Raw genomic sequence first — 487,587 nt, 5'->3', positions numbered from 1 at the left:
TCTTTATATAAGTTTTTTGAAGGGTAACCTTAGTAAGTAAGCTAGATCTGTGTTCTTCTACCTAACAGGTGAATTTGTCATCACTAATGTAATTTGAAAGACTGTATCAATAGCCCATTATGGGACTGATCCTGTAAAAGAATGTTCGGAAGTGTAATAATGTAGACCTGGTATATTTCTCAAATTTTAAGGCTAGCCTCTACTTTATTTTGCCCGAAGGCAGGTCCAAACCTCCGCAGGGGTGTTCCTGAGCCGGAGTTTACGTGCGGTAGGGTGGCCAGTTCCTTTCCGCTCCTCCATTCCCTTACCCCGCACCAACAGCGCATGGCAACCCATCCAACTCCTGACCACGCCCAATGTTGCTTAACTTCGGCGATCTCACGGGATCCGGTGTTTCAACACGGCTACAGCCGTTGCGAGCCTCTACTTGAATTCAGTATGAATCAACTCGAATTTATCATGGTCATGCTCATGTAAATGCGAGCTCAATCCCTTGATAATTATACTTGTCAGGAGTTAATAGGCTCATACTGTTTAGCTTTTTAGCTCTTATTTTGTTTTCTCGAGCTGTCGAGCTACGTATTGTTAACTTGTTGTGATGAAACCAAAGTCTATTAGAGAATAGAGAAAGAAAATTTCTTGAATTTTGTTAGTTTAACTTATATTTTGGATATTGCTTGTCTGCCCATTCAACCCAGGTGCTTTCTATTCCCCTGTGAGCCACGGAACCAGGGCAATACTACTACTACTACTACTACTACTACTACTACTAATCTTCCTTGTGATTGTGTCATAATTTTGTTCCGCAGGAGTCCTTATAATACGCCAGACTGTATGATTTAAACATCCAGAAATACCACTGACCTCAGGCGGTATCGAACCCGGTATCTTGTGAAGGGAAGGGCAACGACTAATCTACTTTGTCACTGTTTGGCAACAATTTAATATTTCGGTATCGGTGGTGGTGGTGATTATTGTTGTAAGAGGAAGTACAACTAGGCAACCATCCTCTATATAATACTAATCGGATAGAAAAAAATGGAAGGGATCCGACACTTCGAAAAATGAAGATATCGGCCAAAGGAAGACAGGAGTCACGAAGGGCGTGGAAATTAAAGACTTCCTAGGTCTCCATACATAATACCGTGAGGGTCCGAAAAGAACAATAGTTGACCAAGGGAGGTCGAATAGATAGATACAAGTGAGGAGCCTGGCACAAGTAAGGGGAAACAATTCCAGGACTCAGCTAAGGGCCGCGTGGTCACCAACCCACGTTCCAAAGTTCAGTGCCCCATGGGGCCCCGTTTAGTTGCCTCTTACGACAGGCAGGGGAACCATGTTCTACCATCCCCACCCACAGGGGGCGCCGCACTAGGTTTTGGATAGACTTCACGCAATATAGGGTCATGAGCAGCGAAGTACAAAGCTCTTTATATGAAGCAACACTAGCCTTGTAGGGTATATATTCACACTGTTGCGTGTGGAAGATAACGAGCGTTAACCAAGTCACAAGGAGATGATAGGAGAAAAAAAAATACAGTAAAATGTGGAGGAAAATGAAAATGACTGGTCAGAAATGGAATGAATGAAGCTCCCATCTAGCGGCGAGGATAGGAATTATGCCGAATGCCGAAGCCTGTCACACTCCTCTTGGGCAATGATTAATGACTGGCATGTGAAATAAAATGATAATGGGCAATGTTGCTGGAATGAAAGATGACAGGGTAAACCGGGGTACCCGGAGAAAAACCTATCCCACCTCCTCTTTGTCCAGAACAAATATTGCATGGAGTGCCTGGAATTTGAACCATGGAATCCAGCGATGAGAGACCGGCGCGCTGCCGCCTGAGCCACGGAGGTTCCGTGGAGGACAATGTTAAATATTATTTTATATTATATTCATTTTATTAAATTTTATTGAAAATAAGTTTTGAACAGGGACTTCAGGGTTCATTGCTCTGTTCACTTAGAATTCTTTCTGTTGACTGTAAAGTTCGCATTTATTGTTCAGCTAAAAGGCTGTTTCACTTTTGCCGTATGGACAGTAAGCTGGTTCTGACCGTTAAATATAGTCCTATCCCTTCCCTTGAATGAAGCGTTCCTAACGTCATGTGTTTGTGTATCAGGAGGCTGGTGTTTCCAAGTCCTCCTGTAGCGCGCGGCCTCCGCACGCTTGGCCCTCAGCCGAGTGAGGTGAATGTGGCTAGCGTAGAGCCAGTTGAGATTTCGGAGTCGTAGTGAACTCTTCTTGCGGAGGAATATCTTGTTTATATCAAGTGAGTAAAACTGTATGAACTACAACGAAACATTTTTATCATTTCGTTTTGCTACTTGTGCCTTGGTTCAGACTGTGCTGTTGTGATTGTGTGATACAGAATGAAACTTGCGCGGTCGAAGGAAGACGATTTATTCCTATTTATTTTTAACGACATATTGTAGCTATCAATAAATGCGGATCATCGACATATAATTGCCAGTATTGAAAGGTGATGTGGCGAAATGTTGCTGAGGCTTGCAATTCTATCTGTTCTTTCAGACAATTTTGGTAACGAACCAAAAATTAGTAGTTGAATTTTTTTGGCAATCATCCTTTCGTGACCGCTGATAGTTTTTTTTTTACAATTGGCTTTACGTCACACCGACACATATAGATCTTATGACGATGATGGAATAGGCCAGGACTAGGAGTGTGAAGGAAGCAGCCGTGACCTTAATTAATTAACAACCGTAAAAATACTCAGCCGCAGATAACAGAATACATAATTGGAGTATAAATCTAAGTCACGTGTGACATTTTCATTGGCTTCTCATTAAAGCGGCTGTGCTTCGAATCCAGTAAAACACAACTGAAATTTTAAAATAAAAATGTACGTAAAATAGAAAGAAAGTCATATTCAAAATTTTGATTAATTAAATAAAAATTAATATTTGCTTGGTGTAAAAATGGGAAATCACGGAAACCATCTTCAGGGCTGCCAACAATGGGATTCTAACCCACTATCTCCCGAATGCAAGCTCACAGCTGCGCGTCTCTAACCGCTCGGCCAACTCGCTCGGTGATTGGGTTATTATAATTTCTTTTTTCTTTAAATATGTCTTCTTCCTTAGTCTAGGACTTAACATAGTAGCCTTCCTCCTAGCTAGTCTGAGTTCAATCCTAGCTTAGTCAAAAACTCAGAATAGTTTGTGGGATCGAAACAACACTCAGCCACAGATAACAGAATACATAATTGGAGTAAAAATCTAATTCGCGTGTGACATTTTAACTGACTTCTCATTAAAGCGGCCGTGCTTCGAATCCAGTAAAATATACCTGAGATTTTTAAATTAAATGTACGCAAAAGAGAAGGAAAGTCATAGTCAAACGTTTGATTAATTAAATAAAAATTAATATTCGAGCAAGCAGTCAATACTACTTATCACATTTTTCGTCAATTTGATTTACGTCGCACCGACACAGATAGGTCTTATGGCAACGATGGTATAGGAACGGATTAGGAATAGGAAGAAAGCGATGGTGGCCTTAATTAAGGTACAACTCCAGAATTTTACTGGTGTGAAAATGGGAAAGCACGGAAGACTATGTTGAGGGTTGCCGACAGTGGGGTTCGAATCCACTATCTGCTGAATTAAAGCTGACACCTACATCGCACATACCGCGCAGCCAATCGCTCGGTTGCAGCCAGTGTGACGAATGGTGTGGAAATGCTGCGCATGTGATCGGTTGGTGATTGCATTTCAGTGGACTTGGCAGACTGATGTGTAACAACTTCTTACTCAGTGATGAAAGCAACGGGAAACGACCTCCCTGCCCATTTCCCTAGTACGCTTCTTCTGTGACTCCTAGGCTACATACGTCAGCCGATGGTAAATCTGTTGAGGATCTAACCGGCCTTCGGGCTGAGAACTCAGCGTACATACAATGGTGGAGCCCGAATGCTGCTTACTTCACTTTGTTGCAGAGAAGCAGAAGGGGAGTATGGATTCACTCTGTAATTCGGGATCGTCTGACAGGAACCTTTAAGAATGTCTTTTCGAAATTCCTCAAACACATGGAAACGTTTTATAATTAATTTCAGAGTATTTAGAACAACTCAAGACAGTCTCGAACAGCCTCAGTTAGCACCCCATTGTCCAAATTAGACGTGACTTTCGACATTGTACGGAGGGTCCGAGTGATTAGTGTTAACACCGGACGAATCACGGAAAGAAGAGAGCCGGTGAGTGACACATGTTGCCTATAAGCCACATGCCCTGATTCACAGGAAGCCTAGTCTGAAGGGGTCGAGGTGGTTATCATTTGAATACCTAGACTCCTTCGTCGACACCTACCGCGTCATACAGAGATTCGGCTCCCGAAGCCTAGTATGAAAGAAGTCAAAATCTACAAAGTAACTCGCTTTCGGTTGTCTTGAGTCTTAGAGGTATATATTGGGGGTGGTTGGTCAGGTTCGGAACTGCATAATCCCTTTACTTCTAATTGGAGTTATTGCATCTTTTCGAAATATAAAATTATACATCTTGATTGGTGTGTGTTTTCTTGAAAAAACTTTTTAAATTAGGCAGAACTGGAGAATGATGCTATTACATAATTTATTAATTATTTTAAGGGGAGATGATGGCAGAAATGTTTGGAAAAATGCATTTTATTTAAAATGTTATTATGAAGGAACACATTTCCAAAATCCCATGCCTGAAATAAAATTATTAATAGGTGAATTAATCTAAACTTCGAGATTTAGCAAGAGCCACACCCCCTAATTTCATATGTTCAGTATTCAGAAGAATTTTGACAGGCGAACTGATGTTTAGCAGTTATAAGTGGTTATAATTCGCTAGGTGCGTTTCGATCCATGTACTAAACGTTCATGTGCTGTTGGCTGGCGCTTAGCGTTCACTTAGTTTTTGAATGTTTGGTAGTCATTTCTTATGAAAATGGTGACATAATGATTATTTCACTATAATGTTTTTGTAAGTTAGATTACACAATTTGGCAGTACTTGTAAGAGAGAATATATCAAAGTACGGTACAATAAACATATATGTTTCGGTTGGGTGCGAGGTCATTCCGCCATAAAAGGGAACGAAAGAGCTGACCAATTGGCCAAAGAAGCTTGTAATTCTAACTTGTCGGAGAGTTATAGTAAATGCCCAATTTCTTTTGTCAAAAGAACCGTAAAGGATGAAATGCTCTCTCGCTGGGATGAACTGTGGTTAGCAAGTAAAAATGGCTCAGTAAGCAAAGACTTATTTTTTCCAAATATATATAGTAGGCTGGGATGTAAATATATAGTGTGCAACTTCAATTTAACTCAAGTGCTACCAGGGCATGGTAAATTCAGTGCTTACTTCGAGCGATTCAAAATTCCAACACAAAATGACTCACTGTGCTTCTGCACTGAAGACATTCAAACTGTAGAACACATTCTGTTCAACTGTCCTGCTTTTGAGAGAACACGTTTTGAACTCAAGATGCATTTGTTAACTTGCAGTTGCTATTTTGAAAAACCACTAAATTTTATATTTTATAAAAAATGCTGCACATGTCAATTTTCAAAATTTATTGACTATGTATTTAAACATATGTAATTTGATACTGTCTGCTTATTAGCTGTTTAAGACATGTATTGTATATATTATGATCTGGTATTTTTAAATATTAGTACGGTACTCTTAGTATTAATGATTGTATATACATCATACTTTTATTTTTCCATTTCTGTTCATGTCTATTTTGCTGTTTATGTATTTTGAATTTTATCAGAGATATTGTATATTTTGTATAAACTATAACCCTAACATACCTTATGGTAAAATAGGGTTCACAGCACTTTGGAGATTAAATAATAATAATATTGTAAGTTAGATAGTTCAGAATGGCAAGGCTTGGTAGAATGTTCGAAAAAGTAAAAGAAATTTGAAGTTCACATTAAGTGCTTTTTCATTGCTAAGTGAATTTGTGTGCAGAATTGCGTTGGTGTGTATCAACTGTTACATAAGCTGTGACGGTTTCAAAATTCCATTGTTTGAGCCACCGTTTTCCCTTTAACTACACCAAAAAGAGGATTGTACTGTACAGTAGTGATTTGAATCATACTCCTTGGAGTCAGTTCTACTACTTTGTGTACAAATCTTTTTTTATTTATTTGCTAGTTGTTCAACGTCGCACGAAGATTTTCGGCGGTGGAGGGATGGGAAAGGGCTAGGGCTGGGATTGGGAAGGTAGGGTCCGTGGCCTTAATTAAGGTACAGCTCCATCATTTGTCTGGTGTGAAAATAGGAAACCACGGATAACCGTCTCCGGGACTGCCGACCGTGGAATTCGAACCCACTATCTCCCGAATGCAAGCTCACAGCTGCACGACCCTAACCGCATGGCCAACTAGCTCGCTTTTAAAAATCTCTTTGGAGACACAAATAAGATGTGATGACGCGTTGATTTAAAACTCTGGAATCTTGCCAAATATTTCACATTTTGCTGACAAGAGAGGAATTTGGGAAATATTTAATGAGTTGATGATATCAAGAATTGAGAGGAGAAGGCCAACGTTCTACTGAGTATATAACTAAATTTAACCTACCAAAAGTGTATTATTAAAATAGTTATCTCAGAGATATCTATTCTCATCTCAGTGCATTCTGAATCAGTGGGCTTAATTAAGTTTTAACTTCATTTTCTTTCAGAAATTAATCGCTTGATAACGACTGGTACACTTGAAATGGTGCCAAAGAATACGATTATGTATTTAAATCCTGAGTTAATTAATTAAGAGGAAGTACAATGAGGCAACCATCCTCTATTAACATTAACCAGAGGGAAAAAATGGAAGGGGCCAGACTGTTCGAAAAATGAAAGTATCGGTCAAAGAAAGCCAAGAGACAAAAGGGTGTGAAAATGAGGCCTCGCAAATCTAATACCGTCGGGGTCGGAAAAGAACAAGAGTTGACCAAGGAAGGTCTGATAGAATATATGAAGGCACAAGTACATGGAAGCACTGCCAGGACTCAGCTAAAGGACCGTGGTCACCAACCCACGCTCCCAAGTTAATAACCCCTGGTGCCCCTTTTAGTTACCTCTTACGACAGCCAGGGGATACCATGGGTGTTATTCTACCACACCCACCCACAATGGGTGTCAGTTCGGCAGTGCATGTCGTAAGTTGTCGTCATGTAAAGGATGTCTGGTGACACATTTGGTGTTTATCTGACAAAATTAACTAAAGCTCATCCTTGGATCGCCCAGTAGAGATTAAATTTACTCTGCCTTCAGGTAGAGTGGAATAGAACGTCGAAATACGCTCACGCAGCCTAGATGACGTCAAATTTAAATGCTTGCACGCAGTAGATGAGGCTATACAATTATTATTATTATTATTATTATTATTATTATTATTATTATTATTATTATTATTATTATCCAGCTCCGTCGCTAAATGGTTAGCGTGCTGGCCTTTGGTCACTGGGGTCCCGGGTTCGATTCCCGGCAAAGTCGGGAATTTTAAGCAACATTGGTTAATTTCGCTGGCCCAGGGGCTGGGTGTATGTGTCGTCTTCATCATCATTTCATCCTCATCACGACGCGCAGGTCGCCTACGGCAATAAAATCAAAAGACCTACACCTATCGAGCTGAACATATCCTCGGACACTCCCGGCACTTCAAACCATTTCACTTTTCATTCTTCTTCTTATTATTATTATTAATAATAATTGTGAAGCCTGCGTGGCTCAAGCGGCAGCGCGTCAGCCTCTCACGACTGGATACCGTGGTTCAAATCCCGGTCACTCCATGTGAGATTTGTGCTGGACAAAGCGGAGGTGGTACAGGTTTTTCTCCGGGTACTCTGGTTTTCCCCGTCATCTTTCATTTCAGCAACACTCTCCAATATCATTTCATTTCATCTGTCAGTCATTATCATTGCCCCAGAGGAGTGCGACAGCCTTCGGCAGCCGGCACATTTCCTATCGTCGCCGCTAGATGGGGCTTCATTCCATTCCATTCGTGGCTCGGTCGAATTACTGGAAACAGGCTGTGGATTTTCATTTTAAATATTATTAATAGTAATAACTGAAGTCCTTTAGTGCAGTTAAATATTTTTGCCCACTGACGTTTCTTGGTGATGAAAATCCATGTCTAAATTCTGAGAACGACTTCATTTTTAACTCTTTCGTCGTATATAAACAAACTATTGCTTAGCGTGTTCTCCACTTGCAGAAAAAGTTCCCTTCTTTCTTCAGCTATACTCACGTATTTATGGTGTCGCTGAAACTAATCAGGCTCATTTTAGTTTTGGTTTGGGGTTTAAGGCCGGATGCCCTTCTTGACCCCACATGAATTTTGAGAAGAAAATTTCAACGCATCATCGACTGGGATTCAAACCTAAGGCTTTCGGGTGGGAAACATTATTTATCCTTCCTTGAAATGATAGAATATCTCACATAAGAGTAGTACAGTAGTTGTTTCCAAAACCGTGATTCAATTTGAAGGTTTAAATTAAATTCAGTAATAGAATGTCAGCTATAGGGTTCAAACCTGGTGGAGATTTTCGGAATTTTGTAGGGTGGATAAAAGTCCATCTGACAGCCCATGCCGTAAGACGTCATGTAAATTATGTCTGGTGACACATTTGGTGTTTACCTGACAAAACTAGCTCAAGCTCCTCCATAGGTCACCAAGCAGAGATCCAGTTTACTCTTCCCTCAGGTAGAGTGGAATGGAACGTCGAAATTGACGCGCACGCAGCCTAGTTGAGAAATTTTAACCTGCCAAAGGTATGTTATTAAAATAGTTCTCTCAGAGATAGTTATTCTCCCCTCCGTGCATTCTGGAGCGAACTTTTTAAGGTTATTTGGGTGTAAAAAGTCATTAACAATTCAAATTTCGTCCTTCTTCACTTCTTCAAACAAAGTAAGTTGTCGTGAATGTAAAAGTATATAACGTGTGCATGATTCTGTGTATTTTAAGTGGCTATTGTAATGTGATGATACCACTGCCACTCCCCGTCGGTTGTCAGCTGACATTTAAAATGTGTGATGCGATGTTACCTAGTAACCGTGCAGGCTGTGATATGATGTACTGATGGATGGCCATGACTGAGGCACATATAGAAGGCTCTTTTATCAAAGAAGCCTCACTTCATCATATTCTAGAGAACTGATAATTTCATTCGTGGCATTTTCATAGGCCCTGAGTCAGTTTTCCCCTTTCGACGCACTAAATCCCATACTTGTCTACTTCAAACTCCATATAGATGTCTCTAGGAAACGATTCATTAGATGAAAATAAATTAATCGTAACACTTTTGAGTTATATTTATTGAAAGATATATTTTTAATCATTTGATTTTTCCACAGGGAAATGTAGCACTATTAAAAAAATTAGGTACGTTATGTTTTTTTCAGGAATCACAAGAGATAAATCAATCAAACCCAGCACATTTATCGAACTTACTAAAAGCTAGACATAAGGCTTGAAGAAAGTATTTTGCATTTTAAAAGTGATTGTTGCACCGAGGTATTGATTTTATGCTAGGGTTGCCATAATGGAAAAATCTAAAACTGGGAAATTGTCGCAATTGAAGAGTCCAAAACCAGGAAATAATTTACGTAATTAGTACGGCCGATAGAAGGAAACATTTATAATAAGGAAATGACATTAATTAGTAAATATGACCATGTTTTTATATAGTCGCTGTGAATTAGTTTTTAGGAAATTATAAAAACTATTACCATTCACAACTTTTGTTCAATTATTTATTTCACTATGCCTTTGCTGGCAGGACGTAGTGTTTATAGTGCACTATGTCTTCTGGTATGGTCTAGAGCAATATTGTTACTTTCATTGATCTGTCTCAGCTTTATCCTTGGCTTTGACAAGATGAAAGTGACTGAGGTATGAGCGATGCTAGTAATGCCATTCCTTATGCAGTCAGTCCCTGCTATGAATGGTGTGAAAATGTTGCTCATAGGGTCAGTTGGTGCATGCATTTCAGTGGGCTTGGCAGACTGATATGTAATAGCAACTTCTGGCTCGGTGAGGAAAGCAACGGGAAACTACATCACTCCTCATTTCCCTAGTACGCCTCTTCAGTGATGCCTAGGCCATTTATGACAGCTGATGGCGGAGCTGTTGAGGATCCAACCAGCCTTCGGGCTGAGGACTAAACATATATACATTTATTTCATTGCGCGTTTCAGAGATGTTATTCGATCGTCGGGTGGATAAATGGTGACAAATATTATAGACCTACAGTACTATTGAATTTAAGAGCAGGAGCTATGTACATTGTTGTTGTTTGAACCGGGCGAGTTGGCCGTGCGCGTAGAGGCGCGCGGCTGTGAGCTTGCATCCGGGAGATAGTAGGTTCGAATCCCACTATCGGCAGCCCTGAAGATGGTTTTCCGTGGTTTCCCATTTTCACACCAGGCAAATGCTGGGGCTGTACCTTAATTAAGACCACGGCCGCTTCCTTCCAACTCCTAGGCCTTTCCTATCCCATCGTCGCCATAAGACCTATCTGTGTCGGTGCGACGTAAAGCCCCTCGCAAAAAAAAAAGGTTGTTGTTTGAGTCATCAGTCCTGAGCTCACCTTTTTATTTCTACGTAACTACTATATTCTACATCTGTTCGAATCCGACTACCTACCCCTACCGTTCTTACCGTCTACCCTTCCCTCAAAACCCAAGTGAACAAGTCTTGGGTGTCATAAGATGTGTCCTATCATTCTATCTCTTCTTCTTGCCAAATGTAGCCAAATCGATCTCCTCTGACCAATTCGATTCAGTATCTCGTCATTCGATCTATCCATCTCACCTTCACCATTCTTCTGTAACACTACATTTCAAAAGCTTCTATTTTCTTCCTCTCTGATCTAGTTATCGTTCATGTTGCACTTCCATAAAATACCACTCCCCCTACCAAATTCTTCAAAAACATCTTTCTAATCCCTATATCAATGTTCGAAGTGCACAGATTTCTTTTCTTAACAAAGGCCTTCGTTGCTTGTGCTAGTCTGAATTTTTCCTTCTTACTTCTGCCATTGTTAGTTATTTTACTACCCAAGTAACATTATTTTTCTACTTCCTTTAACACTTCATTTACTAATCTAATATTTCCTGCATCACCAGAGTTCGTTCGACTGCACCCCACTACTTTTGTTTTGGACTCATTTATTTTCATCTTGTACTCCTTACCCAAGATTCTCTCCATGCCATTCAGCAATTTCTCCAAATCCTCTGCAGTCTCAGATAAAATAACAATAACATCGCCATATCTCAGAATTTTCATTTCTTTTCCTTGAATTGTGATTCCCGCTCCAAATGCGACTTTTATTTCCTTTACTGCCTACCGGGTAAGATGGTCGTGCTGTTAGGGCCGCGCAGCTGTGAGCTTGCATCCGGAAGATAGTGGGTTCGAGTTCCACTGTCGGCAGCCCTGAAGATGGTTTTCCGTGGTTTCCCATTTTCACACCAGGCAAATGCTGGGGCTGTACCTTAATCCAGGCCACGGCCGCTTCCTTCCCATTCCCAGACCATTCCTGTCCCATCGTCGCCATAAGACCTACCTGTGTCGGTGCGACGTAAAACAAAATATAACCTTTACTGCCTGTTATATATAAACATTGAAGAGGAGGGGGGAGGGGGATGAACGGCAGCCATGCCTCACTCCTTTCTGGATTGCTGCTTCTTTTTCAAAGCCTTCAATTCTTATCCCTGCATATTGCTTTTGTGCAGATCATAGATAATTCTTCGTTTGCGGTAACTGATCACGATCACATTCAGAATCTCAAATAGCTTGGTCCAATCAACATTACTAAATGTCTTTTCTAGATCTACGAACGCCATGTACGTAGGCTTGTCCTTCATTCGGTTCTCCAAGTTCAGACGTAAATTCAGGATAGCTTCTCCTGTTCCTATGAACATTATGATTTTATTACTTCTATGTTGCGTCAACTGTATGTGTGTGTCGTCTCCTCTTAATAGTGTTTTTAAATATTATTTTTCAACGTTATAATTGAGCGTGTGTTGTCGATCTCTTAACTTCTTCTTAAGGCGTCGTCTCCAAACGGAGGTAGACGATCCACACGGCCAGCTCCGATCTTGACGTTGCAGCCATGCTATGTGGATTTATTGGAATATCTCTCAGGATCTTTAATGCAGTGATTTCCCGTTGCCTTCTGCATCCTAATGCCGTTGACCAAACTGGTTCATTCGCCTTTGGGAACAATTTCTTGTCCCCAGGACAATAGAGTGCCCTTTCCCATACCCGCTCATCCACTCTCAAGGAGATTTTTTTTGCTATTTGTTTTACGTCGCACCGACAGAGATTGGTCTTATGGCGACGATGGGACGGTAGAGGGCTGGAAGTGGGAAGGAAGCGGCCTTGGCCTTAATTAAGGTACAGCCCCAGCATTTGCCTGGTGTGAAAATGGGAAACCACGGAAAACCATCTTTAGGGCTGCCGACAGTGGGGTTCGAACCTCTCTCAAGGAGACTGTTGGCACTTGGTATAGGAGATCTCCTTATACCGGGAGATAATCGGTCCCTGCATTCGTTGCCCCCTCTCTACCGCGGGGAGGTGAATGTCAGGATTTTACCGTCACTGAAACAAGGACCAAATGGCATTTCCTTGTTTCTCTGGTTCTTTAGAGAGGAGCTTAACTGATGTCTGTAAATGTCTAGAGTTTCTAAAATGTTCAGTTGTATCCCTTTTGAATGTGTGTACGTAAAATGATGAAGACCTACATGACTCAGGTGATGGAGTACCAAATATACAAAATTCTCTGACCATAAATACCTTTCATAACTTTTGAATGTGGCTGTACATCACATGGCGAAGATCAACTACTTCTCCTGGCAGGAAGTAACACATGAGTCAATGTTAGTTCAAGAGCAGAAGCGAGAGATTAATGGTGGCGATTGTTGTTTTGAGGAGTAAAAACGTGAGCATTAGTAGTTAGTGGTTGTTTCTGTTTCTCTTTCATGATAAAATATGAGTTTACGAACATCTGATGCCAATTATACCACTGCATCAGATAGGAACGTTATGGAGTGCTAGTTTGAAGACTTTCTGTCGAGTTTCACCATCAGTAATCACGAGGAAACTAGCTGTCACTGCAGAGGTGAGCTAAGAAAGTTGCTGTAATCACTGACATAGATGATGCTGTCAGTCCGACTCCTTGGCTGAATGGTCAGAGTTGAGGCCTTCCATTCAGAGGGTCCCGGGTTCGATTCCCGACTGAGTCGGGATTTTAATCACATCTGATTAATTCTTCTGGCTCGGAGACTGGGTGTTTTTGTTTGTCCCAACACTTTCCTCTTCATATTCAGACAACATACTATTGTAGTTATTGATGATGATTATGTACTTGAATAATAGAACATGGATTGTGTATTAATGTGTTTAATTAACACTCAAAGCATCGCGGGGACGAACGTAAAGACATGAATGATAATCAGAGAGAATATAGATATTAGAAGCACAGAACATCAATATATAGAAGTCTTCGAAACATAAACAAAGTTCATGGAGTTTATAAACATATGTGAGTTTATACACATATATTAATACTCGAGGCCGCCACACACTCCCTCCGCAGTGACAGCGTCCATGTATTTTCGAGGGAAGGTGACCCTTCGACCTGATCTGGCGATCCGTGGTGCGGGTGTATTGGGTTGAGTGCTGCCTGTCTTCTTCTGAAGGTTGACAGTCTTTGGAATGGAACTCGACGGAATGTCCAGAGTAGTTTCTCCAGATATCTCTTCCTTGTTGTCCGATGATTGGTCTGCCAGAAGGAAGGCAGGTTTCAATCTGTCAATGCTAATAGTTTGTTTCCCTGTTGGCAACGCAACCTCGAAGTGTTTGTCACTACGAGACAGGACTGGATATGGCCCGTCATATGGTGATTGAAGAGGTGTTCTGACCGCATCATGTCGAACGAAAACGAACTTGCTCGTCATCAGCCGTGGGTGAATAAAGATCTTTTTGCGGTCGTGATGTTCTGTTGGGACTGGTCTTAGGTTCCTCAACTGTTCCTTCAATTTGAAAACGAAGGTTGGGATCTCAGTTACTAGTTTCTGTTCGTTGAGAAATGCTCCTGGTAACCTAATTGTTGAGCCGTAAGTCATTTGCACTGGCGAGGTACTGACTTGCGGAATTATGTAGGAACGAAGTCCTAACAAGACCAGGGGAAGCTTCAAAACCCAATCATCAGACATCTGTGCCTTCAAAGCAGACTTTAATTGACGGTGCCAGCGTTCAATTTTTCCATTTGCTGCCGGATGATATGCTGTCGTTTTAATGTGGACGATGCCCAGTGTGCTTGTGAGGCATTTGAAAAGTTGACATTCAAACTGCCTTCCGCGGTCAGTAGTTATGATATGAGGCACGCCAAAACGAGATATCCATGTTGAGACTATGGCAAATGAAACTGCTTCTGCTGTGATGTCAGCTAATGGAACTGCTTCTGGCCATCGGGAGAAACGATCAATAATTGTTAGTAAATACCGATATCCTTGTGATGGAGGTAGGGGTCCAACTACGTCCACGTTAATGTGACTGAATCTTGCTGCCGTTGGAGGATACTGTCCCACTGCACTGTTGGTGTGTCTCCAGACTGTACTTCGTTGGCAAGGAATACATGCTGATGTCCAGGTCTTTACGTCCTTTTTTAGTGATGGCCAAGTGAAGTGCTTTTTTATTAAATTAATGGTTGCTTGAACACCAGGATGAGCTAGATTGTGTAGCGAGTTGAAAATTGCTTGTCGTAGTTGTTGAGGTACATATGGGCGAATCATATCTTCAGTCATGTCGCAAACGAGTTCTTTACCATTGGCCAACATTATTGTTAGAAGTGCAAGTGACGTATTCTTAATGTGTGGAAGTTCTTCGTCACATTGTTGGCTTTCTGCTATTTCTTCCATGGTAACAGTTGGAGGTATAGTGATTGAAGCAATTTGTGAACAAACATCAGCTGCGATGTTCTCTTTCCCAGCAGTGTAACGTACGTCTGTGGTGAACTCTTCGATGAAACTAATGTGTCGGATCTGACGTGGAGAAGCTTTGTCTGAACGTTGCTTGAATATGAAAGTGAGTGGCTTGTGGTCGGTGTAAATAGTAAAATCACGTCCTTCAAGCATGTACTGAAAGTGCTTCACCGCTGAGTAGGCAGCGAGGAGTTCTCTGTCGTAGGTTGAGTAATTCCTCTCTGCATTTGTCAGTTTCTTGGAGAAGAATGCTAATGGTTGCAGATTATTGTCTTTGATTTGTTGCGATGATGCACCAATAGCATAATCTGAGGCATCTACCATTAAAATTAGAGGTAAACTTGAAGATGGATGAGCTAGAAGTGCTGAATCAGCCAAGCTATCTTTTAGGTCATTAAAGGCTTGTCGAAGGTTTTATGTCCAATTAATTTTTCTGTTGTCATTTTTCTTAGTCCCGTGGAGAAGGTTTAAAAGCTCTACTTGTTTATTGGCTGAATTTGGCAGTGCTCTTCGGTAAAAGTTAATGAGACCAAGAAACCGGCGCAGTTCATTTATTGTGTTAGGTAGCGGATAGTCAGCAATGGTTTGTACTCGCTCTGGTAGTGGTCTGATTCCTTCTTCAGTTATCACATATCCCAGAAAAGGTACTTCTGTTGAACTGAAAATGCATTTGTTCAGATTGATTCTGATGTTGAACTTACTGAGGCGTTCGAAAAGCGTTTGAAGGTGCTTCTTGTGCCCCTTTTTCATCTTGTGATGCCACTAGGATGTCATCTATATAACAGTACACGAAATCGAGGTCTCTGAGTATACTGTAAATATATCTTTGAAAAATTTGAGCCGCATTACGGAGTCCAAATGGGAGTCGCAAAAATTCAAACAAACCAAATGGAGTTATCACTGCTGTCTTAGGTACATCGTCCGGATGTACAGGGATGTGATGATAAGCTCTGATCAGATCTATTATTGAAAACATTCGTTTTCCATGTAGTTGGCTCTTAAAATATTGAAGGTTAGGAATCGGATATCTGTCAGGCTTGGTGATGTTGTTGAGAGCACGGTAGTCTCCGCAAGGTCTCCAGGATCCATCTTTCTTGGGAACTAAGTGGAGAGGACTTGCCCAGGCGCTCTTTGACGGCTGGCAGATTTTCATATCGATCATTTGTTGAAATTCTGCTTTAGCTGCTTTGAACTTATCAGGTGGTAATCGTCGTGCCGTTGCTGCTAGAGTATATCCTTCTGTGACAATGGTGTGATAAACAGAGGTATCTGATATGTCGAAATGGACGTTTTCATGGAGCAAGTTGGGAAATTTCTTTAGAATGTCAGCATGTTTTTGATCTGGTGGCATTTCATAAACTGTTTCTATGCCCGAGACTTTAATCAATGTGCCAGGTGTCTCTGCTGACGTTAATGGGTCAATGATACGCCTGTTCTTTAGATCTACGATAAGGTTGTAATGGTGAATGAAGTCGGCTCTAATAATTGGTGATTGCACATCTGCAACTACGAAATTCCATGTGAAATTGCGCCGTACGCCCAAACTGAGTACTAGTAGACGCTCTCCGTAAATGTTAATACCAGTGCCGTTTGCTGCATAAAGTTTACGATCTGTCTTTTTTGGGCGATCACTATCCGAAGGCGGAATCACAGAAATATCAGCTCCGGTATCTACCAGGAAACGACTTCCGCTACTTCTGTCTGTGAGAAATAGGCGGCGTGAAAAATGACACCGATCACCTGCCGCCGCTAGTGTGGAGCGTTTTAGTTTGACTGCATGTTGGAATTCTGAGCGGAAGGTGGTTGATATGAGCATGGGCTCTGACATTTCTTTGCCCTGCTGCGATATTTAAAGTGATACCAACATAGTGCTCCATTAGGATTAAAATAATGGGCTGATCGGGACCTGTCTCGTGATCTTCTTGGTGAAGAACGAGATGATCGTGAGCTACTTCTTGAAGAACGTGACGTTTTCAATTCATTGATTTTCAGTGTTAATTCAGCGATCTGCATTTCTAGTCTTGAGATACGATCGTTACTGATATCATTTATTTTATCGACTGCAATGGTAGATGGTGCCTGCGCGGTTTGAGCAGAAACATTTAACCCCGCTTGTGAAATTTCAACAATTTTGTCAGCCGTAGTGGCTATGGTGTCCAGATTATCTTTACTCGTAGCTAATATAGAACGTGCGGTAACAGGAAGCCGATGTAAAAATATGGTGTTCAAGAAATCGTCCTTGACTTGCGTACCGGCTAAAGTTCGCATCTCACGCAAGAGCTGAGTTGGCTTCTTATCACCTAATTCTAATTCTGTTAATAACTTCGTCACTTTCCTATTCTCTGACTCTTCAAATTCCTGAATTAGTCTTGCTTTAAGCTCTGTGAACGGAGTGGTAGATAATGGTCGAGATAAAAAGTCGGAAATTAATTCCACAATATCTGCTTCTAATGACGCAATAACATGATTAAATTTCGTGGTTTCGTTAGTGATACCCAACGTAGTAAACTGTGTTTCAACTTGAAGAAACCATACCTTTATGTTTTTCTTCCAGATGGGCGGAATCTTCACTGAAATGCGAGCAATACCCGCTTCGTTCCATACTGTTGTTGACGGTGAATTTGCTTCGTTGCTGGCATCGGTCATTTTCACACTTGATTAACCACAAAATGTGTTCCGCGCCGTGTTTTAATATCACGTCGGTAGTCACCAATGTAGTTATTGATGATGATTATGTACTTGAATAATAGAACAGGGATGGTGTATTAATGTGTTTAATTAACACTCAAAGCATCGTGGGGACGAACGTAAAGACATGAATAATAATCAGAGAGAATATAGATATTAGAAGCACAGAACATCAATATATAGAAGTCTTCGAAACATAAACAAAGTTCAAGGAGTTTATAAACATATGTGAGTTTATACACATATATTAATACTCGAGGCCGCCACACTATGCTACCAACTCCCACAGAAACACGTGATAGTGATTCCATCCCTCCATACAGGGATGGCGTCAGGAAGGGCATCCGGCCGTAGAACAAGGCTAAATCCACACGTGTGACGCAGTTCGCACCAGCGACCCGACAAGTGTAAGAAACGCGGTAGAATAAGAATAAGAAAAAGCAAAAGATATACAACATACATACATCAAAATAATATAATCAACAATATTCTCAAATGATTCATTTTAATTTATACAGGGCGGTCGGAAACAACGTGAACAGGGTACATGAATGTTAGAGGGTTGGTCATACTGATAAATTTTCTGAAAAATATAATTCGATTTCCTGCGCCATTGTCATTTTATCAGGTGCTGAAATTAGTCAATCAGTACCATTCTCGGGAGATTTCGTTGCTAAATCTGCACCTGGATTAAGGGGTTGTGTCCCATTTGGATCACACCAAAAGTTGTCCCATTTGCGATCACTCCCAATTACAGCGGAAAACAAGAATGTGAAAAAGACCAGTTCGTGTCCCATTTGCGACCACTGTAAAATTATCAGCAGCTTATCAGGGTTTTCCAACGTCCATGCAGCACGGGGACTGCTAATTAGGGGGTACTCCGCACAACCTCTCTCTTGAAGGTTTTTCTTTACGTCGCACCGACGCAGATAGGTCTTATGGCGACAATAGGATAGAAAAGGACTAGGAGTGGGAAGGAAGCGGCCGTCACCTTAAGGTACATTCGAAAGTGAAAAAATTATAGTTATTTCAGTGATACAACTAACTAAAAAACTAACTAACCACGGAAAACCATCTTCAGGGATACCGATAATGGTATTCGAACCCACTATTTCCCGAATGTAATCTCAACTTTTCGCGCCATCATTATAGAATAATAATTTTTTCAACTTATTTTAATCTAAACATCTTCTTAAGTTCCGGAATCTTGTACATCTAATCCGAGCGTATAGACAAAAATTATAATTTTATTTATGTAGGTGAAAGTAGACTGAGTGGCCGTGCGTTTTAACGCGCTACGGCTATGGAGCCAAGTTCTGCGTTCGGGAAACACGTGGGTTCGAACCCCACCGTCGGCTGTTCTCCGAATGGTTTTCTGTGGTTTAATATTTTCACTTCCAGGTAAATGCCAGTACAGTTCCTATCCGTAGGCCAGAGCTGTGTCCTCCCACCCCTTACCCAATTTCATTCACCATAACACATTTCATCTTCATTAGCTCCTCAACTGAGGTTGGTGCCAGGAAGGGCATCAGGCCGTAGAAACATCCCGTAGAAATTAATCTCATCTCATCCCGACCCAGTATCAAGAAACGAGACTAAGTGGTAGACATACATACATACATACAGATGAAAGTAGGCTAATTACATTTTGAGCAGCTGTTTACTTAACGTGTCAGTATGAATAATCGAACAGTTTGATCATTATTTAAGCAGTAATTTAATAGTTTCCTCTATTGTATAAAAAAATGTAAGTTAACTGTCAAGTTTGAGACGAGCTACAATTGCTTCAAAAAGGATAGCACGATCGAAGAAGCAAAGTGTTACAAAAAAATTACTTTGTTTTGAAATGGGAAATTGTTAAATTGAATGGTTTTAACACGCCCATTTTTTTTCCTACTTCTTAACACTCATTTAACCGGCTTTACATCCGCAGCCATCTGGTAACTCTAAATGAAAGGTTCACTTGAGTCCTGTTTATTATCTGCTAGTCCCGATATTAACGCATCAGTCCCAAACGGTACATATAAGTAATTTAATGAGTTTCAGCATACGATTAGTAAGAATCCTAGTATGTAGTTTCGCCAGTTACTTGAGGGATGTCTTCCTGTACCAGTTCTTCAGTAAGGAATTCCTCCACAGCAACCTGTACCTGACTATTTGTATGTCACTGATAAGAGTGATCGCAAATGGAGCAATGCTTAACTCGTCAAAAATAAACTGGTGTTGTATTCTACCTGAGTGATCGCAAATGGGACTGATCGCAAATGGGACGACACCGATTAAGGCAAGCTTGAAATATTATCTCCATAATCAGTCGGAATAAACCGGAGTTACGGATTAACAGGCTTCCCAAAGCACAGATCTTCATCACGAACTAGGGATGTTTGTGTCGTTCGACACGTCATAAATCTTTAAATAATCATTACAGGCAGTGAAAGCAATCATTGAAGTTACATTTCATGTGTTTGGCATTAACGAGTCCCAGATATTTTATGATGATCACTGGCATATGCTCACGGATGTTCATAGTGCATTACGTACACAGTTTACAAGACTGAATGGTGTAAATATTTGGGGAACAAGACTCAACACCAGCATTATTAAACCGTTCAGCCTTCACGAAAGAGCTTCAACACTATAATTATAATGGCGAATACTTGTAGGTGAGGCTGATGATAGTGAATGTATTTTCAAGGGGAAATTCAATGTGATTATTAGCCGAGGACGGAAGTTAAAAAATAATTACAAATACTGGTGGGCACAGGTACGCCTAATCCAAAACATACAAAGGCAAATATTGAAATTTTTCGGCCAAGTTATTTGACGAGACGACATTGAGAAGCATGCCATTCAGGGCAAAGTTGGTGGAAACAGCTGAGGAGACGTGCCCCGAACTGGTACAATGACCAGGTAAAGAGTTTTAAGAATCTGTCACTTGGAACAATAATGCTGCAGACCGCGTGGTATATGGCGGCGTATTGTTCACGGAATTGCTATGGGTTTTTGTAACAATCTGGTGCGGCGCAAGTCTGACTTAGGTTGAAAAGAAGGACAAATTAGATAGTCAGTTCATTACAACTGTATTTACAAATGGCCTATGATGAGTACAATAAGAGATTGATGGCATCATACTGGGAAAATGTATTATTTATTAATTTATTTAATTTATTTATTTATTTACTTATTTATTTATTTATTTATTTATTTATTTATTTATTTATTTATTTATTTATTTATTTATTTATTTGGGGGCCTGATTAGCTCAGTGGAAGGCCTATATATGCTGGCTTCACATACGTATGCCTGAGGTTCGAATTCCTGCCGATCATGGGTTGAGATTTTCCCCTCAAAAATAACGTGGCATGAGGAAGGGCATCCGGACTTAAATCCCCTGCTAAAATCCAAATGAGCCTGTGTGGTCCAACGACCCCAGAAATACCTGAGATAAGTTTAAGGAAGTTGTTATTTATTTATTTATTTATTTATTTATATTTATTTAATTATTTATTTTATTTATTTATTTATTTATTTATTTATTTATTTATTTATTTATTTATTTATTTATTTATTTATTTATTTATTTATTTATTTATTTATTTATTTATTTATTTTGAACTTACTTATCTGGCTGGCCACCTAGTGAAACAGATGGCTAACTAAATAGCCCGAGCATATTTCCGTTGAGCCTGCAAAAACCGCTATGTGACCGCTGTGTATTGGAGAAATACTAACCAGCAGCGCCTATCTCACTAAGAACGAGACTTCTTTGAGTAATGTCGCACAGTATTGAACCTTAGATGACAGATTATTATCTCCTCCGCCCCCCTCCATCGTACTTAACTGAGACCTACCAAGTGTCATATTTTCTCATGTCCCACATCTCACATTTTGAATCAAACAGTATCTCAACCATCTGAATCGGTTCTTTAGATCTGGAGATGGAAGCCGGAGTGTGAGTACATGATTCCGTTACACTGAGGTTCGGATATGCATAGACTGGTTTTATAGACGTTCATCATCATCATCATCATCATCATCATCATCATCATCATCATCATCATCATCATCATCATCATCATCATCATGATCATCATCATCATCATGATCATCATCATCATCATCATCATCATCATCAACATCAACAATTAGTCACTAGTAATTTGCATTTAGAGCTGTGTCCCAGGTGGCAGATTTCCTATCAGTTTTTTACCTACCCTTTCCTTCAATTATTTAAAAGAAGTTGGAAATTTTTCGAATATCACTCTTGGTAAATTATTGCAATCTCTAATTCTTCTTCCCATAAACGAATAGTTGCTTTCTTGAATTCGAAACTTGTCACGTCAACGAAACAAAAACAAAATAAAAAGTATGGGCCAGGTAGATACCAGCTTGCATTGGAAGGATAGTGTGTTCGAGCCCCACTGTCGGCAGATCTGAAGATGTTTTTTCGTGGTTTCCAATTTTCTCACCAGGAAAATGCTGGGACTGTAATTTAATTAAGGTTACGTTTGCTTCCTTTCCACTCCTAAACCTTTCCTATCCCATCGTCGCCGTAAGTCCCAGCTGTGTCGGTGCGACGTAAAGCAAATTGGTCATATTTCTTGACCGCCTAAATCATGTCTGAAATTCCTAAAAACTGGTGCAAGATATCTCGGCACCTTTCCTTGTGAGACGCAGACAGCCCTATAAACAGTCCGTGATGGTGGTTAGAATGCACGTCAATAGAACACCAACGTCAACAAGATTGTTCTCTGTCGATTATTAAATGATGCATTATTGGTTTATAAATGATAGGCAAGGTTAATTCTCGCTGCCAGCTGCAAGGCCTGTTTACTATCTTTTCAGTCCCAACGATACGGGGTCAAGATCACGAATTTTATACCACATTGGGCCACTTACGTTAACAAGACGAAATGAACGTCAACAACGTTGCGAAAAGTACGATCGGAATCTGTAATCTCATAAACAAAAAATGAGGAATGTACGCACAATTACTCACTCGTTAGTAGAAACCTCAATTGTAGATTTGTGCTGCCGAGGTCAGTGATGAATGAGCTAAGGGTTTGAATGTCACAGACGGTTACCCCCTGTGAGAGGGGGCGGTAGAATAACACCCACGGTATCCCCTGCCTGTCGTAAGAGGCGACTAAAAGGGGCTCCAGGGGCTCTGAACTTTGGAGCGTGGGTTGGCGACCACGGAGCCCTTAGCCGAGTCCTGGCATTGCTTCCTCTTACTTGTGCCAGGATCCTCACTTTCATCTATCCTTATCGACCTCCCTTGGTCAACGCTTGTTCTTTTCCGACCCCGACGGTATTGCCCTTGTTGATTAGATTATGGGGTTGCAGTGTTGGCCCTTACATGTGGACTGGTCATCTGCCCATGTAAGAGACCGCTCAGTAGATTTGGTTGGTGTGTTTATAGATCTGTTTATAATTGTTTAGTTTCGTTTGTTTTAATGGTTCTTTCTGTTTCTTGTAATTTGGCACTGTGAACATGTATCTGGGCGAAGAGCCTGTAATGTTCAATAAATTACTACTATTACTACTATTGCCCTTGTCTTCCTTTGGCCGATACCTTCATTTTTCGAAGTGTCGGACCCATTCCATTTTTTCTCTCTGATTACAGTGATTAGTGTTATATAGAGGATGGTTGCCCAGTTGTAATTCCTCTTAAAACAATAATCACCATCACCACCACTCACAGACGGTTAGAGCGTTGGCTCTCTGAACCCAAGTTGGCAGGTTCGATCCCGGCTCATCCGGTGGTATTTGAAGGTGCACAAGTGCTTCATCCTCGTGTCTGTATATTTAGTGATACTTAAAAGAAATAATGTAGGACAAAATTCCGGCACCTCGGCGTCCCTTTGAAACGCAAAAGAAGTTAGTGGGACAAAACTCTCCGGAGCAACAGGAAACTTCAAGTCAAAGTGAGTACGAAACATCTCCACCCAAAATGCCGAAGTTGAATGTATTAGATGTTATTGATGACACCATTCTTTCTTAATCCTTTTACACTTCAGGGTCGTTTTTTCTCTCGGACTCAGCGAGGGATCCCACGTCTACCACCTCAATGGCAGTGTCGTGGAGCGTGAGACTTTGAGACGGGATATACAACTGGGGAGGAGGACCAGTACTTCGCCCAGATGGCCTCGCCTGTTTTGCTGAGCAGGGGCCTTGTGGTGGTGGTCGTGGGGGGGGGGATTTAGAAGGGTTAGACGAGGAAGTGGGTAAGGAAGCGGCCGTGGCTTAAAGTTAGGTACCATTCCGGCATTTGCCTGCAGGAGAAGTGGGAAACCATGAAAAACACTTCGAGGACGGCTGAGGTGGGAATAGAAACCCCTTCTACTCAATTGACCTCCTGAGACTGAGTTGACCCCGCTCCAGTCCTCGTACCACTTTTAAAATTTCATGGCAGAGCCGGGGATCGAATCTGGGCCTCCAGGGGTGGCACCTAATCACACTAAACACACAGGCGTGATGGCATCATACTAGAGAATTTTCTGGTAAAAAGATCAAATTAAAATTCATTAATCTTAAAAATATTCAAGCTCCTCAGGTCTTATCAATCGTGAAATTAGCAGCGTTTTTCCCGGTGTAGCAGCGGGCTCATCAGTTAGACTGCCACACCTTTCCAAGAAGCTGGCTACTTTTGGGAATTTAATTCTTTTCATTAATTTTATCAACTCACTTGGTCTCAGTGTCCCATTTAGCAGAGAACGCCTTAACCCTCTTTTTAAAATACAGTAATACCAAGGTCTCAATTAGTACATTACAGAGCGAGTTGGGTGGGCGGTTTAATTCATGAAACTGTGATCTTAGGAGATGGTAGGTTCGGCAGCTCTGAAGATAGTTTTCCATGGTTTCTACTTTTCACACCAGAAAAATGCCGGGGCTGTTGCTTAACAATGGCCACGTTCACTTCCTTTCCAGTCCTAGCACTGTCCTATCCCATCGTTGCCAAAGGACCTAACTGTGTCGCTGCATAATAATAACTTTCTAGTGTAATATCATCAGTATCATATAATAAATTAAACTTGGACATTTTTGGTGGGGATGTTTAGTACTGAGCGGAGCCTCCGTGACTCAGGTGGCACTGCACTGACCTCTCACCACTGCGTTTCGCGATTCAAATCCCGGTCACTCCATGTGAGATTTGTGCTGGACAGAGCGGAGGTGGGACAGGTTTTTCTCCGGGTTTCCCTGTTATCTTTCATTGCAGCAACGCTCATTTCATTTATCGGTCTTTAATCATTGCCTCAGAGGAGTGCGACAGGAGCCGGCACAATTCCTAACCTCACCGCTAGATGGGGGCTTCATTCATTTCATTCCTGATGCGTTCGAATGACTGGAAACAGGCTGTGGATTTTTATTTCCATAAACGATACAGAAGTATTAAAACCCTAGTATTTTGATTATTTTGGTATATTCTTAAGATGTTAGTAAAATAGTTGTTTTACAACGTAAAACTCTGCTCATGCTGTCAAAATTTCATTTTCGGTGTAAAGTTTAACTTTAATAATTTGCACTCGTATGTCAGGTATGTTCCGACATACCTTTATTTGAAGAACAGCACGCTAACGGCATCAGTTCAGCTTTCAGCAACTCTTGGAGAGTATCACGTCTATAAAGTACCAGTGAAATGTATTTTTTTTTTATCAAGATAAGAGGCCACTGAACGGAGAGACGCACTTGATCTGGGCACACACTCAGAATATTACAAAGGACTGTATTAAGTGCGTTAATAGACTGTAATAGACAGGCGGAGTGAACCCACTTCTTCTTAAAAAGCTTTTCAGTAAAGCTAGGCTTTCGTCGAGATGGTAAAATAAACAACAAAATCTTCATTTCCTGATTTATGATGTGAAGAACTTCATTTCAGTTTTTGTTCAGTTTTAGATGTAAGGATGTCCAGAAAAGTAAATACGAGTAGAGTTTTGTAAACAGACAAACTTATTCGAGTGCTAAGTATTGGTGCATTGTGTACGCCAGGTCGTTCTACGTCATCATCAGCTGACTGCTCGTAGCTGCCCAGTGATTTCACTCATCCCGAAAAAAAAACAACAGATAATACAATTTTTACGGTTTTCTTATTTTTTGCTATAACCTGCTATGGTCAATGCTATCTATCCTTTGACTCTAACAAGATAAGTCATTTCGTCATAACATTGAAGAAATAGCCTAATTTTACTTGCATATTATTCAAGAACACAAAACTGTCCCCGGTAAGAACCAGATAAGTTGAGTTATCTTGTTAATATTCAGAATAATGTTAATAAAAGTGGTTACAACCAGATAAGTCAGTTTGTCTTATATGTAATATATTTTCTGTGGTTATTGTAGACGTGGTCATTATTGTCCTGTAAATGAGCTATTGGCAGTGAATTTTCCCAGCTGCTTCTGTTAAGAAGTAGTAAATCTTACTAGCTTCAATCAATCAATCAATCAATCAATCAATCAATCAATCAATCAATCAATCAATCAATCAATCAATCAATCAATCAATCAATCAATCAATCAATCAATCAATCAATCAATCAATCAATCAATCAATCAATCGATCAATCAATCAATCAATCAATCAATCGATCAATCAATCAATCAATCAATCAATCAAGCAATCAATCAATCAATCAATCAATCAATCAATCAATCAATCAATCAATCAATCAATCAATCAATCAATCAATCAATCAATCAATCAATCAATCAATCAATCAATCAATCAATCAATCAATCAATCAATCAATCAATCAATCAATCAATCAATCAATCAATCAATCAATCAATCAATCGATCAATCGATCAATCAATCGATCAATCAATCGATCAATCAATCAATCAATCAATCAATCAATACTGATCTGCATTTAGGGCAGTCGCCCAGGTGGCAGATTCCTTATCTGTTGTTTTCCTAGCCTTTTCTTAAATGATTTCAAAGAAATTGGATATTTTTTGAACATCTCCCTTGGTAAGTTATTCCAGTCCCTAACTCCCCTTAAAAAAGCAGTTGCTGAAACAAAAAATAACCTTCCTGAAGTTAAGTGAAAACCACAAGAGAAAATAAGCTGTAAAAAATAGAAACTTACTGACTTTTACTGGACCACATAAGAAAATAATGCCTCGTCAACATAGGACAAGTCAGTTTTATTCACGAGCCAAATCGGATACTTGTTCATTTTTAAATTAAACAATATACAACCAAAACCATTATTAGAAAACTGTTTCATAAAACTCAGGAAGGTTTGGCAACATTTTGTGAATCGGCGATTTCGTATTGTTTCATAACAATAAAAACCTGTTTCCCCTGAGAATAACTTTTTACTAATCTTGTTATTCCCTGGGATGAGTGGTTTTTCAGCAATTATAATACTCCGTTGGTTTTACGATAGAATTATTTTACCATAAAATTGAGTATATTTACGTTAATTGATCATTCGCCCTCCTTTCATTGAAATCTGTCTAGTCCAGCTCAAGCAATTCCCTTGTAAGCCATAAAGGTCCCACCTAAAGAATTTGAACAATCAGAGTATCGTATTTTCAGTTGGTCAGCTTTATAAGAAAATCTATTACCATATCTAAAGTTTAGGCCACAACAGTTCAGGGAAGATTCTACCTGTAATCAAGTGTAAGACTAAATCTCTGTGGAACTGCGAGATGGACGCAGCGAGTCCTCAAGGAAGGAAAACGAAAATCGCAATGCGCATGGTCGTATATTTTAGTCCCAGTGCAGTGGCAGAGTGAGGCCATTACGTAAGTACCGTCTCGCGGACTGCGTAGGACTGGAGCACGTTTAGTTTGTTCATCCAGGAATGCGAGCAAAGACTGCCATCGGATGGAAGTGATGTATTTAGAGACGCAATGGAGGATTAGATCTCAGAAATTTAGTCACGCAGAAATAAACTTTTAGGGTCGTTAAATTGGTTCCAAAATAAATGAATCAGGGATGTATTTATTTATTTATTTATTTATTTATTTATTTATTTATTTATTTATTTATTTATTTATTTATTTATTTATTTATTTATTTAGTTAGTTAGTTAGTTAGTTTCTTCTTCTTATTTTTCTTCTATCGCTTTTACCACACCTATGGAATCGCGGGTGCAAACTACGTCGCGCATGTCCCAAATTGAACAGGCAAGGACTGAATTCAAGAGACTGAGCAAAGGTCTCTTTAACAGAGACTTTAGATCAATCTCCGTCTCCGTATACTTCGGTGTTATGTATTTTTTGTCTTATTTTATTGTGGCGAGACTTGGACCCTAACAGAGAACATCACGAAAAATCTTCGATCCTTTGAGATGTGGTGCTACCGACGCCTACTCAGAATGTCATGGGTTGGCAGAATACGTAACAATGAAGTACTCCAATGCCTAAACAAAGAGCTAGAGGTCATGTACAACATCAAAAAGAGGAACTTGGGTACTTTGGCCACATCAGTTTATCTTATAAGGTAAAATTGAAGGAAGGAGAAGTAGAGGAAGAAGGAGAATATCTTCACTACGGAATCTACGGGAATGGTTTGGGCTTAGTACCCCCACTGTTTTCCGAGTTGCTGAAAACAAGAACCAGATCGCCCCGATGACAGCCGATATCAAATGAGAATATGGTAGAAGAATAAGAATAAGAATATGAATAAGATGATGAAGAAGAAGAAGAAGAAGAAGAAGAAGAAGAAGAAGAAGAAGGAGGATATTTGGCCTGGTTTTACGGCCGGACGCCCTTCTTGACGCCAACGCTGTATGGAGGGATGTAATCACTATTGCGTATTTCTGTGGTGGTTGGTAGTGTAATGTGTTGTCTGAATATGAAGAGGAAAGTGTCGGGACACACACAAACCCCCAGTACCCAAGCCAGAAAATACAACCAGAAGCGATTAAAATCCCCGACCACCGGGCGAGTTGGCCGTGCGCATAGAGGCGCGCGGCTGTGAGCTTGCATCCGGGAGATAGTAGGTTCGAATCCCACTATCGGCAGCCCTGAAGATGGTTTTCCGTGGTTTCCCATTTTCACACCAGGCAAATGCTGGGGCTGTACCTTAATTAAGGCCACGGCCGCTTCCTTCCAACTCCTAGGCCTTTCCTATCCCATCGTCGCCATAAGACCTATCTGTGTCGGTGCGACGTAAAGCCCCTAGCAAAAAAAATCCCCGACCCGGCCGGAAATTGAACTCGGGTTCCTCTGAACCGAAGGCCTCAACGCTGACGATTCAGCCAAAGAGTCGGACGGATTTATTTATGTATTTATTTATTTATTTATTTATTGATTTATTTATTTATTTATTTATTGTATGGCTTTTGGTGCCGGGAGTGTTCGAGGATGTGCTCGGTTCGCCTGGTCAGACCTTTCTATTTGACGTGACTGTATGTGTGGGATGATGATGAGTATGAGATAGGGAGAAGGGCGAAACCTGGTGTCGGCACGTAGCCTACTCCTTTTACGTTCTTGAGCTTCTCCCCACGTGGAAATTCTCTATACATACTTAACATTTGCGTGTCCTCTCTCCACGATATGCTCGATGATGACATACGATTGCTAATGCGCACGAACGTCTTAACGCTTACTTGACACCCGACTTGCTACATCCCTGAGTAATTAGATGACCATCAAGATTTTCATTAGGCACTGCAAATTAAGACTAAGCTTTAAAACTGAATAATGTTGCGGCAAGGCTCATAGTTGCGATCAACGATATTCTATAAGAAGATATTCAGCTCCGGGACGAAACAACAGTATCTTTACATCCTTGCTGTACTGCAGTGAAAGCTGAGTGGTCTCAGGATATCTTACTCATAAGATGGAAGTAACAGACGTGAACGTAGCGAGAATGATTACTGGTTCAAATAGGGCCGTACTTTAGCTATTGTGATACCATCATCTCGAACTGAGAGAGAGCTATCCAGTGGTACCCCGCTTGAGGGGTCCAAATTAATAATACACGGACCGATTTTTCAAATAATGTTTTGAAAATTTTCAATGTTCAAAGTCACATACTCACAAACTACACTTGACTATTTGTGAACAATATAAGACCTGAATATTTTAACCTGATCTACGCGTTCACTCGCTACGGCGCGGGTGCTCTAAAGTGTGCTAAATGAGCGTAATCGAGCGCTCCTTGCGGGGAGAGGTCGCAGCATTGTGCCATTTAGTTTAGGTCTTCAATTACGAACCATACTATAACATCTAATTTATCAATTAGAGTGTGCCAGAAACAGCCTGTGATAAACAGTCTTGATTTTCGTAACGCCAACATTTTGTGCGTGCAGACCGATGGAGTGGGACGTTGTCAGGTCTAAGAAAACATTGGCACTACAGGCCTGATGGACCTTGGCTACCAAGTCAACGCTGCTCAGCTTGAAGGCCTACAGGTTACGAGGGGATACAACGAATAATCTCGGTCGTTATTCTTGGCTTTCTAAAGGGTGGTCGTATACAACGTGCGTTAGAGGGTTGGTCACTACTGCGTTTTAAGTGAAGGCCATCTGAGCCCAGATCCCTACTTCCTACCCACCCATTAGGGTCTAGAAATCTCATTCCCAGTTTCTCACATACCCACTACGTAGTTTCATTTAAATCCCCAATCACCTTCCAGTCAGTATCCCTCCTACATTCCACTGATAACAATCTCCGCTTCTTTAAATTTTACCCGTGCTGCATTTACCAGGTCCCACACATTCCCAGCTTTATTGGTATATATGCCTGCTTGCCTTACATTGTCGGTACCAACGTGAAACACTACCACCTTCTCGTTTCTCCCCTCCTTCTCTTGTAGTTTCCTCAACATCTGCCTTAACCTAAATCCTGGATAACACTCTACCCTGGTTCCCCTTCCTCCACACACTTTCCCGAAATGTCCACCACTGGAATCCCCCATGGCCGGAGTCTCAACCCTACCCACTTCATTTGAACCCCTCCCGTCCTGGTCAGTCCTGTCTTTCCTTGCCGCTGCAGAAGCTACTTCCTCCTCCCTTTTCTTCCTCCCATGACCCTATTCCACCCGTATTTTCCTATCCTCTGTTCTACATTTCCCTTTCCTACCTTTTCCTTTCCTCCTACTTCTGCACTTCTCAGCAACAGTTCCCTGTTCCTCATTTTCCATCAGTTGTTCTACCTGCAGTGACTTGTACTGATTTCTCACAGATACCTGTCCTGTATTCTGATCCTGAATAGAGCCCTTAAAGTTAGCCATACACGTACTGGAAATCCTCAAGAAAAACAAGGAAATCCTCAAGGAAAAGGCCTTGGGGATTTTCTCAAGGTTCAACTCCTAGTTGACTGGTGGTGGTTAGTTGTTCACGTGGTATTGCAAATAATTTTCATCAGGGTAAGTTTTTGAACTCACTTGCCACAAGAAAGGTTCATTCTGCTATATTTGTATAAATTCTGTTAAAAGTTCTCGAGACATGACGATATAGTACATTCCCGACAATCACTTCACTTCACAAATCCTCAAGGCCTACTGCCATCAACACATACACGCAGCAAGAGACTGGGAAAATCCGGCGTGCTTGGCCTCAAGGCGGAAAATAATTGAATTTTGTTCGGGATTTTTGGATCTCTCGCACCCAGCGCGGCCTCAAGACGCCACCACACACGTTGAGGAATTCCTCAAGCATTGCACTGTTCAGGCCGAACCTTGAGGGACCTAGCTCGATAGCTGCAGTCGCAAGTGCGGCCAGTATCCAGTAATCGGGAGATAGTGGGTTCGAGCCCCACTGTCGGCAGTCCTGAAGATGGTTTTCCGTGGTTTCCCATTTTCACACCAGGCAAATGCCGGGGCTGTACATTAATTAAGGCCACGGCCGCTTCCTTCCACTTCCTAGGCCTTTCCTCTCCCATCGTCGCCACAAGACATATCTGTGTCGGAGCGACGTAAAACGAAATAGCAAAAAAATAATAGAACCTTGAGGAAATCCCGCTCGTGTATGGCCGCCTTAACCTGCAATCTCTTTCCCCTTAAAACATTAGGCCATCTGTCTTCTACAATTCCGCCCTTTTCTTCCCAGCCCTCCTTTACACCCACCGTATCCTGTACATTTCGAAACATAAATTCAATATCTCGCGCCATCGTCATTTTATCAGCCAATCATATCGCTTCGCGGCCGAATTCGAATGGGTTTGCGAGGCGGTGCTGCTAAATCTGTGCGTGGCTTGGTCAGGCTTCAGAGCGATCTGTCAGTTCGGAGATATGTAAACAAATTTCTCCCCTGGCGAGGTTCTTTCTTCGATTGGTGCTCTGAAGTTCGTCTTAAAGTCACGTGCAGATTTAGCCACATCGCCCTGCAAAAGCCCATTTGAATTCGCTCGCGAAGCGATTTGATTGGCTAATTCCAGCAGCCGATAAAATTATTACTTTTTTCAAATTATTTTTTTAGTATTTATTTATTTATTGCACACTGCAAGACTTAGTGTTCCAATTAACATAGGCCCCCCATGGCACTTCAGCCCTTGAAGGGCCTTGGCCTACCAAGCGACCGCTGCTCAGCTCGATGGCCTGCAGATTACCAGGTGTCGTGTGGTCAGCACGACGAATACTCTCGGCTGTTATTCTTGGCTTTCTAGACCGGGGACGCTATCTTACCGTCAGATAGATCCTTAATTCCAATCACGTAAGCTGAGTGGACCTCGAACCAGCCCTCAGGTCCAGGTAAAAATCCCTGAGCTGGCCGGGAATCGAACCCGGAGCCCCCGGGTAAGAGGCAAGCACGCTACCCCTACACCACGGAGCCGGCACAATTAACATGGTGGTACTTATATCTAAACTATATTCTATAATTTTATCTAATATCCTAATATGTTAATATAAATATCAAAGTTTTTTCTAAAAACTAAAGAACCTTATATTAATACGGTGGAATAACACACGACAAAGTAAAATGACAAAATAAATGAAGCAATACACGTCAAAGCATAATACAGGGTGTTTACAAATGAATATCGGAGTTTTAACGCCTTATAATATTGAATACATTCAACTTACAGTTATAAATTAAATGTCAAATGAAAGAGAAACTCAAACAGTTTTATTACGAACTTTACAAATGTTCAATGTGACTACCATTTGTTACACGGCATACATCAAATCTATAGTCGAGTTCTTCCCAAAAGTTATTAAGTGTGTCTTCAGTAATCTCAGCAACAGCTGCTTCAATCCGGTTTCTTAATTCAGGAAGGTCAGCTGGTAGTGGAGGCACGTACACACAATCCTTGATAATCCCCACAGGAAAAAATCGCATGGCGTTAGGTCGGGAGAACGCGGAGGCCATGCCAAGCAAGTCCTGTCATTGGGGCCCTTGCGGCCTATCCAGCGCTCGGGTACAGTGACGTTCAACCAATTGCGTACGTCGTAATGCCAGTGAGGTGGCGCACCATCTTGATGGAAAATGTTCTCTGGCTCATTTTCTTCCAACTGAGGGAAGAGCCATTGCTCTAGTGTATCGAGGTAAGAAGTACCAGTTACAGTACGTTCACCATAAAAGAAAGGCCCATAAACCTTTCGCCGGGATACGGCACAAAAAACATTCAGTTTAGGGGAATCTCGTTGCATTTGTAGTACCAACTCGTGAGGATTTTCTGAGCCCCAGATGCGCACATTATGAGTGTTTACATGTCCACTAAGGTGAAAGACCGATTCATCAACTCATAATCATGTAACAACATGTCGTTTGCGAAGTTGGCACGTAATCTGTAGTCTGCCGGCTTTAGAGCCTGTAATAACTGTAAACGGTAAGGACGTAGCTGTAAGCGTTTTCTTACAACTTTCCAAACGGTCGACGCAGGAAGTTGTAATTCACGACTAGCCTTCCGGACTGATTTCTTTGGGCTACGAGTGAATGACTCTCTCACTCGCTCAACAGTCTCTTCACTTAATCTTGGTCGTCCCTTGCTCTTCCCTTTACAAAGGCAACCGGTGTCTTCAAACGTATGATACCATCTGCGAATGTTATTATCACTTGGAGGATCACAACCGAACTTAATGCGGAACGCGCGTTGCACAGTAACTACAGATTCTGTCTTTGCAAACTGCAAAACACAAAAAGCTTTCTGTTTACTAGTCGCCATCTTTGCTACTACCGCTGTCTAGCGGATTGCGACGAAACCATTGCACATACATGCGCACTGGCGCCAACAAACAAAACTGTTTGAGTTGCTCTTTCATTTGACATATAATGCATAACTGTAAGTTTAACGTATTCAATATTATAAGGCGTTAAAACTCCGATATTCATTTGTAAACACCCTGTATTATAGAACTTCGCCTTACAATTTCCCCTATTTTTAGGACTTCATACAATTGCGCGATGAAGTTCAGTTACAAACTCGCGCATTGGCAGACTTGAAGTCAACGCCATTATTTTTCTGAATGGCACTGTTGAAGATACTATAGAGCCTGTTCACCGACCAGTTATCATGGGCACACGTCCTGGTTTTTTCATTTAAATATGTTACGTTATTTTTGGAATTGAAGCGAGGTGCACGGAAATTTAAGAGAGACAGTAATTCTGGATTATCAATAGCATAGTTTACAATTTTAAAAATAAATTTTACTGCATCCTTACGTCTGCGAATTTCTGAACTCTCCACTCCGAAATTTAAAAGGATATCACTACAGGGTACCATACGGGGGTAGCAGCCAGTTTTTCATATTGTAGGCACTTTAAAAATATGCTTTACAATATTTAAATCTGATAGACATATGGTTGACACCTAGGGTTTCAAACAACGCTGGTATATTTTAATTTTGGTCCTACTATGGTATTGAAGACATGAATGCAAGTTCGTGTGTTTTTGAAGGGTTTTATATTCCTGATAATGAATCCTAGGGTCTTATCTGATTCTCCTACCACTTTCAGTATATGCGAATTGAAAGTAAGCTCGTGGTCGAGTAAAATCCCGAGGTCTATCGTCCCGCAAACCGATCGTAAATCACTGTCACCTAGCTTATGGTCAACCCTCTAACGCTCATATACTCGTTTCACGTTGTTTTCGACCACCCTGTTGACCGGGGCCGCTATCTCACCGTCACATAGTTTCGCAGTTGTTCTCACGCTGGCTGAATGGATCCAGGTACAAATGCTTGACCTGGCCGTGAACAGAATCAGAGGCCTCTAAGTAAAAAGCAGGCTTCCTATTCCTAGACCGGTACCCTATGATATAACAGACGACAAGTAGCTTAGTGGTTCAAATAGACTCATACGAATACACTATACCAGGTGCCACCCTCCCCTACAGTTTGCGGACAAAGATCCTGCCAACATTTTCACCTAAACAGAAGCGCAATTCGTCCGAAAATACAGTTTTGCATCATTTGTTACGTCACTCACGTCATCTGTTACACTACCGCGGAGTATCATTGGTAGCCTGGAGCCCACGCAAGTACAGACGTGCACATTAATGGTGTCCCGACATAAACAGTCAACACTGCCCCACTCCAGTACTGAAAAGAAGAGGAGACAGTGAAGGGGTAGTGTTGAAGGCCAATCCAGTACAAAACATAGGGGAAGGGAGTGAAGGGGTAGTGTCGAAGGCACAATGACTCACCTTCTCGCTTAACGCATTGCTGCATGGACTGCAAGCAGACAGCCCGCTACAAGACTTCGTTGTGATCGAAATGGGCACAATGGCGGATGTATTGAAGTACAGCATTAGGTTACCTACTCGTCCGGCCCCGCTGTGTACGGGGCAACGCGTCCGGCCGCCCCGGGTTCGATTCCCGGCCGGGTCAGAGCATTTTAAAATGTAAATGATTATATCCCTGGCCTGGGGACCGCGTATTTGTGTTGTCCTTAACGTTTCTCACATTCAACACTCAACACTTCCGCAATTCCAATTACATGCAGGTTTATATATTGTGCAAGCAGGAGCAAAATAACTCTATAGTTCGACGCCCCGAACAAATAGAATTTTAACATAAAAAATTAAAAAGTAACCTACTCTGTTAATTACAGTATTAAGAGGTAAAGGATGTTTTTAACCAAAAAGTATTTTATACTAGTTAGGAATATTTTGTAGCTGCGTTATGTCGGGTCTACCAATCCTTCTTCACCTCGTTCTTGCCATGTTTATATCCATCTCCAGACTGTCTTAAGACTGCATGGTATTGCTTGTGCTGTTGCTTGGAACCATGTGAGCCTCCCATATGCCAATAATACGGCCTCAATTCACCTGTGATAGGATAGAAGCCATCTTATTACAATGTTACAGTATAACGCCGGAATACACACGCTGTGTATTCAGCACTACCTGTTCACTCCCTTCCCCTCCTTTTCAGTACTGGAGTGGCCTTCAACACTCCCTTTACTCTCTCCCCTCCTTTTCAGTACTGGAGTGGGGCAGTGCTGATTGTTTATGTCGGGACACCATTAATGTGCGTGCGTGTACCGTAGTCCAAAAAACAACACACGGCAGTAAATTAATATGGAGTAGTTTGCCACCATCTTGATCTACGACAAACAAGATTGTTAAGAAAGGTTTCAGAACTCTTCATATGGTTATGACGGTATCCAGGCTTTGTAGTAAGGATGTAAAGTAGAGGACGTATAAGTCTCTGGTAAGACCCTAATCAGAGTACGGTTCCAGTGCATCGCACCCTCACCAGGACTACTTAATACTAGAAGTGGAAAAGATCAAAAGGAAAGCAGTACGATTTGTTCTGAATGATTTTCGACAAAGAAGTAGCGTTACGAAAATGTTGCAAAGTTTGGAATGAGAAGACTTGGGAGTAAAGAGACGAGATGCACGAGTAAGTGGTATGTTCCGAGATGCCAGTTGAAAGATGGCGTGGAATGAAATTACTGTAGTCGTAATATTAAAAGGAGCGTTCTGACAGCTAGCCCAGAGAGGGTCGGTTTACTGCCTGCCTGTCTGAATAGAAGTGAGTAGGGGTATGATTGCTATGGAAACGTGGACGGATCCAGTGCGGTCACTATGGAGACGAGCCTACATTCAACTGGGAGCTGCTTGGAGTTACCGGACCTTTCACTTCTCAGCAACGACACTACAATATCACTCCCTCCCGCGCTAGCTGTCAGAACGCTTCTGTTAATGTTAGGACTAAGCTTGAGCGGAACTTTTAAAAGTAGGAAGTATCATATTATGAAGATAGAGTGCGAATTCAAGAGGATACATTGGGGCAAATATTAATTTATAGAAATGTTCGATACATCTTCAAGTTCTTTGAAAACATTTAAGAAATGACTAGAAAGCATTTTTTTTTTTTTTTTTTTTTTACATTTTGCTATACGTCGCAGCGACACAGATGGTCTTATTGCGACGATGGGATAGGAGAGGCCTAGAAGTGGAAAGGAAGCAGGTGGGGCCCTAGCATGTGCCTGGTGTGAACATGGGAAACCACGGAAAAGCATCACCAGAGCTGCCGACAGTGGGGTTCGAACCCACTATCTCCCGGATGCAAGCTCACAGCTGCGCACCCTTAACCGCACGGCCAACTCGCTCGGTAGCGGAACATTTGATAGGGATTCTCCCATCTGGGTGACAGCCCTGAATGCAGATCATTGATTGATTGATTGATCGATTGATTTATTGACTGATACGTCTACTTGGATATTGACATAGACTTTGTCACGGTTTTGAGTTCGGACCTCATCTTGTTACCTACTCAAGTTAACTGTCTTCATATTTCTGGAGGTAGTGTAATCCTTTTCAGATGCAGCTCCAGTGAAGGTCACCTGCAGGTAACTTTTTAACCACATACCAGCCCTCCAGTCAGTCTTAAATTCCTGACAGCACCTCAGACACTACGTTGCACCGACAAAGATAGGTCTTATTGCGATGTTGGGTTAGGAAAGGCCCAGGAGTGGGAATGAAGCAGGCGTGGCCTTAATTCTAACACAGCCCCAGCATTTGCCTGGTGTGAACATGGGAAATCACGGAAAAACATCCTCAGAGCTGCCAACAGTGGGGTGTGGACAGCTGTCAGAACGCTTGTGTTAATATTAGGAATATAGACAAATTAGCTTTTAAAAGTGGGAATGATCAAGATATGAAGATGTAGTTCAATTCAAGAGGATACATCTGTTTAATCATTGGTTATGTTCATTACATTTTATTTTTAAAGTTTACGTCGTTGAATTTCCTGTTTACAGTGCAAGTGAGAAATACTCAATATAGCTGAATCATCTAGTAAATAAATAAATAAATAAATAAATAAATAAATAAATAAATAAATACGTAAATAAATGTGTCCGCCTCTGTGGTGTAGTGGTTAGTGTGATTAGCTACCACCCCCGTAGGCTCGGGTTGGATTCCCGGCTCTGCCACGAAATTTGAAAAGTGGCAAGAGGGCTGGAACTGGGTCCACTCAGCCTCGGGTGGTGAAAAGAGTAGAGGAGGGTTCAATTCTCACCTCAGCCATCCTGGAAATGGTTTTCCGTGGTTTCCCACTTCTCCTCCAGGCAAATACCGGGATGGTACCTAACTTAAGGCCACGGCCGCTTCCTTCCCTCTTCCTTGTCTATCCCCTCCAATCTTCCCATCCCCTCACAAGACCCCTGTTCAGCTTAGCAGGTGAGGCCGCCTGGGCTAGGTACTGGTCATTCTCCCCAGTTGTATCCCCCGACCCAACGTCTGAAGCTCCAGGACACTGCCCTTGAGGCGGTAGAAGTGGGATCCCTTGCTGAGTCCGAGGGGAAAAACCGACCCTGAAGGGTAAACGTATTAAGAAAGAAAGAAAGAAAGAAAGAAAGAAAGAAAGAAAGAAAGAAAGAAGAAAGAAAGAAACGAATGAATGTACACCAACTGCTGACATGGTGAAATATACCACTATGTGCCACTGCTGTACTGATACCGATCGTTGATGGTGCTATCGGATCATCCCTCTTCAGATGACGACCAGATTCTTCTCTTCGTGTGTCCCGTCCTTCTTCGTTCTGTACCATTCCCTACAGTGCCGTTGTCCAAAAGGTCACTGGTGGCTTTTGCTCTCATTTGCCCACGAGGCTGTGCCCATAGCTCTTCGTGTCTCGAGTTCAGAGGTCAGCGCTCTAGCCACGTCACTGAGTGGAGGTTGACACTGCTTGAATAATGGCATAAACATACGTTTTATTGTTGCTGTAATAAAAATCTTTTCTTCTGCCACTTTTACACACCTATGGTGTCGCGGGTACGAAACGTGTCGTGCATGTGAATTTGCCTCTGTTTTACAAACGGATGCCCCTCCTGACGAATATCCTATATGGAGGGTAATAATTACTACTGCATGTTTCCATAGTGGTTGGTAGTGTAATGTGTTGTTTGAACATAAAGAGAAGAATGTGGTACAAACACAAATACCTATTCCCCGAGCCAGAATAATAATAATAATAATAATAATAATAATAATAATAATAATAATAATAATAATAATAATAATAATAATAATAATAATAATAATAATAATAATAATGTAATGATACCTTCCCTCCCTATATCCCTTCATTCGCTCACTGATTTCCATTTTGATTTTTCTATGTCCATCCCGTCCACCTTCTTTTGGTTTCTGCGTTAATTTACGTTTGTTTTGTTCTCTCTGGAATGGTTTCTTTGGTAATAATAACGCCAATTTCTTGAAGACCACCGTTTATTTTTACTAACGAACTGTTGTAGTTTTTTTTTTTTTTTTTTTTGCCGGGATGAATGGCTCAGATGGTTGAGGCGCTGGTCTCCTGACCCCAATGTGGCAGGTTCCTTCCTGACCCAGTCCGGTGGTATTTGAAGATGCTCAAATACGTCAGCCTCGTAGATTTACTGGCACGTAAAAGAACTCCTGCGGGACTAAATTCCAGCAACTCGGTGTCTCCGAAAACCGTATAGCCGTTCGTATTATTATTATTGTTATTATTATCATTATCATTATTATAATTATTATTATAATATTGACGGGCTCAGTATCTCAGGCAGTTGAGCGTTAGCCTTCTGACCCCAACTTGGCAAGTTCGATCCTGGTTCAGTCCGGTGGCATTTGAAGGTGATAAAGTACATCAGCCTCGTGTCGCTAGATTTACTGGCTCGTAAATAAAACTCTTGTCGGACAAAGTCCCGGCAACTCGGTGTCTTCGAAAACAGTAAAATTACTTAACGGAACTTAAAATTATTATTATTATTATTATTATTATTATTATTATTATTATTATTATTATTATTATTATTATTTCTATGAAGCCTCCATAAACACGTATACATTTACCATCGCGCTAACACATCGAAGGATAACGGTGGCTACGATATGGGAAAGGACTTGCATGGGGAAGGTAGGAGCCTTGGTTTTAAGGTACAGTCAATCAGTCAATTAGTCACTACTGATCTGCATTTAGGGCAGTCGCCCAAGTGGCAGATACCCTATCTGTTGTTTTCCTATCCTTTTCTTAAATGATTTCATAGAATTTGGAAATTAATTGAACATCTCCCTTGGTAAGTTATTCCAATCCCTAACTCCCCTTCCTATAAACGAATATTGTCATAATTTGTCCTCTTGAATTCCAACTTTATCTCCATATTGCGATCTTTCCTACTTTTAAAGACACCACTCAAACTTGCTCGTCTACTAATGTCGTTCCACGCCATCTCTCCACTGACAGCTTGAAACATACCGCTTAGTTGAGCAGCTCGTCTCCCTTCTCCCAAGTCTTCCCAGCGCAAACTTTGCAACATTTTTGTAACACTACTCTTTTGTCGGAAATCACCCAGAATAAATCGAGTTGCTTTTCTTTGGATTGTTTCCAGTTGTTGAATCGAGTAATCTTGGTGAGGGTCCCATACACTGGAACCATAATAATAATAATGCTATTTGCTTTACGTCCCACTAAGTACTTTTTCGGTCTTAGGAGACACCGAGGTGCCGGAATTTAGTGCCGCAGGAGTTCTTTTACGTGCCAGTAAATCTACCGACACGAGACTGACGTATTCGAGCACCTTCAAATTCCACCGGACTGAGCCAGGATCGAACCTGCCAAGTTGGGGTCAGAAGGCCAGCACCTCAACCGTCTGAGCCACTCAGCCCGGCTCACTGGAACCATACTCTAGTTGGGGTCTTACCATAATCTTATATGCCCTCTCCTTTACATCCTTACCACAACCGCTAAACACCCTCACAACCATGTGCAGAGGTCTGTACCCTTTATTTACAATCCCATTTATGTGATTACCCCAATGAAGAATTTTCCTTATATTAACACCCAGGTGCATACAATGATTCCCATATGGAACTTTCACCCGATCAATGAAGTAATTAAAATTGAGTGTACTTTTTTGAAACTCTCAACCTGACTTTTAACCCCATTTATCATCATACCATTCGTACTTTCCACCTCGCAACATTATCGACGTCATTTTGCAGTTGCTCACAATCTTGCAACTTATTTATTACTCTATATAGAATAACATCATCCGCAAAAAAGCCTTATCTCTGATTCCACTCCTTTATTCATATCATTAATAATTTCGTGTGGCTATTTCTAGCCGAATGCAGCCCTTGTAAGGCAGACCCTCCGATGAGGGTGGGCGGCATCTGCCATTTGTAGGTAACTGCGTGTTACTATAAAACTCGTGTCCTCATACCGAGGTGGTGCAGCTCTTTTCAGGCACACCCCCGTTGGAGGTGAGTTGCATGTAGCATTTCAACCACTTACCAGCCCTCCTGCCATTCTTAAATCTCCGGCAGTACCGGGAATCGAACCCGGGCCCCCGAGGACGGCAGCTAATAACACTAACCGTTACGCTACGGAGGCGGACTTATCATTTATATATAAGAAAACATGAAGTTCCAATAATACTGCTTTGAGGAATTCCCCCTCTTAATTATTACAGGATCAGATAAAGCTTCACCTACTCTAATTCTCTGAGATCTATTTTCTAGAAATATAGCTTTCCCACTACCATTTGACTATTAAGTGACCTTCCTACTGACTCGTGCGGCCTGTTGTGTAGAATGATGAACAGTAATACGTCCGAGAAGTTGCATCGTCTAATTGGTCTAGACTTATACTAGACTGCAATGTTAATTATTTATTCATTATTACCCAATGAACATCCCCTGTAAAGTAAGCGTCATAGCATAACTTACGTAAGCTCTCTTGATTGTAGTGAGCAGTAGGAGAGTAAAAGCAAGGTGAGCAAAGTTACTGAAGGAATGGAAGGTAAAAGCCTCCACTACACGCAATCTCAGCACTAACAAGGGAACGTTCCAAAAAGAAATGCAGCTTGCAGTGCAAATTGTAACCTATTGCATTCGGAAGAAGTTAAAGATATGCACATTTTGAAAATGTCCATGCTGACATGTTTAAGAAATACTGAGTAGAGACGCTAAGTTCGTCGACTGGCCATCTAGTGTCGCTGTGGTGCACTGTAGCGGAGATTTTGCACCACAAGATGTTGCCGTGACAGTTCTTCGCTAGTCCCAGCAAGAGGCAGTTTCATGAATACAGTATAGGCAGAACTACGGTCTCTGTTATGAAGGATAGTTGAATGTCAGCGGCGAAACTTGATAATGTCATAGTTTGAGTAACGGGTCAATTTCAATTTCTGAAAACAATTAGGCAAATCCGTTAGCGAATCGTTTGGGATGATCAAGTTGAAATCGCCCGGATCACCACGATGGGAAAAAGATACTAAAAGGCATTTTGAAAGACTATATGTACCTTGAACTGCCAGCGCCAGTCCACGAACATATTGACTGTAGTACGTACATAGGTGTACACCACGTTGCCTGCAATGTAGGCGCCAGTCCACGAAGGTATGAGTGTACACGGTATTGTCTACACTGCAGGCACAATCCACTTACTTATTGACTGTAGTAGCATTAGATTGTAAGCAATTTTACAAGAAATAATAGCTTATTTCCAACACGCAGTGCATTGTCCGTAATGACCACGTCTACGTATCGTTCTATCCACACAGCTTATGGGATTGTTTCATGAATGGGTTGTGTTGTGCTGCCAACAATGGTGTTTGAGCCCACTATCTCCCGAATGCAAGCTGACAGGTACGTGATAACTGCATCGTTGCTTTCATCACTTTATGGCTGCGTGAGACAATGCCTTCTTCCAGTATGGAACTGGAGTCAAACAAAGAAAAGAGTTCATTAAGTAATTATCAAAATAATATTCTTTCTTTCTGTAAAAAAACAACAACTCCTCTCCGTCTTCCATGGATGAAGATGATAAAAAGTTGCTTTCACTTTCCATAATGTAAAATTAGAAACCTAACTTATATAACAAAATGCATCGCAAGGAAGAAACTAGCTGACGTCGGGAGGGAGATTTTGTTTTTCTGGCACGTGCCACTGAAACGTACGAGTAAACACATGCTTTAAGCCGTGGACTTTGGTAATTGCGTCGGATGCCAAGAGTTATTTGGAAAGCTTGACTGTAGTACACGGACGAATACATGAATAGAATTTTGACTGTTGAAAAGGATTTAATATCACATTAATATAGTCTGATAAAGTCAACAGTATTTGGACCCAAATGAGGAATATTTTAAGACACTCGGCGTTTTTTATTACTTCCCACATTTCACATGGAATACAGTGATAAAACCTGGTCCAAACAGAAGGTACACGTACAGTGAACACGAACGAATACCCCTAATCCAACACGTATTGAACAGTTGTCACCGGTGATGATTTCTCCCTTCACCCGCAGTTTTTTGGATGTAAGACTTGAAGTGGTCCAGACATCTCTCGAGTACTCTTTGGAGGCAATAAATTGTTCAAAGTATTAGAGGTATTGAAATGTGCTCACTTGACAAATATATAGTATCTTTCAAAAAGGAATGAGCACATGTTGCACTTTGCTCATACTTAAGACTTCATTTTTTAATTATCAAAATGCAATGTGGGGTAGTGTTTAGTGTGATTACCTGCCACCCCCGGAGGCCCGATGACTTCATGAGTAAATGGAAGTGACTAAGAGCTGTTAATAAAGTTGAGAGCTTTAACGACCACTCCGTATTTTGAAGGCTGTGCTTCATAACAATATGAGTGATAATTTTAATTTATCAGATGGCTTCAACGCAAGATAATTTCATATTTTAATCCCGTAATTGATCCTCATTTCATACCTCCGTGAAAAGAGACGAGAAAGCATTGATGTAATTATGATTTCCTAACTACAATGTGCCCATGCCAGCTTAACATTAACTTTGTCATACCTACATTTTGTTAGTACAGGACAGTGGCGTGATTATAGAGTGGTACCGCGGCGCAGTGGCGTATGCTGGTATCAAGACATGGGCTACCACTAGACTTAGGTTACCCTTTTTTCGATAGTTGGTATAGGGAACGTCAAGCCTTAAATGTTTTGTTTGAGCTGTAGCTATTAGCCAACTGAGAAGCCTACTGTGTTGTCAAGGCTGCTTCACAAGCTACTGCCCTGGCCTCTGCCACTGCCAATACTCAACACCTGATATATCGTGCTGGTAGCCTAAGGTTTAGCAAATTGCTTTGAGGCTGAATGGATAGAATGCTTGCCTTTGGTCCGACGGCCCCGGATCAATTTTCAGAATCAACTCCTCATACTCTTAATTTCCCTGGCTTGGGGACTGGATGTTTATGACGTCCTCGCCATTCATTTATCCCTATTAGATCACCACCAAGCCTATAAAGATGCCATGCACTATTATTATTATTATTATTATCATAATCGTTAAATAAAATGTTGAATTTTACAGCGGTCGTACCCATCGTTCACTGGTTAATTATCTTCCTCGGAAGATCAGTGGTGGTGTCCGACCCATGATCACAGGTTCGATTCCAACCAACAAAACAGAACACTAAACCTGAAAGACTGCAATTCATGTTAGCAGATCTACCTATAAAAATAAAACAATATTACTCCTATAACAGCAGGCCTGCAGTGTCTTTCTACAAGACCGGGTGAGTTGGCCGTGCAGTTAGGAGCGCGCAGCTGTGAGCTCGCATCCGGGAGATAGTGGGTTCGAACCCTACTGTCGGCAGCCCTGAAGATGGTTTTCCGTGGTTTCCAATTTTGACACCAGGAAAATGCTGGGGCTGTACCTTAACTAAGGCCACGGCCGCTTCCTTCCCATTCCTAGGCCTTTCCTATCCCATCGTCGCCATAAGACCTATCTGTGTCGGTGCGACGTAAAGCAAATAGCTAGCACTTCCTACAAGGATGTAGAAGTAAACGGGAGTGAAATACCAGCACTCCGTTATCTATATAATTAAGTCAGAAGGATGAGGTGAGGAAGTATATACGATGAGTAACGCATGGTTGATAGTTAGCTGTGGCGATCTGATGGACCGAAGCCTAGCACACCTATCCTCCGCCGGTCCCCGCGCCTGTAGGCATACAGCAGCAACCCTCGTGAGGCGTGTCGCAGGAGTGGCTGCAATATCAGTCTCCGAAGCCTTGTTCTCAGAAATACGTGCGACGTCTTTTCTGCTTTCAAGTTTGCAAATGAAACAATGTGTCAGATGCTTACAATATAATGTGCTTTAGATTTCCATTGCTCGCATTTGAGATTTGGGCTTCACTGATAGCCTTGGTAGCCCTCAGTATACGCCACTGGTGGTTCGAATTCCGGTTAATGGAAGTAGAATTTATGAAATTAAAAACTGATTTTGCGGTGGTTTTGGTTCGGTGCAAAACTAGAAGTCCTGTGGCTGTGGTGGCGTCATTCACAGGCGCATAAAGCTACATGTTTTTTTAGCTTTCTCAATGCGGTATTGTGATCGTATAAAAATATAATATTAATGTTGGGCTCCAGGAAGTTAGACGTTTAGTTAATTATAATTACACCAGGCGAGTTGTCCGTGCGGCTAGGGACGAAAAGCTGTGAGCTTGTACCCGGGAGATAGTGGGTTCGAACTCCACTGTCGGCAGTCCTGAAGATGGTTTTCCGTGGTTTCCCCATTTTCACACCAGGCAAATGCTGGGGCTGTACCTTAATTAAGACCACGGACGCTTCCTTCCCATTCCTAAGCCTTTCCTCTCCCATCGTCGCCATAAGACCTATCTGTGTCGGTACGACGTAAAGCAAATAGCAATAAATAAAGTATACATATATACAGTATATCTTCATTATGTATTCTTATGCCTTTCGGCGTTCAGTCTGCAAGCCTTTGTGAATATTCCAAACGCCTCCATAGTCCTGTATTTGTAGCTAGTCCTGTGGCTTCGTTTAGTTCCCCACGGTCTATTTTTTAAATCACTAGAAGCCGTCGTCATTTCGATCTCCCTCTACTTCTCTTACCCTCCATGACCGAACCCATCATTCTCCTAGACAAGCTATCCTCCTCCATTCACCACCGAAGCCGATTTATGCGTACAGCTTTATCCATCGATTTCATCCCTAACTTAGCCTTTATCTTCTTATTCCGAGTTCCCTCCTGGAATTGTTCCTACCTGTTTGTACCAGCGATCATTATTGCTAATTTCATGCCTGCTACTTCTAACTTAGGAATAATATATCCTTAGTCCACCCAGCGTCTACGTCTTTACAGCAAAAATCGTCTGAAATTAGACCTGTGTAAAGAAAGTTCCATCCAAGAGCTGCTTTTTCTCTTACAGAGTATTGTAATTTTAAACATTTTCAGTCCATCGAAAACACTAAATATAACTCTTTAATACTATAACATATATGTAAAACATACAAACTTTAAACAAAGAATGGCATGTTTCGTTCTGCAAGAACATCGTCAGAGTATATCAAATCACTTTAAATCATCACTTCAGCACAGCCCTTCAATACATATAGTGTTGTACTATCGGGACCAAGGGTCTTCGGTTTCTTTACTATCTGTAAATACTCATTTTCGTAAATATCTGAAATTGACAAAATATGAAGTGTTTCTAATATATCCAATCCTGTACGTAGAAGGAAGGTACGTGTTGAAAATAAACTTCTTAAAATAAACGAAGCAGGGCACCCACCATCTCTTTACTATTATTCACCATAGCTCCATTGAACAACATAAGATTTGAAGATGTATTGGTGTTCTTTGTACATGTAATGAAGTTCCAAAAGGCTTTAAGGTTACTGCAGATACATTGATTCGCATTCTAGGTCATGTAATATACTGTGTAGGCCCTATATGCCTTACGGATTAAAGCTTTAATGACTCTTCTAATATCAATCAATCAATCAATCAATCAATCAATCAATCAATCAATCAATCAATCAATCAATCAATCAATCAATCAATCAATCAATCAATCAATCAATCAATCAATCAATCAATCAATCAATCAATCAATCAATCAATCAATCAATCAATCAATCAATCAATCAATCAATCAATCAATCAATCAATCAATCAATCAATCAATCAATCAATCAATCAATCAATCAATCAATCAATCAATCAATCAATCAATCAATCAATCAATCAATCAATCAATCAATCAATCAATCAATCAATCAATCAATCAATCAATCAATCAATCAATCAATCAATCAATCAATCAATCAATCAATCAATCAATCAATCAATCAATCAATCAATCAATCAATACTGATCTGCATTTAGGGCAGTCGCCCAGGTTGCAGATACCCTATCTGTTGTTTTCCTAGCCATTCCTTAAATGATTGCAAAGAAATTGGAAATTTATTGAACATGTCCCTTGGTAAGTTATTCAAATCTCTAACTTCCTTTCCTATAAGCGAATATTTCCTCCAACTTTTCCTCTCGAATTCCAGCTTTATCTTCATATCTTTCAACTAAGTTTTGTTGACTAGAACTCCCGATATTCTGTGAAATTTTGCCTTTAAGAATATAAGGCCATAACCAAGTTGTTTGTCGAAATGGGAGTGAATTAATTCGAAACTTCGGTTTAAACCCCTGATCTAAACGCAAATGAGCATGTCTGGGAAAGAGTGCCTATTGACAACCAGACCAGACCGCCCCAAAATTGCTGTAGGACTCTTCTCCACGTTTCAAGAGAAATGGAAGAAAATACCTGCGGATATCTACATAGTCGAAAGTCTTCCTAGATTATGATAGCAGCGAAGGGCGCACCTACGCATAGTGAGACCATAGCACAGGGCCTCTCAGGGTGCATGCACTGGTGAACTACGCGGTGCAAGGTGCAAAAGACGACTTTGCTGGGTTGGCCAGAGTGCAGATTCCCACTCCTCGACTTTGAGCAATAGCACTGTCTCTGTGTTTCCCTAAGCCTGTCTCGCTCGCTCCGCCTGTCTCACTTGCTGTGCAGTGTTCCAATATCCGAGCAGAGTTAAAGCAGAGATTAGCCGAATCACCCCGAGACAAAAGGATGGTTCGAACCGAGCCGAGTCGGACCGACGCACTGTGTACAGAACCTCTGCGCCTCGTTTTGGCACGCGAGAGATTTTGGGCGTTCGAGAGGCTCTGCCGTAGCAGCTCCAGCTAAGACAGCACCTATGAATGTCTGGTCATTAACGGCAATGTAGTGTATGTTCCAGCCAGGAATTTCTGGAATTAAGTCAAACGTAGTCATGCATATTTCAAGGACGTTTCTCAAAGTGTTTGTGTGGAGGCAGTGGTGGCTTGTGGTCTTTTCAAATGGAGGTGCAACATTTCCCTCTTTCATACTTACCGTATCTCTTTCATCTTACACAAATGTGAACAGAAACAGAATAGCAGACTTATCCTTCTATCACCTGTTGACACTCCCCACGTCTCCATCTAACCAGTTAGATCACATGGTGGTGAATGAAGGTCATCCTGCAGCCCTTTTTGCTGGCAAATTTACCTATTTATTGAGAAGAAGGAGTCGGGGACGTGGGCAAATAGGGAGCACAAACGTTCCGCAACCTAACACATCTTTCACTCAATTGTCCTGGTCTAGATAGTGCGAGAAATGTACCTGACTAACAGTCCGTGAGTAATTAGGGTCTCCAGGGAGTGTGTTTACACACAGGTGAAAGTACTTCGGTCTGTGTGGAGGTTTTTACAACAGCCACTGAAATGCGCAGAACCTGGTGCAATTCATAATCTCGTCTCCAAATGTCTTTTACGAGACTGCCTTACTCCCAGCTCCCCGCAAGCAGTTTTGATTACATAAACCAGAGCCTCTCAAACGCCCAAAATCTCACGCGTACAGATAGAGGCGCAAGAGCTCCGTGCACTGTGCATCGCTGCCGCTCGGCATGGCTCGGATCAACGCTTCGTCTCTGGGCTACTCGGCTAAGCTCGGCTCAACTCGCCTATACTCGGCTCAAGTCAGCCCGGATTTGGAGCGCTACGGCGCAAGTGGGGCAGAGGGAGACAGGCGGAGCGAGCGAGACAGGCTTTAGGAAAGAGAGAGAAAGCGCTATTGCTCCAAATCGAGGAGTGGGGGTCTGCACTCTGGTCAACCAAGCCAAGTCGTCTTTTGCTCCGTGCACAGTGCATGCACCACGCGCATGCACCCTGAGAGGCCCTGACATAAACTAACAGGATCGCTCGCATGATCCCAATAGTGCGATTCTCCCAGGAAATAACATGCTCATGAGAAGTGATAATAACAGTGGGGAGAGTACACGTAAATTGAAAACATAGTTTACTCGACTGGAAAGTTGTAGTTTCTTGAATGTTCTTGACTTTAGAATAAATATCATGCATTTTAGCCAGTTTTGATGTGCACGAATAGTGAGGAACCGCCACTGTATAGAGTGTCAAGTTGTTAGGAGATGCAAAATGCGCAATAATTGGTACTGAAAGACAGAGAATAGAAGTCTTTGAAATATAGTGTTACAGAAGAACTTTAAGGGTTAAACAGGTATTTTTGGTCTCAAATGAAGGAAGAGAATTATTGCCTACTTTCACTTCCTCTTAAACCAAGAATCGCTACCACTCTCAAACGAAGGAATAGCCAGGCCAGTGGCAGCGATAAGAACCCCGCGGGGCGCGGGGACCCATGGCTTGTTAGGGGCTCATGACTGCTTCTTACTTCAGTAGCTGAAGAGTGATTTTACATATTGATAAAGCTACAGCACACAAAACAGTATTATTTGTATTACAGAGGGTTATTCCAAGCTTAGGCCGTTGTAGTGCAGAGCTTCTTTCGTCAGTAGGAGTACGGTAGTTATTTCTGAAAGAATGTGTGTTTCCCAGTCTGTTTCAATAATAACCATCCCTTGCTGCCACTCACAACAATCAACAAGGCTTTTGAAGTAATTATACAGTTCTGGGATCCCAGTAGTCAACGAAGATGCGATAACAGAGACAGCCTCCTTATCTAAACTCTAAATACTGTAGTTTCGAGCCTGTTTATAACTCTCGGAAATCAGTAGACCTAAGATTGACGATTAAGTTTCAAATAGTAGTAAATTATTTGGTCCTAGGCACGAGATTATTTCTTAATATTGTGGCGGTCAGCGTGTTTTGGTTAGGATATATTTTGAGATACCGGAACTTATTCAGTTGGTTTTGAAGGGAGGTGTCGAAGGGTGGGTACGATCGCTGGAGGGGAGTCATTTTATGGTCATGACAAACTGATTACAGAAGGCTGCAACAGTTGCGTACAATTGATAGGGTTATCACAAAATAAGGCATCAATAACAAACAATGTATTAGGTTTTTGTTGTTTGTTTCATCATCAGTCCATAGACTGGTTTGATGCAGTTAACGGTGGAACTCTAGCGTGCGCTAACCTCGTCTATTTTCTCTTTGTTTTACGTCGCACCGCCACAGACAAATCGTAGGGCGATGACGGGATACGAAAGGACCAGGATGGGGAAGGAATCGACCATGGCCTTAATTGGAGCACAGCCCCATCATTTGTCCGTTGTGAAGATGGGAACACCAGAAAGCCATCTTCAGGGCCGCTGATAGTGGAGCTGGAACCCACCATCTCCTGAATACAAGCTCATAGCTACGTGACTCAAAATGCGCTTCCAAATTGTTCGGTATTACCTCTTTTCTGCCTGACTGTCACGTCATAGGCTTTCACTCACTGGAGAGTATACCGATCGTCTTCCTAGTGCACCCCTGTTTCTGTTTATGGGATCTTGTGTGGCTGCAGAGACCTGTTCTAGAACCACAAGTTCTTCCGCAAAGTTGGCAATTCCAAACTATCTAGCCCTGTGCTTGTATAGTTCGAGATGGATCGGCGTCAAAGAGGAAATTATGGTCAGGAATTACATTTTTATTCTCCGTGAAGAAATCTACGGAGCTCAAAACTTTACTCCGTTCCAGAATTGTGACAAACAGATAGCTTTTGACAGTCTTCATAATTTTAAAGTATTTCTCCATCCAATCAATAGTTGTGGTATAAACGGTCCTACCCACACCTGTTACAATTAGATTCGTCTCACAACAAGATTGAAGCAATAAACATTTATAAACATTGATTGTTATTGCAATTGCTGATTTGTTTTATCTCATTTATATTTTTATGTATCATATTTATGCATGTTTTTTCGTCCTTGTATTATTTTTAAGTGAAGACGACCTCTAGACAAGGTCGAAACCTGTCCTATTATGTAGCATTATAGACAGACCATTTATTGAATGGCAATAATTTGTACTAAATAGATGGACTTAATACATGTAAATTATTTAGATTTTTATCCTAGATAATTAAAGTCAATACGGAACTGAAACTAAGTTCATTACTTGTAACTTCCAAACTAGCCTGCCAAAAGATCTTTGATGTTGTAGAGGTCGGTGGTTATTGCTTCCCAGATTTTCTCATATCCGCACCACATCCTATATATCAGATTGGACACGGTAATGGTTTAATGAATGCCTAACGTTTCCCTGTTCTCTATTACAGAATGTCGCGAGAAGGTTCACCCGGGTTCGTGGAGGATGACCATCCTCTGAAACAGCAAGACTCTCAGACCATGGCTCTGCTGCAGCTTCCTGGTCGAACAAGGAATGTCTCCATCTCCAGTAGTGTCACTGACATGGATGCACCGATATACGCCCGGGACACTGTACATCGTCGTCGAGAGCACGTGAGTACCATCCCTTTATGTCAGTGGTGGTTGTGATGTGATGTGTACTGACAAAAATCATGTAGGAAAAAGGAGTACTTGACCTTAAAGTACCCACAATACGAAGAACAGGAAGTCTTACAAACATGGAACCATAGTGGTTCGTGGTCTCTTCAAATGAGTGCAACATTTCTCTTTTTCACATACACAAATACGAACATAAAAAGAATAGCAGACTTACCATTCCGCCAGCCTTTGACACTCTCCATCTCTCTATGTAATGTTTTTGACCACATGGCGAGGAATTAAGTCCACCCTACTGTCCTTTTGCTGGAGAAAAAGGATATGTGTACGTGGGCAAGTAGCGGAGTGCAAAGACTCCGCGCCCTGGCACGCTTTTCACTCAATTGTCCTGGTCTAACAAGTGTGAGAATTGCACCTGACTGGGAGGGTGAGTGAGTAATTAGGGTCTCTAGAAAATGCTAAATTCTAACGTTAGCTAGTGATGGTGAAATTTCTTCGGACTGTGTGAAGGTTTCGCACACCACCCACTGCAACTCACTAAAGCGCAGGCGCAGAACCTATCGTAATCACAAAGACGCACACACGAGATGTTGTCAATTGTGTACAATGTTTTATTTACAAATTATATACACATTATACACACATTATACACACACATTAATGGACCATCATCTCGAACTGAATCGAAGAACAAGACTGCCACATCAGTATGTCAACCAACTACAGAACGCTACAACATGAGTTCACACACTTACTAACAACTCTCACTACCAACTCAACTGAACTCCCAAGACGGTCCTTTAAATACCTTGCCTGGCCAGGCTTCTAGAAAAGTATGACACAACATGCTTTCTTGTATCTTCTCAAATCTCCAATAACCTATATGCAAATGGATAGAATATTCTTTAAAATTCTAGTGACAAAGGTGCGTTGTTCTGGGCTATTACCATGTGTTACACAACATTTCATTGGATTTATACATGATATTTACAGGTAATAAGTTATATACTATTAATTACATGTTCTTATATTAAATAAAGTCTTATTAATATGCATACAGCAGAAGTATCGTGACATAACCTCACATGTTTTGTTACACAAGAGAGATCATACATCACAAAAATAATAAATGGTGCGACCACGATTTATACCAAATAAAGTCCGTACATAACTACGTAAATAATACTAATCGAGCTCAATATTTTCACTAACTACCCATGGGTTTAGAGAATTTTTTCCAAGTTATACTAGTCCATTGGCAATTTCTCGTCTTTCGGTATCAGTAGTAGTAGGAGGAGGAGGAGGAGGAGGAGTTTCATCTGCTGGGCCCAGCTTAGTGGCGGTTCCTGGATATTGCCCCTCGCTAGCAGTTTAGGTTTCACAAACTCACAGAAGTGCTCGTATGTTCCCGATATTGCGATTCTGCCAGGAAACAACATGCTCGTGAGAGGTGATAAAAGTAGTCGGAAGAGAGTGCGCAAATTTGAAATATACTTTTCATGGCCGGAAATTTATATTTTATTGAATGTTCTTTATAAAATAAATGCCATGCATGTTAACCAACTTGGGTGCGAGTATGCGAATATCCAGGAACCGCCACTAAGCTGGGCCCAGCAGATGAAACTCCTCCTCCTCCTCCTCCTCCTCCTCCTCCTCCTCCTCCTACTACTACTACTACTACTGATACCGAAGGACGAGAAATTGCCAATAACAGAATGCTGCTAAGTTCTGCTTACCCTGGAGGACCTGCAACAGCAGCTCCACATCCAGGACACCAGCGATTAAGAGTTCGTCGATCACAAAGCAAAGAAGAAGTGTTCTAATAAATTTTTCCATGTGTTAATTTAAGTTTACAGTTCCGACTTTAAATATGGCTGCTACACAATAATATTATACAAGGAACTATTAACATTCTTATCTAACATCACTTTAGATTTCGTTCTAAGGAAGACTGCAGTGTAGTTATAAGCACGCATCAATTACACCAAAACCGATTGATAGATTTGGCCTATGAGTCTCGAGGTCACGGTAACTCAACTCAGCATTAACGTCTGAACTATTCGGCTGGAGGCAGTTATTAAATTCACATTCTTTAGGAGCTTCTTCACTGTCGAAGGTGACGCTGAAAAAGAGAAAAGCTGCAGCTACAGTATCTTCCACCGACTCCGACCGCAAAATATGGAGATGAGCTTGTACTCTGTGTTTGCTTTCTTTGATGCTATCTGCGCAAGCGAAGTGTGCGAGATAACTGCTGATTGATTTTTATCACCACTGTTTACGACTAACCCTGAAAATACGGTGCACAGAATGACTTTCAGTTTCCACTCTGGAGGAAGATATTCTCTTTGAAGCATCTACAGTTCCTCAGTACATACTGAGCAATACTGTATACGTCGTTCGTCGCACTACCGTCGTGTGGTAAATTCCCAGCCACAGATCGCTATGCCCAACTAGCCTGGGCTCATCCTGATTGCTCTGATCGCCAAATGCCTCGAATGATCACCGCATCCCTGCGAAACGATCCGAAGACGAATGTTTGACCGTGATAAGTGATGATTGGTTTTCAGTTCTCTTTTACGGTGTGGAAACATGGACCCTTACAAAATCCACCACTACTGAACTCTGGCTATAGAGAAGAATTTTGAGAATATCGTGGACTCAGAAAGTTACAAACGTTGAGGTTCTATGCCGAGCTAAGAAGAGACCAGAGCTGATCAACACCAGCAAGTGTCGTAATCTACAATATTTTGGACACATCATGAGGAATCAGAAAAGATATTAGCTGCTTAAACTTATCCTGCAAGGGAAAATAGAAGGAAAAAAGATCTCCTGGGCGAAGAAGAATTTCCTGGCTCGTCAACCTTAAAACCTGGTTCAACAAAAAATCTGAAGAACTGTTCCGATTTTAAATGGATAACGCCAGAATAGCCATGTTGATCGCCAACGTCCGAGGCGGACAGGCATGCTAAGAAGAAGAAGATTTTAGCATACTTTAACATTTATAAAATATTATACCCAAGGTTGAAGCTGTGATAATCTATACCTTTAACGAGGCCTCTACTAAATTTTTCTGCTTTTAACGTAGGCTTACGTTCCTCGAAAACGGGTACAAGGAAAGGTAACATCTTAGGACGCTTTTAGCCGGGAGCATTTAACTTACGATTATATTTAATGTTTCAATTGACAGATAAAAGAGGGGGATACCTGTTGCAAAAAATAATAAATAAGAACATGAAAATCTGGAACTAAGTTTTCATGAAATAGCGCTTGAAAGTAAGGCAAAATGTGAGCTAAACATGTGACGTCACGCGCATACTCTGTTATAAGATGGCGCTGTGTTGACTCGCGCGCTCAGTTGGAGGTGAGCTGTCGATGTGAATATTATTTATTTATTTATTTATTTATTTATTTATTTATTTATTTATTTATTTATTTATTTATTTATTTATTTATTTATTTATTTATTATGGTTTCTTTCATGTGGCGAAGTTAGGGCACCCGGCCCTCTCTTACACTCAACCGCAATACAACAAATAATATTGAGGCTGCCTATTACTAATTATACTACTTATACTATTTCCTAATTAAGCTTAAGTAACACACCCACACAATATGCAGCTTATTAGCTTATTAGCTCGTTAATTCAGTACTCTTTTCTCTCTCACACAGACACTTGTACACACACATACAATTTACACACTTATCAACTACCCTTACGTTTATACTATATAAAATTAACAGAACCATTTTTAATTTTTCAATTACCAATCACACGCACATATACATAATTCAATCGGTAACTCTCAACAGGAAGTCTCGGCAAGTTATTTTAAATTTGAGGAAGGAGTCAATGCCCCTGACACTTACCGGCAGGAAATTCCAAAGCCTGGAACCGGTTACAATAAAAGAATTATTATACACCGAAGAGTGGTGAAGAGGAATAGCTAGAGTGGAACCTAAGCGAATGTTACGGTTATGGAAGGACGAGAGGAAGTGAAGTTTAGGTGAAATATACTGGAGGGGTGTTACAATGCAGAAGTTTGTGTATTAAGAAAAGTATATGATATTCACGTCTCTTATCAGTGCCTGATAGTAAGGAGTAATATGCACATCATACCTTAGGTTAAAAATGAATCTAAGGAAACAATTAATAATACGCTGTAGTTTCCTTGTTTGTTATTTAGTAGCATCTACCAAGATGACATCACAGTAGTCAAGGATAGGAAGAATTAGGGCCTGTGTTAGTCTCTGCCGCATATTTAGTGGTATGATGTCTTTATTTCATTTCAGTGAGTGTAGAGTAACAAACACCTTCTGACCTACGTTTTTGATATGTTTGTGACATCGTGGTCAGTTGTATAGAATAACACATTTAATAATGGAAAAGAAAGATTTGATTAGGATTCGGAATAAACGTGCAAAATCTAGAGTTGAAACGAGAGAAGTGAATGATAAAGGAATAAAAGAAATGAAACGAAAATAGCGTAATTGGCGTTACAATGGGAAGTTGAAACAGTGAAAACAATTTATCAAGTCTACGAAATTCTGAAAACCCTGTGGTCGTTTGCAACTGTGACAGCCTACCACCAAATTTTTAATGGTAGCCTGATCTACACCTAATTCAGTGAGGAGTAATTGGATGTCCTAACGTTAGACTGACATGACTAGTTTAACACACCATCGATTTCTCCGCAATGGCAAGTTACCAGAGGTGTTATTACACTCTTAAGGATATAGGCCCGTGAACAAGTGATGCTCCTTGTCTCTAATCGAAACGAGAGGTTGATTTGTTCAAAGCTCTTGAGACTCTCAACAATTTTATAACACACCATCTTTTGCATCCGTCGTTGCAACGTTAGTTCTTGTATTATCGCAGTTGTTACGTAATATAGCGCATATCGGACACAGCAGAAGAGAGAAGACCACGTCGGTTAACAAAAATACTTATCATAATGTTATTGTTGATATGTTGTAGGTGTTTTAGAGCGTTGCATGTCATCAGCCATGTGGTGTGTGAGGTGTGGGTGTATTGTTGCTGTAATTATTAAGGCTCTGGTTTGGATTGAAATCGTGATAGCTAGTTTTTGGTCTTAGCAATGTGTTGTTTCCTGTCGGTAGGCAACATTTTAGTGGACTGTGTTATGCGGGATTATGTAACTCGCCTTATCACGTGTGTTACTATTATACCTGTTGTGTGTATGTGTGTTTATGTGTAGTGTAACCGTAATTGTTGAGGCCAGATTTGCATAGGTGCTCTTGGATTTGAAATCAGCTACTATCACAGCATTTTCATGGATAATTTGTAACACATAGGGAGAAAGGTAAACTCAGTAAAGTCATATTATTAAGGATTAATATAACTTTCACTTTTTAATGTAAAATAGGTCGGAATTGGTTTTCTGTTGATTTAGCGGCAATGTATTATATCGTTCCACTACAAAATTAATTTAACAAAAAATATTTTTGAAATGCTGAAATTGTGGTAACATGTACTTTTCAGAAAAGTCAGCCTCAATGGAAATACGAACAAAATACTTATAGAAACATCTGCTGAACACCGCTATACTTAGAATATATAACCTTGTTTTCTATCCAGTTGAGCTTTCACTCAAGCATCAAATTTTACCCCAATCACTCCAAGAGGTTTGACGTGATACTTCACCACAAACGGATAACTATGAAACCAAAGGTAGAGTTGAGTATTAAGCTCATACAAAATAGAAACGAAGTATTAACCAAAAATTAAACATGCACAGAAAGAAAAACTATTTTTAACTTCTGTATTTTAAGAATGAATGCTAAATAACCGTATCGGCCCTTTTTATAATTGGATATATTCAACTCACTGATATTAACGTTTCTTTGAAGAGCAGAGTTTTTAGATAAACTGCCTAAATCCACTTTTAAACTGAAAAGTTTACGGCCAGATTTAAAGACGTACATCTAAGGAAAAAAATATTTCCGTTATACATTATCCTGTCCAAACAAAAAAAATATATGTGGGAATGGAGTATTGAAACGGCGGTGAAGAGGTGAATAATATACGTACGGTGCTCTTTCCTGTATATAGGCAACACGTTAGTAGACTACGTCATGCGGGAATGTATAACTCGCCGGATCATCCAGCTATAGTACCGAATGATGCAAGACAGATGCTTACTGTGAAGTCCAGAAATATTACGAATGACAAAACATGAGACCCATATTAGGAGATCAAATAATCAATGTCGTTTTGATTAGTTTATTTAGACAAGTACTTCAGTTGTGGTTAGTACCAATACATAAAGAATTAACGTGAAACTAAGTAGTGTAAGAAATAGGTTTGTAATTTCTGTCCAGTAACAGTTTAACAATGGGATCACATTTATGATCTTAAAACACAAATCAATCTTTAAAAATAATTCTCGGTCAGCTCGATGTAATTTTCATATACTTTTTACTAAGTAGGATGATTCTAAGACATAGTTTCTCTTGTAAATATTATAATACTAGTGGCCTGTCACACAATAGCTGCAAACAAAGACTAAACACAAAACTGATGAAACAGGAAGCGTGAGAAAAGTAACGAAAAATATACTGAACTCTGGAAGCCCATCTATTTGTCTTTAAACTGAAACTTCCGTTGTGACTATACATATGAAATTTTTGAACTTTGGCAATTTATAGAATTTTCACAATGAATTCTGTTCGCCAGACTTGAATATATCACATAAGGCTGGCCGTATAATTCTCGGCAATTTTAGAACCCATTATATCTGAAATGTACCAATGAATCATCCTCTGAATCTTAAAACAGTAAGGACCTAATTCTGGAATGTGAATACGGTTAGCAGAGAAGGATGCAAAGGACATTCAACTATTATTCTGCCTCATATGGTTCATGCAATCATTATCACGTAGCATCATACCTTTAAGTATGCCGCTTACGTGAGGTCGTGGAAAATAAACCAAAGTGTCGTGGCAACACGAATTAAAATGTCCGTCTACCAGTTCTTTCTTTCTTTCTTTCTTTCTTTCTTTCTTTCTTTCTTTCTTTCTTTCTTTCTTTCCTTCCTAATCTGCTTAACCACCAGGGTTGGTTTCTCCCTCGGACTCAGCGAGGGATCCCACCTCTACCGCCTCAAGGGCAGTGTCCTGGAGCATGAGACTTTGGGTCGGGGATACTACTGGGAAGGAGAACCAGTACCTAGCCTAGGCTGCCTCACCTGCTATGCTGAACAGAGTCCTTGTGGAAGGGACAGGCAAGGAAGAGAGAAGGAAGCGGTCGTGGCTTTAAGTTAGGTACCATCTCAGCATTTGTCTGGAGGAGAAGTGGGAAACCACGGAAAATCACTTCCCGGATGGCTAAGGTGGGAATCGAACCCACATTTACTCAGTTGACCTCCCGAGGCTGAGTGGACCCCGTTCCAGCCCTTATACCACTTTTCAAATTTCGTGGCAGAGCCGGCAATCGATCCCGGGCCTCCGGGAGTGGCGGCTAATCACGCTAACCACCACACCACAGAGGGGGACCCATTTACCAACTCCGCAACGAAACGTCGTGCTTGGCAGTGCACACAGGTTTCATTAAATAACCCTACACTGAATAATTCAATGTAAGATTTATAATAAAGGATTTTTTGGAATAGAATATCCTGAGATGAACTTCTTTCCGTTTCTCGCTTATTAGAACCCACATGGAGCAGCTACTAACATTCTGGTGATATAACTTGATTTCACAGAGCCATCTATCGAGCTAATACAGAAAGATCTGCATAGATAACTTTCACAGAGCTCTCTATCAGGCTGACATGGAAAAGTCAGCGCGAGACAACTTTCATAGAGCTATCTACCGGCGAATATAGTGAACTGTAATGACCTAAATCGTATTATTTGAATAAATGACTCATTTACGCAAATAAAGGAGTTAATGAAATAAGTAACATTTTTCTATTAATTCTGAGATGGAGACCTTTCTTTTGAGGTATAATAAATAGGCGTTAGTATTGCGGCTTTCTCACAGTATTGCGTTAAGCGTTCAAATTATGAATGATAATTTTTTCATCTGATGATTTTTCGTTTTTAATGTATCCACCGTTGCAGTTAATATGGTAGCTTCTTGTCTTCTTGGTTCAGGTTCAATTCCAGGCTCTATTACGATTTTAAGACTGGAGTGGTGTGTATGGAACCTTAAATCAAAGAGAATCTGAGGAGAGAAGCAAGAGTCGTATGTTAGATCGCTTGGAAGGGTTACCCACGAACCCTCAATCTGTGTTTAAAAGGAGACATCCTGACTGAACGATCAACACCCGGTCCAAACAATTAAACCTAGAAACACGATATTTAGATGTTATGTTCCCAATATCATGTATGCACACTCATCATATCGTTACTGAACTGAAACACATGAACAGGCGGTAAAGCGAAGGCATTCTGAGCTCAAGTTGGCAGGTCCAATCCGGGCTCAGATCGGTGGCATTTGAAGGTGCTCAAATACGCCAGCCTCGTTTCTGTATATTCACAGACACGTTAAATAACTCCCGCAGGAAAAAAAAATTCTGGCACTCGGCGTCTTTCCGAAACCGTAAGAATATTTAGTGGGGCGTAAAACTATTATTATTATTTCTGGAAACTCATCGTCTAAGTGGTGAAAAGCGGGTTGCAGCAATTAAGAAGCAGAGTGTCTAGAAATTATTTTGGTTTCAAAACGGTCACGTTTTTATTTTAAATTTGGTTTACATCACACCGACACAGATACGTATACCTTATTTTTATATGAATGTTGGAAACATTTCTTAGCAGACAAGGTAGGGAGGTTGTGGTGGTGATTATTGTTTTAAGAGGAAGTACAACTGGGCAACCATCCTCTATATAACACTAATCAGAGGGAAAAATGGATGGGATCCGACACTTGGAAAAATGAAGATATCGGTCAAAGAAAGACAAGGGCCACGAAGGGCGTGAAAACGAAAGACTCCCTAGCCCTCGCAAACCTAATAGCGTCGGCGTTGGAAAAGAGCAAGAGTTGACCAAGGGAGGTCAGATAGAATAGATGAAAGTGAGGAGCCTGGCACAAGTAAGTGGAAGCAGGACTCAGCTAGGGTCCCGTGGTCGCCAACCCACGCTCCAAAGTTCAGAGCCCCTGAGGCCCCTATTGGTCGCCTCTTACGACAGGCAGGGGATACCGTGGGTGTTATTCTACCGCCCCCACCCACAGGGGGAAGGGTAGGGAGGGGTCCCCGTACTACAAAAAACGTAAAATTAAGCAGTTTCTTCAATTGTGCCGAATGTAGAAGGGACAGAGGGCCCGAAAATGTTTGAATTTGTGAGTCTGGGATAGCTCTATCAAACTAGAGAAAAAGGATTTCGAAAATCACTTCCGGCCTAATTGCAGTTAGGGAAAACAGCCTAAAATAGCTTGTTTCATTACTAGTTTTGTTTTTTATTCCAATTCTAGCCAAATTAACTTATTTGCATAATTCTTTCTGTAATATGTTCCTTGGTTCAATATCCTCAGTCTTTTCTAAATTTTTAAAATGTCCACACCGAATGTAAAGTGAAACTCTGCAGTGACTCACATTAGCGCTCGTAGTGGTAGAAAAAGGCAAACTGCTAATCTAATATACCGGATTACGTTGATTAAGAAAAGGAATGTAATTTTTAGGAATAAATAAAGAATATATTCTCACACTTTATTATATTTTATTCACCTAAAACTTGTGGCTAATATCTCTAGCATGTTTTCAGCATTGATTTGAAGGGCTAGAACTGTGGATTCTTATAAAGTAAACAAAAGTCGAAATGGGTTCCGTTGAATTGTCTGTCTGTCTGTCTGTCTGTCTGTCTGTCTGTCTGTCTGTCTGTCTGTCTGTCTGTCTGTCTGTCTGTCTGTCTGTCTGTCTGTTCATGTGAACACCACGGGGAAAACGGCTCGGCAGAATTTCTTGAAACTCTATATTTAATTTCAAGTGTATCCCGAGAGAGCACTGAGCTATATATTATTTGATTAGTATGCAGTGGCGATGAAATATTAAGGGGACCAATACATGAAATATCAAATTTCTCCGTTAATATTAGCTCTACCGAAAAAGTTGATCATTATAACAGTTTTGTAAAATATGATTTTTGATCGTTTATTTTGTATTCATTTCTTCTTTGCGAGAAAAGATAACGGAGATATTTGCGAATGTTATATTTTCACAAACTTCCAGATATCTCGCGAAATATTAGATCCATTTAAAAGAATTGCATAACATAAGTTACAGAATATATAATTGTAGTAAGAACTGATTGTGTCAGAACGACGTAGAGAAAAACGTAAAATTAAGATGATATTATTATTATTATTATTATTATTATTATTATTATTATTATTATTATTATTATTTCTAGTGGATTAATGTCGTACTAACACATCGAAGGATTTTGGTGACGCAAAGATGAGAAAGGGCTAGGATTGGGAAGATAGTGGCGGTGGTATTTATTACGATACCGCCCAGCGTTTTCCTGGTGTGGAAATTGGAAAACCACGGAATTACATCTTCAGAGCTTCCGACGGTGGTATTCGAACCCACCATCTCCCGAATGCATTATTATTATTATTATTATTATTATTATTATTATTATTATTATTATTATTATTATTATTATTATTATTATTATTATTATTATTATCCGAGTCCTTGGCTGAATTGTCAGCGTTGAGGTCTTCGGTTCAGAGAGTCCCGGGTTCGATTCGTGGCCGGGTCGGAGTTTTTAATCGCGTCTAATTAATTCTTCTGACTCGGGATTGGGTGTCAGTGCACACACAATAGTGATTACATCCCTCCATACAGGGTTGGGACCAGGTAGGGCATCCGGCCATAAGACAGAGCCAAATCCACATGCGACTTATAATATTGTTCCGGGTTTACCCGTGGAGCAGAAAGAGGTGAAAGAAGGTGTGGGCTTGAATGAGTCTAACTACGACATCAAAACTGAATTAAAACGTTAAAAGGTTATGTATATTTCTTTTCCGAAAACAAACTTAACAGTCTTTTCCACTGAGTGAGCATAACAACATGACAGTTACAAACAGCAATCTTGAAACAAGACTAGGAAAATCCAAGATTAGTGAATTGTACAGATTCTAGGCGTCAAGCCTCTAGTTTACAAATTTACAATTTCAAAGAGGTATAACTTAGGCAAGGGCAGAAATCCCCCAGTTCAAGAGCACTTTGCTCCAACGAATTTACAGCCTTCCAGAGGCACTCCTCAAAATTACAGCAAACTTAGGAAAGAGCTTACAGGCTCTCCAGCATTCATACAATTTTAACCGCCCGCTTAAGGCAACATTACACAAAACTCTTACACTCTCTAGCCTCTCTAGGCACAATTTACCATTGAAATTACCTTTACAGGGGTATTTATTACCCAAACTACTGGGCCTTCATGGAAAAAGAACAGGTTAGATAACTGGCCCAAACACAAAACGAATGGAGGCGTACACTTGCACTCTTAGATAATGAAGAATAAAATCTTAAAGGTGCTCTTGGCTCAGAGAAACAGGGGCTAATCCCAAACTACTGAGGTGACTCGAATAAAGGTTAAATTAATGCATTACGGAAAATCCCCCAAGATGAAGGGGAGCTCGAGAGGGTAACTCACTCTCTACCCCGGATTTACAGTTAAAGCTTTATGAAATGTTTACATTAGCCGAAAGAAGATTTACATTTTAGAAAACTTTGTTACATAACTAAAGATTTGGACCTTCCCCTCGGAATAATTTGCGGATACAGAAAGAAAGATGGAATTATGTGGCCATTACATTGTAGATCTTCTAGCTGCCGACTAAAGAGGCCGCCCGCCTCCTGCTTAAACACACACTCAGAAAGACGACGATCAATTGACCAGGAAACGTGAAAAGCCGCAGTTTATAAACCCACAGGGAAGTTTCTAGAGCATTCAAGATTGATCAGGACACATCCTCTTAAATTTTATTGGCTAACACAAAGTGAACAAGAAATGCAGGATTGGTTGAAAATTAATAACAAAAATTCCTGATTGGCTAGATTCAAAACTGGCTGAAAGAAAAGGAAGTAGTGGCAACCCAAAAATAAATGAACATAGATCAGTTATGGAAAACTTAGGAATACAAAACTTCTTTAAATTATAAGTTCTTACACCAGGCTGCATGATCATAGTTTTTTGGTAGTGTCATCTGTGGAAGAATGTCCAAACTTATTGATGAATGGCAAACAAAACAAGGAGAAACTCAGTCAGTTTAGGAAACTTCACAACAAAACAATTACTTAATTTTTCACTGGTGTCATCTTCTGATTAAAGTTCTAAGTTGCTGTTGTAGTAGTATCCACTTTTGTTCGATAGAGGAGTTCATTAAGACGCTTATTTTGAATGCGCGGCGTTGAGGTGTACCTCCAGGTACAATAGTAATAAATAATAATAATAATAATAATAATAATAATAATAATAATAATAATAATAATAATGAGTCGCATACATGGATAAATTATTATGATTGGACTGATACGAGATGTGGACGTCTGGTCAATTACTTTGAACTGTATATTTGAATTCTTTTGAATTCGTTGCAAGAAATGTAAGTATAATTTTATCAAGTAATTATTTTGTACTGTATTTTTCATTCAATTCTGAGGTGGTAGCACGATATTCTACGCCTGGTGCGGTATGCAGTTACTTAGACAAGCTAGCTTTGCGGTTAGTCTGCCCACATTGATGCAGGCGCTCCCTACTCCTTGAGTGAGTTACGATGTCTCATGCAGGACTAGAGTATATGGTGATACCTGACTCATATCGGACAAATTCCTTAGAAGCGCTTAGAAGTAGCAAGTAAGAAACTAGTCAATGGGTGTTTTCTACTGCCTACCGACCGATTCAGCGTTAGTTAGGATGGTGAATTTTCATTGAAACAAGTGAGTAGACCACCAATACTTACCTCAATTACAAAAGTACACAGGAATTCAGCATTTTCTGTAAACCACCCAACTCGATGAACAAAGGTTTTCTGTTAGGAAAATTCAGTACCAAGAAAGGATCACCGACAATAATTTAAATAGGAGAGTTAGAGCTTGTATTTTCTTCAATATAAAACCAAAGACACAACAAATTGTAGAATAAGTACAATCGAAGCAAATATACACTTCAAAGTAATTGACCAGACGTCCACATCTCGTATCAGTCCAATCATAATCATTTATCCATGTATGCGACTCCTCATTATTATTATTATTATTATTATTATTATTATTATTATTATTATTATTGTACCGGGAGGTACACCTCAGCGCCGCGCATTCAAAATAAGCGCCTTAATGAACTCCTCTATCGAACAAAAATGGATACTACTACAACAGGAACTTAAAACTTTAATCAGAAGATGTCACCAGTGAAAAATTAGTTAGTTAGGTTAGTTTAGGTACGCCTCTGTGGTGTAGTGGTTAGTGTAATTAGCTGCCACCCCCGGAGAGCCGGGCTCGATTCCCGGCTCTACCACGAAATTTGAAAAGTGGTACGAGGGCTGGAACGGGGTCTACTCAGCCTCGAGAGGTCAACTGAGTAGAGGTGGGTTCGATTCCCACCTCAGCCATCCTGGAAGTGGTTTTCCGCGATTTCTCACTTCTCCTCCAGGCAAATGCCGGGATGGTACCTAACTTAAGGCCACGGCCGCTTCCTTCCCTCTTCCTTGTCTATCCCTTCCAATCTTCCCATCCCCTCCGCAAGGCGCCTATTCAGCATAGCAGGTGAGGCCGCTTGGGCGAGGTATTGGTCATCCTCCCCAGTTGTATCCCCCGACCCAGAGTCTGAAGCTCCAAGACACTGCGCTTGAGGCGGGATCCCTCCCTGAGTCCGAGGAAAAAACCAACCCTGGAGAAAGAAAGAAAGAAAGAAAGAAAGAAAACGTCACAAATTTCAAAACCGGGCTTGATGTAACAGAAATTCAAAATACTGTGATAGGCTATCCATTTTATCACGGTTAAGTCGTAACAGTAGCGGCGATTAGGGGGGGGGGGGTGACGAGGGAGAAATCCCCCCCCCCCCCGTACTTTTTGGAGAGGGGCGATGACCTTAGATGTTAGGCCCCTTTAAGCAACAAGCATCATCATCATCATCATCATCATCATCATCATAAGTTTTTTAAGAAAATGTTACATTTTTATTCCATTTTAGCTGGCTGAAACCAGGAATTATTGGAATAACATAAAAAGGCCATTTGTATAAACCCTGTTATCTTATCAGATATTTTTCTTTATTTTCTTTAATCTTTACCAAAATTATTAGTGGACATACGCACAAAATGTCCTTCGTCCCGACTAACCGACTTGCATAGCGCCACAGCAAATAGTGGAGACTTTTCCTGTGCTATGAGAAAGGGTACTAGGGCTATATTTTTTCCTAAGGTCATAGACAATGAGGTATAATTCACCACCTTGCCGCGTGCATTCGTCAGTCTGGCGGTCTCTTTAGTGTCTGTTAGTTTTTTAGTGTGGAGTCAAATATTAAATAGTTTTAATTGTATAATCTCGCCGTATTTCTTTTTAATTGTAATAAGTGTGTAAAAATTGTTCCTTTGGCGAAAGTTTTACTGTATAATATTGAATCAAAATATTTTTTTTTTTAAACATGATAACCGCATTTAAGTTGGTAAACTGTCAATCTTTTTCTCTCTGTTCAAATTCACTGAGAGAGCATGAAAAACATACCATTTTATGGCCTTTTTTTAAGTTTTGACCTTTAGGAAAGGAGGAACACATGCACCTAAAAATACAATAAACATGAACAACAAACCTCTAGAAGTAGTGCTGAAATTCGAGTACCTTGGAGTCACCCTCCAAACTACTATAACATCCTACAATATCCACGTCAAAGAAAGAGCAGCCGCAGCAATAAAAACCATCTACAACATTCAACAACCTCAATAAATATCATTGGGTACAGCAATGCTACTGTTCAGGACAGCCATATCACCAATAGCAACCTATGGGATTAGCATCACCTGGGAAAAACTCACACTCAGCGACCTGATGACAATAGAAAATCTCGAGAGAATTCTAGGCATTGGGAAGTCAGCCCCTTTAAGGTTAACATATGTTCTAACCAAAGAGGACTACTTCATTGACCATATCAAAACACAGCTTTGTCTACTAAACACCAAGCCCTACGAGAATGCACGCCAAACTTTAAACGAGAAAAGAAATGCTATTTGGTCCGACTTCTATTCCACGGACGCCATAATGACGGAAGAGTGGAGGCAAGCAAATTACGAGCTACGACACGTAATCACACGTTACGCCACTCATAGATTTCACCACAGATTCTGCCAAACCAAAAACTTCCACCAGCCGAACGAAGACTGTATATTATGTAACCTGTGCAACGATCATTGTGAAATATACCATGCACAAAACTGCAAAATGAGGACAACCCCAATAATAATAATGGCATTAGCATAGTTGACCATCTGTACAAAAATTGTTTTTGTACATTGTGCGCTTTTCATTTAATAATATATATTACCCCCTCCGCTATATTCCACAAACCCGGGTACTGTTTGTTGTATGTATACGAGTGTATTTTTGCACCCACACTTTTAATTCCCAATCGCCGCTACTGAGTCGTAACCGAGGTTGACGCACCCGGGCATCAGTCTGACTTTGAACCATGGACGCTTGAACTGCCTGTGGCGAAGAGTGGAAGGTACTTGAGGCCGGTTGACAGCAGCCTGGAGAGTGGAGGGAGGTGGAGCCACACGAGGAGTCTCGCCTGAACTCTCCGGTCCCCTTTCTACACCTGTGGTGGTGTGGAGTGGCGTAGAGTGGCGTGGAAGGCAGTGGACCGTGTGAAAGCGGCCTTAGTGCTGCTGATAGTGCCGAAGTGAAGCTGGCAGCTACGTGACCCAAGCCACGCACTCACTCGCTCGGTATGTACACAATTTCTAATCACTAGTATTCGTGCCAAAAGCCGAGGCTCAATTCCAAACCTCTACGCAGTGATCATTCGCGATCTTTAATAATTATAATGTAGTCGTTAGTGTGACTAGCTGCCACCCCCGGAGCCCCGGGTTCGATTACCGGCTCTGCCACGAAATTTAAAAAGTGGTACGAGGTCTGGAACGGGCTCCACTCAGCTTTGGGAGGTCAAATCAGTAGAGGTGGGTTCGATTCCCACCTCAGCCATCCTGGACATGGTTTTTTCCGTGGTTTCCCACTTCTCCTCCAGGCTAATGCCGGGATGGTACCTAACTTAAGGATACGGCAACTTCCTTTCCTCTTCCTTGTCTATTCCTTCCAATCTTTCCATCCCCCCCACAAGGCCCATGTATGTTCAGCATAGCAGGTGAGGTTGCCTGGGCGAAGTACTGGTCATTCTCCCCAGTTATATCCCCCACCCAATGTCTCACGCTCCAGGACACTGACCTCGAGGCGGTAGAGGTGGGATCCCTCGCTGAGTCCGAAGGAAAAACCAACCCTGAAGGGTAAACAGATTAAGGTAATAATAATAATAATAATAATAATAATAATAATAATAATAATAATAATAATAATGTTTGTTTGTCCATCCCTTGTCCCGTTTCTCTACGGGGTCGGATATGAAGTAAGATGAATCTGTCTTGGCGGGTTTTTATGACCGGATGCCCTCCTGACGTCAACCTCATCAGAGGAGTTAATAAGATGAATGACGTGATGTATGATAGGAGGAAGGGAGAGGATGGCACTCGGTGCCGGCACATAGCCTACTCCTATCGAATACCACCAAGGGGTCAGTTCAAGGCTTAACGTCCCCATCCGACGGACGAATCACCATCAGCAGCGTCATATGCCCTCACTCCATATGAGCACTGCGGAGAAGTTTGGAATTTAATCCAGGCCTTTGACACGCAGTTTAGTGATTAGAAACTGTATACCACCATCTCCCCCACCCTGGCGGCCATCATTCTGATGGTGAATTTTTTTTCGACCGACAGACTCGTACCGGCTAACCTCGGTGTCAGACCGTTTAGACTTCAACGCCTTAACGATTATGACCATCAGGCGGGCTGATAATAATAATAATAATAATAATAATAATAATAATAATAATAATAATAATAATAATAATAATAATAATAATAATAATTTTTACATCCCACTAAATACTCTTACAGTTTGCGGAAACGCTGAGGTGCCAAAATTTTTCCCCGATGATTTCTTTTATGTGTCTCCAAATCTACCCACAAGAGGCTGTGTATTTAAGTCCCTTCAATTACCGGATTGAGCCAGGATCGAACCTGGCAAACTGTCTGAGCCACTCAGCGCAGCCGTTGTTATAATAAAACAATTCTCTATGATGTTTATATCAAAACTGTTTAATTTTTCTCTAGATCAACAAAACATAAACACAGGGCGTAAACGTCACGACTGTTCTTTCCTAACGACTGGTTACACTAACTTTCTATTATGTCTGGCCAGCTGAACTACGGAATGTCCACAGTTAACTTGAGAGATTTCATAAAGAAGAGCCCTCTGGGTAATCAGACTACGTGTTAGAATCAGATGAGGGTTGTGACGTCAACACTCCTTATCGATCTCCACAGTGACGTCACCGACACACCCCTTCCAGCAGGCGCCTCGGCGTCTAGGAGGGGACCGCATCTCTCGAACACGTGTTGTGATTGCGTCAGCAAGTTACGGTACACGCTTGTCGGCACGTTCGCACGAAGAGTGCAGCATCATTTTCAAGATCGCACATACACCCCAAAACTTAAGAGCTGATAGCGCGTTTGAGGTTCCGTATCATTGTACAGAGGCCTGGTTTCATCAAGGAGGGTGAAATATACACTGTGTATTACACATGGTTGAAAGGTATTGTTGTCAATGTTTTACAGTTTAATGCAGTTCAGTATGTTCCCCATTTGTGTCATGGGTATGCCACCCTACCTGTCGACTTCCGTTTGAAAACACTTCTCGTTTCTTTAAAAGCACGAAGCCATTGACGAATGGTTTTGTCCGTAGGCACATCACCACTATACTGGTGTAGAAATTTCGCTGAACGGTAAAATGATCCAGTTTCTATGAGCCATATAACACAATGAGAGCAGAAACGGTATTTAGACGATGTTTAGGTCAAACAATATCTAACTATGACTGCTGTACTACAAAGATGTTAAAATCACTTAGACACTGTCTAAAACCGATGTTCAACCGGCCATGTATAAACACTGCCGAGAATACTGTTTAACCTCAAATTTTAGGAGTGAATTACAATCAGAGGTTATGTACCATGAAACATATGGCACAAGAGATAATCCGGTAACTGTAAACTTGACTACAATTCTTGGGAACCGATATATTTTATTATATTTTGGGTAATTCCCCAGGAATTATAGGTCACTTCGACTACATCCATATAAGAATAACTTGTCCCGATGGTCAGAGGGCTGTCACATACATCAACAGGGAGGGATTCAGTTATTGCATTTACTGCCAAGTAAGCACACAAAATAGTGACACTAAAAAGTAGGTTGGGTGTGTATGTGTTTTTTTGTGGATAATCGTCGAGTTAATTCAGAAAACTATGAGATAGGAAAAGGCAAGGACTGGGAAGGAAGAGCTATGGTCATAATAAGAACCCCAGTATTTGCTGGATATAAAAATGGGGAAACTACGGAAAACAATCTTCAGGGCTGCCGATGGTGCGTTTCCAACCTATGATCTCCAGAATGTCCGACTCGTTGGCTGAATGGTCAGCGTACTGGCCTTCAGTTCAGAGGGTCCCGGGTTCGATTCCCGGCCGGGTCGGGGATTTAAACCTTAATTGGTTAATTCCAGTGGCCCGGGGGCTGGGTGTTTGTGCTGTCCCAAACGTCCCTGCAACTCACACACCACACATAACACTATCCTCCACTACAATAACACGCAGTTACCTACAAATGGCAGATGCCGCCCACCCTCACCTGAGGGTCTGCCTTACAAGGGCTGCACTCGGCTAGTAATAGTCACACGAAATTATATTATATATATATCTCCAGAATGCAACCTACATCTATATGGTCCGTACAACTCATTCGGTTATCACAGTACGGTAATATAGTTTCATATTCCCTTCGCAGAAGCTATTCAGATTACACTCACCGTATAAACACTATAATCAAAGCTACATTTCCTCGTACGATGGCGTGTCGGTTTAATTGTGAGATTTTATATTCACCGAAACCGATATTCTTATCTGTGGACAAGTCATGGTTTATGCTTATCCATATTTGAGTTATGTGTAGGAAGACGGCAGCTGACTAGCGTTTAGTGCACGCACCGACGAATTTCATTGGTTGCGACAAGCAAAGAGTTGCATGGAGAATACTTCTATATTGAAAGTTTAAACGGCATCTAGCTAAACACCGGCTGAATATTATTTATGCAATGGAAGATCGTACTCGATTTAGACGTTGTCTAAGGCTTAAAACTGGTCATCGTTTCTCCAAACGGCTCTGAGCCTCCTGCTGGGGCGTCGTCATTGCACTGCGCTGCACTGAGAGGGTCAGGCCGCTGCTCGGCCACTTCAAGGTCAACGCTCACGTCGTGTATAAAACATTTTGTGATACAGATTTATTTTTATGATTGTTAACTGTTATTCTTATTCGTATGATCTAATCTGAGTTAACTAATGCCATTTGCTCGCTATGATCGGTTTACTCATTGCTGAGCGTCGTGTACTCACTTCATTAGTAACTGCATCCTTAACGAAATTTTTCCATCCTGGGCGATCTTTAGCTCTTCTTAAGATATTGTGGGGAGGTAGACCGGTGATCTTCTTTCCTTGATTTAACGATATACACTGACTGAGCAAATGTCATGGGATAGCGGAGCACTGATGCGCAGGTGTGTTGTCTGCGCACCACACGCCCCCTGTGCCAGCGGCAGTTGTGTAGGAGACCTTGTGAGCAGTGGTTGTGCATGTGACAGGTGTAACATGGAACGTCGTCGTGAGCTGACACCGTTCGAACTGGGTATGTTGGTCGGTGCCCGACGGATGGGAAGTGCGATTTCGGAAGTGGTGCGGGAATTCGGCTCCAGGGTGTATCGTGAATGGTTCAATGGGGGTGTCACCGTCTACAACAGACGAACGACCGGCCGTCCAGACACCCTCGATGACCGTGACCGGCGACATCTGAGACGGATTGTCAATATTGACAGATGGGCAACCGTGCAACAAATCACGGCTCTTTTCAACACAGGCCGGGCTAGACACGTCTCCTAGTGGACAATCCGTAGTAACATGGGTTCTATGGGGTATGGGAGCCGGCGCCGCACACGGGTGTCACTGTTAACCCGACGTCATCGGGCACAACGACGCACATTTGTCGCCAGTCACTAAGGATGGACACTGGAACAATGGCGTAACGTGATATGGTCGGACGAATCTTGATTTCGACTGCACCATGCCGATGGGAGGCACCGTATGGCGCAGACCACATGAAGCGATATATCCCGCCTGCCTCGAAGGTGTGGTCCAGGGCTCTGGTGTCTCTGTTATGGTCTGGGATGCATTTTCCTGGTATGGAATGGGCTCCCTTGTTGTTCTGGAAGAGACTTTGAATGGTACGCGGTATGTTGAGCTGCTCGGAGACCATCTCCACCCATTTTTGGCCTTCCAGCGCCAAGACGGTTCTGCGGTGTTTCAAGGATAACGCGCTGCCACATCGCTCCCACGTCGCCCGGGAATGGTTCCAGGAACATTCAGCGGAGGTCCAACGACTGCCATGGCCACCCAGGAGCCCCGATATGAACCCTATCGAGTATATCTGGGATGTCCTGGAACGCAGGCTCCATGCCATGGATCCTGCACCCACGAACAGACCAGCATTGGCGGCCGCTCTGCAAACGATTTGGTGTCAGTTGCGTCCAGAGGACTACCAGGGACTTGTCGACTCACTTCCACGGCGTCTCACTGCAATTCGCAGGGCCAGAGGAGGCCCCACACGCTATTAGGTGACTATCCCATGACATTTACTGTCAGTGTACTTGTTGTTCTGCCTCTTGGTCTGGTGCCTTCAATTTGGCCTTGCAGAATGGTCTTTTCTAAATTGTTTCCTTCTCTCCTCAAAATGTGTCCCAGGAACTGGAGGTAACTATCACTAACGCGGGAAGATAAACGTTTTGTGATGCTCAGTTCTTCTATAATGGAGGCATTTGTTATTATTTCTGTCCATGGTATACGGAGCATTCTCCGACAACACCAAATCTTAAAGGCATCTGTTCGGTTCTTGTCACTAGCCTTCACAGTCCAGGTCTCAAACTGTACAGGAAAACAGAGAACACCAGTGATTCCACCAATCGTATTTACAGTGTTTTGGATAATGCCCGGGTCTGCGAGATCTTTGTAAGTTTAACCATTGTGGCACGACCTAGGACAATCCATCGATTTATATCCTTATCACAATTTCCCGTGTTACTGATTATGGAGCCCAGATGTACACAATCATTCACCAACTCCAGATCTTTCAGGCATCCTGTCATTTGGATTGGGATTTGACTTTGTCGGTTGATAACCATTAGTTTGGTCCTTTTCATGTTAATTTCTAGACCCAAATTCGAACTAATGATTGTCACTTTAGAGAACAATTCATCAAGTTCTTGTCCACTTCCTGCAATGAGTGTAGTAATATCAGCGAAGCGTAAATTGTTGATTTTCCTAACACCGATTGAAATTCCACTATCCCAGCCATCCAGTGCTCTTCTCATTACATACTCTGCGTAGGGGGTGACAATATGCAACCTTGCCTGACTCCATTTGTCACATTGAAAAATTCTGGAGCAATCACCATCCACCCTTACGGTTGCATTATGACTATTATAAAGACCTTTCAATAATGACGTTAAGTTTTTTGGGACTCCACATTCATTGAGCACATCCCACACCTTGTCCCACTTGACACAGTCGAAGGCCTTTTTATAATCGAGGAAACAAATATAGGCAGGGGCAAGAACACGCGGCATATTTCAATTATCTGCCTCATGTTTGTTATTGACTCTCGTGTACTTTATCCTTAATTATTCTTTTCATTAAAATAGTTAAGTTCAAAATCCAGGAGTCCTTTTATTCATACCCTGTATTTTATCTCGCTCTTGTGAGTCACGCGTTTAACCGAGCTATCTCGGCAGAGGGTTAACTAACAGCACAGTCACACACACCGGGAACAACTGGCGTACCAATCAGGAGGTTGTGACTGAAAATTAGGGATTACAAACACACCTTTTCCGTAGTTTTTTGTTTCTCTTTTGTGCGGTATTTTGCTTTCTTCTATATTTCCGTGGTAGCCTGTTTTATTATTTCGTAATAGGCCTGAAAGCAGCGATGGATAAAATGGAAGAGATTCAGAAGGGAAACAGAGGCACATTTGTCTTTCTTTCTTTCTTTCTTCCTTATTTCTTAGTCCGTTTACCGTCCTGGTTTAGTTTTTCCCTCGGAATCAGCGAGAGATCCCATCTCTACCGCCTCAAGACCAGTGTCCTGGAGCGTGAGACGTTTGGTAGGATATACAACTCGGAAAGAGGGCCAGTATCTTGCCCAGGCGGCCTCACCTGCTATGGTGACCAGGGGCCTTGTGGGGTGTGGAAAGATTGAAAGGGGTGGACAAGGAAGAGAGAAGGAAGTGGTCGTAGCCTTAAGTTAGGTACCATCCCGGCATTTGCCTGGAGAAGAAGTGGGAAACAACGGAAAACCACTTCGATGATGACTGAGGTGGGAATCGAACAGCCGTCTATTCATTTGACCTCCTGAGGTTGAGTGGACCGCATTCCAGTCCTCGTACCGCTTTTCAGCTTTCGTGGTAGGACCGTGAATTGAACCCGGGTCTCCGGGGATGGTGGCTAATCACACTAAGCACTAGACCATAGAGACGGACGACACATTTTATTTTTACTAGAGGATAATCATAACTCTCTGAGTTGGTCTTTAAGTATTAAAGCGTTACATAATGCAAGAAGACTGATGAAAATGCCAAACCTAATCCCATGTCGCTACCGCCCCGGAGGGGTGACCGCTGCTCAGCCCGACGGCCTGGAGATTAACGAGGCGTCGTTTGATGGGAACGACGAATTCTCTCTGCCATTCTTAGCTTCCTACACCGAGGCCGTCGTCCTACCGTCCGATAGCCCCGAAGTTGTAATGACGTAGGCTGAGTGGACCTCGAACCAGCCCTCAGATTCAGGTAAAACAAAAATCCGTAACCTGTTCGGGAATCGAACATGGGGCCTCCGGGTAAGATACAGGTACGCTACAGGTACGCTACCTCTACACTGTGGAAACGGCTGGGGGTCAAGATAAAGAAAGCGAAGCATCTGTCCGAGGAGAACAAACCAGAGTTATGAGGAATGAGGAAGGAAAGGTAAATGCAAAGAAAGTGATGGGGTCCGCCTCTGTGGTAGAGTGGTTAGCGTGATTAGCTGCCACCCCCGAAGGCCCCGGATCGATTCCCGGCTCTGCCACGAAAGTTGAAAAACGGTACGAGGGCTGGAACCGGGTCCGCTCAACCTCGGGAGGGCAACTGAGTAGAAGGGTATTCGATTCCCTCCTCAGCCATTCTCGAAGTGGTTTCCCATCGTTTCCCTCTTCTCCTCCAGGCAAAAGCCGGGATGGTACCTAACTTACGGTTCTTCCATCTTCCTTGTTTATCCCTTCCAATCCCCCCCCCCTTCCTCCACAAGGCCCCTGTTCAGCATAGCAGGTGAGGACGCCTGGGCGAGGTACTGTTCATCCTCCCCAGTTGTATCCCAGACCCAATGTCTGACGCTTCAGGACACTGCCGTTGAGGCGGTAGAGGTGGGATCCCTCGCTGAATCCGAGGGAAAAAAACAATCTCTGCAGTGTAAACGGTTTAAGAAAGAAAGAAAGAAAGAAAGAAAGAAAGAAAGAAAGAAAGTGATGGGACGTATGTAATCTAGCCTATAACTGGCTGAAACACGTGCCAATACCATTTTTTAAAGAAATGAATGCATTTGTACACATTTCGATCTCCTCCTCATGGTAACAATGTAGCAGATCCTTTGATGACGAACCTTCTTTGTGACTCGTGATGTAACCAGTACAACTCATAAAGTGCGTTTTCTGACGTCAAGAACCGTCCCTATTATTCGTAACTGATTCTCAAAGCCATTCATAAGCATGATTAAGAGTTCAAGAAGGCCAACGGACGTCAATAACGGAAGAATACTGAGGAGGGGCCATGGACGGCGAGATATTGATTGTGAGGAGGACAGTGAGTGATAAACACAGTAGAGAGAACCGGATGATTCATAAAGAAAGAACCGAGCTGTTCGCCTCTGTGGTGTAGTGGTTAGTGTGATTAGCTGCCACCCCCGGATGCTCGGGTTCGATTCCCAGCTCTGCCACTAAATTTGAAAAGTGGTACGAGGGCTGAAACTGGGTCCACTCAGCCTCGGGAGATCAACTGAGTAGAGGTGGGTTCGATTCCCACCTCAGCCACCCTGGAAGTGGTTTTCCGTGGTTTCCCACTTCTCCTCCAGGCAAATGCCGGGATGGTACCTAACTTAAAGCCACGGCCGCTTCCTTCTATCTTCCTTGTCTATCCCTTCCAATCTGCCCATCCCCCACCAAGGCCCCTGTTCAGATAGCAGGTGAGGACGCCTGGGCGAGGTATTGGCCATCGTCCCCAGTTGTAACCCCCGACCCAGAGTCTGAAACTCCAGGACACTGCCCTGGAGGTGGTATAGGTGGGATCCCTCACTGATTACGAGGGAAAAACCGACCCTGGAGGTAAACTGATAAAGAAGAATAATATAAATCATCGACGCTGTGCCAAAACTGCGCATGTGACCATGCTTTTCCTATCCATTACTTTCCTTAGACTGGACACGATTCCCAGCCACATATTGAGATGCAGTCCATCATTTTCGTTGAGTTAATTTTCCTATGCGCGTGTCTAAAAGAAAATTATGTCATGCAAATATACATCTCTACAGTATGGTACAGTAAGGTTCGTGGAGGAGATGGAGGAGGATAGGTTACATAGGAAAATAATGGACTCCATTATGGACGTTAAGAGTAGAGGGACATTAATACGACGATGGTTGGACTTAGTTTAACGATTTAAAGATAAGAGATATACAACTAAACTAGGTCACAAGACTGGTCACAAATAGAGGATTATGGCAGCGTTTAGTAAATTCACAGAGGCTTGCAGACTGAACGCTAAAAGGCATAACGGTCTACAATGAAGTTGTATATGTGGTCAAGTCCACATATGGGACAGCAGAGTGGGGGAAAGGTGAAAGAATAAGAGAACTCGTGTATAGTGGTCATTGTGAGCCATCGTGAACTGGTGTCGCAATTCATGGTAACCAAAGATTGGTCGAACAGTAGACATATTTTTGCTACTATAAATACTCCTGTGTAATGTCAGAGATTCTTCGCTCCATGACCCTATTCTCAGCGCCGTAAATAAAACAGGCTGGCACAGGCGATCGATCACTGGCGTGTGTCTGTTCCGTGATTGGTCGGCGCGGCGGGTGTGTCTGGTGATTGCCTTGCGCAGTCGCATTAGAGTCTCCAGGCATGGTAATATGCACTTTGTTGGTTTCGCGGCTTAAACACACGTGAATATCGAAGGGTATTAACCTCTTCCTGGTTGCTATTTCCTGTGTGAGAAATGGGAGGGAATGTGGCGTAGTAGTGTACATCTGTTATTTCATTTTTTAACTATTATTTTTCACGTCGCTGTCAAGGTCAGCACCTGCTTGGGTGCCCAGCTAGAGGAGAAATGTACCGAGCCAGTTGGCCGTGTGGTTACGGTCGCACAGCTGTGAGCTTGCTTTTGGGAGATAGTGGGTTCGAACCCCACTGTCGGCAGTATTGAAGATGGTTTTTCGTGGTATACCATTTCCACAACAAGCAAATGCTGGGGCTAATTTCACGGCCGCTTCCTTCCCACTCCTAGCCCTTTCCAATCTTTACGCGCCATAAGACTTACCTGTGTCAGTGCAGTGAGGATAGGAATTTTGCCGGCTGCCGAAGCCTGTCGCACTCCTCCGGAGCAATGATTAATGAGTGACCGATGAAATGAAATGATATTGAAGAATGTTGCGGGAATGAAAGATGACAGGGAAAACCGGAGTACCCGGAAAAACCTGTTCTGCCTCCGCTTTGTCCAGCTGAAATCTCACGTGGAGAGACCGGGATTTGAACCATGGAGCCCAGCTGGCGTGCTGTTACCTAAGCCACGGAGAGCAAATTGTCAAACAAAATAAAAACAAATAAAAGCCTAGCCCCTCCACTTTTCATAATAATAATAATAATAATAATAATAATAATAATAATAACTATTACCGTGTTTTGGTGGTATGCAGAGTTGTAAGAAGGTGCCGGGGTGAGTGTGTGGACAGAGAAAGATCAAAAGCATAGATAATTAAAAACACTAAATTCTGAAATTTTATTTCCTTCCTTTTTTCTGACTTTCAACTTTGATAAATAATCTGAATGAACAACAACAAATGACAGTTAAATGGAATAACGATAAGATCATCAGCTCTTACGACAATAATGATTTAAAATCATAAAACAATCAGGTACTATAGAGAGAATTGTTGGCACAATAAGTTCAAAGAGTTGAGCTTTGTAGCTCTAAAGTTACACCATTTGAAAGAGCACTTTTGCTCCACTCAATCACCCTTTAGGGGACTGAGCTCCAAAATTTACTACAGTCCAGCCTCTCAAAGGCATAACTTTCTTACCCAAATTCTAGAATTTAAACAGAGGCAATAAGTGCCCATACTAAAGGGCCTAAATGTACAGAGAGCAAAGATTTAGGAAAGAAAGAAGGAACTGCTAGGAGGCGAAGCACATGTACTCTTTTTGACATACACTTTGAAAAACACTTAAGATCCTACATAGGCTTATTATTATTATTATTATTATTATTATTATTATTATTATTATTATTATTATTATTATTATTATTATTATTATTATTATTATTATTTATTTTCCTTAAATTGTACTTGTTCAATTTAGGGGTGGTAGATGGAGAAAGGGCAAGCCCCACATACACGGAAGTGTCTCCATCTCCACATGTGTACATAAACTCTACTGAATATTTACATACAAACTTATGTAGACAATTTTAAATTTACATATTTACACTACAAACACTGTACCCTAAGTTTCTGGTTCGATAGAAGGCAGTTCGGTTTTAGGAAAGGTTATTCCACTGAAGCTCAACTTGTAGGATTCCAGCAAGATATAGCAGATATTCTAGATTCAGGAGGTCAAATGGATTGTATTGCGATTGACCTACCTAAGGCATTTGATAGGGTAGATTATGGGAGACTACTGGCAAAAATGAGCGCAATTCAGAGAATTAGAGTAGGCGAAGCTTTATCTGTCCCTGTAATAATTAAGAGGGGAATTCCTCAAGGCAGTATTATAGGACCTTTATGTTTTCTTACATATATATCAATTATAGGTGTAAAGAAGTGGAGTCAGAGATAAGGCTTTTTGCAGATGATGTTATTCTGTACAATATAATAAATACCGGTAAGTTACAAGATAGTGAGAAACTGCATCATGACCTCGATAATGTTGTGAGATGGATAGCAGCCAATGGTATGATGATAAACGTGGTTAAAAGTCAAGTTGTGAATTTCACAAATATGAAAAGTCCTCTCAGTTTTAATTACTGCGTTGATGGGGTGGAAGTTCCTTTTGGTGATCATTGTAAGTACCTAGGTGTTAATATAAAGAAAGATCTTCATTGGGGTAATCACGTAAATATGATTGTAAATAAAGGTTACATTTCTCTGCACATGGTTATGAGTGTATATAGGCGTTATGGTAAGGATGTAAAGGAGAGGGCATATAAGTCTGTGGTAAGATTCCAACCAGAGTATGGCTCCAGCGTATGGGACCCTCACCAGGATTACTTGATTCAAGAACTGGAAAAAATCCAAAGAAAAGCAGCTCAATTTGTTCTGGGTTATTTCCGACAACATAATACCGTTACAAAAATTTTGCAAAGTCTGGGCTGTGAAGACTTGGGATAAAGGAGAAGAGCTGCTCGACTAAGTGGTATATTCCGAGCTCTCAGTGGAGAGATGGCGTCGAATGACATCAGTAGACAAATAAGTTTGAGTGGTGTTTTTAAAAGTAGGAAAGATCACAATATGAAGATAAAGCTAGAATTCAAGAGGACAAATTGGGGGCAAATATTCGTTTATAGGAAGGGGAGTTAGGGATTGGAATAACTTACCAAGGGAGATGTTCAAAAATTTCCAATTTCTTTGCAATCATTTAAGAAAAAGCTAGGAAAACAAAAGATAGGGAATCCGCCACCTGGGCGACTGCCCTAAATGCAGATCAGTAGTGATTGATTGATTGATTGATTGATTGATTGATTGATTGATTGATTGATTGATTGATTGATTGATTGATTGATTGATTGATTGATTGATTGATTGATTGATACAGAAGCTAAGCCTATACTGCCGAGGGTGACTAGATGGAGAAATATTAAGTTACAAAATAGAGTTAAAAATTTAGAGTTTTAAAAAACATAGTCACCCGTACCAAACTGAATGGGAATTAATAGAGGGTGATTATTCCTTATTTACATATTCTCCAGCAGGGATTTGAATAGAGTCCTTAGACTTGCCTGAAAATTTACATTAAATGGCGATATTTAACTTTAGAAATGTACATTAGGAAGGAATTTTGAAACCTTCCCCTCAGGTCAACTTTCTGGACCTATCACATATTTAAAAGATGTCTGCTATTACCTTGAGCTGGCAGGCCTTCCGACGACGGGCAAAACTTCACCTGCATCCACTAACACCGTATGTACTCTAGACTGGAGCGATGAAGAAGACAACATGGCCCAAAAGCTCCCAGCTTTTATAGCAGAGGGGAAAGTTCCAGAACTCCCTAGGCAGAATGCCTGTACACAACTCCAATTCTAATTGGCTGCAAAAATATATACAAAAATTCCTGATTGGCTAATAATTTAAGTAAGAAGGATGTGATAGAAGTGCTAGTAACTTTAGCACACACACACAAAAAAATCCACAAACACTTCAGTTTCACAAACTTATACAATATTAAATTCCCTAAAATAAATTAATTGTCCGTCCTCCCGCCAGAGGGGGCACATAAGTCGATAGTGGAGACATCTGAAGATTAAAGGTCCAAAATTCTTCTGATATATAGTTTCAGATTGATAACACAGATGTCCTTCTAAAAGGCGCTTAGTTCAAATGCCCGGAATAGATGTACCTCCGGTACAATAATAATAATAATAATAATAATAATAATCACCTATGTACTAAAAGTGTTTACTGAAATAGTTTTGGCAAATCCGTCTGTCTTTTCTACTGGACCGAATTAATTCATTTCCATTTTATGCTCTTCGGAATTACCAGCTGATGAATCATGAGACATTGATAGGTCTCTAACTTTGAGTGATCATAAAATCATATCGTTAAATGATCACTTCACTAATTGCAATATATTCTGTACTTAGCAGGTTGCTACGCGACTAACAATTTCATTCATATTCTGATATAAATGATTTTCATCCTTAGTACCTGTGAAGCCAGAGAGTATACACTTCCTCTGATGATAGAAGAATACTATTTTCTGCTTCATTCTCTGATCTTCCCCAGCTTCGGGATATACTCAACAGATGGCAGAACGTTTCTAATACCGTACGTGCTGCTGAGAGGAAACAGTCTACGTACGTTCAGACGGGGAGGTATCAAGTCGACTAGCCTTCTATATGATCAATCATACAGCGCAGGGACAAACTCTTGAAAAAGTGGGTGTCCACTTACCCGAACCAGTATTCAGCCACTTGTACTATCTCGGGGACGATCGTTTGATAATGTTAAGATCCAGATACGGTCGAATGGTCGAAGCACAGAGAATGTTATATGGAAAGAAGTGTTATGAACTTCATTACCGGTATTAAATATTGACAAAACTAATGAAAATACAGGCAAAAGAATGACTGCGACAGACATATCGAGACGAGTTACTGTGTCTGACCTATTTATAAGGAATGCTGCAGGGCAGCACGGCTCCACTAGTAATAATAATAATAATAATAATAATAATAATAATAATATACTAATTTTTAAATCCCAAGGAATTCCATGAAGACGATTGACTTTTAAGGCCCGGTCACACTTACTGGAAGGGAGACGCGGAGAGAGGAAGAATTTCTCTAGTGTGCGCTCATACCTATCGAAAGCGCGCCTCGACATTTGGACAGCTGATCGTCGAAACTTGTCTTAGTTGTGTTTGAAGCGTTGGACCAGCCGAACGTAACTAATGGATCACGTGTTACCTCTTGCTCTCTTGGTAATGAAATGGCGTATGTGTCCGAGGACTTCGGCTCGACAAGAGCAGGTCTTTTGATTTGATGGCCGTAGGCGACTTGCGTGTCGTGATGAGGATGAAATGATAATGAAGACGACCCATACAACCAGCCTCTGTGCCAGAGAAATTAACCAATGATGGTTAAAATTTCCTACCCTGCCGGGAATCGAACCCGGGACCCCTGTGACCAAAGGCCAGCACGCTAACCATTTAGCCATGGAGCCGAGCACTCTCTTTGTTGAAGATGATGAAAGGGAAGAACAAAGGACGGCATTAATTTATATAGAAATTTAAATGGTGAAGTTTCTAATTTGTTTCAACCATTGTTACGCCCTCAAGATAAATTCAAAGTGTATTTCCGAATGAGCATTGTGAAATTTCAACTGCTAATTCAATGGTATTGCTATATAACTTATGGCATTTATCATATAGAAAAGTGTACTTTTCAAATAAATGAATAACTTTTTCGGAGTCCATTTTCAAGACAGTCCAGATGAAGCAAACGCTATGTGCATGTACGATATGGACTCAACGCTATTGCGAAACACCCGAATACTATACGAACGTTACCGAAATAAAATTTCGGCGGGAGAACCGGAAGAAATATTCTCGCCAAGCAACTTCCTTTTCTTCGGCGCGGCGCGTTTCCTATCCAGTACGCGCAAGTGTGAGCCATCACATCTATTACGCAGCGAAATAATATTTTTCCGCCTTCGCGGCGGGTCTCCCTTCCGCGGGCCTTTACATGGAAGCCCTGGGTTCGATTCCCAGCCAATCCAAGAATTTTTAACTGTGAACTGAGAACTGAGAAAGCCTCGTAAGAACAACTGAGGAGCTGTATGATCCGAAAAGATGCGGACCCCGTCATGCAAAAGTCCTGAGAATGGGTCACGCTGACCATGTGGCTCTACAAAACGTAGGTTGGGCAGCGGTCGTTTTGGCTGTCCAAGAATCTACACGAACCATGACTTTGTCTGTTTATATAAATTTTCACTTCTGCAAAGGCACATTACCTTGCAGTTTATTCAGCATGCAACCGAAATGAGTAGCCTACCATGCTATGATTCGGCATTCATCTTTGCCAGATTAAACCATACTGCGACGATAAAATCGAAGGTAGACGTCATTGGCGTCGCCGGAAATCGTAACAGGAGTTGATGATGATGATTAGGTGCCATCAAGTTGACTCCGACTCCTGGTGATTGCATGGACGGACTGCCTCCATATACTTCAGATCCTTCAGCGACATGTTCATATTGGATATGATGGAGTCTATCCATCTCATTGCTGGCCACCCTCGTCTCCGAGACCCCCTCCACCTTCCCGAGCAAAATGAAAATGAAATGGCGTATGGCTTTTAGTGCCGGGAGTGTCCGAGGACATGTTCGGCTCGCCACGTGCAGGTCTTTTGTTTGACGTCCGTAGGCAACCTGCGCGTCGTGATGAGGATGAAATGATGGTGAAGGCGACAAATATACCCACCCCCCATGCCAGCGAAATAAACCAATGATGGTTAAAATTCCCTACCCTGCCAGAAATCGTACCTGGGACCCCTGTGACCAAAGGCCAGCACGCTAACCATTTAGCCATGGAGCCGGACCCCAAGCACAATAGTCTTTTCCAATGAATCAAAGCTTCTCAAAATATGTCCAAAATATGGCAGCTGTAATCTTTAATGAATGTCTCAATTGACAGATCTGGTTCGATCTTTTGATTGGCCCGTGTATTTGTCTTCTTGGCTTTCCAAGGGATACTCAATATTCTTTTCCAACACCAGAGCTCCTATGCTTCCTATATCGCTTCGTTATGGTCCAGCTTTCACAGCCGTATGTAGCTATGGGAAAGACTAGTGGCTTAACCATTCTGACTTTAGTACACTACTGAACACTTGAAGATCTTATCAAGGCCTCTGAATGCTGTTCTTCCAAGAGCAAGTCTTCGGATAATTTCTGGACTGCTTGATCCACTTCTACTAATGGTTGATCGCAACAAACAGAAACTATTGACCTCTTTCATTAAATTATTAATCGTACTGTTTCATGGTAAGCCTGTTGTCATGATTTTGGTCTTGTTCATGTTCAGGTACAGGCCCATGTTCACTATCTGTTCTCCCACTTTCATTATGAGTTCTCGTGCTCAGCTCAAGTTAGTTGGACGAAAAAAACGCAAAAACGCAAACAAATATTTTAGGACAGCCCTTGATCGTTTGAGTCGCTCAGCTCTTCAAATGTACAAAGGTGTTTCAAAACAAGATCTCGTACGGAGAAATTTTATTATAAGGGCAGATATAAGAATGTAAAAATGAGGGATACTGGGTGGATGGGGTGAAGAAACTACTGGAAGACATAGAAATTGGGTACTATTGAGAAAGAAATTTATCAAGAGATGATATGTGGGATCGTGTAAATTGGTGGTCTAAAGAGTGAAAGACATTGAAAGACAAGCAGTAAGGATGGAATGTAATAGCAAGAGAACACTGGCTGAATTTTGTAAAAGAAATAAAAATATGTCAGTACGGACTGAAATGTTAACAAAAAGGGAGACGAGACGGATCATTTGGTGGCTGATGGGAGTATATAAGAAAAAATCTATAAGTCAAGAAATGAAGACAATCGATGCATTTTATGCAATAAAGATATGAAAGTGGCTCAGCTACTAAAAGACTGAGGAAATAAGAAAGATCAGACATAAATATATTGATGGGAAGGAGATAGCTAAAATCGACGCTGAATCTGAACTTTACACACTTCTTCTACAGTTTTTTCCACACTTGTGGGGTCACGGGTGCGAACTTCCGCACGTGTGTATTTGACCCTGATGTAGGCCGAATGACCTTACTGACTCCAATGTAATGTAATCACTATTGTGTATTTCTGTGTTGGTTGGTAGTATGGTATGTTGTCTGAATATGAAGAGGAAAGTGTTGGGACAAACACAAACACCCAGTACCCGAGCCAAAAGAATTAACCAGACGCTATTAAAGTCCCCGTCCAGGCCGGGAATCGAACCCGGAACCCTCTGAACAGAAGGCCTCAATGCTGACCATTCAGCCAAGGAGTTGGACGAACCTGAACTTTACGCTATTGTTAAGGTATTAAACAGAAAGGAAGACACCAAAGAGAACAGCAAAATTATGTAATATTGTAAGAGAATTGAGGAAGTAAATTAAAAGGGAATGAAAACAGAAAATTCATGTAGTTAGGAGTAGAACTTCATTCATTCTTTCTTAATTTGTTTACCCTCCAGGGTTGGATTTTCCGTCGGTCTCAGGGAGGGATCCCACTTCTACAGGCTCAAGGGCAGTGTCCTGGAGCCTGAGACTTTGGGTCGGTGGAATAGAAGTGGGGAGTAGGAACAGCATATCACCCAGGCGGCCTCACCTGCTATGCTGAACAGGAGCCTTGTAAGGGGATGAGAAGATTGGGAGGGATAGGCAAGGAAGAGGGAAGGAAGCGGCCGTGGCCTTAAGTTAGTACTATCCCGGCATTTAGCAGGGCAAGAAGTGGGAAACCACGGTAAACCCTTCGAGGATGGTTGAGGTGGGAATTGAATCCTCTCTACTCAGTCGACCTCCCGAGGATGAGTGGACCCCCGGCCTCCAGGTTGGCAGCTAATCATACTAACCACTACACCACAGAGGTGAAGTAGTAGTAAGAACCTGTTTATGAACGAACCCTAGACTCTGTGACATTATTATGGTCTAGATAGTACCTCAAATGCTAAGTTTAATAATGCACTGTAGCAGTAAATTATAGTGTGTTGTGACAATTTTTTAATTGGAATAAGTTTGATATTTTTTATTACTAACAAAACTAGTTGCAAATGATTGTGATGGGCGGATGTTATCTCCTCCAGTTGGAGATCATCCGTCACTGCGGGAGGGGTGAGGGGGGTTCTGTTCGTTGTCTACGTCCATTCATATATAGTAAGAATAGGCCCTACGGCTAAGGTTGTAACAATGTTGTAAATTTTTTTAAATATTGTATATTGTAAAAAAGAAACTAACTGCACGTGGGTGGTCATCCGTGCCTGAAAGAAAAGAGTATTTAATTAATTAATTAATTCATTCATTCATATAAGGATGCACAGTAGCAGAGCACTGACACGCTTCACTATTTATCATAGTCACAATTCATATACAGACACTTATTCCAACGGCGACGATGGGACAGGAAAGGGCTAGAAGAGGGAAGGAAGCGGCCGTGGCCTTAACCTTTTCACTCCCAAGTCCTTTCCAGCCTTAAGCACGTCCCATGCCAGATTTTTCTGGATGTTTCAACAATGGCTGAAAACGGCCTGTATTTGCACTGCTACTGTACAGTAGTAGAAAGACAACATTGGCAATAGTTTTCTCCAGGCTCTTATTACTAGAACTTGACAATGGCGTGGTAAATATGTACAGCTACACATTGCAATTTATCTTCAGAATACTCATCGTAATTCCCTAACAAGTATAAAATATAATATCCCTTCATGCTTTCTTTACACTTCTGTCCACCCATTTGGAATTACCCCTTAAATAATACATTGTCTTTAACATCCCTCTCGATGCTGCCGGTTTTAATAGCTATCATAGTGTCAGAATTTTGTTGAAGGCCAGTTCTTTAATGCAGTAACAAACCTACTTACAAACAAAAATAAATAAATAAATAAATAAATAAATAAATAAATAAATAAATAAATAAATAAATAAATAAATAAATAAATAAATAAATAAATAAATAAATAAATAAATAAATAAATAAATAAATAACAACTTCTCTAATGAAACTTATTGTTGCAAGGCTTATCCTGTGTGGTGGTAATATTACCAGATATTCAACCCAAAGAGTTGGCGCAATTCAGTCGCGGTTTGCACCCCCTCTCGCCTTGGCCTGGGGTCGTCAGTGCGCCTGTACCGCGTGGGGGCGGCGTTTGGGGATGGCGTGACGTCAACCAGGCCAGGTAGCGGTGAGGAACGACTGGTCGACGTCTCAGTTTGGAGGTTATTGAAGTGGAGAGACGACGCTCACTCAGTGACTTGGTATTGTTGTTAATGCTTGATATTATTAATCGTAGTCCATTAGCAACCTGCTGAAGATTTTAAAGTAATAATTTATTTGTAATTGTGTTTTATTACTAATGTAATGTACCCTTTTTTTTTTTACACAAGAGACTCCGGGAGTTAAATATGGGCCGAAAATAGCTAAACATATGTTTCAGTGAGTGTCTTTGAATGCTTGATTACGAACGTTTATGTATTTCCTGTGTATGTATGAGAGTCGGTAATTAGTTCGGGCTGAAGTTGACACAAATATTTTGCCAGTTAACATTTCTATGGCTTAATGAAAAATAACACGCAGTTGTTAAAGAAGGAATGTGAGTGGTAAACTGAACCCAAGAAGGAATAGGACAATACCATTCGGGAGACTATCTCTGTCGGATTAGAAGTTCGGAATTCTGAATGCTGATTTTTCCTAGTCTTACACTGACCTCTGTTGCGCAATGTATTAAATGTAATTGTAATCAAAAGACCAGTACATAAGATTTTCCATTTTTAAATCCATCTTTTCTGACAATGTCCGGACTTGAATAGTGTAGTTTTCATAAGATGTTCTCATCTTTCATAAGGCGGTAGGTTTTTTAATGCAGCAATAAACCTACTTAAAAATAAATAAATAAATAAATAAATAAATAAATAAATAAATAAATAAATAAATAAATAAATAAATAAATAAATAAATAAATAAATAACAACTTCTGTAGTGATACTTGTTGTTGCAAGGCTTATCGAGTGTAGTGGTGATATTACCAGATATTCAACCCAAAGGGTTGATGCAGTTCAGTCACGGTTTGCACCCCCCCTCTCGCCTTGGCCTGTTGTTGCTGTTGTTTGAGTCATCAGTCCATGGACTGGTTTTATGCAGCCTCCATGTCACCCTATCCCGTTCTACCCTTTTCATTTCTACGGAGCTACTATACCCCACATCCACTCTAATGTTTCACATATTCATACCTTTTTTTAACCGCCTACACGTCTCTCATGAACCAACTGAACAAAACCTGGCTGTCATAAGATGCGCTATCATTTTGTCTCCTCTTATGTTCAAATTTCGTCAAATCTTCCTCTCACCAGTTCCGTTCAGTGTCTCTTCATTTGTGATTCGATCTACACATCTCACCTTGAGTATTAATCTGTAACATTACATTTCAAAAGCTTCTATTATCTTTCTTTCTTTCTGAACTAGTTATCGTCCATGTTTCACTACCATACAATGCCACGCTCCAGACGAAAGTGTTAAGACACTATGAACATAAATAATTTTGTTCTAATAATTTTCTCAGCCAGAAAGCAAGAAGAAGTGGAGTAATGTGCATCGTATTGTATGAGGGCGCCTCTTTATTGTGGAAAAACTACAGGAAGAAAAACTAACTAAAATCCATTCAACACGGAAGTATAGGATCTGTGAGTTCAGTCTATCAGAATGAAGCCAACTATCCTGAGAGAGTGGTTTATTCATAATACTGTTTCTGGAATAAAAAAACTGCTATGATAAGGTTTGTGTTGGAAGTCCATATTGTCTTCTTAGAAAATATGTATTTCTGTTCTGTTACTGTCCTTACTTCTTTTAAAGTCATCTAGTACACTTACTTGTAAAATATGAAGACACGAAAGCTTTCGCTCGCGCTCTGTTGAATTTAAACTACAAACTCCTAAATAGTTCAACTGACTTATGTAAGAATCATAGTACTACTTTGCTTTAACACTTGTTGAATGTCACGTGATGTAGCTTCATACACGTGAGCTTAAAGTTCAACTCCCAAAATAAACACTTTAATCCAAGATGGAATTGGCACTAAGTTAGTACATTAGAGAAGTTGTTTGATAATTTTACAAAGCTTCACTCCGATAATTTTTCAAACCACTACGAACAAATTCGTTGAATATACGAATATGATTCAGAGAATAAGGAATATTTAATTGGTCTAATAATAATAATAATAATAATAATAATAATAATAATAATAATAATAATAATAATAATCAAAAAGATCTTCAAGCATCTTTGGAAAGAAAACCAGTATTCATGAAGTCAAGAAAGATTTGGAAATAAACAATATAAGAGAAGAAGCAGTAACACAGAGAGAGATATTTAGAAAGAAAGTGTTAAAAATGGAAGAATTCCAAGTCGGGAGGGAAAGAAAACAGATTCAAAATGGTTCGAGGGGAGGAAAAGAGACATAGTGAACAGATGAAGAAGTATTAGAGGAAGAAAAAGGAGAAAAAAGGATGAAGCATTGAAATTGTCACGTGGCATCTAGAAGACCCTAACGGAGAAATAATAATAATAATAATAATAATAATAATAATAATAATAATAATAATAATAATAATAATAATAATAATAATAATAATAATATAATAATAATAATAATAATAATAATAATAATAATAATAATAATAATAATAATAATAATGGTTTTGCACCCTGTTAATTTAGGCTAACTATATTTTGATTTTCCCCAAATCGGACGCCGAAAGTATATAAATATTTATTTCCTGGGCAATTTTCACTAGTCCAGGTTGCTAAGCTTAACAGTTCTGTACAATAGCATAACTTATATGAAAAATATATTAATTTTTTGCTTTTAAGTTCAAACTGATTTCTTGGAATAAAAATAATTCTACATTAAACTATATATTTTTAGCAAGAAAAGCAATCAAAAGTAGTTTATTGTTAAATTTAAAATTTAAAATGTATGAATTACATACTTCTTAAATATTTCTTTTGTTTTAAAAATGAAATTATTCAACTTTAAAAATAATTTTTAGTCTTAATCAATGTTGATGAAATTAAGTATTATTTTACGATTTGCTCGTAATATGTTACAGTAGGGCACTGTTTTTATTCCTTCTCGGATGTAAAATACCACTCATATTCCTTCTTTAACAATTTTGTGTTATATTTCATTTTGTCCTCGAACTGTTTGCAGGCGATATTACAATTAATTTTACCATACAGTAAATTAATACAACAAATTCAGTGGACTTGACGCAGATTGATTACGAATGCTCTAGAGTTTCGCGCAGCGTTGTTATTATAAACTTTAATTTTATAGATTTGATTCCCTACAACTCGTGATGATTTATAATAATAATAATAATAATAATAATAATAATAATAATAATAATAATAATAATAATAATAATAATAATAATAATAATAATAATAATAATAATAATAATAAATGTTACTTTCTAAAACGTAAAAGTATTTAGTGGGACGTAAAATGAATAAAATTATTATAATAAAATCGTATTCTTATCCTTTCTGATACCCACGAATAAGAATTAATTCATTCCTTAATTCATTCATTCATTCATTCATTCATTTATGTTTTCCTAGGAAAATTCGTGATGACACTGGGGGAGGACCTTCAGACTGGAACCCTCCTGCTTTGGACAGCCCATATGTATTCATTCCATTCGGAGCCCAACTCGTTGGCTGAACGGTCAGCGTACTGGCCTTCGGTTCAGAGGGTCCCGGATTCAATTCTCGGCCGGGTGGGGGATTTTAACCTTAATTGGTTAATTCCTTTTGCACGGGGGCTGGGGATATGTGCTGTCTTCATCATCATTTCATCCTTATCACGACGCGCAGGTCGCCTATGGGTGTCAAATAGAAAGACCTGCACCTGGCGAGCCGAACCCGTCCTGGGATATCCCGGCACTAAAAGCCATACGACATCATTCCTTTCGGAAATGCCAAGTTACCGGAATTTCCTCCCAAGAGAATTGTTTTATGTTTTGCCAAATTTGACGACTGGAGGTGTTTGTATTTGAGCAACTTCACAAATACAAGAATGAGACAGGTTCGAATCCACAACTTGAATACATTAAACCATCACTCTACCGTCTGGGCTCAGCCCCCTGAAATTAATCTATTACTAAAGTTAACATTAATATCAATGTTTATCACCTTCAAATTAATACATATGTAATTATTTAATTAACTGTTTGTATCTTACTGGAATATCCTGTCACGGTAATATTTTGAATTCTTCCTACATCAAATGCAGGCTGAACTGTTACAAGATATTATTTTTATATATTATTTTTATATTAAAGTCAAAAGTCGCAGGGATTTTTTGCTTGGTTCTTAACGTCACACTAATACAGTGACGTATTTCGGTGATGGAGGGATGGGAAAGGTCTCGGAATGGGAAGGAAGCGACCGTGCAACACCATCGTTTGTGAAGTGTGAAAATGGGAAGTTACGGAAAAATCATCTCCGAACCCACCATTTCCCGAATACAAACTCAGAGTTACGTGACCCTAAACACATAGCCAACTCGCTCAGTAGTCGCAGGATAACAATGAAACGTGGGCAAATTGTGATAATCGGAACTGTGTGTGACAATACTAATATGAAAAAGAATAGTACCTCGATATTTTAAGAGTCCCTTGGTATAGGTGTCGAAATGTCTATGATGAAAGCCTTGGACGAGCGAAAATGTTTGCAGAATTTTTCAAAGAAACGTGAAGTAGTCCATCTGGTACCTCTCATCTATATATATAAAATGACATGTCCTGACTGACTGACTGACTGACTGATTCATCATCGCCGAGCCAAAATTACTGGACATAAAGAAAAGAAAGTTTGAGTATACATTTATATTAAAATGTAGGTGCTTACTAAGGGAGGATTTTTGGATATTCCGTCGCTAAGGGGAGTGTGGGGGGTGAAAAGTTAGGTGAATTTTTAAAATGAGTTTATCTATCTCTCTTAAACTTAACTGTTTAAAGACGTGAACATTGGTGTTTAAAATCTGCTTTAAAAATAAGGAAACACTTTTGTTTTGTTTCCGGAAGATCCTCTTAAAGGGGGTGAAAAACGGGTTGAATACCTATTATGAGGATACTTATATCTCAAAAACTGAGGAGGTTACAGGCGTCGAAAATTGGTATTCGGATTCTCCTTTAAAAATAAAGAAACACGTAGTTTTTTCTGAAAATTTACTTAAGGGGGAGTTGTAAAAAGGACTGAAAAGGGGTTGAATTCCTTTTATTAGATACTTATATATCAAATACTGAGGACATGAACATTTGTATTCGGAACCTCCTTTAAACATAAAGAAACACGTTTATTGTCGGGGGAGGGGGCGGGAGGATTTACTCAAGGTGAGTGTAAAAGGAGTTGAATTCTTTTTATGAGATACAAATTAGAAGTGGACTTAAAACAATACACCCCTAATGGGTTTAGACTGGGAGTGAGGAATGATGACAAAAATATGCATGTATATGAAACCATTTGCATTACCAAGTTAAAATTTCAAATGATGTCCTAGGTTTTAAACAACAGAAGGTTTGGTACAAATTTAACCCCTCAGAGTTAAATGGGGGTTAAGATCTGAAATCAAATATATTCATTCCTTCCTCCGAAACAGTTTAACGTACAAAGACAAAATTCCGAATAGCGGTATATATTTTAAATCCACGGTGTGAAATAGGGTATATTTTTAAACGATTTTTAAATGAAATTATTCATCCCTCAAAATCAGTTTGACGTACTTTTTTTTTGCTAGTTGTTTTACGTCGCACCGACACAGATAGGTCTTACGGCGACGATGGGACAGGAAAGGGCTAGGAGTGGGAAGGATTCGGCCGTGGCCTAAATTAAGGTACAGCCCCAGCATTTGCCTGGTGTGAAAATGGGAAACTACGGAAAACCATTTTCAGAGCTGCCGACAGTGGGGTTCGAACCTACTATCTCCCGAATACTGGATACTGGCCGCACTTAAGCGACTGCAGCTATCGAGCTCGGTAGTTTGACGTACAAAGTTGTAATTTTACGAGAAGGGTCTCCTTTATGTCCTAGGTGTAAAACATCGTATACTTCAAAATATTTCTCCCGCAAGGGATTTAGATGGTGGTTGAAATGAAATGAAATGAAATGTATGGCTTTTAGTGCCGAGAGAGTCCGAGGACAAGTTCGACTCGCCAGGTGCAATCTTTTGATTTGACTCCCGTAGGCGACCTGCGTGTCATGATGAGGACGAAATTATGATGAAGACAACACATACACCCAGCCCCCGTGCCAGCGAAATTAACCAATGATGGTTAAAACTCCCGACCCTACCGGGAATCGAACCCGGGACCCCTGTGACCAAGGCCAGCACGCCAACAATTTAGCCATGGAGCCGGACAGATGGTGGTTGACTTTCAGAAACACAATATCCATTCTTCCGAAACCGCTTCAGGCACGAACTGGTTTTTTTACGAAGGGTGGTCTTTTACGTCCAAGACGTTAATAAATATTTAAAAATATTTACCCCTTAAAAAGTATTCATTCCTCCATTACTGTTCGACGTACAAAATCAAAATTTTACAGGTTGTTTACATCCTAGATATTAAATAAGATAGTGTTTAAAATATTCACAATCTTCCGTATGGGGTTCAATTGAGTGTTGGATCAGAAAATAAATAATCATTCCCACAGAACCGTTCGACGTACGAATTGAGAGCAAATTTACAGGCTTGCTGACAGTGGATTATTCAAAATGTAAAACTTTGAACAATAACTTTCAGTTTTAAACCGTTGCGAAGCACAGGTATCTTGCTAGTAAATAAATAAATAAATAAATAAATAAATAAATAAATAAATAAATAAATAAATAAATAAATAAATAAATAAATAAATAAATAATCATTGTTGGGGATGTGATAGCTGAGTGGCATAGTCCCGGACATGTCAGCAAAGTGTCTGCGGTTTGAATCCCGGCTAACGTACATGGGATTTATGAAATGAAAAGTCATTTCTGTATGTTTTGGATTCTCGACATCCAGCTGATGGCATCAATGACCACGTAAAACTACAAACATGGTTTTATTACTTGTAGAAATATGTTTAAGGGCTCTTTCAACTGTTACTTTTTTTTAATAATCACCGATCTGTCGGAATTTTGTTCCACTGGAGTTCTTTTACTGTGCGTGCTGGAAGAGACACAGAGGTGTCGCATTTAAACACCCAGAAATCCCACTGAATTAGCCTGGAATCGAACGACCTGCCTTGGAATCAAAAGAATAGTAATTTAACCCTCAAGCACACGCGCCAGATCTTAGGACGCAGACACACGCGTAGGGGTGCTTTCCACCCCGCATATCATTGTATTGTAAAATATGAACTACTGCATTAATTGGAGATTTTAAGATAGATTATGTAAGAATAACTCTTTCTGCAGGGATTCAGCCAGAAAGGTACAAGAGCGGGGAGAGCACAGAAAAGTTATTTGTACATTTCATTAGGAAATAAAATGACCTGAGGAGGATTCCACCCCATACGCGTGTGTTTGAGGGTTAATAATTTCGTGTGGATATTTCTAGCCGGGTGCAGTCCTTGTAAGGTAGACTTTCCGATGAGGGTGGGCGGCATCTGCTATGTGTAGCGCGTTATTGTGGTGGAGGATAGTGTTATGCGTGGTGTGTGAGTTGCAGGGATGTTGGGGACAGCAAAAACACCCAGCACCCGAGCCAATGGAATTAACCAGTGAAGGCTAATATCCCCGACATGGCCTGGAATCGAACCCGGGACCCTCTGGATCAAAGATCAGTACGCTAACCATTTAGTCATGGAGCCGGATAATCAAAAGAAGAACGGCTAACTGACTGCATCTATGAATTCGACATAGGCTTAGTGAACTCCAAGACAATTTGCTCCTCCAGAAATGAAGGTATATTTTTTCGGCTGCCGAACAGGGAATCTTCGTCTTTCCAGATGAATCAAACGTGATTTTAGAGCTTCAGTCATCAATCAGTTATCAGTGATCCGCATTTGCGGTCGTCCACGTGGCAGATTCCCTATCAGTTGTTCACCTATCTTTTTCTTAAACATTTTCCAAAACATTGTAAATTTTTCGAACATTTCCCTTGATAAGTTATTCCAGTCCCTTGCTGCTCCTCCTATAAGTGAATATTTGCACCACCCCAATTTGTATTCTTGAATTCTAACTTTATCTTCAAATTACAATCTTTCCTACTTTTAAAAGTTCCACTCAAGATTATTCGGCTACTTACAGTATGTCATTGCGCGCCATCTCTCCACTGACAGCTCGTAACATACCACGTAGTCGAAGAGCTCGTCTCCTTACTCCTAAGTCTTCCCAGCCCGAAGTTTGCAACATTTTCGTAACACTACTCCTATGTCGGAAATCACGCCTTTGCAACTAGACTCCAAACCCGCTTCACAATATCAACATACATGTAAAACTAGGAGTTGAATATTCTTACGTTTTGAACCAATGGAGTACGTGAACATTAAGGCTATTTTGAACCATCAAATTGAATCAAATTCGAACGGTTACTTTTAGTATCTAAGATTATTTACCGGGTATCTATGTAGGCGTTGTTACTATTGCGCTTGAAATGTTGCTCTGTGAATGATTCAGTTTCTAGAGAAGAGGTGTATTGATCGTCTGATGTATTCTACCACGTGTCGAACCTCTGCTGCTATTGGCTGCTGAGTGCAGTGTAGGCGTGTGAAACGGCCATCACCATGGCAACGGTGCGTGTTGTGTGGTGGACCAATACTCCGAAATGAGATGTAATACAAGAAAAATGTAGGTCAAGTCTAGGCATTCAGAATGGTAGGTCCTTAGCCAAAAATTTTTATTCGATCTAGCCTCATTTTAGAGATCACAAAACGTGTCACATTCAGGGGCTCACAGCTTCTGAGCCATGTGTGGGAGTAACAGGTTACATTCTCACTATTCTAACATGTGTCTGTTAGGTCATCAGCCCAGAGGCTGGTTGGATCCTCAAATAGCACCACCAAAGGTTATGCGGTTATAAGGAAACCCCCCCCCCAAAAAAATGGCAGCACCAAAATGAGGCGTACTAGGCAAGATGAGGAGTGAGGTAGTTTGCCATTGCTTTCCTCACTGGGTCAGAAAGTACTATTGCAGCACGACTGACCCTATGAACAGCACCTTTCATAACATTCAGATGCACTAGTCATGCTCTGAATGTCATTACTCAGCACTACCCATACCCTAGCAACATCCATATTGTCACAGCCATGGATGTTGACTGGGACTTCGGTGGAAGCTACACTTTACTCTGGCCTGTGCCAAGAGATGGATGCAAAAGTACTGTATCCATCAAGAAATGACAGCAGGCAGCTATTCTAACATAGAGTATAATAATAATAATAATAATAATAATAATAATAATAATAATAATAATAATAATAATAATAATAATAATAATAATAATAATAATAATAATAATAATAATAATAATAATAATAATAGCTTATTTCAAGTTGCTTTACGTCGCACCGACACAGATAGGTCTTATGGCGACGATAGGATAGGAAAGCGCTAGGAGTGGGAAGAAAGCGGCCGTGGCCTTAATTAAAATACAGTCCGAGCATTTTCCTGGTGTGAAAATAGAAAACCACTGAAAACCATCCTCGGGGCTGCCAACAGTGGGGTTCAAAGCCACTATCTCTCGAATGCAAGCTCACAGCTGCGCGCCCCTAATCGCAAGGGATGTAGGTACCTTCGTGTATGTGGGGCTGTGCCCTTTCTCCATTCACAATCCCTGAATTGTATCTACAATCTGTAGAAAATAAATAAATAAATACATAATAACAACTTGCTCGGTAATAATAATAATAATAATAATAATAATAATAATAATAATAATAATATCGAGCGAGTGCCCGCGTGGTTTGGGGCACGTAGCTGTTAGCTTGCATTCGGGAGATAGTGGGTTCGAATCCCACTGTCGGTAGCCCTAAATGGTTTTCCGTGTTTTCCCATTTTCACGCCTTAATTAAGGCCATGACGGCTTCTTCCCACTCCTAGCCCTTTCCTATTCCATTGTCGCCATAAGACCTATCTGTGTCTATCTGTTCTAGACCGGGGCCGCTATCTCATCTCAATTGCAATCTCGTAGGCTGAGTGGACCTCAAACTAACCCTTAGAGCGACGTAAAGATCGCTGACTTTGCCGGGAATCGAACTCGGAGCCTCCGGGTAAGAGTCAGGCACGCTGCTCCTAACCAACCAGCCGGATAAACCACTAACATTATTATTAAATGCATGTCCCGTTCCTTGGTGGATTGGTCAGCCTACTGGCCTTCGATTCAGGAGGTCTCTGTTCATGCCCCAGCCGGGTCGAGTATTTTAATTGCATATGGTTAATATCGCTGGTTTAGGAACTGGATGTTTGTGTTATTATTAGTACAATTATCTTGACATACACACAACACAATGTTATCGTTTTTAAGTCCCACTAACTACTTTTTTATGGGTTCGAACTCCAATGTCGGTAGTCCTGAAGATTGTTTTCTGTGGTTTCACATTTTCACACCCACTCCTATGCCTTTCATATCGCCATAAGACCTGTCCGTGTCGGTGCGACGTAAAGCAAATAATTAAAAGACTACATTTTTGCTTTTGGAGACGCCGAGTTGCCGGAATTTTGTCCTTCAGGCGTTCTTTTATGTGCTAGTAAAATACCGACCCGGGGCTGACATATTTGAGCACCTTCAAATACCACCGGACTGAGCCAGGAACGAACCTGCGAAGTTGGCCTCAGAGGGCCAGTGCTGTACTGTCCGAGCTACTCAGCCCGGTGGTCGGACAGTTACGAGCAGGCTCTCGAGAACAAAATGCTTCCCATTTGACACAGACTATAACAGACGTTTTTATTCTTCTTCTTCTTCTTCTTCTTTATCTGTTTACCCTCCAGGGTCGGTTTTTCCCTCGGAGTCAGCGAGGGATCCCACCTCTGCCACCTAAAGGGCAGTGTCCTGGAGGGTGAGATATCGGTCGGGGATACAACTGGGGAGGATGACCAGTACCTCGCCCAGGCGGCCTCACCTGTTATGCAGAACAGGGGCCTTGCAGGGGGATGGGAGGATTGAAAAGAATAGACAAGGAAGGGGGACGGAAGCGGCCGTGGCCTGAAGTTAGGAATCATCCCGGCATTTGCCTGGAGGAGAAGTGGGAAACCACTGAAAACTACTTCCAGGATGGTTGAGGTGGGAATCGAACCCACCTCTACTCAGTTGACATCCCGAGGCTGAGTGGACCCCGTTCCAGCCCTCGTACCTCTATCAAATTTTGTGGCAGAGCCGGGAATCGAACCCGGGCCTCCGGGGGTGGCAGCTACTCAGACTAACGACTACACCACAGAGGCGGACAATTTTATCAATGTTGGACATTAATTACAGGCTGCGCGGCATTGTCATTACACGGGATGCATCGAGGTCAGCTGGAGGTCACGCATTGTAGGAGCAATCCATACCGGGTCACTGATCCTCACAATCGAGGTAACGACAAGGTCGTGTGAGGATGCGGCACGATCTGCATGTTAAAAAGGCTGTACATGACCTACTAATGATTGAATGGATACGTATGTCTGAATTCTGATTAAGGTAGACTTAGGCTGTGAGTAGCACGAGCGAATATCTGGTATTTTTAGCCTGCAGGAAGACATTCATACGAGCAGCACGCATTCCAGGCCATCAGAGAGAACCTCAATTTTAAAACTACTAACCCTCACTATAGGCGGTCTGCTCGTCTGTGAGGATTGGGGCCCTGGTTAAGATACATTCTAATGTTAAAGACAGCACAAACACCCGGTCTCCGAGCCAGAAGATTTAACCTATAAGAATTAAAATCCTTGACCTGACCGGAAATCCAACACGAGACCCCCTGGACCTGTGCCGTGTGTGTACAGTCCAGGAATATTTGAACAGAGGAAGTTGAACGTTACTACTACTACTACTACTACTACTACTACTACTACTACTACTACTACTACTACTACTACTACTATTACTACTCCCGCCATAACGTATGGAAAGAGGCAGTGAGTGCTCTCTCGTAGTTAATAGGCGGTGGCGGCAGACTGCGGTAGTGTAGCTATGGATGAACCGCGCTGCTCGTGTTAATACAATAAGCGGGCGCGGCAATATACGTACAAAACGTACACGAAATAAATTCTCTGACTTCCAGTTGTCAGAATGACCTTTGAATTATTCTCTTTCATGTGCCTTGTGTGTTCAGTCCAGGAATATTTGAACAGAGGAAGCTGGTAAACACACTCATTTAATGGCTTAATGTTATCCTCTGAAAAGAAGTGAACATAAGTAATTCTGAAATGACTTACAAACTATTGAGATATAGTTGAAAGTAATATGCATTTCACATTAACTAAGACATATACAAAAAGTTTTAACTCATCCTCGAAAGCGTTAGTTGTCCGAAACCTTCGAGAACTTCCGGGACGATTTCGCTGATTTTGACGATAGCAGCTCTTTCATTATTTTCTTCTTAAGGAAGAAGAATTGGCACTTAATGTAATGAAAGACTAATTTTCCTACAAGGTCATATCTGTGATCACTGTTGCATCCAAAGTCAGTGAGTCGGACAACTATAGAGTCTATGCTCTCCAATCCTGCAAGAAATATATTACTCCATAAATTTTGTTCTGATCGCAATTTTTCTGAGACTACTTCTTCTACTTGCAATAGCAACCTATACACACACGGTGAAGGATATGTCAAGTATCGAAAGCTTTTCATCGTGCCATAATCTTTAATGAGGGTAAATGTTGCCAGTGGAAGCTCAGGTGGCTCTTCACTGCGAAAGTGCGAGCACAATCTAAGCATTCAACATATTTGTCACTTTTTCTTATTATGTAGCCGGCCAAGTGAAATGCTAAATTCTGTTTTGTGAGGTTTCCTTTGGAAGGAAGAGTTATTTAATTTTTCCAGTCCTTGAGTGCTATTTTTTCTTTAATTTTGACCTCTGCGGAATCTTTAATTTCTTTATTCTTACGATCACTTTTTATCGCCATTGCACGGATATGGCTAACAAATGAAGTGAGGGGCGTAATCTATCACTGACTCGCAGTTTGTGGTCGAATTTAATGTGAGTTTGGTAGGTATATGCACAGACATCCACTGTCCACATTTTTTCGGTTGGGTGGTGCTCTTCTCATCGCCTCTTTCGCTCGCTCAACCGGCCTAAGGAACACGAACTGGGCTGACGCCTCGTTGGTTGTCGCCTTCCCTACCCATGTCGGCCTTCTCCTGCCTCATCAAGAATGTGGACAATGCCCGTTCTCCTGACACTATTCGCGCCCATTTATGTGATTCTGGAATCAACACCCGACTTGTTCTTCGCCTTCAGGATGCTCTCTCGGGTCAACCGTCTCCAGACATTGTGGCCTTCTTTCATTATCAGGAAACTGCTGAAGCTTTCATCGATTGCGGCCACATCGTCCTCTTTAGTGAAGCCCATGTAGCCCTCCCTACTCCTGACCATATTTTACGCACGTTGGCCTCTGACCCTGACTTCCCTATCCGCATTCGTGTTTCCTCCCCAGCACCCTTCCTTCTCCCGTCACTATGACCACAATCACCACTGCCACTACCACCACGTTCACAACTGTTGCTCTTAGTTCTTCCTCCTATTCTACGTCCACTTTGACGTCTAGTCATTCCTCTCCGATTATGTCTACCCCTAATCTTTCCGTGTCTACTGCCCTTCCACCTTCCTCGCTGCCTTCTACCGCCGCCAGTGCTCCGCCGGTCACGATTAGCGAGTCTGGCGCAACCGCGACTTCTGGTCCACCGTCATCTTATAGTTGTGTTCTTCGGGGTGTCGATCCTACCATTGCTGTACAAGATCTCCTGGACGACCTTCACCAGGCCGGCGTTCCGGCTCGGCGAGCATTTCGAATATTCAACGCCTATGGCCCGACGTACATGATTCGACTACAATTCTCCAACTCCGACGATGTTCAACGTTTGATTCTCGCTGGCGTTCAACTCCATCGGCGGACTTATCGAGTGGAACCTTCCCGCTCCCCACCCCGCGATGTCCGTTCTCCCCCCCGTTCTCCCCTTCCTCGCACTCGTCCGGAGACACCACCCACCCCACCGCCACCTACCATTCATCCCCCTGTTCCCCAATCTCAATTTAGCCTACCGCCACTCTCCATCCTAGAACTTCTCCGTCTCCTAGCTACTTCCATTACTAATATTACCACTAATCTGTACTATCTCCTTCTTCAATACTACCCATGTCCTTCCACTTATACCTACTTTCCGAACCCACTCACTTTTTCTCAACAACAACTGTAAATCTTGTTGTATTTTCGCTGTACTACTTTCCAATTCTGTAATGCGCGCCCGAGCACCCTAGCAGACTCCATACAGTTTCTCGTCTCTGGTGTTTCTGGGGTCTGCCTGGGCGGGGGCCGTGCGGGTCCTCCCTGGGTTCAGCCTTGTTGGTCGTGGTGCCCCGCGCCTCTCTCATACTTCTACTCTTTGTCAGGTATGTACGATACATACCACCCTGTGGACAGTTTTCTCACACTTTCTTCCCTACCGAAGGCCGAAGAGCTCCTAGTTGAGCTGATGGCCCGCCCACCCCATGAGGGTGGGAATGAAATAACTTAATGATGATGATGATGATGCACAGACTTCAGCATTTATAAATGCTTTAATTTAGCTCTGCATTAAATTAATTTCTTTTTGTTTCTAATTAAATCCCTACCACGGTTTTGAACTTGTGTCCTCAAATTTAGAATAGTTCTGGAAGCATCAACGTCACTCCCAGCTACTTTACAGGGCAAAATGAGACCAGGTTCTTTTATGTTTACATTGTCGTCACTATTAAGTATTTTAGATGTAAAGGGAAAATTTAGTTTCTAATTGCATTCTAAGCTACTACTGTTAATATTGTCATTGCGAACATGTTCTTTGAGTAACTCTCATTTGAATGTGGGTTTTTGAATTTTCGTGGACTTGCTTAAATATGATGGTGAGTTTGGTCAAATGTGCGCGACAGCTCCTGACTTTAAGCCCCACCTTATTCTCGGAATGTCAACTTTTGCCCCATTAATAATATTTTTTTTTTTTTTTGCTAGGGGCTTTACGTCGCACCGACACAGGTAGGTCTTATGGCGACGATGGGATAGGAAAGGCCTAGGAGTTGGAAGGAAGCGGCCGTGGCCTTAATTAAGGTACAGCCCCAGCATTTGCCTGGTGTGAAAATGGGAAACCACGGAAAACCATCTTCAGGGCTGCCGATAGTGGGATTCGAACCTACTATCTCCCGGATGCAAGCTCACAGCCGCGCGCCTCTACGCGCACGGCCAACTCGCCCGGTCCATTAATAATAAACGAGTCTACCTTTATAATAAGATCTTCCGAAAAATGACACTCCCACGTCCTAGACACGAGTAAGCTGCATGTCTTTTCTTGGGATCGCTCTAGCCCACTGAGAGAAATGCTCATTTCCAGGTGGTGAGAATAAATGTTTACCTTCACCTGAACAGTAACCAGATCGACATCCCGACACAAAGCACGACGGCATTTTCACAGTCGCTATATTCCAAAATATAGTTATTATACTCAAGAAGTCACTCCCGCTACAAGTAAAAACGCGCGCATCCAGTATAAACAATGCCATCTGTTCATCCAAAGCGATCATTGCGCTGCAGTGGCAAATCTCCGCTCTGAAGCAACTAGTTTCTTCATTGCTGTAATGGGCTCTCACTTCCTCTTTCTATTCACTATGCTTTTTTTAGAAACTGTTTTACGTCGGTCTTATGGCGACGACAGGATAGGAAAGGGCTAGGAGTGGCAAGGAATCGCCCGTGGCCTTAATTAAGGTACAGCTCCCAGCATTTGCCTGGTGTGAAAATGGGAGATCATGGAAAACCATCTTCAGAACTGCTGACATTGGGGTTCGAAAATGCGATGGGTTTCTTCTTCGTCATCTTCATCATCGACTAAGACTTATATTGGGATTTACCTTGCTTTCCTCCATTCCGAAAGAAAAGAAATGCTCCTTCATTTTTCTCAAGTTCGTTCTTCTTTAGAGGAGAAACATTGTTACTCATTCTGATATCGTATCCAATTTACCGGCAAATCATCCAAAATGAAGCTGACGAATTTTAGCACCTTCAAATACCACCGAACTTAGGCGCGATCGAACCAACCAACTTCGGCTGAGAAGCCATTTATCGTGAGTGGTTAAAATAATTTCATGTCATACTCCATGTCCCGGTTCTTATCTTGTCAGGATCTGATCATCATCCCCTGTGGGTGGGAGATGCAGATGAAGAATACACCCACGGTATACCCTGCCTGTCGTAGGAGGCGAATAAAAGAGGCGACCAAGAGATGATACCTTTGGAACATGAGACCATCTGTGATTAGTACCATTACGTGATGAACACCATGGGTCGACTTTACTTGCGATTAGTACTACTACATGTGCCTGGTTGTGCTTCTCTTAGAGCAATAATCGCTACGAACTGAGGGATACGTACCGCTACTGCCTCCACCTGATGCTTGTGAGTTGTGCCATGATGTGTGATACACCGTAGGTTTACATTGCCTATGATTAGTACCACTATGTGAGGAACACCATGGGTCTACGTTCCTTGTGAGGGGTACCCGCATCTGAGGAACCTCATGGGTATGCGTTGCTTGTGAGTCGTATCCTTATGTGAGGATCACCATGGGTCTGTGTTGCCTGTGAGTAGCGCCGTTATGTGTGACATAGCCCTGGGTATACAGTATCTGTGATAAGTACCACCATGCGAGGAACACCATGATTCTTCGTTACCTGTGATTAGTCTACGAGTACTATAGGACAGAGCCTCTCAAACGCCCAAAATCTCACGCGTACAAATCGAGGCGCAAGAGCTCCGTGCACTGTGCATCGGACCCGCTCGGTTCAGCTCGGAACAACGCTTCATCTCTGGGCTACTCGGCTAAGCTCGGCTAAGCTCGGCTCTACTCGGCTCAAGTCAGCTCGGATTTAGAGCGCTACGGAGGCACGGAGCAAGTATGGCAGAGGGAGACGGGGAGCGAGCGAGACAGACGTGAGGAAAGAGAGAGTAAGCGCTATCGCTCCAAATCGAGGATTGGGGGGTCTGCACTCTGGTCAACCAAGGGAAGTCGTCTTTTGCACCGTGCACAGTGCATGCACCAAGCGCATGCACCCTGAGAGACCCTGCTATAAGAGAAACGTCATGGTTCTGCTTTACCAGTGATTAGTTTTATTATTAGGGGCCGGAGACCTGGATTTTGGACGCCTTTGGACAACAAGCATCATCCCAGAAAATAAGGCATTGTGAATTGGATCCACTGATTGTTCTGGATTCATGATCATTTTTTCCTCATCATTCGTTTTTGATTCTAGTCAGTGGATCCATTTTGAAGTTTTAATAATCGTTTCTCTCGTTGCATTTCTGATCATCTTATCCAATGCACTGATGATTGCTCCTGCTTAATAAGGGCTCTATTAGGTTATATGGATTTGAAATTGTGTCCATCGTTTGTCTGTTCGTGTCTCGGGCTCCCTTCTAGAATCAAATTCACGGCCTATTGATAGATTTGGAAACTTAGGCTCACATTACCAATTCACCTTATGCAACAACTTACGTGCGCTCTCTTAGATGTCAAGTTCGTGACAGTGTTCTGAAGAAAGATGACTGTTAAAGAGACAGGTGTTATCAATAACGAGCAGGAGTTTCGTCATGAAGTCACGCTTCGGTTGAGAAGAAAAACAAATGCTCTGAGGAGCGCCTTCAAAGGTGTTTTAACGAACAGCTCGTTAGAGAAATGGAGTGTCTCTACGTTCCCAGTCCAGGTGAAAATCGAATTTGACTTCTTCCTTCATGTACAAGGTTGTTGTATAGCAAATCAGTTCTCCTAATGAGATACAAATTCATTTCTGCTTGTTCCATGTATGTCCGTTTGTCTGTACGTAAGAAACTAACGAGCATCTCATCATAAAATAAAGTATTTGTTCGAAATGTCTTTGTTCGTTCTTAATCCGTTTACCTTCACTAGTAGGTTTTCCCTCAGAATCAGCGAAGGATCCCACCTCTACCGCCTCGTGGGCAGTATCCTGGAGCGTGAGACTTAAGCGTCGGTGGTATACAACTGGGAAGGAGGACCAGTACATCACCCAGGCGGCCTCACCTGCTATGCTGAACAGGGGCCTTGGTGGGGAATGGGAAGATTGGAAAGGATTGGCAAGGAAGTGGGAAGGAAGCGGCCGTGGCATTATGTTAGGTACTATCCCGGCTTTTTCCTGGGGGAGAAGTGGGAAACCACGGAAAATCACTTCCAGGAAGGCTGAGGTGGGAATTGAACCCACTTCTACTCATTTGACCTCTCGAGGTTGAGTGGACCCCGTTCCAGCCCTCGTACCACTTTTTAAATTTCGTGACAGAGCCGGGAATCGAACCCGTGCCTCCGGGGATGGCAGTTAATCACACTAACCACTACACCACAGAGGCGGACAGTTCGAAATATACAGACAGAAATACAATTGAATGAGTCAAGTTGACGCTGTATATGCGATCTGCCTGTCTATGAGAATGGGGCCCTACCTATGATGAATTATGAATTATAATGCTGAATACGGCACACACACTCCGAGTCGTTAAAGAGGATGGTTGTCTCGCTGTACTTACTCTTAAAACAATAATCACCACCACCACCACCACCACCCAGAGCCGTTAGAATTAACCGATGAAGATTAAAATCCCCGACTTTACCGAGAATCGAACTCAATACCCCCTGGGCCGAAGGCCACCATGGTAAAAATTTAGCTAATGAGCCGGACATTGAATGAGTCATTTAAGAAAGGACACTAGTCCAAATATGTTACTTGTCAATTACTGTAACGGGGTAGCTTCTTAAAATAAAGACGAACTGTCGTATTTCTTAACGTAATCAACAGAAAATATAATTGGAGAAATATTTTTCCACAAATAAATATTTTTAAGTGGATAAGGGGAAAGCCGCTTTTGCTACAGAAGTACAATTGTACACCCAAATAAATTCAATACACCATGACATTTTGAACAAATTACAATACTAATACAAATCACCATTAGACCAAGGATATTCATTTAAAGTCATCAACACGATTGTACACCTCCAGACGCTTTTGATCCAAAATTTTATTCCAGTTTACAGGATTCACTTCTTTATAGGTTGTTTCTATATAAAGCTAGATATGTATTTGTTTCTAGCAGCAAGCAGAAAGTGTTTTGTGCGTGCCGTCCTTATATTGTAAGCAAATTATATGTATAATCTTCATGAAAGATGCTGGATGGAGAAGAACTTTCATACTTTCACTGTTTTTCTCGGATTCCCCTGTGAATTTCTTCCTCTCGTAAACCTTCGTCAGCATATAGGAAAGTACAGAATAACACTGGCCGAACCTGCGTAGCGTTTTGCTGTTCGTTAGAAAAGTTCACAATACTGCCTAGCATCATAAATTCGATTTTTTTTGCACATATCGTAGGATAAGTGCCCATTCTAAAATGAACTTCAATTCATGCGCTATTTACTTACCATTTTGGAAATTCTACAACACCGTCATCAATCGCGGCCATTGGTGGCTCTCGCTCTCATTTTGCCACCAGCTTCTGTCCGAAGCTATTCGTGCCCCGAGCTGGGAGTTCAGTCCTCTTAGCACGGTCTGTGCGACGTTTCAGTAACTACGAGTGTAAGAAGTTATTGCGTGAAATAACGTTCGCATATGGAAACGTGTGCGTCGATAAATTTTGTCAAAAGCCTAGCAAAGTACTTCATATTAAACTATGAGGCCCTTAATACCATTAACGCAAATGAAAGCATAATATCATTATCTTAAACGGTTCACGAGTTATTTGCGGTGGACATCATAGCTGAACAACCCTGCATAATTTGTCAGTAGCTGTAGATAGGATGTACACCTACCTGGACACCTCGCAATTTTTTTTGTCAACAGGCCGAGCTGGAGGTGTTCTCTGTGAGGAATAATTTCCTTCGTCACCAAAATATTGGTAAACACAAGCAGTGTCATATGATATTGAATGTGGGATCCGATAACGCTGTACACCTACCTGCGAAAGAATTGGAGCAAACTCAGGTATTTTAGATTACACGTTCCACTCATGAATAATAGTGGTTGCATATGCAGCAAGGCTCATCTTGCCTCTTCTCGAGGTAGAAAAATGCACACCTCTAGTATCCAGGTAGGTGAACCTACAGTAGCCGTCAGTTCCTATGCTTCGCCTACTTATTCGTGTACTTATCCCTGAATGCAATGCCACAAAGCGTATCCTTCATAATTATGTTATACTTGTCAAAATAGACTTCGGTAGAAATGAAAAAATGAACACCCTAGTCGGTTGTTGACACGTATTTACGGAATGGAGAAGGCCCGTGGTTGGCTATTCGCATTCTCGACAAACACAACATTCAACTCGGCATACCTGTAGGTCTACGACACGCTGCTCACCACACAATGCGGGGACAAAACTCTTGATATCCCTCGAAATTTTTCGCGAGAAACAGTGCCTGCGCTAGTCTCGAGAAATCTCGAGACACCGCCTCAGACAGCCCATCACTAGTTCATACTATGTGAATAATAGCTGTGTGTTTCGGTTTCATGCAGTAAGTAGAGTATGGTTTGCCTTTTCATAATAATAATAATAATAATAATAATAATAATAATAATAATAATAATAATAATAATAATAATAATAATAATAATATTAATAATAATAATAATAATATTATTCACATTCATCTCATGCTTAGATATATTAAAAACTCGATTTCATCCTCTGTCTTGTTGTGTGATACATTTCTTAAAAATTCATTCGAAAATAACCAGGTCCCCAACATAAATTGTGCCTCACGTCATCTGCCCTGAACCTTCAGGCTTACACTGTGTGCGTTCTGTTGGCATTTTACCTTGCCATAATTGTACACTTAAGAAAATGGAAATTGCAACACCATGAAGGCATTGGTCGTTTGTGTTTATTTTTGATAGGGTACTCAATCCAGTGGTTGTCCCTATGATGGCGAACATTGCTAATGGGATGTTTCAGCAGAACAATGCCCAGGTTCACACTGCACGCATCTCCAGAGAAGCTCTCCACGACATCACAACCTTAGAATGGCCCGCCAGATCCCCGGACCTCAGTCCTATTGAGCATGTGTGAGACATGATGGGTCGACAACTGGCCAACCGTCCTCAGCCACCCACAACTCTGGAACAACTGACCCGGCAGAAAGCATGGGTCACAATTCCTCAGGAAGCGATCCAGGGCCTTATTGACTCCATGCCTCGACGAATTCATCAATGTACTGCAGCTCGTGGTGGACACATCCTGTATTGATTGTTGTCCAAACTTGCGTTCAGAGGGCCCTGAAAGTGTAATCACGAATCACAACCGAACACTCGCCCTGCATGTTCAATTGCAGCAATGTAGCACCACTCCTTCTGGGCGTTGTAATTTCCATTTTCTTCAGTGTACTACAGTAAGGGTAAATGTCCTTTCCTTTGAGAGAAACTGTACTGGGACAGTTACAAAATTCATAATAAAAAACAGAAAATCGACATTTGCAACCTGTGTCCATTCTTCAATGGCCGATACAGTTAATTATATAATTATATAATTATATATAACATTCCGTACAGTATGCGGTAGCGCCTGTAATGTTCTGTTACACCGCATTGCTGTGAAGTTGATAAGTTGCATAATCTGCAGGTTGACACTTTACTAAGAAATCTTGAAATTTATGGCTAGCTAGTAGGTTATGCGACTTAAGCTTATCGCGCAAATAACCTTCGGTGACCATCGCAGTAAGAACAAATGAACTTTGTCTTGAACAAGAGCCAGATCATCATTGTGGACGCTGCATTGTAAGAATGATGGTATTTCGGTCAAGGCTCACAATGTTCCACAATTTAATTCTGATACTTCTGTGATTCAGAGGCTGATAAATGAGTAAAGGGGTGATTAGTTCACCTGTAAGATTATGGGTTCGATTCCCGGTCAAGAGGCCGTCCTTTTCACATCCTTCGTGATCTTCTCTTCCTTTTGCTGGTGTCTTAAGCATTTTTCTCTTCTGACTAGAGTGAAGAAGGGATGGTTGTCTAACTGTACTGTACTTGCCCATACAGCAATCATCACGACCACTCCTAGACGCAGAAAACCTGTCTTAAAATTCACGTCAGAACCGAGAATCGAAGTCAGGTCAACTGAGTTGGAAGCTACTATCTAATGGTGGTCATTTCGTTTGTAAAAATCAACCAATGCAGTCAAACAATGATTAGGTAAAGAAGGTTGTTACTGCTACATAGAGGTTAGGAACAACGTATTTACCAGTCTCACCTCCTAGCATTAATAATAATAATAATAATAATAATAATAATAATAATAATAATAATAATAATAATAATAATAATTTTGCATGGCTATTCCTAGCCGGGTGCAGTCCTTCTAAGGTAGACCCCCCCGACTAGGCTGGGTGACATCTGCAGTGTATCGGAACTGCGTGCTTTTGTAGTGGAGGGGAGCGTTGTGTGTGGTGTGTGAGTTGCAGGAATGTTGGGGACGATAAAAAAACACCCAGTTCCCAAATCAAGGGAAATAAACATTTAAGGTTAAAATCTACGAACCGGCCGGAAATCGAACCCGGGGCCCTCTGAACCGAAGGCGGATAAGCTGACCATTCAGCCAAGGAGCCGAACTTAGCGTAAGCGAACACTGCCTGACGATCTCCGTTGTTGTATTAATTGTGCTTGGGTTGACAGACGTAATTTAGACACAGAGTTAAGAAGGAGAAGAACAAGAAGAAGAAGAAGTACGCCTCTGTGGTGTAGTGGTTGGGGTGATTAGCTGTCACCCCCGGGGCATGGGTTCGACTCCCGGATCTGCTAGGAAATTTGGAAAAGTGTTACGAGTGCTTGAACGGGGTCCACTTAGTCTCGGGCGGTCAACTGAGTAGAGGCGGTTCGATTCCCTCCTCAGCCATCCTCGAAGTGGTTTTCTATGGTTTCCCCTCTTCTTCTCCAGGAAAATGCCGTAACGAAGGCTAACTTAAGGCCACGATCGCTTCCTTCCCTCTTCCTTGTCTATCCCTTCCAATCTTCCCATTTCCCCACAAGGCGCCTGGACAGCACAGCAGGTGAGGCCGCCTGGGCGAGGTACTGGTTCTCCTTCCCAGTTGTAGCCTCGACCAAATGTCTCACGCTCCAGGACACTGCCCTTGATGCGTTAGAGGTGGGAAGACCAACCCTGGGCGGTAAACGGATTAAATAATAATAATAATAGTAATAATAATAATAATAATAATAATAATAATAATAATAATAATAATAATAATAATAATAATAATAATAATAATAATAATGAAGTACATGCTCAAGTACTGTAGAAGAATAATGAAACAAATAAAAACCTTTATGGTGAAGCAGCACGTTAGGCGAAAGTTTGGATTTCATTTCATCTCTACTCAACTCCATTTCATACCCTCACCCCGCATTTTCTGAGCGAAATAGAACCGAAATTCTTCGGTACCAGAATCTCAATGCATACTCATAGATCACGATAGTATTATTATTATTATTATTATTATTATTATTATTATTATTATTATTATTATTATTATTATTATTATTATTTAGTTACTTACTTACTTACTATATTGGTTAAATATGACGTGGTTTTAACAGGAGGTGATTTCTCTTGTGCTCAGTGATATCTTAGGAGACGAGGCGACTAGCATCCTATCGAATCCTCATCACTATTCGGTCTTCTACGATGTAGTATTCCATGACGTGACACGAGTACAGCAGACACAGCAGCGTCAAGGTCGACCATGACGTCATGCACACCTTTATTTGACTAATTGAGGAGCTTGCTAGGATAGCATAGCAATTCATGAGGACCGCTACGCTATCTGCCGTATTACGACATTGACTGAAAAAGCGATCCAGGAAAGCAGTATCTTCCAATACCATTCTGAAGATAAAATTGGGAATCCAAGATATAGATAGTTATACTGGTGTGATCATTAGCGTATGTTAACAATGAAGTCTGACTGTTGGGGTCAAACTACGGTTTCGAAATACTATTGGTCATTCCATGTTAAGAAAACAGTATTGCTCCTATGACAACAGGGTTCCCATATCGGACGACTCTGCTCAACAGCAACACGGGAAAATGCGGGAGGCACATATACTGGTGAAACTCGGTAATTCATTTCAAGATAAACGGGGGGAGAAATTAAGCTGAAAATTATCTTTATCAAATCAAGGATACATGAGTTTTAGAGAGGGGTTATTTAGGTTTTTACAGCAACAACGGTAAACCACTGCACATACAAAAGCTTCGGTATTAGAATTCAAGGTAAATTGGGTGGGAAAATAAACAGGTAATTTTTGTAGGGTTGGGGGGGGGGGCGGAAGGAAGATACGGTTACTTGCATTTAATAAATTTACCCAGACTACGTCGAGTAATTCTGTGCCGTATTACCGCCGCACGTAAAGAATGGTAAAAGTAAAATGTGCTCCAGAAACAACAGCTAAATAACGAAACCAAGCATAGATTAAGAAAAAATGCGAATAGAAAAAATAAACTTCTCCAGGGGAGGGACTTAAACAAGAACTTCGCTACTGATAGGCTCGCCCTATAGCAAGCACACTACGGTGGCATTGGCTGAAACTCACGGTGTGTTAGTGTTTATGTTCATTTCTCGACATGGATCCCAAGCCGGACTAAGCCACCTGTAGATTTAGCAACACCGCCTCTTAAAGGCCATTTGAATTCGCCCGCAAAGCGATCTGATTGGTTAACTTCAGCAGCTGATAAAGTGACAACAGCGCAAGATATCGACGTAATTATTTAAAATTACGAAAGATGTATTGCTCATACTCGTCGTTTCCAACCACCCCGTATATGTAGGCCTTCTCTTACCAATATGTGCCATTACAAAATCTCAGCCACTGTACATTATGTAGCTACAGGACTACTCAACTCTCTGACAGGCACGTTTGCAGTCTGACGGCGAACATCCGCTACTGGTGTAAATTAAGACGTTTGTATTAAGACAAACATCAACACTCACTCCTAGAACCAGAGACGGTAATCGAAGCCAGGGACCCTCTGAATTGAACGCTGCAAAATTGACCACTCAGCCAAGTAGCCATTCCCAATCTTTGGTTTTCTGAGCCAGTCTACAGAATATACAGCCAGATACAAAACATTTAATTTATATTTCTTAGAATACATATTTTAAACTCTGCATGGCGTTACAATGTTCTAGAGGTAAGCCAATTCTTTGATTGTACATCATTAACTTTATCAATCTGTTCTTCTCTTTATGCTGCTTTACTGAAGGACGACAATGGAGAATGAGGTAAGCTACATTTTATCTGTGTCTATTTAAATGTGTTTTCCTTTATGTTAAATAAGAAATAGGAGGCTAAAATAAGAGTACACTATCTTGTCAATTGTATCTGGATAGATATTCGAAACTGTCCTCCAAGTGTTCCTCGGATGTACTTCCATGTAGTGGACATTAATACAGGATCGAACTCTGTCTACCCCGATGTAGGAACATGTCCAGAGAATTGGTAGACAATTCTTCCTGCAGTCCTGTATCACGGGTAGTTGTGGCTCGAGGGAGTCTGGAGCGAAGTCCTGGTTTTTTATGTCCGGGAAAATGACAGACAATTCCTCCTGCGGCGCTTTAGCATGGGTAGTTGCAGATCGTTGGAGTCTGAAGCTAAGTCCCCTCTTTAGTTCATTCCAGAGGTGTTCGACTGGATCGAGGTCGGAGATCTGGGCTGACCAGTCTATTTACGAAACCTTATTGTCCATAAACGATTCACAAACAGGCTCTGGCTTATGGCAGGGAGCATCACCATGCTGAAACGCAGAGTGGTCATTTTCAAACTGGACTTCTACCAAAGACAGCATGCAACAGATTAAAATGTCCTTATATCCTTCCGTCTTTAACGTGCTGCGTGGTATTATAAGAGGAGCAAGTCCTTTCTATGTAAAGTACCCATAAAAAAGACCCAACCAAACCTCATGGCGTAACAGCCCCGAAGGGCCATGGCCTACAAAGCGACTGCTGCTCAGCCCGAAGGCCTGCTGATTATGAGGTGTCGTGTGGTCAGCATGACAAATCCTCTCGGCCGTTCTTCTTGGCTCTATAGACCGGGACCGCCATCTCACCGTCAGATAGCTCCTCAATTGTAATCACGTAGGCTGAGTGGACCTTGTATCAGCCCTCAGATCCAGGTAAAAATCACTGGCCTGGTCGGGAATCGAACCCGAGGCCTTCCGGTAAGGAAAAGTACCCTCACGCTGTGAAATTTCATTGTGTTCACTGTACAACCTAACATATATAATTTGTCTGGCATTTGGCACATCCAAACACTCCAACATGACTGCCACATGCAGCTCTTAGCGTTCAACGGCGAAATGCACGGAATATTATTCTGAAAATGTCAAAAGAAAGAGCTAATTACTGAACGTTTTAAAAAAAAATGAATGTTATTTTGAGGAATGAGTAGATCTCTCGTTGTTAGTTTGACAGTGCGACTATAAATCAAGAATCATTTTGCCTTTCCTGAACAATCCGTGAGTGAGCATCATTGTTCCATTTCGATTTCATAGTAATTGGAAATGAAAAGCCTGGGGGTTTTCGACGTTTGTATGCACGTAAGTGGGATAATGTTCACTTCGACTTCGTCTTTTTCTCGTGCTGCAGAGAAGGTGCCAAATGGAGCCATTGAGGCAGCGGAGATAAATATTGACCAAAGCTCTCTGTGCTGCTTACTCAGCTAGTTTGTATGGAGCGTATCTAGTTAGTAAACCAGTTTCGCGTTACTGAATTACCGCATATACTCACGCCATTTCCTCCTTTCCTCTCGATAAAAACACTGCCAAAATTAATGAGGGAAAAAATATGCGAGTAGAGGGAAATAGATTTTTCTACAAACTGTTCGAGTCCGCCTGTGTGGTTAGTGTGGTTAGCTGCCACCCCTGGAGCCCCGGGTTCGATTCCCAGCTCCGCCACGAAATTTGAAAAGTGGTTCGAGGGCTGGAACGGGATCCACTCAGCCTCGGGAGGTCAACTGAGTAGAGGGGGTTCGATTCCCACCTCAGCTATCCTGGAAATGGTTTTCCGTGGTTTCCCACTTCTCCAGGCAAATGCTGCGATGGTATCTAACTTAAGGCCACGACCGCTTCCTTCCCTCTCCCTTGTCTATCCCTTCCACTTCTAAACTTAACCATCCCCCATGAGGCCCTTCTTCAGTATAGCAGGTGAGGTCGCCCGGGCTAGGTACTGGTCCTCCTCTCCAGTTGTATCCCCCGACCAAAAGTCTGCTCCAAGACACTGCCCTTGAGGCGGGAGAGGTGGGATCCCTCGCTTCGTCCGAGGGAAAAACCAACCCTGGAGGCTAAACAGATTAAGAAAGAAAGAAAGATGTTCGTGTAAATATGTATAAGATGTTAAACTTGATATTTTACGTGGGATATTTTCTTCTTCTTCTATTTTATCCGTTTACCCTTTACGCGAAGATGGGACAGGAAAAGCCTAGGAATGGGGAGGAAGTGACCGTGGCCTTAATGAAGGTACAGCCCCAGCATTTGCCTGGTGTGACAATGGGGAACCACAGAAAACCATCTTCAGAGCTGCCGACAGTGGGATTCGAACCCATTATCTTCCGGATGTGAGCTCAGAACTGCACGCCCCTAACCTCACGGCCAACTCGCCCGGTAGCAAATATTTGTTTAGAGGAATTAGGCATTGGAATAATTTACTAAGATTGTTGTTTGATAGATTTAATCTTCTTCAAACTTTTAAGAAAAGACTGGGTATATCATTGATAGGTAATCTGCCATCTGAGCTGCAGCCATAAATGCTGAACAGTGTTGATTAATTGATCTTAATGGCCAACATTTTGCTGATCCCATGCAGGTAATTTTAGAACTGTGAAATACATCGCAAAGTCAGTATGTTAAGTGCCACTTGAAGAATTGATATGTGGTTTGTCCAAAGTCGAGAATTTTGGACTTACACCGCTTGGAAAACAAACGGCTCATTTGAGGCAAATGTTCTTATTAAGTCACCCTGTGGAAAGACGTTTTTAAATTACACTTATAATAACACTGTGTCCTTTTTTTCTCCTTTTGCTGCTCGGAAGAATACCAATGGAACAGCTGAGAAGAAAGAGGTAAGCCTTTAAAAATGAGTGTTGTTGTCTTGTAAATGACGTGTACACATGACCGACTGCCATTACCATATTCATGAGCGTGCAGTGTCCAGAAGAGTTGGTGATGACAGCGCACTTTTTTCATTCTTATGCTACATACGTCATTGTTAGCTAGCTTTCCTTCAGCTGTCAAGACCTTCTCCACGGGTTAGATTCACATTGTCATTTCTTGTGATTTGTCTGTGATGTCTTTTCAGTCACTAGAATAGAGCTATTGAGCTTGTTTTTCCAACCTATAAACCTGAAAATAACATCATAATAATGTATGTCTGTACACTTCAAATTTGTACCTCATAATTCGTTTTAAAAATTCTGGATGAGATATAAGCTACGAAAGTCAAAAGTGGAGTCAGTTCAATTTTTTACCTATCTATCTATCTATCTATCTATCTATCTATCTATCTATCTATCTATCTATCTATCTATCTATCTATCTATCTATCTATCTATCGATCGATAAATCTCGACGGGCTGAATGGTTCAGACGGTTAAAGCGCTGTTTTATCTGAGGCGAAGTTGGCAGGTTCGGTCCTGGCTCAGTCCGGTCGTATATGAAGGTCAGCTTCGTGTCGGCAGATTTATCGGTACGTAAAAGAACACGTCTCCAAAAACGGTTAAAAAATATTCAGTGGGACGTAAAACGATATTATTGTTGTTATTATTATTATTATTATTATTATTATTATTATTATTATTATTATTATTATTATTCTACGATCTCTCTCTCTCTCTATTTATCTATCTATCTATATATCTATCTATATGTCTGTTACGATATCACTGGAGAAAGTCTCAACATATTTTCTCTAAACTTGCACCGGGCGAGTTGGCCCTGCGGTTAGAACGCGCAGCTGCAAGCTTGCATCCGGGAGGTAGTGGGTTCGAACTCCACTGTCGGCAACTCTGAAGATTTTCACACCATGCAAATTCACCTCAATTCAGGCCACGGCCACTTCCTTCCCACTCCTAGGCCTTTCAACTTAAAAAAGAAATCGTAACTCAGCATTTATATTCAGAGATAGCTGACGTCTGCAGAGGCTATATATATAGCGGTGTAGCAATATTTAGAAGACCGAAACAGGAAACATCAAATCTCGCCGTTAATATTAGCTGTCTTGGAAACCTGTACGCAAAAATACAATTTCCGATCTTTTAATTCTCGTATGATTTTATCGTACGATAGTAGTAATAATAATGTTTTTGGTTTTACGTCCCACAAAGTACTTTTTTGACTGTTTTTCGAGACGCCGGGGTGCCGGAATTTCGTCTCTCAGGAGCTCCTTTATATGCCAGTAAAGCTACCAACACGAGGCTGACGTATTTGAGTACCTTCAAATACGACCGGACTGAGCCAGGATCGAACCTACCAATTTAGGTACAGAAGGCCAGTGCCTCAACTGTCTGAGCCACTCACCCCGGCTTTTATCATACGAGGAATAATAATTGAGATTTGTGCTTCTTCACCAGTTTCCCTTGGGGTGGGGATCTCTCCCATGTGTCTGATTACACTGATTACTGGACTTAAAAAGGTTAGACCAGTAATTTAGATTTTGATGAATGGCCTCACCATCATCACCAGTCACTTCTTTCATAATTTACAATCTCTAACACTTGTTCCCTCTAAGTGTCTTGACCTCCTTGCCCAGCTTGCGTCAAGTCTGCCTTTTGGTCTTTTACAATCGATAGGAATCCACTGAGTGCACGTACTGTCTGTTTATCTTGCGACGTAACCTGCGCAGCTTCACTTCCTCTTGTCCACAGTAGCAGTGATACTGTTCACACAAGTTTGAGATCTAATCCATACATTGGTCTTCTGTTCTTCCTATTGATCCCTCGGATTCTCTAATATTCTGGGGAGTATCAGCATCTAGATTCCAGGTATCACATCCATGTGTCATTGCACTCAGAACACACTAATTGAGTACTCTATTCTTTAAGCCCAGTGGCATTGCTTATGAAGATACTGTTCAATTTTTCAAATAATCTCATTCCACTTTAGCTTGTAGTTTTACGTGACTGTAGAAATTGTAAAAAAAAAATCACAGGACCTCCAGTTTTGACTAGAATCTGAATCATAGGAACGTGAATTTTCATGTCAAGAATCCTACATAAAGGAAGTCCGGTAACATTTGACGAGGTAATACTTCACGGGATATTGTACGTAAAGAGGTAATAATTGATGCATGTGATTGGCAAGACATGGGGTTTTATTGACACCAATATAAAGTGCACAAAATGACCAAAAGACATAAGATACACAAGTAATAATTAGCGTTAAAACGTTAAAAAAGATGTTCTTTATAACACATGCACAACATGTCGCCCGTCATTCATCAACAATGCCAGTAGTCAAGGGACAATGTTGTGAACAGCACTGTACAGCATACCCGTAGGTATGGTGAGAAATTGCCGTCGGATTTTGTCTTTTAACATCCGTAATGAGGTCGGACAATCGCGGTAGACAGGCGACTTCAGAAAACCCCACAACCAATAATCACACGGATTGAGATCGGGAGACCGGAGAGGCCAAACGTGACGTGCCGCCATTGCAGGCGTATCTGACGCCCTTTCTCACGACACCTCATTTTATACCGTACACGGGTGTCATGTGACATCACTGACTTGTTGCTATCCAGCGTCATCTTTTGGCCTGTTTGCTCACTCGTTGTTGGTGTCAACGAAACCCCATGTCATCCCAAGCATGTGTGGCCATTTGTACCTGACATAATACGGTCCAGCACCATCTGTTAGTCATTATTTTGTCGTCAATAAAACCTCATGTCATGCCAATCATGTGCGTCAGTTATTACCTCTCTACCTCCAATATTCCGTGAAGTATTGCTTCGTCAAATGTTAACGGACTTTTGGGTTACCCAGTATATTGCCTGGGATTCGAACCGCGGCCACCGTGAAGGAAATCCGGGGGCATTTTCATTCGATTATAACACCTATATGTTACTTTGCATCTTCTAGTAGTTTCTAGAGTAAATGCATCCGCCCGCCGCATCAGCTGAGATGAGATTCAATGCGAAGGCTGACTGAAGCATGTATCCATGCTAACGGAGGGCATTCTGAACATTTCATGTAATATAGAGTTCCATGTGGTATGCTGGTATGTTCTGTTTCTGTCTGTTTCCCACGACTGATGTAGCCTAAAGGGAGGTATTTTCGTGATACAGGTAAGTTCGTGACAAGTCTTTGAATAAGTGTCATGTGTCCGCTAGAGCGGGATGAAGACCAATACAAATAGCTGGAGACATCTGTTGAGAACTCAGGGAACTATTAGTAAAAAATGATTATTCTGCAGTAGGGAAGTTCATGATACTTTTTCAAAAAATCATCACGAACATACCTGTATCATGAATATACCTCCTTTTATCCTACTGTATAGAGTTGTAGAAAATGAACTCTAACATGGAAATAAAGAGTTTCCGGACCTCTGTCCATATAACATATTGTTATAAATAAAACCCTATCTCCTTTATTACTCTAATTTATTTCAGGATGGCCCGATAAATGCAAACGCACACATAATTCTAATTAACCATGAATGGCCACACTCACTAATTGCTGTCTATTTATAAGACTCTTTCTTCTTTATGGCACAGTAGGCGGTCCAGCTCGTTGCTATACTTTAATCCTTACTTTCACTTCCCCAAGTCCAGCCACCTCATACGGCAGCTGTGTGTAGACCGCATGATCTGAAAACAGGGCTACGGGGCACTCGACACACGATGACTGTTCGTTGGTTCGACTCCACAGATAATCCAGTAATTCACACAGTCATATGCAGTGAACAACTAAACAGCTCAGCAGTATTCAACAGCAGGACGATACTCACAACAGCGGACATTAACAGAGGTCCATTTACCTTTACACTTGCGATAGCGGCTTCCCTCGCTCACTCATGCCAAGCCTCACTGCACAGAAATACACGAACATACAGTACAGTCTTCCGCTCCTTCGTCTCCAGCACACCACAACAACAGCTCCTCGTTCAGACCTCGGAGTTACACTAGCGACAGCCAACACCTCTGTCGCTCTCAGCCCAGCCATGAACTCCAACACACTGACTCCACCACGGAGCCCAAGTCTCACTCTAGCTCCACCACGGAGCCTCACTCCGACTGACTGTCCGCGGCTAGCCTCCCTTTTTATAGCTCGGGTGATTTGAGCCAGAATTTTCGCGAGCTGGCTAGAAGTAGAACATTCTCGTTGAATCTCCAAGAAACTCATTGGTAAGCCGGCCGACGAGAACAATACACGAAAAAGCCGGCGCCACCCCACAAGCCGGCTGGGAGATCTCAGGTCGTCAGAGTACCGAAAGGAGCTACTACGGGGTTGGCACGTAACTATATTTTCTTCTTCTACGTGTGAGGAATGTGCCCTAAAAGGTTGGTGGTGTCTTATTGTTACATTCTATATAGTACATTCCAAACAGATGTTAAGTACAAAAGAAAAATGGATACAAGTGGAGAACAGTGGTAACCGAACCCACAATCTCCCAATTTCTCATCGAATGTTCTACCGATAGATTTATTTTGTCCGAGGTCGTACTTGTTATGTTGGAAAGGATCTAAGCTACATAAGTGACTTTAGTTTCGATATTATTAATGGTTTGTTTCAACGAACTCTTCTGTGATAGTTTGTGAGGGATCAGTGTACACTCCAATAATTTTTCTTTCCTGTCTTGAAAGTGCATGCATTAACACAAAGTTTTGTAGGATATTTAGTGAACTAACCTGAATGTGTATTTGATTGCAATGCAAGCAGCTGGATGGAGGTAAACCGCCATTTCCCGAGCCTGGACCAGGACCAGCAATAACAAAGGTGAGTGGCTCTATTTTTCTCTTTAATGTATCAGGAATGTATACATAAATCTCTTTGTATGTTAGCTGTTTTAAAAAGAGATGACAGTCTTCTTTGCGTGATTTCGCTCATTTTATAATAACTGGGTTCATTTTATACATTTTTGTCTCACTATATAACTGTACGTACCTTGCTTCAGAAAATAGGTCATCCGATTTACATTAATGTTCTTATTTGAGCTCCGGTTAGTTCAATTTTGTTGCATTAGTCAAGAGGGTAAATTAAAGGTGGGGACAGAGGAAGATAAAAACATAAATTCGCTATTGGGTTGTAAAAAAAAAGAAAAAGAAAAAGAAAAAAGCGGACAAAACTCGTGTTAAGCATTCAAAACCTTTCCCATTACCCTGTGACAACGTTGAAGTGTCTGCACATAACACCGGCAAATGAGCAATTTCTCTCCACGCTCCTCAGATTTTTCTTGCGGAGGTTAATGCGACCAAACTCATGGCAGCCATAATATGAAACTTATAAGGCGAACAATACACCAGAATTTTTTTTTTCATCTACAAATACTAACAGAGGAATCAAAGAACAAAAATGGTGTCAAATTTTCTTTTTGAGAAAAACAAATAATAATACATACGTCTTTCAAAAAATTCAAAAAATTCAGGCAGGCAACTCAGTGCTGATAACATCCTGGGGATATGAGCTGCGAAGTTTAAGAAAATACAATAAAGTACGACAATATGTTCTTTATTTATTCCTAAAAATTACAATCCTTTCTTAATCATCGTTATCCTGTCGATTAGATTAGCAGTTTGTCGTTTTCTACCATTACGAGCGCTAATGTGAGTCAATGCATTGTTTCACTTAAGCACCACTATGAGCGCTAATGTGAATCAGTGCATTGTTTCACTTAAGCAACACTATGAGCGCTAATGTGAGTCAATGCATTGTTTCACTCAAGCAACGCTACGAGCGCTAATGTGAGTCAGTGCATTGTTTCACTTAAGCACCACTACGAGCGCTAATGTGAGTCAGTGCATTGTTTCACTTAAGCACCACTATGAGCGCTAATGTGAGTCAATGCATTGTTTCACTTAAGAACCACTATGCGCGCTAATGTGAGTCAATGCATTGTTTCACTTAAGCACCACTATGAGCGCTAATGTGAGTCAATGCATTGTTTCACTTAAGCACCACTATGAGCGCTAATGTGAGTCAATGCATTGTTTCACTTAAGCACCACTATGAGCGCTAATGTGAGTCAATGCATTGTTTCACTCAAGCACCGCTACGAGCACTAATGTGAGTCAATGCATTGTTTCACTTAAGCACCACTATGAGCGCTAATATGAGTCAATGCATTGTTTCACTTAAGTACCACTATGAGCGCTAATATGAGTCAATGCATTGTTTCACTTAAGCACCACTATGAGCGCTAATGTGAGTCAGTGCATTGTTTCACTTAAGCACCACTATGAGCGCTAATGTGAGTCAATGTAAAGTTTCACGTAAGCCCTTATAACTACGTTCAGTGTGGACACTAAAAAAGTAGAACGCCTGAAGGTACTGAATCAAGGAACAGATTACATAAATAATTTGTAAATAAGTTAATTTGGGTAGGATTTGAATGAAAAAGAAAATAAGTAAAGAAACAAGCGATTTTAGGCTGTTTTTCTGGAGCTGATTTTAGGCCGAAAGTTATTTTTGAATTTTTTATTAATTTTTTTTTTTTTTTTTTTTTTTTTTTTGTAAGTTTGACAGAGCTATTCAAGACTCACAATTTGAAACCTTCTCGGGCTCTCAAGCCCTTCAACTTTCTGCTAAAAAATGTGTTCAGCATTAAAAGCAAAACAAAAAAGAAAAGTCATTTCCGCGCAGGCCATGAAGGCCCTCGAAGGCTTCTGCTATCTGTAACCTCGGCACGAAGTGGGATAGCTCTAAGCACGGCCGCCTTCTTTGTCCCCAGAATTTTATCTGATATTCATTTTTACTGTAGGCTGAGAGTACTCAAAATGATTACGATTAATTTATTTTCATTTAAGGAATCGTTTCCTGCAGACATCTGTATCAAATCTGGAGTCGACAAGTGTAGAATTCACTGCATCAAAGGGGGAACTGACTTAGAGCCTATCAAACTACTAAGAATGAAATACTAGTTTCTCTAGAGTATGATGAGGTGAGGTCTCTCAGTCATGGCCATCCATCAATACTTCACATCACAGCTCGACTTACCAAACGACCGCTGCTCAGCCCGAAGGCCTGCACATTACGAGGCAATGCATTGTCAACATGACGAAACCTCTCGGCCGTTATTCTTGGCTTTCTAGACCGGCCCGCTATCTCACCGTCAGATAGCTCCTCAGTTGTAATCACGTAGGCTGAGTGGACCTCGAACCAGCCCTCAGATCCAGATAAAAGTCTCTGACCTGGCCTTCGACTTTCCCTTCTATAAATCAACTGTATGTTTAAATGGTTAGCGTGCTGGCCTTTGGTCACAGGGTCCCGGGTTCGATTCCCGGAAGGGTCCGGAATTTGAACCATAATTGGTTAATTTTGCTGGCACGGGGCTGGGTGTATGTATCGTCTTCATCATCATTATTTCATCCTCATCACGAGGCGCAGGTCGCCTACGGGAGTCAAATCAAAATACCTGCATCTGGCAAGCCGAATTTGTCCTCAGACACTCCTGGCACTAAAAGCCATACGCCATTTCATCTTCAATCAACTGTAGAAAGTAATATGCAGAATTCCGCGTGAGATGTCCCATGTATGCATTTTTCTCTTTTTAACTCTAACTAGAAGTTCTCTATTGAATTATTGAAAGTATTTTAACTCTTCTTTATTTGTAGCTTAGGTACAACAAAGGAAAAGCAAAGCTCTACCAAAATACATCAGTCAGTCTTGACGTCAATAAAACAATAATAGATATCAAAGGAAAAGCAACTGAAACATATTTCAGTGAATAATTAAACAACATTAAAATGAACCCTTTTCTTTAACACACTCTCTCACTGAATACGTGGTTTAGTCCTTCAGGTAATTTTCCCCGTATCATCACAAATTGTGGTTTACATAGAGCTTTGGTAAAAATATCAGGCATTCTGCTGAAATGTGGTGGATTTCGAAGATTCCCTCACTGACCACCTCTTGTACATAAAAGTGTCTCAGGCGAATGTGTTTAGTTCTGCGATGATACTCCTGGGTTCTTCGCAAGCTTTATCGCAGCATCATTGTACACATACAGAGTTGGTTTTCCTTGAAGACTAACAAGTTGATCAAGAAGTCTCCTTAGTCAAGCAAGGCCATGGGCACCTTAACTAGGAGAAACCACATCGGCTTCCGATGTAGATATGGCTACACTTTGCTGTAACTTAGTTGATTCAGACAAGATGTCAGTCCACCGGTATACTTTGTAACTAAGCAATTCGTTGATCTTCCATTGCCGATGTCGCCACCCAGGTCAGCATCACTAAATTCCTCTAATCTGCTCGAAGTCTCATCATGACAATAAACAATGCCTAGGTTCTCTGTCCCTCTTCACTCGTAAAACTTCTTCGGAGGGTGGGTTCTCTATCGACCTTGAAACCACTCCTACTGCGTATGAAATGTCAGATCTCGTTAACACCATCAGATACATTAAGGCTCCCAATTCCTGTTTATAGGGGAAGTTAGTTTCCTTTCTCCCTGTTTGTTTCTCCGATGACGCGACAGGTAGCATCGGAGTAGTCACGGTTTTGGAACCCTCCATATTAAATCTCTTCAGAACTCGGTGAACATAATTATTCTGGTCAATGTGAATTGAGACGTCTTCCTTTCTAGACCTAATATTTATGACACTGGCTTTATATTTATTTTAAAAGTCTATTTTAAATCTTCTAATTCTTCTTTGGTAGACGGCAAAATTATCCCGTCATCAGCATGAAGTAATTATTTTACATTCTCCCTGTTTCCTTACGAATATAGGAGTAAAGCCAAGATTCTTAAGAAAATTAACAAAGCATTCATACCATCAGCGAGCGGCCTGTTTTAAACCATACAAACTATTTTCAGTCTGCATACTCACCACTTCCATCATCGGTAGCCCTTGGGTTGTCGCATATAAATCTCATCTGTCTCACGGAGATCTCCATTCAAGAATGCAGTCGATATGTCAAATTGTGCCAATAAAATTTTCTCACTCACTGCAACGCTGAGAAAACTAAGAATGTTTCCCTTCTTAGCAAAAGGGCTAAAGATTTCGTCGTGATGAACATCTTTTTCTTGAGGAAAACCTTTCACTGCAAGACGTACTTTGTAACGTTCAAGCGAACCATCGGGATTTGGCTTTATCTTGTATACCCTCTTACATGGCTACGTCTTCGTTCCTTTAGGTAAACGCTCAAGGTTCCAAGTCTTGTTTTCTCTCGATGCTTTCATCTCTGCATCCATAGCGTCTTTCTATTCCCTGGAGAACTTTGAGGTTGTACCTTCATCATAGCTTTCGGGAGTATCCTGCATCTCTGGTACCACAAACGATACGTACTCCTCATAGCGTTCTGGCGGTCGGATGCTCCCTCTATCTCTAAGGGTCAGATACTAAGGGACCTCAGACTCTTCATCTTCTGGGAAATTGTGAAATTCTTCTTCATGGGTTTCTTCTTTCTGATTTATCTTCTAAAATAGCTCGTTGCTTGGCCTGATCATCTTCTGGGAAATAGAGTATACACTACCCAAAATCAGTGGAGTCTTCTTAGAAATGAAATATGTAGATCATATTATTCTTCTGCTTCTATCCCAAATTCTAAATCCAAGACGTTCATAGCCAACCAATATTCCCTTGATAGACTTTTTATCCATCTTTTTCTTTCCTTGTTTAGGATTGTGAGCATTGCATTCGCTGCCTATAATACGTAAGTATTTAATACTAGCTTTTCTATTAAACCACATCTCACCGTGCTCATAGCTGCATTCACTTAAGTGCGGCCAGTATCTAGTATTCGGGAGATAGTAGGTTCGAACCCCACTGTCAGCAGCCCTGAAAATGGCTTTCCGTGGTTTCCCATTTTCACACTAGGCAAATGCTGGGGCTGATGGTTAATTAAGGCCACGGACGCTTCCTTCCCACTACTAGCCCTTTCCTGTCCCATCGTCGCCATAAGACCTATCTGTGTCGGTACGACGTAAAGGAAATAGCAAAAATAAAAATAAAAAAAATAACCACACATCTCGAATGGCGTCTTATCACGAGCACCAAATTTTCTAACCTATTTAAAATATCTTCTTCTTATTCTTTTTTTTGCTAGGGGCTTTACGTCGCACCGACACAGATAGGTCTTATGGCGACGATCTTCTTATTCTTGGCATTTATCTCGCTTAGTTGCAGGGTCTGATGTCCTGCACTTCTTTTCCCACTTGATGCGGTCTTGTGCCTCTCCAGGAGAGATTTTCGTCATATGCATGTTCTCCCGCAGAGCGTCGAGCCAGCGCTTCTTTGGTCACCCTCATGATCTGCGGCCCTCAGGACTCAAGTTTAATGTCCTTCTCGCAACTGAAGAACCGTTTCTGCGTAGCACGTGGCCATACCATCACAAAAGATTCTCTCGCATTTTCTCAGGGACTGCGACCACACCAAATGCCATCCGAACATCCTCATTTCTGATGTGGTCCAGTCTAGTGAGTCCTATTGGCCAGCGAAGCATCTTCATCGCCGTGACATGCAGCTGTTGTTCGTGACTCCTTGTGACTGGTCAACACAGGTACCTAACAGTGCCACGGTCTAATGATGGTTCTATAGATTTTGGATTTCAGATACATTGCCATCCTCCGATCAGAAAGTACTCCTGTGACTCGGCGCCACTTCATCCAGGCAGCGTTGATTCTGCTTCGAACGTCTGGGAGCGTGTCACTATCCGATTGGATAAGTGATCCCAGGTATTTAAATTGAGATATCTTAAGAATCTCATCGCCGTCGATGTTAATGGACCCATCATTTTGTACCCCACAATATATCCGACTCGTTGGCTGAATGGCCAGCGTACTGCCCTTCTGTTCAGAGGGCCCCGGGTTCGATTTTCGGCCGGGTCGGGGATTTTAAACTTCATTGGTTAATTCCAGTGTCCCGGGGGCTGATTGTTTTTTCTGTCCTCAACATCCCTGCAACTTACGCACACAGTTACCTACAAATGGAAGACTATTATTATTATTATTATTATTATTATTATTATTATTATTATTATTATTATTATCATCATTATTATCCCACACTGTAGGTACTCACTCTTCCTGATGTTAAGTCGCAGGCCGTGCCTGTCCAAGGAGTTTCTCCAACGTTGGACTAGTTTTTGCAAATCATGACGGGATTCACAGGCGACCATAACATCATCAGCATAGAGTAGAGCCCACGAGTGTGGTGATGGTGTAGAGACAGAGGATGAACAGAAGCGGAGATAGAGTCGATCCCTGATGAACGCCAACTTGAATGCGAAATGGTGCAGACATTCTAGTAGCACATCTGACAGAGCTGGTGGCATTCTGATACAGAAGCTAGATCCATCTGGTACACCATACAGCCTGAGTGCATGCCAGGTAAGATCACGAGACACTCTGTCAAAGGCCCTTTCGAGATCCAAGGGGGCGATATGGAGTGGTTTCTTCTTTTCATTTTGGCAGTATTAGTAAGCTCTGCCCATAAATACTGTGGAAGTCTATGGTGCGCGTGTAACATCACTCTAGCTGCTTCAACAACTGTTCTATCGTCTTTCTTTACGGAGCCATTTAATTCGCTTCAGTAAGATATACCGTAGATAAAAGTTGCTCAATGACATACTTATCTGATGTAATTTTCATTTGCGTGTTATCGAATTCACCCCCGTTGTCGAACAGAATTGCTTTAACTGTATGACCTGCTCGTCTACAATTCTTCATGATTTGCACTTCACACTTTTCTTTAATGAAGTAAATGAATCTAAAGCGAGTAAAGTCATCGTTAAAAAGAACATAATAGCAGAATACCTACACTGAATGCTCAAATGGGCCAACAACATCCGCGTGAATAACTTTTCCAGGAGCGGTTTTTTTTTCTCTCAAGTTTTAATCTATGCGCTTTGCCGTAAACACAAACTTCGCGAAATTCCGAACCAGTCGGAAATTTAATACCCAATTCGCGTTCGATACTTGTTCAGGTGACCAAGTCTCTCATGATAAAGTTGTAAACTGCTACTGCTGCCATGCACTGCATTTACAGTCGTCTTCATCGGTAAATTACACATACCATTTAACTTCTATAAACGTCCAAGATGGAAACGCTTGTCGGTAACATTTTTGACCGTCAATTAAAAATCTGCATCTTCCCGTATTAAAACGTGATATTTTGTTTCTTGTCCTGAGCACATAATATGGAAAATAGATGCGTATGCATACCAGGTTCATACCACACACTAGACAGCTATTATTATCATCGTGTACCTTAAGCTTTACGTTACCGTATCCCACAGCAGTAACAGTCTCCATTCGCTGTCGTAAATTTAATAATAATGTTATTTGCTTTACGTCCAACTAAACCGGGCGAGTTGGCCGTGCGCGTAGAGGAGTGCGGCTGTGAGCTTGCATCCGGGAGATAGTAGGTTCGAATCCCACTATCGGCAGCCCTGAAGATGGTTTTCCGTGGTTTCCCATTTTCACACCAGGCAAATGCTGGGGCTGTACCTTAATTAAGGCCACGGCCGCTTCCTTCCAACTCCTAGGCCTTTCCTATCCCATCGTCGCCATAAGACCTATCTGTGTCGGTGCGACGTAAAGCCCCTAGCAAACAAAAAGTCCAATTAACTATTTTTTAAGGTCTTCGGAGACGCCGAGGCTCCGAAATTTAGTCCCGCAGGAGTTCTTTTACGTGCCAGTAAATCTACCGACACGGGACTGTCGTATTTGAGCACCTTCAAATACCACCGGACTGAGCCAGGATCGAACCTGCCAAGTTGGGTGAGGAAGGCCAGCGCCTTAACCGTCTGAGCCACTCAGCCCGGCTAGGTCGTAACTTTATGCGGTCCTGAAAACTCATTAACTTGTGTAAAGAGACTTCTGTTGTTAGACATGTGATTTGTTGCGCCGTAGTCCACGTACGAATTGTAGCTATCGCACTCTCCTTAAAACACGCCATTAGTAGTAGCAAATAGATTTATTAGTAGAATTATTAGGTTCAGACTTTGCCTTAGGCGGCCGACTATCTTTCTTCCTCTTCAAACAATTTGTAACTACGTGGCTTTGCTTTTGACAGTAATTACAGGTGAATGTAGGCCTATTTTTACCTTTAGATATTAGCGCCTCTTACGAGTCTAATGACTTGCTGATAGAAGAAGCTTTACCTTTCAAATCTCTCTCATGTACACACAGCTGGCTTGTCAAATTAACTATAGTTCACTCACTTTTTGACATTAACAGCTAACTTGACTTAAATGAAAAGTATTCTTGTAGTAAAGTATCGAAAATTTTGCGAATAAGAAGGAGATCTGGCAATGGTTTCCGATTATCACCGTCTGTCATCTCTAAGTTAAGTTTGTTCTAAATGTTCCTTAGATTGGACAAATGATATGCCATATCATCATTAACATCGAACTTATACATAAAGAATTGCATGCTTAGAATAAAGGTCTTATTTTCTGTTACGTCTTTGTGTATTCTGTGTAGTTCAAGCCATACATCTCTAACTGACGTTAACCTCGTTACTTTCGTCAAATATCCGTAGTTAGTATTAATAACGCCATTTGTGAATAATTCTAACTGTTTACTGTATTCAGTTACTTGCTCTGCGGTTTTCCTTTCCTTCCTGTGGCGCCGCTGTCCACGAACCAATGGTAGCTATCGCACTCTCCTGAAAACATGTCATTAATAGTAGCAAATAAAACCATATTATCAGTAGATTTACTAGGTTCAGACTGCCTTAGCTGGCTGACCATCTTTCTTCCACTTCAAACAATTTGCAACTACGTGGCTTTGCTTTTGACAGTAATCACAGGGCCATTTGCTAATAATTGTAACTGTTTGTTGTATTCAATTACTTGCTATGCAGTTTTCCTACCTGGTAGATCGTCAGGTTTTGTCAACTCGCCTTTGACAACACTTTCACCATTGGGGATACTCCTCAAAAGTATAAGAACTTGAAATCTCCACGAAGCCCAGTTTGTCTTGCCTTTTAAGTTTCCAATGTTAAACTGTAAATCCATTTCTTCTTCGAAAATTTCCGATGATAAAGAAACCGGTTTTTTTTTTTTTTTTTGCAATTGGCTTTTACGTCGCATCGACACAGATAGGTCTTATGGCGACGATGGGATAGCAAAGTTCTAGAAGTGGGAAGGAAGCGGCCGTAGTCTTAGTTTGGGTACAGCCCCGGCATTTGCCTGATGTGAAAATGGAAAAGCACGGAAAACCATCTTCAGAGCTGCCGACAGTGGGGCTTGAACCCACTATCTCCCGGATGCAAGCTCACATCTGCGGGCCTCTAACCGCATGGCCAACTCGCCCGGTAAAATATAAAGAAAGAAAATTGACCGTGTTTAGAGGTTAGATTGTTATTTACGAACATGTTAGCAGTCTAGCATTAACTGACCCATAACCTATTGAATTATTGAAAGTATTTAACTGTTCTTTATTTGAAGCTTAGGTACAGAAAGGAAAAACAAAACTTGTCTATATCTATATACATCAGTCAGCCGTGACGTCAATAAAACAATAATAGACGTAAAAGAAAAAAACACTTAAAACGTATTTCAGTGAATAATTAAACAACATTAAAATGAACCCTTTATTTTAACATTCTCCATTTCCATTTATAAGTTTCAGGACTTCTCAATAATTACTCTTGTTGTCCACGGCATTTTAAGCAAAGGTTTCGTTCTTTAGCCATTATAAGCGATCATCCCTCAACTCCTTACGGTAACACTTTAAGAAATCTCAATCTAATACTGAGGCAAGACTGAGGTAAGATTGAATTACATGAAATCACTAGGGTCATTCTCTAAACGGCCTCTTATCTTCTACAATTTAGCCTTACGTCTCACTGATACAGATTGGTCTTATGGCGACGATGGGCTAGGAAAGGGCTAGGAGCGGGAAGGAAACAATCATGGCATTAATTAAGGTACATCTCTAGCATTTGTCTGGTGCGAAAATGGGAAACCACGGAAAACCATCTTCAGGGCTGCCAAGAAAGGGGTTTGAACCCAGAATCTCATGAATGCAAGCTCAAAGCCACGTGACCCTTACAGCACGGACAACTCGCTCGCTCTTTTACATTCACCGGCATCACGTCTCTGAACTGGCAGTATTGGATTCAGAAGTAAGCTGTAACAAGTGTTACACGCACATGACATCTGGAAGTAATTGCTAGATTCACTGTGACCTACTTTGCAACATGTGGGAATAAAATGGCTCGTTGTATGAGGGCGGAGTACTGTAGATACATACGGGCACAATTCAGTGTGGTTCTTAACATGCAGGTTTGATTGCACGAGTGTATGTAATGTAAACACCCATATCAGACATATGAGTTTTTTATTAATAGTGAACGAAATGAAATAAAACACAACAGAGTACAAAATGAAACTAAATTATAGCTGCAGTCGCTTAAGTGGGGCAGTATCCAGCAATCGGGAGATCGTGGGTTCGAGCCCCACTGTCGGCAGCCCTGAAGAAGGTTTTCCGTGGTTTCCCAGTTTCACACCAGGAAAATGCTGGGACTGTACCTTAATTAAGGCCACGACCGCTTCCTTCACATTCCTAGGCCTTTCCTATCCCATCGTCGCCATAAGAAGTATCTGTGTCGGTGCGACGTAAAGCAAATAGCAAAAAAAAAAAAAAACTAAATTAAACTAAACAAGTGAGATAAGCTAAATTAGGATAAACTAAGCTAAACTAAAATAAACTTAACTAGTCTGTGCTGAACTATTCTAAGATAAGCTTAACTAAATTAAATTAATCATGTTAGAAATCAAGAGAGCATTCTTAAACACCAGCCGACCGTCTCGGAATTTGAAGACGCAACCTCGAATGAAGAAGATGATTAACGAGTAGTAGTTATAGTACTCATTATTCATATATTTTAATATTTTAAAGCAATGGTCGTTTCCTTCCCGCTCCTAGCCCTTTCCTAGCCCATCGTCGCCATAAGACCAATCTGTATCAGTGAGACGTAAGGCTAAATTGTAGAAGATAAGAGGCCGTTTAGAGAATGACCCTAGTGATTTCATGTAATTCAATCTTATCTCAGTCTTGCCTCAGTATTAGATTGAGATTTCTTAAAGTGTTACCGTAAGGAGTTGAGGGATGATCGCTTATAATGGCTAAAGAACGAAAGCTTTGCTTAAAATGCCGTGGACAACAAGAGTAATTATCTTAATATTCATATATTTTAAATATATAGATGATATGATTTGTTCTTTACGTGTGATTACTTTTATAAACACTATTACTGTTATTATTGTTAATACTGTTATCATATTATTGTCATCAGTAGTTATTATTAATAGAGTTCTAGGTTAACACTGGTTAAGTGTAAGAAAGGGAGTTCATCCCTAACTTTGTCAGAATAAGTAAAACAATACAAAATACAAAATTTCCCCAAGAAAGTTCATTCCTTCGCACCAGAGTGCATTATCATAGTTTTTTTAGTAGAGACATCTGTTAGAGAATGTCCACACTTCTTGATCAACAAAAGCAAATCAAAAACGCCCAGTGACATCTTCTGATAAACAGTGGAGTTGATTCAGTTGTTACAGTTCAGGGTTTCTCCTGTAGAGACGTACTTTAAGGCGGAAAATTCAAATTTGCAGCGCAGAGGTGTACCAACCGGTACAATGATTATTATTATTATTATTATTATTATTATTATTATTATTATTATTATTATTATTATTATTATATTTTCAATTCCGCCGTCTATAGACCTCGTTTGACAATCTTTGCAGGACTTTTAACTTTCTGTGTCTTCACTCCCTGCCAGTATCTTTTTATCATTTCTCCTACTTCCTTCTTCTGCTCTTCTGTATAAGACCTTCCTTTTCTCACTAGCATTTCCCCAGTCTCCTGAAAAACTGCGGAATTTTTGGTGAGTTGTCCATGATGCAATCTTCAGTAACCTCCATCTTCGTCAAGTCCAACCTCACTTCTCGAAATCATTTCAGCTCTGTCTTCCACTTCCTGAAGAATTCATAGATGACGGAGCTAAAAGGTAACCCTAATGTTGAAATTCCAGTAAGGATTAATACAAGAGGAAAAAAGTGCGATTAAAAGAACCAACTAAGATTAGTTTTAGCTCAGTATAGGAGAATAGGAATGCAAGAAATGTTAATCGAAGATAATAAAATAGCGTCACGAGGGTTATGATTACCATAATGATTACGATAAATTGATCATTTAAGTCAGTTAAGGTTTGAATAATCAATCATTTAGGTAAGAACCCTAGAAAGGGTGGTAACCCACCGAGAGAAAGTAGGAGGAGGAATAAGCAAGATTTTGTAATCTTGTTATTGGTTATTGTTAGGAGGTTTAGATTGATATGATAAATGTGATGTACATTGAATATTAAAATGATAGACAAGGCGAGGAATGAATAAATAGTGAAATATAATTCTCACGGGGTTTCTCGCTCTTCGTTAATCTGTTATTGCCTATCCTCAACAAGTGTTCATAGAAATTTAACCTTCTATTTATCATCAGTTCCACCACTCCTTCTGTTCTTTGATACAACTCTCTGTTAGATTTGAGTCTCCTCTCACCATTTTTACATTAGGACCCGGAATTTTTCATAGAAATTTTTCTTTCTCTCTTCCAGATATCTTTCATGTCCACCTTTTCCAATCATGTCCAATGTTTGCTCTGCATACAGATATTCAAGTTTAACAACGGTATCTAGATGCCACAGTTTAGCCCGATGAGATAAAACTTGTTGTAGGTATTATTATTATTATTATCATTATTATTATTATTATTATTATTATTATTATTATTATTATTATTATTATTACTCAGTTTCGGAAAAAATACGGATCACATAAAATAACTTCCGAATGTATGATGGAAACTTACCAGAAAATATTATAATTAGTGGTAGTAGTACGGAATCATAAAAGAAGTTGTATATACCAGATAATTCGTAAACAAAACCTTCTTCAGTTTATCTGTGCCATTTCTGGGGACGCAAGTGCCACCGAGTGTAAGATTGATGCCCTTCCGGACGCCATGAGTTTTTCAAGTGAAAATTCCAACCCGGAGCCCATCGGATTCTCGGTACGAAATTGTAAGTTCCTACGGTGCCTGGAAGTGTCTCATTAATTAACGTCTATTATTATTTCCTAAACTACCTTTATTATTTATTTATTTATTTATTTTATATGGCGTGGCTCAGGCTATGAAGTCTGCTGTTATGCCAAACCACGTATATGTGCTACGTTGTACAAACTATAGAGTCTTAAGGTTCCTAATTTGTTCATACTTTGTATAATTATGAAATTAAATTTAAATAATAGTTATGAACGAAATGTAAATTTCTGAGAGTTACTATAAAGAAACGTTACATTATATACTAATCTCTTGTGTCCTCATACTTCTCAGGCAGCTCGACTCCAAGAATTTTGGAAATTTTCGATGTTTCTATGAATCTTGGAGTATCATGTTCTCTGATACTTGGTTATAAATTTGTACCGTGGCTGAACGTGCCTCATAAATTCATGTCTATTATCATTTTCAAACCTGCTGCACATTTAGACATCTTTACCCTTCAAATTATATTTGTTTAATATATAACGATTTGAAAATCGAATTTACGAATGCTGAACGATTGAGTTCATTCGCTCGTCTCTTACGTTGTTGGATTAATACGTCTACTTGTTTGTTCGCAGCTGCCTGAAGATTTATCATCGGTAAGTGTAGCTACTCTTTTAACGCATGGCTTCCCAAGGTCACTTGCACTGTAATCATTTCTGGCGAAGAAGGAAGCCAGGACGCTTTCGTCTGTATGGTCCCTTCCAACTCGCATGTTGCAAAGAATCACCCAGCACAAAAATGCTCATTTCACACTGTCCTGATGTAGAAGTGCAACATCTTGTATCATGCAAAATCAATTTATTTTATTTATTTATTTATTTATTTATTTATTTATTTATTTATGTATTTATTTATTTATTTATTCTTGTTTGTTGTTTCGTTGAGGCCCCTTGAACCACGTGGCCTCGAACTCTGGTGAGCTTTCTTCTTAGCCCATTATTCCTTCATATTTGCACTGAGGGTTGATTTCCACTTCACGCACACTCCAGAACACAATGCTTTGGTTTTCAATTTTCGCTCTTTCCCGTTTTCCGCCTTGAAGACCCCCATTAGGATTGTTGTGTGGTGTTTCGGTATCCTCTCCATTGTCTCTTTTAGTTCTCCCAGATCTTTTCAATCAATTTTCTATCTTTTCTGTTGGTATCATTGGTTGGTGCATGGAAGTTGATAACCGTGTATGCCAGTAGCGGCTGGTGGTATCTGAAGCTGGGTGTCGCACCAACATTATTAATGTCACATTTTTATATGAGAACCTTACTGGGATAACAAGAAACTCTGTTATGTTATCGTTAAGTAATGAACTAACGGGCGCCAGGAAATATTCTCCGCAGTGCCTACGTGCTGCTGCGTAAGGGAGCATCAGCAGTTTAGTTGGCAGCACGGTGTCATATCTGTCACGCTCACTCGCCGACAGGCCAAGGTCAACAGGTAGCAGTACAAGGGAAGGCCACATGTGTGAGCTGTTGAAATCGTCAGTGTGTATTGCATTAAGTGAGCGTTTGGATGGATTATTGGAATGGTGCAACAGGATACAAGCGGTAATGTTTACTGCTGAAGAGAGCGTTTTTTCGTCGAATACGTTTTTCGTGAAGGCGATCGGTTAACAGAAAATGTAAAACGAAAATTTCAGGCGCGGTTTCCTAATTCAAAGTGTTCAAACCGGGATACCGTTCGGAATTTGATAAGTAAATTTAGTGTGACCGGCTCAGTTCACGATGTACCGGAAACAGGCAGGCCTACGCTTTTAACTGACGAAAAACGATTGATGAACTTAAGGTGAGAATAATTAATTATGTGGTCCATTACGCAAGAAACTTTAGTGAAAGTCTTCGACAATATGTGTACACGTGTTGAAGTCTGTCTTCGAACACAAGGACAACACTTCCAGCATCTGTTATGAATTGCAGTGGTGAGTACAAAGTTTACTGTATGTTGTTTGTTTTGTTTTGATACAAGCGGCAGCAGCCGTGCTGCCAACTTAACTGCTGATGCCACCTCGCGCAGCAGTATGTAGGTGCTGCGGAGAACAGTTCATGGCGCCCTGTACATTCCTATTAAAACTGAAATATATTCGGCAATTAAAACACAGGAAATAAAAGGATAATTATACAGTGTAACTACAATTATTCTTACCTCACTTGAATTGAAAATTTGCCCTCCTGATTTTCATTGATGCAAAATGTTGGTAATTTTGTGAGTGGACCGGTAAGGCATACCCTAATAGACTGGAAAATATATTACGGTTTCCTGAGGAGAGAAAGCAGTCATGAAGTAATTTCCGCAGAGTGATGCAATCTAACGGGAACATTTGGAGTTCTTTCTCGATAGGGGGTTTGATGTTCTTGTGCAACACCCAAGGATCGATACTAGCGAGCGTGCTACGTGATGCTATGTACATGCACAGGATTACCGCTTGGGAGTTGCCGTAGGAAAGCAAACCCCCTGAGTTTGATTCGAATCCGACAGTGTTTATTGGTCCTTTAGTACATCGAACGACCAAAGATGGTTGATTTTAACATACTTTAGAATAAATCCTAGATTTATTCAACCAAAAATTTAGAAGAAACGACGCCAGGTGAAGTGTAAAATTATTGGTAGTTGTGCAAAACTGCAACAATACCACGCACTGCCGCTGTTGTATTCTTTGTTTAGATTTATGAAGGCCAAGGTGGATGATCTTTAATTTAGAGGTAAGGAGATAATGAAACGGAAATGACAGAAAACAAGGCAAAAGAAGAAAATGTATTTAAGAATAAATGATGGAATACACCGTCAAAATAATATCTAATGCCAAATGCAATGAAGATATTGCAACGAAATTTGAACAGGAATGTCCGCCTCTGGGTGGGGGTGGTAGAATAACACCCACGGTAGCCCCTGCCTGTAGTAAGAGGGGCTCTCAACTTGGGACCACGGGTTGGTGACCATGGGGCCCTTTGCTGAGTCCTGGCATTGTTTCCACTTACTTATGCCAGGCTCCTCACTTTCATCTATCCTATCTAGCCTCACTTGGTCAACTCTAATTATTTTCCGACCCCGATGGTATTAGAGCACTCGAGCCCTATGGAGTCTTTGATTTTCACGCCCTTTGTGGTCCTTGTCTTTCTTCGGCCGATACCTTAATTTTTCGAAATCTCGGATCCCTTCCATTTTTTTTTCTCTCTGATTAGTGTTATATAGAGGATGGTTGCCTAATTGTACACTCGAAATATTTAGTATCTCGTGGCCAGAAATATTAATTTCGGGCAAGAAATCAGTACAGCCCTTAGAACCACCCAGTACCCGCTTACACTATCTCTCTCATTCGTCACATCCATTAGATGCGTTAACACATGCACACGTCTGAAGAGTGAGGGGAGGTGGAGAAAACGAAGTACGAGGATATTTAGCATGAACGAACCACATGCGGAGGGGAAGGTACTTGCGTCCTCGCCTGCCCACACGTCCCACTGGCTCGACAATGAACGGAGAGGGGAATGAAGGGAGGAACCACACGCCTCCTTCAAGGCAACAGACGTTATGTGTATGCCAACTCATTGATGGTCAAATTCTCCAGTTTCTTTGTAATTCTTGTGTGCGAAGACCGGCTGAAATGTTATCCGTCTCGACTATGACTTCATTATCAAATGGCATCGCGCTCAACCGCTGTAAGAAGAATGACCTTCATTTTCGTCAGTATAGAGCCTATTAAATACTACTACTACTACTACTACTACTACCACCAACCTAACCTAACCCATGGCACTAGAGCCCTGAAGGGCCTTGGCCTACCAAGCGACCACTGCTCAGTCCGAAGGTCTTCAGATTACGAGGTGTCGTGTGGTCAGCACGACGAATCCTCTTGGCCGTTATTCTTGGTTTCCTTGACCGGACTACTACTACTAATAATAATAATAATCATAATAATAAATTATCCTCAACAACCAAAGTAAAAATAACCTGGCATTCTATAATTATGATGATCTGAGACGCAAGGGCGTGTGGAAAACCGTTCGTATGAAGTTACTTTCCGCGCTGATCAAACAATTAAATGCCATGCATTGGGGTGGGATTACATCATACACACTTCATCGCAATTAAATTACAGTTAATTAATTGTTTTCCTTGATTAGGAAAAGCTAGTGTAGCCAGAATGTTTAACCATAGAAACATCTTAATCAGTTTCCGAAAAAATAGAGTTGGGAGTGACCTCTGAGTGCGCAATGTCGCAATGGGGTGCATACGTAGCAATGGAAAACGAAAACATTTGACGTTGCCTTGGTTACTTCTCCTTCATCCTCGGGGTTGGCCAAAATCTTCGCCCAAACGTTACCTGTTTACTTTTCCACACGGAATTCTTGTGATGGCGATTGTACTTCCTCTTAAAACAATAATCACCACCACCTGAACAGGAATACTTTCGGTGAGAGAAATACTTATATCTGTAGCACCTAATTTGAACAACGATACGTTCTAGAGCCTACTTGATGCAACACGTATTTGTAATTATTTAAAAATTTTACTAATTATTTGGGGGGACAATCCATCCAACCTGCACACACTGTTCCCTGCGTAAGGCTCATAGACTGACCGAGGAAGTAATTTAGTCCACAGAAATTGCCTACACAGCACTCACTAGAACTTGTTATCTGGGACTCAATTTACCTACACCTTTGTTCGAGTCGGGACCCAACCTAACGCATTCTTCTTGTTCGGGATCCAATTTACTTTACCCGGCTCGGTTAAGTCTCAAAACCCCCAGGCTAAAATTAGTGGAAAATAATATCAAAACTCACGACTACAAGCTAGTAGCTAAATTAACGTTCTAGTGAGTAAGGGGCAGATTTTAATGGCATGCCATATTTTTGCTTGAAAATTCATATTTTGGATAAATTTAAAATATTGGTCTTATTTCTGCTTGACACAATAAAGTCATATTTCCTGTCATATTCTATGGATTTTAATACTGAGTGAATTTTTGTGGCAAGTTATTCAGCCAGGGAATTTTGCTGTAATAGTTAAGGAGTCTATTTGTGGACTGAATATTACTCTGTATGCGGGAATGGGCAGGTAGCAGCTAACTGGAATTATGAACAAGGTATCCTTTTGGAATTAACTAATGAGGAGCACAAAGTGATTGGCAATACTCAGAAGAAAGACATCCTGGGGTGCATACGTAGCTAATGAACTGGTATTTTTCTTTCCTAGAAAATGGAGGACTCTCTAGCTTGTTGTTTTGAGACCACTTCTTCAGTGTAGTTTCAACATGCCAAAACCAAAGTACTCAGTGAGTGTGAAACTAAGTCAGTTTATTAAGGAATTTGGAGAGCAGCATTTTAGTAATGATGGTGTTATTTTATATTGTAAACTGTGTGAAGTGATGGTATGTGCTCATAAACGTTTTAATGTACAACAACACTGCGCTACAACTATCAGAAGTGCTTAATAAAATCTTCCGCGGCAGAGAATAGGCAGCGTTTGCTCTTCGAAAGGGCCTCATGTGCAGCTACTGTTCCGCCAGACGACAGATTGGATTTCTGTAAAGATCTCTGCAAGATGATGGTTACTTCAACTATTTCCTTTAAAAAACTGAACAGGTATATAAAGAAGTATATCAGTCAACCTATTCCCAATGAATCAACTTTGAGAAAATTTTATATCGCGAGTCTCAATGAAGATGTTTTAAAGAAGATAAGATCTGAAGTTCTCAACCACAAGTTATGAGTTTCATTGGACGAAACAACTGGAGTAAAAGGGAGGTACGTAGCTACCGTAATTATGGGCATTCAGAAAGAAAACAAGCCCGGTAATGTCTTTCTCCCGACGTGTGCGGTTTTAGAGAAAGTAAATCATTCCTCCATTGCAGTGCTATTTGATGATGCTATGAAGTTACTGTAGCTACATGGGGTAAAAAGAAGCAACATACTACTTCTTGTGACTGATGCCGCCCCGTACATGAAGAAGGTAGCCAAAGGACTAAATCTACTCTGTCCAAAAATGGTCCACGTAACGTGCCTTCCCTTGCTTTGCATAGGGTGGCCGAAGAGGTTCAGATCAACTACCCTGAAGTAGATAAGTTGATTGCAAATGGCAAGAAAATATTTCTGAAGGCTCCCCTTCGAGTTCAAAATTTGAAAGAAACTGCTCCTAACTCTGCCTCTTCCACCTCAGCGTGTCCTTACTCGTAGGAGAACTCCGCTCGATACTGTTCAATACTACTGCAGCAATTATGATTCCTTCAAGACGGTTGTTCAGGAATTTGATCCTTGCAATTCATCATCTGTCAGGATTGTGCAACATTTGTTTACCTCTCCCAGCTTGGTCGGAAACTTGGCGTTCATATTATCGAATTTCGGTGTGATAGCAAGAGCAATCACTCGCCTTGAAACTGTGGGGCTTCCACAAGTGACACGTTGGATATTGTGAAAAACATTGAGTGTGATTTAAAGAAAGAGAAGGGTGAAATGGTTGAAAAAATTCTGAATAACTGCAAAGAGTGTTGTTCTCAAATGAAGGATATTTTTGCTTAGGGAGATAATTTCTTGTGGACACCATACAACATTTGGGGATTTTCAGCAGCAGTTTTCTCCGGAGGACATAACGTTCTTCAAATTTGTCCCCATAACGTCGTGTGACGTCGAACGGAGTTTCTCCAGGTACAGAAACATTCTGACTACCGAAGCGGGTTCGAGTTCGACAATTTGAAAATGCGCATGGTCATCCAGTGCACTTTCACTGCCGAAAAGGAATACTAAGGCCAGGTATGGATATTTTCATCATCATTTTTTATAGAAATTTGCCGATTCAGAACTAATTAAATATTTTATCAGATCATCATCCGTTGCTCATTATTTCTTGATTTTCAGGATAAGATAAAAAATAACTTTGTGATGAACAAAAATTGAATATAACAAACAAATGTTAATTTATAGGCCCATATTAATCAATTATATTCTTTCCTTTTCCGGTCATGTATTAAAGATTTTTGTGTCATATTTACTTGCACATTGGTCATTAAAATCCGCCCAATACTAATGAGTCTCAAAATTCACGAATTCGGACGGCAGGCGCCTGGGAGGGATGAGATGCGCTTTGACTCACGCTGCCATTCAACCTTTTTTCGTCCACTCACTTTTAGAATGGGATATCCCGTGTAATGTTAACAAGAATTATCCCTCTACCGCAGACCAAATTCTCTAAGTATATCACTGATCTCTACTTAGTTAATCTACTTGGTGTCATCGAGCAGCGTACAGCATGGAATTCATCACTTGCAAAAGGTTAAACTAAATTCAGTGTACAACGGTTAAGGTTTGTATAAGCAGAGAGAGAACAAGTCGGGCGAAACAGTATGGTTTTGTCATAAAAGACTGTCATCCGCGTGTGCCGGGGCAGTTATAATTGCAAGTGACAATAGCTTTTTAGGTGAAACAACCCACCAGTGTTTACCTGATGTCCGTGGGTTTCTCAACCTCCTGTCGCGTATACTTTGTACGAGACTACACGACAGGCCCACCTCTTGATGAGAGAGGTGCTAATTACAAGAGGGCACGCAGTTCCGGTTGGCACTAACAATGCCCCTTTTCGCACAATTCGATTACATGTTCAGTCATTATGTGGGTAGGGTAGGCATTTGTCGATACAAAGAAGAACAGACCCGGCTCGTGAGTTTTGAGACTAGCCCAGGTAAATAAACCTAATCTTACTAATCTTGTTATTGGAATTCGTGAATTTAAAACTCGTGATTTCTGAGACGACACGCCCGGTTTCTGGGTGACCCAGACTACACATTCTACTTATATTTTTATAAAAGATTAATTTGAACAGATGATATTTACTGCTTATCATATGACCAAAGTATTCTCTTAGCGGTATTATTGGTTCATACGACGTGGAACTTCGACGTTAGTAACCTTTGCTGTCCAAGGTATCCTCATTATCGTATGGAATATCCACATATCAAATGCTTCCAACTTCTTGCGTAAGTCATCAGTTAGTGTCCATGCTTCAGCGCCATTTTAAACGCGTGACACCGGAGTATTATATAAAAACTAGTCCTTGAAATTAAGCACCTTTTTAGATTAGCCAATAAACTGATTGTGTGCATAAAATTAACATCTCAATTGTAAGATAACGAAATCGAAGGTTGAATTTTATAACAGCAATAGACTTGATAAAGGATTAATATACGAGAGTTCATTTGAGGTTGTTGTCGTGTGAAAGAGGCAGATTGTAGGGAATCTCCACATTTCGCGAAATCGTTGCAGAGGATTCTCAGAAGGTGGACTTGAAGGTGACTACGACTGATAGCCTGTTTTATGCAACCAAATTGTTTACACCCGGGTATTCCCGAATACGTTAGTACTAATTTGCGGGCGGGGTGGAGGGTGGGAGGGAGAAGTATGGTGAATAGCAAACCCCAAAAGCAAAAGCCCTACGGTAGATTGCTAACAAACTATGCCTGTTTTAGGTATTAACTGAAATGTTGGCGGGAGGGGAGAGGGTGTGCAGTACTTGGGTTTACGTTTGGAGCGAGGCATGTCGTGAAGGAGAGCCTCTATGGCTCAGGACGCAACGCGTCGGCCTCTCACCGCTGAGTACCGTGGTTCAAAACACGGTCAGTCCATGTGAGATTTGTGCTGGACAAAGCGGAGGCGGGACAGGTTTTTGTCCGGGTACTCCGATTTTCCCTGTCATCTTTCAATCCAGCAACACTCTCCATTAACATTTCATTTCATCTGTCAGTCATTAATCATTACCCCAGAGGAGTGCGACAGGCTTCGGCAACCGGCACAATTCCTTATCCCTGATCTGGTCAATGACTGGAAAACAGGTTGTAGGTTTTCACTTTCATGTCGTGAAGGAGATTGCAGTACTTCGTCACTGTGTGCAACAAGGTTGCATACCTCTGTCTGGAGTGTTGGGGCGTGTCTGACAATCAATGAGGTTGCGTTTCAGGCGTGCATTCAGGCGCATGGTGGACATTTTGAGAACTTCTTTTACAGGGTAGGCAAAATAAAACTTCCCCTGAAAATATTTATAACACTGACGCGGAATTGACCCTTGTTAATGAACTACCCATCACAGAAAATGCTGCAAACCGTGATTTCTATGCACCAATCGGTTGCTGTCACATGTTTGCGCATGCGTATCTTCAGCATGCTCTGTCCCGAGTTTTTCACTGTGTCATTACGTGTGAGTGAGTGAGTGAGAGGAACAGACATGTTTAGTGACCAGTTGAATGCAACACAAAATGGTGCTCACGATAAAACAGCGCATGTTCATTGTTGAGTGTTATGGGAAGCACTGTTCGAGGAAAACCTGAGCGGAACTGTTCGCACAAGAGTGGAAGAGTTTTGGCAAAACCCCCAGCAAAGTCTGCAATGCAAAACTTAGTGGCAAAAAGACGTGGATCGGGCTATGTAGCGAATTAAAAAAACTTAACTATCCGGGAAAAGTTCGAACACCAGAAATGATTTCTCGAGTGAAGGAAAGTCTGGAAAGAAGTCCGACGAGATCTCAACGCCGTTTATCTGAGCAAGGGGGAATTGAGTTCGTCGTGTCGAAACATAAAAAAAAAAAAAGATCTGCATCTGTATCCTTACAAATTTACTACCGGGCAAGTTGGCCGTGCGGTTAGGGGCGCGTAGCTGTGAGGTTACATCCAGAAGATAGTGAGTTTGAATTCCACTGTCGGCAGCCTTGAAGATGGCTTTCCGTGGTTTCCCATTTTCACACCAGGCAAATGCTGTACCTTAATTAAAGTTACGGCCGCTTCCTTCCCACTCCTAGCCCTTTCCCATACCATCGTCGCCATAATACCTACCCATAATACCATAATACCATTACTGAGATGGCGGTTGAGTGAGGACGTGTGTGAATAGTGCTCCGGTGTAAATGTGTTATTTTTGCTGATTATGCTGGTTTCCTGACTTGGAGTTGTGTCTACCGATGTAGTAAGTTTCAACGGACAGTAATAACACTAAGTTTCACTGGTAGATAGCCGTAATACTGGTTTAATTTGTATTCTTTTTAAAGGATATTGTATGTAAACATTAGGCGGTCAGTGTTGCAAACCCAACGAATTCAAAACACCGGAGTACGTTCTTCACTCTTTGTTCGAGATATCGACTTTGCCTACGCTTGCGATGAGCACCTGTTTGGAGTGTGGAAAATCCGTATCCAGGCAGGATACCACTGCCAAAATACAGTGTTCTAATTGCAGTAAATGGTTTCATTCTAAATGTGTGAATCTCCAAGACAGAGACTTGAAGTTACTCTCATCCAGTGATCATAAATGGAGGTGCAAAGCTTGTCATAGTAAAAAAAGATCGAGCACTGTGAGTGATGAAATGTTAGTAGCTGAGATGCCATCTGTTGGTGACATCTATGAACTTCTGGTTACTCTGAAGGAGGATATGGCAGCTCTAAGGAAATCAACTACTGATATTGAAAGACAGCTAGGTAATTCAATTAATGTCTGCCACGAGAGATTAGATGAGCATCAGAAACTTCTTGATAATCAGCAAGCAATAATAGCAAGACAGCAAACGATAATTGACAATCTGTTATCCGAAAATCAGCGGCTCCAGAAAACAGTACATGACCTTTCGATCCGATGTGATGACAGTGAACAATATTCTAGGGTAAATACTCTTGAAATATATGGTGTTCCCGAGGTTCCCAATGAAAACGTTGTTCAGACCGTCATAAATGTCGCTAGGGCCTTAGATGTTGAGCTTAAAGAGGACATGATTGATGCTTGCCATAGATTAAAAAAGGTCAACAATCGTCCAACTGCAGGCATTATTGTGAAGTTCGTTCGCAGATGTCATAAGGAACAGCTCCTCGAGAGGCGAAAAATCAAAAGAAACTTATCGACTTCTCACCTGGGCTTTACAGTTACTAATCCTGTGTACATTAATCAGTCCTTATCCCTAGGGAGGAGAATTCTGTTTGCTAAGGCAAAACAGCTGCAGCACGACAAAGATTATAAATACCTATGGGTTAATAACAGTGGAAAAATAATGATCAGGAAAGAAGACGGAAGTCCTGTTCATGTCCTTCGTAGTGTCGAAGATTTAGGTAAACTGTAATGCGTTTTGGTTTCCTTTACTACCCTTAATGTTTGTATATTTTCCAATGACCAGTCATTTGTTAACTTCTACATTTTATTTAACATTTTTTATTGCCTTTTAAATGTCAGTGAACAATTTGTCAATTTATTACCAAAACGTTAGAGGACTTCGTACCAAGTGTGAGTTATTTCTTCAAAATCTCCTTTGTTGTTCATTTGATGTACTAGTGTTAACTGAAACGTTCTTGGCGAATGATGTATTTGATGGTGAATTATTCGATGATCGATATGTAGTATTTAGAAATGATAGGGACGCATCACTAACAGGAAAGTCACGTGGAGGTGGAGTATTAATAGCTATTAAAAAGGGATACTGTGTAAAGCTATCCTCTGTTTACAATAGTCAACAATGTGAATCTCTAACTCTTCAAATTCTCGGTAACAATCGAAAGTTATTTATAAATGTTGTTTATATAACTCCCTCTTCCGGCTATTCTGTATATCAGGATTACATTAACTATGTCGAAAACATTGATCACCTTATAATGTCCGATTGCATCATTATGGGTGATTTTAATTTAGCTGAAATTAATGATGTAAATTATAATTTTACTGAAGGATCAACGGCCAGTCGTAGTCTAGCAAATTTCATGTCGTATTTAGGATTGAAATCATATAACAATGTTCTCAATTTTAACTCTAGAACACTAGACTTGGTTTTGGCCAACATACCAATTAATATAAAACATGAAGAATTCGTACTGGTTCCAGAAGATTTGCATCATCCCGCACTCTCTTTATTATCGTTACCAACCAGGAAACTTCCCATTTTTAAGAACATATGCCGTGAATATTATGACTTCAAAAATGCAGATTTTATGAAACTTTACTGTGAAGTGCGTGACTTTGACTGGAACCCGTTGTATTCCTTTGAGAACGTTGACCTTGCAGTAGATTTCTTTTACACCTCACTCTACAAATGTTTTGATGTATGCATTCCCAAGAGGAATCTCATTCAAAAATCCAAATATCCCGTATGGTTTACACATGATATTATCCAAACTCTAAAGAGAAAAAAGAAATGTGCCAGGAAGAGAAAGTTTTCAAAATATTATGACGATCGATTTAGGCAGCTTAGAAGTGAACTAAAATCTAAAATAAACATTGCATATAAAATATATATTCACAACTTAGAAAATGGAATAAAACACAATATTAATAATTTCTGGACGTTTACTAGTAGTAAAAGAGAAACGCGAATAGGTGATAATGCCTATTTCTATAATGACAACACGTATGAAACTGGAAATATTGCGCAAGGTTTTGCGCAATATTTCTCATCGGTGTATACCATCCCGGACTTTAATTATAATATCGATAACATGGACTTGGATGAGATTCCTGTATTACCAACTATGGATGTGCTCAATATTACTTCTATATCAGAAGAGGAGGTAAAACGAGTCATTAATGGAAAACTAAAACCTAAAAAGTCAAGCGGTCCAGATAACATCCCACCTTATATAATTAAAGGATGTGCTGAAATACTGGTTCCACAGCTAACCTTCATTTTCAACCTTTCATTAAAAAAGTCTTGCTTCCCTGAAAGGTGGAAAATATCAAAAATTACACCAGTTCCGAAGGCAGGCGTTCATGAAAATATATCTAACTACCGCCCTGTTTCCATTATTGACGCCTTTGCAAAAGTATACGAACATATACTATATTTTAAGATCTATAATCACATTAAGGCAGGTATTTCCGAATTTCAGCATGGATTTTTGCCTAATAGATCTGTTATTACAAATCTTGTAGGATTTACTCAGACACTGTATGATGTATTGGATAACAACGGAAGGACGGATGTTGTCTATACAGACTTCGAAAAAGCATTCGACAAGGTAGATCATGAAATTCTTGTCCAAAAAATGCACCAGTTTGGGTTCTCGAAACCACTACTTCGAATGTTTTGTTCTTACCTGAAAGATAGACGTCAGTTTGTGTCTTTTAAAGGCGAAATCTCAGACAACTTCATTAGCTACTCCGGTGTTCCCCAAGGATCTAATTTGGGTCCCCTTCTATTTTTAATTTTGATTAACGACTTGCCGAATAATCTTCGTCATACCAGTTGTTTGCTGTTTGCTGACGATGTAAAACTATTTAAAGTCATACATCACAAGAAGGATGAGGATGAGCTACAGCAGGACATTGATCGTGTTGTAGAATGGTGCGATATGAATCATATGTCTCTTAATGTAAAGAAATGTAAATCAGTAACTTTTACCAGGAAAAAGAAAGGTACGATTGCGTCGTACTATATAAAAGATACCAAACTAGAAACAGTTTCGGCAATAAGAGACTTAGGAGTAATATTTGATGAAAAATTAACATTCAAAGCCCATATTACAAAAATAACGAACGATGCCAACCGTATGCTCGGTTTTATAATAAGGAGTTCTAAATTATTTGCTCAATCATCGATTGTTATTCAGTTATTTACTAGCCTTGTTAGGAGTAAATTAGAATATGCATCTGTAATTTGGGACCCGTGTTCTAACGAACAAATACATACTATTGAAGTTGTTCAAAACAAGTTTTTGCGGTATCTGTATTATAAAACAAATAAGACATTTTGCCCTTTTGATACATCAACACGGTATTTAAGAAGTAACTTTAACCTCACGTCGTTGCGCAACAGAAGAATCATTATTTCTCTAAAAACGTTAAACAAAATCGTTAGAAATAAATTTAATTCCATAGGACTGCTCAATTTTATCTCCTTTCATGTTCCACGAGCTGGAGCTCGCATGAACACAGTATTTCAAGTTCCAAGATCTAGAACATCTCATCACTTGAACTCGCCATTTATTAAAATGCTACGATTTTATAACACATTTGCTGCAGGAATAGATTTATTTTCAGAATCACACACTGTCATTAATATACATTTAAAGGCCTGTGTTTCTAATTTATAAATTCAGACTCCTTTTCTATATAATAGGTGCTCTTTAACTTATTTATTAATATAGTCACTTACTACTTTATTTATATCTTTGTTGCAATTCTTGTATTTTTATAGTGTAGAAATAATCATTGTTGTACTCTGGATTGTCATTGTCTCTGTGTATGTGTTTTCCATTCATTCTTCTTCCTTGTCTTTATTATCTTCAGCATTATTATTGTGTATTTATCTTTACTTACATGTATGCATTATAAGTACTGTTGACTGTTGTGTTAAGAAGGTACTGTATTGGGCTTACTGCCTGTGTACTTTCAAAAAGTCAAATAAATAAATAAATAAATAAATGGTTAGCGTGCAGGCCTTTGGCCACAGGAGTCCCGGGTTCGATTCCCGGCAGGGTCGGGAATTTTAAACATAATTGGTTAATTTCGCTGCCACGGGGGCTGGGTGTACGTGTCGTCTTCATCATCCTTTCATCCTTATCACGACGCGCAGGTCGCCTACGGGCGTCAAATCAAAAAGATCTGCATTTGGCGAGCCGAATATGTCCTCGGACACTTCCGGCACTAAAAGCCATACGCCATTTCATTTTTACCAGCATGATGACAGCTGCTCGACATGAGATGTGCCCCTACAAAGTTGGAAAAGTCTGTAACGATCGATCGTAGACCATATGTTCATACAGACGTAAGGCGTTGTTTTGGGGTGTATTATCTACCCCTATACCGACGATTATTTCCCGCACGTATGGGAACACCCTGTCTTTTCGTATTTATACAGTAATATTGCAGTAAATATCCAATCTTCTTCTACCGCTTTTCCCACACCTGTGGGGCCGCGAGTGTGCACTGCGTTACGTATGCGGATTTGACCCTGTTTTACGACCGGATGCCCTTCCCGGTGCCAACCCGTTGTGGAGGAATGTAATCACAATTGTGCGTTTCTGTGGTGGTTGGTAGTGTGATATGTCTGAATATGAAGGAAGAGTAGAGTGTTGGGACAAACACAGACACCTAGTCCCCGTGCCAGAAGAATTAGTCAGAAGCGATTAAAATCCCCAACCCGGCCGGTAATTGAACCCGGGACCTTGTGAACTGAAGATCTCAAAGCTGACCATTCAGCCAAGAGGTCAGACGCGGTAAATATTCCGTACAGTATATAAATAAAATAAGACAGCTGTACATTGGTTGGATTAAAAAAACTGGTATTAATATGTCGATCATGTTTAGAATAACAAGGTAATACATTTAAAAAAATTAAGTCCTGTCTGTCTGTGTACTTGTGTGAGTATCGACGTACATCACCAGAATACAGCTGAATAGAATGCATTGAGAATTGGTATTTAGAGTCAAGTGAAAAGGCACTATAATCTTGCCTGTAAATAATTTTATTCAGGCTGAGTGAAATCGTAGTTATGAGGAAAGTCTAAAAATGAATTCTCAAATATCTCCGCTCAAACGTGTTCTATCGATAACTTTCTTTTTCATTTTGTTACGGAGTTATCCGTGGTAGTTAGAGGTGAAATAAGGTGCGGGCGGGAATAGGTCTCTACTTACGAAATTAAAGTTAATTTAAAACTTTAACAAAGGTTATATTTTCTTTTCAAAATCAACAAATGACAACAAATAACAAAGATGTGACAGGTACCAAGTAGCAGGTTAACAATTTAAGAATTTACAGAGCCCCAAGATTAATTTCTGAGCTCTCAGCTCACCACCACAATAGTTACAGGGCAGAAAACCCCTAAGTGCAAGGAGCACTAGCTCCTAATTACAATGTTAAGATGAAAAGAGCAGACCTGCTCTCAATTTTACCAGCCTGTCAAAGGCTACAACAACCTTCATTCCTAACTGCCCTTAAGGCACACATACAGTGAAACGGGGGTATCTTGTACCCAACCTACAGGGCCTTCACATGAAGAAAACAAACACTGGGTTAATTAAATGGCCCAACAAACCAACTTGGCTGGAGGCGTAGCTTGCACTCCTACATGAAACTTCTTAAAACCTAGGTGGCACTCGGCCAGTTATACAGGGGCTAATCCCATACTATGGAGGTGACACGATAAGAAAATTTTATTACATTACGAAGAGAAGAAAACGGTTATGAAAACGTAGTCACCTCAAAACAATATGAGTGGGAGCTCGAGAGGGTTAGGCACTCTCTATCCCAATTTGTAGTTAAAGAGACGAAATTTTACCAAATGTCTATTGCATTTTAAAGATAGGTTACAAGAAAAGTTTCGAACCTGCCCCGAGGGTTAAACTGCTGAGCTAGCAAGAAATAAAGTTATTGAACGGCCATTACCTAGTGGATGAACTGCTGCCCGAAGAAGGAGGCGCTTCCCGGCCCCTGCTATATATGTTCACACACTGCGAAAGATGTTACTGAAGTGGCCCCGAGACAGGAAAAGCAGCAGTTTATATACCCTCGTGGAACATTCGAGACCTTTCATGAATGATAACAACCCGCCCATAAATTTTTATTGGTCGGCTAAAGATTACAAGTCAAAACTGAAGAAGACATCTAGGATTGGTGGAAAATTAATTACAGAAATTACTTATTGGTCAAATTCAAAACTGGCGGAAAGAGAAGGGTTATACTGCCAACCCAAAAAATGAATGAAAGAAATTTAAAAAAGAACAAACTTATGAATACCTAATTTCTTCAAAGAACAGTTCCTTCACTTCGCACTAGGGTGCACAATTATCGTTCTTAAGTAGTGCCATCTAGAAGAGAATGTCCACACTTCTTGCTACAGAGCAAACAAATACAAATCGAAGTAGACATAGTTCAAAACACTTCAAAATTTACAGTAGAGACATCTTCCGTGAAACCTTTGATTTAATACAGATTTTAAAGTTCAGAGTTTCTCCTGTAGAGAGGTTTCAACTGGCACAATATTTGAATTAGCGGCGTGGAGGTGTACCGCCCGGTACACATTTATAAAATGGAATGTTTTATCTTATGCACAGTACAAATTGTCCCTAATAAGAGATATATTTACCATGTTATATTTTTATATATTTCTTGTGTCCTACCGTTATTAACGTAAAACTACCGACGAATCCTTTGTAACAAAGAGCGAAGGAATAACACATTCTAATGTTTCATGTCTCCTACATTTTTCTTCGCCGGGTGGAACGACCTCTCTCTAAATACGAGTATAAACAAGGAAAAACACTCATAACGAGTAGACACGGGATAGAGGCCGCCGTGGTCCTGGCTAGACACAGATTAGAGAACTACCCATCTAAGAAGCAGGATAACAGCTGTCAACCGAAGTATGGTAGATATTTTAAGTGGGATCAACCAGGCCAAGTTAGCCTCCGATAAGAAGAAATATTTCTTCACTTCAGCATCTACCTGGACCTAAGGGAGCAGCTCCGTAAGATATTTGTTTGGAGCGTGCTGTTCTAGGGGCAGAGAGACGTGGACTCTTGGTTCAGCGGGAAGGAAGAAAAGCGATGCGTTTGACATGTGGTGCTACCGGAGGACCCTCAAGATATCGTTGTTCCGAAAGATTACCAATGAGGAGGTCCTACGTGGGACAAAAGTGGTGTTCTGTCTGTGATACATCATCCTCTTACGGAGGGATTCCTGGTGGGGCCACTCTACTGCAGGTTGCCACTGACAGCTCCAATGCGAGGGGCAGATCCAGACTGGAGTACGTCGACCAGATCGTCAGGAACCTTGGCTGCTCCTTGTACCTGGAGCTGAAGAGGCTGGCCAAGGGCAAACCAATCTTAGAATTAACTTTTATTTTACAATTTGCTTTACGTTGCACCGACACTGACAGATCTTTTGGTGACAATAGGGTAGGAGAGGGCTAGGAGTGGGAAGGAAGTGACCGTGGTCATAATTGATCTACATCCCCAGTATTTGTCTCGTGTGAAAATGAGAAACCACGGAAAACATCTTCAGGGCTGCCGACAGTGGAGTTCGAACCCACTATCTCCCGAATGCAACATTTGACCCAGACTGTACAGCCATTTGCTCGGTAGAATTAATTATTAGGAAAGAAGAAGACGTTTGAAGGAGACACACAACTGGGAAACTTTATGCCTCATGAATAGGCATACAAAGATACGAAAGCCTCCCCTTTTTTTGGATCTCTTTTTATGTTTGAACTTTTATTTTTGAGTTTTGTTTTTACAATTTGCTCTACGTTGCGACGTCACAGATAGGTCTTACGGTGACGATGGGATAGGAAAGTGCTAGGAGTTGGTAGGACGTGACCGTGGCCTTGATTAAGGTACAGCCTCAGCATTTGTCTGGTGTGAAAGTGGGAAACCACGGACAACCATCTTGAGGGCTGCCATCATTGGGAGTCGAGCCCACTACCTCTCGAACGCAAGCTGATAGCTACGTGACCTAAACCGCATTACTTACTTGCAGTTGTTACTAGTTATAGTATATTAGATTATGACCTGTTAAGAATAGGAAAGCCCCCTGTGGGTGGAGGGCAGACCAAGAATACACCCACGGTATCCCTGCGACTAAAAGGGGCGACCAAGGGATGATTGAATTAGAACCATGAAGCTACTTGTAATTAGTATGCAAGTAGTACCGCTATGTTAGGTACACAATAAGTTTGTGATTAGTAGCAGCAGAGAGCGGTTCACTATGTGTTTACAGTACCTGTGATTAATACCGCTATATGCGGTACACCACGGACTTACTTTTCCTGTGAATAGTACCTCTGTACGAGCAACATCGTGGGCGTTGCCCGTCATTAGTACCCACTATGTGAGCGACACCATGGGATAGTACGAGTCCCTGCGGTTAGTACACCTATGTGAGGAACACCATAGGTTTGTGTTGCCTATAAGTGGCACCATTATGTGAGAAACACCGTAGGTCTGCGTTACCTGTGCGACGTACAATGCTTGTGACTACTAGTACCATAATGTGTGTGGAAAGCGGTGAGTCTACACTACTTGTGATTAGTTCCGCAACATGAGAAATACCATAGTTCTACTTTACTAGCGATAAGTGCCATTATGAAATGAAATGGCGTATGACTTTTAGTGCCGGGAGTGTCCGAGGACAAGTTCGACTCGCCAGATGCAGGTCTTTTCTTATTTGATACCCGTAGGCGACCTGCGCGTCGTGATGAGGATGAAATGATGATAATATATGTTTCGTGTGGCTATTTCTAGCCGAGTGCAGCTTTTGTAAGGCAGACCCTCCGATGAGGGTGGGCGGCATCTGCCATATGTAGGGAACTGCGTGTTATTGTGGTGGAGGATAGTGTAATGTGTGGTGTGTGAGTTGCAGGGATGTTGGGGACTGCACAAAAACCCAGCCCCCGGGCCACTGGAATTAACCAATGAAGGTTAAAATCCCCGACCCGGCCGGGAATCGAACCCGGGACCCTCTGAACCGAAGGCCAGTACGCTGACCATTCAGCCAACGAGTCGGACGAAATGATGATGAAGATGACACACACACCTAGATCCGTGCCAGCGAAATTAACCAATTATGGTTAAAATTCCCGACTCTGCCGGGAATCGAACCCGGTACCCCTGTGGCCGAAGGCAGCACGCTAACCATTTAGCCATGGAGCCGGACGGTACCATTATGAGGGGCCGTTGACCTGGATTTTGAACCTCTTTAGACATCAAGCATCATCGATTCAGGATTGTGCTTTCGAAGCAGTCCCTTGGTCAGTAATACAGTACTGTTAGTTTAAGTTAGTTTCTGGGAAGGTGGGGCATTGCGGGTTGGATCCACTGATTGTTTTAAGTTCATATTCATCCATTCATTCTTCATCATCACGTCGGGGGGGGGGGGGGGGGGGGCAGATAACACTTTTTTCGTGACAGGATGAAGAGAATATTCGCAGCCAGTTTAAGAGAACAAATTGGGGACAATGCCAAGTAAAGGTCTGTGGGTGTCAGGCATGGCTCATAGCCAGAGAAGTCACACTGGAGTTCACCTTCATGCTGGATTGCATGTCGCTGTAAGTCTAGCACTGTCTTTCCACATACTAAAATAAAGCATTCTGCTGAAAATGGAAGGGAGAGATTTAGCTGGATTAAAATGTAGTAAACACCTCGACATATGCAGACTACGAGTACTTGGTCCTGATGGTAACTCCAAGTGAAATCCGGTAAGGCTGGTATTACACTATCAAAGAAATTTGTCAAAGTTCTTCTGTAAAATATCTTTTATATAAAATATATGATAGTGTAATGGGGCAATATATTATTTCTTTGATAAAAGGTATGAGCTTCGTGTTACCTTTTGCGAAAGACTTTGACTTGTTAAATCCAAAATAGCTGATCGTAAGTTCTCTGTCTGCTAGTTGCTTTACGTCAAACCGACACAGATAGGTCTTATGGCGACGACGGGACAGGAAATGACTAGGAGTGTGAAGGAAGCGGCCGTGGCCTTTTATTAAGGTACAGCCCCAGCATTTGCCTGGTGTGAAAATGGGAAACCACGGAAAACCATTTTCAGGGCTGCCGACAGTGGGGTTCGAACCTACTATCTCCCGAATACTGGATCCTGGCCGCACTTAAGCGACTGCAGCTGTCGAGCTCGGTAGATCGTAAGTTCAGTTAGAATGTTGCTACAACAAAGCTGATTATTTCCAAGTATGAAATGAATGTAATGTTGCACATCACAAGACGCCAGAAATATAAAAATACAAATTTAAGACAGAAGATGTATTTAAACACAGTGGAGACGATAAATACGATGGTGCAAATGAATGCAGCAGTGGCAGCGTAGTCCAGACACTCGCACGAGATCGGGCATGCGCATATGGGAGCAGTCAGGTGGCGCTGTTGTCGATGTGTATACCCGAAGTATACCTCCGGGAGTGGCAGCTAATCACACTACCCACTACACCACAGAGGCAGACAATCTTTACATTACACATTATATTTCCCTCTTTTCATGTAATTTTGATTATTGTAAGCATTTTTTTTTTCCTGATGAGCCACCTGAGATAACCTAAAACCATGTGGGTTTTAAGCTTTTAGTATGAACAAGCATACCGATGTAGAACTTGTGGTGTACTCTCCTGTAATGGTTTAATTTAACACATACCGGTATATTCCATGAGAATGTTTGTCATTAACAACACAAGTGTCCGCCTCGGGAGGTCAGCTGAGTAGAGGTGGGTTCAATTCCCACCTCAGCCATCCTCGAAGTGGTTTTCCGTGGTTTCTCACTTCTCCTCCAGGCAAATGCCGGTATGGTTCCTAACTTAAGGCCTCGGCCGCTTCCTTCCCTCTTCCTTGCCTATCCCTTCCAATCTTCCCATCTCCCCACAAGGCCCCTGTTCAACATAGCAGGTGAGGTACTTACTGGACCTCCTCCCCAGTTTTGCCCCCCGACCCGATGTCTGTCGCTCCAGGACACTGCCCTCGAGGCGGTAGAGGTGGGATCCCTCGCTTAGTCTGAGGGAACAACCCTGGAGGGTTAACAGATTAAGAATAAGAACAACAACACAAGTAAAAAAATAATAATAACCAAACATGTACACAACTGTCCTTCATCCATTTTTGCTGATATGATAAAATATTTGATGCAGTGTAATGGTGCAATGTTGTAGTATTTTATAAATGTAAAAACAAAGAAACATGTAGCAACAGCCCCGATGGGCCTGGCCTACCAAGCGAACACTGCTCAGCCCGAAGGCCTGCAGATTATGAGGTGTCATGTCGTCAGCACGACGAATACTCTCGGTCGTTATTCTTGGCTTCCTAGACCGGGACCGCTATCTCACCGTCAGATAGTTCCTCAATTGTAATAACGTAGGCTAAATAGACCTCGAACTAGCCCTCAGATACAGGTAAAAATCCGTGACCAGGCCGGTAATTGAACCTGGGGCCTCTGGGTAAGAAGCAGGCTCGCTACCCCTACACAGCGGGGCCGGCTTGTAAAAGTTAACTTGCACAAAATATTTTACAGAAGATCTTAGACAAATTTCTTTGATAGTGTAATACCAGCCTCACTCCCTCCTGCCCTTCTGTCCTGAACATGCATTTTTTGCTTTTTTTTAATTTTTTTTATTTTTTGCTATTTGCTTTACGTCGCGCCGACACAGATAGGTCTTATGGCGACGATGGGACAGGAAAGGCCTAGGAGTGGTAAAGAAGCGGCCGTGGACTTAATTAAGGTACAGCCCCAGCATTTGCCTGGTGTGAAAATGGGAAACCACGGAAAACCATCTTCACGGCTGCCGACAGTGGTGTTCGAACCCACTATCTCTCGGATGCAAGCTCACAGCTGCGCGATCCTAACCGCACGACTAACTCGCCCGGTTTTTTTTTTTTTTTTTTTTTGTTGAGGGCAAGTAAGTGAAAGTCCCAGGGTAAAAACTATGCCCTTTTACTCACCTTTTTTTTTTTTTTTGAGAAATGCCGATGAGTCGGAAAAATCACTGATTCTGCACTGGCGGGGGAAAGTCGATCTGGCCGAGAGGCGGTATTTACCTCTCGTTAGAGAAAAAAACTCCTCTTCACTGAACATTGAATTAAAATTTTGAGTCGGTGGGTTATTGAGGAGTGTGTAGGGAAAGGCCTCCCTTCATAAGGGACGGTCCCTTTCAGAGGGTTAATTTTGAGATTATTTTAGGGAGAAAGTTGTTTGAATTTCTAAAACGCCGAGAGAATTTCGATTTCCTATTGAAAGTGAGCCAAGGGCCGCGGTGTTTGAAACGTGTGTTCGGCTTCATGGTCCTTACGATCCGTTTTAAGAGTAGGGTGAGTGGCAAAGCGGACCTTAAACCTATCATCTTCAGTCTTACTTGGTTTAGGATACATGAGCTATCTTTGACTTAAATGGTCACGCAAGACCGATACCTTTCCAGCGTGAACAGGGGAGTGTCACATCACATGCCAATCGAAGTGAACATTGTCCAATGTTGCCGAATAGTGACCGCAAGTCTGTTCTCGCCTAGCTCTCACAGGAGACGTTTTCTTGTAAGCCAGTGCTCTAGCTCTGTGGTTTGTCTGACACTGCGCACGGCATGGCAACACCGAGGCCTGAATAGCCAGTGCTGCCGGCTCTCGTACACCGCATTATTATTATTATTATTATTATTATTATTATTATTATTATTATTATTGTTATTATTTTGAACTGAAAAGTCTCGCACCGAGCGAGTTGGCCGTGTGGTTATGGGCACGCGACGTCTCCATTGGAATGTGGCATTTTTGTCCTACCACGAGTATATTATCTCCGTGTGTTAACTAATTAATGGCAAGTGTTAAAAACAAAGTTGTTCATAGTGAAGGAAGAGAGTAACAGTGCGTTCACTACCTACTCTCTCATACTCGCCCTGTTCTCACCTTCACACCAACTGACGGTTTCCACTGGCTTCCAGGATCTAACTTCAACTCGTCGTGCTGTATTATGTATTTATATATTTACTACCTTTACCTCCAGAGTTAGTTTTATCCCCCAAAATCAGCAAGGGATCCCACCTCTACCGCCGCAAGGACAGTGTCCTTGAGCTTGAGATATTTGGTCAGGGACACAATTGGGTGCGGGGGTGGGGGACCAGTACCTCGTTCAGTCGACCTCACCTGCTATGCTAAACATGGGCCTTGTGGGGGATAGGAAGATTGGAAGGGATAGACAAGGAAGAGGGAAGCAAGTGGCCGTGGCATTAAGTTACAGTAGGTACCATCCCCGCATTTGCCTGCAGAATAAGTGGAGACTCCATGGGAAACCACTTCGAGGATGACTGAGGTGGGAATCGAACCCGCCTCTACTCAGTTGACTTCCCGAGGCCGAGTGGACCACACTCCAGCCCAGGTACTACTTTTCAAATTTCGTGGCAGAGCCGGGAATCGAACCAGGGTCGCTGTTTTTGGCAGCTAATCACACTAACCACTACACCACAGAGGTCGACCTTATTATTATTATTATTATTATTATTATTATTATTATTATTATTATTATTATTATTATTATTATGAACTGAAAAGTCTCGCACCGAGCGAGTTGGCCGTGTGGTTATGGGCACGCGGCTGTGATCTTGCATTTGGGGGATAGTGGTTTCGAACCACACTGTCGGCAGCCCTGAAGATGGTTTTCCGTGGTTTCCCATGTTCACATCAGGAAAATGCTGTAGTTGTGCCTTAATTAAGGTCATGGCCGCTTCCTTCTCATTCCTAGCCTTTTCCTATCCCATCGACGCTGCAAGACCCATCTGTGTCTGCGTGACGTAAAGCAAACAGCAAAAAATAGCAAAAAAACAAAACAAAAAATGCAAAAAAGTAAAACAACTTGTAAAAAACAAAAGTCTCGCCCCTGTGTTTGGGATTCCACGCAAGTATGGAGATCCCGTGGAAACGTATACATCTGAAATAATGTAGCATAAAATCGCACAATTCCCAGCTCCTTCCCCAATTTCTTGCGGTCTAAATTGTTAGTGTGTATTTGGCTGAATTGTATGGCCGAATGTCTTTCCCGACGTCAACCGTATGGGGGATTCTGTGTTTCTGTGGTGGTTGGTAGTGTAGTATGTTGTGTGTGTACGAAGAAATATGTATTGGGTTCAAAACAAATACCCAGTCCCCGAGCCAGATGAGTTAATCATAGGCAGTTCAAATCCTCGACCTGGGCGGGTATCGAAGTGGGGCCCCTTTGAACCGAACACCAGTCCTCTGGCCACTGAGCCCAAGAACCGGACGACCATTAAGCTCGATTTGAAACTGAAACAGAATGCATCATAAATATCACAACTCATTGTACATTGTTCAGAATTTAAAAATAATGGTATTTCTGTATCGGTCGTGTCCACAGTAACAAGGAAATGTACTTTTTCTTATGTTCCGTCATCTCTGTCTGCCTATCTGTCTGTCTGTCACCGAGCTCGATAGCTGCAGTCGCTTAAGTGCGGCCAGTATCCAGTAATCGGGAGATAGTGGGTTCGAGCCCCACTGTCGTCACCCCTGAAGATGGTTTTCCGTGGTTTCCCATTTTCACACCAGGCAAATGCCGGGGCTGTACCTTAATTAGGGCCACGGCCGCTTCCTTCCACTTTCTAGGCCTTTCCTATCCCATCGTGTCTCTACGCGCATCAGAGAAAATAGCTGAAGAAAATTTCATGAAAATCTGTATATAAAGTCGGGGAAGGAGCCACTGGAGTCTAGGCTACAAATAATTTTATTCACGCTGAGTGAAATGGTAGTTTAGGGAAAGGCCTAAAATTTAATTCTCAAATATGTATGTTATTAGTGGTCCTATCGATAAATACTACAGAACATAACTAAGGTTATACATAATTCTATTTCCAATCATGCATGTCTTATAAATTTTTACCGTATCGGCTATGATAACAGAGATATTCATGAATCTGGATTTTTGTTGCCAAGTCCATATCAACGCCAAGCCACCAGAGAATGGGTGAATAGAATTTAATGAAAATCGGTATGTGAAGTCGGGGAATAAGGTACTACAGTCTAAGCTATAAATAATTTTATTCACCCTGGATGAAATAGTAGTTTAGGGGAAGGTGCCTAAAATTTAATTTTTAGATACCTATGTTATTGGTCCTATCGAAAAGTACTACATAACAAAAGTTATAGAGAGTACAATTTCTGATCATTTACGTCTTATACAGTTTTACCGTTCCGAGTGGTGGTGGTGGCGATTATTGTTTTAAGAGGAAGTACAACTAGGCAGTCATCCTCTATATAACACTAATCAGAGAGAAAAAAATGGAAGGGGTCCGACACTTCGAAAAATGAAGGTATCGGCCCAAGAAAGACAAGGGTCATGAAAGGCGTGAAAATGAAAGGCTCCCTAGGTCTCCGTGAGTAATACTGTAAAATTTCCTAACCTTGTCTTCACATGGGAAAAGACGTACAATATGGTGACTTCCCTGTCGCGTTTCTGGGGTAACGTTAAGAGCTATGCAATTTAATAATATAATCTTAATCGCAACTTGTACACTACTTAACCTAGAATTCTGTACACAATGTAGAATTCCGTGGCGAAGCACGGACGGGTACATCAGCTAGTTCATTAAAAAAAAATATCGTGTGGCTATTTCTAGCCGAGTGCAGCCCTTGTAAGGCAGACCCTCCGATGAGGGTGGGCGGCATCTGCCATTTGTAGGTAACTGCGTGTTATTGTGGTGGAAGATAGTGTTATGTGTGGTGTGTGAGTTGCAGGGATGTTGGGGACAGCACAAACACCCAGCCCCCGGGCCACTGGAATTAACCAATGGAGGTTAAAATCCCCGACCCGGCCGGGAATCGAACCCGGGACCCTCTGAACCGAAGGCCAGTACGCTGACCATTCAGCCAACGAGTCGGACAAGCTAGTTCATAATAATTATACATTAGATGTTAGTAGAGACGGAGTCAGTACAGTGCACTTTGGCGCGCCGCCTCGGAACCGCTATGTCTACAGCACAGTACAGTACGCATCTTGTGTCCGTGCTCAGCTGCACGTGGAACAGGTCAAAGACACGTGAATCCTACGTCACAGAAGGACGAGCCCCCTTCAGCCACGCCACGCCCTCCATTCATCCCTTGCCACTTCGTGTGTCACGTCACGTAGTCCATGCTGCAGGGAGAGGATGCAGCCGTTGTAGCTAGAACATCTGTTTAGCTGAGTGGAGGGTGCACCAGATGCCAGATGCCGCGATCGCAAAACGTCACAAATAATCCATTAGCGCTCAGATTTATTTATTTATTTTTTTATTTATTTATTTATTTATTTATTTATTTATTTATTTATTTATTTATTTATTTATTTATAATGTACAGTATAACAAGGGGTGGTGATATTAGCGTTTTTAATCGGAATTTTTATTTGATTGTGTTTTGATTTGTAAATTCACCATTATTAGCGTTTTGAAGAAAAAACACAGAATTTGAGTTGATTCTGTTAAATAGGCAATATCACTTGATAATATGAGAGCGGAATTAAGATCGCATAGGCATGGAGTTAAAGTAAAATCACAATTCGTTAAGCATAATTACATTGAACCTTTATATTTATATTGATATAGGCTAAAGCATAACAAAAACAATGATGCAACATCAGAATAATAAAAATAAAATCTTTAAAATTAACTAAAGTAGTAAATCAGTGGTGTACTGTAGTGGTTGGTGTGATTAGCTGCCACCTCTGGAGGTCCGGGTTCGATTCATGGCTCTGCAACGAAATTTGAAAAGTGATACGAGGGCTGGAACGGGGTCCACTCATCCGCAGGAGGTCAAATGAGTAGAGGGGGATTCGATTCTCTCCTCAGCCATCCTCGAAATGGTTGTCCGTTTTTTTATTACTACTAAAAATACATCGTAATTGGGAAATATCTCGGTGGCAATCAAGACTTAAAGTAGTGAGATAATAAAACATAATTAACAACAACAACTACTACTACTACTACTACTACTACTACTACTACTACTACTACAAGAGTACAACAAGCAATTCCACGCGGAAGAAAGGAAACATGACTGAGGAGGTAGATGTGGGATACCTCGCTGAGTCCGAGGGAAAAACCGACCCTGGAGGGTAAGCAGATTAAGAAAGAAAAAACATGACAAGAAATACTACTAGTTTAACATTCTAAATCCAGCATAATAGACAAATTCACACACAACTTAAATACACTGACTGACAGAGCAAATGCAACACCAAGAAGGAGTGGTTCGAAAGGGATGAAAGTTGGGGGAAAAAACAGAGACGGCACGGACGAATAATTGATGTTTATTTCAAACCGATATGCAGGTTACACAATGCGCACGGCATCGACTCAGTAGGATGTAGGACCACCGCGAGCGGCGATGCACGCAGAAACACGTCGAGGTACAGAGTCGATAAGAGTGCGGATGGTGTCCTGAGGGATGGTTCTCCATTCTCTGTCAACCATTTGCCACAGTTGGTCGTCCGTACGAGGCTGGGGCAGAGTTTGCAAACGGCGTCCAATGAGATCCCACACGTGTTCGATTGGTGAGAGATCCGGAGAGTACGCTGGCCACGGAAGCATCTGTACACCTCGTAGAGCCTGTTGGGAGATGCGAGCAGTGTGTGGGCGGGCATTATCCTGCTGAAACAGAGCATTGGGCAGCCCCTGAAGGTACGGGAGTGCCACCGGCCGCAGCACATGCTGCACGTAGTGGTGGGCATTTAACGTGCCTTGAATACGCACTAGAGGTGACGTGGAATCATACGCAATAGCGCCCCAAACCATGATGCCGCGTTGTCTAGCGGTAGGGCGCCCCACAGTTACTGCCGGATTTGACCTTTCTCCACGCCGACGCCACACTCGTCTGCGGTGACTATCACTGACAGAACAGAAGCGTGACTCATCGGAGAACACGACGTTCCGCCATTCCCTCATCCAAGTCGCTCTAGCCCGGCACCATGCTAGGCGTGCACGTCTATGCTGTGGAGTCAATGGTAGACTTCTGAGCGGACGCCGGGAGTGCAGGCCTCCTTCAACCAATCGACGGGAAATTGTTCTGGTAGATATTGGAACAGCCAGGGTGTCTTGCACATGCTGAAGAATGGCGGTTGACGTGGCGTGCGGGGCTGCCACCGCTTGGCGGCGGATGCGCCGATCCTCGCGTGCTGATGTCACTCGGGCTGCGCCTGGACCCCTCGCACGTGCTACTTGTCCCTGCGCCAACCATCTTCGCCACAGGCGCTGCACCGTGGACACATCCCTATGGGTATCGGCTGCGATTTGACGAAGCGACCAACCTGCCCTTCTCAGGCTGATCACCATACCCCTCGTAAAGTCGTCTGTCTGCTGGAAATGCCTCCGTTGACGGCGGCCTGGCATTCTTAGCTATACACGTGTCCTGTGGCACACGACAACACGTTCTACAATGACTGTCGGCTGAGAAATCACGGTACGAAGTGGGCCATTCGCCAACGTCGTGTCCCATTTATCGTTCGCTACGTGCGTAGCACAGCGGCGCATTTCACATCATGAGCATACCTCAGTGACGTCAGTCTACCCTGCAATTGGCATAAAGTTCTGACCACTCCTTCTTGGTGTTGCATTTGCTCTGTCAGTCAGTGTATTTCCAGTGCTTAACACTACGGTTTACAATATCGTAGGTTGAGCTTGCTACTAGCTTCTCCAAGCAAATGCCAGGATGGTACCTAACTTAAGGCCACAGGCGCTCCCTTCCCTCTTCCTTGTCTATCCCTTCCAATCCTCCCATCCCGCTACAAGGCTCCTGTTCAGCATAGCAGGTGAGGGCGCCTGAGCGAGGTACTGGTCCTCCACCTCAGTTTTATACTCCCACCCAAAGTCCCACGCTCAAGGACACTGCCCTTGAGATGGTAGATGTGGGATTCCTCGCTGAGTCCGAGGGAAAAAACCAACCCTGGAGGGTAAACAGATTAATAAAAAAAGAAAGAAAGAAAGAAAGAAAGAAAGAAAGAAAGAAAGAAAGAAAGAATATTGTGTTCTATTATTCGTGTTCTCCTGTCACAATTTTTTTTTCTAGTTGCCTTACGTCTCACCGACATAGATAGGTCTTATGGCGACGATGGGAGAAGGAAGGGCTAGGAGTGGGAAGGAAGCGGCCGTGGCCTTAATTAAGGTACAGCCCCAGCATTTGCCTGGTGTGAAAATGGGAAACCACGGAAAACCATTTTCAGGGCTGCCGACAGTGGGGTTGGAACCTACTATCTCCCGAATACTGGTTACTGGCAGCACTTAAGCGACTGCAGCTATCGAGCTCGGTACTTACAATTAAGTTGTACGTACTGAAATGTGTTTCACCGTCTATAATCTTGCACAGCTGTTTGGGCAAACTGGGTATTTGAGCTTAACCTCTAGCAATCCCATGAATCATATATGATACCTAAGGTGTTTTACTTTATTTCTGGCTCAGACAATTAGTGTAACTTGTGGTGATATGTTGTATGATATTTGATATATGTATTTTGCGCTTTGCGTTTGCAACTTTCTACTGTTTTCCATTCAAACGTATAGGTGGCAGCACCATTTACATTTCAAAACTCGGTTGTATCAAATAGGCTATGATAGCCCGTCCCCCCAAAATAAATCTAGAACCTCCCAAAATCTTCTTCTTCTTCTTCTTCTAACACTTTCCCCACACCAGTGGGATCGCAGGTGCGAACTGCGTCATACATGGGATTTTGGCTCTGTTCTACGACCGGATGCTCTTCCTGACGTCAACCCTTTATGGAGGAATGTAACCACTATTGCGTGTTTCTGTGGTGGTTGATAGTGTGATGTATTACCTGAAAACACAAACACCCAGTCCGCGAGCCAAAATAATTAATCACCGAGCTCGATAGCTGCAGTCGCTTAAGTGCGGCCAGTATCCAGTATTTGGGAGATGGTAGGTTCGAACCCCACTGTCGGCAGCCCTGAAAATGGTTTTCCGTGGTTTCCAATTTTCACACCAGGCAAATGCTGAGGCTGTACCTTAATTAAAGTCATGGCCGCTTCCTTCCCACTCCTAAGCCTTTCCCGTTCCATCGTCGCCATAAGACCTATCTGTGTTGGCGCGACGTAAAGCAACTAGCAAAAAAAAAAAAAAAAAAAAAAAGAATATTTATTCAGACGCGATTAAAATCCCCGATCCAGATGGGAATCTAACCCGGGACCCTCTGAACCGAAGACCTCAACGCTGACCATTCATCTAAAGAGTCGGATTAGAACCTCCCAAAATATTTCCCAAAAATTATGTTTTTTAGAGCTTTGTCTTACTTTTCCCCTTAACGTCACACTAAACACAAAACAAAAGAAAACAATGTTAATGTCTAAATGTCCTCCAACATTTTCCCCTAATAAAAATTTTTTTCGCGAATTTTTCACATTTTGTTCCTCAAAAGCCATTAGACACACATACACAAAATTCAGATGTCTAAATCTGTCTTTTGGTCTCTTGAGGTTAACAGCCAAAAACATTTGCAGCAGTCCAATGGCACAGCCCTTGGACCATGTTTCCAGAAGAAGAATACAAAGATATTAAAGTGATAAGTCATGAGTTTCGCATTTATATCACATTTTAGTATAAGTTTATCATTTTATTGCGTTTTCAAAACACACTAAAAGGTGGTTTACAGGTGGTCAGAAATTAAAATACATAAAAACAAGCATTGTCCGCCTCTGTGGTGTAGTGGTTAGCGTGATTAGCTGCCACCCCCGGAGGCCCGGGTTCGATTCCCGGCTCTGCCACGAAATTTGAAAAGCGGTACGAGGGCTGGAACGGGGTCCACTCAGCCCCGGGAGGTCAACTGAGTAGAGGTGGGTTCGATTCCCACCTCAGCCATCCTCGAAGTGGTTTTCCGTGGTTTCCTACTTCTCCTCCAGGCGAATGCCGGGATGGTACCTAACTTAAGGCCACGGCCGCTTCCTTCCCTCTTCCTTGTCTATCCCTTCCAGTCTTCCCATCCCTCCACAAGGCCCCTGTTCAGCATAGCAGGTGAGGCCGCCTGGGCGAGGTACTGGTCATACTCCCCAGTTGTATCCCCCGACCAAGAGTCTGAAGCTCCAGGACACTGCCCTTGAGGCAGTAGAGGTGGGATCCCTCGCTCAGTCCGAGGGAAAAACCGAACCTGGAGGGTAAACAGATGATGATGATGATGATGAAAAACAAGCATTTATAAGCAATTCGCGTAAAATCACTCTTGCGAAAATTCACCACCCCTAAGTATAACTAATCAGTGTGTCACTAATGTACTGTACATGGGTCAGTATTTAAAGAATTATCTCGTTCTCTGACCAAACGAAATGAGCAGGAGTATAACCTGATGAAATAATGTCAGTACTCGCTCATTGCACGGGTCTATCTCACTCCACTGCACACCGGGCGAGTTGGCCGTGCGCGTAGAGGCGCGTGGCTGTGAGCTTGCATCCGGGAGATAGTAGGTTCGAATCCCACTATCGGCAGCCCTGAAAATGGTTTTCCGTGGTTTCCCATTTTCACACCAGGCAAATGCTGGGGCTGTACCTTAATTAAGGGCATGGCCGCTTCCTTTCAACTCCTTGTCCTTCCCTATCCCATCGTCGCCATAAGACCTATCTGTGTCGTCGGTGCGACGTAAAGCCCCTAGCAAAACACCACTGCACACACGGAAAGTTGGCAGACTATATGTGATATATTAGATAGTCTTATATCACTAGGAAATTCAAGGCCTTAACTAAATTCTGCAATGTTAAATTTAAATCGATGGTGCATCCTCTCCCCGCGGGGGCGTCGTGCTGCGTGCTCAGTGCTATTCGGTGCACTGTAGCGAGTGAAAGCGTCAACCGATTTATAATATTCTGATCTCCTTTTGCTCAATTTGTGACTACTTTATTATCACTGGCGGTTTGTGACACTTTACTCTACCGAGCTCGATAGCTGCAGTCGCTTAAGTGCGGCCAGTATCCAGTAATCGGGAGATAGTGGGTTCGAGCACCTCTGTCGGCAGCCCTGAAGATGGTTTTCCGCGGTTTTCCATTTTCACACTAGGCAAATGCCAGGGCTGAACCTGAATTAAGGCCACGACCGCTTCCTTCCACTTCCTAGGTCTTTCCTATCCCATCGTCGCCATAAGACATATCTGTGTCGGTGCAACGTAAAGCAAATAGAAAAGAATCCCCTCCGCATTCGGTCCAGTTTTCACTGACCATGATATTTAAGCTGAATAATAATAATAATAATAATAATAATAATAATAATAATAATAATAATAATATTAATAATAATATTAATAATAATAATAATAATAATAATAATAATAATAATATTTGTACCGAGACACACCTTCCCCGTGCATTTGAATTGAGCTTCTTTTAGAAGGCCATCTGTTATGTAAACCCTGAACTGTGTACTGGAAGAAGTTTTGAACTTTAACCTTCAGATGTCTCTACTGTCAGCTTATGTGCCCCCTCTGGTGGGAGGACGGACAATTAATTTGCAAAGGTATTTTCGAATTTCTATGTTTTTAAAACTGAAATGTTTACAGATTTTTTGTGTTCTAAGGTTATTAGCACTTCTATCTCTTCCTTCTTCATGAAATTATTAGCCAATCAGACATTTCGGTACTTATTTTGTTTGATAATCAAAAATGTGTGTGTATACAGCCTAGAGAGTTCTGAAAATTTCTCCTCTGCTATAAAACCTGGAAGCTTTTGGGCCATGTTATCTTCTTCATCGCTTCAGTCTAGAGTGCATGTGTTTGTAGAAGCAGGGGCAAACCTTGACCGCCGTCGGAAGGCCAACCAGCTCAAGGTAATGGCGGACACCTATAAATATGTGATAGTTTCAGAAAGCTGACTTGAGAGGAAGGTTTCAAAATTCATTCTTAATGTAAAGTTTAATATCATATTTTAAATGTAACTTTTCAGGCAAGTCTAAGGATTTTATTCAAATTGCTGGTTGAAAGATGCAGCTTAAGGAATAAAGAGTGTTCACCCTCTTTTAATTCCCATTCAACTTGGTATGGAGGTGATTATGATCTTCTAAAACTTCAATTCTTCAACTTATTTCAGAACTTAATATTTTCGCCAGTTAGTCACAGGCTTAGCCTCTGTAACTTCGGGCCATAAACCCACACAGTGTTTTAAAGTGTATTTCAAAAAGATTGCATGTGTTTCGCCTCCTAGCATTTCTATTTAAGGCCGATGCCTTAAACCTTCTCTTTTGACCACTAAAACCATTTAGAATGGGCACTCATTGCCTCCGTTTAGAGCATAATTAATTATGAATAAGTGTGTAATAGACCGTCGAGCAGAAATGAGAGTGAACTCTGTTTTTCAAGGTTTATCTAGTGTTTGGAGCCCAGTCTCGTAGAGTGTAAACTAAGTGAAGCAAAGGTGCTCTTGGAAAATGGTGTAACTTTGAGCTACAAGCTCATTTGGTAAATTATTTTGACTTTGAGTAAATGTTGTGATCAGAGCTGCGGAGCTTGCCATTAGTCTATTCAACTGTTGTTCGTTGTTGTTGTTCAAAGTTGAAAGTAAGAGGTAAGGTAAGGGTTATTCTGCCCGAAGGCAGGCCCGAACTTCCGCAGAGGTGTTCCTGAGCCGGAGTTTACGTGCGGTAGGGTGGCCAGTTCCTTTCCGCTCCTCCATTCCCCTACCCCAACCAACAGCGCGTGGCAACCCATCCAACTCCTGACCACGCCCAATGTTGCTTAACTTCGGAGATCTCACGGGATCCGGTGTTTCAACACGGCTACGGCTGTTGGCTTGAAAGTAAGAAAAAAAAGGAAATAAATAACATTTCAAATTTTAGTGTTTTAAATTAGGCTGTAATCTTTTCTCTTCCCACCCATTCACCCCGCCGCCTTCTTACACCTCTGCAATCCACGATATCCCCGTAACAACTACAATAATAATAATAATAATAATAATAATAATAATAATAATAATAATAATAATAATAATCCGATGACCCTTACTGAATAAAAATTTGCTTCCGCGACAGAACGATCACGTAGTGAAAATCAGGTAACATCTCGAAAACCTCGAAAAATAACTTGGTTGCCAGATGTATCTGTCTCATAGTGGCCCGTGAGCGCTAGTTCAGACTGCCCACACAATTTCACAGCATAGATTACCTTACTAACAATAAGAAAGTATCGATTAATCGAAACTTGTTCGTTTGATTGTTTAATTTTACGTCTGTATGCACTGTCTAACTGGCATCAGATGTCTACTCTACCATGCAGAGCAAATTCAGTAGCAGTGTTTATGTGTTTCTCGCTCATGTTATGCTTTTTCACCTTTTCACCAAGGTGCCTTATGTCTGAAAGCCCGACTGATGTCCATGCAGGATCAACGACATTCATTGCCGAAAAGTAACAAAAAGAACGCATACCTTATTTCACAGGCGCACAGCCAGTCACCGAGCTTATAATTAATGAATTTTCGTTCTTATAATCCTTCTGTTCTTGTGCAATATTTAAATTCGGCCGAGGCGGCCCTAAATTCCTTAATTCTAGCCAATGTTCGAAACTGAAATTCCCGCCACTACTTAAAATGCAGCTTACGGAATCCATCTTTTTCTTCTTAAATTAAGACCATAGTATTTAGTTTTCAGCTAGACATAAACAGTAAACACACGAAACTTACATACTGAAGATAGAATTTACAGTATATTTGAAACCAGGATAGTACCGTAATTTAATCTATTGAATATTTGCACTACACCAGTAATTAATTAACTACACTACAATGGCACTTATACACACATACAGCTACTGCAATTATGACTCTATGGTATGCACTTTTTCATTTATTAAAACGACAATAGCGACATTCGCGAAAACATAAACAGTGCACGCCCGATCTTTTCTTGCCTTGTTCAAATCTCAAAGCATGAAAACGTATTTAACAACATTACCAATCTACAAATGGAGCCGTCACCTTATGGTTAGATTTTAAATCTTTATTTTAGATTCTTTGTTCAACTGAATTGTTTCAGCAGTCAATATAATGGAAATTATTGTTTTGTAAAATATTTTGGAATTAATCTCTAACAACAGTTAATGTAAGAGGTGGGGGGAAAAGCCTGGGTACATTGTAATGCGGTTGGCGATGTTACTGAGGGATATGCCGGACAGACCATACATCCGCCTGCACTCTTCCTTGTCCTGACAATCCCTTTCCCCACTTCCAGGCTCCTACTGCACCCCGCGCACTACCAGACACTATAGGAACGTACTGCGGGCTCTTCTGCCACAGTCCGAGCGTCTCGAGACTAGAGAGAGTTCAACGCCGAGCAGAACGACTAATTACTCAACACGGTCATTTAAATACAGTCAGATCACTGCCCTCCATAACATCCCTCTGTAAACAAATAGATATTGCTTTCCTGAGAAAATCCCTCGCAGGTAACATTCATATAAACCCTTTCAACCGCTTACAGCTGAACTATCGTTCCGCTCAAAGAGGTCGAGGTGTGTCCCTTTTCCCTCCATTTGGAAGAACAGTATCATATCAAAGTGGCTTCTTTAATCGTTCTGCTCGGCTGTGGAATGAACTCCCACCACAGATGAAAGAACTACCTCCAGAGAAATTTTGTAAAGAGGTAAAAAGGATATATATAATGAAACCTTCCGTACATAATATAAATTTTCTACTGTGTGAATATTCAGTATGAGTGAGAGGACGGATGAAAGTTTATGTGATCCCGAGTGAGTGAGACTGTATTGTATGTGGGTATGAGTGAGCTGGCCTAGCTAAAGTATATGTGGGGATTCGAGAGAGAGAGAGAGAGAGAGAGAGACAGGGAGAGAGAGAGAGAGAGAGAGGGTGTGTGTGTGTGTGTGTGTGTGTGTGTGTGTGTGTGTGTGTGTGTGTGTGTGTGTGTGTGTGTGTGTGTCAAATTACTTGAATGTTGACCATGTCTTATGAGTAGTATGTAAATATGCCTGTAAATGCGGTAACTGTATATAAGCACACTATGTAGAATGTAATTGTATATTTGAATATTGTAATTTTAAGTGGTGATGGGGGCACTTTCGTGTTTGTGGGGCTATGCCCTTTCTCCATTCACCATCCATAAATTGTACCTACAATTGGTGGAAAATAATAATAATAATAATAATAATAATAATCTATATATATATAAAATAAGAGTTTTGTCTGTACATTGCTCAGAATTTGAAAATAATGGTATTTCTGTATCGGTCATGTCCATAGTAACGAGAAAATGCACTTTTTACTTTTCCGTAATTTCTGTCTGTCTGTCTGTCTGTCTGTCTGTCTGTCTGTCTGTCTGTCTGTCTGTCTGTCTGTCTGTCTGTCTGTATGTATGTACACGCATCACGAGAAAACGGTTGAAGAGAATTTAATAAAAATCGGTATGTGAAGTCGGGGGATGAGCCTCTACAATCTAGGCTATAAATTATTTTACTCACGCTGAGTGAAATGGTAGTTTAGGGGATGGGCTAAAATTGAATTCTCAACTATTTATGTTATTAGTGGTCTAATGAAAATCGGTATGTGAAGCCAGGGGATGAGCCTCTACAATCTAGGCTATAAATTATTTTACTCACGCTGAGTGAAATGGTAGTTTAGGGGAAGGCCTAAAATTGAATTCTCAACTATTTATGTTATTAGTGGTCATATTTTAAAGAAAATGGGTATGCAAAGTTGAGGAATAAATTGCTACAATCTAGGCTGTCAATAATTGTATTAACGCTGAGAAAAATGGTAGTTTAGGGGAAGGCCTAAAATTTAATTCTCAAATATTGTTGTTATTAGTAGTCCTATCTTGATGAAAATCGGTATGCAAAGTCAGGAAATAAGTCGCTATAGTCTAGGCTGTAAATTATTTTATTCACGCTGAGTGAAATGGTAGTTTAAGGGAAGGCCTAAAATGTAATTCTCAAATATTTCTTATTAGAGGTGTAATCGATGAATGCTACATAGCTAAGGTTATATAGTATTAAATTTCCTATTATTCATGTCTTATACATTGTTACCGTACTGGCTATGATCACAAATATATTCTTGAATTTGGATTTTTGTTACTAAGTCCATATCAGCGTCGAGTAACGAGAAAATGGGTAAACAGTATTTAATGAAAATCGGTATGTAAAGTCGGAGAATAAGAAACTACAGTTTACGGTATAAAATATTTTACAAATCACAGAGTCGAAAGAAAACTAAATGTGTAAGCCTACAATATAGAAAGCTCACAACACTGATTAACAATAACATTACATTGACCATTGTTTGTCGTGATGTGCTTTGTGTCTTCTGTTGCCCCTCATCTCCGGTAGATAGGATTACTGCTGCGTTCAGAGTACTTTTTATTTGATTTATGTCGCACCGACATAGATAGGTTTTATGGCGACGATGGGATAGGAAAGGGCTAGGAGTGCCTTAGGCCTTAATTAAGGTACAGGCCCAGCATTTGAGTGGTGTGAAAGTGGGAAACCACGGAATACCGTCTTCAGCGCTGCCGACAATGGGGTTTGAATCCACTATCTCTCGGATGCAAGCTCACAGCTGCGCACCGCTAACCACACGGTCAACTCACCCAGTCGTACAGACTGTAACAGCCTGCCTGAATATTGATGGGAAGTAGCTGGGGAGTTAGATAACTTTCTCCTTTGGCATGCCATTCTCCTGGTTTATACATTTTCTGATACTACTGGTACGTAACACACTGGATCATCTTAGCATTTGGGCTATTCAATCCCTACTCTGAGGACTATTAGATTGGCACCGCAATCTAACCGCAGTACTGTTCATTATAAAACGTGCAGCTTTCCATTTGATTGAGTATTTTATATGATAGAATTGCTTTTAATCGATACATTCATACTTACGTTTTTGTAATGACCTATGTTGATTTCAGTTAGGAAAACCACACAGTCAGTCTTTCTGAGAATCCCGTAGCGAAGCACGGGTACATCAGCTAGTAATAATAATAAAGATAAAACTTCGTGCTTGTTGGAGACAGCAGCCACGGTCTGAAAACCTTTGTCATATCTTTGAAAATAGAAAGCGAAACTTTTACAGCCAAAACAATAAAGATACCATGGTATAGCTGAATAGTACACCGTTCGCAGCGTTTGTCCATATTTTTAGACAATCAGTTGCAGAGTGAAATTATGTGAAGTGTTTTTGAAAAGGCGTTGGGGCGACGCTCAAAAGCACTCCATGCACCAACCGCCACTGGTGACTATGAAGTTTAAAAAAAATTACAGAACATTTTCCTTCGAGGCTTCATTATCAGAAATATTCAACGTTCATCGAGCAGATCTAACCCATTAAATTTCGAACCCCACTGTCGGCAGCCCTGAAGATAGTTTTGCGTGTTTTCCCAATTTCACACCAGGCAAATGCTGGAGCTGTACATGAATCAAGGCCATGGATGCTTCCTACTCCTAGCCCTTTCCTATCCTATCGTCCCCATAAGACCTATACGTGTCGGTGCGAGTTAAAGAAAATTGTAAACAAATTTAAAGAATATTTTAGATATAGTCACTTTTTGTACTTCATGAAAAGCGTTGCATCGATTTTTCGCCGGAGGCTCCCGACCATTATTTAAAAGACGTTTCACGCCAAACACCCGCGACCGTGTAGTCGAACATGATTGCGTCTATTCGACGAGTGCTGCCAATAGTGGAAATGCCGTGAACTCCATCATGGATAACCATGCCGGAATCTTTTAAGTACTTGGCCAAGATGGAGAGAATTCTGTGTTGTAATGGTTAGTGTGATTAGCTGCCACCCCCGGAGGCCCGGGTTCGATTCCCGGCTTTGCCACGAAATTTGAAAAGTGGTACGAGGGCTGGATCGGGGGCCACTCAGCCTCGGGAGGTCAAATGATTCGATTCCCACCTCAGCCATCCTGGAAGTGGTTTTCCGTGGTTTCCCACTTCTCCACCAGGCTAATGCCGGGATGGTACCTAACTTAAGGCCACGGCCGCTTCCTTCCCTCTTCCTTGTTTATCCCTTCCAATCTTCCCATCCCCCCGCAAGGCCTCTGTTCAGCATAGCAGGTGAGGCCGCCTGGGCGAGGTACTGCTCATCCTCCCTAGTTGTATCCCCGACCCAGAGCCTGAAGCTCCAGGAAACTGTCCCTGAGGCGGCAGAGGTAGGATCCCTCGCTGAGTCCCAGGAAAAAACCGACCCTGGAGGGTAAACAGATAAAGAAGAAGAAGATGAAGGAGGAATGGGATTAATGAAGCCCCCATCTAGCGGCTACCGAAGCCTGCCGCACTCCTCTGGGATAATGATTAATGACTGACAGATGAAATGCACAATCAAGTCTCGCATGGAGTTACCGGATTTGAACCACGGAACCCAGCGGTGAAAGACTGGCGCGCTTTCGCCTGATGCACGGATGCTTTGCAATATAAATGAAATGCATGTTAATGATTGATGCGAAGGATTATGTCGTTAAAATAAAAATCAAACTCTATAACACAGCAGGTAATACAACAATGAAGAAAGTTACTAGTTAAAGGGTTAGGATGCCATAAATTATAAAATCCACTCCTTGTACATGGGTGACAGCCAGAGAGGACGCGGCTGGGAGTCTCAAGGTCCCGTCTGCTATTAAACAACCAGTTAGGACAAGCTGTGCTCTTGTAGTCGAACTTGTACGTATAAATAATCAGGTCCCGTTAACCTGAAGTGATATACTGCCTCCTCGCTTGGTTTGGACGAGTCAAGAAACCTTATGAAGGCCCTCAAGAATTCCTTTACACTGCTACACTAAATAAATGCAACACGAATGTTATCACATGGCCATTTTTCACAGGTTATGAGTTAGATGTAAATTCAGGAATAAATTCTGATGTAACCTGAATATTGGTCATTGTCCCGAATTCATCTTGCTGATAGAATGCACCATCTGAGGAGTGTATTCCTACATTATGAAATTTTTAAATAATATTGTGCTTTGCCTTTTAGAAAAGGATACGTTTTCTTTCAGAATGGGAGTGTAGAGGCATAGCTGCAGTGTGTGATTTTCAGCTGAAAATTCACGTGGTGTTCGAAAAAAAAAAAAAAAAAAAGAAAAAAGAAAAAGAGGCATCCGATTTTTAACTCAGGTCGAAACCTCGCTGCGGCGCGTCCATGTGTAAAGCAGGCCACTGAAGAAATCTCGCCATATTATGCAACCAGTCACCCCTGTGGGTGGGGGCGGTAGAATAACACCCACGGCATCCCCTGTCTGTCGTAAGAGGCGGCTAAAAGGGGCCCCAGAAGCTCTCAACTTAGGACCTGAGTTCGCGACCATGGGGCCCTGAGCTATTCCTAGCATTACTTCCACTTACTTGTGCCAGGCTCCTCACTTTCATCTATCCTATCAGACCTCCCTTGGTCAACTCTTGTTCTTTTCCGACTCCGACACTCTTAGAGCGCTCGAGGCCTCGGGAATCTTTCACTTTTACGTTCTTCGTAACCCTCGCCTTTCTTTGGCCGATACCCTCATTTTTCGAAGTGTTGGATCCCTTCCATTTTTTCTCTCTGATTAGGGTTATATAGAAGATGGTAATAATAATAATAATAATAATAATAATAATAATAATAATAATAATAATGTTATTTGCTTTACGTCCCACTAACTACTTTTACGGTCTTCGGAGACGCCGAGGTGCCGGAATTTAGTCCCTCAGGAGTTCTTTTACGTGCCAGTAAATCTACCGACACGAGGCTGTCGTATTTGACCACCTTCAAATACCACCGGACTGAGCCAGGATCGAACCTGCTAAGTTGGGGTTAGAAGGCCAGCGCCTTAAACGTCTGAGCCACTCGGCCAGGATATAGAAGATGGATGCCTAGTTGTACTTCCTCTTAAAACAATAACCACCACCACCACCATTCAGCCAGTCCCTGCTATAAATAGTATGAAAATATAGCTCATAGGGTCGGTTGGTGCTTGTATTTCAGTAGGCTTGACATACTGTACTGATATGTAACAACAACTTCTATCTCGGTGAGGAAAGCAACGGAAAAGTATCTCACCCTTCATTTCCCTAGTATGCTTCTTCAGTGATGCCTAGGCTACCTATGACCACTGTTGGCGGAGCTATGGAGGATCAAACAAACCCTCTGGCCCTATATCCAACATACAATCTTGACATTGTTACGAACTTCCATACGGACGAATAATAATATTTTGGAAAAACTGTGTTTATTGTAGTCAAAGTATCGGTTGATATCACATTTTTTCTCCTTACGGCATTCGTTTCTAAGTTCTGTACTACACTGAAATAATTGTTTGTTATGGCTTTCCTTTCCAAGTACAATACAGCACTATCTTGAAAGTAACGGAACTCTCCTTTGGGGAAAGATGACCAGTTGCAGTGGGTGGTATTACCTCGCTTTCTCTCTTACTGAAATGAAATGGCGTACGGCTTTTAGTGCCGGGCGTGTCCTAGGACATGTTCGGCTCGCCAGATGCAGGTCTTTCGATTTGACTCTCGTAGGCGACCTGCGCGTCGTGATGAGGATGAAATGACGGTGAAGACAACACATACACCCAGCCCCCGTGCCATTGGAATTAACCAATTAAGGGATATCCCGGCACTAAAAGCCATACGACATTTCATTACATCTCTGACGCGGTCAATGACTGGAAAGCAGGTTGTATGTTTTCATTTTCATAAATTAAATACATGAATAAATCATCATCATCATCATCATCATCTGTTTACCCTCCAGGTTCGGCTTTTCCCTCGGACTCAGCGGGGGATCCCACCTCTACCGCCTCAAGGGCAGTGTCCTGGAGCTTCAGACTCTTGGTCGGGGATACAACTGGGGAGAATGACCAGTACCTCGCCCAGGCGGCCTCACCTGCTATGCTGAACAGGGGCCTTGTGGAGGGATGGGAAGATTGGAAGGGATAGACAAGGAAGAGGGAAGGAAGCGGCCGTGGCCTTAAGTTAGGTACCATCCCGGCATTCGCCTGGAGGAGAAGTGGGAAACCACGGAAAACCACTTCGAGGATGGCTGAGGTGGGAATAGAACCCACCTCTACTCAGTTGACCTCCCGAGGCTGAGTGGACCCCGTTCCAGCCCTCGTACCACTTTTCAAATTTTCGTGGCAGAGCCGGGAATCGAACCCGGACCTCCGGGGGTGGCAGCTAATCACGCTAACCACTACACCACAGAGGCGGACACATGAATAAATAAATAGTTAAATAAGTACATTTATTTAAGTAAACAAATGCAAGCGAAATCGTAGTGGAAAAAACAAACAGTTTTAAAATATTGGTTCACGAATGTTCATGAACAAGATGCTGATGTGCATTCGGTCATTGTGATCAATCGGTTAATGATATCAGATTTTCTGCATCACAATGCGATCTTATAAAGCGGCGTGCACCGTACTTGTAACGACTTTCAATATGTCTCTAAATAATAATGTTAATGGGTTTACACCCAATTATCTACTTTAACGATTTTCGGAGACGTCAAGATGCCGGAGTTATGTCCTGCAAGATGTCTCTTACGTGCCATACATCTTCCGATATGAGGCTGGAATACTGTTTTTGAGTACCTTTAAATACCAGCAGAATGAACCACGATCGAACCCGCCAACGTAGCCTCATGCCCGAGGCTTTTGTTGTTTGTATATTCTGTACATAAATCTGGCCCCTTGGCTGACGGTTCAGAAGGCCCCGAGTTTGGTTCCCGATTGGGACGAGAATTTTAACTGCGCCTGGTTAGTTTCTCTGACTCGGGGCTGGGTGTTTGTATTCGTTTCAGAAAAGTCATCTTCACATTCACACAAGAACCCACAGTATCAACCGGCACAGAAACACACAGTGGTGTATATCGTCATTGCGCCTAGAAAAACCGCTATGTGATAATATTTCAGCTCAGAACTCTGACCAGAAAGGTTCTGTCATCTACGGTCGTAATAAGAAAGACACGTTCTGGGCCATGTTTCATAAAACATCTTTCACTAATATTATTAGTAAGAAACCAATAATATTCATCATCATCATCATCTGTTTACCCTCCAGGTTCGGTTTTTCCCTCGGACTTAGCGAGGGATCCCACCTCTACCGCCTCAAGGGCAGTGTCCTGGAGCTTCAGACTCTAGGTCGGGGATACAACTGGGGAGTATGACCAGTACCTCGCCCAGGCGGCCTCACCTGCTATGCTGAACAGGGGTCTTGTGGAGGGATGGGAAGATTGGAAGGGATTGGCAAGGAAGAGGGAAGGAAGCGGCCGTGGCCTTAAGTTAGGTACCATCCCGGCATTCGCCTGGAGGAGAAGTGGGAAACCACGGAAAACCACTTCCAGGATGGCTGAGGTGGGAATCGAACTCACCTCTACTCAGTTGACCTGCCGAGGCTGAGTGGACCCCGTTCCAGCCCTCGTACCACTTTTCAAATTTCGTGGCAGAGTCGGGAATCGAACCCGGGCCTCCGGGGGTGGCAGCCAATCACGCTAACCTCTACATCACAGAGGCGGACAACCAATAATATTAACTAATAATATTAGTATTGTGTTTCATAAAATTATTAGTTAATAATATTAGTTATTAGTTTATGAGTCAAAATTATTAGTAGATGTTCCTAATAATATTAGTAAATTGTTTCATAGACAACATGACTAATACTCATATTTTTAGGATTATTCCACGAGTGTATTTTGACTCATAATTCATATTATTAGTGAAACCAAAGTGAGCGGTATTTTAATATTTTGGCATAAAATCATGAAGATCACTGAAATGGTATACTCTGATTCAAAAAGTGATAAGAAACGAGTGTAGGTATTCACTGTTCAATAAATGTTACGTCAAAAACAGCCTGTACTGACATGTAACAAACATATGAATACCGGTACAATGGGAGATTTAGGTTAGATTGCATAACTTTTGAGTATTTGCTTGATAGGATTAGTAGGTATTAGAACGTTCCACTGCAAGGAATGAAGCATAACCTTAAAATAGCAGTTTCGCATTGCACTCCACCGGTTGGTAGTGATATACAGTATCATTGTGTTTCTCTAGTGCAGTTCTGCTCGGACACTCCAAGTATCTTTTAAAATCTTGGCTTATATCTCCAGTAAACCAAGATGATGCTCGTGATAATTATTGTTTTAAGAGGAAGTAGGCAACAACTAGGCAACCATTCTGTATAATAACACTAATCAGATAGAAAAATGGAAAGGACCCAACATTTTGAAAAATGAAGGATCGGCTAAAGAAAGAGAAGGGCCACGAAGGGCGTGAAAATGAAAGACTCTCTCGGCCTCGCAACCTAATACTGTTAGGGTCGGAAAAGAACAAGAGTTGAACAAGGGAGGTCAGAAGGGTAGACGAAAATGAGCCTGACAGAAGTGAGTTGAAGCAATGGCAGGACTCATCTCAGTGCCCCATGTTCGCCAACACACGCTCCCAAGTTGAGAGCCCTGGGACCCCTTTTAGTCGCCTCTTACGACAGGCAGGGGTTACCGTGACTGTTATTCTACAGCCCCCACCAACAGGGGTAGTAAACAAAGATTTTGCTAGTCCATCTCAACATAGATTTTTAAGAGCACATGAAATAAAGAAGTAAAAGGAACAAGGAGAGAGATAGTGTGCGAAAGGCTGCTAATAGTTGACGCTTTAACTCAATCACTTTCCGCAAAGAAATTTTCTTCTCTCACATTATTTTCACTTCTTTTATCCATTTTCATATGTATTGAAGTCACAACAACGAAAATATCAAGTGAGCCTTTTGAACATGTGGATTAATAGTCGGTTGTAGTCAAGCATTAGCCTACTGCTAGGAACAAACCCAAACCAAGAACATATGCAACAGACCGATTCTAACCTCCATTTGTATCATCTGACTAATGAACTAATACTATTAGTGAAGATATTTTATTAGTCATGTGTAAATCTTTATGAAACAGAATTTGGTTAACTAATAATTATATTTATGAGTTCTAATATTATTAGCTAATATTATTAGTTAGTTTTATGAAACAGGGCCCTGATATTTCTTAGAGGGAGGTCCGTTTACTGCCTGCCTGGGTGGGGAAGAGGGAGTAAGGGGTATGGTTGGCATGGAAACGTGGGTGGACCCACTGCGGTTGCTGGCCGGCTCGTGTTGCTTGGAGTTGCCAAACCTCTCACTTTTGAGTTATGTACAACAGACCACTGCTGTCTTAACGAACGAACAAGTGAGCAGGAAGCGAAGGCAAGGAGAAAGGAATACAGCAATGTGGCAATACCGTGCAATGCTCCTTCCCCCAACCCTATCTGTATTCCAAGAAATGAAATGTCGTATGGCTTTTAGTGCCGGGATATCCCAGGACGGGTTCGGCGCGCCAGGTGCAGATCTTTCTATTTGACTCCCGTAGGCGACCTGCGCGTCGTGATGAGGATGAAATGATGATGAAGACAACACACACACCCGGCCCCCGTGCCATTGGAATTAACCAATTAAGGTTAAAATCCCCGGCCCGGCCGGGAATCGAATCCGGGACCCTATGAACCAGAGGCCAGTTCGCTGACCGTTCAGCCAACGAGTCGGACTCTGTATTCCATGAATTATATCAATGGCCGGGCTGAGTGGCTCAGACGGTTGAGGCGCTGGCCTTCTGACCCCAACTTGGCAGGTTCGATCCTGGCTCAGTCCGGTGGTATTTGAAGGTGCTCAAATACGTCAGCCTCGTGTCAGTAGCTTTACTGGCACGTAAAAGAACTCATGCGGGACAAAATTCCGGCACCTCGGCGTCTGCGAAAACCGTAAAAGAGTAGTTAGTGGGACGTAAAGCAAATAACATTATTATTATTATTATTATTATTATTATTATTATTATTAATAATTATTATTATTATATCAACGAATTTTCGTTCTGTGATATATGTGCTGCGGGTCAGTATTTCTCCCCTAAACATTGCCACGTTGTGGTATTTCGAGGCGCAACGACGATATATCCCTTCACATGGGCCTGGCGTCAGGGAGGACATCCGATCGTTAAACGGGGCCAGATTCACATGTGCGGCACAGTTCGCACCGCGACTCAACCAGGGTGTGAGGAAAAGCGCACTACGCAGACGGGGCGATAAAGGCGTGCTCGTTTCACCCGGAAGGACGTCGATTCGATTCCCCGTTAAGTCGAAACATTTAGAAATGAGACTCCCTGTTCAGAAGAGGCACATGATCCTGAGGCTCACTCAGCATACACCAGAAATGAATACCAGGTTAATTTCTGGGAGTGGGCTAACGACCTAGATGTTAGGCCCCTTCAAGCAAGCATCATTATCAATTCCTAGGAACAAACATGAGGAACACTCTATCCCACTTACAGCCGAGGTTATGTATAGTAGAAGCATTTAGCTTTCGCACCTTGAAGGGATTGCGTGAACTTTACAGACATGACTCTATCTTTCCATCCCCGGAAGCCTGGGTTCTATTCCCAGCTATGCCATGAAATTTGAAAAGTGGTATGAGGGCTGGAACGGGGTCCACTCAGCGTCGGGAGACCAACTGAGTAGAGGTGGGTTTGATTCCCACTTCAGCCATCCTAGAAGTTGTTTTCCGTGGTTTCCCACTTCTCCTGTAGGCAAATGCCGTGATGGTATCGAAAGGCCACGGCCACTTCCTTCCCTGTCCCTTGTCTATCCCTTCCAACTTACCCAACCCCCGCAAGGCCCCTGTTCGGTATAGCAGATGAGACCGCCTGGGAGAGGTACTGGTCATCCTCCCCAGTTGTATCCCCCGACTCAGAGTTTGAAGTTCTAGGACACTGCCCTTGAGGCGGTAGAAGTGGGATCCCCGCTGAGTCCGAGGGAAAAACTGACCTTGGAGGGTAAACAGATAAAGAAGAGGAAGAAGAAGAAGATATTCTGTCTTTCACTGTTTGTATGAAAATAATTCATATTAAAATGTTTACCCCTTGCTTAGCAAGTTCTTGCATAAGATCCTGGGGAGTTTATTTGAAATGTTAAATCATTTTAGTCCGCCTCTGTGGTGAGTGGTTAGCGTGATTAGCTGGTACCCACCGGAGGTCCGGGTTCGATTCCCGGCTCTGCCACGAAATTTGAAAAATGGTACGAGGGCTGGAACGGGGTCCACTCAGCCTCGGGAGGTCAACTGAGTAGAGGTGGGTTCGATTCCCACCTCAGCCATCCTCGAAGTGGTTTTCCGTGGTTTCCCACTTCACCTCCAGGCGAATGCCGGGATGGTACCTAACTTAAGTCCACGGCCGCTTCCTTCCCTCTTCCTTGTCTATCCCTTCCAATCTTCCCATCCCCCTACAAGGCCCCTGTTCACATAGCAGGTGAGGCTGCCTGGGCGAGGTACTGGTCATACTCGCCAGTTGTATCCCCCGACCAAGAGTCTGAAACTCCAGGACACTGCCCTTGAGGCGGTAGAGGTGGGATCCCTCGCTAAGTCCGAGGGAAAAGCCGAACCTGGAGGGTAAACAGATAATGATGATGATGATGATGATGATGATATCATTTTATATGTATCGAACATATAGCCTTGTGGTGGCCTATTGACCGGCCGAGTTAGCCGTGCGGTTAGGGTGCAGCTGTGAGCTCGCATCTGGGAGATAGGGGGTTCGAACCGCACTGTCGGCAGCCCTGAAGATGGTGTTCAATGGTTTCCCATTTTCATACCAAGTAAATGCTGGGGCTGTACCTTAATTATAGCCATGGCCGCTTCCTTCCTACGCCTAGCACTTTCATATCCTATCGTCGCCATAGGAACTATCTGTGCCGGTGCGACGTAAAGCAAACTGTAAAAAAAAATGTTGGTGGTCTATTGAATGATATCATCATAAATAGATCTGCCTACCATTACATAAAACGCCCACTGCTATCAAATGGTTCTTCTCCTAATTATCTCCTCCGTCTGGTACAGGAGCGGGTTTCACTATACTGGCTACTCGCTAGTTTTACGTCACTCAGAATACTTATGCTGAGTTTCACTGCGACAGCTCTCACAGCAATGGGGAGACGTGAGCTGAATATTCAGTCCTCGATCATTTGAGTTGTAAGCCAGTTGTTAAGCTACTGAGGTAATTATAATCCTCACAAGACAAGATTAATCTTACAAATATCTTATTTCTTTGCTTATTTGCCGGACTGAGTGGCCAAACTTGGCAGGTTCGATCCTGGCTCAGTCCGCAGGTATTTGAAGGTGCTCAAATACGTCAGCCTCGAGTCGGTATATTATTACTGGCACGTAAAAGTACTCCTGCGGGAATAAATTCCGGCACCTCGGCGTTCCGAAAACCGTAAAAATAGTTAGTGGGACGTAAACCCTATAACATTATTTATTTATTTATTTATTTATTTATTTATTTATTTCATTTTATTTTATTTATAAAGTGGCGACGTTAGGGCTCTTAGGCCTCCCTTACACTTCGTTAGCCACATACACTTTTTAGATTTTCACAGCATTAATTTAAAATATCATGATAATCACTTACAGTTAATGAGATAAGGCGAGTAAATCAGATAAGGAGTCACAATAGTACAATTAATTAAGATTACTATTGATGAAAGAATGTATAGGATAAGTAGGGGGTAGAAAATAAAAGAAAATTTCAAGTTAGTAACTAGAGAATATATGTCTATCCACTAACTAGCGGAAAGTAATATTTATTCTAATATGAGGCAAAATGAACTGAATATGACTGTTAAATCTTCTTCTTTTTTATCGTTTTACCCTCCAGGGTCGGTTTTTCCCTCGGACTCAGCGAGGGATTTCAGCTCTAGCACCTCAAGGGCAGTGTCCTGGAACTTCCGATTCTGAGTCGTGGGATACAACTGGGAGGATGACCAGTACCTCGCCCAGGCGGCATCACCCGCTATGCTGAACAGGGGCTTTGCGGGGGGGGGGGGGATAGGAAGATTGGAAGGGATAGACAAGGAAGAGGAAAGTAAGCAGCCGTGGCCTTAAGTTAGGTACCACCCCAGCATTTGCCTGGAGGAGAAATGGGAAACCACGGAAAACCACTTCCAGGATGGCTGAGGAGCAAATCGAACCCACCTCTACTCAGTTGACCTCCCAAGGCTGAGTAGACCCCGTTCCAGCCCTCGTACCACATTTCAAATTTCTTGGCAGAGCCGGGAATCGAACCCGAGCCTCCGGGGGTGGCAGCTAATCACACTAACCACTACACCACAGAGGCGGACTCCCGCAACTTACTAATGATAAAAATAGCGCCCAATGAACACACTCCTTATACAATACACAGTTTACCAATGCACTTGCGTAGTTAGTAAAGTGACAAGCGGCATTTTGCTCAATATGTAGTGAACATTATTTAAACTTGTTTTAAAACAATAGAAGTAAACTTCTTTATTGTTAAAGTGAAGACAGCCGGGCTGAGTGGCTCAGACGGTTAAGGCGCTGGCCTTCTAACCCCAACTTGGCAGGTTCGATCTTGACCCAGTCCGGTGGTATTTTAAGGTGCTCAAATACGACAGCCTCGTGTCGGTAGATTTACTGGCACGTAAAAGAACTCCGGCGGGACTAAATTCCGGCACCTCGGCGTCTCCGAAAACCGTAAAAGTAGTTAGTGGGACGTAAAGCAAATAACATTATTATTATTATTATTAAAGTGAAGACAAACCTCCGTATATTAACTTGCCAAGCAATCTGTATGACGGTGTCCGGCTCCATGGCTGAATGGTTAGCGTGCTTGCCTTTGGTCACAGAGGTATCGGGTTCGATTCCCGGCAGGGTCGGGAATTTTAACCATCATAGGTTAATTTCGCTGGCACGAGGTCTGGCTGTATGTGTCATCTTGAACATCATTTCATCCTCATCCTGACGCGCAGGTCGCCTGCGAGCGTCGAAAGACCTACACCTAGCGAGTCGAATATGTCCTCGGACACTCCCGGCACTAAACGCAATACGCCATTTCATTTTTTTTTCTAAGGCGGTGCTTCTTCCTTTCGATGAGTGTTTATCCACTACGTCATTACCTTCCTCTTATAGTCAATAAATAAGATCACCGCCAAGGTTGAAAATAACTAGAATGTTGGGATTTAAGAAGGAAATTCTCTGCGGCGACGATTCCTAACCTGCTGTATTTCGGGAAAGTCTAGAAATATTTAATTAAAACTTGGCGAAATCTGGCTGCCGGCCACACATGTACACTGACTGAGCAAATGTCATGGGATAGCGGAGCACTGATGCGCAGGTGTGTTGTCTGCGCACAACACGCCCCCTGTGCCAGCGGCAGATGTATAGGAGACCTTGTGAGCAGTGGCTGTGCATGTGACAGGTATAACATGAAACGTCGTCGTGAGCTGACACCGCTCGAACGGGGTATGGTGGTCGGTGCCCGACGGATGGGAAGTGCGATTTAGGAAGTGGTGCGGGAATTCGGCTTTACACGATCAACCGTGTCCAGGGTGTATCGTGAATGGTTGAATGCGGGTGTCACCGTCCACAACAGACGAACGACCGGCCGTCTAGCCACCCTCGATGACCGTGACCGGCGACATCTGAGACGGATAGTCAATATTGACAGACGGGCAACCGTGCAACAAATCACGGCTCAGTTCAACATAGGCCGTGCTAGACACGTCTCCCATTGGACAATCCGTAGGAACATGGGTTCTATGGGGTATGGGAGCCGGCGCCGCACACGGATGCCACTGTTAACCCAACGTCATCGGGCACAACGACGCGCATTTGTCACCAGTCACCAGGGATGGACACCGAAACAATGGCGTAACGTGATATGGTCGGACGAATCACAATTTCAACTGCACCATGCCGATGGGAGGCACCGTGTATGGCGCAGACCACTTGAAGCGATGGATCCCTCCTGCCTCGAAGGTGTGGTCGAGGGCGCTGGTGTCTCTGTTATGGTCTGAGGTGCATTTTTCTGGTATGGAATGGGCCCCCTAGTTGTTCTGGAAGAGACTTTGAATGGTACGCGATATATTGAGCTGCTCGGAGACCATCTCCACCCATTTTTGGCCTTCCAGCGCCCAGACGGTTCTGCGGTGTTTCAAGATGATAACGCGCCGCCACATCGCTCCCACGTCGCCCGGGAATGATTCCAGGAACATGCAGCGGAGGTCCAACGACTGCCATGGCCACCCAGGAGCTCCGATATGAACCCTATCGAGCATATCTGGGATGTCCTGGAACGCAGGATCCGTGCCATGGATCCTGCACCCACGAACAGAGCAGCATTGGCGGCCGCTCTGCAAACGATTTTGTGTCAGCTGCGTCCAGAGGACTACCAGGGACTTGTCGACTCACTCCCACGGCGCCTCACTGCAGTTCACGGGGCCAGAAAAGGCCCCACACTCTATTAGGTGACTATCCCATGACATTTGCTAAGTCAGTGTACTTTAACACAGGACAAAATATTAAACAGGAGAACCAAATTTCAAATGTAGTGGTATATTTTCAATTACATTTTAGAACAAAATTTATTTAATTTTCTCCATACGAGGGCTGTTTCTTCATTACTGGCAACTATTGATTACATTCGATACAAAGTCCGGCTCCATGGCTAAATGGTTAGCTTGCTGGCCTTTGGTCACAGGGGTCCTGGGTTCGATTCCCGGCAGGGTCGGGAATTTGAACCATAATTGGTTAATTTCGCTGGCACTGGGGCTGGGTGTATGTGTCGTCTTCATAATTATTTCATCCTCATTACGACGCGCAGGTCACCTACGGGTGTCAAATCGAAAGACCTGCACCTGGCGAGCCGAACATGTCCTCGGACACTCCCGGCACTAAAAGCCATACGCCATTTCATTTCATTCGATACAAAAAAAAAGAAGGAAAGGAGAGAAAGATACCTTATGTCTATGAAACGTGTACGGTCCTTTAGTATATTCTCCAGCATTGCGTTGGCCGAGTGGTTAGGGTCGGGTTGTTTCCTATTAGTGCGACGTTAAACCACTAGCACATTGAAAGTAGAACCCGTTGCCAGCGGAGTGGAAGCCTTAGTATTCCCGTAGCAACGCCTGTTCTCTGGTTGGTACTAATCGAGCGAATTATCGCCTGCAGAACTTCGGGAATACATCGGGAGCCGATGCTGCCAAACGGTTCCTTCATCTTCGGTATCAAATCACAGGGTCTTATGTCCAGGTAGTATGGAGGATGATAGAGCACTTCCCGGCAACCCGCCAACAAGCTACCCATCCTCACCATTGACAACAAGTCGACCCGGCCAAGGCATATCGGCCACACGCTGTCGTCGGTCATGAAGTCCTTAACCCGCAGTGCCACGGTTCTGTAAGGCAACGGTGAATCACCGCACGCCTCACGCACACTTCCTTGACACTTGACACTGTCGTGTTCCACATTCAGTTTTCATCCAGCTGCGCTGTTCCGGTTTCAAGAACGTTTTAGATACTAACCGTTCAATAGGTCTCTCACAGGTAACGCTCTTATTCGCAACATAGCACATGCGTGGAGCGTTGGATGGACGAATCCATGTACTGTGAGGTAGGTTAGCTACCATCCAACGTACACAAACGCGAGAAACACTGGTTCCGTTTCCGAATGTGCAAACAACATAGTTGCCACTAATAGAGAAATAGTCCGCGTAGAGATTCATTCACTTTAGTTTTAGAACTTACAAGAATTGTAATTAACAAAATCAGAGTCTTCTTACAAAAAAGCACTCCCAGATACATGACTCCATATTGTTACGTGCCATGCCTGAATTTCTAGGGAGGGACTAGTTAATCAGTTGGCCTGGAGGTTGTGACTGGCATATCCGTGTATTGTTCTCGTCGGCTGGCTGACCTGTGAGTTTCTTGGAGATTCAATGGGAATGTCACACCTCTAGCCACCTCGCGAATGTTCTGGTCTAATTCATCCGAGCTATAAAAAGGGAGGCGAGCCGCGGACAGTCAGTCAGTGTTGGGCTCCGTGGTGGAGTCAGTGTAAGACTCAGTGTGTTGTGGTTCTGTGGCTGGGCGGAGGGCGACAGAGGTGTTAGCTGTCGCTAGTGTCCCACTGAGGTCTCAACGAGGAGCTATTGTCGTGGTGTCGGAGTGTCCGGCGAGTGGCTGGACTGACAAGGTGCTAGACAGAAGCCTATGTACTACCTGAGAGTACTGTGTGTTTGGGTATGACTAAGGATCGCCGTGAGACAGCGAGGGAAGCCTCTGTTGTGAGTTTGAGGATGATTCGACCTGTGTTAATATTGGCTGCCGTGACTATCGTGTTGCCGTTGAATACTGTTGAGCTGTTGCTGTTTAGTTCCTCACTGTATGAGACTGTCTCTGGAGCCGAACCAAGGAATAGTCATCGTGTATTGTGTAGCCCGTAGCCCTGTGTTCAAATCCAGTTGCTGTACGAAGTGACTGGACTTGGGAAGTGAAAGTAAGGATCAGCCATCCTCAGGTAATAGCAAAGAACCGAACCACCTGCTGCGCCATAACGAAGAGAGATTTTTAAATAGACAGCAATTAGTGAGTGTGGCCATTCATGGTTAATTAGAATTGTGTCTGTGTGTGTGTGTGTGTGTGCATTTCATTGCTAGTGGCTTTACGTCGCACCGACACACAGATAGGTCTTATGGTGACGATGGGGTAGGGAAGGCCTAGGAGTTGGAAGGAAGCGGCCGTGGCCTTAATTAAGGTACAGCCCCAGTATTTGCCTGGTGTGAAAATGGGAAACCACGGAAAACCATCTTCAGGGCTGCCGACAGTGGGATTCGAACCTACTATCTCCCGAATGCAAGCTCACGGCCGCGCGCCTCTAACCGCACGGCCAACTCGCCCGGTGTGTGCATTTATTGGGTCACCCTGAAATAAATTAGAATGACAAAACAGACCGAGTTTCATTCGTAACAATATTAAGGCTATCTCTACAAAGCATTTATTTAAACATTCACTCTGAGTTTGAATGGCAGACAATTCTTCAAGTGCGTATTTTTGTATGCTATTTGGAGAACAATAAGTTTATCACCCACCGCAACTTTGAAAGACAAACACGAAGTTATTATTGGACGGACAAAAGCCTATTTTCTTCATCTAACATGTAAAGGATTACTTACACAAATAAGATATGGAGAATGTTAGTAATATATTTCAAATCTTAACACAAGATTGGAGGACACTATTTTCTCTCTGATAGCCAAAGTACATCACGAAACTGTTCACAGAATATATATGCAGGGTGATTCAGATAAGTTCGAGCGACAAGTCAGTGTTGTGCTTATTTGGAAAATTAGACAAGTATTTCTGAAGATATTAAAGGTTTTCGCATGTGTGGGTATTAGACAGATAGCAGCGATGTGCCAGAATTTGAAACCAGAACGCTTATTTTTAACGGATCCGAAAATATTTGAGGTGGACAACTTGGCTGAATCTCTCTGTATATCTTAAAGAACATTGGTTCACAATTTTTGAGCGACCACAAGGACCTGAATTCTATATAGAAGCCGAATAATTATAACGGTACATACCAGCATATAGAATAACACGGTGCTTATTTGCACAGTTCAGAAGCTGTAAAATACTGTGACCTATGCGTGACGGAGGGTTGTCATTTATTTTATTTTTCTACTGGTTTAATGTCGCCTTCGGCCCCGCAGTGTAGGGTTATGGATACCAACCCCCTTGATGAGATTCAACGCATAATTTTAATGTCCGATTAGATTTCACTTCAGCCAATATCTCTGCTTCTGGCAGGCTGAAAAAAAAAATTAAACTGCTTGGGTACTCTGTGAATGGGTTCCTAATTCCGTTGTGAATATCTCATAATTACTTGTCAAGTTTTCCTGATAGGGATTTCAGTTGTTTGGAAATGAGTGTATATTAACTTCGTTCTTTTTTGTTTGAATCTTCAACTGAGATTGGAAGTGGTAGAGTGTGGAGAGACATGTCAGTACTGCCTTTGAAAAGATGTTTTGTGTATTTTCGCAGAACCCAAGAGGTTTTTTGTTGTTTTACTCCAATTTGCTTTACGTCGCGCCGACACGGATGGGTCTTATGGTGGCGACAGGATAAGAAAGGGCTGAGAGTGAAAAGAAAGCAACCGTGGCCTTAATTAAGGTACAGCCCCAGCATTTGTCTGGTGTGAAAATGGGAAACCACGGAAAATCATCTTCAGGGCTGCGGACAGAGGGGCATAGAACCCATTATTTCCCAAATGCAAGCTGATAGTTACGTGGCCCAATACGCGGCCACTTGCTGGTGATCCCAAGAGTTCTACAGAATCCTGGTTGGGAACCGCTGTTTTATGAAGATGATGTAAAAGTGTTCGATAATGACAGCACTCCTGGAGTAAGGCTTTGCTAACCTCAAAATAACTGACTTAATCATATTCCAGTGCTGTAATCGATGTTGCAAATATGTCACGGCAGCTCAAATATCTTGTGTGCTACATAGACCACGGAGTAGAACCTGTTCACTTTGACATATAAAACCTCTTATTTGATAGCAGCTGAAAATGGCAAGGTATCTAAATCATGTTAAACAAGAAAGAAACATAGTTTAAACTTAAAGATAGCCAAGTTAATGTCTGCTAAGATGCATTTTTTCCACATAAGTCATACTTTGTTTACAGATACCGATAAGTTTCCAATATGTTTCACCTGTCACAAAATGAAATAATAGGGATCTGTAAAATTGCATCTAGGAGATTACAGTTTCAAGATCTGCAACCCTGAAAATGAGTTAGGTGAGGGTTTCCATTTCTCCGAAGGAGTTGGCCGTACGGTTAGGGTCACGCAGTTGCGAGCTAGAATTCGGGAGATAGTAGGTTCGAACTCGACTGTCAGCATCCATCAAGATGCCTTTCCGTGGTTTCCCATTTTCACATTATGAAAACACTGTGACTGTACCTTAATCAAGGCCACCGGCGCTTCCTTCCCACTTCTAGCCTTGTACTATTCCATCGTCACCTTAAGACCTATCTGTGTCGGTACAACGTAAAGCCAACTTTAAAAAAAGTGGTAGGACAATATCTAAGTTATTTCGTGTAATAACGTGGCAAGTGGTTTCCTCCTTGCGAAATTGTGCATAATTAATGCGAAACCATCACGACCCCACTAAAATCCATCACGTACTCCGAGCAAAAAATGCCGAATCCCTCCCAGAATCTAGGTTCTGATTGTCTCCACAGAAGGCACACAGGGCTTTTCCGTGCCAATTTGACATTTACAATGTTTAGCGTCCATGGCAAATGTAACTTAACCAGGAACATAATTTTCGAGAAGACCTCGGACCATTAGTGTGCTTAAAAGTACGTACTTGTTGGCTTGGGTTATCTTTTTCCTGCCAGTCATGTCAATTAATTAAAAATGAAATCTAACAACAATATTTTTTTAAGTTTTTACTAATATTCTTAAAATAATGTTTCGTTTCTTCTGCATAAACCGTTGTGAAGAGCTTTGTAAGACATGGCATTGCACTGCTGTGCTCTCTCTTATCTACATTTTTCAGTTTTATCAATTAAATTACTGATTTTTTGTTTGAAAATCCTTCTATCATTGTAACAAATGAATATGCCGCACTCACTGTAACTTATTCAGTACAACTAACGCGAAACGAAGACCGAATACTGTGGAACCAAATCGATTTGTACATTATCGATTTTTATTTTAATTCAACGGTATATTATAAAAATGAATCGGAAGAAAGACGTTTGAGGGAGGGAATCAGCGTGTTTAAATCTTGTTACTCTTCTCTGGTAGGAAGTAATTGGAGTATTCAGAGTTCTGTTCTGGAAGGAATCAGGAATAAAAATCGATCGCGGGAGGGAATCGATAGCCACCACTCTACGAACAACCTTGTGATTCACAAAAATTCTCCACTCGCTTACGGAGCATTTAGTTGTGAACCTGTACGGGTTGAATGGATGCAATGAAAATTGCAATGAAGACAAAACACTCCACCATGGAGCTGCAATAATTCTGTGTTGCATGATCTTGGGAAGTCCAGAAGGTCACCCAACACAGATACCTACGACTAAACCGGCTGAAGTCAAGGTAAACTCATACAAACAGGATATTAAATTTCACATTTTGCTGTCAAACAAGAATATCGTGCGAAACCCTACATCTCGTAAGCAGTTTAGTCTTCTCGGAAGAAGACATAAGAAACATTCTGGTTGCAACAGAATCAAGATGTACTTTAAAAAATGTAATCATTCTTCTTCTTCTTCTTCTTCTTAATCTGTTTACCCTCCAGGGTTGGCTTTTCCCTCGGACTCACCGAGGTGGTGGTGGTGGTGGTGGTGGTGATTGTTGTTTTAAGAGGAAGTACAACTAGGCAACCATCCTCTATATAACACAAATCAGAGGCAAAAATTGAAGGGACTCGATACTTCGGACAATGAAGATAACGGTCAAAGAAAGACAAGGGCCACGATGGGCGTGAAAATGAAAGACTCCCTAGCCCTCGCAAACCTAATAGCGTCGAGGTCGGAAAAGAACAAGAGTTGACCAAGAGAGGTCGGATGGGATAGATGAATGTGAGGAGCCTGGCACAAGTAAGTGGAAGCAATGTCAGGACTCGGCTAAGAGACCCGTGGTCGCCAATCCACGCTCCAAAGTTCAGAGCCCCTGGGCCCCTTTTAGTTTCCTTTTACGAAAGGCAGGGGATACCATAGGTGTTATTCTACCACCCCCACCCACCTCTATCGCCTCAAGTGCAGTGTCCTGGAGCGTGAGACATTGGGTCGGGGATACAACTGGGGAGAATGACCAGTACCTCGCCCAGGTCGCCTCACCTGCTGTGCTGAACAGGGGCCTTGTGAGGGGATGGGAAGATTGGAAGGGATAGACAAGGACGAGGGACGGAAGCGGCCGTGGCCTTAAGTTAGGTACCATCCCGGCATTTGCCTGGAGAAGAAGTGGGAAACCACGGAAAACCACTTCCAGGAAGACTGAGGTTAGAATCGAACCCACCTCTACTCATTTCACCTCCCGAGGCTGAGTGGACCCCATTCCAGCCCTCGTACCACTTTTTCAAATTTCGTGCCAGAGCCGGGACTCGAACCCGGGCCTCTGTGGGTGGCAGCTAATCATACTAACCACTACACCACAGAGGCGGACAAAAATGTAATCCTAAGCTTTTAAAATTATTTCATTTCATTAGTGAATTCTTATACTCAGTACCAAAGTGTATTTGTAATGACGATTGAATAGAAACTTAAGTTTAGATTTAGATTTTAACGCATTTATTTGAATGCAAATGTACAATTTCGGGAAAGTAAATGCAAATTTTTCAGACCACTAATATATCATTGTTTTAATATGAGCCGAGCTTTCAGTGTATAGCCTATCTATATAACTGATACAACAATATAAGTGCAAACTTTTACTTTACAAGATAACTCTTTAATATCATACGTGAAATTATTTCATGTATTCATATTCATGTAATTAAGTTTAAGTATTTCCTACAATATGGGAAAGTTTACTTGTGATGTTTATTCGCTGAGTAAGGGAATGGCAGTTCTCGAAACATATACAAAAATGAAATATTAATGAAGGATATTAAATATTGAGTAGCCTCCGTGGCTCAGACGGCAGCGCGTCGGCCTCTCACCGCTGGATACCGTGGTTCAAATCCCGGTCACTCCATGTGAGATTTGTGCTGGACAAAGCGGAGGCGGGACAGGTTTTTCTCCGGGTACTCCGGTTTTCCCTGTCATCTTTCATTCCAGCAACACTCTCCATTCTCATTTCATAGCATCTATCAGTCATTAATAAAATCACTTTGGGAGTGGCGACCCCATCGTACTAATAGCCTATATATGATTCATTCATTTCATTCCTGACCCGGACAATGACTGGAAAACAGGTTGTAGGTTTTTTTTTCATTAAGTATTGACAGGGTGGACCAACAACAACCCCTTGTGTTATTTATTCTACCAACTTTCATATGTACAGTTTTTCGATGCAGCTACCATTATGTATGTATGTTCAGTCCTCAGCCTGAAGGCTGGTTGGATCCTCAACAGCTCCAACATCAGCTGTCATAGATGGTTTAGGTTTCACTGAAGAGGCGTACTAGGGAAATGAGGAGTGAGGTAGTTTCCCGTTGTTTTCCTTTTAACGGAGAAAATTAACATGTCCTCTTTTGGTCCCTTAAATATTGTTACGCCACTGTATATCAATTAAATAATGTATAGCTTAGTACATAACCAGGCTATCTTTGAACTTAAATGCGGAGCTTCGGGAATTTTCAAAGCTGTTTCCTCGTAATATCTAAACAAATAAACAAGCAAACATAATAAATAAATAAATAAATAAATAAATTAAATAAATAAAATAAATAAATAAATAAATAAAGTATGACCATGGCATTTACCAGATGCAGAAAATGGGAAATCACGAAGAACCATCTTGAGGAATGCTGACGACAGGGATCGAACCCACGATTGTCCGAATGCATGCTTAACGCTATTCCCCTCGTACAGATGGTATGGTGCTGGCCTTTTGAGCCCAGTTTGGTAGATTCCATCCCGTCTAAGTTCGGAGGCACGGTATTTGGAATAGCAATTCACCATCATCGTGTTGGTAGATTTACCGGCATGGGAAGGAACTTCTGCGGGACAAAATTCCCAGCATTAAAAAAAAAAAAAACTATTAGCATCTGATATTGCGCATGAGAACTAGTCGGAACAGAAAATATGTGAATCCGAGTTTGAAACCGAATATCTGGAAAACCACCCGGTCTGTATTCACAACATAAACTTCAAAATTAAACGACATTTATTTGATGTTATTCAAGAGGAATAACAATTCTAGAGTGAATTCATCTCATTATTTTGATCGAGATGGTAAAAAAAAAGTGTTTTGTTAAAATCTTCTCCTAGAAAACCTGAACAAAGTTATAAATAAACAACTGGAGCTACTGTTACCTAATTTTAAACCGCTATGCCTGTAACATTCATAAATGTTGTATTCAAATTTCTTACTGTTACATTATATTCTAAAGGAGCTGTTGTTAATTTTGTGCGAACATAATGGTCCGAGAATCAAGCTGTCCGTGACATGTTCGGTACCACGATTACAGAATACGCTTAAACGTGAAGTCAAAGGTGCATTTTATAGCAAATTTTAATTGCTGTAAAATTTGTGTATCAGACGTTGGGAGACGTTATAAACAACATAAAGAACGTACGGATTTTCCAACCTGTAAGTGGGATCGGATTCACTTAATTCCTACGTAAAGTGTTTTATTTTCAGTGGACATGCCTGTACAGTATACATACTCTGAACTTCGAACTGTTTAAACTGGGTATCGGAGGACAATCGAGGCTGGTTATATACACTTGATAATGATTCAGGCTTGTAAATAGCGTTATCTGTCTCTCCACTCAGAGCCTGTAGCCGCTGCATTGTCCTTTGGGTCATTAGTCCATAGTTTAGATTGACGGCGCTCGGCAGACCACCTGTACTTTACAATAATCTAAGATAATCGAGGACCGAAAGTGAAATAAAAAAACTGTAGAAATAAGACAGGGCATCTGAAGATGGTTTCCTGTAGTTTCCTGGTAAAGCCACGGCCGCTTCCTCTTCAGTCCTAGCCAATTCCTATATCATCGTCGCTGTAAGACCTAATTAATAAACAATGGCGAGTGGCCTCCCAAGAGGCCTAGTGCAGGTCCTTCGAGGTGACGCCGTATAGGCGACCTACGTATTTGTGAGGATGGGAAGTTCGATTAGTCTCAGCCAAACAAGACGAAAACCATGCCAATATAGGGTGAAAAGTCAGAAACATAAATCACACACAATGTTGAAAATTCATAAATCTCATAAGATAATAGCTATCAATCAATAAATAAATCTTAACAAAATCAATGCCAATCTTACTTTATAAGAAATAATCTGAGCTGCAGCACGATGACGTCCTAATAAGGCACACTTATAATTTGAGGATCAACCCGCAATCATTACAGTCTAGCCCCCAAAACTCGTACACACTAAACAAACTTTAAAAACCTAAATTAAAAGTAAACAACGTTGTCATGAATGCATACAACATTCATGTCAGTACAGCCAAGAAGAAGTAAGCTGTGGTAACACTTTCAGATCAGCGTTATCACTTAGTTAACTCGTCCTAGTCCTATGATGAATTCTAATGATAAAAACGGCTCATCCAGCCCCTGAGCCATTGGAATTAACATATGAAGATTAAAATCTCTGACCTGGTCAGGAATCGAACCCTGACCCCCTGCACCAAAGGCCAGCCTGTTAACCATTTGCCCATTGAGCAGGACTAAAGTAAATTCTTGTCCTCTTCCCAGCTTTTGAGCTGCGTGCAGCCTACCTATTAAACTACATACCAGTCCTCCTGCCTATCTTCAATTTCTAGCAGTACCGGGAATCGAACTCGGGCCCTTGAGTTCGGCAGCTAACAGTGCTAACCATTACGCTACGGAGGCGGACATTAAAAGACTAGGAAATAAATAAGATAGGGCAAATATTAACTTAAATGAACCACGCGTTAACCAATATTTTTCTTTCCTTCTTTCTTAATCCGTTAACACTCCAGGGTTGGTTTTTCCCTCGGTCTCAGCGAGAGATTCCACCTCTACCGCCTCAAGGGCAGTGTCCTGGAGCGTGAGATTTTGGGTCGGGATATGAAACTGGAAAGGAGGACCAGTACCTCGCCCAGGCGACTTCACCTACTATGCTGAACAGGGGCCTTGTGGGGAATAGGAAGATCGGAAGGTGTGGACAAGGAAGAGACCGTGGCCTTAAGTTAGAAACCACCCTGGTATTTGCCTGGAGGAGAAGTGGGAAAGCACGGAAAATCACTTCGAGAATAGCGGAGATGGGAATCGAACCCCCCTCTACTCGGTTGACCTCCCGAGGCTGAGTGGACATCGTTCCAGCCGTCGTATGACTTTTCAGATTTTGTGGCAAAGCCGGGAATCGAGCCCAGGCCCCTGGGGGTGGCAGCTAATAACACCAACCACTACACCACAGAGGAGGAGGTCAACATTTTAATAAACACAAATAACTTATTGTTCGAGATTCAAATGATGATATGCCCCAACATGAGAAGGGCTTAGTGTGAAAAGTGGCCGGTTCTGTTCTTCATAATCTCCGAATACCCAGACTCATAACTTGGTGCGAGAAATATGTCGAAAGTTTTCAAGGTTGTCATCCCTGAAACTACTTCTCTTCTTGCATTTATGGTAATCATTGCACTGAATGTGCACTCAGAGATCCATGTTTTTTTCTTTCTATTGGCTGTACGTCGCACCTACACAGATATGTCTTACGGCGACGATGGGACAGGAAAGGGCTAGGACTGGGAAGGAAACGTCCGTGGCCTTAATTAAGGTACATCCCCAGCATTTGCTTGGGTGAAAATAGGAAACCACGGAAAACCATCCTCAGGGCTGGTGACAGTGGGGTTCGAACCTACTATCTCCCGAATACTGAATACTGGCCGCACTTAAGCGATTGCAGCTATCGAGCTCGGTGAGATCCATGTTGAACCACATATTGCCAGTATTATACTTAGTTCATTCCACAACTTTTTATAGTCAATGAATGTCTAAAAGGACTCATTCACACTTAACAGAGAAATCGTACATTGCCAGTTTCAGCCTCTCTTCAGCAGTGGGAGATCAATCTTTAAGTTCATGTATGAACTGAGGCGTAATGCCTGTAGCCGAAGGCCTCTGAAGGAATTGAGAAAGGACGAAACATAACAGTAACATTTATGTAATTTCCTTTGAATTATTCAAACTGATTTTTCTCTAACTTCCATGACATGCCAGCAGAAATCTCTCAGCAGTCCACAATCTGGTCGGCAGAACGCCAACCCTTGAAACACTGGCAGCTTACGTCGTATCTGAACTGTTTTCTTCACGCCTTGGCTTATTGCTACGGTTCTATTTTTTAAGCATAGCCCATCTGAAATAATTGAGGAAAGCAATGGAAAAGTTCCTCACTCCTCATCTTGATTTACTATGGTGCCATCTGTTTTTCAGGCTTCCTTACACGGTATAATCTTCTGCGGTGCTATTTGAGGATCCAGCTCGCTTGAAGCTTGACAGACAGACTAATACGGTTTCACGGCAGGCTAAATAATCTCAATACCATGCTTCCAGCTTGTTAGGCCGTTGATGTCCTCTGATGTTTCTCTTGCAACTGCTGGTGGTATACTTTTTTAGAGTGCGTGACCCGTGAGACCTGAAGGTTGACGGCGGAAATAATACAGACATTAGCATAGAAATTCAGCGGATACCTAACCGAGGCTGTAAAAACGTGCTCCTCGGTACATCCAGCAGAACTTGGGTTCAATTCTCTTCAAGAAGTCGACTTTTGTATACTTCACTCGATGTCTAGACAAAACCGATTACTCACACGATCAACTAACAATATGTGGCCATTCCTCACTTTCCACTCACAACTTGTAACTGACTACTCAACACTCACCATCACCGTCACCACCACCACCACCACCACCACCACCACCACCACCACCACAACAACAACACTCTGTACGAGGCGAGCCTGCTTTTATGTACCTGGTGATTAAGTACAAGTGTTCAAGTTTCATTACAACGTAACAACAGTAACAATAGTGTTGGTTGAAACATGGTGTTATGCCCATTCTCGACGAGCGGTTTAAAAGTCGCTGTGTTGCCTCTTCGGAAACAGCGTCTTCAAAAACTTCCTTTCCGTCTAGACCGGCGTTTTTATGGCCAGCTTCGTTGACATTTACTCAGCTATGGATCGTGGCAATTCCTTCGAAGGCGTTGCAACTGCTGTCGTTAGGAACGCCAATCAATGTACACGAGGATGAAACAGGAGGTTGAACAGCGTCCACACTGTATCTGTCGTCTTCTGGAGGAATACTCTTCCTCATGATGGTATCACATTTTACAATATTATCGCCCACTAAATCAAGTAGCTCATTCAATAAAGGAATTGACATCCTATAGAACTGCAAGAACTTGTCCGGATACATTCTATGTTTACAGAACATGATGTGAAACTGTCCTGTTGAAAGGCGATTGGTTAATATGGGGTAGGTCAACTAACGCTTCTTTTCACGAAAGTTTTCTGTACGAAATTCTTCAACCAAAATACGTCCCGCAGTTTGCACAGAGTCCATTTTGAAAGTGACCTGCTCAATATTGACGTTTTAACTATTCGTATAAAATAGCCGAGCATTTTGATCGCTGTTTAACAGCCGCGTTTTGACGGTCGCGTCATCATCATCATCATCATCAATGTCTCACTCCAGTTGCCCGGGTGTGGTTAACAAGCCTCCCCAACTCCTTTCTGTCCTCCCACTTTTCCTGCTCCATTACGTACCCCACATCCAATTCAGCTTCTCTAATGTCCTTCTAAATCTGATCCATCGACCTTCTTCTTGGTCTTCCAACTGGTCTCTTTCACTTCACTTCTTTTTCCAATTTCCTTCTTGCTACCCGTTCCTTTCCCATTCTTTTTACATGTCGGAACCATCTCAGTCTTGCTCTCTGTATGCTCTGTACTAATGGTTCTATATTTAGCTCTTCTCTGATTTCAATATTTTGAATTCTATCTCTTCTTGACTTTTTAACCGATGTTCTTAAAAATTTCATTTCTGCGGCTTGGATCTTACTATCTTGTCTCTTATTAGTTACCAGCGTTTCTAGTCCGTATGTCACAATTGGTATGAAATACGGTTTATATAATGTTAATTTTGTTCTCTTTTGTACCTTGTCATCCCATAAAAGCTCTCTGGCTTGATGATAAAATGTTGTGCCTTTACTTTGTTGTTAATTTCAGGGTTGATTTCATTACTTCCATTAATAATGATACCCATATATGTAAACTGTTCTACATCCTCTAACCGTTTTCCGGTTGCGCGTGGTTTGCAAGTTTTACGGGCGGTTGCAAATCGGCCACCCAGCGGCGTTTGAACAGCTCGTGTAGAATGGATCTCACATTATCTCATCTTTGTCTATTCCTCGACGTCCCTATTTCCAATTATTGTCCTACTAAGCCGAGCGTACACTTGATTTGCACGGTCGTTCGCTTGTACACGCATGTACAGAAATGGTGTCTCTACATAAACAATTAATACTGCCCCACTCCAGTACTGAAAAAGATGGGAGGGAGTGAAGGAATAGTGTTGAAGGCCACTTCTGTACCGAAAATGAGGGGAAGGAAATGAACAGGTAGTGCTAAAGACACAGTGTGTGTGTGTATCGCTATGCAGCCACCACTGTGCCCATTTCAATCACAACAAAGTCTTGTAGCATCTACGTAAAGCAATGCATTAAGCGAGGAGGTGGGGGGACGACATTCTTCGTTTATATCGGGACACCATTTCTGTGCAAGCCTGTACATCTGTATCCTGTTTATGGGGGAGGCCTTGCGTGGGTTACAGGCGAAGACCTCAACGGCAGTGAAGGCAGGGATGAAAGACATCGGTACGATGGATCTGGTGCAAGACACACTCATTCTGTTCGGGGTAATTAGAATGGAACCTGCTGCCTTGTGGGATGAAGAGGAATCTCCAAAGGTAGGGGAAAGAAACCCCAACAGAAAACTGAGAGGAAGGTAGGCCCAGGGGACAGACCCTTCAACTTGCGTGCTCGGTGGGGCTAACAATCCACTTGGGCGGAATTTCCTATTCAGAGAAATAACAATAAATTGCCACTATATACTTTTTGGTGAAAATTCCAATAAATTACCAATATGTAATTTTTGGTGAAAATTCGGCTCATTGGCTTCATGTTCAATGCAGTAGCCTTCGGTTCAGAGGATCATGAGTTCGGTTCTCGACCGAATTGGGGATTTTAACCGTGTCTGTTTAAATCCTTTAACTCGGGGGCTGAGTAGTTGTGTTTGTCATATCACACATCTTCACTTACATACGACACACCACACTATCAACGAACACAGAAACGTAAAATAGTAAAGGCATTCCACCAAATAAGGTAGGTAACAGGAAAGGCATCCGACCGCAAAACTGGACCCAATCCTCACGTAGTGCCGACCATAAGTATTTGGCAAGACGAAGAAGAAGAAGAAGAAGAAGAAGAAGGAGAAGAATTTTTGCTGAAAGCATTCATAACCGTACGAAATATAGCTTTTCCTGATAGAGTGCTAACGGCTGTAGCCGTGTTGAAACACCGGATCCCTGAGATCTCCAAAGTTAAGCAACATTGGGCGTGGTCAAGATTTGGATGGGTTGCCACGCGCTGTTGGTGGGGGTGAGGGAATGGAGGAGCGGAGAGGAACTGGCCACCCTACCGTACGTAAACTCCGGCTCAGGCACACCTCTGCGGAGGTTCGGACCTGCCTTCGGGCAGAATACACCCTTTCCTTACCCTGGTAGAGATAGTCTAATTAGCAGATGGATGAGTTAAGAGGCTACCACGCGTCCGAACATTGCCGTCTCCAGTAAAATTCCCAATGTAATGTTACGCGGCCACCGACCTCTCTTCAACCTCGGATGGTTGTTATGCTCTGTCCACTTTATTACCGAACACTCCCAATTACTCGCTATTAAGAGCGGCAGTTGGTAAACAACCACAGCAGCTGTCAGATTCGAGATCATTTACTGGAGACAGCTTTTGAATAGTTTCATGGATTATGTGGTAAAATCTTCCTGTTGCAGTGAACCTCTCTGGTGTGCATGCTCGAGGTGTCCCGCTGGTCAGTGATAAGTGATAATCGTGGGAGAGAATCAATTGAACTCAATTATAGTGTTCACCCGTGCAACCACTCGAGTAGTTGAGCTGCACTTGGCTTCGATGTATGTGCTTCTGTAGTACAGACCAATGCAGATCACCGTGCTAGCTGACAACTACGTTACCCAATTCGCTCAGTCACCCGGCACGGGGGCTGGGTGTACGTGTCGTCTTCATCATCATTTCATCCTTATCACGACGCGCAGGTCGCCAACGGGTGTCAAGTCAAAAGACCTGCACCTGGCGAGCCGAACTTTTCCTCGCACACTCCCGGCTCTAAAAGCCATACGCCATTTCATTTCAATGTGTCTATCTAAGTTAGTTGTATCTAGTGTGTGCTAGTTTGTGTGTAGTCAAACACCAAATGACTTTTTAATTGTATAATCAGGCCATTCTCATATTTATTTGTAATACATGCGTAATTATTAGTCTATTCCTTTGGTGTAAGTGTTATTGTATAGTACTATCAAACAAACCAAACCAAAAACAAAACCCCATTGCACTACAGCCCTTGAAGGGTCTTGACCCACCAAGCAACCGCTGCTCAGCCTGAAGGCCTGCAGATTACGAGGTGTCGTGTGGTCAGCACGACGAACCCTATTGGCCGTTATTCTTCGCTTTCTAGACCGGGGCCGCCACCTCACCGTCAGATAGATCCTCAGTTCTAATCACGTAGGCTGAGTGGACCTGGAACCAGCCCTTAGGTCCAGGTAAAAAAACCTTGTCCTGCCTGGGAATCGAACACGGGGCCAAGGGTATGATGAAGGCACGCTACCCCTACACCACGGGGTGGCCATAGTACTATAATTACCGTACTTTATCTGGTAGACTGTCAACCTTTATACCTCAATCGAAATTCCCTCAGAGGCATCAAAAACTTACCATTTTAGCCTATAGCATTTTTTTTTCAATTTTGATATCTACCCCTCTCCCACTACTTTATATCCCTTGGACCCGGGTATTTTTTTTTTTGTGTATACATTTTGTGCCCCCTCTCCCCCACACTTCTAATTCCCAATCGCCGCTATTGGGGGGATAATTACTGTGGTAGTGGTGAAGATATTTATTTCTCCGAAAAGTAACTCACTCCTGGACAAAATTCCAGCACACCGGCGTCTACGAAATCCGGTAGAAAATCCACAGTTCTACCTCTTCAGGCAAGCAACTCAATCTTGAAAACATCCTAATGATATGAGCTAAGAATTTTATGTAAATAAAATATAATAAAATATGAGAACAAATATTTTAATTATTTCTATAAACTACAATCTTTTTCTTAATCATTGTTATCCGGTCGATTAGATTGGCAGTTTACCTTTTTCTACCACTACGAGCGCTAATATGAGTCAATGCATTGTTTCACTTAAGCAGCACTACGAGCGCGAATATGAGTCAATGCATTGTTTCACTTAAGCAGCACTACGAGCGCGAATATGAGTCAATGCATTGTTTCACTTAAGCAGCACTACGAGCGCGAATATGAGTCAATGCATTGTTTCACTTAAGCAGCACTACGAGCGCGAATATGAGTCAATGCATTGTTTCACTTAAGCCCTTATAACTACATTCAGTGTGGACATTTCTCAAAAATAAAAAAAGATCCTGAGGGTAATGAACCAAGGAACACATTACAGAAAAAATGTGTAAATAAGTTGATTTGGCTCGGATTTCAACCAAAAAGAAACGAGTAAAGGAAAAAGGGATTTTAGGCTGTTTTTCTGGAACTGCATTTAGGCCGGAAGTGATTTTCGACTTTTTTTTAGTTCGGTAGAGATGTCTAAGACTCACAATTTGAAACCTTTCTGGCCCTTTATCCCTTCAACTTTCGGCACAAATGAGAAAATTGCTTAATTGTACGTTTTTCATAGCACGAGGACCCCTATTTTTTCTTCTTCTTCTTCTTCTTCTTCTACCTGTTTTCCCACATCTGTGGGGTCGCGGATGTTAACTGGGTCGCACATTCGGATTTGGCTCTGTTTTATGACCAGATGCCCTTCCTGACGCCAACACTATTGTGTGTTTCTGTGGTGGTTGGTAGTGTAGTGTGTTGTCTGAATATGGAGAGGAAACTGTTGGAACAAACACAAACACCCAGTTCCCGGGTCAGAAAAATGAATCAGACGCGAAAATCCCCCCCGTCCCGACAAGGAATCGAACCCGGGACCTTCTGAACCGAAGGCCTCAAAGCTAAACATTGATCCAATGAGTTGGACTATGTGGAGACGTATTTTTTCTGCTAAGAAATGTTTTCAATATTAGAAAGTAGTTAGTGACTAACATGACATTCATTGTCCGACTTGTTGGCTGAACGGTCAGCGTACTGGCCTTCGGTTCAGAGGGTCCCTGGTTCGATTCCCGGCCGGGTCGGGGATTTTAACCTTAATTGGTTAATTCCAATGGCCCGGGGGCTGGGTGTATGTGTTGTCTTCATTCCATTTTCATGACATTCATTCAATCGTGGGTTGTCCGAGGGTTAAATTTCCAATTCGCACCGTTCTGTCGATATTGGTGCGTCCTTGACAATAACCTCTTGATTCACTTCCTTTTGCAATCTTCCTACTCCGGTACCAGTTCCATTACCTCTACTCCATCCCATTATCCTCTCCGGTCACGAGCAAGCCAGGGTATGGGAAGAGAGAGCGAAGAGCCCTGCCCACATACTGGAGCGACTACTTCTGGCTGTTCAGTAACACATCTAGTAGCGCACGCGATGCATGGGCAAAGACAACACGCCACAAATAACAGGTTGCGAAGAACAGACGTACCTAACTGGATGTCGCGCAAATAATATAGGATACTAATGTACGCCTCTAGAGGAAGTGCTAAAGTCCGCAGAAGTTAGTGAATAGTATTAATATTTGTCCTTAGATAGCTTTCTCGATTATAAAGTTTATAGTGACAGAACTAAGTGAAAGTGTCGCAGTGGATCGTGGGCGAAATTCTTGCAGTCAGTCCAAAGGTTCAATTAGAGCAAGTAGTGTGACGTGCCTACGTGCCCGCTAGTTAGTCGGAAGGTGTTAAACGAGGCAGGTGTTAATTTACTATTGTCAGCAAACCCTCCCACCTTTTTGTGGCGCAGTGTGCTACAAACGTCTTTGAAGATGCCGTCAAAGCAAAAATTACAGGTGAGTTTGCCTTACTACTTCATGCATTATCGCTGTAAAAAGAAAAATATCTTAACATATGATAGATCAATTAATAATTAATGTTATTGGCTTTACGTACCGTTTACTACATTTACGATTTTCGGAGACACCGAGGTGCCTGAATTTAGTCCCGCAGGTGTTCTTTTACGTGGCAGTAAATCTACGGACATGAGGCTGATGTATTTGAGCACCTTCAACAAGTTGCTTTACGTCGCACCGACTCAGATAGGTCTTATGGCGAGATTGGTCAGAAAGGGGCTAGGAGTGGGAAGGAAGCGGCCGTGGCCTTACAGCCCCAGCATTTGCCTGGTTTGAAAATGGGAAACCACGGAAAACCATCTTCAGGGCTGCCAACAGTGGGGGTTCGAACCCACTATCTCCCGAATACTGGATACTGGTCGCACGTAAGCGACTACAGCTAAAGAGTTCGGTGAGCATCTTCAAATACCATCGGACTGAGCCAGGATCGATCCTGTGAAGTTGGGAAAAGAAGACCAGCGTCTCAACAGTCTTAGCCACTCAGCCCGGAGGGAGGCATTACCTTTTCGCTTCGAACAATCGACTATAATTTAGGATATCACACACTTCCTGGAATATCTTTGCAAATAGAGTTACATCTGAAAGGAATTTTGACAGCAATGTATGTATGCATCCATTTATTTTAGTTTATTATTCATGAAATAATTATTTACTTGGCCATGGAGGGTAAGAGCAGTAGAGAAAGACCCATACGACGATGGTTTTACTCAGTTTTTAATAGTTTATAGGCAACAGGCGTGGTACGAAGCGAGATCCCTGTGCTAGTTGAAAGCACAGGATTGTAAAAGTGTAAAAGTGCTTAGTTAATACACAGAGGATTGCAGACTAGACGCTCTAAGGCAGAACAGTGTATATTTTATTTATTTATTTATTTATTTATTTATTTATTTATTTATTTATTTATTTATTTATTTATTTATTTATTTATTTATTACGAAACTTCTTTACACACCACAGAAGTACAATTCACCATTTGCATTTGCTGGAAAAGTCAGGCAGTAACTTGAAATTGGTGCGCAAAATATGCTGTATTAGCTATTTGATTTACGTTGCACCGACACAGATAGGTCTTATGGCGACGATGCGATAAGAGAAGGCTAAGAGTGAAAAGCAAGCGGCCGTATCCCTGATTAAGGAACAGCCTCAAAATGTACTTGCTCTGAATATGAGAAACTACGGAAAACCATTTTAGGACTGCCAACAGTGGGGTTCGAGCCATCTTTCTCGTGCACGAAATTAGAATTCTCGGCTAGTTTAACAACCAGATGCCTACCCTGGAGCGATACATCCAGCTATTTCTTATTTTCTATGGTGATGGTTAGTGTAGTGTATTTAAATAATATACGTCATTTAATGTGAATATTGCAGTCCGAATGGTGCGGACAAAGTCTTGGGGAAGGAATACAAGATGAAAATAAATAAGTCAAAAACAAAAGTAATAGAGGGCAGCCGTATGAAGTCAGGTGATGCAGGAACTACTATATTAGGAAATAAAGTCTTAAAGGAAGTAGATGAATATTGTTACTTGGGTTGTAAAATAGTCCGCCTCGTGGTGCAGTAGTTAGTGTGATTAGAAGCCACCCTCGGAGGCCAGGGTTCGATTCCCGGCACTGCCATGAAATTTGAAAAGTGGTACGAGGGCTGGAACGGTGTCCACTCAGCCTCGGGAGGTCAACTGAGTTGATCTGGGGGGGTGGGGGAGGGGTTCTGTTCCCACCTCAGCCATCCTCGAAGTGGTCTTCCATGGTTTACCACTTCTCTTCCGGGCAAATGCCGGGATGGTTCCTAACTTAAGGCGAATCTTCCCATCCCCCGACACGACCTGCTACGCTGAACAGGGACCTTGCGGGGGGATGGGAAGATTGGAATGGATAGACAAGGAAGAGGGAAGGAAGCGGCCTTCATCGCGGCATTTGCCTGGAGGAGAAGTTGGAAACCACGGAAAACTTCGAGGATGGCTGAGGAGGGAATCGAACCCCTCTCTACTCAGTTGACCTCCCGAGGCTGAGTGGACCCCGTTCCAGTCCTCGTACCACTTTTCAAATTTCGTGGAAGAGCCGCGAATCGAACCTGGGCCTCCAGGGTGGCAGCTAAGCATACTACACCACAGAGGCGGACAACACATGACATTATTATTATTATTATTATTATTATTATTATTATTATTATTATTATTATTATTATTATTCATGAGTAGTATACTTCAAGGCGTTTTCCTTTCTTTACCCCTGCGACATTCGGCATAAAACTCACTCTCTCTCAGACACCGTCTGTTGAAATATTCATCCTTTAAAATTCCGGTGTACTTCTTGAAGCCATAAAAGTTGTGACTTCCACTTCTCTTGGATGATGATGTTCACCTACCCGTCGGTCCCATTCTTTTCATAATGTTATTGGCATTACGTCCCACTAACTACTTTTACGGTTGTCAGAGACGCCGAGGTGCCAAACTTTGGTCCCTAATGAGTTATTTTACGTGCCAGTAACTCTACCAACACGAGTCTGACGTATTTGAGCACCTTCATATACCATCGGACTGAGCCAGGATAGAATCTGCCAAGTTGAGGTCAGAAGGCAAGCGCTTTACCGTCTGAGCTACTCAGCCCGCTCCATTCTTCTTCTTATTATTATTATCATCACCAATTTCATCATTCCTACTGTCTTGCTGTCTAGTAATGAAAATAGAATTCTGCTGGACGGATACTATTGCGGTGTCAATTTAATTTTTTCAGGTGTCATTGAGGATGCCACCAGAGATCCTTAGCGCCCTTATCCGCATGTGCCACCTATCTCTACCGACACCGGTGCGCTTAATTGCGCTCCTCACTCGGTGTGTAATAATTGTATTAGGTAACTTGTCAACAACAACGACACAGTGTTCCAAGATTTTTGACAACCTTTTGAAAATTGACTGCCTTGGCCAGGGTCAAACCCGTGAACTCCCAACTATGAGGCGGACACTCTGCCACTTATCCACGGAGGCTATAATAAGAATAATAATAATAATAATAATAATAATAATAATAATAATAATAATAATAATAATAATTACACTATTTGCGGCACACAGCCAGTTCCCTGAGCACTGGGTGTGACTGGCAACTCAGTACTGTATTTCCAACTGCGTTAGGTGGAGTAGGGGGCGTTTCCTGCGTTATCGTGCTGCTGTAGTGGATGATATTCTAAGTCACGTACCAATCTCTAAAACTCTCTGTATTAAGAGTATGAAATTTCCCTTTCATTTCCTTTGCCGCCATTCTATGATCAAATTTAAGAGAAGGGAATCATCATACAACTCTACCTGACTCTTTTCTACTTCTTTTTCCATGTTATTATTATTATTATTATTATTATTATTATTATTATTATTATTATTATTGTTAATTAATAATAATTAATTTTCTGGGGCCAACGAGGACTACGTTAATTCTTGTTACATTTGGCAGTGAACTTCGCTTTCTTTCGAGCCCAGAATCGGAGAAGTCCTTCGTTCTTTCTTTCTGAGTGGACCTGCTTGCGTTCCTCTATCCAAGGAACGCCGTGTCTTCTTTTCGGTTGTTCATCTCGGTTTATCCCGTTTGTCACTATCTTTTTTTTTGGATGAGACCTGTGTCAAACACGTCTCCGGGTTTTAGTGGGGCCTTCCTTGGTGTTTCTAAACCAAGGCATTGTGGTTTTTCCTTTCGAATTAAAAAAAATGTGAAAGATCTTTTTGGTCAGACTGTTTTCGTCCATTCGTTTGGGATAATCGTAAAATCGTGCCCGTCTTTTGTGGATTACGTCTATAATTTTCTCTGTTTTTTCTAAAAACTTCCTTGTTGGATATTTATTGTTGGACACCATTATTGTAATTGAATCCCATGATTCCTCTAATATTATTCTGCGGTCTTTTCTCTCCAGTTCTTTGGGGAGTTCTTTATTGGCATTTAGGGGTAGGGTTTCGGTTGCGTAGATAACTACTGGCTTCAGAACCGTTTTATAGTGATATATTAGTCTTTTGGAAAGACAATTTTTGTTTAGATTGTGCATGACGTTTGGTAGGCTATTTCAAATTTGCGTATTCTTTCCGTATGTGTTTCCTTGTCCAGTCCATTATTATTATTATTATTATTATTATTATTATTATTATTATTATTATTATTATTATTATTATTATCTTTCTCCATTACATTGGGTGGGCACTTTGCATGCGTTTAGCCGAGTTTTACGACCGGTTGCCTTTCGTGACTCCATTCCTATGTGGAGGGAAGTATTCACTGTTGTGTCCTTCTCTGGTGGTTTATATGTAGTTGAAGATGTATGTTAAGACGAACAGAAACATCCAACCCCCGAGCTAGAGGAATATTAACCAGACAAAGTTACAATCCCCGACTCGGCCAGGAAAAGAACCCGTCTTCTGAACTACTGAAGGCCAGTACACTGACCATTCAGCCAAGAGCTAGAATTATTATTATTATTATTATTATTATTATTATTATTATTATTATTATTATTATTATTTGGCCGGCCCCGCGGTGTAGGGGTAGCGTGCTTGCCTCTTACCTGGAGGCTTCGGGTGCGATTCCCAGCCAGGTCAGGGATTTTTACCTGGATCTGAGGGCTGGTTCGAGGTCCAGTCAGGCTACGTGAATGGAATTGATGAGCTATCTGACGGTGAGATAGCGACCCCGGTCTAGAAAGCCAAGAATAACGGCCGAGAGGATTCGTCGTGCCGACCACACGACACCTCGTAATCTGCGGGCTTTCGGGCTAAGCAGCGGTCGCTTGGTAGGCGGGTTTGGATTGGTTTCTTCTTCTTTTCATTTCTGCCGGGCTGAGTGGCTCAGACGGTTAAGGAGCTGGCCTTCTGACCCCAACTTGGCAGATTCGATCCTGGCTCAGTCCGGTGGTATTTGAAGGTGCTCAAATACGTCAGCCTCGTGTCGGTAGATTTACTGGCACGTAAAAGAACTCCTGCGGGACTAAATTCCGGCACCTCGGCGTCTCCGAAAACCGTAAAAGAGTAGTTAGTGGGACGTAAAACAAATAGCATTATTATTATTACTTTTCATTTCAGCCATCTATGGGCTGCGATTACGCAACTACCATTGCTTTCTCAAGTTCTTTCTCCTTCCTCTTTCGCCAGTATTCCTTCATCCGTTGGCTTGCTCGTGCTCGTTCTTCTGCCGAAAATACTCTATTCTTCCTTGTTTTCTCATCAGCTAGGTCTTTCACCTCCGCAACTCTCTGCCTGAAGATTTTTCTGTTTGTTATATCTTCTGCCGTGATCCCACATTTTTCTAAATCTCGGTGAACTTCTTTTACCCACAGGACTTGTGTCTTCCTGTTCTCCTGGAAGGTGAGGATCCTGTTGGCGAGTCTCTCTGATCCCATCCTTTTAATATATCCGTATAACGTCAATCTCCTCTTTTTCATTGTGGTGATGTTTTCAAATTGTTGGTATAGTTCTTGGTTTGGTCTCAAGCGAAACGTAAACTTTTCTGATGATTTTCTGGGTCCAAGAATCTTTTTAAGGAACCTCCTTGGTTTATTATTATTATTATTATTATTACTATTATTACTATTATTATTATTATTATTATTATTATTGAACTATACCCTTGATGTGTATCGAAGATTGTGCTTTATGTTAGCGTGTTTTTTTCACGTCTGTATAAATAATATTGTATGGAGTCTGTTGTCTGTTCGTTCGTTCCTCTTGCAGTTTCAGGTCAACATAAGACCATATGTGTGATTTTTAACTTTCGTGTCTGTCGGTTTGTTTGTTCCAACAAACATCACATTTAGAGGAGGTGGTTTAAAGATACAGAACATATATTTTGAATATTTTAATAATTAATAATAATAATAATAATAATAATAATAATAATAATAATAATAACTCATGGAATGCCAAAATAAGGCATTACAAAACTGTAGAAAAAAGATAATGCCTGTTTGCCAGCGAATGCCTCTCGTTGAATTACAAATTGGAGAAGCTGAAGATCCGAGGAAGAAGAAGAAGATTACGGAAAATCTTGGACCCAGTTCAGACTGAAACCACCTGGAAACTTCGGAACAACAATGAAATCTACAAGAATGTGGAGACAATTTCAGAAACCATGAAAAATAGAAGGTTATTTTTTCTCGGACATTTGTACAGAATGGACAAAATCAGATTAACTAAAAAGTTATTCGACTACCTGTGGAACAAGAAGGAAACGACGGCCTGGATTAAGTAATTTCGTAAAGATCTAGAGAAGTCCAACATCCAGAAAGTTCAGATACTAGACAGGGAAACATTTCGGACCATGATTCAAAATATGGAAGGGTTTCAAGTCGAAAGAACTGCAAATACGGGAAGAGCCTGGATGGATGAACAGAAGAAAAACCATAGCGCCCATATGAAGGAGTTCTGGAGGAGGAAGAAACTTCGGACAAAGAAAAAATGAAATTGCAGCGTGATCCTCTACGGTCAATTCGCAAATAAAAATAAAATAATAATAATAACAAAGATGATAAAAATCCATCATCTTGGACCTACATGAGATAGTGCGATGTTAAACACGTAAAAACGTCTTTATAAGCCACCTACAGCAACATAGGGATTACATATGTGATAATTACATAAGAGTATTTCGAAATTCTGGAGGAGCCCAGATATCTGTCACGAGCAAGTTACATCGTATACAGACTGGTTTGTATTTTATCTCAATGCTTGAATTCCCCAGCCGCGTGATTGGAATGTGAATAAAAAGAAAGTAAACAAGCTTCATCAGAATGTAGGTTATTACGTTATGTTATAACAGGTCTTCGAGCCTGCTACCTCGGTCATCGACTCCTTTGCGGTACTAAACAAGATGTTGTAGCTATTTCTGGCTCTAAAAGTGAAATCTGGTGGTTCAGACGACTGATACTTTCTAAATCAGGGCTGCTTGGGGTTAGCCGGTATTTCATGGGGTCCAGTCGGAAATTACAAAAATGACGTTTATTTATTCGAGACAGAAACCTACTAACAGTATTGAAAAAATATGTAAAGGGACTAAGCATAGCTATATACAGGGTATATAGATAAATATAATGATCTGAGGGAATTCACTATCAGGTGATTTTTGTCAGGAACTGTGCCACACGTAGCGTATTGTTTCTGGCGAACATCTCAAGCCGTACTCAGAAAAGGAAGATGGACAGAAAAGGCACGGATCAATGTGTTTCGCTGTCTACTCTTCGCTATTGATGCCCTTGGCTACTGTTTAAGAGGAGATTTGTGTTTGCGAACACCAGTCCTATACGGTTAAGTTACCTCCACACAACTCACCCCTTGTTGTAGCCAGCTGGAAGATGTTCATGTGTTTCGATCCCATCTGGATTATTTGACTCCGACAAGAGAAGTCTTGCCTTATTCGGAACTCCTCCCAAGTGTTTGAAAGTATGCAGGAAAATGTTTCTGAATTAGCCAAGAGTGAGGCGGCTGACAAACATTCAGTTCCTTGTTTTTAGACTTAAAACGGTCATAGTCAGTAGCTCTTTCTCGACGAATATTTGAAGATGTAATGTCAGAAAAAAACACAGGAGTTGGTTTTAAACCGTCTGTGATCATTCTGCATCTCATTCAGAGCGGGATCCACATTTTGTTAATAAAGACGATGACCGCAAGGAAGTCGTATTAGCCCTTTTAACGATCAGAGTTTTTCAATGAATTTCTAGAATACAAACATATAATGATGGCTAAAATGATGATGACATATACATGGAAGAAACAAAAATTTCATATAAATAATATGAAAATAATTTACAAAGAAAATACATGGGCATATTGTTCGTAGGGAGATCGCTGTTTCAGATTCGCAAGTCGAAGTCTTCCAGCCTGTGTACTATACAAAGAGTGACGAGATTTCAACAAGATCCTCCCGAGTACCATAACATGCGCGAAATGATGATGATGATGGCTATAGCTTAATTTAACCCCAAATGGTGAGGTCATACATAGGAGCTATATTTTACTATTGCTATATGTCACATCGACACAAGATAAGTCTCATGGCGGCGATGGGATAGGAAAGGGCTAGGAGTGGGAAGGGAGCGGCGTGGCCTTAATCAAGGTACAGCTCCAGCAATTGCCTGGTGTGAAAATAGGAAACCACGGAAAACCATCTTCAGGACTGTCGACAATGGAGTTCGAACGCACTATCTCCCGGATGCAAGCTCACAGCTGCACGACCCTAACCGAACGGCCAACTCGCCCCTTTGAGGTCATATTTTTGGGACGTGTATTGTCTTGGCAATCAAGATAATACAAGTTGTTTCTTGCGGACGGGATCCTTATGTTTACATTGACGCCTGCTAGTACGTTCAACAAACATTTTTTTTTTTTTGCTAGTTGCTTTACGTCGCACCGATACAGATTGGTCTTATGGCGACGATGGGACAGGGAAGGGCTAGGAGTGGGAAGGAAGCGGCCGTGGCCTTAATTAAGGTACAGCCCCAGCATTTGCCTGGTGTGAAAATGGGAAACCACGGAAAACCATTTTTAGGTCTGCCGACAGTGGGGTTCGAACCTACTATCTCCCGAATACTGGATACTGGCCGCACTTAAGCGACTGCAGCTATCGAGCTCGGTAACAAACATATTATCTAGAATGACTGCAAGAGTGGAACCTGGAAATGAATAAACAAAAAAAGCTATAGTGGATAAAAGTGGTGGCAAAATTTGAAATAGTGAATAGTGGTGGAAAGATAAGACAAAACTAAAAGTTATTGCAAAAATAAATGAATACTTACGGGCGATAATAACCAGACATTGCAGCTAGTCAGGGCTTGTAAAGGTTGCAAAATTGAATATAGTTGTCACACTCCATCAGCTCATCCAGTAACTTTTACTTTTGTTTCATTTCGTGCTGATAAGCTGTGTTGAAAAGTTCACCTCCTGCTCCAATTTTAGTCTCAACCAGTACTTACCTAGTTATTCAATGATCGTGTACTTCCTCTTCACACACAGGCGTCTCCGAAAACCGTGTGAAGTGGGGCATAAAACCAATAACAATAATATTATAATCTTAACCCATCGTCCTCCACGATTCTGAGTACAATTTGGCAATCCCGTTATTATTATTATTATTATTATTATTATTATTATTATCATGTATATTATTTCAGTGGTATAGATCCCTTTTTGCGGCGCCCACAAGTAAGCGATCGTAACAAATGAGCATTCAAAAGAAAGAGAATAGATATTAGCAGTGACGAATTGCACTCTCATTTCATGAATATCGATAAATTCTTTAAAAAATGAGTTTTAAAAATTGTACGAAGTGTGCGATTTGCAAATATTGTTGCTGTAGGTTAAATACACTTCATATTTTGGCCGCTAGGACGCCTGTTTATGACATTATAATATGTTGTCATTATCAGTTAAGAAAAGAATGATAGTAAAACCAAAATTAAGTTCCGGAACATTTGTCAGTATAATAATGCACTTGCATTTGCTTCCGTTCAAGTGGGTACCATAATTGTTAAAAAATCAAAGATAACATTAAGTGGTAAGTAAGACTGTCTAATATTGTACTGACTTGTGTATTCCTTATTTCACCAGGGGGCTACTCCACCACATACTTTATGAACATGCGAGATTTCTCGCACGGGTCTCCTAGTTATTATTATTATTATTATTATTATTATTATTATGGTTACGTGAACTATGGTGATCCACGAAATATCACTGTAATATTTGTCACAAACGAAAGGTAATCATTGATTAACTCAAATAAAGTCTCAAATCCGAGGTTGATTAAGAAATATCGTCGTTTCTAGCAAGAAATATGTATACGTATTTACTGGCTGTAAATAGGAGTCCATGGTGTTGCATTCCGCTGCTTGCGCCGTCTTTTGTTTCTTTCTTGAGGTCCAGGGCTGGCACCAACGAGCTCTCTTTCTAGCGAATGGGAGTGCGGGTATTTTGTTGAAAAATAGCATGATCCGTGGACCAATACATACATATATATGTATATTTTAAAAGGGAAATTTGCATGATCCCTGGACCAATAAATCGTTTAATGAATCAGTTAATGCACATGAAGTGACAACCCACCAAGTTACATCGAATGAGAAAAATCAATAAAACGACACCAAAGAACTTCAGTGAGCAAAGACATCACAGACGAGAGTGTTGGACAAACAAAACACTTACGGAAGCGCTGCGACGTAGCAGAAATAGTTGTTGTAAGGCAGTAAAGTATGTATTCTCTAAAATAAAATATTTCGTATTATTTCTTAATTAACCTGGGATTTGAGACTTTATTTGAGTAAAAGCAATTACTATCTTCCATTTGTGACAAATATTACAGTGATATTTCGTGGATCACCATCATTCACGTAACCTATTATTATTATTATTATTATTATTATTATTATTATTATTATTATTATTATTATTATTATTCATCATCATCATCTGTTTACCCTCCAGGTTCGGCTTTTCCCTCGGACTCAGCGAGGGATCCCACCTCTACCGCCTCAAGGGCAGTGTCCTGGAGTTTCAGACTCTTGGTCGGGGATACAACTGGGGAGTATGACCAGTACCTCGCCCAGGCGGCCTCACCTGTTATGGTGAACAGGGGCCTTGTAGGGGGATGGGAAGATTGGAAGGGATGGGCAAGGATGAGGGAAGGAAGCGGCCGTGGCCTTAAGTTAGGTACCATCCCGGCATTCGCCTGGAGGTGAAGTGGGAAACCACGGAAAACTACTTCGAGGATGGCTGAGGTGGGAATCGAACCCACCTCTACTCAGTTGACCTCCCGAGGCTGAGTGGACCCCGTTCCAGCCCTCGTACCACTTTTCAAATTTCGTGGCAGAGCCGGGAATCGAACCCGGACCTCCGGGGGTGGCAGCTAATCACGCTAACCACTACACCACAGAGGCGGCATTATTATTATTATTATTATTATGGAAAATTTATTTACGGCTCCACCTGATGTGTCATGTCCATATTCAACTTCTCGAAACTATATTCCAAACTTTTCGATTTTTTTACAAATTATGTACATTTTTTTGCCACTTTACCTGCAATAAATTATATTAAAATTCAGTAGGGTAGTCCAGATCAACCGATTGGCGGTGGTGGTAGGGGGGGGGGCTATAGTTGCAAAATGATTTTAAAACATAACGAATGTGCTTGTGCGTGTGTGGTGCTCGCACGCATGAGTGTCATGACAAGGACACTGATACAAGTAAATTATGTTGATATTCAGATAGCAGTACCGGTACATTACAAAATCATACATTAAAATAAGAACCAGAAAAATATGATGAAATTGATTAGTCTTACGGCGAATAGTATGTTCAGATTACAATCTAAAATCCAACTTTCAAGTCTTCTTAGAAAATAGATTCAAGAGATCTATTGGATTAACAATTATTTCTCTGTGAATGTTCAAAACAAGCCAGCACTTTGAATCGACTTTCTCCTGTTTATTGTCAATTTGTGTTGATTTTATTTTGTACAAATTCTATGGGGAGGGGATTATAATCCCCCAGTAACTCCGCCCCCACCCCCCTTGGCTAGGCCCCTTTAAAATTATAACTTTTCTTTCATTACTGAATTAAATAAGATTTTTCTGAACATCATATTCAATATTTTATTCTAGCCAAGGTACTTAGTTCCTTCAAATGTGTGAGTAAGAGAGATTTCTGATCACTTAGAAAGTGGTTGTGGACTGCGAACATTGATGTAACACTTGTGCTGTATTTACAACATAGTGAGACAAGTTCCTGGAGCTGAAAGCAAACATTGGAAGTTTAGAGTGTCTGAGGCAATGTGCCAAATTGACCGCAGGCTTGGAAAGGACCTTGAAAGAAGGTAGGCAAATTCAGCGAGAGAAATTGATTACTTTGCAGTGGCATTAAAGGTGCTATGGAAATAATTCGTTTTACATCGACGTCTACCCCTCACACTGCGGCTTTGACGTTGATGTGCACTACTGCTGAATACAGTGCCCCCGTACGGCAAACTTAGTGCCCATTCCAGAAAGATGGACGTTAATTTGAATGCTCGTGGTCTTCAGACCTTGAGGTCCTGGGTTCGATTCCTAGCTGGGTCATGAGATGTTCATCGTGAAGGATTAATTCCCTTGGCTCAGGGACAGGGTGTCTGTGATGTCCACAACATTCCTGAATGATCTCATTTCCCATTTTCCTGTGGCGCAGTATGAATCTTTCATATACACGCTTTATCAATACACTTGCATGTTAGGAAAGTGACAAGTAGCGTTTAGGACAATCTGTAGCGAATGTTATATTTATACACGTTCTGAGAGCAAGGAGACCATCCTCTGTTGCTAGAGTATAGACACACTTCCGTGTATCAACAAGACAAGACATCTCTTACGAAAATGTGTTTGTATACGGGAACTTCCATAATTTCAGCTGATCACTTTTTGGTTAGGAATTAGACGTGTAATGAGTCGCTTATTTATCAAAGGATAGGATCAATAGTTATTGTTTTTATCACTGTTATTAGCATCTTCAGTCTATAGAATGGTTTGATATGGGTCTCCAAGTCACTCTATCCTGTTCTATATTTTTCATTTCCAACTATGCATCTTGCATCTTTTTTCTCTTTCCGTTATCTGTTTCTCAAATTCATGTCATGTACGATGTGCCTAAACTAATTTCAGTTTCTCTTTTCTCTTTAGGTAAGTGTCCAGAGGAAGTTTGACTTCACAAACCATCTCAAGCGTAATTTGTGAGTATTTTAAATAATTACAGAATGTACAAAACTACATGCATGAAGGCAGTAGCTTTTGAATCCTGGACAACATGGTTTGCAAGTGAAGTTCGTTGCAGAATCTGAGGTACAACACGTCCTTTGAGGACGGAACATCTGCCATGACATTTTGATCTGAATTTATTCAACAAATTCTCATTTTCATTTCTCATGTTTGTGAACAGTTTTGCTCCCCACCTAAGTTCTTCAGGAGCATATAATGGACTACAACCTCCTTTCTGATAATGAGCGTCCAGTCATGAAGCGATACCGTATTTAGGTTGCTTGAATGTCTTAACTCCACGGTGGAATGTAATCAATTATATAAAATACTGCGTTCCGGAATAAACACGACTTGTATACAGTAAAACTGTATTTTTCATTTTCTCGTAACAGACTAAGAATCTTCTCCTATACTGTGGAATTCCCTAAGTCGTTGCCAGCAAAATAACCTATTACACATATAGCTTTGGTCTTACTGTGGGTCATCTTCACATATAAACCATTCAGTCTTGAGTTCCTTTCCCACCTATATTTCCGTTTGCCACGCCTAAATTCAACATTCAGTTTAACACTTATAAATAAAAATTTCAGGACATCCGCTCCTCAAGATACACCACTTTGCAGACTATGCAGTGTCTATAACAGTGCATCTCGCAAAAATAACGCTCTTGATTTCCGTACTGACATAATAATATGGTTTTTTTTTTGCTATTGGCTTTACGTCGCACCGACACAGATAGGCCTTATGGCGACGATGGGACAGGAAAGGGCTAAGACTGGAAAGGAAGTTGCCGTGGCCATCTTCAGGGCTGCCGACAGTGGGGTTCGAACCACCTATCTCCCGAATACTGGATACTGGCAGCACTTAAGCGACTGCAGCTATCAAGCTCGGTAATAATATGTTTTAAAGAATTCTCCGGTATCATTCACCATTTTGTATATGTACAAAACGTAATATTTTGGAACAATTTATTGTAAGTGTACTGTCATTAGTAACATGTTGGATTGGATTGAATTAGTTTAGACTAGACTGAATTACATTAGGCTAAGTAATCTATGCCTATGCATATGCCGTTTCTTGATATAGGTTAGGTGATGAGGCGAGATGAATTTATCTGACATGTTTTACGGTCGGATGCCCTTCCTGACGCTAACCTCAGTTGAGGAGCTAATGAAGATGGAATAAATGATATTGAATGATGTTGGGTAAGCAGTGGAAGGCATCGGCTGTGGCCTATGAACAGGAACTGTTCCGGCATTTGCGGAAAGTGAAAGTTGCAAACCACAGAAAACCATTCTCAGAACAGCCGACTGTTGGGTTTGCCTCCCGAATGAAGAGCTTGGCTCCATAGCTGTAGCTCGTTAACACGCGCGGTCACTCCACTCGGTACATTTTTTTTTCACCTCCGTACAGGCCATGAAGGCCCTTGGAGGAGTGGAAGGTAAAGGCTTCCACCATTGTTAACCTCGGCACGTGATGGGGTGGAGTGGTTAGCTCTACGCCCGGCCGCCTTTGCCCCCAGGAATTAACCTGGTACTCATTTTTGGTGTAGGCTGAGTGAACCTCAGGGCAATATGTACCTCCGAAGTGGAAATCTCGTTTCTTAAATTTTACGAATTCCTGACGGGGATTCGAACCCACGTCCTTCCGGGCGAACCGAGCACGCCTTTACCGCCTCAGCCAGGCAGCTCCTACTCGGTACATTAGGTTACATAATATTAAGTATATTTTTACTTTTACAAAATTCTACTAGTGTTGCTATTGAATTCTGTTCTTATTGTTTCTATCTCTTTAGATCACCTTCTAACACAATTTTAAATCGTTCCTTGATACATTTATTTCGCAGTTGTGCCCCATTCCTATGTCATCTGATAGTTTCTTAAACCTATCCACCCAGTATTCCTCGTTTTGATGTTCTATTTGGTGCTGGTTTGTTATCCTTAGAATAACATTTCCTGCCCTCATGTTTAGTCTCAATCAACACTTCATTCATAGTTCTGAAACTAGCTAACTGACACTTCCCTGAAGATTGATACTTCACAGGCTTGTGAAAACAGGCATATACCTTTAAAGGTGACAGGGAATCACAAAGATCCAATGTATGATAACAGAGAAATAAAGAGATTAAGGAGAAAGAAACAGGGTGGAAACAAAAAAGAGTTCGGAAAGGTTGTGAAAGTAAGGAGAAATTGAAGGAATTTACCAGAAAGTGGAAGTTAGCGAAAAGGTCAGCTAAGGAAAGCAATATTGGTAGTCATATGTGTTTTAGCGAAAAATGGAAGAGGATAAACAGGTACTTAAGGCAAGAAACGGGTTCGAGAAACGATATTCCAGGAATTATAAATGACCAAGGGGAGTGTATATGCGAAGAAAGACAGAAGTATTTAGTCAGCAGTATTTCAAGACAGTTCGATATAAATGTAATGTCCAGGTAGATAAAGTGACTTATTTGGTGAAGTAAGCCCTACCGGAATTTTCATTTGGAAGTAAAGATATTCAAAAAAGGATACAAATATTGAAAGGTAGAAGAGCAGCTGGGATCGATAAGATTTCTGGGGATATACTACAGGCAATGAGTTGGGATGTAGTGCTATATCTGAAATATTTACTTGATTACTGTTCGCATGAAGGAGCTATACCACCTGAATGGAGAGTTGCAATTGTAGCCCTAGTGTACAAAGGAAAGGGTGATAAACAAAAACGGATAAATATAGGCTAGTCAGCTTGACATGTTTTACATGTAATATTTGGGAAAGTATTATTTCTGATTATATTAGATGCGTTTTCAAAATTATTGTCTAGTAATTGGTTTGACAGAAGACAGTTCGGGTTTAGGAAAGTTATTCCTGTGAGGCTCAACTTGTAGGATTTCTGCAAGATATAGCAGATAGTTTAGATTCAGGTGGTTCAATTGACTGGCTGACTGTAGCGTCGTAAAAGTTTCGTTTATCTGTGTAACAAAACAGATGAGTTACGCAAACGAAAGTTGCCAACGTAAGCCTCCAGTGTTGAGATGAGTAAGAAGCGATAACTGCGCATGCAGTTGCATAGATTGTTGGAGTTTGCCTTGGATCTGCTGATCAACTGTTTACTTAATCAAGGTAAATTGCTAAACTCTGAGCGTGGAGTCGCATTGCTCAATAATAACAAAGTATGGTGACATTCTTATAATGTCGCCAGTGACGAAGTACAGACACCACACCTAGACCTGTTGAACCAGTGCTCAAACCCAAGCAAAACTCCCACCAGTGCTCCAGATACCTAGAAATGAAGAATATGCTACCTCCCATGGTGTTAACAGCCCTGATAGGCCTTGGCCTATCAAGCGACCACTGCTCGGCAATATGTAGTTTTACGTGGAATCCGAACTACAGAGATGTGACATTTCAAAAATCTCACATACATTTGCCGAGATTCGAACTGCACCTGCCTTGGTGAGAAACCTGTGACTAAGCCATTTGTCTATCATGGCCCCATACCACATATATAGATAGATAGATAGATGGATGGATGGATGGATGGATGGATGGATGGATGGATGGATGGATGGTTTACTTTAACTGACAAAGTTAGAGACATGTGACCCTGTCTTACACTTAGCCAATGAATGCATGAATGACATAAAATAAAAATATCTAAAAAATACTGAAACAAATTACTATGCTACTGTACACAAAATAGCTATTATGTCACACAATATAAAATAAATGAAAATTTTGCTTCCCAAGTACAATAATATTATAACAACAAAATAAAAAATATGTTTAGATACCTGTATAGTTTCACAATGAAGAGGGAGACTCCTTGCTTAGGCCGAGTCAGCCCATTACCTTACCGGCACAAGCCGACCCTTCCTAAATGGATGCAATAATAATAATAATAATAATAATAATAATAATAATAATAATAATAATAATAATAATAATAATAATAATAATAATACAGACAACACAGTAGTCAAACCGGAATGCCTATACGCGAGTAAATGTCTAGTACTGAATTACAAGCTTAATAAATTAGAAGTTTTCATTACAATTTGTTTTACGTCGCACTGACACAGATAGGTCTTATGGGGACGATGGGATAGGAAAGGTCTAGGAGTGGGAGGGAAGAGGCCGTGGCCTTAATTAAGGTACAATCCGAGCATTTGCCTGGTGTGAAAATAGGAAACCACGGCAAATCATATTCAGGGCTGGCGATAGTGGTGCTCGAACCCACTATCTCTCAGATGCAAGCTCACAGCTGAGTGCCCCTGAGTGCACGGCCAAATCCCCGGTAAATTGTACTGGAAAGAAAAATTATACGGAAAATACTCAGTCCGCTAAGAAGTACAGAATTCTGGAAATGAAGAAGTAATGATGAAATATACCGAAACATAGAAAACATAACAGAAACAATGCGGAAGAGGCGACTGATATTTTTTGGACAGTTATACAGAATGGATGACAACAGGTTAACAAAACCGATATTCAAATACTTTTCGAAAAATAAGTCCACAAAAACCTGGATTCATGAAGTCAAGAAAGGTTTGGAAAGAAACAATATAAGAGAAGAAGAAGAATAAAAGAAAAAGCAGAGAGAGAATTTTTTTTAGAAAGAAAGTGTTAAAAATGGAAGTATTCCAAGGTCGGAAGGGAAAGGAAACGGGCTAAAAATAGTCCGAGAAGAGAAAAAGGAGACATCGTAAGAAAATGTAGGAATACTGGGGAAGAAGAAGGATCAACAAAGGATGAGGCATTGAAATTGACACGTGGTCTCTAGAAGACCTTAATGAAGAAAGAAATAATAATAAGAAAAAGAAGCGGAAGAAGAGGAAGAATTATAAAATAAGGTACTACAGTACAGTGGTGAAACCAGAATACTTTACGCAAATAAATGTCTAGTTTTGAACTGTAGTTTAGATAAACTTAAAGTAATAGAAAGAAGAATCAAGAGAAAAATCTTAGGATCGATAAAAATAGCAGAACAATGGAAAATAAGATGTAAGGAACTATACCAGAACATAGAAAATATAACAGAAACAATAGGTAAAAGGAGATTGCTATTTATTTGAACATATCTATAGTGCACCTGCTCCCTATCCTATGGGCTCTGGCGATAAATCTACAGGGTCGCTAACAGGTTAAAAATCAAATGTCATCAAATATAAAAATAACTTAGCGGCATAAAGGGAAGGAAGAGCCGGGTGTCATATCTATATTAGAATGAGAACAAGTTTTTATAAACTTTAAATTAAATCAGATGGGTTTATTAAATCCTGATGATTTTGGGGAATGAAACATATATACAAATGATTTACATGAATTGATTCTACATCGTTGTGGATTATTTTAAAATCCGATATTGAGGGAGTACCTACCATACGTAAAGCAAATATGTCAGGACTTAACGTGTACGGAAATATTGACTATAAATCACTGAAGCTATTTCCATATTACTGGGCAATTAAATTATACACTCAATGCAGACAAGTCTGAGTGATAACTATCCTACCACAAATTGGTTTCCAAATGTAATAAATTAACATGATATGATACAAACTGTACAAGCATCAAAAGTCTTGGGTTCGAATCGAACCTACACCTAAATACACAATTTCTCCGCATCAATGGGTAACAACCATTTTCTACACTAAATAAACAAGACAAGAAACACAAAAGGAAACAAACATGAGAAGCATACATTTTATGTACACAAAGCATGTGAAATGCACACTATTTATCCCAACGCTGTGCACATGCCCGGGACCAAACACGAGTCTGCGATGTCTCCAGGGATCCTGAAACCCTACTAGCCATTTAATATGCAAGAAACAATAATAAAGAACAGACTAAGTACAGAACACCTGGTCGCTTATTACTTGAGTAGATCTAAATCAGCTTAGGCAAATAAATCAATCAACACGCTCGCAAGAACGAAACTCCAGTCAGGCAAAAGATTCTCGTTAGGGTCGAAGCTCACACAAAAAATACTGCACACGAGTCTTGCACAAATGTACGGTTCTGGGCAGCCACCCCTCGCAATGGTCGGGCTTCCAGCCGCTCGTTAAAGGAAAAACGAACATCGTCCTTTTAAAAATACACATCACATTAAACCGCGACATATCGTCATTACCATGAGGTCATTCCTCATTCATCTCTCACATTATAAGCCTCAACATGTGCAATTACAATCTGACCACAATATCTCACACCATGAGTCCTGACTTCGAGTCATCCAACTTCGTAAACCGCATCTACACACATAATCTCGCACACAGCTGATTTGATGGTAGTCAATCAAACACGTACACTGAACATCAAGACACCGGCTTCCAGTATTATTATTATTATCGATATTATTATTATTATTATTATTATTATTATTATTATTATTATTATTATTATTATTATTATTATTATTATTATTATCATGGATCCTTTAAAATGAGCGTACTCTCTGTCTGTCGTGCTTGCGCGATTTACATATCACGCACGCATTAATCAAAGCAACACACACGGTAATTAAAACAACACACGCGTGAATAAAACAACACAGACGGTAATTAAAACAACACACGCGTGAATAAAACAACACACACGGCAATTAAAACAACACACGCGTGAATGAAACAACACATACGGAAATTAAAACAACACCCATAAAATTAAATAGCCCTTAGCTGTCTTCTAACACACAACTTATTCTACCAAAATACCACTAAGCATGCATACTGACTACGCCGGCTAAATACCGGCTTCTTCCACATTATCAAACCTAGAATCTATCAAACTATCTTATAGAACGATTAATGAAACATAAAAATCCCCAAATAAAATGGAAAGTAAAACACTTTTACCACAAATAAATTTATCCATATTTACAATTAAAGCCACTCAGGCTTGTTACAAAGGAAAGATTCTGTGCTCTACTTAGGCACATTTACGTTCAGATAAAATTGAATCCCTGACATTTTATAGCTACTGTTTTGCAAAAAAAAAAAAAAAAAAAAGTATTTCCCGCACCCAAAGTCATGCATAAAAGAATAGAGTTACTCAGCCTTATATCCCTTGATGCACCTTCGTCAGCTCAGGTGGCCCATCTTGGAGGTTTAGAGCCGGCTCATCTCCACTGAGACGGTCGTTGGTTCCACCTGTTGGCTGCTGGATTTAATCTCCATCGTCCTTGGCGAATGATGACTCTTCATTTATCTAGGCACAGAATATGCACAAATTTAATCTACGTTGCTCACGTCAGCTTCACCACGCACAACCCGACGCGATCTTTCATTAGCAAGTCCCGAATCAAAGAATATTGATACAAGGTATTACGATACGACACGCACAGGAGAATCCACTTCTCAACACTGAGTTACCCTGTATCTTACTGGAACAGTTCATTTATTACTAAGCGTCCCCGCAGCTACCTTGGGTAAGCGTTGGAGTAGTAATAATGATAATAAAAAGTTTACGAGTTACACAATATGTTCAAAACTCGACACAGTTTGATCACTCACTTATTAAAGTCGCGTGTATTAATGCACTTGAATTAAGCAGTTTTTAGCGATTTTCAAATACAACAATTCACTAAACAAAGGGAAACTGGGAGCTCGCCTAGCATAGGCCCACCCTTCATGAGAAGAAAGATCCAAGTGTCTGGGGTGACGCTTCTATAGCCTTATAACAACTAAGAGGCTACCCGCTCAAAACTCGCATACAGCCTGTTCTCGGCCTAACAGGGGCAAAATAGTGTGATAATTAAGTGACCAGCATCCTCCTAATGAATGTGAGACATATCCGTACGAAATCCGATCGTGGGATCTCTAGTAATTAACAGGAATCTTTCCTCGATTTCTCCACTCCTCGGGTGAATCCCCTTGTCGATTAGGTGTGAAGCGATAAGCAAGATGGCCTCCAGTATTTTTCCGTCGTTACGTAACCAACTATTCCTTCTTTAGCAGTAGATTATTACCAGAAAGGACACCACATAGTCTAAATAAATTCTCCAATTACGACCAGCTCTTATGGATCAAAAGGCAATGCAGGAATATGAATTTAATTAATTCTTTCAGCGTAGATGATCAGGTTGATCATGCTGATTTAAAGATGGCTCCCATATTTCGATTTGGAAAGGTTTACCTCTCCCACTTGGCTACAGTATGAGGTGTGGGTGACCTCTCCTAATATTCATTTTGGTGGTTCCGTGACTCGGCCCTACCCGTAGCGTCACAGGCTTCAATCTCCCGCGAGGTTGCCTCTAGACAAAGAAAAGCTTGCCCAACAAGATCGCAAAAAAAAAAAGATTTTAGAAAAAAATTATAGGATTGTTTTATCTCTACATGTCCCTGTCGGGTACAATAGAATGGATGATAAAATATTGGTAAAACAGATATTAAGGTACTTTTTGGGAGGAAAAATCAACAACAAGCTGGATACAAGAGGCCAAGGAAGATTTATAAAGAAATAAGAGAAGAGGAAACTATAGATAGAGAGATTTAAAAAAGGAAAGTTTAAGAATGGAAGGATTCCAAGGAAGAATGAAGAGGAAATCCTGTCCAAAGTCGTCTGAGAAGAAAAGAATAAAGCATAGTACAATGATGAAGGAATACTGGAAAGAACGTAAGAGGAAACGACAAAGAAAGATGAAGTGAAATTGACACGTGGTTCCTAGTAGGCCTCATCGTAAAGGACAAAAGAAGAAAAAAGTAGAAGAAACTGTTGTACTACAAGCTCATCTCATGGATATATTTTGATAACACTCTTTTAAATATTCCGTTGACTGATACCCCTTCTGACCTCCTGCGGAAGGCAGTTCCATTCACTGCTGGCCACAGCAGTGAAGAAATTGTTGTAGGTTGAGGATTTATGCTTAGGAATAGCGATCAATTTCGTGTTCAGCGCTCTGGTATTTTTCTCTTTGTGTTCAGAAAGGCTATGAAATCGTTCATACATGTAAATTGTGGATTGTAATATAAGGATTCAGTGCAATGAAGTCAAGGTATGCAGCGTGCGTGATTTCCCATTTTCACACCAGGCAAATGCTGGGGTATCCACAAATACTGATTAACACTAAAGATGAATGGTAAAGATAGGTTAGAGCTACATAATATTAGTTAGGACAAGACAATTGTCTAGACTGGTTAGGTCCTGCTAGTGACAAGGCCATAGGGACAAAATGGTGGCATTACTTTCCTTCACGCTGTTTCTGTATTACTTCCTCTATGTAAGTAAGAATACGTTTTGGGGCCAGTAGGTTGGTCCCTGCCAAATATCGAGGAAGGATCTCTCCTCTCTGCTACTGCAGGTCTCGAAAAACATTATTTTTTGGTCCCTGCCAAATATCGAGGAAGGATCTCTCCTCTCTGCTACTTCAGGTCTCGAAAAACATTATTTTTCTTTGATTCCAACATCCGAACCGAATACCAAGACGTCACTCTAATAAACTTACACAGTGCCACGCTCTTGTTAATACGGTACTGTCGACTGCCAACAACAATGTATTGTAAAGGCTTCCGGCGGCGTTCGGAATTTTTACATATTCATTTCTTTGCATTGTTGTACCGATTTGAACATCAATATACAATTTATATGTCGTTTTCTACACAACAATAATAATAATATTGGCTTTACGTCCCACTAATTACTATTTTACGGTTTTCGTAGACGCCAAGGTGCCGGAATTTAGTCCCGCAGGAGTTCTTTTACGTGTCAGTAAATCTGCCGACACCGGCTGACGTATTTAAGCACCTTCAAATACCACCATACTGAGCCAGGATCGAACCTGCCAAGTTGGGGTCAGAAGGCCTGCGCCTCAACCGTCTGAGCCACTCAGTCCGGCAATAATAATAATAAAACTACAATTATGCATCTATATGCACATACGCCAAGAATATGCAAGTATTCCGTAGATATGTATTTATATGCACTATAAAACTTAGCCATTCGATTGCATATTGTATGACTCGCCTTTATTTCTGTGGCATGTTATATCTTGAAAAACACAAAACATGTAAATATGCCAAAATCCGCCCTCTAGTGATTACACGCGAACATTCACCCGTGATTCGTTTCTATACGCGCCTTCGTCGCATACGCATATAACGAGGTGAGTTTGCTCAGCCTAAAGAATTTGCTTACAAAAATGCACGGTCTATACCATATTCAATCGCGAACACTCCTGGGTATGTGGTAAAGTGCCCCGGCACGCTCCTCCCATTAGCAGGATGTTTTCAATTTAATTCCTCCACATCACTAGATTTCTCTTTCATCCTTCCTCTGACGCTTTCCACTTACACGTGTCGTTTCTCCACTCGAGGTCAGTGTAAACTTTGTGTGGAACCCACGACCTTCCACTAGCTGTTCTTAGTAAAAATGATACTGCAGAAAATATGCTTGTCATCACGACGCAGCAGACTCGTCTCTAGGTATTGTACTCGAAATTACCTCCCACACCGGACAGATCGGGAGGGACATTGCAGAATCATTCTTCTTAGCGTACTGAAATATTTTCGAAGTGGATAAAATTATGTTAGTTTCACGGATTAATTCCACGTCCAAGGGCGATCTCTTTCTTGTGTGAAAAAGGACTGATGGATTTTGCTGGATAAGGTAAATGTCTTTCAAGGTCGTCGTAGTGCAAGAAAGGAATATTGGTAACGTTAAGAAATGTGTCCATACATCTTCATGTAATCCTAATCTATTTTAAGGACATTGTGTTTGTAAAAGAAGGAATTTGTGTAACTATAAATTATTAAATTCTTCTTCTTCTTTCTTATCTTCGTCCGTTACTTCCCAGTATTTATAATAAATAATTGTAGTGTTATGACACTATTAACAAAGACATCGCCCTGCAACGTTTTATTGTACTCAAGCAATAAGTGGCATTGAAAATAGGCAGATTTTTCTTTTTGTTCATTTTTTTCACAAGATAAGCTGTTTCAAATCTTAAATTCAGGGACTATTTTTAAACTCAAACTACTCTGCTAAAATATAGCATGACCGAAAACAAGGAGACTTCTTCGTTAGTCATTACGCGGACGTTTAACTACTTCTACGATTTTCGAATAGCAGGACTACATTTAATGGGTTTCTGGTAAAAACAACCAATGTCAAAAATGCAAAAAATGAGAATAAAATGGGGATAACACGATGCTCATCTACGTATATGGCATGCCGGTATTCTACAAAATCAGCCACAGTCACCGAATGATAGGGGCAAGGAATATTGGTACTTCTGTAAACACGACCAATGCCAGTTGGGTTTCCAGCAAGAATAACCATATTCAAATGACATTGGTTGTGATTTACTTGCAAGCCACCGGGCGAGTTGGCTGTGCGGTTAGGAGAGCGCAGCTGTGAGCTTGCATCCGGGAGATAGTGCCCATTGTCGGCAGCCCTGAAGATGGTTTTCCATGGTTTCCCACTTTCACACCAGGCAAATGCTGGGGCTGTACCTTATAAGGCCACGGCCGCTTCCTTCCCACTCCCAGGCCTTTCCCATTCCACCGTCATCATTAGACCTATATGTATCGGTGTGACGTAAAACAAATTATAAAAAATTAAAAAAAACCAACTTGCAAGCCATAACATTTTCCGTCATCTTGTTTTTGGACTATCAGTTGTTTCTAACTCTGCATCGACTGAGAAGAAGAAATGGAACTACTTCACTAGAAGTACCAAATGACAGGGATGAAATAAGAAGTAGTTGCCACAGCAGACCATCTCCATTTGTTGCGAACCAGGACATGCTTTACGATTTAAAACTTGCAGCTCATTAAAACGATTGCGTGCATACCTTCAGACGCCAGAAGGTAGACTGTTCCACACACACAGCTAGCAGAGAGCCCAGAATGTATTGTTCATGGTGATATTGATGCAGATAAAGAGGACGACAGTGATGGATGCACGAAGTGAAAACGTTCTAGTGAACTACGGCATTAATGTGTTATTATCTTAATCCGTTTTCAATACCATGTGTTGTAAAAAAATGTAAGAAAAACTACTAAAAATCTATAACACAAACATAGACTATCATCAGGTTTTGTTGAATGAACTATGATAATATTATAAATAAATTCACCGAGTTCGATAGCTGCAGTCGCTTCAGTGCGGCCAGTATCCAGTATTCGGGAGATAGTAGGTTCGAACCCCACTGTCGGCAGCCCTGAAGATGGTTTTCCGTGGTTTCCCATTTTTACACCAAGCAAATGCTGGGGCTGTTCCTTAATTAAGCCACGGCCGCTTCCTTCCCACTCCTAGCCCTTTCCTGTGCCATCGTCGCCGTAAGACCTATCTATGTCGGTGCGACGTAAAGCAACTAGCAAAATAAATAAATAAATAAATAAATAAATAAATAAATAAATAAATAAATAAATAAATAAATAAATAAATAAATAAATAAATAAATAAATAAATAAATAAATTCGTGTTCTTACCCCAAGGTGGTGCAGCTTCTTTCAGGTTCACCCCAAATGGATGTAAGTTTCGTGGACCATTTAAACCACATACCAGCCTTCTTGCTATTCTTAAATTTCTGACAGTACCAGGAATTGAACCAAGGCCCCCGAGGACGGAAGCTTTTGGGCTTTTTCCTCGTCAGAAAACAAGGTGAAGTTCTTTACGTTTCGCAGTGCACTTTGTTCTAGAAGAAGTCTTGCTTGTGATCAGACTGGATTTTCTTCTCAAGATCTACAATTACGGGCCGTGAAAGCATCAATTTAAACACGATAATATTGACATTGACGAGTATATATGTGTAAGGACAAATTATTTTTTCTGTCTTTTTAATCTGTTTACCTTCCAGAGTTGTTTTTCCACCTCAAGGAAAGTGTCATGAAGCGTGAGACTTTGGGTCGGGGATACAACCGGGAAGGAGGAGTAGTACCTCTCCCAAGTGGCCTCGCCTGCTATACTGAACATGGGCCTTGTAGAGGGATAGAAAGATTGGAAATTATAGACAAGGAAGAGGAAGGAAGCAGTCATGGCCTTAAGTTAGGTACCATCACGGCATTTGCCTGGAGGAGAAGTGGGAAACAACGGAAAACCACTTCGAGGATGACTGAGGTGGGAAGGTAGGAATCAAACCCCCTCTACTCAGTTTGACCTCCCGAGGCTGAGTGGACCCCGTTCCAGTCCTCGAACCACTTTCCAAATTTCTTGGCAGAGTCTGGAATCGGACCCGTGTCTCCGGGGGTGGCAGCTAATCAGATTAACCACTACACCACAGAAGCGGATAATTTTAAACTTGCAACTTCAACAAATTGTTTCTTTCTTATGAAGAGATGTATGAAAATTTTGCCTAGTTTCATTGTATCACAGAACATTTACACAGTTTATAGTTTCTCCTGAATATTTCATATTTTTGACATTGGTCGTTTTTGCCAGAATCCTTCCATTTATCAAACAGAACTACACGACAGTGCATAAATTTATCCATAAACATATCAATATACCATAAAGCAGCTGTCAAGCAGCTAATGTACATAGGGCTTGCCCTTTTTCACTAGACCATCCATAAAGTATGTATGATTTGTGGTAAATCAATAATAATAATAATAATAATAATAATAATAATAATAATAATAATAATAATAATAATAATAATAATAATAATAATAATAATAAGCCATTTAAAATATAAAACTTATGAAGTGAGTATCGGTATTTAGGAATGCATAATTATTAGGTAAAGTTTCAATAAGTAGTAAATAACCATTTATTGGAGTGGAACTGGGAAGTGAAGTGAGTCAGGATAGTAAGGGAGAAGAGTGTGCATACATCAGAGTGTTGGCTGAGAGTGTGAGAAGGAGTGAGATGGCAAACTGGGCCTTGCATTCCCGTTTCGCAAATATGGGTTTTGTTTATTGCTTAATTAGTACTTGAACGTACAGCCGAACTACTCCTTCCTTCACACTTACAAACTGAACTTAAAAGTACGAAGTAATCAACTCCAAAAAATACCGTCAATAACAATATAATGTAATCATCAAAGAAAGGTATTTAATAATAATTACAAAAGCATACAAAAGTAATTTTGAAAATCGCAATGTTTAAAAGAACTTCACTATTTTCACAGAAATTAAAATAAAATACTCCAATATCAGAACAAACAGATGAGCATGGTAAAGAACGTAGAATTCATGCTCAAATTATAATCTGAGGCCGTTTGTACAGTAGGTTGTTACAGTATGTTAAAACTCTACTCACTCTGACGTATTAGTTAAGATTCCTTAACTAGGCATAGCAACGTGAAAGATGAGACGAGAGGAACTAAGCGTTCAGTTTAGATATTACAGACACACTGCGATCGAATTTGTGCAGCTACACAGCTTGTTACAGATTGAATTGACACCCGTCATTGAGCTATTATGGAAGAGTCCATCCCGCAGACCCGAGACAAGTACCACTACTTTCTTTCTACATGCATTCACATGAATTTATTCTTATTCTTATTCTTCCGTTTTCTTTTCCTGACGCTAACCCCATGCGGAGGGATGTAATCACCATTTCGTGTTTCTGTTGTGGTCGGTAGTGTGGCGTGTTGTCTTAATATGAAAAGGAGAGTGTTGGGCCAAATACAAACGTCCAGTCTCCGAGCCAGAAGAACTAATCAAACGCGGTTAACTTTCCTGACCCGGCCGGGAATCGAACCCGGGGCCGTCTGAACCAAAGCGCTCAACGCTCACCGTTAAGCCAAAGAGTTGGACAAACATTCATAATGTAAGTTGATAGCTTCAGAAAGAGAAAGATCGTCGTCATAAGACCTATATGTGTCGGCGCGACGTAAAGCCACTAGCACACAGAAAGAGAAACATTATATTTTTCTGATGAGCGAATTTCTTACAAGAATTTCGGATTACTTAAGAACAAATTACGAACATTTTTAGAGCTTAGATCCTGAAAATGAGTCTTAACAACAACAATTAAATTGTTTTTATCGCTCCTATTCTTATTCCTTACAGTTTGCAGTTGAGGGGTTTCGTTCAACAGAAGCATTGTGACTGGTATACCCAATGAAAAGCTTACGAAGACCTCTTCACTTACATTCAAGGTCTACATTTTAGGTTCATTAAAGACACCACACAACATTCTAATAACATGTTTGCAAATTTTCATCAAAATTGATTAACGAGTATCTACTGTTCCAGGAATATGAAGACTTAAGAAATAAATAATGTGAACAAAATCGTTGATGTGTTTCTGGTAGAAAAAAAATGGGAAATTTTCCGTCCGGTTAACAGTTAGTCGGCACAATGGGACACACGTCTAAAGAAAGTACAGTTCCATTAAAAATGGGCAAATTTATATTAAAGAGAAGGATAAGAAATATTTTTATTATGAAAGTTCTTAGCTCCGAAAGAGGTAGCGTATCCAGTGTTTGACGCTGATTATTCTGTTCACAAGAGTGCATTCATATTTTGTAACTGAATAGCTTCTTCATTCGGAGATCGCACGGTATATTCTTAATATTATCCATGACAATCAACCAGTTGGAACTGGCCTATCGACAGAAAAAGAATACTTATAACAAAAAATGCCTATCACGCAATCTGAAACTGAAGCACTGCATGTCAGTCATACGACCAGAAGCTCTGTATACCATGGAGTATCTTTCATTGAACCGAACAGGTCTGATGGAGAAACTAGAAGTCAGAGAGAGGAGAATTCTCGGGAAGATCTTAGGTCCTGTAAAGGAAGATGAAAAATTCCGTAGACGGCACAATCCCGAGCTCTACGAACATAAGAAAGGCTCTCTGATTGTGATAGGAAAGGGAGAGTAGCTTTGTTTGGCCATATAGTAAGACTGTCTCCCAAAAGACTGACCAATCGCCTGTTCATATTCTGGCAGAACAAGAAGATTTGTACCATTTGGCTGCTAGAAACTGAGACGGACATTGAAGAACTGGGAGTATCAGATCTTCAGGACAGACGGTCTCTACGACATACCCTGAAGGAAGTGCATGGATTTCAGGGATAGCCCCGGAAGGAAATCACCCTCTGGACTGATGAAAGAAAGGAGTAACACCGGTAGAAAATGCGAGAATACTGGGAAAAGATCAAAACCCAACAGTTGAACAAGCTTGGTCCAAAGTAGGCCTATTCGAACCAAGAAGAAGAATACTGTTATCAAACCAGATCCTTCTCTTGTATGGTCTGAAACAAGTTAGTTACTTTCAGTGACCAACTCTGCGCCTATTACTTGGCTATGACGCAGTGAAAGTGACTGAGGTACGAGTGTCACTAGTAATACCAATCTCTATGCAGTCATCTCCTGTGATGAATAGAGTTGTGGAGCTGGTTTGCTTGCCACACTGACAAGCAACATCACCTTCTTTCTCGACGAAGAAAGAAACAGGAAACTACTTCACTCCTTATTTCCTTAATACGCCTTCTGAGTGAAGACTAGCTTTCTATATCTTTCAAACAATTCCTGCAAAAAATATGAGTTCTGTGTTTATTGATATTGGAAAATAATTAAAAATTACGGGGAAAATGTCAAAACATTTTAAACACATTTTTACACAAATTTACGACATACATTTTTTTGGTGTGGGTCATGAGTCATGACAATCAATGTTTCTCAATTTCTTGCCTTTATAAGTTAATTTTAACTGCAATCACTCAAAATTTAAACAATTAAGTGATACATATTGCTAGTCCCTTAGTTATAAGAATGACACAAAATTTAACTTTACTTCATGGTTTTCTAAATCAGTTTGAATTATATTATTGGTTTTTAAGGGTACAATCAAAGATTCCAACTTTACAATACTAAAAAAATATGTTTAAATAAAATGACAGTAACAAGTTTCGGGACTTGTTTCATCCTTCTTGGTTTGGACATCATCAGCAGAAAATTCTTACAAGATAAGTAAAATAGACAAGGTCACAAATTGATACACATTAAAATACGTTTAGGGATGGCGAAAACGTCAACCTTTTTGTTCTGTTGAATTGGGGAAGACAAAATTATTGAACACAGTCAGTAGTTCCACTATAAGTTGTGGTCGATGGTCGAGTTCTTCTTGTGTTGACGTGATGATTGTCATGTATTGTTAATAATGCATAGCTTTAAAATTGTAGGGCAGGCAGAATATTTGACTTTAAGTGCACGAAGGGAGAAAGATTGTGCCGTAGTTGAACAGTACTGGGACGAAAAATGAGGGATATTAGCAATGTTAAAAGGAGGCAAGGTTGAAGCGTCTTGAATTAACTACGGCACAATCTTTCTCCTTATGTGCGTTTAATGTCATCCCTTGATAGCGACAAGACCACATTAACATCTCACAATGAAGTGATGCAGTTCCTTGGCAACTACTGGAACATGAGCCATTTAAAACAGAGAGAGCAAAGCCTACACAAACATGTGGTTCAGGTTTGAGTTATCTAGCGGGAAATATGTTACTGACATTTATACAGTGTACGTTGTGTGTGGATAGGCTCTTACTGTAAAAGGTTATGACAGCTGATGGTGATCTACTGAGGATCCAAACATCCTTAACTATGTACCTACTAACCAACCAATCATTCAACCAGTCAAACAAACAAACAAACATAGTAACACACTACAGTCATGGAAAACGTGCCAGTAAATCTTCTGACATTAATCACTCAATCTCTTCATGAACACAAAACACGGCACACTACCGACTATCATAGAAACACGCATAGTGAATATATTCTTCACATAGTGTTGGCGCAAGGAAGGGCCATATCCACATCAAGGGTTGATCCAATAAAGTGAAAAAATCAACCAGAAGTAGAAGAAGAATTACAAGATTTATATATAGGGTGAAGCCGAACTCCACCGACAAACTTTCGGAAGTTGTTTGGGGATACCTTCTGAGTATGTTGGTATAAGGGACCCGTGGTCTCCGGTGGCTAATTACAGAGTGATTGCATTTCGTTTGGCTTGTTGCCCCAATTAACTTCGCACTGATGATTTAGCGATCCCTTCTAGAAACACAGATACAGCTGTAGAACAGATAAATCTTTTGAAACAACAAGCTGAAAAGGCTGGACTTAGGATCTCCTTTGAGAAAAGGAAGTACTTGACCAATATCTCCACAACCCTGCAACAACTAAAGACAAGATATGGTAAGATTGAAAGACTTAACAGCTTCAAATATCTCGGTGAGATTGTGCAGATGGGATCTAATGAAAGATAAGGTAACAACAGTAGGCGAGATAGGATGGCCGCAGCGTTTCGCAGAACACACGACCTGTACAAGAAAAAGGCAATTTCAGTGCAAGCTAAACTCAGACATTACAACACGGTGATTAAACACGAATGTCTATATGGAAGTCAATGCCTCCGAGTTACTGGAAAGGCTGTTCGCCTCTGTAGCGTAACGGTTAGTGTTATTAGCTGCCGTCCTCGGGGGCCCGGGTTCGATTCCCGGTACTGCCAGAAATTTAAGAATGGCAGGAGGGCTGGTATGTGAATGAAATGGCACATGCAGCTCACCTCCATTGGGAGTGTGCCTGAAAAGAGCTGCACCACCTCGGGATGAGGACACGAGCTTTTTTTTTTTTTTTTTTTTTACTGGAAAGGCTGGTCTGAGAGAAGCTGTGAAAGAAAATGGGCTCGAAGATCGTGGCAGAACAATGCAGGTTGCAAGAACGAGAGGAACTATATCAGAAAACAGAACGACTGAAGGAATCCATAAAGAAGCGGCGACTCTCATTTACAATGGATGACAAGCGGTTGACTAAGATTTTTTTTTTTTACCATATTCGATAGTGGACCTAACACATGTGGTAACTTGTTCAGGGAGGTGAGGAAGGATCTGAAAAAATTGGGCTAAATCGTGAAGACATTGTTAACCGAAACAAGTACTGACACCAGATGAATTACTTTAAGGGCTTTCGTGAAGAAGAACAGCAGAACAGTGGGTGGACACAGCAGAAAGGAGACAGGCTGCCAGAGAGAAAACGCAATGATACTGGGCTGCAAGGAAATCGTCAAAAAATGTGTACATGTTGCTTATTGTGGTCTCTAATGGCCGTAAACGTCTAAAATAATAATAATAATAATAATAATAACTGTAATGTTATTTGTTTTACGTCCGGCCTAAATGCTAACTCTTGACAGAAGCCAGGGTGTCGTAATTTTGTACCGCAGGAGTTTTCAATGTGCCGGAAGCCAACGAAACGGAGTTGTTACCTGTAAGGGAACATTTCAGCATTTGTTACGTACTGTACTGAACTGTGCAGTACACTGAGAGAACATACTGAACACACACTGTAATATAAGTGTTCGTATTTCATGTGAGGGTTGTTGCATTACTCTGTGGTTTGTGTTGTACGCTTTGGTTATTACATTTTACAGGATATCTCACTATTGTGAAGATGTTTTCACAGAAACAAGGATAATTGGGGTTAATAAACCGAATAAATAATAATTATATTTTTACTCTGTAGCGAGCCAGAGGGTACCACGGGTCTCTTATACTAATATACTCATAAGGTATCCCTGAACAACCTCCGAAAGTTTGTCGGAGGAATCTTATGGACAAAACCACTGACCTCAAGTTTGTAATACGCGTATATCTCTTAATCCCGTAGATGAAACCACGGAATATGATTGGCGTCAGGAAAAGTACCCGGCCATAAAACTAGGCTTAATTAACGTATACTCTCGTAGAACGCTCCAAGTACGCCTATTTAGAAAATATCAGGAAGAGGAAGATATTGGTATCAGTAGTTGTGTAATGGAAGAATACAAATCTACTCTTATCAACAAGGACAGGGGCAGGTTATGCACCTCCGCTTTACTAGAGTGTAATGGTAGTTGCTAGGCTAAAATTTGGCACGGCGTTTGATGTCAGGCCAAATCTGCTGGCTCCATATTAGTTGGCATACGAACTGTGTTTTGAGGTACAATCATAGTCACAAGTTACAGTGGAATACGTTTTAAAGAATTATAACCAAACTATACTTATTTTTAAGCAAAATTCACCACCACTCCTCAATATTCAGGCACAGATAATCAATTCTTACGCGCCTTTTACCATAAATTTTCATATTAAGTTGTGGCATTTAAGGGGTAAGGAAACTGTGATAACAGAATAGTTTATTACGCAACAGCCTCTGAAAGTGATCTTCTACGCTACGAGTGAGATATTTACGCACGGAATTTCGATACGAGTCACGTAAACTTATCGCTTTAGTGGCTGTTATGTGCAATGTTTTATTTCATACTACGGTGAATTTACTTATGTTGAATTAATATTTAATTATAAGTTATATTCACATGTTTTCACTAAAGTCGTCTAGGTTTGACTCACGCAGTGACGTTATGTTTTGTTTTGTCTTGTTCCGAATACGTTGCTAAGGCGTGTAAAACAGCTAAACAGAGTGCCAGTAGGAATGATCAATATTTAGGGATATGACAGGAATGATCATTTGAAGTAAAAAACTTCATATGGACATATGCCCTATTGCGAATGGTTTTCGAAATAAAACGCATTTAATGTATAGATTTGTATTTGGGATTGTGGGGCGAACGTACTGTATATATAACTTTCGTTCTTGTCAAATATCTAAATATTGACCATTCCTTCTGGGACATCCTATATATATAACCTGTGAAAATAAAGTTCGGTGAATGAAGTTAGAATGGTCGATCTGGTAAGACTGGCCACAAGCAACGCTGCAGGTTTTGACCACCTGCTCCCAACGTTGTTCAGTTGAGCATCGTGTGTGTGCCGTGTAAGACCTGTTTGACACAGTGCGTGTTTAGTGCGTTGGTTCTGAACTGCGGACTGGCACATGAACGACCAAGAGATCAATGTACAGTTTTTTTTCAAGCTTGGCAAGTCACTGAAACAAACGCATGCGATGCTGGTACGTGTTTATGAAGATCAAGCACTGTCCTTGAAGTGTATGTACGAGTGGCTAGCCCGTTCTTTGAGGAGGCCGGGAAAGTGTTTCTGACAACCGCCGTAGCGGAAGACCTGCGACCGCCGTCAGTGACGAAAACATTGAGAAGGTGAGGACATTAATCACGAACGATCCGCGATTAACTGTACGTATGATAGCTGATGAACTGCAGATTAACCGTGAATCCGTGCGACAAATCGTTTCCCAGAAGTTAGGGAAGAGAAAAACGTGTTCTCGTCTTGTGCCACATCACTTGACTGACAATCAGAAGCAGGTACGTTTAGAGGCCAGATCTCAATCCTCTAGACTTCTTCCTATTCCCAGGACTCAAACTCGCTTTGAAAGGAAAGAGATTCGACGATATTCCCGACATCCAATGAAACGTGACGATGCTTTTGAACAACATCCCAACGGAAGCCTTCTTGCAAAGTTTCGAGGGCATGTATCGCCGATATCAGCAGTGCATAGTTATGGGAGGGGACTGTTTCGAAGGACAGTAAGGCCACTGTCGTGCATTGTTCATCTATGTTGATAGTACAGGACTATTCACCGAACTCTATTGCCACAGGTTGTATATTGAGTTGTGTGGTAACAAAATATCAAAATTAATGTTATTTGAAGCAATGAACAGTCCACTAAGCTACCCGGGTCGTAAAACTGGTCCTCCTGCTGGATTAATGATTGTAATATGAGATTTATGATGTACTGTAATATATTCGGTATTTATCTGGCGGAAATGTATTAACCTATGCGTTAGTCAAAATAGGGCTGGCGGGAGATTACGTTAAGGGGATGTTATACATTTACACGGTTGGCTTCCCTGTCCGACGCCAGCTGTAAGTGAAGGGATGCACTCACTATTAAGTCTTTCTCTGGTGTTAATAATGTCGTTTTTGTATGTATGTGTATGTATGTGAAGATACCTATAGTGGGACGAACGCAAATCCGAGCCCTTGATCAAGATCAATCAATCATATTCTGTTTAAATCCCCGTCACAGCCGGGAATCGAACCCGGTTCCCAATATGCTGACCACTCGGGCAAGAAGCCGGCCGCAGAGCAAACACGCTGTTAAATTAAATTCTTAAAACGTCTTGTCGTACGTATAGAAAATTATAAAAGCCGTAGTATCCGGAAATAACAGATGTATGGCAACTAAACAAGTACCACAAAGAAACTTGACCTTACCGAAATGTGGGGTAAATGAGTATGATGACAATGATGATGATACGCTGGTACGCTGTACAGGAAGGAAGAAGTCCACCATCAGTATCAATAACAGGATGCGAGATATAACTGAAGGAAGACTAGTCACATAGTAAATATTTACACATCTCAAGAATAGGCCTACATGTTTGATGTGTCTTCTCCTAGCAGGAAATGTGTTTGTTTGAACTTATGAGTCTAGGCCACTAGTGAGCAAGCTTGTTTCTTTCCAGCGTGGTTTCCTTGTTCCTTGGTTTATAAGAAATTCTCCAATTCAGTGTTCTGGGTGAGGAATGGAATTATCTATGATGTATAGGAAAGGTCTTAAAGTAAAAAGTACGGTCAGCAAAGGACGGAAAATACATATAAAAAGGTACAAGAGAAGGTGTTGATGAAATAATGTTATTAAAATTCAAACCGGTTACATGAAATTTTCTTATCCTATTTACTGAGTTCTAATAATTAATAAACTTGTTATATTGGATTACAAAGAACACTTCAATGTTTTTGACAGTCAGTCATTGGTGCTTTGTCCGACTCGTTGGCTGAACGGTCATCGTACTGGCCTTCGTTTCAGAGGTTCCCGGGTTCGATTCCCGGCTGGGTCGGGGATTTTAATCTTAATTGGTTAATTCCAATGGCTCGGGGGCTGGGTGTCTTCATCATCATTTCATCCTCATCCCGACGCCCAGGTCGCCTAAGGGAGTCAAATAGAAAGACCTGCACCTGGCGAGCCGAAGCCGTCCTGGGATATCCCGGCACTAAAAGCCATACGACATTTCATTTCATTGGTGCTTTGAGCTCGATAGATCCTCATATAGAGAAACTCCGTTTGACATCTACAGAAACTAATAAAGCTCATCTTGTCAGCACTCACAAAGGGAGTTCAGTAAAAGTTGCAAAGATGTCCACATCTGGACTGTTATTCACATTTAATTCAAATTTGTCTTTAGCAAATCCATCAAGGTTCTCCTTAACACTCATCAACTTCTTCCAAACTCTGAATCACAACTTCTTCTTCTTCTTCAGCATGATTTTGTGTTGCTGAAAATACATTCAGGGTCGGATTGGTAAAACACTAACACGGCCAACAAGAGAGTACACAGTCGATGGGTGGAATTCTTAAATTCATGCCAGTACTAACTGAAATTAGTTTAAACTATTGCAGCATCATTGTTTAAATTTTAATTTGATTTCATAGCTGCAGGTTGGCCATTCTTGCTGAGATATGAATTACTGGCGAATCACTCAAGAGCTGGCCCCAGTGTTGCCTGAAATGAAGTGGCGTATGACTTTTAGTGCCGGGAGTGTCCGAGGACATGTTCGGCTCGCCAGATGCAGGTCTTTTAATTTGACTCCCATAGACGACCTGCGCGTCGTGATGAGGATGAAGTGATGATAATAACGGCACACACAGCCGGCTGCCAGAGAAATTAACCAAGGATGGGTAAAATTCCTGACCCTGCCGGGAATCGAACCTGAGACTCCCGTGACTAAAGGCCAGCACGCTAACCATTTACCAATGGAGCCGGACAGTGTTGCCTGATTTAACAATTCAGGAACTTGTGAAAGAGCAAGTTTATAATCAAGAACTTTCTTTAGTTGAAGATCCATGGTATCAGAGAAAGCTAAAGTATTCTTAAATTCTGAACAACTCTCAAGGAAAGCATTAGATTCAGTAAAATTGAGACATGTTTTACTGGTAGTTGCAATAAATTAGATTTTAATATTTACTTATTGACTGTTGTTGACTTCTGAATAAACGTTCGTTCGTTCGTTCGTTCGTTCGTTCGTTCGTTCGTTCGTTCGTTCGTTCGTTATCTGTTTACTCTCCAGAGTCGGTTTTTCCCTCGGACTCCACGAGGGATCCCTCCTCTACCGCCTCAAGGGCAGTGTCCTGGAGCTTCAGACTCTGGGTTGGGGATACAACTGGGGAGAATGACCAATACCTCGCCCAAGCGGCTTCACCTGCTATGCTGAACAGGGGCCTTGCAGGGGGATGGAAAGATTGGAAGGGATAGAAATGGAAGAGGGAAGGAAGCGGCCGTGGCTTTAAGTTAGGTACCATCCCGGCATTTGCCTCGAGGAGAAGTGGGAAACCACGGAAAACCACTTCCAGGAATGCTGAGGTGGGAATCGAACCCACCTCTATTCAATTGACCTCCCGAGGCCGAGTGGATCCCGTTCCAGTCCTCGTACCACTTGTAAAATTTCGTGGCAGAGCCGGGAATCGAACCCGGACCTCCGGGGGTGGCAGCTAATCACGCTAACCACTACACCACAGAGGCGGACTGACTTCTGAATTTAAAAAAAAATGTTTGTTCAAGAAGAGAAAAAAGTATTCCGTCTTTAATAAACGCAGATAAAAGTGGAGAGAAAAGGTCCTGAAGTATGAAATAGAAGGGAAAGGGTGGAAAAATGTAGTAATCTCACAAAAAATAGTGCAAAAGGTGCAACAAATTTTTATTTTGGTTCATTTTATCCCCAAATACATATATTGACCTATCTGTATGAAAATAGCTGTAGGTGTCGCGCCTTAAAATCCGTTTACTAGTTATATGTGAAGCCATCTTCGTTTCATTTTCAACTCACTTCTTCAGTCTGCCGAAACTAATTTTGAGTAATACATTTAAATGAAATGTCGTGTTGCCTCCGGAAGGGCCTGGTGCAGGTCTTTTGATTTGACTCCCGTAGGCGACCTGCGCGTCGTGATGAGGATGGAATGATGATGAAGACGGCACATACTGTACACCCAGTTCCCGTGCCAGGGGAGTTAACCAATTATGGTTGCCGGGAATCGAACCCGGGACTCCTGTGACCAAAGGCCAGCACGCTAACCATCCAGCCACGGAGGCGGACAGTAATACATTTATAAACTATCTGAAAAATAAAACATATGGTAACAGTATTATACTTGAAGGAAAGAAACAACTTAATTACAATAGAATCATATATTTCGGTCTTAAAAGAACATCATCAGGATCTCTCAATTCACACTCAGATATTTAGAAATGTATAAACATTTATGTTCGTTTCTGTTTACATATTTAGGGACTTTAAATCATTATTTGCAGGAGTGAGACCAAGCAGGACTTCATTAAGTGTCCGATATGGCAGCACCTGCGGCTCGGCTATCTGCTTCATTGGGACACGCAAGCCTCCCCACAACGGATAGGTCACATAGTTCGCAGGGAGGAGAGAGATAGTAAAACCCGAATTTCTATACTGTCGTTCTGGTGAAGGGAGGGAAGATACACCTTGTGCTAAGTGGACTGAGCGATATGATAGCTGGAGGTGGTGAAAGGGGGACAGTTTAACAGTTCCAGACAGAGATTTTCGAAGAAAGATTATGTCTATTTTTTAGGATTAGCTTTATGTCACATCGGCATGGCGATAATGGGATAGGAAAGCGATAGAGTGGGAAGTAGCCGTGGCCTTAATTATGCTACAGCCTGGTATGAAAACGGGAAAGCACGCAACACCTTCTTCAGGGCTGGCGACAATGGGGTTCGAACCCATTTTCCCCCAATGCAAGCTCACAGACTTCAGTTGTAAATAGAATACTAAATGCATTGTATAATCTGTATGCGTTAAATTAGTACACTAAAACACCCTGCTTTATATTGCAGGATCTTCGTGTTAGAAGTAAAAGCTGTGCACGACTGTACCTGTATCGCTCGGATGTTCTGTGTGGCTTTGGAGTGGCTTCCTGCTTCTCTTCCTGGTTAATGAAGTGTGCAAATGTGTATCTTTTCCCGGACCTATCGTGTGTCATCTCATTAGAAAATACGAGCCATTGATTGGTCACACTTTATTTCCTTTCCTTTCTTCTTCGTTAACTCGTGGACGGGGAAAATAGCCTATGCACTGGCTGTGGTTTTCTGTCGTCATTTTCACAGCCATTGAATTGAAAAATCCACAGCCTGTTTCCAGTCATGCGACCAGGTCAGGAATGGAATTAATGAAGCCCCATCTAGCGGCGAGGATGGGAATTGTGTCGGCTGCCGAAGCCTGTCGCACTCCTCTGGGGCAATGATTAATGAATGACAGATGGAATGAAATGATAGTGGAGAGTGTTGCTGGAATGAAAGATGACAGGGAAAACCGGAGTACCCGGAGAAAAACCTGTCCCGCCTCCGCTTTGCCCAGCACAAATCTCACATGGAGTGACCGGGATTTGAACCACGGAACCCAGCGTTGAGAGGCCGGTACAGCCATTGAATTATTATTTGTATTTATTTATGAAATATCATATATCAGTGTTAGACGATGTACAGATATCGTCCACGATCGTACTTCGATGTAAACAAAACAAGAGTTTGACTTGTCCTTCGCAATGTGAGTTCGAAGGGTAAACAGGTGCGGTGACGTGTCTTATGTTGACACTCCAAGCGCAGTAATGGATAGATTTAGAGTTCTACGTTTCGAGGTTTTCACAATTGGTTTTACGTCACACAGACACAAATAAGTCTTATGGCGACGATGGGATAGGAAAGGGCTAGGGTTGAAGGTACAGCCCCAGCATTTCCCTGATGTGAAAATGGATAATCGGGGGAAACCATCTTTAAGGCCGCCGATAGTGGGGTTCGAACCCACTATCACCCAATGCAAGATCACAGCTACGTGACCCAAACCACGCATCCACTTGCTCGGTGTGCAGAGCCTTTATGTTTTCGACAGACAAGACTAGGTGCAGACACCGAGCTTTATACTCTCCCGATATCACCACCACCACCACCACCACCCAAATGCGCAGGTCATCCATAGGTGTCAACCAGAAAAACATGGACTAGGCCTCTACGGAGGTCACATGACATCGCCATTTCTCATGGTTTAGAGCTAACGGGAGGCAAAGATAATTTTCTTCCGATAGTGTTACTATTTTCAGGTGTTGGCTCAATTAGAAAGTCATATCAATTATAATGTTTTCTGTGGTTTCCTATTTTCACACCAGGCTGCATCTTAATTAAGGCCATGGCAACTTCCTTCCCACACCTATAATCAATCAATCAATCAATCAATCAATCAATCAATCAATCAATCAATCAATCAATCAATCAATCAATCAATCAATCAATCAATCAATCAATCACCACTGATCTGGATTTAGGGCAGTCGGCCAGGTGGTAGATTCTCTACTTGTTGTTTTCCTAGCTTTTCTTAAATAATTGAAAGGAATTTGGAAGTTAATTGAACATCTCTTCTTCTTGTTCTTCTTCTTTATCTGTTTACCCCCCAGGGTTGGTTTTTCCTTTGGACTCAGCGAGGGATTCCACCCCTAACGCCTCAAGGGCAGTGTACTGGAGCTTTAGGCTCTGGGTCGGGATACAACTGGGGAGGATGACCAGTACTTCGCGCAGGCGGCCTCACTTGGTATAATGAACAGGGGCCTTGCGGGGGTATGGGAAGATTGGAAGGGATAGACATGGAATAGGGAAGGAAGCGGCCGTGGCCTGAAGTTAGGTACCATCCCGGCATTTGCCTGGAGGAGAAGTGGGAAGCCACGGAAAACCACTTCCAGGATGGCTGAGGTGGGAATCGAACCAACCTCTACTCAGTTGACCTCCCGAGACTGAGTGGACCCCGTTCCAGCCCTCATACCACTTTTCAAATTTCGTGGCAGAGCCGGGAATCGAACCCGAGCCTCCGAGGGTGGCTGCTAATCACACTAATCACTACACCACAGAGGCGAACTTGAACATCTCCCTTGGTAAATTATTCCAATCCGTAACTCCTCTTCCAATAAACGAATATTTGACACAATTTTTCCTCTTGAAGTCAATACTATCTTCATATTGTGATCTTTCCTACTTGTTAAAACAACATTCAAACACATTCGTCTACTAAAGTCATTCCACGGCATCTCTCCATTGACAGCTGGGAACAAACCACTTAGTCGAGCAGCTCGTCTCATTTCTCCCAAGTCTTCGCAGCCCAAACTTCGCAACATTTTCGTAACGCTATTGTCGGAAATCTTTCCTAACCGATCGTCGCCATCAGACCAATCTGTGTCGGTGCGACGTAAAACAAAAAATTGTCATATACCGGTGTGCTGTTTCTGTGCGTGTCTGTTTCCCCGCATGAGGCAGGAAGCGTTCAGTCTTCTCGAAGGCTCTTGTGAGCGAGCCACTTTGTTGTTAATAAGGATGTCGCCAAGGACATCTTCCTTACACACCGGATGGTAGTCTGATGGAGACCTATTTCCCCGCACACTGACCACAACGAGCTCCTGAGGACCATTAGAGCCGGCCATCCACTGTCCAGTTCTATTACTCATTCGCAAGCTATCTACAGTATGTGCGTGAGAGGACGAGCATATGAAATCAAATATTTATTTTGTGTTTAATGTCTTTTCAATCCTAGGGATTTTTTAAGAAAATCTAGAATACTGAAATATTATCCTTAAAATTCGGCAATAATAATAATAATAATAATAATAATAATAATAATAATAATAATAATAATAATAATAATGGAATCACAGGTAAAAGATGTTCAATTCCGAACACTACTGAAAAAAAGTAGGTTCATCAAGAACGAAAACCTAGTTGCCCGCAAGAAGACAAACAGCTGAGATTCTCGCGGTCCTTAGTGGCCCTAAAGATGAATAATAATAACAAGAAGGAGAAGAAGCAGAATTATGATATATTTTTATTGTTTTTACTATTTGTTTTACGTCGCACCGGCACAGATAGGTCTTAGGGCGACAGTGGAATAGGAGAGAAAAGGAAGAGGCCGTGGCCCTATTTAAGGTAGGCCCTACAGCCCCACAATTTTCCTGGTGTGAAAATGGGAAACCACGGAATACAATCTTCAGGACTGCCAACAGTTGGGTTCGAGCCCATTATCTTCCGAATACAAGCTCTCAGCTGTACTTCCCTAACCACAAGGCCAGTTCGCTCGGTATAATAATAATGATGATGATAATAAAAATATACCGTGCGATTTGGTCGTGTGGTTAGAGGCGCGCGGCTGTGAGCTTGCATCCGGGAGATAGTGGGTTCGAATCCCACTGTCAGCAGCCCTGAAGATGGATTTTCGTGGTTTCCCATTTTCACACCAGGCAAATCCTGGGACTGTAACTTTATTAAGGCCACGGCCGCTTCATTCCCACTGCTAGGCCTTTCCTATCCCATCGTCGCCATAAGACCTATCTGTGACGGTGCGCCGTAAAGAAACTAGCAAATTTTTTTTACTGTTTGTTTTTCGTCGCACCGACACAGATAGGTCTTATGGCGACGATGGGAAAGGAGAGGCCTAGTGGGAAGGAATCGACCGTGGCCTTAATTCAGGCAAATCCCCGGCATATGCCTGACGTGAAAACAGGAAACCACGGAAAACAAACTTCAGGTCTGCCAAGACGGGGTCTCGAACCCGTTTCCCCAAACCCCACAGCCAAGTTACTCGGTCCGTTTCTTGATACGTGTTGAGATAGATTTAGTTTGTAATTGCAGGTTTAGAAGTGATTGCAGATATGAGTAATAATTGCTGAAAAGTCTGCGTCTGTGGAGTAGTGGTTAGTGTGATTAGCTGCCATCCCCGGAGGCCCGGGTTCGATTCCCTGCTCTGCCACAAAAATTGAAAAGTGGTACGAGGGCTGGAACGGGGTCCACTCACCCTCGCGAGGTCAACTAAGCAGAGGGGGGTTCGATTCACCCCTTCAGCCATCCTCGAAGTGGTTTCTCGTGGTTTCCCACTTCTCCTCCCGGCAAATGCTGGGATGTTACCTAACTTAAGGCCACGACCGCTTCCTTTCCTCTTCCTTTTCTATCCGTTACGATGCTTCCATAATTCTAGTGTTTGGCAAGGAATTAAAGAGCGAGGAGTTGGTTGAGACTGCTGTTAAATCAGCGATGGGTGAAGAAGCCAGTTACTGGGCGAGAGTACTATTGATGGGATTCCAAAGGGTAATGATGTTGGGGCTCCTTAGTTGTGGTAGGGGGTGTTGGTTGGTTGTAGGTGAGTGTGTCTTGTTTGTGACTGAGTTTTGCCTTTCTTAGGTAGGAGCAGCCGGCGAACAAAGCAACATGACATGGTTGCCAGGCTCCACAAGGAAAATAACAGAACATACCACCCTGTACCCACCCCCACCTTCCCTTCAGTTCGAGAAACCAGGCCAGGAAGTAAAAATAAAAGTGCTGGGCCAACATTAGCCGAAGTGCGCAAACTGCCAAGGCAGCCATGCGACTTCGTTCCCTGGTTGCTCTTATCTCAAAAAGGCTATCAGGAGGCATTACCGGCAACAGCGCCACCTTACCTACACTATCACCCATCGCCCGTCCCTCCTACATTTCGACTTTCCACCCACCGTGTACCCGGCTTCACCAATATCACCCCCACCCAACCTAAACGAAGATCCCAACAACCTACTCCTCATATTACTAAGCCTCCTCACTGGCCAGATTTTGCCAGCCGCAGTCCCACTCACCAGATATTAAGCCAAGTCCTAACCAGCCCCCTCCCGCCAAGACGCCTTACAAGCATTCACTTCCGCTAATTACACCTAAAGGTGCGGTTTCCTATGTGCAGCGATCGCTTGCGTCTGCTGCCGACCGCTACTGCATCCATCCCCTCCCTGACTCCTACAATGGATTGCTGTAGGACTGGTTTCCTTCATGCAGCTCCTAGAAACCATCGCATGCAGTAGACGCATGCAGTGCTGAGTATACCAGTCGGGTGCAGCGGACGCGTGCGTGTATTATCTCAAGATGAGCTTCTCTAAAGACGAAGAGGCGAGATTCATCGAGTTTGTTTCCGGAAGACGGGAGCTATATGACTGCTCCCATCAGGACTATAAAATTATTGTGCTCCGAGACAAAATCTGGGAAGAAATAGCTTCCAAATTCAATGATAAAATAGTTGGGTGATTATTTTTAATTGCCCACAGTTTCATTTTTATAAAATGTTTACACAACCTATTTACAGAAGTTTTTAAGTCACAACCACCAGATATTAAGCCAAGTCCTAACCAGCCCCCTCCCGCCAAGACGCCTTACCAGCATTCACTTCCGCTACTAACACCTAAGCCTTCTTCTTCTATTAAAGCACCGGAACAGACTCAAAGCTGTTATAGACAGTTAAAAAACATCGGGCACGGTCACCCAGTGGATGGGTAATCTCATGACCGCACCGTTGCTTACCTCTCTCAGCAACACTATTAGTTGCTCAACATGCACGCACTGCGCACATGCGCCAGGCCACACACAGGCCAATCATTGACTACACCACACTCTGACCCAAATTCTCCAACATTATTACTGCAGGAGAACATACCACTGTGACAAGGCTCTTAAAACCAACACTGGTTGACAGGCCACAATATTCGCGACTTAGTGACTCACGCCACTAAGTCGACGAAAGAACTGGGTTTTGCTTGGTGATCATCGCAAGGGGAGAGTCAGCCTGTGCTCGTTATATTTATGTAAGGAATGTCCTTTACCTCTCTATTCTGGGTTCACTCTTCTAGCTAAGATGATATCATGCGTAACGGCAAGCCCCTTAGTGTTCCACATGACCGTGCAATGTCCAAGGAACTCCCACATTTCTATTTCTCGCAGAAGCCCTTTCACCTGGAACAGTAGCGTGCATTGAACCCCATCAGCGCGACCGCTGCTGGATTAGCAATACCATGATATTGTTTGTTACGGACAGGCTGTGTGGAAAGCACGATGTCAAGGTTTAATAGCGTAGTCTTCCTGACGGAAATGGAACTGCTTCCAGTGGTGCAAGGTGGTCAGGCTTCGGTCAGTACCAGAAACCATTCGATCTCTATGGAAAGCTGCACTGGATTGTCTTTCGCGAGGTGAGCGAGGCTGTAGCTACATACAACGAACCTAATTGTATCTTCCACGAACTGCTTTACGTCGCACCGACACAGATAGGCTTTATGGCGACGATTGGACAGGAAAGGGCTAGGAGTGGTGTGAAAATGGGAAACGAGGGAAAACCATCTTCAGGGCTTCCGACAGTGGAGTTCGAGCCCACTATCTTCCGAATGCAAGCTCACAACTGCGTGCCCCTAACCGCGCGGCCAACTAGCTAGGTAAGAAAGGAACAAACGTTTGTAAGCACGACGAACCATGGTATAGGGAATGCAATTCCAAACGTTTAGCTTTCATGACGAAATAGATGCCGTTTAATATTGTAGAATAAATGTTCATCTTGGTATAATTTACTTTTCTACTATAATAATAACAACAACGGCGTATGGCCTGCGGAGAGTGCTGATGCAGGTCGTTTTATACCGTAGTAGACGGCCTATAGCCAGCCTGCATGGCTGTGAGGATGAGGCCCTACCTACGATAATTTCTAGTGATGAAGACGGCACACACACACACCCAGCCCTGAACCTGACGAATTAACCAATGAAGGTTAAAATTCCCAACTCGGCCGGGAATCGCACCCGCGACCAACAAGACCAAAAGGCCAGCACGCCGACCATTTAGCCATGGAGCCGGACACATCTTGTACTACATGTACCGCACAATATTTTTTTCTCCCCTGGTATTGCTGCTGGAATGTTGAAATTTCACGAGGATATAGTTTGAAGTTTGCGCTACAGGGGGCATTCTGTTTTCTTGTGCAGCTCTAGCGAGAGAAGCCTGAACTACGAAACGAACATGGAGCATATGTTACTGTCGTCCACGTGTGAAGAGCAGCGAAGTGTAGCTTATCGCAGACGTTCAACAATTCCTATGGTGCGGTGTACGACATTGTTCATGACACGTTGAAATTCTTAAAGTTAATGTTCAATGGGTGCCCAAGAACCTGACAGACAACCACAAGGGCCAGCGAATGATGACAAGCATGGATCACTTAAAGGGTTACGCCGCAGAAGGGCATGCCTGGTGATGAGTCGTAAGCGTACCACTATACGAACGAAACCAAGCAGGCCTCTATGAAGTGGAAACATGCCGGTTCCCCAGTACGAAAAGAAATCAAAGTGCCTCAATCTTCTAGGAAAGTGCTTTTGACAGTGTTCTGAGACATGTTTGGTGAGTTATTGGTGGGCTTTACTGAACACGAGATCACTGTGAATGCTGCAGTCTACTTTAAAACTTTGGTTAAGTTGCGTCGCGCCCTTCGTGACAAACGCCGCAACATTAACGCTGACTGTGTTAAACTTCTTCGTGACAATGCCCGTCCCCATCTTGCTGCTCCTGCTCGTGAGAAACTCGCCACATTTGTGTGGGAGGTGCTCCAGCATCCACCATACAGTCCGGATCTGGCACCATCGGACTTTCATCTGTTTGGCCTAATGCAGAAATTCCTGGATGACCAACACTTTGTGACAGATGCGGAAGTGAAATCAGCAATCCGCAGATGGCTATACTCCAACCTAAAGGACTTCTACGAACAGGGGATACTGAAACTGGTACCACAGTGGGAGAAATGTGTAGAGAAACTTGGTGACTATGTAGAAAAGTAGATCAAAGATGTAAGTTCATTGGTGATTTGTTTGGTTTGGGAAAAAATTATTGTGCGCTACTTTCTGATCTGCCCTCGTATTTATGAGTGGTTAAAATCAGACACCATCACCCTTCACTACAACTCGTTCATGGACATGTCACGAAAATTTTCCCATCAGGCAAATGCCGGGGTTGTACCTTAATTAAGATCACGGATGATACATTCCCAGTGTTTGCCCTTTGCCATCCGCCTTCGTCAAAATTTCAACAGGGTTAGTGCGTTAGTTAAACTTCTACCACGGGGTGAGTTGGCTGTGCGGTTAGGGGCGTGCAGCTGTGAGTTTGCATCAATGGGTTCGAATCCCACTGTCGGCAGTCCTGTAGATGGTTTTCCGTAGTTTCCCGTTTCCACAAATGCTGTGGCTGTACCTTAATTAAGGCCACGTCCGCTTTCTTCTCACTCCTAGCCCTTTCCTATCCCCCGTCACCATAAGACCTATCAGTGTCGGTGCGACGTAGAGCAAGTTGTAAAAAAACTTCTACCAAAGAAACGTCAATATAGATAAAAACATGTTTTGTTTTAGAGTGATGGGCATTTTGTGTCATTTCAGAATGCCGAATTTCATTTAAAGTAATAATGTTATACTTGTGGGGAAAAATGAATTCTGCTCTGAAAGGATTAGCGTAGTTCGAACATGGGTTTAACGGAATGCTGTGAGAACTGCATACCTCACTGGCGTAATAAAAATACCGTTATACATAGCTGCCAAGGTAGTCAAACAAGATTGCCTTGTATCTATTTCGTCTCGATTTTATCAATGCTCGCTGTTGTTACTTCTTGATGGGTGCAGTATTTCTGCATCTCATTCGACCCAATAGAGGAGGGTTCGGCTTAACCGCGTCTAAAATTGCAGCTCCACATTTGGGAGACTGAGGGTCTGGTTTTCCATGGTTTTCCATTCTCCTTTACTAAGGCGAATGATATTCGGAACACTATCTGAGCGGCTGGATGCTATGAAAAGTGCTACTCAAAGGTTGATTCGTTCTCAGTACATATCTTGTGTCTAATCCGCCCCATCATTCTCCCGTCTCTTCCTCTGCACTTTCTCTAGAAAAGCATAATCTTCTATGCTGCTATTTTTGAGTATACAGCCAACCTCCAGGTTTACGACTTGAAACATTAACACATTTCTCTGTGGCTAAGATCAGAAGTTGGTACAGTAAGTGCAGAGCGAACCTGCAGAAGTGGAATCTTCCCGTCGGCATAACCTTCTGCGACTGCGGCGAGGTACAGACAACTCCCGCGATTACTTTTCCTTGTGTACAGGTACTGTACAATGGAGGACTTAGAACCGGCTAGCCCCCTTGCTTTTGAAGTGGCTAAATTCTGGCCAGGAACCTAAGTTTGTGTACCTGTGAAACGGGGTTGAAATTTTCACGTGAAAAATCACACATACTTAGGAGGGGCAGCGGGATGTAAATTTACAGGCATATATAGACTGAACAAGGGTGGCTCCCTCAACCTTATCGGTAGAAGATATGTGTTTAATAATAAGAATAATTTAAGAAAATGATTGTATACTTATGCATGATCATAAAACAGAATGATACTCAATAAGAATCACATTCAGAACTTACACTAAACCCAACGAATATTTTTAGGGCACACAAATTTCAATAGTTTTACATAAATTTATCCTGTATTTGTATTACTCAAATAAAATATTTTAAAAAATACAGCCTATTTTTCCCTGGTCGTGGTTTCGAATCCCCGTCAGGAAGTCGTAAAATTTAAGAAACGAGATTTCCACTTCCGGAGGTGCATATGGCCCTGAGGTTCACTCAGCCTACACCAAAAATGAGTACCAGGTTAATTCCTGGGGGCAAAGGCGGCCGGGCGTAGAGCTAACCACTCTACCCCATCATGTGCCGAGGTTAACAATGGTGGAAGCCTTTACCTTCCACTCCTCCAAGGGCCTTCATGGCCTGTACGGAGGTGACTTTTATTTGTCCCTGGTAGCGCAAAGGCCTCCTACTTGAGGGTAGTTCTTTCTTCCCTAATGAGGTGAGCTGAATCGCATTAGGGCTTATTAAGTGTTTTTAAATACAAAATTTTTTCCATAGACATGATTATTTCTCGCTTATTTGCCAATTTTACTAATTCAGTAACATGATGTCTGAAGTTAATTCTGTTATACTTCGAGGTTACTTTAAAAACAATACGTTTCATCAGACATTGTTTTCTGAAAATTTTTCATTTGTTTTAAAGTCAACAGTCCATAGTTTTTCATAGTTTTCTTGCTATTCTGATCCATTGTGGACCAGGTTGTGCTATCCAGAAAGCTGCCCATTTTCTTCTTGGTCTGCCTCTGTGAGGTTTACCAAAACGTGTATCCCATACGGTGGCTTTATGTGGAAATATTAATGTTAAATATTAGTAGTTATATGTGCAGCACATTGTTTCACAGGCTTCGAGCTGTCGTGGGCTAAAATATATTCAAGCACCGTGGTCGAGAAATGAGTACCAAGTTAAGTCCTGGAGGCAAAGGTGGCCGGGCGTAGATATAACCACTCTACCCCACCAAGTGCCGAGGTTACGTATAGTGGAAGCCTTCACCTTTCACCCCTCCAGGGGCCTTCATGGCCTGTTCAGAGATTACTTCGCGTTTTATTGTGGTCGTTTCTAGTTATTCATAATAATGATGGTAAATAATAGTTTCAGATAATCATCCTCATTTTCATCTATCCTATCCGACCTCCCTTGGTCTTCTTTTCCGACCCCGACGGTATTAGAGCACTCGAGGCCTAGCGGGTCTTTCATTTTCACATTCTTCGTGGCCTTTCTTTTTCTTTGGCCGATATCTTCATTTTTCGAAGTATCCAATCCCTTCCAACCCCCCCCCCCCCCCATGATTAGCGTTAATAAAGGAAGTGGAAAGTGATTTTTAAGATTTGGATGTTGAGACAAATTCGTATTTCTTTCCTCAGCTTATTTTACCAGAAATTTCAAAATAAATGTTGCATGATAGGTCCCTGACACAGTTTAAAGCAATTTTATGTTGCTTATAAACGCATATTTTCATTCTTTCGATCATATTTTTGCTTCAGTTGAGGTGTCGTTTTTAACAGGGTACATCTTATATACGTCGAGTTTCGAACATAGGATTTCGAAATACTGTTATAATACTGTTTCCCGGAATGGACAGATGGCCGTTTTAGAAGACTTGATTCCGAGAAAGAGCTGCTGTGGGGATGTCTCACTGAAGATGTCACTTCAGTAGATATTATATTTAGTTGAGAAGCAGTTAGCAAACAAGGAAATTCCATGTTTTCTTTTACCCAATTCATAGTTCACATCCCTCTTCTCCTTTCACCACCAACAAATTTCAACAGATTGGTCACACTAGGACCTAGGAAAGGTTTTCATTCCCCTCTCCGAAGAGGAGGCGCGAGCCAACTAGAAGGTAACGCCTTGTCTCTGGCCTGAAGATTTGGCGGGTTCGGAGATTTAATGGAGTTAGGAGGTTGAGGGGGGGGGGGGGGTTGAATCGGTGAAGGAGGTGGTTGGGTGTTTCGGCCTCTTGGTTAAGTACTTTATTGAGTACTTCAAATTGTACAATTTGATTTTACGTTGTTGACCTTAGTCTGTTTACAATTTATTGTTCATTTTTACAATAAGGTTATAATTTGTGTTTTTACAATTTGTTTTACGTCGCACCGGCACACATACATCTTACGGCGACGATGGGTTAGGAAAGGCCTAGGAGTGGGAAGGAAGCGACCGTGGCCTTAATTAAGGTACAGCCCCAGCATTTGCCTGGGGTGAAAATGGGGAACATCGGAAAACCATCTTCAGGACTGCCGACAGTGGGGCTCAAACCCACTATCTCCCGGATGGTTCTTTTTGACAATTTAGTATCATTTTATGAATTCCATTTACATTTTACAATTTTATCTTTACAATATGATTCTGATTTGATTTTTGCATCGGTGTTACAAATTTGTTTTACAATGGCGTTATCATTTTTGTTTTTACAATTTAGTATCATTTTCTGAATTCCGAGTACTACAGTGAATCAGACCTAAAGTGAAGTTCAGTGAAGAGGTAAAATTAAGAAATTATGTGAAAGAGTTTGGTGGAGAGATCTTCAGTAGGCCTGCTGTCCGGAATATTCTCTTTGGTAAAGCCTCTTGAATTTAAGATGCGACAGCAAAGCAATTTAATGTGAATGCATGTTGAAAGTTTCAATGTACTGGAGCTCTGTCAGTTTGTATGATTTAATCTGTCTGCAGTATTATCACTAATCACTTTTCGGTTCTTAAGACTTTGAATGTTAAGAATACTCTCATATTTTCTACCTAAATTCCATAAGTCATATTTTACTTTTTTCGGTTATATTTAGTTAGCTTTTAGGACATATTTTGTACTTCATTTGGTCATAAACTTCCGATCGCTAGTGATCTTACTTCGACCAAATTTATATCTTATTCTTTATTTGTATTTTCAAGGAAGAATTAGCTCTCAGCGAATCACTGACGTGGGATCACCTTTTACTATTGTGAATCGGCCATGACGGGTACAACTGTCCGTGTACTAAATCTGAATATATTTTTTTACATAATTGACAACATAAAAAATGCTCAGACATTTTCATTATTGTAGGCTACTAGTCCAGCTATATGAAATTTAAAATTATGAAGGCTTTCACGGCCGGTGTCAATATAATAAAAATTTCCCGGGTTATTATGCCGTGGTCCATTCCTCTCATTCCTTCCAGACGTTTCGACTACTGCTGTGGCAGTCATCTTCTGTGGCGTCGTCTGCATACTCTCTCCTGTATCCCGCTGGCGACAGAAAACACTTCGAGGATGGCTGAGGTGAGAATCGAAGCCCCTTTACTCAGCTGAACTCCAGAGGCTGAGTGGATCTCGTTTCAGCTCTCGTACCACTTTTCAGATTTCGTGGCAGGGCCGGGAATTGAACCAAAACAGTTAGTCACACTAACCATTACACACCCCAGAGACAGAGGCGGACCAAATCCCGCTGATGACTGCAGGATACAGGAGAGAGTACCCAGACGAAGCCACAGAAGAAGACTACCGCAGGAGTAGTCGAAACGTCTGGAAGGAATGAGAGGAGTGGACGACGGCATAATAGCCCGGACGATCTTTATTATATGTAAAATTTACTCTACATTGTTTTTCAAATCATATAATAATAATAATAATAATAATAATAATAATAATAATAATAATAATAATAATAATAATACCGAGCTCGATAGCTGCAGTCGCTTAAGTGCGGCCAGTATCCAGTATTCGGGAGATAGTAGGTTCGAACCCCACTGTCGGCAGCCCTGAAAATGGTTTTCCGTGGTTTTCCATTTTCACACCAGGCAAATGCTGGGGCTGTACCTTAATTAAGGCCACGGCCGCTTCCTTCCCACTCCTAGCCCTTCCCTGTCCCATCGTCGCCATAAGACCTATCTGTGTCAGTGCGACGTAAAGCAACTAGCAAATAATAATAATAATAATAATAATAATAATAATAATAATAATAATAATAATAATAATAATAATAATAATAATAATAATAATAAATTATTTATTTACTTCGTTTAAACTCCAGGGTTGGTTTTCCCCCGACTCGGCGAGGAATCGGATCTCCACCGCCTTACGGACAGTGTCTTGAAGCGCGAGGCATTTGGTCGGGGATACAACTGGGGTGGATTACAAGGACCACGTCCAGGCGACCTCACCTGCTGTGCTGAACAGGGGTTTTTTGGGAATGGAAAGAGTGGAAGGGATAGAGAAAGAAGAGGGAAGGAAGCGGCCGTGGCATTAACTTAGTTACCATCCCAGCAATTGCCTGGAGAAAAAGTGGGAAATCACAGAAAACCACTTCAAGGATGACCGAGGTGAGAATTGAACCTCCTTTACACAGGTGACCTCCCGAGGTTGAATGGATCTCGTTCCAGCCCTCGTACTACTTTTCAAAATTCGAGGCATAGCCGGAAATTGTATATTATTAACTCCACTTTCCTCAGCTTATCCCAGTTATTTCTGAGAGCCATCCAGGCCCATTTTACTTTTTAGCCGGGGGTTTAAGGCTGTATGCCCTTCGGGATGTCACGTGATTTTTGAGAAGAAAATCTCAACCCATGATGACTGACATTCGAACCTCAGCCTTCCGGGTGGGAAACCAGCAGCACAGCCACTGAACTAACCATACCCTTTATTATTATTATGTTTTATTACTGTTATTGCTTTTACGTCTCCCTAACTACTTTTTGACAGTTCTCGGAGATGCCGAGTTGCCGGAATTTCGCCCCGGAGGAATTCTTTTACGTGTCAGTAAATCTACCGGCACGAGGCTGACGTATTTGAGCACCTTCAAATACCACCGAATTGAGCCAGGGTCGAATCTGCCAAGCTGGGGTGAGAAGGCCAGCGCCTCAACCATTTGAGCCACTCAGCTAGGCTTTTACTATTATTAGGGCTATTGAAAATGAAAATCCACAGCGTGCTTCCAGTCATTCGACCGGGCCAGGAAGGGGATGAAGGGAATGAATGACTCCCCCATCTAGCGGCGATGAGAGGAGTTGTGCCGGCTGCCGAAGCCTGTCATACTCCCCTGGGGCAATGATTACTGACTGACAGATGAAATTCAATTATATTGGAGAGTGTTGCTGGAATTAAATATGACAGGGAAAGCCGGGGTACCCGGAGAAAGCCTTCACTTTGTCTAGCACAAATCCCACATGGAGTGACTGTGATTTGAACACGTAACCCAACGGTGAAAGGCCGGCATGCTGCCGCCTGAGCCACGGAGGCTCTTTATTATTATTATTATTATTATTATTATTATTATTATTATTATTATTATTATTATTATTATTATTATTTGTATTTGCATTTTACTGGGCGAGTTGGCAGTGCGGTTAGGAGCGCGCAGCTGTGAGCTCGCATCCGGGAGATTGTGGGTTCGAACCCCACTGTCGGCAGCCCTGAAGATGGTTTTCCGTGGTTTCCCATTTTCACACCAGGCAAATGCTGGGGCTGTGTCTTAATTAAGGCCACGGCCACTTCCTTCCCATTCCTAGGCATTTCCTGTCCCATCGTCACCATAAGACCAATCTGTGTCGGTGCGACGTAAAGCAAATAGCAAAAAAAAAAAGTATTTGTATTTTTTTTATTATCATCCAAATAATTAAGTGACGTGTATGTGTTGCGTGTTGAGTTATCGGGCTGACGTCTACTCAGATGCAGTCATCCATAAAAAGGAGCTTGTGAGTTTCATGAAATGGCCACAACAGTAGTAAAACACGTCGTACGTGCACATTCCCAGAGAAGTCGGTCTATCTGTCAGCGTGAAGGACGACTGAAGGTTAGACACGCCCTGAGCGAGCTGGACTGCTATTGGCTGCGAGCAGGCCGAGCCCACCACAGCCAGCCGACCCTGCGGCTGCACGAATGCGCGCGTAAAAATAAATATTTTGTCTGCCTTGTGGAACTTTTGCCGCCTAGCCTACTGCAGATAGGCGTTGTAGGAGGGAGACAGGAAGGCTGATGTAATAGCACACACAACTTATATCACGTACGTTTCCCGGAACAAGAAGAAAAAAGCTTTCGGTGAGGAAATCGTTTGTAGATTCACGGGTGATTAACGGCATATGGTGTAAGTTGGATAGCTCATTCATAGGAACACACCCACTGAATTTTCGTAACATGTCTCGCAGAGGGGAATGATGTCAGAGAGATCGTTATAGAGTCATTTAATGGCAAAAGGAAAACCTCGACTAGATCGTCCTTCATGAGAGTATGCTCGTGTTTCCTTTCGAGTCATCCATGAATGAATTCATTTTCCAGTGGCGTATGCTGGGATCAAGACGTGAGCTACCACTAGACTTAGGTTACCCCTTTTCGATAGTCGGTTTGATGAATGTCAAGGCCTAAGCGTTCTGAACTTAGCCAATAGCCAAGTAGCTTGCTGTGTTGTCAGTGCCGTTTGACAAGCTACTGCCCTGGCCTCTGCTACTGTCAATAATCAACACCTGATCGGTGGAGATGGTAGCCTAAGGTTTAGCAAATTAAAGTCTGGCTTTGTGGCGAAATGGATAGAATGCCTGCCTTTGCTCCCATGGGCCCGGTTCAATTCTCAGAATCAACCGCCTCGTACTCGTAATTCCCCTGGGTTGGGGACTGGGTGTTTATCACAACTTCGCCATTCATTTCATCCTCATTAGGTCACCACCAAGCCTATACAGATGTCATACACAATTATTATTATTATTATTATTATTATTATTATTATTATTATTATTATTATTATTATTATTATTATCATTATTATTATTATTATTATTATTATTATTATTATTATTATTATTATTATTATTATTATTATTATTATTAAATGTTTGAATTTTACAGCATTACTAGCAGTGATGCTTCCTCGGAAGATCAGTGGTGGTGTCCGACCCATGACCACAGGTTCGATTCCAACCAACCAAAGAGAGCACTAAACCTGAAAGAGTGCATTTCATTTTAGCAGATCTACCTATAAAAAGAAAGCTATACTACTCCTACAACAATAGCCCTGCAGTGTCTTCCTATACGGATGTAGAATCAAAAGGAAGTATCTGTTATCTGTATAATTAAGTCAGAAGTATATACGATGAGGAACGCATATTGTGTCAATTCGGAAACTTCCGGAGAACTTAGTGTCTTTCAGCTATCTCTTCTTCGTCAGCAGTGGCGATCTGACGTACCGAAGCCTAGTATACCTATCCCGCTGCGGTCCCCGCACCCATCAGGCACTCAGCAGCAAGCCTTGGGTGATAAGGGGAGGGGAGAGGGACGCAGTGCCTGGGCTGCTATATCTTTCTCCGATGCCTTGCACTCAGAAATACGAGCGAATTTTATCTCATCAAGTTTTGTAAATGGAACAATGTGCCAGATGCTTACAATATAATGTGCTTTGGATTTCCATCGTTCTTATTTGAGGCTAGGTCTTCACCGATAGCCTTGGTAGCCTCAGAATACGCCACTGTTATTTTCAAACAACGGAATCATTCGTTCCTGTGACGACTACTCTGCAATGGAGACAAGGCGAAATCAGTGGCGACTCGAAGATTAAGTTAATGTGTCACAGTCTTTGATGACACAGAGCAAACAAGATCGCAACAAAATATATTTAATATTTTGGCTGCCACTACTGTAAAGGCTGGTACACACCAAGCGACAAAGTTGCGGAACACGTGTATCGCAACAAGTTCCAGGAATGTCCTGCGACAATTTTTCCGTGTTTGGGTATGTCGCGATACATTTGTTGCATGTCGCAGGTCTCCCATTCGAAATAGGAAAATAGGATACATGATACAAATGTTGCGCAACATGAAGTAGTCTGGACGTGTCACGAGACAAAGTCCCGGGACACGCCGATGCCAGTGTGCAGATAGCCGCCACGTGTTGGTGTTGTGTTTCATGTTCTGTTGTTTTGCGATGGAAACTACTCTAAAAATCATTGAGAATTTACACACCCACCCTTGTCTTTGGGATGTTATGTCTACTGAGTATAACAATAGAGAGAAAAGGAGGGAAGCAATGGAGTCTCTGGCTAAAAAGTTCATTATGTCCATTCACGAGATGGAGAAAAAGATTCACAACATTAAAAGCACATAAAGCAATTTCTTGCGCCATTTCGCGCCGATTCTTGCGGTGCAACAGGCTCTATAAGATGTGGACGCGGGACATTGTATCACAACAGTCTAGGGATAGCGTCTCGCAAAAAACCCAAACCTCATGGCACTACAGCCCTTGAAGGGCCTTGGCCTACCAAGCAACCGCTGCTCAGCCCGAAGACCTGCAGATTACGAGGTGTCGTGTGGTCAGCACGACGAATCCTCTCAGCCGTTATTCTTGGCTTTCTAGACCGGGGCCGCCATCTCACCGTCAGATAGCTCCTCAATTCTAATCACGTAGGCTGAGTGGACCTCGAACCAGCCCTCAGGTCCAGGTAGAAATGCCTGACCTGGCCGGGAATCGAACCCGGGGCCACCGGATAAGAGACAGGCACTCTACCCCTACACCACGGGGCCGGCATCAGTGTCTCGCAACTGTCCCCGTACAATGTCCCACGACTAGCCTTAACGGCTGCATGGTGTTTAAGGGTGTCGTACATATACTTATTAGAAATAAAACAGAAACATTATGTGGATAATAAATGTTATTCAATAGAACGTGGTACACTTGGAATGCGGGTAATAACTCAGTGTCGTGTGGGTCTCTGATATAAGAAATAAAATACATAATTTAAGAGTTCGCGAGTAAACTTCTCTTGTCTTTTAACAAAGTTGTACTTGATGTAGACGCACCTTCATTTATTTCAAAGTAGTAAATAAAAACCTACAGCCTGTTTTCGAGTCTTTGACCGGGTCAGGGATGTAATGAATGAACCATATATAGGCTATTATTACGATGGGGTCGCCATTCCCAAGGTGATATTAATGACTGATAAATGCTATGAAATGATAATGGAGAGTGTTGCTGGAATGAAAGACGACAGGGAAAACCGAAGTACCCGGAGAAAAACCTGTCCCGCCTCGGCTTTGTCCAGCACAAATCTCACATGGAGTGACCGGGATTTGAACCACGGTATCCAGCGGTGAGAGGCCGACGTGTTGCCGTTTGAGCCACGGAGGCTCCTTTTCAAAGTAGTTACTTATTGTAAATTGTTTTGGCTGTTTTATTTTCTCATAGTAACGCCTATTACACTCTTTTCTTTTCATTTATTTAATTCCTTCGTCATTCACTTTCCTCGTTTCAACTCTTTCTTTTGCACGTTTTTGCCCGATCCTAATCTATCTTTTCCATTATTAAATGTGTTATTCTATACAACTGATCACGATTTATTCACAACGACAGCTAAACTCCAAGTGAGCGCGCGACGACGACGACGAACCCGATCTTTCATCGGCACTGAGGCGGAGCCTCAGGGCCGAGAAGTTTATGGCTTGTCGACCGGTACCGGTCTTGAATGCCCTGTCTTGAAGTTATTCCCTGACTGAATGGTTGTGGGGTTTCGGGTTAGAGACGGAGTTGGTGGTATCATGGCTGACCAGTGTGTGGCCTAGCGCAATGCGCTGTCTAATTCAAGATCACCTTGGGTCTTTTGTGCTTTAGGCCCTCGGTTTTATAGTTGCCTAGAGATGTTATGAGGGGATTACCCGCATGGGGTATCTTCTTGTAGAATTTTACAGCCATGCTCCGCCTTCTATCCCTGAGGGTTGTAATGTGGCATTGTTCGTGAATGTCATCATTGCGCACATACCAATCAGCACCCGTGATAAGGCGAAGTGCCCGGTTTTGGACGGCCTGCACCCCATCCAAGTGCCAATCGGCGGCGTAGCCCCATATAGGACAGGCATATTCCAGTAACGGTCGTACAAGTGTTGTGTACAGTAGGAGTTTGTTTCCTGAGGATAGGCTGTTTTCAGCTTTCAGTAGTGGGAATAATTTAGAGACCCTGCTATGGGCCATGGCCGAGATTTGTGATATATGCTGCCGAAAGGTCAGTCCTCGGTCCAGGGTGACGCCCAGATATTTCGTACTCGAGGACCATCTGATAACTTCTCCGAAGAAGCGCAGACCGCCCTCGAGCCGGCCCATGCGTTTAGTGAATAATGTGGCATGGCACTTGTTTACATTAATTTTGATTCTCCATTTCTCTAGCCAGGGCTCGAGAATGGAGAGACTTTCCTGGAGATATTGCTCTACTCTGGGTGCTTGCCATGAGACCGAGGAGAGAGCCGTGTCGTCAGCATATATATATAGTTTGGCCTTCGGAGGTTTAGGCATGTCGGAAATGTAAATTTTGAATAGGATAGGAGCTATCACACTGCCCTGGGGTACTCCAGCTGTGATTTCCCTGGCAGTAGAGAGCGCCTTTCTTACTGATATTTGAAATTTTCTCTGAAGGAGGTAACTTTGGATTAAAGTAGTAAGATAGGACGGGAAGCCGAATTCTTTCATTTTATAGATAAGGCCGTCATGCCAGACCTTGTCGAAGGCTCGGGAGACGTCCAGGAAACAGACTCCGGTGTACCTATTGTCATTGTAGTTTTTGGTGATGTCTTCCACTAGTCTGAGGAGTTGGTGAGTAGTGGCGTGCCTTTTCCTGAAACCGAATTGTTCGTCCGGTTCGAGGTTGAGTTCGTCAATAATCACCTGGAGACGGGATAGGAGAATCATTTCAAAAAGTTTTGAAATGATAGAGAGGAGTGAGATGGGTCTGTAGTTCTGTGGGAACGTCGGGTCAGTTTGAGGTTTGGGTATCATTATCACTTTCGCAGTTTTCCAGCTACCCGGAAAATGTGCGAAGCGAAAAATGGCGTTGAATAACTTGGTCAAGAAAGTAATAGCCTTCTTAGGAAGGTTCTTTAAGAATACCGCTGAGATTTCGTCCAGGCCTGGGGTTTTCCTGTTTTTCAGCCGTTTGATGTAGGACAAGACCTCAGACGGTGTAACAAATTTGAAGTCTGGAGGCAGGTGGTGGTCGTCTGCTACAAGCAGATTTTCCTCCACCTCGTCAATGAAGTCGTCGTTGGAAGGTTCGGTGTTGGGAGCGCACGTTGCTTCCAACGTGTCTGCCAACGCCTCAGCCTTCTCTCTGTCTGAGTAAGCTAGTCCCTGTTGTCCGTGGAGTGTGGGTATGCCTGTCCTAGCACCTGTAAACTTGCGAGCCATGCGATAGACAAAGCCGTCAGTAGCGCTTAATTCAGATAGTTTGGATTGGAATGCAGCTCTACGATGGTGTGCCAGTAAAATTCGAAGATTGCGTCGTTGTCGATGCCACAGGTATTTCAGACGCAAATCTCTGGTTAGATTCCATAGGCGACGAGTCCTGTTTTTAATTTTTATTTGTTGGAGGATGTGTAGTGGGAGAGTCTTGGACTTTGGTTTGTAAGTAGTCGGTCCCACGGTGGAAGAGTTAGCTGCGTTCCGTAATAGGTTTGTGAAGTCGGTAACAAGCATGTCGATGTCTTCTTTGGAGCGGATGCTGGGATTGCCATTAACGGAGTCATTTAAGTTATTGCGAAATAGTTGCCAGTCTATAGCTCGGAGATGTAGGGGGATGGTTTCGGGTTCGTAGGTAGGAGCAGCATGTAATGTGAGGAGTACTGGTTTGTGGTCGGAGTCTAGAAAGTCTTGCGTGAGTAGGCTAGGGTATAGGTTTAAGTTTCTGGAGAGGGCTATGTCGAGGTATTCAGGAAGGACGTTTGAACGGTAAGAGAAGTAAGTGGGTTTGTCAGTGGAGTGGATTAGGACGTTGTTTCTGTCGCAGAATCTGGCCAGGGTTTCGCCTCTGGGTGTGGTCATGCGGCTGTTCCATCTGGTATGCTTGCAATTTAGGTCTCCCGCGCGCGAGTCAACACAGCGCCATCTTATAACAGAGTATGCGCGTGACGTCACATCTTTAGCATAAATTTTGCCTTGCTTTGAAGCGCTATTCACTGAAAAATACGTTTCAAATTTTCTATTGTCTTTTGCAACAGGTCTTATACTTGTCAATTGAGACATTAAACATAATCGCGAGTTAAATACTCTCGATGATATAAGGGTTCTACCCAAACACTGGCCGACTCGTTGGCTGAATGGTCAGATGGTCCCGGGTTCGATTCCCGGCCGGGTCGGGGAATTTAACCCTCATTGGTTAATTGCAGTGGCCCGGGGGCTGGGTGTTTGTGCTGTCCCTAACATCCCTACAACTCACACACCACACATAACACTATCCTCCGCCACAATAACACGCAGTAACCTACACATGGCAGATGCAGCTCACCCTCATCGGAGGGTCTGCCTTACAAGGGCTGCACTCGGCTAGAAACAGCCACACGAAATTATTATATTACCCAAACACTGAAAGCGTCTTAAGATTTTTCTTTCCATGTACCTGTTGTCGAGGAACGTACGTCTACGTTAAAAAAGAGTCCTTCTCCTCGGCCTCGGCAAGGGATCTCACCTCATTTCCCCCAGCAAACAATATCATGGAACTGTTCACATTTTTATTTGGGTATGATTATTTATGTATTAGTTATCAGTGTTATCACAAAAGAGCCAATATAATTTCGAGCACAGACGATATAACTTAATAATAATAATAATAATAATAATAATAATAATAATAATAATAATAATAATAATAATTGTACCGGGCGGTACACCTCTACACCGTTTATTTAAAAGTTGCGCCAGTTGAAACTCCTCTTCTGGAGGAAGGTTGAACTTTATCTATTCTATTAATTCTCTACTTTCTCAGAAGATGTCACCACGTGGAAAATTTTGAGTTTTTGAACTGTGTCACTTTTGATGTGTTTTTGTTTCGCTTGAAGTAAGAAGTGTGAACTTTCTCTTCTAGAGGACACTACTGAAGATCAACAATAGCGCACCCTAGTGCGGAGTCAAAGAACTATTTTGTTGGAGAAATTTTTATTTCAAAAGTTTGTTTCTTGTTAAATTTCTTTCTGTTATTGTTTAAGTTGGCTGTATACCCCTCTTTTTCCCCTTGTTTTAGATTTATCCAATCCCGAATTTCTTTTAGTAATTTCTGACCAATCTGGTGTATCTTCCCCCAACTTGTATCCGTTGCGGGGTCCTATCCAATAAAAACATTGTGGGCGGGTGTTTTCATTCCCCTAACGCCTAGAAACTTCCGCGAGAGTATTTAAACTGCTGATTTTGGGGTCTCCGGGCCACTTCTGTTCCATCTTTCAGTGTATTAAGTACATAGCAGGAGGCGGGAAGCGCCTCTTTCTTCTTCAGCCGTTCAACACCAGGTAATGGCCTATTAATAACTTCTTTTCTTGCTAGGTCGGCAGTTTAACACTCGCGGCGGGTTCGAAGCATTTCCATCATGTAACCTTTTCCTAAAATGTAATTACTCTTTTCATCTTTTTCTTGTAAAGCTACATATTGGGATAGAGAGTGCTAACCCTCTCGAGCTCCCACTCACATTTGTTTGGAGGTGAACTTATTTTCTCAAACTATTCTTCGTTTATGTAATGTAAAGTGTTCTTCTCTAAGTCACCTCTGTAGTATGGGATTAGCCCTTGCGTTAGCGGCCCAGAGCCAGATTAGGTTTTAAAAACAAAGTGGATTAGGAGTGCAAGTTCGCCTCCTCTCAAATTGTTATTTTAGAGGTCATGTAATCAACCTTCTTTTCATGTAATAGACCTCCGTAGGTTGGGTATTTTACCCCTGTGAATACGTCCTTAGAGGACAGCTTGAAGGTAGAGTTTGGTGTGGCCTTGTGATAGGCTTACAATTTTGAGAGCGGATCGCTCTTTGAAATTTGTTTCTGTATGCCTCGTGCAGGCTTTATGTGTAATGTTTGGAGCCAGTGCTCCTGGGCATGAATGGGGTTTTCTGCCCCTTGGCTAAATTTTTTTTTTTTGGAGTAAGGCGGGGCTGATTGCCCAAGAGTTATGAAGTAAGGGCACTGAGCCCGAATCCAGTAATATTGTACCTACATTTTTGCTACTCTGTACCTGTTATGATTGTTATCTCTTGTTTTTGAAAAGAAAATATAACCTAGTTAAATTTTAAATTAATTTTACATTGCACGTTAATTTCGTAGCTTGAAACCCATTCACACCCGCACCTTCTTTCACCTCTACCTACCACGGATATCTCCGTAACAAGTGGTAGCAGAGCGTGGTTGAATGGGTCTCAATTTAGCCCCTTTTGACGGCTAAACATTGCTTTAATTCGAACTCTAACAATTTTCTCAGTTGCTGGAATTTTTTGAGTTTTTTTTTTATTGTTCTGTCATCATGTCCGGCCCTCGCGATGTTCTCCTCCTTAACTATTTGCGCAAAGAGGAGTTGATATACGAGTTAACTATCAGAAACGTTCAATCTGGAGGCACGGTTGCAATAGACACTAACAAGCTTAGAGAGTCCCTTGATTTGCCCATTTCCATCCCCAATTTGGGAGAGAAAGAAATTGACGACTCTCTTTCCACGATCACGGAGAATATTACTGGGCTAGCTTCCGTAGTTAGTTTTTTTGATGAAAATGATCCGTTTCCTAACCAAATTAAGCGTGTGCAAGGCAGATTATATCACTTTTCAAATAGAGTTAATGATCTGTTGTCTCTGAAGGTGAATGACGTTCAGAGGAAGCAAGCTAATACGCTCCTTGAAACTATCTCTGAATTGTCTAGTAAAGTCACTCAATTGTTAACTGGGGAAGTTCCTCCCAAATCTGATCAGCCCACCATAGTGAATGTAAGTAGTGAGGAAGAACCTGCTAAGGGAGAAGGCAATAGGATAACCGTTGCTGCTCAAACTATCTCTGCCCCATTGGACAACGAGTCTGAACGCCGCACATCGTTGAACAATGTACGTGCTGAATTAACTTCCTTGCCATTGAAACCTTTACCTACTATGTCGCCCGGGTTTAGCAGCTTGCCTCATCCATTGGCAATGTTGCTCAGAGGTATATCCAAGTTTTCCGTTAATACCACCAGTGACGTAATTTCATTTTTAAGATTTCTAGTGGAATTTCAGGATCATGCCCTTGTGTTTTCTCTTTCCCCATGTCAAATTTTGCAAATTATCTATCCTTATGCTATTGGGGTTCTATCAGATAAAATAGTAAGAGCCATAGCTGAACAGTCATCTATCGAAGATTTCCATGCACATCTGCTTGCAAATTTTATTCCTGCCCGCGCGAGGTCATCTCTTATTCAGAAATACTATTATCGGGTACAGCGCTTGGATGAAAACCTGGCAGACTTCATCCAAGATATTAAGTTTTATACTAGGGTGTTTGCTCTCCACTTCCCTGAGGATCAGATCGTGCAAGCTATTATCGAAGGGATTTCACCACCCTACAGGTCATATTTGTGTTTCGCGGCGTGCCCGCAAACCTTCTCTGAACTGGAAGCATTAGCCGTCTCTGCGGAAGGAGTTAGGTATGCCGATTCCTTGCGTGTGGCAAAAGAACCCCCGCCTTCTTTTAGTAATACTCGGCTTCCACCTCGCCGATCAGTCACCCCTCGTAAATGTTATGCTTGCGGGTCGCCTGACCATCTGCGCAATAAGTGTCCTCTGATCAAGTCTAGTAGGGCAAATAATGGAGCACCGGGCGAGTTGGCCGTGCGCGTAGAGGCGCGCGGCTGTGAGCTTGCATCCGGGAGATAGTAGGTTCGAATCCCACTATCGGCAGCCCTGAAGATGGTTTTCCGTGGTTTCCCATTTTCACACCAGGCAAATGCTGGGGCTGTACCTTAATTAAGGCCACGGCCGCTTCCTTCCACCTCCTAGGCCTCTCCTATCCCATCGTCGCCATAAGACCTATCTGAGTCGGTGCGACGTGAAGCCCCTAGCAAAAAAAAAAAAAAATAATGGAGCTGGTTCATCACAAGGCTGTTTTAAGTGTGGGGCCTTCTCACATATCGCCAAAAATTGCCCAAACTCAAATAGCACCCCCTCCTGCTCAACTTCTGGTGCAAATTCCACCTATGCCAATAATAAAAAGTGACTAGTGGCATCGGCTGAGTCGACTAATCCATCTTCCCGAGACTCAGCCCCTAGTAAACAGGTTGTAAATGCAGAGAACAATCAGCCTTCAAATTCATCTTTTGAATGCCCTAAAGAATGTCTTAGGATTGCGGCGGATACCCCCGCACCTGTTCCTTTTCTTAAGATTGAGTTAAATAACGAGCCTATAACAGCTCTCTTAGATTCAGGCAGTGTTTGTTCGATTATTTCGGCTGAATGGTATTCTAAATTGAAATCTGTTTGTAAACTACCTGACCATGTCTCAGCTCTTATTCAATATGTTTCGGCTAATTCATCGCCATTAGAAATTCTAGGTTCCGTACTGGTCAAAATTCGTATTTTTAAATTTACATGGAAAATCAAACTGTTTGTGGCTAAGCACTTGTCTTGCCCCATCATATTGGGAGCGGACTTCATTTCTCACACTGGTCTTGTGCTCGATCTCCAGAGTAGGTCGTGCACATTCAAGTTTGCGTCCAATTGTAAAATTCCTTTGTTAAAGTGTAATTCTGTATCATGTTCATCTATTTCGCCTACCCAGGATGAGATGTTGTTAGACCTTAGACATCTACCTGAGGAGCAGGCTGATAGTATTCGGAAACTGTGTCAGTCGTTTCCCGAGGTGTTCTCTGATACTCTTGGTGTTACTGACCTTATTGAATACAAAATTGAGGTCACGGATTCGATTCCTGTCCGTTTTCCACCGTATAGGCTATCTCCACCTAAAATGAAGGCTCTGAAAGAAATCATCGATCAGATGTTGAAGGATGGTATTATTAGGCCCTCTAAGTCAGCGTATTCTTCGCCTATTTTTCTAGTCCCCAAAACCCCAAGGAGGCTTCAGGCCTGTCATTGATTACAAGGCTCTCAATCGGAAGGTGGTGTTGCAATCTGTGCCCCTTCCCGACCTTCATTCTTGCTTTTCATGGTTTCGTAAGGCCAAGTTCTTCACCATCTTGGACTTGAATCAGGCCTATAATCAAATTCCCCTTGCCGAAGAGTCTAAACATCTTACAGCGTTTGCCACGGACTGGAACTTCTACGAATACAACCGCGTGCCTTTCGGGCTCCCCACGGGGGCAGCTGTGCTCACTAGGCTACTAGATAGGGTCTTTTCCGACATCAAATTTGAGTACTTATATCACTACTTGGATGATGTCGTCGTATTTTCCGAGACTTTTGAAGAACATCTAGATCATCTGCGAGAAGTTCTGAATCGCCTTCGTAAGGCTGGGTTAACTGTCAAGTTGTCCAAGGTTGCCTTTGCTAAGCCCTCTATGTCATTCCTAGGGCATATTGTGTCACCCGATGGGGTAGCTGTCGATCATTCTAGAACACAGGCCATCCGTGATTTTAAACCTCCTAAGGACATCAAAGGTATCGCTAGATTCATTGGTATGGTGAATTTCTTCAGGAAGTTTATTCCTAACTTCGCTAATAGAGCGGCGCCCTTAAACCTTCTTCGTAGGAAAGGCATCAAATTCGAGTGGGGACCTTCTCAACAAGCCGCTTTCGAAGATCTTAAATTAGCTCTCTGTAATGCCCCTGTACTTGCTATGCCTGATTTCTCGAAGAAATTCATCGTCCAAACGGACGCGTCGTCGTCAGCTGTAGCTGCAGTCCTTCTTCAAGAGACTGAACTAGGGAGGCGTCCCATCGCCTATGCATCTAGGACTCTATCGGCTCAAGAAGCCAAGTATTCCATCTATGAGCTCGAAGGGTTGGCAGTCTTATTCGCCTTAGAAAAGTTCCGTCTCTATCTGGAACATGTCAAATTCGACCTGGAGACAGATAACCAAGCCTTAAGCTGGGTCTTAGGTAGACCGCGTCGTACTGGTCGTATAGCCCGTTGGGCCATCCGTATTTCCGCCTTCCAATTCGATGTCAGGCATATCAGAGGTACCGAAAATGTTGTGGCTGATGGACTCAGCCGTATGTTTTCAAACGAGGTCGAGACCCATGAACCGGTCGACAGTTCATCACCTTCCGAGTCCATACTATCCGAGGTTAATGCCATCCTAACCGATGCTCCCATGCTCTTTAGGGATATCGAGAAATACCAACGTGAAGATCCTACGCTGGCTCCGATAATGGAAACCCTTTCTTCTGGGGAACATGCTGTCCCTTATGTTCTGAGGAATGGTGTTCTATGTTGCCCTTCGAGGCATGATAAGTTGATGAAAGTTGTTGTTCCAGCGGTTCTTGTACCTATGATCTTCAAATACTATCATGAGACCCCATTGGGGGGGCATCTTGGAATCTTTAAAACTCGTGAAAAGATTCGTGAAATGTTCATATGGAAAGGTATGGACGGTGAAATTCGGGAACTCGTAAAAGCTTGTAAATCTTGTTTGATCAGTAAACCCACCATGTCCACTAAAGTAGGCCTTTTGTCTTCTCATCAAGCGTCGCGCCCCATGGAACGCCTGTATATTGATTATGTGGGACCCTTCCCCCAGTCAAAGGGCAATGCCAACAAGTTCATCTTTGTGTGTGTAGATGGTTTTACAAGATTTTCCTGGTTATTTCCGACTAAGCTGGCTACCGCTCAGTCAACCATTACTTGCTTAAATTCTATTTTTGCTTCTTTTGGTCCGTGTCAATATATTGTATCTGATAATGCTAAGGCGTTCACATCAAATTTATTTCGTAAATTCTGTTTTGACTTGTCCATCTCTCATGTAACTACTTCTGCTTATTACCCTCAACCATCTCTGGCTGAACGGGTTAACCGTAATCTCAGGTCCGCACTCATTGCCTATCATCATGAAGATCCTTCCAGGTGGGACACGTCCCTGCATTGGATAGCTTTTGCTTTGAATTCGGCGGTTCATGAATCTCACAAGTTTACTCCAGCTTCTTTGATGTTCAAGTTTGTTCCCAACTCGCCGCTCTCTAACCTCTGGTCTTTGAATGACATTCTACCCGAGACAATAGATCCGGATAACATTAAAGATCTTTGGAAGAAGGCTAAAGCCAATCTTAAAGTGTCTCATGAAAAGGTTAGGGAAAAGTATGATCGTGGACGGAGACCCACCACTTTGAAGGTAGGTGACCAGGTTATGGTCAAAAATTTTGTTCCCGCGGGCAAGCTTGCCCCCAGATTTCATGGGCCTTGTATCATTCTCGATTTTCTTACGCCGGTTACCTTATTGCTAAGTAATCCAGCCACCGAGAGGATATTTAGAGTTCACCTGTCCCAGGTGAAACCGGTGTAATTTCTGTGTTAACTTGCTTCATATTATTTTGAAAGGATATGAAGGTTATATTTTTTTTGAGTTTCACTTTTTAGGCATTCTGCCCCTTCTGTAATATTTTGGTTTTAGATGTAAGCCTTGTGTAAAACCTGCCCCGACCCGTTAAACTGCCATCCTGTTCTTGCCACGGCCATTACCACGCTCCCGTCTCCTGCTCCACCTTACACTGTGGCTTCATAATAGTAAATGCCATGGATATCTACACGCCGCTGGCCCCTCAACCTCTCCACAAGCCTGTACCCTCAAAGAAGATGATAGTCCAACACAATTCTGCCGCCTAGCTTTAATGTTTCAGCGCCCCCGCAGCCGCGCAGCGCCGTGCAGCGACTGGGGAGGGGGATGGGCCCCCTCCTCTCCAGCGAGGACGACATGTGCACGGCGAGCCGGAGCTCTCCTCCCGGCCAAGGCTGATGTGCGGCGCACGACCTGCTACATGCCCGCAGCCTGTATCTGTTCACCGCGGGCGCGGCGTACTTCAACACCTCTGCTCCCCTCATAGTGCGGGCGAGCGGTATCTCAGGGTACTTGAGGGGTCCGAGCGGCCTCCGTTGGACGCAAGCTGCAACGGCCGGTCTGGCCATCCGACTCAATCTACATCAACTACATGGACAGTCACCATAAGCAATAACTACACTTGGGAATTCAACAACAATATTTGGTGGACATTGCAAAATTTTTCTTCACCTTTAAGTATTAAAAGTTTATCTTCAGAAATTCAAATTCTACAAACATAAAGACTTTCATTCACCTGCAACAACAACATTTTGAAACTGAATTAAGAAATCTTGTAAATGCTTCTGCTATCTATCTTCGTATCAACATCATTACTTGGACTTTGTTTCAAACTGATTTCATGTGTCACCCCTGGAGGAACTTTTGGGGGGGGGGGGGAGGTCTGTACCGGGCGGTACACCTCTACACCGTTTATTTAAAAGTTGCGCCAGTTGAAACTCCTCTTCTGGAGGAAGGTTGAACTTTATCTATTCTATTAATTCTCTACTTTCTCAGAAGATGTCACCACGTGGAAAATTTTGAGTTTTTGAACTGTGTCACTTTTGATGTGTTTTTGTTTCGCTTGAAGTAAGAAGTGTGAACTTTCTCTTCTAGAGGACACTACTGAAGATCAACAATAGCGCACCCTAGTGCGGAGTCAAAGAACTATTTTGTTGGAGAAATTTTTATTTCAAAAGTTTGTTTCTTGTTAAATTTCTTTCTGTTATTGTTTAAGTTGGCTGTATACCCCTCTTTTTCCCCTTGTTTTAGATTTATCCAATCCCGAATTTCTTTTAGTAATTTCTGACCAATCTGGTGTATCTTCCCCCAACTTGTATCCGTTGCGGGGTCCTATCCAATAAAAACATTGTGGGCGGGTGTTTTCATTCCCCTAACGCCTAGAAACTTCCGCGAGAGTATTTAAACTGCTGATTTTGGGGTCTCCGGGCCACTTCTGTTCCATCTTTCAGTGTATTAAGTACATAGCAGGAGGCGGGAAGCGCCTCTTTCTTCTTCAGCCGTTCAACACCAGGTAATGGCCTATTAATAACTTCTTTTCTTGCTAGGTCGGCAGTTTAACACTCGCGGCGGGTTCGAAGCATTTCCATCATGTAACCTTTTCCTAAAATGTAATTACTCTTTTCATCTTTTTCTTGTAAAGCTACATATTGGGATAGAGAGTGCTAACCCTCTCGAGCTCCCACTCACATTTGTTTGGAGGTGAACTTATTTTCTCAAACTATTCTTCGTTTATGTAATGTAAAGTGTTCTTCTCTAAGTCACCTCTGTAGTATGGGATTAGCCCTTGCGTTAGCGGCCCAGAGCCAGATTAGGTTTTAAAAACAAAGTGGATTAGGAGTGCAAGTTCGCCTCCTCTCAAATTGTTATTTTAGAGGTCATGTAATCAACCTTCTTTTCATGTAATAGACCTCCGTAGGTTGGGTATTTTACCCCTGTGAATACGTCCTTAGAGGACAGCTTGAAGGTAGAGTTTGGTGTGGCCTTGTGATAGGCTTACAATTTTGAGAGCGGATCGCTCTTTGAAATTTGTTTCTGTATGCCTCGTGCAGGCTTTATGTGTAATGTTTGGAGCCAGTGCTCCTGGGCATGAATGGGGTTTTCTGCCCCTTGGCTAAAATTTTTTTTTTTTGAGTAAGGCGGGGCTGATTGCCCAAGAGTTATGAAGTAAGGGCACTGAGCCCGAATCCAGTAATACTGTACCTACATTTTTGCTACTCTGTACCTGTTATGATTGTTATCTCTTGTTTTTGAAAAGAAAATATAACCTAGTTAAATTTTAAATTAATTTTACATTGCACGTTAATTTCGTAGCTTGAAACCCATTCACACCCGCACCTTCTTTCACCTCTACCTACCACGGATATCTCCGTAACAATAATAATAATAATAATAATAATAGACTAATAATAATAATAATACTAATAATAATAATAATAATAATAATAATAATAATAATAATAATAATAATAACGTTACGTATCAGCCCCGTGATAGCTCCTTTCGGTACTATGGGCTGGTAACTCAGACGACCTGGAATCTCCCAGCCGGCCTGTGGGGTGGGGCCGGCTTTTCCGTGTATTGTTCTCGGCGGCCTGCTTACCTGCGAATTCCTTGGAGTTTCAACGGGAATGTTCTGCCTGTAGTGACGTGAAATTTCTGGATCAAATCACGCGAGCTATAAAAAGGGAACCTAGCCGCGGACAGTCAGTCAGAGTTGGACTCCGTGGGGGAGTCAGTGTGAGACTCAGCGAGCTGGGGTTGGGAGGCTAGACTGAGGGCGACAGAGGTCTTGGCTGTCACCAGTGTCCCACTGAGGTCTGAACGAGGAGCTGTTGTTGCGGTGTCGGAGAGACCAGTGTGTAGGTGAATACGACAGAACGAAAGATTGTACTGTGTGTTCATGTAATTCTGTGGACTGAGGATCGCAGTGAGCCAGCGAGGAAACGCACTATCGTGAGTGCGAGGACAAATGACATGTGTTTATGTTCGCCGTTGTGAGTATCGTCCTGCTGCTGAATACTGTTGAGCTGTTCAATTGTTCCCTGCATGGGACTATGCGAAGTAGTGGACTATCATTAGCCAGGGCACTGTGTTCAAATCCAGCTGTCTACGCACAGTGGCTGTAGGAGGTGACTGGAATTGGGGGGCAGAGTGAAAGTAAGGATTAGTGTCCCAGAGGAACGGCCAGACACTTGTTGCGCCATAAGGTAGAGAGATTGGTAAATAGACTCATAAATAGTGTGTCCATTCATAACTGGTTAGAATTGCTTGTATTTAAATATGTGTGTGTGCATTTATTAGGCCATCCTGAAATAAATTAGAGTAATAAGACAGATGGAGTTTTATAATAATAATAATAATAATAATAATAATAATACTAATAATAATACTTTTTTTGCGAGGGAGTGTGGAAAATCTTTCATAAGACGCTTGTGAGGGTCCGCACTCAACAAGTGTGTGAAGATTCTTACCCACTAAAAACCACACTCCCTTTTCCCACGACGTTTATCTCCGCCCCGGAACCGCTCTCGCATTACTTCAGGGCGGATGTCGTGCTTAATGCATCTTGTGCTTCATCTTCCTTCTTCTGCTTTACTATCTGTCGTAATCGTCCAGGTCCTTCTTCTTCTGACGCAGAATATTTTCTACGTAGACTGCCACCTGGTCCCAAGATTCTCGACTTCGTAGCATTACTGACACGATCCCTTCTGGCGTCAATTCTCCGTGCATAACTTCTAAGCATCTTCTTTGTGGCAGCCAATGAACACACACAAAGAAAGTATGTGATACGTCATCGATATCGCCGCAGTATATGCACACCGGACTAGTTGCTAGCCCTAGCCTATGAAAAATTTTTCGGAAGTATCCATGACCTGTCAAGAACTGTGTGAGATAGTAGTTCACTTCACCATGATTTCGGGCAACCCATACGCCCAGAGAAGGTATCAGTCTTTTCGTCCATTTCCCTCTAGAATCATCTTCCCATCTTGTCTGCCATCGTTGCATTCTGCGACTATGAGCCAAAGCCTTTGCCCTTTTCCTTCCTAGCTCTTCTTGTGTGAGCCAAATTTCTTGTCTTTCGAAGGCCAACAAGTCAATGGGAGCTACGGCTGCTACTACTAGAATCGCGGGTTCTGATACTGTGCGATATGCGCAAGCAATTCGTAAAGCTGCTCTCCGTTGTACAGCCGCAATTCTTCTCCGATATTTCACAATTTTTAACGATTCAGCCCAAATTTCCGAACCGTATAGCAGTATCGATTGAACAATCGACATGAGAAGCCGCCTTTTACTAGATATCGGTCCCTTGATATTTCCCATGAGTCTGCTCAGTGCAGTCATGGTTTTCGCTGCCTTATCTGTTACCCGTTGGATGTGGTCCCAATATGTAAGCTTAGTATCAAGCGTTACACCAAGATATTTTGTGCTCCTAGTTGTTTCGATGGCTATCTGTCCGATCTGCATCGGTACAACAGTATTAATCATTTTCCTCGTCAGGAGGACAATTTCCGTTTTGTGATCTGCGAGTTCTAACTTGTGATTTATCATCCATTCTTTGACACGTCGCATCACCTGATTCAATTTAAATTGAGCCAGCTCTAGGTTAAGGGTTACTATCACAGCAGCCACATCATCAGCATAACCCACAAGTTTTACATCTTCTGGTATCTCCAGCCGTAACAAATCATCATACATGATGTTCCAAAGGTGTGGTCCGAGAATTGAGCCTTGCGCTGCACCAGCTGTGAGCCGTTTTCTTCTCTGACCGTCTTCTGTGTCGTGTAACAATGTACGGTCTTTCAAATAGTCTCGCAGTATATACATGAGATATTCTGGTAGCTTGAAAGTTTCTTCTAGAGCTTCCAAAATATCACTCCATCTTGCCGAGTTGAAGGCATTTTTAACATCTAGAGTCACAAGAAGCGTCAGTTTCCTAGAATAATGATTACCCGTTTGAGCTCGTTCTGCTGTCTTCACCACTTCCTTCACAGCATCTAGCGTTGAGTGACCTCTGCGAAATCCATGTTGTTGGTCGGATAGGTCGCCAGCTAATCGGACTGCTGCTAGTATTCTCGGTTGTAGGAGCTTCTCTAAACCTTTCCCGGCAGTGTCCAGCATACGTAGAGGTCTGTAACCCCCAGTTTTCCCTTTACTGATCAGAACCAATCTAGCTATCTTCCAACGAAAGCTAAAAATTCCCGCTTTCAAACAATGATTATACATTCTCAACAGCAGTTGAGGACATAATTCGGCTGCCACCTTTAGTACTTCTGCTGGAATACCATCTGGACCAGGGGCTTTCTTGTTTCTAAGGGAATTAATTGCTGTTATCAATTCTTCAATTGTAAAAGGTGGTACGTTGTCTAGTTCTTTCTCGGCCTCATAATAATAATAATAATAATAATAATAATAATAATAATAATAATAATAATAATTTTTTGCTAGTTGCTTTACGACGCACCGACACAGATAGGTCTTATGGCGACGATGGGACAGGAAAGGGATAGGAGTGGGAAGGAAGCGGCCGTGGCCTTAATTAAGGTACAGCCCCAGCATTTGCCTGGTGTGAAAATGGGAAACCACGGAAAACCATTTTCAGGGCTGCCGACAGTGGGGTTCGAACCTACTATCTCCCGAATACTGGATACTGGCCGCATTTAAGCGACTGCAGCTATCGAGCTCGGTATAATAATAATAATAATAATAATAATAATAATAATAATAATAATAATAATAACCATATACCTTTGTGGTGAGACCTAGTGTTTACAGTGCACTATGTCTTCTGGTGTGTGCCAGAACAAATTTGTTACCTTCATTGAAATGTCTCAGCCTCATCCTTGGCTTTGACAACATGAAAGTGACCGAGGTATGAGTGATGCTAGTAATGTCATTCCTTATGTAGGCAGTCCCTTTTATAAATGGTGGGAAAATGTTGCCCATAGGGTCGGTTGGTGCGGGCATTTCAGTGGTCTTCTAGCTCAGTGAGGAAAGCAACGGGAAACTACCTCACTCCTTATTTCCCTGGTAGGCGTATCTAGTGACACCTGGGCCACCTATGACGGATGATGGTGGAGCAGTTGAGGATCAAACCAGCCTCCGGTCTGAGGACTCAACATGGTTATGATATGAGGCAATAACATACCTCATACCTACATATTTTATGACGAAGTCATCGTTGTTTCTTTAAATAATTTATACAGTCTATCACTTTCTAATTATGGTAGTATTAAATAATCAAATTAAAGGCATAATCAAAATACTTAAATATTTAAAAAAATATTGTTATGTACTGTGAATAGCGGAATATATTTCATTCCAGCAACTCTCTCCAGTATCATTTCATTTCATCTGTCAGTCATTCATCATTGCCCCAGAGAACTGCGACAAGCCTCGGCAGCCGGCACAATTCCTATCCTCGCCGCAAGATGGGGGCTTCATTCATTTCATCCCTGACCCGGTCACTGACTGGAAAACAGGTTGTAGGTTTTCATTTTCACTGTAAATAGCGGAATAAAGTACGCATTGTATTGTTGTAGCTCATTTCCTGTTGGCTCACGCCCTGAAAATGGAACAAATAAATATTACTAAATAAAGTTAACATATAAATTGTCTTTAAACCCCTATTAATACAAATAATATGGTAACATTAAAAAAAAATCGTGATGCGCAGTGTGTCACCAAATGCTTCTCCATGTCTTTCATTGTTGTGTTTTGCCGTTGATCTAATCAAATTCTCCTGTAGTCTGAAAATTAAACGAGCCGACACAATTTTAAAACTTTTTGAATACTTACCTAGATTAGTTGATTCTCCATTACTCGAATTTTCAGTATCTCGAAATAACTTAAGGAAGGAGACCCAGCTTAAGGAAGGAAAAAAAAATAGGTTAATATTCATTCGATTGTTAAATATGCTACAATTGTTGTTGACAGATTCCGTTATAAATTCCAAGTTTTTAAGAATTTTCGTACTTTTCCTTTTTTTAAAGTGTGTATCAAAACTCCAGGTACAAAATGAACCTCAATCATTAACATAGACTGTGATTTGGATTTTGTCGCGTTTTTATTCCGAGCATCAGAAAATATTAATAGCTTTTTAAATAAAAATGTAATATAAAATCGAATTTAAATCCTATTGATCTGAATGAAGTACAGATTGTAGTACAACACTATGGGAGGAAACTCTGAAAAATTCATAATTATCCGTGAATCAGTAAGAGAGTTATGAAGGAAACAGTGATATATCGTTAAAAAGGCGAGAAATTTTGAACATTTTATTTTAAAATGTTATAATTAGAATTTTGACATTATTGAAGTTGCTTCAGATTGCTCTTAAGCATGCCAATCCTGGGGTATGTGCAGCATTTGTCAAACAATCGAATGAATATTGGCCTATTCTCCCCGTGTTGAGCTAGGTCTGCCCCCTTAAATTTGCTGGCCGTTTCTCCTATTCCTCACGTGTATTTATTTCTCTATTATTCGAAATTCCGTTACACGAATTTCTCCATTTCTAGAAGCAAACATTTTCTCCCTTGAAACAAAAAAACAAAATACACTAACTCGAATTTTGTGCAACATTAACTATACAATACAGCATTTGTGGTTTGCGAGGAAATTAACAAGTAAAGAAAGGGTTACAGTGATGCTGGGAGCTAATATGACGGGAACAGAAAAAGTGAAACTTCTAGTGATTGGAAAATCGCTGTTTCTCGGGTGTGAATTAATTATCGGTCACGTACGAATGCAACCCCCCGAAGTCGCGGATGACAAGCTCTATTTATGAATCTCGAATGCGTGATATTGACGAAAAGTTTCAACGTGAAGGGTGGAACGCTTAACAGTAACAATCAGAAGAGACTAACGGATTTTTTTCTAAAGGTGTTAACGGAGGTATGTTTCTTGTTTCGCTACTGTACCCTGTCTTCTAAAAAGTTACTATAATAAGGGTTATAATTAAAAGGATGCCGTAAAATAGCGGTTGTTTGTATATTTTTAAATACTGTTAAAAGTAATGTATTCAGTATATGCCCGTAGATACATATGATTCAATTACATGCTATACATGCTCAAAAACGGTATTCGCTACATCTAGAAATTTCGATATTGCCGGTCTGTGTGGCTCAGACGGTTAAGGCGCTGGCCTTCTGACCCCAACTTGGCAGGTTCGATCCTGGCTCAGTCCGGTGGTATTTGAAGGTGCTCAAATACGTCAGCCTCGTGTCGATAGATTTACTGGCACGTAAAAGAACTCCTGTGGGACTAAATTCCGGCGCCGCGGCGTCTCCGAAAACCGTATAAGAGTAGTTAATGGGACGTAAAACAAATAACATTATTATTATTATTATTAAATTTCGATAACTCGAACTGAAATTTAGCTCCCGAGGCGATTCCAGATATCGAGGTTCCACTGCATGTACAAAAAATGTTACATTCCTCACATAATGTGTAATATAAATGTGCCGGGCTGAGTGGCTCAGACGGTTAAGGCGCTGGCCTTCTAACCCCAAGTTGGCAGGTTCGATCCTGGCTCAGTCCGGTGGTATTTGAAGGTGCTCAAATACGACAGCCCCGTGTCGGTAGATTTACTGGCACGTAAAAGAACTCCTGCGGGACTAAATTCCGGCACCTCGGCGTCTCCGAAGACCTCAAAAAGTAGTTAGTGGGACGTAAAACAAATAACATTATTATTATTATTAAAATAAATGTAATATTAACAAGAATATTTCAAATAAAAACAAGTATAACCATATCAGAACCACAATTCGCCGACATTTTTAATTTTCAGTTTTGTGCAAATAAAGGAATGGAATGTGTAGTTACATAAGAATCCGGACACCAAAAATGAAAATCCATTCCATTGCCATCTTCTTCCCATCTTGCGTCATCGTTATCATCGACATCTGTTTCTTCCTCTTCTTCATTATCGTCTATGTGTTACAAAAATGATCACGCTCTAAAGAAGATTTAATGATAATTTGCTCACCGGGCGAGTTGGTCGTGCGCAGCCCTGAAGATTGTTTTCCGTGGTTTCCCATTTTCACACGAGGCAAATCTTGCGGCTGTACCTTAATTAAGGCCACGGCCACTTCCTTCACACTCCTAGGCCTTTTCCATCCCATCGTTACCATTATACCTATCTGTGTCGGTGTGACGTAAAACAAATTGTTAAAAATAGACAATTTGTTAGTCAATATGCGACAATTATATCTTCACACATTCGCATACCTGCGTAATAATAGGCTTCAGAGTCCCTTTGGGTGTCATCTGATGAACATTCGTGACCATCATCAATTTGTTCCATTCTTCTTTCATTTACACTTTAAAAGGTGTGTTTAATGAAACATCAAGCGGCTGTAGTCCCTCCTGATATAACAGCCAATTCAGTATTGCACTGTTAGAATTTTTGCTTCATGAACTCCATCAAGTGCAATCGAAACTTATCAAGTACGAGAAGTACACATTTCCTCCTTCCCCACACTTTATCAATCCATATTTTCATACCATTTTCACCCTTTCATACACTTCCACAAGCACATCTGCTGGTATCTTTTCCTTAGGCCGAGTCTTTCGCTTGAAGGTTTTCATCGACGGGAGCTTAGTGACATCAGCACACCATGCAAGTACCATGTATGTGTATCTTCAGTCCTAGGCCCTAAGGCTGGTTGGATCCTCAACAGCTCCGCCATCAGCTGTCATAGATCACTGAAGAGGCGTACTAGGGAAATGAGGAGTGGGGTAGTTTCCCGTTGCTTTCCTCACTGGGCCAGCAGTTGCTATTACATATGTCTGCCAAGCCCACTGAAATGCATGCACCAACCGAACCTATGAGCAACATTTTCACACCATTCATAGCAGGAACTGGCTGCATAAGGAATGGTATTTCTAGCATCCCTCATACCTCAGTCACTCTCACATTGTCAAAGCCAATGGATAAGACTGAGACAGGTCAATGAAAGCAACATAAATGGTCTAGCCCATAGAAGAGTGCACTCTAAACACTAGGTCCCGCCAGCAAAGGCATACTGTATGTATTTCATGTCCACACGTTTTCGCGGTAACACTTTAATCACCTTTCTCAGTACAGTCCTATTTGAGGATCCGTCGAATGTGAGCGGCGTTTCGTCCATATTCGCTGTCTGTCCTATTTCAAAATTGTAAGGCTTCGGAAAAAAAGCGCAACAAATCTGCTTTTTTGTTATTTAAGACACATCCCATTTTTTACACTTATTTTAAGGGCAAATACGGTAAAAGGGGAAGGAATGTTGTCCTCTCTTGCAAACGTGTGACATTTCCGGGCAGGAAGTAAGCCCATCAACAGCTGATTCATTATGGTTGAGACAAACAGGATATCATCTGACGTGCGTGGAGAACAAGGCTGTCACGTCCAGATGTCTATAAGTCGGGGATTCACGAGAGGAACCATTTCTTCATCCGGATCAACTGCCAGTGGTGAAAATTAGAAGTATTTGCGGTGTGAGACTTAGAAATAGCCTCCTAATTCTCTCGATTTTCAGAACGGGGTGTTCGAGATACCTTTAGAGTTGTAGATATCGTGTTTTGGCCGTTCTCATGAAATGAACCAGGGAGGAAGAGCGGATACGAGGATGTCCAACATGTTTAGATCAATTTTACGATTAATATGCGAGAAATAAACTTCCAAAACATGAGAAATACATACATGTTAATTTTGAGATAAATATTATATTGTGAAACTCCTAAATTAGGTTATACAATTATTCTGTGTCGAAGGACACTACTTTTTCTGTTAAACGATGCTTGAAATATGTTTTCTGTGACAAAATATGATCACTTCAGTGCGAATTTATTTCCTGTTCTGTGTCTTAAGATGCTAAATCCTGTTTTCAGTGAATTCCTATGTGTTTATTTTGCATAGTACAATATGCTCCTAAATTCAATCTTAGTAGCTGTTGCTGTGTTACGATTATTATGAGTAAAAATAATTAATATTTTGTTACGGGAATGTTTGGTACTGCTGATGATAGGAAGCCTTGTAATGTTTATTCCTTTTAATTTTAATCACCAATGACCTGTGAAATAATTTATTGACTGTAAATCTTTGAAGGAACACTAGTTTAAACATTGTTCCAGAGAATGACTTCGAATTAGTGAAATTCCTGAAAGATAATGTTCTTATGATGTAAGAAAACTTAAACAGAAGAATGAAACTTGGAAGAAACACATTCTACGGAAAGAAAACAGAGTTAATAGAGTAAGGGGAAGATAATAACTTATAATCATTTCAGTTAAAGAAGTTTTCGAAAGGTAGACCAATTTAATGAAGAGGATATCGACCGGGCGAGTTGGCCGTGCGCGTAGAGGCGCGCGGCTGTGAGCTTGCATCCGGGAGATAGTAGGTTCGAATCCCACTATCGGCAGCCCTGAAAATGGTTTTCAGTGGTTTCCCATTTTCACACCAGGCAAATGCTGGGGCTGTACCTGTACTAGCAAAAAAAATTGGAAATAAAACTCGTTGATTTATGATATTTTGGTTCTAAAGACGTGAAGACGTATGAAAACCTGACGTCACAACTATATTCTTTTGAACTAGTCGAATTACAAAAGTGTAGATTGAAATGCTTGTTCTGAGTCTCTAGACATTTGAACAAAATGTGTACGATCAGTAACTGTCACCCGATTCCTTTTCTTGTCGTCTTCTTGGTTTCTTCCTCTATCAACTGTAGACACTGTGTTGTTTCTCTATGTACACTGTCTTTCTTCTACTGCTCAATTCAATAACGAATATTGCCTATGAAATTTGTCGATATCCTCTTTTTTTTTTGCTAGGGGCTTTACGTCGCACCGACACAGATAGGTCTTATGGCGACGATGGGATAGGAAAGGCCTAGGAGTTTGAAAGAAGCGGCCGTGGCCTTAATTAAGGTACAGCCCCAGCATTTGCCTGGCGTGAAAATGGGAAATCACGGAAAACCATCTTTAGAGCTGCCGACAGCGGAATTCGAACCTAACATCTCCCGGATGCAAGCTCACAGCCGCGCGCCCCTAACCGCACGGCCAGCTCGCCCGGTTTTTATTTGCAAAACATACTATCCAATAATTAAAAATGACATCTCATAATCTGACAAATATTATATTTTGTCAACGTAATTCGAATTGAATATAACATTGAAAATAAATAATTATTGAATAGTGTTACTAGATTTAAGAATATCGCTTTTGGTGCTTCCTGTAAAATATAAAATTTAGAGAAATACGTACATTTATGATAATCTTACTTATCATCCATATGAATAATCTTAGATGCGTTATATGAAGGGGAAAGTGACAGGTATCTCTATAAGTAGAGCTTACAGATAGCAGAAGGAAGACAAAATGGAGGGGTGAAACCACAAATAAGACAACCCTATTAATTAAAATTTCTTCTTGTGACAAAATAGCAAACCACTTAAAGTTAACTAGGCCTATATAATATGCATTATTTACAATTTACGTCATGAACACAGTTAATTATCTGATCCTGTAATAATTACGGGGAGAGTTCCACAGGGCAATATTATTGGACCTTTATGTTTCCTTATATACATAAATGATATGAGCAGAGAACGGGAATCACGGACAAGGCAATTTCCGGATGAAAATGAAATGAAATAGCGTATGGCTTTTAGTGCCGGGACTGTCCGGTGTCCAAGGACATGTTCTGCTCGCCAGGTGCAGGTTATTTGATTTGACTCCCGTAAGCGACCTGCGCGTCATGATGAGGATGAAATAATGATGATGTCGACACATACACCCAGCCCCCGTGCCAGCGAAATTAACCTATGATGGTTAAAATTCCATACCCTGACAGGAATCGTACCCGGGACCCCTGTGACCAAAGGCCAGCACACTAACCATTTAGCCAAGGAGCCGGATATTTCCGGATGATATTATACTGTGTAGAGTCGTAAATGAGTTGCAGGATTTTGAGCAACTGCACGTGGACTTAAACAATGTTGTGAGGTGGACAGCGGACAATGGTATGATGCTGAACGGGATGAAAAGTCAGGTTGTAAGTTTCACCAAGAGGAAAAGTCCTCTGAGTTTTAAGAACTGTGTTGATGCGGTGATAGTATCTCATGGGGAACACTGTAAGTTAAAATAAAGAATTGTCTTAATTGGGGTAATCACATTAAAGAGTTTGCAAAGGAAGGCTGCAAATCTCTTCACATGGATATGAGGGTATTTAGAGGTTGTAGTAAGGATGTAAAGGAGAGGGCGTGTAAGTCTTTGGTAACACCGCAGTTAGAGTATGGTTCCAGTGAATGTGACGCACACCAAGACTACTTGATACGAGAAGTGGGAAAGATCCAAACGAAAGCAGCTCGATTTGTTCTGGGTGATTTCAACAAAGGAGTACTGTTATGAAGACGTTGTAAAATTTGGGCTGAGAAGACTTGGGAGTAAGGAGACAAGGTGCTCAACTATGTGATATGTTTCGAGCTGTCAGTGGTAAGATGGCGTGGAATGACATTAGTAGACAAATAAGCTTGAGCGGATCTTTTAAAAGCAGGAAAGGTCATAATGAAATGAATGAAAACCTACAACCTGTTTTCCAATCAGTGATGAAGTCAGAGATGGAATGAATGAAGCCCCATCTTGCGGCGAGGATAGGAAATTTGTTTTCTATTTGCTTTACGTCGCACCGACACAGATAGGTCTTCTGGCGACGATAGGATATGAAAGGGCTAGGAGTGGGAAGGAAGCGGCCGTGGTCTTAATTAAGGTACAGCCCCAGCATTTTCCTGGTGTGAAAATGGGAAACCACGGAAAACCATCTTCAGGGCTGCCGACAGTGGGATTCGAACCCACTGTCTCCCGAAAACTGGATACTGGCCGCACTTTAGCGACTGCAGCTATCGAGCTCGGTCAGGATAGGAATTGTGCCGGCTGCCAAAGCCTGTCGCAATCCTTTGGGGGCAATGATTAATGACTGACAGATGAAATGAAATGACACTGGAGAGTGTTGCTGGAATAAAATATGAGATGGAAAACCTGAGTACCCGGAGAAACATCTGTCCCGCCTCTGCATTTTCCAGCACAAATCTCACATGCAGTGACCGGGATTTGAACCACTGAACCCAGCGGTGAGAGGCCGACGCGCTGCTGCCTGAGCCTCGGACGCTTCAGATAAGAGTTGGAATTCAAGAGGAAAAATTGGGCCAAATATTAATGTATAGGACGAGGAGTAAAGGATTGGAAAAGTCAAGCAAACAGTTGTTAGGGAAACTGCCATCTGGGGGACAGCCCTAAATGCAGATCATTTATGATTGATGATGATTGGTAACGTCTAGGTCTGGGTGCACTTGGAGCATGTAAAACATATTTCTGGACAGCACTTGGACATGTTTGCCTCGTCAACATTTCGTCTGGACCGGACATTGACGATCCTCTCCAGGAGGAAGTGTAAGAAAGAAGTCCAGTTATTTTGGCTGAATGGACAGCGTAGCGCCTTTCTGTTCAGAGACACCGGGTTCCATTCCCAGCCAAACTTGAGGATTTTATCCGCTGTTGTTTAATTGCTCAGTCTTGGGAAATGGATGATTTTGTTAATCTTAACGCACACAATACACCACTTTACCAACCATGATAGGAACAGGTAACAGAGTATACAGTACAAACCTGCACAAAGGGTTGGCATCCAGCCGCAAAACTAGGCTTTATGCACGTTAGTGCCAACCCCAAGAAATTGGGTAAATGCCTGAAAATAAGACAGAGTAGCAGTGCAAGAAAGAACGTGCACTGTAACTTTTGACTTCCTTATGAATTCAAACCGTGACACGAGACCGTTGTGCAACCGAAAATGGTCACCATCTTGCTAACGATCTGGAGTGATCTTAACTTCAAACATCTAACGGGATCCTAGTTTCAAAATCTTATAACACATTATGAGCTCAGTTTTACTTTTATCTGTCACGAGAAAGTTGAAAGTAGTTGGACGTCCTTGAGTCTCGAATCAAAAGTCTTCTAATTTTAAACGGACGAGATTATATTCGCGATGTAGACTGGACAGAGCTTGATTTTCAGGTTCTGCGGCTTGGCGTAGTCACATAGCAGCTTGAAAAAAAAAACGGCAAGGCAGTAGGCAAGCCCAGAGCACGTAAAAGCGGCCGATGGATTTCACTTCTTCTCAGGTCAGTATGCGTTTGGTCTCTAGCAGTGACGACTCGTGAAGTTTCATATAGGAGGGGCACCCTATTGTTTAAAAACAGATACGGATAACATACTGTAAATTTAAAATACTCACACATATTTACAAATGCAAGTATTAACATTACAAGGCAATATGCCAAAACGGACCTAAATTTACCTTATCGTTAATTCCCATGTCAGAACTACCCTTCTTTCTTTAGCTGTAGCAAATCTCTCGATCATTGCCTGAGCATTTTTACCTCTCAGTTATCATTGTACTTCTCGGGAATATCCTATCTAATGTAGAGAAACACCTCCTTTCCACAGTAGTCATTGGTATGGTTGTAGCACATTCGGAAATACAAGTCAGTGAGCTGTGTAGCTTTCTTTAATTCAGAGAACTACCTGCTACCCTTCTCGGTCACAATTTGCTTGTGACCGAGTAGGCTATCTCTCATTAGAGGGGGCCTTTTTCCCAAGAAACAAGGCCAGCGGCAACGTTTGGAGAACATGTACTTCAAACATTTCCTTTGCGGTCACATGGGGGTTGTGACCAGGAGCTCATTTATACGTTTTTACGCTCCATCCTGAAGCCAGATGTCACAGTTTGGAAACAATAGTCACCTTCCTTATGAGCCTAAACCCTGTATCCCCTTGTACATGACGTATCGAGAAGTAAAATTCAAAAGATGAATGTTTATTGGGAGGGCATGTGACCCCGTGACCTTATGCGCCAGCCGCCACTGGTCTCTAGTAAACATCCGGCATTCTAACTTTCACATTATTGTTGACTGTTGCAGGTGCAGGCGTTTCAAGGTCAAGTGCGTGCATTCTTCCTTAAATACGGGAGATAATTGAACAGTATTTTAGAGAGACCCTCTCTCAAGTGTTCAATCGTTGCCTTGGTTTGTGGCAGCCCTACCTTCCACCCTCCTCTTGAGTTCAGCGTAGCTTCCACATTTAACGTCTCCCATTATCTGCTGAATATCCCTAGCTAATTTTATGTCTCTGTTTCAATTGAAATCTCTTAATAATGTTTTGAACGTTAATGATATAACTCTTGATTTCGTTTTAACTAATCTAAGTGGTGTAACTGTGAGCAGAGAGCAATATCCGATAGTCCCAGAAGATGAAAACCATCCTGCACTAACAATTATTCTAGAACCAAGAGGTGAATGTGATCGAATAAAGCAAAATCGTACTATAGCGTATGATTTTCAGAAAGCACATTTTTTTGTATATATAACAAGTTTCGAGAAACAGACTGGTCTGAGTTGGGAAAAATTGAAGATGTAGATGAAGCAGTAGACCATTTTTACGTAAGAGTAAATTCTGTATTTGAAGCCACGGTCCCCAAAAGAGCATTCTTTTCGAGAACTAAATAACCGGTTTGGTTTACTTCGGAAATAATCCATAATATTAAGTTGAAAGAATTGCATAGAAGACGTCAAATATTTTCTGATCACAGTAAAAATGTATATAAACAACTCAGGAAATATGTTAAAACCTTAATCAACAAAGCGTACAATCGTTATATCTCTGAAATTCAAAACAACATCACGAAAGATACTAAATCATTCTGGAATTTTATTAAAAATAAGCGAACTCAAAAGATACACCCTTACAGAGTATGAAACAATAATATTACGCTAGATAATACTCAAAGTATTTCCAATGGTTTTGCAACATTCTTTAAATCTGTATACTCTTCTTCTCCACCTTCTTACGCTATTCCGGATACGCCACGATTACTGGTAAACGATCCCCTAGGAGTTGAATTCATAATCACAAGCGAATATAAAGCAGCTATTACGAAATTGAAATCCAAAAAATCATGTGGCTCTGATGGGATACCTCCCTACATCCTAAAAGCATTATACCAATATAAATGGTCCGTTATTGGACATTATAAATTTTCCAGCTAACTCATTCCTGTCTGTCAGCGTTTCGCCCCCGTGTACTAGGTTGGGCTCGTCAGTTGGTACCTAGCACACCCACCAAGACGCATGGCTAATGCATACCGTGGAGGCCACTGCGTAGGCTACTTGAAGCCACCGGCAGTGCCAATGCACTATGAAAGACTTTGTCTCACTACCAAAAATTGATGCCTGCTTGGCCATCAGATGATATAGATGTTGATTCACATATGGAATCTGAAATATTTGTCCTGAATGAGTAAATTTATAGTACCAATATGAATGGTCCGTTATTAGACATTATAAATTTTCCAGCTAACTCATTCCTGTCTGCCAGCGTTTCGCCCCCGTGTACTAGGTTGGGCTCGTCAGTTGGTACCTAGCACACCTAGTACACGGGGGCGAAACGCTGGCAGACAGGAATGAGTTAGCTGGAAAGTTTATAATGTGCAATAACGGACCATTTATATTGGTATTATAAATTTACTCATTCGGGACAAATATTTCAGATTCCATATGTGAATCAACATCTATATCATCCAAAAAGCATGTTCTGAAGTGTAACTCATTCCTCTTCTGAGAGTGTATAATTTGATACTTGAGAACCAGACATTTCCCAAAGCCTGGAAAATATCGAGAGTTTGTCCAATCTTTAAATCTGGAGACAATAAGATGATTGAGAATTATCGACCTGTCTGTATTTTATGCGCTCCGTGCAAAATCCTAGAACAGATTTTATATTGTCGTATTTTCGCTCATGTAAAGAGGGCTATAAGTGAATATCAGCATGGCTTTATGCCTGGTAGGTCAGAAATAAGCAATCTTGTTCATTTTACTCAGTATTTTCTTAATGTTCTACATAGGCGAGGAAATGTTGATGTAATTTACTTGGATTTTTCGAAAGCCTTTGACAAAATTGATCACGACATTTTATTGAAAAAGCTCTCTGAATTTGGAATGACTTCGCCAATGCTAACACTGATTTCATCCTACCTTAGAGACAGAAAACAGTATGTAGCATATCGCAATTGTATTTCAGACATTTTTTCTGTATATTCTGGTGTTCCACAGGGTTCAAACCTGGGTCCATTGCTATTTAGCCTTTATATCAACGATCTCCATTCTAAGGTTAAGTTTTCAAACTGCCTTTTATATGCGGGTGGTGTAAAGCTTTACAAAGAAATAACATATGATGAAGATATCGACAAACTACAGAGCGACTTAAATCAATTATAAGAATGGAGTATAGAAAATAAAATTTATATTTCAATATAAAGAAATGTTGCTTCTTAAAAATTACACACGGCAAATCTCTTAAAGAATACCTGTACTCTATCAACACTGAATTACTGACGCAGGTTAATTTAATTAATGATCTAGGAGTACGCGTCACAAACAATTTGTCGTTTAACCCACACATTTATGACAAAATTTATTATGCCTACAAAAAAATGGGCTTCTTAATCCCACACAACAGAGACCTGAAGAATATCCAAGCCCTCATACTTTTGTTCAACACACTTGTGAGTTCCAAATTTGAGTACGCGTCGGTAATTTGGTCTCCCCTTTACAAATCTTATCAAAACCGTGTGGAGAAAGTTCAAAAACGTTTCTTACGTTATCTTTACTTTAAAAAATAAAACAGGTTTGGCCCTAGCGGCATAATTCAATATACAGATCTCCTGAAAGAATTTAACTCCACTTCATTATTAAATAGATGTATAATAAATGATCAAAAATACCTCCATAGAGTTTTCAATAACGTGGTAGATAACAGTTACTTTCTACAACAATTCTCGTTCAATACCCGGAAAAGCAGTTTAAGACACAGACATCTCTTTTTTCTTCCGATTTCTAAAACAGTATTTTATAGAAGCTCACCGCTGTTCAGAATGTGCAGTACATATAACGTCACAGTTCATAAATTTCCTGATCTTGATTTAGACTTTGCTGTTAGATACAATTATTATGTAAAATTATTGAAGAATGTACACAGTTAAAGTAGTGGTCGCACTATGCTGGGCACTTTGAGTTCAATTAAAGCACTATTTCTGAACTGTATGTACTATATTTATATCTTGGTTAGTTTGTGTTTCATTTTAGTGTTTTATTTTATTTGAATTTATATAATGTAAATATAGATAAACTAAGTGTAGGGAAAACTGCAAACAAATTGTCAATACTAGCGTCTATTTGTACTTAAGATTTAATGTGCTGTTCATACTGATTGCCACAACTCACCTCTTACCAAACATATATTTCATGCCTTACTATCCATGATTTTCTTTTTATATGTCAGTGCCAGTTTAAGATTAGAGTTATTTCTTTGATAGATACTAATTCTTAGTTTATTTTATGTTTCCGTATTTCTACTTTTATTTTATTTACTTTCAGATATTAAGTATTTTAGGTCATAAGTCCACTTCGAACTTGAAAAAGTATGAATGTGCTGTAAATTCCGTTTGCTACTTTACGTATTAATAATGTTGGATATTTTTGTTTTTAGATATTAAGTTAATTCTGACATTTGTTTAATATTGTTTAAAGGAACATTATTCATTAATTCATGTTTCTCTTCTTTTCTAGGTAAGTACAGAAAAATGCCCCTGATGATGTCGTTAGCATTGAGTGAGTATATTGCTTATATCTGAATATACAGTTTATACCTTAGGCCTATATCGACGGCTCCAAGTATTGACATCGTAACTTCAAACTGTCGAACGTACAGGAGAAGCAAAAGAAGTTTAAATACACTGATTGACAGAGCAAATGCAACACCAAGGAGGAGTGGTTCGAAAGGGATGAAAGTTGGGGAAAAAAACAGAGACGGCACGGACGAATAATTGATGTTTATTTCAAACCGATATGCAGGTTACACAATGCGCACGGCATCGACTCACTAGGATGTAGGACCACCGCGAGCGGCGATGCACGCAGAAACATGTCGAGGTACAGAGTCAATAAGAGTGCGGATGGTGTCCTGAGGGATGGTTCTCCATTCTCTGTCAACCATTTGCCACAGTTGGTCGTCCGTACGAGGCTGGGGCAGAGTTTGCAAACGGCGTCCAATGAGATCCCACACGTGTTCGATTGGTGAGAGATCCGGAGAGTACGCTGGCCACGGAAGCATCTGTACACCTCGTAGAGCCTGTTGGGAGATGCGAGCAGTGTGTGAGCGGGCATTATCCTGCTGAAACAGAGCATTGGGCATCCCGTGAAGGTACGGGAGTGCCACCGGCCGCAGCACATGCTGCACGTAGCGGTGGGCATTTAACATGCCTTGAATACGCACTAGAGGTGACGTGGAATCATACGCAATAGCGCCCCAAACCATGATGCCGCGTTGTCTAGCGGTAGGGCGCTCCACAGTTACTGCCGGATTTGACCTTTCTCCACGCCGACGCCACACTCGTCTGCGGCGACTCACTGACAGAACAGAAGCGTGACTCATCGGAGAACACGACGTTCCGCCATTCCCTCATCCAAGTCGCTCTAGCCCGGCACCATGCCAGGCGTGCACGTCTATGCTGTGGAGTCAATGGTAGTCTTCTGAGCGGACGCCGGGAGTGCAGGCCTCCTTCAATCAATCGACGGGAAATTGTTCTGGTCGATATTGGAACAGCCAGGGTGTCTTGCACATGCTGAAGAATGGCGGTTGACGTGGCGTGCGGGGCTGCCACCGCTTGGCGGCGGATGCGCCGATCCTCGCGTGCTGACGTCACTCGGGCTGCGCCTGGACCCCTCGCACGTGCCACATGTCTCTGCGCCAACCATCTTCGCCACAGGCGCTGCACCGTGGACACATCCCTATGGGTATCGGCTGCGATTTGACGAAGCGACCAACCTGCCCTTCTCAGCCCGATCACCATACCCCTCGTAAAGTCGTCTGTCTGCTGGAAATGCCTCCGTTGACGGCGGCCTGGCATTCTTAGCTATACACGTGTCCTGTGGCACACGACAACACGTTCTACAATGACTGTCGGCTGAGAAATCACGGTACGAAGTGGGCCATTCGCCAACGCCGTGTCCCATTTATCGTTCGCTACGTGCGCAGCACAGCGGCGCATTTCACATCATGAGCATACCTCAGTGACGTCAGTCTACCCTGCAATTGGCATAAAGTTCTGACCACTCCTTCTTGGTGTTGCATTTGCTCTGTCAGTCAGTGTAAACACTGTAAATCCAGTTAATTTACAATGTTATTGAAACTTTACAAATGGACATTTATAAATGAAGGGATTTAAATAGTCTGCAAGCATTGGCTCTAATAATTTTCAAAATGGACTTAGCAGACTTACGATGTTTTTATCTGGAAATATGTGCATATATTATATATATATTTATTTATTGCCAGCCCCGTGGTGTAGGGGTAGCGTGCCTGCCTCGTACCCGGAGGCCCCGAGTTCAGGTCAGAGATTTTTACCTGGACCTGAGGGCTGGTTCAAGGTCCACTCAGCCTACGTGATTAGAATTGAGGAGCTATCTGACGGTCTAGAAAGCCAAGAATATTGGCCGAGAGGATTCGTCGTGCTGACCACACGACACCTCGTAATCTCTAGGCCTTCGAGCTTAGCAGTGGTCGCTTGGTAGGCCAAGGCCCTAGCAGGGCTGTAGTGCCATGGGAAAAAATACATTTATTCAGAAAGAATAAACACTTCTCCCATAACGAGTTTGCCCTGTACATTATCTCTAAGTCTGGATAATGAACCTTCCAAGGCTTTGAGGATAGATCTGCTAGATTGAACCTTGATCAGAATTCTTCGAAGAACTTGGGAATTGTTCTTCTCGCACCGATTATGAAGCCTATAACGACGAGGTCTACGTTTTTCACAAGAAAAATTGGCACTTGATACAAAACTGTCACTGTGCTCTGGTGTACCAGTTTGTCTTTGAAACCAAGTTTTGATAAAAGTAATAATAAGCAATAGGGATTTATTTGCTATCGCATAAAGTCCTGCAAATTCTCTTCCTTGACTTTTCTTCTTCGCATGATCGACCTTCTAACAAGGGGGCATTCCCTACTCGTCACCGCCGATTTCGCTCAAAAACATTTAGGGCTTGGCTAGAAATGAAAGTACCCGAACTGGGAACTCCAGATGGCCAAGCGTATAGAAATTAAAAATAAAAATAAAAATGTTGACGCGGCACTCGCACCGCATAAGCCACTAAGTTAGTGCGGACGCCGAGCAGTAGTTCGCGTAGCGGTAAGAGTTCGGACTGGTAATTCGATGGTCGTGGGTTTGGCTCCCCGTGTGGAGACTGTCTTTTTTCCCTCTCAATTTTTATATTATTCATTTTCCAATTAAGCAAAGGGATGAATAATTCATTTTATTTATTTATACGCAAAAAACATAGAAAAGGTAAAAAAAATAGGATTTCATTGTCAGACTTTCTTCGTCCTGCACCAAAAATCTATTGTTTGTGTACAGCCGCCAGGAGCAACCGTCACTTGTCAGGTTTTTTAATTTCGTGTGGCTATTTGTAGCCGAGTGCAGCCCTTGTAAGGCAGACCCTCCGATGAGGGTGGGCGGCATCTGCCATGTGTAAGTAACTGCGTGTTATTGTGGTGGAGGATAGTGTTATGTGTGGAGTGTGAGTTGCAGGGATGTTGGGAACAGTACAAACACCCAGCCCCCGGGCCATTGGAATTAACCAATTAAGGTTAAAATCCCCGACCCGGCCGGGAATCGAACCCGGGACCCTCTGAACCGAAGGCCAGTACGCTGACAATTCAGCCAACGAGTCGGACCCTTGTCAGGTGAAAACGAATCTTACAGCGAAACGACTATTCACGTTTATGGCGCATTCCTCAAGGAAGGGAGATAGCCAATAAAGGAGAAAAAAGAATTTCTGTTTGAACACGTTGGGAAAGTTCGCAACGGAAACATTTTCCACAATTATGCGCTCATTAAAAATGACGTCCTATATGCCTTTTGCATACAAATAACTAAAATAAATTAAAATAAATGAATAATATAAAAGTTGAGAGGGGAAAGAAACAGTCCCCACATGCGGAATCGAACCCACGACCATCGAATTATCAGTCCGAGCTCTTAGCGCTTCCCCAACAACTGCTCGGCGTGCAAACTAACGTAAGTGGCTTATACGGTGCCAAGGTAGTTAGAGTAAGAGGTAGGGATCACGCGCAGGTCTCCCCACCACGCTTGGCCGCCGATGACGTCAACATGAACCCTCAGCGCCTTGTCTTCTGTATGGGGTAGGCTAATACACAGCTGTAAGCTATTCTGTTTTAGCCACAAGTTAGAGATAAGAGAACTTCATTGATATTTTAACATCACCTCATAAAAGGCATTGCACTTCACTATTACAGTAGAGTAACTATAGGAGATCAAATACAGTGTGAATCCAGCAGCGTTTCTGAAGTATTTCGATCTGTATAAAAGGTTGTAACAATGCTAAGACTGTGATCGCAGTGGAATGGCCTTTCCATATGTTCATGTTCTCAACATCTATGATAACAATAACAAGAGGCTCTAATTGTTACATAGTCGAACATTAAAGCTTGATGCTTGATGACTGCAAGAAATATGTCCGTTGTTCCAAGCAATATTGGGAAACTATGTACACTGTCAACAACACAAACAGCAAACGTTAGGAAACTGTCCACAAAACAAACAGTACAATAAATGTTCTCCTCCAAGTGCCAGGAACTGACAAATTCCACGTTGACATTAGATAGACCATATAAATTAATGAGCTTGTATATTGACATTGTTAGCACTGGTTTCATATACAACATAACAAATTGACTTTCATAAAAAACAGGTATATTATAAACAAAGAAAAATGCTGATATTAAAAAAAGAATATCAAACACACTTATCCATAGCATCAGTGGAATTTCTTTGCTTTTGTTCTTTCTTTATCGGTATTGTATTAACTGAAACCCGGTCTCTTGAATGTCTTATTTTTTGTTTAAAGCGTCCATTCGAATAAAAGAACGGCTTCTCACAAAGCAACTTGCAAGCTCATAAATTTCGGGGAATTTCTTCTTCAGGATATCCGTAAGGTTTGTGATGATGTTAGAACCCTCTTTCAGTTCTTTCCCGTGGTAAAATTGAAACTACCGAGCTCGATAGCTGCAGTCGCTTAAGTGCGGCCAATATCCAGTATTCGGGAGATAGTGGGTTCGAATCCCACTGTCGGCAGCCCTGAAGATGGTTTTCCGTGGTTTACCATTTTCACACCAAGCAAATGCTGGGGCTGTACCTTAATTAAGGTCGTGGACGCTTCCTTCCCACTCCTAGCCCTCTCCTGTCCCATCGTCGCCATAAGACCTATCTGTGTCGGTGCGACGTAAAGCAACTTGGCTAAAAAAAGGAACTCTTTTTGAAATCTAATTTCCATCCCTTGTAGTATGACCTGTTTTCTCTCTGTAATTTTATTGCTTTCTATATCGAGGTTCTTCTTCTTTACCCTAACAGCTACACGATCCTTGGTTTCGCGACTGTCCTCGAGCTGTTTTACTTGCTCTTCAAGGGCTTTAACGAACCCTAGCTCATCCGCCAGTAAAGAATAGGATGTTGTGGGCTAAACGCTGGCCTTGGCACACGATATCCGAGTTTTGATCGAGTTCATCAGTAGCATGTAACATAATTGGGCGTAATGTTTCATAATCTTCCGGAGAACAGATGGAATTTCTTATCGCCTCGGAAGCATTGAGGCTGAGAAGCAATGATCTCACCTTTCGCGTCACAGCTGTCGGAAGAGGATGGTCTTAAAGCCTTCCGAACCCTCGAAGCTGAGAAAGATAGCTTTCGATAATGACTCGATTACTTCTGTCACCATTTATTTAGTCCAGTGGCTTTAGGGAATACGTGTCCGACTCGTTGGCTGAATGGTCAGCGTACTGGCCTTCGGCTCAGAGGGTCCCGGGTTCGATTCCCGGCCGGGTCGGGGATTTTAACCTTCATTGGTTCATTCCAGTGGTCCGGGGGCTGGGTGTTTGTGCTGTCCCCAACATCCCTGCAACTCACACACCACACATAACACTATCCTCCACCACAATCACACGCAGTTACCTACACATGGCAGATGCCGCCCACCCTCATCGGAGGGTCTGCCTTACAAGGGCTGCACTCGGCTAGAAATAGCCACACGAAATTAAAAAAGGGAATACGTGAAAGTGTATGTTTCGTTCCTTCGCATGCCTGCTATGATTTGTGCAACCTGCAATGGCATGACAAAGCATACTGAAAAGTGTACATTTATTACTGCTTTTTACGTTTTATCACATAAAATAACACACACGGTTTCTTATAGACCACAGATGTTACTATCGTGTATTATTAGCACCTAGCTTCTGCGTGTACAGCGATTCTTATTCGAACTACCTCTACCTCATTCAGAGCAGATTCAACGCGAGGGTCCTGCGTGACGTCACAACTCTGCTTTGCTACTGCGCACCTCTCTCGTGATCCCTACCTTGTATTCTACGTACCTTGATACGGTGCGAGAGCTGCGTCACCATTTTTATTTTTATATTCTATACGCTTGGCCATCTGGAGTTCCCACTTCAGGTACTTTCATTTCTAGCCAAACCCTGCATGTTTTCTTATAAATTTGAGCGAAATCGGCGGTGACGAGTAGGGAATGCCCCCTTGTAAGATAGACATTTCCCGTACTTTACTCCATATCACCTTATTTGGTATCGTCCATCCAGTTTTGCTTCTGCACCACTTTCTTTTCTTTTTTTTTTTTTTTTTTTTTTTTTTGCTAGGGGCTTTACGTCGCACCGACACAGATAGGTCTTATGGCGACGATGGGATAGGAAAGGCCTAGGAGTTGGAAGGAAGCGGCCGTGGCCTTAATTAAGGTACAGCCCCAGCATTTGCCTGGTGTGACAATGGGAAACCACGGAAAACCATCTTCAGGGCTGCCGATAGTGGGATTCGAACCTACTATCTCCCGGATGCAAGCTCACAGCCGCGCGCCTCTACGCGCACGGCCAACTCGCCCGGTACCACTTTCTTTAAGTCGTATATTAAGCCTTGAGTCATTTCATGGACCGTTTATGGCTTGATGGTGACCTTAGTCATCCTAATTAATGTAACCGACTGATCCGGAACATACACAGTTTGGTTCTTCTTTCTTCTCCTCTCAATCAGGGCATGCATGGAGCACTCTTCATTTTATTTTTTATCACTGATAACTGGTCCGCCTCTGTGGTGTAGTGGTTAGCGTGATTAGCTGCCACCCCCGGAGACCCGGGTTCGATTCCCGGCTCTGCCACGAAATTTGAAAAGTGGTACGAGGGCTGGAACGGGGTCCACTCAGCCTCGGGATGTCAACTGAGTAGAGGTGGGTTCGATTCCCACCTCAGCCACCTGGAAGTGGTTTTCCGTGGTTTCCCAACTTAAGGCCACGGCCGCTTCCTTCCCTCTTCCTTGCCTATCCCTTCCAATCTTCCCATCCCTTCACAAGGCCCCTGTTCAGCATAGCAGGTGAGGTCGCCTGGGCGAGGTACTGGTCATACTGCCCAGTTGTATCCCCCGACCAAGAGTCTGAAGCTCCAGGACACTGCCCTCGAGGCGGTAGAGGTGGGATCCCTCGCTGAGTCCGAGGGAAAAGCCGAACCTGGAGGGTAAACAGATGATGATGATGATCACTGATAACTAAAGAAAAAATTATTACTTACGGTCAACATTCTTCGTAGGGTTGTCAATCATAGCAATAATTGTTAACGTTCGACATAATTATTTAAGAACTTAACAGACACCAGAGAGGCATAAAAAAGCGATCAAGGATCCCTTTCTCAGCGAAGCCACCGGCCACACTGATACTGATGACCGCGTCTAAAATGGGCACATAGCGTGCCCTAAGCGACAGTGTTCCTAACTACAGGAAGAACGATAAACGTCGATGTACATTGGACTTACGACAGTGTTTTACTGAGTGTGCGACTTACAAACAGTAAAATTTTACTTGTACAAACACCGTAACTACAGTTACGATTTTAATTGTGCTATTATTCTCCCAGAAGAAACAGAGTTGCGATTCTTTTCATTGGTGAATGCGTTCCTGTCCGCCTCTGTGGTGTAGTGGTTAGCGTGATTAGCTGCCACCCCCGGAGGTCCGGGTTCGATTCCCGGCTCTGCCACGAAAATTTGAAAAGTGGTATGAGGGCTGGAACGGGGTCCACTCAGCCTCGGGAGGTCAACTGAGTAGAGGTGGGTTCGATTCCCACCTCAGCCATCCTGGAAGTGGTTTTCCGTGGTTTCCCACTTCTCCTCCAGGTAAATGCCGGGATGGTACCTAACATAAGGCCACGGCCGCTTCCTTCCCTCTTCCTTGCCTATCCCTTCCAATCTTCCCATCCCTCGACAAGGCCCCTGTTCAGCATAGCAGGTGAGGCCGCCTGGGCGAGGTACTGGTCATTCTCCCCAGTTGTATCCCCGACCAAGAGTCTGAAGCTCCAGGACACTGCCCTTGAGGCGGTAGAGGTGGGATCCCTCGCTGTGTCCGAGGGAAAAGCCGACCCTGGAGGGTAAACAGATGATGATGATGATGAATGCGTTCCTAACATGAATTACGATATTCTTAATGTATATTTGGGGCGCTGGAAATATGATTTTTATACAGGGGAAACATATAGAAGTAACGATTTTGTCGACTATCTCATTTTGACTGTTTTTGGACTTAGGATGCTAATACTTGGAGCCGTCGAAATTATTAATCATATATCAAGAAGAGTTCTAAACTACTTTTTAGGAATTCCTCCATAACAATTTACCGTGCTTTGTTCTGTTTGAGTTGGATCAGACAGACTTAAACCTCGGCGAATGATCAATTAACATGTCCTAAATCTAATTACAAATCACCAATCTCTGTGGATTACTGGTAGAGAATTAACGTCCAGATCCCAATATCCTCGGTGCAGACTTCGCAGATGTAACCCTTCCTTAAGAAATATCTGACAGACAACACACATTACTCCCATTTAAACAGCCTGCAGCTTAATTACCGCTCTGTTAAGAGATACCAAATAGTTACTCTTGTTGTTTTCACCCACCTCCCACCCCTCGCCAGAACAACCTGATATTTAAATGCATTTTACTCACGGTCTGCTCGTCTGTGGAACCTTCTTCTATCTGAAGTAAAAATGCTTGATTTTACGTCGCGCCGACACAGATAGGTCTTATAGCGACGATACGATGGGAAAGGCCTAAGAGTGGAAAGGAAGGGGCCGTGGCCTTAATTAAGGTACATCCCCAGCATTCTCCTGGTGTGAAAATGGGAAACCACGGTACACCTTCAGAGCTGCCTACAGTGCGGTTCAAACCCACTGTCTCCCGAATGCAAACTCACAACTACGCGATCTTAACCGCATGGCCAACTAGCTCTGTACGCTATATATTATTATTATTATTATTATTATTATTATTATTATTATTATTATTATTATTATTATTATTATTATTATGTCGAACCTTTGTTCCATTTATCTATGGGGTCGAGTATGAAGTGAGATGAATCTTCGTTGCAAGTTTTTAGGACCGGATGCACTTCCGACGTCAAACTCACCAGAGTAGTTAATGACACGAAATGAATGACGTAATATATCATGATAGGAAGGAAGAGTGTGAAACCCTACTCCTGTAGAATAGCACCAAGTGGTCTGCTCAAGGTTTAAAGTCTCCGTCGGACGAACTACTCACCATCAACGGCGTTATATTCCCTCACTCCATATGGAAACTGCGGAGAGGTTTCGAATTGAATTGAGGCTTTTGGCACGCAGTGTAGTGTTTAGAAATTGTACAGCACCACCTGTACTACTCTGCCGGCCAACACTCTGCTAATGAAAACTTTTTCGACCAACGGGACTCGAACCGGCTAAACACGGTGTCAGACCATATAGACTAGACACCTTAAAAATCATGGCCACCAGGCGGGCTGATAATAATAATAATATTATTATTATTAATAATAATAATAATAATAATAATAATAATAATAATAATAATAATAATAGTCCGCCTCTGTGGTGTAGTGGTTAGTGTGATTATCTGCCACCCCCAGAGGCCCGGGTTTGATTCCCGGCTCTGCTACGAAATTTAAAAAGTGGTATGAGGGCAGGAACGGGGTCCACTCAGCCTCGGGAGGTCAACTGAGTAGAGGTGGGTTAGATTCCAACCTCAGCCATCCTGAAAGTGGTTTTCCGTGGTTTCCCACTTCTCCTCCAGTCAAATGCCGGGATGGTACATAACTTAAGACTACTGCCGCTTCCTTCCCTCTTCCTTGTCTATCCCTTCCAGTCTTCCCATCCTCCCGCAAGGCCCCTGTTCAACACAGCAGGTTAGGGAGCCTGGGCGAGGTGAGACCTTGAATCGGGAGATACTACTGGGGAGGAGGACCAGTACCTTGCCTCGGCGGCCTCACCTGTTATGCTGAACAGGGACTTGTGGGGCGATGGAAAGATTGGAAGGGATAGGCAGGGACGAGGGAAAGAAGCGACCGTGGCCTTATCTTATGTACTATCCCGGCATTTACCGGGAAAAGAAGTGGAAAACTATGGAAAACGTCGAGGATGGCTGAGGTGGAAATTCCTCTACTTAGTTGATTTCCCAAGGCCGAGTAGACTCCATTCCAGCCCTCGTACAACTTTTCAAATTTCGTGGCAGAGCCAGGACTCGAACCGTACCCCCGAGGGTGACAGCTAATCACTACACCACAGAGGCGGGCATTATTATTATTATTATTATTATTATTATTATTATTATTATTATTATTATTATTATTAAAATGAGGAGCCTCCGTGGCTCAGACGGCAGCGCGTCGGTCTCTCACCGCTGGATACCGTGGTTCAAATCTCGGTCACTCCATGTGAGATTTGTGCTGGACAAAGCGGAGGCGGGACAGGTTTTTCTCCGGGTACTCCGGTTTTCCCTGTCATCTTTCATTCCAGCAACACTCTCCATTCTCATTTCATATCATCTATCAGTCATTACTCAATCACTTTGGGAGTGGCGACCCCATCGTACTAATAGCCTATATCTGTTTCATTCATTCCATTCCTGACCCGGTCAATAACTGGAAAACAGGTTGTAGGTTTTCATTTTCATTATTAAAATGAAGCAGTCGTATCAGCACACAAATGTTGACTCAATAAACGGTTTTCAGACACTAAGGTCCATTATCAGGAATGTAATGAATGAAACCCCCATTTAAGCGGAGATGATAGGAATTGTACCGGTTGCCGAAGTCCGTCACACTCATCTGGGGCAGTGATTAATGCAAAAAAAAAATCAAAGTCACCTCCGTACAGGCCATGAAGGCCCTTGGAGGAGTGGAAGGTAAAGGCTTCCACCATTGTTAACCTCGGCACGTGATGGGGTAGAGTGGTTAGCTCTACGCCTGGCCGCCTTTGCCCCCAGGAATTAACCTGGTACTAATTTTTGGTGTAGACTGAGTGAACCTCAGGGCCATATGCACCTCCGGAATTGGAATAGTGATTAATGAGTGACTGATATTGAGGAGTGTTGCTAGAATGAAAGATTATAGGGAAAACCGGAGTACCTGTCCCGCCTCCGCTTTGTCCAACACAAATCTCACATGGAGTGACAGCGATTTGAACCACGGAACCCAGCAGTGAGAGGCCGGCGTGCTCCCGCCTGAGCTACGGAGGCTTATCATCAGTGATTACTTTTTAACATTTAAAACATTCTAATCCACATGGGTGTGTCTTCGATATAAATAAAATATTGTTCTTTTCTCAATAACATTCATCTTAATAATCTCAATATCTATTTTAAATGGCAATGAAAACTAAAACAGCCCTTTTCAACGCCCCATATAATTTACAGCTACTGGAGCACTATCGGTCTGTGCACGTCCTGTATAATTTACAACTACTGGAGCACTATCGGTCTGTGCACGTCCTGTATAATTTACAGCTACTGAAGCACTATCGGTCTGTGCACGTCCTGTATAATTTACAACTACTGGAGCACTATCGGTCTGTGCACGTCCTGTATAATTTACAGCTACTGAAGCACTATCGGTCTGTGCACGTCGTGTATAATTTACAGCTACTGAAGCACTATCGGTCTGTGCACGTCCTGTATAATTTACAACTGCTGGAGCACTATCGGTCTGTGCACGTCCTGTATAATTTACAGCTACTGGAGCACTATCGGTCTGTGCACGTCCTGTATAATTTACAACTACTGGAGCACTATCGGTCTGTGCACGTCCTGTATAATTTACAGCTACTGAAGCACTATCGGTCTGTGCACGTCCTGTATAATTTACAACTACTGGAGCACTATCGGTCTGTGCACGTCCTGTATAATTTACAGCTACTGGAGCACTATCGCTCTGTGCACGTCCTGTATAATTTACAACTACTGGAGCACTATCGGTCTGTGCACGTCCTGTCTAGTGTCTCAGAGGCGCTTAGCATAGAGCTTCTCGAACAGGGTGTTTCCCCGTGCAGTGGGGTCGCTGTTTCGAGTCAGACCACATTGTGTAAATACTGTAAATATAATTTGAATAAAGAGTGTTCTCCGCATATCTTCATTTCTTTTCTAAATTTCCTTATCATCGTAAAGTTGATCATCGATGCAACTCCGTACTTGCCTTACAAGGAATTAGGTCAAGAGTGTGAAGATTGGAAAATTTCTGTCAGGCACAGTTTGCCCTTTGTCCACATTCTACATGGGACTTGTACGGCTCCATGGCTAAATGGTTAGCGTGCTGTCCTTTGGTCACAGGTCCCGGGTTCGATTCCCAGCAGGGTCGGGAATTTTAACCATAAATGGTTAATTTCTCTGGCACGGGGGCTATGTGTATGTGTCGTCTTCATCATCATTTCATCCTCATCACGACTCGCAGGTCGCTTGCGGGAGTCAAATCAAAAGACCTGCATCTGGCGAGCCGAACTTGTCCTCGGACACTCCCGGTACTAAAAGCCCATACGCTATTTCATTTTTTGGGACATAATGGAAGATAACGATACCATATATTTTCGATAATTTCAGCTTAAGTCTGAAATTGGGCATGACAAGGAAATACTGTACATGGAATCGATTACGAAACTCAAGCAGCTTGGAAAATCCCGATGTTACGTCCTTGAAGAGTCAATTATGATAACATTCTAAGATACTTCCTGAATTGCATCTCACAAGTAAGTATTTGACTTACCCTTTCACATTCTTTCTTTGCTCGACGTCTCTGGTCGAGAAAAAGCCCTTTCTTCCTACTAAATTGCGGGTGCAAGAACTAAACCGACTCCCACCTGATTTTCTTCGGCGTGATTCTAACCTTTGTCACTAATTTAAAAGTAAATTGCAATGATACTTGCTAGAATGATCAATTAAAACATCGCTGTACGCTTGCCGCAGTTACGCAGCCTGCCTACAGCACGACTAAATGAGTGATTTTGATCAGAAATCCGGCAGTTGGTCCACCTCGGTAATGGTTAGTGTGATTGCCTGCCATGCCCAGAGACCAGGGTTCGATTCCCGGCTCTGCCACGAAACTTGAAAAGTGGCACGGGGGCTGGAACGGGGTCCACTCAGCCTCGGAAGGTCAACTGAGTATATGGAAGTTCGAATCCCTCATCATCTATCCTCGAAGTGATTCTCCGTGGTTTCCCACTTCTCCTTCTGGCAAATGCCAGGATGGTACCCAACTTCAGGCCATGGCCGCTTTCTTCCCTCTTCCTTGCCTAACCCTTCCATTCTTCCAAACCCTCAACAAGACCCCTGTTCAGTATAGCAAGTGACGCCGCCTGGGCGAGGTAATGGTCATCCAACCCAGTTGTATCTCCGACCAAATGTCTCACGCTCGAGGACATTGCCCTTGAGGCAGAAGAGGTGGGATTCCTCGCTGAGTCCGAGGCAAAAGCCAACCCTGGACGGTAAACTGATTACATAATAATAATAATAATAATAATAATAATAATAATAATAATAATAATAATAATAATAATAATAATAATAATAATAATAATAATAATAATAATAATAATTTCGTTCTTAATCCGTTTACCCTCCAGGGTTGGTTTTCCCCTCTGTAACGGTTCAAATCCCGTTACAAGATGATATCTGTATTTTATTATTTTATCTGTATTATTATGTCAGTATTATTATTTCATCTGTGAGATTACTATAATTTTGTTATAATTATTATTCAATTCCAGTACGCAAAGCTTGTCGCACGCGTATTTGTAATTGAGTGTATGCATATATACGTATTTGTAGATTAACATTAAATACCTGTACAGTGAGAGTTTCGATGTATCAGATGTGGATGTGACGTCGTTATATTACTATACTACTGGCGATTCTGCCAAGTCATTGCTACGTCATGGCTACGTCATCGTATTTAGTTAGCACTGAGCTCACTTTCTTTGAAACTCAGCCGCCCCGGGGGATTTCACCATTACATGCAACGGTTTGAGGCGTTGTGGGAGTATGTCATTGTTATTTCTGGAGATTACGTAGCTGTGTCAACCAACGTCTATAAAAGGTGGATGCATATTGTAGCGTCAGTCATTAGTTAAACGGAAGCTGAACAGTGAAGAAGTCTACGAGATGAAGAGACCTCAGTCGGTCAGTCAACAAGTGTGAACGAGAGATGGAGAAGACTCAGTGAGCCATTAATTTTTGGTCATTGAGAGAGTGAGGACAAAGCTGGTTGCTCACTTAGTTGAATACACGGACGCAAGGGCTTACCATGGAGTCAGAGAGGGATACCATATTGACTTACAAAGAAGTCAGATGATATGGAGAAGAAGCAGTCACAAGGATGTATCACCAAGTTAGGCGTGACACATCTACAGTAAACACCAGATCAAAGGAATGCGTCGTAATTACAGTAAAAGTGTTGAAGGTACAGTCAAGTGAATCAGTGAGGGAAATATTTCGTATAAATTGTTAAATGTCCGGTTAAGAAGAATTCAAATTCATGCCTAGTTTCTTTCAGTTGCAATGTCATAATTTCATATTCTCATCTGTTTTATCGCAACAAGACTCACTATTTTTATATATTATTTAAAGAATATATTTTGTTCTATCAAACGAATTCATAGTTTTATTTCAATGACAGTAAAATATCTAAACCTCAAAATTAATGGGGAAACCGAACGCCAATCTCCTTTTCCCAGAACTTATATGGTATGTTGTCAAAAGTAAGCTTATTACCCCACACCCTAGAGATAGTCAAGAGTCTCATTCTATTATTGCTGTACTGAGTGACAGCTGGCGCCCTTCAAATAACGTATGTGTAAGTAAGCAGGTAACAAGTAAGTGTGAGTACAAGGTCCGACGAGTGTGTATTTTATTTAATGAATATTAATTTTCAGATTTTCCATTTTAAATGCAGATATTTCATATTTTTCAAGTTAAATGCAGTTTTTTCAATGTTTCAAAAGTTAGTCAGAGATTTAAGAAAGTCACACCTCGGACTTAGCGAGGGATCCCACCTCTACCCCGCCTCAAGGGCAGAGTCTCGGAGCGCGGGTTCGGGGGGGGGGGGGATACCACTGCGGGGACAACGACGACCAGTACTTCGTCCAGGCTGCCTTACCTGCTATGGAGAACAAGGGCCTTGTGGGAGGATGGGAAGATCAGAAAGGATAGACAAGGAAGAGGGAAGGAAACTGCCGTGGCCGTAAGTTAGGTACCATCCCGGTATTTGCCTGGAGGAGCAGTGGGATACCACAGAAAACCACTTCGAGGATGGCTTATGTAGGAATCGAACCCCCCTCTTCTCAGTTGACCTCCCGCAGTGGCGAAGCGTGAGCTAAATAACTGGGTAGACAGATATTTTTAAAGCTATTTAATCATATTATCAATATTATATTAATGACTCTGAAACTAAGACAAGTCCTATAACAACCTACTGTATAACCCTACGTGCACTCCTTTTATTTCTGTGACAGTTATTCATAGCGTTCTACGGAGCAATATACCGGTTTACCTGAGAGATGACCTTCAGTACCTATCATCCAGAAATAATCGCCAAACAAGGTCATTAGCTAACTCCTTGCTAAGTTTTCCTACTCACCACACTACAGTGATTCATTCTTCCCCGCTACTATCCACCTGTGGAATTCCCTGCCGGCTGAAATTAGAAACATTCCTAGTACTCAGCTGTTCAAAAGAATGTTGTTGCAAACATTACTTGTATATCAGAACATAATTTATAGAACATATCTAAAATAATGTACTTTCTTCCTGTAAATATTAACCGTAGGATCTATGGGCTATGCCATGAGCTTTACCAGTTAGTCTATACGTTGTACAGTTCTAGTATGTTGTAGAATTTAACATAAATTAAATAGTGTATTATGGTTGGGCATAATAGCAGGATCTATAACCTGAGCTACGCCATAGAAAACAAGACGATAATAAATAAATAAATAAATAAATAAATAAATAAATAAATAAATAAATAAATAAATAAAATAAATAAATAAATAAATAAATGAATTGGCTGCGGCGAACTGTCAAATAACAACGTACTTTTAGAATTAAAAATAGCAATATAAGTCATTGTTGTGTAAATTTAATGAGAAGTTAATAATAGAGTTTCGTACAACTCACCTTAAACAATATTCTTGTAAATGAGTTCAATCCGCCTGTCCTTCATTTCAGCAAATATGTCTATTACTCTCGTCTTGAAGTCAGGCGTCTTGCTAAGATGCCACAGCAGTTCCTTCTCTATAGCTAGAGTTCCCAAGTTGGACAGTCTCTGGTTGGTCATCGAATTCCTTAAATAGGTTTTAATTCGTTTCAAGGCACTCATAGCGCGTTCGCTAGAAACTGACGTTAACGGAATACATAGCATCAAGTTAAGGACTTTTGTTGTTTCCGTATACACACTCTGGAGTTCATTATTAAGAATGTAGGCCAATAGTTGCTGGGGTCGAATATATTTATCAGGATCAGAGTAAATGTTGATAAGTTCGCTCTTAAGTTGATCCACATGGAAAACTTTAGGGTACATGGCCACGAGTTCGTTTAAATGCTATTGGGGAAATTGTGAATGATAAATATTAAATTTAGTTTCATCAAGTAGTTCTACGAAACGAAGGCTTTCGTAATTACCGAAGAGTGTTTCTAACTGAAGCAACACTGAATCAAGAACCTTGTAGGCAACTCTTCTTTGACCCCGGTTAGTATTCACGACAGTTGAACACAAAGCAGAACATTCTTCTTCAATTTCTTTAATTACTTTATCACTTCTGAGCGATCTGATGTTAGTAGTAGCAACCTTCACCTCTTTAATACAAAAATTTACATCAGATGACGTTTTCGACTGCAGAAGCTAAACAAGTCGGCGTAGACAAAAATTCGAGAAAATAGACACAGGAGGAACAAAAATTTGTGATTGTTCAATATATTGTCTATTCCTATTGCTGTCTGGATTGATTCTGGATCCCAGTTGTCAGAATTTGATATGATCCACTGCTCTTTCCAACTCGGGATAATATTTTTTCACGGTCATAACAGCCCGAGAATGATAATTCCATCGGGTAGGGGAAGAATGAGGAAGCTGAAACCTTGCTCTCTCAGCAATTCTGCACGACGTGAAGAACGAGAGAAGAATGTGTGGAAGATAGATAAATTGCATATGAACAATTTCACCTCTTTTATAGTTTTCGCAGAATGAAGAAGAACCAAATTGAGCTGATGGGCGTAACAATGTACGAAGATGGCATGAGGATAAGACTGTCTGACAATTGCCTGGACACCTCCTTTATGACCAGACATTACTGTAGCTCCGTCATACGTCTGGCATACGAGTCTGGTATCATCAATGTTCCATTCTTTCAGAACTGAGATTATGACATCAGCTAAACCCCTAGCAGTCTTATCAGCAGACACGTCATAAAAGCCTAGAAACCGCTCTTCGACTTTACCATTAACACAATACCTCACAATAATACTTAATTGTGATTTAATGGAAACATCTGTAGTTTCGTCAGCTTGGACAGAAATAAATTCAGCTAATTCTATCTCTTTTCGAATACGTTCCTGAACGGCAACAGTAACAGCTTTAATCAAGTCATTTTGTATGTCACTAGAAGTACCTTTGAAGACATTTTCTGATTCTAAATAGTCTTTCATGAAAGATTCCTCCGAAGCCAGTAAGTCAAGAGTAGCCAAGTAATTCCCTTTATTAAATGAACATAAAGAAGAACATTGACTTTCTCGATGACCCCTGAACGGCAATTCCTGAATACTTAAGTGGCAAACAACGTCTACTAATCTGCTGACAATTTTCCTATTTTTTGAAACCATTTCATTGTGTTTAATGGCCTGTAGTCTCTGTCCCTCTGAAACGGCGTGATCGATACGGCACCGCCCCAGCATGTGAAATTTCTCGGCGCACTTTATATGATTCCCAGATGCCGCGTGCTTTTTAGCTTTTTTCTCTAAATTTTTTATGGTATTTACACCCGTTCTGCGCCAAGAATCTTCCCCGTCAACGCCAAACATCAAGCAATAAAAACACAATAACTTTTGTTCACGACCTTTACCCGTTCCACACAACCACTGATATTTATCATACCAGCTTTTCTGAAATTTTCGAACAAATTTTCCGTCCTGTTGTGATAATGTTAGGTCAGGCCGTTTTTGTAAAGTTTTTATCATTATCTTTTGTTCTAACAAGGAGGAAATACAATTTTTAAGTAAGTACACAACTGAATCGAAGTGAGGACTGGTAAATTCAGAAGCCATGATAGGTCTATCATCAATAAACACAAACTGCCACACGAGAAAACAAGAATTGCACTTTATACGTTATCACCAGTAACTATTCACTATTCCTTTATAAATGAAAAATTAACACTTAGGCCCATCACTTTATTGTAAGACACTAGCACACGCATACACTATTAGCCACCTTGCTCTCACGTCTCACACCACATTCGTAACTTTGAAACTGTCTACTGTTCCTTCCCGTTACAATGCCGTACCGTAACTAATATTGGCGGGCAAGAAAATGCATGTACTTGAAGGGTTTTAGTGCTGTCATTCATGTATTAGGTGTAAGTTTGCTATATTTCGTATATGAATATTATTATTTCATTATTTTATTTTTAGACGTGTCTTATAATAAAGTAAATTCAAATTAATTACATTTAAAGCATGCCTGAGATGGTAGCCAATAAGAGCACCTTTGTAACCGAGTTCCAAAATACTAGCCAATGAGAGCAAGAAGAGACGCTGGTAAATCTGTCTACTGGGCGGAGCTATCTCGCTATAGGGATCTAGTAGTTCCACAGTCAGCACCTACAGATACCGTTAGTGTTGCTGTATCTGAAAGCCTTGAAAATCAAAGGGAAAATACACAGAATGGACAGCGTCTACTTTTGTCTACATGCTTCACGTAACTGACGCGAGCTCGAGCATGGGCGAAGTGAGTCCAAAATAAATAAAGCGGGGAATACAATAATGTCTTGTATTTGGAAATAATTAATGTTCTATATAGATAATTTAATTTACTAGACAATTTCTCGTTCACAAAACGTTAAGGGTAGACGCTGTCTACCCTGTCTCCCCTGACGCTTCGCCCCTGACCTCCCGAGGTTAAGTGGACCCCGTTCCAGCCATCGTACCACTTTTCAAATTTCGTGGGAGAGCCGGGAATCGAACCCTGGCTACCGTAATCATGTATTGTGTATGTTAGCATAGCTCTGTGGAGCGAGAAATTCTGTTCGTGTTGTCATCCTATAACGTGTTTTTTGTAACTTTGAAATAAAATTCTCGGCGTATTTCTACAATGGATACGCCAGGTCAATATGAACGACCAATTAACTGCTCCAAACCACTCAGCTTTGAGCCCTGATTTGAAGTAATTGCTGAAAAAAAAGCGAATGGAATTGGGGTTTGCTAGGTCATGTGAAGCGAATGGAGGAGGATAGATTAACTAACCCAAAGTGACTACTAAGGCAACTCAGTTTATGATGATTTAGGTATTGAACTAAACGAGGCTACAGAGGTAGCTGTAAATAGAGGATTGTGGAAGCGCTTAGTTAACTCATAGAGCCTAGACGCCTAAACGCTGAAAGGCATAACAGTCTCTAATGTGATGTGTTTATTATTATTATTATTATTATTATTATTATTATTATTATTATTATTATTATTATTATTGCTAGTTGTTTTACGTCGCACCGACACAGATAGGTCTTACGGCGACGATGGGACAGGAAAGGGCTAGGAGTGGGAAGGAAGCGGCCGTGGCCTTAATTAAGGTACAGCCCCAGCATTTGTCTGGTGTGAAAATGGGAAACCACGGAAAACCATTTTCAGGGCTGCCGACAGTGGGGTTCAAACCTACTATCTCCCGAATACTGGATACTGGATGAACTTAAGCGACTGCAGCTATCGAGCTCGGTATTATTATTATTATTATTATTATTATTATTATTATTATTATTATCTCATTTGCTATTGGTTGTATATTACACTGGCTGATACTGATCTTATATTGACTCTTGGATAGCACAGGGCTAGGACTCGGAGGAATACTATAAGAATATTATTAGCTTTACGTCCCACTAACTTCTCTTTCTGTTTTCGGAGATGCCGAGGTGTCGGAATTTAGTCCCACAGGAGGGAAGGACACGACCGCGACCTTTAATTAAGGTACAGCCTCAGCATTTGCCTAGAGTAAAAGAAGAAAAGTAGTAGTAGTAGTCAGTGGCGACTGGTACGTAAAGTCACAGGGTCACGTGCCCTCCCAATAAACATTAATATATTAATTTTTACTTCTCAATACATTATATAAAAGAGGATACAGCTTTCAAGCTCGTAAAGAAGGTGACAATTACTTCTAAACTGTGAAATCTGACTCCAGGGTACAGCGTAAAATCTTATATGAAGCTCCCGATCACAATCCCCATGTGACCGTAGAGCAAAGTCCAGGGTCTCCAAAAGTTGCCGCTGGCTATGTTTCTTGGGCAAGAGACCTGCTATAATGAGAGAGATTCGGTCACAAGCAAACTGTGACCGAGAAGGGTAGCAGGTAGTTCTCTGAATGAAAGAAAGCTACACAGTTCACTGACTTGTATTTCCGATTGTGCTATTGTTGAAAATAATGCTACAACCATACCAGCGACTACTGTGGAAAGAGAAGATAGGTTCTTATTACGACGATCGAACAGGAAAGGGCTAGGAGTGGGAAGGAAGCGGCCGTGGCCTTAATTAAGGCACAGCTCCAGCATTTGCCTAATGTGAAAATGGGAAACCACGGAAAAACATATTTGGGCTGCCTACAATGGGGCACGAACCGACTATCCCCCCAATACTGGATATTGGCCGCACTTAAGCGATTGCAGCTATCGAGCTTGGTGACAAAAGGAAACATCTAGGTGTGTTTTGACTTTGTACTTTAAATATGTGTGGCCATTTTAAACTTAAATTATGTATGTGTGTACTTATTTAAACCCTCCTATACGAAACTTCACGAGTCACCACTGGTAATAATAATAATAATAATAATAATAATAATAATAATAATAATAATAATAATAATAATAATAATAATAATAATAATAATAATAATAATAATTGTACCGGGCGGTACACCTCTACGCCGCAGTTTTAAATCTTGCGCCAATAAATCCTCCTCTACAGGAGAAACTCTGAAATTTAAAAACTGGATCAACTCATAAGTTTCTCAGAAGATGTCAGTACCGTAAATTTTGTGATTACGAAGTTGTCAATACTGTGTGGACTTCAACTTGTTTTGTTTTCCATTGATCAAGAAGTATGGACGTTCTCTTATAGATGTCTCTACTAAAAAACTATGATCATGCACCCTGGTGCAAAGTGAAGGAACTTTTTTGAAGAAATTTTGTATTCATAAGTTTTCTCTTTACTAAATTTCGTTCATTCATTTATGGGTTGGCAATATTAATCTTTTCTTTCCGCCAGTTTTGAATTGAGCCAATCTAGATTTTCTGTAATTAATTTTTGACCAATCATGTCTTTCTTCTTCAATTTTGAGTGTACCGTCTACAGGGACCAATAAAATTGAGTGGGTGTGGCTGTTTTATTCATGAAAGTTCTCGAATTTTCCCCGAGGGTATAAAAACTGATGATTTTATTGTCTCTGGGCCACTTCATCAACTTTTAACCTAGTGTATGGACATGTAGCAGGAGGCGGAAAGCGCTTCCTTCATCAGGCAGCAGTTCTTCAATAAGGTAATGACCATTTAATATCTTTATTTCTTGTTAGCTCAGCAGTTTAACCCTCGGGAAAGGTCCAAATCCCCTTTACAATGTAAACTATCTTTCCGACATGTAATTTTTCTTTGCCGTTTGATGTAAAAACTTCATTAAAATCTGTAACTGCAATTAATGCTAAGGTCTGTTATGGCCTTTAATAGGCTCAGAAAAGTGAGAGCGGGTCAGCTCTTTAATGTATTGTAAACGTGCCTCTGGGAGGCCGGATATTGTAATGAGGAGCAAGGGCTCCACGCATTAGGGTATTTCTGCTCTTGAAACAAATTTTGGATTTTGAGCTACCCCTAAATTGTAAAAGCAAGGTCTTGTAACCGAAATATGTTAATATTTAACTTCTTGAATTCTTTTCTTTGCCTAATCTTGTATTTTTTTAAATTGCTATGTTATTGTTATCTCACTAAGTGAGAATTTGTTGAATTCTGAAATTCTATGTGAAAATTGTTAAGTTTTGCTATTTTCGAAAATATAAACTTTAATGCAATTCTAATTCATATCTCGGCCTTGTAGTTAGACCCATTCACCCCGGCACCTTCTTTCACCTCTGCTAATCCACAAACCACGGTAATAATAATAATAATAATAATAATAATAATAATAATAATAATAATAATAATAATAATAATAATAATAATAATAATAATAATAGTTATGGCCGTCTACATCGTCGAATATATTCATTCTCATTACTCTCTAGGCATTCAGACCAAGGAAGTGAGACTATATCATATCATATCGTACTCAACTAACCTGTCCACCAATCCGGTTTCATAACCAATATTGATTTACAGTGTATGAACCAGGCGACCTGCTGACTGCTGGGAGGCTACTTCTGGGTCGAGGCCAGGCAAGGGCCGTTCCACTACGAAAAGGAACGTGTAGGAACTTGTGGAGTATACTCATTTTAAAATCATGGTTGACTGTTAGAATTGGATTCTTCAGGAATGCTCAAAGCTAGGGAAGTATTGCTCGGCATTCACATATTACATGTTAAAGTGCTGTGACAAAGTCTGGGTCAGAAACAAATTACTGTAAGTTCATTCTCATTTGTTAATAATAATAATAATAATAATAATAATAATAATAATAATACCCAGCGAGTTATCCGCGTGTTGATGGTTGTGCAGCTGTGCGCTTTCATTTGGGAGATAGTGGGCTCGAATGCCACTAATAGCAGCCCTGAATGAACATGGATTTCCGTGGTTTCCCATTTCACATCAGGCAAATGCTGGGGGGACTGTAACTTCATTAAGGACACGGTCGCTACATTCCCAGTCCTTAATTAAGGTGCAGTCCCGGCGTTTACCTTGTGTGAAAATGGGAAACCACAGAAAACCACCCTCAGGTCTTCCGAGGGTGGGATTCGAACCCTATCTCCCAAAGACAAGCACAGCTACCCGAGCCTAACCGCACAGCCAACTCGCTCCGTGAGGCTATAATATTATTTGATTAGTAAATTATAATTCACTTCTGAGATTTAAATTTCTGAAATAAAACATACTTTTTAATAATGTTAATATTATTGGTTTTAACGAACCGCAAACTACTTTCATGGTTTGCAGAGACGTCGAGGTGCCGAAATTTTGATCCTCGGGAGTTCCTTTATGTGCCTCTACCGACATGAGACTGGGATGTTTAATCACCGTACAATACCAACGGACCGACCTGAGATCGAACCTACCATATCACTATATCTTATGAAATAATAATAATAATAATAATAATAATAATAATAATAATAATAATAATAATAATAATAATAATAATAATAATAATAATAATAATAATAATAATAATAAAAACAATAATAATAACTGCGAAAAAGCCTATTTAGTGTCACGAGGCTTTGTTTGCCCTCATTTTGATCGCATATTTCTTTCTTTTTCTGTGGACTTCTTTGAAGACAGACTGAACGATGTATTGGGAAAGAAACGAGAAAGGGGCACAGACAAAATCATAATTTTAGTTTTGTAGGTGACTGTTGACTACTACTCCTCCTTGATTCTTTCCAATAATAACATGAATAAGAGTGTCATCTGTATATATAATGAAGAGTAAAGGTGCGAGAATACGACATTGAGGAACTCCTATCATTATCAGAACTCTTTCTGATAACACGTACAATAGTACTCCGGTTCCAATGTATGTTTGCAATCATTTTCTTATCGTGCGTTCTAAATTTTCATTCAACACAAGTGACGCTAGTAAACAGGTCATTTAACTCCCTCTAGCGTGTTCAACTTTCACCTAAACCGACCTTTGTCAATGTTCAGTTGACTGCGTTACCGAATACCATATTCTCGCTATCATTTCCTAATGCCGAGAACTTTGTATCTAACAAAGACAGAATAATTTATCATCGCAGCATAACATATTAAATACTATGACATGAGGAATTACGAAACGGGCAGTACACTTCATTAAAATGAATACTGTCATCGGGTCAGATCCTTCTTTATGTAACTCAGTGGCTAGCTTCTTGTGAACAAGATCTGTTTTGTTGACCGTCATGTTTACCGTAATGACTTTATTATAAAGGCTACTAGTCTGACAGGCCATATAAACCAGCTCTGCTGGTAATAATGAAATGTCCGCCTTTGTGGTGAAGTGGTTAGTGTAATTATCTGGCACCCCCGGAGGCCCGGGTTCGATTCCCGGCTCTGTTACGAACTTTGAATAGTGATATGAGAACTGAAATGGGGTCCACTAAGCCTCGGGAGGTGAAATGAGTAGACGGGGGTTCAATTCCCACCTCACCCACCCTTGAAGTAGTTTTCCGTGGTTTCCCACTTCTCCTCCACGCAAATGCCGAGGTGTTACCTAACTTAAGGCCACGGCCGCTTCCTTCTCAGTCCTATCCCTATCCTAACCCATCGCCAACAAAAGACCTATCTCTGTCAGTTCGATATAAAGCAAACTGAAATTATGAAATGGGCAGGAGAACAAACCTTCTCGCCATGGGACCCTTTGCACCTATAAGACGGCATAAAAAGGGTACAATATCATGGCATGTTTTCTACTGGCTGGTAGACCTCGGGGGGGGGGGCTCTGTGGCTAGAAAATTGATTTTTATGGCCTTATATATTTATTCTTTACTTTGGTACACTAAGGGGCTGCCTGGTCGAGGTGGTAAAGGCGGCAAAGACGTGGGTTCGATTGGCCGTCAAAAAATTTAAGAAAATAGATTTCCATTTCCGGAGGTGCACGTGGCCCTGAGATTCACTCAGCCTACACCAAAAATGAGTATAGCTGGGGACAAAACATGACGACCTCAGTTCCTGGAAGCGAGCTGAAAGCCAGTAGTCAATCACACCCTGCACCCTGCTGAGTTAACGAGCTCTAAGTGATCCTTGTTTGTTTTGGAGAGGCTGCCAAACCACTTTCTTCCTCACTCTCTGTAGTATTTACCATTTCTTCATGTAGAGTGCAGTAGCCGATTTGGCAACTCTGGCTGCAGTAGAGGTAGTAAATCCTATAAGTCACTAGAGTAGAACGCAGCCCGGAAGGCGGTTTCGTTGCGCAGAGAGACAGAAGTATGAGGTGCGGTGATGCCAATGTGGCTACTCATAACAGCATGTATGTGTAAACATTTTTTCATCCAGTTAGACTATATCTTTAATTCCAAAGCAATGACCTATATTTTTTGTGGGCTTAAAAGTTTTGTGAAAGTCAAAATTAATTTTTAACATCAAACCCCGAGAAAGTGTTGAGGAAAATTTTCGAGATATTAAGGAAGGTAAATGGACGGTCCAGTTTCAATGCCGTAGGATATTCGCCGTTTTTATACATATCAAATATTGTTGTACGCAGAACATTTTTAATGAAATCATCGAGGACCGTCACTGGTTTCTTCCTCTAAGGGTTCTTCTCTGGCGACCTGAACACCGCATTCTTTTTATTTCCGAAGCTTGTTTTATCCTCTGTACTGTTTGCAGGCCGATACCACACGCGAGTACTGTCTTCTTTTGAAGCGTGGCAACATGGCGTTCCTCACCTTCTCCGCCTATGAACGCCTGCTGCTGCATGCTTACCAAATACAAATACACTTTAAATACTATTTCCCTCGCCTGTCGATGGAATACTTGTCTTTTTGCCCTTCCTAGATCTATCGTACACACGCAAACAGTTTCCTAAATTCGTTGATTATGATATTTACAAATAAAACTCGAAACATTCACTCGTGACCCGCACAAACAGGCACCTCTTACTGAAATGATTCTATTGGCTCAGCGGAAAACACGTCATACTACAAAGCGCGCGAATGTTACTGCGCAACCCTCTTCAAACCGCCTTCCGGGCTGCGTTCTACTCTAATAGACACCGAGCTGCCGCTGGAAAGTAGTGGTGTAAGGCGAGGTCGTCATGATTTCTCCCCAGCTATACCAAGTTAATTCCTGGGGACAAAGGCGGCCGGGCGTAGAGCTAACCACTCTACCCCATCAAGTGCCGAGGTTACAGATAGTGGACGCCTTTATGTTCCACCCCTCCAAGGGCCTTCATGGCCTGTATGGAGATAGCTTTGATTTCTTATGGTACGCTAAGAGTTGTATAGGCTCGTACAGAGGTTCAGGGAGTGTTCTTTCTGCTGTTAAATATTAGGTGATTTTAGTCTGCTACCTCACCAAGGTCGTCAGACGTGCAGATTGGTGATTCAAGAACTCCATTTCCGTGCAAGTGACTTGGGTAACACTCATTCTAACAATAGATGTTACATTACGTCTAATGAACGGTAAATTACTATACCACGGTTCCTGGGGGATGGGGAAAGAGGACTGAACGGTAGCGTTGATGTTCGCCTGGCGTAATTTGTGAAATTCTCCATTCGTTTCACCATTCTATGTGGTGTTGCTCCCTGATGCTGCGTACGAAGTCTGGGAATGGAAGTTGGAGAGTGCTTGAAACCAACCCTGTGTTGCACTTCGCTTCGCTAACTGATCTACTGTGTCACGTGTCGTTAATGACAATACCTTGATCATCATAACGTGCATTGCTTTGCCATCTTTCATGATTTCAAGAATACTGTTTAGTACATTATCTAAGATTATAATTATTTATAAGTTCGTGTGCCTTCACAACTTTTGAGATATCATGCCAGTTCTCCTACGGAACAGAGCTAGCATCGCCACGGGATCTCACGATAATGGGAGCTCGACCACACTCAAATGACTAACTTCTCCCTTCTCGCTTTCCAGACTTAGGGAATACATTTAAAAAAGCATTTACATTAAATTGTCATGCGTAAAATGAAGAAAAATTCGACATTTCAAAGGCGTAACGAAAACTATTAGTTGCCTGTTAAATGCGCTTTATAACATCTACTGTATGTAATAGTATATTATATTATGCAACGACACTATAATTGTATTTATTAAGACGCGAGTTTGTTTACGTTCATTTCAAATGTTTGCTCTACACTTACAGTTAGTTCTTCTCTCGCATTAGGTAAACAAAACTCGAAAATAGGTTCAGTTCGATTTTTATATACTTGAGGAGAAAACATGACGACCTCGTCTCACACCACTACTCTACAGCAGCAGCCCGGTGTCTGTTAGCGGCTTATAGGATATGTCTGTTTGACGGTATGTCTGTCTGTTTCTAACGACGTCAACTGGAAAAAAAGCTTAACACATTGTCTTGAAACCCGGTATTTTATTTGAGGGATAGCAGAATTGTGCATTAAATCGAAACAACCCGAATAGCCCCGAGGGGCCATGGCCTACGAAGCGAACGCTGCTCAGCCTGAAGACCTGCAGATTACGAGGAGTCGTGTGGTCAACACGACAAATTCTCTCGGCCATTATTTTTTATCTTCTATACCGGGAATTATGCACTAGGCTAATTTAATTTCTCTAGCAGACTGTTGGCAACCCTCGTTCCAAGAAGGGAAGAAAGGTAAAAGAAAAAAATTCTGCAGTGGTTCTGAATAGTTTGCCTATGGTAGTTTATCTTCGTGCTTCGTAATAGTTTTTGTATCCACCTGCAGGAACCTCCTTTTGAACACTTGTTGCTTGTCTTTATTTGGGGCATAGAGAAATAATGGTATGATGACAAACGGGGTTAAAAGTCAGGTTGTGAGTTCCATAAACAAGACAAGTCCTCTCAGTTTTAATTAATGCGTGGATGGGGTGAAAGGAATTTTTGGGAATCACTGTAAGTACCTAGGTATTATATAAGGAAAGATCTTCATAGGGGTGATCATATAAACGGTATTGTAAATAAAGGGTATAGATCTTTGCACATGGTTTTGAGAATATTTAGAGGTTGTAGTAAGGATGTAAAGGAGAGAGCATATAAGTCTCTGGTAAGACCCCAATTAGAGTATGGTTCCATTGTCTTCGAGAACTGGAAAAAATCCAAACAAAAGCAGCTCTATTTATTCTGGGTAATTTCCGACAAAAGAGTAGCGTGGAGAAAGAAAACGAGCTGATCGACTAAGTGGTATGTTCCGAGCTGCCAGTGGAGAGAAGGCGTGAAAGCGTGAAATGACATTAGTAGAAGTTTGAGTACTGTTTTTAAAAGTACAAAAGATCACAATACAAAGATTAAGTCGAAATTCAAGAGGACAATTTGGGGCAAGTATTCGTTTATAGGAAGGAGAAGTAGGGATTAGAATAATTTACCGAGGTAAATGTTCAATAAATTTCCAAATTCTTCGCAGTTACTTAAGAAAATACTAGGTAAACAAGAGATAGAGAATCTGTCACACGGGCGACTGCCCCAAATGCAGATCAGTGGTGATTGATTGATTGATTGATTGATTGATTGATTATAGCGAGAATATCTGTGATTTCGATCAAATATCTTCTTTTTCTACCGCTTCTCCCACATATGTGAGGTCGCGGGTGCGAACTGTGTAGCACATGAGGATTTGGCCCTGTTTTATAGCCGGATGACCTTCCTGACGCCAACCATTTGTGAAGGGTTGTAATCACTAGGCCTATTGCGTGTTTCTGTGGTGGTTGGTAGTGTAGTGTGTTGTCTGAATATGAAGAGGAAAGTGTTGGGACAAACACAAACACCCAGTCCTCGGGCTAGAAGAATTAATCAGACGCGATTAAAATCCCCGACCCAACCAGGAATCGAACCCGGGATCCTGCCTCAGCGATGACAATTCAGTCAATGAGTCGGACTGATCTTGATCAAATATACGAAGAAAAATCCATTATCTATTTTTGAAGTACTCATTCTGCGCATGATATCCCTGAAACCTGCTCTTACCGGGCGAGTTGGCCGTGCTGTCAGAAGCACGCGGCTATGAGCTTGCATCCGGGAGATAGTGGATTCGAATCCCACTGTCGGCAGCCCTGAAGATGGTTTTCCATGGTTTCCCATTTTCACACCAGGCAAATGCTGAGGCTGTACCTTAAGGCCACGGCCGCTTCCTTCCCACTCTTAGACCTCTCCTATCCCGTCGTCGCCATAAGACCTATCTGTGTCGGTGCGACGTAAAGCAAGTAACAAAAAACCTGCTTTTCGTTGAATACGTCGTGATCATGGGGTATTTTCGCCAGTTGTTGTCAATTTCGTAATCCTTATCGGTTAAAAATTACACAATTTATGACTTTTTGTGAAGGGATCTTAATTTTCTATACGCAAAATTACGTTGTAACACGTTTATCGTTGATACCAAAATATCACACAACTATTCATTAACTATCAGAGCAATAACAAAGAAACGTGATTCAATCACTACAATTCCGTCGTTGGGAGGATACAAACGGAGGAAGGTTAAATACTGGAGGCATGTTTTAAATAAATGTATCATGTTCTGTACCTTTTATACTGATCTCCCACCGGGCGAACTGGCCGTGCGGTTAGGGACGCGCAGCCGTGAGCTTGCATCCGGGAGATAGTGGTTTCGAGCCCTACTGTCGGCAGCCCTGAAGATGGCTTTCCGTGGTTTCCTATTTTCACTCCAGGCAAATGCTGGGGCTATACCTTAATTAAGCCCACGGCCGATTCCTTTTCACTCCTACGCCTTTCCTGTCCCATCGTCGCCGTAAGACCTATCTGTGTCGGTGCGACGTAAAGCAAGTTGTATTTATACTGTTCTTGTTTGGTTGTTTTCCAATTATAACGCGATCCCGATCAATACACAGTTAACTCGCGATCCTTTGAAGAGTGATTTACTGGGACTTCACTGGAATTGAGTTGTTAATAGAACCCGGGGTAAGCGGAGACAATGGAGAAGTACAATGCGGAAACAATACGGTGAGATTCGAAGGTCAGCATATCCAAACGGGGCATGGTGTCATGGTCGAGGTGTTAAACGTTAAGGTTATCAGCCTGGTTCCCGGTACTTCTCTTATTAGATTTCCTGCTACCGCGCGGAGCATCTGACGACCCTTGATAATCCGCTCCGTAGTATACGTCATGTCTTAAACTATGGACTTGTATGACACTTGAAGGCCTGCCTGACTACTATTTATGAGGGCGAGGAGATAACTGCAGTGCCCCTTATGGCATCACACTTTGAGCACACGTTTTATTATCTGTATCAAAACATGTTGAAATGCTTCCTATAAAAAACAGTCTCTCATTTTAATAGACAGAAGTTTTCGATAACGAGCAGTTCACGTCAGAAAGAATGAGCCGGCAGCGTTAGCCCGGTGTCTATTAGCGACTTATAGGATATGTCTGTTTGACAGTATGTCTGTCTGTTTCTAACGACGTCACTGGAATCCCGGTATTTTAGTTTAGGGATAGCAGAATTGCGCATTAAACCGAGCCAACCCGAACAGCCCCGAGGGACCATGGCCTACGAAGCGAACGCTGCTCAGCCTGAAGACCTGCAGATTATTAGGTGTCGTGTGGTCAGCACGACGAATTATCTCGGCCGTTATTTTTGACCTTCTAAAGCGGGAATTATGCGATCTGCCGCAGCAAATACGGCGAGTTTGTCGAGTTGCATCGCACGCCCGGAAGTAACAAAGTGGCCTCATTTTCTAGAAAGAAAACAATTTCTCTGCCATCTGGCAGCACCATCATTATTTACATAACATGAAAACATCATTCATTTATTTGTCGGTATAACTTAAATACACCCTGCATAGAAGTTTTTTTTTATCAAAGAGGTCCATCTCATCATATTCTAGAGAAGTGGTTATTTCATTCGTGGTAGGTTCATAGCTCGTGAGTCAGTTTCTCTCTTTGAATGCACTGAATACTACACTGCCTTGTCGATTCCAAATTCCATAGAGATGAATCTTGAAAACGACATCAGACTTACCCTACAATGTTCATCATTGCTGGGGATATTCTTAAAATTAAACGAAGGTAATCTTTTATGTGTCTCTGTAGAGCTTTTTCCAAATGTAATGATGTACTTTCCGGCAAAGAAGTAGAGGCTTAGCGATGAGAATTTTAAGAACCAATTATTTTGTCAAGTAAATGACAAATTAATTGAAATGCGAAAAGTCACAAAGTAAAATATAATAGGAAAAATAATTTTGAAAGTTCCGAGCTAGGTATCATGTTTAGACTCACTTTGTGATGATTAGACTCTTGATGTTTTGGCGGTAATAGGTTAGAATGCAAACTAATTTTGTAATTAAGAAGGGTCGTCCAGCCCGTTCTTCCGTTATGTAGCAAAAGTCGCATTAATTCTACGGGTTCTGATGGGCCGAACCCCTAAAGTTTATGCAAGTCTCATAACATATCCGTTGTGCAGGATAGTCTATACTTTATCTATACTTGTTACCCGCTTTAGTAAGTTTGCATTCTAACCTGCTGGAATGAAAATCCACAGCCTGTTTCCAGTCATTCGATCGGGTCAGGAATGGAATGAAGCCCCTATCTAGCGGCGAGGATAGCAATTGTTCCGGCTGCCGAAGCCTGTCGCAGTCCTTTGGGGCAATGATTAATGAATGAGAGATGAAATGAAATGATTTTGGAAAGTTTTGCAGGAATGAAATATGGGAGGGAAAACCGGAGTACCCGGAGAAAAACCTGTCCCGCCTCCGCTTTTTCCTGCACAAATCTTACATGGAGTGACCGGGATTTGAACCACGGTATCCAGCGGTGAGAGGCCTGCGCGCTGCCGCCTGAGCCACGGAGGCTAATCATATACTTGCACCAATACACAAACTCCTACGTAGCAAATCACCTCAGTACATTTCCTCTAAAATTCGTACTTTCTTTCATCTTTTTATAACTGTAACACTTGCTCTGGCTCTCTACCGTAGCAATTCCTCTTCAACATTCATCTAACAATTATTTTACTGTGACCGGTTCCAGACTTTGGAATTACTTCCTAGCCAGTGTAGGGACAGTGATTCATGAAATCAGTTCAAGAAATCTTGCCCACATTACCTATTGAAAAGTACCGACTGACGTATCACTGTACGGCTGAGTGTGTGAATGGCTATGGGCTGTGTTTCCCTTGTGTATGTAGACCTACACAACCACCCAATTAATATGTATGAATATAAAATCAGTAATTGAATGCAGGTAAAATGCCGTTTCAATTTTAGCCTGGTATTCTCATGAGCTTCATAACACACCGATTTTTTTCCGGCTATGGTCACCCAGTAATCAGTAAATGTTGTTTCATAAAATTTACAGCACCGGGCGAGTTGGCCGTGTGGGTTTGAATCCCACTGTCGGCAGCCCTGAAGATGACTTTCTGTGGTTTCCCATTTTCACACCAGGCAGTGCGGTTAGGGTCGCGCAGTTGTGAGCTTGCAGCCGGGAGATAGTGGATTCTAATTCCACTGTCGGCAGCCCTGAAGATGGTTTTCCGTGGTCTCCCATTTTCACATCAGGGAAATACTGAGGCTGTACCTTAATTAAGGTCATCGTCGCTTCCTTCTTACTCCTAGCCCTTTCCTATCCCATCATCGCCATAAGACCTATCTGTGTCGGTGGACCGTAAAACAACTTGTAAAAAAGGAATCATACACTTAATCATGTGTTATTTTTATGGAATATACGTTTCGTCTCTATGGAGACATCTTCGGGTCCTTAAAAGACCCAGCATACAATTACGGGGATGCCATTTAAAATTATTATTGCAGATATAGTTTTTAAAATGGTTAAATTCTTTAGGCTTAATAATATTTTGGACACCAAACCTGCAATCTACATAAACACATGAAATGAAATCATTTTTTGGATACAGTCAAAGGCCGGATGAAGTTAAAATATAATGGTAATTCAAATCCAGGAATTTTCTCTTATGTTAATATGTTCCCATCTTCTCAGATGACACTTTCGTTATTTGTACAGAACGCGTCGTATTTCGCCGAATTCCCTTTTAGGTGTTTACCGCTGATATAGCCGTGAGGAATCAGTTTTTCTAAATCACTGCTTTTTCTGGAAATGTCAAAAATATCGAAGAAATGACTGAACTTCATTTTTTTCTTTTGATAGGTGTGTTGTGATATTCAGTTGTTGTAAAGTTGATAATTCATTCAATGCTGCGCCCATGGTATTCTCAGCATTTTGTCATACACACACGTTTGAAAGGTATCGATTAGTTTCTTCGACGTGAGTTCGTGGTCCTGGTTTCTGAGACATAGGGCCTACATGGGTAGGGGAAATAAAAAATGTTCTTATTAACATTAACTTATGGTTTTGAGATATTGCTGGTTCTTTCCTAATTATAGTTAGTCTGATGATATAATATTTCGAGCGACACTAACTCTCCATTTTATCCTTTTGTCAGAGCCTTACCTGTCCAGTTTCAGTGACCTGTATATTATGAAGTTAATATTGTTTGACTAGATTCTTTAATTATTTAAAAAACATAATTTCCTTGAAGTTCGAAGGAGCAAGGTCAATGATTATTTTGCAAAGCACACCAAATTTCGGAATTCAAGGGAAATTCATAATCAGCTGTTTGTCAAATGCTAAAGACGTTGATATATTTTGGACCCTTGATCTTTTTCTTCAAAATAGGCGCCATTCGTAATGTTATATCTCTTTGATTGAAAAACGTGGACAAGTTGTTGACATATCAGTATAAAATACGAGAGTCCTTTTCGTATCTGTAAAATTACTAGAAAGTGCAAAGATAATCGCTGAGTACACAGATCAAATGTTAATTATAAAGAGCATTCCTCTTCGACTTATGTCAGAAAAACAAAAACAATCTTGTTAAGCAGACAGATCGACATAAACTTTCCACTCCTGTTACACGTTGTAATCCGGACAAAACCGCTTTCATTCTATCCTCGACTTATCATGTTAATGACTGCTAACGCCTACAAACAGTAGCGTTTGAGTACAGACCACATCAGTCGGTCGGTTGTTCAATGACATCACTTGGTTCACAAATTAGCGCCCAGGAGAGTAGCGATTTCATGCTTCGTAGACACTTACTTTGATTCTTTAAAAACCAATCCAGAAAGGAGTGTGGCAGGGTTGCTGCTGGTTTGTTTCCGTTCCGTTTTAATGTTTATATCGAACGGATGGTAAGGAACCTCTCAATAAATAACATTTACATTTTACCTGTATATTATGAAGTTGATATTGTTTGACTAGAACTCCTTCCGTATCATATAAAGACCTTATTTACCATCGTTTCAATATCTTCCTATACAGTGTGTCCCAGGAAGAATAGTCAATATTCAGCGGTATGACAGTAACGATGATTTGAAGCAAAAAATCCATATAGATAGATTCCTATTCCGAATGGTTTGCGAGTTAGAACACTTTTAATGTACATTTGCTTATGGGTTAGTAACGCGCACGCATGTCTTACCCACCCAACCTCTTTGACGTTTTATTCTACCCAGGCGTAGCTTCATAATACGATCTGCAGAAGCACCAGAACGAAGGATTACAGCGATTAGCGATCCCATCCATCATATTGAGTGCTGATATCGAGCCAAAGATCGATACCCATATAGATACTGGTGATCTGGCAACCCTGTTTAGATCTGTGAACGACAGAACATTAGGGGAGCACACTTAACTACAGCTTTCTTCCGATAGGTGGCTAAGAGTCGCCCATAAGGTTCTTCATGAACTGCACGCCTTGCAGCACCACTGGCCTATTCGGACGTGTGTCGCTTAGACCACAGAGTTAGTAAATAACACACTAGAGGTAGCACCAGCGCCACTATCTGTGAGAGAATCACTGCATCGAGGGAGCATGTTGAAATCTCAGCTGTTTTGCAGAAAGCTCCCTCCACTGTACTCATCAGTGTAAATACAGAACTTTTAAAACTATATGGTATAAAATTCTTACATGTCAACATTCTCAGATACCGCTGTATACTTGTGATGCTTCTGTTCAGCAGAAAGGAAGTCCAAATAGCTTAAATACGGGAGAAATGCTTGATAAAAGAGGATGGTTGTGATTAAGTAACACAAAATCAATTTGCTAGTCATGCTAAGCCTTCAAACAACGTACTTTAAGATTGTGGGTATGTATATTTCTCTATATTTTGTGTAAATGGCCAGGACTTAAGAATAATTCTATCCAACGACCGAAAACATTCTTTCTCGTACGAAGCGAATGAACGAACGAATTCTTAGGCCTGCTAGTAATCATGAATATGTTTCTCCATAATGGTAGTAAATTATTCCGAATTACGTAGTCATGAAAATTAAAACAGGGACGTTAGTAAAAATGAAATGGCGTATGGCTTTTAGTGTCGGGGGTGTCCGAGGACATGTTCGGCTCGCCAGGTGCAGGTCTTTCGATTTGACACCCGTAGGTGACCTGCGCGTCGTGATGAGGATGAAATGATTATGAATACAACACATACACCCAGCCCCCGTGGCAGCGAAATGAATCAATGATGGTTAAAATTCCCGGCCCTGTCGGGAATCGAACGCAGGACCCCAGTGACCAAAGGCCAGCACGCTAACCATTTTGCCATGGAGCCGGACTAGAAACGTTAATACCATCATATGATGTTCACCCTCCATTAAGAAAGCCAGCTCCCAAAGATGTATGCAGGTCTCGGAACCTCTGTAACTATGCTATTTGCTTTGCGTCGCACCGACACAGGTAGGTCTTACGGCGATGATGGAACAGGAAAGGCCTAGGAATGGGAAGGAAGCGACCATGGCCTTAATTAAGGTACAGCCCCAGCATTTTCCTGGTGTGAAAATGGGAAACTACGGAAAACCATCTTCAGGGCTGCGGACAATGGGGTTCGAAACCACTATCTCCCGGATGCAAGCTCACAGCTGCGCGCCCCTAACCGCACGGCCAACTCACCCGGTCTGTAACTATGAGTGTGTCGATACTATATAAACATTCTTTTCGATAAGCGGAAGAGAGACTTTATTTTTTGTAATTTTTAATTTTTGTTTTTTGTACAAGTCAGTTATTTATATCGTCGATGTCCCTCGAAATCGGGGTCTTACAAATTGAGATGTACGTCCACCTGTATTTTTTCTGTATATTTTCGGGAACTTCACACTGATAGAACATGGAGTAAAGCATTTTCGCGGAGTTGGAGGACGGATGCACACGAGCTCAGCTGACACTTGCCGTATGCAATACGAATTTAGATGTGTGTGTTACACTTCTGTAATGGACAGAGCAGAACCACCAACGTAATTCAGCACGAGCCGCCACTGATTCTATCCCAACCTACCTCGTTGCTTTCAACCTCTTTGCTCAGGATGTCTTTCTGCCATTAAACTAGCCCATTGAAAGCGCAGTTGTTCATGGTGTGTTGTGAGTGAAGTAGTTTGAGGGACTGAGAGTGTATCAGAGAGAAGGATTGGTTAACTGCACACGCGCTGGATGAAGTACCACACACTACACAAATGAACTCTTCCAGTTTTTACTTGGGCTTCTTTCATCGCCTTTCCCACACCTGTGGGGTCGCGAATGAGAACTGTGTCGCACATGTGGATTTGGCCCTCTTATACGGCCAGATACCCTTCCTGACGTCAACCCTATGTGGAGGGATGTGATTACTATTGCGTGTTCCCACTGTGGTTGGTGATGTGGTGTTTTGTCTGAATATGAATAGAACATTCAATCCCTGATCCAGAAGAATTAATCAGAAGCGTTTAAAATCCCCGACCCGGTCGCGAATGGAACTCGGGACACTTTGAACCGCAGGCCTCAACGCTGACCATTCAGCCAGGGAGTCGGACTCCATTTCTCCCTCTGATTATTGTTACTTTTTTTATAAATCTTCTTTACGTCGGGCTTACACTTATAGGTCTTATGGTGACGATGGGATAGGAAAAGGCTAGCAGTTGGAAGGAAGCGACCGTGGCAATTGCCTGGTGTTAAATTGGGAAACCACGGTAAAGTACATTCGCCACTGCCGACAGTGGGGTTTGCTTCGTGACCCAAACCGCACAGTCACTTGCTCGGTCTAATTAATGTTGAAATGAAATGACGTATGGCTTTTAGTGCCGGGAGTGTCCGAGGACATGTTCGGCTCGCCAGGTACAGGTCTCTTGATTTGACGTCCGTAGGGGACCGGCGCGTCCTGATGAGGATGAAATGATTATGAAGACGACACATAAACCCAGTCCCCGTACCAACGGAATTAACTAATGATAGTTAAAATTCCCAACCCTACCGGGAATCGAACCCTTGTGACCAAAGGCCAGCACGCTAACCATTTAGCTATGGAGCCGGACATAGCAAATAATAATAGTTTAATAATAAAAATAACAACAACAATAATAAAAAATATCAAGAAAATATTTTGAAATATAGATGTAATTTCGTCTGTGGCCTTTTTAAAAATGATCTATTACACCGGGAGATGAACCAATACAAGCACTCTTCACCATCTTCACTGATTTTCCATCTGCTGCCTGTAAACCAGCTTGAAGTTCAAATGTAAATATGAAGATAAAGTTGGAATTCAAGAGGACAAACTGGGGCAAATATTCGTTTATAGAAAGGGCAGTTACGGATTGGAATAACTTACCAAGAGAGATGATCAATAAATTTCCGATTTCCTTGAAATCATTTAAGAATAGGTTAGGACAACAACAGATATGGAATCTGCCACCTGGGCGACTGCCCTAAATGCAGATCACTAGTGATTGATTTGATTTGACATAAGATGACACCACAGAATGATACACCCTCTTTCCACTGAAATCTCACTTTTCAAATATTTGTTGGTTACTTCCTTATTCCGGAGAGAATTCATTTATTGAGGAGCATAGCGACCCCGGTCCAGAAAGCTAAGAATAACGGCCGAGAGTATTCATCGCACTGGCCACGCAGCCCCTCTTAATACGTCCGGCTCTATGGCTGAATGGTTAACATGCTAGCCTTTGTTCCATGGATTCCCAGGTTCGATTCCAAGCCTGTTCGGGGATTTTAACCTTCATTGGTTAATTCCGATGGCTCTAGGGTTGGGTGTGTGTGTCATCTTCATTATTAGAATTCATCATAGGTAGCTTCCCATCCTCGTAGACCTGCAGGTTCGAAAGACCTGCACCAGGCCTCTTCGGAAATCACACGCCAATATTTACCTCGTAATCTGCAGGCCTTCAGACTGAGCAGTGGTCGCTTGGTAGCCCAAGTCTCACCAGAGTTGTAGCACTATGTTTTTTAAAAATTAATCTCATTTATTTTACGAGGACCTTAATAATTAGCTGAGCTAGTATTTTAAATGGACATAATATGTGCTACGACAAGAAAGTGAGCAACAGTTTTGCTAGCTATTTGCTTCACGTCGCACCGACACAGATACGTCTTATGGTGACGATGGGACAGGAAAGGCATAGGAATGGCAAGGAAGCGGCCGTGGCCTTAATTAAGGTACAGCCCCAGCATTTGCGTGGTGTGAAAATGGGAAACCACGGAAAACCATCTTCAGGGCTGCCGACAGTGGGGTTCGAACCCACTAACTCCCGGATGCGAGCTCACAGCTGCGCGCTCCTAACCGCACGGCCAACTCGCCCGGTGAGAAACCGTTTTAACCAGGGACGATGACCTAGATGTTAGACCCTTTGGAACAACAGCCACCAATTCCATCGTATCCAGTGTTAACGTCTTCATTCCTACGTATTAATAAAATTACATCGTACATCTTCCATATTTTTTTTTTTGCCATACCCTAACCCTATCTTTCTTACCTCCTACACTTCTCTCATTCTATCTCCTCTTCTGTTCGAATTTCACTACATCGTTTTCCTCTCGTCGATTCGATTCAGTACATCTTCGTTCGTGATTCAATCTGCCCATTTCACTTTCAGCATTCTTCTGTGACACCACTTTTCAAACGCTTCTATCCTCTTTCTTTCTTTCTTTCTTTCTTTCTTTCTTTCTTTCTTTCTTTCTTTCTTTCTTTCTTTCTTTCTTTCTTATTTCTGCGCTAGTTATCATCTACGTTACACTTCCATAAAATGCCACACGTCACACAAAAGTCTCCAAAAACGCTTTTCTAATAGACATATCTACTGTACGTACGAAGTAAGTAAATTTCTTTTTTCAAGATAGGCTTCCCTTTCTAGTGAATTTTATGTCCTCCTAAGTACTACCATCGTTAATTATTCTGCTACTCAAATAATAATATTTCTTTAAGACTTCATTTCCTAATATTTCCAGCATCACTTGACTTTATTCGTCTGTATTTCATTGCCCACTCATCTTTTTGGTTTGTTTACTTTTTACTTGTACTCTTTCTCTAAGACTATGTCCATACAGTTCATCAGTTTGTTCATATCTTCTGCAGGCTCAATTAAAATAATATAGGAAAGTTTAAAGTGAATACGTTGTAAATACATTTCCAAGGACTGCGTGCCAGTATATCGCGTGTTGTTGGAATGTTAGGATGTACTGTAAGGTGTGAATTGTTTCTGCGCCACACGAAGCACTAGACACGTGAAATGACCTGACCTTGGAGAAAAATTAGTACGTTGTGAGCAATGCTCCACAGCTGCTAGTCCGTACATTTGATATCTTACTCAGTTGTGCAAACACTCTTTGCTTTGTTAGCTAGTGGAATTGAATCAGCTGAGCTAATATGTCTGGAGAGAATAGGTTGTCTAGCATTGAAGACTAATTTATGTCTCAAGCACATGCCATTCTTTCGTGTTTATGCCATGTGAAGCGGAGCAATCTGCAGGGACACTTAAGGTTTCCCGAAGACTACCAGTCGTGGAAGCTCGGATACGGAGCGAAATCTTTGCAAAACATTAAGTTACCTGGCGGCTCGACTTGGAAGTCTGAAAGCGCGTCGAAGTCTTCGCAAAATGTAGTTTACCTGACAGCTACGCCTGAAAGAATGAAAGCACACCTAAGTCTTCCCAGAACATGAAGTTTCCCTGGCAGCTGCGCTTGGAAGAATGAAAGCATACCAAAGTCTTCGCTGATCATCAAGTTTCCCTGACTACACATGGAAGATTTAAAGTGCACCAAAGTCTTCCCAGATCATGAAGTTTTCCTGACTATACTTGGAAGATTGAAAGTGTACCAAAGTCTACCCAGAACAATTAAGTTTCCCCGACGGCTGCGTTTGGAAGAATGAAATCACATCACAGTCGTCCCAAAACATTAAATTTCCCGCACTACGCTTGGAAGATTGAAATTGCTACAACAAAGTCACCCAAAGCATTAAGTTTCCGTGACAGCCACGCTTGGAAGAATGAAAGCTCACCAAAGTCGTCCCAAAACATCGACTTCCCCTGACTAAGCGTGAAAGATTAAAAGAGCACCAAAGCCACCCCAAAACATTAAGCTTATCTGAGAGCCGCGTCCGGAGGTGTCGTCCCATTTGCGATCAGTTCCATTTGCGATCACTCTGGTAGAATACAAGACCAGTTTATTTTTGACGAGTTAAGCATTGTCCCATTTGCGATCACTCTTATCAGTGACATACAAATAGTCAAGTACAGGTTGCTGTGGAGGAATTCCCTACTGAAGAACTGGTACAGGAAGACATCCCTCAAGTAACTGGCGAAACTACATACTAGGATTCTTACGAATCGTATACTGAAACTCATTAATGACTTATATGTACCGTTTGGGGCTGATGCGTTAATATCGGGACTAGCAGAGAATAAACAGGACCGAAGTGAACCTTTTATTTAGAGTTACCAGATGGCTGCGGATGTAAAGGCGGTTAAATGAGTTAAGTAGGGCAAAAAATGGGCGTACAATTTCCAATTTCAAAACTAAGTATTGTGCTGTAACACTTTGCTTCTTGATCGTGCTATCCTTTTTGAAGCAATTGTAGCTCGTCCCAAACTTGACAGTTAACTTACACTTTCTTATACAATAGAGGAAACTATTAAACTACTGCTTAAATAATGATCAAACTGTTCGATTATTCATACTGACACGATAAGTAAACAGCTGCTCAAAATACAATTAGCCTACTTTCGTCTATCTCTATGTATGTCTACCACTTAGTCTCGTTTCTTGATACTGGGTCGGGATGAGATGAGATTAATTTCCACGGGATGTTTCTACGGCCGGATGCCCTTCCTGGCACCAACCTCAGTTGAGGAGCTAATGAAAATGAAATGTGTTATGGTGAATGAAATTGGGTAAGAGGTGGGAGGACACAGCTCTGGCCTACGGATAGGAACTGTACCGGCATTTACCTGGAAGTGAAAATATTAAACCACAGAAAACCATTCGGAGAACAGCCGACGATGGGGTTCGAACTCACGTGTTTCCCGAATGCAGAACTTGGCTCCATAGCCATAGCGCGTTAAAACGCACGGCCACTCAGTCTACTTTCACCTACATAAATAAAATTATAATTTTTGTCTATACGCTCGGATTAGATGTACAAGATTCCGGAACTTAAGAAGATGTTTAGATTAAAATAAGTTGAAAAAATTATTATTCTATAATGATGGCGCGAAAAAATGAGATTACATTCGGGAAATAGTGGGTTCGAATACCATTATCGGTAGCTCTGAAGATGGTTTTCCGTGGTTAGTTAGTTTTTTAGTTAGTTAGTTAGTTAGTTAGTTAGTTGTATCACTGAAATAACTATAATTTTTTCACTTTCGAATGTACCTTAAGGTCACGGCCGCTTCCTTCCCACTCCTAGCCCTTTCCTATCCTATTTTCGCCATAAGGCCTATCTACGTCGGTGCGACGTAAGAAAAACCCGTGCTGCATGGACGTTGGAAAACCCTGATAGGCTGCTGATACTTTTACAGTGGTCGCAAATGGGACACGAACTGGTCTTTTTCACATTCTTGTTTTCCACTGTAATTGGGAGTGATCGCAAATGGGACATTTTTTTGCTGTGATCGCAAATGGGACTGATCGCAAATGGGACACAACCCGCCCGGAAAAGTGAAAGTGAACCATTGTATTTACGAAAGCGTATTCCTAACTGCTACGCTAGGAAGATTCAAAGCGCGCCAAAGTCTTTGCAAACTGTGAATTTTACATGACAGCTCCTTTTGGAAGATAAGATGTACAAAGGTCTTCGCCAAACGTAAAGTTTTCCTAACTGTTGCGCTTGGAAACGGAGAGTATTCGCAAAATTATGTTTTTCTAACTGTTTTGTTTGGAAGGCAGCCAGCATTTTCGCAAAATGTTATTTCGCTGTCTTCTACGCTTAGAAGTGATGCATATTCTTTGCAAAGAGGTCAGTTTCCCTACCTGTTCCACTAGGAAGCTTAGAAATGGAGGAAAGCCTTTATAAAGTGTTAATTTTCCCTGACTGCTGCTGTTGCAAGTGAAACATAGCCGTCGCAATGTGTTAAGTTGCCCTGAATGCTCCGCTTGGAACTTGGAAGCTTGGAAGTAGAGCAAAATGATCCCACAATGTTAAGTTTCCCCGACTGACAATATTTTGAAATCAATAACGTAATCTTTATAAAAATAAATAATGGTATAATTCACCTCAATAATATTGATCAGTTAAAAATATATTTTACAGTATGTAATTTGCATGTATGGTTTAGGAGTTATCGTCATCCTAGTGAAAGCACAGGAAAGGTTGAAATATCCCACGGGTAGAAGGAAACGAATTAACTGGCAGTTAGTCGTGAGGGCCTTGGAAAAACGCCACATAGAGCTGCGAACAGATTCATACACCAGGAGGTAAAATATCTACAAGAAAATTTTATGCGGGCTATTATTATAAATTCAAAATTTCCACGGCGCAAAGCTCTTGTGAATGGCTAGTTCTCAAACATGACTCACTGGACTCCCAATTTACAACAGCGGCACATGCTCTGGAAAAGTTAAAACCTAAAACACATAAATTTAATAATTTCTTGTAGTAGAGGCTACTGAGACAGGCTAACGAGCAAAGTGCACCGAACAAAAACAATAAACAGATGTAAAAGACACAGCAACAATAACAAACAACACCTGTATTTTAAAAAGTTCCTTCGAAGTATTAAGAGCACTTCGTATACATAATACATGGCACCTTTTAGATTTAATTAGCTGTGAGACATGAGCTTTGTGCCCCACTATTTAACATTGTAATGCTAAGTGGCTGGCAGGACAGTGACGTCAATAGGTTCGACATGCATGGGCCAGTTCAAACGTCTGCCTCAGTGCTGTAGAGACGACAGTTCATCCAAGCCCAAAACCATGCCTCGTGAGACACAGTTCTTGAACTGCGCTATGTCTTCTGGTATGGGAGGGTTGCTATAGTAAAATGGTCAAATTCCGTGATAAGTAGAAGTCTATTTTTAAAGGAAAACAAAGTGTGAAAAAAAAAACATCAGCAAAATGAAACTGATTAGTATCACATATCCTGCAGATAATTTCAATCTCCAAAATGTAAAACCAAAATTCCTCCCACCCCAAGCCTCAACCTTAAAGTGTTTCTCGTCAGGTTTATCCGGCAAGTTTGAAAGTAAAACATAGAATAGACTATCCACAGCCAGTTTCCACTCATGTGAGCGGATCAGGAATGGAATAAATGAAGCCCCATCTATCGGCGAGGATAGGGACTGTGCCATCTGCCGAAGCCTGTCGCACTCCTCTGGGGCATTGATTAATGACTGACAAACGAAATGGAATGATATAGGAGACTGTTGCTGGAATGAAAGATGACAGGAAAACCAGACTACCCGGAGAAAAACCTGTCCCACCTTCGCTTTGTCCATCACAAATCTCACATGGGATGACCGCGATTTGAACCATGGAACCCTTCGGTGAGAGGCCGGCGCGCTACCGCTTGAGTCACGGCGGCTCAAGTAAAGCATACTGAAGAGTTAATTTAGGTGTGTAAGACTTCAAATGATTTACGAAATGTGCTGACAATTCTCAGAGCTATACAGTCGTTGAGTAAAAGTGAGGGTGGCGTCAACTATAGCTATAGTCCTTACCTATCCTCTTATAGCCTGTGCCTTAACTGGATTAATTAAGATGAAGTTTTCACTGGCATAGGAGTTCATAAGGTTTATATTGGTATTCATTTTCTGAATAGCGGTATAAATATCTTAATTTTGGAAGTGGCTGTAGACTTGCACGTCGTCTGCATAGAGGTGGTGCGTACAGTTATGTAAATGTGAGCGATACCATTAATATAGTGAAAATAGCAGAGGATGCCTGCAAGTTTCTTCTTCCACTCTGATGTTTTATCGCCTAACACTACACGCTGACGTATGTTTTTGAGGTATGAGGAGAACAGCCGTATTAAAGTGGAGCTGAGATGAAGATTTCCCAAGTTGGCTCTTCCATTGACCAATCGCGGGCGATGAAGCATAGAAAAGAGTAGCGGAGAAGAGAGATCGTTCATTTAGGTTTGTCAGACACCCGCCAAACCGCCCCTAGACAGAAGAATTAAAACGGAGACTGCGTAAATTTTTAGATATGATGTTTTAGAGTATACAGACCTGGCAAGGGTGGCTCTGACACTGATGCAGAATTATTTGATATGATAATCATCTATGTGGGAAACAACAAAGAAAGAAAAGTGATTCTAGTGGGTGATCTCAGTTTACCAAATGGTAGCAATTTTCTTTTTGAAATAGGGGATTATTTAATCATATGTATTCAGAGCCTTGCCAAAAATCAGCAGAAACACTATTTGCACTTCTCCCAAACACGAATCCGAGTTAAATACCAAGTATGAACAGTACAGACAAAATTATTATTTTATTTATATAGATATAGTGTAAGTCAATTATTTTGTTTAGTATCATCCTGTCGTAGAACATTTGCTGGAGTGTCACCGCAATGCAAATATTTTTGCCAATTAAATATCGGCTGTGAAGTGGTTTCTCTGCCAAACTCTCACAATGTCCTGAATTCCAATACAGGCGCCAAGCAGTTACGCTTTAATTGCAATTAACAATACTGCTTTGCTTACACATCAACTACAAACGCCCCGTGTGATAATGGGAGGCGCCAGGTTGATTGCTCAATTCAGCATCGTCATGCACATGATAACAGATAAGCTAAAGACTTCGTAAGTGGAGTAATATATTAGCAGAGATAATATACGCAGAGTCTGACGTAGGCTTCTCTTGTATACGCTAATTATTCTCATGAGTTAAGCAAGCTTTACTCTTCCCTCCTGAATGGCAGTAAGAGTTCTGCAGGAGATCCTTCTCCGTCAGTGCACTGTCAAGTTGTCTGTTCCGGAGTTGTGGCCTGTAGAGGAAAGGAACATCTGTTAGGGACCTTTGGGACTAGGTGAAGTACACAGAGGCGTAACGTTAGGGGCACTGTATATATCTGCACCCGGTTACACCACCCCGTCTGCTGTTAATCGCACGGTCCAGCGCACAAAAAACTTCCCATCAATATTGCTCTTTATAAATTCAGTATCACACTGTACGGTTACAGTGGTTGCTGTTTATGATAACCACAACTGAATGCTTCAAAACAAACCCGTACGTTTATCCTGGTATGAGGAAAATTTGCTTTAGAAAAATGATAAGACATTTTTTGGGCTGGTTGAAAAAATGTTGTAAACTTGAGTATTAAACTACGAATACATGTGGCTATAACATATACAAATTTCATTACTATCAGATATATAGTTTTACATGTATATATTTTTAAGTGAGCGGTTCCTGGAGAAGAAGCCAAAAACCCCGACAATATTTAATACAACCACAAATAAAAAATAATTAATGAACTTCAAAAACAATTGTCTTACCAGCTCTAATGTAGAATTGAACAAGGAAAATATTGGTATGGCTCATTTTGAAATAGAACTGTCGGTTCATTTGTAAATACCGCCTAAACTCGAGTAACCATAATAAAATATCTGACAATAGCCTAATGTCATCCTGCATGGAAATGGTCAGAAGAGGAGATCAGGACGAAATAGTTCGCCTTTACAATTTGTACGTAGATGAATTGCCATTCGGATGCATCTAGCAGCAGTTATCGTAACTGTGTTGAATGTAACACAGCAGAGATGTTATCAATGCTCGCCCTAGCCGTCTCTCGCAACACCGCCACGATCCTCACAAGATACCCCTACCAAATCATTCAAAAATAATTACAGCAATGAGAATTGATCAGTCATTCACTACTGATCTGCATTTAGGGCAGTCTCCCAGGTGGTGGATTCGCTATCTCTTTGTTTTCCTAGCCTTTTATCTTAAATGATCAAATTGGAAATTTATTGAACATCTCCCTTGGTAAGTTATTCCAATCCATAACTCCCCTTCCAATAGACGAATTTGCCCCAATATGTCCTCTTGAATTCTATCTTCATATTGTGATATTTCCTACTTTTAAAGACACCACTCAAACTTATTCGTCTTCTAATGCTATCCCACGCCATCTCTCCACTGACAGCTCGGAACATACCACTTATTCGAGCGACTCGTCTCCTTTCTCCAAAGTCTTCTCAGCCCAAACTTTGCAACTTGTGTAATTCTACTCTTTTGTCGGAAATCACCCAGAACAAATCAAGCTGCTTTATTTTTATTCTTTTCTATTTTTTTTTTTTACTTTTTTCCAGTTCTTGAATCAAGTAATCCTGGTGAGGGTCCCATACACTGAAACCATACTCTAGTTGGGGTCTTACCACAGACTTATAATGCCCTCTTCTTTACATTCTTACTACAACCCCTAAATACCCTCATAAGCATTTATTTACAATCCCATTTATGTGATTACCCGAATGAAGATCTTTCCTTATATTAACACCTAGGTACTTGCAATGATTCCCATAAGGAACACTCACCCCATCAACACAGTAATTAAAACTGAGAGGACTTTTCCTATTTGTGAAACCCACAACCTGACTTTTAACCCCGTTTATCATCATTCCATTGCCTACTGTGCATCTCACAAGATATAATATTTTAGTTAGAAAATGATACCTCATCGAGTAAGTGGTAAATGGTACCTTAATGTACCTGATATTGTGTTATGGACAAGATTTGCTTATCGTTTAACTCTTTTGACATATTTATTGGGCAACAATGTACAGTTCCAACAATAACTTGATGTAGTAACAATCAGTCAACTCAGTTTCGAACGAGATCTCTTTGCGCGAAGGTAATTACATGGTGTACTTTGATATTTTTCAAACTTTATTTGAACAGTTTTTGAATTAAATTTTTTCGTATGTTTTTCTCGGTTTTAATCAATAAATTGCACTGATCAAAAAAAAAAAAAAAGACGTTCGGTCGATATCTTGGTATCCAACACGCGTTCTAAGACAAATCAAACATGTTGATTCAAAATACGCAAACCATCTGTCTCCATCACCCACCGTTCTTCAGGTATACGAGATCAACCATTTACATATGTATAACATGGTATCAAGGAAAACAACTCACAGACACACGTTTGATTAGAGCATTGGAGTGCTAATGAACATGGCTTTAGCTAAGATCAATGCAAATGCACCACATGGCACATATTGGATTTGTTTGTTGCATAGCCGCACACGTAGCAAAACAGATTTGGTGAATTTATGCAAGCTCTAGACCTCGTAATGTCGACTGTCACTGAAACAAAGAAGATATAATTGGAAATATTTGGCTTTGTATAACAAATAACGGAAAACTATAAAGACAATTCTCGATGAACGCTGTTTCATGAAAAATAAAACTTTATCGTCGTCTTCAATATCTGACGTTATAGAGAAAAAAAGTTTTCAGATTTGAAATCAGCATGAAAACCTGCTCAGGAATCAATAAACATCATATCAGATATCTACCCTACGTTATTATAACTGTGACTTAAATATCCGTTACAGAGTATAGTTCTGTACTAATAATCTTTAAATCACTATAACAATGATTTATTGTTGAACAATATCGCCCTTGTTCAATATATTATGGTTAATGTGAATTTTGAAAATTTATATTTCACATTCGTGAGAACTATAGATGTTTCGATACCAATTGGTTCATCTTCAGTAGATTGCTAAAATTGACATTACCTATTATAGTTAAAAACATTTAAAACTGAAGTGGGGATGATATAATGAATGTAGGAATGTTAAAATATTCTCATTAAGAAAAGTTCATGTTCTTCTAAGGTCGTGGTTTAAAAGCTTCCATGTGCACTACTGTCTACTTGTCGTGATGACCTCTTGGACTAGGCGCTATCTGATTGATGATTGATATGATGTGATTTGGTTTGCTGCCAATAAGGATTATCATAACTGCATAAGTCTCGGTTGTATGATTGCCTTCTTTACCCAGTTGAACGATGTGTTTGCATACGTGGTGTTGATCCAGTTATGATCGAAATATGTATAGTTCTGACAAATGATGAAAATTAAGTTTTTAAATTCACAATAAGGGGGATATTGTTCAACAATAAATCATTGTTATAGTGATTTAAAGAATATTAGTTGAGCTGTCAATACGGAAACTTGAAATTTATATTTTGCGGTATAGTTCTGTAGTTACTGAAAAGTGAAACCAATTTTAAGCATGAATATCTAAGTGGTGTACGTTGCGTTGGCAGTTCAGCACCTTAGCCATTAAACCACGGAGACAGTCAAATAAAACCTATTTAGACATTATTTTTAATACTCTTACAATAATGAATAATCCATTTGTTCACATAATTTGACAATATATTGCTCTAGTTCTAATTGTTTATCCTAGCCAAATTAACTTATTTACATAATTATTTCTGTAATGGTTCAGTATCCTCAGGCATTTTTTTGATTTTTTGAAAAATGTACAAACCGAATGTAGTTATAAGGGCTTAAGTGAAACTCTGCATTGACTCACATTAGCGTTCGTAATGGTAGAAAAAGTCAAACTGCTAATCTAATCGACCGGATAGCGATGATTAAGAAATGGATTGTAATTTTTAGGAATAAATAAAAAATATATGCTCATACTTTCATCATCATCATCATTTCCCTTTATCCAGCTGTAGCCGGGTAGGGGCAAATATGGTTCCTCTCCACTTCCTTCGGTCTTTCCACCACTCCTCCTCCAACACTGTGTCCCAGTCCAGGTTTCTTTCTATAATGCTGCGTTGGATTGTGTCCTTCCATCTCAATCGTGGTCCTCCACGGCCTCTCCTTCCTTGGATTTGCATTTCTATCACCTTTTTTGACATTCTTTCATCGCTCATTCGCTTTATGTGCCCAAACCATCTTAGTCCGCTCTTCTCTATTCTATCATTCATTTTTTCCACTCCAATTTCTTCCCGGATTTTCTCATTCCTTATTTTGTCTCTTCTACTCTTCTGTATCATACTCCTCAAGAACTTCATTTCGGCTGCCTGTATTCGACTCTCATCCTTCTTTGTCATTGTCCAAGTTTCTGCTCCGCAAGTTGTTATGGGTACGTAATACTTTATGATATTTTATTTACATAAAATTCGTAGCTCATATCCCTAGGATGCTTTCAACATTGAGTTGCTTGGCTGAAGGGCTAGAAATGTGGATTTTTGTTTGCCTATCCGGATGGGTCACGGACGCACCCACCTCACCCAAGGGACCTCACCTCTACAAAATCTCCTTGGCCCAGAAGGCCCGCCGTACCGTGTTCAAATACAGAATTAAAACTTTTACGCACACGCGTACGGCTAGAGCCCCAGCTGAGCACATCAGTTGCCCAGCAGGGAAGAAATGACTTAGAACGCTTGGCTTGAACATCACTGAATAAAATGTGAACAAAACAATTCAAACTCATACTTCCTAGACCTAGTGCGTGCTTAGTTGGAGCTTGCATTCTGGAGATGGTGGATTCGAACTGTTGTTCTAGATATTTCCGAGATCAGAGTCATACAAAATTATTTCCCCTTCATTTTCCTCCAAAATAAGAGGAGTCTCACTGGCAACAAGTGGCGCACAGTAGTTCAAAGTTACGAAAAAAGACCAAATTCAGAGAAAGGGACGTTTTAATTATGCGGAAATGAAATGGTGTATGGCTTTTAGTGCCGGGAGTGTCCGAGGAAATGTTCGGCTCGCCAGGTGCAGGTCTTTCCATTTGACTCCCGTAGGCGACCTGCGCGTCGTGATGAGGATACAATGATGATGAAGACGACACATACATCCGGCCACCGTGCCACCGGAATCGAACCAGGGACCCCTGTGACCAAAGGCCAGCACGCTTACCATTTAGCCATGGAGCCGGACAGATACGCGGTATCGTTTGTTAAGGAACGATGCAGGGTGCGTTTATCTCTGGATAAATAAAAAAAGTGCATTGTTCCCGGATGTTGTGACTGTTTGACCCAGGCTAGCCTCCTCTTTCCAGAGAGATAACCAGGTCCAGTTCATACTCCAGAGTTCCTCGAGATGACGTCGTCAGTTGACTGTTCGCGACTGTTGATATGTCAGGGCCAGAGTCCAGCTTCCTCAGCTGGATTTACCCGCCACACACCGCTTATCTCGGTATTCACAGCATTTTAGTCGCACTTGAAAGGAAAGCGCCCAACTGTCTGGTTCACATTTTTAATAAACCACTAGTGTTCCGCGGTAGTTTAGAGAAGGCGGCGAAAGTGATTTTTGGCTCAACCTAGGTCCTAGAGGACATGAGCTCTATCCTTCGTCAGGAATGCGAGCTATTTAGAAATTACCGATGATAGGTCGATGTAACCAAAACAAAGAGTTCGGCTTGTCCCCTTCCCAGTGCGTGAGTTCGAGTGGTGGGTACCATACCCCGACAGGGTATAGCGAACCTCCTAGTCGGTAACTCCGTCTCTCGTGCCAGGGAGATTTTTATCGGCGATGTCATTTGCGGAAAGGTAAGATGGGTGCGAATGTTGCCTTTGGTGTGTACAGTTTTCTAAAAGTAGGTTATATAATCAAACAATACATTTGAATCACCGTAAAGAAACTAAAACATTATATGATTATTGATAGAAAATATATTAGACTTTCAGAGACATAAACAATATTTTCAGGGTAAGAAATCAAGTTCCTCAATAGTACTCCTGACTGTATGGAATGGACTTTACTCGGCACCACGAACAATAGAAATGTCCTGTTGGTGGCTAGTCTTTTGTCCCCTTTATTTGAATGTCAATGGTCCCATAGGGCTTGCTCACCACCTGTTTGCCAAGTTTCGTCCCCTTTATTTGAATGTCAATGGTCCCATAGGGCTTTCTCACCACCTGCTTGCCAAGTTTCTAGGTACCACGAACAATAGAAATATCTTGTTGGTGGCTGGTCTTTTGTCCCCTTTATTTGACTGTCAAGAGTCCCATAGGGCTTGCTCGCCACCTGCTTGCCAAGTTTCGTCCCCTTTATTTGAATGTGAATGGTCCCACAGGGCTTGCTCACCACCTGCTTGCCAAGTTTCTATGTACCACGAACAATAGAAATGCCTTGTTGGTGGCTAGTCTTTTGCCCCCTTTATTTGAATGTGAATGGTCCCACAGGGCTTGCTCACCACCTGCTTGCCAAGTTTCTATGTACCACGAACAATAGAAATGCCTTGTTGGTGGCTAGTCTTTTGCCCCCTTTATTTGAATGTGAATGGTCCCACAGGGCTTGCTCACCACCTGCTTGCCAAGTTTCTATGTACCACGAACAATCGAAATGCCTTGTTGGTGGCTGGTCTTTTGCCCCCTTTATTTGAATGTCAATGGTCCCACAGGGCTTGTTCACCACCTGCTTGCCAAGTTCCTATCAATCTCTAGACTGTCTCTAGTTTACAATGTACTGCAAGTACTAACAATTCGACCTCTGCTGAATTCGAAAAGCATTGTAATCATGATAGCTATGGAATGGTACGGTATGCCACTACTGGCGCTGTTCGTAGCAAGCCCACCCCCTACAGTAGGCAGGCTACCCTGAGTGTGTTTACCTCGACCTGCCATCGCTGACTATACCTGTACCACTTCTGGGGGCTGCCAAAACGAGGTGGTCAACGCGTGATTGATTCATTCTGAAGAACGCGTGCAAGATTCCCCGTTAGGAAGACGAACATTTTGGAGACAAGATACCCACTTCTGAAGAGGCACACAGCCTTGATGTTCACTCAGCCTACACCAGAAATGAGTACCAGCTTAATTTCTGGATGCAAAGGCGACCGGGCGTAGAGCTAAGTCCTCTCATGTACTTATAAGGGAATTGTTTGTGTTGGAACAGACCGATTGTAACGAAACTGGGTGAGTGGTTTTCAATTTCTCCTCCAGGCAAATGCCGGGATGGTACCTAACTTAAAACTACGGCCGCTTCCTTCCCTCTTCGTTACCAGTCCCACCAATCTTCCCATCCGTCCACAAGCAGCTGAGGCCGCCTGGACGAGGTACTGGTCTTCCTTCCCAGTTGTATCCCCCGACCCAATGTCTCACACGCCAGGCCTTTGAGGAGGTAGAGGTGGGATCCCTCGCTGAGTCCGAGGGAAAACCGTCCGTAAACAGATTAAGAAAGAAAGAAGAATAGCTACAGTACTATGACGTGATAATAGTTTATTATTACGCATTTGTAATTACTACTACCACAGTTAAATGTTTTCATTCTTCCCCTAAAGGGCGGAGAGACGGGCCTCCTAGACGGTGATGCCGTCTCTCAGGCCAGGAGATGTGCGGAGAAGGTGAGAGGTTGGCGACCATGGCCTATACTAGGAACTGTCACGACATCTGCCTTAGAGCAGGAGAATGGAAAACCACGGAAAACCATTCTCAGGACAGCAAGGAAGAGGGAAGGAGGCAGCCGTGACCTTAAGTTAGGTACCATCCCGGCATTTTCCTGGAGGAGAAGTGGGAAGCCACGGAAAACCACTTTCAGGATGGCTGAGATGGGAATCGAACCCACCTCTACTCAGTTGATCTCCCGAGGCTGAGTGGACCCCGTTCCAGCCCTCGTACCACTTTTCAAATTTCGTGGCGGAGCCGGGAATCGAACCCGGGCCTCCGGGGGTGGCAGCTAATCACGCTAACCACTACACCACAGAGGCGGACCAGAAAATGTCAATATAAATTATAACACTATAAACGTACCTGTAAAAAATACACACTATTATACAAAGAATGGCATCCTCAGATTTTATCAAATCACTTAAATCATACGTATATACGTATAGTATTATTTCTTTCTTTCTTTCTTTCTTTCTTTCTTTCTTTCTCGGACTCAGCGAGGTATCCCACCTCTACCGCCTCAAGGGCAGTGTCCTGGAGCGCGAGACTTTGGGTCGGGGATACAACTGGGGAGAAGTGGGAAACCACGGAAAACCACTTCGAGGATGGCTGAGGTGGGAATCGAACTCACCTCTACTCAGTTGATCTCTCGAGGCTGAGTGGACCCCGTTCCAGCCCTTGCACCACTTTTCAAATTTCATGGCAGAGGCGGGAATCGAACCCGGGCCTCCGGGGGTGGTAGCTAATCACGCTAACCACTACACCACAGAGACGGACATGAACAAATATTAACAAATACTATTTTGAACCAGCTTTCATAATGTACAGTATTTTTTTTCTCTGCTTGTTTAACGTCGCGTAGTGATGATAGTCACTTAATGTCCCTGTGCTAAAAAGCACAAATTAGAGTCATGTATCATTCCAACCCCATTTAAAAAATGTCAGTGATTCCGATTCCCCAAAGACTCGCGTTCTGTGAAGCAATTGTAATTTTAACTCTACTTTTATTAATTACTTTAGAAAAAGTAGTTGTAATTGAGTAAATTTTTTCTCGAGTAATTGTAATTGAACCCAATTTATTTTATTTTATAATTCTTATAGAATCATCATTATATGTTAATACTTGTTCATATTATTACCTTACTATCTATCATTGACAAGTTTACGCAACGTGAACAATACTGTACCTATATGCGCATAAGTGATTTGACAGAATCTGAGGATGTTCTTGTAGAACGAAACATGTCATTCTTTGTATAATAGTAATACTTTTTTACAGGTATGTTTAGAGCGCTATCATTTATATTGAAATTTTGTGTGTTTGGCAGACTGGAAAGTATTTAGGTCTCATTTGACTAAGTCGACACTGGTATGTGTGGCTTCTTTCTCAACAAATTACACAGATAAGGTAAATTTAAAGCGAAATTTACTTATTTTGCGCTGAGCTCAAAATTACAACAAAATTTGTAGAACATAACGAGTATGAAATTTTATTCTCAATATAAATGAAGAATGCATTGAAGAATCTTTTAGAATGTTCTCGAAACTCTCTTCACGACATGATCACATTAGGCGAAATGAATATGGAGGAGTTCTTCAAAAGTTATCTGGCGCGAATATCGTCCACTCTATGGCTCTTAGTGCAGTATTTTGTATGTTGTCTTTAGGACGGTTGGGTTCACTAAACCCCGCTTTAAAAGCTAAGGTTGCCGGGCTGAGTGGGTCGGACGGTTAAGGCGCTGGTCTTCTGACCCCAACTTGGCAGGTTCGAACCTGGCTCGGTCCGGTGGTATTTGAAGGTGCTCAAATACGTCAGCCTCGTGTCCGTAGATTTACTGGCACATAAAAGAACTCCTGAGGGACAAAATTCCGCCACCTCGACGTCTCCGAAAACTGAAAAAAGTAGTTAGTGGGACGTAAAGTCAATAACTTTATTATTAGAAGCTAAGATTGTTAGAAGTCTCTAAAGCTATCTATTACCTCCTACACTCTCGCCCTCTCTTGACCTGAACTTAGCAAATGCTGCACTAAAATCCATTTTTTCTTCTTGTTCATGCACATACAAGTAAGTATACACACATTCTCTCTCACTATACTCAGTATTTTACGTTTCAAGACGAGTGTAAAATCGTAATACATGTTTTAACTAAAAACACGTATCATTCAGTTCGTAGTAATTAATGAAAGCCTGTCTGTATTACACAAGCGATTCTTAGTGAAGATAAAGATATCAAGCACTTTCATCACATTAAAACGAAGTGTCTAGTCATTGCAAAGGCTGGGTGCCCATCAGGCTCGTGGCCGAGTACCAACCTCACCCCGGTTAAATATTTAGAAGAAACCGCCGGTTTCTATATATAACCGTCATCTACCGGACAGAAATTTACACTGCCACTCAATATCGACTGGCTGGATTGGTAGCGATACAATTATCGATTTCAGAGTTTATGATCGATATACTAGCAAAGTGATTGAAAAGGCCTTCACTGAGTCCATCGTTGTAGAATTATTTTTTTGTTTTTTACTAAAATAAAATGTGTAGCGTTAGTCAGCAATGTCGTAGCTCTCGACTGTCTAGAATGGTTAAAACCCCAATTGTTAGTGCTGATGCAAGCACCCATGGAAATTATTCGTTGCACTTGTTCAGTTCCTCTCTCTAGCCATGGCATGTAAACATATTGACATGAAGGCCTCCCAAATGAAACTTTAAGCACCGAGCTCGATAGCTGCAGTCGCTTAAGTGCGGCCAGTATCCAGTATTCGGGAGATAGTAGGTTCGAACCCCACTGTCGGCAGCCCTGAAAATGGTTCTCCGTGGTTTCCCATTTTCACATCAGGCAAATGCTGGGGCTGTACCTTAATTAAGGCCACGGCCGCTTCCTTCCCGCTCCTAGCCCTTTCCTGTCCCATCGTCGCCATAAGACGTATCTATGTCGGTTCGACGTAAAGCAACTAGCTAGAAACTTTAAGCACCATTGTTAGTTACATATTGCTGGTGCTTGAGAAAAACAATAAACCTAAAATGTGTGTTATTGCACTTGATGGGGACAATGCCACTGTAAATTTTAGTAGTGGTCTAGAACGATCAGGTTCAAACAAACAATTTATAAACTACAAAGACGTCACTTGTCAATATTATGACAGTATTAAATCTAGAAATAACTTTCGTAAGACGGCTAGAGAGTGAGAAGTAATCTATTTATAAAAAGTTAAAAGAGCACTACTGAATATATATTTTCTTGAACACTAGTGTTTCAGAAACTGAATGAATAAGTCGATATACAAATAAATTGCAAATATATTTTATCATTTTAAACATATATAGCTTGAGTGTGAATGGGTTGCATGAATGAGAGTGAATATGGTTGTTTATTGCAATGTGTTCCTGTATATAATTTAGTCATACTTTACTCACCTTAGTTTAGTTAGTGATACTTTAGTTGCTTTAGTTATACTTTAGGTTGTAAAGATTTCATATGTTTAAATTTTATGTAAAATATACATTGTATATACATGAAGTGGTTAAGTGTAAGAAAGGGCCGGGAGCCCTAACTTCGCCACAATAAAGACGCTTTAATAATAATAATAATAACAAACAAATCACTTGGCTAAAAGTGAATTAGTATCCAGTATTCGGGAGATAGTAGGTTCGAACCCCACTGTCGGCAGCCCTGAAGATGGTTTTCCGTGGTTTCCCCATTTTCACACCAGGCAAATGCTGGGGCTGTACCTTAATTAAGGCCACGGACACTTCCTTCCCACTCCCAGCACTTCCCTGTCCCATCGTCTCCATAAGACCGATCTGTGTCGGTGCGACGTAAAGCAACTAGCAAAAAAAAAAAAAGAAAAGAAAAAAAAAGTGAATTATACAACAGATAATACAGTGATAATTGTGTAGCTGTAGTTCAAATAAAGAATACTTGTCATATTTTCCCGTTTTTGTTTTGTTTGGTTTTGAAATATGTCAACCCTTGCAATGCCGAGCTCTACAATACTATGATAAGACTGCTTTGAACGTGCGAGCGATTACGTTGCTGAACCCCTTGGTGTGTATCAGGCCCAAACTAGCAAAATTTATATGCTGCAGAGTATCTCAACAAATCAGGTATGTACATAAATATTGCGACGGCGTTGCACGTGTTCAACTACAATAGCGACACCCATCTTCAAAGATATATCAGGTGAATCAGCCACCTCTATTTCTTCGGAATTATGCAACCCGCTGTTGATAACCTAACTGGAAAACATCTCTAAGTGAGTGTGTCTCGTTTGAAGCCTGGGGACCAGCCCTTCCGCCCCTTTTCCAGGATGACATTACGAAGGCTACCTTGCTTGATCTGGAGTAGTGGTGGACGAGATTTGCACCCCAGGAGCGCTATCACGTCTGGCCGGCTCACCCACTCCCCCCCCTAAACTGCGGTATCTGATGAAAGCCTTTGAAATACACGATGTATGCTGATAGTCGCGGTATGAGTGTTCGTGGTGACAGCGCACATTAAACCAAACTCCAAACTCACAGGCTTCGTAGTGAAATATAGTACGAGACAAGAATAATAATACCATGTATTTTATAGTCGTTCAGCATCACAAAGCCCTCAGGGCCAGTTTCGTCAACCACTGTTAAAAATCCTCTAACGCAGAGTTAGTTAACACTTTGTTAAGATTTTTATGTGGCGTTATGCAAATCACGTTTCACAGAACATTATAACAAGCTTGTTAACTAATGTGGCGTTAACTTTACAGCAGTGTGTGTACTTAAGTTGTGTGTGAATTTGTATATGATGATGCTGGACCTAAATGTTAAACTAGTAGTATTTATTATAATATTTTCTTTCCACGGAATTGCTTATTGTACTCGTGTTGCTGTAGTTGTTATTGCGTTTGTGTTGTAGGGTAATTATGTTTTAACTTCACTTTATTATCACTAGTATTGTAAGCCGTAATGTTAAGCACTGGAAATACTTCAGTGCTGTGTGAAATTGTATACGATGATGCTGGATTTAAAATGTTAAACTAATAATATTTCTTGTAATATTTTATTATTCCATGGAATTGCTTGTTGTACTCTTGTTGTTGTAATTGGTGTTGTTGGTTAGTTAGGTTTTAACTTCATTATCACTTGAAATGTTAAGCTACTAGTAAAGCTCAACCTATAGTATTGTAAGCCGTATTGTTAAGCAATGGAAATACTTAAGTTATGTGTGAATTTATATATGATCATGCTGGATTTAGAATGTTAAACTAGTAGTACATTTTGCAGTATATTTTTCTTTCCATGGAACTGCTTGTTCTACTCGTGTTGTTGTAGTAGTAGTAGTAGTGTTGGGTAATTGTTTTAACTTTATTATTACACTACCAGGATATTTCCCAATTGTGATGTATTTGTTAATAATAATAATAATAATAATAATAATAATAATAATAATAATAATAATAAACATTATTTCGCTCTTCAGAAAGGTGTCGGGCATAATGTTATTCATTTGTCACCTTTCTCTTCTACTCTTTTTGTGCGGAATAAGATTTTCCATTTGAAATTGAACTTACTTGGCCATAGGACGAGATAGTAAATTAGACTGCGCACAGAAGAAAATGATAATGGAAGGTGACGGGAAAAGAATTGCGGGGAAGTAATCTTACTTCACTGCAGAGAAATGATTGTCAATTTACTTTCTAAATGTGGGAGCGTTATACATAGAATGTAAAATGACGGATGGCTTATCCCTAACGGGAAAAGAAAAGGCGTGGTGTGAGTTCGCAAATTAATTCAATAGCCACTTGAATGTAATCACACGGTCACGAAACAAATAAAATACCTGTACGACAACCTGAAAAGAAGCACACAAAAAGATTATTCGAAGGACAAGTTGGAGTGGTCTAAGACCGAAGCTGGTACACTAATTCCAGCATCTACATAGATGACTTTCAAGATTTTTGCATTAATCGGCGACCAAGTTGAGCTTCTTCGTAATGACGACGACTGTGATGCAGAATATCATGGCAAGCCATCATCATTTCTTTAGCATGAGACATCAGAGTTAAATGTCGTTATATGTATTGATGCTTTGGTTTTAAAGAATTCTTATTACTGTGTGAGATATCTCTTTCTTGTTACCAATCGGAGTTTTTTAGCTGAATTTATTAACAGAACAGAGTATGAATAACTACAGTAGCACAATCATATTAGAAATTAGGCCTACCATGTTATACACAGTGTAGGCTACATGTGATTATGAACTCCTTGCCTTTGAATCTATAATTCAATACAAATGTTTCTTAGAGGTTAATAACTTAATGGAATATTAGTTTATATACCTACCTCACTTCTACAGTTTACAACGTTGGATTTTATTTTAGATTGTAATCAAAATTTGATTAAGTGTAAGAAAGGGTCTAAAGCCCCAACTTCGCCACTGAACAAGGCATAAATCAATTAATTATATCTTCCGTAATGATATGAACACCTCCGTTGCATAATATCTCAGTACAATCAGCAATTGCTGCATTGGAGATAAAGGTGAATTTCTTCCTATTGTATACTGTAACCTCTCTTTTATCTCTTCAAGTACTTTTCTCACAACAGACTTCGATAACCTATAGGTCTATCACTCCGAAGACTGCTTTTCCGCGAGTTCAAGCATACCATTACTTCTGTGTAAAACTTCTTGTCTCTCACCATTGTGAAACTCGTCTAATAAATAGAACAACTGAGCACGAAACACAAAATCTCTTCCAGTCATTTTCATTTTGACACGACGTTAAGCAACTTAACGGCACAAGAATGCTACGTTAAATAAACGGAGAATTTAACGGGGCGTTAGCGTTAACGAAGAATGATGAAACAAACATTCTGTTAACAATCCCGTTAAATCAAGTTAACGTGATGTTAAAATCTTAACAGAATTTGATGATACCGGCCCTTAAACTGAGATAACAAAATAAAATCAGCTGGACTTTAGTTACAATACGCTACAAAGAGCTTTTCAAAATATTCTGTCAAAAGGGTACATTTTCTGTCAGCTAAGTATTTCTTGTACGATCAATTAGACCAAGAGAAAAGTCCTCTCAGTTTTAATTACTGCTTTGAAGAGGTGACAGTACCTCATTAGGAATAATGTAAGTACCTAGGTGTTAATATAAGGAATGATCGTCATTGGGGTAATCATATTAACGATGTTGCTAATAAAGGTTAACATCTCATCACATCGTTGTTAGAGTATTTAGGGGTTGTAGTAAGGATGTAAAGGAGAGGGCGTATAAGTCTCTGGCAAGACCCCAATTAGATTATATTTCCAGTGTAAGGGACCTACACCAGGACTACTTGATACGGGGACTGAAAAAAGTCCAATGGGAAGCAACGCGATGTGTTCTGGGTGATTTCCAACAAAGGAGTAGTGTTAAGAAAATGTTGCATATTTTGGGCTGGGGAGTAAGGAGACGAAATGCTCGACTATGTGGTACGTTTCGAGCTGGCAGTGGAGAGATGGAGTGGAATGATATCAGTAGATTAATAAGCTTCATTGGAGCTTTTAAAAGTAGGAAGGATCATATGAAGATAAAGTTGGAATTCAAGAGGAGAGGACAAATATTAATTTATTGGTTGAGGTGTTAGTGATTGGAATACATTATCCATGGAAATGTTCGATAAATTTCTAAGTTCTTTGAAAACTTTTAAGAAGAAGCTAGGTAAACAAATGACAGGGAATCTGCCACCTGGGCTATAGCCCTAAATGCATAACGCAGGTGCTCTGGACCGTGTGGAAGGTTACAAGGAAACAGTCAGTCAGTCAGTCAAGTAATGTAGGGACGGGTTTCTGAATTTACTTCAAAATGTAGGGATTTTTTTCACCAACAATGAGACCAAAAAAGTCAAATAAAAGAATAAATACGATGAACAGTCAAGTCAAATCCCATGCTGTATTTGTGTACTGCTGTTGGAAAGAGTGGCTTGGTGTTTTCAGACATATTTCCTGCAAAATTATTTCGATGCAATATCTGGAACAGTGGAGCCTCCGTGGCTCAGACGGCAGCGCGTCGGCCTCTCACTGCTGGATACCGTGGTTCAAATCCCGGTCACTCCAAGTGAGATTTGTGCTGGACAAAGCGGAGGCGGGGCAGGTTTTTCTCCGGGTACTCCGGTTTTCCCTGTCATCTTTCATTCCAGCAACACTCTCCATTATTATTTCATAGCATTTATCACTCATTAATGCCGGCCCCGTGGTGTAGGGGTAGCGTGCCTGCCTATTCACCCGGAGGCCCCGGGTTCGATTCCCGGCCAGGTCAGGGATTTTTACCTGGACCTGAGGACTGGTTCGAGGTCCACTCAGCCTACGTGATTAGAATTGAGGAGCTATCTGACGGTGAGATAGCGGCCCCGGTCTAGAAAACCAAGAATTAAGGCCGGGAGGATTCGTCGAGCTGACCCCACGACACCTCGTAATCTGCAGGCCTTCGGGCTGAGCAGCGGTCGCTTGGTAGGCCATGGCCCTTCAAGGGCTGTAGTGCCATGGGGTTTGGTTTGGTTTGGTTTATCACTCATTAACAAATCACCTTGGGAGTGGCGACTCCGTTGTAATAACAGCCTATATATGTTTCATTCGTTACATCCCTGACCCGGTCAATGACTGGAAAACAGGTTGTAGGTTTTCATTTTTCATCTGGAACAGTGTTGCCAACCCTGAGGATATGTCCCTAAATGTAGAGAAATTTGTAATTTTTTTCTTGTTTTATCTTTTTTTCTAGTGGTTTAACGTCGCACTAACACATCGAAGGTTTCCGGCGACACAAGGATGGGAAAAGGATAGAATTCGGAAGGGGTGGTCGTGGCCTTAATTAAGGTGTACCTGGTGTGAAAATGGGAAACGACGGGGAACAGCTTCACGGCTGCCGACGATAGGATTCGAAATCACCATTTCTGAATCTTTTCCTCGTAATGTAGGATTTCTGAATTTACTTCAAAATGAAGGGATTTTTTCACCAACAATGAGACCAAAAAATAAAAATAAAAGAATAAACACGATGAATAGTACAAGTCAAACCCCATACGGTATTTGTGTGGATAAATCTTATAATGACCGGGCGAGTTGGCCATGCTGTTTGGGGCGCGCAGCTGTGAGCTCGCATTCGAGAGAGTGGATTTGAATCCCACTGTCGGCAGCCCTGAAGATGGTTTTCCGTGTTTTCCTATTTTCAAACCAAACCAAACCAAACCCCATCGCACTACAGCCCTTCAAGGGCCTTGGCCTACCAAGCGACCGCTGCTCAGCCCGAAGGCCTGCAGATTACGAGGTGTCGTGTGGTCAGCACGACGAATCCTCTCGGCCGTTATTCTTGGCTTTCTAGACCTGGGCCGCCATCTCACCGTCAGATAGCTCCTCAATTCTAATCACGTAGGCTGAGTGGACCTCGAATCATCCCTCAGGTCTAGGTACAAATCCCTGACCTGGCCGGGAGTCGAACCCGGGGCCTCCGGGTAAGAGGCAGGCACGCTACCCCTACACCACGGGGCCGGTATTTTTCTTATTTTCACACCAGGCAAATGCTGAGGCTGTACCATAATTAAAGCCACGGCCGCTTCCTTCCCATTCCTAGGCCGTTCCTGTCCCATCGTCGCCATAAGACCTATCTGTGTCGGTGCGACGTAAAGCAAATAGAAAATAAAAATCTTATAATGTGCGGATATTTGTGCAAAATGAATCCCTTCGGAGCTTTCCTATCAAAATTCTTTTACGTCTTCCAGTCAAGCAATACATTGTGTAAATTAAAATGTAATTGAATAAATAAGACAATGTAAATATTTCAACCTCACAAGAGTCGTTTCGCGTGCATACCTAGTACAGCTGCCGTGTTCATTTTGTATGGACAACATTACATTGCATGTCCCACCTTGTTAATACGTACTGAAATATATAGTCGAAGCTATACTGGATGCTGAAGAACCATAGAGGTGGCTTTTAACCGATAGTTGAAGAGGGTCAAGGCCGAATAAATTGTAGATTAGGTCATATGGAAACGAAAACACAAACATGTGCCCAATTCCAGTCTAAACAAACAGTTATTACACTGTAAGATTCGATCAATGGCATTGCACTCATTTCTGATAGATATTAAGGGGGCTTAACATCAAGGTCATCAGTCTCAAGAGGAGAGCTCCGGCCGTTGAAGAATGAGGGTACTGGGTTAGGGAAGAGCAGGCAAATGAAAAGTATTGCTGTGAAACTTGATGAATACGTTTGCGATGGAGGTCAGTATTACTTTTCATCCTCCTGCAGCAAGCAAAATGATCCTGGCCAGAGAGAGGGTGTTACCCTCTGGGTGGCTCCCCTCACCCCTTCAAAGTGAGGAATGAAAGCAATGAAAAATAAAAGGCAAGAACCTTCCGTCTTTCGTTTCCGATACTTCTCCTCCCATCTTTTTGTGCACCACCGACTGCCCCCCCCCCCCCCCCCAGACAAACCGCTTTTTATAGGGCAAACGAATGTACGCTCCAATTTTTCGAAATTTTGGCAGATGGCTGGTTACTTTTTCGGGGTGGGGTGGGGATTGAGAGGATAAATTTTCATTTTAATTTTCTCCCTCCTCAGAACAAACAGCATTCAATCATGGTTATAGAAGTGGAAAGGATGTTTTCTTTCGTTAATGTCCAGGGGACAAAAGAGAAAGAATTTAGATAATTTCAATCAATAGTAAGGGTCTAATACAATGTTAAATATTCCAACGTTGGGACTTCATAAATTTATTTATTTATTTATTTATTTATTTATGTATTTATTTATTTATTTATTAATTAATTTATTTATTTATTTATTTATTTATTTATTTATTTATTTATTTATTTATTTATTTATTTATTTATTTATTTATTTATTTATTTAATCCATCTACCCTCCAGGGCTGGTTTTGCTCGCAGACTTAACGGGCAGGGCAGTGTCCTGGAGCGTGAGACATTTGGCCGGGAATACAACTACGAAAGAGGACCAATACCTCGCCCAGTACATGCTATGCTGAACAAGGGCTTTATGCGGGATAGGAAGATTGGAAGGGACTGGAAAATGAGAGGGAAGGAAGCGGCCGTCGCCTTACGTTAATTACGTTAATTAAAGCCACGGCCACTTTCTTCCCACTCCTACGCCTTTCCTATTCTATCGACGCCATAAGACATATCTGTGTCGATGCGACGTAAAGCAAATTGTAAAAATATATATTATTATTACATTTAATATTATATTAATGGTGTAGTGTGGTATTAAATAAATTCTGAATCACCATCTTAATCCATACCTCTACGTGTTGTTTGAAATTTATATCATATTTTAATATTGTAATAATAGTGTTAATGTAAATTGTTATTGTCATGTGGGTATACTGAGTCCCCTGGCGCTACATCCATTGAGAGGCAGTTTTGTAAATTTAAAAAAATGTAGACATATTCGTTGATCTTTCGTGTTGGATAGTGTTAGCCCGGCTAACACGGCCAACATTGGCCCGCCGAGCCAGGGCACAACAGCTGGTTGATTTATGTTTGGGATCTTAGCGAATGAACGTCGGACGGAATCCGAAGCTCTCTTGTCGCTTATAATATTAATAGGCTTACGTATGAGCAGTCGATGCTAAATTTGAAACTAACGGCAGCCTGCTTCTTCTTCCCGCGGCCGCGCGCAGTTTTTATCTAACTTCCGCCTCTCCTGCCTCGCTCTTCTGTATAGTATAATTGAGTCTGAAATTCCAGGGGTGGCCTCAATCTAGCTACTAAGCCTTGTCTAGCCTCTTGGCGTTGCATTGATGCTATTTGTTATTCTGTACTTAGATAAGACTATAGCTTGTTGTATCCCGTCATTGACAAAACTGTCACTTAGCATTACAATTCTGTCGACCCCTCATGTTGTCGCTGAGATTCTAAGGCCGAGCTGAGTCCGGTGGCTCAGTCCGGTGCTATTTGAAGGTGCTCAAATACGTCAGCCTCGTGTCGGTAGATTTACTGTGTTCCGAATGGTGAAATAAAGTAAATGGTGGCCCACAGGGTTCGGGTTTGGGTTCAGTATTGTTTTAATCGGTATCAATAACTTTTGGTATCACCTTTATGCAGATGATCTACAGATACCGAATATCATCACATATATGCCGAGATATATTTAGAGACTTTAAGGCACGTAGGTGGAGATCCTGTCTCTGCAGGGGCGCAACTAACGGCCCAGCAGGGCCCACCGTGTGGGGGTCCCCAAGCGCTCAGGGGACACATAACCATTGTTACATAATTTTGTTATAATACTACAAAAATCAAGCCATACTACAACTGATAATAATAACAATAATAATAATTCTGAAACTAATCCTACAGCAGTACAGTAGGATTTGGGGGAGAACGAAACTAAGTACATTTCAAGCTATTTTTAATAATAATAATGTTATTTGTTTTACGTCCCACTAACTACTTTTACGGTCTTCGGAGACGCCGATGTGCCGGAATTCAGTCCCGCAGGAGTTATTTTACGTGCCAGTAAATCTGCCGACACGAGGCTATCGTATTTGAGCACCTTCAAATACCACCGGACTGAGCCAGGATCGAACCTGCCAAGTTGGGGTTAGAAGGCCAGCGCCTTAACCGTCTGAGCCACTCAGCCCGGCCCAAGCCATTTTTAATTTTTCACTTCAGTGTATCACACTGCCCTATGTGGTGAAAGGAGTCATGCCCACTCGTTTTTCGTTACTGAGGAGACTTTAGAAAGCCACACTCCATATTATGCACAACGAAGCCATGACAGTTTCCTATTATATGGTGTAGGGGGCCTGCCAGTTTTTCGGGTCTTCCATAGAAACTTGTAAAGGTTTTATGGTACATAAATAAATAAATAAATAAATAAATAAATAAATAAATGAAAATGACAATCATAATCATCATCATCATCTGTTTACCCTCCAGGTTCGGTTTTTCCCTCGGACTGAGCGAGGGATCCCGCCTCTACCGCCTCAAGGTCAGTGTCCTGGAGCTTCAGACTCTTGGTCGGGGGATACAACTGGGGAGTATGACCAGTACCTCCCCCAGGCGGCCTCACCTGTTATGCTGAACAGGGGCCTTGTGGAGGGATGGGAAGATTGGAAGGGATAGGCAAGGAAGAGGGAAGGAAGCGGCCGTGGACTTAAGTTAGGTACCATCCCGGCATTCGCCTGGAGGAGAAGTGGGAAACCACGGAAAACCATTTCCAGGATGGCTGAGGTGGGAATCGAACCCACCTCTACTCAGTTGACCTCCCGAGGCTGAGTGGACCCCGTTCCAGCCTCGTACTACTTTTCAAATTTCGTGGCAGAGCCGGGAATCGAACCCGGACCTCCGGGGGTGGCAGCTAATCACGCTAACCACTACACCACAGAGGCGGACTCGACAATCATAATACAAATTTAAAATAAATATAATGAAGCATTAAAAGACCGGTCTAGTTTATTATTACTTTCTTCGGGTATGTCCATTAATACAGTATCACAGTGTAGTTCAAGCTAGGTGGGATGAGGGAGGGAACAAGTTGTACTTTAGGGTGTATTCGGAAAATAGTTTGGTAACGTTTCAGTGGTTAGAGGAATTTGTGAATTTTATCGCAGGAACTTTTCAGTCCAGTTTAATGTCTCGTTCATTACAACACGTAAGTTAGTCACTGACATGCAATAGGGATGATGTTATGTAGCACAGCTGGAGACAGGTGAATACGTTTTAGGAAATTCAGATTGTGTTGGTACCAATAATTATTAAAGATTGGGGTTTATAAAGATTTATTAACAAACTGCTTTAACAGAATAGTCATTGAGTTCTTGAAGGTCAGAGTTAATTTCGTCATTGGTTGCATATATGTGATGATACTGTAGATCATGTGCATAAAGGTGATACTCACCAGAGGATGGTTGCGTAGTTGTACTTCCTCTTAAAACAATAATCACCACCACCACCACCTGATACTCCCCAAATGCTATTGATGCCGATTAAAACAGTATTGCGCCCAACACCGAACACTGTGGGAAAACCATTTACTTTATTCCATCATTCGGAGCTCATACCTCTCAATGTCACTCACAATGTTATTAGATGGAGAAAATTTCCATCGGTGTATGGGAAAATTACTGAAAAGTGCAGTGAAGTAAAAATGAAATGAAATGAAATGGCGCATGGCTTTCATTGCCGGGAGTGTCCAAGGACAAGTTTGGCTCGCCAGATGCAGATCTTTTCATTTGACCTCCGTAGGAGACCTGCGCGTCGTGATGAGGATGAAATGATTATGAAGACGACACGTACACCCAGCCCCCATGTCTGCGGAATTAACCAATTATGGTTAAAATTCCCGACCCAGCCGGGAATCGAACCCGGGACCCCTGTGACCAAAGGCCAGCACGCTAACCATTTAGTCATGGAGCCGGACAGTGAAGTGAAAAAGGTTTTTTCTTTTTCTTAAAATCCTCTTAAATGAAGGGAAATGTAATCTTTGTATGATTAAACTTTTAACTGGCAAATTATTTCATGTGGCGGTAACCCGAAAAGTCAACGGTTATGTAGTATAACAAGTAGTGACATTTTACGACATTTACAAAAAAAAGATACGATTGTGAAACAGTGATATAATACTTCATGGCATTCAAGCATAAAAAGACTGTGATATAAGTACATTACGTGATTAAGCAAAACGTACGAACATTGCAAAAAGTTTGTAATTTCAAGATTGGTAATGAGAAGAGAAAGCATTTTTAAAAATAGAGTGAGTTTCCAATTTAATTTTTATAAGTACTTAGTTTCTGATAGTCTTCTTATAAACGATTATTTTATATCTGGCCATCACTATTAATTGAATGTATGTAATATTATTTCTACATTTACTGTAGAACTACTCGCAAGACTAGCCGTAGTAAATTTTTGCGCGGAGAGTTTCTCAGAAAGAGAAAAGGGAAATTCTCTTCCTCAAGTAGGGAAAATTGCTATCGACCATCTGGCAACACTGATCACTCGTTGCTGGCGGCCAGTGTAGGCAGTCTGAGGTAATCTTTCGTAAACCGTGATTACATTTGATACAATACTAAGAGATTGGATTCACACTTTACAAGACTGATGGCTTATCGGCTAAGAGTTGAACAGTAAGCTGCAAATTCTTAAAGCACGGATTGTTTCAGTATTTTAAACTACGCGATAATTTTAAACCCTGATGTGATTCACGATAACATTTGTAGGATTATGCGACAATTTTAATCGTGAATTCATATATTGATGTAATCATATATTACTGTATTTATATATATGTCTTTATCACCCAGTACTATATTGTATTAAAAAAAGTAGGCTTATTGTATTATCTATCTTTCTCTTTGTATGTCAGTTAGTAAACATGAAGCTCAATGTTCATTTCATGCCTAACAACATTTACACCCAGGTTTATATATGCACCCCCCCCCCCTCAAAGAAACTTGCTGAACAATGTATGTATATTATGTATTAAATATATAAAGTCATGTTGTTATACACCCCATGGAATCACAGTCCAATTAATAAAAAAATATTTAAAAAATAAAAAATAAAAACTCAGAAAAAGGCCACATCTCCCTTTCCCATCTCCGTCACATTTAGCACCCACTTACCCACCTTCCACTTTCCACATAACCCCCACACGTCCGCAACTCCCGGTCAGAGCGAGGACGCAACCCTCTTGGTGGCCCGCCTCACCCCCTCAGGGTCGGGAAAGAAAACGAAAAATTATCAAGCCATTCGTGTGAGTTTTCCCTTCATTTTATCAGAACAACAAAAGAAAGAGCAAACGTTTCTTCCACAACGGGAATTGATTATCTTGAAATCTTCTTCCGTATCCGTCAGCATGTTTTACTCACACCCTTAATCACACTAGTCTATTCCTCACTGCCCTTTGCGTTGCTATTACTCATGAAGTGATTGAAAATATATTCATACACTGCTGGTACAATGTGTAGGCCTACAAAATTTACAATTCGAACCAAGTGAATTTGTGTAGGAAGAAATAATTACGTGGTGTACTACCCGATCAGCACCAGCACATTGCCGCCTACAGAAACCCCATGTGCACCTTTTATACGAGGGATGTAAATACAGTAGTGGCAATATTGATAGAACGCAGAATTCAATGACTAACAAGTACAGCTACACTACATTCCTTCAATGTAGTCACCTTTGACAAGTGTCGAGAAGCCGTTGAGGTCGGTTGGCAAGGCGTTCTCTGTTGATGACAGCGACGGAGCGCTCTACTGTGCGGAGTGCGGATGCCACGCCAGGAAATCGGCGGCCTCAGGGGGGTTCCTTCAAATTCAAAAACAGGTCGAAGTCAAAAGGACTCATGTCTGGTGAGTACGGAGGGTGTTCCAAGACCTCCCAATGCCACCGTTGCAATAAGAGTTTGACATTCTTTGCGATCGTCTCGCAATAAACGTGGACGCAGATGGCGCTCCAGTAGTAGTCACTGTTGATGGTTTGTCCCTCAGGCACAGCATGCGTAAGAATAACACCCTGCTAGTCGTATAGCACAGTCAGCATAAGCTTCACCCGACTGAGTTCCTGTCGAAATTTCTGTGGATGTGCGAACCTGAGTGACGCCATTCATTCGATTGGCGCTTTAATTCAGAGTCATACGAGTATTCTCATGCCCACGTTCCATCGATGGCGACAATAAGCTGCAGGAAAGCGTTTCCTTCGTTGCAGTATCTGTCCAGGTGGATGCCAGCCAGTGCATACCGCTGCCATTTCTGTACGTCGGTGAGTTGATGTAGAACCCGATGGGACGCAATTTTCCTCATGTTAAGACATTTCGTCAGTATGTGCCACACCGTTTGATGACAGAGACCAACCTCTGCGGATAATTCCCGGACAGTCCATCGATGGTCTACGGCAGGGCCTCTCAAACGCCCAAAATCTCACGCGTGCAAATCGAGGCGCAAGAGCTCCGTGCACTGTGCATCGGTCCTGCTCGGTTCAGCTCGGACCAACGCTTCGTCTCTAGGCTACTCGGCTAAGCTCGGCTCTACTCGGCTCAAGTCAGCTCGGATTTAGAGCGCTACGGAGCAAGTGTGGTAGAGGGAGACAGGGGGAGCGAGCGAGACAGGCGTGAGGAAAGGGAGAGTAAGCGCTATTGCTCCAAATCGAGGAGTGGGGGGTCTGCACTCTGGTCAACCAAGGAAAGTCGTCTTTTGCGCCGTGCACAGTGCATGCACCCTGAGAGGCCCTGGTCTACGGAAACGAGCTCACTCATGATGTCAATCTGATCTTGAAGAATGGACGGCCGACCTGTGCGGTGCAAATCCGCCGTCTCATTCCAAACCGCACGAAACGCCTTGAATCATCGTGCAACCGTCCTATACGGTAATGCTTTCTCGCCATAGGCTTCATGTAAACCTCGATAACATTCAGATGCCCTTTTGCCACGGACAACCTCGGTTTTAATCCACGAACACTGATCACCTTTTGAAAACATGCTTCAGAGCGGTGAAATCGACCCTCTTCACTTCAAAGCCACACTCCCAACTGGATGCCCGTCATATGCACCACCTGACCGCTTCCATATCCTGTTTGCGCATGCCCGATCTTCTGCGAGTATTTGAACTACGTTGCCACTACTTTATGGACAGTTCCCGTACTTGGGTACACCTTCCTTGACCAGTGCAGTACCATTTCAGTACCTTCTTAGTTGATGGAAATCAGGCACTTTAGCAGATGGATTGCTGATTAGTCTGTTACGTGGATTTGCCTCCAGCCATTCTCGTGACAGTTCCACTATTTTCCAATAGTTGCGTTCCTTCTCCATAAGCTGGTCTTTTACTCTTACAGGTAATTTTACTGATACTTTTACAGGTAATAACTGAACGTCTTAATGTAGAGGTATAGAATCCTTTTCAGGACTTTTCTCTGCGCTTTCAGAACCGCTGATTTTCTGTGGAATTTGGGAGGAAAAATGTTCAAAAGAAACGGAGACAATTTTTTGTTGTTGTCTTCCTGTGTCAACGATAGTGGGTTTGATCTTCGCCAAGTTCGATGGCCTTTTATAGTGTTAAAGTGTGGAACTCCGTGTCATTGGCTTCTGACATGTCAGAAAAATCCTCTGCGTCAAAATACCGTTATTCCGGCATCTCTTTAATATCTATAAAATAAAGGACGTGTCAATACCTATTCCGGTACTTAATGAAGTGTGGAGGCGTAATCGGCGAGTGCAATAACCATTGGTTTCTGAGCAGAATGGTTGTGGTTCGAATCCCGACCAACGCCGATAGCATTTTTGAAATGGAAACTCACATCCCTCTGATTATAATTCAACGTAACGCTGTCCGACTTCTTGTCTGAACATTGAGCGCTGTGGTGTTCGGTTGAGAAAGTCCCGAGTCCGATTACCGACTGGATCGGGGATTTTAATTTTTAATCGTTCATTCTCTTAGCTCGGCGACCGAGTGTTTGTAGTGTCCTCAACATCCTTACAGCTCATACACCGCACACAACACTATCTTCCACCACAATAGCATGCAGTTTTCTGTACATGGCAGTTGCCGCCCACCCTCACGGGGTTGTAAATAATCGTACAGGTCTCTCCATATGGTTATGAGAGTGTTTAGGGGTTGTAGTAAGGTTGTAAAGAAGAGATTCAAAATTGTGATCAGAATTTGACAGTGTACTAATGGACGTCTGTAAATATGTTTAAGATTGTATGATTGTAGGAAGAGTAGATTCTGCACAGATGAAAAGTAAAGAACCTTTTGGAAAAGGAGAAGTGTGTGCACGGATATTAGAAACTGAAATAGAACGCCACCTGCAGGGAAAGAGGACAAGTATAAAGGAAACAGGGATACACTGAGCAACCATATCAAGGGAAAGAAGAATGTGAAAGATGCTGTAGATGCTAATGAAATGAGGGATTCACAATTATTGTGATTAGAATATGACAGTTTTTTGAGCTACCTCAGTAAGAACAAGGCATAGGGAATTGTCGTACCCTTAGAATTAGTGAGGGTCAGCCCAGTTGTATAGAGGTGGCGTGCTTTTATTTTGTCGGAGGATCTGGGTTATTGCTGACCAGTACAGGGATTTTATCCAGGACCGAAAGCTGAAACGATGTTCACTCAGAATTGTGAGACCAACTGAAGAGTTTTGCTGTATGGGAGGCAGCGGACACGGTCATGAAAGCCAAACATTACGGCTGAGGATATCGTTGTGGCTCTCCAGTATCTGCAGGTCATCTCACTGGGCAGCAGTCGTCTTGGCAGGCCACAGCTCTAAAGGGCTGTTGTGCCGCGAGTTTGGACACCTGGTTGTATTCTTATTCAGAATTATTGACTGCCGTAGTTAATGCCGACACAGCAAACCTATTCTGTTTGATTGATTCACTGCGGCCTCCGGAGAACCCTGGTGTAGGTCTTTCTACTTGACTCCCATGAGTGATCTGCGCATCTGGGTGTAATATGATGATGAGGTAGGGTGAAAGTGAAACTCGGTGTCGGCACGTAGCCCACTCCTGTCGAGTCATACTCAGAGGTCTGCTCGAAGAATCACCATCAACAGCATCATCTGCCCTAATTATATGAACACTGTAGAAAGTTTTGGAATTGAATCCATGCGTTCGGCACGAAGTCTAGTGATTAAGTTCGTAATATTGAACGAAGCATTCTGGTGGTTCTTCAAGGGCGGTCCGTTTAATACCTGCCAGGGTGGGAATAAAGAAGTAGGGGGTATGGTTGCCATAGAAACGTGGGGGGGGGGGGCGCTGCGGTTGCCATGGCGATAAGCCTGCCGGCCTGCTCATGTTGCTTGGCGTTGCCAAACCTCCCACTTCTCAGTTACGTGCAACAGAACATAGCAGTCTGAACGAACGAACAAGTGATCCGGAAGTGAAGGGAAGGAGAAAGAAATGCGGGAATGTGTCAACACCGTGCAACGCTCCTCCCTCCAGCCCTATCTGTCAGAATGCTTCTTTCAGTATTGCGGGTATAGAAAATGAATACCACCACTTCTCCTTCCTGCCGGCCAACACTCTGGTGGTGAATTCTTTGTCCGCTAACGGGGCTCAGACCGGCTAACCACGGTGTTCGATCACCGGCTGACTGTTCAGATCGTGTAGGTGTGAGCTTGTATTCGGGAGATGGTGAGTTCGAACTCCACTGTCGGCAACCCTGAGAATTGTTGTCTGTGGTTTGCGAATTTCATACCAGGCAAATGCTGAGGCTGTTCCTCACTTAAGACCAAGCTCGCTGCTTTCCCAGTCCAAGCTCTGTCCTATTCAGGAACGGAGTGTTAGATCATAGATACTTGACTCCTTAACAATTTTCACCACCAGGCGGGCTTCCTTTTCCGTTTAGTATGTAGGATGTATCCTACAGGATAGGTTTTACGTCCCACTAACTGTTTCGTTTTGTTTTCGGAGACTACGAATTGCCGAAATTTTGTCCAGCAAGAGTTCTTTCACGTGCCAGTAAATCTACCGATACAAGGGTGACGTATCTGAGCATCTTCAAATACCACCGGACTGAGCCAGGATCTAACCTGTCAAGTCGGGCTCAGAATGCCAGCCGCTCTGCCATCTGAGCTACCCAGTCTAGCAGACAGGGCAAGTTTCACCAGATTTTAAAGAGCATGTTGCTACCCTTATGACTAAGAAAACAGGCTCTGACTAGTGCGAAAACTATAGCTCCATTAGTCTAGCATCTCATGCATTTAATACATACCGTATCATTTGCAGAAGAATGGAAGACTAGTTGAAGATGAGTTGGGTAAACAGTTTAGCTGAAATATAGCAATAGGTGCAGCAATAATAACTCCATATCTAATCTTTGAAAACCGAATCAATAAGAGAAAACACAATGACATTTGTTGACCTCCAAATGGCGTTTCATAAACATAATTATCCAAGTTATTTGATATTCTGTAGATTATTACAATCAAGTACGGAGAAAGGATTATCTGCAATAGTTCAAAAGTCCAACTGCAGTGATAGGAATCGAGGATTTGAAAGAGAAATAACCATTCAGGAACGGAGTGAACTGGCTACCGGTTCAGGTCGTGTAGCTCTGAGCTTCTACTCGGGAGATGGTGGATTCGAACTCCACTGTCGGCAATCCTGATGATGGTTTTTAGTGGTTTGCGAATTTCATACCAGGCAAATGCTGAGGCTCTTCCTCATTTAAGACCATGCTCGCTGCTTTCCCAGTCCAAGCTCTGCCCTAAACCATCCTTGCAAAACCAATATAAAAAATAACTGTCCAGGAAGAAGTAAGTCATGTATGCAGTTCGTCGCCCCTTTAGAAAAAAAATGTTTATTCAGAACAGGCGCAGAACGAAATCAAGCAGAAATTTTCAAGGAGGGGAATATAATATTCTACGAGTTGTGGATATTTTATCTGCATACGTATTAAAAATACGTTTCTTAAGCCGTTGATGTGGAGTGTAGCATTGTATGAGATTGGAACTGACGCAGAAAGGAAGAGAATAGGAGCCTTTGAAATGTGGTGTTACAGAAGAATATTGGACGTGAGATGGGTGGATCGGATCACAGATGAAGAAATACAGTACTGTGTCAGGTTGCTGAGAAGAGAACACTAGTTCAGGCCACAAATGCTTTGCATAGTAAAGAAATGAAGTCGTTATGACATCCGTCATAAGGAAATGATCTTCCAAACAAGCAGGAAACTGTAGCAGGTCTTTCTTGTAGATTTGTAAATACAAAATAACTCCGTGGAAAATAACCATCACAGTGGAACGCTCCTAATGAGTATGTTGCATCAGTACAGCTTGTCTTCTTAAAGATTAACACTGGATTGATTTGAGTTTGCGACCATACGGAACACGTGCAGTACTGCTACTGTTGGATTATTATTATTTTACCAGTTTCTTTACGTCGTACCTACACAGTTAGGTCTTATGGAGACGATGGGACAGGAGTGGGAAGGAAGCTGCCATGGTCTTAATTAAGGTACAGCCCCAGCATTTGCCTGGTGTGAAAATGGTTTAATGACTGGAAACAGCCTGTGGATTTTCATTTTTCAAGTGTAGGATTCACTGCATCGAAACGGAGTAACCGACTCAGGGCCTATGAAACTCCTACGAAGAAAAAAAAAACCGTTTCCTCCAGTATGATGAGATGAGGCCTCTTGGATGAAAGATTCTTGTACTCTCCGCGAAACTTTTAGTGACACCTCGGCTCCCTAGTGCTCAATCGATAGACCGTCCGACTCGTTGGCTGAATGGTCAGCGTGCTGGCTTTCGGTTCAGGGGATCGCGGTTTCGATTCCCGGCCGGCTCGGGGATTTTAACCTTAATTGCTTAATTACAATGGCTCGGGGGCTGGGTGATTGCGCTGTCCATAACATCCTTGCAACTCACACACAACACATAACACTATCCTCCACCACAATAACACGCAGTTACGTACACATGGTTGATGCCGCCCACCCTCATCGGAGGGTCGGCCTTACAAGGGCTGCACCCAGCTAGAAATAGCAAAGTCGTCTCCTAACAGGCCATGAAGGCCCTTGGAGGGGTGGACGGTGAAGGCTTCCACTATTCGTAACATCGGCACTTGGTGGGGTAGAGTGGTTAGCTCTACGCCCGACCGCCTTTGCCACCAGGAATTAACCTGTACTCATTTTTGGTGTAGGCTGAGTGAACCTCAGGGCCATGTGCATCTCCGGAGGTGGAAATCGGAAATCTCGTTTCTTAAATTTTACGACTTTCTGACGAGGATTCGAACCCACGTCTTTCCGGGCGAACCGATCACGCCTTTACTCCTCAGCCAGGCAGACCCTACCCGGCTAGAAATACCCACACGAAACTATAATCAATAGACCTCAGATATCTTCGAGAAACGGATTGATAACCTATGGTCATTACGAATAGAAATGAATGGTGTGACGACTCTCTCTGAATCACATGTTAACAGACACGGTGTACATGTTCTCCGCCGCCTACAGCGTTGCTGTCGATATAAAGGCCAAGTAGGCGCACTTTTTGTCAGCTTAAAGCGGATGTGTGTAAACAGTTTCTGGTCCTTTTGGATAGTTTTATACGCGCAAAATTTCTGTTGTTAACATTTCGTGAACTGAAAAGAAAAGTATTAAGTATTTGATAAGTAGGGTGTATACTTCTACATATGCTTCAATTTACTACCGCACGAGAATATGCCAACAACTTGCTATGTCCCGGGTTACAAGTCGGGTTGCGGTAAACAGTCCAATAAAAAAAAAACAATCCAAAGGATCCCAATCTGTTATCCAAGTGGTTGAAGGCTACTTCAAGATAAGATCTGCCTTTGAGTGATAAAGATCGTATCTGTGATCTGCATTTTACCGCCGAACTTATCTTTCATTATTAGTGGTGAAAAAGTGAGTCAGAGACGCAAACTGGATCCCATAGGAGTCCCACACATTTTTCCAAATCTCGTATTATATTTATCCTGGAACATTGTAGTAAAAATATGCCATATCAAGCCAATATTCTCATGATTATTCCATACTGGACTCCTCTAGTATTAGCTCTCTATGCTCTAGGGTTGGTGGTAACACAAAGTTAGTGATTATGATAATCAGGAATTCATCTTAAAAAAGAGATGTAAGCATATCCAGAGGAGGTTACTACTAAGATTCATGGTTAAGCTGAGTGTGTTAATATCTATATATTAATTTTTTTTATGAAAACTACCTCGTAAAGTCAGTCAGTCCGGCCATTCTATCCGGTCGATTTCCTTCATTCTTTTTTAACTGAAATGTATTCATGCACAGATTTGTCATCAGGTACTATAAATCAATTAATATCCGCCTTCCTCAAATTATTTGATTTTTCAATTTTTGTCTCATTTAAGCAATCATGTTTTTGGTTCTAATTGAGGTACGGAGTTCGGTTTGGCCTAAGAACACTCAGTGGATCAAGTTCTTTTATTCCAGCTCTTAAATATTAAAATTGGTTGATTCTGAGGAAAGTTATGAGCGCATATTCAATTTGACGTCTCATTTCTTCAACTTTCTTTCTCATTGAAACAATCATATCTTTCGATCTAACTGAGGTTCGCAGTTCGTTTTGGTCTAAAAGCACTCAGTGGATCAAGCGCTTTCTTTTGAGGTAATAACTACTTAAATTGGTAGATTCTGAGAAAAGTTATGAGTACATTCGTCTCCATGACGAAGATCTTTGAAGGACTTTTTAACAGTTCGGCGCGTAGTGTTGTTCCAAGGAACGTTTAATTCAGTTACTTGGTGTGATGTATTTTCAACTGTTTTTTTTTTGACATAGTATTACATTCTATTACCATAGCAGATCGTGTACTTTATTTCATTAACTCGAAACTTTGCAAATACATTCGTGAGGATAGTAACCAACAACACCATAGTTTGTTCATTGCGGGTGGAGCCAGCGGGAAACTGCTGGTTTAAATTAAGTAGTTATGTAAGAATTACATGTGTACGACATACATATAAGAATAATACTGTAGAGATTTAATATGTTTACTGCGAAATATTTCGCAGCATGTACACTAAACAGTTGACATCTTTTTTAAAAGTTATAACTGATAATTGCTACAGAGTTTGATACGCAGTCATTTTCGTGGCGAATTACTGAAGAACACTCAGCGCAACTAAGCACAAACGTTTGATATGTTACTGACGAACCAATTTCTGAAATAATGTCCTTATGTCATTATTAACTGTAAAATACTTCCGACGTATTTTTCACAGATTACTTTCAAAACATGAAACGCTATAGCCTATCTTAATTTGCATCAAACATATATAGCACGTAAACACAGTCATCAGTCAGTAAACACAATGCATAGTCCTGAAGCACCACAGTAATGAATAAATGGTTTCAAAACATTTATTTGAACTATAAATTTCGAATTAAATCACATCAATTCCCATTTAGAAGCATAAGTTCAGAGACAGCTGATCCCTATCTATCCACACCAGCGCCGCGTAGTGAAGGAACATATCAACTAGCACGCTATATATTTCTATTCATCCTGCAATGGCATCCAATACCCTTGGAACCTCATCCCAGGTACCCACTATTGCAGTTTGCTCTGCAAGGTGGATGCTCCCTCCCTACTATAGGTCAAGGGGAAAGACTAAGTACCTGCGACCTCTCCCGTGTTGCGGCCGATGCGTCGCGATCCGGAACACGTGGTGGGCGGATCGTTCCCGCTTCGGGCACCCCTTCCCCGAAGGACCATACCCTCCTACACCCGACCCCAAATACCCACCACTTCAATTAGTACCCATCAGAACTCCCCCCACCTTCCTCAGGCCCCTTTTGGTGGATCGAGTAGCCGAGACCCTGAGCCAAGTACCAAGAAACTCCCATCAAATAACCAAGTACCCATACCAAGCAACACGAGATTCCTCACTTCCTGTACCCAGTTACTCAAGCGGCCTTCAACCGCAACTATCAGCCCTCTCAACCACCTTGCCAGATCAAACCCAAACAATCCCACAATGAAAAAACCTCAACCAAGTCGCCAAATCCACCTAAAGGGAAAACCACCAACACCTTCACAAAAGCATTGGAAACCAACAGGACGCCGAGGCTGCAAATTTTATGCTGTACGTTTTTCAAAATTGATAGTGCCAATAACAGCCGGGACACGAGAGCTAATAATGCTCTCGTGCAGCAACAGCGGCAGGGCTCATTGTGGCTGACACCGCTACATACTCTGCGGTTAAGCAACATTGGGCATGGTCAGTACCCAGTTGGGTGACTAGCCAGGTCTACCTCCTGCCACTGAAACAAAGCTTACTAAAAACGAACACACAGTCACGGTGCAACACACAACAAGTTCAATCAGACCGAATTAAATTAAATTATCAACTGACTTGTCCTGCGAATGCCATATTACAATCAACAATCATTATTGAATATTGAATTTTCACGATCGCATTGTAATCGAAACCGACTTTCAACCTATTAGGTCGTGTTACGTACATTTAGTACGTGTTGAAGAGATGTTAAGTACAGAACAAAAATGGCCAACCAGACACCAGTGGGATCCGAACCCACATCCTCCCGATTTCGCGTCGGTTGCTCTACCAATTGAGCTATGGTGCCCTAGGCCATCTTTGTTCTGTTGGAAAGGATCTAAGCTACAGGTCTGGTACTACGCGAAATCGGGAGGATGTGGGTTCGGATCCCACTGGTGTCTGGTTGGCCATTTTTGTTCTGTACTTAACATCTCTTCAACACGTACTAAATGTACGTAACACGACCTAATATGTTGAAAGTCGGTTTCGATAACAATCATTATTATTACTATCACTTACATATAATTATTATCTTATACCTATTTCCCAAACAGCACAGGTGAGGATCGCTAAAGCGAAACCGGAACTGGGATTTAATAAAACTTTTTGCTCAATCTGGCTATGGCATCAAAAATAAATCGATTACGCCTATGCATCGCTGTGAGAAATCTCGTGGTGTAATCGCAAAACTTCGAATACTACTGTTATTTTTAAAGTAAAGTAAACAAATATATGTTAAAACTGAACTTTTGAAATATATCGCATTAGCTGAGAAAAATCCAAGTACATCACAAGAACACCTTAGAACTCCTACTCGGAAATGAACATCAGAGTGAGCGCAGGAAAATAGTAGCAAAAGTAGCAGATTGCAGTGATATAGAAAAAATAAAAGAAACAGTTCTGCTTCACTCTACCGATACTACACATACGGGAAAATTTGTACCCACGATTAAGAGGATGAAAACATGTTCTGCCTCTCATCCTGGAGAATCTCGAGCCATACCAGGCAAAGAGGTAGGCCAGTCGAGCCATTTAATCATGGTTGATGCCATTATGTTTAATAAAGGAAAACTTACGAAACACGATGTGACGTACTTGTGGTCTTTAGATAATGTAGTTTTAGAAAATTCATATCGATCATACTATCGATTTAATTCAGATGTTAGTTCCATTCAGTTGGTAGTATTACCGGAACCGGCGAAGCTCCCTCCTTGCCTCTCACCCAGTAAAACGAAGTATCAATAAAAGTTTCGCAGGTAGTATATGTCTCTCAGTCATGGCCATCCGTCAATACACATCACAGCCTGCACGGTTGCTAGGTAACATCGCATCACACATTTTGTATCGCTAATTTTGTGACGCAGTTTTTCAGATGGCCTCCGGCCTTAAGACATATTTATGTCGAAACTGGAATGAAAGTTTAAAATGGCGAAGAAGAAGAGGAAATTATTTAATAAGTAAACGTCTCTGTAATCTGAAGACCATGATTCACATAATAAGTTATGTTTGTCCACGATGCACCAGTTAAAATGTGACATGTCCTCAAAGCCCACAACACAACACCCAACCAAAACTAAACCCCATGGCATTACAACAGCCCTTGAAGGGCCTTGCCCTACCAAGCGACCGCTGCTCAGCACGAAGGCCTGCAGATTACGAGGTGTCGTGTGGTCAGCACGACGAAGACTCTCGGCCGTTATTCTTGGCTTTCTAGACCGGGGCCGCCATCTCACCGTCAGATAGCTCCTCAATTCTAATCACGTAGGCTGAGTGGACCCAGAACCAGCCCTCCGGTCCAGGTAAAAATCCCTGACCTGGCCGGGAATCGAACCCGTGGCCTCCGGGTAAGAGGCAGGCACGCTACCCCTACACCACGGGGCTGGCACAACATAACACCAGGCGATAGAAATATTGGACTTTCTAAATGACAACCACTCGTTATGCTTCTACTTTCCTGGTTCAAAGGAGAGATACAGCTACGGCTCGACGACGACCATAACAAACTGGACTAAGGGTCAGATGTTTAATTTCTTCACTTAATTAAGATCAGTAACAAAGGATGATGAAATAACACCAACAGCTAGAAATTCCCACAAAACATACGTTTCCTAACTGGAATTTTACAGCTGATAACCTTGTAAGGCCAGCCCCATGTTGTAGGAGCGGTGTCCCTAAAGCAGGGCCGCCCAACATTCTTACATGGAGGGCCATCATTTAACACGAGCGATTGGTCGTGGGCCACATGCACAGTTTAACAAAATATGTTGTTTGAGTCATCAGTCCATAGACTGGTTTGATGCAGCTCTCCATGCCACCCTGTCCTGTGGTAACCTTTTCATTTCTACGTAACTATTGCATCCTACATCTGCTCTGATCTGTTTGTCATATTCATACCTTGGTCTACCCCTACCGTTCTTACCACCTACACTTCCTTCAAAACCAACTGAATAAGTCCTGGGTGTCTTAAGATGTGTCCTATCATTCTATATCTTCTTCTCGTCAAATTTAGCCAAATCGATCTCCTCTCACCAATTCGATCCAGTATCTCTTCATTCGTGATTCGATCTATCCATCTCACCTTCAGCATTCTTCTGTAACACCACATTTCAAAAGCTTCTATTCTCTTTCTTTCTGAGCTAGTTATCGTCCATGTTTCACTTCCATACAATGCCACGCTCCACACGAAAGTCTTCAAAAACATCTTTCTAATTCCGATATCAATGTTTGAAGTGAGCAAATTTCTGTTCTTAAGAAAGCTCTTCCTCGCTTGTGCTAGTCTGCATTTTATGTCCTCCTTACTTCTGTCATCGCTAGTTATTTTACTACCCAAGCAACAATATTCATCTACTTCCTTTAAGACTTCATTTCCTGATCTAATATTTCCCACATCACCTGCCTTCGTTCGACTGCACTCCATTACTTTTGTTTTGGACTTATTTATTTTCATCTTGTACTCCTTACCCAAGACTTCATCCATACCATTCAGCAACTTCTCGAGATCTTCTGCAGTCTCAGATAAAATAACAATATCATCGGAAAATCTCAAGGTTTTGATTTCCTCTCTTTGGACTGTGATTCCCTTTCCAAATTTCTCTTTGATTTCCTGTACTGCCTGTTCTATGTAAACATTGAAAAGGAGAGGGGACAAACTGCAACCTTGCCTCACTCCTTTCTGGATTGCTGCTTCTTTTTCAAAGCCCTCGATTCTTATCACTGCAGACTGATTTTTATACAGATTGTAGATAATTCTTCGTTCTCGGTATCTGATCCCTATCATCTTCAGAATCATAAATAGCTTGGTCCAATCAATATTACCGAATGCCTTTTCTAGATCTACGAATGCCATGTACGTGGGCTTGTCCTTCTTGATTCGATCCTCTAAGATCAGACGTAAAGTCAGGATTGCTTCACGTGTTCCTACATTTCTTCTGAAGCCAAATTGATCTTCTCTCAACTCAACTTCTTCTGTAAATAATACGTGTTAAAATTTTGCAGGCATGAGATACTAAACTAATGGTGCGGTAGTTTTCACTCCTGTCAGCACCGGCTTTCTTGGGAATAGGTATAACAACATTCTGCCGAAAATCGCTCTACTCAGTTGACCTCCCGAGACTGAGTAGACTCCGTTCCAGCCCTCGTGCCACTTTTCAAATTTCGTGGCAGAGCCGGGAATCGAACCCGGGCCTCCGGGAGGTTGCAGCTAATCACACTAACCACTGCACCACAGAGGCGAACATTATTGTTAATGTAATGTGTTTAATCTTCTTCTTAATGTCCTTTTCCTAATTTAGTGGGATTAGGCAATTGAAGTTGATGTGGTGCAGTTTTACAGCCGGATGCCCTTCCTGACATGAACCGTATTTGGAGGGATGTATTCACTATTGCTAGGGGGGGTGTTTTCTAGCGTTTGGAAATCAAACATATAGCATTTTGTTGTGTTTATTTTATATGTTTGTGATTTAGCGTTTGGAGGATGGACGATTATTTCCAAAACGTAAAACAAGTAGCAAAAAAAAATAAAAATAAACTATGTCATAGATCACACAAGAGAGATCCGCTTTTCTCTGTCATTGACGAAATTGACGCAAGGGCAGTCTAAATGACGTCAAATTAAAAATAGGCTGAGGTCATATTATTATTATTATTATTATTATTATTATTATTATTATTATTATTATTATTATTATTATGTCAAGAGGTTCTGAATCTCCGTATCCATCTCAAAGTCCAAACCTCACAATACCCGATGCATTTATGTGGGGATTGTTAAAGAACTGCATCAAAACACGTCCACAAGCCGTACACGATCTTCGCACGAACACTGAACAAGTTATCTAGAGATAATGCTCGAACTGTGTTCTAGTATAGTTTTCAAAATAACCTGGCATGTGTAATTTGTACTTCACGTTGAAGGAAGGCATGGGAGTCGTACAGTGTATAAACATGGGCAGCAGATGAGCAATAAATACAGCGTCGCTTGTTTTGCCGAATACCTTAGGATAATAAATTTTATTTCTTCTCACTCTCTTTTTTTTTTTTTTGCATCTCTGAGTATAATAAATGTCATGGTTCGATTCCGGAGAGGGACCCCTCTATATAGTAAATGTAAAAAATGTGTTGGGAAGTCTGAACGCTTTGATGCGTGTGGATTCAATTTCACACATAATTTAAGGCTTATGTAATGTGACATTATCTCTTAAGGTGGCCATGTAACGAAAGAAGACGTGAAACAATTCAGATGAAATTGTATGTCTGGAACACTTGTAAATACGCTGCTCAAACGGATAAGCCTATTCAAAAATGGAGTCTAAAAAGGGTGTTTCATATGCATTTTCATCAGAATGTTGGCTGACAGGTGAGGAGAGGAGGTGGTATATAATTCAAAACTCTAACCAGCTAACCCCATGGCACTACAGCCCTGAGGGTCTTGGCTTACCAAGCGACCGGTACTCAGCCCGAAGGTCTGCAGATTACGAGCTGTCGTGTGGTCAGCATGATGAATCTTCTCGACCGTTATTCTTGACTTTCTAGACAGGGACCGCTATCTCACCGTCAGATAGCTCGTCAATTGTAATCACGTTGGCTGATTGGACCTCGAACCAGCCCTCAGATCAAGGTAAAAAATCCCTGAACTGGCCGGGAATCGAACCCGGAGTCTCCACCAGGGGCCGGCTGCATGCCAAAGGCCTAGGCTAAATTCCAAACCTCTCCGCAGAGTGCATATGGAGCGAGGCAGACGTGGCGCGTTCTATATGTTCAGGGTTTCAGTGAACCCCCTAGAAATAGATGCATTAGCAAAATGGTTTATCAAGAACCTATTACTTTAATTAGCTCTATATATTCAAGCACATAGTGAAGGGGGGGGGGGGGGCGTGGTTAGCTGCTGGTTTCCCACCTGGAAGGCTGAGGTTTGAATCTCGATCGATCGTGGGTCGAGATTTTCATCTCAAAAATCACGTGGCGTCAGGAAGGGCATTCGGTTTTAAACCCCCAGCCAAAAATGAGCGGGGTGGCTCCAGAAAATAACCGGGATAATCTGAAGAACGTTTATCCTGCCTGATGGCCATGACCGTTAAGTTAAACGATCTAACACCGTGGTTAACCTTTCCGTTCTTACTATCATATATCACGTCATGCATTTCATTTCATTAACTCTTCTGATGAGGTTGACGTCAGGAAGAGCAACCGCTGATAAAAACCCTCCACGATAGATTCATCTCATCTCATACCCGAGCCTGCAGAGAAACAGGCCAAATAAACAAACAGTTCGCGCCATTGCGATAATTTTGTCTTCATCACTCGACTGGTTTCCGGAACCAGGGAAGAGGTTCAGGACACTGGGCGCGGGGCTGCGGGACGTACGGGGGGGGGGGGGGGGTAAACCAAAGCGAGGGTGTTTTCAAAATGAATTTGGCATTCGACAAGTAGCCATGCAGCCAGCAAAACATCATGTATAAATACATAAAGTACATACTATATATAAAAATATATATATCTAAAATACCCGGTCTAGAAAGACAAGGATAACGGCCGAGAGGATTCGTCGTGCTGACCACACGACACCTCATAATCTGCAGGCCCTCGGGCTGAGCAGCGATCGCTTGATAGGCCATGGCCCTTCGGGGCTGTTGCGCCATGGGACTTGGTTTTATATCTAATACATGCAACAGATAAAATATCTTAACACACAAGAAATACTTCTTCTTCTTCTTTAACTGTTTACCCTCCAGGGTCGGTTTTTCCCTCGGACTCAGCGAGGGATCCCACCTCTACCGCCTCAAGGGCAGTGTCCTGGAGCTTCAGACTCTGGTTCGGGGATACAGCTGGGGAGGATGGCCAGTACCTCCCCCAGGCGCCCTCACCTGCTATGATGAACAGGGGCCTTGCGGGGGAAGGGAAGATTGACAAGAAAGAGGGAAGGAAGCGGCCGTGGCCTTAAGTTAGGTACCATCCCGGCATTTGCCTGGAGGAGAAGTGGGAAACCGGGGAAAACCACTTCCAGGATGGCTGAGGTGGGAATCGAACCCACCTCTACTCAGTTGATCTCCCGAGGCGGAGCGAACCCGCTCCAGCCCTCGTACCACTTTCCAAATTTCGTGGCAGAGCCGGGAATTGAGCCCAGGCCTCCGGGGGTGGCAGCTAATCACACTAATCACTACACCACAGAGGCGAACCACAAGAAATACAACTCGTTTTATTCACTTCACAGCACACGCAAAAGAACCTTCGGCGATAAATCTCATTCAGATCCTCAGATCAGACGTATGTAAAAATTGGGCAAGTGCTAGGTAAATGTTGTTATCAGATCTTCTTAGTAAATATATTGGTATATGGCATATGGCTTTTAGTGCCGGGAGTGTCCGAGGACTTCGGTTCACCAAGAGGTCTTTTGATTTGACTCCCGTAGGCTACCTGCGCGTCGTGATGAGGATGAAATTATGATGAAGACGACAAATAAACTCAGCCCCCGTGCCAGCAAAATTAACCAATGATGGTTAAAATTCCCGACCCTGCCGGGAATCGAACCCGGGACTCCTGCGACCACGCTAACCATTTAGCCATGGAGCCGGACTAAATATATTGATAGAAAGAAGGGACCAGTTTTTCATATAACACACGTTGTGCCTGTCGATATTTACTGCAACCAAGAATGATATGATTAAGATCGACAATGTCCTCTTGGTCCTTGTCGCACATAGCAGAATCCACTACTCTAATCCGATTAAGATGATTTGTGTAGCAGCCATGACCGAGACTGGCGCCTACTAAGACGTAGTACAGTATGTCAAACCAGGGTCGTGTTGGTATGTGAGGCTGATGTACAGCGTAGTGTCGTTCTTTGATCTCCTGCGTTATGTTCCAGTTATTCGACCAGTCATTGTGACACTTGCTGCGCAGTAATGGTAAAGCGAGGGGTTGTGAGGAGCAAGGAGAGTGGACCAGCGATAGAGACGAGCAACCCTAAAATTAGCCGAAGTAGTTTCAAAGCGCGCGGATAAAATTTGCTGTATGTGGTAGATTTGAAAGGGATTTTAATATCACGATTTTGCGATTCTGATGTAATTAACCATAATTAACCAGAATATTTTGGTAACTACCAATTGTATAGCACCAGTAGGCGTACGCAGCCAAGGGCACCCATACCCGGGGCAAGGTGGGGCCGCCCCCGCCCCCCCCCCCACCTAGCTCTCAGGGAAAGACAAAAATCTAGTCTAGTGAGGTGTTTTCCTTTCGAAAAAATTATTTAAAAGTCAGTATTACGCAGAAGTGGTAGTACCGTTCCCCACCAATAGGCAGGGAACACCGTGGGTTATTCTACCACAGAATACAAGTCGCCATTTATGTTTCAAAATATTAAAATTACTACGTACTCCCAGGCCTGCCCTCCCCCCCCCCCCCCAATCCCCTACAAACTTTCATATGGGTGCTGATGTACGCAGCGTAAATTTATGTGAATGATGAAACTTTTAATTTGTAATATTCGTTTTATGAAAAATCAAGAGCAAAATACGTCAAAACATAAATAACAGTAGTCCGCCCAATATGCTTTTGAAGCATTTATTCCTACGCAAACAAACTTCTCAAAATCAGGAGAAACTGGATCAGCTTAAGGTAATTACTCAACATATTTGCTCTCTCTTTCATTACTCGTTACCGGGTGAGATGGCCGTGCGGTTAGGGGCGCGCAGCTTTGAGCTTGCTTCCGGAAGACAGTGGGTTTGAACCTCACTGTCGGCAGTCCTAGAAATGGTTGTCGGTGCGACGTAAAGCAAATTGTGAGAAAAAAAATGTTTCTTCCCCATAACAGTGCAATGCACTAGCCACTAGCACAGTGTATTGGCCGTTATATTGCCTGCCATTTAATGTGATTCTTACATCGTCTGCAACAAATCTGCCTACGCATTCTCCACACGTCATATAGCCTATCATGTTTGTACCCTATCCAGTACATTTTTTTCATGTATAATACATGAGCGGACCAAATGAAGCGGCGGGTAGAAACAAGTATAGAAATGATTATGAAATATTGCCAATATGTCGTAACAGTTGATAGGAGAGGCATCATCTCATTTAACTTTGTGACGGAACATAACGGACCATGCCTGAGATCCCTGTATCCTGTTGATGTCTCTGCAGTATCTGGCGGGCAAGCCTCCAAATCCTCTGCAACAGGGATGTCAAAATTAGTCAGGCCTTGTTTACTTCGTGTCTTCAATATGTGAGACAACAAGTAGGTTGGAGACGTCAGCTGTTTTGAACCAACTTGTTTTGTACTCTGTGAGCTTCAGAAATTAATTAGGATTTTATTCGTGACTTCAAGTTTAAAAATTGAAAATTGAAAGTCTGAAATATATATATATATTTAGGCATAAATACAGAAGTAAGGTTATATTTTAATATTTGGTACATTTTACTTACTTCAGCAACTAATCACGGCCGTGAAGTAATTCACAGATCAGTTATGAAACTAACACAGATGGTAGTGGGTATGCGCGCGCACATTCTGACTCGCTGACTTGAGTTTTCGTCCAGGATCAGAAACTATTCCAACGGTTTGCTGATGGTTTCCAACAGTTTGAAAACCTCGTACGAACAACACATTAGTAGTCGGCAACTCTGATGATCGATTTGAATGTGCGCATGCGTCTGATAGTTGGCAACAGTTTCTGATTGTACTACGAACAAAGCTAATAATAATAATAATAATAATAATAATAATAATAATAATAATAATAATAATAAATTCTTCTTTATGGCCTTTTCCCAATTTATTATGGTCAGGACTTGATATGGAGTTGGTCGTGCATTACGATAGGATGCCCTTCCTGGTGCCAGCCCTGTGCAGATGATGTGTTTATGTGGTGGCTGATATGTAGATACTAATGTCGCATGGCCTCCGGAGAGGCCTGGTGTAGGTCTTTAGAACTGACGCCTACAGGCGACCTGCACGTCTGTGGGGGCCTGCCGATATAATTAATTTTAATGTTGAAGATGGCACCATCTATTCCCGGAGCCAGAGAAATTAATCAATGTAGGTTAAAATCCCCATCTCAGCCATGAATCAAACCCGGGACCTTCTGAACCGAAGCCTAGTACTCGGACCACTCAGCCAAAAAAATACGATTATTTATTTAATGAGTGGCTACGTGGTAGTGATCGTATCGCTGTACGCTTGTATTTGGGATATATTTTCAGTGGTTTCTCCAAATGCTGGGGTTGTACTTTAATTAAGATCACAACCACTACCGTTGAAGACCTAACTCTTTCCTACCACCGAAGACCGCTAGCAAAACTATTTACCTGTTTGATTATTATTATTATTATTATTATTATTATTATTATTATTATTATTATTGATCATATTATTATTGTTATTTTAATTTTCGTTTCGGCCGTCTATGAATCATGTTTGACAATCTTTGCAGTATTTTTAGCCTTCTCTGCCTTCACACTCTGCCAGTATCTTTTCATCCTTTCTCCAAATTCCTTCTTCTTCTCTTCTGTATAGGACCTCCCTTTCCGCACTAGCGTTTCCTCAGTCTTCTGGAACCCTAATCTTCGTCAAGTCCAACCTCATTTCTCGAAACCGTTTCTGCTGTCTTCCTCTTTCTGAAGAATTCAAAGATTCTCTTCGTTAGTCAGTTATTGCCCATCCTCAATAAGTGTCCATTTTTTATTTTTTATACAATGTTATTCGTTCGGGGCGTCGACCTATAGAGATATTTTGCCGCTACTTACACCATATGATATGGAATTGGAATTGCGGAAGGGTAGAGTCTTCAATGTGAGGAAAGGAACGTTAAGGACAACACAAACACCCAGTCCCCAGGCCAGAGATATTAATCGTTTACAATCAAAAACCCCTGAACCGGCCGGGAATCGAACCCGGGGCCGCCGGGTGACAGGCGAACGCGTTGCCGCCTACAGCGCGAGTCCGGACAACAAGTGTCCATAGAAGTGTAACCTTCTCTTTCTCATCAGTTCAAACATTTCTTCAGCTCTTTGTTACAAATCTTTGTTAGATTTGAGTCTCCTCTCCCCATTTTTTACATTTGGAGCCAGAATTTTTCTTAGCATTTTTCTTCTTCTTCTTTTCTGTTTAGGGAGGGATCCCACCTTTACCGCCTCAAGGGAGGATGACCAGTACGTCGCCCAGGCGGCCTCGCCTGCTATGCTAAACAGGGGCCTTGTGGAGGGATGGGAAGACAGGAAGGGATAGACAAGGAAGAGGGAAGGAAACGGCCGTGGCCTTAAGTTAGGTACCATCCCGGCATTTGCCTGGACGAGAAGTGGGAAACCACGGAAAACCACTTCAAGGATGTTGAGGAGGGAATCGAAACCCCCTCTACTCAGTTGACCTCCTGAGGCTGGGTGGCCCACGTTCCAGCCCCCGTACCACTTTTCAAATTTCGTGGCAGAGCCGGGAATCGAACACGGGCTTCTGGGGGTGATAGCTAATCACACTAACCACTATACCACATACGCGGCTTTCTTTCTCTCTTCCAGATATATTCTTGTCTACCTTTTCAAATCATGTCCATTGCGTCCACTACATACAGGTACTCTGGTTTAACAACGGTGTGAAGATGCCTTATTTCATCTGTCAGTCATTAATCATTGTCCCAGAGGAGTGCGATAGGTTTCGGCACCCGGCACAATTCCTAGCCTCGCCGCTAGATGGTAGCTGACTGGAAAAAGGCTGAGGATTTTCATTTTTTTTTTTAATAAGTACAGTGTCCTTGGAAATACTGCAGAGATAAGACAGTACCTCATCCAAAAATGGTGAAGCTACTGCTTCTGCTGAACTGAAAACAAGTATCTTCATCTTCATTTACTTTTCCTCGTTTCTCCTTCCGAGCGGTGTAGGTATATACGTTACTACTGTAGATTGTAACAATTAAAATTTTATTCCGTCCGCCTCTGTGGTGTAGTGGTTAGTGTGATTAGCTGCCACACCCGGAGGTCCGGGTTCGATTCCCGGCTCTGCCACAAAATTTGAAAAGTGGTACGAGGGCTGAAAAGGAGTCCACTCAGCCTCGGGAAGTCAACTGAGTAGAGGTGGGTTCGATTCCCACCTCAGCCATCCTGGAAGTGGCTTTCCGTGGTTTCCCACTTCTCCTCCAGGCAAATGGCGGAATGGTACCTAACTTAAGGCCACGGCCGCTTCCTTCCCTCTTCCTTGTCTGTCCCATCCAATATTCCCATCCCTCCACAAGGCCCCTGTTTAGCATAGCAGGCGAGGCCGCCTGGGTGAGGTACTGGTCATTCTCCCCAGTTGTATCCCTGACCCAAAGTCTGAATCTCCAGGACATTGTCCTTGAGGCGGTAGAAGTGGGATCCCTCGCTGAGTCCGAGGGAAAAACCGACCCTGGAGGGTAAACAGATTACGAACGAACAATTTCATTTCAGGAAGTAGATTACAAGTAAAAATTACTTTTTGTAAAAAGTAACGATAATCCCCCTCTGTGGTGTAGTGGTTAGTGTGATCAGCTGCCACCGCCGGAGACCCGGGTTCGATTTCCGGCTCTGCCATGAAAATTGAAAAGTGGTACGAGGGCTGGAACGGCTCAGCCTTGGGAGGTCAACCGAGTAGAGGTAGGTTTGATTCCCAGCACAACCATCCTGGAAGAGGTTTCCCACTTCTCTTCCAGGCAAATGCCGGGATGGTACCTAACTGAAGGCCACGGCCGATTCCTTCCCTCTTCCTTGCCTATCTTTTTCAATCTTCCCATCCCCCCCTCCCCCACAAGGCCCCTGTTCAGCATAGCAGGTGAGGCCGCTTAGACGAGGTACTGGTCCTCCTACTCAGCTTTATCCTCCGACCCGAAGTCTCACGCTCCAGGACACTGCCCTTGAGGCGGTACAGATGGGATCACTCGCTGAGTCCGAGGGTAACAGATTAAGAAAGAAAGAACAAGTAAGGATTACAAGTAAAATTACTAAGAATGTAATCGTTACAACTTATTCGATTAATTTTACTCAATTACTTCCTAACTAGCCTCCGTGGCTCCAGCGGCAGCGCGCCGGCCTCTTACCACTGGGTTCCGTGGTTCAAATCCCGGTCATTCCATTCAGATTTGTGCTGGACATAGGGGAGGCTGGACAGGTTTTTCTCCGGGTACTACGGTTTTCCTGTCATACTTCATTCCAGCAACACTCCCCAATATCATTTCATCTGTTAGTCATTAATCATTGCTCCCGAGGAGTGCGATATGCTTCGGCACCCAGCACAATTTCTATCCTCGCCACTAGATGGGGCTTCATTCATTCCGTTCCTGATCTGGTCGAATGACTGGAAACAGGCTGTGAATTTTCATTTCATTTCACTTCCTAACTCCGGTTATCTCCTAAGGTAACACATATAAGATATTTCTTCGTTTTCTCGTTCTCTACTTTGGTAAACAAGCTTTCTGACTTTTACCCAGATCAACATGTCCTTATCTTCAGAAACATATTCCCAGTGAACTGAATATAATTGCATCCACATATCTACTGTATATGAGCCATTGGTTTTTTTCATGAAGATAAGTTTGTTCAGATAGCACATTTATCCTGTAGCAACATTCAGTCTGCATTACACATTTATCAGATCAAACCAAAGTGCTAATATTATTCAGTCTAGAGGAAAAGCTACAAAGATATCATTCAAATAGCTATAGGACCACAGTTCATTCTTCTTGTTCTTCTTCTTTATCTGTTTACCCTCCAGGGTCGGTTTTCCCTCAGACTCAGCGAGGGATCCCACCTCTACCGCCTCAAGGGCAGTGTCCTGGAGCTTCAGACTCTGGGTCGGGGATACAACTGGGGAGTACTGACCAGTACCTCGCCCAGGCGGCCTCGCCTGCTATGCTGAACAGGAGGTTGGGGAAGGAAGCGGCCGTGGCCTTAAGTTAGATACCATCCCGGCATTTGCCTGGAGGAGAAATGGGAAACCATGGAAAAGCACTTCCAATATGGCTGAGGTGGGAATCGAACCCACCTCTACTCAGTTGACCTCCCGAGGCTGAATGGACCCCGTTCCAGCCCTTGTACCACTTTTCAAATGTCGTGGCAGAGCCGGGAATCGAACCCGGACCTCCGGGGGTGGCAGTTAATCACACTAACCACTACACCACAGAGGCGGACCTTATAAATACGGTACACGGAACGTGTAAATACAACTTCATTTTAAGTTATCTCTGTAGGAACAAAATAGGTTTTCGCTTAAAATCCGAGGTCTAGTGATTACCATTCATTAGCACGGGGTATAGCTGCCTCCGTGGATCTGTGCTAGAGTGTCGGCCTCCGTATCCCAAGATAGCGGGTTCAAACCCGGCAGAGGTAGCCGGATTTTTGAAGGGCGGAAAAGAGTCCATTCGACACTCCATGTCGTACGATGTCGGCATGTAAAAGATCTCTGGTGACACATTTGGTGTTTACCCGATAACATTCATTCAATCTCAGCCATAGACGCCCAAGAGATTTTCGGTTTACTCGGTCTGCCATCTGGTGGGCCTAGAGTAAAACGGAACGTCGAAATTGATGGGCAGACAGCCAGATGGCATCAAATTGAAATGTCTGCACACGGTAGCTGAGGCCATACGATTATTGTTATTATTAGCAATGAAATGAAATGGCATATGGCTTTTAGTGCCGGGAGTGTCCGAGGACATGTTCGGCTCGCCAGGTGCAGGTCTTTCTAATTGACTCCCTTAGGCGACCTGCGCGTCATGATGAGGATGAAGTGATGATGAAGGCGACACATACACCCAGCCCCCGTGCCAGAGAAATTAACCAATGATGGTTAAAATTCCCGAACCTGCCGGGAATCGGAACCGGGACCCCTGTGACCAAAGGCCAGCACGCTAACCATTTAGCCATGGAGCCGGATATTATTAGCAATGTGTATGTCCATTTCGTGCACGAATGAGGCCTGTTCAATATGAGCTCTTCGGGTAGTTCATGCGGTGAACGGCCCCTCTCCTGAATGACAGCATGGGAAATCAGAGGGCAATAATTGTGGTCGTGAAATTACCATTTTCAGCATAGGCCTATGTAAGATCAATTGCATTCATACCTGTGAACTGTGCAGGCCAGTCCATTCCACTGCTTTGTCCTTAAGGATACTAACGTACCACCACAAAACGATGAGGTCATTCTCTGTCATCTTCTAGAAGTGGCACTCGTCCCTGAGTATGTAGGACCTAACACAGGCTTGTACAATCTCTTTTTTGCCGGGCTTGGTAGCTCAGACGGTAGAGGGCTGGCCTTCTGAGTTCAAGTTTCCCGGTTCAATTCCGCACCAGTCCGGTGGTGTTTGAAAATGCCCAAAATACATCAGCCTCGTGTCGATAGATTTACTCCTACGGGACAAAATTCCAGTACCTCGGCGTCTCTGTAAACCGTAAAAGTTGTCAATGTGGCGTAAAACCAGTTATGTTACTAGAATCTGTTTAACGTACCGAGGGCCGGACAGTTTGCCATGGATGAGAATGACGGTAATTCGTCCTCCCATCATTATTCCTGACAGGCAACTGGATGGAAGTCCTGAATATGGCCGTATTGCTCATTTAATCAGAATTTCTCTCATATTCTCGTACGTGTGGTGCCAGTTCTCAAACCCCCCGAGCACAGACTACTTACAGAATGTTACTCAACGTTAAATACAATACCCGTCGACTTATTTTCCTAATCGGGGCCTCGTGTTCGTAAAAACAAACACCTCTTTCATTAACTTTGTTAGCTGCACAAACGTATGTCCCCGCTGGATGAAAGGAGCACACAAACACTACACAGGAATTTCTTCCACATTTGAATGAATTACAGTATCGCATTTATTAGCCAAAATTTCGCCGAGTTGACATGCACGTTTCGGTAATCTTAAAAATTCCAGACTCACAGAAGAACATGAATCAGACCACCACACAAACACGCCTGCTCGCATCCCAAGAAAAGATGTTTAAAAAATGTAAGAATACAATTCAAATATGCAGCCAATAGGAATGATTAATATTATCACGTAATACCTCGAGGCGAACGCCTCGGTGGTGTAGGGGTAGTGTGCCTGCCTTTTACCCGGAGGCCCTGGGTTCGATTCCCGACCAGGTCAGGGATCTTTACTTGGATCTGAGGGCTGGTTCGAGATCGACGCAGCCTACGTGATTACAATTGAGGAGCTATCTGACTGTAAGATGGCGGCCGCGGTCTAACGGAGGAGAGGAATCATCGTGCTGACCACGCGACACCTCGTAATCTGCAGGTGTTCGGGCTGAGCAGCGGCCGCTTGGCAGGCAAAGGGCCTTCGGGGCTGTTGCGCCATGGGGTTTGCTTTGGTTTGGATACCTCGATGTGAGTTATTTTCCAAAATCCTTGTAGTTAACTCCGAGTTTTTCGACAGAAATATGAATGTTATGCCATCTTACGGCCGAATTTGTAAAAGCAAGATTTTTTTTTCTGCGGGCTTTACGTCGCACCGACACAGATAGGTCTTATGGCGACGATGGGATAGGAGAGGCCTAGGAGTTGGAAGGAAGCGGCCGTGGCCTTAATTAAGGTACAGCCCCAGCATTTGCCTGGTGTGAAAATGGGAAACCACGGAAAACCATCTTCAGGGCTGCCGATAGTGGGATTCGAACCTACTATCTCCCGGATGCAAGCTCACAGCCGCGCGCCTCTACACGCACGGCCAACTTGCCCGGTAAAGCAAGATTAAAGAATATCTGAAGTAAATGCGACAGATGCTGTTACAAAATGATGGAAATTGAACTTAATTTCTTAAAATGCAGGACATTTTGGAATGATTGTAAATTCCGGCATTAAATGAAATAGCGTATGGCTTTTAGTGCCGGGAGATCCCAGGACGGGTTCGGCTCGCCAGCTGCAGGTCTTTTGATTTGACTCCCCTAGGCGACCTGCGCGTCGTGATGAGGATGAAATGGTGGAGACAACACATACACCCAGGGAAATTAACCAATGATGGTTAAAATTTCCGACCCTGCCGGGAATCGAACGCGGGACCCCTGTGACCAAAGGCCAGCACGCCATGGAGCCGGACAATTCCGGCATGAACCTGCGTGAATAAACTGACTTCGGCGGATAGAGGAGAGAGACCTACATTTTTATAATATTATCAATAATAATAATAATAATTTCGTGTGGCTGTTTCTAGCCGCGAGTGCAGCCCTTGTAAGGCAGGCCCTCCGATGAAGGTGAGCGGCATCTGCCATGTGTAGGTAACTGCGTGTTATTGTGGTGGAGGGTAGTGTTATGTGTGGTGTGTGAGTTGCAGGGATGGTGGGGACAGCACAAACACCCAGACCCCGGGCCATTGGAATTAACCAATGAAGATTAAAATTCCCGACACGGCCGGGAATCGAACCCGGGACCCTCTGAACCGAAGGCCAACGAGTCGGACAAACTCGTGTCCCCTCACCGAGGTAGTTCAGCACACTCTCAGTGGAGGTGAGCTGCATGTACCATTTCAACCACATACCAGCCCTCCGCCATTTTTTAAATATCTGGCAGTACCGGGAATCGAACCCGGGCCCCCGAGGACGGCAGCTAATAACACTAACCGTTGCGCTACAGAGGCGGGCAATATTATCAATACTATTATAAAAGTGATATGTTACCATGGAGAATGATGAATATGTATGTATGTATGTATGTATGTATGTATGTACGATGTAGGTATATATTATGGCTCTTTTTATTTATATCGGACACATTTAGCTTGCTTGTTGTTTTAAGGGGCCTAACATCGAAGGTCATCGGCCCAAGACACATTTAGCAATCTATCTTATTGTTTAGAAAGATAGCTGTCAACTGCAGCCCATAACGACTTCCTCTCTTTCCTATCCAATTCCATCATTCTCGAAGACCTGGGTGTCTTCATCGAGGAGATAATTTGTATGCCACTGTCTTCTAGAGAATCACAAAAACAAAGACGAACACATCTCGGGTGCAGACTACCCGTGCGTTTATTTGGTGTGCATGACTAATTACGATGAAATATGCTATAAAGGAATAGAAGGTAGGGTGTAAGTTATAATAACCTCTGCTGCTATGCTTGGAGGCTCGCCTGAACTGTGACGTAGTCCACAGTCCAGTCCAGCTGATGCAATCGGAATCTTCACCTAACGCGTACCTTGCGGTATCCTTGGTAAACTTTGCTTACGCTGCTGAAAAATAAGTAAATAACCTGAGTTTAGCTGTAATAGACCTGTGAATGCATGTTCCCGTGGTTCTGGCCGAGAGTGGGCTGCCATCGTATAAACTCTCAATATCCTTAAGTATGATATCGGAATTAATATCTCGCTCGATAGGGTACGCCCCTGTTATAGATTAAATAAGTAGAGAGATAATTCAGCTGATAGCCGTCCTTATTAGGGAATCGAAGGATCGGCCTCCTAATCAGTTCTTATGCACAATAATGTCTTTTATCACAGGTTTGGATGTAAGCGGGGAGTGAGTCAAAACAAAGGATTAAAATTGTCAACTATCAGGCGGATTTTCTCTTTCGGATTTTATTATGAAATGAAAAACCAAGACATGGTGTTTTAGATCAGAAAGTACAAATGGTCTCTAACAATCACCAATGAATTTTTCAACACAGAGTCAGCTATGGTCTGGATAAATAAACAGAAAAACAATGGACCATATCACCTCGATTGTCGATTGTAAATGTTATGATTTTTAATAATAATAATAATAATAATAATAATAATAATAATAATAATAATAATAATAATAGTAATAATAGCTGTGAGCTTTCTGAAGATGGTTTTCCAATGGGTTCCCATTTTCACGCCAAGCGAATGCTGGGGCTGTACCTTAAATAAGGCCGCGGCCGCTACATTCAGAATCCTAGCCCTTTATCATCCTTGCGACGTCGAATACCTCGATGTGTTAGTGCGACGTTAAACCACTAGCATAATAATAATAATAATAATAATAGTAGTAATAATAATAATAATAATAATAATAATAATAATAATAATAATAATAATAATAATAATAATAAATTTACGCCCCACTAACTACTTTCGCGGTTTTGGGAAACGCTGAAGTGCCGGAACTTTGATCCACATGAGTTCTTTTATGTGCTGGTAAACCTAATTATACGAGGCCAGACGTATCTGACCGCCTTTAAATACCACCGGACTGAGACAGGATCCACCCCGCCAACTTGGGCTCAAACCATCTCAGCTACTCAGCACGATCAGAAGAGACAAAGCGCACTTTTATTGTTGAATAATTACAGGAGCGCACTCAGGTTTTTTTTTTCTTAGGAAGAGTCCAATGACAAAATCAGGTTCTAAAAACAAATTATAACAAACAGTATTTTTTCTGTATTTCTGAACATGTAATGCCAACATGTTCAGGTACTACATCAATGCTATATATATATATTAGACAGTTGTCCGACTCCTCCACTGAATGGTCAGCGTTGAGACCTTCGGTTCAGAGGGTCCCGAGTTCGATTCCCGACCGGGTCGGATGATATAATCTTTCTGGTTAAACCTTCTGGGCCGGGCTGAGTGGCTTAGACGGTTGAGGCGCTGGCCTTCTGACCCCAACTTGGCAGGTTCGATCCTGACTCAGTCCCGTGGTATTTGAACGTGCTCAAATACGTGAGCCTCGTGTCGGTAGATTTACTGGCACGTAAAAGAACTCCTGTGGGACAAAATTCCGGCACCTCGGCGTCTCCGAAAACCGTAAAAGAAGTTAGTGGGACGTAAAACAAATAACATTATTATTATTATTATTATTATTATTATTATTATTATTATTATTATTATTATTATTATTATTATTATTATTATTATTATATCTTCTGGCTCGGGGACTGGATATTTTTGCTTGTTCGGCCGGTATTCTTTGTTTTGTAGACCGGGGTCACTATCTCGTCGTCAGATAGGTTTTCATCTGTAATCACGTGGACCTCGAATCAGCCCTCTGATCCAGGTAAAAATCCCCGATCTGGCCGGGAATCGACCTTTGGGCCTCCAGGTAAGAGGTAGACACGCTACTCCAACACCACGGGGCCGTATTTATTTATTTATTTATTTATTTATTTATTTATTTATTTATTTATTTATTTATTTAAACCGTTTACCCTCCAGGGTTGGTTTTTCCCTCGGACTGAGCGAGGGATCCCATCTCTACCCCTTCAAGGGCAGTGTCCTGGAGAGTCTGACCCTGGGTCGAGGATGTAACAGCGTAGAAGAACCAGTACCTTGCCCAGGTGGCCTCACTTGCTATGCTGAACAGGGGTCTTGCGGGGCGGGGGGTGAGAAGATTGGAATGGATAGGCAGGAAAGAGGGAAGGAAATGGCCATGGCCCTAAGTTAGGTACCATCCCGGCATTTGTCCGTAGGAAATGGGAAAAACAACTTCGAGGATGCCTAAGGTGAAAATCGAACCTTCTCTACTCAGTTGACCTCCCGAGGCTAAGTGGACCCACTTCCAGTCCTCGTACTGCGTTTCAAATTTCGTGCCAGAGCCGGGAATCGTACCCGGGCCTGCAGGGTTGGCAGCCCATTACACTAACTACTACACCGCTGAGGCGGACATTATTATTATTATTATTATTATTATTATTATTATTATTATTGTCTTGCAAATGTCGTGTTATCAACCGATTACCTGTACTGTCTATTAAATGTTTCTATCCAAGTTATAGAATGGCATAATATTTACTGATAATCAGGAAAAGCCGGTCAGTGACTATGTCCGGAATGCAGACAATTGTTATCGTACCTCCTGTCTGTAATTTTCCCAGTTCTCCTCGTGCATTACAATAGATACGGCCGATATGACGTAGACAATTTTACGACGTAGCGTCGCGGGCACAACCCAGCTGATGAAATCAGTGTGTGTAAAACGCACTGGCAGAGCACCACATCCCATGCAAACAATTCAATAACAATGAAATTGGGGTCAATTAGGATGAGGTTATAGAACTCTGTTTAACTCACGTGACTACTAGTCTCATGTCTGCCGAAAAAAAACAACCAAAAAAAAATCTGAAACCGATACAAGTAAATATATTTTCCAGAACTTGTCTTATTTTTCTGAGACAATTTTAGTTAACATAACTACGTGTTCTTTTCAGCTGCGGTGAACTTGTATTTTACGAGACTTGAATTAAGACCGTCACGTGAGTTTTTAACGAAAACAGACACAATACTTCACGACCTTAGCAACGTTTTGTACAATCCTGGAGAAGAGGGAGTGGAGTGCTACGTCACCGACACACCCGCCTTATCCAGCCAATGAGAGCTCGTGACGCAGGCAGCCACGCGGCGCGTTATAAAGACCCGCATTTGGCGGGCGCTACCATACAGGGCTTTGGTCTACTCACAAGCGTGTGAAGTTACTGCAGTTCCAGCTGGTAGAGGGAGTGTGTTTATAAACTTACCATAGGACAAGTGAAGGAAGAATTGTGTCATGCCGTACATTCAGAGAAAGGTGAGTTCATCGTTCATTCATTTTTTATTTAACGTTTCCTATTTATTCTTTTTTTAAAATAACAAATCCTGCCCATCATTGTTTTGTGTGATCTATCGTGGAACATAACATAGGACTATATATAAAAATCTGTTAGTTATATATTATTTTTTAAATTTTAATTGTAAAAATCTAAATGTATTAATCACTCACGGTAAATATTCTATAAAATAGCAAAACTTAAGGCATAATTTTTTGGTGTTGCAAACGAAGCACTTTTCGAAGAAATTATAAGATCCATGCCTCTGAACGCTTTTTGAAACGCATATGATTTGATGAAACCTGAAATATCTTTAATAATAATAATAATAATAATAATAATAATAATAACGGTTTTCGGAGACGCCGAGGTGCAGAAATTTTGTCGCGCAGGTGTTCTTTTACGTGCCAATAGCCGACACGAGACTGACGTATTTGAGCAACTTCAAATAGGCTACCACTGGACTGAGCCAGGATCGAACCTGTCAAGGTGGGGTCAGAAGGCCAGCGCCTCAACCGTCTGAGCCACTCAGCCCGGCTATATCGTTAAAGAAAAAGATACTAATTAATTTTTGCTTTAGGGTAATGAATGCGAACCGACTAATATGTCATGTTAAGACAAGTTTTAATTTGCTTTGTGAGGAAGACCGATGAATATTAGGAAAAACCATTTCATAGTTCCACTATTTAAAAATACTATTGCACATTTTTTTCCTTACACGAAGTACCTAATTCCATAAATTAATTTTTATTAACATTATGTTACGTAAAAAACTGACGAAGCCCCTTTCGTTTTTCGTTTTCCTTTTCTTAATAAAAATGCTATTTGTTCGGGGCGTCGACCTATAGAGATCTTTTGCCCCTACTTGAACCATGTGATATGAACCTGCGTGTAATTGGAATTGCGGAAGTGGAGAGAGTTGAATGTGAGGAAAGGAACGGTAAGAACGACACAAACACCCAGCCCCCAGGCCAGGGATATTAATTATTTACAAATGAAAACCCCTGACCCGGCCGGGAATCGAGCCCGGGGTCGCCGGGTGACAGGCGGATGCGTTGCCTCCTACATCGCGGGGTCGGACGACGAAACCCCTTAAACTGTCATAATTTACTCTGCGCAGAAAAAAATCCAGTTATTTTTTGTATTGAGTTGCATGAGCTGACCTTTTATGTGTTCTCTTTCGAAATGTTTATTATTATTATTATTATTATTATTATTATTATTATTATTATTATTATTATTATTATACATGATCCTATTGATGACATTTGCAGTGATAAGTTTCTTTCCCTTTCTAGTTTGAACAAAATTACAGTCGTAGGATGCGGAAGAAAGGTATTTAGGTTACATACAAGGTCTGTAGAGGGAAAATTGGGAGTGGATTTTCATGGACATCGGATTGCATGTACACAGTGGAGTCAGCTGCCAGTATGTCTAAGTTCTTGAGGTGAAAGTGTTTCCTTAGAAGCTGCTATCCTTGTAATACAGAGATGAGAACCGCATACAAATATGAGCTTGCATCTGATCCTTGAAGTGATCCGTTACATGTTTGGTTTGGCTGTTGAAATTGACAATGTTAAATATGGCAGTCCTTTGGATTCATGCCACGTGAAAGAAACTAACAGGAGGGAAAACTTGACGTTTCACGAAGATATTGCTAAGATTCCTCCGAACATGACAGTCTTAAAATGCCCAGCGGTTGTTTCTGGTTTCTGTACGAGAACAGGGCTATTTGGTCTCATTGTATGCATCACAGTAGTGATGGGATAATCGAATATAAAATAATCGCTTATTCCATTATTTCATTCTATTGGATCATTTTTCGATTATTCACTCGGAGCTGCATTCCAATGAATGAGGCAATTGAATATTGAATGCTTTCGAAATAATAGAATGAAAAGTGATATTATTATTATTATTATTATTATTATTATTATTATTATTATTATTATTATTATTATTATTATTATTATTATTTAGTTTCAACATTTGGGGATACGTTTGGAAAAAAGGCATATATCTGTTTTTCATAAGCGTTCATCTATTCGCTTATTTCAATGGATTATCCATCCGACACACTCAAATAGAAAAACTGATTCATGACGCATTCGAATATTCTATGCGATACGACTGAATGATATTTGAAACTCACTCGATTATTTTATTCCAGTACTTATTCGACTATCTAAATAATCGGATGACCGAGCTCGGTAGCTGCAGTCGCTTAAGTGTGGTCAGATTCCAGTATTCGGAAGATAATGGGTTCGAGCCCCACTGTCGGCAGCCCTGAGGATGGTTTTCTGTGGTTTCCCATTTTCACACCAGGCAAATGCTGGGGCTGTACCTTAAATAAGGCCACGGCTGCTTCCTTCCCACTTCCAGCCCTTTCCTGTCCCGTCGTCGCCACAAGACCTATCTGTGTCGGTGCGACGTAAAGCAACTTACAAAAAAAGAAAATCGGATGGAGGTTATTCTTTTATCAAAATAATTCGATTATCCCATCACTAACTGCTAGGGCCTACAACTGCAATGCAGGTGGGCTTGGGGCTAAAGAGGCCCGTAGACTTCCCCAGAAAAAAAGAAAAATAATTTTAGTCGAATGCCAGTCTCTGTGGGGAAGGTGACATCATGATGTTATTGTGGAATGTGCAAAAAAAAAAAAAAACTACAATTCGTAAGTAGAGTAGACCTAATTGTCAGGTAGTTGTATCTTGCTGCAGTTGTTGTACTGAGTCTAGAACAGCCGTCTCTCGTAGAAAAGAGCGGCATCCTCTCGCAAAAAGAGCTACGCCTAGTTATTATAAGAAAAATCAATGAAAATTAGTGCCGAATTATTAGTGTTACTGTTTCCTGCGCAAAACAATCATTTTTCAATTACAAGTTGCTTTACATCGCACCGACACAGATGGGTCTTATGGCGACGATGGGATGGGAACCGGCTAGGAGTGGGAAGGAAGCGTCCGTGGCCTTAATTAAGATACAGCCCCAGCATTTTCCTCGTGTGGAAATGCAAAACCACGGAAAACCATCTTCAGGGTTGGCGACAGTGGGTTTCGAACCCACTATCTCCCGACTGCAAGCTCACAGCTGCAGGCCCCTAACCGCAAGACCAACTCGCTCGCTGCGATCATTTTTAAAACTGAAACTTTACAAACACTACCTCCGAATCGGTTATTACCTAAGACCGACTCAGTGAACTCAGCCTCCTCAGTATCCAATGTGACATCGACTGATGTCAGTGAAATCGTCAATACCTTTGCATCCTAGAGAGCACGCTGCGTGCACCATTTTCTGTAGACTCTAACGTCGGTACAATAAAGTTTAAAAAATGTAAAAATAAACGATAGAAACATGTATTCATTTATTTTGTATCTCAATCCGTACAAATTGCATAATTTTCAAAATAAAATGCATTCATAAATTAATTGGTTTTGTAATCTTAGAATAAGCCCTTTGTATAATATATATTAAATGGATATAGAATGCATTAATGTTAGGTTTGTATTTTTTTGCTATTTGCTTTACGTCGCACCGACACAGATATGTCTTACGGCGACGACGGGATAGGAAAGGCCTAGGAAATGGAAGGAAGCGGCCGTGGCCTTAATTAAGGTACAGCCCCGGCATTTGCCTGGTGTGAAAATGGTAAACCACGGAAAACCATCTTCAGGGCTGCAGACAGTGGGGCTCGAACCCACTATCTCCCGATTACTGGATACTGGCCGCACTTAAGCAACTGCAGGTATCGAGCTCGGTGTTAGGTTTGCACCTGCTGTAGTTAAATTCATACAATTTCTTTCAGGGGGCTCAATTTTGTTTCCTGTAGGCGGGCCCAATCATACGCCTTTGATACTTCATGTGAAATATTGGTCCCTGTACATTATATGCTTTCTTTTTTTATTTACTTTCACACTGAAATATTTTAGGCAACATCATCTTTCATAGTACGGTGTTTAAAAAAATATTTTCTCCTGCAGTATTTACGTCTAATTTTCCACGTTAATTAACTTGTAAGGAAAGGGTGTTTAGTATAGAGACTGTCGGTAACTGTCTCGATTGTAGGTAGAGTAGAATGTAGAATCATCATGAAGATAGTAAAGAAGCAATTTCAAATGAAAAGTAACACTAATAGACTTTAAGCTTAGGTAAATATCTATTATTGTTATTAGAGGTGTAGTAATCGCCCTAATCCGCAGGCCATGAGCTGGACTGTAGCCGTCTTATCCGTAGGCCATGACTGGACGGCAGCCTCCTTATCCGTAGGCCATGAGCTGGACGGCAACCGCGTTATCCGTAGGCCATGAGCTGGACGACGACAGCTTTATAAAGGGTATGAAACGGCACCATCTGAAGGTCTGTCTTCAAAGATTTTCAATATTATTATCAGTCAATGGAAAATCATATTCTGGGAGGTAGGGGAGTGATTAGCTCAGTGGTATAACTGCTGGCATTCTGCCCGGAAGGCTGAGGTTGGAATCTCGGTCGATCCTGGATTGAGATTTTCATCTCAAAAAGGGCATCCAGCCGAAACCAAAATAAACCTTAGGTGGCTCTAGCTATTCTAGAAGCTTAAGGAAGTTATTTGAAGATCGAATTCCTAGTCTAGATGTTTTGAGGCTTCTCTTGTTCTTGTGATGTCGAAGAAGTGCCACCTAATATATTTCTCCTTTCTCATCCTATTCCAAATTTGGCTATATACCGTCCTAAAACTATTGTTCTGAAATTGTTTTACCTGTCATTTCCCTGATAATCGTATACCTATCTCCAGTCGGAGTGTAATGGCATGAAAGGCAATCCTCTGGACATGTTTAAAGTAATCCCTCTGGTAGGCTCTACTATCTTCAAAAATAGTTGTTTTCAGTTCTTATTTGTTTTATTCTTTAGCAATGGCTCGTTAAGATGTCTCTCCAAAGCATAATTTCTGCTTCTATTCTTATATCAACTTTCTTAAAAACCGGGTGAGTTGGCCGTGCGGTTAGGGGCGCGCAACTGTGAGCTTGCATCCGGGAGATACACTGTCGACAGCTCTGAAGATGGTTTTCCGTGGTTTCCCATTTTCACATCAGGCAAATGTTGGGACTGTACCTTAATCAAGGAAACGGCTGCGTCCTTCCCACTCCTGGTCCTTTCTATCCGATTTTCACCATAAGACCTCTCTGTGTCGGTGTGATGTAAAGCAAATTGTATTAAAAACCTTTCTTAAAAAATCTCAAGTTCAGGGTCATTTTATAGAATTGATCTTGGTATATTATTCTGAAACTATAATGTTAAATCTTTCCTTGTCGTTTCTCCCAGCAAGGCTGAGCAACTCAAGTTGGTGGATTCGACCTCGGTTCAGTACGCCAGCCTTTTGTAAATAGATTTACCGGCATGAAAACAGCACATGAGGTGTAAAATTCCGGCACCTAGGCGTCTCAGCAGACTGTGAAAGCAGTTAGTGGAACGTAAATATTAAGCTTATTACATTTTCCTGAATGCGTTGGAATACAACAATTTTAGCTTTTTTCTTTCTTTCTTTCAGTCTTGAATATCGAAATATCACTTCCTAGGCATTTTAAAAAGCTACTTTTTGTAATTTATAATGAGATTATTCGCATATTAAATTGATTTCCAATATTTTTAAAGACTTTTGTGTGGCGTGTGACAATGTATGAAAGTGAAACATGGGCAACTCATGTAGAAGGGCGGATGACCCAGATTTTAGGCACCTTTAAACAATAAGCAAACTTGAAACAAGCACTAATATAGAAAGGAGAATAGGAGCATATTAATTGTAGGATATAGTAGGTACGTAGTCATTAAAAAAGTTAACACAGGATAGAGTGGCATGGAGAACTGCATCGAACCTGTCTGTGGACTGGAGATCCGAACAAAAATAGTAGAAATGTTCATATTATAAATCTGCAATACTTTATTTAATGTCGGAGATTAATTTTTGTAAACCATGCTGAATGTAGGGGAAGTAAATGTTCATCTCAAAGTTGAATTGATGTTGAGTTGTATTGTCATTTTGCTATTTTCCCCACACATATGGGACCGACAATCTGGTCGCGATCAAACACGCCGAGGTCTCGTGTCTTAACCTAACCCTCTGCTCACCTGTTATGGTTCTTTCAATATCCTCGTTAACGACCGGAGACTCAAACGTTAAGCCGTACCACCCCTAAGAGTAACCAGATTTATGGCTGTCCACACTCGGCTCTGTTGTGACCAATAGCAGATGGCACTTGACCAATAGTTTGCTTGCTTTGTCAATGACACTCCACGTGCAGTACTTCAAAAGCGTGCCTGTCCTGAAGCCGGCTCTCTTCTCAGGTATCCAGTGTTGCACAACTACACACAGTTCTGTCCAGTCTCGCTGTTAGCTCTCAGAGGTTAAGTAGTTGAAACGGAAAGTTGACAACGCTGTGTCTCAAGCTGGGAAAATCCTAGCACTCCGTGGACGAGGAATGCAAACACAGCCGGTCAGCTAGGCTTCAAAAGCATACTGGTCGTTAACGAGTAAATTACAAGTATACTCTCACGGCCAGTACAAGATCTGACGACTTCGCAGTCAGGTACCACGCCGAAGTATTGCATTCGCCGGGCCGACCAGAGCTCCATTTTCCCAAAAGGGCAGCTATTGTATCTCTAATTCAACTTTTCGTCAGTGTGTAACAAAATAATACGGGTCAGCGCTGCAAGCGGAAGAATAAAAAGAGGAGACGATGACGAAATAGAATGTACTGCGCGAGAACAGATGCTAGAAGCTCGGCAACTCCAAGTGAAACCCCGCAAGAAATGTGAACTTCGAATAACTCCCTCCTGCCCTTGTACCCTGCTCATGCAAGGCCAATAGCTTTCTAATCTGTACAGGGGAATGTCACGTCACGAGCCAATCGAAGTGAAGATTGCCCAATGTTGCCGAATAGTGACCGCAGGTCAGTTTTCGTGTAGCCCTCACGGAACTATTAATATTAAATGTTTTCATTCCTCCCCTGAAGGGAGGTGATGGTGACGTCGTCTCTCAGGCCAGGAGATCTGCATCAAAGAAGTAGATGTGCGGAGAAGGTGAGAGTGTTGGTGGCCGTGGCCTATACTAGGAACTGTCCGGCATTCGCCTTAGTACAGGAGAATGAAAAACGCGTAAAACCACTCTCAGGTCAGCCGACAGTGGGGACCAGCCCCCGCTCCGTCTCCCGAATAAGAGTAGGCCTACGGTAGAGCCCTAGCCACCTGTTCGGTTAGCCGGTCGGAGTGCATAGCTGTCGGACCACGGACCAGTCGTGGCCACTCTGCGTCCGCCGTTTCCTTTAAGCCAGGATTGAAGTGCTCTAGCTCTATGGTTTGTCACTACGCACGGTTTGGCAACACCAAGGCCTGAATAGCCAGTGCTGCGACACTGTCAGAGTTCTGCTGACGTCTTTGTTGGAATCTGCAGTTTGCAGAAAAAACGGCCTATAATTTGCAATGCAGACCGTGGCCTAACATACTAAAACTCATTCCAGAAATAGGCTCACATTTCTCTCATTCTTGAGTCTTCTTTCTCTTCAACCAATATCCATATCGATATTTTATATGATGCAATTATTATGTTATAGCATGACACACATAGTAAATAATTTATGTTTATCAAGATAAGAAGTCGTGTAGAAAGTGCGAATGGATTATTTCTTGCCTTTCTTATAATCAGGTCGTCTTAAAATATTCCAGATAACATAGCAGATAACAGTATTATAACATCAGCATCTCTACTCGATAAACGATACACTTGGCAGATAACCGAGCAGTGCTCTTTTGAGTTATTGAGTTACGTTTTGTGGTCGCTTGCTGAATTAATCATGATTACTTAAGCTATTCTTACCTCCGACTAGACTACAAGCTTCAATGCCAAGGACGACGTAGCATGTTTTCGAAGGTGAACACCTGATCATGAGAAATGTACTGTATACTTGAGAGGCCCCTTTGGGGAACTTGTGCTTGAACGAACAATAGAAAAATTTTCATGTAAATGAATATTTATTTATGAACTCTTGCGTAAAGTGGATTCTATAGCCGAGTGATTACATTACGCGAGTGCAGGACGGGGCGCGCAATTGCGGGGGACGGGGGAGGGAGGAGGGAGAAATTTCCCCCCCCCCCACCGACGATTTTATGTCAAAGGTTCCCCCACAAAAATTGCACGGGGGGGGGGATTTTTTCATTATAAAGTAATGAGCAAAATCTAGAACACAGATATTACTGAAATTAATTATTTTTACTGTGCATATTTTCATAAAAACATCAGCAATAATTCAAATAACTTCTAGACCTTGAGCAATAAAACAACATAGTGGTGGCAACTCCACATCTGCAGCCTATTTTTCTTGTTTCACCCTGGCAATTCCATCCGAAACCCGGACAAAAATGTAACTTACTTGAAGCCCTCCTCCCTTGTCATCGGTGTTAAGTAGCTCGAGCTTACACCACTCCTGTACTTCTTGGAGAGGGTGTGTTTCCGATAGGTATCAATAGGACAATATTCACTTAAGGATTGTACAGACCGACAATTTTTTTCAGTCAGCACATAAGCCTTATAGAGGAAGGTTCCACTTATAAAGCAATAAACCAGGACTAATCGCGCCTCGTCTGGCCTTTCTTAAGAAAGGGGCCAGTCTCTCATAACATCTCAGCTGATTGGAATAACTTTCTAATGTTTATCATTCTTGTTATAACAACACAATTCAAACAAAAAGATTTAAAATTTACAATTTTCCGGAGGAGGGGGTAATTTAACTTACAGGGGAATTTTATACCCCCTACCCCGCCGGATACTGCTTGAAATATACACTTGTATTTAAGCCCTGTATTCCTTCTCCCCACCACCATTTCTTTCTGCTTTCGCACCCTGGTGCAGGAAGTTCACGCCTTACAACTTGCATACGTAATTTTATCTTTTACCACCGCAAAAATATCAATTCTCTGGAAAGAAACATATTAAAAAGAACAAAGGTTATGTATAATAGATTAGAATTGTTGGGATTTCTTCGCTTGCGTTTTAGTAACTAGTCTTTCTTTGGTATTATGTATAATCATTGTGTGTCTTTTGAAGTACTTGGAGGAAGCTACAGCATGATGCATACCGGTAACAGGCAATGAATTGCCAACGGGAATAGAAACACTGTATTATGACATATTACAGCGAATTTTTTATTTTAACATGGATATGTTTTTGGGCTGGGGGTCTATATGGTATTGACGTCATAAATTTAGCGTAGAAAATTTTGCGTGGAAAGAAAACCATAATAGTACAAGCCTAGAATGGCAATAATTAAGAGTCGAGTATGTTCATAAAACGAGCGAAGCGAGTTTTATAGTTTTCCATGCGAGTGTCTTAATTTCCATTATAGGCGAGTTGCATACGACTCTTTATGCTCGACGATAATATTATAACTCTATTTTTTAAATGTTCATAAATTTCTGTCGAGATGTCGCTTGACAGATGCGTTTACTGAACAATGCGCATGTGCTGGGTTTTTGATTATCCATGAGTAGATCAGAGACCTTGACAATGTCATATGTTTTCGAAGCTTTGACAGAAGGTTACCATAACCTAGCTTTATTTCAAACACAAATTGTTTATTGTACAGTTGGTGAAGTGAATTTGCGGGAATGTGCCGTGTGGTTGTGGAATATTGGAAGTAGAAGATGCATTGATGTTAATATGTGTGTCCGATATGTTTGATTTTAGAAACAAGTGCGAAGCTAGTGCGTTGAGCGCAGGTGCGATGCTATCCTTACCTAATTGGTCAAACAGTTGTGTTTGTTGTTTGAGTCATCAGTCCATAGACTGGTTTGATGCAGCCCTCCATGCCACCCTATCCTGTGCTAACCTTTTCATTTCTACGTAACTATTGCATCTTACATCTGCTCTAATCTGCTTGTCATATTCATACCTTGGTCTACCCCTACCGTTCTTACCACCTACACTTCCTTCAAAAACCACCTGAACAAGTCCTGGGTGTCTTAAGATGTGTCCTATCATTCTATCTCTTCTTCTCGTCAAATTTAGCCAAATCGATCTCCTCTCACCAATTCGATTCAGTATCTCTTCATTCGTGATTCGATCTATCCATCTCACCTTCAGCATTCTTCTGTAACACCACATTTCAAAAGCTTCTATTCTCTTTCTTTCTGAGCTAGTTATCGTCCATGTTTCACTTCCATACAATGCCACGCTCCACACGAAAGTCTTCAAAAACATCTTTCTAATTCCGATATCAATGTTTGAAGTGAGCAAATTTCTTTTCTTAAGAAAGCTCTTCCTTGCTTGTGCTAGTCTGCATTTTATGTCCTCCTTACTTCTGTCATCGTTAGTTATTTTACTACCCAAGTAACAATATTCATCTACTTCCTTTAAGACTTCATTTCCTAATCTAATATTTCCTACATCACCTGCCTTCGTTCGACTGCACTCCATTACCTTTGTTTTTGGACTTATTTATTTTCATCTTGTACTCCTTACCCAAGACTTCATCCATACCATTCAGCAACTTCTCGAGATCTTCTGCAGTCTCAGATAAAATAACAATATCATCGGCAAATCTCAAGGTTTTGATTTTTGTGTCGTAATGAAAATCTGAACTCTGATTGGTGGAGAACCTGTATCATAATGAAACTTGAACTGCAATGAGCCTCATTAAGATTCAGTTTTTGGCATATAATATTTATATTTCGGCATCATCGAGCATTAATAATGTTATTTGGTTTACGTCCCACTAACTACTTTTCGGTTTTCGGAGACGCCGACGTGCCGAAATTTAGTCCCACAGGAGTTCTTTTACGTGTCAATAAATCTATCGACATGAGGCTGACATATTTCAGCACCTTCAAATACCACCGGACTGAGCCAGGATCGAACATGCCAGGCTGGGGCCAGAAAGCCAGCACCGCAACCGTCTGAGCTACTCAGCCCGGCGGACAGGAAACCGACACCGCGGTAACCAGGCAACCAGTGTTAGTCATTTTCTTTCTCACGTTATTACCGTGTGCCAGTGGTGGTGGTAGTGGTGGTGATTATTGTTTTAAGAGGAAGTATACCTCGGCAACCATTCTATATTAACACTACCGGGCGAGTTGGCCGTGCAAATGTGAGCTTGCATCCGGGAAATAGTGGGTTCGAATCTCACTGCCGGCAGTCCTGAAGATGGTTTTCCGTGGTTTCGCATGTTCACACCAGGGAAATGCTGGGGCTGTACCTTAATTAAGGCTACGGCCGCTTCCTTCTCATCGTCGCCATAAGAACTGTCTGTGTCGGTACGACGTAAAACAAATTGTAAAAATAAATATGTATAAACACTAATCAGTGAGAGAAAATGGAAGGGGCCCGACACTTCGAAAAATGAAGGTATCTGCCAAAGAAAGACAAAGGCCACGAAGAGCGTAAAATGAAAGACTCCCTAGGCCCCTTTTAGTCGCCCCTTACGACAGGCAGGGAATACTCTGGATGTTATTCTACCATTCCCACCCACAGGGGGGGGGGGGGAGCCTTTTGTATACAGTAGCTTCAAATGGCGTCGTGTTTTAAACGGATTCCCACTGTCTTTGACTGGAGTTTCGTCTAGGTCACAGCAGAGCAACCTTACACCTGAAGAATTATTAAGACGACGATTGCTAGGCCAAGTTATCAGTGTATCAAAAGTGATAATACATATATTCTTCTTATTATTATTCCTCTATCGCTTTGTCGACATTCTGCTGGGGTTGCAGTACGAACTGCATAGCACATTGGGACTTATCCATGATTTACGAGCGGATGCCCTTCCCGACGCCAGCCCTATGTGGAGGGATGTATTCATTCTTACATATATCTGCGGCAGTTCGTAGTGTGGTGTGCTGTGAACTGATACAAATGCAAACACGCAGGAATTAACCTATCGCGGCTAAAATCACCGACCTGGCCATGAGTCTACCCGGGACCATCTGAACCGAAGTCCGCGACGCTGATCATTCAGCCAAGAAGCCGTGCCAACGATGCATGTACCGTATTTAGTCTATTTATTTTAAGGCAGGTTTAGCCAACACTATGTTGTTTCCACGAACATCCCATAAAGTTCGTTTCTATCAGTCACAACAAGTATTTTCTTCCGACTTCAGAAGCTGGTCGATTGTTCGTAATACGGTATACATCCCATAGTTGTCGTTCTTTAGAAACTATCCTTCGACGTTTCTCCTTCTTCAGTAGAATTTTCCAATTGTTGTATAGGATATCTAAATATGTTGCAGATTTTATAGCTCTTAACTATCTCTAGCATTAGTAGTGACTAGCGAAAGCCCATATGTCACTGTCTAAAAGTCATCACACTTTCAGATTGCCCATGGATCCTTCGAAGCAACAGTCACTATAATTTGGCGCCAAAAACCCGATTTCTTTGATCTCATAGACCTAGCGAGTTGACTGTGTAATACAGGTCGTGTAGCTGTAAACTTGCATTCGGGAGATGGTGGATTGGGAGCCCCACCGTAGGCAGTCCTTTCTTCTTCACAGTGCCATATCAGGTCCCTCTAACGTTGGCGATCACTGTGTGGCGAATGCAGTATGATCGCTTGCTAGGTGGAAAAGTCTTTCAAAACTGTGAATTGAAGTCCATTCTTTGATGTTTACAAGCCATGGTGTTCGCCTCCTCCTGACACATCTTCGACCTTGTATTTTGCCTTGCACAATCCGCTGTAAAGGGGCTGCCTGGCCGAGGCGGTAAATGCGTGCTCGGTTCGCCCGGAAAGACGTGGGTTCGAATCCCCGTCAGGAAGTCGTAAAATTTAAGAAACGAGATTTCCACTTCCGGAGGTGCACATGGCCCTGAGGTTCACTCAGCCTACACCAAAAATGAGTACCAGGTCGGGTGTAGAGCTAACCACTCTACCCCATCACGTACCGAGGTTAACAATTGTGGAAGCCTTTACCTTCCACTCCTCCAAGGGCCTTCATGGCCCGTACGGAGGTGACTTTGCTTTGCTTTGCTTTGCTTTGCTTTGAGGTAACAGTCATTTCTAAGGTTGTGGCCAAGGTAAGAGATCTTCCGGCGTTCCCGACTTGCTCTTGCCCTTCTGAGTACTTCGTAGTTCGTTAGTCGTGCAACCTACGAAATCCTGAACATCCTACAGTGGATCCACATTTCAACGCGTTTCATTGATATGTTCTTGAGAGTCCATGTTTCCACACCATATAGTAAGGCTGACCATATATAGCACTTGACCATCCTCTGTCTACGTTTTAAATTTAAGCAGTCATTGCAAAAGAAAGATTTCAATTTTGTAAATATTCTTCGTGGTATTGCTATCCTTTATTTCTTTTCTTTCTCAGGATCAAGCTGTTCAGTGACAATGGAACCCAGATATTTAAAAGTGGTTACTCTCTCAATCCGTCGGTTGTTTAGTTTAAGATTGCCTCAGCATTGGCACGTCTGCTGAAGATCATGAACTTGGTCTTGTTTACATTTATTTTTAGTCCCATATCCTTTAATGATATTAAATTGTAGGACAAATAAAACTTAGACATCTAAAACCTAATCAGCCAAGCTTAGCTTGCCTCTTTAAATGTTTTTGTTATAAACCTTCTATTCCATGGAGGTTATCTGAATTGCAGATTGGGGCTTGGTGGATTTAAAGAGTTTAGAACGAACGAGCCCCATACATGTCATTAAAAAAGAGCTTAACCACGGCCTTGGGTGACTATTGTGGGCAAAATTATGCTCGTTAAGATAAAGGTCATAAGAGATAATGTAGTGACAATTTTTTGAAGTTCGACTACTTAGTCCGCCGTTGTGTCGTTGAGAAGACAGTATACTGTGAATAAGAAAATTAGTACATACATTCAAGTACCACGTAACATTCAGCTTCTTGGCTGACTGGTCAACATAGTGGTCTTTGGTTCAGAGGGTCCCGGGTCTCGACTGTAGCCACGTTTCGTTCATTCCTCTAACTGTTCATTTTAACGCACATCGTCATTTACATGCAGGAGTTGCAGCACATCTCGGTACTAACCAACACAGGAACACGCAATACTGAATACATCCCTCCTCACAGAGTTGGCGATAGGGAGGGCATCCTGTCGTAAAACTGGGCTTAATAAGCACACTGTGCTGACCCCAGGTGATTAGAAAAAGGTCAGCAATAAGAAGAAGAGGGGAAGAACAAGAATACCGAGCGAGTTGGCTGTGCAGTTAGGGGCGAGGAGCTGTTAGCTTGCATTCGGGAGATATTGGTTCGAACCCCACTGTCGGCAGCCCTGAAGGTGGTTTTCTGTGTTTTCCCATTTTTTCACCAGGCAATTGTCCACCTCCGTAGCGTAACTGTTAGTATTATTAGCTGCCGTCCTATGGGGCCCGGGTTCGATTCGCGGTACTGCCAGAAATTTAAGAATGGCAGGAGGGGTGGTGTGCGGTTGAAATGGTGCACACAGGCTCACCTCCATTGGGGATGTGCATGAAAAGAGCTGCTCCACGTCGGGATGAGGACACGAGTTTATTTTTACCAGGCAATTACCGGAGCTGCACCTAAATTAAGGCCACGGCCGCTACCTTCCCACTCCTAGCCCTTTCCTATCCTATCGTCACTATAAGACCTAACTGTGTCGGTGTGACGTAAAGCAGATTGTAAAAAAAAGTACCCTATAATTTAATCTAACAGTCATAAACACATGAATTTTCATTGCAGGATATTAAATATTAATCTCTTCAACGTTCATTCCGACCACATTCGTAGTGTAACGGTTGGCGCTGTTAACTGCGTCCTCCAAGGCTCGAATTTTATTCCCAGTTCTGTCGAAGATTAACGATTCTTAGAGGTCTGATATGTAGTTGGAAAGGCATATACAACTGATAATGTGCCTGAAAGGAGCTGTTCCACCTCGAGGAAGAGATGACACAGATTTTCTTTGGCCACCCCCGTGGTTGATTAATCGGCGTCTTGGCCTTTGATCATCGGGTTCGATTCCCATCTGGGTCTTAAACTACTCCTCTCCGATTGGACAATGGAATCGCCCTGTAGTATTAACCCGTAGACAGTGCAGTGTTCCTCCTTTGCTGCCGCAATGAGGAACAGAAACTCCCAAGTTTGAAAATCAGCCTGTGCACATCAGGCGACGGACAGCCGATCTGAGTTTCCTACACTGTCATTTAGTATTGTTGACGCCGGGCTGAGTGGCTCAGACGGTTAAGACGCTGGCCTTCTAACCCCAACTTGGCAGGTTCGATCCTGGCTCAGTCCGGTGGTATTTGAAGGTGCTCAAATACGACAGCCTCGTGTCTTTTTTTTTTTGTTGCTAGGGGCTTTACGTCGCACCGACACAGATAGGTCTTATGGCGACGATTGGACAGGGAAGGGCTAGGAGTGGGAAGGAAGCGGCCGTGGCCTTACTTAAGGTACAGCCCCAGCATTTGCCTGGTGTGAAAATGGGAAACCACGAAAAACCATCTTCAGGGCTGCCGACAGTGGGGTTCGAACCTACTATCTCCCGAATACTGGATACTGGCCGCACTTAAGCGACTGCAGCTATCGAGCTCCAGCCTCGTGTCGGTAGATTTACTGGCACGTAAAAGAACTCCTGCGGGACTAAATTCCGGCACCTCGGCGTCTCCGAAGACCGTAAAAGTAGTTAGTGGGACGTAAAGCAAGTAACATTATTATTATTATTATTATTATTATTATTATTATTATTGACAATGTCTTGAGTTGTTTTGATGGTTTAATGTGTTCCATTCATTCGTATGTAATATAATCTGTAATAATACTGGCCCTACAGGTGACAACACAACCGAACGCTAAGGCCTGGCACACATTGAGACGCAGTTGGTCGCAGAGCAAGGCAGGACAGTGTACTGCTGACGAAACTGAGAAGTGCATGTGAGCGCACATTTCCACGCAGTGTCTCGTCGGATTTCAGAAAGAAAGAACAATGTTTTCTTCCGGCTCTGTAGAATGAAATGGCGTATGGGTTTTTAGTGCCAGGATGTGCCCGGGGACTTCGGCTTGCCAGGTGCAGGACTTTTGATTTGACTCCCGTAGGCGACCTGCGCGTCGTGATGAGGATGAAATGATGATGAAGACGACACATACACCCACTCCCCGTGCCAGGATAATTAACCAATTATGGTTACAATTTCCCACCCTGCCGGGAATCGAACCCGGGACTCCTGTGGCCAAAGGCCAGCACGCTAACCATTTAACCATAGAGCCGGACTTCTGGCTCTGTGATACTAGGGCATTCAGTGTAAAGGGAGTCCTTCCTTCTCCCATCACTCCCTCTTGTCTTACTTTTCAAGCGTTGGGGCCCTTCAAGATCTTTTTTCTCCCTTTGATAGTCATCTTCACAGTTTCCACTGTCGATATAGGCTGATGAGCACGCGGTTTTCACCTTAAGACAATCGCGACAAACACCACCACCATCGCCAATTAATACGATTCAACATACCCATGTTAGAGATGTTCGGCGTTGACATGGACTAAGCAGCAAAAGTCTAAATTCATGAATATTATATCATAGCCGGTAGGGTAGAATATAATTATAAGACACAAATCATACGAAATTATATTCTCTATAACTTTTGTTATGTAGTATTTTTCAATAGGGCCACTAAGAACATAGATATTTGAGAATTAAATGTTAGGCCTTTCCGTAAACTTTTTTTTTGGTAGTTGCTTTACGTCGCACCGACACAGATAGGTCTTATGGCGACGACGGGACGGGAAAGGCCTAGGAATGGGAATGAATTGGCCGTGGCCTTAATTAAGGTACAGCCTCAGCATTTGCCTGGTGTGAAAATGGGAAACCACGGAAAAATACTTTCAGGACTGCCGACAGTGGCGTTCGAACCCACTATCTCCCGGATGCGAGCTGACAGCTGTGCGCTCCTAACCGCACGGCCAACTCGCCCGGTTTTCCATAAACTACCATTTCACCCAGCGTGAATAGCATTTATAGTCCAGACTGTAGCTCCTTATTCCTGGACTTTACATACCGATTTTCATTAAATTCTGTTCAGCCATTTTCTTCGTGATGCGTGTACATACACACATACATACTTACACACAGACATGACGGAAAATTGCACTGCAGTCCACATGGTCCACATCGTATAAAACATAGTGAGACCGAACGGCTGTGGTAACTTTTTCCCTCTATTTTTCAACAAACTACGTGACACGTGCACAGGAAACTGTGTTCCGAACACTGCGTGGGGTAGACGGAAGTAGGCGCAGAACTGCCCTGCCCTGCGCTGCCTCTCAACTTGCGATGAAAGAATAAATTGTGTGAATAAAAAAAATCTGCTCTGCACTGCGCTGCTTCAGATGTTTCATCTACTCCGCAATGTGCGCCCAGCCTAATGCGACGGCTGACCCGGTAGGACGTAGCAGCTGTCTTGTAAGCGTCAAGCCAATAGAACTTTTCCAATAATTTGTATGCATTTGAAAGTAAAGATTTATTTTGTATAGTATAGAATTAACTGCTTCATTGTCATCGCAACAAATGCTGGAGCGGTATCTGAATGTATATATTTATAAGATGCTGATAACACTGGTCGGTATCACTGAAATTTATAGCTTCACGAGTTTCAAAGCATACAACCAGCAGTAAAGATAACGGTAGCGTTCTGCAAGTGTGTGTACGTGTAGGCGAGCTCGATGGACGTGATGACGTCTGTAATGTTGAACTTGACAAGTCTGAAGGGTTCGTACAGTGTTCTTATTAGTAGAGTACTATCTTCCTGCTTGGATAAATAGCTGCCACGCAAAATTGATCAACGTCCAAAAAGATCAAACTAATAGCAGATATTGTAGATTCAGGAGGTCAAATGGACTGTATCGCTATTGACTTATCCAAGGCTTTGATAGGGTAGATCATGGAAGATTACTGATAAAACTGAGGACAATTGGAAAAGCAGAATACCGTTCTTTGTCCATACAACTGTCCATATAGTAAACAAAGCCTTACTTATCCCACCTAAATTGGCAGCTCTCGGCAGTTATTATATCCACCTTTAAATATCTTATTACATCAGTATGTTTTATTAAGTTTTTAATAATGTGCTCATCGTCGGCAGACCTGAAGAGAGTTTGCCGTGGTTTCCCATTTTCACACGAGGCAAATGCCGAGGCTGTACCTTTATTAAGGCCACGGATGCTACCATCCTAATTCTATCTATTTCCCATCCTTGCGTCGCCGAAAACCTTATATGGGCTAGTGCAACGTTAAAAAAACTTGCAAAAAATAATTTGTTTGTGTTAACAAAACCTTCTATGGGCTAGTGCGACGTTAAAAAACTTGAAAAAAATAATTTGTTTGCGTTAACAAAACCTTCTATGGGCTAGTGCGACGTTAAAAAACTTGAAAAAAATAATTTGTTTGTGTTAACACAACCTTCTATGGGCTAGTGCGACGTTAAAAAACTTGCAAAAATATTTTTTTGTGTTAACACAACCTTCTATGGGCTAGTGCGACGTTAAAAAACTTGCAAAAATATTTTTTTGTGTTAACACAACCTTCTGTGGGCTAGTGCGACGTTAAAAACTTGCAAAAAATAATTTGTTTGCGTTAACACAACCTTCTATGGGCTAGTGCGACGTTAAAAAACTTGCATTTGCGTTAACACAACCTTCTATGAGCTAGTGCGACGTTAAAAAACTTGCATTTGCGTTAACACAACCTTCTATGAGCTAGTGCGACGTTAAAAAACTTGCAAAAATATTTGTTTGTGTTAACACAACCTTCTATGGGCTAGTGCGACGTTAAAAAACTTGCAAAAATATTTTTTTGTGTTAACACAAGGAATATTATCAGTATGGAAGTTGGTATTTTCATCATCTCACGAGGGACGAGTGTTCTCTATGAGGAACTCTCAGTGTTTAAGTATGTAGGTTGTATAATGCTCGTCTGGAGAGTAGTTACGGAACAGATTATACACAAACATGGAGACCTTTGTTCGTCCGGACACCAGATCGATAGCAGACTGCTGGGGAACTCGCTGGCAGTATTGTCCTCAAAGCAGAATCCTTTCCAACCCTGGCTTTAATGGATGTTCTATGCCTTTTAATTAAGTTTAATCCATTATTATTATTATTATTATTATTATTATTATTATTATTATTATTATTATTATTATTATTATTATTATTATTATTATTATTATTTCCGGCTCCATGACTAAATGGTTAGCGTGCTGGCCTTTGGTCACAGGGGTTCTGGGTTCGATTACCGGCTGGATCGGAAATTTTAACCATCATGGGTTAACTTCGCAACACCGGGGCTGGGTATTTGTGTCGTCTTCAGCATCATTTCATCCTCATCAGGACGTACAGATCGCCTACGGGTGTCAAATCAAAAGACCTGCACCTTGCAAGCCGAACATGTCCTCGGACACTCCCGGCACTAAAAATCATACGCACCGAGCTCGATAGCTGCAGTGCGGCCAGTATCCAGTATTCGGTAGATAGTAGGTTCGAACCCCACTGTCGGCAGCCCGGAAGATGGTTTTCCGTGGTTTCCCATTTTCACACCAGGCAAATGCTGGGGCTGTACCTTAATTAAGGCCACGGCTGCTTCCTTCCCACTCCTAGACCTTTCCTGTCCCATCGTCGCCATAAGACCTATCTGTGTCGGAGCGACGTAAAGCAAATAATAAAAAAATAATACGCCATTTCATTTTTCATTATTATTATTTTATTTATTTTAGCATCCTTTCAAATGCTATCGATTTTAAGAGACGCCAAGGTGTCGGGATTGAGTCCCGCAGGAATTCCCATTCGTGACGGAAGCCAGCGACATGGAATTGTAACATTTAATCACCTTAAAATGTCACTGACCTCACCCGGAATCAAACGAGACATCTTGGAAACGGACGACAAAGCGACTGCGCCACTGAGACCATTGATGATGATGATAACGATGAAAATGAAAATCCACAGCCTGTTTCCAGTTTCAATCGGGTCAGCGGTGAGGATAGGAACTCTGCCGGCTGCCGAAGCCTGTCGCACTCCTCTGGAGCAATGATTAATGACTGACAGATGAAATGCAATGATAATGGAGAGTGTTGCTGGAATGAAAGATGACAGGGAAAACGGAAGTACTCGCGGAAAAACGTATACCGCCTCCGCTTTGTCCAGCATAAATCTCACGTGGAGTGACCCGTATTTGAACCACGGAACCCAGTGGAGAGAGGCCGTTCAGTGTCAAATGCAACAAGACTTACGTGGTCCTTGATGTCCCCAGCGAATTATATAATAATAATAATAATAATAATAATAATAATAATAATAATAATAATAATAATAATAATAATAATAATAATAATAATAATAATAATAATAATAATAATAATATCATTAATATTTTATTATTAACAATAATTTTATTATTATTATTATTATTATTATTATTATTATTATTATTATTATTATTATTATTATTATTATTATTATTATTATTAACTAGAGAGGAAAGAAGCCAACAGCAAGAGAATGAAGGAAATATGGGCACAATAAAAGGCAAACAGAAGCGTCTATGGACTTTGAATAGTGCTAAATGGGGTTATTTACAAAAACTCATCTAGTTGCGTACCAATTTCGACGTTATTTTCCTAACTCTAGACCACTAATGTGGACTAATGAATATAGCATACTGAAATCGGTCTTTCAACGCGCCATTGCTACGGTGGTCAATTTCATACCTTGGAAACAGGAAAACCATTATACCACATCCTATACATTTGTAAGAGCTAGTAATCTGTAAACGCAAAATATGAAAGGATGTCAGAGGAACAGTAAGTTTGTTATCACACCGCAAACTGCTACCATCTCCGTTGTCTTGTTTATTGAGGAAAGGCGCCCTGCCTTCCTGTAAGATATTTCTTTACTGTAACTCTTTTCGTGAAAAAGGGAGTTGTTAATTAGTTCTAGAAGTTTCGAAATCTGTGGTGTGCGTACCGGGCGAGTTGGCCATGCGTTTAGAGAGGCGCGCGGCTGTGAGCTTGCACCCGGGAGATAGTGGGTTCGAATCCCACTGTCGGCAGCCCTGAAGAAGGTTTTTCGTGGTTTCCCATTTTCACACCAGGCAAATGCTGGGGTGTACCTTAATTATGGCCACGGCCGCTTCCTTCCAACTCCTAGCCCTTTCCTTTCCCATCGTCGTCATAAGACCTGTCAGTGTCGGTGCGACGTAAAGAAAAAAAAACTGTGGTGTTCGTACCAGTGTACTAGCTAATGTGTGAAGCAGTGGCGGTGGGCTCTCAGGAACACCTGAACACCCAATTCTAAAACATATTTACGCATTCATGGATAATTCAATTTTTTTCGACGTGATTTCATCAATCGATCACAAGCATTCGACTTTTATCGAAGACCGTTATATTGACAGTTGTTCGTTTCGACTGGCAATGCAGGAAGCACCAAAGAGAATGAGCACACTGGAGGTTGTGCTACAAGCCTGAAGACTATACGCACGTGCATGCAGATGACGTCATGTTTTATGGAGAGATAACCCCATGAGCGAGGAGCACGGTAAGGTATGTGACCTCAAACCACAGACAGTATTACATATGACCACGAGGGTCCGCCACCTCCCCTGTTACTGCCGGTCACAGATCCCAGAAGTTCCTATTGCATTACATCGCCGGAAGATTTCGCCAGTAGGTAATTCTGAACAGGTGTTTGTAATCGCGGGAAGAAGTTTGCTTTACATTGTGGGCGGAGAATCGTTTCCAGTGAAATTAATTTTAATACCGGTACATGTGGTACCGGTAAGCATTACGAAGGGCACCAGGAAAGTTTTGCAGTACGCAAAAACGGTTGGCTGGACACCCCTGTTATGATGAGGGATGAAAAGAATGGTGAAAAGTGGTTTAGAGGACAGCAAGGCGCGACCTTCACACCAGTTGTTACCAAACAGTGGGATTGAAAGCAAGTTAAGATGTCAGTGTGGTCTAAAGGTGAATATCTCGCAATTATCCGCTACAATTTTCCTCGTGGATTAACTGTTGACCAGTGCCTGGAAGAAATGACGCTTGTGCTGAGAAAAGACTGTCCATATCGGACAACAATTTTCCGCTGGTACAAAGAGTTCCAGAGGGGAAATTTTGGGGTTGAAGACGATCCTCGTTCTGGGTGACCGTCTGAATCAGTGACTGAGGAAAACATTGAAGCTGTGAGGAAAATGTTGCAGCAAGAGAGGCGGTTGACATATTGGCAGGTAGAAGAGACCCTGCACATCCCTGCACCAGCTATTCATTCATTCCTACACGACCATCTCCATGTTAGAAAGGTTTGTTCCCTTTGGGTGTCCCATTCACTCTCAGAGGAACAAAGGGCACATCGAGTGACATGGTGCCGAAAAATGCTAAAACAGTTTGAAAATGGGACTTCGCGTAACGTCAATAGCATCGTTACAGGTGACGAAACTTGGCTTTATTATTACGATGTTCCAACAAAATCCCAGAACAAGGTGTGGCTGTTTGAAGACGAGTGTACTCCTGTGACTGTGCGAAAGTCAAGGTCAGTGAAGAAAAGGATGATTGCAGTATTCTTCACTAAACGGGCCATCCTGACTCGGGTTGTGCTAGAAACACAAAGGGCAGTTACTGCGAAGTGGCACAGTGAGACTTGTCTGCCTCAGGACATCCAGGCCCTCAAGCACCTCCGTCCAAGGTCACGGCTCAACACTTGTCTCTTGCATCACGACAATGCTCCAGCCTCCATACAGTCCGGATCTTGCCCCATGTGACTTCGCACTCTTTCCAGAAGTGAAGATGAAGCTGAAAGGGCGGCGTTTTGCATCCGACGAGGAGCTTCTGGCAGCATGGGATCAAAAGTATGAAAATGTAACCGAAGAAAAGTGGCAGAGTTGGTTCAGTGACTGGTTTCGACGTATGGAGAAGTGTATTGAGTGTGGTGGAAATTAATTTGAAAAAGTCTAAAGCGTTCACTCACATTGCAAAACTTTCCTAGTGTCCTTTGTATTTTTATGTTTCTTGTCATACCTAGGTGAACTTCGTGCTATGTAAAACCAAGAATAGTGTTGGCATCTACTAACATTCTCTACAATAAAGCAGTGTAGGAAAGTTTTGAATTTTACTTTCACCGATCCGAGTAGCTTGGGCTAACAGTGGCCATGGCTTTACTGTGGCTTTTCAGATCTGCTTTCGGGAAGCGGTGGGGTTGGTCTCCTTTCCGCTGCCCTGAGAATGGTTTTCCATGGTTTTCCATTCTCCTCACTAAAGCGACATCAACAGCTCCTTCTATAGGTCACTCCTCTCTCACGTTCTTCTCGCCTCAAATCACTGCAGCACATCTAGAGGATGTTGCCCTCTAGAAGGTCCACCTAATAATAATAATAATAATAATAATAATAATAATAATAATAATAATAATAATAATAATAATAATAATAATAATAATAATAATAATAATAATAATAATGTTATTGTTTTTACTTCCCACTAACTAGTTTTAGTCTACGGTTTTCGGGGACACCGAGGTGTCGGAATTTAGTCCCGCAAGAGTTCATTTACGTGTCAGTCAATCTACCACAAGGTTGATGTATTTGAGCATCTTCAAATAACACCGGACTGAGCCAGTATCGAACCTGCCAACTTGGGGTCAGAAGACCTGTGCTTCAAACGTCTGAGCCACTCAGTCCAGCACTCGTAATTTTAGTTTTGTTGTACACTCACTGATTAGTCTCGGGAAAATGCATCCTCGGTTGTAAGGGTTCTACCGTCCGGCTCCATGGCTAAATGGTTTGCGTGCTGGCCTTTGGTCACAGGGGTCCCGGGTTCGATTCCCGGCAGAGTCGGAAATTTTAACCTTAATTGGTTAATTTCGCTGGCACCGGGGCTGGGTGTCTGTGGCGTCTTCATCATCATTTCATCCTCATCACGACGCGCAGGTCACCTACGGGTGTCAAATCAAAAGACCTGCATCTGGCGAGCCGAACATGTCCTCGGACACTCCCGGCACTAAAAGCCATACGCCATTTCATTTCAGGGTTCTACCATATTATGAGTTGAGAAGGAACAGTACAAGGCTTTTTTTTTTTCTATTTGTTTTACGTCCTACCGACACAGCTAGGTCTTATGGCGACGATGGGATAGGAAATGCCTAGGAATGGGAGGGAAGTAGCCGTGGCCTTATTAAGGTACAGCTCTAGCATTTGCCTAATGTGAAAATGGAAAACCACTGAAAACCATCTTCAGGGCTGCCGACAGTGGGGTTCGAACCCACTACCTCCCAGATGCAAGCTCACAGTTGCGCGCCCCTAACCGCACGGCCAACTCACCCGGTAAAGGAACTTTTAGTGAAATGATTTATGTAAGTTATTTTGTACTGATTTGCAGTCTACTTTGGTACATTTCAGACGTGAACAAATGTTGCAGTAAATCCCCTGAAAATTCTGTCACGAACCGCCACTGGTGTGAAGTTAGTATGTAATAAATTGTGTTGCTGTGGAGTCTGTAGAACAATTCACTGCAAAATAAAAAGCCACATTCCTAGACGGCACGATGTTTTTGTGCCACTTACCCTTAATTCAGTTCTCAATTTGAGCCGCTTTATAACAAGTAGAGAAGATGTCTGTAGAAACATTTTATTTTGTTACTGTGGCAGTAAAGTTAGGTAGCACAATTTCCCGTCCCACTCATTCAGTCTAGACTGCGGATTTGCAGTTTAATACGGTAAATCATGTTTGCAGTTAGCTGTCAGACCTATTACCAACAGTTATGTCGCATTAGATAAACCAAAGAAAGCACTTTATTAGTGATACATGTTTAATTTAAGGAGCAATAGAAGTTGAGATAAAATTGTTTTGTTGGCTTTAACACGGCATAATATACTTGTGTGGTTAAAAATTGTGCTTCCAAGCTTTGGGATGTCATTTCCTAAAAGGAATAATCACATTAAATGTAAGTTCTCTTTGTGGATCAGTGGTAGAGTGTCAGCCTCCGAATCCCAAGATCGCCGGTTAAAACCTGACAGAGGTAATCAGATCTCTCACACACCGAACCTGGATGAATAGTGGTTATATATTTAACGACCCAATACCGTAACAACTGTGATAATAATAAGTGAAAACAAACTCGTCTGACCAAGATTACACCCATAAAAACTGCACTAACACAATATCTTGAAGACTAGGGAGAAAAATTAAGTCGAGCGTACAGAGAAAATAATCTGGGGCTACATATTTAGCTGCTAACCTATGAGGGGTTAATTGAGAAGAACTGAGCTATTCATCAAAACTGATAGTTCCCCCTTGCAAGCCCCAAGTCAGTAACCTTATGTAACTAGTGTGAATGAACGTAATGCCAAGGCATGTTTAATACATTATCACTAGGTAATGGCTCGCTAATGTGTTGATTATGATCAGCATCAATAATTATCAAGTGTGCTACTTAGCAGGCTAAAGCCACCTTCACTGGACGGCGCTACCAAGAACAATAGTTAGATATTTTCTTCACGACAGCGCCATGAACTCATTGGTATCATTGCTATTGCCAAGACATGCACACCCAAAATCCTTGGACTAGTATAGTCAACCTTTCCTTCGGCTGATTGAGTCACTCGGTTGAGGTCACAGCATGATCACTGTTCATTTTGTAGAACTTACTTTCAGGAATACAGTAGCTAATGTTATATGAACTACCCCGGTGACTCATGAACAATCAATTGAACAGAATTGCTTTCGCTTGTCCTTAAGACTACGCTACAGAGGGAAAAGATCTTTGTTTTATGAAGGATACTGTGTACATTTTGCAACATAGAAACTGAGCAGTCTCTTGTACACCGTCAGACTTTGAATAATGTCTAGGTGCCGGAATTTTGTTCTGTATGAGTTATTTTATTTCGTGTCGGTAAATCTATCAACACGAGGCTGACATTTTGAGAACTTTCAGTTATCACCGGACTGGTGTCAGTCTTTGTATACCTCGTCCTGGATCATGACCTTTAGTAATAGCATATTTATTTTTATTGCTCTTTAATATCGATCTATCCAAACCACACTTTGACAATAAACCCACGCAGTTTTGTTATGTTAAGGCGTTTAGGAGAATTTATAGCGAATGCTATCATTTAATTAAAGTATGAAGGCTTTTACGACCGGTGTCAATATAATAAAAGAAGAAGCGAGCGGAGTGGACCACGGCATAATAGCCCGGAATATTTTTATTATGATATCATTTAAACTCGTTATCAAATATAGAAATTTAATAGACGAAGTGTCATACACTTCCGCATAATAATCAGCCAAGAAGTGTGTGTGTGTCCAATCCTTGTCTCGTTTCTCTATTATCGGCACACTTTATCTTAGTGCATTTACACCCTAGTACTGAATCGGTTGTCCTCGGCAATATTCGAGATACATACTGGCAACCTTTGAAACACAAACTATAAATCGCTTAAGCATCGTTGTGTGACATCTGGCGTACACTTTACGTACTAGTACTGTTGTTACACAGCAAAGCCAAACTATAGAATTCATGCTAGGAACAGGATTCGCATCGAGAAATGTTATATAATGTTATATAATTTTATATAATGTGTATGTGGCACAGTTGTGTTGGCTTAAGATAATAAAGGTTTAGAAACTTCATATCGATCGATCATATTCTCGATTCAATTCAGATTTCATTTTCATTCAGTTGGCAGCACTATCGGAACCCTCCTTACTCCTCACCCCCGTACACAAATGCACCAAGATAAAGTGTGCTGATAATACAGGGTCGGTTAAGTGAGATGTACCTTCATGGTGAGGTTTCTTTACAACCTGATGTCAACCTCATCAAAGGAGTAATGAGATGAAATGAATGACGTGATATATGACAGGAGGAAGGGAGAGGGTGAAATCCGATGCCGGCACATAGCCTACATCTTTCGATTTGCGCCAAGGTGTCTGCTCAAGACTTTACGTCACCATCCGAAGTACGAAACACCATCAACAGCGTCATATGCCCTCACTCCATATGGACACTGCGGAGAGTGATCTAGTGGTTCTGTATACCATCACCTCTCCTACCCTGCAATAATAATAATAATAATAATAATAATAATAATAATAATAATGGCGTATGGCCTCTGGAGAGGCCCGGTGGAGGTATTTTTCTAGTAGACGGCCTTTGGGTGACTTGCATGACTGTTTCATATCATATGAAAATGTCAATAGGTAAGGTAAGGGTTATTCTGCCCGAAGAGAGGTCCGAACCTCCGCAGAGGTGTTCCTGAGCCGGAGTTTACGTGCGGTAGTGTGCGAATTCCTTTCCGCTCCACCATTCCCTTACCCCCCACCAACAGCGCGTGGCAACCCAACCAACTCTTGACCACGCCCAATGTTGCTTAACTTCGGAGATCTCACGGAATCCGGTGTTTCAACACGGCTACGACCGTTGGCCAGATATCAATGAGCATTAGCAATTATTATGGTATAAGAAAACGAAGTGTACACTTATGACGGCATGAAGAGCTTACAGCCCCTGGTAACTAACTCTTTAGATCATTGACAGCTTGACCGTGCTTTGAGCTAACCCACAAGTTTGGTGCACATTATATTTGACCTTGGACGTTACCGGTATATTTCCTGACCTTAAAGAACTCTGTCTACTCTTTCGCTGATAACAGTGTCGTGTGTAACCCAATTGACTGGCTGGTACATGTGTCAGTATAATTAGAACTTCAGAAACCCAACGGAGGGAAGAAATTGGCGGAGCATTATCCACCAATAGACACAAAAAAGCAGCATCAAGACTCTTCTCTCAAGAAATCCAGACGGTCAAAAAAATGCGACACGACGACAGACATCTCCGATATATCTAGACTCAATTAGTAGCCATGTTCAAAATTAGAATTCACTCTCCTCGACCCCGCACGTACGTTCAGACATACTGTTAACCTGATACACGTGACATAAATAGCATGTCGTGAGCACTAACAGCAAGAACATGTAGAGTGAAACCTTGAAGATGCTGCATCATACGAAGGGCGAAATATCGGTATTTATTATTATTTATGCTTAGCAAAACATAATAATTATAATATAACAATATTATTGGTTGTACGTCCCACTATCTACTTTTAAGTCTTTCGGAGACGTCTAGAGCCGCAATTTTGTCTCGTTAGCCGTTCAAATATCACTGGACAGAGCCGAGATCGAACCCAGTTCCTTGGGCTCAGGAAGATAGCGCTCTACCATCTGAGCCACTCAGCCCGGGATTAAGTCACACAGCTAAAATTGTTATAAAGTAATGGCTATTTCTACTGCGTAGGTTAGATATTTCCAAACAATGCTTGTAGTTCCATAGGCCTACGATTTATTATTATTATTATTATTATTATTATTATTATTATTATTATTATTATTATTATTATTATTATTATTATTTGATACAACCGGCCCCGCGTTGTAGGGGTAGCGTGCCTGTCTCTTCCCTGGAGGCCTTGCGTTCGATTTCTGGCCAGGCCAGGAATTTTTTACGTCGATCAGAGTTAATGAGATGAAATGAATGACGTGATACATAATACATAATAATACATAATACTGAGGTCCACTCAGTCTACGTGATTACAATTGAGGAGCTAGCTGTTGGTGAGATAGCGGCCCCGGTCTAAAGCCAAGAATAACGACCGAGAGGATTCGTCGTGCTGACCACACGACACCTCGTAATCTGTAGGTGATATTGATTTGGATTATATTTGAAATAATGGTTCACTCTCAGGGAAATCACAAACAAATACGGTAAACAAAATAGTTACTGTAGTTACTATGCACAAATTACTGCCGAATGAATTGGCCTATTGCTGTGATTAAGATACGGTTGTGTGCGTAAGTAGAACGTATAATAATAATAATAATAATAATAATAATAATAATAATAATAATAATAATAATAATAATAATAATACATTGATATCGGAATTAGAAAGATGTTTTTGAAGACTTTTGTGTGGAGCGTGGCATTGTATGGAAGTGAAACATGGACGATAACTAGCTCAGAAAGAAAGAGAATAGAAGCTTTTGAAATGTGGTGTTACAGAAGAATGCTGAAGGTGAGATGGATAGATCGAATCACGAATGAAGAGATACTGAATCGAATTGGTGAGAGGAGATCGATTTGGCTAAATTTGACGAGAAGAAGAGATAGAATGATAGGACACATCTTAAGACACCCAGGACTTGTTCAGTTGGTTTTTGAAGGAAGTGTAGGTGGCAAGAACGGTAGGGGTAGACCAAGGTATGAATATGACAAACAGATTAGAGCAGATGTAGGATGCAATAGCTACGTAGAAATGAAAAGGTTAGCACAGGATAGGGTGGCATGGAGAGCTGCATCAAACCAGTCTATGGACTGATGACTCAAACAACAATACCAGGTGATATTGGGTGCCGAAATGCAAGTTATTGATACTACCAGGGCGATTTCCTTGTGTACTTCTTAGTTCCATTCACGCCAGATTGTGCCATAGTCGAAACGACTCTTAGCTGCGAAGCTAAGAATGTTACGTAGACGGATTCAAATGTCGAGTGAATTTTATCTAATGAGTAGGCCTGCCGTATCTATTTTCTACAGTCCGGTTACTTGTCTGAAGTTCAGAGTAGTGTCCTTCGCTCCAGAGGGCCCCGGGTTCGATTTCCGGCTGGATCGGGGTTTTTAAGTTTGGTTAATTCCTTTAGGTCGGGAGCTAGGCGTTTGTGCTCGTCTTAATACGCATCGTCATTTATATATAACACATCGCACTACAGCCAACCATAGAAACACGCATCCGTATGGGATTGACGTCAGTAAAGGCACACGGCCGTAAAACTGAGCTAAATCCATAGAAGCGTGTACCCAAGATAATTGGAAAAAGCCCGGAATAACAGCAACAATTAGTCGTATTTACGCGAATAATACCCGCATATTTTTTAAAAAAAATTAAGACACGAAATTATTATTTGATTTACGTCGCACCGAGACAGATAGGTCTTATGGCGACGATGGGATAGGAAAGGCCTAGGAATGGGAAGGAAGTGGCCGTGGCCTTAATTAAGGTACAGCCCCAGCATTTGCCTGGTGTGAAAATGGAAACCAAGGAAAACCATCTTCAAGGATGCAAGCTCACAGCTGCGCGCTCCTAACCGCATGGCCAACTTGCCCGGTGAGGCACGAAATTAGGGTGCGGGTTTTATTTGAGTCAATGCTGGCACATGTTTTCAGAATGAGCCTTCCTAAAGTTAGGGTGCGGGGATTATTCGGTGGCGGGGATTATTCGCGTAAATACGGTATTCTAAGGTAAATGACATATAGTGCCGCGGATTTTTCTGTCTTCAGAAATCCTCGAACCTGGATTAGCATCGAACCTGCAATCTTGGGTGAATGTAGACTACTGCTAGCACATCTAAAGCATGACTAAGAATTAAGATAACTGCGCGACTGATTCGTGTGGATACGGAGGATAAAACCAGCAGACAGTGATCGTCCATTAAATAGCCTGTTGAAACTGGGCAAGACATTGTTCCGCAATCGTTACAGCTGTTATATAAATGGGTCCGTAGTGTTTTGGTGCCCTTGAAAGTTCGCCCCCGTTCCTTGCGCGCAATATCAGGGTTTCCTCGCCCTCGCATGACACGTGATTTTCCAGCTGGCCCATAAATGAGCCACCTTGCGCAGGTCTAAAGCAAAATTTTATTTCCCGATACAGCAAAATGTTATTAATTCGAACGTTTTAAATTCGGATTCGTGAATAAATGGAAATTTTTTTCGCGGTCCCTTGACATTCCTATACAACATAATGTTAGAAATTGGTGTTTAATTCAAATATTGTAGTCTATTGCTTAATTCGAAATGAATATACCATATTAAAATTCTCACTTTTCACAGTACAGTCTTCTTTTTCTTCCTCCGCTTTTTCCACATCTGTGGGGTCGAGGGTGCGAACTGTGTCGCACAGTGGATTTGGTCATGCTTTACGGACGGATGCCCTTCCTGATGCAAACCCTATATGGAGGGATGTAACTACCATTGCGTGTTTCTGTGGTGGTTGGTAGTGTAGTGTGTTGTCTGAATATGAAAAGGAAAGTGTTGGGATAAACACAGACACCCAGTCCCCGGGCCAGAAGAATGAATCGCAGTTAAAATCCCCGACCCGGCCGGGAATCGAACCTGGGACCCTCTGAACCGAAGGTCTCAACGCTGACCATTCAGCCAATGAGTCGGACACTTCCCAAAATACAGTATACTCTCTATTATCCGAGCGCGGATTATCCGGCTTGAGGATTAACTGTGAACGTTTTCGCCTTATTAAAAATACTGTAATTGAAATTGAATACATTTGAATTTGACAGTTTAATTGAGGTTGAAGAAAAAGAAAGTCATGAAAGTGTTTCTCATTCTGTGGCTCTACAGTGTATAGATACTCTGTCGGATTATATGGAACAAAGCGGGTTTGACTATGGTGACATTATTGCCGCACGCAAAATACGTCTCGAGGTAAGGAAGCAAATGAACAACAAAAAGCACTTCTTTAGAGCACAATAATGTGTGTGAGTTATCTCTATAAATGCATTATAGCCTACTCTAAATGGTACTGTATTTAAAAATATTATAAAATGCATTTTTCTTGCATTAAACACATTCTTTTGGATGAAATGAAATGGCGTATGGCTTTTATTGCCGGGAGTGTCTGAAGACATGTTCGACTCGCCAAGTGCGGGTCTTTCGTTTTGACTTCCGTAGGCGACCTGCGTGTCGTGATGAGGATGAAATGACAATGAAGACGGCACATACACCCAGCCCCCGTACCAGAGAAATTAACCAATGATGGTTAAAATTCCCGACCCTGCCGGGAATCGAACTCGGGACCCCTGTGACCAAAGGCCAGCATGCTAACCATTTAGCCATGGAGCCGAACATTATTTTGGATTATCCGTGTTTTCCGATTATCCGTACCATTCACCCCGATCATTAGCCTGGTTAATCGAGAGTATACTCTTGTTTAGGGATAATGAAATGCTGCCCGGTGAAAGAGAAAAGGAGTGTAGAATCGTGCTGGTGCTGGAAACAGAACTATGGTTGTAAAGCAAATAAGAAAAGGTTCTAACCTCTTGGCTGCTTGAGGGCATGTTCCTTGAAAAGTCTTCTAACCCTAGAATCCTCGTGGGTTGGGGTGGACTGGCAGCCGGCAGTAGATTAAATAAGACATTCCACTGGCTACTACGGAGCATAGGGACAGTTCCACAGTTGGTAAAGCATCCGTTATTAATTGGAGATTGGCTTAAGTGACAAAGACTAGGCTTTGCTGCCAAGGGACAACAGTGTGAGTGATTATCTGTTACTTTCAATAATGATAAACTGGATGAGTTTGCTATTACCACGCAAATACATTCAAAGAAAGAAACAAAGCTAAATTACTAGCTCTTTCAACAAGCTATAAAGGACTAATAATGTTCGTATTTTTGAAGTATTTCAAAGATAAAATGCTATGCACAGTTCTATAGTGTTATTGTTACGCCATATTCGTCACTGCAACTCGAGGAACCATTGACAAATTAGGGATTGTTTTGAATTCGGGATTCGGATAAATATTTAGTTCTTCTTCCGGGTTAAACCGTGTTGTTGATTTCTGTTCATTTCGCACAGTTTGCCGACTTTTCGAATACATTGCAGTATTCCTTGTCAAGGCGACTGGAATATCCGGCCAGCACAATTTCAGTAGCGTTGACAAAGAATACTGCGATGTATTCCAAACGTTCGTACGGTTACGTGCCAGATGCGACCGTGCCGGATGCGACCCGGCCATTATCGTGCCAATAGCGACCGAGCGGATATGCACCGTGCCGCATGCGACCCATCAATCACTTACAATTGATCTGCATTAAGGCCTGTCACCAAGTGGCAGATTGCTTATCAGTAGCTAACTTGGTATTTTCTAAAATAAAGGTCTGACACCGTTGTTTGCAGGTTCGAGTGCCGTTGGTCGAAAGAAAAATATGATAATGTTGCTGGCTTTACGTCCCAGTAATTACTTTTATGGTTTAAGGAGACGCCCAGGTGCCGGAGTTTAGTCCCGCAGGACTTATTTTACGTGCCAGTAAATCCACCGACACAAAGCTGACGTATTTGAGCGCCTTCAAATACTACCAGACTGAGCCAGGATCGAACCCTCCAAGTTGGAGTCGGAAGACCAGCATCTCAACCGTCTGAGCCGTCGAGCCACTTAGCCCGGATGAAAAAAAATTTCACCATGAGAATGTAGGCCGGCAGGGTAGGAAAGTTGGTGTATACAATTTGTAATCACTAGATTGCGTACCAAAAGCCTGGATTCAAATCTAAACTTCTTCGCAGTGTTCAAATGAAGTGAGGCAATATGATGCTGTTGATGGTGATTCGGCCGTCGGATAGGGACGTAAAGCATTGAGCAGACCCCTTGGTATTATGATCATTATCATAATCTCACATCCAGACGCGCAGGCCTCCCATGTGCGTCAGGTAGAAAGACCTGCACCAGGCAAGCCGAACACGTCCTCGGACACTCCCGGCACTAATAGGACACGATAAGTAAGTAGGCCGAAGTCGTAAATAATTTCAGAGTATTAGGATCTTCTTTTTTTGCTAGTGGTATAACGTCGCACCGACACAGACAGGTTTTAAGGCGACGATGCCCGACTCGTTGGCTGAATGGTCAGCGTACTGGCCTTCGGTTCAGAGGGTCCCGGGTTCGATTCCTGACCGGTTCGGGGATTTTAACCTTCATTGGTTAATTCCAATGGCCCGGGGGCTGGGTGTTTGTGCAGTCCCCAACATCCCTACAACTCACACACCACACATTACACTATCCTCCACCACAATAACACGCAGTTCCCTACATATGGCAGATGCCGCCCACCCTCATCGGAGGGTCTGCCTTACAAGGGCTGTACTCGGCTAGAAATAGCCACACGAAATGATATATATTATAGGCGACGATGGGATAGGAAAGGGCTAAGAGTGGGAAGGAAGCGGCCTTGTCCTTGATTAAAGTACACATCGACTTTCACATTTGCCTGATGTGAAAATGGAAAACCACGGAAAACCATCTTCAGGGCTGCCGACAGTGGGATTCGAACCCACTTTCTCCTGGATGCCAGCTCACAGCTGCGCGCTCCTAACCGCACGGCCAACTCGCTCAGTAGGAAATTTATTGAACATCTCCCTTGGTAAATTATTCTAATCCCTAACTCCTCGTCCTATAAACGAATATTTGCCGCAATATGTCGTCTTGAGTTCTAACTTTATCTTTATATTGTGATCTCTCCTACTTTTAAAAACACCACTCAAACTTATTCGTCTACTAATGTCATTCTACGCCATCTCACCACTGACAGCTCGGAACAGCCCGCTTAGTCGAGCAGCTCGTCTTCTTACTTCTAAGTCTTCCTAGCCCAAGATTTGCAATATTTTCGCAACGCTACTCGTGTGTTTTGTTACCAAACATTATCGATTGTTTTCTGAAAGGGATTCAAACTTAATTTCGGAGTCCCCGGTACAGCGTAATTAGATTCTGATACAAATTTAGATATGACTAGCTAATGTACCCGTGCTTCGCTACGGAATTCTACATTGTATTCAGAATTCTAGGTTAAATACTCTACACGTTGTGAATAAGATTATATTAAACTGCATAGCTCTTAAAGTTACTCAGAAAAGCGACGGGCAAGTCCACCATACGTATTAACGCATGTGAAGACGTGGTTAGGAAATTATAATGGCAGGTCCTCTTGCCTACTGTCAGTCACAATCAACTTTGTAAGTTTTCATTATGATGGTAGGCCCACTTGCCTACTGCCAGTCAGTGGAGTTGGGCAGTTTGATGATAATGGCAGGCACTCACTCTCTACCTGTCTTTTTACATCATCAGAAAGACTGTCTTTGTGGTTTTGCCAACTGAAATCATCATAGGTCATTACAATGAAGTCAACAGAAATGTCGCAGTTACAAGCAATGCTATCATAATTATGAAATACTCGATAAAATAGAAAACCGCACATTTTCTCATTTTTAACAGTACTATGCTGCTGATCTAACAGTCCAAAGTTCCCGACCTGGAATGACCAGGCCGCAGGCAGCCGTGAACAATCCTCTGCCATTATTCCTTCAAGTGTGCACACTGCTCATTCCAATCAGTGCCACAGAGAAGGAATCAAATGCGTGGAGTACTATGATAAACCAGTATGTTACGTACCAGTAGTACCAGAAAATCGATGAACCAGAGGAAAGTCATGCTAAAGAAGAAAGTTATCTAACTCCACATTCCCCTGTGGAGGGGAGCGGTAGAATTACACCCACGGTATTCCCTGCGTGTCGTAAGGGACTCTCAACTTGGGAGCGTGGGTTAGTGACCACGGGGCACTGAGTTGAGTCCTAGCACTGCTTTTACTTACTTGTGCCAGGCTCCTCATTTTCATCTATCCTATCCGACTTTCCTTGGTCAAATCTTGTTCTATTCCAACCCCGACGGGATTAGAACTTTCTAGGCCTAGAGAGTCGTTCGTTTTCACGCCCTTCGTGGCTCTTGTCTTTCTTTCGCTGATATCTTCCTTTTTCGCAGTGTCGGATTCCTTCCATTTTTCTCCCTGATTAGTGTTAAATAAAGGATGGTCACCTAGTTGCACTTCTTCTTAAAACAATAATCACCACCACCACCACCACATTAACACGTAGCATTTCTCCTCTAATGGTTGGCGTCAAGAAAAGCATCCAGCCGTAAAAGAGTGCCAAATCTGTTACATACCCTGACCCGCAGTAAGAACCGGATAGAGTGGGGAGTAATAGAAACGAGCCCAGTGGCATCACTGCTCGCTTCTCACCAAGGCAGTCCGGGTTCGATTCCCGGCCAATATTTGTGGGATTTACGAAATGAAATACCACGCCCATTTTCCTGGAGATGAAAAATGGGAAACCACGAGAAATAATTTTCGAGGATGGCCGACGGGGTATTCGAACCCAGCAGCCTACCGAAGTAGCTGTAACTAGTCGTCCGGCAACGCACTGACCTAACCTGCTTGGTGCCTTCTCCCAGACATGGAGGCGCAGCTCCTTATATGGAGATATTTTAGGAAAATACTATTTATTTGCTAAAGGCTTTACGTCTCACCGACACAGATAGGTCTTATGGCGACGATGGGATAGGAAAGGCCTAGGAGTTGGGAGGGAAGCGGCCGTGGCCTTAATTAAGGTACAGCCCCAGCATTTGCCTGGTGTGAAAATAGGAAACCACGGAAAACCATCTTCAAGGCTGCCGACAGTGGGATTCGAACCCACTATCTCCCGGATGCAAGCTCACAGCCGCGCGCCTCTAACCGCATGGCCAACTCGCCCGGTGGGAAAAGACGTAAACGCATCACCATATTTCGTGTTGAAAACGAGTTTCCCCCAGAAGTGTTGTGTAAAGTAGGGACAGTAGCTGCTTATAAGACTTTTTGAAATTACATTGCACTTCGTTTAGCTTACCTTATCTTGGGTGATGACACAACTATCAAATGACAATTTGCTTGTCAACGCCGGTCGCATCCTGTCAACGCCGGTCGCATCCGGCACGGTTACAGATTATGCGGTCGCTAGTGGCACGGGTCGCATGCGGCACGGTCGCATCTGGCACGCCACCGTTCGTACAACTTCGTCAACTTGCCTGCTTCAGAATCACATCCATGGGGCACGGGAGTTGCTACTTCCTACCACGCGTCCTACCATCCGGCGGCCGACCTTGGAGTGGGGCTCGAGATTTCGGCCGGCCGACGGCCGACCTTGCGATGGAGGTTGGGAGTTTGTGCGCTAGCCAACATGAGTTACTAGAGAAGGTTAAACGAAATTATAATATACATACCTACATACATACATACATACATACATACATACATACATACATACATACATACATACATACATACATTATCCTTATAGACTGTTATGCCTTTCAGCGTTCAGTCTGCAAGCCTCTGTAAATTTACTAAACGTCGCCACAATCCTCGATTTGCAACTAGTGTTGTGGCCTCATTTAGTTTTATACCTCTTATCTTTAAATCGTTAGAAACTGAGTCTAACCATCGTCGTCTTGGTCTACCTCTACTTCTCTTACCCTCCATAACAGAGACCATTATTATCCTAGGTAACCTATCCTCCTCCATTCGCCTCACATGACTCCACCACCGAAGCCGGTTTATGCGTACAGCTTCATCCATAGAGTTCATTCCTAAATTAGCCTTTATCTCCTCATTCCGAGTACCCTTTTGCCATTGTTCCCCATGTTTGTACCAGCAATCATTCTTGCTACTCTCATGTCTGTTACGTCTAACTTATGAATAAGATATCCTGAACCCATCCAGCTTTCGCTCCCGTAAAGCAAAGTTGGTCTGAAAACAGACCGATGTAAAGATAGTTTCGTCTGGGAGCTGACTTCCTTCTTGCAGAATACTGTTGATCACAACTGCGAGCTCACTGCATTAGCTTTACAACACCCTGATTCAATCGCACTTACTATATTACCATCCTGGGAGAACACACAACCTAAATACTTGAAATTATCGACCTAGCTTTGTATCACTAATCTGACATTCAATTCTGTTGAATTTCTTACCTACTGACATCAAGTTAGTCTTCGAGAGGCTAATTATCGCATACAAATTCTAAATCATTAAATTCATGAAGTATTTAAAATTTGAACGGAAGCAGCGCTTCCAATACATCCATGGACACTACCCGCTTGGTGATTATTGAAACGCTCATTCACAATGGCTATTAAAGCGGACGAAAACCAACACCATACCGTATGACTATGCTGTTGTAGTTGGTAGTGGTGCTGGTACGTTTCTACAGCAAACACGGGACCAGAAGGGACGCATTTTACAAATATATAAAGGACCGAATATAAACATACTCGGCCCAATATTTCATGTTCGGTTGTACCACACAATACTGCTTCACAGAGATGTTTGGTGGATTATCGATGCAGCCAGGCGTTAGATTATTGCTTTTAGTCTACGGTTGGCGCCCCTGACATGGGAAGTCTCATTTTATCATTATCCATCAAAGAATGTCCTATTAATGCCCTTGCCATCCCGATTCACTTCTTCCTGTTTACCTCTTGAATTCAAAGTTATTTCCATACTTGTTCAGAGTCTATTCTATGACAATACAAAAGTTCTTGTTCTCACGTCGGCATTTGGATGTGGAATTGCGCGTGAAATGAATTGTAAATAGATCTGCTGTGTGAACCGTGCGAAAGTACTTCCCGTATTATAGATTAATCAAGCATCATACAACTGTTTTGTAAGTGTAATGAAAGTTACACACTGTTTTGTGTAACAAGAAAGTGGCACGCAGAAAAATTCCTGCGTAGATCTTCCTTGTTACGTAGGGAGGACAATATTTTTACCGATCTACGTTACAAACACAGTTTTAAATCAATAAAATGTGAATGGTAGCAATGTTTACGCTTAGTCTGCACGTCTCCAGGGATGAACATACGATAGGTGCATCGCTAGGGTAGCCCAGGAACTGCCTAGCCGAGGTAGTAAAGCCGTGCTCTGTTTACCAGGAAGGATATGGGTTCGATTCTCCATCAGGCAAACGAAACATGTAGAATTTCCTCTTCTGGACAGGCACATGGCCCTGAGGTTCACTCAGCCTGCACGAAAAATGAGTACCAGATGACAAAGACGGCCGGTTATGGAGCTAATCACTCCATCCCACTTAGTTCCAAGATTGAAGTTCAATTCGCACGCAATTCAAGACATAGAATAGCTCCCTACCACACCAACACGCAGTCTTCTGTGCGGGGAAGACACCCTCCCATCTTTGTTAGAGGGCCTGCACCCTGTCAGTGAAATCCTCATCTTATTCTAATACAGAATGAGAGCGTAATTTTCATGGATGTCACTCTTGGACATGTTTATTTTCTTTAAATAACTCCATTATTTTTTAAATAAGCGTTGAAAGCGAGACCGTACCACTCCAGTTTTAAGTGGAATCCAAACCACAGGACACTTTTCTCTTCAGAATCGCACATGCATTGGCTGAGACTCGAGCCACGCCGCCACATTAGTAAGAAGAGAGTGACAATGCCATATGGATAATATACTTAAACGTTAAAGTATTTGATGTGACGACAAACTATTACCGGAATAATTAAAATTATTGGTGTGTTTAAATATTGTTTACTTAAATTTTAACGACAGTGTATTCTCTTTCTCCACCCGGCTAAATCAAAAGCTTAGATCTATAATACATCATCATTATCAATCACCACTGATCTGCATTTAGGGCAGCCGTCAAGGTGGCAGATTCCCTATCTGTTTTCTTAAATCATTGCAAAGAAATTAGACTTGTATTGAACACTTCCCTTAGTAAATTATTGCAATCCCTAACTCCTCTTCCAAAAAACTAATATTTGCTCCAATATGTCCTCACGAATTCCAACTTTAATATTGCGATTTTTCCTGCTTTTAAAAACACCACTCACTCTCATTCGTCTACTAATGTCATTCCACCATCTCTCCACTGACAGCTCGGAACATACCACTTAGTCGAACAGCTCGTCTCCTTTCACCCAAGTCTTCGCAGCCCAAACTTTACAACATTTTCGTAACGCTAATATTTTTTGTCGGAAATCACCCAGAACAAATCAATCTGCTTTTCTCTGTTTTTTTTTTTTTTTCAAAGAAACGCAGCTCGATTTAATACATAATTCACTTGTTGAATGAGTGCTGTAAGAGTACCCTGAAAATGCCTGCATATTTGTCACTTGAAATAAGGCATGATGTACATTAGACTCGCTAAATACACGTTTCGCCTCTGCTTATTGGTTCCTTTTGTGTCCTTAGGGTTTCAATGGACGCCTGGCGTTCGCCATCGCTGCCGCAGCACTTGGATCATCCTTTCAGCATGGTTATAACACTGGCGTCGTCAACGCACCCCAGAATGTAAGTTATTAAAATATCATTCAGTTAGATTAGAACAGATCATGCTAAAGTTTTAAATGTAGCAAAAGCTTTTCAGTTTGTCAAACACACAGCAATTTCAATATAACTATAACTATACTAGGATATATAACACTATAAACATTCCTTATCAAAATACACACTGTTATACAAAGAATGACATGTTTCGTTCTACAAGAGCATCCTCAGATTCTATCAAATCACTTAAAACATGTGTATATATGTACAGTATTGTTTACATTGCATAAACTTGTCAATGATAGAGAGTTTAGTGATAATATGAACCAGTATTGACAAATCATAAATTTACAAGCATTAATATAATGATAAACTTCTGTACTTATCTATAAGTTTTTCATTATATTACTTATCTAGAAGTTTTTCATTATATTGATACTTGTTAATTTATTATTTGTCAATACTGGTTCATATTATCACTAAACTCTCTATCATTGACAAGTTTATGCAACATAAACAATACTATACATATGTAGGCATGTTTTAAGTGATTTGATAAAATCTGAGGATGTTCTTGTAGAATGAAACATATCATTCTTTGTATAACAGTGTGTATCTTTTACAGGTATGTTTATAGTGTTATACTTTGTATTGAAATTGCTGTGTGTTTGATGGACTGAAAAGTTTTTGTTACCTACATTTAACTAAGTTGATACTGAAAAGTATGGCTTCATTCTTAACAAAAGTTCCAAATAATGTTTTCTTGAATTGCAGCTTATTGAAAACTGGATTACTGATGTTGAATACAATCGGACAGGAGAAGTGGTGACTCAGAGTAAAGTTACTATGATATGGTCCATTGCTGTATCCATCTTTTGTGTGGGAGGTATGATTGGTGGCTGTATCACAGGAATTGTAGCTGAGTGGTTTGGTCGCAAAGGAGGCCTACTTCTCAACAATATATTGGTCATAGCGTCTGCAATACTTCAAGGTCAGTGACTTTATCCAATTTGGCTATATTTTATGGTTGTTTTTTATACAAGTAACTTCAATACCCTTTTACACATGATCATCGATATTACGAATAGATTTATTTATCTCTAGCAGAGGTTCTCAAATTTCTCACTGAAAAGGCCCACTTGAAGTTAGAAAGGAAACATCCACATTGATATTATAAAATGAAATTGATCATATGTGTATTTGTATAATTTCATAATAGCCTTCAGTTTTCACCTCAGTAAGAAAATACACTATTTAGATCTTACAACACATGTACATTATTATTATTATTATTATTATTATTATTATTATTATTATTATTATTATTATTATTATTATTATTATTGCCATTAAGACAGTGGTTGAACTTGAATGTTATGTGATTATTCAATTTTGTTTTGTTTTTACCTTTTCTCTTCTCAAAATCTCTTCCTTCTTTGACCGTGTTCTTGTTTCCTTTGTTCAGTCCATACTTTCCTTACTCTTACTTTAAATTTTGTATTCATAACTTTATTTCTGAATATGTTTCTTTCATTTATCATTGTCTTGTCGATACCTGCTTCTTGTAGATCTTCTTCTATTTCTTCCAGCCAATTGTTTTTCCTTTATTGAGCTATCAGCCACTGTACATCAGAAATCCTCTTTGTCAGTCTGCTGCTATCCATGCTATGTAGGTGCCGATAGAACATTAGTCAGCATTTTCTGATCATGTTTGTGAGTCTGTCTGTGTATTCAAATAGTTCTTTAGTTGGTATCTCCATCCATATACCATCTCTGTGTATTGCTCCAAAAATCTTTCTGAGGATTTTACGTTCTATTTTTTCTATCACTATGATACCTGATTTTCAAATTGTGGTTGTTTCTGAAGCGTAAAGGGCTTCTGGTGGTACAACTGTATTGTAGTGCCTGAGTTTGGCCTGTCTTGATATGTTTCTTTTATTGCAGTGTGTCCATGTGAGTTTATACCCTTTCTGAAGTTTGGTTGCTCTGTCTGTGTTGGATGCCTTATTTGTTCCTCCTATTTGGCCCTCTCTTACACTTAACCACATTTTCAACAGTGTTCTGCAGATATATTAACTTATAATTCAGCAGAATTGCATTATGTTGCATTCTACATAGTAAAACAGGTCTATTCAGTTAGATTTCCCGTTGGGCCACTTCGAAAGACTTGTAATGACAGGTGCGCGACACTTACTGATTACAAAGAAAGACATTGCTTACATATTTACAATTGGAGGTTTTTTACTTTATATGACAATAACAGGGATAGCGTAGACATAATATGCAATTGTATCATACTTTACCTGGAGAAACTATGTAAATTACATAATTACAAAATATGCATGTAAATGACATTTTCATACTAACTAATGTGAGAAGTGGTATTTTTTTCTCTTAATATCTTGGTAAACTGAGGTTCATATGATGTCAGTACATAAATGTAGGACCAGCAGTTCATTACTTCATTTTTGTTAGGTACTGTAGTGGCCATCCATTCTGAGGGGCCTGGACAGGGATTTTAACCACACCTATTTAATTTCTCTAGCATGGGGACTGGTGTTTGTGTTTATTTTAACACACATCTTCATTTACACACCACGCACTATACTATTGTTTTTTAAATTTTATTCTTGGCTTTCGGTCTTGCGACCATGCAGCCACCATACACATATACATGAATAAGACAATGAATGGGATTTAGAAGAGAAGCATATGAGAAACAAATAAAACAGTCACGACTGAAAGAAAAAACACATGCAGAAACATATTAAAGAAACAGTCAACATCTCTGAAGGTCTAAGAAACGTTCACTATACTATTAACCACCTCAGAAACACGCAACACTGAATATGTACCTCCTCATAGAATTTGCGTCAGGAAAGGCATCTGGCCATAATGCTGACTACAAGAATAAGGATAGAAAGAAGATGGGAGCAAAAAAAACACACACATGAAAGTTTGTGTTACCTAAATTGTGTATTTCACTACATATAGCCTAAACGGCAGTTCATTATGTTAGCATATACATATAGTAAGCACTATAATAATGACGTGTGGTCTCCGAAGAGGCTTGGTGCAGGTCTTTCGAATTGACGCTGTATAGGCGACCTGCGCATCTGTGAGGATGGGGTCCTACCTATGGTGATTTCTAATGATCTAGTAAACACTAAGTACAGTATTGAAAAGGAATTATCTACAAATTTTTCCTCAGATTTTAAGAATGATTTAAAAGTATGTTTATATGCTACAATAGGCTATAATTTTGTGACTAATCTTATTGTTCTGGATTTCAGGTTGCTCTAAACCTGCAGGTTCATACGAAATGATTATCATTGGCCGATTTCTCATTGGTATTAACTCGGGCCTGAATGCAGGCTTGGCACCAATGTACCTTTCAGAGATTTCACCTTTGCATCTTCGTGGAGCGGTAAGCGTTTTTGTACTTTGCCACTTATTATCATAGTATTTCAGTTCTTATTTACATTGTTGTTCTCTAATAAGATTGTCTGAATAAGTATATTTAATTTCTTGCACCAGATATTTTATACACAGTGATCTAGAGCAGAATTTACTGCAGTTTTATGAGTTCAAGGCCCTATCAGTATAGTATACCATGAGCTAGATCAGACATTCTCAAATTTTCTTAAGGGCCACTTACATTGATTTTGCAATGTCTAAGGTATTCAAGGGCAAAGAGTGGGAAAAAAAAAAAAAAAGCAGAAATAAGATCGGGAAATGAAGTAACAGAATAACGTAACTTTAATTTCCTTTGTAGATTGAAACACATGAAAGTAATGGAGGAGTGAAACATCGCACTGAGTCAGTTATTGCAGTTATGTCAGATATTACCTGTCCAGACGTGACTAATTTGGAAATAAAGACCGTACTGTAGAAACCTAATAGAAACAATTATGAATACCCTTCTCATTTCTGACATTTTCATGGCAGGCCAGCAAAAATGTGGTTCATGGGCTGCCTATTCAGTAGGCCTGCTAGCTCAAAAAATTGGAGCTTAGAACATGATTTTGAATGTTTTCTTTTTTAAAATGTAATTTTCATTCAGTTATGTGAGCATATATCCCTTATTAGCTCCTTCTGTGTACCATTGGTAGAGAATCACCAGTCAGTTCCCAAGATCACAGGTGCAAATCCATCTTTTAAAAGGTCTCATCAGTTTTCCCATATCATACGATGTTAGCAGTTGATGTTTGCCCGACTAAATCAATTAAAAATCAGAAGTCACCCAGTAAAATTCCAGTTGCACTGGAAAACATAGATTGGAAACTATAGTGGTCCATCAGACCAATCATTGATTACTGGTTCTTGGAATAATAAAAGCCTTCATTTGTCAATAAAACTTGAACTAACTCTTACTTCAATACCTGCTGTCTTATAATGACACTGTATTCCCAAAACCTTGCCTTTCATGAATGAAGTATAGTATTTTGTACCTTATGGTTCATGTCAGAGATTTATTGCTATTTTCTTCACTGGAATGGATAATAAACATGTAATAATATATGATTATATTTTGGCCAATATTTAATAGATTGTGTGTAAAGTTGCCCCTTTTAAAAGCTTCGAACACTTCAGTTGGTTTATTTCTACAAAGTAGCCTACAGGTTTACACAAATTCCTCTTTCTGTGGTTTTGTGACAAGGACCCCTCAAATTTTAAAGGGCCAATAGCCTATTTTCTCCATACCTACATCGGCCTTAGTAATCATCTAAGTACATTTTCTTTTCAGCTATCATTGTCATCATCTTCACCATCACCATTACCCACGCGGTAACCATGATTGTTAAGGCATCAAGTCTATAAGATCTGATGCTATGGTTAGCCAGTTCGAGTCCAGTTGGTGAAAACCATTTTTACCATCTACCCAGCAGGGTAGAAGAAAGGGTGGTACCAAGCTCGATAGCTGCAGTCGCTTAAGTGTGGCCAGTATCCAGTAATCGGGAGATAGTGGGTTCGAGCCCCACTATCGGCAGCCCTGAAGATGGTTTTCCGTGGCTTCCCATTTTCACACCAGGCAAATGCCAGGGCTGTACCTTAATTAAGGCCACGGCCGCTTCCTTCCAATTCCTAGGCCTTTCCTATCCCATTGTTGCCGTAAGACATATCTGTGTCGGTGCAACGTAAAGCAAATGGCAAAAAAAAAAAGAAAGGGTGGTACAGTTTCTAATCACTAGATTGAGTGCCAAAAGCTTGGATTCAGTTACAAACCTCTCCGCAGTGTTCACATGAAGTGAAGTCATATACGCTGCTGGTGGTGTATTCTTCCATTGGACGGCAACATAAAGACTTGAGCAGATCTCTTGGTGTTATTAACCTGGAGTAGGCTATGAGCTAATACCAGGTTTCACCTTGTCCCTACCTCATTATCATAATCATCACACACCCAAATGTGCAGACCACCCATGGACATCAAATAGAATGACATGCACCAATAAAAGCCATACACTAACATAAAATCATCATCGTCATCGTCATGTTTAAATGTGACTACTCTGTGTCATCAGCATTTTACATGTTAAAAATGGGACAAAATTCTTTATCTTAAAGAAACGGATCACAGAAAATTGTATGAATTTTTTAATGAAATGAAATGGCATATGGCTTTTATTGCTGAGAGTGTCCGAGAACATGTTTGGCTCACCAGGTTCAGGCCTTTGGATTTGACGCCCGTAGGCAACCTGCATGTCATGATGAGGATGAAATGATGATGAAAACAACACATACACCCAGTCCCATGCCAGCAAAATTAACCAATGATGGTTAAAATTTCTGACCCTGTTGGGAATCAAACCCGGGACCCCTGTGACCAAAGGCCAGCACGTTAATCATTTAGCCATTGTGCTGAACCATTTTTCAATATTTCATGTTTTGAAGGAATTCCATATAAGAGTGCTAGATTGTTATAGACTACTCAGTTATATTTAAACTTATTTTCTGTTAAAATAAAAGTATATTACTAGTCCACCTTAGTCAATACACAAATGTGTCTTAAAGGAAACTTTTCTTTTACTTTACAGTCAATACGGAACAACTCCAATATGAGATTCTTATTTCCTATTCTTTGTTTGTAAATGTTGCAGGTGGGGACAGTGTACCAGCTAGTCATAACCATCTCCATCTTGGTGTCCCAGATCTTAGGTCTTGGTTCAATTTTAGGAACAACTGATCACTGGCCTGTACTCTTAGCTCTGACAGTAGTGCCAGGCCTGTTTCAACTCGCTACTCTTCCAATTTGTCCAGAATCACCCAAATACTTACTGCTAAGCAAGGGAAAGGAAATAGAGGCTCAGAGAGGTAAGTTTGTTGGTTTATGACCTAATAAATACTCGGTAATATTTAACTTCTCATGAATGATTATTGAAATTTGAGCTTAATTTGTTCTTAACTAGAATGATTATGTGTTAAAAGTTGCACAAATTCTATTATTTGCAGTTTAATTCATTTAGAAAGTAACTCTTTCAGGTAATAATTACAAGCAGTGATTTTTTTTCTGCTGGTATGCAGTGAGACACAGTTACCCATGTTTCTTTTTAAAGAACTTACAGAAGAACTTTAAGGAATTTATTGACAGAGATTATTATAAATATTCCATCAGATGGTACTGTGTTCACAAATTGAATTTTCAGTTTCGATTTTGACAAGTTGGTATCATGCTTACTTGCTTCAAAGGCTTCATAGTTCTGTAACACAGCTGGGAACAGGAAGTTTGTTCACTTTCCGATTGTTTCCAGTGTCAACCTATCAATTCTATATCCATTCTGCAACATGCATGTGTTCATGGGATTTGATAATATATCTCATTAAAGTTAAATCACTGTGATCATTGTTCAAAATGAGTAAAATAAATAGTTTCTTTATTCAGTAAGGAAAATGAACGAGGTTGAAGAAGTAGAAACCATTCAGTTTACTACTACTACTACTACTACTACTACTACTACTAATAATAATAATAATAATAATAATAATAATAATAATAATAATAATAATAATCGTATGGCCTCAGCTACCGTGTGCAGACATTTCAATTTGACGCCATCTGGCTGTCTTCTCATCAATTTCGACGTTCTGTTTTACTCTAGGCCCACTAGCTGGCAGACCGAGTAAACCGGAACTCTCCTGGGCGTCTATAGCTGAGATTTAATGAATTTTGTCAGGTAAACACCAAATGTGTCACCAGAGATCTTTTACATGCCGACATCGTACGACATGGAGTGTCGATTGGACTTTTTTTCTGCCCTTCAAAAATTTGACTACCTCTGCCGGGTTTGAACCCGCTATCTTGGGATCCGGAGGCCGACACTCTACCACTGATCTACAGAGGCAGCTAGTTTACTAATGATCCTGTACAACACAAAACTAGCATAAAAAATGCACGTGGTGAAGAGGATCACGAAAGTAAGACCGAATATTTGTGGGGTCAAAAGGAAACAGATTGTGATAATGACTGACTAGACCACTGGGCACTTTAGCAAAAGATACAAAAATAAATGAAAATATTTAGGCTCTTGTGAGAGAAAGGAGTGGAAGGTGACAAGGGTGTATCGGAATATATGATAGAAGTGTGGAAGTTGCTGTAATAGCACCTACATGGTGAGTACTGGTACCTTTTCTCCCAGAAAGAGAGCACTAGTTACAAGTAATGGAGAGGAACAAGCAGTACAGTACAATTTGCTCTCTGTCGTACCGACACAGATAGATCTTATGGCGATGATGGGACAGGAAGGGGTTAGGAGTGGGAATGAAGCAGCTGAGGCTTTAATTAGGGTACAGCCTCAGCATTTTCTTGGTGTGAAAAGAGGTAAACATGGAAAACCATCTTCAGGGCTGCCAACAGTGGGGTTTGGACCCACTATCTGCCAAATGCAAGCTCACAGCTGTGCGCCCCTAACAGCACAGGCAACTCGCTCGGTAGAGCAATAAGCAAGTGATAAATCAAGACCTATATAGAAACACAGGAGCATGAAAAGTAACACGTAATAGGATAAACACAATGACAGGTTAGTTGGGAAGAGGGAGGAGTACAGAAACGAGACAAACATGAAACATTAAAGGACAAGGACAATCTTCACACCTTCATATACTGCTGTCTTCAAATAGGTAGGCTCACCCATTAATAATCCTTCAAAAAGTAGGTAGGAAGGGAGAAGAAGGAGGATGAAGAGGTGTTGGTTTTTCCTTCACTCATATTAAATGTCAAAAAAAAGTTTTTCCCTTTTGCTCAGATCCACTATATCTCGTAATATCACTCCTGCTGTAGCCAGTCCTTGTTGCGAATGGTATGAAAGCATCATCCCTGGGTCAGTTAGTGTGCTCATTTCAGTGGATTCCACTTTCCAGTACAGCAACGAAATCAATGGGACTACCTTACTCCTCATTTCCTTAGTATGCCTCTTTAGTGAAACCTAGGATATCTGTGACAGCCGTGGTGGAACTATTGAGGATCAAATTAGCCTTGAGGCTGAGTACTAAACATGTACATCTTCTGTTCTCTCTCTAGCTCCAGCTACATCCTTTTCTTTTCAAAACCGGACAAGTTTGTTTCTGCTTCTCAGCTCCATCTGGAGGGTGGGTATGAACACTTATTGGAGGGGCATTTGACACATCTGTCTTGATGTGGGAAGTGGAGGATAAGTTGACATAACTTAGTTAAGGTGGTGGTGATTATTGTTTTAAGAGAAAGTACAACTAGGCAACCATCCTCTATGCAACATTAATCAGAGAAAAAAATGGAAAAATGGGATATGACACTTTGAAAAATGAAGCTATCAGCCAAAGAAAGGCAAAGGCCACGAAGGGCTTGAAAATGAAAGATTCCCTAGGCCTTGAGTGCTCTGATACCATCAGGGTGAGAAAAGAACAAGAGTTCAGCAAGGGACGTTGGGTAGGATAGATGAAAGTTAGGAGTTTGGCACAAGTAAGTGGAAGCAATGCCAGTACTCAGGTATGGGCCCTGTGATCGCCAACCCACGCTCCCATGGGGCCCCTTTTAGTTGCCTCTTAGCATAGGCAGAGGATACCGTGGGTGTTATTCTACCGCCCCCACCCACAGGGGGAAGGAGCAGAGTACTGGAATCAATTTTATACTTTATGAGGAGAGGTAAAGGAAGGGTAGAAGAATTTATGTCTCAGAGAGGTTCAAGGGCACTATATAAAAGTTTGTGAATCCTTGCTTTATTATATAAAACAATTTTACAATAATAATCTTTGCATTTCTTCAACCAGTAAGGTTGGTCTGCTGGAAATTCTAATCGATTGTTTTGTGAGATTCTTTTCAAGCCGATTTTACCATCATGTGATATAAAAAGTAAATGAAATGTGTCACTTTGTGTTACAGCTTTATCATGGCTGAGAGGTACCATTGAAGTGCATGATGAGATGGATGAGATGCGCACCGAGTACGAGTCTATGAAAATGGTTCCGAAAGTGACATTGAAAGAAATGTTTGTTAATCCTGCACTCCGCATCCCACTGTTCATCTCCATGATGCTTATGGTGGCTCAGCAACTTTCAGGTATCAATGCTGTAAGTATCTGCACAAGAAACAATAGAAAACTAACTTTGGGTTGTGTTTATTCTAGAAGTACTTTTGTAAGAGAGGATGTGGGCAGTAGCGGCAATTGGGAATATGAAGTGGGGGGGTGGGGGGTGGGGGGGGGGCAAAGAATGTTCAGACAACAAAAGATACCCAGGTGTGTGGGATATAGTGAGGGGGGGACAGGGTATATACATTAAAAAAAGCAAATGCCGACAGAAATGTAAGTGTTAACAGTTTACCAACTAAAGAGCAGTAATAACAGTTTTTATATATTTTGATTCAATACTATACAATAAAACTTTCACCAAAGGAAGAATATTATACATATATTACAATTAAATTGAAGTATGGCATGATTATAAAATTAAAAATCATCTAATATTTGACTACACACTAAGAAGCTAATAGACACTAAAGAGCCTGCCCGACTGACAAATGCGCACAGCAGGCGGGTGAATCGTACCTCAGTGTCTATGATCTTGGCAATAAAAATCTGCTGCCCTTCCTCATAGCACATGCTAAGTCTCCACTATTTGCTGTGACGTTATAAAAATCGGTTAGCTGCGTCGAACGACATTTTATGCATATTTCTGCTAATATTTTGTTAATAATTTAAAAATAAAGGAAGGAATTAGCTGATAAGACAACAGGACTTGTACTATTTTTAAAATAATTTCTATAATTCTTAGTTTCTGCTGGCTAAAATGGACAAAAATATGTAATGCTAGTGGATGTGGGCTAATACAGGGAAGCATGCTGTCACCACTATTATTTATAATGGTATGGATGAAATTGTGAAGCAGTCAAAGGAAGCATTTAGTGAAAGAGTGATGTAGTTACTGCTATTTAGTGATGATATTGTGGTGCGGGGAATGGACACCGAGGAAGTACAAGAATAACTGCAAATACTGATTGAGAGAATTGTGAAATAGGCATAAAATTGAGTGTGGAGAAGAGCAAAATTATTGCGTTAACAAGATGTGACAGAGTAGCGAAAGGAATCATAAATGTTGAAGGTCAGAACCTTGAAATTGTGGACAGCTTGAAATACTTGCAAAGCAAAACTGATGCAAAATGCAAAAGATTAGCAAAAGGGTACAAGATGTACCAAATGTCAGAGGGCCCTGGGTTCAATTCCCAGTCAGGCCAAGGATTTTAACTAGGTACTTATCATTAGTTCCTGTGGTTCAGGGACTGGGTATTTTGTTGACTCAATACACTTCTCTTCATATATACAGAACACAACACTCTGCACGACAGACCACCACAGAAACATATAATAGTGAATACATCCCTCCACGCAGGGTTGGCATCAGAAAGGACATCTGGCTGTAAAACTGGGCCAAATCCACACCAAGCGCTGACTCCAATAGATTGGGATTAAGGCCAGGAAGAATTTGAAAATGTGATCTTAGTAAAGTTTTATACCTCATTATTACTGTCAGTAAAATGTTAGCCAAGGCATATTGTCAAATTCTTTAAGAGTGTTCTTGTTTAATTGAATTGTTGATCTGTCAATATTTATATACTTTATTTGAAATATATAGCATACAATTGTAATTATTGAGAATTCTTGTAATGATATGTTACATTATTTCTCCACAGGTAATGTTCTTCTCCACAAAGATCTTCGGCATGGCTGGACTTGATGATGAAAATTCGCAATATGCTACGCTCGGCATGGGTTCTGTAAATGTTGTAATGACACTTGTATCGCTTGTACTTGTGGAGAAGGCTGGACGTAAGACACTTCTATTGGTGGGATTTTCTGGCATGTGTATTGACACCGTACTGCTTACGATCACTATGGCCTATGTGGTAAGTTGAAAAGATTGGGAAAAAAGTATTCATTTGCAGCACAGTACATATTATCCTTCTTGTTTTCATTGTTTCCCCTTGTCTTTTTTCCTATTGTCCCCTATTCCCACACTTACCAGTAATTGGTCTATGTTTTAATGTGTGTTCTTATTCACATTCCTGTCTCTGTATATTGCTGCCCTAGTTCAGTACTCAGACCGTCAAAACTGAGATTTTGAGGTATAAACAAGGATACATAGCCTTCCAATTTTATACTATCTTGTATCCCAGTTTGTTCACACTCTAAGAACAATGTCTTAGGCCAGGGCCAACCTGGAACAAATGTTGGGTATCTCTTTCTACAAACGTTTATGTTTATTTAGGTGCATTTGCCAATTTCAAGTCAGAAATCATGCAGTTCTTTTCACTATCTTACTTTACATTGAGCATTATTATGAAAAAGAACCATTCAAGAATGTTCTCACCCAGTTAATAGTACTGGTAGTAAACAATATATTCATGGCCAATTCTACACATCATATCTGTGTTTCAGAGAAGACAGTGATAAATCCTTTAATTATTTCCATACATCTGCAGACTCCTTTGATGAACTTCTGTCTCATATAAAGAACTCTTCATCCGTAAATATACAAATGTGAAATGTGGAATTCTGCCAAAGGAGATGCTAACAATTCCATTAAGGCAAATACTATCACAGTATTTTATGTTTTTATAATAAAGGGTCTTGGCATTCTGCACATTTATTTAAAAGAAATGTTAATTCTCAATCAATTAATAAATTACATTAGTAGATGAAGAAAATATCAAGATTGATTTTAGTTTTTAATTTGCCAATCTTATAAAATTAAGTATCACGTATTGACACTCGGTTATACATTAACATTTTGATATCCACAAATAGAACAGGAGCTTCTGCAAGTGATCACTGACCAACGGTCGCGTTAATAGCTCCAGCACACTTTGTGAGAAACTGCACCGCATGTCATAACTTCCAGCGTCTGTTGTAGCGTGACCATACAAATTGAAAATATGAAGTGCGTTGCAGCATTCACAGCAATCGACAAATGTTGGTTGTGTCGTTCCAACAGTGTAATGACTAATTAAACTAGAAAGGACATGCTAAAGTGTGTTACAAAATCTGTCAAATAACTGCTCCTTTAGCTCCAGCCTTAATGTTTTCTTAATACTTTTCCCAAATTACTGCATAAAAATTAAATGTTTAAATATTGGATAGCAAAAACAATCTTATAAGGGGCTGAAAAGAAATGGTTGATTTTGATGAAGCAGAGAAAGCCCATTATAGCCTATTTATATGAGGATGACAATTTATAAAGATATAATTCTCTCTTGCTCTCTAACCTGCAATTGTGTTTCTTCTAATATGTGTTCCTGTCTTTCTTTGTATAGTATTCTTTCACTTGTATGGCTGACATAGTATATTTATTTTATTTTATTCAGGATGGTGGTCCAAAGTGGGTGTCATACCTTTGCATCCTGTTCGTCATTGTCTTCGTCATCATGTTCGCCACAGGACCTGGATCTATACCCTGGTTCTTAGTATCCGAGTTGTTTAATCAATCAGCTCGACCTGCCGCTACAAGCTTGGCTGTTGCCATTAACTGGACAGCAAACTTTATTGTTGGAATAGCATTCTTACCCATACAGGTATGTACTTCATTAAGTTCTTTTCTTTATCCTTGTAAGGCAGAGCTGCTCATAGAAAGTAGATTCATCAAACCCTTTCAAAATATTGGACTAGCATCATCTCTTTTACTGGATGTAACAAGATTCAAACTATACTTGCTATACTTGAAAATACAGTACACTTTTTAAAAATCTATGAAATAGAAGCATCCTTGTAAAACTGGTCTGGTTTCGAATTCATTGTTCAATAATTGAGGTAGTGATTAATCTAAATTATATAGAAGACTCGTCAAGGTTGAAATGAAGGTTGCATTAAATAATATGGATCTTGTAAATTGCTGTGGAAAATGTTGCAAAATTTGGAAGTCTGGAAGGAGAAGAAGAAGAATTGAGAAAATAAAGTGAAAATATGACGAGGGCCTAAAGTGTAAACAGGGAAAGATAGTAAACACACTCACCCCCTTTTTATTTCTCACAGCTGACGCCCCTCAAGTGGTGTGACTGATCTTAGCGGCTGCTGTTGCATGTCTAGTGTTGTAACTGTGTGCCTTGTTGCGCGAGGCAGCTTGATCGCTAGGGGGAGGAGGGGTAGCAGAAGAGGAAGATTTTCCGTGTTTTCTCCTGTTTGCGAGAAAAAAATTAGTTGCCATGACTTATGACTCGACCTACGTAAATGTGTAATAATTTACAATATAATTTTTACAGTTTTACAGCATAAGAATTTTAACAATTTTCGTTTTAATATATGATAACAGTATACAAACTGAAATGGCCTATTTTAAACATAAAATCTTTACAACCTAAAGTATAAACTAAACTAACTAAAGTATCACTAACTAAACTAACTGAAGTAAGTAAAGTATAACTAAAGTATGAACTGGAACATATTACAATAAACAACCATATTCACTCTCATTCATGCATCCCATTCACACTCAAGAAAGACTGGAAGTGCTTATAAGATGACGCAGGCAAAGGATTTTAAAATCTGTCTTAGATTTAGCTTCCCTGATGTCACTGGGGAGTTCATTCCACCAGCTCGTGGTGGTGATCGTGAACGATCTGTTGTAGGCTGTGGTTCAATGTACAGGAATTGCTAGCATACGGCCTGACTGGGTATTTGTTTTGCTAGTTGCTTAACGTCGCACCGACACAGATAGGTCTTATGGCGACGATGGGACAGGAAAGGCCTAGGAATGGGAAGGAAGCGGCCGTGGCCTTAATTAAGGTACAGCCCCAGCATTTGCCTGGTGTGAAAATGGGAAACCACAGAAAACCATCTTCAGGGCTGCCGACAGTGGGGTTCAAACCCACTATCTCCCGGATGCGAGCTCACAGCTGCGCGCTCCTAACCACATGGCCAACTCACCTGACTGGGTATTGAACAGGTGTAGAGAACTAAGATAGCAAAATCTGGTGGATAGGTAAGGAGGAGTGTTGTTAGAAAGCACTTGATACACTGAAGTAGTTGCATTCTGAAAACACTCCTTACCTATCCACCTATCCACCAGATTCATGTACTGTTTTATTAAAAATTTGTTAATTCTGTGGTGATATGAGATTTCAGAGTTCTAGTCATTCTGCACCTGGATAATCCAAACTGTTATGAATGGTGTTCTGATAGATTAATGCATTGTTAAACTTATTATAAAGTTATTGTTTGTTTAGTTAATTAATTACAGTTAGAATAGAAAGTTTAATAAAGAGAAGTAACCAGAGACTTTGCAGGAACACTCACAGTTATTTTAATAATCTTATTTTGGATTTGTTAAATACTGATAATATGCGAATTGTTACTGACCTCCATTAGGCTAAAACTGAAGATGATGTACTTTGAAAATATCTGTTGTACTAGTATGCATCATTAACAATATTTATTTCTCTGTTCACAGGAATCCATTGGAGGATATGTATTCATTATATTTGCTGTCCTGTTGGCATTGTTTGTCCTCTTTGTGTACAAGAAAGTACCAGAAACCAAAAACAAGACAATGGAGGAAATCAACTCGATGTTCAGACAAATCTCATACAACTGAGCGTATCATAATACTCGGGCAGTGAAAGCCTCAAGTCAACACTCGCCTTTGTCAGCAGGGACTAAGTGCTGTGTTACCTTCCGTGACATTCTCATCTGACTGACAAGGAAATACCGCATTCATTGTTTGTTTGTTTGTTTGTTGTATATAGTCAGCAAGTATTCGCATGTGTGAATGAACAGCAGCGGTAGTGCTGGAATATTGTGTACATGATTAAGCATGCAGAAATGTATCTGTTTTCAGGAATCAGATGTACGAACAATTAAGACATTCTTATGTAGCCAATGACTCTAAAATGAAATATCCAATAAGAATGTGCCAGCAGTAGCAATCTGTATCTGTTATTTTTGGATGAATATTATTAGAATACAGTAGTGAAGAGTAGAAGTGAATTTTTATCAAATTTAAATTCTTGTCAACACTTTTTAGGATGCTTTATGAAGAACATACTTCTTTTTAGAAGACAGAATTTTTAATATTTCCACATCATATGATCATTCAATTGATGGCTCAGAGAAGAGTACTTGCTTATTTTTCTCTTGTACTAGAGTCAAACAGATTATTTCAGTAACTCATAGGGGTTTAAACAGAGTAAACCCAAACTTCCCGCCCATAGGGTAGAGGAGAAAATGTGAGAAAGTTGAAGTAAGAAAGCAGGATTGAAGTCTTTTTTGATGGTACAGCTTATGATTATAACCTGTGAAAATCCAAAATACAGGGGCACAGATTTCCACATCTAAAATCTTGTATACATTGACTGGAACTTGAAGTATGGCAATCCTAGGGAAACAGCTGAAGATTACTGGTATGGATTACTGGTATTATTCCACTGAAGGTCAGCTCAGGAGCAATGTTGAAGGTCTGATCAACATTCAGTTTGATTGCTGTACTCTTCAATATGTTACATCAAAGCCAAGAAATTGGCTACAATTTCTTTCTTCAGTCAAAAATATTCTTTCATTCAAACAGTTTTACAAGAATGATAATTTGTAGGTTACAGTAACATAGAGACGAAAGGTTTGACATAGGGTAGGGTGGCATGGGAGTTACATCAACCCATTCTATAGACTGACGAACCAAACAGCAACAAAATAAGATATTGTAAAGAGTATGAACCTAAAATTCTAGTCAATAAAAGCTACATTAGTTCAGAATGAAACTGTAGTAATTAGTAGCTGTGGTTTAAAGACCTGGGTCAGAAAGAACACAACTATTTATGAGGTCTATGTTACATTGTATCAGTGATTACACCAAAGGTAACGATATCTAGTTGTCTTTCATGAATCGTGTTCCATGTCTGAATGGTGCAATTAAATTTACTGAGGAAAATAATGAATCTCAAGCATCATAACAGATTCTACTATAGGCTTCTTTATTATTTTAAGGCTGTAGTCATTGGCTGCATAAGTTCAGTCATGGTTGTTCTTCAACTTAGAGGCTACTTGGTTAGCTGAAAATACTGTTTATGAGTCTGGTGTTTTTATCTAACGATCCGTAGAGAATGTTAAATATCAGTCCATTGTTAATTTTATCGGCATATGGCATATTGCTAGCAAAGTACGTTATGCTAGAAAATCAAAAACAACTCTGTATATCTAAAAGAATGAGAGATTATCTCACTAGACCAGAAAGTCAAGACTGGTCAGTTTAAGACTGAATTTATATTTAAGTGATGACAGTGTCAAGAAAGTTGTGCTCAGTGTTTTAAGAGTGACAGATAATGTTATAAAATTAGTTATCTCTTACTGTGCAGACAAGATCAGACGATTAAATTTCAAAACTGGCTTTTTAATGCTATTAAACATTGCTGTTTATTTGGAAATTTTTAATATCTCTGGATTGGTTGCATTCAAAATTAGCTCTTTAGATGATGTCCTATTGGTTCATGCCGAATAACTTAATTTAGAAAATCTGTACATTTAACTGAGAAACTTTGTTAACATAATTATCGTTAATAGGTCAAAAGAAATGCAAATTTAGTGTGGATTATTTTAGCAAATAATGAAACCTTTATTTCTTACTAGTAGCTCCGTAGAAGACTAAACACCATCACTGTCATTGTTAGCAATGTCGTCATTGTCAATTTACAGTTCCAGTTTCTTGGATACTGTTGGTAAGCCTTTGCCACTCTACTCTATTGATTTATGTCTTGTTTTTCACATCATCCAGTATTCTTACCCTAGCTGCACTGTCCATCATCACCATATCCATCCAATAGATTCTAGGCCCTCCAACCAATCATTTATCTTCTACCTCTCTTTCCAAGTTCATTGAGGGTGTTCTCATAGACTCGTGCCCAAACCACTGCAGTCTAACTCAGTTTAGCAGGGATGTTCTTAACTTGTAAGGAACTTTGTAAACATACAGTCATTTTGCATAACAGAAGGAAGGTACATAGTAAAAATAAAGGTAAGCATACCATAGTCAATAACTGGCAGATCAGTTAGTTGAACTCTTCATATGTATTTGCATGAAATGTAATACTGCACATGGTTTTGTTTTGAATCCAAATAACTAAGCATTTTCACCAATTGGAAAGTCCAGCTGTTTAGTCAGTGTCTTGGCTTTCAGTTAGGAATCCAGGATTGATTTCCAACTGGATCATAGAACTTCGATTATAAATGGTTAATTTCCTTGATTCAGAGACTGGGTATGTTATGTCCCTAACATTCCTACAATTGGACTTTAATCGTAAATGGTTAATTTCCTTGGTTCAGAGACTGGGTATGTTATGCCCCTAACATTCCTACAACACAATTACTACACTTACTACAGTCAACAATATCCTTCACCACGATAACACAGTTTCTTCTACCTGTCGGACACTGCCCACCATCATCAGAGGGACTGTCTCTGGCTGCATCTGACTGTAATAACCACATCATTACAAGTCGGAGAAAAATAGTGGTGGTGATAATTGTTGTGAGGGAAAGTACAACCAAGCAACCATCCCTTCTTGAATCTAATCAGAAGTAAAAAAAAAAGAAGAGGTTCAGCCATGTAAAGAATGAATGTACTGTATTTTTTTAAAAAAGTGTGAGGATGAAAGACTTCCTAGGCTTCACAAACTAATGTTGTAGGGGTCAGAAGAAAATGAGAGTTGACCAACTGACACAAGAAGAAGAAGAAGAAGAAGAAGAAGAAGAAGAAGAGGAAGAAGAGGAAGAAGAAGAAGAAGAAGAGGAAGAAGAAGAGGAAGAAGAAGAAGAAGAAGAAGAGGAAGAAGAGGAAGAAGAAGAAGAAGAAGAAGAAGAAGAAGAAGAAGAAGAAGAAGAAGAAGAAGAAGAAGAAGAAGAAGAAGAAGAAGAAGATTCAGCTAGAGGCCCCATGGTCACCAAATCATCTTCTCAAGTTGAGAGCTCATGGAGGTGACCTCTTTTAGTTGCCACTTATGACTGGTAGTAGATACCATGGACTGTCTCAGCCTACATGGGGGATCTATTGGAGAGCACAAACAGTTAATTATTGGTACAGTTTTCATTTGCTTCAGATCTGTTATCTGGAGTTCAAGGGAAGAAGCCTAATAATTCACAGTCATGCTGCTGGATGAAATTGTGCATGCCGCTTACAATAAGTCGAATTCAACAAAATGGTCTGCCATATGATGACTGACTGCAGAGTTATTTAACCTTTTTGTATACTACCATTTTTTTAAAGTGAAATGTGACTGTGTGTGTATTATCTGCAAAACTTTTAGTGATACTTCGGCTCCCTAGTGCTTCGAGATTCATATTGGCAACCTTTGACACACAAACTATGAATCTCCATGAGACATCTGGCGTACACTTTACGTACTAGTACTGTTGTTGTTTATACAGCAAAGCCAAAATATAGAATTCATGCTAGGAGCAAGATTCGCATCAAGAAATGTTATATAATGTGTGTGTGACACAGTTGTTGGCTCAAGGTAATAACGGTTTAGACAATTCCTATCGATCGATCGTACTATCGATTCAATACAGATTTCATTTCCATTCAGTTGGCAGTATTACCGGAACCGGGGTAGCTCCCTCCTTACTCCTCACCGTCGTAAAACCAATTATCATTAAAAGTTTCAAAGATAATATGTGTGTGTGTATTCACATGATAACTCTTAGTAAGAACAACCCTTACTCTTGTTAAGGAATGAAGTTAATACCTGTACATCATTTAATAACAAATTCACACTCTGTACAGTCTCTCTAACATTATTTTTCAACAGTGTAGGTATCTGTTGAGAAAGCAAGACAAAGTTTCTGTGCAAAACTTTCAATTTCTAATGTTGGTGTGCTATTTCTATAACATGAGCTCAAAGAATGTGTCATGTCTAGCATTTTGCACTGCAAAAGCTTTGGTGTACTCAGTTGTTCTTGAATCATTATGTATTTACAAATTTTTCTATAAACTCAGAACAGTTGCAAACTACAGGTTAAAAATCTTGTAGGTTAAAAGTGAGAGCATCTTTCATAAAGCTCCTCAAAATGTATGGTACCGGTATCTAACAGCTATAGGCTATCACACAGCCAAATTTTCTGTTATGTTTCACATCAAAATATCATACAAGTGCTTTTTCTGGGATTCATTTCTTGAGCAAGCCTTCTGTTTTAGAGTAGGAATAACTATATAACCTGCTGTTGAGTCCTTCCTGTTGTTTAATGAATAGTTTTACAAGAATTTCCAATATACAAGGCCCAATGGCTGCCACAACTGATATACCAGTTACTGACAGTAGGGAAGTGTGGCATCTTGTGATATCTTCAAATAACACTAGCCTTTTCTGTTAGCCGAGGTACAAAGGACTGTATTTCCTTTCTTTTAGAGTATGGAAAATGGCTTTTGAGGTTATGTTTAATGAGGTGTAAACTCTAGTGGAATAGTCAAAGCACTTTTCTAGAAACTGAAAATAGGTCTATTTACTGTAGGTTCAAATCTTTGGATCATTATTTTCATCTCACCCACTGGTTAAAATAGAACGCTTATCCATGAACTTTATAAACTTTATAAATTGGAAGAATATAGGCCTACGTATAAAGCCTTTTTTAAAAATACTGTTGTTGAATACGGTATATATTTCTAATGGGCCTACCTGTTAATTCCAGAAATCATTACCGTACTAAAATTTAATTTTGAAATTAACTTATAACAAGCCTTGTGTGATCTTTACCTGCCACTCTTGGAAAACTGAACACATGTTGGTTTATAGACTATATACATCTGTTAAGTGTGCTATGACAAGAAAAAAACATAGATTTTTTGAAAACGTTCAGAATCCATAATAAATTGTTAAACTTACATCTGTAACTTCATCATTTCTGAATGTTACATCTGTAATGTCATCATTTCTGAATGTTACATCTCTCCCAGGTTGTATATATATTTATACATATGTAGTCATGAAGGGATTATTCCCCTTAAGAGAAGAAACTGAATGCTACAGAGTCATATCAGTAAGCTGAGGAATATCTCATAAACAGATCTAATAGAGTGAAGAGATAAAGTGTAGATATTTTGCATTTTAGCTAAGAATTTTAGTTGTTGTACATTGTTTTTTACTTTGTTGTAGTGTCCTAATTTATATACTGTACTTTTAAAATGCTTGTAGTGTATTTGAGAGTTTTTATGTTTCTCACATAGGTGAAATTGAATATATGTTGTATTATTTAAAATAATTTTATGTTACCACCCATGTATTTATTTTTTAAAGAAAGAATAACTGTTACGATGATTTCAAACTGTGATTTACATCATCATCCGATAATATAATTTACTGTACATACGAAAATATTCCCTGCACTATTATTTTAGAAATCAAAATTTAAAAATATCTTTGTTAGCTATGTTTTTTTTTTTACAGTAAACTTTTAAAAATAACAAAAAGGAATTCAATTAATTTCTATCTCTATGAAGAACTTCACCCCAACTATACATCCTGACTGGCTGGTTTCCTTCACATCACTCTGTCCTTTTTGTTTGTACATAATGAGGACGAGTCAAATGACAACCTTACATCTTTCTACAATTTATTGAGCAAAAGTGGTAAACACCTTAATCATTTAGCTGCATAGTCTCCATTATTTTCAGTGCAAGTCCTCCAGTAGTTACAAAGCAAATGGATTCTTCTAGGGTAAAAAAAAAAAAAAGTCCTTTGTTTCTTTGCGCACCTCTCATGCACTGCCTTCATCTGCATCCAAATGGAACGTCTTTCTTCCCACTGCCTCCTTGAGTGGCTCAAACATGTGGTAATCTCTAGTGGTGAGGTGTATGTGGAAGACACTCAAACTGCAGGTCTTGGATAGTTGCTACTGTTGCCTCGGCAGAATGGGGCCAAGCATTGTTATGTTGCTGATGTAACAAACATACCTCATCATCTCAATAGGTTTCACATATTCACTACTAAGAAACCAAATATGAGACCACTGTTGTTCTTCTGTGCATGTCTGAAGTGGGGCAGCCAATGTTACACTGGTACTTTGATGGTGTTTGCTTGTCTGTGCAGTGTTGCCACCTACTGAATAAAATAGTGGCATCATATTTCAGATTTTTATTACCTTTTTAAAGTTTTCATTTGACTCACCCTTGTAAAATGCTCTGCTTTTGTCCATAATATTCCAAGTGATAACTGCAATTTTTATCCTTGTATTTCTGTTTTCCATCAAAACTAACTTGCACCATACTCTCTTTCATTCAGTGACGTGGCAAGGTTCATTACCTCAGCTGCATAAACATAAAGCAATTGCATCATCCCTACTCATCCCATGCTCTTTCTAAAGCCAACATTAACACTTCTTGAATCACGTGGTAACTAAGTGGAAATAAAGCAAACAACAGACCAGAATATATAAAAGAAAAAGAAGATATAATTCATATACAATTTTAACTCACTTGTATGATTTGTGAAGTTGAACTTGGCAGCATATTTAGTCAGTTGCCGACACTCTGGAGTTGGGAAGTGGGTTCAATTCCAGTCAAGATTCATGACATGTAAGAGTGCTAAAATGCTACAAATATGTTTCTTTGTAGTTTACATCACCCTGAAGAACTTCTACAAGATAATATTTCACCATCTTCACAACCTTCTGACCGCTGAAGTTAGTTAACAGTAAATAACAATGTTAATAATTTCATGCAGATTTGTGGTAGTGTCGCCTTTAAAAAAATGCTGTGCTGGGCCATGCTGACAATATTAATATGCCCGTTAAATGTGAACTCCATTCTTTTCTCCTGCATAGAAGAGTACTCAACAGATCTATCCTGGCAAATGTCTTCTAGTAATGCTGCTTCATTGAAAAGCAGTGCCAGGTTTTAAAGCCCTTTTTCTCCTGTTCTGTTCCTTAAGTAAGTTTTTATTCTTTTTAAAGCTGAGAAGGACCTTCCTAGGGTAGATACTGGTTTGATACAGTTGCTCAAAAAGAAAGAATGAATGTCACTCACAGGCACATCTGTGCATGTGGGAGTTAGTTCATTGAGTAGAGTTTACATGTTCCTGAAAACAGTGGCTTACATTATTAGATTATTCTGGGCAATGAAATGATGGAATATAAGGAATTCAAGTTCACATTATCATTCGTTGACCCGGTAAGTAATGCACATATCGCTTGTAATTTTGTTTATCCATCCAAGTTCAATAGTATGATGCAGAGCATGCTGCTTGGTACATGTGCCAGGTGCTGTAGATGGCTGAGGCATAGTTAGACAGACATAGGCAGATATAAACATCGGGACTTTGATTCCTATCCAGGACACATTTTTTATTTGTCCATTGTAAAGATGTATTTCACCATTCACTTCATAGATGTCGATAGTTAAACTGCTTGTAGTTAATTAGCCTTATTAATTCCATTTTATTTCTGTTTGTTATGAAACATGAACCGATATCTTGTCCATTCTTGCAATACCCAAGGGAATATCATGATATATTTTACTACCTACAGTCTGATATCCTTGCATGTCAGAATGTGGCCCCATACTTTGTTTACAACAGTCATTCCTATAATTACAGAGTTTGTGCACTGTATTTCAACTGTGTTGGTGCTAATGACAGCTGGTTTTTTGGTAACAAAAGCCAGTCATAGGAAATGTGTTCTCACTTCCACTGTTAGGAGATAAGCTAAGCTTTACCAGGAACATTCTCAAACAAAGAGACATTCTACAGCCCACCCACACATCTCTACCAGAGAACAAGATGAGGCCTTTGTGGTAGCATTAGAAAAGAATCCCTTACTTTAAACTGTTTCATTTAGGGCTTATTTCTTCCTTTCCTGGTGCAGACTGCATGCAACCAAATTAGGGATACAGGACTCTGAAATTACATTGCCACTAGGAAGGTCTATTTGACTGAGGCTTTGCATATGCCACAGGAATGCTGAACTTCATGTGGGAAGATGTGGTCTTCAGTGATAGTCACATTCTCTTATGGAGATGCAGAGCAGATCCATGTAAACCATGAGCCCAATGGTGGTGGCAATGAGTATTGTTTTAAGAGGAAGTACAAGTGGACAACCATCCTCTATTAACACTAATCAGAAGCAAAATAGATGAGGTCTGATACTTCAGAGAATGAAGGGTATCTCTTGAAGGAAAAGAAGGGCCATAAAGGGCGTGAAAATGAAAGACTCCCAAGGCCTCACAAACCTAACACCATCGGGATCGGAAAAGGAACAAGAGGAGAGGTCCGACAGGAAAGATGAAGGTAAGGAGCCTGACACAAGTAAGCGGAAGCAATGCCAGATTCGACTAGCAGTCCGGGGTCACCAACCCATACTCCAAAGGCGAAAGCCTCTGGACTGCCTTTTAGTTGCCTTATATGACAGGCAGGAGATACCATGGATGTATTCTACTGCCCCCACTCACAGTGGGTGTTAAATACGCTGCAACCTCTCACAGAATTGATGAAGGCTGGTTTTTCGGTAACAGAAGCGAGTCATATGAAAGGCATTCCCACTTCCACTGTTATGAGCATTCATTGCTGGGGTTGGTTTACCTCACATAGTGTCGGGATGCTATTGAGAATTCTGGGAACTTTCAACACCCGGATTCATGAACAGCTTTTGAGTTTCCGGTTGATTCCAGCATTGGACTTAATTGATCCCGAAGGGCAACGTATTAGCTTCTAGCGGTATAATCACCTAGTTTATATCTCAAAGGCAATTCAGTGATGGTTTTCTTCACAGGCAAGTATCAAGGCAATTCCTTGCCCTCCAAATAGCCATGACCTGTACCCCATTGAGAATATCTAGGGTCTAATGAAGAGGATTCATTGGGAACTCTGTTCTCACCCGAGCTCAAAGCAAGAGCTATGGGAACAGTGCCGTACCCTTGGGAAGAACTCGCCCTTGAGGAAGGTTCTTCCAGACCTTCGTTGAATCTGTGCCCGGTCATCTTCGAGTGGGTGTAAAGCACGAGGGTTGGCAGATCTGATACTGATTTGTGTTTGTTTTATTCGTAAAGACTGATGTTAAGTCTCAACGCACATTTTTCTTTCTTGTTTAGTCCTTGAGTGCAAGGACAAAACTCCAAGGAGTGGGTAAATACTCATAAAAAATGTGATTCTAAGCTAACTTCCATATCTCTCTTATTGACAACAAATCAGTACAGTGAAATTGATAAAACAAAACAACAACAAAAACAGTTCTCTGAGAGGATTTGAACCTCTCCCAGTTCCCAATTACTACACTGTCAGTTCAACCACATGCCTCTACTGGCACAGGTAACACATGATTCCCTGACTCGCATCATTTCTTTCTGACGTGTCTTTATTTTTAGAGACAGAAGTCAAGTCAAGTCGTCAAGTCTCAGAGGACATATTTACATTCTTTCTTGTTTAGTTCTCAAACCAAGAGCCAAAACTCAAAGGAATGAGTAGAGGTACCAAGTAATATATACTTATAATTCCTGTCTCAGTAGTAAAGGTTCTCATGTAAGCTCACCATTGGGACTTCGGCAAAACATTTATCAAGAGTGAGCTCATTCTTTTTCTGAGTAACTGTACATTTGGTCACAGTTAGAAAGTAGTGGGAAACAGGAACTTAATGACTGTTCTGAAAAGAAGCTCATTTAATTGAAATGGGCCCTTTTAATTAATATTGTCAGTACTGTAGGACACAGTTCATTTCTCAACCTAATTTTGTCAAAATAGCAGAGGTATGAAATTAGAAGACCAGAAATTCCCGCTTGAGGAAAACTTTCTGATAAATTTCATACTTTCCCTTCTCTCCAGATATTAATTCTAAGAAGTTAAATTTCCCATAATCCTGAAAATTAATTTTGAGGTGGCTGTCAACAATATCAAACATTTCACAGTAAATCTGTTTGTAATACGAGTGTTTCTTTTTGTTGGTTTACCTATTTCTTGTGCTGTTTCTGCATAGATGGAGTGAAATTTGCCCCTCAATGAATAAATGGCCTTCCACATTTCATCAGTTAGTTTTCTTCTTGCAGAAAACTATATCAAAGCGTCTCGTCTGCAGGATATTATATAGAACATCAGTGAGAGCAAACGTTTGGTCAAATATTTTAAGGTGAAAACAAAATGTGAAATCATTCAATGTGAGAAGGTAATCTTATGCTAGAATTAAAATTTCAATTTCATGGCAGTTGCATAGCATCAAGTTAAAAACCTCATGGTAATCTCTTCTGTGAACAAACACAATGTTGACTAATCTCTTTGTATAGTTCAACCTAAAAGGTGAAACAATGGGAAATTCCCTGCGAAACTTCTTCCAGAAACTTAGCCCATTTAGGTGAATGTGGAAAGAAAGCAGAAATACCATTAAGAGATATAAAAAATATTTTACATTCAGGCAGTTTGTTCACAGTATGGGACAAAATGAGGTTTCGACAGTGTGTGTATCAGTGGATAAAAAATGCTTGTTGATGTATTCTTTTAAGTTAAAGTTTGAACTCTAACCTTTGAAGTAGCTCCATCATAAGAGTGCACATTAACTTGTCATTTCAGTCAAACTCAGTCAAATATTGTCTTGCAATTTCTGAAATGCCCAATGCTGCTCTGTTTTTACTGATATCACTGTACAAACAAATCTGTCCTGTGTTTGCTAATTGTAAACAAAATGCAACACTACAGAGAGTTGTGCAGTGTTGAAAACATCAGTTGTCTCATCCACTAAAACTGTAACAAACTAGGGTTCTTTCAACTCAGAGTTTATATCTTTATTTCTTCCAGTAATAAGTTTGCTACTGCATCAATTAAATCTATGTAGTTTTAACCCAATGTGGCTTCACACTCATCATGCCTTTGAGAAGAACATTCTTGCTTGCATAAAAAGTACACAACATTAACAAATCACTTCGAAAACTCCCCGTTTTGTTTTATCTTCTCATTAGGAAATTTGATCTAGTTGTGTGTCTACAAAGGCTAGATAAACAACTGATAGGTTATCTGCCACCTGGGCAACAGCCCTAAATGCAGACAAATGGTGACTGATTGATGCAGTACCCTAACTTTGCCAAACGACCAAGGCCGTGTCCAGGGGGCTGGGGAGATGGCAGCAGCCACCCCTGCCACCCCATCACTCCAACTAGGAGCTCAGAGCAAAATCTAGAAATGTAAATATTAAGAGAATAGAAAATAACTTTGACTTGCAGATGTGAAGAGCCATCTGGGCATGAAATTTTTGAGCTATTTCCAAAATAGTTCTGACAATTTATGTCACATGTTTCTGCTATAAAAGGAGTATGCCATGGAAGCTTTTAGTAGCATCACATGAAAAAATGTTAGACCTTACTAGAGTAACCCACTCGTACGTAAATGCATGATTGCCGCATTCATTCCTAAACAACGAAGTAAAGATATTCAATTTGGTCAGAAGTGAATAGTGGTGAATGAGATATGCCAATTTTACTGTGATCGAAACGTGGATTTCATACTCCAGGTGACATTACCAGCATCAAATGAATATCAAGAATTTGTTTCAGAAAGGTAAGTAGTTAAAGTTAGTGGTAATAAAGTATTCTACTCAATACTCATGGTTTCCTAGGATTAAAACTCTGTTTCCTGTAATGTTAACAAAAGACAGGCAACATGTCACAGGTTGGTTTGTTTGCTGTTTTTATGTGTAGATGCTGCTTAGTCTGCCTCTGTGATGTAGTGGTTAGTGTGATTAGGTGCCACTCTCGGAGGCCCACATTCGATTCCCAGCTCTGCCATGAAATTTGAAAAGTAGTCCGAGGACTGAATGGGGTCCACTCAGCCTCGGGAGATCAACTGAGTAGAGGGGGTTTTGATTCTCACCTCAGCCATTCTTGAAGTGATTTTTGTGGTTTCCCCCACTTCTCCTCCAAGCAAATGTTGGGATGGTACCTAACATAAAGCCATGGCTGCTTCCTTCCCTCTTCCTTGTCCATCCCTTTCAATCTCAACCCCCACCCACCTCACAAGGCCCTTGCTCAGCATAGCAGGTGAGGTGGCTCAAACATATTGTAATCCCTAGTGGTGAGGTGTATGTGGAAGACACTCAAACTGCAGGTCTTGGATAGTTGCTACTGTTGCATGGACAGAATGGGGCTGAGCATTGTTATATTGCTGACATAACAAACATAGCTCATCATCTCAAGAGGTTTCACACATTCACTACTAAGAAACCAAATAGGAGAGCGCTGTTGTTCTTCTTTGCATGTATGAAGTGGGGCGGCCAATGTGACACTGGTACTTTGATGGTGTTTGCTTTCAAAGCAAGTAAATGGATTCTTCTATAGGGGAAAAAGAAAAGTCCTTTGGTTCTTTGCGCATCTCTCATGCACTGCCTTCATCTGCATCCAAATGGAGCGTCTTCCTTTCCAGGAGGCTGCCTGGGTGAAATATCGGTTCTCCTCCCCAGTTCTATCCATGACCCAAAGTCTCACACTCCAGGACACTGCTCTTGAGGCATTAGAGGTGGAATCCCTCGCTGAGTTCAGGGGAAAAACCAACCCGGGAAGTGAAACAGGTAATGAAACAAAATTAGATGCTGTATAATGTGATCAGTTTGGGGCAAAAAAAAAAATGTAATAACAAACATAAACATTCTCATTTTTAAACCTAATGATGAAAACATGGAGTAAAATAGCAATGAAAAAAGGAGAAATACTCTTCTCTGTATGTAGAAACAAAATGAGATTTGAAATGCTGTACATCAGGAGAAGATGAAACAGAGTCAAATGCTAAAATGGCACTGCCTATTGTTGCCTAAAAACCAAGCATGGTAACTGTTTAGAAGTAAATCAGAGACATTGTAAATAACCAATCCAGCAAAGATGAACATATTCTTCTACTTTTGTAGATGCTCATTACTCTTCTCAACAATAACAGGAAAAGGCTAAAAGGTAAAGCTGTTCTATAATAATTAACAAAATTTTTGATATTTTAATCTGAAACGACAACAATTGTCTATGTTCTCCAAGGTAATGTCAATTCAGATTACTCTGAGGCTCTACTATCTGATGTTCTTTGATACATATAAAAACAACAATATAAACGATCAGGTATGACACAGGAAAAGTCCTCTCAGTTTTCAATATTACGGTACTGTTTTGATGGAGTGAAAGTAAATCATGAGGATCACTGTAAATATAATATAAATTAATATAAACAGTAGCAGTGATTAGGAGTTAGAAGTGGGGGGGGGCAAAAAATATATAGATAGTAAAATGTACGCAGGTTTAGGAGGGTGGGAGGAGGTCTTAAGAGGGTGGGAGGAGGACATAAAAATTGAAAAAATATAGTTACAAAATGTTAAGTTATTTAATGCTCTCTGAACAAATTTCGGTAGAGATGTGAAGGTTGAGTTGACCAACTTCAATGTCGTAATAATATTCTTCTCTTCTCTTCATCTGTTCCCTTTTTGGGATTCTCTCTGGGTAGGGTAGTGTACCAAAGCCCTCCACCTTACTCGATCTTTCCACCATTCCTCTTCTAGTACTTTATTGCTATTGACTCTTCTATTTGCAACACAGTCCACAACACAGCTCCTCCATCTCATTCTCTTTCCAGTCTCTGTATCCATGAACGTTCTCTTTGGTATTCTCTCTCCTAGCATTCTCATCATATGTCCAAACCATTTTAGCTTTGCTATATCAATCTCTTCTTGAAGTTTACACACTCCCACACTTCTCCTTATGTCCTCATTTTGTATTCTATCTCGTCTTGTCTTTCCCTGTATGCTCCTCAAGAATCTCATTTCAGCTGTTTGTATCTTACTTTGGTTCCGCTTAGTCAACGTTCAGGCTGCTGAAGCATAGGTCAGTATAGGTTTATGATAGGATGAGTATAAAACCTTCTTGCACTTCATTGGCACATCCTTGTCCCACACAATGTCTCTCACACACTGGTAGAAACTTGCAGACTGCTGTATTCTTAAATCAATTTCTCCATTCAAATTTCCATCTTGTGACATCATGGTGCCCAAATATTAAAAAATTTTCACTACTTCAAGAGGTTCATTTTCTATTTTTATCACTCCGCTGGATTTTCTGTTACCTCTCGTCTTGATCAAAGTCTTGCTTTTTGCAGTACTAATCTTCATTCCAAAATTTATTATCTCCTCATTCCATAAATCAACTTGTGTCTGTACTTCCTCTTCATTATCTCTCCAAACTACAATGTCATCAGCAAAAAGCATAGACTTTACTTGCTCGCCCATAATCTTCTCCTTGATATTATGTTGAATTCTATCGATGATGATAATGAAGAGTAAGGGAGACAATACACTTCCCTGTCTTCAGCCTGTCCCAACTCTGAACCATTCAGTTTGACCCACTTTGGTTCTAACACAGCTTTTGCTATTTTGATACAATGCTATTACCATCTGCATTGTTTTATTCCCAATCTGTACCTCTGTCAATGTTTTCCATACCAAATTCCTTAGGACACTGTCATATGCCTTTTCAATATCTAGAAACGTTACTACCTTGTCCTTTCCATATTCCCAATACCTTCCCACATTTGACGCAATGTAAATATTGGGTCAAATGTGAACCGACCTCTTCTGAATCCATACTGGTGTTCTGCCAATTTTCTCTCTACTCTATCTCTTATTCTTATCCAATATTATTTCAGGGATCTTAGCTGTATGAGGTATCAGTGTCACTCCTGTGTAATTTTCACATTGCTTCCTGTCTCCTTTCTTGAAAATTGGTATAGATCCCTTTCATCCACTCTTTTGGAACATTCTCTTCTCTCCATATCACTCGGAAGAGTCTATACAATGACTGTAGACCAATTGCTCCTGCTGTTATTATCATTTCTATGGTGACCTCATCAATTCCAGCTGCCTTGCCTTGTTTCATTCTTTTAGTGGCCCATATAATCTCTGCAATGGACACCTTGTTTTTCTTATCTTCCATCTGCACTAAATCCGGTTCTTTGATTTCTCCTTGTACCAAGGTATTTTGCACGTTGTAAAGCTGTTCGAAGTATTTTCCCCACCTCTGCAATATATCCTACTTCTGTATCATCACTTACTCCTGTTCATTTTTAATGAAGTTAGCACCTTCACCTGGGTTTTTCTTCTTTTAAACCCACTGGAATGAGATCTTTTTGCTTCCGGTTGTATCTTCATGCAGAGATTCAGTGAATTTTCCAGCATTTCTTTTTCCCTTCTTAAACCACCTTGGAGCACTCCTTCTTGCAGTGCCTGTGTTCTGTTTTGCATTCTGTTGTTCTGTTTCTCAGCCATCTTTTCCAAGCTTGTTTCTTCCTTTTAACTATATCTTTTACCCTGTCATTCCAGCAGGGCATTTTTTGATCTTTTTCCCTTCCTGATACTCTTTCACAGGTCTTTTCTGCAGACACCACCATGACTGTTTTAAAGCATGCCCATTTTTCTTCGACCCTTCTGATGTCTTCCTTAGGTATACTTGTTTTAATGTGTGTCTGGAACTCTTCATTTATTTCCTTCTCCTGCAATTTCCACACCCTTAGCTTTCTCTGCCTATTCTCAGTCATCTTTTATATATTTCCCATCTTTAACTTAGCTATCACAACTCTGTGATCTCCTTCGAAAGATTCACTTGGGAGGGCTGTTACATCTACCAACATTTTCCCGTTACCTTTCTTGACCAAAAGAGTTTTGATTTTGTTATCCCAACTAAATTTTGTTATCTTGTGACTGTTTTCCTTTTGAAACCATGTGTTACCAATGATCAGCTCATTTCTTCTACAAAAGTCTACCAAAATATCTCCAGCCTTGTTTCTCTTCCCATATCCAAATGGACCTATACTCTCTTCATCTCCCTTTCTTTTCTGACCTACTTGGATATTCATGTCTCCTATGATCACAACTTGTTTGTCCTGTACATGGCCTTCCAGATATTCTAGCTATTCCTCTAGATCTGTATCTGTATTTCCTGTTTGTGGAGCATACCCATGAATTATATCTGTAACACCAGTTTCAGGTCTCAATCTGACCTTAATCAACCTGCCATTTATGTTTTACACCAATTCTAGGTATTCCTTTATGTCTTTTCTAATTATGAGACCTACACCATTTTTGGCTTCTCTTCCTCCACTGTAGTATAAGGTGTATCCTTTCTTTAGTTTCCTCTCACCTTTTCCTTTCCATTTTTTCTCACTGATTCCCAGCAATGCTATATCTTTGTCAACCATAAAATCTACAGTTTCTTCCACTTTCCTTGTTAGTGTCACTACATTGATGGTCGCTATCTTGATGTATTTGGTTGCTGGTCACCCATTTCTCACATTTCTCCCATCATCACAAGAATTACACGTCGCTCGTGGGGAACGCCCTAGCATTTTGCATGTCGCTTGTGGGGAATGCCCTAGCATTTTCTGAGACTTCAATACACTTGTCACCATATAGGCTTTTATTACAATGGGTTCGCAACTCCCAAAGGCATTTTAGAGCTACTGCCAGCTGAAACTTGTGGGTCGCTCCTAACTTGGAGAACAGACACCTTTTGTAGCCACTCCTCTGGAGTACAGACACTACAGTTGATATGGGGTTTGAGTGGCATTTCCTCCACTGAGAGCCCATTTCCCTTCTATATGGGATCCTCCGCCCTTAGCCGTTGGTCCTTATAGTGGGTCAGGCTATTTACCGCCGCCCAACACTCAGTGTGGAGACACTGGCTGTATTGTTTACTCCATTACCATAGCAGATTAACTGGCCAGACACTGATAATAATACTACTATACAATAAAACATACCGGGCGAGTTGGCCGCGTGCGTAGAGGCGTGCAGCTGTGAACTTGCATCCTGGAGATAGTAGGTTCGAATCCCACTGTCGGCAGCCCTGAAAATGGTTTTCCATGGTTTCCCATTTTCACACCAGGCAAATGCTGGGGCTGTACCTTAATTAAGACCACGGCCGATTCCTTCCAACTCCTAGGCCTATCCTATACCATCGTCGCCATAAGACCTATCTGTGTTGGTACAATGTAAAGCCCCTAGCAAAGAAAAACAAAAACAAAAAACAACAACAATAAAACGTTCACCAAAAGAGAAAATAATTACACATGTATTACAATTAAATAGAAGTTTGGCGTGATTATACAATTAAAATGTCATTTAGTATTTGACTACATACTTACAAAGTAACGGACACTAGATAGAACTACATGCACGTAGTTACTGAGTGAGATTGCCAGAATGAAGAATGCGCGCGGCAAGAGGGTGAATCATACGTGTCCATGACCATGGCAAAAAATATACCCCTGCTATCCTTCGTCACAGCACATACTACACGCTGCTGCGCTGTATGAATCGGTTAATCACAACGAACGACATTTTGTATTTCCGCTAAGTATTTTTCTTAATAATTAAAGAAATTAAAGGAAGAAATTAGCTGAAAAAACAATAGGGATTGTACAAAAAAATGATCATTTCTAGTTTCTTAGGTTTTTCAGTCTGTTGAAAGTTTAAAAAAAGTCAGGTTGCTAAAATGGAATAAAAATTTATTTTTTCATCACAAACTTTGGGGGAGGGTGTGTGTGTGTGTGTGTGTGTGTGTGTGTGTGTGTGTGTGTGTGTGTGTGTGTGTGTGTGTGTGTGTGTGTGTGTGTGTGTGTGTGTGTGTGTGTGTGTGTGTGTGTGTGTGTGTGGTGAATGCTCCCCCTGGCCCCACCTAATCACTGCTACTGATTATAAAGGTGGATCTTCTTTGGGGTAATCACAATAATGAGGTAAGTAAAATTACAAATCTCCTCCAATAATTATGAAGGTATTTAGGGGTTCTAGTAAGGATGTAAAGGAGAAAGTATACACATCACTGGTACAACACCAATTACGGGACCCTCATCAGGATTATTTCATTCAAAAAGTGGAAAAGATCCAAAGGAAAATAAATGGTGTCAAATTTCCCTTTGGGAAGGTCAAATGGTCATAAATAAATATGTCTTTCAATTAATGAAACTCAAACTGATAACAATTTATTTGCATCTAAAAAATCCTTTGTGAGAGACATTTGTATGGAATTTGAGTCATCAAGTGCAGGATAAAGTGCATCAAAAGGGGGAAACTGACTCAGGGCTAATGAAACTTCCGTGAATTAACCCATTCCAGTCTGGGCGTTAATATCCCCTACAAACGTTCTGGACTGGGCATTTTTAAGGATATTTAAAACATTATATCTCTGTGCCTTTAGGAGATTTTTGCATGATTCTTTTTCCTTTGTGCTAGTATGAGCATCTAGTTTTGAAAAGCGCTGTTTGTATCATGTGCACTATCACATGAGATTTTAAAATTGTTTATATATTATACCATGTTATGTGAATGGAGAAAAGGTCTGACTGATAACTAAGCAAGAACAGTTTTCTGAAATACTATTATATTTACCCTATTTTGCTAATATAAAATATGCATTGCAATTACAAAACAACAATAATGAGTACGGTATAAAAATAATAATTTTTCAACAATAATAGTAATAATTACAATAACAGTAATGGGAGATCTTATGAAATTTTATTTGAATTGATAAATTTTGTCAAAAGTTACTCAAATGTAAAATTATTGTTCCATTTAGCACAAAAGACTTCTGAGAAAGAGAAAATACAGTCTTCTAAACAGACAACTTTACTACTATGTAGACAATCTTACGCATTCACGCAAATATGAAATAGGCGGGAACATGCTCCAGGCCGTAAAACGAACTCCAGTCATAATAACATGTAAGAAGTTTTGAATTCATAAGTCAATAATATGTTCAGTTGCGCATAAACTTATAATATATCATAAAATACCGGTATTAAAAATATCACTTTTGTCAAGCACATCTTTAGTACGAGAAGCCATGTCTTAGAGCCACTGAATGACAACATCTACTGATGCATTTTGATTGAAAATATCGTAAATTCTCTCACTTAGACAGATAACACTGCCATATGTTTAAATACTCTCGTAACTTATACATGAAGAAACATGATGCAACCACCAGAATGCGTGCATAGCTCATTCTCGATTTTTAGTGAATTGTCAAACCTTACTACGGGCTATGCCCGCAGCGCGGCCTGAGTGTAATTTCGGCCGCTGCGAGCTATGCTCGCAGTTAGACCGGAAAGAGTTAAGTAATCAGTTCTGTAGAGGATGATAAGATCTTTGATAAAAAAGCCTTCTATATGTCTCTCAGTCTTAGCCATTTGTCAGCACTTTAATGTCTCAGCCTGCAAGATCACATTGACCATCTGTTCTCTAATGGCCCTCTTTGAAATAACTCTCAGTCATGGCCATCGACCAATACTTCACATCACAGCCTGCACGCTTGCTAGGTAACATCATGTCACACATTTTTTTTTTTTTTTTGCTATCTCCTTTACGTCGCACCGACACAGATAGGTCTTATGGTGACGATGGGGCAGGAAAGGCCTAGGAATGGGAAGGAAGTGGCCATGGCCTTAATTAATGTACAGCCCCAGCATTTGCCTGGTGTGAAAATGGAAAACCACAGAAAAATTATCTTCAGCTCTGCCGACAGTGGGATTCGAACCCATTATCTCCCGGATGCAAGCTCACAACTGTGCGCCCTTAACTGCAAGGCCAACTCGCCTGGTGAAGACATTTTGTATGGCTGATTTTGTGATGCTAATTTTCAGATGACCCCTAGCCATAAGACATATTGTCTGACTCATTGGCTGAATGGTCAGCGTACTGGTCTTCGGTTCAGAGGGTCCCAGGTTTGATTCCCAGCCGGGTCAGGGATTTTAACCTTCATTAATTCCAATGGCTCGGAGGTTGGGTGTTTTGTGCTGTCCCCAACATCACTGCAACTCACACACCACACATAACACTATCCTCCATCACAATAACACGCAGTTACCTATACATGGCAGATGCCGCCCACCCTCATCGGAGGGTCTGCCTTACAAGGACTGCACCCGGCTAGAAATAGCCATACAAAATTAAAAAGTAAGACATATTTATGTCAACGGTACAATTTATTCTGGGTGATTTCCAACAAAAGAATCATGTTACAAAAATGTTGCAAACTTTTGGCTGAGAAGAGTTAACTGAAAAATTTATTATTACCATTTATGGACCAATTATATTGGAATTCTGAATTCTGAATATGACATCATGGGAGCAGACGACATCCAGTGGGACCAAACTTAGAAAATGTAAACCAATCGACTGCATCATATCAGCAGATGACGCTGATACACAAGCAGCTGAAACTAGAGAGATTACCAGGATAAATGAAATGATATAGTCTACATGAGCCAGCGGCCTCTCTAAAGGGAAATAACTCCCGTCCATCTACACCGGTTTACGCCTTGTGGTAGACATACTCGGGATGAGCAGATTTAAGTAGGGAGCACTACAACAATGAAGGCCAATTGGGAGGCATCCAGCAATAATATCATTGAGAGGCAATGCATTGGGTACAATGCGGATGGGGCCAGAAGTGAACATTGACTCCAAGTAGCCTGTTCAGCAGCCTCCACTACATGCACTAGCCATGTGTCTCAGTAGGTGTGCTAGTTATCAACTGACGAACCCAAATTAGCACACTGGGGCGAAATGCTGGCAACCAAGAATGAGTTAACTGGAAAAATTTATAATTTCCAAAAACGGACTAATTATATTGGAATGATGAATTTAATCATGTAGGACAAATATTTCAAGTTCGCTACTGTAATCAAAATCTTTATCATCATTCAAAATTCATATTGGCATGAGTGTCTCCGCATTTAATAGCAGTCAGTTCATGTTCCACTACTCTGTGTCCTTCTCGAGAGACCTCTCGAGCTATGCCATCACGACCTTCTCATATCTCACTATGAGCTGGTGTCATTTCTTCATTGGGTAGCATCAATCTCACTAATGCATGGCTGCACACTGTGCATTGCCAGAAATGATTTCTCTAGAGCGTCGGTGTCCTGGTGGTGACGATTGGATCTCCAAGTTATCTTCATCCCTGATGGCTTGTACCCTCCTTGATGACATTGAAGTTGCCGTCATCATTGCAGTTCCCATCCTCTGAGCAATGGTGAGGATATCCTTAAAGCAATGCTCTCCACTGAACATCATGTGTTGGTGTCCTGAAGCTCGCCGACTAACGGCTAGGCAGTCTCCTGGTGTATATGCTCTGATGATAAGCCGCCTAATGCCTTGTGGGCCAGCTGTTCTACATCCATGGTGAATTCCTACAGTGAATTTGCCTGTGTTCTGCATCTTCTTCTTCAGTTGGATTTGGTAGGCAGTTGCCAGCTGGTCGTCACCATAACGTCCCTTGCACACCCTCACGATCTTTTCGTACACAGCGTCTAGCTGGATATTGTGTAGCACCTCTATTGCTTGTCCATAGAACCCTCTCCTCCAGCGTCCACCCATTGTGGTTGGCCACAGTCTCGAACTGTGTCTGGAACATCACTCAAGATGTGGTCTCTTCAAAGATTGAAGGTTTAATTTTTGTGACACTGGTACCTCTGTCACCACTGGTAGGTCTCAGTCATCTTTCTAGGGCCGTCATTCTTCCGTGAAGATTGCTTACCTCTTATTGCAAGCATTGAACACCAGATTCAATCTGAGCTATTGGCCCTATGCCTCAAGTCTCAAACACTGAACTCTATAATCTGAGATATTGCCTTGAACTGTTTATCAACCATTTAATTAATAAATGCTTCAAATCTTAAACACTGGACCCTACAATATTTAGTATCTCTTTGAACTGTTCATTGACTATTTCATTCATTTCTTGCTGTAAAAATTGAACAATGGTCTCAATTTTTTTTTTTTTTGCTAGGGGCTTTACGTCGCACCGACACAGATAGGTCTTATGGCGACGATGGGATAGGATAGGAGTTAGAAGGAAGCGGCCGTGGCCTTAATTAAGGTACAGCTCCAGCATTTGCCTGGTGTGAAAATGGGAAACCACGGAAAACCATTTTCAGGGCTGCCGATAGTGGGATTCGAACCTACTATCTCCCGGATGCAAGCTCACAGCCGCGCGCCTCTACGCGCACGACCAACTCGCCCGGTGGTCTCAATTTGAGTTATTACCTTGAACCCTTGAACTGCTTTTGTATCATTTCACTTACATCCTACATAATGTTGCTTTTTAATCTTAATTCAAGAGCATGCATTTATTCCTCTAACTTGCACTGTCCACCTGTAAGTTCATTCAACGCAGCTTTAATCTTGTCTTGGTGGGCCTTAATTCATTCTGGTTAGCTTTAAATTCTACCTTCAGTTCATCTTGGCTAGCTTTAGCTCTTTGTTCAGTTCATCCCAGCCAGCTTTAAACTCTGTTTTAAGCTCATCCTGACTAGCTTTAAGTTCTCAGAGCTATTTAAAAGTGCCTGGAACCAAGAATCCATTTTCCGATTACTCTAAAAATATCCTAGTACTGAAATATGCTACCAGTTAAATCCCACTTCTGACACCAGTTGTAGCGAGTTATTGATGTCCTTAAAATTAAAATGAATACACAGAGGGGGTAACAAGTCCTACTTTCCACCAAATTTATTGAACTAATATTTACAATTAATCATAAGTTCACTCGTATTTGAGTTTTCCACTCAACACGATTTTTACTCATGATCGTAACACACTGTAACACATACTCACTCGGGCGATGATACTGTACATCTCAAAATCCTGGCTTGCAACTTGGGTTCTCACAGTACAATGTAGTTCCAGATCACATCAGCAAGCCTTGTTGAACTCCACTTAACCTCTGACAACCTCATTCCTGATGAATAACTCATTATGGACTTGTGGTCTTCTGTAAATGTTTACTTTCAATCACTACTGATCTGCATTTAGGGCAGTCGCCCAGGTGGCAGATTCCCTATCTGTTGTTTTCCTAAACTTTTCTTAAATGATTGCAAAGAAATTGGAAAATTATTGAACATTTCCCTTGGTAAGTTATTCCAATCCCTAACTCCCCTTCCAAAATAAATGAATATTTGCCCCAATTTGTCCTCTTGAATTCCAACTTTATCTTCATATTGTAATTTTTCTTACTTTTAAAGACCCCATCCAAACTTATTCTTCTACTGATGTCCTCCCACGCCATCTCTCCACTGACAGCTAGGAACATACAGCTTGTTTCCTTTCTCCCAATTCTTCCCAGCCCAAACTTTGCAACATTTTTGTAACGCTACTCTTTTGTCAGAAATCACCCAGAACAAATCGAGCTGCTTTTCTTTGGATTTTTTTTCAGTTCTTGAATCAAGTAATCCTGGTGAGGGTCCCATACACTGGAACCATACTCTAGTTGGGGTCTTACCAGAGACTTATACACCCTCTCCTTTACATCCTTACTACAACCCTTAAATAACCTCATAACCATGTGCAGAGATCTGTACCCATTATTAACAATCATATTTATGTGATTACCCCAATGAAGGTCTTTTCTTATATTAATGCCTAGGTACTTACCATGATCCCCAAAAAGAACTTTGACCCTATCAACACAGTAATTAAAACTGAGAGGACTTTTCCTATTTGTAAAACTCACAACCTGACTTTTAACCCCGATTATCATCATACCATTGCCCAACATCCATCTCACAACACTATCGAGGTCACCCTGCAGTCGCTCACAATCTTGTAACTTATTTATTATTCTGTACAGAATAACATCATCTGCAAATAGCCTTATCTCTGATTCCACTTATTTACACATATCAGCGATATATATAAGAAAACATAAAGGTCCATTAATACTTCCTTGAGGAATTCCCCTCTTAATTATTACAGGGTCAGATAAAGCTTTGCCTACTCTAATTCTCTGAGTTCTATTTTCTAGGAATATAGCCACCCATTCAGTCACTCTTTTTTTTCTAGTCCAATAGCACTCATTTTTGCCAGTAGTCTTCCATGATCTACCCTATCAAATGCCTTAGATAGGTCAATCACAATACAGTCCATTTGGCTTCCTGAATCCAGGTTATCTGCTATATCTTGCTGAAATCCTACAAGCTGAGCTTCAGGAGAATAACCTTTCCTAAACTCAAACTGCCTTCTGTCAAACCAGTTATTAATTTTGCAAACATGTCTAATATAATCAGAAAGAATGCTTTCCCAAAGCTTACATGCAATGCATGTCAAACTTACTGGCCTGTAATTTTCAGCTTTATGTCTATCAGCCTTTCCTTTATACGCAGGGGCTTTCATTTGCAATTGAAGCACTCAAGACGGACCCACTCAGAAATTACTCCAGAGTGACTGGCGTGCACCAGTTGTTCTCTTTATAGAGGATCATAGAAGATTCTAGACCAGGGCCTCTCAAACGCCCAAAATCTCACGCGTGCAGATCGAGGCGCAAGAGCTCCGTGCACTGTGCATCGGTGCAGCTCGGCATAGCTCGGATCAACGCTTCGTCTCTGGGCTACTCGGCTAAGCTCGGCTCTACTTGGCTATACTCGGCACAACTCAGCCCGGATTTGGAGAGCTATGGCGCAAGTGGGGCAGAGGGAGACAGGCGGAGCGAGCGAGACAGGCGTGAGGAAAGAGAAAGTAAGCGCTATTGCTCCAAATGGAGGGGTGGGGGGGTCTGCACTCTGGTCAACCAAGCCAAGTCATCTTTTGCATCATGCACAGTGCATGCACCATGCGCATGCACCCTGAGAGGCCCTGTTCTAGAGTTTCTAATTCCATATCATTCTGGGAACATGTCCACTGTTAATCAGATTCCAGTTTCTTCTCGGAGCTTCCTTCTTGTGGACCTTAACAATTCATGGGCGTTATTGTTTTGTTAGTTGTTGGCACCGTTCACATTGTTACCCTTGCGAGGTGTTTATTGCCTGATGCATCTTGATGGGTGTGATATTTACCAACTGATGAGCCCAACTTAGCACACTGGGGCGAAACGCTGGCAACCAGGAATGAGTTAGCTGGAAAATGTATAAGGTTCAATAATGGACCATTTATATTGGTATAATGAATTTACTCATTCGGGACAAATATTTCAGGTTCCCTATGGGAATCAACATCTATATCAAGTAATTTGTAATCGTAATTGAGTAAAATACTTCTCAAGTAACTGTAATCGAGCCCAATACTCTTTTCAAGTACTCTTCCCATTGCTGCTTATAAGTTACTTTCCTAACAAGTAGACTTAGCTGTACATGTGTTTGTTATGTGTGACTATGTGTTTGTAATCAGTAAATATGTTTCAAACATGTTTTCTAATACAAAGGAAATTTTCTGTATGGTGTCTTTTGATTTTTCTCACATTCTCCAAATAATGTGGATTTTTTATCCTAAATTGGTTCATGTCCCAATTGATCCAACTTAACAAAGTTCTACTGCTTGTGAATGACTGGCATTATTATTATTATTATTATTATTATTATTATTATTATTATTATTATTATTATTATTATTATTATTATTATTATTATTATTATTATTGTTATTATTATTATTACCTTCATTCTAGGGTTGCCACTAAGACAAAGTAGACTTTATTTGCCAATATACACAATTTACCATCACCGTTTAACAGGTAATAAAAAGTACTATCTAATATATCATATTAGCATGGAATATGAAAAAAATCTTCATATACAATACAAGACAGAACTAAGAAGCAAAGAGTGTACAATACATGATACGGAGGGAGTGTGTTGCGGGCCGTAGTGTATGACCCAAAATATGGCTACACATAAGCTCATATTCTTTGGACTTTCCTATTTTCTGACTCTTCATATTCCTGGATTAGCCTAGATTTAAGATCTGTGAACGGAGTGGTAGATAAGGGTCATGTCAAAAACTCTAAAATTAATTCCACGACATACGCTTCTAATCATGCAACGACATGATTAAATTTTGTTTTTTATTTTTTATACGTAATGTAGTAAATTGTGCTTCAGCTTGAAGGAACTATACCTTTATGTATTTTTTCCAAATTGGCGGAACCTTCACTGAAATACGTGAAATTTCCATTTCATTGACGCTGAAGTAAGTGGTGGATTAGTGTTGTCACCGGAGTTGCTCATTTTAACACTTCACAAATCTCACTTTGTTGCGTTAATCATGCCGGGGTCACCAGTATGGGCAATGTTAAATCTTATAACCCATAAACACAGAAAAGTGTTTGTGTGAGTAGCTTTTTAATTAATGCTTTTGTGAGTAGCTTTTTAATTAATGCTAAGAAGATGATTATTATTTACCAAAGATGAAGCAAAGAACATACACAATAGCAATTAGGAAAGTCCAAAGAATGTGAGCTTATGTGTAGCCATATTTGGGTCAAGATCATAATGTTAATACTTGCAGGACCTGCAAATCAGGTGGGCCCAGGCCTTTAGGGGGCCCAGCAGACTCCTCGTAAAAAAAAAAAAATTAAAAAAAAAGTGTTGGATTTTAATTTATGACTTGATAAATTTGGTGAGCCAAGTAAACACCAGCATCGCATAATCTCGTGGGTGCGTGATGCAATATATTAATCTATGCATTTGCTAAGTAATGGCATTTGAGCGCATGGCTCATTCGCACATGCGGAGCGTGAGTTCATATTATTTTTGGAAGGCTTATCAGAGACCGATCTTCCCACACAAACACATCATATAAGGGAAAGGAGATTGGTAATTTTAATTTCCCTGTGATGTTGTTAATGAGTTGGAAATAACATTTGGATGTTCTGACCATGTCATCATCAACTCTAAGCTCAGATGCAATTATAAACCTTCATATTCATTATCATCATCATCAATGTCCCACTCCAGTCACCCGGGTGTGGTTAACAAGCCTCCTCCACTCCTTTCTGTCCTTCCACTTTTCCTGCTCCGTTACTTCTGCCACATCCAATCCAGCTTCTCTAATATCCTTCCAAATCTGATCCATTCACCTTCTTCTCAGTCTTCCAACTGGTCTCTTTCCCTTAACTTCTCTTTCCAATTTCCTTCTTACTACTCGTTCCTTTCCCATTCTTTTTACATGTCTGAGCCATCTCAGTCGTGCTTTCTGTATCTTCTGTACTAATGGTTCTATATTTAGGTTTTCTCTGATTTTAATATTTTGAATTCTATCTCTTCTTGTCTTTTTAACCGATGTTCTTAAAAATTTCATTTCTGCGGCTTGGATCTTACTATCTTGTCTCATATTAGTTATCAGCGTTTCTAGTCTGTATGTCACAAATGGTATGAAATACTGTTTATTTAATGTTAATTTCGTTCTCTTGGGTACTTTGTCATCCCATAAAAGCTCTCTGACTTGATGATAAAATATTTTACCTTTACTTAGTCTGTTATTAATTTCAGGGTTGATTTCATTACTTCTATTAATAATGCTACCCAGATATATATACTACATTCTCTAAGATTCTCCATCTATGTTCACTTAGCTTCTCTTTTTCTCTTTTCTACAATGCATGACTAGACTACAGTTTTCTTTTTACTAATTACCATTCCAAATTCCTTCAGATTTTCATTCCAAATGTCCAGTCTCCTTTGTACTTCCTTTTCTCCCTTTCCCCAAATCACATCATCTGCAAATACCAAAGCATTCACTTCATCACTAGTGATACTCTGTTTTACACGTTTTATGATTTCATCCATCAATATAATAAACAATAATTGTGAGAGTGCACTTCCTTGCTTGAGACCTTTTTTTGTATAAAATGTTTCAGAGCCACCACTGCCCATTTGTACACTGCTTTTACTCTCATGATACAACATTTTTATCTTGTTAATTAATGAGTTTGGTACATTCCTTTTCAGTAGTCATTCCCATACATGTTTTCTCTTAACTGTATCATAAGCTTTTTCCAAATCCAAAAATACAAATATAATTTCCTTGTTCCTTTCCAGATGTTTTTCCATGATTGTTCACACTGTAAATATCAAGTCTATTGTTGATCTATTCAGTCTAAAGCCATATTGTTCTTCCTCTAACTGTTTTTCAATTATATCCTTCAGTCTTTTGTCTATGACTTTCTCCATTATTTTTAGCCCATGTGATAATAGGGTTATACCTCTATAATTTTCACATTTCTTCCTATTTCCTCTTTTGAACAATGGTACAATGCTTCCTTGTTGCCATACTTCAGGTATCCTTTCATGCTTCCATATGGCATTTAGGGCTCTGTATAGCCACTCTAGTCCAATGCTTCCTGCTGCCTTAATCATATCAGCATTGAATATGTCTTTTCCACTTGTTTTACCTTTGGTCATTGCTTTCACTGCCCTTTCAAGTTCTAACCATGTTATCAGGTTCTCTTCTTTTCTCCATCTATTATTTCCATTTTCTTATCTTCTTCTTCCTCCGAGCAGTCATCCTCATTATAAAGCTTTTCAAAATACTTTACCATCACCTTCTGAAGACCCTTTTCGTCATGTACTATGGATCTATCTTCTCCCTCTATTATGCCTTGATTTTTCCTTGATTTATTCCTTTCGATTTTATTACTCTGTATAATAGTTTCTGATTTTATCAACTATCTTGCTCAATTTTGTTGGTAAACTCTCCCCAACATTTCTCCTTTCCTCTTTACTTGACATTTCAATCTTTTGTATTCGACATGTAACCTTTCTATCTTATTCTCATCCCTCTGATACTTCTTTGCTTTTACTTATCCTTCTTCACCTTGTTTCTTTCTTTTATTTCTTATTTTTAAATTTTGTTTGTCCACCACCGTGTCTCCTTTCCGTTAACCGTTGCTTTTGTTTTTCCACATACCTCAATTGCTGCTTCCACAAATGTCTGTCTTAAATTGTCTCACTCTTCTTCCCCACTTCGTATTTCCGTGTTAGGCAACTTCCTTTTTATACAATCTTGGAATGCCATTCTTTTATCCTCCTCCTCCTCCAATTCCAAAATCCTGATCTTTGGTTTCTTCTTCAATACAATTTTAGGGATTTTTGCTTGTTTTAATTCCACAATTAATAATCTAGGTTCACCTTCCCCATTCTCGGTCTGTTATTTATAAAATCGATGAGTGTTCCATACTGTCCATCCCAACTTTATCAGCTGTTCTTATGGCTAATCCTCTTCATAAACTATGTATTCTTTATTATCAGGTTATCTCTAACAAGCCTTGTGGGGATTATTTCATAACTTATATAGAATTCCACTTAGAATCGAACATGCCTACATCATAAATTAACTGGTACCTAGCGTGTGAATACCTCATAATTAACTGCGCTAGTTGCATACCGTTCTCCTTTTGTCTCATCATCAGTTGACCTATCAAATCAAATCTCACTTCTGAAGGAGAAATTTTTTTTTTTGGGCAGAGAGGCCTGGTGCAGGTCTTTTGTTTTGACATCCGTAGGTGACCTGCACGTCATGATGAGGATGAAATGATGATGAAGATGGCACATACCCCCAGTCCCCGTGTGAGGGGAATTAACCAATTATGATTAAAATTTCCGACCCTGCCGGGAATCGAACCTGGGACCCCTGTGGCCAACCATTTAGCCATGGAGCCGAACAAGGAGTAAATGATAGTCAATGAGCCAAACTCGGTTTTGAATGAGCCGGGATCTCATAGTTGGGAATTCACCAGCTTGGCCGTTATACCACACAGGCAGACAAAACCTATTAAATATATTTTTAAATCTTACAATAATGAATACTTCCTTTGTTTATATAAATTGACAACATACTGCATTACTTCTTCCTTCTGTGACTGAATGTGTATTAGTTATTCATAGGTTTGCCTTCGGACCGAGTATGGTTGCTTGGTAGGCCATGGCCTTTAGGGGCTGTTGCACTATTGGGTTTAGTTTGGTTTTATTGATACGTTTTACATTTTATTTGAGGGATCCCAAACTTTAATTTTTGCAGGCGGGCTTGTATCACATTTGTTACGCCCCTGATTTGGGTCGTACACTACAGTTCGGCACAACTGTATAGATAGTGTACAAAACAGTAAGTTAAATTGTACAAGATCCACCTTTTCAATACAAGATGTGTTGTTGGTTAAAATTACAACCTCATTTATTTATGGTACCAGTTTCAACATCCATGAACATCATCATCAGCCAATTAGGATCATTATACAAAGGTACACATTAAAGTTAAAACACACAAAATTGACCCTCATAATTAAAACTGTCTTATAACAAGTTAAAATACAAAGCATATTTATGCTAAATGTCCAGGTTTGAATATGTAATTAATACAAGTTTGACAACCTGTTAGTCACAAATAAAATAAAAAACTGAAGCTGAGGAGCCTCGCAGAAAAATAAGTTTGAAGTCTTTGATAATCTTAAAATTTTTAGATTTGGGGGCTGTGTGCAGCATTGGTAGCCAACGTATGTAAAGAAATGTATGCTGAATGTGATGCGGTAATGTTAAATACATTAAAAGAGTGGATGGTGTTCCTCTGTGAGCATAAAAATGATACTAAGTCAATAGATAATACTTATGAAAACCATCTTCATAAAAATGCGATGTTATGTTGTATTATACTGGAGTGAGTGGATCTTGAATATGTTAAAAGATTCTCGATCCACTGCGGGCCTGTAGTATGAAAGATAAAAAAAAAGTTAAACTCGGATAGTGGAAATGGGGCAAGAAAGTAAAACTTTAGCTAGTTGTGTGTGCTATGGAGTTGAGTTGAAGAGGAGCTGACAAGGGAGTGGCGTGGACCGACTGGGGAAGGAAGGGTTGAGGGAGAAGTGTGTTAGGGAGGAGGAGGGGGAGGGGTGATAGACGGGGCGGGATTAGGGGGATTTGGAGGTAGGAGGGGATATCATGTCAAAGAATTATGTCCTCTCTGAAAGACTGAGCCATTTTCTGGAATTTTGAGCATATTAAACACTGCAATGAGACCATCAAACAGGATTTTCGGTTTCTCAGGGATGTAATTTAAGTTTGAATTAAAGATTGGTCTAAGTGAATGTAGCAGCTTTCGGTAGTGTCTAAAAGAGGGCCCTTGCTAAGCGTATCAAGGGTTTCAATATCCTGGTCTATTCCGTAAAATTTATGCTTAGCGTCGTGTATATGCTGGCCTACAGCAGAAAATCTTATTATACCTAATTGCATTTGCATGTTCTGTGTACTTGATATTTATGCTCCAGCCAGTTTGCCCAATATATGAGCTGCTGCAGTCATTGCATCGGAATCTGTATACACCGGATTTTGAGAAAGGGGTAGAACTATTGATCATGTTGGAATTGTGTAGAACGTCTGAATTTCTATTGTTAGTTCTGAAAGAGATGTTAACATTATGAAATACATATATTGGTTATGTTATATATGGTTTTATCAAAAGTGAAAGTCGAAAACTATTTTGGTTTTGATTTATCCTTTATTAAATGTGATTTCAAGCGATGCTTAAATTTATTGATTATGCTTTCCACAAAAGTGTTATTATAACCATTGAACTTGGCAATAGCAGGAATGATATTCAATTCCCTACTCAGATCTGTTTCATACATGGGGACATTAAATGCACGGTCCATTAAGCTGTTGTAAGTGGCACGTTTTTGAGTCTGAGGATGCATTGAGTCTTGTTTTATTGTCATTGCTGTTTGGGTGGGTTTTCTGAAAATTCTATATAAGAAGAGGAAAGTCTGGTGATGGTTAAATCTTAAAAAAATTATGCTCACAGAGGAAGACCATCCACTCTTTTAATGTACGGTATTTAACATTACTGCATCACACTCAGCATACATTTCTTTACATACATTGGCTGCCAATGCTGCACAAAGCACCCAAATCTAAAAAAATTAAGATTGTCAAAGACTTCGTACTTATTTTTCTTTGAGGCTCCTCAGCTTCAGTTTTTTATTTTATTTGTGACTAACAAGTTGTCAAACCTGGACATTTAGCATAAATATGCTTTGTATTTTAACTTGTTATAGACAGTTTTAATTATGAGGGTCAATTTTGTGTGTTTTAATGTGTATCTTTGTATAATGACCCTAATTGGCTGATGATGACGTCCATGGATGTTGAAACTGGTACCATAAATAAATGAGGTTGTAATTTTAACCAACAACACATCTTGTATTGAAAAGGTGGATCTTGTACAATTTAACTTACTGTTTTGTAATCTCTATTCAATATGGACCAAACATGAAATTCTTGACCTTTAAATGTAGAGATAGTGTCTCAAAATTAATAATGAACTGCAGGTGGCAGCTGGCACTATGTTTGTCAACAAATGGTTTTTTTAAATGTCTAATGAAGTCGAAAACTGAGATAAAAATTTAGGAATTGTCCCCTGGGCTCCCACCAAAACCTTGTGACTGATGTACAGTGCCACAGCTGCTTACTTTCCTGGTACATACACCAGAACATATACTGTGCTACAGTCATACAGGATATCAGACTTCACACATTAATGTTAAGTATGGTAGACGTAGTTATTGACTACAATATTCTGAACAACCCAAAGCAATTAAAAAGTAATAAAGAGAAAACTCAGACACAGAGCCATCATTACTCAAATATTCAAAACTCATATACTATTTGAGATACAGTGAAAAATAATAAATATATTCCGGAAGTTTGTTTTCTTGGAACATTTGGAACATTTCAGGATGATAGGTCTACCAACATACCTGTAAATTTCTTTGTATGTATGCTAGTATCATGTAGTAATGTCAATCTGCTACTATCAGTGTAGAAAGGTTAGTTTTACTCTTGAGAATATTAAAAGACCAATAATTTTTGAACTCATTTTTAAGGACAACAAAGTATTTTTATAAATAGGCTAAATTATTTTTTGAATATTAGCTTTTAATATAAGAGTTTTTACTGATATTTTCAAACTGAATTTTGTGATTTTTGCATAGAGTTAGTGGAGCAGTAACCTACTGTTACGATATGGTAGGTGCCTTAATTTTATTTCAGAATATGTCTTTTTTAAATATATATTCCAGAGTGTTATTATCAGACACTTTCTATTTATTTAAATTATGGTAAGTTACAAAAACTAAATTGAATAATATGATGAAAGACAACAGCTTTTCTAATTCTCAGTGTTGTCTGGCAGAATTTATAAATGGATAAACAAGACTCTGTAAGGTATCATGATCCCCTTTGCTATACCAGCAGCACTCGTATAATTCATTTCTAGCTCTCCTGTGTGTTAAGATAATGTACATCATAACAAGAATCACATCACAAATTACTTACTGAACATGTATTCTTGATCAAAGCTAACCTACTGCTTTGTAACTGTTGTTGTAGACTGTAAAGCAATGCTTGTATAGAGTAAATATATATGTTTAGTGACATGCAATTTATTCTGTTGTAAAAAGAACATTACTGCTGTTATAGATTTAAGAATTTTTCAGTGACTAGTAGAAAAATACAAATTGAATCTCACAGTAAGGAAAAACTGTATAAGACATTAAGTGTGGAATAAATATTAATATAATTTGAAATGAAACTTGAATCACTTTAGTTTTTACTGTCAATAAACAATTTCCTTAATTCCATTAAATGGGAGAGAGGGACAAAGCTGGTATAAAACAAAAGAACTCTTCACCAGAAGCCGAAGCATGTTGGAAACAGGTGTGTATGGCAAGGTTGTATTCTGACTGGCCAATATTTCCTATTTTGATAAAATTTAAAACATCTTTTAACTTAACTAAATGTATACCAAAATATTATTTTTGTCATTTGTTAATTTTGTGAAGAGAGAGAATTTGGTACGACAAACAATGTAACAATGCAGCTGAGCATACAGTCATGTTAAAATACAAAGAGCTTGATAGTATAGACAGAAGCATCCATCAGGCAAACCTCTGTAAAGTGCAGACAAACAAAACTAACTCCGTGATGTGAAAAATAATGGTTACTTGACAGCAGTGTTCCTATATTTGCAAAATGGAAAGAATGGTAACTTCCCGAAAGCAACAATCATGTTGAAATCCCACCTGCCAATATTACTCACAAAACAAATTACACTGAGCCAAGTAACCAAATTTCTATTAGGATAACCATCAGAGGACCAAGCAAGTTGGCCGTGCAGTTGGGATCGCACAGTTGTGAGTTTGCATTTGGGAGATATGGGTTTGAACCCCGCTGTCAGCAGCTCTGAAGATGGTTCTCCATGCTTTACCATTTTCAAATACTGGAGCTGTACCTTAATTAAGGCCATGGCCACTTCCTTCTGGACGAGTTGGCAGTGCGGTTCGGAGCGTGCGGCTGTGAGCTTGCATCCAGGAGATAGTGGGTTCAAACCCTACTGTTGGTAGCCCTGAAGATGGTTTTCCGTGGTTTCCCATTTTCACACCAGGCTCTATCTTAATTAAGGCCATGGCCGCTTCCTTCGCAATCCTAGGCCTTTCCTACCCCTTCGTCTCCATAAGACCTATCTGTGTCAGTGCGACGCAAAGCCAAAAGCAACTTGCAAAAAATTGAAATTATATTTTATAAGTGTTTTCATGTAAATGAAACCCGTAATTATACCTCTTATTGAACCGATGATGGTTCATTATTTTCGGTATCTATTTTGAACTTATCTTCTTGTTATTATCTTGGAATTGTTTCTCTATATACTCTCCTATGGTTTCTTTGAGTTGAAGCAAATTTCTCAGGTTTTCTTCCGTTTAGTTTCTCTTTTGTTTTCTCCATTATCCTTATTGCCAGGCCACGATGACCTTTGTTATTATGAAGATATCTTTTGTTTGTTTCTTGAATTGGATTGATTGCTGATGTGTCCTTATTTTTATATTCCGTAGCTTTTATGATTGCAACCATAAATTTAATTAGATATCCCTCGGTCTTTTACACGATAATTCGTTAATCTTATGATTTCTTGGTGAATATCATTCATAATTCATTTAATTCTCTCCTCTGAGACCTCATTTAAGTAATTGTTTGTATTTTCAAATAGCTTCACTCTATCTGTTGATGCAAGTATTAAGAAAACCGATTCTTGGTCTTCTGGTTTCACCGGTATATTGTGCTCAAACTTATTTAAAAGGGAGGTTTCAAATTTAAGCTCTTACATTTTAACTACTACTTATATTTTGCTCTTTTTACTCAAGTTAGTTTTAAGGTACTATTGTAATTATTGTAATTTACTTATGCGTAACTACGTGGGAAAATCCCAAAAGGAATAATATTCTATTAAGTTGTTTAAATTATTTCCTATTAAGTTGTTAAAATAATATCTTATTAATTTGTTAAAATAATTTAGATTAAGTTGTTTAAAATTAAATCCTATAAAGTTGTTAAAATCGTTTTCTTTTACCATTAAATTTATTTTCAGTTTTAAGAAAGAGTTGTTTATTGGCATTCTGTAAGAATGGCATTCTTTAGTTTTTTTGATTGCAACCATATATTTAATTAGACATCTCTCCCTCTTTTACACGATTATTCCTTCTTTTTTTTTTTTTTTTTTTTTTTTTCTATTTGCTTTACGTCGCACCGACACAGATATGTCTTATTGCGACGATGGGATAGGAAGGGCCTAGGAAGTGGAAGGAAGCAGCCGTGGCCTTAATTAAGGTACAGCCCCGGCATTTGCCTGGTGTGAAAATAGGAAACCATGGAAAACCATCTTCAGGGCTGCCGACAGTGGGGCTCGAACCAACTATCTCCCGATTACTGGATACTGGCCACACTTAAGCGACTGCAGCTGTCGAGCTCGGTCCTTCCTTTTTTTGGGGGGGGCTATTTCTAGTGCGTCTTACCACACTTCTGACAATTATCATAGTGTATCACGTTATTATATTTTTTTTTCTTGTGTTGGTGTTAGTAATTAAACTTTGTTGTTGTGTTGTTATTTTGGGAGTTATTTGGCCTCAGTTATAACAAGCAACTAAAAAAGCTCTAAACTTGAGCGTCTAGGCTGGCGACTAGAAAACCCTTAGCCGAGTCCTGGCATTGCTTCTACTTCCAGGCACTCATAGCTACCGCTACAGAGGAGTGATGTTAAGTACAGCTGAAGCCCTCAACAATAATTTACTAGCCACTTACCTTCAGCCTTTTTTTCTTACCATTCTCTGGCAGTATCGGCGATCAAATTCGGACTGTTGCGGAGTTGTGATGTTAATCCCAGGTGCTACAAGCCTGTTTACAGATGAGTACATGTTCACACACCTCTTATCTGGAGTTCACGTTTCAACAGCAGAACTATGAGCTCAAGGCTTCCGCTGTGTATGTATTTTCCTTCGGCAAGATTTGTTTAGCCTGTCTGCGCTTCAGCAAACTGCCCATACGCTCACAGCGACCAGCATTCAGCTCTAAGACTTGTCGACCCTAAAGTCGCCTAAGCACGGCAGCTAAGAAGGTAACGTTAAGCTCTAGAGCTAACCTCACCAAGTGTTGGATAATAAAAGCCACAGCTATGACTTTACAAAAAAAGGTTAATCCCGGTTAAGTTAAGCATACTCTCTAGCCCAGCTCTAGAACCCTTGGTAGAATAATACCCCTGCCTGTATAACTGAAAACGGCTCTGATCTTGAGAGTATGGGTTGGAGCCCGTAGCTGAGTCTGGCATTACTCCTCACTTTCATCCAACTTCCCTTGGTCAACTCCGACAGTATTAATTATAAAAGCCTAGTAAGTCTTTTACACCCTTTGCAGCCCTTAGCCAATACCTATATTTTTCTATTTTTTTGATGATACTAGTCTTGTTTCTTTTTACCACCTTTAAGACCATAAAGTTGCTCAGAGCAGTCTAGCCTCAGATCTAAAGCCCGTTTCACTACGGACGGCTTTAACTTAGCCCTGTAGTTAACCTCAGTAAGTGCTGCAGCCTACACAGAGCTTCCAGTGTGTGACGTTAGTTTCCTCCAGGGTGTGAGGTTGGACACCTGCTAAAGTGTGAGATTAGGCCGCTGCAAAGAGTAAGCCAAGATGTAAGGTTAGCTTAACTTTACTTAGCCAAAGTGTGAGGTTAGGCCCTTGCCAAAGTATGAAGTTAAGCCCCTGCAAGGGTGTAAGGTTAAGACCCCAAACTTAGCTAGGTTGTAAAGTTATGCCCTGCCAGAGTGTGATGTTAAGCCCTTATCTAGCGTGAAGCTAAGCCCAAGCACAGTGTGAGGTTAAGCCCGTACCAAAGTGTTAGGTTAAGCCCCTGCGAAGTGTGAAGTTAAGCCCCACCAGAGTGTGAAGTTAATCCCTTACCTAGCGTGAGGTTAAGGTCCTACTCTTAGCTCGACTGTGAGGTTAAGCCCTTACCTTGCGTAAGGTTAAACTCGTGCCAAAATGTTAGGTTAGGCCCGAGTGTAAGGTTGGCTAAGCTTAACTTAGCCAAGATGTGAGTTTAGGTTAGTTTAACTTAACCAAGGTGTGAGGTTAGCTTAGCTTAACTTAACCAAGGTGTGAGGTTCGCCTTGCTTAACTTAGCCGAGCGCTCCATACTGATCCACATTGTGGATTCCGCAGAAGCCTCCAATTTACTCAGGTCTTTTGTGTTGTTGACCAACGGAGCCCTACCTATGATGGATTCTAATGCTGAAGAAACAACCAGTCTCCAAACAATCGTTTCCACTATCACTTTGTTTTCTGGTGACTAAGTTTTCCAATTCTAAATTTCTCTTCTTTCACCTCGGTTTTAAACTTATCTTAGCCAACAAGTAGTGTGGCTTATCCTATCTGTCTTCGGGCCTTAAGCCCAATTCGGTTTAAAATAAGTCTTGTACTGAGAGTGCTTGATTGGGTTCAGACACCATTTCATTTTATTCTCGGCCTTTCCATTAACCTTTGTTTTCCATTTCTTCGCCGTGTAGAATGAGCTTCACCTCCTGTGTTCTGGACTTTTCGATCCATTATTTGGTGTGGTTCCCCTGTAGGGTTAATTTTTCCATATTTATAAGTGCACAAAGTGGTATTCTGCTAAATGTAACTAGAGAGGTCAGTCAGTCAGTTTGACATGCATTGCTTGTAAGCTTTGGGAAAGCGTTCTTTCTGAATATATTAGACATGTTTGGGAAATTAATGACTAGTTCGATATAAGGCAGTTCGGGTTTAGGAAATGGTATTCCACTGAAGCTCAGCTTGTAGGATTCCAGCGAGATATAGCAGATATCTTGGATTCAGGAGATCAAAATGTACCGTGTCGTGGTTGACCTGTCTAAGGCATTTGATAGGGTGGATCATGGGAAACTACTGGCAACAATGAGTGCGACTCAGTGGCGTATACTGAGGGCTACCAAGGCTATCAGTGAAGTCCAAGCCTCAAATGAGAACGATGAAAATCTAAATCTTATTATAATGTACGCATCTGACACATCCTTCCATTTACAAAACTTGAAAGTATTGAGAAAGAACGTCGCTCGTATTTCTGAGAGCAAGGCATCGGAGACTAACATCGCAGCCCAGGCCTTCGGTCCGCTCCCCTCGACCCATCGCGCGAGGCTTGCGGGCGAATGCCGGAACGGTGCGGGGAACGAGGGGATGCTAAACAATTTGTTTGGTACGGTATGCGATGTGCTCTACACCATTTATAAGTTTTCTGCCTCACTGTCTGCGCAGGATTCATTTTAAGTCTAAAATATACCACTCAGATTATTATCCAATGTATAGACCTCGAATTTAACCATACTAGACACTAACGTAAAGTAGAAATACGCGAAGTGTATCCTGCTTCTCACAGCACACTATGTGTTATTTCGTCTGCTAATTCAGTCAACCTGTACGATGACGTCAGACCAATGAGATCGCGTACTTGCGTGACGTGACATTTTCGTAGACTTTTATCATGTTTGGAGTTATTATTTGTACATTCTGATCACATTTTTTAATTCTGCATGAAATTTTGAATCAGATTAGCATATTTTTAATTAAAACCCCGGATCATGCATGTTCCCTATTGTGCTAGGCTTCGGTCCGTCAAATCGCCGCCGCTAACGAGAGAGACAGCGGTGGAAAGAGAAGGCCCAAAGACTCGCAGTTCTCCGGAAGTGTCCGAATTGATGGGATTCACCCATGTGCTACAGTATCACGATTTGTTTTTGCATGTGCCGGACATCTTACGGGTTGCTTATAGTTGGAAATTATTGGTACCTATATTTCAGTTGATCTCAGAACAATTGTAGTTTATCTGAAGTTATTATGTTTAACGTGACTGTGACCTTGTGATGTTACTTCTGTGAAATGGCTGAACCGTGTGTAAGCTGTTGGATAAACAATTATCGCAACTGTAATATGAAGACAAATTGCTGATAATTAAGAATGGTAAGCCTACCCCACCTCTTACTCAGTTACAGTGTGAACAGGAGGAGAAAAACAAGAATCCATACAAAGGGTATTTCAACGTAAATAAGTATGAAAAGTATTTGTGGTTATGTGGCTCATGCGAACTTCACAAACTTTATTGTTGACCATGCTTATTGTTTGCAACTGAGATAATAATAATAATAATAATAATAATAATAATAATAATAATAATAATGTCTGCCTATGTGGTGTAGTGGTTAGTGTGTTTAGCTGCCACCCCCGAGACCTGGGTTCGAATCCCGACTCTGCCACGAAATTTGAAAAGTGGTACGAGGGCTGGAACGGGGTCCACTCAGCATCGGGAGGTCAACTAAGTAGAGGAGGGTTCGATTCCTACCTCAGCTATCCTCGAAGTGGTTTTCCGTGGTTTCCCACTTCTCCTCCAGGCAAATGCCGGGATGGTACCTAACTTAAGGCCACGGCCACTTCCTTCCCTCTTTCTTGTCTACCCCTTACGATCTTCCCATCCTCCACAAGGTCCCTATTCAGCATAGCAGGCAAGGCCGCCTGGACGAGGTACTGGTCTTCCTTCCCAGCTGTATCCCCAGACCCAAAGTCTCACGTTCCAGGACACTGGCGTTGAGTGTAGAGGTGGGATATCCCGCTGAGTACGAGGGAAAAACTAACCCTGGAGGACAAACGGATTAAGAAATAATAATAATGCTTAGCCTCTGGAAAGGTTTGATGGTGACCTGATGAAATGAATGGTGAAGACGGCATAAGCACCCAGTCCCCGAGCTAGGGGAATTAAGAGTACGAGGAGGCTGATTCTTTAGCTACCATCTACAGTAGCAGAGGCTAGGGCTTGTGAACCATCCTTAAAACAGCAGGCTACTCCGATGGCTATTAGCTGCAGCTCAAAACCCTTAAGGCTTGACGTTCACTAAACCAACTATCGAAAATGGGTAACCTAACTCTAGTGATAGCCCATGTCTTGATGGTAACATACGCCACTGGTGCGACTGGACTAGATAAAATAATGACAGAATGGTTGGGTATATTTCTAGAAAATAGAAATCAGAGAATTAGAGGTGGTGGTGGTGATTATTGTTTTAAGAGGAAGTACAACTAGGCAACCATCCTCTATATATCACTAATCGGAGGGAAAAATGGAAGGGATCCGAAACTTCGAAAAATGAAGTAATCGGTCAAAGAAAGATAAGGGCCACGAATGGCGTGAAAATGAAAGACTCCCTAGCCCTCGCAAACCTAATAGCGTCGGGGTCGGAAAAGAACAAGAGTTGACCAAGAGAGGTCGGATAGGATAGATGAAAGTGAGGAGCCTGGCACAAGTAACTGGAAGCAATGCCAGGACTCAGCTTAGGGCCCCCATGGTCGCCAACCCACGCTCCAAAGTTCAGAGCCCCTGAGGCCCCTTTTAGCCGCCTCTTACGACAGGCAGGGGATGCCGTGGATGTTATTCTACCGCCCCCACCCACAGGGGGATCGGAGAATTAGAATAGGTGCTTTATAATGACCCTGTCATAATTAAGAGGGGAGTTCATCAAGGCAGTATTATTGGACCTTTATGTTTTCTTATATATATACTAGCAGTTACGCGGCTTCGCTCGCGTGGATTTCGTAATTTGTTAAAAGTAATCGTTCCTTGGTACTGTACTATGGCATTATCTGAAAATCCCTAAAGTATAAAAACTCACCGATAAATTTAGTTTCATTTAGCAAAGAAACTCTTTGTAAACCACGTTTGTGGTATTGCCTTTTGGGGAAAAGATTACCATGGGGCACAGAACTGTACATGTGAGAAACAGTCTTCTCTCAAGTCGAAATATATAAATTTAAAAAAAAGTTTCTTTATTTTTAAAGGAGATTCCAAATACCTATTTCCACGTCTTTAACATCTTCAGTTTTTGAGATATAAGTTGAAAGAATAAAAAGAATTCAACCCCTTTATCAATCCTTCTCCCAGTCCCACCTAAGTGGAATTTCTGAAAAAAATAAATGTTTCTTTATTTTTAAGGGTGATTCCAAATGTCAATCTTCGCGCCTGTAACATCTTCATTTTTTGGGATATAAGTATCCTTATAAAAATAATTCAACTTTCACTTCTTTCCACTCCCGTTAAGTGCCTTTTCCGATAAAAACATGCTCCTTTATTTTTAAAGTTTATTGTCTGCACCATCATTAGTTTTTTAATGCAAGTATGTTCATACAAATAATTCAAGTAATTTTTAAATTCTTTCACCCCCCCTTAAGCGAATTATCCGGAAACATAAGAATACGCGTTTCTTTATTTTTGAAAGATATTCCAAATAACAATTTTCACGTTTCCATCATTTTTAGTTTTTGAGATTAAAGTATCCTCATACAAATAATTCAACTAATTTCTAAATTCTTTCACTCCCCCTTAAGTGGAATTTATGAAAGCAAAAAATACGCATTTCTTTAATTTTAAAGCAGAATACAAATACCAATTTTTTGCGTCTGTAACATCTTTCGGTTTTGAGATATCAGATTCTTAAAAAAAATAATTCAACCCCTTTTCAGATGTTTTAAACTCCCACCTCAAGTTTCCTTATTTTTAAAAGAGATTATAATACCAGTTTTCACATCTGTTACATGTCAAGTTTTTGAGATACTGTAGATATGCTCATTTTTTAAAAATCACCCACTTTTTCAGTTCCACTTACGTAGATTTTCCGAAAAAAGTTATCGATGTTTCTTTATTTTTAAAAGAGATTCCAAATACCTTTTTCCACGTCTGTAACTCAGTTTTTGAGATATAAGTATCGCCATAAAGATAATTCATAAATAATTTTTCCACTTTCTTGCACCCTTCCTCCGTTAAGTGGAATTTTCCGAAAATAAAATGTACGTGTTTCTTTATTTATAAAGGAGATTCCAAATACCCATTTTCACGACTGTAACATCTTCAGTTTTTGAGATATAAGTGTCCTCATGAAAAGAATCCAACCCCTTTTCAGTCCTTTTTATCCTCCCACCCTTATAAGAGGTTTTTCCGAAAACAAAAAATATGTGATTCTTTGTTCTTAAAGGAGATTCCAAATAGCAATTTTCACGTCTGTAACATGTTAAGTTTTTGAGATAATCTGTAGATATGCTGATTTTGAAATTTCACCCCCTTTTCTCTTCACCTTAAGTGTATTTTCCGAAAATAAAATGCGCGTTCCTTTACTTTTACAAGAGATTCTAAATACCAATTTTCATGTCTGAAACATGTTACGTTTTCTAGATATACTGTAGATATATTAATTTTTATAATTCACCCCCTTTTCTCACACCCGTTCACCCCTCCCCCTCTTAAGTGGATTTCCGAAAAAAACGACATATACATGTTTCTTTATCTTTAAAGGAGATTCCGAATACCAATTTTCATGTCTGTAACATCTTTAGTTTTTCAAATATAAGTATCATCATAATAGGTATTCAACCAACTTTTTACCTTTTCTCACCACGCTTAAGGGGATTTTCCGAAAACAAAACTTATTTTTAAAGGAGATTACAAATACAAATTTTTACAACTGTTGAATTTTCGAGATACGAATATACCGTACTCATTTTTATAATTACGCCCTTTTCTCACACCAGTTCAGCCCCCTTAAGTGAATTTTCGGAAAACGAAAAGATACGTGTTTCTTTATTTTTAAAGAAGATTCCTAATACCAATTTTCTTGTCTATAACATCTTCAGTTTTTGAAATATAAGTATCGTCATGAAAGGTATTCAAACCCCCTTTTTTAACATTTTCAGCCCCCTTAAGGGGATTTTTGGAAAGCAAATAAATACGTGTTTAATTTTAAAGGAGATTCCAAATACCAATTTTGATGTCCTTCAACTGTTCAGTTCTTGAGGTATAGATAAACTCATTTAAAAAATTCACGCCTCCTTTTCACCCCCTTAGCGACGGAA

The 487,587-nt window shown here is 41.3% G+C and overlaps 1 protein-coding gene and 1 non-coding gene across 3 annotated transcripts; one reads left to right on the top strand and one right to left on the bottom strand.

The window, feature by feature from the left end:
- The first annotated feature begins 2,204 nt into the window (after window positions 1-2,204).
- LOC136876471 (solute carrier family 2, facilitated glucose transporter member 1) lies at window positions 2,205-449,892 on the top strand. 2 transcript variants are annotated; one of them, XM_068228447.1, is made up of 10 exons: window positions 2,205-2,276; window positions 51,367-51,550; window positions 429,063-429,161; window positions 429,912-430,128; window positions 432,431-432,564; window positions 435,236-435,449; window positions 438,490-438,677; window positions 440,296-440,508; window positions 441,967-442,173; window positions 444,045-449,892. In XM_068228447.1, exons 2-10 carry the CDS (start codon window positions 51,368-51,370, stop codon window positions 444,186-444,188), a joined length of 1,599 nt encoding a protein of 532 aa, XP_068084548.1. In that variant the 5' UTR covers window positions 2,205-2,276; window position 51,367; the 3' UTR covers window positions 444,189-449,892. The 2 variants fall into 2 exon arrangements, with proteins under 2 accessions (XP_068084548.1, XP_068084549.1); XM_068228448.1 differs by lacking the exons at window positions 2,205-2,276; window positions 51,367-51,550 and adding an exon at window positions 389,076-389,217.
- TRNAS-CGA (transfer RNA serine (anticodon CGA)) lies at window positions 368,500-368,572 on the bottom strand. Its single transcript has one exon. It is a non-coding gene; the product is annotated as a tRNA-Ser (tRNA).
- Window positions 449,893-487,587: the final 37,695 nt, after the last annotated feature.

The sequence above is a fragment of the Anabrus simplex genome, chromosome 6 (genome assembly GCF_040414725.1).
Source record: "Anabrus simplex isolate iqAnaSimp1 chromosome 6, ASM4041472v1, whole genome shotgun sequence".
NCBI classification, from domain to species: Eukaryota; Metazoa; Arthropoda; class Insecta; order Orthoptera; family Tettigoniidae; genus Anabrus; species Anabrus simplex.
This window is presented reverse-complemented; position numbering and strand designations above follow the sequence as displayed.

Coding starts and splice junctions, on each gene's coding strand:
- LOC136876471 (XM_068228447.1), top strand. CDS start 51,368: ATGTCGCGAGAAGGTTCACCCGGGTTCGTGGAGGATGACCATCCTCTG. Junction 432,565..435,235: donor CTTTGCATCTTCGTGGAGCG/GTAAGCGTTTTT, acceptor TAAATGTTGCAG/GTGGGGACAGTGTACCAGCT. Junction 440,509..441,966: donor CGATCACTATGGCCTATGTG/GTAAGTTGAAAA, acceptor TATTTTATTCAG/GATGGTGGTCCAAAGTGGGT.